General features: G+C 44.3%; 2 protein-coding genes and 33 pseudogenes across 3 annotated transcripts; 33 read left to right on the top strand and 2 right to left on the bottom strand.

Annotated features, from left to right (window-relative positions):
• The first annotated feature begins 56312 nt into the window (after nt 1-56312).
• LOC141124187 (5S ribosomal RNA) lies at nt 56313-56431 on the top strand (annotated as a pseudogene).
• A 1418-nt stretch (nt 56432-57849) lies between these two features.
• On the top strand, nt 57850-57968 carry LOC141124202 (5S ribosomal RNA; annotated as a pseudogene).
• Nucleotides 57969-58286: 318 nt separating this feature from the next.
• On the top strand, nt 58287-58406 carry LOC141125133 (5S ribosomal RNA; annotated as a pseudogene).
• A 103-nt stretch (nt 58407-58509) lies between these two features.
• Nucleotides 58510-58618, top strand: LOC141125083 (5S ribosomal RNA; annotated as a pseudogene).
• Nucleotides 58619-59321: 703 nt separating this feature from the next.
• On the top strand, nt 59322-59440 carry LOC141124258 (5S ribosomal RNA; annotated as a pseudogene).
• Nucleotides 59441-59740: 300 nt separating this feature from the next.
• LOC141125084 (5S ribosomal RNA) lies at nt 59741-59849 on the top strand (annotated as a pseudogene).
• Nucleotides 59850-60779: 930 nt separating this feature from the next.
• Nucleotides 60780-60898, top strand: LOC141124788 (5S ribosomal RNA; annotated as a pseudogene).
• Nucleotides 60899-65114: 4216 nt separating this feature from the next.
• On the top strand, nt 65115-65234 carry LOC141124692 (5S ribosomal RNA; annotated as a pseudogene).
• A 4834-nt stretch (nt 65235-70068) lies between these two features.
• LOC141124307 (5S ribosomal RNA) lies at nt 70069-70188 on the top strand (annotated as a pseudogene).
• Nucleotides 70189-79747: 9559 nt separating this feature from the next.
• Nucleotides 79748-79867, top strand: LOC141124282 (5S ribosomal RNA; annotated as a pseudogene).
• A 7126-nt stretch (nt 79868-86993) lies between these two features.
• Nucleotides 86994-87113, top strand: LOC141124645 (5S ribosomal RNA; annotated as a pseudogene).
• A 1274-nt stretch (nt 87114-88387) lies between these two features.
• On the top strand, nt 88388-88506 carry LOC141124857 (5S ribosomal RNA; annotated as a pseudogene).
• A 1435-nt stretch (nt 88507-89941) lies between these two features.
• LOC141125113 (5S ribosomal RNA) lies at nt 89942-90061 on the top strand (annotated as a pseudogene).
• A 1117-nt stretch (nt 90062-91178) lies between these two features.
• On the top strand, nt 91179-91298 carry LOC141124211 (5S ribosomal RNA; annotated as a pseudogene).
• Nucleotides 91299-91376: 78 nt separating this feature from the next.
• On the top strand, nt 91377-91495 carry LOC141125128 (5S ribosomal RNA; annotated as a pseudogene).
• A 918-nt stretch (nt 91496-92413) lies between these two features.
• On the top strand, nt 92414-92542 carry LOC141125075 (5S ribosomal RNA; annotated as a pseudogene).
• Nucleotides 92543-92639: 97 nt separating this feature from the next.
• On the top strand, nt 92640-92758 carry LOC141125170 (5S ribosomal RNA; annotated as a pseudogene).
• A 2052-nt stretch (nt 92759-94810) lies between these two features.
• Nucleotides 94811-94929, top strand: LOC141125159 (5S ribosomal RNA; annotated as a pseudogene).
• Nucleotides 94930-100870: 5941 nt separating this feature from the next.
• On the top strand, nt 100871-100989 carry LOC141125088 (5S ribosomal RNA; annotated as a pseudogene).
• Nucleotides 100990-101083: 94 nt separating this feature from the next.
• LOC141125129 (5S ribosomal RNA) lies at nt 101084-101202 on the top strand (annotated as a pseudogene).
• Nucleotides 101203-101706: 504 nt separating this feature from the next.
• LOC141125106 (5S ribosomal RNA) lies at nt 101707-101826 on the top strand (annotated as a pseudogene).
• A 336-nt stretch (nt 101827-102162) lies between these two features.
• On the top strand, nt 102163-102283 carry LOC141124478 (5S ribosomal RNA; annotated as a pseudogene).
• Nucleotides 102284-129637: 27354 nt separating this feature from the next.
• LOC141124811 (5S ribosomal RNA) lies at nt 129638-129756 on the top strand (annotated as a pseudogene).
• A 900-nt stretch (nt 129757-130656) lies between these two features.
• On the top strand, nt 130657-130777 carry LOC141125066 (5S ribosomal RNA; annotated as a pseudogene).
• A 1750-nt stretch (nt 130778-132527) lies between these two features.
• Nucleotides 132528-132646, top strand: LOC141125087 (5S ribosomal RNA; annotated as a pseudogene).
• Nucleotides 132647-133128: 482 nt separating this feature from the next.
• LOC141125101 (5S ribosomal RNA) lies at nt 133129-133247 on the top strand (annotated as a pseudogene).
• Nucleotides 133248-134916: 1669 nt separating this feature from the next.
• On the top strand, nt 134917-135035 carry LOC141125073 (5S ribosomal RNA; annotated as a pseudogene).
• A 1069-nt stretch (nt 135036-136104) lies between these two features.
• LOC141125102 (5S ribosomal RNA) lies at nt 136105-136223 on the top strand (annotated as a pseudogene).
• A 1128-nt stretch (nt 136224-137351) lies between these two features.
• On the top strand, nt 137352-137470 carry LOC141124882 (5S ribosomal RNA; annotated as a pseudogene).
• Nucleotides 137471-137570: 100 nt separating this feature from the next.
• On the top strand, nt 137571-137679 carry LOC141125032 (5S ribosomal RNA; annotated as a pseudogene).
• A 2949-nt stretch (nt 137680-140628) lies between these two features.
• On the top strand, nt 140629-140737 carry LOC141125104 (5S ribosomal RNA; annotated as a pseudogene).
• Nucleotides 140738-140834: 97 nt separating this feature from the next.
• On the top strand, nt 140835-140953 carry LOC141124439 (5S ribosomal RNA; annotated as a pseudogene).
• Nucleotides 140954-141059: 106 nt separating this feature from the next.
• LOC141124916 (5S ribosomal RNA) lies at nt 141060-141178 on the top strand (annotated as a pseudogene).
• Nucleotides 141179-142279: 1101 nt separating this feature from the next.
• RAX2 (retina and anterior neural fold homeobox 2) lies at nt 142280-291737 on the bottom strand. 2 transcript variants are annotated; one of them, XM_073594240.1, is made up of 3 exons: nt 291650-291737; nt 147205-147445; nt 142280-144119 (listed from the first exon to the last, which is right to left on the bottom strand). In XM_073594240.1, the coding sequence occupies exons 2-3, from the start codon at nt 147442-147444 to the stop codon at nt 143682-143684; spliced, it is 678 nt and encodes a 225-aa protein (XP_073450341.1). In that variant the 5' UTR covers nt 147445; nt 291650-291737; the 3' UTR covers nt 142280-143681. The 2 variants fall into 2 exon arrangements, with proteins under 2 accessions (XP_073450341.1, XP_073450350.1); XM_073594249.1 differs by lacking the exon at nt 291650-291737 and adding an exon at nt 151695-151861.
• Nucleotides 218149-344352, bottom strand: LOC141104615 (complexin-4-like). The gene is made up of 3 exons (XM_073594262.1): nt 343983-344352; nt 291650-291737; nt 218149-218917 (listed from the first exon to the last, which is right to left on the bottom strand). The coding sequence occupies exons 1-3, from the start codon at nt 344150-344152 to the stop codon at nt 218699-218701; spliced, it is 477 nt and encodes a 158-aa protein (XP_073450363.1). The 5' UTR covers nt 344153-344352; the 3' UTR covers nt 218149-218698.
• Nucleotides 344353-450017: the final 105665 nt, after the last annotated feature.

The raw sequence follows: 450017 nt of genomic DNA, 5'->3' as shown, positions 1-450017 counted from the left end.
ACATAGCTCCACCTCTTGGCCCGGTGCCTTTGATAGACAGAACGCAGATCCAATGCGGGACATGTGATGTCATCAAAGGCATTGGGCCAAGAGGTGGGGCTATGTGACAATGAGCCCCGGGAAGACGGAAAATTCAAATGAAAGCTATTACAGCGGGCAATCCCGCTCTCTGCTGATCCGGGTGGCTTGCCTCTTCCTCTGCATAAGTGAGGCTGTATGGGGCACAGGCAGACCAGGCTGTATGTGGCACAGGGCACGGGGCACAGGTCACGCTGCATTGTGCACAGCTCACGCTGCATTGACACTAGGGCAGCTGTGGGGGGGCTGTTTGCAGGGGGGCCCCATACAACATTTTTCTATGGGGCCCTGCTATTTCTAGTTACGCCCCTGGGTAAGATCATAGTCTGGCATAAATTCCACATTTAGATTTCCTACCCCATTGGGTGAAAGAACATTATCCCCTGTTTTTTTTGTTTTTTTTTCCTCTTTCCTCCACTCGCCCCCTAAGCGGAACGGGCAGGAGGAATTGGATAGAACGAAGACTGGGGAAGCAAACAGGAGGGGCAAAAAGTAGAGGAATTATGAGTAAGGCAGTATCTAAATCAGTAAAAGGGGGAGGGTCCAAATCCCCGAAGGACAAGGTTGTAGGCAGTATGATCAAACAATTTATGTCCCAAGGAGCTAGCCCCAGGAATGTAGAGCAAGAGGGACAAGGAGGATCAAAAATGGGGAGAAAAAGGGGAACAGAAAGGAAAACAGGAGAAATGCTGTACTACTCCAGGGACGACTTAACAACTGAAAGCGAGTTGGAAATAAGCCGGACGGAGGAAAGAAGAGCTAATACCTAAATTCCATCAAAAGAATTGAGTGAAATGCTCCAAAGGTTGGAAAATTCAATAAAATCTGAAATAAGTTTGTTAAGAGGAGACTTGGGAAGTCTGTTGGAAAGAGTGGAAATAACAGAGAAGAAAACGGATGAACAAGGTCAGGAGCTGTGCAACCTTAAAGAGCAAATAAAAATATCCCTACAAAACCAGAAGAAAATTCTCTATAGAATAGAAGATCAAGAGAATAGAAATAGAAGGCAAAATATTAGACTTCGCTCAGTCCCAGAAAAAAAAGATCTGAGGAGTATTATTTTCACATTATTAGGTCTTCTCCATGATGGAGGAATAGAAGAATTCCCCAAAATGGAAAGGATACATTGGGTAGGAATACAGTACAATATAGAGCCCTCTTGGCCACGTGATATAATAATAGGATTTAAATTCTATGAAGAGAAAGCCGGAATTATGTCTAAGATGAGAGGTAAACCACCTCTGCACTATGAAGGATCTGAGGTCCAGATATATACTGACCTGGCACCAGAAACACTAGCAAGAAGAAGACTTTTGAAACCCCTGTTGGAGCAGATAAGGGCTCAAAATATTAAATACAGTTGGGAGGTCCCTGCCTGTCTAGTGAGCTCTATAGACTGAAGATCAGCCAGACTCCGGTTCCCTGAAGAAGTGAGAGACTTTTGTGATAAATTAGGCTTACAGGAACCAGAGTTGCCGGGCTGGACGGTAGAATAAAAAGAGAGGTTAAACAGAGAAGAGAGGGAAATGGAAAAGAAAGAAGGAAAGAAGAAAAAGGAGCGAAGAAGTGAAAATAATGGGACTCCGGTTAAGATGCTCGGGGGGGGGTGGTATGTGCCGGCAGGGAGTGGGTCTCCGGATGGTAACCGGCCTACACCTTCCACAAATATCATCAAGTAGAGAGGGGTAAAGGGGCACACTCGAAGTCTCACCTTAAGATCAAGAGATATGGGAAGGTCTATGGTATCCATAGCCCTTAACGATCTGGAGGCCAGTATGTGGCCGGGGGGGGGGGGGAGTTACTCTGTGTAAAGTGTACAAAAGAATGAAAAAACCCAGTTATAGATCAGAGGAGCAAGTCCTGTATAGGATCTTAGGGGAGAGTTGTCAGAATTAAATTTTATGACTTATAATGTAAGGAGCTAAACACACCCACCAAAAGACATAAAATATTAGGAGAACTTAAGCAGTATGGGGCTGAGGTGACCTTCCTTCAAGAGACCCACCTATCTCATATTTCAAATATCAAATTATGGTCCAACAATTTCCCAAACTGGTTTTACAGGGATACATTATGAAGAGTGCAAGGGGGGTTGCAATAAGGTTTGCAAAGGGAGTGCAATTTAAATTAGAAGAGATGCTACTCGACCCTGGGGAAAGATTTATTTTTTTGAAAGACTTTCTGGGGTATTGGAATGTACGCTGGCAAATATATATGCCCCTAATAAGGATCCGATAAAATTTCTAAATAGTACGTTGGAGAAGTTAATAGACTTTAAGAGCGGGGTTCTGATTTTCATGGGAGACCTGAACTTCTGCTTGGAACCAGAGGTGGATAGTATGTCGCGTGCACTGGGGAAGAATAACGGGAAACTGAAAAAGATAAGACAGAAATTACATGCTTTTCAATTGGTGGATACATGGAGGATAATGAATCCTAAAATACAAGATTTAACGTTTTACTCCCCAGTGCACGGGACGTACTCTAGGATAGATTATATTTTGATAGACCACAGATATCTGAACAGGATAGTCGAATCCAAAATAGAGATAACCACTTTGTCGGACCATGCTCCAGTAAGAATGAAAATGCAATTCTCCAAGAACCAAAGATCTTCATTGACTTATTGACTTGGAGATTACATGATGAAACAAACCTAAAGATTGTAGAAAAGGAATTAAAACAATATTTTCTAATAAATTAAACTGGAGAGATCTTGGGGTCCTCCTTATAGGAGGCCCATAAGGCTTATATCAGGGGGATCTTAATAAAAATAGGCGCAAGGAGAAAAAAAGAGAAAATGAAAAATCTTACTGAAGAAATTTTTAAAATAGAGCAAGAACATAAAAAATGTAAAGGCCAAGATAGAGTGGTGTACCAGCAACTAGTTATGAAAAGAGATGAATTAAAAGATCTAATAGAACTAGAAACAAAAAACATATTTTATAAGGTGGCTAAAGAAAGATATCAGTGGGAGAATAAGAACAATAAACATCTAGCTAGAATGCTTCGGAAAAAGAAAATCTAGAAATTATATAGAAAAATTTCAAAACAATAAAGGAGTAATGGTACATACAACAAAATAAATAGGGGAATCTTTTAAAAATGACTATAAAGAACTATATTCAATAGGAAATATCGGAGGTCAGATAGAGGAGAAAAGAAATAAGATAGTTGAATTTTTAAAAAAGGCTAGACTTCCAAAGATCGCAGAAAGCATTAAAGACAATTTAGAAAGTCCTATAACTGAGGATGAGATTAATAGAGCTTTAGCGGACTCAGCTCCGGGGAAAAGCCCCGGCCTTGATGCATTTACAACATACTATTATAAAAAATTTAAGGATATATTAACGCCAAAGCTTTGTCATTTTATGAATGGCCTAGGCACTGACTTTGAGCTGAGTAGAGAGGCCTTGTCGGCCTCGATTACAGTCATTCCGAAGGAGGGGAAGGATGGTATGCTATGCTCTAGTTACAGGCCGATTTAGTTGATAAACGCAGATGTTAAACTGTATGCTAAAGTATTAGCTAGCTGTTTGAAAGGGTTGATGGGCAGGTTGATACACCCAGATCAGGTAGGATTCACTCCAAGAAGAGAGGGGAGGGACAATGGGGTGAGAACCCTACTCCTACTCCAGAAGATAAAGGAAAAGGGGCCCCCAGGTCTACTCCTGTCGATCGATGCTGAGAAAGTGTTCGACAGGGTAGACTGGGGGTTCATGATACAAACCTTAAAAACTATGGGAGTGGGTCCGAGAATGATCCGGTGGATCAAGGTGTTATACAGTCACCCTAAGGCATCGATAAAAATCAATGGATCCCCCTCAGCCTCCTTCAAAATGAAAAATGGGACGAGACAGGGATGTCCCCTGTCCCCTTTGCTCTTCGTCTTATCCCTGGAACCATTGCTCTCAATAATTCAGAGTAATCCGGATATTAGTGGATTTAAAGTAGGGGATGAGGAACACAAGCTTGCAGCATTTGCGGATTCTATATAACTAATCCCAGGATCACAATGCCCAATTTATTAAAAGTCCTAAAACAATACAGTGAAGTATCAAACTTTAAAATTTAGCAAAATCTGAAATTTTAAATATTAACATAAGCAAAGATGAAGAGGAAAAGTTGAAAAAGGAATTTCAATTTGCTTGGAAGAAAGAAATATACCTGGGAATAAAACTAGCTAATTAACTGGAGAAGATTTAAAAAATAAATTATATCCCATTAATGGATGAAATAAAAGCTGAGAGTAAAAGAATAATAAATAAACCATTATCGTGGATAGGCCGGATCAACTCCATTAAGATGGTCCTTTTACCAAAAATTACCTATAAGTTCCAGATGTTACCACTGGCGCTCCCACAGTTTTATACTAGAAAGCTGAAATTGATTATAATGAATATTGTATGGAAGAATAGGAAGGCAAGAATTTCCCTCGCTATACTAAAACAGGAAAAGAAAAGAGGGGGTTTGGCTGTCCCCGACATTCAAAAATATTACAAGGCGATATTTTTTTATAAAGAGTGATAGCGTGGGTTAGAGATAATAAGGAGAAAAGATGGGTTAAGATTGAAAAAAAATCTGTGTAAGGCACAATTAGGCACTATAATTTGGAACCCCCCTCACTATAGAATATTAGATGAAAAAACACATATATTGACATGGGTTGTTTTAAGAATTTGGGACACAACTTATAAACAATTTAACAAGACATATAATTCACCTCTAATAGCACTTAAAGAAAATGACTATTTCGCACTGGGAAAAAAGTATTGGGGGAAATTGGATTAAAGATGATAGGGCACAATTAAGAGATATATTAAAAAAGAGGAAGATAGTATCATTTCAAGAATTAATGCAGATCAAGGAAGCATGGGTTATGGATGAATACCTCCAGCTGGGACATTTTGTCAGTAGCCTACCACAGCCAATAAGGTCGGGAGAAGATCTGTCCGATCTGGAAAGGTTGTGTCTTGTAGACAGTTCAAAAGGTACTATATCGAAGATCTATAAATTGTTGCTGATGGGGGAGGGGACGGAAAATATTAGAACTAAACCACAGTTCGGCAGTGAATGCCAACACAGCCAAAATGAATTATAAATGTTTGACTGGTTGGTATGTTACCCCTGATAAAGCTAGTAAATATCAAAGGGATAAAACATCGGAATGTTGGCGGGGCTGCAAGGGCGTGGGTACAATGGCCCATCTTTGGTGGGACTGTCCTTTAATCAAAAGATACTGGGGAAAGATATTACGGTTTATAAAAGAAATTACTAAAATAGAGGTGAAGGTAGACCCGTGGACAGTACTACTTCATGGAATAGAGGGGGATGTAAAAACATATAAAGAATCTCTAGTGCCACACTTGTTAAATGCAAAAAAAACTCATCCCTAGGAAATGGCAAACAGCAGAAAGTCCTTTAATATGGTAGTGGATTAATGTAGTAGAAAAAATATATTATATGGAACACACGAGTTACTGTAGGGACGGTAGTAGAGAGGGGGTAAAAGATAAGTGGGAGTGTTGGAAAGAATTAAAAAAAAACTTGGAGCTATGTCAAAGTTTTGAGAACCTAGACCTTTAACTGGGAAAAGTATATTTAATAAACAGAGGTAGGGGTGGGGGGAATGAATATGTTACTTCAATAGCAGGATTTGTAAGTTTCATGTTTTGCCTAAAAGTTTTAAAAGAATTTTTGTATACAGCATGGATAAAAGCTACTATGATGTGAAAACGAGAAGGGACATGGATGAACTGCAAAACTGAATTAAGTCTCTCAAAGAGTTCGCTGAAGTGGCAAAAAAGAAAAAAAAAAACAAAAAAAAAGACAAGTCCATCCAGTTCACACAGAACGCGCATTAATCAAAAATCCAAATATACACAATCGACCACAGTTGATCCAGAGGAAGGCAAAAAAAAAAAAAGCATGACCCAATTTGCTCCAGCGGGGAAAAATTCCTTCCTGATCCCCCCCCCCCCCAAGAGGCAATCGGAAATTCCCTGGATCAACGTTACCTATAAATATTAGTATTGAGTTATATTTAGTGCATTTAAAAAAGAATCCAGCCCTTTGTTTAAAAAAAAAATCTGCTGAGCTGCCAAGAACCAGCACTTGAGGAAGTCTATTCCACGTTTTCACAGCTTTTACTGTGAAGAAGCCTTTCCGTATTTGGAGGTTAAATCTTTTTTCCTCCAGACTTCTAGTGCCCCCTTGTCTTCTGTGATGACCGTAAAGTGAATTACACTATACCAAATTCACTACATGGACAAATTATGTATTTATTTATACATGTTGATCATATCCCCCTTAATCTCCTCTTCTCAAGAGAGAACAAATTCAGTTCCTCTAATCTTTCCTCATAGTTGAGCTCTTCCACGCCTCTTATCAGTTTGGTTCCCTTCTCTGCACCTTCTCCAGTTCCCCAATATCCGTTTTGTTAACGGGTGCCCAAAACTGAACTGCATATTCTAGATGAGGTCTTTCTAATTATTTGAACAGGGGCAAAATGATGTTTCTCTTTGCAGTCCAAATCTCTTTTAATGCAAGAAAGGATTTTGCTTGCTTTGGAAACCGCACCTTGGCATTACATGCTAATAATAAGCTTATGATCTGCCAGAACACCCAGATCCTTCTCCAACATTGATTCCCCAAATTGTGCTCCCCCTCGTTTGTATGATACATGCATATTTTTAGCCCCCAAGTGCATAACTTTATATTTAACATTAAACCTCATTTTGCCCAAATAAACAGTGCATTGAGGTTGGCTTGTGAGTTGGAGATATCCTGTAAGGATGTTATTCCATTGCATAGCTTGGTGTCATCTGCAAAGACTAAAATGGTACTTTTAATCCTGGACTCTATATCATGTATAAATACAGTGGGGAAAATAATTATTTGATCCCCTGCAGATTTTTTAAGTTTGACCACTTACAAAGAAATGAAAGGTCTTGAAGTGTTTATCCCAGGTGTATTTTAAATGATAGAGACAGAATACCAACCAAAAATCCAGAAAAAAACACGATACAAATGTAAAAAATGTAGTTGCAGTTCAGTAAGTAAAATAAGTATTTGATCCCCTACCAACCAAAAATAATTCTGGCGCCCACAGACTGGCTATAGTATGTGCTCATGTGGTACACAGATTAGTTAATTCTAAGAAGCTGCTCCTAGCGACAATTCGTTATGTGTATAAAAGATACCTTTCCACAGAATCTTACTTCCATTTAATAAACCTCATCATCATGGGCAAGACCAAAGAGCTGTCAAAGGACCTATGGAATGGGCTACAAGACCATCAGCAAGAAGCTTGGTGAGAAGGAGACAAATGTTGGATCGATTATTCGCAAATGGAAGAAATACAAAATAACCATCAATCACCCTCGGTCTGGAGCTCTTACAAGATTTTTCCGCATGCAGTAAGGAAGATAATGAGAAAAGTGAGGGATCAGCCCAGAACTACACGGGGGAGCTTGTGAATGATCTCAAGGCAATTGGGACCACAGTTACCAAACAAATCATTGGTAACACAATATGCTGGTATGGAATGAAATCCTGCAGCGCCCACAAGGTCCCCCTCCTTAAGAAGGAACATGTACAAGCCCATCCTGAAGTTTGCCAATGAACCTCTAAATGTTTCAGAGAAGGATTGAGAGAAAGTGCTGTGGTCACGTGACCAAAATTGAGCTCTTCTGCATTAACTCGACTCGCCGTGTTTGGAGGAAGAAAAATGCTGACAATGATCCTAAGAACACCATCCCTACAGTAACGCAGCAAGGAGGTAGAAATATTATACTTTGGGGCTGTTTCTCTGCTAAAGGTACAGGCCGACTTTGCCGCATTGAGAAGCCAATGGACAGGGCCATGCATTGTAAAATCATGACAATGACCCAAAACATACAGCCAAGGCAACAAAGGAATGGGTCAAGAAGATTCACATTAAGATCATAAAGTAGCCTAGCCAGTCTCCAGACCTTAATCCTATAGAATATTTATGGAGGGAACTGAAACTTCGAGTTGCCAAGCGACAGCCAAGAAACCTTAAGGATTTAGAGAAGATCTGTAAAGAAGAGTGGAACAAAATCCCTCCTGAGATGTGTGGAAACCTGGTAACCAACTACAAGAAATGTCTTGCCTCTGTGATAGCCAGCAAGGGTTTCTCCACCAAGTACTTAGTCATGTTTGGCTTGGGGATCAAATACTTATTTTACTCACTGAACTGCAACTCAATCTATAAGATTTGTATCATTTGTGGTTATTTTTTTCTGGATTTTGGTCGATATCCTGTCTCTATCATTTAATATACACTGATGATAAAAATTATAGACCCTTCATTTCTTTGTAAGTGGGCAAACTTACAAAATCTGTAGAGGATCAAAAAATTATTTTCCCCACTGTATATTAAAAAGTATGGGTCTCAACACTGAACCTTGGGGTATACCATTAATAACCTTAGATCATTCAGAGTATGCATCATTAACCACTACTCTCTGAATACGGCCTTTTAGACAGTTTTCTATCCATTTACAAACTGATATTCTTTTCATACATCAGGAGACACAGAACCATAGTAGTTACTATGTGGGTTATAGGCCACCTTCAGGTGATGGACACTGGCACACCCTAAGACAAAAAGTGCACTCCCTATATAACCCCTCCCTCTACTGGGAGTACCTCAGTTTTTTCACCAGTGTCTAGGTGTTGGTCACGGAGTAATGATGTGCTGAGCTGGGCTTCCCTGGAGCAATCCTTGCTGGGGCTAGCTATGCAGACGGGTCCATTCAAGGTGTCTTTCTGGCCGAATTGAATGGTACTCGGGCCTCATGTCCGAAGAAACAAGGTTATTGCCTGTGAATGCTTCTCTTTTGAGAGCTGGACCCTGGAATCCAGTACTTTTTGGTAGTAAGGCCATAAAGTTTACTGCCGGTGGTGCTATTGCAGGTCTAGGATAGTGGGTTTCCTCGAGTATCCCCGGCTCCTGAAGGTTTAACGGAACCCACCGTGAAGGGTGAAGAATGGGTCTGTTGGTTTACCACAGAAAACCCTGCGGCAGGAAAGGTAAGTGGAGTTTTTCTAAGAAATTTTTAAAATGTTCTTATGAATCGTCTCCTTTAAAGTGAATGTTGTTATGCCTAAGTGTCACCACTGGGGGCTCTATGGAGCACGTGCCTTCTCATGCTTTTCTCATAGATCACGAGCAGCAGACTCTTTTTCTCCAACCAGCAGGCAGACCTCCGGTAAGTTTGGGGGGTTTTTGCTTCCTCCAGACTCCCCCCACCTTGGCTGAACTCTTCCCCTCTTCATGAGGTTGAGTATAAGGGAGAACTGAAAACAATCGGCAATGCTGTTTTCTTTCACCGCCCCTATACGGGGCGGCTTCCAGGTCTCCTCCACGCCATCCCTCCCTCACTCACAAGCCTATCCCGTCGGATCGGAGGCCCGTGCTTGCGCGGGAAACTCTTTTTGAAAGAGGAAGGAGGGAGGCGCGATGCGAGGTGGGGGCGAGGCTTAGCATGGCGTTGGCATCCTCCAACGCGGGAGTGTGTTTAAAAAAAAAAAAAACTCCATTTGTGCTGGCTGCAAAATTGTTGCAGAGACATGAGAGCAAAGGGAGCATGAAAGAGGTTGGTGACACAGGCATTACCTGCTTAACACATTTACTATTTGCATGAGGCTGAGCATTAATAGCAGAGGCAGTGGCTGGACTATTGCTCAAGCAGTGGATGCGATTTCTTCTGATGATACCTCTGCTTTGTGCATCGGGCTAAGGTCAGAAGGGGGGTTAAAACACCCCCAAAATGGAGCTAAAAGGGTCCCCCTCAAAGCTCTGGAAAGCCTACTCATCTCTACAAATAGCATCCTCCCCTAAGAGGGAGTGGCTCGTCAGAATGAGCATTGGGGCCATGAAATGTTTGCAACTGTTTTCAACACTGCAACCCCTGTGTATTTTACCAAAAGATCTTTTTTCCCTCAGCCATAATTGTTTAAAAAAAAAAAAAAAAAAAGTTTAGCGACTTTAATCGCACAGGTTCTCTTCCATTGCCCAGGACCCTCAAACTGAGGAACTAGGGGCGGGAGAAGACAAATCCCCTCAGGGGACTGTGGTGAGGCTGATGACTCCTCTTCTGCTTCTGAGGTGTCAAATGTGGGAGAATCAGCTGGTTTCAATCTTAAGATTGATGGTGCAATTTCTTGCTGTATGGTCCACTCCACAGTTATGCTCCCTTAACTGAGCGTTTGGGTTCTCTAAAGCCTCCTCAAACTGTGCATGCCTTTTCCTGTCCATTATTGTTGGAAAAGTTTTTTTGTATCTGAGAGGATTCTAAGGAGCAGGGCCCTCTGATTCCTACTGTATTAATGTGTATTGTATTTGTACTGTCTAACCTCAAGTTGTAAAGCGCTACATAAACTGTTGACACTATATAAATCTGGTAATATAATAATAAATAATAATAATACTGTAATAATAATCTCCCAGATAAACATTATTTTTCCTCCTAAAAAAGCTTTTTACACTTTATCCTATGGTGGAGGAAATTCACTAATTAGAGTATACCAGCAATTAATGCTGGCATATCCTCTGTGAATAAGAGCTTTTGCTCGGCAGACAGTGCTCATATGCTTAGGCATCCAACGGATAAAATGTTGGAATTCCTGTTAAAAAAAACTGTTTTCTCTGGCAGATTGAGCAGCCTGCGCTGACAGTAATTGCTTAATCATTGTGAGGCCAGCTTAACAGGTGTTCAGGTATCCTGCTCAGCAGGCCCAGGATCTGGCAGCTTTATGTTTGCAATAATTGCTTTGTTAGTTGCTTGCTTATAAACTAGCCAAACGCACAACTGCTAAGATGCCTGCGGCCACATCACCTTGTAAGCGCCCAATCTCGTCTGAACTCAGAGACTAAGCAGGGTCAGGCCTGGTTAGTACCTGTATGGGAGACTGCCTGGGAATACCAGGTGCTATACACAGTTCTGTGCACATTGTTGCTAACACAAACAGCTAAACGCATGAGTGCGGGAGCGCACGTCAGCGGAGGATAAACTTCCTTACACCATGCAGAAGCTCCGGGCTAATCTTCCTTTTGCGGTGAAACAGCTATTTGAGAATGTTAGGATAATTCAACAAAAGAAATTCTAGTGGGAAAAGTACCCCCTTTTGCCATTTAAGTAAAGGAGTAAATATATTTTCATTTTTAAAGCTCCTTCTTTTGTGCCAGGGGCATCAGCCTCCAGGCAGTCACGATGGCTTCCGCCGTCAGGTTCAAAAGGTAATCCTTAGAATTAACCCCAGGGACAAGAGAGGTTTTGGGGAGGAAACCTACAAGATACTGAAGCCTCCTTATGAGGAGGTGCCCCGCTCGCTCAATAGGGGGAATTCTTCTGCAGTTCTCAAGGATCTGACAGGGAGACAAATAGGGGACTTCCTCAAGAGCTCCAAGGTACAAGCTGGAGTTCCAAGGGTTCCCGTCTCCTCGTTTTTTCTCAGATCATAACGTTCCTAAGGATCCAGAGAAAAAGAAGTCTTTCTCTCAAGCATTGGACCATTTTTTTTGTCAAAAGCGGTTATGGTGGTCCCCGTGTAAGAGCAGAGGTTGGGTTTTGGTTAAATCCAAATGGACATTCTGGATCTCAAAGATCTAAACTCTTCCCCGCTCACCAGAAATTTCGACGATTCAAAGTAGAATTTCTTCATTTCCAATTTGTAGCTCTACTTTTTCGGGCTAGCTACTGCACCTCGAGTGTTTATAAAGATCCTGGATCCTCCTTTAGCCAGGTTAAGGGCTCAAAGTATAACGATACTAGCCTACTTAGATAATCTACTCTTGATAGATCAATCTGTAGCCCTTTTAAACCAAGGTCTGGTCACCACAGTCAGCTACCTGGAATACTTTAGGTTGGATCTGCAACCTAGAAAAATCCTCCTTAAAACCATGAAGGAGATTGCAGTACTTAAGGCTGATCATAGATACAGTCCAGAAAAGGGTATTTTTGCCCCAGGAAAGAATCAGTTCCTTAAAGGAACTGATTCGGTTGGTCAAAACAAAGAAGAATCCTTCTATTTATCTTTGCATGAGTTTATTGGGAAAAATGGTGGCTTCTTTCGAGGCCGTTCCTTATGCGCAGTTTCATTCAAAACTGCTGCAAAACAGTATCCTGTCTCCTCGGAACAAGAAGGTCCAAACTCTGAACTTCCGATGCGTTTATCCGCCAAAGTGCGTCAGAGCCTCAATTGGTGGTCAATATCGAAAAATCTTCAAAAAGAAAAATCCTTTCTACCGGTTACTTGGAAAGTAGTAACAACAGATGCCAGCCTTTTGGGCTGGGGAGCAGTCCTGGAAGAAGCGTCTGTCCAAGGGAAGTGGTCCAAATCAGAGTTGACCTTGCCCATCAATATTCTAGAGATTCGGGCAGTACGCCTGGCCCTAAAGGCCTGGACGCTCAGACTACGGAATTATCCTGTCAGGATCCAATCCGACAATGCCACAGCTGTGGGTTATATCAATCACCAAGGGGGCACGAGAAGTCGTGCGGCCCAGAGAGAGGTGAATCATATTCTGTCTTGGGCAGAAAACAACATCCCTTGCCTATCAGCAGTTTTCATTCCAGGGATGGGGAATTGGCAGGCGGACTACTTGAGTCGCCAACAATTGTTCCCAGGAGAACGGTCCCTTCACACCGACATCTTTCTGTCAATATGCCAAAAATGGGGAGTTCCGGACATGGATTTGTTTGCGTCCAGGTTCAACAACAAGATCAACGACTTTGTGTCAAGGACAAGGGATCCAATGGCATACTGAACAGATGCCTTGGTCTTTCCATGGGATCAGTTTTCACTGATCTATGCATTCCCTCTTGTTCTGCTGCTTCTGCATCTCCTATGCAGGATCAAGCAAGAGGGAAAGGAGGTGATTCTGGTGGCCCAGGAGATCTTGGTTTGCCAAGATCATAAGGATGGCGGTAGGGGACCCTGCCCCTGTGGCCAGACCTTCTCTCGCAAGGTCTGGTGTTCCATCACACCTTACAAATGCTAAATTGAATGGTTTTGCTATTGAGACCCACATTCTAAAGGACCGTGGGCTGTCAGCTTCAGTAGTTTCTACCTTAATGTTAAGGTTAATGATAGGAAGCCAGCCTCCAGAATCATATATTAGAGTCTGGAAGGCATGTGTCTCCTGTTGTGAATCCAGGTGTTGGCACCCCAGGAAATATATCATAGGTAGGATCCTTGAGTTCCTACAGATTAGTAATGAAGCTGGCCTTGAGCACTATCAAGGGCCAGGTGTCTGCCTTATCAGTGTTTTTTTCAACTACTTGCTTCACCCTCTCTGGTTCGTAACCTTATCCAGGGGGTAATGTGGATTAATCCCCCAGTTAAGTCACCCCTGAACCCTTGGGACTTAAATTTAGTCCTGTCGGCTTTACAAAAACAGCCTTTTGAACCAATTGGAGATATTGCCTTGATCCTCTTGACGAGGGAAATAGTTTTCTTGGTTGCCATATCTTCTGCAAAGAGAGTATCAGAGTTGGCTGCTCTTTCCTGTAAAGAGCCATATTTGGTTATTCATAAGGATAAGGTTGTATAATTTTCTCCTGAAGGTAGTGTCAGGTTTTCATTTAACTCAGGATATTGTTCTTCCTTTATTTTTTCCAGAACCTCGTTCTGTGAAAGAAAAGTCACTACATTCTCTTGATGTGATGAGAGCGGTCAAGGTCTATTTAAAAGCGACTGCTCAGATTCGTAAAACAGATGTTTTGTTTGTGTTGCCAGATAGTCCTAAAAGAGGACAGGCGTCGTCGAAATCTACCATTTCTAAATGGATTCGTCAAGTGATTGTTCAAGCTTCTGGTTTAAAGAGGAAAATTCCTCCTTTTCATATTAAAGCGCACTCCACCAGGGCTGTTAGTGCTTCTTGGGCAGTGCATCACCAAGCCTCCATGGCTCAGATCTGCAAGGCTGCAACTTGGTCTTAAAATCCATACATTTACCAGATTCTATCAAGTAGATGTAAAAGGTCATGAGGATATCGCCTTTGGGTGCAGTGTACTGCAGGCTGCAGTCCTCTAAGTCCTCTAGTCTCTTGGTGCCCTACTTTTGTTGTGTCTCCCTCCCTTCAGTTGGCATTGCTATGGGACATCCCACATAGTAACTACTATGGCTCTGTGTCCCCTGATGTATGAAAAGAAAATAGTATTTTTAAAATAGCTTACCTGTAAAATCCTTTTCTTTGACGTACATCAGGGGACACAGAGGTCCCTTCCTTCTTGGTATATGCATGTATTGCTTTGCTACAAAACTGAGGTACTCCCAGTAGTGGGAGGGGTTATATAGGGAGTGCACTTTTTGTCTTCGGGCGTGCCAGTGTTCATCACCTGAAGGTGGCCTAGAACCCACATAATAACTACTATGGCTCTGTGTCCCCTGATGTACTTCAAAGAAAAGGATTTTACTGGTAAGCTGTTTTAAAAATCCTATTTTTCTAAGCCTGTAGACTTTATCCTACACAGTAGCCGTGCATGGGGAACTGTGGCAAACGCTTCTGCAAAAAGCCCACTCCTTTTGTCTAAGCTTTTGCTTACCCCTTCATAAAAAAAAAACAGATGTGTTTGACAACTTCTGTTTCTAAATGCAAAAGGTAAAAGGCTTTTACCTTAATGCATTCTCTGCATTGGGGACCTTTCAAATGTTTCTTCCCTAGCGCCTTAAACACTTACTTGAGCCCGATCTCCATCCAGGGCTGTGCCAGTCTGCAGCAACTCTTCTCTCCTCTCTCTCTTATTTCACAGGAGACTCAGCAGCAGTGAAAGACATTGACTCCTGCTGCTGTCAGTCAAAGCCTGAGAGGAGGGAGCCAGGGGGTGGGGATCGAGCCAGCATGTCGGCTCCCCATAGTTATGGGGTAATATGGGGTAGACGGAGAAAAGGAGGAGCAGATGGCTACAGTGGGGGAAACTATTTTGTGAGGATTGTATTCTATCAAAGGCAGGTTCTGGGTCTACCGCCTCTGTAAAAGAGTTGATGGCTTCTCTGAAGAAGGTAGTGGCCTCTTTTCGGTCCTTTAACGACAGAGTAGCCGGGCTAGGTCCTTCCACTTTAACGCCTGTGACTCAGGAGCCTTCAGTCTTAGCTAGATCTCTACCTCTCTTAGTATCAAAGACCGTTAGTTCACGTAATGTTTCTGACCTGGAAGAAGGTGAAAATCTGGTATCTACGTCTGATGAGGAGTCTGCATCATGGGATGAGAATACTGGTAGCTCAACTAGGTATCTTTTTCTAGTTGAAGATATTGATGAACTATTAAAGTCAATATATACTTCTGAACAGATCGAGATGCCTTTAGCAAGCCCAGTCTGTTCAGGATAAGATGGAGGGAGGTCTACAAGGACGGAAAACTAGGTCTTTCCCTGTACATCATTCACTCAAGGACCTGATCCTTTCTGAATGGAAAGAACCTGAAAGAAGGTTGTTCCGGTCTAGAGGACATAAGAGAAGTTTTCCCTTTCAGTTCAATTTTGAGGAGTTTTTTTTCAAATGTCTTAGATTAGATGCTCCTATGTCACAAGTATCTAAAAAGTCAGATCTTTTATTTAAAGACTTTGGAGTCCTTAAGGATCAGATGGATAGGAAGGCCCACTCTTTATTACATAAGGCCTGGGATGCCTCTGCTTTTTCTTTAGGGCCAGCTGTAACGTTCACCTGTGTTGCTAAAAATTTGGATGTGTGGGTTCAACGTCTGTATGACCTTCTCTCCTCCGACACCCCCATAGAGGAGATCAGGGTTTCTCTACCCCTTATTGCCAAGTCAGTTGCTTTTTTGGCTGATGCGGAAGCGGATTATGTAAAATCTGTTGCCAGAACATCAGCACTCATTAATTCGGCTAGACAGGCCAGCTGGCTGAAATCTTGGGAAGGTGATCTTCACTCCAAGAATAAACTTTGCGGCATACCCTTTGAGGGCAAGCTCTTATTCGGCTCCTCCTTAGAGGAAGTCCTAGCTCATTCGTCGGAGAAGAGTAAACAGTTTCCGTCTTCTCGAAAGAATAAGTCCCAGAATTAGAGGCCTTTTTGTGGCTTTCAGAACAAAGTTAATTTTAAGACCAATAGGCAACAGGCAAAGAAGTGGTCATTTAACAAATACAAACAAAAAGGGGGACACTCTTTGCTCCTTCAGGCCCTACCAAAAATCCCCAGTGATGCCAGAGCGGGGGTAGGAGGAAGATTGTCCCATTTGATCAAGGAATAGGCAGAGATTACCAGCAATCCTTTTATCCTCCAGATAATAGAAAAAGGTTATAGGTTGGAATTCAAAAGCCCCCCCACCCCAGAGATTTTAACTTACCCATCTGCCAAGGGACGAAGAGAGACGGCAGGCCATGTTGAATCTGATTGCGATTTGGGAAAAGTCTTATTTCTCCGGTTCTGGAAGATCAAAAATTCTGAGGATTTTATTCTCACGTCTTTCTGGTAAGAAAGGCTTCCAGCGGGTTTCGGATGGTCATTAATTTAAGTGTCCTGAACAGATTCATAGACTACAGATGATTCCGGATGGAAAACATTTATTCTGTCAGGAATCTGTTATTACCAGGAGAGTTCATGGTAACCCTGGATCTTCAGGATGTTTACCTTCATGTACCAATCTGCCAGAATCGTCGCAAGTTCCTCAGATTTGCAGTTCTCATGGAGAACGGTCCAAGTCATTGGCAGTTCAGAGCCCTCCCCTTTGGTCTCTCGGCAGCACCAAGGATTTTCAGGAAAGTCGAGGCCGAAGTCATGGCCTATTTTCAAATACAGAGGGTATCGATCGTTCCATATTTAGACAATTTTTTGGTCTTTGCCTGAGAGAAAGAGAGCCTTGTTCAGGATCCGCAATTGATCTTACGGACCTTTTAGAAATTGGGGTGGAAGGTCAATCAGCAGAAGTCTTCCCTCCCAGAGCATGCCCTTGAGTTACCTAATAGACACAGTTGCCCTTCCGGAAGAAAAGATTTTAAAGATTCTTCTCTCTGTGCAGAACTTCAGGTTGCTCTCACAGGCCTCCCTTTGTCAGATTATGCAGTTATTGGGCTTAATGCCTACAGCCATTCCAGGGGTGCCTTGGGCCCAATTGCATTCCAGGCCCCTTCAGGTGTTTCTTCTGCGTCATTGGGATCACAGAAAAAGCTCTTTGAATCAGCTCATACAGCTTCCAAGAGAGGATTTTCTCAATCTGTTCTGGTGGGAGCAACGGTAACAACTGTAGGGAGTGAAGGACTGGGCGCAGTATTCCCCAATGAAAATACTACAGATGCCAGTCTGTGGGGCTGTGGAGCTCACTCAGGGGACTGGCTGGTCCAGGGAGCCTGGCTGCCAGAGGAGGCATGCCAGTCATGGAATTTCAGAGAATTGTTAGCAGTGGGGAAGGTTAGTTGCTCTGGAGGAGATGGTCAATTCAAAAGACCTGTTGATTTTTTTCAGACAATGCCACGACCGTGGCGTACCTAAAGAAGCAAGGGGGCACTTGCTTAGATACTCTTCTATTGTTAAGCCAGCGGAATCTGACCAGGGCAGAGACCAATGTCTCTTCAGTCAGGACGGTGCACATCAGTGGGACAGCATATGTTCTGGCAGACTATCTGAGCAGAGTAAACATCAGTGTCAGCATTTGGCTAACTGTATCAAGACATGTTCCAGGAGATCGTGTTAAGGTGGGGTATTCCTAGAGTGGATCTTTTTGCATTCAGTCTCGACAAGAAACTACCGGCTTTCTTCTCTCTGGAAAGAGAGACAGAGTCCTTAGGGACAGATGCACTCTCTTTCCCATGGAACGCCACTCTAGCCTACGCCTTCCCTCCGTTTCCTCTCTTACCACTGGTAGTTCGGAAGATTGTTCAGGATCAAGCAGAAGTTATCCTGATTGCCCCTTGGTGGCCCAGGAGGAGTTGGTTCTCCTCACTGAGAGCACTCTCAATAGAACCCCCCTATCTCCATCAGGGGCCGGTACTCCATCCAAACCCTCAAACCTTCCATTTGATGGAGGCTGAGTGGCACATCCTACAGCTAAGGGGGTGTTCAGAGAAGGTTATTGAGACTATCCTGGACAGCCGTAAGTTAGTCACATGAAAGATCTATGGGAAAGTTTGGAAGACTTTTGTTTCCTGGCAGAAGAAGACAGGAATGGATTATTTTTCTACTCCCTATATACTAGATTTTTTGCAGAGGGGGGTGGAGAAGGGGCTTTCTGTCAGCATCCTTAATGCCGCGTACACATGCTCGGACATTCCGACAACAAAATCCTGGATTTTTTTCCAACGGATGTTGGCTCAAACTTTTCTTGCATACACACGGTCACAAAAAAGGTTGTCGGAAATTACGAACGTCAAGAACACGGTGACGTACAACGAGCCGAGAAAAATGAAGTTCAATAGCCAGTGCGGCTCTTCTGCTTGATTCCGAGCATGCGTGGGATTTTGTGCATCGGAATTGTCTACACACGCTCGGAATTTCCGACAACGGATTTTGTTGTCAGAAAATTTGAGATTCAGCTTTCAAATTTTTGTTGTCTGAAATTCCGCCAACAAATGTCCGATGGAGCCTACACATGGTCGGAATTTCCAACAACAAGCTCCCATCGAACATTTGTTGTCGGAAGTGCCCTGTCTCGGTTTGCAGAAAGAAGACTAGCTGAGGACCCTTTGGTCAAGAGGTTCCTTTCAACCAGAACTAGGTGTACACCCAGGGCTGTTAAACAGATTCCTCCCTGGGATTTGTCGTTCATATTAAATGCTATAACTAGGGCTCCTTTTGAGCCATTGCATGAGGACCCTCTGAAATTGATTTCCTTAAAGATTACCTTTCTTTTGGCTATAACGTTAGGGAGAAGGATTTATGATCTAGAATCCCTTTCCTGTAAGGACCCTTTCCTGAGGATTTTAGAGGACAGGGTAGTAATTAGGCCTGATCCTTTGTACTTATCCAAAGTTTCTTTCAGCTTTCACAGGTCCCAGGAGGTAGATCTTCCTAGTTTTTGTTCCTCCCCTAAAAATGCAAAAGAGGAAAGATTTAATTTTTTGGTCGTAAAGAGATGCCTTCTGCATTATCTAGAAAGGTCTAGTGAGTTTAGGAGATCCTCCCAACTCTTAGTGTTGTTTAGTGGCCCCAAAAAGGGGACCAAAGCATCAAAAAGTAAAATTTCCGGATGGATTAGGGAAGCTATTTGTTAAGCTTACAAAGCATCAGGTCACACCCCTTCTTCCAGCGTTAGAGCTCATTCAACGAGATCTTTGGCCGCATCATGGTCAGAAAAAGCGGGAGCATCATGGGAAGAAATTTCTAAAGCTGCTGTCTGGTCCTCCTCTAATGCGTTTATCAAGCATTATAGAGTCCAGATACTCTCCAGCCAGGATCTCTCCTTTGGTAGGAAAGTACTTCAGGCTGTTGTGACTTACCGGTAATGGTATTTCCATGAATCGTCTGGGACAGCCTCTGTATTCCCACCCTATTCTGTATTCACTGGTCTCCTTTTGTTTACCTGATGGTGGTGTTTTAGTGAGTTTCTGTTATTCCTCTGCCGAGTACACTTTTGGTGGAGGTTTATTGATCTTCAAACAACTGAGGGTCAGAGGAGATGCAGGTGCCTTTTAAATTGTGTCTGATTTGTGTTTCCTGTAGAGGGCGGAGCCAATCATCTCTCAAGTAGCTGTCCTGGAAGATTCATGGAAATACCTTTACTGGTAAGTTTAACGGGGGTTTTCACTGCCTTAGTAATTACCACAGCTGTTTCATCTGAAGGGAAATCCTGAAAACATGACCTGTTGGTGCACCTTGAGGACTGGAGTTGAGAAACACTGGTCTAGACACCGCTTTTATACTTTTGGGGACAAGCCAACTACATTTTTAGCAAGGAAACTTACCCCTCGACAGTATAATTCAGCCCTACCAAAATTAAGATTACGAAATGGCAAGCTGACTGTCAGGTCTGGGCTCAGCCCTTCCTTCTCAAAGTTGGCCGCTCAGCTGTGGGCTAATTGCCAGCTCCTATCTCTCCACAGTAACTCACATGTTGATGATATCCTGCTCGTCAGTCCTGCCTACTTAAGCCATCCAGTCCAGATGATCTCTGCCTTTGCCTTGGTCACATCTCTAGAGACGCTTTCCTGTGTTCCTGTTAAAAACTTGCTTTGCTGACATTCCTTCTGACTCCAGATCCTGCTTGCTGTTCTACTACGCTTCTCTCTGGCTCCCTGACGTTCTGGCTTGTCTGACTATCCGTTCCGGAACTCTGGCTATGTTTTGACTACGTTTACCTTTTTTTTATTATTATTAAACAAGTGTGATTTATTTAACTGTACTTCTGTCTCAGTCTGATTCATTGTTTCTGACACTGATGACACTGACCCAAAATCCACAGAATTTTACAGAAGGGGAAATTAGGCAGCAATGAAAAGCCTACATTCGTTGAAGACACTGGGTCCTGATGGATTTTATGGCCATTATTATAAAAACTATTCAGATTTACTGGTACCTTACTTATGTTCCTTTTATAATAATTTGAAAAAAGGGTCTTACTTAGCTATGCATGAAAACGCCGCTTTCATTCATGTCATTCCTAAACCTGGGAAGGACCATGGGACTGTGCAAACTACCGCCCAATCTCACTCGTTAATGTGGATCTCAAAATAATGACCAAAATTCTGTCGACCCGAATGAATACCTTTCTATCCAGATATATCCATCCGGACCAGGTGGGGTTTGTCCCCAATCGACAGGCGCTCAATCAAACCAGACAGTTAATAAACATAATAGCAGCAAAACATTCCAATTGAGATAATCATTGTACACAGAGGGGCATGCTACTTACTTCCTTTTAAATTGCAAAAAGAGGTCTGAAATACTTTGGGATTTCCCTAACCTATATACCCTGTGCCATGCCAATTACCCCCCTTTATATAGAAAGCTGACGGCAGATCTTCAATGATGGGCTGGCAATCCATCGTTGTGGTTCGGTAGACTGTACACAAAAAATATGAATCTCCTGCCAAGATTACTATACTTTTCTTAAATCATATCTCGGATCTAAACATGTTTCAACGCACAATATTGGAATTTATTTGGCGGGACAAAAGGCCCCGGGTGAATGAGGGCACTTTACATACACCCAAGCTGAAGGGTGGCTTGAGTGTGCCAAATTTAGCCAAACACTTTTATTCTGCGCAGTTAGCACAGTCTGCTAATCTGCTATCATTGTGATATAGATAGATGTCTTGCGAGCTACCTATGAGGATTGTCCAAAGAATGTTTTAAACGTAAGAGAACCAATCCACAGCTGCTAAGCATTTTCACACTCCCATAATCTGTGTATAAAATAATAAAAATAAACAAATGCAGCGCTATGTGATATATATTACTCACTCAGGTCAAAAAATATATATAATTGCCGTGGGCAATGCGCGAATGAATGTTGGAGCAACTTGAATTCCCAAACAAAGAATGTAAATGTAAATTAAAGTAAACATCAAAAATTCTTAATTTCAGTAAGTCCACAGTGAGAAATATATATATATATATATATATATATATATATATATATATATATATATATATATATATATATATATATATATTCCAAACCTATTTTCAGCAAGTTTACAGTGAAAGAATATACATATAATAGCAAGCAAGTGCCCAGTAAAAGAAATACAAAACGACTGAAGTAACATTCAAGATATCAAAAATTCTTAATTTCAGCAAGTCCACAGTAAAATATATATATATATATATATATATATATATATATATATATATATATATATATTCAAAACTTATTTTCAGCAAGTCCACAGTAAAAAAAAATATATATATTATAATGTCCCATAAAGTGATGATGATCCCAATAATGTTAACCATGACTTCACACACATGCCCCCCGTGTGACTGCGCTCACCTCCAGTTGTTTGACCGTACAATTAAGTTTGGTCCACAACAGCAGATGAACCACCTCTGAGCCCTAAGTAGCAGGATTTACAGGCTCCCCTAGGTGTAATCCAAAAATAGAATCCTCAGTTTAAAATACAAAAGAGGCCAGATAGTGCATTATCATTTAAATATAGACATTTATTGCAGGTAAACAGGGTACTCACACTTTATGGGTGCTTGCAGCGCATCAGGCTATAGAAAACATACAATATTAAAATCCTCTCCAAATGGTTTGCAGGCTTGTGTGAATCAGCAGCTAGCTCAGAGAGCAAGTGACTCAGATCCCCCTGAGGAAGACATGTGAATGCCCTGTGTTGTCACGCGTAGGGGAGGGCACGGGCTGGTGGAGGAGGCAGTCACTTGCTCTCTGAGCTAGCGGCTGATTCAGGGGGGAGATTTTAACAAATATCTTCTGCAACCTGAGCTAAAATGGATATAAAACCTCAATGCCACCCAACCACCTGGCCTAAATTGCTTTGATTGTATGGACACATCAAAGCAATGCAAACCGGTAACCCTGACTCTTCATTAGGTAGACACTTTGCGCAGACACACAATGGGAGTTGTCCCAAGTTTTCGGTCCTAGTTTTGGACCGTTTACATCCTAGCCCCCGAGGGGGAGATTTTCACAAATGTCTTCTGCAACGTGAACTAAAATGGATATATGACCTCAATGCCACCCAATCACCTGGCCTAAATGAGGCTTTTAATTTAAAGCCCTTCTTACCAAGTTATGCTACTGGAGGCTTTGACAAAGACCTCTAGAAATTCCATGCCATCTTATGCTTTGACTCTGCAACATATCATCTTTGTGATCTGCTCTTTCATAAGGATTTATAATATGCTTTTATACAGTGTGGCTGGCCGGTGATGGTCCGTGCATCCTATTGTTTATCTCAATTTTATTATCAGTTATGTTACCTTTCCAATTGGTTTGCACTGTCCACATTGTTATGCCCCATATTTCATCTCATCTGTTTATACCATATGTACTGTTCAGTATTTGCATTTGCATAGTTCCTCTGTATTTAATCATGTCTTCATGTTTTCTTTCTTTTTTGTTTCGTTTTGTTTTTTCAGTATTTCCACACTGAACTCTACCAAGATGTAAAGATGATGACCTCATGCCTCTGCTTCATTGCCTACTCCTAAAACCAAAATGTATTTACTATGTCCGTTTTTTACTTATTTATAAAAAACACAAAGGTTTGGCTGGAATACAAAAAATGGGTATATCCCACTGGGTTGTGGCTCATCGGAGCATCCCGGCACACCGGGGCCTCCAGTTCTCTATTCCAGTGTGGAGGCCGTATCCCCATTGGGCCGCAGCACTCTGCTCACCTGTCGGGGCATTCAGTTGCCCTGCACATGCGCACTAGCTTCTTGTCACTCTGCCAGTAGCTGCTGCCCTTCTTCTGTGTCGGCGGCTTCGGCCGAGGGACTGCCCACCTCGGACCTTCAAGGCTGCAGATGTCCGAGCGCGTCACGTATGGACTTGCTCGGTTCACCAGTCAGCCTCCAACGCAGGTGTATAGCATTCACAAGTAAATTATCTCAGCCACCCCCACCTTTCCATCTATATATACCTGGCATGTTGCAGTAAATCATTTGCTGCACAGCCAGGATATCCGCTCTATCCCAGACACTACTTGGCTAAGGATCTGTTGTTTAAAGTAGGAGATGCACTTAAGACAGGTGGTTTTCCTTGTCCTGCCTGTTTCTCTCCTGACTAGATGAACATATCACTAGATGAATGAACCACTGGGATAATATAGCATATTCTTATGTTGCTGGGGGGCGCTTCTTACTACTTTTTCCTTGCTCTTATTTTCTTTTTACTAAACCTTCTCACACCTGTAGGCTTTCCTTGCATAATATGCCGCCCATTTCCTATATACTTTTTTGTCTGAAGTCCAATCTGGCTGATTGAACTCTGAATCTTATACATATGCTCCTCTTTCCCCCGGTTTATATATATTTTATTTTTACTTATTTCCATTTTGTTAGGCCTATGTTTCCAGCCTGGTTGTGGCTATCCCTGTGTTCCCTGATTTGCCGCTTCCCTACTGGGAGAATATCCTTTCCAGCCTCCCACATATTCCTACAAAACACATCGTTTGGGAATCCCTCAAGACCCATGAGAAGTGGGAAATGCCTTATTGCTCCCACCTACTCTTCCTGTTGAGTCTTGTTATGCGACTTAGCATTTTTTGAGGCGTGAGGTACCATCTACTCCAATGGTGCTGTGCACTATTGTTAAGGTACACATGGTCTGTGAGTACTATGTTTTGCAAATATCTGCTTTCTTTGCCATTTTGAAATCAATTGCTACATTAATATATATTTATTTATTATTAATTATATAATTTTTCACTTATGTGCTTATATGTACATTTCTTTTTAATAGAACTATATCAGCGTGCTCCTATTTAACCCCTGAGGAAGGAAATGAATACTATGTCAGTATAGCCTTCTGGCTTCTCTCTTTCCGAAACATGTTGGGATTTGTTGCGACCACTACATTTAATCGACTGTATGTCTAGAATTTTTGTGTGTCTCAACATTTAGCAGCTGTCATATTCTATCTATATGTGTTCTATTCTAATGTTTTTAGGTGTTTATTGTTCACATGATTTTGTATTTATCCATTTAATAAAATTTATATTTTTATATATTTTCAACAATTTTGTTGCCAATATCTTGTCAATTCTCTTACCCGCACTATCCCTTGGGGCATCCTTTCTTAGTTTTCCATCAAATATTCATGTTCCCTAACTGGGAATTGTGAAAATGCAATAATACTATGTCAGTGTTCCCTGACTGGGAATGGTGAACCATAAACAATAATAGTGAAGTCCACACACTCAAAAAATTACATAACAGTCCAAATGAAAAAAACAGTCCTCAAAATCTTCTGCATAAAAAGTAAAAAACACCATTAGTGAATAAACGTTGAGACTGCAAGTGCTCTCCTCCACCTCAATATCCTAGCCGCTCACCTCACGTTCTGACCCCTGTTTCCCCAGAAGGTCAGAAAAAGCAGGTTCCCTCTCAGGGATGCAAACTGATCAGCTGATCATGGAGCTCCTATTCTGTCCGTGCTGCCTCCGGCTGATTAGATGAACACCAGCCAGTACAGATTCCCTCAATGGGGTCCAGTGCACATAGGAATAGAAAAGGCAAATCTAGTGCTCTCTGTATTCAAAACGGTTTATTTCCTCATTAAAAAGACATTAAAACGTTACTCACAAACGCAGCACTTAAGCAGTGCGGGCTCAGGATGCATAGAAACAGCAAAATGCTTGCGGGATGACGCTGCCACTGTGACTCCTCCCCCTATACACATTACGTCAAATGGGCGTGACTTCTTCAGTAAGTAGCCACTTACTTTAGCACTTTAGCACTCCCAAGCATCCCCTGGAACCGCTGCCACCCCTCAAATGGCTCCCAGGGCATGTGCCATACACTGGATATACCCACAGGCACAGTAGGTCGGTGAGAGGGCTTTCCGGGGCCCCCCTCGAGTTCGGAGTGGCTGGTGCTTTCTGCGCCAAACAATATGGCGAATCGAGGATTACGAGATTCGTTGCGTTTTATGGTGAAGCCCGAATTTAAAAAAGAAGTGAACCTTCAAACTATCGTAGGAGAAGGTGCTGTTGGACTTCCTAGGCTTACGGGTAAGAGACATTGGGGTTTATTTACTAAAGCTGGAGAGTGCAAAATCAGGCTCACTTCTGCATAGAAACCAATCAGCTTCCAGGTTTTATTGCCAAAGCTTAATTGAACAAGCTGAGGTTAGAAGCTGATTGTTTTTATGCAGAAGTGAGCCTGATTGAGCACTCTTCAGCTTTAGTAAATAAACCCCATTGTGGGTCTGCAGGATTTTCCTCAGCAATGCATTTACGACGTGACGTTTGTTTCAACTGAGGTGTGCTGGAATGAGTACGAGAATGCAAGAAGAGCAGCAGAAGAAGAGGTGATGAAGAGATTGGAGGTAACACCATTATTTATGCAGGAAGAAAAAGTTATTATGCATATGTACAATCCTTTTGCGGACTTTAGTTTGGTGAGGGCGTTCCTGCAAACCTATTATGAGGAGCTGAGAGGAGGGGACAAGGTGATGAATAAGTTTGGGATCTGGTCAGGAAAGTATCATCTTTTTGGGAGATTCCAGACAGATCTGGATTGTGTGGGTGTAGTCCCCCTGCAGTATTTACCATCAGAGGAGAGAGAGGGGTTTTGTTCTATCCAGGACAGCCAAGCTATTGCAGAAAATGCTTTGATTATTAGCACACGAGTAGTGAGTGTGATCAAAGAGCCAAATGCAGATTCTGCGGAAGGGAGTGTCATTTTTCTAAAGACTGTAAAGAACTGAGGCTGTGTGACATCTGCAAGAAGCCGGGGCATTTGGCCAAACCATGCGAGCAATATTTCTCAGCAAGGAGATGGGTGGCGTTGAAAGAGAAGGTGGCTAAGCGGTTGGAGAAGGACTTCCGGAGCAAAGTACAGGGGGAGCCCAAGATGGCAGAGCGAGTGGAGGAGGATGGCACGGGACCTGTTACATAGTTACATAGTAGGTGAGGTTGAAAAAAAGACACAACTCCATCAAGTCCAACCTATGTGACCAGCAGGTTACATAGCTAGCTACATGCTGATGCGGACTCAGCTGTCCCCCCAGGTCGCGGGGCTGATGGGGCTGTGCCTGTAATACGGCCTGTGATGGCTGATGGAGCTGGAGGTGCCAGCACGGCCATTGGAGGTGTAGTGGCGGGCAGCAGTACTGACTCTGGAGGCACAGCGGCTGTTGCGGGTGAAGATGGTGGCGTGGCAGCTAGTGTGGCATCCTGTAGACTGAGTGTAGAAGAAGACGAGTACTTTTGTGACACCCCGTCTGTAGGGGTGGATACAGCCCAGGAGGTGGAGCGTATGTCAACTGGTGTGATGAGCCCTGGAGCGTTGTCGGTCCTCATGAGTGGGGAGGAAGATGAGGACGATGATGATATGATAGAGGGGTATGCCTGCATATCAAAAATGTTAAAGGCATCAAGGAGCTAAATAATGGGACTTTAAGGGTACAACTATAATGAACTACAAAAAATATATAAAAAAGTTAAATTGTATTCATAACATACAAAAAACACAGGGAATAGACATGAAAATTTAAAAACACATCTGATATAGGCATACAACTCAGTTGCATATCAAAAATGATGTACAAGTGAGTGTGAGAGATGACATCACTAAGGGAGCAAGAGAGGAGGTGGAATCCTTATGGGTAGAGCTGCAAAGGGATGAAACTAAGGGGAAATTAATACTGGGAGTATGCTATAGGCTCCCTAACCAGAAGGAGGAGGCAGAGGCGGACCTCCTATCACTATTTGGATTAGTGGCAAGGATGGGAAGTGTCATGTACCAGGTGCGAGGCTGAGGTGCTGAGTGGGCTCCCCTTGTGGCTAAGTGCAGTGCACCCCTGGAAGTGGTACAGGGAGTACAGTGCCCGAAGAAGCATGGTTTGCCAGTTGCTGTGGTTTGATGCGCTGATCACAGGAAGGTAGCTGGAACAAGCAAGATGCACTGTAGGGCAGGTGTACTTGTGGAGTACCTGGTGAACTTGGCAGATGGACAATCCAGAAACAAAACCAGGAGCCAGGCTGGGGGTCATGCACGGTAAATCAGTCAATGTGAGATTCAGGTAGCAGAACTGGAACAAGCCAGGGTCATACGCGGTGAGACAGGTTGCAGCAGAGTCGGTGAACCAAGCCAAGATTAAACACAGTGGATCAGACAAGAGCAGGGTCACTAGTACAAGCCAGAGTTCAAACCAGGAGATCAGGATGACAGGTTAAGCAAGCTGGGTCGGTAACGGGAGACCAAAGATCAGGAAACACAGAAGCACAGGAACACAGGGTAGCTGACAATAATCCAGCTATGCACAGGTCTCAGCGGCAGGTTTATATAGGCCAGGAGGCACCATTGCGTATCTGCGTACACCCGTTAGCGCTGTCGCACTTCTGAGTACGCCCATTAACCGTTGTTGCTCGTCTGTGTACGCCTGTTCACGCAGCCATGCGTCTGCATACGCCAATACGCACGGGAGCGCGCCTGATGTGGCCATGATGGGTGTTGGTAAGAGTGCCAGTTTTTTTGGCAATTTCCCTGACAGAAAGTGTTATCATAAGACGCCTTTCACACTGAGCCGCCCTGGGCATCAGTGGTAAAGCGGCGTTTTAGCGGTGCTATTCGGTCGCTAGCGGGCAGGTTTTTACTCCCGCTAGTGGCCGAAAAGGGGTTAAATCCGCCCGCAAAACGCCGCTGCAGCATCGCTTTACCGGCGGTATAGCAGCGCTGCCCCATTGTTTTCCATGGGCAGGAGTGGTGGAGGAGCGGTGTATTGGGGGATTTTATTTATCCAGACATAGACTGGGTGGAAGGAACCGCGCATTCATCTAATGCCCCATACACACGATCGAATTGTTGGCCAACAAAACTGTGGACTTTTGTCCGAAGGGTGTTGGCTCAAACTTGTCTTGCATACACACACACGGTCACACAAATGTTGGCCAACAATTACGAACATAGTGACATACTAGACGTACTACGTGGTTTTTCAGCTCTTTAACGCCACCCTTTTGGGCTCCTTCTGCTAATTTCGTGTTAGTAGAAGTTTGGTGAGTGTTGATTCGTGCTTTTGTTTTTGCATTTTTCATTTAGCGCTTTTCATTTTGCGCTTTTCAGTTCGTTTCTGAACTGACGCTCGTCAACCAGACGCGTTGCGGAATCGGAAGAGATAACTTGTTATTTATTATTGGCCTTGTAGTTATTGCTTTGGCATTATTTTTTGGGTTGAATAATAATGATTTGATTTTCTATATTTTTGCATGCATAGAATGCACTTTTTGGTTAAGTTCTATTGGCAGATAACATGTCTAATTTTTTTTTTTTTTTAATGCACAATAAAAACATTGTGAAGACTAATACTTGGCTATGTGTTTTATTTCAAATGACAGTTTGGGAGTAGGCAGTTACATTTTATAAAATACAATGTAAAATTAACAAGGGACACCAACATAGTTGTATCCTTGATCCTAAAAAAGTAGGGGATAATGGTGTTGTGGTAACTTGCCCAAAGAAATAAATAAAGCATAATAATATTATTCTTGATATCACTAGAAAAAAAAAGCCTTTGAAAATTCATTTGCAATAACTCCATCAGTATCACCAGCAAATCAGCTTCATTATTATCCCATTAAAGAAGAAGAGAATTGTTGGAGATTTCATAATTTGCCATGTCACAAAGGTTAATTCTCCATTACGAACGCTAGTTTACGAGACCAGCCGCTACTGCTTCTGAGCATGCGTGTTTGTACTTTGGACTTTTGTCTGACGGACTTGTGTACACACGATCCTACAATCCGACAAAAAACATTTGTTGGCGGAAAATTTGAGAACCTGCTAGCCAACATTTGTCCGACAACAATTGTCCGATGTAGCATAAGGCTCACAAGTTCCAAAATGTGTTGCAGGACAATTTCATGGGTCAGATGGTAAATGCACCAACTAGAAACAAAGCGTTACTAGACCTACTGATTACTAACAATGCAGACTTGATCACGAATGTAGAAATACGGGGCAATTTAGGAAACAGTGATCACAGGTCAATTAGTTTCAGTATAAATCATGCTAATAGGAAACATAAGGGGAATACAAAGATGCTGAATTTCAAAAGAACCAACTTCCCTAAACTAGGAGCCTTGCTAGAGGATACAAATTGGGATAAAATCTTAGGAACAAAGAACAGGGAGGAGAAATGGGTATGCTTTAAGAGCATATTAAATAAGGTCATTAGCCAGTGCATCCCAATGGGAAACAAATTAAAAAGAGCTAATACAAGTCCTGGGTGGCTTAACTCCAATGCAAAAATGTATATAAAAGCAAAGGAGAAGGCTTTTTAAAAATACAAGGCTGGGGGATGATCATCAGCATTGCAACTTTACAAAGAATGCAACAAGAAATGTAAGGGTGCAATCAGGGTGGCTAAGATAGAACACAAAAGGCACATAGTGGAAGAGAGTAAGAAACATCCCAAGAAATTCTTTAAGTACATAAATAGTAAGAAAGGGAGGTCAGATCATATTGGTCCCATAAAGAATGATGAAGGGAATCTGGTTACTAAGGATGGAGAGATGGCAAAGGTATTGAATTTATTCTTCTCCTCAGTCTTTACGAGGGAATCAGGGGGCTTCAGTAACCAAAACTGTAATGTTTATCCTCATGACATGTCACAGGAAGTACGCTCATGAGTAACAGAGGACAGAATTAGAAATAGACCTGAAAAACCTAACATTAATAAGTCACCGGGACCAGATGGCTTGCACCTGAGGGTTCCTTAAGGAACTCAGTCAAGTAATTGCCAGACTATTGTTCCTAATTTTTACGAACAGTCTACTGACTGGAATGGTACCAGCTGATTGGAGAAAAGCCAATGTAGCACCAATAATTACAAAAGGTCCAAGATACATCCCTGGGAATTACAGACCAGTTAGCCTAACATCAATTGTATGCAAGCTCTTGGAGGGGAAGATAAGGGACTCTCCTAGCTGCCGGGGGAAGAACTCCTCCAGTGAGAGTGGGGGGGGCAGCAATGGGAAAGGAAAGACAGATTCTGGTGGTAGGGGACTCAATTCTTAGAAGGACAGAGAGGGCAATCTGTAACCAAGACCTGAAGCACCAAACAGTATGTTGTCTACCGGGCGCTCAGGTTCGGCACATCACGGATCTTGTGGACAGATTACTGGGAGGGGCTGGGGAAGACCCGGCTGTCATGGTGCACGTTGGCACCATTGACAAAGTCAGAGGCAGATGGAGTGTCCTAAAGAACGATTTTATGGACTTAGGAGCTAAATTGAGGAAAAGGACCTCCAAGGTAGTATTCTCAGGAATACTACCGGTACATCGAGCCACACCAGAAAGGCAGAGGGAGATTAGGGAAGTAAACAAGTGGCTGAAGAGCTGGTGTAGTAAGGAGGGGTTTGGGTTCCTGGAAGACTGGGCTGACTTCTCAGTCGGTAACTGATACTATAGAAGGGACGGACTGCACCTAAATGAGGAGGGTGCAGATCTGCTGGGAATGAAGATGGCCAAAAAGTTAGAGGGGTTTTTAAACTAGGCGATGGGGGGGAGGGTCCAGAGGCAGAGATAGCCAGCGTGGAAGATATTCCAGAGGGTAGTATTGGGGGGCATTAGTGGTAGGTTAACCAAAGCACAAAAACACAAGGTGAGTATAGTAGCAAGTCCTAGTTGCAATCTCGAAACACCCAATACGAGGACAATATGCGACCGGTTTAAACTATGTGGCATGTTCAGCAATGCCAGGAGCATGGCGGACAAGATGGGTGAACTAGAGATACTGTTGTACGAGGAGGATTTGGATTTTGTGGGAATTTCAGAGACTTTGTTCAACAGCGCTCATGATTGGCTGGCAAACATTCAAGGGTATACCCTATACCACAAGGATAGAGAGGGTAAAAAAGGGGGAGGGGTATGCCTATATATCAAGAATAATGTACAAGTGAATGTGAGAGATAACATCACTGAGGGAGCTAGAGAGGAGGTGGAATCCTTATGGGTAGAGCTCCAAAGGGATGAAGCTAAGGGGAAAATAATACTGGGAGTATGCTATAGACCCCCTAAACCTGAGGGAGGAAGTGGAGACGGATCTCCTATCACAAATTGGATTAGCAGCAAGGATGGGAAGTGTTATCATAATGGGGGATTTTAATTATCCAGACATAGACTGGGCGGAGGGAACCGCGCATTCATTTAAGGCTCGCCAGTTCCTTAATGTCTTGCAAGACAATTTTATGGGTCAGATGGTAGACGCACCAACTAGAAATAAAACATTACTGGATCTACTGATTGCCAACAATACAGACCTGATCACGGATGTGGAAATACGGGGCAATTTAGGTAACAGCGATCACAGGTCAATTAGTTTCAGTATAAATCACACAAATAGGAAACATAAAGGGAATACAAAGACACTGAATTTCAAAAGAGCCAACTTCCCTAAACTACAAACCTTGCTAAAAGGCTTAAATTGGGATAAAATATTAGGAACAAAGAATACGGAGGAGAGATGGGTTTGCTTTAAGAGCATATTAAATAAGGGCATTAGCCAATGTATCCCATTGGGTAATAAATTTAAAAGAGCAAACAAAAGTCCTGGATGGCTTAACTCCAATGTAAAAATGCATATAAGAGCAAAGGAGAAGGCCTTCAAAAAATACAAGGTTGAGGGATCATCCTCAGCATTCAGACTTTATAAAGAATGCAACAAGAATTGTAAGGGTGCAATTAGAACAGCTAAGATAGAACATGAAAGATACATAGCGGAGGAGAGCAAAAAAAATCCCAAGAAATTCTTTAAGTATTTAAACAGTAAAAAAGGGAGGACAAACCATATTGGCCCCATAAAGAATGAGGAAGGACATCTGGTTACAAAGGATGGGGAGATGGCGAAGGTATTGAATTTATTCTTCTCCTCAGTCTTCACAAGTGAATCGGGGGGCTTCAGTAACCAAAACTGCAGTGTTTTTCCTCATGACACAACACAGGAAGCACCTCCATGGTTAACAGAGGACAGAATTAAAATTAGACTTGAGAAACTTAACATTAATAAATCACCGGGACCAGATGGCTTGCATCCGAGGGTACTTAGGGAAGTCAGTCAAGTGATTGCCAGACCGTTGTTCCTAATTTTTACAGATAGTCTACTGACTGGAATGGTACCAGCTGATTGGAGAAAAGCCAATGTAGCACCAGTATTTAAAAAGGGCCCAAAATACATCCCTGGGAATTACAGACCAGTTAGCCTAACATCAATAGTATGTAAACTCTTGGAGGGGATGATAAGGGACTATATACAAGATTTTAGTAATAAGAACGGTATCATTAGCAGTAGGGATGAGCTTCGTGTTCGAGTCGAACCCATGTTCAACTCGAACATCGGCTGTTCGATCGTTCGCCGAATTGCGAACGATATGGGCCGTTCGCGCCAAATTCGTGTGGCGCGTCACGGCCCATAATTCACTGCGGCATCGCAGTGCATTGCTTGCTGATGATTGGCCAAGCATGCACTATGACCCGCATGCTTGGCCAATCACAGCGCCGCCTTAACAGAGAGCCATAATTGGCCAAAGCCAAGGAGGCTTTGGCCAATTATGGCTCAGGGGATTTAGTACACGCCCCACACTATATAAGGCCGCCTGCACGGCGGCCCTGTGCAGTGTGTTCCGGTGTGCTTAGAGAGAGAGAGAGACAGTGTCATTTCATTTGAGTTAGCTAGATTAGGCAGGACAGTCAGTCAGTTAGCTGCACTTAAAGTGTATTGTGTATATATATGCATCCCAGGTGTTGCATATATATATATATATACACTGTATTCAGTTTAGCTAGATCCGTTCCTGTTATCTTCTAGACTATTTACATTTAGTGCAGTGCGTCCTGCTCACAGTGTTCAGCTAGATCCGTTCCTGTTATATTCCTACTGACAGGCAGGCTTGTCTTGTTACAGTATTTTGAAGAAAATTACTGGTGTTCTTTTGATCCTATTAGTACCACAGTCAGGCAGCTAGACTATTTACATTTAGTGCAGTGCGTCCTGCTCACAGTGTTCAGCTAGATCCGTTCCTGTTATCTTCTTACTGACAGGCAGGCTTGTCTTGTTACAGTATTTTAAAGAAAATTACGGGTGTTGTTTTGATCCTATTAGTACCACAGTCAGGCAGCTAGACTATTTACAGTTAGTGCAGTGCGTCCTGCCCACAGTGTTCTGCTAAACCTACAAGTAAGTGGGGTGCGTCCTGCTCACAGTGTTCAGCTAAACCTACAAGTTAGTGGGGTGCGTCCACCTCACAGTGTTCAGCTAAACCTACAAGCTAGTGGGGTGCGTCCTGCTCACAGTGTTCAGCTAGATCCGTTTCTGTTATCTTCTTACTGACAGGCAGGCTTGTCTTGTTACAGTAAATACAGCTACCTGAAGAAAATTGCTGGTGTTCTTTTGATCCTATTAGTACCACAGTCAGGCAGCTAGACTATTTACAGTTAGTGTAGTGCGTCCTGCTCACAGTGTTCTGCTAAACCTACAAGTTAGTGGGGTGCGTCCTGCTCACAGTGTTCAGCTAAACCTACAAGTTAGTGGGGTGCGTCCACCTCACAGTGTTCAGCTAAACCTACAAGCTAGTGGGGTGTGTCCTGCTCACAGTGTTCAGCTAGATCCGTTCCTGTTATCTTCTTACTGACAGGCAGGCTTGTCTTGTTACAGTAAATACAGCTACCTGAAGAAAATTGCTGGTGTTCTTTTGATCCTATTAGTACCACAGTCAGGCAGCTAGACTATTTACAGTTAGTGCAGTGCGTCCTGCTCACAGTGTTCTGCTAAACCTACAAGTTAGTGGGGTGCGTCCTGCTCACAGTGTTCAGCTAAACCTACAAGTTAGTGGGGTGCGTCCACCTCACAGTGTTCAGCTAAACCCACAAGCTAGTGGGGTGCGTCCTGCTCACAGTGTTCAGCTAGATCCGTTCCTGTTATCTTCTTACTGACAGGCAGGCTTGTCTTGTTACAGTATTTTAAAGAAAATTGCTGGTGTTCTTTTGATCCTATTAGTACCACAGTCAGGCAGCTAGACTATTTACAGTTAGTGCAGTGCGTCCTGCTCACAGTGTTCTGCTAAACCTACAAGTTATTGGGGTGCGTCCTGCTCACAGTGTTCAGCTAAACCTACAAGTTAGTGGGGTGCGTCCACCTCACAGTGTTCAGCTAAACCTACAAGCTAGTGGGGTGCGTCCTGCTCACAGTGTTCAGCTAGATCCGTTCCTGTTATCTTCTTACTGACAGGCAGGCTTGTCTTGTTACAGTATTTTAAAGAAAATTACTGATGTTCTTTTGATCCTATTAGTACCACAGTCAGACAGCTAGACTATTTACAGTTAGTGCAGTGCGTCCTGCTCACAGTGTTCTGCTAAACCTACAAGTTAGTGGGGTGCGTCCTGCTCACAGTGTTCAGCTAAACCTACAAGTTAGTGGGGTGCGTCCACCTCACAGTGTTCAGCTAAACCTACAAGCTAGTGGGGTGCGTCCTGCTCACAGTGTTCAGCTAGATCCGTTTCTGTTATCTTCTTACTGACAGGCAGGCTTGTCTTGTTACAGTAAATACAGCTACCTGAAGAAAATTGCTGGTGTTCTTTTGATCCTATTGGTACCACAGTCAGGCAGCTAGACTATTTACAGTTAGTGCAGTGCGTCCTGCTCACAGTGTTCTGCTAAACCTACAAGTTAGTGGGGTGCGTCCACCTCACAGTGTTCAGCTAAAGCTACCTGTAGAAGGTTGGTGGTGTTCTCATACTACAGGCAGGCAGTTGATTTTGCTAGCTGCAGTATCAGTACATATATATATATATATATATATATATATATATATCCCAGCTTAGTGCAGCTACAGGCCATTAGTATGTCTGGAAGGCCAAGAAGGAGAGGCAGACAGTCACAAGCCAATAAGAGAGGGCAAGCAGGCTCTGTGTCTAGTGCTGGTCGTGGAGACGGTGCATCCTCATCAGCACGTGGCCATGGCTTGGCCTTTTTTTCGGCAGCTGGCCATGTTGAGCCGCAACATGCGGAAGACTTGGTCGAGTGGATGACCAAGCCGTCCTCATCTTCCTCATCCTCTCTCACCCATGCCCAGGGTACTTTGTCTGGCAAAGCAGCGGCCTCTTCCCTCGGCTCAATGTCATCAGTGACTCCTTCCCTAGCCCCACCATGTCCTCCTGAGGAGTCCCTCGAACTGTTTGACCACAGTGTTGGGTACATGCTCCAGGAGGATGCCCAGCGTTTGGAAGGCTCTGATGATGATACTGAGCTTGATGAAGGCAGTAACACGAGCACGGACAGAGGGGGTGCCCAAGAAGGACAGCAATCTGGCAGTCATGCTCCCCCTGCTGCAGCATACTGCCAGGTTTGCTCCAGTGATGAGGAGGGAGGGGATGATGAGGTCACTGACTCAACGTGGGTGCCTGATAGGAGAGAGGAGGAGGAGGAGGCGGCACATCACCAACGAGGCAGGATGCCCTCCAGGGGCCAGCCTAAGGGCAGCACATTGACTGCATCACACCCCAAAAGCTCCACATGTGCAGGGCGCTGCAGTCTCTGCACGTTATTCAAAAAGTTCTTTGGTGTGGGCCTTTTTTGAGACGAGTGCATCAGATCGCACCGCTGCTATTTGCAACATATGTCTCAAGCGTATCTCGCGTGGCCAAAACATCTCCCGCTTGGGTACCACATGCTTGACCAGACATATGTTGACCTGCCATGCAGTTCGTTGGCAAGCGTATCTAAAAGACCCACACCAAAGAACAAAGAGGACCTCTGCTTGCTCCTCATCAGCTGAGATTTTCAACCCCACTAGACCTTCAGTCCTCTCTGAGACCTGCACTGAGAGGAATGAAGGTGTAGAATTAGGTGTGTCACAGCCACGTACTTGTGGGCAATCTGATTTTGGTACACCGACGTCAGATTGTACCAGGCAAATTTCCCTGCCCCAGCTGCTGCACCGCCGAAAGAAGTTTGCTCCCAGCCATCCACATGCCCAACGGTTGAATGCTAGCTTGGCAAAATTGCTAGCACTTCAACTGCTGCCTTTTCAGTTGGTGGACTCTGCCCCCTTCCGTGAGTTTGTGGAATGTGCGGTTCCTCAGTGGCAGGTACCCAAACGCCACTTTTTCTCACGGAAGGCGATTCCGGCTCTCTACCAGCATGTGGAAGGCAATGTCCATGCCTCGCTGGACAGGGCGGTCAGCGGTAAGGTGCATATTACCGCTGACTCATGGTCCAGCAGGCATGGACAGGGACGTTACCTAAGTTTCACGGCGCATTGGGTGACTCTGCTGGCAGCTGGGAAGGATGCAGGACAAGGTGCAGTAGTGTTGGAGGTTGTTCCGCCACCACGCCTCCAAAATGCTAATGATTGTGACACACCTCTCTCCTCCACCCCCTCCTCTTCTTCTTCCTCCATGGCCTCTTCCTCGGAACCAGCGGTGCTCCGTAGTCGTTCAAGGGGCTACGCAAGTACGCAGGCCAAAAGATGCCATGCGGTGCTTGAGCTGGTGTGCTTGGGGGACAGGAGCCACACTGGGGCAGAGGTTCTGTCAGCTCTGCAGGGGCAGGTTCAGAGGTGGTTGACGCCACGCCAACTTAAGGCAGGAATGGTGGTTTGCGACAATGGCACCAACCTCCTCTCTGCCCTCCGACAGGGACAAATGACCCATGTGCCCTGTTTGGCTCACGTCCTTAACTTGGTGGTGCAGCGGTTCTTGGGCAGGTACCCGGGCTTACAGGATGTCCTGAGGCAGGCCAGGAAAGTCTGTGTGCATTTCCGCCGGTCATATAATGCCAGTGCTCGGCTGACGGACCTGCAAAAGGAGTTTAACCTGCCCAAGAACCGCCTAATCTATGACATGCCCACCAGGTGGAACTCAACGTTGGCCATGCTGCAGCGGCTGCACACGCAGCAGAGGGCCAACAATGAGTACCTGTGCGACTATGGCACCAGGACAGGGACAGGGGAGCTTGGTTTTTTTTCCCCACGCCAGTGGGCCATGATCAGGGATGCATGCACTGTCCTGTCACCATTTGAGGAGGCCACGAGGATGGTGAGCAGTGACAGTGCATGCATCAGTGACACTGTCCCCCTTGTCCACCTGTTGGAGCACACGCTGCGTGGAGTAATGGACAGGGCACTTGAGGCAGAACAGAGGCAGGAAGAGGAGGACTTCCTTAGCTCTCAAGGCCCCCTTTATCCAGACAGTGTTCCTGCGTGCCCGCCGATCACACAGGAAGAGGACGAGGAGGAAGAGGAGGAGGAGGAGGAGGAAGATTGTGTCAGTATGGAGGTGGAGCCTGGCACTCAGCATCAGCAGCAGTCTTTAAGGGATCAGTCCCAAGAAACACATGGACTTGTACGTGGCTGGGAGGAGGTGGCTGCGGACCATGTCGTCCTTAGTGACCCAGAGGACTCCGGACCGAATGCCTCAGCAAACCTACGCTGCATGGCCTCCCTGATCCTGCAAAGCCTGCGTAAGGATCCTCGTATTCGTGGTATCAAGGAGAAGGACCAATACTGGCTGGCAACCCTCCTTGATCCACGTTACAAGGGTAAGGTTGCGGACCTTATCTTGCCATCGCAGAGGGAGCAGAGGATGAAACATCTTCGGGAGGCCTTGCAGAAAGGTCTGTGCAACGCGTTCCCAGAGACTGGGAGGTTACAAACTCCTGTTTCTGGACAACGTGTTGCTGAGGCTTCGGTCAGTCAAAGAAGGAGCGGTGGAGAAGGTGGCCGTCTGACCGATGCGTTCAGACAATTTTTTTGGTCCGCAGCCCCAAGGTATGATCGGTTCCAGCAACCATCGCCAGCGTCTGTTTTACATGGTGCAGGAATACCTAGGGGCAAGATCAGACTTGGACACCTTTCCCACCGAAAATCCTCTGGGTTACTGGGTCTTGAGGATGGATCACTGGCCAGAGCTTGCACAGTATGCAATTGAGCTACTGGCCTGTCCTGCATCCAGCGTTCTTTCAGAACGCACATTCAGTGCTGCTGGAGGCGTGGTAACCGATCACAGGGTGCGTCTGTCCACTGACTCGGTCGATCGACTGACCTTCATAAAAATGAATGAGTCTTGGATCACCACCAGCTACCAAGCACCTGATGCTGATGTAACCGAATAATTTTTTTTGAAATCTCAGATCCCTTCAAAGACTGCCTATGCTGATGCTGAGTGACTATCCCTGGGTAATTATCCTCTTCCTCCTCAATCATCACGCTGATAGCTTGTAAGAACATTTTTGGTTCTGGGTGCCACCACCAGTGCCTAAGGCACAATTTTTCAGCCCCTGTTTAACAGGGGCGTGTAATTACGATTTTTGATGTAATACTTTGCAGCAGGGCTCGTTCCTGCATTCCAACTAGAGTGTCTGTGAGGGGTTGCAGTGTTGTGGCACCAGCACCAGTGCCTAAGGCCCAATTTTTCAGCCCTTGTTTAACAGGGGCGTGTAATTACAATTTTTGATGCAATACTTTGCAGCAGGGCTCGTTCCTGCATTCCAACTAGAGTGTCTGTGAGGGGTTGCAGTGTTGTGGCACCAGCACCAGTGCCTAAGGCCTAATTTTTCAGCTCCTGTTCAACAGGGGCATGTAATTACAATTCTTGATCTAATATTTCAACAGGAAGTGAGAATAAACAGGAAGTGAGAATAAATCTACCCCTAGGAAGGGAAATTCTCTCCTGTAAGAGTTAATATGGGAAAAACATTTCTCCTTTCCACTGATGCTTTCCAATCCATTGGGACAAAAAGTGAGGTGAAATCTTCTGAAGAGGAGGAAAGACAGCAAAACAAATGTCACAGGGGTGATAACCCTTCCCTATGTTTTCCAAAAAGCTTAAAAAAGATTTTTTGGCTGTAGCTAAACACGTTAAAAATGTACCCGTTCAAAATTACAAAGAGATTATACTTAACAACAAACCTACAGCCTGTATACTGCTGTTCAGAGTATATAGGGCCTGGTGGCCCCACACCTTTCCTTATTTTAATTTGGGTGCGGGTTCCCCTTAATATCCATACAAGACCCAAAGGGCCTGGTAATGGACTGGGGGGTACCCATGCCGTTTGTCTCACTGATTTTCATCCATATTGCCAGGACCCGACATTACATTAAACCCGCAAGCAGTTTTAAATGAGATTTTTTCCTTTAAAAATTACATTTGGTGCAGGGACTGTTCTAAACACGGGAAACACGCGTCACTTTACAGACATACTATAGACTTTTTTTTTTTACTTTAAGCATCATTAAAATCACTGCTCCCGAAAAAACGGCCGTTTTTAAAAGTTTTTTTTGCATTGATACATGTCCCCTGGGGTAGGACCCGGGTCCCCAAACCCTTTTTAGGACAATACCATGCAAATTAGCCTTTAAAATGAGCACTTTTGATTTCGAACGTTCGAGTCCCATAGACGTCAATGGGGTTCTAACGTTCGTGCGAACTTTCGGTCCGTTCGCAGGTTCTGGTGCGAACCGAACCGGGGGGTGTTCGGCTCATCCCTAATTAGCAGTAATCAGCATGGATTCATGAAGAATCGTTCTTGCCAAACCAATCTATTAACCTTCTATGAGGAGTTGAGTTGCCATCTAGATAAAGGAAGGCCCGTAGACGTGGTGTATCTGGATTTTGCAAAAGCATTTGACACAGTTCCCCATAAACGTTTACTGTACAAAATAAGGTCCGTTGGCATGGACCATAGGGTGAGTACATGGATTTAAAACTGGCTACAAGGGCGAGTTCAGAGGGTGGTGATAAATGGGGAGTACTCCTCTTTCTTCTTTATCTTCCCCTTTGCCTTAACTTTACTCAGCTATCCTTCTATATTCTGTATTCTTATTGAACCAAAGCAATATTTTTCTTTTTTTTATTTTTTCTCAATTATGGTTGGATTATAGTGCTCATATAATAGGTATCCTCTATCTAATTAGACAGAAAGTTGATTCTTTGTATATTTATAGAGACACTTATTATATTTATAACTTACTTATATTCGTTGAATTCTGTGTGTACTGTAATCTTTGTTACGGTTATTATGAGAAAGTTACCTATTCTGAGATGTAATTTTATCTCTGCTGTATTTTCCTTCAATAAAAATTTATTAAACAAAAAAAAAAATGGGGAGTACTCCGAATGGTCAGGGGTGGGTAGTGGGGTTCCCCAGGGTTCTGTGCTGGGACCAATCCTATTTAATTTGTTCATAAATGATCTGGAGGATGGGATAAACAGTTCAATCTCTGTATTTGCAGACAATACTAAGCTAAGCAGGGCAATAACTTCTCCGCAGGATGTGGAAACCTTGCAAAAAGACCTGAACAAATTAATGGGGTGGACGACTACATGGCAAATGAGGTTCAATGTAGAAAAATGTAAAATAATGCATTTGGGTGGCAAAAATATGAATGCAATCTATACACTGGGGGGAGAACCTCTGGGGGAATCTAGGATGGAAAAGGACCTGGGGGTTCTAGTATATGATAGGCTCAGCAATGGCATGCAATGCCAAGCTGCTGCTAACAAAGCAAACAGAATATTGGCATGCATTAAAAGGGGGATCAACTCCAGAGATAAAACGATAATTCTCCCACTCTATAAGGCTCTGGTCCAGCCGCACCTGGAGTATGCTGTCCAGTTCTGGGCACCAGTCCTCAGGAAGGATGTACTGGAAATGGAGCGAGTACAAAGAAGGGCAACAAAGCTAATAAAGGGTCTGGAGGATCTTAGTTATGAGGAAAGGTTGCGAGCACTGAACTTATTCTCTCTGGAGAAGAGATGCTTGAGAGGGTATATGATTTCAATTTACAAATACCGTACTGGTTACCCCACAATAGGGATAAAACTTTTTCTCAGAAGAGAGTTTAACAAGACTCGTGGCCACTCATTAAAATGAGAACAAAAGAGGTTTAACCTTAAACTACGTAGAGGGTTCTTTACTGTAAGAGCGGCAAGGATGTGGTATTCCCTTCCACAGGCGGCGGTCTCAGCAGGGAGCATTGATAGCTTCAAGAAACTATTAGATAAGCACCTGAATGACCGCAACATACAGGGATATATAATGCAATACTGACACATAATCACACACATAGGTTGGACTTGATGGATTTGTGTCTTTTTTCAACCTCACCTACTATGTAACTATGTAACTATGTATGTATAAGGAACTATATACAAGATTTTAGCAATGACAACTGTTTCATTAGCAGTAATCAGAATGGATTCATGAAGAATCGTTCTTGCCAAACCAATCTATTAAACTTCTATGAGGAGGTGAGCTGCCATTTAAAGGAAGGCTTGTAGACATGGTGTATCTGGGTTTTGCAAAAGCATTTGATACAGTTCCCCATAAACGTTTACTGTACAAAGTAAGGTCACTTGGCATGGACCATAGGGTGAGTACATGGATTAAAAACTGGCTACAGGGGCGAGTTCAGAGGGTAGTGATAAATGGGGAGTACTCTGAATAGTCCGGGGTGGAAAGTGGGGTCCCCCAGGGTTCTGTCCTAGGACAATCCTATTTAATATATTCATAAACAACCTGGAGGATGGGATAAACAGCTCAATTTCCGTATTTGCGGACGATAATAAGCTAAGCAGGGCAATAACCTCTCCGCAGGATGAGGGAACTTTGCAAGAAGATCTGAACAAATTCATGGGGTGGGCAACTACATGGCAAATGAGGTTTAATGTGGAAAAATTTTAAATAATGCATTTGGGTGGCAAAAATATGAATGCAATCTACTCACGGGGGGGACCTTTGGGGGAATCTAGGATGGAAAAGGACCTGGGGGTCCTAGTAGATGACAGGCTCAGCAATGGCATGCGATGCCAAGCTGCTGCAAGCAAAGCAAATAGAATATGAAAGACAAGTGCAGCGCAATAAAAATGTATAATTAAAATTATGATAGGATATCTATAAACGATTGATGGAAATAAAAGTCCTTATTAACTCATAGATGGAATATACTCCCACTCTCGATCGAAATAGGACAGATAATATCTTCTCAGATACTCTTGCAAATTAAATCTGTAGGAAATTGTGCTTACCAGAAGTGATGGACCTCTAAATTATAGGAGGTCATACGGGCCTGATAACCATAAACATCAGCAGAACGGCTTGGATCCCTTGGATAATTATCCTCATCCACCAATGACTCTTGCAGGCTGGAGACCATGTACTTCTTAATACAGCGTTCAGATTTTCCTTAATCAGACCCTCAGTAGGTGTATGATAAGCAACATTGGTGGGATGCCAACTGCAATCAGCATGTGGCCTGGAGCATGACCTTTTTTTGGTCATGCTCCAGGCCACATGCTCCAGGCCACGAATAAAGGGTCTGGAGGACATTAGAGGAAAAGTTACGAGCACTGAACTTGTTCTCAAGAGAAGAGACACTTGAGAGGGGATATCATTTCAATGTACAAATACGGTACTGGTCACCCCACAATCGGGATAAAACTTTTCCACGTAAGGGAATTTAATAAGACACTAACATTTAGAAGAAAAGTGGTTTAACCTTAAACCTTAGAGTTCTTTAGGATGTGGAATTCCCTTCCACAGGCAGTGGTTTCAGCGGGGAGCACTGATAATTTAAAAAAACTATTAGTTAAACTCCTGAATGACCACAACATACAGGGATATACAATGTAATACTGACATAAAACCACACACATAGGTTGGACTTGATGGACTTGTCTCTTTTTTCAACCTCGCCTACTATGTAACTATGTAACTTTGAAACCAGTTTGCTGTGTGGGCAGCCCCTGGTCATTTCTAATTGGAAATGCCTATGACATCTACCGGGTCATCATGTAAGAGGGCACGGGAGAAGGAGGGGGAGGTGCTCTTTTGATGTATGCAGTTGGGGATTCTGTGGCAGAATCCACCAGTTCTCCATTGTCCATGAGAAGGCAGCAGAGCCAAGTAGGAGTGCAGAGTCTGAGTGAGGATGAGTCAAGGCTGAAACCTTAAGTTGATCGTTATGGCTAATGTCCTATTTAAATATATCCTTATGATGGTGCTCACTGTGGTCACGATCAATGTAAGGGGCATTTGTTCTAAGTGAAGAAGAGTGATGGTATTGAAGGAGCTGAGTAATGTTAAGCTGACCTTATTTGTGTTCAAGAGTGTGGTGTGGAGAGGGTGGTAAAGGAGGAATGGAAACATGGGATATCCTTGTGGGCTCCAAGATGTGCTTTGCGGAGTGAAGGTGTGGGGATTTTAGTTAAAAACCCTATGGTGCAATGTGTCTCGCATGAGGTGGTAGTACCTGGGAGGATGCAAGTGGCAGTGTTTGAAATTCTTGGGAAGAAGGTGCGGGTGATAAACTGCTATGCGTCTGCCGACAAGAATGAAAGGTGTGTGTTCTTAAATACGCGAAGGCTGAGTTCACACTGGTACGACACGACTGTTGTACGACTGTCATCCTACTTTGCCCTGCGACATCTGTCCTACATCGGTCCTACTTCAGTCCTACTTCCATCCGACTTGAGTGAACAAGATACGTTTTTGCTCCGACTTTGATTTAGTCTGATTTGTCTTTTGACCAATCTTAACAGTCCCAGTGTGAGATAAATTCCTTTTACTGTTGCTATAATCACCATGTCAGATGTCACAAGTCAGATGGTTAGGACAAGGATCCTACTTTGATCAGACTTCAATGATATTCAATCGGCTGAAGTAGGACCAAAGTCAGACCAAAGTAGTGCAGGGAGCATTTTCAAAGTCGGACCAACTTGTGTGAGACCAGTTAAGACGGCTCTCATAGGGAAACATTGGTTTTCACACGTCATGCGAAATGAGCTCACAAAGTCGGAACGTTTGTCGTACCAGTGTGAACCCAGCCTAAGGCTGTACTTACCTGGTAGGATTCCAACAATACTGGCAGGTGATTTTAATTGTATCAGGAGGAGGGAGGAGAGGCAAGGTGTAGAGGAGGAGTAGATGTCTCTTCTAAAGCCTTGAATGAGATGGTGGATGATTTTCACCTTTAAGATGTTGCGAGGGAAATTGAGAGAGGGGACTTATCCTTTACGTTTTATTCAGATAAGGGAACAGTGAGGTCCAGGATTGATTTTATTTTTTTCCCAACAATTTTTGAAGATATTGGACTGAGTCCAGTGGGGTGAGTCCAGTTACCTTTTCTGACCATGTGTTGTTGCTTGGAACATTTGATTTAGAGATTGGTGTGAATTTTGGTGGCAGTGTGTGGAAACTTAATGTGTCAGTACTTAATGAGGAGGGGGTGGTGGAGGCCTTTGCACCCTTCTTCGAGAGCTTGGTGGGGAGAAAGAGTGAGTTGAGACCTGGTGTTATGATGGGATTGGGCGAAAAAGAGGATTGCTGTGTTCTTTAGGAGATTTGGGAGTGAGAAAGCTGTGAAAAGGCAGGAGGAGAATGAAAAACTGCTTGATAAACTGCATTTCTTGTATCAGTAAGAGGTTGGGTGTGGGGGTGGAGGAGGAGATCAAAGAAGTATGTGAAGCGAGGAATGCAGCCTTGAAGGAGCGTGGGAGAGGAATAGTATTCAGGGCGAAAGTTGAGCAAATGGAGGAGGATGAGAAATGCTTGAGATATTTCTTTAAGAAGTCCTATGGGGCAAAGAAAGCTTTTTGTACTGTGCTGGAGGGTGAGGAGGAGGTGCATGGTGAAAGGATGAAGGAGGTGTTTAGATCCTTCTATGTTGAGTTGTATGGGGGGAGTGGAGGTGCACCGAAGACAGAGATGGAAGACTATTGTGAGGTGGTGAAGGGTAACCTGTGTGCAGAGAATGCGGAAACCTTGTTAGATCCTGTGACTGAGCTGGGGGTGGAGGGGGTTTTGAGAGATATGAAGAACAAAAGATATAAGGGGGTGATGGCCTACCCGCAGAATATAACGTGAAGTACTGGCCCGTGATGAAAAAACATATGTGCAAGGTGGTGAAAACATGTGTGGGAGATAAAAGAGTGTCTGGTTCTATGAAAGAGGGAATAATCATGCTACTAAGAAGAAGGGAGATCATCGAGACATAAAAAATTGGTGGCCAATTACGTTGCCAAATTGCGACTACAAGATCTTGGCCAAGCTGTTGGCAAATAAGATGTGGAGAGTGATAGATCAGGTTATAGGGAAATGGCAGGTGTGCGCTGTTCCAAGTCGGAGGATCGCAGACAACCTCACTTTGCTGAGAGATCTGATTTTTTACATTCAGAGCAACAATATGCCGTTAGCTGTCACGGAAATAGATTTGTAGAAAGCCTACGACCGTGTATCGCATACATACCTGTTTGTCATGTTGCGGCAGATTGACATGCTGGAAGACTTTGTAAAACTAGTGGAGTGCCTGTATAGAGATATGAATAGCAGAATCCTGATTAACGGGAAGTTGTCAGAAGTGGTTGAAGTAAAGTCCGGGGTGAGACAGGGGTGCCCCCTTTCTCCCATCGCATTTATTTGCGCAATGGAGCCTCTGCTGAGACACATAATCCAGCATAAGGGCTTTAAAGATCTGTTCTTGCCTGGTTGTGGGAGCAAGAATGTAAAAGCAATGTGCTACATGATGTAAGGTGGTTATTCCCGCGCTACCATGTGTAAGTATAAGACAACACTGGAAAAGCTGCTTGCACCGAATAGGGTCCAAATCACCCCTGTCGTAACAATAAAAGTAGTATAAAGTTTGGTGCTGTGCTAATCCAAAGGTAATTTAAGATCATGCTAGAAGTAACAATATGGGTAAGTGTACAACTATCCCTGGGAGAGAATAGATATGCTAATTGTGTTACACTGGATATATAATGATGAAAATAACCTGCTAATATACATAAATAAAGTGCAAAGTGCAACAAGGTGCATAAATCCTACAAACTTGCATACTAGGGATGCACCGAATGGGTTTTTTGGGGCCGAAACCAATACCGAAAATAAATCTTCCTTGATCCCGAAAACCGAAACCAATACCGAAACAGCCCCGAAACCGAAAGTGACTGTTTTTAAAAAATATTTTTGTACAGGAGATGGTCAGAGACTGGGGACATGATACAGGAGATTGTCAGAGACTGGGGACATGTTACAGGAGATTGTCAGAGACTGGGGACATGGTACAGGAGATTGTCAGAGACGGGGACATGGTACAGGAGATTGTCAGAGACTGGGGACATGGTACAGGAGATGGTCAGAGACTGGGGACATGGTACAGGAGATGGTCCGAGACTGGGGACATGCTACAAAAGATGGTCAGAGACTGGGGACATGGTACAGGAGATGGTCAGAGACTGGGGACACATTACAGGAGATGATCATAGACTGGGGACATGGTACAGGAGATGGACAGAGACTGCAGACATGCTACAAAAGATGGTCAGAGACTGGGGACATGGTACAGGAGATGGACAGAGACTGCAGACATGCTACAAAAGATGGTTAGAGACTGGGGACATGGTACAGGAGATTGTCAGAGACTGCAGACACATTACAGGAGATGGTCAGAGACTGGGGACATGGTACAGGAGATGGTCAGAGACTGCAGACACATTACAGGAGATGATCAGAGACTGGGGACATGGTACAGGAAATGGTCAGAGACTGGGGACATGGTACAGGAGATGGTCAGAGACTGGGGACATGGTACAGGAGATGGTCAGAGACTGCAGACATGCTACAAAAGATGGTCAGAGACTGGGGACATGATACAGGAGATGGCCAGAGACTGAGGACATGGTACAGGAGATGGTCAGAGACTGCAGACACATTACAGGAGATGGTCAGACACTGGGGACATGGTACAGGAGATGGTCAGAGACTGCAGACGTGGTACAGGAGATCAATGCAGTCTCACCAGTGTCCATCAAATGCAGCTTCACAAGTGCCTGTCAGATGCAGCCTACCAGTCAGTTGTAGCTGCCTGTCTGTGCCCGTCATGCAGCCTCACCAGTGCCTGTGTCAATATGTAGCAGCCCGCCAGTGCCCATGCCATGTAGTCTCACCAATGCCCGTGCCCATCAAATGCAGCAGCCCGCCAGTGCCCATGCCATGCAGCCCGCCAGTGCCCATCATGTACAGCCTGCCAGTGCCCATGTTATGCAGCCTTCCAGTGCCCATGTTATGCAGCCTGCCAGTGTCCATCATGCACAGCCTGCCAGTGCCCATGTTATGCAGCCTGCCAGTGCCCATCACGTACAGCCTGCCAGTGCCCATAACGTACAGCCTGCCAGTGCCCATCATGTACAGCCTGCCAGTGCCCATGTTCTGCAGCCTGCCAGTGCCCATCATGTACAGCCTGCCAGTGCCCATGTTCTGCAGCCTGCCAGTGCCCATCACGTACAGCCTGCCAGTGCCCATGTTATGCAGCCTGCCAGTGCCCATCATGTACAGCCTGCCAGTGCCCATGTTCTGCAGCCTGCCAGTGCCCATCATTTACAGCCTCCCCAGTGCCTGGTAATGCTATGTCACGCTGTGTGTCAGATCTTAATCGCTGTGCAGCCAGTTTCATCCCGGTACGCCCCTCAGAGTCTCCCCTCCCTCCTCCTCATATCCTGTCCTACACAGCCTCCCCAGTGCCTGGTAATGAAAGTCACACACGCTGTGTGTCAGAGCTGGATCTGAATCGCCGTGCAGCCGATGTCCCGCCTCCTATGACACATGGCACAATGATTCCTAGCATTGGATCAGAGTGCCGTCTATCACAAGAGGCGTTCTAGGAGGCGGGACATCGGCTGCACGGCGATTCAGATCTCTGACACACAGCGTGTGAGCGTGACATTCATTACCAGGCACTGGGGAGGCTGTGTAGGACAGGAGTGAGAGGAGGAGGAGGAGGGAGGGGAGACTCTGAGGGGCGCGTGGGATGAAACATGTGCGGCACCCGACGGGATGGCCCCGCCCCTTTTTTCTGCGCCAGTATCGGCAAAAATTCTCTTTCTGCTTTTTGCCGAAAGGGCCATTTTCGGCCTATATTTTTCGGTGGCCGAAATTTCGGTGCATCCCTATTGCATACCAATACATCTTAATACAAATATACTGAAAATACTGGTGCATCTGACATAACCATAGTGGAAAGTGCAAATCATTCAGTGCAAAACAATGCAGTGCTTTGCATCCAAACACACCTTGGGAAGCACTATAATAACAAAGTGTCCAGTGCAAGCAAAAACAAAAACAGTGACAGATCCATAGGACTATCTATATATGATATATAAAAAAAAACAAAAAACAGGTACATAAAAAAAATAGAAATGTATATAAAAAAATAATAAAAGTAACTGGTGCAGTAAATCCAGTGACATAGATTGCAAATCAGTCCATATTGTGCCAATCAGTGGATTTAAACATAGAACGATATTTCTCCACAGGGCATTCTTTAAGATCAGTGGAAACCGTGAAGTGTATAGACCAGGAAGGAATAGTGGCTCCTTTTCATGCACAAATCCTACACTGATAAGTAATGACCCCTTACCTCATAATACTGAGGTCACAGCATTAAACAGCACTGCTGATACCGACTCCTTCTCATGTAAATCCTGGACCCAAGTTTTGTTCTCCATATATCTAAGTCCCTCAATGGGTACGGGGGCCGTAAATGAAAAGAAGGGGGTGTCACATAGTGTAATATTTTGTAACAAAAATCCGGGTTTATTATAGCAAAAGGTACTCACATTTAAACAGAGCAAAAATGACAGAACTCCAACGAGCAGCGGGCTCGTGCGCATCTATCAGTGGAAAGTGCCTGTCCCGTCCCTACGCGTGATGTCACACACCTCGTGACTTCAGCAGGGGATACTAGGAGGCACAAATTACTGTCTTTAAATAGTTATAGCTTAATTAGTATACGGCGGCCATTTTCTCGTAGTTCAATGGGAAAACGCCATAGCGGCCATTTTCCCGAAGTGTAATGGGGCGGCCATTTTCCCGAAGTGTAATGGGGCGGCCATTTTCTTGGTTATCTATAAACTGGCACAGATGCAGATAGACTTGCGATCGGCGCCTGTTGCCGTAAACAGCAAGGAGACTACAAACGTGTATGACCCAAGTATAAATAAAGCGATAGACCATTAACTGGGGTAATAAGCCACTGGGATAAGCCCAAAGCCAAGTCATCCCTATGCAATATTACAAGATGTTTGGAAAGCTAGAAACCAATTTTTATTCATAATAACAAACGATTTAAAATTAAAAAACTCTTAGGAAAAAAATAAAATAAAATATAAAAATTAAAAAACCGACCGGATGGGATAAGCCTTCACACTGATATCAGCATACAACACAAATCTGAGTATATACACAAAACTGACATTCCTAAAGATGAGGGTGGTCCATCTTAAACCTATATCAGTGAACTGCAGCAATAAAATAAATACAAGATAAAATCATTAAAATAATTTAAGATGCATCAAGAGTATCAGAGGAATATATAAAATACATCCAATATAGGAAATAACGGTAAGGGCAAAATAAGATATAGTAACTAAGCGAATAGAATAGGGCACTCTAAAGTAAATATAGATGAAGTGGACTGGAGAGAGGATATACAGTTGTTTACAGACGGTAAAATACTGAGGAACACTAAAAAGCACTAAAAAACATAAGAAATATATAAATTACCTAAAAATAGCCAGATTGGGGAACATAGACCATATATTTCATCGGATAAATTGCGGGGGTTGGATATACTATAGATATAGTACAAGTATGTTTAGAAATCACTGAGAAAGCAGTTCAGGTCGAACTCAATATTTAGGCCTCTCGGCGCAAATGTGTCTAATATAAATATACATTTAGATTCTGCCTGACTGAGGGTCCTGACCTTATGTCCCCCCCACCAATGTCTAATGTAAGGTTCTATTCCCCAAAATTTAAGGTGGGTAGGATCCTTGTTGTGGCATAGCAGAAAGTGTTTTGAAATGCTGTTTATCGTATCCATTAGTAATATTCTGGACATGCACTTTGATCCGTACCTTAAGGGGTCTATTTGTGCGGCCAACGTATTGGAGCCCACAGCTGCACTCGAGGGCATATACAGCCCCTTCCGTATTACAGCACATAAAGTTTTTTACCTCATATGTGTCTCCCGTACTGGTGGATGTAAAGTGAAATTTCCTTTCATTTGGCCGTCTTGTTCTTAGGCATGCAAAGCATCTCTTACACGGGTAAAAGCCTTTTCCAGTAAAAAAAGCGTAGGTCCTCTTAGGTGGGTTTATTACATTCTTCACCACTTTGTCTCGGATAGTTGGTGCTCTTTTGTATATGAATCTGGGATTCGGGGGTAAGGATTCTTGTAGTTGTTTATCCGCTAGGAGTATATGCCAATGGCGTTTAATAATCTTTTCAATTTTCTTGTGCTGTGCGCTAAAATCTAGGATTAGAGGTGCTCCTACTAGTGGCTGTTTCTGTTTAATCGTATCTTTGAATAATGCATTCTGGTTCATTGCGGTAACCTCTTCTATTTTCTTTTCAATAAACTGACGGTCGTAGCCTTTTTTAGTAAATCTGAATGCTATCTTCTCTGCCTGATCAAGGAAGGTATTTAAGTGCATACAGTTCCATCTTAACCGTACAAATTGGCCCTTTGGAACATTAAAGAGCCAATTCTTATGGTGACAACTCTCAATGGGGAGGTAGCTATTTCTGTCAACGTTTTTGAAGTGGGTTTGTGGCCTCAGTGTGGAATTTTCTTGTAGAATTTCCAAATCTAGAAACGTTACTTTATTTTCACTGATGTCCCAAGACAGTTCTATATTTTTATTGTTCATATTGAGTCTTTCAAGGAACCGAGTTAGCTGATTTACATCCCCTTTCCATAAAATGGAAATGTCATCGATATATCTTTTGTAGATTACCAATTCACCAGGTGTATTCAGGAAAACGTTTTCTTCCTCCCACTGGGCCATAAATAATCCGGCTATACTTGGGGCGAATTTAGCTCCCATTGCTACTCCAGTATGTTTGTGATAGTAGCTTTTATTGTACCAGAAATAATTATTCTTTAAACTGAAGTCAATACATTTAATTAAAAACTTTCTCTGCATAAAAGGTAGTTGGGTATGTTTCCTCAAACCCCATTTAGCAGCTTTGCACGCTAGATGATGGGGTATTATTGTGTATAAGGAGGAAACGTCCGCAGTGGCCATAATCCATGGTCCTTCTTTTTTCAGGATGTTCTCTAAGATCTGCAACATCTGTTTCGTATCCCTCAGATATGCTTGTGTGCTTTGAACAGCCGGTTGTAAAAATACATCAATATATTGGCCCATCCTGGATGTCAGCGAATCTATACCATTCACTATTGGTCTTGGTGGTGGATTGATATTGTTCTTATACATCTTTGGTAATGAGTAAATAATGGGTGTACGGCAGGAATCCGGAACTAGAAATCTAGCCTCTTTTTTGTTTCGTATATTTTTCTTTACTCCTAGGTATACAATCTGTTCAAGTGCCTTCCTGCACTTGAACATGGGGTTGCTCAATAATTTGGTATAGGTGTTCTCATCACTCAACATATCCATCATGGTATGATGGTATTGTTCCTTTGAGAGGACAACAATACCCCCTCCCTTATCAGCTGGTTGGATGACCAAGTCTTTCCTTCTCGTTAGTTTGCGAATGCCACTTTTTATATAGCTGGGGTCCTCTTTCTTCTTTATTTTAAGATCCTTGATGTCCTCTAAAACCACTTTTTTAAAAACGTCGATATATTTATTATCTTTACTAGGTGGATTAAAAACAGATTTGTTCCTCAGTGTACTATGTACAAACCCGTCATTCACAGCAATAGAGTGTCTATGTTTGACGAGATTTCCCACAACATATTTATGGATATTTAATTTTCTTACAAATTTTTGGATTCCAATGTAGGTCTGGAATTTATCAAGGTTCTTGGTGGGTGCGTACTTCAAACCTTTATCCAGAACTCCAATCTCTTCATGTGTGAGTTCCTAACCACTTAAATTAAAAATATCCTCTCCTTTCATTCCCTTTTTCTTTTGTTCTCTCTTCCCTGATCTCAGTCCTCTCTTCTTTCTGAACTTTTTCTGGAGTTTCTGGTTTCGTCTATCTGTCTCAGTGGGTGATCCTCTCTGCCCCTGTCTAAAAAAGGCCTACTGTTATCCCTATACTCATAAAAAGGTCTTCTCTGGTCTCTGGGTCCTTGTGGTGGTCCTCTGTACTCTCTCTGGTCATAGAGCAGTTTATGCCAATTATTCCTATTATGGGGCTTCCTGTTATTTTTCCAGTAGTACGGTTTTCTTCCTCCATTTTGTGGTGTCCGGTTGTATTGGGGTCTTCTATTAGCTCGATAGGAAGTGTGTGGTTGGTACTTTTAATGTGCTACATGGATGATGTGACACTACTGTGTAATTCAGCGAGGGATCTTTCTAGAGCCGAGCTCCATCTCAACATCTTTGGTGGAATATCTGGCCTAAGAGTGAACTGGGGCAAAAGCAATGTCTGTGTGTTCAGCGGGACGTGTGATGTGTCTAGAAGCAGACTGGAGAGAGTGGAGGAAGTGGCAGTGCTCGGAGTGCGTTTTGAGCAAAGCTTGGGTACCAAGTGAATACTGTGAAGACAGTGGAGAAGATCAAGAGGAAGTTGGAGTTTTGGAAAATGCTGCGCCTGACGTTATCGGGAAAGACTCTGGTAGTGAAATCTGTCATTCTTCTGTTGCTGGTCTATTCTGCTGTGATTTTCCCCCCAACAAGTGATGGATCCAGAAAGGAGTGAGGATGCACTTTGTGTTCTACTGGGGGTCAAAGATGGAAAAAGTGATGAGGGAAATGGTGATGAAACCTGTGGTGAAAGGGGGCTATGACTTCCCAAACGTAGAGCGCTTTTTGGAGGTGCAGTGGTGGCTAGTTCATTTTAAGACCTTTTCAGCAGGAGGAAAAGCTGCTGCCCTGATGAGGTATCTGATCGGATGGTCACTATTAAAGTGGGGCTGGTGTAAACGGTTTTTGAGGAGGCTGATGTCGATTGTTTCGTCAGTACACTACCTGAGGATTAAAAAGTTATTTGATGCAAATCAGTTGGGTGAGTTGGGGCAGAGAGCTGTGAAGAAGGAGGTACTCTGGAAGTGGTTAAGTGGGAGGGAGCTGATAACCAATATTGTTGGACTGGGCCCTTAGGAGACAGAACAGTGCTGGAACAATATGGCCATAAGGGGAGTGACTAATAAGCAAAGGGAGGTGGTGCGGATGTCACTAAATAATGCTAGCCTACCTTAACCTTTCTGAAAGCAAGAGACCTTGTGAGGCACTAAGTGTGTCCGAGGGAAGGATGTGGGGGGCAGGAGAACATAAGGCACATTTTTTTTTAACTTTGGCCGTGAGCCACATAGGTTTTATTTTTAGCCTTTTAAACTTATTGCTAGTGGGACAGTTATAACTATCTCCCTATATGTATGTATGTATGTATGTAACAAAAGCAAATGAGAGACTGTCACTGTTCCAGTTGTTTATTTTATGAAACATATTTACACTCTACTGTAATTGTGAATATACAGTATTTACTCATGGAATCTGTGTGCGAATTCCATTGTGTCCTATAATGTTGACATACACTATATTACCGAAAGTATTGGGACGCCTGCCTTTACACGCACATGAACTTTAATCGCATCCCAGTCTTAGTCTGTTGGGTTCAACTCTTCTGGGAAGGCTGTCCACAAGGTTTAGGAGTGTGTTTATGGGAATGATTGACCATTCTTCCAGAAGCGCATTTGTGAGGTCAGGCACTGATGTGGACGAGAAGGCCTGGCTCATAGTCTTCGCTCTAATTCATCCCAAAGGTGCTCTATCAGGTTGAGGTCAGGACTCTGTGCAGGCCAGTCAAGTTCCTCCACCCTAAACTCGCTAATCCATGTCTTTATGGACCTTGCTTTGTGCACTGGTCCAAATAATTCGGTGGAGGAGGGATTATGGTGTGGGGTTATTTTTTCAGGGGTTGGGCTTGGCCCCTTAGTTCCAGTGAAGTGAACTCTTAAGGCGTCAGCATACCAAGACATTTTGGCCAATTTCATGCTCCCAACTGGGGATAGCCCCCTCCTGTTCCAACATGACTGTGCACCAGTGCACAAAGCAAGGTCCATAAAGACATGGATGAGCGAGTTGAGAGTGGAGGAACTTGACTGGCCTGCGCACATTCCTGACCTCAACCCAATAGAACACCTTTGGGATGAATTTGAGCAGAGACTGCAAGCCAGGCCTTCTCGTTCACATCAGTACATCACAAATGCGCTTCTGGAAGAATGGTCAAACATTCCCATAGACACACTCCTAAACTTTGTGGACAGCTTTCCCAGAAAACTTGAAGCTGTTATAGCTGCAAAGGGTGGGCCAACTCAATATTGAACCCTATGGACTAAGACTGGAATGCCATTCAAGTTCAGGTGCGTGTAAAGACAAGCTTTCCAATACTTTTGATTATATAGTGTACCTTTAGACATGCCTTTTGAAGACACTTCCCTATAACATTTGTATTGTAGAAGTAAAAGGTATTTTGTAAAATCCACTTCAGGGTGATGAGGCTACTGTTGCTACATAATTGAAAAGAACCCTTTAGTAAAACTCTTTTTCTTTAAAATGGGGACTTGATTTTTGGTTTCCATCAGCAACTCTTGGTTTGGCAAAAATTACAGAAAACTGTAAAAACCCAAGTGAGTAGAGCACTTAATTATATATATGTTACATGAAAATGGATTTTACTCAGAAGTTTCTTCTTGTAAATAGTTTTTTTTTTTTTTACAAGAGTTTGTTCGGGTCAATTTGCAGTATTGCAATTTGATCTTTAAAAAGTTTTTGGAGTTTGTTTTCAGATTAGAAGTTGCACTCTTGGTTTATTTTGGACTTATATAGAAGAGCACTGTTTTAGACCTCCTGGGTGATGCTGTCAATGAATATAGCTGTGTGTGATTTCAGTTAGCTTGCCGTAGGCTTCTTTTTTTTTTTTTTTTTTTTGGACTTGACCTATTTTTTGGCTTGTTTCCTGAGGTGACCATCTTGACGTTTCTCAAGAGAGTTGAGGGTGCCAAAGGAGGTTGCCTATGGCCACATGACCCTGAAAGCGCCCGATCTTGTGTAATTTTGGAGGCTAAGCAGGGTTGGGCCTCGTTACTATCTGGACAGGAGACCGACTGGGAATACCAGGTGCTGTAGGCGTCTTTTTTTTTTTTTTTTTGGACTTGACCTATTTTTTGGCTTGTTTCCACAGGTGACCATCTTGGCGTTTCTCAAGAGGGTTGAGTGTGCGAAAGGAGATTGCCTACGGCCACATCATCCTGAAAGCGCCCAATCTCGCCTGATCTCAGAGGCTACGCAGGGTCGGGCTTGATTAGTAACCTGGATGGGAGACCGCCTGGGAATACCAGGTGCTGAAGGCTTCTTTTTTTTTATTTTTTGGACTTGTTTCCCAAGGTGACCATCTTGGCGTTTCTCAAGAGGGTTGAGAGTTCCAAACGAGATTCCCTACAGACATCACCGTGAAAGTGCCTGATCTTGTCTAATTTTTGAGACTAAGCAGGGTCGGCCTGGTTAGTACCTAGACGGCAGACCGCCTGGGAATACTAGGTGCTGTAGGCTTCTTTATTACTTTTTTAGACTTTACCTTTTTTGTGGCTTATTTCCCGAGGTGACCATCTTGGCATTTCTCAAGAGGGTTGAGGGTGTTAAAGGAGATCGGTAACGGCCACATCACCCTGAAAGTGCCCGATCTCATCTGATGTCGGAGAATAACCAGGGTCGGGCCTGGTTAGTACCTGGATGGGAGACCGCCTGGGAATACCAAGTGCCGTAGGCTTCTTTATTTTTTTTGGACTTGACCTATTTTTTGGCTTGTTTCCCGAGGTAACCTTCTTGGAATTTCTCAAGAGGGTGCCAAAGGTGCCAAAGGGTGCCTATGGCCACATCACCCTGAAAGCATCTGATCTCGGAGGCTAAGCAGGGCCTGGGCCTGGATAGTACCTGATTCAGAGACCGCCTGGGAATACCAGCTGCCATAGCCTTCTTTTTTTTCTTTTTTTAAACCTATTTTTTGTCTTGTTTCCCGAGGTGACCATCTTGGCGTTTCTCAAGAGGGTGCCAAAGGTGCCAAAGGGTGCCTATGGCCACATCACCCTGAAAATGTCTGATCTCAGATGCTAAGGAGGGTTGGGCCTGGTTAGTACCTGGATTGGAGACCACCTGGGAATTCCAGGTGACGTAGGCTTCCTTTTTTTTTTTTTTTTGACTTGACCTATTTTTTGGCTTGTTTCCTGAGGGGACCATCTTGGCGTTTCTCAAGAGGGTTTAAGGTGCCAAAGGAGATTGCCTACGGCAATATCCTCTTGAAAGCGCCCAAACTCATTTGATCTCGGAGGCTAAGCTGGGTCGGGCCTGGTTAGTACATGGATTGGAGACCGCCTGGTAATACCAGGTGCCGTAGAGTTCTTTTTTTTTTTGGACTTGACGTACTTTTTGTCTTGTTTCCTGAGGTGACCATCTTGGCGTTTCTCAAGTGGGTTAAGGGTGCCAAAGTAAACTGCCTATGGCCGTTTCACACTGAAAACATGCAATGTTGTCTAGTATTTGAGGCTAAGCAGGATCGGGCCTGGTTAGTACCTGGATGGGAGACCGCCTGGGAATACTAGGTGCCGTAGCCTTCTGTGTTTTTTTTGGACTTGACCTATTTTTTGGCTCGTTTCCCGAGGTAACCATCTTGCCATTTCTCAAGAGGGTTGAGAGTGCCAAAAGAAAATTTCCAATGGCTATTTTTTAGCTTGTTTCCCCAGGTGACCAACTTGGCGTTTCAGAAGAGGGTTGAGGGTGCTGATGGAGATTAATCACGGCCACATCACCCTGAAAGTGTCTGATCTCGGAGGCTAAGCAAGGTTGGGCCTGGTTAGTCCCTGGGTGGGAGACCGCCTGGGAATACCAGGTGCCGTAGGCTGTCTTTTTGGACCTATTTTTTTGGCTTGTTTCCAGAGGTGACCATCTTGGCGTTACTCAAGAGGGTTGAGGGTGCAAAAGGAGGTTGCTTATGGCCACATCCCCCTGAAAGCACCTGATCTTGGAGGCTAAGCAGGGTCAGACCTGGTTAGTACCTGAATGGGAGATCGCCTGGGACTACCAGGTGCTGTGGACTTCTTTTTTATTTTGGACTTGACCTATTTTTTGCCTTGTTTCCTGAGGTGACCATCTTGGCGTTTCTCAAGAGGGTTGAGGGTGCAATATGAGGTTGCCTATGGCCACATCCTCCTGAAAGCGCACGATCTCATCTGTTCTCGGAGGCTAAGCAGGGTAGGACCTGTTTAGTACCTGGATGGGAGACCGCCTGGGAATACCAGGTGCCGAAGTTTTCTTTTTTTTTTTTTTGGACTTGACCTATTTTTTGGCTTGTTTCCCAAAGTGACCATCTTGACGTTTCTCAAGAGGGTTCAGGGTTCCAAAGGAGTTTGCCTACGACATCAACACCCTGGAAGCGCCTGATCTCATCTAAAATTTCAGGCCTAAGCAGGGTCGGGCCTGGTTAGTACCTGGATGGGAGACTGCCCGGGAATACCAGGTGCCGTAGGCTTCTTTTTTTTTTTTTTTTGAACTTGACCTATTTTTTGGCTTGTTTCCTGAGGTGACCATCTTGACGTTTCTCAAGAGGGTTCAGGGTTCCAAAGGAGTTTGCCTACGGCATCAACACCCTGAAAGCGCCTGATCTCATCTAATATTTCAGGCCTAAGCAGGGTCGGGCCTGGTTAGTACCTGGATGGGAGACTGCCTGGGAATACCAGGTGCCGTAGGCTGCTTTTTTTTTTTTTTTTTTTGGACTTGACCTATTTTTTGGCTTGTTTCCTGAGGTGACCATCTTAGCGTTTCTCAAGAGAGTTGAGGGTGCAAAGGGAGATTGCCTATGGCCACATCCCCCTGAAAGCGTCTGATCTCAGAGGCTAAGCAGGGTCGGACCTGGTTAGTACCTGGATGGGACACCGCCTGGGAATACCAGGTGCCGAAGGCTTTTTTTTTTTTGGACTTGACCTATTTTTTGGCTTGTTTCCCAAGGTGACCATCTTGACGTTTCTCAAGAGGGTTGAGGGTTCCAAAGGAGATTGCCTACGGCCGCATTACCCTGAAAGCGCCTGATCTCGTCTAATATTTCAGGCGTAAGCAGGGTTGGGCCTGGTTAGTACCTGGATGAGAGACTGCCTGGGAATACAAGGTGCCGTAGGCTTCTTTTTTATTTTTTTGGACTTGACCTATTTTTTGGCTTGTTTCCCCAGGTGACCAGCTTGGCATTTCAGAAGAGTGTTGAGGGTGCTGACGGAGATTAACCACGGCCACATCACCCTGAAAATGTCTGATCTCGGAGGCTAAGCAAGGTTGGGACTGGTTAGTCCCTGGATGTGGGAATACCAGGTGCCGAAGGCTACTTTTTTTTTTGGACCTATTATTTAGCTTGTTTCCAGAGGTGACCATCTTGGCGTTTCTCAAGAGGGTTGAGTGTGCAAAATTAGGTTGCCTATGGCCCCATCCCCCTGAAAACGCCTGATCTCGAAGGCTAAGCAGCGACAGGCCTGGTTAGTACCTGAATGGGAGATCGTCTGGGACTACTAGGTGCCGTGGACTTCTTTTTTATTTTGGACTTGACCTATTTTTTGCCTTGTTTCCCGAGGTGACCATCTTGGCATTTCTCAAGAGGGTTGAGGGTGCAAAATGAGGTCGCCTATGGCCACATCCCCCTGAAATCGCCCAATCTCATCTGATCACGGAGGCTAAGCAGGGTAGGACCTGGTTAGTACCTGGATGGTAGACCGCTTGGGAATACCAGGTGCCGAAGGCTTCTTTTTTTTTTTTTTTTTGGACTTGACCATTTTTGGCTTGTTTCCTGAGGTGACCATCTTGGCGTTTCTCAAGAGGGTTCAGGGTGCCAGAGGGTTCAGGGTTCCGAAGGAGTTTGCCTACGGCAAATATTTCAGGCGTAAGCAGGGTCGGGCCTGGTTAGTACCTGGATCGGAGACTGCCTGGTAATACCAGGTGCCGTAGGCTTCTTTTTTAATTTGACTTGACCTATTTTTTGGCTTGTTTCCCCAGGTGACCAGTTTGGCATTTCACAAGAGGGTTGAGGGTGCTGAAGGAGGTTAACTACGGCCACATCACCCTGAAAGTGTCTGATCTCGGAGACTAAATAGGGTTGGGCCTGGTTAGTACTTGGATGGGAGACCGCCTGGGAATACCAGGTGCTGTAGGCTTTTTTTTTTTTTGTGAACTTGACCTATTTTTTGGCTTGTTTCCTGAGGTGACCATCTTAGCATTTCTCAAGAGAGTTGAGGGCGCCAAAGGAGCTTGCTTAGGTCCACATCACCCTGAAAGCGCCAATCTCGTCTGATCTCAGAGGCTAAGCAGTGTCAGACCTGGTTAGTACCTGGATGGTAAATACACAAAAACACCAAGCGCAATAATGTTCTAGCGTGACATATACAATCAAATAAGTGTAAATCAAATGTATGTGAATGCACGTGCAATTAATTAAATAAAAATTGTCAGATTGACAATGATATCATGCTGCTATCAATTATATAGTGGTCAGAATCCCCTAAAAATTAAAACATATAACATAGATTGATGCGCTCTGATACAAAGTTCAATCAATGTGAGAAAAGAATTTTTTGCGCTAAAAAACCAATGTGAAAAAAATTTCTACCAAATCGCTAAAAAATCGCATATATATAAAATCGCAAATATATGAAAAAATCGCAAATATTTAAAAACTGTGTTCCTCCAGTTATACAAATCCGCTGGAAGTGGTGCGATATCTCCAAAGTAAACTAAGCAACAATTGTGTATAGATATACTAAAAATGCATTTGCAAATAGTAATCAATCCAAATTAGTGCCAATAAATAAATAAATTAGATATATTCCCTGTGATAAGTGTTGAATCCTCCATAATAAAAAATAAATAAATGATATGCTTATAAAGGTGCAATATATATACAATTGATGAGTATAAATAGATAAATAGTGCCAATAGAATCTGATTAAATATGGGTGGGAGACCGCCTGAGAATGCCAAGTTCTGTAGGCTTCTTTTTTTTTTTGGACTTGACCTATTTTTTTGCTTGTTTCCAGAGATGACCATCTTGGCATTTCTCAAAAGGTTTGAGGGTGCCAGAGGAGATTGGCTACGGCCTCATCACCCTTAAAGCGCCCAAACTCATCTGATCTCGGCGGTTAAGCAGAGTTGGGTCTGGTTAGTACCTGGATGGGATACCGCTTGGGAATACCAGGTGCCGAAGACTTCGTTTTTTTTGGAAACGACCTATTTTTTTGGCTTGTTTCCTGAGGTGACCATGTTGGCGTTTCTCAAGAGGGTTGAGGGTGCCAGAGGATATTGCCTATGGCAATATCATACTGAAAACATCTGATCTCAGAGACTAAGCAGGGTCGGCCCTGGTTAGTATTCTAGATGGGTGACCGCCTGGGAATGCCAGGTGCCAAAGGCTTAATTTTTTTTTTTTTGGACTTGACCTATTTTTTGGCTTGTTTCCAGAAGTGACCATTTTGGCGTTTCTCAAGAGGGTTGAGGGTTCCAAAGGAGTTTGCCTACTCCACAACACCCTGAAAGCGCCTGATCTTGTCTAATATTTCAGGCGTAAGCAGGGTCGGGCCTGGTTAGTACCTGGATGGGAGACCTACAGCCACGTCACCCTGAAAGCGTCTGATCTCAGAGACTAAGCAAGGTTGGGCCTGGTTAGTACCTGGATGGGAGACTGCCTGGGAATACCAGGTCCCTTGGGATTCTTATTTTTTTTTTTGGACTTGACCTATTTTTTGGCTTGTTTCCTGAGATGACCATCATGGCGTTTCTCAAGAGGGTGGAGGGCGCTAAAAGAGATTGCTTACGTCCACATCTGAAAGCGCTTGATCTCAGAGGTTAAGCTGGGTCGGGTCTGGTTAGTATCTGGATGGGATACCGCTTGGGAATACCAGGTGCCGAAGGCTCCTTTTTTTTTTTTTTTGAACTTGACCTATTTTTTGGCTTGTTTCCTGAGGTGACCATCTTGGCGTTTCTCAAGAGGGTTGAGGGTGCTTGAGAAGAATGCCTATAGCAATATCATACTGAAGACATCTGATCTCATAGGCTAAGTTATGTCAGGCCTGGTTAGTACTTGGATGATAGACCGCCTGGGAATGCCAGGTGCCGTAGGCTTCATTTTTGTTTTTTTGGACTTGACCTATTTTTTGGCTTGTTTCCAGAGGTGACCATCTTGGCGTTTCTCAAAAAAAGTTGAGGATGCTAAAGGAGTTTGCCTACGGCCACTTCACCCTTAAAGCTTGAGGTCACAGAGGCTAAGCAGGGGTCTGGCCTGGTTAGTACCTGGATGGGATACCGCCTGGGAATACCAGGTGCCAAAGGCTTTTTTTTTGGACTATATTTTGGCTTGTTTCCTGAGGTGACCATATTGGCGTTTCTCAAGAGGGTTGAGGGTAGCAAAGGAGATTGCCTACAGCCACATCAAACTGAAAGGGCATGATGTTTGAGGCTAAGCAGATTCGAGCCTGGTTAGTGCCTGGATGGGAGACTGCCTGTGAATACCAGGTTCCACAGGCCTCTTTTTTTTTTTTTGGACTTGACCTATATTTTTTGGCTAGTTTACCCAGGTGACCAGCTTGGCGTTTCTCAAGAGGGTTGAGGGTGCTAGAGGAGATTACCTACGGCTACGTCACCCTGAAAGCGTCTGATCACAGAGACTTAGCAAGGTTGGGCCTGCTTAGTACCTGGATGGGAGACCGCCTGGGAATACCAGGTGCCTTGGGTTCCTTATTTTTTATTTTTTTTGGACTTGACCTATTTTTTGGCTTGTTTCCTGAGGTGACCATCTTGGCATTTCTCAAGAGGGTTGAGGGTGGTAAAAAGAGATTGCTTACGTCCACATCGACCTGAAAGCGCCTGATCTCATCTGATCTCAGAGGCTAAGCTGGGTCAGGCCTGGTTAGTACCTGGATTGGAGACCGCCTGGTAATACCAGTTGCCGTAGACTTCTTTTTTTTTCTGGACTTGACCTATTTTTTGACTTGTTTCCTGAGGTGACCATCTTGGCGTTTCTCAAGAGGGTTGAGGGTGCAAAAGGAGGTTGCCTATGGCCACATCCCCCTGAAAGCGCCTGATCTCGGAGGCTAAGCAGGGTCGGGCCTGTATAATACCTCGAAGGGAGATCGCCTGGGACTACCATGTGATGTGGACTTCTTTTTTGTTTTGGACTTGACCTATTTTTTGGCTTGTTTCCCGAGGTGACCATCTTGACGTTTCTCAAGAGGGTTAAGGATTCCAAAGGAGATTGCCTATGGCCACATCACCCTGCAAGCGCCTGATCTTGTCTAATATTTCAGGCGTAAGCAGGGTTGGGCCTGATTAGTACCTGGATGGGAAACCGCCTGGGAAAACCATGTGCCGTAGGCTTCTTTTTTATTTTTTTTTCCTGAGGTGACCATCTTGGCGTTTCTCAAGAGGGTTAAGGGTGCCAGAGGAGATTACCTACTGCAATATCATACTGAAAACATCTGATCTCAGAGGCTAAGCAAGGTCAGGCCTGGTTAGTATCTGGATGGACGACCGCCTGGGAATGCCAGGTGCAGTAGGCTTCATTTTTTGTTTTTTTGGACTTGACCTATTTTTTGGCTTGTTTCCAGAGGTGACCATCTTGGCGCTTCTCAAAAAGGGTTGAGGGTGCCGAAGGAGATTGCCTATGGCCACATCACCCTTAAAGCCTGGTTAGTACCTCGATGGGATACCGCCTGGGAATACCAGGTGCCGAAGGCTTTTTTTTTTTTGGACTCGACCTGTTTTTTGGCTTGTTTCCTAAGGTAACCATCGTGGCGTTTCTCAAGAGGGTTGAGGGTGGCAAAGGAGTTTACCTATGGCCACATCAAACCAAAAGTGCCTGAGTCTTGGAAGCTAAGCAAATTTGAGCCTGGTTAGTGGCTGGATGGGAGACCGCCTCGGAATGCCAGGTTCCTTAGGCCTCTTTTTTTTTTTTTGGACTTGACCTATTTTTTGGCTTGTTTCCCGAGGTGACCATCTTGGCGTTTCTCAAGAGGGTTGAGGGTGCTAGAGGACATTACCTACGGCCACGTCACCATGAAAGCATCTGATCTCAGAGACTAAGCAAGGTTGGGCCTGGTTAGTACCTGGATGTGAAACCGCTTGGGAATACCAGGTGCCTTGGGGTTCTTTTTTTTTTTTTTTTTTGGACTTGACCAATTTTTTGGCTTGTTTCCTGAGGTGACCATCTTGGCGTTTCTCAAGGGGGTTCCAAAGGAGATTGCCTATGGCTACGTCACCCTCAAAGTGCCCGATCTTGTCTATCGGTTAAGCAGGGTTGGGCCTGGATGGGAGACCACCTGGGAATGCCAGATGCCTTAGGCTTTTTTTTTTTCTTGGACTTGGACTTTTCTTGGAGGGTTGAGGGTGCTAGAGGAGATTACCAACGGCTATGTCACCCTGAAAGCGTTTGATCACAGAGACTTAGCAAGGTTGGGCCTGCTTAGTATCTGGATGGGAGACCGCCTGGGTATACCAGGTGCCTTGGGTTCCTTATTTTTTATTTTTTTTGGACTTGACCTATTTTTTGGCTTTTTTCCTGAGGTGGCCATCTTGGCCTTTCTCACGAGGGTTGAGGGTGCTAAGAGAGATTGATTATGGTCACATCACCCTGAAAGCACCTGATCTCGTCTGATCTCTAGATCCTAAGCAAGGTCGGGCCTGTTTAGTACCTGGACTGGAGACCACCTGGGAATACCAGGGGCCGAAGGCTTCTTTTTTTTTTCTTGGACTTGACCTATTTTTTGGCTTGTATCCTGAGGTGACCATCTTGGCGTTTCTCAAGGGGGTTCCAAAGGAGATTGCCTACGACCACATCACCCTCAAAGCGCCCGATCTCTTCTATTATTTGAGGCTAAGCAGGGTCGGGCCTGGATGGGAGACTGCCTGGGAATGCCAGATGCCTTAGGCTTCTTTTTTTTTTCTTGGACTTGACCTATTTTTTGGCTTCTTTCCTGAGGTGAACATCTTGGCGTTTCTCAAGAGGGTTGGGGGTGCCAAAAGAGATTGCTTATGGCCACATCACCCTTAAAGCTCCTGATCTCGGAGGCTATGTAGGGTCAGGCCTGGTTAGTATTTGGATGGAAGACCGCCTGGGAGTACCAGGTGCCGTAGGCATCCTTTTTTTTTGGACTTGACCTATTTTTTGGCTTGTTTCCAGAGGTGTCCAACTTGGCGTTTCTCAAGAGGGTTGAGGGTGCAAAGGGAGATTGCCTATGGCCACATCCCCCTGAAAGCACCTGATCTTGGAGGCTAAGCAGGGTCGGGCCTGGTTAGTACCTGGATGGGATACTGCCTGAGAATATCAGGTGTCGATGGCTTTTTTTTTTTTGGACTTGACCTATTTTTTGGCTTGTTTCCCAAGGTGACCATCTTGAGGTTTCTCAGGAGGGTTGAGGGTTCCAAAGGAGTTTGCCTACGGCCACAACACCCTGAAAGCGCCTGATCTCGTCTAATATTTCAGGCGTAAGCAGGGTCGGGCCTGGTTAGTACCTGGATGGGAGACCGCCTGGGAATACCAGGTACCGTAGGCTTTTTAAAATTTTTTTTGGACTTGACCTATTTTTTGGCTTGTTTCCCCAGGTGACCAGCTTGGCATTTTAGAAGAGGGTTGAGGGTGCTGTTGGAGATTAACCACGGCCACATCACCCTGAAAGTGTCTGGTCTCGGAGGCTAAGCAAGGTTGTGCCCGGTTACTCACATTTAGTGATTAGCTTGATCATATCCCCGAATTCCGGGCTACCTAGAGCCCCATGGAAATTTAATGCTTTCTGGCTAAAATTATTTCTATCCCACAGTGAGATGGAGCGGAGCATGGGAGAGTTTCTGAACGCCCGGGAATTCCTGCAGTCCCCGATGGAACAATGGGATCCTTTTAAGGCCTATTTGAGAGGCTTGCTTATTTCAGAGATAGGCAAGGTTAAAAATAATTCATCAGAACATAAGGAGGAACTTGAGAGACAGGTATTGGCTTTGGAGGAGACTTATGTACGAACCCCAACTGACTCCGCTAGGTAGGCATGGCAGTCAGCTCAATCTGCTTATGAGCGGCTGCTATCCTCTACGGAGGAGAAAAAGCTATTCTTCTCCAGGTTGGTATTTTACGAGGAGGGGGAAAGTACTGGGTGCCTTCTGGCCAAGATAGCTAACTCTCAACAGTGCCCCCCTGCAATAGGAGCCATTAAAACATCGGAGGGTAGGTTGGTAAGCTCCCCTGACCTCATATTGATGGAACTGGCCAGGTTCTATGAGACTCTCTATCTTCCAACGGGGCGATATACCCCGGAGGAACTGGCAGATTATTTGCAGGACATTGACTTCCCACAACTCACAAAGGGCCAAAAAGAGGATCTAGATGCTCCCCTCACCTTGGACGAATTACAAACGGCACTAGCGGCATTCACCAACTGTAAGGCCCCCGGGGCAGATGGGATACCCATAGAGGTTTATAAGCAATACGCTGACATACTTTTACCCAAGTTACTTATGGTGTTTAACGCTGCCAGGGAAAAAAGAGGTCTACCCCCCTCTATGAACACAGCCAACATAGTACTCATACTGAAGCCCGGAAAGGACCCGACAGATCCTGGTTCATATAGGCCCATATCTCTCTTGCAGAGTGATATTAAGCTTTTAGCTAAGGTCCTTGCGGTGAGGTTGAATGGGGCCATTACGGCCACCATTCACCCTGATCAGGTGGGGTTCATGCCCAATAAGTCAACGGCAGTAAACTTATGACGGCTTTACCTGAATATGCAATCCGCGGCGGATAATGTGGGACAGAAGGCTCTGCTCTCACTGGACGCTATGAAGGCCTTCGATAGCGTAGAGTGGGAGTTCTTGTGGGGAGTTCTTAAACGCTTCGGATTTGGAGATGTTTTTATCTCGTGGGTGCGTCTACTGTACCACAACCCGCAGGCATCTGGGGCTATGTCGCACACTTTCAATTTGGGAAGAGGCACAAGGCAGGGGTGTCCTTTGTCACCCCTGCTTTTCATACTAGCCATAGAACCCCTGGCCATTAAAGTAAGAGCCAACCCTAATATTGTCGGATTTCGATACGGAGACAAGCAGGAGAAATTGATGCTATACGCTGACGATACCATGATCCTGCTTGGAGACGTAGACAAATCTCTCACAGAAGCTATGTCCACCATAGTGGAGTTTGGAAGATACTCGGGACTCCAGATTAACTGGACCAAATCCTCCCTGATGCTTATTGATGAAGGGGGTACTCCTCCCAATAACAGTGCAGTGCCTATAGCCACCTCGTTCAGATACTTAGGTATTCAGGTGACGCCTAGAATCAGAGACTACGGTAGATTAAATATATCCCCGTTGCTACAAAAATTTTGAGAACAGATTAAAACATGGAATTCACTCTGTCTGTCGGTAACAGGCAGGGTGAATTTGATTAAAATGATTCTTATGCCCCAACTATTATGTGTACTGCATAATACACCCATGGTAGTGACTCTAAAGACGTTTAGAATTATTAATTCCCTATTTAGACTACTTATATGGAGGGGCTGCTCTCCACGGATCAAACTTGAACATCTCCAGCGTCCTAAGGATGAGGGAGAGCTCGCCTTTCCCAATCCCTGGCTCTATTATATAGCTGCGCAGCTGCAGCAACTGATAGGTACAATGCACGCTGGCGCAGAGAAAGAGAGACCTACAAGCAGATCCTCAGAACTAGTAATGTTGCACACAGTTAAAAAAGACTCGGTTCCGACAGCCCTGGAGGCGTTAGATTTTGGTAAATCAAATAAGAAATACCCGACCTATAACCTAATCCAAAAAATATGGTCCAAAACTAAATATATGCAGGGTGTGATGGGTTTCACGGACTACAGTCCAATATGGTTCAATGAAACATACCCAGAATTAGCCAAGATACAGCATGCAGCGATATGGAGGAGATATGGGGTGATATATATCAGGCAGATTTTCCAAAACGGGAAACTGCATACATTTGAGAACTTGCAGAGGCTATTTGAGTTACCACAATCCATGCGGTTTTACTACATGCAATTAAAACATGCAGTGGTGGCACAGAGTAAGTCCTCGGATTGGGTAGCTTCACCAACACCCGTGTTTAATGTGATTGCAGGGGCTAACAATACTAAGGGTTTTATATCACAGTGTTACAGTATGTTACTACAAAACTTTCTAAATAAACATCCTCTAGGGATGCTGGCCAAATGGGAGAGGGATGTTGGCCCGATGGATGGGGATCAGTGGGAAGAGGTGTTGCAGGCTGTGCCCACATGCTCCCTAAACGTTACGCAAAGATTGACACAACTGTATATCATATTACGAGTATATTATAACCCTCACCGATTATATGCTATGGGTCTTCGACCCACCCCACTTTGTACCAGATGCAAAAGGGAACATGGGGACCTGATCCACCTGCTGTGGAGGTGCCCAAAGCTTCACCCCTACTGGAGTGGGGTGGTGGACATTGTTGATTTCAGAAGAGCCTCCTGCTCTTAAAGAATGGATTAATGCTATGGGGGGAAATGTTACGAAAGAATAAAGTAATTTACCAACATAGAGGCTGCCCACAGAAGTTCGAGAAACTCTGGGGACCATGGCTTAATGTTCCTGGGCTCGCCCCGATGGATTTGGTTGTGGGCAGATTGCTGGGTTTGGGGGTATGAGGTACTAAATGTCAAGCAGATTGAGCCTCTTCTGTTCGGTATAGTTCCTTGCTTGGTTTACTTATTCCCTTTGTTTATGCTGATGCTGGGGTCTACAAATACAAATGGATTATAATATGTCAGTGAAGTAAACAGTCTGACAATGTCTGGTTAAGTCGGTGACTTTAGAAATGTTGGTTAAATAATACAAACTGCAGTGTATACAAATGTGATATATCTCATGGTAGAAGGTATTACTGATTATAATTGTGAAGTCGGTATGTGTATGTTTTTACATGTTTTTTCTCAATAAACTTTTTCTTTGGATAAAAAAAAAGGTTGTGCCTGGTTAGTCCCTGGAAGGGAGACCGCCTGGGAATACCAGGTGCAGTAGGCTTCTTTTTTTTGGACCTATTTTTTGGCTTGTTTCCAGAGGTGAGCATCTTGGTGATTGCCTATGGCCACATCCCCCCCGAAAGCGCCTGATCTCTGAGGCTAAGCAGAGTCGGGCCTGGTTAGTACCTGGATGGGAGACCGCCTGGGAATACCAGATGCCGAAGTCTTCTTTTTTTTTTGGACTTGACCTATTTTTTGGCTTGTTTCCCAAGTTGACCATCTTGACATTTCTCAAGAGGGTTGAGGGTTCCAAAGAAGTTTGCCTACGGCCACAACACCCTGAAAGCACCTGATCTCGTCTAATATTTCAGGCGTAAGCAGAGTCAGGCCTGGTTAGTATCTGTTTGGGAGACCGCCTGGGAATGCCAGATGCCTTAGGCTTTTTTTTTTCTTGGACTTGACCTATTTTTTGGCTTCTTTCCTGAGGTGACCATCTTGGCGTTTCTCAAGAGGGTTGAGTATGCCATAGGAGATTGCCTACGTCCACTTCACCCTGAAAGCGCCAATATCATCTGATCTCGGAGGCTAAGCAGGGTCGTACCTGGATGGGAGATCGCCTGGGAATACCAAGTGACGTAGGCTTCTTTTTTTTTTTTTGGACTTGACCTATTTTTTGGCTTGTTTCCCGAGGTGAACATCTTGGCATTTCTCAAGAGGGTTGAGGTAGCACAAGGAGGTCACCTATGGCCACCTCACTCTGAATGCGCTTCATCTCATCTGGGAGGCTAAGCAGCAATGGGATTAGATATTACGTGGATGGGAGACCCCCTGGGGATACCAGGTGCCGTAGGCTTCTTTATATTTTATTTTTTGGACTTGACATATTTTTGGCTTGTTTCCTGAGGTGACCATCTTGGCATTTCGCAAGAGGGTTGAGGGTGCCAAAGGAGATCGCTAACGGCCACCACATCACTTTGAAAGCGCCCGATCCTGCCCGAGCTTATCTGATCTCAGAGGCTAACCATGATCGAGCCTGATTAGTACCTGGATGGGAGACCGCCTGCGAATACCAGGTGCTGTAGGTTTCTTTATTTTTTTTTTGGACTTGACCTATTTTTTGGCTTGTTTCCCGAGGTAACTATCTTGGCATTTCTCAAGAAGGTTGAGGTTGCCAAAGGAGATTTCCTATGGCCACATCAAACTGAAAGCACACGATGGCAGAGGATAAGCAGGTTCGAGCCTGGTTAGTACCTGCATAGGAGATCACCTGGGGATACCAGGTGCCATAGGCTTCTTTTTTTTTTGAGACTTGACCTACTTTTTGTCTTATTTCCCAAGGTGACCATCTTGGCGTTTCTCAAGCGGGTTGAGGGTGCCAAAGGAGATTGCCTACGGGCACATCACCCTGAAAGCGCCCAATCTCGTTTGATCTTGGAGGCTAAGCAGGGTCTAGGCCTGGTTAGTACCTGGATCGGAGACCGCCTTGGAATACCAGGTGCCGTAGGCTCCTTCTTTATTTTTGTTGGACTAGACCTATTTTTTGGCTTTTTTCCCGACGTGACCATCTTGGCATTTCTCAAGAGGGTTGAGGATGCCAAAGGTGATTGCCTACAGCCACATCACCCTGAAAGCACCTGATCTCATCTAATATTTGATGCTAAGCAGGGTCAGGCATGGTTAATACCTGGATGGGAGAGCGCCTGGGAGTACAAGGTGCCATAGGCGTCTTTTTTTTTTTATTTGGACTTGACCTATTTTTTGGTTTGTTTCCTGAGGTGACCATTGTGACAGACTCACCCGGGACAGAGGCTGTTGGAGGGGACTGAATGTGAGCCTCTTGCCTACAGATTATGGGCCCTGGCATGTGGGGTACCCTTGAGGTGTTGTTACTTTGGCTTCGGGTCCTTGTCCCCCAGGACACACAGACTTTGGGGACCCTGTATTTGCCATATTAGCAATAAAGACTGCGTCATACTGTTGGGACACATACTGTGAGGAGATGCTAATATCAACTCCACTCACCTGTCTGATGTCTGCTATAACATAATGTAAATGAGTCTAGTCTGGCTCACCACAGGTTCTAAGGGTATTCCACACAGTGTTGTTTGTTCTAATTAACCCTGTGTTGATGTTTATGGTAATGTGTATTGAATAGTCAATAGCTAGGAGACGAACAGTCTACTCCTACTATAGTTTGTTGATGACTAGGCTGAGGAGGGGTGAGATCACTGTTTGTATTGTTAATTGTAATTAGCTCCTGCTATTGTGAGAAAATGTCCTGTGGTTGTACTTATGATAATTTATAATGTACTGTGTGAAGCTTGGTGACCACAAGTCTGTTCTAAAAGGTCATGCCACTTAGTCACCTAGGCTGGATAAAGGATTAGTTAATTAGCTCATGTTAATTAGGTTAGCTTTTAGTCATCCTGCTGTATATATTTGTGTGAGATCTCAAATAAAGAGTTAGTCCATGTTAGCAGTGAAACAAGTGTCGCCTTGTTTTGTGCTTGGGAACGGTTGGAATATCTGATATCTGTATCCAGACTGGGAGGAAGTGGTATACTGATGGAAGCACTCAAGTGGAGTGTGGGACATTGCGTGACAACCATCTTGGCATTTCTCAAGAGAGTTGAGGGTGCCATAAGAGCTAGCTTACCCCCTCATCAACCTGAAAGCACCATTCTCACCTGATCTCTGAGGCTAAGCAAGGTCGGGTGTGGTTAGTAGGGATGAGCCGAACACCCCCCGGTTCGGTTCGCACCAGAACCTGCGAACGGATCGAAAGTTCGCACGAACGTTAGAACCCCATTGACGTCTATGGGACTTGAACGTTCGAAATCAAAAGTGCTCATTTTAAAGGCTAATTTGCATGGTATTGTCCTAAAAAGGGTTTGGGGACCCGGGTCCTACCCCAGGGGACATGTATCGATGCAAAAAAAACTTTTAAAAACGGCAGTTTTTTCGGGAGCAGTGATTTTAATGATGCTTAAAGTAAAAAAAAAAAAGTGAAATATTCCTTTAAATATCGTACCTGAGGGGTGTCTATAGTATGCCTGTAAAGTGACGCGTGTTTCCCGTGTTTAGAACAGTCCCTGCACCAAATGTCATTTTTAAAGGAAAAAATCTCATTTAAAACTGCTTGCGGGTTTAATGTAATGTCGGGTCCTGGCAATATGGATGAAAATCAGTGAGACAAACGGCATGGGTACCCCCCAGTCCATTACCAGGCCCTTTGGGTCTTGTATGGATATTAAGGGGAACCCCGCACCCAAATTAAAATAAGGAAAGGTGTGGGGCCACCAGGCCCTATATACTCTGAACAGCAGTATACAGGCTGTAGGTTTGTTGTTAAGTAGAATCTCTTTGTAATTTTGAACGGGTACATTTTTAACGTGTTTAGCTCCAGCCAAAAAATCTTTTTTAAGCTTTTTGGAAAACATAGGGAAGGGTTATCACCCCTGTGACATTTGTTTTGCTGTCTTTCCTCCTCTTCAGAAGATTTCACCTCACTTTTTGTCCCAATGGATTGGAAAGCATCAGTGGAAAGGAGAAATGTTTTTCCCATATTAACTCTTACAGGAGAGAATTTCCCTTCCTAGGGGTAGATTTATTCTCACTTCCTGTTGTCTCCTTCCGTTTGCAAGTAGGAGTCGTTTGTAAGTTAGTTGTTTGAAAGTAGGGTCCTGCCCTATATACTCAGCAGAAATTTGGGCCTTAGGTGTTGCTGTGGCCACAACACTGTAAGCCCTCACAGGGCTCTGCTGTGAAATATTAGATCAAGAATTGTAATTACATGCCCCTGTTGAACAGGAGCTGAAAAATTAGGCCTTAGGCACTGGTGCTGGTGCCACAACACTGCAACCCCTCACAGACACTCTAGTTGGAATGCAGGAACGAGCCCTGCTGCAAAGTATTGCATCAAAAATTGTAATTACACGCCCCTGTTAAACAAGGGCTGAAAAATTGGGCCTTAGGCACTGGTGCTGGTGCCACAACACTGCAACCCCTCACAGACACTCTAGTTGGAATGCAGGAACGAGCCCTGCTGCAAAGTATTACATCAAAAATCGTAATTACACGCCCCTGTTAAACAGGGGCTGAAAAATTGTGCCTTAGGCACTGGTGGTGGCACCCAGAACCAAAAATGTTCTTACAAGCTATCAGCGTGATGATTGAGGAGGAAGAGGATAATTACTCAGGGATAGTCACTCAGCATCAGCATAGGCAGTCTTTGAAGGGATCTGAGATTTCAAAAAAAATTATTCGGTTACATCAGCATCAGGTGCTTGGTAGCTGGTGGTGATCCAAGACTGATTCATTTTTATGAAGGTCAGTCGATCGACCGAGTCAGTGGACAGACGCACCCTGTGATCGGTTACCACGCCTCCAGCAGCACTGAATGTGCGTTCCGAAAGAACGCTGGATGCAGGACAGGCCAGTAGCTCAATTGCATACTGTGCAAGCTCTGGCCAGTGATCCATCCTCAAGACCCAGTAACCCAGAGGATTTTCGGTGGGAAAGGTGTCCAAGTCTGATCTTGCCCCTAGGTATTCCTGCACCATGTAAAACAGACGCTGGCGATGGTTGCTGGAACCGATCATACCTTGGGGCTGCGGACCAAAAAATTGTCTGAACGCATCGGTCAGACGGCCACCTTCTCCACCGCTCCTTCTTTGACTGACCGAAGCCTCAGCAACACGTTGTCCAGAAACAGGAGTTTGTAACCTCCCAGTCTCTGGGAACGCGTTGCACAGACCTTTCTGCAAGGCCTCCCGAAGATGTTTCATCCTCTGCTCCCTCTGCGATGGCAAGATAAGGTCCGCAACCTTACCCTTGTAACGTGGATCAAGGAGGGTTGCCAGCCAGTATTGGTCCTTCTCCTTGATACCACGAATACGAGGATCCTTACGCAGGCTTTGCAGGATCAGGGAGGCCATGCAGCGTAGGTTTGCTGAGGCATTCGGTCCGGAGTCCTCTGGGTCACTAAGGACGACATGGTCCGCAGCCACCTCCTCCCAGCCACGTACAAGTCCATGTGTTTCTTGGGACTGATCCCTTAAAGACTGCTGCTGATGCTGAGTGCCAGGCTCCACCTCCATACTGACACAATCTTCCTCCTCCTCCTCCTCCTCTTCCTCCTCGTCCTCTTCCTGTGTGATCGGCGGGCACGCAGGAACACTGTCTGGATAAAGGGGGCCTTGAGAGCTAAGGAAGTCCTCCTCTTCCTGCCTCTGTTCTGCCTCAAGTGCCCTGTCCATTATTCCACGCAGCGTGTGCTCCAACAGGTGGACAAGGGGGACAGTGTCACTGATGCATGCACTGTCCCTGCTCACCATCCTCGTGGCCTCCTCAAATGGTGACAGGACAGTGCATGCATCCCTGATCATGGCCCACTGGCGTGGGGAAAAAAAACCAAGCTCCCCTGACCCTGTCCTGGTGCCATAGTCGCACAGGTACTCATTGATGGCCCTCTGCTGCGTGTGCAGCCGCTGCAGCATGGCCAACGTTGAGTTCCACCTGGTGGGCATGTCACAGATTAGGCGGTTCTTGGGCAGGTTAAACTCCTTTTGGAGGTCCGTCAGCCGAGCACTGGCATTATATGACCGGCGGAAATGCACACAGACTTTCCTGGCCTGCCTCAGGACATCCTGTAAGCCCGGGTACCTGCCCAAGAACCGCTGCACCACCAAGTTAAGGACGTGAGCCAAACAGGGCACATGGGTCATTTGTCCCTGTCGGAGGGCAGAGAGGAGGTTGGTGCCATTGTCGCAAACCACCATTCCTGCCTTAAGTTGGCGTGGCGTCAACCACCTCTGAACCTGCCCCTGCAGAGCTGACAGAACCTCTGCCCCAGTGTGGCTCCTGTCCCCCAAGCACACCAGCTCAAGCACCGCATGGCATCTTTTGGCCTGCGTACTTGCGTAGCCCCTTGAACGACTACGGAGCACCGCTGGTTCCGAGGAAGAGGCCATGGAGGAAGAAGAAGAGGAGGGGGTGGAGGAGAGAGGTGTGTCACAATCATTAGCATTTTGGAGGCGTGGTGGCGGAACAACCTCCAACACTACTGCACCTTGTCCTGCATCCTTCCCAGCTGCCAGCAGAGTCACCCAATGCGCCGTGAAACTTAGGTAACGTCCCTGTCCATGCCTGCTGGACCATGAGTCAGCGGTAATATGCACCTTACCGCTGACCGCCCTGTCCAGCGAGGCATGGACATTGCCTTCCACATGCTGGTAGAGAGCCGGAATTGCCTTCCGTGAGAAAAAGTGGCGTTTGGGTACCTGCCACTGAGGAACCGCACATTCCACAAACTCACGGAAGGGGGCAGAGTCTACCAACTGAAAAGGCAGCAGTTGAAGTGCTAGCAATTTTGCCAAGCTAGCATTCAACCGTTGGGCATGTGGATGGCTGGGAGCAAACTTCTTTCGGCGGTGCAGCAGCTGGGGCAGGGAAATTTGCCTGGTACAATCTGACGTCGGTGTACCAAAATCAGATTGCCCACAAGTACGTGGCTGTGACACACCTAATTCTACACCTTCATTCCTCTCAGTGCAGGTCTCAGAGAGGACTGAAGGTCTAGTGGGGTTGGAAATCTCAGCTGATGAGGAGCAAGCAGAGGTCCTCTTTGTTCTTTGGTGTGGGTCTTTTAGATACGCTTGCCAACGAACTGCATGGCAGGTCAACATATGTCTGGTCAAGCATGTGGTACCCAAGCGGGAGATGTTTTGACCACGCGAGATACGCTTGAGACATATGTTGCAAATAGCAGCGGTGCGATCTGATGCACTCGTCTCAAAAAAGGCCCACACCAAAGAACTTTTTGAATAACGCGCAGAGACTGCAGCGCCCTGCACATGTGGAGCTTTGGGGTGTGATGCAGTCAATGTGCTGCCCTTAGGCTGGCCCCTGGAGGGCATCCTGCCTCGTTGGTGATGTGCCGCCTCCTCCTCCTCCTCCTCCTCCTCCTCCTCCTCCTCCTCTCTCCTATCAGGCACCCACGTTGAGTCAGTGACCTCATCATCCCCTCCCTCCTCATCACTGGAGCAAACCTGGCAGTATGCTGCAGCAGGGGGAGCATGACTGCCAGATTGCTGTCCTTCTTGGGCACCCCCTCTGTCCGTGCTCGTGTTACTGCCTTCATCGAGCTCAGTATCATCATCAGAGCCTTCCAAACGCTGGGCATCCTCCTGGAGCATGTACCCAACACTGTGGTCAAACAGTTTGAGGGACTCCTCAGGAGGACATGGTGGGGCTAGGGAAGGAGTCACTGATGACATTGAGCCAAGGGAAGAGGCCGCTGCTTTGCCAGACAAAGTACCCTGGGCATGGGTGAGAGAGGATGAGGAGGATGAGGACGGCTTGGTCATCCACTCGACCAAGTCTTCCGCATGTTGCGGCTCAACATGGCCAGCTGCCAAAAAAAAGGCCAAGCGTGTCCCATGGCCACGTGCTGATGAGGATGCACCGTCTCCACGACCAGCACTAGACACAGAGCCTGCTTGCCCTCTCTTATTGGCTTGTGACTGTCTGCCTCTCCTTCTTGGCCTTCCAGACATACTAATGGCCTGTAGCTGCACTAAGCTGGGATATATATATATATATATATATGTACTGATACTGCAGCTAGCAAAATCAACTGCCTGCCTGTAGTATGAGAACACCACCAACCTTCTACAGGTAGCTTTAGCTGAACACTGTGAGGTGGACGCACCCCACTAACTTGTAGGTTTAGCTGAACACTGTGAGCAGGGCGCACCCCACTAACTTGTAGGTTTAGCAGAACACTGTGAGCAGGACGCACTGCACTAACTGTAAATAGTCTAGCTGCCTGACTGTGGTACTAATAGGATCAAAAGAACACCAGCAATTTTCTTTAAAATACTGTAACAAAACAAGCCTGCCTGTCAGTAAGAAGATAACAGGAACGGATCTAGCTGAACACTGTGAGCAGGACGCACCCCACTAGCTTGTAGGTTTAGCTGAACACTGTGAGGTGGACGCACCCCACTAACTTGTAGGTTTAGCAGAACACTGTGAGCAGAACGCACTGCACTAACTGTAAATAGTCTAGCTGCCTGACTGTGGTACTAATAGGATCAAAAGAACACCAGCAATTTTCTTCAGGTAGCTGTATTTACTGTAACAAGACAAGCCTGCCTGTCAGTAAGAAGATAACAGGAACGGATCTAGCTGAACACTGTGAGCAGGACGCACCCCAATAGCTTGTAGGTTTAGCTGAACACTGTGAGGTGGACGCACCCCACTAACTTGTAGGTTTAGCTGAACACTGTGAGCAGGACGCACCCCACTAACTTGTAGGTTTAGCAGAACACTGTGAGCAGGACGCACTGCACTAACTGTAAATAGTCTAGCTGCCTGACTGTGGTACTAATAGGATCAAAAGAACACCAGCAATTTTCTTCAGGTAGCTGTATTTACTGTAACAAGACAAGCCTGCCTGTCAGTAAGAAGATAACAGGAACGGATCTAGCTGAACACTGTGAGCAGGACGCACCCCACTAGCTTGTAGGTTTAGCTGAACACTGTGAGGTGGACGCACCCCACTAACTTGTAGGTTTAGCTGAACACTGTGAGCAGGACGCACCCCACTAACTTGTAGGTTTAGCAGAACACTGTGAGCAGGACGCACTGCACTAACTGTAAATAGTCTAGCTGCCTGACTGTGGTACTAATAGGATCAAAAGAACACCAGCAATTTTCTTCAGGTAGCTGTATTTACTGTAACAAGACAAGCCTGCCTGTCAGTAAGAAGATAACAGAAACGGATCTAGCTGAACACTGTGAGCAGGACGCACCCCACTAGCTTGTAGGTTTAGCTGAACACTGTGAGGTGGACGCACCCCACTAACTTGTAGGTTTAGCTGAACACTGTGAGCAGGACGCACCCCACTAACTTGTAGGTTTAGCAGAACACTGTGAGCAGGACGCACTGCACTAACTGTAAATAGTCTAGCTGCCTGACTGTGGTACTAATAGGATCAAAAGAACAACAGCAATTTTCTTCAGGTAGCTGTATTTACTGTAACAAGACAAGCCTGCCTGTTAGTAAGAAGATAACAGAAACGGATCTAGCTGAACACTGTGAGCAGGACGCACCCCACTAGCTTGTAGGTTTAGCTGAACACTGTGAGGTGGACGCACCCCACTAACTTGTAGGTTTAGCTGAACACTGTGAGCAGGACGCACCCCACTTACTTGTAGGTTTAGCAGAACACTGTGGGCAGGACGCACTGCACTAACTGTAAATAGTCTAGCTGCCTGACTGTGGTACTAATAGGATCAAAAGAACACCAGTAATTTTCTTTAAAATACTGTAACAAGACAAGCCTGCCTGTCAGTAAGAAGATAACAGGAACAGATCTAGCTGAACACTGTGAGCAGGACGCACTGCACTAAATGTAAATAGTCTAGCTGCCTGACTGTGGTACTAATAGGATCAAAAGAACACCAGTAATTTTCTTCAAAATACTGTAACAAGACAAGCCTGCCTGTCAGTAGGAATATAACAGGAACGGATCTAGCTGAACACTGTGAGCAGGACGCACTGCACTAAATGTAAATAGTCTAGAAGATAACAGGAACGGATCTAGCTAAACTGAATACAGTGTATATATATATATATATATATGCAACACCTGGGATGCATATATATACACAATACACTTTAAGTGCAGCTAACTGACTGACTGTCCTGCCTAATCTAGCTAACTCAAATGAAATGACACTGTCTCTCTCTCTCTCTAAGCACACCGGAACACACTGCACAGGGCCGCCGTGCAGGCGGCCTTATATAGTGTGGGGCGTGTACTAAATCCCCTGAGCCATAATTGGCCAAAGCCTCCTTGGCTTTGGCCAATTATGGCTCTCTGTTAAGGCGGCGCTGTGATTGGCCAAGCATGCGGGTCATAGTGCATGCTTGGCCAATCATCAGCAAGCAATGCACTGCAATGCCGCAGTGAATTATGGGCCGTGACGCGCCACACGAATTTGGCGCGAACGGCCCATATCGTTCGCAATTCGGCGAACGATCGAACAGCCGATGTTCGAGTCGAACATGGGTTCGACTCGAACATGAAGCTCATCCCTAGTGGTTAGTACCTGGATGGGAGACCGCCTGCGAATGTCAGGTGCCGTGGGCTTCTTTTTTTTTTTGGACTTGACCTATTTTTTGGCTTGTTTCCCAAGGTGACCAGCTTGGCGTTTTTCAAGAGGGTTGAGGGTGCTGAAGGAGATTACCTACAGCCACATCACTCTAAAAGCATCTGATCTCAGAGGCTAAGCAAGGTTGGGCCTGATTAGTACCTGGATGGGAGATGGCCTGGGAACACCAGGTGCCGTAGGCTTCTTTTTTTTTCTGGACTTGACCTATTTTTTGGCTTGTTTCCTGAGGTGACCATCTTGGCTTTCTCAAGAGGGTTGAGGCTGCCAAAGGAGATTGCTTACATTCACTTCACCCTGAAAGTGCCGATCTCACCTAATCTTGGAGACTAAGCAGGGTCGGGCTTGGTTACTACCTGGTTGGGAGACCGCCTTGGAATGCAAGGTGCTGTAGGCTTCTTTTTTTTTTTTTGGACTTGACCTACTTTTTGGCTTGTTTCCTGAGGTGACTATCTTAGTGTTTCTCAAGAGGGTTGAGGGTGGCAAAGGAGATTGCTTATGTCCACATCACCCTGAAAGCACTGATCTCACCTGATCTTGGAGGCTAAGCAGGGTCTGGCCTGGTTGGTACCTGGATTGGAGACCTTCTGGCAATACCAGGTGCCGAAGGCTTCTTTTTTTTTTTTTTGGCTTGCTTCAAGAGGAGACCATCTTGGCATTTCTCAAGAGTGTTGAGGGTGCCAAAAGAGATTGCCTTTGGCCACATCACCCTGAGAGGAGTTGATCTCGGAGGCTAAGCAGGGTCGGGCCTGTTTAGTACCTGAATAGGAGACCACCTGGGAATTCCAGGTGCCGTAGGCTTCTTTTTTTTTGGACTTGACCTATTTTTTGGCTTGTTTCCCGAGGTGACCATCTTGACGTTTCTCAAGAGGGTTCCAAATAGGTTTGCCTACGGCCACATCACCCTGAAAGCACCTGATCTCGTCTAATATTTGAGGCGTAAGCAGGGTCGGGCCTGGTTAGTATCTGGATGGGAGACCACCTGGGAATACCAGGTGCCGTAGGCTTCTTATTTTTTATTTTTTGGACTTGACCTATTTTTTGGCTTGTTTCCCCAGGTGACCAGCTTGGTGTTTCTCAAGAGGATTGAGGGTGCCAAAGGCGATTAACTATGGCCACATCCCCCTGAAAGCGTCTGTTCTTGGAGGCTAAGTAAGGTTGGGCCTGGTTAGCACCAGGATGGTAGACTGCCTGGCAATACCAGGTGCTGTAGGCTTCTTCATTATTGTACTTGACCTATTTTTTGGCTTGGCATTTCTCAAGAGAGTTGAGGGTGCTAAAGTAGATTACCTACGGCCACATCACCCTGAAAGCGCCAAATCTTGTCTGACGCCGGAGGGTAAGCAGGGTCAGGCCTGGTTAGTACATGGATGGGAGACCGACAGCAAATACTAGGAGCCGAAGGCTTCTTTTTTTTTGACCTGACCTATTTTTTGGCTTGTTTCCTGAGGTGACCATCTTGGCGTTTCTCAAGAGGGTTGAGGGTGTAAAATGAGATTGCTAACATCACCCTGAAAGCATCTGATTTCGGAGGCTAAGCAGGGTCAGGCCTGGTTAGTATTTGAATAGGAGAATGCCAGGTGCCGTAGGCTTAATTTTTTTTTTTTTTGGACTTGACCTATTTTTTGGCTTGTTTCCTGAGGTGTCCAGCTTGATGTTTTTCAAGAGGGTTGAGGGTGCCAGAGGAGATTACCTACAGCCACATCACACTGAAAGCGCCAGTACCATCTGATCTCGGAGGCTAAGCAGGGTCAGGCCTGGTTAGTACCTGGATGGGAGAGCGTCTGGGAATGCCAGGTGCCGTAGGCTTCTTTTTTTTTGGACTTGACCTATTTTTTGGCTTGTTTCCAGAGGTGAACAACTTGGCGTTTCTCAAGAGGGTTGAGGGTGGCAAAGGAGATTTTCTACAGGCACATCATCCAGAAAGCACCTGATCTCTTCTGATCTCTGATGCTAAGCAGCATCGGTCCTGGTTAGTACATGAATGGGAGACCACCTGGGAATTCCAGTGCTTCTTTTTATTTTTTTTTTGGACTTGACCTATTCTTTGGTTTTTTTCCTGAGGTGACCATCTTGGCATTTCTGAAGAGGGTTGAGGGTGCCAAAGGCAATTGCCTACGTCCACGTTACCCTGAAAGCACTGATCTCAAAAGCTAAGCAGCGTCGGGCCTGGTTAGTACCCGCATGGGAGACTGCCTGGGAATACCAGGTGCCAAAGGCTTCTTTTTTTTATTTTTTGGACTTGACCTATTTTTTGGCTTGTTTCCCGAGGTGACCATCTTGGCGTTTCTCAAGAGGGTTGAGGGTTCCAAAAGAGATTGCCCACACCCACACCACCCTGAAAGTGCCTGATCTCATCTAATATTTGAGGCTAAGCTGGGTCAGGCATGGTTAGCACCTGGACGGGAGACCGCCTGTGAATACTAGGTGCAGTAGGATTCTTTTTTATTTTTTTGGAGTTGACCTATTTTTTGGCTTGTTTCCCGAGGTAACCATCTTGGCGTTTCTCAAGAGGGTTGAGGGTAACAAAGAGGGTTGAGGGTAACAATGGCCATATCGCACTGAAAGCACCTGATCTCAGATGCTAAGCAGAGTTTGGAGTGGATGGGAGACTGCCTGGGAATACCAGGTGCTGTAGGCTTCTTATTTTTTTTTTTGGACTTGACCTATTTTTTGGCTTGTTTCCCCAGGTGACCAGCTTGGCGTTTCTCAAGAGGGTTGAGGGTGCCAAAGGCGATTAACTATGGCCACATCCCCCTGAAAGCGTCTGCTCTCGAAGGCTAAGTAAGGTTGGGCCTGGTTAGTACCAGGATGGTAGACTGCCTGGGAATACCAGGTGCCGTAGGCTTCTTCATTATTGAACTTGACCTATTTTTTGGCTTGTTTCTCGAGGTGACCAGCTTGGCGTTTCTCAAAAGAGTTGAGGGTGCTAAAATAGGTTACCTGTGGTCACATCACCCTGAAAGCGCATATTCTTGTCTGACTGTTGGAAGGTAAGCACGGTCGGGCCTGGTTAGTACCTGGATGGGAGACCACCTGCAAATACTAGGAGCAGTAGGCTTCATTTTTTTTTGGACTTGACCTATTTTTTGGCTTGTTTCCTGAGGTGACTATCTTGGCGTTTCTCAAGAGGGTTGAGGGTGTAAAATGAGATTGCTAAAGGCCACATCACCCTGAAAGCATCTGATTTCGGAGGCTAAGCAGGGTCAGGCCTAGTTAGTACTTAAATAGGAGATCGCCTAGGAATACCAGGTGCCGTAGGCTTCATTTTTTTTTTTTGGACTTGACCTATTTTTTGGCTTGTTTCCCGAAGTGTCCAGCTTGGCGTTTTTCAAGAGGGTTGAGGGTGCCAAAGGAGATTAGCTATAGCCACATCACCCTGAGAGCGCTAGTATCATCTGACCTTGGAGGCTAAGCAGGGTCGGGCCTGGTTAGTACCTGGATGGGAGAGTGTCTGGGAATGCCAGGTGCCGTAGGCTTCTTTTTTTTTTTTTTTTTTGGACTTGACCTATTTTTTGGCTTGTTTCCAGAAGTGTCCAGCTTGGCGTTTTTCAAGAGGGTTGAGGGTGCCAAAGGAGATTAGCTATAGCCACATCACCCTGAGAGCGCTAGTATCATCTGACCTTGGAGGCTAAGCAGGGTCGGGCCTGGTTAGTACCTGGATGGGAGAGTGTCTGGGAATGCCAGGTGCCGTAGGCTTCTTTTTTTTTTTTTTTTGGACTTGACCTATTTTTTGGCTTGTTTCCAGAAGTGTCCAGCTTGGCGTTTTTCAAGAGGGTTGAGGGTGCCAAAGGAGATTAGCTATAGCCACATCACCCTGAGAGCGCTAGTATCATCTGACCTTGGAGGCTAAGCAGGGTCGGGCCTGGTTAGTACCTGGATGGGAGAGTGTTTGGGAATGCCAGGTGCCGTAGGCTTCTTTTTTTTTTTTTTTGGACTTGACCTATTTTTTGGCTTGTTTCCAGAAGTGACCAACTTGGCGTTTCTCAAGAGGGTTGAGGGTGTCAAAGGAGATTTTCGACAGGCACATCATCCAGAAAGCATCTGATCTCTGATGCTAAGCAGCGTCGGTCCTTGTTAATACATGGATGGGAGACCACCTGGGAATTCCAGTGCTTCTTTTTATTATTTTTTGGATTTGACCTATTTTTGGCTTTTTTCCTGAGGTGACCATCTTGGCATTTCTCAAGAGGGTTGAGGCTGCCAAAGGCAATTGCCTACGTCCACATTACCCTGAAAGCGCTGATCTCAAAGGCTAAGCAGCGTCAGGCCTGGTTAGTACCTGCATGGGAGACTGTCTGGGAATACCAGGTGCCAAAGGCTTCTTTTTTTTTATTTTTTGGACTTGACCTATTTTTTGGCTTGTTTCCCGAGGTGACCATCTTGGCGTTTCTCAAGAGGGTTGAGGGTTCCAAAAGAGATTGCTCACAGCCACATCACCCTGAAAGCGCCTGATCTCATCTTATATTTGAGGCTAAGCAGGGTCGGGCCTGGTTAGTACCTGGACGGGAGACCGCCTGTGAATACTAGGTGCAGTAGGATTCTTTTTTTATTTTTTTGGAGTTGACCTATTTTTTGGCTTGTTTCCCGAGGTAACCATCTTGGCATTTCTCAAGAGGGTTGAGGGTATCAAAGAAGATTTCCTACGGCCACATCTCACTGGATGGGAGATGGCCTGGGAATACCAGGTGCCGTAGGCTTATTTACTTTTTTTTTGGACCTGACCTATTTTTTGCCTTGTTTCCCGAGGTAACCATCTTGGCGTTTCTCAAGAGGGTTGCCAAAGGGGATTGTCTACGGCCACATCACCCTGAAAGCGCCCGATCTCATCTCGTAGGCCAAACAGGGACGGGCCTGGTTATTACCTGGCATGGGAGACCGCCTGGGATTACCAGGTGCCGTAGACATTTTTAATTTTTTTGGGACTTGACTTATTTTTTGGCTTGTTTCCGAGGTAGACATCCTGGCGTTTTTCAAGAGGGTTGAAGGTGCCAAAGGAGATTGCCTACTGCCACGTCACCCTGAGAGCAGCCGATCTTGTCTTATCTTAGATGCTAACCAGCGTTGGGCCTGGTTAGTACATGGATGGGACACAGCTTGGAAATACCAGGTGCGGTAGGCTTCTTTTTCTTTTAATTGACCTTGACCTATTTTTTGCTTTGTTTCCCGAGGTAACCATCTTGGCGTTTCTCAAGAGGGTTGCCAAAGGGGATTGTCTACGGCCACATCACCCTGAAAGCGCCCGATCTCATCTCGTAGGCCAAACAGGGACGGGCCTGGTTATTACCTGGCATGGGAGACCGCCTGGGATTACCAGGTGCCGTAGACATTTTTAATTTTTTTGGGACTTGACTTATTTTTTGGCTTGTTTCCGAGGTAGACATCCTGGCGTTTTTCAAGAGGGTTGAAGGTGCCAAAGGAGATTGCCTACTGCCACGTCACCCTGAGAGCAGCCGATCTTGTCTTATCTTAGATGCTAACCAGCATTGGGCCTGGTTAGTACATGGATGGGACACAGCTTGGAAATACCAGGTGCGGTAGGCTTCTTTTTCTTTTAATTGACCTTGACCTATTTTTTGGCTTGTTTCCCGAGCTTACCATCTTGGCGTTTCTCAAGAGGCTTGAGGGATGAGGGTGCAAAAAGAGGGTGCCAAAAGAGATTGCCTATGGCAACATCACTCTCAAAGCGCCCAACCTCGTCTGATCTCGCAGGCTAAGCATGATCGGGCCTGGTTAGTACCTGAAAGATTGGAGGGTTATTAGATCTCATCACAGGATGGACTGTGGAGGTCTCATATGTAGAGCAGTGCCAACGCCCTATTTTAAGTCTTAGAAAACAGGAAGGGGGGGGTAAAAATACCCAGGAGAACGAAACAGATGGACTTTGTAGGCACCAATCATAAAAATCAATGTAAACTTTTATTTATACACAAATTTAAAAAGAATCACATAAACGTAAACATTTTTTAAAAAACGCAGTACATCGCGGAAATTGGTATTATATGTCACTACATAAATGTATGAGAACGGATCGGGGAATAGCCCCTATATCAGAGGGAGGGATAAACCTCTTCCGTTCAATTAAATAACCTCAAACTGATATAGCTCGGTATGGCTCTACATGTTTCGCAAATTTGAATGCTTCTTCAGGAGCTTGTTTGGGTTACCTGTAATGGGAAATAATAGAGAAGGACATACACCAAAAAACAGAAAAACAAACATACAGTAGCATATTAATATTATTTTTGCATAAAGACTTTTCAATAGTGCGTCTCAATCAGAATCACTGAGTACCGTGAGGAAGCGATCCCAAAGGCCCAAGATTCAACACGCATATGATGACCTGTGATAACATGCGGGGACGTGTCTGGTAAAGAGATTTATATCACCAGTAGACTCAAGGGGGGTAGTGAGCTAGAGAATCCCAACTGTCCAAAAAAGGGGGGTAATAATAACCAATGTACATCTGTGGTAAAACCGGAACATTCATATGTAGAAGAGAGCATAAGGCACAACTAGATGGGGGGTGGGGGTCGGGGGTCAGGGAGGGAAAGAAAGAGAGAGAGGCAAGGAAAGGGGGGGGAAGGGAAGGGGGGAAGGGAGAGAGAAAGGAGAAACCAAAAAGGGGGAATAGACAGAGGAAAGGAGCTATCTAATAAGCTCCCAGGACCGCCATCTAGATGAAACCTGATGTTTCTCTCACTCCCTAATATAGATGGCGGTCCTGGGAGCTTATTAGATAGCTCCTTGCTGGGATAGGATCAGAGCCCTATTGCAGCCATGTTAGTCAAGATCTATTTTGTGCCAGGTTTACAAGCAAGTAGCTGATTTATGCTGTTTACAAGACCTGCTCACCTGTATTACCCTACAAGGTAGGAGCAGTCCTTCATGTGCAATTATTTAACCTTATAGGCATACCTGTACTTAGCATATATATGAGGATCTGTTTATGCCATTTGATTTATTGGTATAACGGCACACTATAAGGAGCTGGTCTCAATATTGGCTAATTAGATATTATCTACATCTTCAGATTACAGTCTCTGGATTCCCTTATGCACCTTGGTCATTGGAGGCTTTGTCTCTGAATGCATGGCTTTTCAATTATCCATAACCTCTACCTGATCTGAAGACGGATCCATTTACTCTGGCTGGTACATTACTTGCTATATCCCAGTTCCTGTCTATTCCCCCTTTTTGGTTTCTCCTTTCTCTCTCCCTTCCCCCCTCCCCCCCCCCCCTTTCCTTGCCTCTTTCTCTTTCTTTCCCTCCCTGACCCCACCCCCCATCTAGTTGTGCCTTATGCTCTCTTCTACATATGAATGTTCCGGTTTTACCACAGATGTACATTGGTTATTATTACCCCCCTTTTTTGGACAGTTGGGATTCTCTAGCTCACTACCCCCCTTGAGTCTACTGGTGATATAAATCTCTTTACCAGACACGTCCCCGCATGTTATCACAGGTCATCATATGCGTGTTGAATCTTGGGCCTTTGGGATCGCTTCCTCACGGTACTCAGTGGTTCTGATTGAGACGCACTATTGAAAAGTCTTTATGCAAAAATAATATTAATATGCTACTGTATGTTTGTTTTTCTGTTTTTTGGTGTATGTCCTTCTCTATTATTTCCCATTACAGGTAACCCAAACAAGCTCCTGAAGAAGCATTTAAATTTGCGAAACATGTAGAGCCATACCGAGCTATATCAGTTTGAGGTTATTTAATGGGAACGGAAGGGGTTTATCCCTCCCTCTGATATAGGGGCTATTCCCCGATCCGTTCTCATACATTTATGTAGTGACATATAATACCAATTTCCGCAATGTACTGCGTTTTTTAAAAAATGTTTACATTTATGTGATTCTTTTTAAATTTGTGTATGAATAAAAGTTTACATTGATTTTTATGATTGGTGCCTACAAAGTCCATCTGTTTCGTTCTCCTGGGTATTTTTACCCCCCCCCCCACCTGTTTTCTAAGACTGGTTAGTACCTGGATGAGAGACTACCTGGGAATACCAAGTGTCGTAGACTTCTTTTTTTTTTTTGGACTTGACCTATTTTTTTGGCTTGTTTCCCGAGGTGACCATCTTGACATTTCTCAAGAGGGTTGAAGGTTCCAAAGGAGATTGCCTACGGCCACATCACCCTGAAAGCGCCCGATCTCATCTAATATTTGAGGCGTAAGCAGGGTCAGGCCTGGTTAGTACCTGGATGGGAGACCGCCTGGGAATACCAGGTGCCGTAGGCTTCTTTTTTATTTTTTTGGACTTGACCTATTTTTTGGATTGTTTCCCCAGGTGACCAGGTTGGCGTTTCTCAAGAGGGTTTAGGTTGATAGAGGGGATTGCCTATGGCCACATCACCCTGAAAGCATCTGATCTCGGAGGCTAAGCAAGGCCTTGTTAGTACCTGGATGGGAGACCACCTGGGAATACCAGGTGCCCTAGCCTCTGTTTTTTTGTGGACTTGACCTATTTTTTGGCTTGTTTCCAGAGGTGACCATCTTGGCGTTTCTCAAGAGGGTTGAGGGTGCCAAAGGAAATTCCCTATGGCGACATTATTCTGAAACCGCCTGATCTCATCTGATCGCTGATGCTAAGCAGGGTCAGGCCTAGTTATTACCTGGATGAGAGACCACCTGGTGCCGTATGCTTTTTTTTTTTTTTGGACTTGACCAATTTTTTGGCTTGTTTCCTAAGGTGACCATCTTGGTGTTTCTCAAGGGTGTTCCAAAGGAGATTGCCTACGGCCACATCGCCCTCAAAGCGCCCGATCTTGTCTATTATTTGAGGGTAGGCAGGGTTGGTGCCCGGATTGGAGACCGCCTGGGAATGCCAGATGCCTTAGACTTCTTTTTTTTTTTTGGACTTGGCCTATTTTTTGGCTTCTTTCCTGAGGTGACCATCTTGGCGTTTCTCAAGAGGGTTGAGTGTGCCATAGGAGATTGCCTACGTCCACTTCACCCTGAAAGCGCCAATATCATCTGATCTCGGAGGCTAAGCAGGGTCGTACCTGGATGGGAGATCGCCTGTGAATACCAGGTGACGTAGGCTTTTTAAAATTTTTTTGGACTTGACCTATTTTTTGGCTTGTTTACCGAGGTAACCATCTTGGCATTTCTCAAGAGGGTTGAGGTTGCCGAAGGAGATTGCCTATGGGCACATCACCCTGCAAGCATCTGATCTGGAAGGCTAAGCAAGATTGGGCCTGGTTAGTACCTGGTTGGATACCGCCTGGGAATACCAGGTGCTGTAGGTTTCTTTTTTTAACTTGACCTATTTTTTGGCTTGTTTCCCGAGGTGACTATCTTGGCGTTTCTCAAGAGGGTTGAGGGTGCCAAATGAGGTTGCCTATGGCCATATCACTCTGAAAGCCCCCGATCTCATCTGACCCTCGGAGACTAAGCAGGGTCGGACCACCTGAGAGTTCCAGGTGTTGTAGGCTTCTTTTTTTTTTTGGGCTTGTTTCCCGAGGTGACCATCTTGGCATTTCTCAAGGGGGTTGAGGGTGCCAAAGAAGATTGCCTACGGCCACATCACCCTGAAAGCGCCCAATCTCATCTGATGTTTGAGGCTAAGCAGGGTCTGGCCTGCTTAGTACCTCGATGGAAGACCGCCTGGGATATCCAGGTGCCGTAGGCTTCTTTTTTTTTTTTTTGGACTTGCCCAATTTTTTGGCTTGTTTCCTGAGGTGACCATCTTGGCGTTTCTCAAGGGGGTTCCAAAGAAGATTGCCTATGGCTATGTCACCCTCAAAGTGCCCGATCTTGTCTATTTTTTGAGGCTAAGCAGGGTTGGGCCTGGATGGGAGACCGCCTGGGAATGCCAGATGCCTTAGGATTCTTTTTTTTTTCTTGGACTTGGCCTATTTTTTGGCTTCTTTCCTGAGGTGACCATCTTGGCGCTTCTCAAGAGGGTTGAGTGTGCCATAGGAGATTGGCTACGTCCACTTCACCCTGAAAGCTCCAATATCATCTGATCTCGGAGGCTAAGCAGGGTCGTACCTGGATGGGAGATCGCCTGGGAATACCAGGTGACGTAGGCTTCTTTTTTTTTTGGACTTGACCTATTTTTTGGCTTGTATCCTGAGGTGACCATCTTGGCGTTTCTCAAGAGGGTTGAAGTAGCACAAGGAGGTCACCTTGAGTTGACCTATTTTTTGGCTTGTTTCCCGAGGTAAACACCTTGGCGTTTCTCAAGAGGGTTGAGGGTATCAAAGAAGATTTCCTACGGCCACATCTCACTGAAAGCGCCTGATCTTGGACGCTAAGCAGAGTTTGGACTGGTTAGTACCTGGATGGGAGATGGCCTGGGAATACCAGGTGCCGTAGGCTTATTTACTTTTTTTTTGGACCTGACCTATTTTTTGCCTTGTTTCCTGAGGTAACCATCTTGGCGTTTCTCAAGAGGGTTGCCAAAGGGCATTGCCTACGGCCACATCACCCTGAAAGCGCCCGATCTCATCTCGTAGGCTAAACAGGGACGGGCCTGGTTATTACCTGGCATGGGAGACTGCCTGGGATTACCAGGTGCCGTAGACATTTTTAATTTTTTTTGGACTTGACCTATTTTTTGGCTTGTTTCCGAGGTAGTCATCCTGGTGTTTTTCAAGAGGGTTGAGTGTGCCATAGGAGATTGCCTACTGCCACGTCACCCTGAGAGCAGCCGATTTTGTCTTATCTTAGATGCTAAGCAGCGTTGGGCCTGGTTAGTACATGGATGGGACACAGCTTGGAAATACCAGGTGCGGTAGGCTTCTTTTTCTTTTAATTGACCTTGACCTATTTTTTGGCTTGTTTCCCGAGCTTACCATCTTGGCGTTTCTCAAGAGGGTTGAGGGATGAGGGTGCAAAAAGAGGTTGCCTATGGCAACATCACTCTCAAAGCGCCCAACCTCGTCTGATCTCGCAGGCTAAGCATGATCGGGCCTGGTTAGTACCTGGATGAGAGACTACCTGGGAATACCAAGTGTCGTAGACTTCTTTTTTTTTTTTTGGACTTGACCTATTTTTTGGCTTGTTTCCCGAGGTGACCATCTTGACATTTCTCAAGAGGGTTGAGGGTTCCAAAGGAGATTGCCTACGGCCACATCACCCTGAAAGCGCCCGATCTCATCTAATATTTGAGGCGTAAGCAGGGTCAGGCCTGGCTAGTACCTGGATGGGAGACCGCCTGGGAATATCAGGTGCCGTAGGATTCTTTTTTATTTTTTTGGACTTGACCTATTTTTTGGATTGTTTCCCCAGGTGACCAGGTTGGCGTTTCTCAAGAGGGTTTAGGTTGATAGAGGAGATTGCCTATGGCCACATCACCCTGAAAGCGTCTGATCTCGGAGGCTAAGCAAGGCCTTGTTAGTACCTGGATGGGAGACCACCTGGGAATACCAGGTGCCCTAGCCTCTGTTTTTTTGTGGACTTGACCTATTTTTTGGCTTGTTTCCAGAGGTGACCATCTTGGTGTTTCTCAAGAGGGTTGAGGGTACCAAAGGAGATTCCCTATGGCGACATTATTCTGAAACCGCCTGATCTCATCTGATCGCTGATGCTAAGCAGGGTCAGGCCTGGTTATTACCTGGATGAGAGACCACCTGGTGCCGTATGCTTTCTTTTTTTTTTTTTGGACTTGACCAATTTTTTGGCTTGTTTCCTAAGGTGACCATCTTGGCGTTTCTCAAGGGTGTTCCAAAGGAGATTGCCTACAGCCACATCGACCTCAAAGCGCCCGATCTTGTCTATTATTTGAGGGTAAGCAGGGTCGGGCCTGGATGGGAGACCGCCTGGGAATGCCAGATGCCTTAGACTTCTTTTTTTTTTTCTTGGACTTGAACTATTTTTTGGCTTCTTTCCTGAGGTGACCATCTTGGCGTTTCTCAAGAGGGTTGAGTGTGCCATAGGAGATTGCCTACGTCCACTTCACCCTGAAAGCGCCAATATCATCTGATCTCGGAGGCTAAGCAGGGTTGTACCTGGATGGGAGATCGCCTGTGAATACCAGGTGACGTAGGCTTTTTAAAATATTTTTGGACTTGACCTATTTTTTGGCTTGTTTACCGAGGTAACCATCTTGGCATTTCTCAAGAGGGTTGAGGTTGCCGAAGGAGATTGCCTATGGCCACATCACCCTGCAAGAATCTGATCTGGAAGGCTAAGCAAGGTCGGGCCTGGTTAGTACCTGGTTGGATACTGCCTGGGAATACGAGGTGCTGTAGGTGTCTTTTTTTTGTTTTTTTTTTTAACTTGACTTATTTTTTGGCTTGTTTCCCGAGGTGACTATCTTGGCGTTTCTCAAGAGGGTTGAGGGTGCCAAATGAGGTTGCCTATGGCCATATCACTCTGAAAGCCCCCGATCTCGTCTGACCCTCGGAGACTAAGCAGGGTCGGGCCTGCTTAGTACCTGGATGGGAGACCACCTGAGAGTTCCAGGTGTTGTAGGCTTCTTTTTTTTTTTGGGCTTGTTTCCCGAGGTGACCATCTTGGCATTTCTCAAGGGGGTTGAGGGTGCCAAAGAAGATTGCCTACGGCCACATCACCCTGAAAGCGCCCAATCTCATCTAATGTTTGAGGCTAAGCAGGGTCTGGCCTGCTTAGTACCTAGATGGAAGACCGCCTGGGATATCCAGGTGCCGTAGGCTTCTTTTTTTTTTTGGACTTGACCAATTTTTTGGCTTGTTTCCTGAGGTGACCATCTTGGCGTTTCTCAAGGGGGTTCCAAAGAAGATTGCCTATGGCTATGTCACCCTCAAAGTGCCCAATCTTGTCTATTATTTGAGGCTAAGCAGGGTTGGGCCTGGATGGGAGACCGCCTGGGAATGCCAGATGCCTTAGGATTCTTTTTTTTTTTCTTGGACTTGGCCTATTTTTTGGCTTCTTTCCTGAGGTGACCATCTTGGCGCTTCTCAAGAGGGTTGAGTGTGCCATAGGAGATTGGCTACGTCCACTTCACCCTGAAAGCGCCAATATCATCTGATCTCGGAGGCTAAGCAGGGTTGTACCTGGATGGGAGATCGCCTGGGAATACCAGGTGACGTAGGCTTCTTTTTTTTTTTTTTGGACTTGACCTATTTTTTCGCTTGTATCCTGAGGTGACCATCTTGGCGTTTCTTAAGAGGGTTGAGGTAGCACAAGGAGGTCACCTATGGCCACATCACTCTGAATGTGCTTCATCTCATCTTGGAGGCTAAGCAGCAATGGGATTGGGTATTATATGGATGGGAGACCCCCTGGCAATGCTAGGTGACGTAGACTTCTTTTTTTTTTTCGGACTTGACCTATTTTTGACTTTTTTTCCAGAGGTGACCATCTTGGCGTTTCTCAAGAGGGTTGAGGCTGCCAAAGGAGGTTGCCTACGGCAACATCAACCTGAAAGTGTCTGATTTCGGAGGCTAAGCAAGGTCGGGCCTGGTTAGTAACTGGATCGGAGACCGCCTAGGAATGCCAGGTGCCGTAGGCTTCTTTATTTTTTATTTTTTGGACTTGACCTATTTTTGGCTTGTTTCCCGAGGTGACCATCTTGGCATTTCTCAAGAGGGTTAAGGGTGCAAAAGGAGATTGCTAATGGCCATATCACCTTGAAAGCACCTGATCTTGTCCGATCTCATCTGATCTCAGAGGCTAACCAGGATCGGGCCTGATTAGTACCTGGATTGGAGACCGCCTGGGAATACCAGGTGCTGTAGGTTTCTTTCTTTTTTTTTGGACTTGACCTATTTTTTGGCTTGTTTTACGAGGTAACTATCTTGGCGTTTCTCACGAGGGTTGAGGGTGCTAAGAGAGATTGCCTATGGTCACATCATCCTGAAAGCGCCTGATCTCATCTGATCTCAGATGCTAAGCAAGGTTGGGCCTGTTTAGTACCTGGATTGGAGACCACCTGGGAATACCAGGTGCTGAAAGCTTCTTTTTTTTTTCTTGGACTTGACCTATTTTTTGGCTTGTATCCTGAGGTGACCATCTTGGTGTTTCTCAAGGGGGTTGCAAAGGAGATTGCCTATGACCACATCACCCTCAAAGCGCCCGATCTCTTCTATTATTTGAGGCTAAGCAGGGCCGGGCCTGGATGGGAGACCACTTGGGAATGCCAGATGCCTTAGGCTTCTTTTTTTTTCTTGGACTTGACCTATTTTTTGGCTTCTTTCCTGAGGTGAACATCTTGGTGTTTCTCAAGAGGGTTGGGAGTGCCAAAAGAGATTGCTTATGGCCACATCACCCTTAAAGCTCCTGATCTCGGAGGCTACGTAGGATCAGGCCTGGTTAGTATTTGGATGGGAGACCGCCTGGGAGTACCAGGTGCCGTAGGCATCCTTTTTTTTTTTGGACTTGACCTATTTTTTGGCTTGTTTCCTAAGGTGACCAGCTTGGTGTGTTTCAAGAGAGTTGAGGGTGCCAAAGGATGCCACATCAGCCTGAAAGCGCCAATATCATTTGATCTCGGAGGCTAAGCAGGTTTGGGTCTGGTTAGTACCTGGATCGGAGACTGCCTGGGAGTACCAGGTGCTGTAGGCTTCTTTTTATTTTTTTTTGGAGTTGACCTAATTTTTGGCTTGTTTCCAGAGGTGACCAACTTAGCGTTTCTTAAGAGGGTTGAGAGTGCCAAAGGAGATCACTAACGGCCACATCACTTTGAAAGCGCCCGATCTCGTCTGATCAGGGTCAGGCCTGGTTAGTACCTGAATGGGAGATCGCCTAGGACTACCAGGTGCCGTGGACTTCTTTTTTACTTTGGACTTGAGCTATTTTTTGCCTTGTTTCCCACGGTGACCATCTTGATGTTTCTCAAGAGGGTTGAGGGTACAAAAGGAGGTTGCCCATGGCCACATCCCCGTGCAAGCGCCTGATCTCAGAGGCTAACCAGGATCTGGCCTGATTAGTACCTGGATGGGAGTCCGCCTGGGAATACCAGGTGCCATAGGTTTCTTTATTTTTTTTTTTTGGACTTATTTTTTGGCTTGTTTCCCGAGGTAACCATCTTGTCAGGAAATGTTCCATCCGCTGGTAAGACCTGTTATTTGGCATGCAGTACTGAGGTCCACCAGCAGGTGTCTCCTGGCAGTTTGGAACTGTCAGGAGAGCTTTTCCCTGTTAATAGTATATCATCTTTGGGCCGCAGTACTGGCGTCCACCAGCGGATGCATCCTGGCAGTGTGGAGCAGACAGTACCTCCTACAATCAGGTGTCACTTGAGGCCAATCACAGGCCTATAAATACCCGGCAAACATTCACATGTTTGCCTTGATTTCTTCATTGCCTCCTGACCTGCTAGCAATCTGATCCTGTGTCCTGAACCTGATCCTGTCTCGGACCCTATCCTGTCCCACCTGTTACCTTGCATCCCTGCCTGCAGTCTGACCCATCCATCCTCTCCCTGTCCTGTGTTCCATACCCCATCTGCTGACCTCCCTGTGTATGACCTTGGCCTGGCTTACGTTTATGTCTCTGGAACATCCCCTGTCCATCTGCTGATCTGCTGTGTATGACCCTGGCCTGGCTATTATTTATGAACCTGGTATTTCCCATTTATTGCACTTATCTGTCTGTTGTTATTTGTGGGTCTCTGTCTGTGGTTGGTTATTGCACTGTGTCATATTGGAGTTGGTTGTATTATATTACTCACTTTCTTTAATAAATTATTATATTTTCACTTATATACGTTTGGGTGTCCTCTGTCGCAGATCACACGGTTCTGGTCACATCTGTTCATGACACATCTTCGCGTTTCTCAAGAGGGTTAAGGGTGTGGAAAGTGATTTCCTATGGCCATATAAAACTTAAAGTGCCCGATCTCGGAGGCTAAGCAGGTTCGAGCCTGGTTTGTGCATGGATGGGAGACTACTTGGGAATACCAGGTGCCATAGGCTTCTTTTTTTTTGGACTTGACCTATATTTTGGCTTGTTTCCCGAGGTGAACATCTTGGCGTTTCTCATGAGGGTTGAGGGTGCCAAGATAGATTGCCTATGGTCACATCACCCTGAAAGCGCCTGATCTCATCTGATCTCGGATGCTAAGCAGGGTCGGGCCTGTTTAGTACCTGGATTGGAGACCACCTGGGAATACCAGCTGCCGAAGGCTTCTTTTTTTTTTTTTTTTCTTGGACTTGACCTATTTTTTGGCTTGTTTCCTGAGGTGACCATCTTGGCGTTTCTCAAGGGGGTTCCAAAGGTGTTTGCCTTTGGCCACATCACTCTGAAAGTGCCCGATCTTGTCTATTATTTGAGACTAAGCAGGGTCGGGCCTGGTTAGCAACCTGAATGGGCGACCGTCTGGGAGAACCAGGTGCCGAAGGCTCTTTTTTTTTTTTTTTTTTGGACTTGACCTATTTTTCCTGTCGCATCATGGCAGCATACACTTTGGGTTGTGATTCCGCCCCACAACCTGATAGGACCACATAACTATAAGTTGCAGAGAAGGCCCCCGCCCCAGTATTCTCTTATTTTTCCTCACCTGTCGAATGGATTAGCAGCCCCTTACCGCTTTGCCCCAGCCAGGTTCTAGCCTCTCCTGGGTGGAAGTCCTTGCCTGTACAGCCTCTAAATGAGCTAGATGGAAGGAACCCCGCTCTGGTGATCTCAGAGGTTTGTCAGTGTCTTCAGTATAAGCCTTAAACAGGCTTAGTTTATTTTCAGCAGTCTCTGAACTTTCTTTTTCTTTCACTGGGGTTTCTGAGCCTTGTAGCCCCATGGTGAGGCTCCCTGGCATGTGCCGAGCGTCTCAGCGCTTGCGCGCATGTGCAGTGTACCGTCTGAGGGTGTCCTCTTCACTTTGCCAGGCTCCAAAATGGCGCTGGGCATCGCGCGGCTCTACTGCGCATGCGCGAGCAGGACGTGATTACAGCAGCTATGGCGGCAGTTTTAAAAAGCCCATAACACTCTTTTCACTGCTCCAGCCTGCTCCTCTGAATTTTGTCTGCTTCTTTTGCTCTGCCTGTAATCCTGATGTACCCCCCTTCTGGGTAAGTGGCTGTCCTATCGCATGCCCATTTCCTGCCTTACTTTGCATTTCCTTTACTTTTCTGACTATCCTAGGTGATCCATTACTTTCTCCCTATGGAGGCCACTGCTCCAGCAGATCACCGTCAGCCTAATAGGTAAGGGGGGAGGAATTATTTTGGTAAGTAGTGAAGATTGAAAAAGAGAGCAGGATTCCACTAACGCTGCCTAAACTGGTCAGCCCTATCAGGTCCTCAAGATCGTCCAATTCAAGACGCAGAGAGACCTCGCACAGGAGAAGCTGCTCCAGCCACAGGCGAAGCCGCTCAAGTCACGGAAGAAGTCGCTCAGGCCACAGGGGAAGTCGCAGAAGGAGTCAATCTAAATCCTATTCAAGACATAGCCACTCCAACCGCAGAAGATCCCCTGCTCGCAGGCATCAGTCACCAGTGCATCACTCCCGTCCCACCAGGAACTCTTGCTGGGTATGTGGGGCCACCGCCCTCCCAGATAAGCTGGCCTGACACAGATGCTTCGATGAAGCCACCAAAGGGAAAGAGCTGGACACCAGGGAATCCACTGAAGTCTCAACTCCCGATACAGAATTTACAGCCCGAAGTGCCTCACCCGCTCCTCCCAGTTCATCAAGGGAACAAGATCCTCCGTCTGACAACGAAGAGCTGGAAACATCGCTGTTTAGAGCCTTTTGTCAAATCAGTCAAAGAAGCGATAAACTGGGAGGAACCCAAGGCGACCCAGCAGAAACAGAGAAAATATTTTCAGAATCTCAAAAGGGACCCAGAGACTTTACCATTCATCGACGAGTTGGATGAGCTAATTAGGGAGGAATGGCAGAAAAAATAAAAAAAGACCAGTCTAACTAACAGACTTGCCAAATTATACCTGCTTAAGGAGCCTAAAGTGAATCGCTTGGTTTCCCCCCCAGTAGTAGACTCATCCTTGATACGTCTAGCTAGGCACGTGATGCTTCCTATCGAAGACGCAGTAACATTCAGAGAAGTGCACAACTGAAAGATTGACACCGACCTCCAAAAGAGCCTACCTATCTGCTTGTAGACCAGCCGTGGCACTTGCAGCAGTAGGAAGAGCTATCTCCAGCTGGTCTTCAAGCACCGAAAAGCTCGTCTCTGAGGGGGCGGATCAAGAAAAGATAGTCAAGACTTTGCAAGAACTTAGTCTTGCGGGGGACTTTGCGGCAGAGGCTTCAGTGGACACAATCAAATCCGCATCAAGGGCCATGCTGGCCTCTGTAATGGCCAGAAGGGCGCTATGGCTGAAGCCCTGGGCGGCAGACCCCGCCTCTAAGTCCAACTGGTGCTGAATTCCGTATGACAGGGAAAACCTCTTCGGGGGGACTCAGCTATTTCGAAAGTAACCGGCGCAAAATCAGGGCTTATCCCCTCGGATAAAAGACCGAAACAGCAGAGACCGCCTCCCTTCAGGAGCAATCTCCCGGAGAGATACAGAGATGCAAAAGCCTATAGGCCTGGGAAGGAATATAGAAGGAGCTGGAAGAACCCAAAGATGTCCTTCCTGAAATTCCAAAAACTCTAAACCCCTGCCTCCGGTGACCAGAAGTCTTTTTGAAGGTACGCCCGCCCAGCCAGCGCTAGTGGGAGCCAGACTCACAAAATTCAGGCTGGTCTGGGCGGAAATAATAAAAGACCCATGGACGATGGCCACCATCTGATTCGGGCACAGATGGTCGTTCAAAGGACGCCCCCCAAGGGATCAGTTCTGCATAACCAATCTTTCACCATCTCGAGAAAGAAAGCTGTTACTAATCAAGTACATCCAGGATCTTCTCCAAAAACAGGCGATAGTGGAGGTTCCGCTAACACAAAGAGACAAAGGCTTTTACTCCCCGCTATTCCTGGTCAAAAAGAAATCAGGGGATCTGCGTCCGGTCTTGGACCTAAAAAACCTCAACCGATCAATTCGAGTAGAGTCATTCAAAATGGAAAGCCTGCAGTCAATCCTCCAGGCAATAAATCTAAAAGAGTGGATGCTTTCAATCGACCTCCAGGAGGCATATCTGCATATGCCTATTCACGCCGCATTCCAGAAATTCCTTCATTTTACAATAAACCATCAACACTTCCAATTCCAATGCCTCCCGTTCAGAATTTCTACTGCCCCGGGACATTCACGAAAGTCCTATTACCGGTAATAGCCTCCTTGAGAGATAGAGGACTAAGGGTCCATCATTACCTGGACGACATCCTCCTTCTTTCAGACAGCCAGGAATCTCTCATTCAACACTGGGAAATTCTAGTCTCCACACTGCAGAGTCTAGGGTGGCTGATAAACTGGGGGAAAATCAATATCCAGCCCACCCAAAGAATGGTCTACCTGGGAGCCGAACTGGACACCCAGATGAACACAGTGGAGCTTCCAACGGAAAAATCCCTTTCTTGATTCAGAGAGTGAGAAAATCAATCTTAGCCACAACATTACCAGCGAGAGCATGCCTCAGTATCCTAGGCTCATTGTCAATGACTATTCCGATGGTCCAATGGGCGCAGTGGAACTCAAGACCCCATTCAAACCTCCTTTTTGCGCCAGTGGGACGGCACGTCAATGTCTCAACAAATCTCCATCTCAGAGGAGGTCGAGCAATCGCTATGGTGGTGGACACTACCTCGCAACTTGAAGAGATGCAAACACATAGTCACCCCTCTTCAGGAGGTAGTGACCTCAGATGCCAGCCTGGAGGGGTGGGGGGCACACTATCAAGACTACGCGGGTCAGGGCCACTGGCCATTCAGGGCACAGGATTCCGTTTCGAATTTTCTGGAAATGAAGACAGTATTCCAAGCTCTCCTGGCCATCAGCCCTCACTTGAGGGGGAAGCAGGTCCTCCTGAGAATGGACAACAGAGTGGCTGTCGCCTACATCAACAGACAGGGTGGCACCAGAAGCAGCTCTATGATCCAGGAGGTCCGTCCTGTTATAGAATGGGCACAGCTGAACCTGTCGGACTTGAGGGTGTTTTACATCCCGGGAGCCCAGAACCTCTTGGCCGACTCACTAAGCAGAAGCTTCATATCCAACAACGAGTGGTCTCTGAGTCCCCAGGCCTTCACCCTCATATCTCGGACCTGGGGATCACCGGATATAGACCTTGCAGCAACACCAGCAAACACAAAGTGTCAGAGGTTCTTGTCAAGGATTCCCTTTCCATCAGCGGAGGGAACAGATTGCCTCCAACACCCCTGGAATTTCCGTCTGGGCTATATCTTTCCCCCGACTCCCCTCATAGCGAGGTTCCTTCTAAGACTCAAGAGATCAGCGGCATTGGTAGTAGCTGTGATTCCTTTCTGGCCAAGGAGGCCATGGTTCACTATCCTCCTGCAATTGAACACGGCAGACCCCCTTCCTCTCCTGTTATCGGCGGACCTGCTCTCTCAGGATCATCTACTTCATCCAACTCCAGAGAAGCTGCATCTGACGGCTAGGAAGCTGAAAGGGCTAGGTTTCTAGACCAGGGCTGTTCCCAAAAGGTGGTAGATACCTTATTCCAGGCCAGAATGCCTACCACCAACAGCACCTACAGAAGGGTCTGGGAAAAAATAGTTGCCTTCTCACAGCAGAAAGGCTGGGACTCATCCTCTCGTTCAGTATAACAGATTCTGGATTTTCTGCAGTCGGGCCTAGAGAAGGGCCTTGGGTCAAGCACCCTGAAGGTCCAAGTGTCAGCCCTATCCGCATTGACCGGAGTCAAGTGGGCACAAAATCCCCTTGTTATCCAGTTTCAAAGGGCCTGCCTAAAACTAAGACTCCCCCCAGAAAGCCTTCCTTCCCGGTCTGGGATTTTTCAGTTTTCCTGGAAGCCCTATCGAAGGAACCTTTCTTCCTGCTCAAGAACATCTCCCTCTGGGACCTAACTCTAAAAGTCTCGTTTTTAATTGCCATAACATCGGCTAAAAGGGTCTCAGAGATGCAGGCCTTGCTGGCTAGGGAGCCGTACCTGATTGTTTACCCAGACAGAATAGTCTTGAGGCCTTCAGATCGCTTCATCCCCAAGGTATCCTCGTCTTTTCACTTCAACCAGGAAATTAACCTCCCAGCGCTTGTCACGGATCAGGGCAACCCTCATCCATTAGACGTCAAGGGCAACATCTTGGAATACCTTTTGGCAACCAAACCCATCAGGAAAACGGAAAACCTTTTAACCATCCCGCACGGCTTTAAGAGAGGTCAAGCGGCATCCTCTCGCACCATCGCTTCATGGCTAGTGTAGGCCATCAAGAAGGCTTACTCGTTAAGTACTTACCAGATACCTGAGGGCTAAAAGGCGCATTCCACCAGGGCAGTGGCAACTTCCTGGGCGGCCTACTGTAGAGTCTCGGCGGAAACCATTTGCAGAGTGGCCAGAAACACCTTCATGTCTCATTATAAGGTGGATTCCACTCGCTTATCAACAGTGGATTTCAGAAGAACCGTTATCCAGGCCAACTCTTCTATTCCTTGTTAATAGACTGCATTCCCACCCAGTCTGCGAGTTATTCCCCAAAGTGTATGCTGCCATGATGCGACAGGAAACCGGAAAATTGTATAGTCACCTTTCCGTAATTTTCCTTTCCTGTCGCATCTTCATGGCAGCAAACAATCGCCCACCCTTCTGAGGTGATGTATATATACAGAGAATACTGGGGCAGGAGCCTTCTCTGCAACTTATGTGGTCCTATCAGGTTGTGGGGGCGGAGCCACAACCCAAAGTGTATGCTGCCATGAAGATGCGACAGGAAAGGAAAATTATGGAAAGGTGAGTATACAATTTTCCGGTTTTGACTTGTTTCCCGAGGTGACCATCTTAGCGTTTCTCAAGGGGGTTGAGGGTGCCAAAGGAGATTGCCTACAGCCACATCACCCTGAAAGCGCCTGATCTCGGGGACTTAGCAAGGTTGGGCGTGGTTAGTACCTGGATGGGAGACTTCCTGGGAACACCAGGTGCTGTAGGCTTCTTTATATTTTTTTTGGACTTGACCTATTTTTTGGCTTGTTTCCCGAAGTAACCATCTTGGCGTTTCTGAAGAGGGTTGAGGGTGCCTCCAGAAGCTACCTACGGCCACATCACCCTGAAAGCGTCCAATCTCGTCTGAACTCGGAGGCTAAGCAGCGTCTGACCTGTTTAGTGCCTGGATGGGAGACCACCTGGGAGTACCAGGTGTCGTAGGCTTATTTTTTTTTCTTTTGGACTTGACCTACTATTTGGCTTGTTTCCCGAGGTGACCATCTTGCCGTTTCTCAAGAGGGTTGTGCCAAAAGAGTTTGCCTATGACCAGATTACCCTGAAAGCACCTGATCTCATCTGATTCTCGGGGGCTAAGCAGGGTCGGCCTGGTTACTACCTGGGTGGCAGACCACTTGGGAATAACAGGTGCCGTAGGCTTCTTTCTTTTTTTTTTTTTTTTTTTGGGCTTGATCTATTTTTTTGCTTGTTTCCCTAGGTGACCATATTGACATTTCTCAAGAAGGTTGAGGGTACCACATGAGATTGCCTCTGGCCACATCACGCTGAAATCGTCTGATCTCGGAGGCTAAGCAGGGTCGGGCCTGGTTAGTACCTGGATGTGAAACCGCCTGGGAATATCAGGTGCCGTAGGCTTCTTTATTTTTTTTTTTTCTTGGACTTGACCTCTTTTTTGGCTTGTTTCCAGAGAGGTAACCATCTTGGCGTTTCTCAAGAGGGTTGAGGGTGCCAAAGGATATTGCCTACAGCCACATCACCCTGAAAGAGCCCGATCTCATCTGATCTTGAAGGCTGAGCAGGGTCGGGGAATACCATGTGCCTAAGGCTACTATTTTTTTTTTCTTTGGACTTTACTTTTTTGCTTGTTTCCCGAGGTGAACATCTTGGTGTTTCTCAAGAGGGTTGAGGGTTCCAAAGAACACTGCCTACGGCCACATCACGCTGAAAGTGCCCGATTCTCGTCTGATATTTGAGGATAAGCAGGGTCTGGCCTGGTTAGTACCTGGGTGGGAGACCGCCTGGGAATACCGGGTGCCGTAGGTTTCTGGTTTCTTCTTTTTTTTTTTTTTACTTGACCCATTTTTTGGCTTGTTTCCCGAGGTAACCATCTTGGCATTTCTCAAGAGGGTTGAGGGTGCCAAAGGAGATTGCCTAAGGAGTTTGCCTATGGCCACATCACCCTGAAAGTGCCCGATCTCGGAGGCTAAGCAGGGTCAGGCCTGGTTAGTACCTTGATGGCTGGATGAGAGACCGCCTGGGAATACCAGGTGTCGTAGGGTTCTTTTTTTTTTTTTTTTGGACTTGACCTATTTTTTGGCTTGTTTCCCGAGGTGAACATCTTGCCATTTCTCAAGAGGGTTGAGGGAGCCGCACGCAGTTGCTTATGGCCACATCACCCTGAAAGCGCTTGATCTCATCTGATCTCATGAGACTAAGCAGGGTCTGGGACTGGTTAGTACCTGGATGGGAGACCCCCTGGGAATGCCAGGTGCCGTAGGCTTCTTTTTTTTTTTGGACTTGTAGAAATAATAATCAAGTGTGGCGCTAATGAAAAACAAAATAAGTGAAAAATAGTGGTCTCTGTAAGAGAAGCAACTACAAGTGTGTAACCCTAAAGTGTTACAATATCCCGAGGGATATATACAAATAAATATTGGTAAATACTTTAAGTGTGTAAAAGGGTGAAATGTTAAAAAGCAAACCCTGGGTTAATCAGAAAACAACAATGCAAAAATGTCATAATCAAACAGTATTCAAAGAAAAACATTAGGCAGTGTCCCAATATATTAGGTGTATAACTCTATAAAGGACATATTGTCCATATGTGAAAATGCTCAAAGGAAAAGTGTCCAAAATCCTAAAAGAGTGAACAAATAAAAATATAATGTATAAAGAATAAAAGTCTATTTGATGAAGAGGTGCAATACTTCAGGCGGACCTCACAGCCATTTAGATGTAAGCCGGCTTCATATATGGAAGTTGAAAGGTAGCCTTAAGGATGAATCCTTCACTTATGTAGGTATTTTCAACACCAATAAAAAAAGACAAAAAGATGCCCTTACCAGAGAAGGTGGACTCACAGGCCCTTAGCGGTGAGTCAAACAGGCTTGTACCGTCAAGCGGTGTAGGATGGTACTCCGTAAGAAGACTTGGTGTAGAATCCCATCAGGGGTCCTCAAATAATGTGCTGGTATGGAAACAGGAACATCCACGGGTCAGCTTCGATCGCCGGTTGATCGTTTCCTCAGTGGTCCATCCCGTATGTAAATGAATAAATGAAAGAAAAAGGCTTCCACATGGTGTAAATCCTTATTTTTCAAAAAGGCATAGTGACACTTTATTCAGATATATACTCCGAAAAATTTACAGACAGGGGCGGTAAAAACTCGGTTCAGAGTACAAATGCAAGTAAAAAATGGTTAAAAAATAATCTAAAAACAGCGCAGTGAGTAGTGGTGGGGTATAAACATAGAGACCCGACGCGTTTCGCCCTCCAAGGCTTCTGCTGGGGTATGGATAAGCCCCCCACACAACTGCGCTTTATATACTCTCTTTTGAATGAAGTGTAACAGCTGATTAGCGCTGTTACACGAGATGACTTCCGGGTTCGGCGGCGTCATAGATGACCAACGGTCACATGATATTTTTGTGGCCAATCACATCTCTGAGAGGTTGTTCAGAGAGCCAAGCCTCACTTTCACTATCCACTCAGCAGGGCGTCACTCCTATTGGGCTCTAACGTCACGTGTCGGTCACGTGACATATATCTCAAGGAGTGACGAAAGGCCACTCGCGGCCTGCGTATCACAGGAGATAGGAAGTGATAGCTTGGCATACTAGGAGCTGGAACGCAAACGCAGTTGCGGTCCCTAGTTGTATTTAGGGTCCAATTTCATATTAAACGGGCTGGATCCCGGGAATCTTCCCCCAAAACACTTCAAAAAACTCTGTACTTTGCACAATAGATATGGCCATTAAAGATTTACATGTGCACAAGAACGGACAGGAATATAATACAATGTGACATTTTCTTTTAAAAATTATAAAAATAAAAATATTAAAGGTACATAACTAATTCGAAGAATCTGTGCAACCTGTACATAAGACAGCCTACACGAATTATATAGCAGAGATCTGAAACAATTCAATTTGTATGTGAAAGCACAGAACATGTTAAAATGTATTAAAGTCTTTTACATATCGAGAAATCATCTATCAGGAAAAAGAAAAAAAAGAAAAAATCTTAGTCAGCCTAAAAGAATGTGTCAATACAAAAAATATGGGTAACAGTAAGATCTATGGAGTAAGGTAAGTACAGCTGAGATGCTAAGGAGTTAGTACCATCTAAATGGAGATAGTGTTTCACATCAAGCATCAAGATTTTATAGTTCCTCTACCCCAGTAGCATGTAAGGTAAGACGAACTTAGAATAAAAAATATATAAAATATAAATGTGAATAAAAAATGTAACCAAGAGGCTGAAGGAATGTTAAACAAGATTCTAAGAATTCCTGAATAGGATTCTGGAAACTCCTATATAAGAAAGATAATAAGGATAATAAAGATCCTTAAGAACATGTTCTACAGGGAGGAAAAGAGTGTATGTCAGGGACCTCTAAGGAGTACTCATAAATCTCATATAGGTACGCTGAAGAAAGATACAACAGTGAGAAGAATATATATATCTAGTTAGTGTGGAGGGGTACCATATGGGCCACAAATGATCAGGGACGACCATCGGGGGGATACCCACGCCTAAGACTGATTAATAAAGGCGTTGATATCCCACTCGACGTTGAGTCCATATGGCACATAACACCTCATTAGGTGTATCCAAAAAGTTTCGAGTTTGGAGACACCCCTCTTATTTGGTTCCCCTCTCCAGTGAGGAACGAATTTGTCAATAATTTGAAACTTCGTTCCAGAAGGGTTCTGATTATGATAGTGTAAATAGTGTTTGGGAACACTATGATTGGTGCGTCCTTTCAATATAGCTGTAATATGTTCGTTCACTCGTATAGAAAAATTACGTATAGTACGCCCTATGTACTGCTTACCGCAGGGACAAGTGATAAGGTATACGATGAACTTAGTAGTGCAAGTAGCGAAATGTTTCATCTTATATTCCCTCCCAGTTGAGGATGACACAAAGTTATTGATTTTGCGGGATTTGCAAGCGTTAACTTTGCATACCCCGCATTTCCTACAAGGGTAAAAACCCTTGAGGTCAAAGAAAAATGATGGTACCTTTGGGGGGTCCACTACTCCCGGTGCAATCCTACTCCCTATCGATGGTGCACCCTTATAGATCACACCAGCCTGTTTAGGTAATAATGGGCCTAGTATTCGGTCGTTTTTCAATACTTTCCAATGTCTTGAAATGATGTTTTTTATTTGCTTATGTTGGATGGAATAGTTGGTGAGAAAGGCCCATCTATGTCTATCATCCAAGGGTCTTTTGGGTTGTTCCACCAACAGTGAGGAGCGATCGATATGAGCTACTTTGAGGATCTCTTGATCGATTAAACCTCCATCGTACCCTTTTTCCTTGAATCTAGACTTAATGGTCTCTGCTTGTTTGTAATAGTCTGGCAAAAGAGAACAATTGCGTCTGATTCGCATCAGTTGGCTCCGAGGTACTGATTTCAGCCATGCTGTATGGTGGCAGCTGTCAATCGGAATATATCCGTTACGGTCAGTAACTTTGAAGAAGGTTTTCGTCTCCAGTTGACCGTTGACAGCTGAGATTTCTAGATCTAAGAAATGGATTGTAGAGGAGCTAGCTTCATAGGATAAGTGAATGCCCACCTCATTGTCGTTAAGGGTCGACATGAACTGGTTCAGTGTTTCCATGGAGCCTCTCCATAGGAGGAGGATGTCGTCGATGTACCTAGCCCACAGAGCTAGCTGTGGGGGTTTCAGGGCACCGACGACATCCTCCTCCCATTTGGCCATAAAAATGTTGGCCAGGCTGGGGGCAAACTTTGCCCCCATAGCTATCCCCTTTGTCTGTAGATAGTAGCAATCATTGTACCAGAAATAATTTGACTTGGTGGCAAAACATAGTAAGTCCATAATGAACCTCTTTTGGATCGTGGGGATATTTCTATCCCTTGACAAGAAGAGTTCCACTGCTCCTAGACCCAGTTCATGGGGGATAATGGTGTAGAGGGAAGTAACGTCTGCAGTTACTAAGATGAGGTCGTTACTATACGTGATCTGCTGTAATTTATTGATGGTGTCTCGAGTATCCTTCAAAAAGGGTGGTATCGTTTTCACGATGGGCTGCAGATAGTGATCAATGTATTTCCCTATGCGTGATGTTATAGAATTAATCCCGCTAATGATAGGGCGACCTGGAGGTTGGGTGATGTTTTTATGTATCTTGGGTAAATAATACATTATGGGGATGCGAGGAGCCACTGGAATCAAAAAGTTTTTTTCTTTTTTGTTTAGTATACCTAGTTGGAAGCCGGTATCAACCAGATCCACTAGTGTTCTTTTGAAGCCTATGGTAGGATTGGAACCAAGAGGCAGATACGTCTCTGTGTCGCTCAGAATCTTGGTCATTTCCGCTTGGTAGTCTTTTCTATCGAGAACGACAATTCCTCCGCCCTTGTCCGCCGGGCGGATGACAAGGTCGTTACGTTCGCAGAGAGACTTTAAGCCAATTTTTATATTGGGGTCCGTATGGTATTTTTTATTTGGAAGGACATCCAAGTCTTCCAGTACTAGGTCGCGGAATACTTTGATGGCAGGAGCTATAGGTGCTGGGGGGTTAAATAAAGATGGGTTGGCTAGTCCAGAATGGACCGAATGAGAATTTGTAAGAAGGTTTGAAGGCCTACTTGAATTGGACGCAATATATCTCTGTATATTCAGTTTGCGCACAAATTTGTGCACATCTATGAAAGTAGAGAATTTACTAAGAGTTTTTGGGGGGGCAAATTTCAGTCCTTTGTTCAGGACACAGAGTTCCGCTGGGGTGAAATCAACTTTGCTTAAATTGAAAATACCATTATCCTTTACACCCGTTTTCTTTTTATTGGAGCGCCTCCCCCCTCGGGTACCACGTTTTGTTCTAAATTTCGTGTGGGGTATTCTTGTTCTCTGTAAAAACCCCCCGGGTACGAAGGCTTCGGTTTATCCTGGTTGTAGTTGAAAGGTGATCGATCAGAATGATCTCTGTCCCAATAATCATAACGGTATTGGGAATTTCGGAAATCATTAGATCTTTCATCTCTAAGTGGTGAGAATCTGTTTCTCGTATCAATAGGGGTTCTCGGTGGAAATGATTGATAGTACTGGTAATCGTTCTGACTTGTATTTCATCTTTGGGGGGAGTGAACTTGTCTATAATCTTCATAATGTACAGATCGATCCCTAGTACCCCTACCCCTTCCCCTGTTATTTCTTCCTCTATTCCCAGAGTTAGAGGGGGGACCATTATAATGGGTTGTGGACGCCTGGGGGGGGCGGGTAGGCCGTCTATTAGTATCAGTTGGAATGGGTGGAGGTACCAGAGGGATCTGTGGTACATCTGAGCTCCCTGTCTCCATAGGGTGGCTCGTGTTATTAGGTGAATCTTTAGTTTGGCCATTAGATTGCCAGCTAAAAACATTTCCATTTTTATAATCAGTGAAGTCTCTGCTATATTTCTTCTGTTTTTTAATTTTTTGTTCCCGTTCTTCTTTTTCCAAATGGTTCTTAAGACTAGTGGAGAGGTTGGTATACTCTATAGTAGATTTGTGTGGAAGAAGTTTGTCCCTGATTTCCTTAATCTCTTTGTCTATAATAATTCTTCTTGTGCGTTTTCTATCTATAAGGAACCCCAGTAAGGATATCCCTGCTTCATTAAAATAATGATACCATGACTCAATGTCTAGGTCCCCTTGTTGGGGATGGATAGTCCACCTTAGGCCTCTTGGGACCATGCGTTCCTTGGTATACTGCTCCAAGAAGGCAATGTCCCACTCCAAGTGTAATTCGGAGACCATCAGGTTTTTTAGTCTGAGGAAAAGACCCCCTATCTCTGAGTCTGTGTTAAGGGCTGTGAAAACCCCTTCTGTGTTAAAAGTGCGGCTAGTCCGATAATCGAACACATCCATATTAAGTGGATTACCAAAATATACGGAGAGGCTGCAATAATACTGTCAAAGAGAAACGTATAAAAAGGAAGGTGTAAAAATTGCGCCAACTCCCAAACTAAACGAAAAGGAGCAGCCAACACAACAATCTGACCGTTGTAGATGTAGAAATAATAATCAAGTGTGGCGCTAATGAAAAACAAAATAAGTGAAAAATAGTGGTCTCTGTAAGAGAAGCAACTACAAGTGTGTAACCCTAAAGTGTTACAATATCCCGAGGGATATATACAAATAAATATTGGTAAATACTTTAAGTGTGTAAAAGGGTGAAATGTTAAAAAGCAAACCCTGGGTTAATCAGAAAACAACAATGCAAAAATGTCATAATCAAACAGTATTCAAAGAAAAACATTAGGCAGTGTCCCAATATATTAGGTGTATAACTCTATAAAGGACATATTGTCCATATGTGAAAATGCTCAAAGGAAAAGTGTCCAAAATGTCGTCGGTGCCCTGAAACCCCCACAGCTAGCTCTGTGGGCCAGGTACATCGACGACATTCTCCTCCTATGGAGAGGCTCCATGGAAACACTGAACCAGTTCATGTCGACCCTTAACGACAATGAGGTGGGCATTCACTTATCCTATGAAGCTAGCTCCTCTACAATCCATTTCTTAGATCTAGAAATCTCAGCTGTCAACGGTCAACTGGAGACGAAAACCTTCTTCAAAGTTACTGACCGTAACGGATATATTCCGATTGACAGCTGCCACCATACAGCATGGCTGAAATCAGTACCTCGGAGCCAACTGATGCGAATCAGACGCAATTGTTCTCTTTTGCCAGACTATTACAAACAAGCAGAGACCATTAAGTCTAGATTCAAGGAAAAAGGGTACGATGGAGGTTTAATCGATCAAGAGATCCTCAAAGTAGCTCATATCGATCGCTCCTCACTGTTGGTGGAACAACCCAAAAGACCCTTGGATGATAGACATAGATGGGCCTTTCTCACCAACTATTCCATCCAACATAAGCAAATAAAAAACATCATTTCAAGACATTGGAAAGTATTGAAAAACGACCGAATACTAGGCCCATTATTACCTAAACAGGCTGGTGTGATCTATAAGGGTGCACCATCGATAGGGAGTAGGATTGCACCGGGAGTAGTGGACCCCCCAAAGGTACCATCATTTTTCTTTGACCTCAAGGGTTTTTACCCTTGTAGGAAATGCGGGGTATGCAAAGTTAACGCTTGCAAATCCCGCAAAATCGATAACTTTGTGTCATCCTCAACTGGGAGGGAATATAAGATGAAACATTTCGCTACTTGCACTACTAAGTTCATCGTATACCTTATCACTTGTCCCTGCGGTAAGCAGTACATAGGGCGTACTATACGTAATTTTTCTATACGAGTGAACGAACATATTACAGCTATATTGAAAGGACGCACCAATCATAGTGTTCCCAAACACTATTTACACTATCATAATCAGAACCCTTCTGGAACGAAGTTTCAAATTATTGACAAATTCGTTCCTCACTGGAGAGGGGAACCAAATAAGAGGGGTGTCTCCAAACTCGAAACTTTTTGGATACACCTAATGAGGTGTTATGTGCCATATGGACTCAACGTCGAGTGGGATATCAACGCCTTTATTAATCAGTCTTAGGCGTGGGTATCCCCCCGATGGTCGTCCCTGATCATTTGTGGCCCATATGGTACCCCTCCACACTACCTAGATATATATATTCTTCTCACTGTTGTATCTTTCTTCAGCGTACCTATATGAGATTTATGAGTACTCCTTAGAGGTCCCTGACATACACTCTTTTCCTCCCTGTAGAACATGTTCTTAAGGATCTTTATTATCCTTATTATCTTTCTTATATAGGAGTTTCCAGAATCCTATTCAGGAATTCTTAGAATCTTGTTTAACATTCCTTCAGCCTCTTGGTTACATTTTTTATTCACATTTATATTTTATATATTTTTTATTCTAAGTTCGTCTTACCTTACATGCTACTGGGGTAGAGGAACTATAAAATCTTGATGCTTGATGTGAAACACTATCTCCATTTAGATGGTACTAACTCCTTAGCATCTCAGCTGTACTTACCTTACTCCATAGATCTTACTGTTACCCATATTTTTTGTATTGACACATTCTTTTAGGCTGACTAAGATTTTTTCTTTTTTTTCTTTTTCCTAATAGATGATTTCTCGATATGTAAAAGACTTTAATACATTTTAACATGTTCTGTGCTTTCACATACAAATTGAATTGTTTCAGATCTCTGCTATATAATTCGTGTAGGCTGTCTTATGTACAGGTTGCACAGATTCTTCGAATTAGTTATGTACCTTTAATATTTTTATTTTTATAATTTTTAAAAGAAAATGTCACATTGTATTATATTCCTGTCCGTTCTTGTGCACATGTAAATCTTTAATGGCCATATCTATTGTGCAAAGTACAGAGTTTTTTGAAGTGTTTTGGGGGAAGATTCCCGGGATCCAGCCCGTTTCATATGAAATTGGACCCTAAATACAACTAGGGACCGCAACTGCGTTTGCGTTCCAGCTCCTAGTATGCCAAGCTATCACTTCCTATCTCCTGTGATACGCAGGCCGTGAGCGGCCTTTCGTCACTCCTTGAGATATACGTCACGTGACCGACACGTGACGTTAGAGCCCAATAGGAGTGACGCCCTGCTGAGTGGATAGTGAAAGTGAGGCTTGGCTCTCTGAACAACCTCTCAGAGATGTGATTGGCCACAAAAATATCATGTGACCGTTGGTCATCTATGACGCCGCCGAACCCGGAAGTCATCTCGTGTAACAGCGCTAATCAGCTGTTACACTTCATTCAAAAGAGAGTATATAAAGCGCAGTTGTGTGGGGGGCTTATCCATACCCCAGCAGAAGCCTTGGAGGGCGAAACGCGTCGGGTCTCTATGTTTATACCCCACCACTACTCACTGCGCTGTTTTTAGATTATTTTTTAACCATTTTTTACTTGCATTTGTACTCTGAACCGAGTTTTTACCGCCCCTGTCTGTAAATTTTTCGGAGTATATATCTGAATAAAGTGTCACTATGCCTTTTTGAAAAATAAGGATTTACACCATGTGGAAGCCTTTTTCTTTCATTTATTCATTTACATACGGGATGGACCACTGAGGAAACGATCAACCGGCGATCGAAGCTGACCCGTGGATGTTCCTGTTTCCATACCAGCACATTATTTGAGGACCCCTGATGGGATTCTACACCAAGTCTTCTTACGGAGTACCATCCTACACCGCTTGACGGTACAAGCCTGTTTGACTCACCGCTAAGGGCCTGTGAGTCCACCTTCTCTGGTAAGGGCATCTTTTTGTCTTTTTTTATTGGTGTTGAAAATACCTACATAAGTGAAGGATTCATCCTTAAGGCTACCTTTCAACTTCCATATATGAAGCCGGCTTACATCTAAATGGCTGTGAGGTCCGCCTGAAGTATTGCACCTCTTCATCAAATAGACTTTTATTCTTTATACATTATATTTTTATTTGTTCACTCTTTTAGGATTTTGGACACTTTTCCTTTGAGCATTTTCACATATGGACAATATGTCCTTTATAGAGTTATACACCTAATATATTGGGACACTGCCTAATGTTTTTCTTTGAATACTGTTTGATTATGACATTTTTGCATTGTTGTTTTCTGATTAACCCAGGGTTTGCTTTTTAACATTTCACCCTTTTACACACTTAAAGTATTTACCAATATTTATTTGTATATATCCCTCGGGATATTGTAACACTTTAGGGTTACACACTTGTAGTTGCTTCTCTTACAGAGACCACTATTTTTCACTTATTTTGTTTTTCATTAGCGCCACACTTGATTATTATTTCTACATCTACAACGGTCAGATTGTTGTGTTGGCTGCTCCTTTTCGTTTAGTTTGGGAGTTGGCGCAATTTTTACACCTTCCTTATTTTTGGACTTGACCTATTTTTTGGCTTTTTTCCAGAAGTGATCATCTTGGCATTTCTCAAGAGGGCTGAGGGTGAGACAGGAGATTGCCTGCGGCCTAATCACCCTGATAGCGCCTCATCTCGAAAAGGCTAAGCAGGTTTGAGCCTGTTTAATGCCTTGATGGGTGACCACCTGGGAATACCAGGTGCTGTGGACTTCTTTTTTTTTTGTTTTGGACTTGACCTATTTTTTTGGCTTGTTTCCCGAGGTAACCATCTTAACGTTTCTCAAGAGGGTTGAGGGTGCTGAAGGAGATTTTCTACGGCCATATCAAGCTGAAAGTGCGTTTTCTCTGAGGCTAAGCAGGTTTAAGCCTGGTTAGTCCATTTATGGGAGACCACCTGGGAATAGCAGGTGCCATAGGCTTCTACTTTTTTTTTGGACTTGACCTATTTTTTGGCTTGTTTCCCGAGGTGACCATCTTGGTGTTTCTCAAGAGGGTTGAGGGTGCCAAACGAGCCTGCTTTCATCCACATCACTCTGAAAGTGGCAATCTCATCTGATCTTGGAGGCTAAGCAGGGTCAGGTCTGGTTAGTACCTGGATGGGAGACTGCCTGGGAATACCAGGTGCCGTAGGCTAATTTTTTAATTTTTTTTTTACTTGACCTATTTTTTGGCTTGTTTCCAGAGGTGACCATCTTGGCATTTCTCAAGAGAGTTGAGGGTGCCAAATGAGATTGCTTGCGTCCACATCACCCTGAAAGCGCCGTTCTCCTCTGACCTCGGAAGCTAAGCAGGATCGGCTTGCTTAATACCTGTATGGGAGACTGCCTGGGAATATCTAGTGCCTTAGGCTTTTTTATTTTTTTTTTTAGACTTGACCTATTTTTTGGCTTGTTTCCCGAGGTAACCATCTTGGCGTTTCTCAAGAGGGTTGAGGGTGCCAAAGGAGATCGCTAATGGCCACATCACCATGAATGCGCCCAATCTTGTCTGATCTCCGAGGCTAACCAAGATCCGGCCTGGTTAGTACTTGGATGGGAGACTGCCTGGGAATACCTGGTGCTGTTGGCTTCTTTATTTTTTTTTTTGGACTTGACCTATTTTTTGGCTTGTTTCCTGAGGTAAGCATCTTGACGTTTCTCAAGAGGGTTGAGCTTGCCGAAGGAGATTTCCTATGGCCACGTCAAACTGATAGTGCCCAATCTCAGAGGCTAAGCAGGTTCAAGCCTGGTTAGTGCCTTTATGGGAGACCACCTCGGAATACCAAGTGCCATAGGCTTCTTTTATTTTTTGGAATTGACCTATTTTTTGGCTTGTTTCCCGAGGTGACCAGCTTGGCATTTCTCAAGAGGGTTGAGAGTGCCAAAGGAGATTACCTACGGCCACATCACCCTGAAAGCATCTTATCTCTGAGGCTAAGCAAGTCGGGCCTGGTTAGTACCTGGATGGGAGACCGCCTGGGAATACCAGGTGCCGTTGGCTTTTTAATTTTTTTTTCTTGACCTATTTTTTGGCTTGTTTCCAGAGGTGACCATCTTGGCGTTTCTCAAGAGGGTTGAGGGTACCAAATGAGATTGCCTATGACTACGTCATACTGAAAGCGCTTGATCTCATCTGTTTTTGGATGCTAAGCAGGGTCGGGCCTGGTTAGTAGGGATGAGCCGAGCACCCCCCGGTTCGTTTCACACCAGAACTTGCGAACGGACCGAAAGTTCGCGTGAACTTTAGAACCCCATTAAAGTCTATGGGACTTGAGTGTTCGAAATCAAAAGTGCTAATTTTAAAAGCTAATATGCAAGTTATTGTCCTAAAAAAGGGTTTGGGGACCCGGGTCCTGCCACAGGGGACATGTATCAATGCAAAAAAAATTTTAAAAAATGGACGTTTTTTCGGGAGCAGTGATTTGAATGATCTTAAAGTGAAAAAAAGTGAAATATTCCTTTAAATATCATACCCGGGGAGTGTCTATAGTATGCCTGTAAAGTGGCGCGTGTTTCCCATGCTTAGAACAGTCCCTGCACAAAATGACATTTTTAAAGGAATAAAAGTCATTTATAACTGCTTGCGGCTTTAATGTAATGTCGGGTCCCGGCAATATGGATTAAAATCAGTGAGACAAACGGCATGGGTACCCCCCCAGTCCATTACCAGGCCCTTTGGGTCTTGTATGGATATTAAGGGGAACCCTGCACCCAAATTAAAAAAAGGAAAGGCGTGGGGCCCCCAGGCCCCATATACTGTGAACAGCAGTATACAGGTGGTGCAAACAAGGCAGGGACTGTAGGTTTGTTGTTAAGTAGAATCTGTTTGTAATTTTGAACTGGTACACTTTTAAAGTGTAGCTCCAGCCAAAAAATCTATTTTTACACTTTTTGGAAAACATAGGGAAGGGTTATCACCCCTGTAACATTTGTTTTGCTGTCTGTGCACCTCTTCAGAAGATTTCACCTCACTTTCTGTCCCAATGACAAATGTATTTTGAAAATGTGGGGTTTTTAGTGAAACAAGGATTGGTGATAAAGCATCGGTGAAGAGGAGACACGTTTTTCCCATATTAACTCTTACAGGAGAGAATTCTAGGGGTAGATTTCATCTCACTTCCTGTTGTCTCCTTCCGTTTGCAAGTAGGAGTCGTTTGTAAGTTGGATGTTTGAAAGTAGGGGCCTGCCCTATATACTCTGCAGAAATTTGGGCCTTAGGTGTTGGTGTTGCCACAACACTGTAAGTCCTCACAGTTACTCTTGGTGGGTGCTGGAACGGGCCCTGCTGTGAAATATTGGATCAAGAATTGTAATTACATGTTCCTGTTGAACAGGGGCAGAAAAATTGGGCCTTAGGCACTGGTGCCACAACACTGCAACCCCTCACAGATGCTCTAGTTGGAGCGCAGGAATGAGTCCTGCTGCAAAGTATTGTATCAAAAATTGTAATTATACGCCCCTGTTAAATAGGGGCTGAAAATTTGGGCCTTGGGCACTGGTACTGGTGCCACAACACTGCAACCCCTCACAGATTCTATAGTTGGAGCGCAGGAATGAGTCCTGCTGCAAAGTATTGCATCAAAAATTGTAATTATACGCCCCTGTTAAACAGGAGCTAAAAATGTGGGCCTTGGGCACTGGTGGTGGTGCCCAGAACCAAAAATGTTCTTACAAGCTATCAGCATGAAAATTGAGGAGGAAGAGGATTGTGACTCAGCATAACAGGATAGTCACTCAGCATCAGTATAGGCAGTCTTGAAGGGACCTCACATTAAAAAAAAAATCAATCAGTTATATCAGCATCGGGTGCTTGGTAGTTGGTGATCCAAGACTGATTCATTTTTATGAAGGTCAGCCGATCGACCGATTCGGTGGACAGGCGCACACTTTGATCAGTTACAAAGCCTCCAGCAGCACTGAATGTGCGTTCCGAAAGAACGCTGGATGCAGGACAGGCCAGTAGCTCAATTGCATACTGTGCAAGCTCTGGCCAATGATCCATTCTCAAGACCCAGTAACCCAGAGGATTTTCGGTGGGAAAGGTGTCCAAGTCTGATCTTGCCCCTAGGTAATCCTGCACCATGTGAATCAGACGCTGGCGATGGTTGGTGAAACCAATCAGACCTTGGGGCTGTGGACTAAAAAATTGTCTGAACGCATCGGTCAGACGGCCATCTTCCCCACCACTTCTTCTGTGACTGACCGAAGCCTCAGCAACACGTTGTTCAGGAGGACCAGGAAATTGTAACCTCCCAGGCTCTGGAAATGTGTTGCACAAACCTTTCTACAAGGCCTCCCGAAGATGTTTCATCCTCTGCTCCCTCTACGACGGCAAGATAAGGTCCGCAACCTTACCCTTGTAACATGGATCAAGGAGGGTTGCCAGCCAGTAATCATCCCTCCCCTTGATACCATGAATACGAGCATCCTTCTGCAGGGTTTGCAGGATCAGGGAGGCCATGCAGCGTAGGTTTGCTGAGGCATTTGGTCCAGAGTGCTCTGGGTCACTAAGGACGACATGATCCGCAGCCACCTCCTCCCAGCCACGTACAAGTCCATGGGTTTCTTTGGACTGTAAATGATCCCTTGAAGACTGCTGCAGATGCTGAGTGCCAGGCTCCACCTCCATGCTGACACAATCTTCCTTCTCCTCCTCCTCTTTCTGTGTGATCGGGGGGCATGCAGGAACACTGTCTAGATAAAGGGGCCCTTGAGAGGTAAGGAAGTCCTCCTCTTCCTCCCTCTGTTCTGCCTCAAGTGCCCTGTCCATTATTCCACGCAGCGTGTGCTCCAACAGGTGGACAAGAGTTACAGTGTCACTGATGCATGCACTGTCACTGCTCACCATCCCCGTGGCCTCCTCAAATGGTGACAGGACAGTGCATGCATCCCTGATCATAGCCCACTGGCGTGGGGAAAAAAAACAAGCTCCCCTGACCCTGTCCTGGTGCCATAGTCACATAGGTACTCATTGATGGCCCTCTGCTGCGTGTGCAGCTGCTTTAGCATGGCCAACATTGAGTTCCACCTGGTTGGCATGTCACAGATTAGGCGGTTCTTGGGCAGGTTAAATTCCTTTTGGAGGTCAGCCAGCTGAGCACTAGCATTATATGACCTGCAGAAATGCACACAGACTTTCCTGGCCTGCTTTAGAACATCCTGTAAGCCCGGGTACCTGCCCAAGAACCGCTGCACCACCAAGTTAAGGACGTGAGCCAAATAGGGTACATGGGTCAGTTGTCCCTGTCGGAGGGCGGAGAGGAGTTTGGTGCCATTGTCGCAAACCACCTGTCATGAAGATCCTGCCAGTAACCAGCGATCCAGGCGCACAGGAACACGGCCACGGCTTCCACTGCGCATGCGCGCGCGTTCATGGGTGCGGTCACGCACGGGCATGCGCGCGCACACTCCCGCTGTTGTCAGCCGGGCTATTTAAACCAGTCTGTCACACTTCATCCCCGCTGCCTGCTCTACAGCGTTCTGTGTGTGTTACCTGATCTGACCTGTGTATCCTGTTATCTGACCCGGCTTCCTGTTTGACCATTCTGCTATCCGCCTGCACCAGACCCTCTTGGCTTGCCTGACCATTCCTCTGCATTTCCCTTGGTACCTCTGCTGTCCGACCGATACCAACCATCGGCTTGTTGACCTCCGCTGTGTATACCAGCTTCCAGTCTGCTACCTACTGCTTGTTCCTGGTTCCAGCCCAGCATTCCAGGCTACTACCTGCTGTTGTTCCTGGTTACAGTCCAGCGTTCCAGTCTGCTACCTACTGCTTGTTCCTGGTTCCAGTCCAGCGTTCCAGTCTGCTACCTACTGCTTGTTCCTGGTTCCAGTCCAGCGTTCCAGTCTGCTACCTACTGCTTGTTCCTGGTTCCAGTCCAGCGTTCCAGTCTGCTACCTACTGCTTGTTCCTGGTTCCAGCCCAGCGTTCCAGTCTGCTACCTACTGCTTGTTCCTGGTTCCAGCCCAGCGTTCCAGTCTGCTACCTACTGCTTGTTCCTGGTTCCAGCCCAGCGTTCCAGTCTGCTACCTACTGCTTGTTCCTGGTTCCAGTCCAGCATTCCAGTCTGCTACCTACTGCTTGTTCCTGGTTCCAGCCCAGCGTTCCAGTCTGCTACCTACTGCTTGTTCCTGGTTCCAGTCCAGCGTTCCAGTCTGCTACCTGCTGTTGTTCCTGGTTCCAGTCCAGCGTTCCAGGCTCCTATCTGCTGTTGTTCCTGGTTCCAGTCCAGTGTTCCACTATCCGGCTCACTTACCTGTTGGGCTTCTGATCCTATCTGTATTCCAGTCTCTGCCTTCAGTCTTCTCTTCAGGTTCCTGACTCCAGAGGGTGCCACCACTACTGTACTTCCAGCAACCGTTGATCCTGCCAGGCACCCATACCACTCTTCACTCCTGGCCCTCTGTTTCCATTCCAGGGGAACGGGAGTGGGAGCTGTAAGGGAGGTCTTTCCCTGCACTTCAGGCTCACAACCTACCAGGTACGTGACAGTAGCAGACAGCCATGTCTGAGCCTGAGCAGGGAACGTCTCCCATGGAAGAACTCTGTGCACACCTGGCAGGATTGACTGAAGCAGTCAAGAACCTACAGCAAGGATACACCAGGCTGGAGGAACGAGTGTTAACCCTGTCTAATCCCATTGGGGTCCAGGGAGCTCCCTCTGCTCCTGCTCCTTCAGTCGGGCCTTCCTCAACGGTGGTAATGCTTCCTCCAGAACCTAAGGTTCCTACACCTGAACGTTTCTTCGGAAATCGCCATAAGTTCAGAGCCTTCCGCAACTCCTGCGAATTATTTTTTGCTCTTCAGCCACGTACCTTTTCCCTGGAGGCTACAAAGGTGGGCTACATAATTTCTCTACTCTCTGGGGACCCCCAAACCTGGGCCCATCGCCTCTTAGAACAGAAGGACATATCCCTGACCAATCTCTCCACTTTCTTTGACGCACTGGGTCAGTTGTATGACGACCCCCAGCTGTCCGTAACTGCGGATACTGCTCTGCATACCCTTCAACAGGGTCGCAGAGCAGCAGAGGACTATGTGGCTGAATTCAGGAAGTGGAGTGCGGATACTAATTGGAACGATGCGGCTCTCCGCTATCAGTTTTGGTTGGGACTTTCTGATCCGCTGAAGGATGAATTGGCCAGGGTGGGTACACCACAGACTTTAAATGCTTTAATCGATCTAGCCATCCAGATCGATCGACGCCTATGAGAGCGTAGATCTGAGAGAGCTATGGGGTCTTCTCGTCCAACTTGGGTTACCCCTAAGGTTCCCCATCATTCTTCACCAACACCACCCACCTCTACGTTTAACTTACCGGAGCCAATGCAACTGGGAGTCCTGCGGCCTTCGCTCACCCAAGAGGAACGACAGCGTCGTCGAGCAAATAATTTGTGTCTATATTGCGGGGAACCTGGGCACTATGTCAGGAACTGTCCCCTAAAACCCCGTAAGTGTTTTTCTCTATCTACTGACTATGTGAACCCCCTGGTTAAAAATACCACTCACCTTGCTCTTCCTCTTCTGCTACAGCTTCCAGGAAAGACTCTACAAATAACCGCCATTATTGACTCGGGAGCTTGCAGCTGTTTCATGGATTCTCTTTTTGCCTCCCAACACCAAATACCTTTGTCGCATAAAGCCCATGGACTCTCTATTCATCTAGCTGATGGAACCGCTATAAAATCTGGACCAGTTACTCAAGAGACTATCCCAATACCCGTTTCCATTTTCAACGTCCATCAGGAACAGCATTATCGCTTCACCCCTGTTCCCCATAATTCTCGGCATGCCATGGTTACAGGCTCACAATCCGGACATTAACTGGAACACGGGTGAGGTTACCTTCTCCTCTCCGTATTGACAACAGTTCTGCAAAACTCAGAATACCCAGGAGAGCCCTACTTTGCTATGTCTAGATACAGACCCCAGTCTACACCCCTCCATTCCTGCTGCCTATCATGACTTTTTGGACGTATTTAGCAAGCAGAAGGCAGAGGTGTTACCCCCTCACCGGACCTATGACTGTCCCATTGAGTTACTTCCCGGTGCTGAAATTCCTTTAGGAAGAATATTTCCCTTAACTGAAGTGGAACAAGGGGCGTTGAAAGAATACATTGATGAAAACCTTAAAAGAGGCTTCATTCGTCCATCCACGTCTCCCGCAGGTGCAGGCATCTTTTTTGTGCAGAAGAAAGATAAAACCCTCAGGCCTTGTGTGGATTACTGCGAACTAAATAAGATCACTGTGAAGAATCAGTACCCTCTCCCCCTAGTACCAGAACTGTTCCAAAGACTGGGGACGGCCACCATATTTACCAAACTTGACCTCCGCGGGGCCCACAATTTAGTTCGTATTAGGGATGGAGACGAATGGAAGACCGCTTTTCGTACCCGCTATGGACATTTTGAGTACCTCGTGATGCCTTTCGGCCTGTGCAATGCCCCTGCTACATTTCAATACTTTATTAATGATGTGTTACGTGATTTTCTAGACCTGTTTGTCATTGTCTATTTAGACGACATATTGATTTTTTCTTGTTCCCTTGAATCCCATCGCAGGCACGTCAGAAGTGTGTTGGGCCGACTTCGACAACACGGTCTATATGCAAAGGCTGAAAAATGTGAATTCGAACAGGAAAGTATTCCATTTTTGGGGTTAGTCATTTCGAGTAAGGGCATTAAAATGGACCCTCAAAAGGTCAGTGCAGTCCTAGATTGGCCAGTCCTGACAGACAAAAAAGGAATCCAGCGATTCGTTGGATTCGCTAATTTTTACCGTAAATTTATTAAAGGGTTTTCAGCCATCATTACACCCATCACACAACTAACCAAACAAGGTACACGCTTCCATTGGTCTGCTGAAGCTCAAAAGGCTTTTGAGACCCTCAAGGGCCTTTTCACCTCCGCCTCTGTACTAAAGCATCCAGATTCCTCTCTGCCATTTATACTAGAAGTGGACGCATCTGAAATTGCAGTAGGGGCAGTGTTGTCCCAAAGACAGGGAACTAAGGCCCTGCTGCATCCTGTGGCCTTCTTTTCTCGTAAATTGTCCACGGCAGAGAGAAATTATGATGTAGGTGACAGAGAGTTGTTGGCAATCAAGTCAGCATTGGAGGAGTGGCGCTATCTGTTGGAAGGTGCCGCTCATCCAGTCTTAATTTTTACAGATCATAAGAACCTGGAGTATTTGAGATCGGCAAAGAGGTTAAAACCACGTCAGGCCAGGTGGGCTCTCTTTTTCTCCAGGTTCTCCTTTCACGTCACTTACCGCCCTGGTTCCAAAAATACCAAACCTGACGCCTTATCTAGGATGTTTCACAAACCCCAAGAGATTTCCCCTCCAGACACCATCCTGTCCCCGGGGAACTTTCTTTTACTTCAGGGAGATCTACTCTCTCAGATTAAACAGGCTTCCGCAGGATTAGAATCCTCCATTAGAACAGGGCTTCAGGTTAAGGATGGGTTACTGTGGCATGAGAGTAGGATCTTTATACCTGAAACATTACGAGTTTCAGTACTAGAGCTCTGCCACGATCATGCGCTGGCTGGGCATTTTGGCGTAGCTAAGACCACTGATTTGGTACAGCGTGCCTTCTGGTGGCCTCAGCTACGCAAGGATTGTAAAGAGTTTGTAGAGTCCTGTACCACCTGCATTAGGAACAAAGGGCACAAAACAAAGGCATGGGGTCTACTAAAACCCTTGCCTGTCCCAGATAGACCCTGGAAAATGCTCTCTATAGACTTTATTGTAGAATTACCCCCGGCTGGGGGCTTCACCTCAATCTTTGTCATAGTGGACCGGTTGTCGAAGATGGCTCACTTTGTCCCAATGAAGGGCACTCCTTCAGCTACAGAAACAGCACAAGCATTCATTAAAGAGGTCATCAGGCTCCATGGGGTACCAGTCAATATCGTTTCAGATCGAGGGGTACAATTTACCTCTCGATTCTGGAGGGCTTTGAGTAAAACCTTGAACATTGAACTTTCATTTTCATCAGCTTATCATCCCCAGACTAATGGGCAAACAGAAAGAACAAACCAGACCCTTGAACAATATTTGCGCTGTTTTTCTTCCTTTGCCCAAGATGATTGGATTTCTGTTCTGCCATTGGCCGAATTCGCTTATAACAATTCTATTCATTCTGCTATCAAACAGACTCCGTTTTTTGCAAATTATGGCTTCCACTCTTCATTTTTACCTAACTCTCTTCCAGAATGCACGGTACCCGTAGTCCAGGAGAAATTGGATTTCTTTACCTCTAACAACCAGGTTTTACAGGACACCATGACCAGGACCCAGGAGTATAATAAAGCAACCTTCGATAGGAAAAGGCGAGGTGAGCTCTTACTTGCACCTGGGGATCAGGTATGGTTGTCCACAGTAAACCTCAGGTTGGCTTGCCCTTCCAAGAAATTGGGTCCCAAGTTTCTTGGACCGTTTTCTGTTAAACAGAGAATTAATGAAGTTGCATATGAACTTGAACTCCCGGATTCACTAAAGGTACATCCAGTTTTTCATGTGTCCTTGCTCAAACCATCTATTGCCAACCCTTTTCCAGGTCGAAGTACGGATCCTCCTGATCCAATCTTGGTAGATGGGGAGGAGGAATTGGAAGTGGAGGCTATCATGGACCATAGGAAAAGAGGTACCCAGAATCAATTTTTGATAAAATGGAAGGGGTTTGGCCCAGAGGAGAATTCTTGGGAACCAGAAGATAATATTCATGCTGAAGATCTGTTACAAACTTTTAAAAGATCCCATCCAAAGAAATTTTCTCAAAGGGGCATCCGGAGGCTGCCCCTTGGGTGGGGGCAATGTCATGAAGATCCTGCCAGTAACCAGCGATCCAGGCGCACGGGAACACAGCCACGGCTTCCACTGCGCATGCGCGCGCGTTCACGGGTGCGGTCACGCACGGGCACGCGCGCGCACTCCCGCTGTTGTCAGGCGGGCTATTTAAACCAGTCTGTCACACTTCATCCCCGCTGTCTGCTCTACAGCGTTCTGTGTGTGTTACCTGATCTGACCTGTGTATCCTGTTATCTGACCCGGCTTCCTGTTTGACCATTCTGCTATCCGCCTGCACCAGACCCTCTTGGCTTGCCTGATCATTCCTCTGCATTTCCCTTGGTACCTCTGCTGTCCGACCGATACCGACCACCGGCTTGTTGACCTCCGCTGTGTATACCAGCTTCCAGTCTGCTACCTACTGCTTGTTCCTGGTTCCAGCCCAGCGTTCCAGGCTACTACCTGCTGTTGTTCCTGGTTACAGTCCAGTGTTCCAGTCTGCTACCTACTGCTTGTTCCTGGTTCCAGTCCAGCGTTCCAGTCTGCTACCTACTGCTTGTTCCTGGTTCCAGTCCAGCGTTCCAGTCTGCTACCTACTGCTTGTTCCTGGTTCCAGTCCAGCGTTCCAGTCTGCTACCTACTGCTTGTTCCTGGTTCCAGTCCAGCGTTCCAGTCTGCTACCTACTGCTTGTTCCTGGTTCCAGCCCAGCGTTCCAGTCTGCTACCTACTGCTTGTTCCTGGTTCCAGCCCAGCGTTCCAGTCTGCTACCTACTGCTTGTTCCTGGTTCCAGCCCAGCGTTCCAGTCTGCTACCTACTGCTTGTTCCTGGTTCCAGTCCAGCGTTCCAGTCTGCTACCTACTGCTTGTTCCTGGTTCCAGTCCAGCGTTCCAGTCTGCTACCTACTGCTTGTTCCTGGTTCCAGCCCAGCGTTCCAGTTTGCTACCTACTGCTTGTTCCTGGTTCCAGTCCAGCGTTCCAGGCTCCTGTCTGCTGTTGTTTCTGGTTCCAGTCCAGTGTTCCACTATCCGGCTCACTTACCTGTTGGGCTTCTGATCCTATCTGCATTCCAGTCTCTGCCTTCAGTCTTCTCTTCAGGTTCCTGACTCCAGAGGGTGTCACCACTACTGTACTTCCAGCAACCTTTGATCCTGCCAGGCACCCATACCACTCTTCACTCCTGGCCCTCTGTTTACATTCCAGGGGAACGGGAGTGGGAGCTGTAAGGGAGGTCTTTCCCTGCAATTCAGGCTCACAACCTACCAGGTACGTGACACCACCATACCTGCCTTAAGCTGGCGTGGCATCAACCACCTCTGAACCTGCCCCTGCAGAGCTGACAGAATCTCTGCCCCAGTGTGGCTCCTGTCCCCCAAGCACACCAGCTCAAGTACTGCATGGCATCTTCTTGCCTGCGTGCTTGTGTAGCCCCTCGAACGCTTACGGAGCAATGCTGGTTCCGAGGACAAATCAGCACAGGAAGAGGCCATGGAGGAAGAAGAAGAGGAGGGGGTGGAGGAGAGAGGTGTGGCAGAATCACCACTAGTAGAATTTTGGAGGCGTGATGGTGGAACAACCTCCAACACTACCGCACCCTGTCCTGCATCCTTCCCAGCTGCCAGAAGAGTCACCCAGTGCACGGTGAAAGATAGGTAACGTCCTTGTCCATGCCTGCTGGACCATGAGTCAACGGTAATATGCACCTTACCGCTGACTGCCCTGTCCAGCGAGGCCAGGGCATTGCCTTCCACATGCCGGTAGGGAGCCAGAATCGCCTTCCATGAGAAAAAGTGGCGTTTGGGAACCTGCCACTGAGGAACCGCACATTCCACAAACTCAGAGTCTACCAACTGAAAAGGCAGCAGTTGAAGTGCTAGCAATTTAGCCAAGCTAGCATTCAACCGCTGGACATGTGGATGGCTGGAAGTAAACTTCTTTCGGCGGTGCAGCAGCTGGGGCATGGAAATTTGCCTGGTACAATCTGACTTCGGTGTACCGATAGCAGATTGCCCACAAGTACTTGGCTGTGACACACCTAATTTTACACCTTAATTCCTCTCAGTGCAGGTTTCAGAGAGGACTGAAGGTATAGTGGGGTTGGAGATCCCAGCTGATGAGGAGCAAGGAGAGGTCCGCTTTGTTCTTTGGTGTTGGTCTTTTAGGTACATTTGCCAACGAACTGCATGGCAGGTTGACATATGTCTGTTCAAGCATGTGGTGATGTTTAGGCCACGCGAGATACGCCTGAGACATATGTTGCAAATAGCAGCGATGGGATCTGATGCACTCATGCACTCATCTCAAAAAAGGCCCTCACCAAAGAACTTTTGGAATAACACGCAAAGACAGCAGCGCCCTGCACATGCGGAGCTCTGCGGTGTGATGCAGTCAGTGTGCTGCCCTTAAGCTGGCCCCTGGAGGGCATCCTGCCTCATTGGAGATGTGCTTCCTCCTCCTCCTCTCTCCTATCAGGCACCCACGTGGAGTCAGTGACCTCATCTTCCCCTCTCTCCTCATCACTGGAGCAAAGCTGGCAGTATACTGCAGCTGGGGGAACATGACTGCTAGATTGCTGTCCTTCTTGGGCACCCCCTCTCTCTGGGCTCACGTTACTGCCTTCCTCTAGCTGGGTAGCATCATCGGAGCCTTCAAAACACTGGGCATCCTCCTGGAGCATGTACCCAACACTGTGGTCAAACAGTTCGGGGGACTCCTCAGAAGGACATGGTGGGGCTAGGGAAGGAGAGACTGATGCCATTGAGCCGAGGGAAGAGGCCCCGTTGGCAGCTGCTTTACCAGACAAAGTACCCTGAGCCTGGGTGAGAGAGAATGAGGAGGATGAGGATGGCTTGGTCATCCACTCTACCAAGCCTTCCGCATGTTGCGACTCAACAGGGCCAGCTGCCGAAAAAAAAGGACAAGCGTGTCCCACGGCCACGTGCTGATGAGGATGCACCTACTCTATGAACAGCACTGTTGCCTCTAGACACAGCCTGCTTGCCCTCTTTTTTTGGCTTGTGACTGTCTGCCTTTCCTTGTTGGCCTTCCAGACATACTAATGCCCTGCAATGAGATGTAGCTGCACAAAGCTGGAATGTATATATACTGATACTGCAGCTAGCAAATTCAACTGTGCAGAGGACACAGTACACTAACTGTAAATACTGTTGCTGCCTGTGGTATTAATAGGATCAGAACAACAGCAATTGTCCTCAGGTAGCTTTAGGTGCACACTGTGCAGAGGATACAGTACACTAACTGTAAATACTGTTGCTTCCTGCCTGTGCTATTAATAGGATCAGAACAACAGCAATTGTCTTCGGGTAACTTTAGGTGCACACTGTGCAGAGGGCGCAGTACATTAACTGTAAATACTGCAGCTGCCTGCTTGCGGTACTAATAGGATCAGAAGAACACCACCAATTTTCTTCAGGTAGCTTTAGGTGCACACTGCGCAGAGGACGCAGTACACTAACTGTCAATACTGCAGCTGCCTGCCTGTGGTACTAATGGGATCAGAAGAACACCACCAATTTTCTTCAGGTAGCTTTAGGTTCACACTGTGCAGAGGACACAGTACACTAACTGTAAATACTGTAGCTGCCTGCCTGTGGTATTAATAGGATCAGAACAACAGTAATTGTCTTCAGGTAGCTTTAGGTGCACACTGTGCAGAGGACACAGTACACTAACTGTAAATAATGTAGCTACCTGCCCGTGGTACTAATAGGATCAGAAGAACACCACCAATTTTCTTCAGGTAGCTTTAGGTGCACACTGTGCAGAGGACACAGTACACTAACTGTAAATACTGTAGCTGCTTGCCTATGGTACTAATAGGATCAGAAGAACACCACCAATTTTCTTCAGGTAGCTTTAGGTGCACACTGTGCAGAGGACACAGTACACTAAATGTAAATAATGCAGCTGCCTGCCTGTGGTACTAATAAGTTTAGAAGAACACCACCAATTTTCCACCACCAATGGGAGACCGCCTGGGAATTCCAGGTACCGTAGGCTCCTTTTTTTTTTTTCTTAGACTTGAGCTATTTTATTGCTTGTTTCCCAAGGTGACCATCTTGGCATTTCTCAAGAGGGTTGAGGGTGACACAAGAGGTTGCCTAAGGCCACATCACTCTGAAAGTGCCCAATCTCAGCTTACCTCGGTGGCTAAGCCACGTCAGTCCTGGTTAGTACCTGGATGGGAGACCGCCTGAGAATAGCAGGTGCTATAGGCTTCTTTATTTTCTTTTGGACTTGACCTATTTTTTGGCTTGTTTCCCAAGGTGACCATCTTGGTGTTTCTCAAGAGGGTTGAGGGTGCTAAAGGAGATTGCCTTTATCCACATCACCCTGAAAGCGCCGTTCTCATCTGTCCTTGGAAGCCAAGCAGGGTTAGGTCTGGTTAGTACCTGGATGGGAGACCGCCTGGGAATATCAGGTGCCGCAGGCATCTTTTTTTTTTTTTGAACTTGACCTATTTTATGGCTTGTTTCCTGAGGTGACCATCTCAGTGTTTCTCAATGGGGTTGAGGGTACCAAAGGAGGTTGCCTATGTCCACATCACCCTGAGAGTGCCAGATCTCATCTGACCCTCAGAGGCTAAGCAGGGTTGAGCCTGGTTAGTACCTGCATGGGAGACTGCCTGGAAATACTAGGTGCCGAAGTTTCTTTTTTTTAATTAAGGGGGATGAGAGGGTGGAGACGTAGTTGCAGTTGCTGCCACTGTCAACTCCCGTCTCGACCTCCCAAAGTAGGAAAGAGGTGGGACTATTCCAGTACTCAATATTGGTATACAGTAATAGGTATAAGGATGAGTTAAAAATGTATAAAAATTCAATTTTAATGGAAAAAAAATGATAAAAATACAATTACAATTACAATTGCAATTACAAACAACATCACTACATATAATCATAAAAGGGAAATACCACACAGTCTAAGCAAGTGGATTCCGCAAGGTTTTAGATGAGGAGTGTATATATAGCTTTGAATCTCGACCGGTTTCGCGGTTAACACCGCTTCCTCAGGAGAAGCATATCTAGAACATGATATAAGATGGCTTTAATATATAAAGGTATATACAATAGATTATTGCAGCAAAACCATAACAACCATTATCAAAACACTTATACAAATGGGGTAAAGATAAGAACAAACTCACCCAATCAGGCGGTTTCCGTGGGCATGCAGGACCCAATATAAATCCCCCGCAGCGGACACAGGGGATGACAGACAGCCTCTAATGGGTAAGGATGGAATTAAACAGACTGTAAACAACACGGTACTGGTGATATCATAAAAGGTGTGCCGTTATCCTAAAATTACAATAGACCCCAGGTGGTGGTGTAGGAAAGAGGGACAGAAGGAAAACCAGTGGGATGGGGAAGGGGAAGAGGGGGACCTGAAGATAAGGAAAGCCAGACACGGAGGGGAAGATAAGAACAAGGAAAAAGGGAGGGGGAAGAGGGGGGGAAACCAGAAAGGGGGGCAAGATGAGGATCAGGGGAGAAGGGAAAGGGGAGGAAGGGAGGGGAACAAGAAGGGAAGAAACAGGGGGAAACAGGGAAACAAAGTGTGGGAAGGAAGGGAGGGGACGGAGGTGGGGAAGAGGCAAGCGGAAGGGGAACAGGGGGGAGGGGGATGGGAAGGGAAGGGGGGAGGGGGCAAAGGAAAGGGGGGAAAAACAAAAGAAACACCACCCAAAGAGGTACTAGGGGCTATAAGGTTAATAAAGTTTGAGAGGCTGCACACTCAGTAACAGAAGCTGGCACTCACCAACTGTGAATTAGGGTACTGTGTGACGCTTGAGTTGTAATTGATGCAGGAGTTCCACTCATAGAAGACATAGATAAAGGGAATAGTGTGGAGCCATGTAAGGCACCACAAATTCAGGCACCTGAGTTAATAGGCTGGTGGGCACATCACATTAAGGCCAGTCCAGCTAGAGGCAAAATTGTGAACATCTAGATTAACCAATGACATCAATATAGATTTTTTTTGGACTTGACCCGTTTCTCAAGAGGGTTAAGGGTTCCAAAGGAGATTACCTACGGCCACATCACCCTGAAAGCGCCCAGTCTTTTCTGACATCGGAAGCCAAGCATGGTCAGGCCTTGTTAGTACCTGGATGGGAGACTGCCTCGGAATACCATGTGCCAGAGGCTTCTTTTTTTTTAGTTTGGACTTGACCTATTTTTTGGCTTGTTTCTCGAGGTAATCATCTTGGCGTTTCTCAAGAGGGTTGGGGATGCTTGCGGAGTTTACCAATGGCCATATCACCCACAAAGTGCCTGATTTCAGAGACTAAGCAAGTTTGAGCCAGGTTAGTGCCTGGATGGGAGACCACCTGGGAATACCAGGTGCCACAGGCTTCTTTTTTTTTTGTACTTGACCTACTTTTTGTCTTGTTTCCCAAGGTGACCATCTTGGCGTTTCTCAAGGGGGTTGAGGGTGCCAAAGGAGATCGTTAATGGCCACATCACTATGAAAGCGCCCAATCTCGTTTGATCTCGGAGACTAACCAGGATCGGGCCTGGTTATTACCTGGATGGGAGACCGCCTGGGAATATCAGGTGCCGTAGGCATCTTTATTTTTTTTTGGACTTGACCTATTTTTTGGCTTGTTTCCCGAGGTGACAATCTTGGTATTTCTTAAGACGGTTGAGGGTGCCCTAGGACATTTCCTATGGCCACATCAAACTGAAATCTCAGAAACTAAGCAGGTTCAAGCTATATTAGTGCCTGGATGGGAGACCACCTGGGAGTACCAGGTGCCCGCGGACTTTGTTTTTTTTTTTTTTTTTTTTTTGGACTTGACGTATTTTTTGGCTTGTTTCCCGAGGTGACCATCTTGGCGTTTCTCAAGAGGGTTGAGGGTGCCAAAGGAGATTGCCTACGCCCATATCCCCCTGAAAGCGCCCAATCTCGTCTGATCGTGGAGGCTAAGCAGGGTTGTGCCTTGATGGGAGACTGCCTGGGAATACCAGGTGCAAAAGGCTTCTTTTTTTTCTTTTTTTGGACTTGACCTATTTTATGGCTTGTTTCCCGAGGTGACTATCTTGATGTTTCCCAAGAGGGTTCCAAAGGGGATTGCCTACGACCACATCACCCTGAATGCACCCGATCTCATCTAATATTTGAGGCGTAAGCAGGGTCGGGTCTGGTTAGTACCTGGATGGAAGACCGCCTGGGAATCAGGTGCCGTAGGCTTCTTTTTTATTTTTTTGGACTTAACCTATTTTTTGGATTGTTTCCCCAGGTGATCATTTTGGTGTTTCTCAAAAGGGTTGAGGGTGCCAAAGGCGATTAATTACAGCCACATCCCCCTGAAAGCATCTGTTCTCAGAGACTAAGCAAGGTTGGGCCTGGTTAGTACCTAGATGGGAGACAGCCTTTGAATACCAGGTGCCGTAGGCTTCTTTATTTTTGGACTTGACCTATTTTTTGTCTTGTTTCGCCAGGTGACCAGCTTGGCATTTCTCAAGAGGGTTGAGGGTGCCAAAAAGATTACCTATGGCCACATCACCCTGATTGTGCCTGATCTCATCCGATTGTGGATGTTAAGCAGGGTCGGGTCTGGTTAGTACCTGGATGGGGGACCACCTGGGAATTCCAGGTGATGTAGGATTCTTCTTTTTTTTTTTTTTGGGCTTGACCTATGTTTTGGCTTGTTTCCTGAGGTGACCATCTTGGCGTTTCTCAAGAGGGTTGAGGGTGCCAAAGGAGATTGCCTATGGCCACATCAAACTGAAAGCATCTGATCTAGGAGGCAAAACAAGGTCGGGCCAGGTTAGTACCTGGGTCCTCATCGGAATACCAGGTGCGGTAGGTTTCTTTTTTCTTTTTTTTTTTAACTTGACCTATTTTTTGGCTTGTTTCCCGAGGTGACCATCTTGGTTTTTCTCAAGAGGATTGAGGGGGCCAAAGGAGATTGCTAACGGCCACATCAGCGAGAAAGCATCTGATCTCGGAGGCTAAGCAGGGTCAGGCCTGGTTAGCACCTGGATGGGAGCCTGCTTTTTTTTTTGGACTTGACCTATTTTTTATCTTGTTTCCCGAGGTGACCATCTTGACATTTCTCAAGAGGGTTGAGGGTGCCTAAGGAGATTGCCTACGGCTGCATCACCCTGAAAGCACCCAATCTTGTCTATTATTTGAGGCTAAGCAGGGTTCGGCTTGGATAGTACCAGGATGACAGAATGCCTGGGAATACCAGGTGCCGTAGGCTTATTTTTTATTTTTTTGGACTTGACCTATTTTTTGGCTTGTTTCACAACATGACCATCTTGGCATTTCTCAAGAGGGTTGAGGATGCAAAAGGAGATTGCTTATGGCCACATCACTTGAATGCGCCTCATCTCGGAGGCTACCTGGGGTCAGGCCTGGATAGTATCTGGATGGGAGACCGCCTCGGAGTACCAGGTGCCGCCATAGACTTCTCTGTATTGTTTTTGAACTTGACCTATTTTTTGGCTTGTTTCCAGAGGTGACCATGTTGGCGTTTCTCAAGAGGGTGCCAGAACAGATTGCCTACGGCCACATCACCCTGATAGCACCTGATCTCATCTGATCTCGTGATGCTAAGAAGGGTCGGGCCTGGGTTAGTACCTGCATTGGAGACCATCTGGGAATTCCAGGTGATGTAGGCTTCTTTTTTTTTTTTTTTTGGACTTGACCTATTTTTTGGCTTGCTTCCTGAGGTGACCATCTTGGCGTTTCTCAAAAAAGTTGGGAGTGCCAAAGGAGGTTGCCTACGGCCCCTTCACACTGAAAGCATCTGATCTAGGAGACTAAGCAGAGTCAGGCCTCGTTAGCACCTGGATGGGAGACCGCCTGGGAATACCATGTGCTGTAGGCTTCTTTTTTTTTTTGACTGACCTATTTTTTGGCTTGTTTCCTGAGTTGACCATCTTGGCGTTTCTCAAGAGGATTGAGGGGGTCAAAAGAGATCGCTAACCGCCATATCAGCATGAAAGCGTCTGATCTCGGTAACTAAGCAGGGTCAGGCCTGGTTAGCACCTGGATGGGAGCCAGCTTTGGAATACCATTCTTTTTTTCTTTTTTTTTGGCTTGTTTCCCGAGGTGACCATCTTGGCATTTCTCAAGGGGGTTGAGGGTGCCAAAGGAGATTGCCTACGGCCACATCACCCTGAAAGCATCCGATCTCGGAGGGCGGAGGGTAATCAGGGTCTAGGCCTTGTTAGTACCTGGATCGGAGACCGCCTGGTAATACCATGCCATAGGCTTTTTTTTTTTTTTTTTGGACTTGAACTATTTTTTGGCTTGTTTCCCGAGGTGACCATCTTGGCGTTTTTCAAGAGAGTTGATGGTGCTAAAGGCAATCGCCTACAGCCACATCACCCTGTAAACATCTGATTCTTGGAGGCTAACCAAGGTCGGGTCTGGTTAGTATCTGGATGGGAGACCGTCTGGGAAATACGAGGTGCCTTAGGCTTCTTTTTTTTTTGGACTTGACCTATTTTTTGGCTTGTTTCCCGAGGTGACCTTCTTGGCGTTTCTCAAGAGAGTTGAGGGTGCCAAACAAGTTTGTTTACATCCACATCACCATGAAAGCACTGATCTTGCCTGATCTCTGAAGGCTAAGCAGGGTCGGGCCTGGTTAGTACTTGGATAGGAGACCACCTGGGAATACCAGCTGCCGAAGGCTTCTTTTTTTTTTCTTCTGGACTTGACCTATTTTTTGTCTTGTTTCCCGAGGTGACCATCTTGGCGTTTCTCAAGAGGGTTGAGGGTGCCAAAGGCAATTGCCTACGGCCACATTACCCTGAAAGCGCCTGATCTCGGGGACTAAGCAGCGTTGGGCCTGCTTAGTACCTGGATGAGAGAGCACCTGGGAATACCAGGTGCTGTAGGCTTCTTTATTTTCTTTTTGGACTTGACCTATTTTTTTGCTTGTTTCCCGAGGTAACTATCTAGTTGTTTCTCAAGAGGGTTGAGGGTGCCAAAGGAGATTTACTACGGCCACATCGAAGTGAAACTGCCACATCTCGGAGTCTAAGCAGATTCAAGCCTGGTTAGTACCTGGTTGGTAGACTGCCTGGGATTACCAGGTGCTGAAGGCTTTTTTTTTTTTTGGACTTAACCTATTTTTTGGCTTGTTTCCCGAGGTGACCTTCTTGGCGTTTCTCAAGAGAGTTGAGGGTGCCAAACAAGTTTGTTTACATCCACATCACCATGAAAGCACTGATCTTTCCTGATCTCTGAAGGCTAAGCAGGGTCGGGCCTGGTTAGTACTTGGATGGGAGACCGCCTGGGAATACCATATACCAAAGGCTTTTTTTTTTTTTTTTTTTTGACTTGACCTATTTTTTGGCTTGTTTCTCGCCGAAGTGAACATCTTGACATTTCTCAAGAGGGTTGAGAGTTCCAAAGGAGATTGCCTATGGCCACATCACCCTAAAAGTGCCGATCTCATCTAATATTGGAAGTGCAAGCAGGGTCGGGCCTGGGTAGTACCTGGATGGGAGACCGCCTGGGAATACCAGGTGTCGTAGGCTTCTTTTTTATTTTTTTGGACTTGACCTATTTTTTGGCTTGTTTCTCTTGCCAGCTTGGCGTTTCTCAAGGCTTCCTTTTTTTTTTTTGGAATTGACCTATTTTTTGGCTTTTTTCCTGAGGTTACCATCTTGGCGTTTCTCAAGAGGGTTGAGGGTGCCAAAGGAGATTGCTTACGTCCACATCACCCTGAAAGCTCTGATCTCGGCAGCTAAGCAGGGTCGAGCCTGGTTAGTATCTGGATTGGAGACCGCCTGGGAATACCAGTTGCCTTAGGCTTTTTTTTTTTTTTTTTTTTTATCTTGACCTTTTTTTTGGCTTGTTTCCAGAGGTGACCATCTTGGCCTTTCTCACGAGGGTTGAGGGTGCCAAAGGAGATTGCCTATGGTCACATCACCCTGAAAGCGACTGATCTTTTTTGTCTTGTTTCGCCAGGTGACCAGCTTGGCGTTTCTCAAGAGGGTTGAGGGTGCCAAACGAGATTACCCATGGCCACATCACCCTGATTGCGCCTGATCTCATCTGATCGTGGATGTTAAGCAAGGTCGGGTCTGGTTAGTACCTGCATGGGAGACCACCTGGGAATTCCAGGTGACGTAGGATTCTTCTTTTTTTTTTTTTTTGGCCTTGACCTATGTTTTGGCTTGTTTCCTGAGGTGACCATCTTGGCGTTTCTCAAGAGGGTTGAGGGTGCCAAAGGAGATTGCCTATGGCCACATCAAACTGAAAGCATCTGATCTAGGAGGCTAAACAAGGTCGGGCCAGGTTAGTACCTGGGTGGAAGACCTCATCGGAATACCAGGTGCGGTAGGTTTGTTTTTTCTTTTTTTTTTAACTTGACCTATTTTTTGGCTTGTTTCCCGAGGTGACCATCTTGGTTTTTCTCAAGAGGATTGAGGGGGCCAAAGGAGATTGCTAACGGCCACATCAGCATGAAAGCATCTGATCTCGGAGGCTAAGCAGGGTCAGGCCTGGATGGGAGCCTGCTTTTTTTTTTTTGGACTTGACCTATTTTTTGGCTTGTTTCCCGAGGTGACCATCTTGACATTTCTCAAGAGGGTTGAGGGTGCCTAAGGAGATTGCCTACGGCTGCATCACCCTGAAAGCACCCAATCTTGTCTATTATTTGAGGGTAAGCAGGGTTTGGCTTGGATAGTACCAGAATGACAGAATGCCTGGGAATACCAGGTGCCGTAGGCTTATTTTTTATTTTTTTGGACTTGACCTATTTTTTGGCTTGTTTCACAACATGACCATCTTGGCATTTCTCAAGAGGGTTGAGGATGCAAAAGGAGATTGCTTATGGCCACATCACTTGAATGCGCCTCATCTCGGAGGCTACCTGGGGTCAGGCCTGGATAGTATCTGGATGGGAGACCGCCTCGGAGTACTTCTCTGTATTGTTTTTGAACTTGACCTATTTTTTGGCTTGTTTCCAGAGGTGACCATGTTGGCGTTTCTCAAGAGGGTGCCAGAACAGATTGCCTACGGCCACATCACCCTGATAGCGCCTGATCTCATCTGATCTCGTGATGCTAAGAAGGGTCGGGCCTGGGTTAGTACCTGCATTGGAGACCACCTGGGAATTCCAGGTGATTTAGGCTTTTGTTTCCTGAGGTGACCATCTTGGCGTTTCTCAAAAAAATTGAGAGTGCCAAAGGAGATTGCCTACGGCCCCTTCACACTGAAAGCATCTGATCTAGGAGGCTAAGTAGAGTCAGGCCTGGTTAGCACCTGGATGGGAGACCGCCTGGGAATACCATGTGCTGTAGGCTTCTTTTTTTTTTTTTTGACTTGACCTATTTTTTGGCTTGTTTCCTGAGGTGACCATCTTGGCGTTTCTCAAGAGCATTGAGGGGGTCAAAAGAGATCGCTAACCGCCATATCAGCATGAAAGCAACCGAATCTCGGAAGCTAAGCAGGGTCAAGCCTGGTTAGCACCTGGATGGGAGCCAGCTTTGGAATACCATTCTTTTTTTCTTTTTTTTGGCTTGTTTCCCAAGGTGACCATCTTGGCATTTCTCAAGGGGGTTGAGGGTGCCAAAGGAGATTGCCTATGGCCAAATCACCCTGAAAGCATCCGATCTCATCCGATTTCAGGGGGGGAGGGTAATCAGGGTCTAGGCCTTGTTAGTACCTGGATCGGAGACCGCCTGGTAATACCAGGTGCCATAGGCTTTTTTTTTTTTTTGACTTGAACTATTTTTTGGCTTATTTCCCGAGGTGACCATCTTGGCGTTTCTCAAGAGGGTTGAGGGTGCCAAAGGAGATTGCCTATGGTCACATCACCCTGAAAGCGACTGATCTCATCTGATCTCGGATGCTAAGCAGGGTTGGACCTGGTTAGTACCTGGATTGGAGACCGCCTGGGAATTCCAGGTGCCATAGGCTTCTTTTTTGTTTTTGGACTTGACCTATTTTTTGGCTTGTTTCCCAAGGTGAACATCTTGGCCTTTCTCAAGAGGGTTGAGGGTGCCAAAGGAGATTGCCTATGGCCACATCACCCTGAAAGCGCATGGTCTCGGAGGCTAAGCAAGGTCGTGCCTGTTTAGTGCCTAGGTGGGAGTCCGTCTGGCAATACCAGGTGCCGTAGACTTATTTTTTTTGGACTTGACCTATTTTTTGGCTTGTTTCCCGAGGTGAACATCTTGGCATTTCTTAAGAGGGTTGAGGGTGCAAAAGGAAATTCCCTATGGCCAAATCCCCCTGAATGCGCCCAATCTTGTCTGAGATCTTGGAGGCTAAGCAGCGTCAGGCCTGGTTAGTATCTGGATGGGAGACCGCCCGGGAATACCAGGCGCCGTTGGCTTCTTTTTTTTTTGGGCTTGACCTATTTTTTAGCTTGTTTTCCTAGGTGTCATCTTGGCGTTTCTCAAGAAGGTTGAGGTGTCCAAAAAGGGTTGCCTTTGGCTCACCCTGAAAGCATCAGATCTCTGAGGCTAAGTAGGGTCAGGCCTGGTTAGTACCTGAATGGGAGACAGCCTTGGAATATCAGGTGCTGTAGGCTTCTTTTTTTTTTTTTTTTGTACTTGACCTATTTTTTGGATTGTTTCCCGAGGTGACCATCTTGGCATTTCTCAAGAGGGTTTAGGGTGCTAAAGGTAATTCCCTACGGCCACATCACCCTGAAAGTGTCTGATTTCACAGGGTCGGGCCTGGTCAGTACTTGGATGCGAGACCGACTGGGAATACCAGGTGAAATAGGTTTCTTTTTTTTGGACTTGACCTATTTTTTGGGTCTTTTCCCGAGGTGACCACCTTGGCTTTTTTCAAGAGGGTTGAGGATCTCGTGTGACTTTGGAGGCTAAGCAGGGTTGGGCCTGATTAGTACCTGCATGGAAGACCGCTTGAGAATACCAAGTGCTGAAGGCTTTTTTAATTTTTTTTTTTGGACTTGACCTATTTTTTGGCTTGTTTCCTCTTGGCGTTTCTCAAGAGGTTGAGGGTGCCAAATGCAATTGCATATGGTTACATCCCTCTGAAAGCTTCCAATCTCATCTGATCTCGGAGGCTAAGCAGAGTTATGTCTGGTTAGTACCTTGATGGGAGACTGCCCAGGAATTCCAGGTACCGTAGGCTCCTTTTTTTTTCTTAGACTTGAGCTATTTTATTGCTTGTTTCTCGAGGTGACCATCTTGGCGTTTCTCAAGGGGGTTGATGGTGCCAAAGTGGATTGCCTAAGGCCACATCACTCTTAAAGTGCCTGATCTCGGAGGCTAAGCAGGGTCAGTCCTGTTTAGTACCTTGATGGGAGACCGCCTCGGAGTACCAGGTGCTGTAGGCTTCTCTAATTTTTTGCTTTTGGACTTGACCTTTTTTGGCTTTTTCCCCGAGGTGACCATCTTGGCGTTTCTCAAGAGGGTTGAGGGTGCCCTAGGTCATTACCTATTACCACATCACCCTGAAAGCGCGCAATCTCACCTCGGAGGCTAAGCAGAGACAGGCCTGGCTCTTACCTGGATGGGAGACCGCCTGGTAATTCCAGGTGCCATAGACTTCTTTATTTATTTCTTGGACCTGGCCTATTTAGTGGCTTCTTTCCCGAGGTAGCCACCTTGGCGTTTCTCAAGAGGGTAGAGGGTGCCAAAGGAGATTGCCTATTGCCATATCACTCTGAAAGCACCCAATCTTGTCTGACTCTTGGTGGCTGAGTAGGGTCGGGCCTGGTTAGTACCTGGATGGGAGACAGCTTGGGAATGCCTGGTGTGGTAGGCTTCTTTTTTTTTTATTGTACTTGACCTATTTTTTGGCTTGTTTTCTGAGGTGACCATCTTGGCCTTTCTCAAGAGGGTTGAGGGTGCCAAAAGAGGGAGCCAAAAGAGGTTGCATAAGGCTACATCAGCCTGAAAGTGCCCGACCTAATCTCATCTTGGAGGCTAAGCATGATCAGGCCTGGTTAGTACCTGGATGGGAGACCACCTGGGAGTACCAGGTGTCGTAACCTTCTTTTGTTTTTTGGACTTGACCTATTTTTTGGCTTGTTTGCCGAGGTGACCATCTTGGCGTTTCTCAAGAGGTTTGAGGGTGCCAAGGGAATTTGCTTATGGCCACATCACCCTGATAGTGCCCGATTTTTTCTTATTTCGGAGGCTAAGCAGGGTCAATCCTGGTTAATACCTGGATGGGTGACGGCCTGGGATTTCCAGGTGCTGTAGGCTTTTTTTTTTTTTGGACTTGGCTTGGGGGTTGAGGGTGCCACAGGAGATTGCTTATGACCACATCACCCTGAATGCGCCCGATCTCATCTGACCTTGGAGGCTAAACAGGGTCGGGCCTTGTTAGTAGCTGGATGGGAGACCGCCTGTGAATACTAGGTGCTGTTGTCTTCTTTATTTTTTTTTCTTGGACTTGACCTATTTTTTGGCTTGTTCTCCGAGGTAACCATCTTGGCGTTTCTCAAGATGGTTGAGGGTGCCAAAGGATATTGCCTACAGCCACATCAACCTGAAAGCACTCGATCTTGGAGATTAAATAGGTTCGAGCCTGGTTAGTGCCTGGATGGGAGACCACCTGGGAATTCCAGGTGCTGTAGGCTTCTTTTTTTTTTTTTGGCCTTGATCTATTTTTTGGCTTGTTTCCCGAGGATACCATCTTGGCGTTTCTCAAGAGGGTTAAGGGTGCCAAAGGAGATTGCCTACGGCCACATCTCCATGAAAGCGTCTGATCTCTAGGACTAAGCTGTGTCGGGCCTGGTTAGTACCTGGATGAGAGACCGCCTGGGAATACCAGGTGCCATAGGCTTCTTTTTTTTAGACTTGACCTATTTTTTGGCTTGTTTCCCGAGGTGACCATATTTTCATTTCTCAGGAGGGTTGAGAGTGCCAAAGGAGATTGCCTATGGCCACATCACCCTAAAAGCACTTGATGTTGGAGGCTAAGCAGGTTTGGGCCTGGTTAGTACCTGGATGGGACACTGCTTGGGAATACCAGGTGCCATAGGCTTCTTTTTTTTTTTTGGACTTGACCTATTTTTTGGCTTGTTTCCCGAGGTGACCCTCCTTGGCATTTCTTAAGAGTGTTGAGGGTGCCAAAGGAGATTGCCTATGGCCACATCACCCTGAAAGCACTTGATCTCAGCTGATCTCGGAGGCTAAGCATGGTTAAAACCTGCATGGGAGACCGCCTGGGAATACCAAGTGCCGAAGGACTTTGGACTTGACCTATTTTTTGGCTTGTGACCATCTTGGTGTTTCTCAAGAGGGTTGAGGGTGCCCAAGGAGATTGCCTTCTGCCACATCACCCTGAAAGCGTTTGATCTCGGAGACTAAGCAGCGTCATGTCTGGTTAGTACCTGGATGGGAGACCGCCTGGGAATATCAGGTGCCATAGGCTTCTTTTTTTTTTTTTTTGAGTTGATCAATTTTTGGGTTGTTTCCCGAGGTGACCATCTTGGCGTTTCTCAAGAGGGTTGAGGGTGCCAAAGGAGATTGCCTACGGCAACATCACCCGGAAAGCGCCTGATCTCAGAGGCTAAGCAGGGTTGGGCCTGGTTAGTACCTGGATGCCTGAATGGGTGACCGCCTGGGAATACCAGGTGCCGTAGGCTTTCTTTTCTTTTTTTGGGACTTGACCTATTTTTTGGCTTGTTTCCCGAGGTGACCATCTTGGCGTTTCTCAAGAGGGTTGAGGGTGCCAAGAGGATTACCTATGGCTACATCAAACTGAAAGCGCCCCATCTCGGCTAATTTTGGAGCCTAAGCAGGGTCGGGTCTGTTTAGTACCTGAATGGGAGACCACCTGGGAATTCCAGGTGCCGTAGGCTTCTTTTTCTTTTTTTTTGGACTTGACCTATTTTTTGGCTCTTTTCCCGAGGTGACCATCTTGGCGTTTCTCAAGAGGGTTTGAAGGTGCCAAAGGAGATTGCCTACTGCCACATCACCCAGAAAGCACCTGATCTCAGGGACTAATCAGGGTCGGGCCTGGTTAGTACCTGGATGGGAGACCGCCTGGGAATACCATATGCCGTAGGCTTCTTTTGTTTTTGGACTTGACCTATTTTTTGGCTTGTTTCCCGAGGTGACCATCTTGGCGTTTCTCAAGAGGGTTGAGGGTGCCAAAAAGATTGCCAATTTCCACATGACCCTGAAAGAGCCCCATCTCCGCTGATTCCGGAGCCTAAGCAGGGTCGGGTCTGTTTAGTACCTGAATGGGAGACCACCTGGGAATTCCAGGTGCCGTAGGCTTCTTTTTTTTTTTGGGCTTGACCTATTTTTTGGCTCTTTTCCCGAGGTGACCATCTTGGCGTTTCTCAAGAGGGTTTGAAGGTGCCAAAGGAGATTGCCCACTGCCACATCACCCAGAAAGCACCTGATCTCAGGGACTAACCAGGGTCGGGCCTGGTAAGTACCTGGATGGGAGACCGCATGGGAATACCAGGTGCCATAGGCTTCTTTTTTTTTTTTTGGACTTTACCTATTTTTTGGCTTGTTTCCCGAGGTGACAATCTTGGTATTTCTTAAGACGGTTGAGGGTGCCATAGGACATTTCCTATGGCCACATCACCCTGAAAGCACTTGACTTTGGAGGCTAAGCAGGCTCGGGCCTGGTTAGTACCTGGATGGGAGACCACCTTGGAATACCAGGTGCCATAGGCTTTCTTTTTTTTTTTTTTTTGGGACTTGACCTATTTTTTGGCTTGTTTCCCAAGGTGACCATCTTGGCGCTCCTCAAGGGGGGTGGGGTTGGCCAAGGAGTTTGCCTACAGTCACATCACCCTGAAAGCATCTGATCTCAGAGGTCGGGCCTGGTTAGTACCTGGATGGGAGACCGTCTGGGAATACCCGATGCTGTAGGCTTTTTTTTTTTGCACTTGAGCTATTTTTTGGCTTGTTTCCCGAGGTGACCATCTTGGCGTTTCTCAAGACGGTTGAGGGTGCCAAAGGACATTTCCTATGGCCACATCATCCTGAAAGCACTTGACCTCGGAGGCTAAGCAGACTTGTACCTGGATGGGAGGACGCCTGGGAATACCAGGTGCCGTAGGCTTTCTTTTTTTTTTGGACTTGACCTGTTCTTTAGCTTGTTTCCCGAGGTGACCATCTTGGCGTTCCTCAAGGGGGGTGGGGGTGCCCAAGGAGTTTGCCTACAATCACATCACCCTGAAAGCATCTGATTTTGGAGACTAAGCAGGGTCGGGCCTGGTTAGTACCTGGATGGGAGACCGTCCGGGAATACCCGTGTTGTAGCCTTTTTTTTTTTGCACTTGTACTATTTTTTGGCTTGTTCTCCGAGGTAACCATTCTGGCGTTTCTCAAGAGGGTTGAGGGTGCCAAAGGAGATTGCCTACTGCCACATCACCCTGAAAGTGCCTGATCTCAGGGACTAACCAGGGTTGGGCCTGGTTAGTACCTGGATTGGACACCGCCTGGTAATACCAGGTGCCGTAGGCTTCTTCTTTTTTTTGGACTCAACCTATTTTTTGGCTTGTTTCCCGAGGTGACCATCTTGGCATTTCTCAAGACGGTTGAGGGGGCTAAAGAAGATTACCTATGGCTAAATCACCCTGAAAGCACTTGATTTTGGAGGCTAAGCAGGCTTGGGCCTGGTTAGTACCTGGATGGGAGACCGCCTGGGAATACCAGGTGCCGTAGGCTTTCTTTTTTCTTTTTTGGACTTGACCTATTTTTTGGCTTGTTTCCCGAAGTGACCATCTTGGAGTTTTTCAAGAGGGTTGAGGGTGCCAAAAAGATTGCCTATGGCCACATCACCCTAAAAGCGCCCGATCTCTGCTGATTTCGGAGCCTAAGCAGGGTCGGGCCTGTTTAGTACCTGAATGGGAGACCACCTGGGAATTCCAGGTACCGTAGGCTTCTTTTCTTTTTTTTTTTTTTTTTGGACTTGACCTATTCTTTGGCTCTTTTCCCGAGGCGACCATCTTGATGTTTCTCAAGAGGGTTATGGGTGCCAAAGGGGATTGCCTACGGCCACATCACCCTGAAAGTGCCTGATCTTGTTTTATCCCGGTGGCTAAGCAGGGTCGGGCCTGGTTAGTACCTGGATGGGAGACCGCCTGGGAATATCAAGTGCTGTAGGCTTCTTTTTTTTTTTTTTTTTTGGACTTGACCTATTTTTTGGCTTGTTTCCTGACGTGACCATCTTGGCTTTTCTCAAGAGGGTTTCAAAGGAGATTGCCTACGGCCACATCACCCTGAATGCACCAGATCTCGTCTACCATTCTTGTACATTGCAAGGCAAGACTACACAAGTTTTGCTTGCACACAGCTTAGGTGTTCTTTCTACTTATAGCAATGGGTTTAATTATAATAGTTGTTATCTCAAGAGTGACTTAAATTTTATTAGGAATAGAATACAGTTACCATTTGTATTTAGTCTTTTGTTTCATAATCACTAACCATCTACAATTCTCAAAGGATATGTAAAAGCTAAGGATGAGGGCACATAGTTGTATTGTAACAAAAATTTTTCAATACTGATGTATGTTGTAAAATACTTAAAGGTCAGTCTACCCCATTTCTTACCTTTTTTCTTAGGTAGAACCTATTGGAATGAATTTTCCGCTGGCTTCCTATACGACTTAATAGCATGAGTATGTACATAAAATCTGATACATTTCCATTCATTCAAGATTCCTGCTTTTCCCCTTGAAAAATGTGCAGCTATGCAATTTGTCTGAACATATAGATATTTTTATATGGTTGAGCATAGTCAAATGTAAAGGAATCCTATTTACTCTTGTGTTATATTCGTTGATGCCATTACCTCCATCTGTCTTTTCAAAAGTCTCTTATTTGTAAATATTCAAACTGGGTGAAGAAAGGGAAACAATGTCATCCAACAAGACTTTAACATTGCACAGTGCTGTAACTCTAACAAATATAATTTGCAAATTAGAGGAGAGAACACAAACATGACCTAATTAAAGAAATGTTGTTCCTTTACTATCCAAACTCACTCTTGACCAAGCTATACTGTGACTGCAATGAGGAAAAAATAAGTGATCATCATTATATATTAACATAGGTTAGCATCTGGATTAGAAAACTCACTGAGCAGAACTGCAGATTTTTTGCATTTATATTTGCATTTCAGCTGTGTATTTATTTTTTTTTTGCAACATTTATGCTTTAAAAAAACAATCCATAAAACATCTTTTTAAATGTAAAATATGTAACCTCTGTTAAAATGGCTCATGAAGTGAGAACATTGTATATAGCCACCATTTTAAATGTTTTTCAGAAAATACAATATCTGAGTTACAGTAAAACACTTTTGATAAATTGCCCCATTACATTTTTCACATTTCTTTGGTAGTATAGTATGTAAGTGTCTTAAACATGTTAGAGAAAAACTAGATTAGTAAATTATGAGAGATTTCAGAACACCATATTTTAGATGACACTTTTCATATTTTCTATGGGACAATGTTGCTGACGAACTGTTAAAACACTTCTAATGCCGCATACACACGAGCGGACTTTCCAGCAGACTTGGTCTGGCGGACCAGACTCCATTGGACAATTTGATTGTGTGTGGGCTCCAGCGGACTTTTTATCCCAAAAGTCTGACGGACCTAGAAATGAAACATGTTTCAAATCTTTCCACGGACTCGAGTCCGGTCGAAAAATCCGCTTGTCTGTATGCTAGTCCGACGGACTAAAACCGACGCTAGGGCAGCTATTGGCTACTGGCTATCAACTTCCTTATTTTAGTCCGGTCGTACGTCATCACGTACTAATCTGTCGGACTTTGGTGTGATCGTGTGTAGGCAAGTCCGTTCGTGAGGAAAGTCCGTCGGAAGTCTGCGAAAGTCCGTCGGATAGACCGTCGGACCAGTCCGGTCGAAAAGTCTGCTCGTGTGTACACGGCATAAGAATACAATTTTATCCCCTTTTTATTCATTTTATTATTTGCATTTCACTGTTTTTAATGAAAGTAGCCACCTACAAATGATTACACTTTAATAAATAGTTATAGATAACCTTTGAGAAATTTGCTGACTTAATGGTGTGAGCTCTGCAGCTGATATTCTTCTCTTGGCCTCACTATTTTGTACTTTTGGCTTTTCTCAACTAGTGTCTGGGGAAATGCAAAGGTTCCTTCAAAAGAGAGAACAGTGGAAATCTGATCTCCTGCTTACAATGACCACCATGGTAAGGGGGCACTACAATTTTCACTGTCTGTGTTTCTTTTCTGGGTATTATTATGCATTTCATTTTCTGATTAAAAACAAAACACATTCTTTATCCTATTATTTAAATCTCTGTACAACCTACTTATCATACTAATGTACCATGAGCTGTAGGTCTAAAAGTTTTAGTCTGGGTTTCCTGAAACCTCAAAACTATTTCAAGGGTTCCTACATAGTAAAATGTATAAGAAATTCTGATCTAGTATGACTAATCTAGAGCAAATTTTTAGTCAGTGACTGTATGTCTGAATGTAGGGAAGCTAGGATGCACAGTTTAAAATAACCAGCAATGGCAGCTCCTGTATTTTTTGGCCTCATGAATTCACTTTTAGCCCTAAGTGTTGCTTATAGTCATTCAGTTTTGGCTATAGCCCCAGTTTATGTAGTTGTCAGATAGGCTGCCAAGTCTTGTCTATAGTCTGAATGTGCTCCTTGGCCTTCATGCGAAGTGCAGCAATGCTGGAGCTTCGGTCCAACTCCTCTATAGGAAACTTGTCAACAAAGCCACCCATGCATTGGTAGGGACCACTGCTGAGAGGCTGTATAGATGTCATTGTAGGTGCACTGTTGAGGAAAGTGTGACCAGTGTAATGAGACTGAAGATTTTGAGAAGGAGCCATAAATCCTGGTATGCTGTGCACACTGCTGGCTGTAGAAATGGGGGAGGTGAGCCATGGATCGAGAGGTAAAGAAGAACTTAGTGGCCCAACATTGGTGGTTATTGGTGTCCGTGAAAATGAGAGCAGTGGGGAATCATGAAGTTTGGCAGAAGAAGACTCTAACTTCTCCTGACGCCTCCATTTTGCCCTTCGGTTCTGGAACCAAACCTGTGTGAAAAATAATTATGCTTATTAGTAAAAATCAGAGGTGGTATTTTAAAATCAAGTACAGCAACAGGTGTCGAGAGAGAGAGCGAGAAATCTCTAGCATTAGGATAAGAGCAATTAACATTCCTAAAGACAGCTTCTAGATAATAAGGATCCCATTAAAGGATCAAGGTGGCCACAAATTGGATATTTCAGTTTATGGATTAGTAGGGAGTGCATAGTAAAGAATGCAGCATAATAAAATGTCATGGTGGTGGTTAAGGTGAGCTTGGATTTATATTATTGTTATTATCCACCAAGATCATATTTAGAGCAAATAATGTAAAAAGTCACAGAACACTATGGAGCTTCAAGATAAACTTTGCGTTTCCCAATTATCTACTCTATGAGGAGGTATGATTCTATTCTGTTTCATTTCAGTGTCGCTACACTCTTCAAGCACAGCTTGCACATATATTCCCAAACTTCCCTACAGAAGTAGAAGAGTAAAGACAGTAAAGGGGATAATAATTATAATCATATGTTTATCAATTGTACTTCTGTGATTTGGGTGGTCTGTGTATTCTTATCTTTATTCTTAAAATATATTATAATTAAAGCACTGCATTTTTTCCTATTTTCCTGAATAATTACCGCTTTTTGAAATTAGTCATTGTATTTTGCCAATCCATAATAAATAAACCTGTATTGCTCTACAACTTAAATCTAGTATAACCCATTAGGTTGCTAAAAATCTTGTCTAATGATGCCTAGCGTTCCAACATCACATACCTCCAAGTCATGGGGTCTGTTTTGTAGGATGCATTGACTGTACTATTATGATGAATGACTTTAAACAAAGTAAGTAATTTATTAAAAACTACATTACCCTACCCTTTCTACCCCTTTAACCTAAATTAACCTAGAAGCACGCTGCTCAGCTGATTACTTATTTTACCATGCCTTCTCTGCTGTTTAACTCCTACCAGCTAATATCTTCTTTAGTGCTGGCCATGCCTACACATTAACCCCATCCTTGCTGTACTCTGAGGTTTGGAGTTAGGCCCCTTTTAAGGCTATGGGGGCTCACTGCACAGGCATGGCCAGCACCAAAGAAGATTTGCCATCGAAGGATAGAAACAGCTGAGGAGGCTTGCAGCTGTCATGTTGAAGTAAATAAGCTTGTTTTGGGATTTTCAGGCTCACTTAGGTTACATTAGGTAGCGTAAACAAATGTAATTTTTCCTAAAAGAGAGCTTGTCCTTTTAAGTGGGTTATCTTTGTTTGAAATATTTGCCGAAAACACCAGAACGTTTTTTTAATATCTATTTAAAAAGCAATGCTGCCCATTGATTGAAGAGATATAGCTTTGGGCCCAAAAGTTGATGTGTTGGATCTCTGAAAAAACAACCACTTCCTAAAAGAGAGCAGAGGTCCCACTCTACAGCTTGTTGGCAGGAGACAGGCTTTTCTACTGATGCTGTGGCTGATTTTTAAGGAAAACAAACTATAAGACTTCACACACATTTTGTTTAGATGCACTTGGAATATATTTAGTAGATTTGAATATTCAATTGGGCTTATACCAATTGTAAAGTTTAAGCATGCTTCAAGCCCAAAAAAGCTTAATCTCAGTACATAGGCCCTATATATGATGCTCTGTTGTTCCACAGAGCTGCTCCTCCTCCCTCACATTTGCTGGAATTACCAGTTAGCATGTCAATAAACAAATTTTATAACACAGTGTTCATAAACACTGCTTACACTGAGATACTAAGTAATACTGCTACATTTATATTTACTTTGTTTCAATCATATGTAGATTATAAGGCAGCTTTGATCAACATATGATGTCAGTTAAAGCTGTACTAAACTCAAAAACAAAAAGTTAAATGTGGTGGCTGCATTAGTAAATTAATACACTTTCAATCTTAAACTGGCCATGCATGGATCGAAATTCGGGCAGTTCAGCAGGGAATACAGATCGACGTCTTTATAACTGCTCTGTCATTTTTTTTCTGCTCGATCAGTGTATTCTGATGGCAGAGAAGTCTCCTCGCTCTCAAAATACAATAGCTTAGCGGGATGGATGGGGGAATCAAGTCAGTTTTTTAATTCAACCCGCTAGTTGAATGAAAAAACTGACTCATCTATGGGCTGCTTTACAGTGTTACCCCCCTGGATGAAGAAGCAATAGAGATACACTTGGGCAGCAGCACGGTCAATCTGGGAAAAGGGTAGTGTTCCATGCACTAGCAAATTTAGGTGGACAAAGTAGAACTCTAGCAAACATTTTTTAAGCAGTTATAGTAACAGTTGTTTTTCCTTTTTAGGATAAAGGTTTGACATAAATGAAAAAAACCCTGTCAGTGTTAGTTTTTTTTCCTCAACCCTCTAATCTCTCCTGGACAGTTGTCTTTTAACAGAAATTTCAAAATACCAGACTTACTGGCTAAATCACAATGTGTAAATAAAGGAAAAAAGAAAGCCTAAAAAATTTTTTTTTTTTAAATTAATTTTGTTTCTTCTTTTTTTAGTGTTGCGTTAAATAAAAGCCTTTTTAATTGTTGTGTTTTTTTAATTTGTGACTATATCATAAGGAAAAAAATGTGTTTTGTTAGTTTTGTTACATTTTTATTTCTATGGATTATATACAAAAATATTTTTTCCAAGACAATATTACCAAAAGAAATCCTTGTTGTTCTAAAAAAAGTTATTGTCAAATAAACAGTTCCATACCAAAATTTGAAAAAGTGCTCTGGTTCATAAGGGGTGTACAGGTGTGAGTGCCTAATGTATCAGTATTAATAATTGGACATTTATTATGTTTTAAGGCCAAGTTCCAAGAGCTGTAAATTAAAGAGAGAAAAAAAAAAACACAGGATACAAAAACCAGCAAAAAAAGAGGACAAGCATGATGGAATAGGATGTGGATCTAAATAAAAAGTATAACTTTGCAGATCTGGATGTGGTTGACATTTAGGATGAACATGTATTATAAATAATTAAAAAAAAATAAAAAGATTAGTTTATAAAAGTTGTACCACAAATTGAGCTTATTGCACTTGCATTGAATTTAACCATCCCCCTTTTTTGTTAGTCTCACCTGTACCCGAACCTCTGGCAGGCTAACTTTCATGGCAAGCTCTTCTCGGCTATATACATCCGGATAGTGGGAACGTTCAAATGCTCTTTCTAATTCATGTAATTGATAGGTAGTGAAGGTTGTTCTGTTTCTGCGATGTTTCTTTTTTGGAATTTCATCTTCTCCTTCTGCAGGGCATGATGATGGTATATTGTCCCCTCTTAGATCACTCAGATCTCCTTCACATTTGTCCAGAAACATCCTGGAAATTTGGAAGAATAAGGTATGGCCAATAACGTATACAGACTTTGATGGAGAAAAGTAACAATTGGCATGAAAAACAATATACAGAAGGATGTACAAGCAAACGGGGGTGGAAAATGGGGTGGGGGAGCAGGAACTTACTCATAAAGTACTTTCCATTGTAAGGTATCTTCACTCTGAATGAAGGAGCAACGGAGACACTTTGGACAGCAGAAATGTCAATATGGGGTAGGGTAGTGTCAGATGCGCAAGCATATTTATTGGCTTAACTAACAAATTAAATCTGAACTCCAGCTAACACTTTTTAAGCAGTAAGGGTTCACTTTTCCTCCTTACTTGTGCTGGATGGCCTCCAATAATTAAGAGGTCCTCTTTCCCAGGTGAGCAAGCACCTATTATCACAGTGGTGTGTGGTTAAGAAGTGTGTGATCACACCTGGAGATAACTTGTGACAGTGTGGAGCACATGAGTACAATATTGAAGTACTATTGAGTATATTATGAATGTTTTTTTTGAATGGACATTGTATTTTTTGATGCTGTTAATAATGTTTTTATGCTTATGATTTGATGTGAGCACTGATTGGTTTGACACGAAGGACACCAAGGTTGTACAGTTTTTTTCACTGCTATATTAATCTATTAGTGCTGTTGTTTTTTATATTTGTGATTTTGGAGTTTTTGCATATCAATTATATAATGTTTTCCTTTGCATTTCAATTTATTTCAATTGTTGCATGTATGTTTAAAGGTGGGAATCACTTTTTAGTGCTGGCTTGCACACTTATTATGTTCATTTATGTAAATCCTTTGTCCCAAAGGGGAAAAAAGCTGTAAGGCCTCTTTCACATGTTAAGCCTGCTCGGATCCGTCTGGGTCCGTTTTTCAGGTGGATCCGAGCGGGCCACCCATTAACTCCTATGGGCAAGCGGATGTCAGTGGAGATGTGTCCGCTGACACCTGCCTGCCATCCAATTCACTCAAGACAGACGTATGGCAATACGCTCTCCATCCGTCTATCGGATCTGATAAAAACGGGCATGCTGTCCGTTTTCATACGATTTACCCATAGAAATCAGCGGGGCACTGACAGGTCCCTCCCTGCTCAGTGAACAGAGAGGGATCTGTCATCCACCGGCTCAGCAGGGATCAACGGAGCGATCTCCCACTGAGCTAGCGGAGCCCGCTGAGCTGGGCCGCTTCATGTGAAAGGGGCCTTAGCAACAATAACTTCCCTTTGGGAGTATTAAAGTATTCTGAATCTGAATTAAGATCCTGAGAGCTGCTGGTTCCTTCACAGAGTGACAGACTGGATGTATCCGAGGGGGAAGCAGTGAAGGTTAACTAACGCTTCTGGGTTACTTGTGTTGGATGACCTCCAATAATTAAGGGGTCCTCTTTTTCCAGATGAGCAGGCACCTATTATTACAGTGGTGTGTGGTTAAGGAGTATGTGTACACACATGAAGATACCTTGTGATGATGTGGAGCACAATCTTGAAATATTATTTGACACATTATGAATGTTTTATTTGAATGGACATTGTTTTTTTTTTTACACTGTTAATAACATTGTATGCCTATACGTGATATATGATGTGAGCACTGATTGGTTTAACACCAAGGTTGCACAGTTTTTTTCACTATTGCATTAATTTATTAGTGCTGTGGTTTTTAATGGTTATGATTTTGGAGCTGTTGCACATTATATATATAATGCTTTTTTTAAGTGCAGCACTTATTTTATTTGTTGCATGTATATTTGATTTTGGGAACCCCTTTTTAATGCTGGCTTGCACATTTATTATATCATGTTTTCCTTATTTCAATTAATTAATTAATTATTTCAATTACTGCATGTGTTTGATGGTTAGAACCACTGTTTAATATGTCCCTAGTAGGTAGGGACATACAGTGCTTGGAGGTTGGTGGCATATTTAAAATCTGATCATTGTAAGCATCCCATCAGTGTTAAATGTTTTTTCTCAACCCTCTAACTGCCACTTTTGCTGGATCACTTGGTCTGGTACAGGGTGTTCAACAGGTACAAATATAAAGACAAAAGCCTAAATAAAGAAAACTAACGAGGCTACCACATCTAACTAAGAATTGGTAAATTGCAATATAACACAGTGTGAAATTGTGATAATACCCTCCTATTTATCCTCCTCTACCCCCCCCCCCCCAAGCACAGAATCACAAGCACTTAGAATTTTTGTTCTCTCTGTCTAATTGCAACTTTCTATTCTGTTTTATACTTAAAGTAGCAAGACAACAGTCACATGCAATAAACTTGACATTCTTACCCTTGTATTGTCAAGCATTAACCCTGGCACAGCAAAGACACTATAACAACGAAAGCGTGTTGATGGATGACTGACTAGCACTCCAGTTGACATTATACCAATATAAGGACTTCTTGACAAACATGATCTACATGAGCTCTACACTAGCTATGTGAACTTTATCTTCTCACCACAGTTTCTAGCACCCTTTCTACACATATTACTGGAAAAATTGACATACAAAATAGCTTCAGTATATAACCTAGTGTGTCTGCACAAACTCTTCCCCTAACATCCTTCACTCCCTAAAATTCTCTCTTCTCTGGTTTCCAAGTGCATTTCCCCCCTTTCTGTTCAAAACTTTTTTTCTTATTCCTTGTCTCTTTGCTCATCTGTCATTCCTGCCTTAAAGTGAACCTACGGAAAAAAAACATGACTAACTTACACTGAAGAGGAAACATCTCCAAGTGCCTGAAAACTAGCTTTGTTTTCCCGTAGAGTACTAATTTAACAATCTCAGCATTCTCCCTAAACATTTTTTTCCCGAGATGGCTTGAAGGATTAAAGTGGTACCCAAAAAGGTGATTTTGCAAATGATAGAACTAGGCTAACAGGTATACACATCTAAAAGTTAAAAATAAAAACCATGTTAATACAACAGCATGACATGTGGTAACATTTAACCGTGCGTGATTGTATCTCCTGTAACTTAGGGTACACTGGTTTACATCTTGTTTGATGTGGTTAGATTATTTCACACTAATTTTCAAACAAATATCACACTTCCCTGATACTGATTTAAAAAAAAAATGTTTTTAAATACCCTATTGGAATACTACTCTAAAGCACAAACAAAAATCTAATTAACCCATCATTTCTTTGTTGGATTTATATATAAAGCAGCATGAACAACAATATAGAATAATTTATGCCTGGTTAGTTAAATAATGCACTATAGATGTCACAGATGCTGGTTTTAATATTGTCTATATGGTATTACACCATTTAAAATCTAATAAATTGTCATGGGCATAATTTTACATTTCTCTATTCAGGGACTTACATCATAAATTTTCTGTGCTCCTTACTACTATATTTACATCTTATATGCTGAAAAAAAAAACTCTTTACATTGTGATTTTTCTCAATACGCAAATTGGTATTTTCCTTTTTTCAAATGTCTTGATCAATACAATATACAGATTCAGTAATTCTATAAGGACATAGTCTTACCATAAGTGGTTTCGTTTTGGGGAAGATTCAAAGAAGATTTGACAAATATTTAAAGAATATAGAAATTAAGGAACATTTTGTCATCTTTTCATTAAACTTGCACAGTTTTGAAGCAATGGCTCATTCATTTCAGCCATTTGTGCTTTAATTAGTAGCATATACTGTATATGTGAGGCTATATTTGCCCGGTATGCTAAAAGATTACATTATAACTTTTTTCTGCAGATAATGATTTCCCAGTTGTAAAATCATTCAGCCCACATTTTCTTTTTTTTCTACTGTCATTAGTGGTTTGGAACCTTGAATGTTTTAATGTTGTTGAATATTTAAAGAAAGGTCATCTAAACCTTGTCAAAACTTTCTATAAACCACACTGTGTATGGTCAGCATTATGGTTTATACCAAAAATATTCAGTTGGCTTTTTGTTTAATGTAATATGTTAGAGTTCTTTCACTCTAGATTTGTTTTCATACATTTTGCTAATTTCTCCAGAGCAAGGAAAATGTAATGTATTTGTCAAAATTCTTTACACCATTGTCCTGTGTTAAGAATGTTGTAATATAGTCAACCATCTCACTTTTAGATTGCACTGGTGTATTATCACATTTAGGTCAGTTGAAGGGTGTCCTTTGTGATATGTGACAAATGCTAAACATGAATGCATGTAAAGGAAATGTAGCCTTAAAATAACTGCCTTAATTATTATGTGTTTATGCTTTGGTGAGGTTACCTGGCAAGGTCTCTTCCAGTCGCACTTAACTGCAAGCAAACAAGTGGATCAGCCTTAACGTAAACCACAGCAGGCTTTGGAGACTTAAGAGATGGTAGCTATTGAGGAGGGGGGCTCCAGCCAGGAACACGGTTATGTAGAGGGAATACTGGTTAAAACTTCACAGATGTCCACAAGACTGAATGGAGATTCAGCAGGCACAAGGGATTTCAATACTTTATTAAAGGATCTCCTCCCCCACTTAATAGTAGTAGGCAGGGGTCAGGGGATGAAGAGGATGACATGCAAGTGTAATGGACTGGTGGATTAGTTTTTTTTAACTTTGCTTGTTTTGAACACATTGTATGTAGTGCCTATTCTTTTAACATGATAAATTTGTTTAATGAATAAATATGCTTAATGGGTTTCTAATGTATTTACAGAATTTAGGCTACAAACCGAATTAAAGGAAGAATGCTACAGGATAACAGAATATACAATATATACACAGATATACAGTACATAAGTGTGTTAAACTCGGGAAATATGAACTTGTGCAAATTGTCCTGAAAAATAAATTCTCAAATTTTGTGAGTTGTGATATCACAGAGGAAGCACAATTAAACTATCAATGCATCTGTCTTCTTACTTTGAACATAAAACACCTATATTTGCAGTAAAAACATCAGAATTAAGGTTCTGTCACACACCCTTCATTTTTCAGAATGTCGCTGTTTTTCACACAAGCAGAATGCATGGACAAACAAAAATACATTGCGTGTATGTGTGTATACAAGCGATAAGGGTGGACAGCACAATCTTTATATACAGAGTGGTACATGTCAAACAGGATCTGCCCAATCAGAAAATGCAGTTCAGGTTTGCAGCACCATCGTAAATTTACTGTCAAACATACCCAGCTCAATATGTAGAACCTACATGCACAATGTGCTCGGGGATTGCTCCTTTCAAGCTTATACAGTGGGGTTCTCAGACAAGGTGCTGCACTGGTGACACAGGGTGCAAATTGAACTGGATGCAGGCTGGCAGAAAGGTCTCTTGCCAAAACAAATAGCTTCCAGGGGCTATAAGACCAACAGTAAGCTGACCTGCCTGCAAGGAAACCTTTCCCTATGCTGAGCCTAGCTATCCCTTACTGGTGGGTGTCTCTCTCTCTCTCTCTCTCTCTCTCTCTCTCTCTCTCTCTCTCTCTCTCTCTCTCTCTCTCTCTCTCTCTCTCTCTCCCCTTGTCTCCACTTCCTAAACTGCAGGGCAAACCATAATAACCCATAAGGGGGTAACATGCAATAAAATGGCATTTCTTTTATTATACATTATGCATTATGTGGAATGCATACACAATGCATTATGTGGAATGCATACACATGTTAAGCATTTTCAGTAGCACCCTAAATGCACCTTGCCAGCACACCACAAACCATGACAATGCCCCTATAGGAAACTTATGTGCATTGTGGTGCGGTTCATTCCTGTTCTGTGCCCGATAACTTGAATTATAGTTTTTTTCCTGCTGATTTATACGGTATGTCAAATAGAGATGTTTTGTTAACATTATGGTTTACCATTGTGCATTTTAGAGATGGTGCATTGTTGAATGTGAGTGTGTTTGTAATAAATGTGGTTTTGTTTTAAAAACCGGAAAACACTATGTGGTATGTCTCTGCTTGTCTTAAGTGATCATCCCTCCTAGATTGTAAGCTCTAACGAGCAGGGCCCTCTGATTCCTCCTGTATTGAATTGTATTGTACTTGTACTGTCCACCCTAATTTTGTAAAGCGCTGCGTAAACTGTTGGCGCTATATAAGTCCCATATAATAATAATAATCCGTGTCGTTATGGACCTTGTTTATGCACTGGTGTGCAGTCATGTTGGAACAGGAAGGGGCCATCCCCAAACTGTTCCTACAAACTTGGGAGCATTAAATTGACCAAAATGTCTTGGTGTGCTGACGCCTTAAGAGTTCCCTTCACCGGAACCAAGGGTCCAAGCCCAATCAGACACCAAGATTCCCCATTCACCAAATGATTTGGACCAGTGCACAAAGGAAGGTCCATAAAGACATGGATGAGCGAGTTTGGGGTGGAGGAACTTGACTGGCCTGCACATAGTCCTGACCTCAACCCGACAGAACACCTTTGGGATGAATTAGATTGGAGACTGCGAGTCAGGCCTTCTCATCCACATCAGTATTCCAACAGGAAGCCAAGCACAGAAAGTAGGCCAAGGAGCCAAAGTAATTATAAAAATCACACTGGACCGCTGCTCCTGCACTCAGATGACCAAATGAAAAAAAAGACATGCATATGAAACTTTACTGGCATCCCAGTGTTAGTCCGTAGGGTTCTTTATTGTGTTGGCCCACCCTTTGCAGCTATAACAGCTTCAACTCTTCTGGGAAGGCTGTCCACAAGGTTTAGGAGTGTGTCTATGGGAATGTTTGACCATTCTTCCTGAAGCGCATTTGTGAGGTCAGGCACTGATGTGGATAAAAACAACAGAGTTGGGAAGTGCAGATCCAGGAGGTGGCAAGGAATCAATTGGAGATGGAATCCATGTGAAATTTAAAGTTTATTGCTGATAAAACATGTAACCAATACACAATACAAATGGGAAAAATCGTCAGAATGGCCAAATTCACTGTAAAAGTGAGTTTGGCCATAATAAAATAAATGTAATTTTATTGCATGCTACCACATTGTATAGGTGTAATGTTTCCTGGCAATTAACATAATACGACCCAAATTTGGAACTGTGTTGGAACAACCAATTTTTTAAAAAGTGGATGGAACTAATGGAAACAACTTCAAGCAGATGTTTTTTAAAGGTTAGGAACAGCCTCCAGGATAGGTGCATATAAATGCAATTCACAGGTCTAAAGGCTTTAAGCTAGCTATAACAATGATATTATATCTAGATCTTATATAATGTACACTATTAGCAAAATACTGGGATAACAGGGGACACTGAGATTTGTATTTCTGTTTAAACTGTCCAAGAAAGAAGGGAAAATAAATAAATAACAAAATACCTTTTTTATTTGCACAACTGCATGATTCCTTTATCCATTGTTAGAACTTTCTAAACACAGAATTGTTTGTTCAAACTGACAGCCCAGTCCTGCAGTTTACAGCAAGAGGTGTTCTTCAGTATACATCCGTGGAACTTTGCTGTAAATTTGACAGCTAGTGCAAGTGCTGTGTATTAGGAGCTACAATCTGTGCTCAGGTCCTGGTGTAAATCCATTGAGCTTGGCAGTCGGTGCTACTGAGACAAAGAGCAGGGCTCAGTTGTCAAACTGACTGTTCATCCCTGCAGATTACATCTGCCTGTAAAAACAACCAGATATTTGTTTTTTACCCTTGCAAGGTATTCAGCTTTAATACCCATAGTCATAGGTGTGTGCAGCCTGTTGAATTAGGGTGTACAACCCAAAGCCCAAATACAGGTGTATTAAAACAGGGATGGTGTCGGTAGAGCAGTGGATGTGTCAGTAGGGCGAAAATTGGTGTCAGTAGGACAGTGGATGGTGTCACTCAGTACAGCAGTGGGCAGTGTCCGTAGGACAGTGGACTTTGTAAGTAGGGCAGATGGTGTAAGTAGAACAGAGGATGGTGTCAGTAGGGCAGTGATCAGTGTCAGTAGTTTTTTATTTGTATTATTTACAATTTTGGATCCATTTGATCAATCAGGCTTTTGCCGATGTCTGCCTGCCGTCGGAGCGTGTGACGAGGCTGAAGAGGAGTTCTGTGGTGTCCGGACACCTTGCAGCTCAGCCTCGTTCCGACTGTCCCTCCAGCATCCATCTCTGGTCTCACCGGCCGCTGCAGCGGCTCTGCCATCTTGGTCACCGCTCCCAGCTGTTGGAAAGTGTTTTCAGGCTTCCCATTTTTGGTTTGCAGCCCCCTCTGTCCACAGCCCTCAGGAAGCGGAACAGCCATTTCTCCACCACCTTTGGCTCCATTGCTGGTACTATCACAGTGAGTTTGGCCATTCTGATTTTTCCCATTTGTACTGTGTATTGGTTACATGTTTTATCAACAATAAACTGTTTTAAATTTCACATGGATTCCATCTCCAATTGATTCCTTGCCACCTCCTGGATCTGCGCTTCCCAACTCTGTTTTCATCCACATCAGTGCCTGACCTCACAAATGCGCTTCAGGAAAAATGGTCAAACATTCCTATAGACACACTGCTAAACCTTGTGGACAGCCTTCCCAGAAGAGTTGAAGCTGTTAAAGCTGCAAAGGGTGGGCCAACACAATATAGAACCCCACCGACTAAGACTGGGATGCTATTAGAGTTCATATGCGTGTAAAGGCAGGTGTCCCAATACTTTTGGTAATATAGTGTATGTGTGAAACATAGTAGTGTGAGCTGGGTTTAGCTATATGTATTCAAGGGAGGAATAGTAGCGCAGGAGTTTAATAACACAAAATGCATCCAAAAAATTTGTAATTCCTTTTGGGATGATAAATATTTCTGCATAAATATAACCTAAAGCATGATTTGTTTTTCAACACACGTGCTAAAACTAGATAATGAGAACCTAATTAAACAAAGAAGTTGAGAACAATATTTTTATCTATTTACTTAGGAAAATTATCCAAAGTTACATATGTGTGTGTGGCAAAAACGGAAAATGTATTATCAAATACTTACCGTAATTTTTCTTTCCTGATGGACTCCATGGTAGTCTACGTGTGGGTTAACCCCGTCTCCTCTCCAATGCTATAGGACTCCACTGCCATAAATTTGAGCTCACCGCTAGAGACTGCGTTCCGTAACTAGCCAACTCTTGACCGATGGGTGGGAACTCCGTCTGCCATGGAGTCCATCAGGAAAGGAAAATTACAGTAAGTATTTGATAATAATACATTTTCCGTTTTCCTGAGAGACTCCATGGCAGTCTACAAGTGGGAAATAACTAGCCAGACCACAAGGGTAAGTTACTCACTGTCCGAAGACCCGGGGGAAGCATCATAAGGCTGGGATGGGCCTGGATCCTCCTCCTGGGCCTCCTCAGCCAGGGAGCCAGATAGAGTGGTGGACTGGCTCCGTGTGCGGGATGTACCCCACTCCTTGAGGGATTGCTGCACCACACACTTAACTAGCGATTCCATTTGATAGCTTTCAGTCTGTTTTTCCTTGACCGCCTTGGCATAACAAGGGTCACATAAGGACTTGCCTTCTGGGACTCATGTCCCACATCCCCAGCAGGCTCTGCAATCAGAGCGGCTGTCGTGGCGGTGGGTGTGGTGTCTGGAGGAGGAATTGGAGCATCTCCCCTGTTGATGGGTCCTAGATAGAGAGTCACGTCTGGACCTGGATGAGGAAGGTTGACGTTGCGGCCTGGCAAGGTCCCAGTCATCTTGGACAGTAAACTGGTGGTCCAACCTGGAAGGGCTAAGAAGAAGAAGGGCAGAAAACATGATGTTAGGACCGTGGACCTGGCCCCCCCTTCTCACACTCCACGTACCTAGAGCGTGAGGGCTGGTTGCATGGAGGTGGTGATCTGTCCATGGCACCCTGGTGGATGAATAGGTGATGATCCTGCAGCCTTGTAGGAACACTCACATGTCCTAGGAGAAAGGAGTACAAACAGAAGTGCAGCTTCCCCTTTAAGAGCCATCTCAGCCCCCCCTCCCCCTGAACCATAGCCCCAGGCTGGAGCTTACTTTGACCTGAGAGCCTGGTGCCTGGAGAAGCTGTCGCAAGCTGCCCATAGTAATCCCCAATATGACAGGGGCTCACAGGGATTTAAATACCGTGCGTTCGGACTGCGCAGTGGCAATCCGCCGTAGAGCCCCCCTGCGGCTGCCGGGTCAACGGCCATACCACGTATGCGTGAAACCAAGCCTTGGTTTCATCAGAGGATCGCGCATGCACATAAGCTAGCCGGAGCCGCGACCTGGAAGAGGGAGCCCTGTCCTGGAATGCTCCTGCGTTCCAGGCACCATAGAGGAAAAAAAAAAGCATAGAGAAAGGGAAAGAAAAAAGACACATGAGGGGAGACATACAAGGGGGCATATAAACAAAAACTGCTGCCATGGAGGCACCTTCAGACCTGCCAGCTGATCCACTGCGCCTGGGCATACAAAAGCCATCCCCACCACCGGACACAGAGGCTTGGAGCCACGCACCCGCCCATGGCTGGGCCCTTGGATATGCCGACACCTCTAGAACGTATATGCCCGGGATCAACCTGAATTGATTTGACTTCCGTAAACGTAAGTGCATTGCTTGTAGGTACAATGAGGAGGACAAAAAAGGAACGCAGTCTCTAGCGGTGAGTTCAAATTTATGGGAGTGGGGTCCTATAGCATTGGAGAGGAGGCGGGGTTAACCCACATGTAGACTGCCATGGAGTCTGTCAGGAAAGTATATTAAACTCTTTCTTTCTTTTTCAGTTCATTTAACATTAGGTACTTCATACAATAGGATGATACGATAATCATATGTGAATGTGGGAGGCCCTGCCTTATGTAAAGATCAGGAATCTGGTTCACTTCACCGTCCAACTCTGATCCTAACAAAACAGATTTATGTATGTGAAGACTTGAGAAAAGAAGATCTCTGAATACCTTAGGAAAGCACTGAACTCATCAGGCTGGAAAAGGTTACAAAATTAATTCTAAACAGTTTGGACTCCACAAGTTCACTGTCAGGCAGATTGCATACAAATTAAGGCTCAACACCAGTGCTGCCTTCCCCAGGAGTGGTCGACCAATAAAGATCACACCAAAAGCAAAACACGCAATACTTTAGGAGAATCTCAGGCTAGTTTTTAAGGTATCAAGGTCCTGTCTTACATTGGCCAAATTAATAACTCAGAAAGTTCTGTGGATGGATGAGACCAAAATAAAACTTGATGGCTTTAATGAGAAACATTATATATGATAAAATGTATCTGTAAGAACCTGATCCCATCTGTAAAACATGGTGTCAGCATAACATCTCTGCTTCCGAGGACAGATTGGTTTAGCAGTCTATGGTCAAAAATTAGATCATTGTTAAGCAATATATGCAATATATGTAGAGGGTTAAGCAAAGTATTAAATAGGTTGAAAATGTACTGTACTTAAAATTATACTTGTGACATGATCACACGTAAATACAGTTTGGTCCATATATATTTGGGCACAGGCTTAATTCTATTTGTTTTGAGGTATTTACCAAAACATATTCAAGCTATAGTTATATAATGAACATGGGCTGCAAGTGCATACTCTCAGGTTTAATTTGAGGGTATGTACATCCAAATCAGGAGGAAGGGTTTAGGAAATACAGAACTTAAGGATGGCCACACCCCCTTTTTCGAGGGACCAAAAGTAACTGGACAATTGAATCCATCAATTAAGCAGGTAAAAGGTCTGGAGTTGATTCTAATTGTGATATTTGCATTTGGAATCTATTGCTGTGAACCTACATCATGCATTCAAAGGAGCTGTCCATGCAAATGAAACAGGCCATTGCAGGGCTTCAAAAACAAAACAAATCCATCATAGAGATAGCAGCAACAAATCAACAGTTTGGTACATTCTGAGGAAATAAGAACGCACTGGTGAGCTCAGAAACATAAAAAGGCCTGGACGTCCATGTAAGACAACAGTGGTGGATGATGGCAGGATCCTCTCTATGGTAAAGAAAAACCTATTCACAACATCCAGACAAGTGAAGGCCATACTCCAGGAGGTGGGCGTAAAATTGTCAAAGTCTACAATCAAGAGAAGACTTCACAAGAGCAGATACAGAGGGTTCGCCGCAAGGTGCAAACCATTCATACGCCTGAAAAATAGAAAAGCCAGATTAGACTTTGCCAAAAAAATCTAAAAAAGCCAGACCAGTTCTGGAAAAACTTTTTTTGGACGGATGAAACTAAGATTAATCTGTACCAGAATGGCGGGAAGAAAAAAGTGTAGAGAAGGCTTGGAACAGCTCATGATCCAAAACACACAACGTCTTCTGTAAAACATGGTGGAGCTTGCAGTGTGATGACATGGGCATGCATGGCTTCCAGTGGCACTGGGTCACTGGTGTTTATTGATGATGTGACAGAATACAGAAGCAGTCGGATGAATTCTGCAGTGTTTAGAGATATACGGTCAGCCCAGATTCAGCCAAATGCAGCAAAGTTGATTCACAGTACAGATGGACAATGATCCAAAACCCAGGAGCTTTTGAAGGAAAAGAAGTGGAATATTCTGCAACGGTCGAGTCAATCACCTGATCTCAACCCAATTGAGCATTTATTTCACTTGCTGAAGTCAAAACTAAAAGCAGAAAGAGTCACAATCAAAGAACAACTGAAGACAGCTGCAGTTAGAGCCTGGCAAAGCATCACAAAAGAGGAAAGACAGTCTTTGGTAATGTCCATGGGTTCCAGACTTCAGGCAGTCATTGTGTCATGTACCTGGTAGGAGTCTGAAATGACGAGGTCAGTCTCTCTTGAATCTCCAATCCAAGCCCCACTGGAGAGGGAACAGATGGTGGCAAGGATCAGGAGGAACACAAGTGCCTGTGAATACTGCGTGCAGAACTTGCGAGGTCATCAGGTAAGCCGGGTTCAGTAACGGCAGGCAGCGAGGTACCAAGGTATAAACAGGAGCAAGGTCAAACAGGAGGTCAGGATCAGGAACCGGTAATCAGAGTAATCAGAGTCCAGAAACAGGGTCAGGAAGGCCAGAGTTTCAGCAACAGGAAGTCAAGTCAAACAAACAGGGTTTCACAATCTCAGGACACAGCTGAAGATCAAGCAGCACCAGTCAGAAATCAGAGCAACCCTTAAATAGGCTGTCAGGCGCCAATTGTGGCCAGATGTGTGTTTCTGCGTAAGGAAATCTGCCGATGCCCGTGAATGCGCACATGCGCACGTGTGCGTGCCGGGCGCATCCTGACAATTCTCTTACATTGCCCCCCCCTTAAGGGCAGCCTCCGGATGCCCTTCAAGTGTCTTTTCTCTGGGTGGCGTTGAAAAAAGGCTTGCACTAGTTTGGGAGCATGCACATCTGAAGCTGGTTCCCAGGAATTTTCTTCCGATCCATAGCCTTTCCATTTAATAAGGAACTGTGTTTGGTTATGCCTTCTTCTACAGTCCAACACGGCTTCCACCTAAAATTCCTCATTACCTTCGATGAGCAGCAGAGGAGGAATTTCAGAAACTCGACCTGGAAATGGATTTGGTACAGCTGGTTTCAACAAAGAGACATGGAATACAGGGTGGATGTTTAGATTCTTGGGTAACACCAACTCGAATGCTACTGCATTAATTTTCCTCTTGACTGGGAAGGGTCCCAAAAATTTTGGGCCAAATTTTCTTGAAGGACAGCTCAGTTTCAAGTTTGTTGTGGAAAGCCAGACCTTGTCTCCAGGTTTAAGGTTCAGATTACCTCTCTTCTTCTTGTCGAAGAACTTTTTATTGCTTGCTTGAGTCTTGGAGATTGTATCTTGCAGTAATTGGTTATTAGTACTGAGGAAGTTTAATCTGTTTTGTACAGCAGGTACAGATGATTCAATGGCCAGCTCAGGTAAGAAAGAGGGGTGGTACCCATAATTGGCAAAAAAGGGTGTTTGCTTAGTTGCAGAGTGGATGGAATTACTGTATGAAAATTCTGCCAGTGGAAGAAGTGATAGCCAGTCATCTTGTGCAAAAGAGGAAAAACACCGTACTGCTCAAGGGTTTGATTGGTTCTTTCAGTTTGTCCATTAGTTTGTGGATGGTAGGCTGTGGAGAGGCGGAGTTCAATGTTCAGTGCTTGGCATAATGCCCTCCAAAATCTAGACGTAAACTGCACCCCACGATCAGAGATGATGCTATCAGGGACACCATGTAATCTTACAATCTCCTTGATGAAAGCTGAGGCGGTCTCTGTGGCCGAAGGAGTTCCTTGTAAGGGTACAAAATGGGCCATCTTGGTCAGGCGATCCACCACAACAAACACGGTGGTGAAGTCTTCGGATGGGGGGAGCTCCATGGGGAGATCATGCTCCATGGTTTCTCAGGTACAGGGAGTGGCTCAAGTAGGCCCCAAGTTTTGGCTCTGTCCATCTTATTCCGAAGGCATGTCACACAAGAGTTAACATATCTTTTGCAGTCTTGCATCAAGTCTGGCCACCAGAATGTACGAGAGATCAGATCATCCGTTTTGCGAATTCCAAAGTGGCCCGCTAATGGGTGGTCATGACATCGCCTCAGGACAGCAACTATGAATTGCTCAGGGATAAAGATTTGCTCCTTATGAAAGTACAGACCATCCCTCAATTGAAGAGCCAGATCTTTGGAAGGTGGTTGGTTTACCACATCTGCTTTTATCTGAGACGTCAAATCCGCCTGAAGAAGCAAAAAATTTTTGGCTGGTAGAATAGTATCAGGTTCTGAGGATACCACTGGGTTGCTGAACATGCGGGACAAGGCATCCGGTTTACCATTCTTTGAGCCAGGACGATAAGTTATATGGAACATAAAATGAGAGAAGAAAAGTGCCCACCTTGCCTGCCGGGGTCTTAGTCGTCTAGCTGTCCTCAAGTATTTGAGATTTTTATGGTCCGTGAAGATGAGGATGGGGTGAGCTGCTCCTTCCAGGAGGTAGCGCCATTCTTCAAGCGCAGCCTTGATAGCCAGCAATTCTCGGTCTCCAACATCATAGTTCCTTTCAGAAGGATTTAATTTCTTAGAGGAAAAAGGCCACAGGATGGAGCAAAGATTTGGGACCTTGTCGTTGAGACAAAATAGTGCCCAGTGCACTCTCAGAGGCATCCACCTCCAAAACGTAGGCTAAGGATGGATCAGGATGCTTCAAGATAGGAGCTGACGTGAATAAAGTTTTTAACTGTTCAAAAGCTTCAGGGGTCCATCGGAAAGGAACATGTTGCTTTGTTAACTGAGTGATGTGAGTGATGATGCCAGAAAAGTTCTTGATAAATTTTCTGTAAAAGTTGCAGAATCCCACAAATCTCTGAACAGCTTTCCTGTCGTCAGGGGCAGGCCATTCCAGGACAGAAGTGACTTTCTGTGAGTCCATGGAGATACCAACAGCAGAGATGACAAGTCCCAGGAAATGTATGGTTGGTCACATTTCTCAGCCTTTGCGTAAAGGCGGTGTTCCCTCAGCCGACCCAGTACTTTCTTTACATGAGTCCTATGGGATTCTAGAGTTTCAGAGAATATAAGGATGTCATCCAGATACACGATGACGAATAAATCAAGGAAGTCCCGAAAAACGTCATTAACCAGATGTTGGAATGCGGCAGGGGCGTTGCAGAGTCCGAATGGCATGACTTGATATTCAAAATGACCGAAGCATGTTTAGAAGGCCGTCTTTCATTCATCTCCCTCCCTGATTCTGACAAGATTATAAGCACCTCTCAGATCCAATTTGGAGAACACTCATGCCCCACGCAGCCTTTGAAAAAGTTCAGGGATCAGAGGCAGAGGGTACCGGTTTTTAACAGTGACCCTGTTAAGGTCACGATAGTCCACACAGGGCCTAAGGGTATGGTCTTTCTTTTCAACGAAGAAAATACCGGCCCCTGCTGATGAAGTGGAGGGCCGGATGAACTGTTTTTCAAGGCTTTCATCGATATAAATCCGCAGGGCTTCTAGTTCAGGCTCAGAGAGAGGATACATTCGCCCAAATGGGATCTCAGCCCCTGGTAAAAAGTTGAATAGGACAATCATATGTTCTATGGGGAGGAAAAGTGTCCGCTCCTTTCTTGTTAAATACATCCAGATACTCGTGGTAGGCAGCAGGGACCAGATTAGAGGTTTCATGGTCAGGGAGGATACCCAGGAGGGGTGTGGTATTGAAAGTCTTTTCAGGTAGGCAGTGAATTTGGCAGTAGTCAGAGGAGAAGGAGATGTCTCCGGTAAGCCAGTTAATGTGAGGATTATGTGCCTTCAACCATGGAATGCCAAGGATGACCGGGAACATGGGAGAAGCTATGATATCCAAACGGAGGAATTCTTGGTGGCCGGAAGAAGTAGGAAATAGGTAAAGTCTCTTGGGTAACTGGGCCTGATTTAATGCCGGAACCGTCAGCCAGATGAACATGGAATTCCTGCTTCTTGGCACATACAGGCAGCTGGTGGAGAGAAGCAAATGCAGAGTCCATAAAACAACTACAGGCCCCAGAGTCTATGATTGCAAGTACAGGAACAGTCTTTTCAGAAAACTCGAGCACAATGGAAAGAGAGACATGAGACTGGTACCTCCCTGAGAGATGCATCATGTGAGGCTGACGGGAGAAAGACCTGCGGGTCTTTGCCGGGCAAGTCTGTATAAAGTGACCCGCCTCCCCACAATAGAGACACAGATTGTCCTGTAATCGATGAAGGCGTTCATCAGGAGAAAGGGGTGGTCTTCGAAAAACTTCTATGAGGAGTCTTATGCAGTTCCCTCCTTCTGGGGGATGCAACGGATGAGGATGCAGGAATGTCAGACCTTGAAGCCACAGAAAGGGTTCCTTTGGACCTTTCAGATTGCCTTTCACGTAATCGCCGATCGATCTGAATGGTTAGATCGATTAGGTCTTCCAGGGATGCTGGAACTCCCACTCTGGCAAGCTCATCCTTTAAGGTGTCAGACAGTCCTAGTCAAAACTGGTGGCGAAGTGCGGAATGATTCCATTGGGTATCTGCACTCCATACACAGAAGTCAGTTACATATTCCTCAGCAGGCCTTGGACCTTGCTGTAATTTGCCAAGCATGAATTCGGCAGTCTGCTGGTAGAAGGGGTCTGCATAAAGCTGAGCCATGGCTGAGAAGAAAGAATCCGTAGTTGTCAGAACAGGGTCATGTTGTTCCTGGAGATGATGAGCCCAGGAAAGTGGTTCATCCAAAAGTAACGTAATGATAAACCCCACCTTGATGTTTTCAGACGTGAAGGTCCGGGGTAACAGGGAGAAATATAGTTCGCAGGAATTCCGTAATGTGCAAAACTTCTTGCGATTTCCGGAGAATTGCTCAGGCATAGGCACCCTGGGTTCAGGAGCGGAAGCAACCTCATGGAACAAGCCGGGCTCTGTTTGGGTATATGAATCAGAGACCAAAAGCGGAGCACAGGCCAATGCAACATTCTCATCGTGGGGAAATCGCTCTTCCATGCAACTCAGATTTTCTTGTAACTTCTGCACAATATTGGATAGCACAGAAATAGATCTGTAAATGTCCTCTGGTGGAGAGGCCTCCCTTTCAGACTCCATTTGTGGCTGCTTGATACAGTCACGTACCTGGTAGGAGTCTGAAATGACGAGGTCAGCCTCTCTTGTATCTCCAATCCAAGCCCCACTGGAGATGGAACAGATGGTGGCAAGGATCAGGAGGAACACGAGTGCCTGTGAATGCTGCGTGCAGAACATGCCGGAAGTGTTGCAGACTGGGAAGTGCAGGCAGGGTTTCTGGTGAGGAGCTGGAACGAGCAAAGCTGAGAGGATGGACGGCCAGCACAGGTACTCGGAAACAGCGTGGAGCCAAACAGGAGACAGGAGCGAGGTCATCAGATAAGCCGGGTTCAGTAACGGGCGGGCAGCGAGGTACCAAGGTATAAACAGGAGCAAGGTCAAACAGGAGGCCAGGATCAGAAACCGGTAATCAGAGAAATCAGAGTCCAGAAACAGGGTCAGGAAGGCCAGGGTTTCAGCAACAGGAAGTCAAGTCAAACAAACAGGGTTTCAGAATCTCAGGACACAGCTGAAGATCAAGCAGCACCTGTCAGAAATCAGAGCAACCCTTAAATAGGCTGTAAAAATAAATTGTAGCGCTAAAAACACACAAGTGGTAAATAGGATTCAAAGTGCATATAGACGTAATGTCCCGAGAAAAGCAAATATGTGATCCAGAGGAGCAAAAAAAGTCCACAATGAAAATGGATAATCCGTGTGTCAATTCTGTCTGCTTCTCAACCTTCAACTGGGATATCATCAATTTAAGCGAATAGATAAAATACGCTTACCAGAGAGGTTGGATTCTACTGCCATAAGCATAGAATCAATGGAGCTTAGTGCCACCCAGGGCGAAGTGGTGAGGTGTTGGAGGCAAAGGTAGAACCTCTCCCAGGCCGGGACGTCCCCTCTCTACCAACAGGAACCAAGCCGGAAATAGATTCCAAAAAACGTGGTGGTTTCTCGGTTCACCAGGGTATATGGAAAAAAGAGAAGAGATGCTTCCACATAGTATAACTTCTGGGTGTTTTTATTCGTAAAAAACCACGATACATATATATAAAAATGTGATCACAAAGAAAGAATAAAAGGGTTTGATTAGGGGTAAATGGCGCTACCTTATCTGGGTATCTGGACTTATAATTTAATAAACCTCAAAAAGGAACCAGGTACTCTATAATAATAAAAGCACCCCTTTATCCCTCATTAGGTGGTGGATCTAGATGTCCCCCGTTACCTAAGTGGACTGTGCTATCAAGTCAGTCTCATACCTATATACAGGTGTACACTATGTGATAAATCAGCCAAAATTAAGTGACATTTAATAAAAAATCAATAGTGACCACCAAACAAAACAGAAATATATAAAAATAAAATCAAATAAATAAAATAAAAAACCACGGTACAAACTTATATTAATCCTCAAATGTGTCCAATAAACCTATAAGCAAAATTGTGAATATAATTAATCCCACCATTAAACATATACTGCAAAGTTACTCATTAAATAATATAAAACCAATGTAAAATAGTGAAAATTAGTGAACAGCTTAGTGGAAAAATTTTTTTTAAAAAATATATAAATAATGTAAAAAATGAAATGAAGTCCAATAACAGGAAGTGAAAACGTCTGTAATCGGTGACTTTCGTGAAACCAGCTGATCAAATCCAGTGACTTGCGGTGCTCCCCCTCAAAGATCCCCACTCACCAGCTCCCTGTACCCCTGCAGGGGTAGTAGGCATGTAATAGTAGGCAGCAGTAAGATGTATATGGGTCATCAGGGTCCCCCGCTCCAGCTGTGAGGTATCCTTCAGTGTGTCTGTACAGTGTTGTAAGATGTTTCAAGCTGAGCCAAAATACTTCTCTCCTTGTTGTGTATCACTTTGTGAAGTCATTATTTCCCGCTGCTGCAGATGGATCAGCTCTCAGTCGAAATGCAAAAGTTCAATTTTTTTCTTTTTCTTCTCTGTCCTTTAATTACTAGCTGCACAGAGTTTGCATGTTCTCCTTGTGCCTGCAATGGATTTTCTCTCTTGCATGTTCTCCTTGTGCCTGCAATGGAACATGCAAACTCTGTGCACGCGACCGCCCGAAAGCCCGCGAACATGAAAAACATGTCCGCGCGGCCTCACAAGATGCCAAATTGTCCATCATGTGATGACTGACGTCATTCACATATGGACACTCAAGTTAGGTTGCTAGGCAACTGGATCGTGGGGCCCGGACTGCTTGCGAGCCGGAAAGAGATACCCACACAGCCGTCACATGACCCTAAACAATCCGTCATGTGACAACTGACAAACACTGGAAACAAGTTGCCAAGCAACAAAGGCCCAGTGTCAGGGAAGTCCGCGATGATGCGGACGTGCCCGCAATATGACCCCCAATTTGAAAAGATCTCACCTTTGATAACGAACGTAAATAAATGTTTAAAAGTGCACTGGTGGGCTGAAAGGATGGCTATGTGAAGAGGGCGCCCTAAAAAAGAAAACCTGATGTTCTTTGAAGGGCAAAAAAGGGGCATACACAAAATAAAATAAAATATAAATGTGAAAAAAATGAAATAAAATAAAAAAGAATAATAAAAATCTTATTTATTAAATGTGTAAATAAAATGTGTGATGATAATTGGAAAAGGTGACGATCTGAATGAATAAATGAAAATGGGGTGATATGAGTTAAACTAACCCAACTCACTGAGCCCCATAAAAATAGGCTGTCAGGAGCCAATTGTGGCCAGATGTGTGTTCCTGCGCAAGGAAATCTGCCGATGCCCGTGAATGCGCGCATGCGCACGTGTGCATGCCGGGCGCATCCTGACAGTTCTCTTACACATTGCCAGTAAAGGATTCACTACAAAATATGAAAAAATTACATTTTATTTATGATTATATTAATTTGTCCAATTACATTTGAGCCCCTGAAAATGGGGCGGGGGGGGTCTGTGTATAAAAATGGTTGCAGTTCCTACAATTTATACTTGATAGTTATGTTCAACCACTTGAGTTAAAGCTGAAAGTCTGCACTTCAAATTGATTTGGATTGTTTCTTTTTAATTTTATTCTGGTGGCATACAGAGCTAAAAGTATCAAAATCGTGCCTGTGTCCAAATATATATGGACCTAACTGTAGATGTACACATATCTAGATATAGGGCCTACTTTATTCTTTGTAAAGAAAAATAAATCTTTAAATACGAATATGTTATATTGATCTATAAAAAATGTACTTAATTTTAACAGATACTTTTGTATGTGTTTTAATGCAAAAGCAACACCTGAAAAGTCTCAATCTTTGCAGTTTTTTTTTGGTGGCAATTAAATAGTTTGGGTCTGATTAGCTTCCTTTGTTCCAAAATGGCTTTTAATCATTCATGTAACTATATGTTTTTATTGTACAAAGTTCTGCAAGAAAATGTTGGGGTATATACCATGCAGCAAGATTTTAACCGCTTGCCGACCAGCCACTGCAGTTGTACATCAATGAATCGCGAATCGTCATCATGTTAAGTCGCTTCTTATTGTGGCCACTAGGGGCGTGCGCGCTACTCGCCCCCAGAGCCGATGCGGAGGCTCCCGCGATCGCTCGTGAGACGTCGAGAATCGGGATCTCTGTGTGTAAACACAGAGATCCCGGTTCTCCGAGGGGAGAAGAGACTGATCGTGTGTTCATGCATAGTATGAACACCGATTTATCTATTCCCCTAGCAAGTCCCATCCCCCCTTCAGTTAGAACACGTAGCAGGGAACACAATTAACCCCTTGATTGCCCCCTAGTGTTAACCCCTTCACTGCCAGTGACATTTTTACAGTAATCAATGCATTTTATAGCACTGATCGCTGTATAAATGCCAATGGTCCCAAAAATGTGTCAAAATTGTCCGATGTGTACGCCATATTGTCGCAGTCATGATAAAAAATAAAAAATAAATAAATAAATAAACCGCAGATTGCCGCCATTACTAGTAAAAAAAAAAAAAAATATATATATATATATATATATATATATATATATATATATATATAATAAAAATGCTATAAATCTATCCCCTATTTTGTAGACGCTATAACTTTTGCCCAAACCAATCATTATATGCTTATTTCAATTTTTATTACCAAAAATATGTAGAAGAATACATATCAGCCTAAACTGAGAAAAAATGTGCTTTTTTAAAAAAGAAATGGGGATATTTATTATAGCAAAAAGTACAAAATATTGCGTTTTTTTTCAAAATTGTCGCTATTTTTTTGTTTATAGCGCAAAAAATAAAAAACAGCAGAGATGATAAAATACCACCAAAAGAAAGCTCTATTTGTGGGAAAAAAAGACGTCAATTTTGTATGGGTACAGTGTCGCACGACCGCGCAATTGTCAGTTAAAGCGACGCAGTGCTGAATTGCAAAAAATGGCCTGGTCATTAAAATCTTCCGGGGCTGAAGTGGTTAAACATGCAAGCCAATCTACCAAAGCTCGGTTAAAGCAGAAGTACGCAAATATTTATGTGTGGCAAAGTCAAAGTATTAAACTTAATCTTGTGCAAAGACCTGAAGCAAGCAGTTCATGAGTAGAAGCCCGCCACTATCCCCGTCAAGCTTTAGGGCATATTATGCAAAGGTTTTGAAGATTCAAAGGGGTACACAGAATTTAAAAAAATCACTTTGATGACCTAGTCTGGAGAACGCCTTTCAATTTAGTAAAGCTGTAGTGCCATATGGGCAAGAGCTGAATCTTTGAATACCAATAGTAAAATCTTACAATAAATGAAGCATGGCTGAGGGTTAGGCAGTCTAATGGTATATTGATAATTTGGAATAATTAGGAGACACATTTATTCTAAACTATGAAGTCCTCTTTTGGGTGGGGGAGCCTTTGGTTATGAGACATGGCCCTCCCCGAACAGGGCATTGTGCTAAACCTGTAGGCAAATAAGCGATACAGAAGCCTGGATAAAATATATCAGTAGCTCTTGCATTGATGTTAATGTGGTCCAAATCTGTCTCTATTTCCCTTTATAAACTATCACAGTCCTCCAATCAGGGTTTCTGACTCAGCAAGCAGGGACAGGAAATACCTGCGTATATCCATCTAACTCGGTGGTAAATAACAAATTTCAAATACAGACAACAGAGGGCCGCAGATTCCTACAACTGTATCAGGAAATGCTACAAAAAAAGTCAGGGCATCTGTCTGTGGGCTAAAACTTAGAAGGGTTTGGGTAGTACATGTAATAGTACATGTAGTACATGTAAAACACAGGACTAAAATTTAAGACTCTTTTCACACTGAGGTGCTTTTCAGGCACTTTCACGCTAAAAAAAAAAGCTCCTGAAAACTGCTTCCCATTAATATCAATGGATGCTTTCACACTGGGGCGGGGCGATGAAAAAAAGTCCTGCAAGCAGCATCTTTGGAGCATGTTGGAGTGCTTAAAGTGCCTCAAAAATACCCCAGTCCATTGAAATGAATGGGAAGCGCTTCAAAAGGCGCCTGAAAAGCGCACAAAAGGTACTTCAAGAGCACCGCAAAATGGTTCTTTTGAGTCACGTGACCATAAAAAAAAAAAAAAGCACACCGCTAACAATCCAAAAGCGCTGCAACAAGGCCCAACGTTTTATGAGCAGTTTTCAAGCGCCTCAGTGTGAAAGGGGATTATAGGGGCTCAGAGAGAAAAAAAATATATATTTTATACTGACCAGAGTCTTTATCCTAAACCTACTGGAATACTGTGGTGTTTCAGTTTAAGAAAGACATCCCAAAATAATACTGAACATAGAAACAGTTTTGTTGAAGTTATTTCCAAGATACATACTGACGCTAATTAAAAAGTATAACATTCCATATGCTCTTTCAATCAAATACCTTGATATTTTAAAATATTTACTCGTTAAACATATGTCAATGCTATGGCTATTGTTTGTTAAATAGAACTAAAATATGGAAAAAAAAAATTCTCACATCTGTATGCATGCTTTTTTTATTTAGCTGTCTCACCATGATTATCTGCGTTACGCATGCATTATGGAACACTAAGACACATAATTAAGTTATTAGTCACAAAAAGAAATATGGTCCGTAAGTTAATCTCCGGTCTGTAGTTATTTTAGCTGTTGCAGAGGCATAATATCTTTATTAAATGTTCTGGATTTTCTTCTTATCCTTTAAAGTGACAGCTTTACTTGATAAACCTGCTAAGTCAGTGACAGAATGTTACTTATTAATCCTTCCTCGTGAAGATTCACCATTTTAGGCTTTTTGAATGTGCTTGGCTGAGCATGAGTTAACAAGCCACTGGGGGGGGGTCTGTAGATCTGTGATCGGATTCATCATGTTAAAATATTAATGCAGAACGGCTTCATTCCACTAATTGGTAGTTAATTGATTAAGATGCAGCTCTCTAGCTGGTAGCATTTTAATGACGGATTTAACCCTCGATCCTATTAGGATCAAAGCATCTAAAGCTAAAAGGTGCTGTGTCAGCTGCTGCATACGGAATGCATGGAAACAGTTGGTGGCATCCATATTGGTCAAACTGTAATTTTAATTACATAATCATGTGAGTATCAGTTAATCTACAATCCATTCATACTGTATGTGCATTTCATGAAAAGGTTGCACCTAAGAAAACCATACATCGAGAGTTAAAAAAAAAAAGCAACAGATATCCCTGCATCACAAAAATCAAAACAGAGGCTGCAGGAAAATATAGATTGTGCGTTGCATGAATTTAAATAATTATTTTATCCAAATCAGATGTGCTGTTTTTGTATGTGGGTAATAAATGGTATACCTGCCTATTATTCGAATTGTCTGGATTGTACTATATCACACACACACTGCCCAATAATCAGGAGTGTTTTAATGGTCTTATAAAAGAGAGACACATCATACAAAAAAAGATGTGTCCCAGCAGAAGTTATGTATAGTTAAAATATGATGACCATGGTAATAATAATGGCTGTGGTGTCCCAATCACACTAGCCTTCAGGCATATGTTGAAGAATTGAAAACAGAAGGTATGTATACTAAAAATATAATGACCTTGGTGATCATAATGGTCTTGGTGTCCTAATAACACTAGCATCCAGGCACATGTTGAAGAATTGAAAACAGGGACCTTTATTTGGCCGCACACTCTCCTCATGCTGGTTAGGCATGTATCTTGTTTTAGGAAGCCCAGTTTACATAATAAAAACAAATCCCTATTTTTTCTGTATGTAAACTGTGCTCTCCACTAACCTGGTGTGGTGGTGGAGGTACTGTAGATGCAGTCACTAAGTGAATGTGTATTATTTCTTTGCATCTTGAAATTTGGAGTCTTTATAGCAAGACTGTGAGGCTTGAGTCCTTCTGCTCTCAGGCATATGTACTGTATGACACAATTGGGGTTTGTTTAGCATTTTAGATTAGTTTAGGGGTACGGATAGCTTAGATTTAAGGTCTGTGGTTAAAGGGTTTCGTTAATACAGTAGGTATGGCTAAGGTTTAAGTCAAGGAGAGATTAAATGCAGGGTCTGTTCATTACATCAGGACTCCCTCCTAATTTAAATAGCCATATGATGGCTCTGTTTTGGGATCGGAAATTTTTGCAGTGATTTAGGGGACTCAGCACTCAAGACCTCACCTGAAAGGATTGCATAAAGTAGGGTTAGGAGGATCCATGACAGGGTTTTACAGCTGAGCAAAAGACTGGATTGGTAGGGTTTAGGTTTTGGATCAATTTTTATGAAAATATGTAATAAAAGTGTGATTAATGTGCCATGTTTAAAGCAACACAATTGAGTACATAGATATTTATCACTAAATTGTGCTGCTTCTAACTCCTCTTAAGCCTTACAAATTCTAACTCATCTCAGTTTCATATTAGTAGAATACTGTAGTTTAGAACAATGTTATACATTGTTTATATAATTAAACATTGTTGCCATAAAATATTTAGACAGATGGCCGCTGATAGGCTTTTCATTTTTTCATTTTGCTAATAAGTTTCTCAGTCTCTCTTTTTTGCTTTGGTGAACACTGTTACTGTGGCTGGATATGAGAGGAAATTAAAAATTTTAAGTTGCCACTGTTACAGGAATAGAGGGGAAATTTTCCAATAAGGACAACTGTACCAATGACAACTGTTCAAGAGGCGGTTCACATTACTTTGCACAGATATCCTCTCCCTTCCTGTTATGTCTTGAGTCAGCAAGTGAAGGCGCATCTTCTCAAAAGGGACATTACCTACTCTATCCACACTTTTTTTTTTTTTCCCCATAAAGATTTTATTTAGTGATAAGAAAGCAGGTAACAATTCACATCAAATGACACGGTAAGACAATTAACAAGCAGGTTATAAAGGCAAAAGAAACTCAGAGTACATCTAATGTAGGCTATGATAATAGAATACCGGCAACACAACCAGATATACATATTGCGGTAGATGTGGGGTGGAGGATCATTGTTCATATTCCCCCCCGAGCGGCAAAGCCCAACTAAGGAGAGGAGGTAGCTAATACGGTTGGTCCCAGCCAACTCCTCGTGAGTGAAGTACCCTTACGAGCATATAGGTAGGGCCATGTTAAGACGCATTTGTGATGATCAGCCACCAGGTAGGAGGTCGAAGGTTGGGAAATAAGGACACAGGGTATAAGGGGGAAGGAGAGGAAGAGGCAAAGAGGGTAAGATAGGGAAAGTAGGGCAGGGAGGGAGAGAGGGAAAAACGAGGAGAATAAGGGGGAGGGGGTCAGAGAGGAAGGGGGGGTCGAGCAGGCGCCGTAGAAGACACCCCTCAGATGGCCAACTCTAGTCATGAAGTGAGTCCAGCATGCCCAAGTGAAAGAGAATTTGTGTGTTCTTTCCTGTGAAATATGGATCAGTTCTTCCATCTTTTATTTTAGAAATTCTCCTATACCATTCTCCAATCGTCGGAGTGTGTGTGGAACGCCAGTGAACCGGGATGCATAATCTGGCAGCCTTCACCAAATGCATAGCCAAAGACTTGTAGCATTTTTTTTTTGGATAGAGATGTGTGATGTAGAAGAAATTGTGCGAGGTGTAATCCAGGGTATATGTAGTGACATGTGAAATGATTTCACTGACTTCTCTCCAGAAGGGTTATATGCGTTCACAGTCCCACCAGATGTAGAGCATAGTTCCTTCCTGTTTGCCATACCTCCAACATGTGTTGGGGATAGAGGGGGGAAATTTATGAAGCTGAGAAGGGGTCCTATACCACCTTGTAGCAATTTTGTAGCCATTTTCTTGAATGGCCACGTTTAGGGAGCATTTGTGGGCATATTCATAGATGGTGTCCCACATTTCTGTGGAGAGGGGTGTTTGAAAGTCTCTGTCCCAAGTCATCTGTGAAGATGCCGGAGAGGGGGTCAGTGTAGATGAAAGGAGAGTGTAAAGAGTGGATATTAAGTGCCTTTGCTGTGTTTTGTGGTGGCAAAGGGATTCAAAAGGAGTAAGTTGTCTGGTCCAACAGGACTGGTATGATTGGGACGAGAGAAAGTGGCGGATTTGTCTATATGACCAAAAGGAAAAAGAGGCTTGGAAATGTTAACCAGGCTTTTGAAGGGGAGAGGGTCCCCTCCAAGAAAAAGTGGAGAGCTAGGATGTCGTCATGTGGCCATTTGTGGAGCAAAAAAGAGTGGGAATCACCCGGGGGAAATTCTGGGTTTTCTCTTAGGGAAGTTAGGGGACCCGGCACCGAGGCAGATAACCCCAATTTCATTGCTCCCCTAAAGGCCAGCAGGGAGGGGTTGATAAGGGGGTAAGATAAGATCGTCTGTGGCCAGAGTTTGTGAGATAGCCAGGGAAGTAAATGTAAAGGACCCGGTATAAGTGATTTTTCCAGGGCTACCCAAATCTTTTTGGTGGTGTGTATGTTCCAGTCCACTACCCTAGTCAGGTGACATGCCAGGTAGTATCTATATAAGTCTGGAAGGCCAATAACCCCATTCTTTTTCTGCAGCGTAAGGCGAGAATATTTTATGCGAGGTGGAGAGTTTTTCCAGATAAAAGTAGAGCAAGCTTTGCGATAGGCTGAGAAAAAGGCTGGAGGAAGATGGATAGGGATGGTTTGCATGAGATAAAGTAATCTTGGCTGAATGATCATTTTAATTGATTCCGAACGGCCGAACCAGGAAACGTTCAAGCCCATCTACTCCTTAAAATGGCTTTGAATTTTGGTGAGAGCTATGTGGAAATTAGACATATAGAGGTCTGACAGCTGGTGGTAATTTTAATTCCCAAGTAAGTGATCGCCTCCCCTTCCCATCGGAAAGTAAAGGCATCCCGGCAGTGGATTACCTCCTGAGCGGGAAGAGTTACATTCAGAGCATATGATTTTGAGTGATTGAACTTGAGATTGGATAGATTGCCAAAGAGTCCAAGATCTTTCAGTAAGTTGGGCAGTGAGATGCGGGCGATCTCAGGGACAGTAGGATGTCGTCCGCAAAGGCCGCAACCTTGAATTCCCTTCCTCCGACAGTCAGACTTCCAATGTCAGGATTGGATCTTATTCTGTTGAGGAGGGGCTCCAGAGTCAGAATGTAAATTAGGGGGGATAAGGGACATCCCTGGCATGTACCATTGCTAATAGAGAAGCCGTTTGACAGGTGGCCATTAACCCTTACCTTGGCGGAGGGATTCGAATACAGGGCTAGTACATGTGAGAGCATGCGGGGCGCCAGGCCAACAGCCACAAGCACCTCCCGCATATAGTCCCAGGCCACTCTCAGCATCAAGAGAGAGGAAGAACCCTTGTGACTTAGAGGATGTGAGCCAGTCGTGGAGATCTAGGGTATGGATAGTGTTGTCCCTGGCTTTTCCTTCCAGGGACAAAGCCCACCTGATCTGAAGAAACGAGTTTGGGAATCAAAAGGAGCAATCTGTTGGCCAAGATTTTTGAATAGATTTTGATATCTACATTTAGAAGCGATATGGGCCTGTAGTTTGAGACTTGGGCGGGATCTTTACCTTCCTTCGGGATTACCGCTATGTGAGCCATAAGCATTCCTTCTGGCAGCACCTGGGGGTCTGAGAAAGCATTAAAGGTGGAGAGAAGTTTAGGGGCAAGGGAGTCCAGGAATGACTTGTAGTACTGGAGAGTGAAGCCATCCGGGCCTGGGCTCTTGCCAGTTTTCATCTGTTTAATTGCCAGTTTTAGTTCCCCTCTCGTAAGGCATATCTCCATGTTCTGAGCTTGTTGGGAGGATATTTGTTTCGGAGAGTGTTGCGAGAGAAATTCTCTAATGCGGTTGACATGTGTATCTAACAAGTGTTTTCAGGAGCGATTCTGGTGTAGGTTATATAGTCTGGAGTAAAAACACTCAAATTCCTTCACTATATCATCGTTCCTGGATAAGAGTGTTCCATGAGCATTTCGCAAGTGATGAACCGTGGATGAGGTTCTGGAGGCTTGGATCGTACAGGCCAGAAGGCGCCTGCATTTGTTACCATGCTCATAGAAAACTCTTTGGCCAAGGACATAGCGTCTCCTAGTTTGTTTGCCTAATTCCTCCAAAAGGAGCGAGCGGGAATGTAATAATTCTTGTAAGGTGGATTGAGCGTGCAACTGTTTGTGAGACGTTTCTAACTTTTTGATTTTCTTGGTGTATCCTTTTGGCTTTCCTGGCGAGTGTAATAAGTTCGCCGCAAATTACACACTTATGTGCTTCCCAGAGGGAAACAGCAGAGACATCTGGAGTAATGTTTTCCTTGAAGTAAATGTCTATATGAGTTTTCAAATATTCTAATGTCATTGGGTCATTGAGTAGAGAGGGGTTCAGTCTTCATGTTTTGGTTCTGGAGCTAGAAGAAAGGGTGATCGTGATAGGGTGGTGGTCGGATAAGAACATAGGTTCTATGGTTGTTTGTTGGAGGAGGGATAGGTCCGTTTGGGAAAGAAAGAAATAATCAAATCTCGAATATTTACCCTGGGGTGCCAAGTAAAAGGTGTAGTCCCTCACGGAGGGGTACATGGTGCGCCAGGTGTCGTGGAGCATCAGGCTTTGAAGTTGCATTTTGATTTGCCGGAGGGCTTGGATATGGTAAGGTAGAGGCTCCCGACAAGGAGTCCAGGACAGGGTTCAGCGGGGCGTTAAAATCTCCTCCTAATAGAACCATGCCTGACTGGAAAGACGAGAGGTCGCATATTTTTCTGAAGAAGGAAAAATGGTGTTCATTGGGGCAATATATGTTGGCCAGTGTTATTGGTTTCGAGGCGTATATACCTTTGATAAAAATGTACCTGCCTTCTGGGTCGATAAGTGATTCAGTCTGATGGAAGTTGGCATGTCTGGAGATTAATATCGAAAACGCCTTTCTTTTTGCTTCTGGGTTGGTGGCATGAAGTGCCGTACGATAAATATGATTAGATAGTTTAGGAACTGCATCAGAGCGGAAATTCGTTTCTTGAAGGAAAATGAAGTGAGCTTTGTGTTTGGTAAGGGAGGTCAGGATTTGAGATCTCTTTTCCGGAAGATTAAGGCCCTTAACATTCAATGACACACACTTCAATGTTAGGGGTGGAGTAGGGGCCATGTTTTCTCGTGGTTATGGTTAGGGAAAGCAAGACAAGAGTGGACCTACAGGAGATCAGTGCACGTGGAACTCGGTCAGCCGGGAGGAATACTCAGGGTAGGGGGGAGTGAGCCCTCCTCGACAATAGGGGAAGGTGCGGAGGGGAAGGACAAAGTAGCTGGGGCCAAAGAAGAGTAGGAGGTGGAAAGATAGGGCTGATGTCAAAGAGGGGAGAGATTAAAGAATAGGGGGAAAAGGTAGGGGATTGCAGGAGGGGATAGTGGATGGGAGACACGGGATCTAGTGATATACCAGAGGTGGAGATAGAAATACTATTCCACCTATAAGGGGAAGGCTGGTAAGTCAGCGGGAATACAAGGGAAACCGCTGTGTGGGAACGTAAGTATAAACGGAAAAACCACAGGTGGTTCCGCAAGCTGGGGACCATGGGGGAGGAACAGTGCATGAAGTTTAAAGAAATGGCCTTGGGGAGCCACAGCAGTTTGTAAAATATATTTCAACCAGATAAAATAACATAAAACATAAACATATAACCAGGAACAGCGTGTGTAGCTGTTGAAGCCGAAGGCTAGCCTCTCCTAAACCTATGCAGGGTTTTGGCGCCATTGTGAGCCACTGGATAAATCGGTGTCTGAAGGTCCTATAATATACTTAAACGGAAAGATACCATATCTAGTTAGTTAGAACTTGCCCCATAATCCACCGTGCCCCAAGAAAAAAAAAGGAAAAAAACGCACTCCAACAAAGGGTCTATATCGATAGGACTCTACTCCCCACATCCCATAAAGAGTAGCTATTCCCATCAGTGCGGAACCTCAATAATTCAGTGATAATTAAAGTATATCTGTTGTTGCCACTACCAGTATTAGTCTGGCTGCGAGGGGCTACGTCTGAAGTACTCGAGAATCCAGAGTGCTTAAGAGAGTCTAAAGGGAGAGTAACATTGATTGGCCCTGGAACAGAGCAGGTCAAAGTAGTTACGAAAGGGGAGGAGGGGCAGTCACAGATTCCCGGAGTACTCCACGCTCCAATCGCTGATGAGAGTGTAAGGTGTACCACCTAGCAGCAATGAATATGAATATAGAACATGGACTATAGCCTGTAAAGGAAAGAAGGGTGCAGGAGATTCCACGCATACTCTCCCTAAGCGCAGTTAATAGTAAGAGTCTAACTCAGAATCAATTTTTCAGGGGGAACAATCCCTTCCCACATGCCACAAGGGAACCTTTGTTGTCTTTAGAACACCGCGTGAAGTAGAATAGACAAGGAATCAAGATACTGCGGGCTGTCAGGACAGGAAGGGTAAGGGTTCCATTCCAAACTAACCTCCCACTAAGTCCAAACTGGTTGAGTACCCCGGAGAGCATGCCTGTATTCTCATAGGTAAGGTTTTGTTCAGAGGGGGGTCACAGACATTGTATATGAGGGTGCATCAACACATAACCTTATAACTGTATGCAGTTTCTTTCATTATACCCAATGCTGGTTACCAAAGCAGAATATTTGAATTTAGTCCATGTTCCTCAACTTAGGATGGTGAATAGCACCACTTTCAGGTGGACAGGTGATGGTTAAGTCAGCTTAAGGCATATTAAAGACCTTGAGGTAATGAACTAGTGTATTAGAGTTGGGGGGTCCACATTGTTGTGTTTGTAGGTAGGTATGCCCGGTATTGTAGCGGCAGCTCAGAAAGCCAGCAAGTCTCCTTCCCATAATCCGGAATGATGTGTGAGGGTCTAGGTGGGTCAGTGAGAATCAAAAATGTCACTGTGGTGATCTAGGCGAGATCTCATAAGGATTCGTTACACAGGGGGGAGGAAGGGGGAAGGATAGGGCCCGATGGGGCATATAGATTAGGAGGTCATGTATGCAAAATTCCCCAAGGCTTACCTTCCCAGTGAGGTTGTCCTGTGAAGAAGCAAACAGTAGCAAACCTATAAAGAGCTGAGTGTCGCCTTTCCGAGCAGCCATAGTTGAGTCCAGGAGGTTGGCAGGCAGGATGGAGTGTGTGCTTGTGGTTCGTCAACTCTGACCAGTGAGGATTGTCGATGGCTGATCAAGCGTGTCAGTCAGGCAATAAAAAAACAAAAAAACAAAAGCAAAAAACCCCCAACAAAGGGGGGGGGGCGGGGAGGAAAGCAAGTGTGAGTGCAGATGGCAGGGGGCACTTACAAGGCATAGGATACTTCAAGGCAGAACAAGAGTGGAAGTGTCACTTGCTAGGCCTCCATGCGATCTCTTCTGGCTGAAGGTGAAGACGGGGATCCAGGGTTATGTTGGTAAAGGTCTCGGCGTGAAGATCGATTGTTAGGAGAGGGTGGCACATCCCGATGTCTCCTAGGTCTTTGTCGCTGTGCTTTCGGCGAAGGGTTGAGAGAGACAGGAAGCCACGGTTCCGTTGGGTAGTAGAAAGAATACCATTCTGGAAGATCGATGCGGAGGAGATCAAGTTGATCACAGAAGGTCTGTAGGTCTTCCGGAGCAGAGCCGAGCGCCCCAGAAGGGAATTTCCAGTGATATTGTATGTTCCGGGACAGAAGGGCTTCCAGTAGGGGGCGCAAAGCCCTCCTATTCTGTAAGGTTATCTGAGATAAGTCCTGGAACAGTTTAATATCAGCGCCATTATGAATAATCCGACCTTTTTCCCTTGCTTTTTTAAGGATTTCCTCCTTCAGGGGGAAATTCACTATGCAGCAAATTATATCCCTGAGAGGTTAATTACCCCAGGGTTGAGGGCGTAATGCTCTATGTATTCTTTCCACCGCTATTGGAGAGTCAGCCGGCAGGTCTATCAGCTCATTAAAAATGTTACTCACAGTTTGCTGAAGAAGACCAGGATCATTGTTCTCAGGCACGCCACGTACCCTGATGTTATGTCTGAGCCCACGGTTATCTAGATCTTCAATATGCCTGTGAAGATCCAGAAGGTGTGTGAGCTGTGTGTCGTAGGTCCCCTAGACCTGGTGAATGGCTGCAGCGTGAGTTTGAGTGGTTTCTTCCACTTCACTAATGCGTCGTGTCACTGCTTGAAAGTCTGAGCGGAGGTCAGCAATGCAATAGCAGCCGTCACTGTGCTCGATGTAAGTGGCAAACTTTTCCAGATTTAGCAGGCTGGGCGGCTGGGTCCGCATGAGGGAGGGTGTGCTTGGGCCTGCGAGGCCGCGTGTGAGGCTGCGTGTGTCAGCTGGCGCTGTGTCCGGAACAGCTCGGTATGTTGCGGCTCAGATGCAGCCGGTATCGGCAGATGCACGGGAGGTGGAGGAGCTCCTGCTCGTTCTGATCATGGTGGTTAGTGCTACAGGCTCCCCAAGTAGCAAACCACAGTCCCCAGATTACAGGAGCTCAGGACTCAGGCAGCCATCTAGGTCTCCGTCCTCCACACCTTTTTTTTAAAAAGTTTTGGCTTCACATATACTGCAAGTTTTTAGGGGAGGCTAAATAAAAGCACTATTTTTATGGTTAGGTTAATGGTGCATGTACAGTGCCTTGAATAAGTTTTCATACTCCCTTGAAATTTTCCCCCTTTTTTCGTGTTACAACCAAAAATGTAAATGTATTTTATCAGGATTTTATGTGATAGACATACACAAAGTGGCACATAATTGTGAAGTGGAAGGAGAATTATAAATGGTTTTCAATTTTTTTTACAAATTTCTGAAAAGTGTGGCGTACATTTGTATTCAGCCCTCTTTATTCTGATACCCCTAACTAAAATCTAGTGGAATCAATTGCCTTCAGAGGTCACCTATATAATAAATAGGGTCCACCTGTGTGTAATTTATTCTCAGTATAATTACAGCTGTTCTGTGAAGCTCTCAGAGGTTTGTTAGAGAACCTTAGCAAACAAACAGGCCAAGGAACACAGCAGACAGGTCAGGGATAAGTTGTGGAAAAGTTTAATACAGGGTTAAGTTATAAAAAAAATATCCCAAGCTTTGAACGTCTCACAGAGCACTGTCCAACCCATCATCTGAAAATGGAAAGAGTATGGCACAACTGCAAACCTATCAAGACACGGCAATTAACCTAAACTGACAGGCCGGGCAAGGAGAGCATTAATAAGAGAAGCAGCCAAGAAGCCCATGGTAACTCTGGAGGAGCTGCAGAGAACCACAGTTCAGGTAGGAGAATCTGTCCACAGGACAACTATTAGTCATGCACTTCACAAATCTGGCTTTTATGGAAGAGTGGCAAGAAGAAAGCCATTGTTGAAAAAAAGCCCGTTTGCAGTTTATGAGTAGCCATGTGGGGGACACAGCAAACATGTGGAAGAAGGTACTCTGGTCAGATGAGACCAAAATTGAACTTTTTGGCCTAAAAGCAAAACGCTATGTGTGGAGGAAAACTAACACTGCACATCACCCTGAACACACCATCCCGTAAAACATGGTGGTGACGGAAGAATCACGTTGTGGGGATGCTTTTCTTCAGCAGGGACAGGGAAGCTGGTCAGAGTTGATGGGAAGATGGATGGAGCCAAATACAGGGCAATCTTAGAAGAAAACCTGTAATGCCGCGTACACACGAGCGGATTTCTCATCGGAAAAAGATATGACGGCTTTTCCGACGGGATTCCACTCACGTTTGCCTTGCATACACATGGTCACGCAAAAGTTTGCTGAAATTAACGACCGTCAAGAACGTAGTGTACAACACTACGAAGAGCTGAGAAAATGAAGTTCAATGCTTCCAAGCATGCGTCGAATTGTTTCCGACCATGCGTAGGGATTTTTCGCGTCGGAATTTCCACAGACGATCGCATTTTCGGATAGGAACTTTTTCCGACTGAAAAATTAAGAACATGCTCTCAATTTTTTGCTTGCTGAAATTCGGCCACCAAAAGTCAGATGGAGCATACACAGGGTGGAACTTTCCGACAAAAAAATCTCATCTGTCTTTTGCGGGCCGAAATTCTGATCGTGTGTACGCGGCATTAGAGTCTGCAAAAGACTTGAGACTGGGGCAGAGGTTCACCTTCCAACACCACAACGACCCTAAACATACAGTCAGAGCTACAATGGAATGGTTTAGATCAAAGAATATTCATGTGTTAGAATGTCCAGACCTAAATCATATTGAGAATTTGTGGCAAGACTTGAAAGTTGCTGTTCACAGTCCCTCCTCCATCCAATCCAGAGCTTGAGCTATTTTGCAGAGAAGAATGGGCAAAAATGTCACTCTCTAGATGTGCAAAGAGAGACATACCCAGAAAGACTTGCAGTTGTAATTGCAGCGAAAGGGGGTTCCACAAAATATTGACTAAGGGGGGCTGAATACAAATGCACGCCACACTTTTCAGATATTTATTTGTAAAAAATTTTGAAAACCATTTATCATTTATCACCATCATCATCTTTCCACATCACAATTATGTGCCACTTTGTGTTGATCTATCTCATAAAAATCCCAATAGAATAGAATAGAATTTACATTTTTGGTTGTAACATGACACAATGTGGAAAATGTCAAGGGATATGAATACTTTTTCAAGGCACTGTTGGGGAAGGGTTATGCCGCGTACACACGGTCTGACTTTTTGTCTACAAAAGTCCGACAGCCCGTGCGACAGACTTTCAATGGACTTTTTGTGGACTTGCGGCGGACTTTCTAACGAACGGACTTGCCTACATACGATCACACAAAAGTCCGACAGCCTAGTACGCAGTGACGTACACCAAGTCCGACGAGACTATAAAGCGGAAGTTCAATAGCCGTACGACACCCTTTGGGCTCCTTCTACTAATCTCGTGTTTATCTCGTGTTAGTAGAAGTTTGGTGAGAGACGATTCGCGCTTGTGAGACTCGTATTTTTCAGTTCGTTTTAACTGTTGTTTAGTCTGTACTTGTGAGGTTTGTATCTACTTTTCAGTGCGTTTGGTCAGTTGGCATTGAGCAAACGTTGTTTTATTGACCGCTCGTTGCTGATTTTCAGGTCGCTCTTCACAGGCCTTGCTGTTCTTCAGTGCGTTCTGTTAAGTGCGTTCTGACCAGCCGACCGTTTTGAAGCCATGTTACGTGTACGTACTCGTCGTAGAGCTCGTGCATTGTATGTGCCAGTCCATGAACAGGGCGAGGAGGAGTTCATGGACGAAGAATTGGTTGCTCCAGCGTGACCAATTCTGTCACATGCCATTGCTCTGTGAGATCCGTGAGAATAATCCTGAGGATTTCAGGAACTTTCTCCGGATGACGGACCCCATTTTTGACCATTTGTTGGCATTGCTCACCCCTTATATCAGCAGACAGGATACCTGCACGAGGCAAGCCATCACTCCGGAGCAGAGGCTAGTCCCCACGTTGCGGTACTTGGCGACAGGGAGAAGCCTGCAGGACCTTAAGTTCTCGACAGGCATCTCCCCCCAGGCTCTGGGGATCATTATCCCAGAGACCTGTTCTGCCATCATTCAAGTCCTGCAGAAGGACTATATTAAGGTAAGAATTTTTATCCTTTATTAGCATCACATGTTATTTTATTTAATGTTTGATAATGTAATGTATTTCTTAACTCAAACACTACTTACCATCATTGCAATATAGTGTAAATGTCCCCTTTTTGTCCTCATGCATGCTGTAATTTTTTTCATGTTCTATTTTTTCTTAGAATTGCCACCATCGTCGCTACCTGAGGTAGTACACAACTGCTGTGTCTCCGCCATTGTTCATCCCACTATGGGCCATAGAAAGAATGGGTGGAGAATATTCGTTAAAATAGAACGTCAGGGGCGGGCGACGCAGGCGGAGTTTCACACATGCGCAGTGTATAAAGAGAGGTATTACGCATGTGTCGTACGTACGTTCTGTGCGTAGAGACAAGGGGCAGAGAATATGAGTTAATATAGAACGTCAGGGGCGGGCGACGCAGGCAGAGTTTCACACATGCACAGTGCCTAAAAATTGTTAGTATGCATGTGTCGTACGTACGTTCTGTGCGCAAAGACAAGGGGGCTGAAAATATGCGTAAAGAAAGAACGTCAGGGGCGGGCAAAGCAGGCGCAGTTTCACGCAGTCAGTGTATAAAACGTTATTACGTATTGTGTCGTACATACGTTCTGTGCGTAGACGATAGTGGACCAGGACGCTATACACGAAGGTAATTTAATTTCTGAAATTTGGGAAAAACTTTGTAGCAAGCAGCCTATATGGCTTGACAGATTTATGAGGCCTATGTTGGGATAAGATGATGAGGGTTTAGCAGAAACACAAAAGTGTTTTTTGTCTTGTGTCTTTACCTTTTACAGAAATTATGAATGCAAAATTTAAGGAGCCTGAATTTCTGTCGGCTTTTATTGATCAGTACAGAGAGATGAGGAATCTGTGGGAGGTCAAACACCCTCAATATTATCTAAAGCATGTAAGGAAGTCAACATTGGAGAGACTTCTGACATTTGTCCAGACGTACATCCCAGAAGCAATGATGGAGATGTTGTTATCGAAAATTGGGATCTTGAGGAACATGTATAAGAGGGAGCATAACAAGATCCAGAATTCCCTGAGATCAGGAGCATCAGCAGATGATGTATATGTACCCAGGCTGTGGTACCACAATAAACTACGTTTTCTTGATGACCAGACTGAAGCCAGGGCATCACTTTCAACCCTTCCCTCCACCCTTCCCTCCACTCTTCTATGCACCCTTCCCTCCACCCCAGCAGAGGCTGATGAGGACCAAGCTGGGTCTTCCATCCTGGAAGAACTGGATGTGACCATCTGGAGTCAGCTAAATTAATTTTAAAAATATTTAGTGTCCTAATATTAATGATGTTAACTAGATGTTATAATTGATTAAAAGAATTTAAACCTAAAAATGATGTATACATATCAATTGACAGTAGTGGCCAAATATGTTTGTCACCTGCTTTAAAAAATGATGGTGTCTGATTTCTAGACTCTTTTATTAATAGATGTATTAACATTGAATTTGCAAGTCATGAGAAGCAAATTGTGTGTCATTGATGAACGAAAAGCAAACAACTAAAACAATGTCCCTTTTTTATACACAGGATGAGGTCAGCCAGGAAGAAAGTGGGGAAAGTGGCAGGCAGGAGGAGGCTGGGCCCAGGGACAGACAGGAGGAGGCCGGACCCAGTGTCATCCAGAAGGAGGACGGACCCTGTGTCATCCAGAAGGAGGATGGACCCTGTGTCATCCAGGAGGAGGCCGGACCCAGTGTCAGGCAGGAGGTGGCTGGGCCCAGTAGGAGCCTGACCCAATCCCAAGTGGCTCCCCTCCGCCTTCCTACAAAAAGGGCCAGGAAGGGGACGGTGATACACGAGGCATCCCTGCGCCTCATGAGAGAGGCCACAAATTTTTTGAAGAGCCCCCCCGAAGCTGAATAGGCCTATGGGTGCTATTTAGCCAGCAGGCTGCTTCAAATGGAGTGGGGCCAACGCCTCATTTGTGAAAAACTGTTTTCTGAAACGATGCACAAGGGGCTGAAGGGCGAGCTAACTGCCAACACACAAATAAATGAGGCAGCCCCCCTTCTCCTCCTCCTCCTCCTCCTTCTCCTCCTGCCACAACTCAACCACCAGAGCCACAGCCTCCAAGGAAGGCTGCAGGGAAGGGTGCAGGGAAGGGTGCAGGGCAGCGTGGAGGGAAGGCTGCAGGGAAGAGAAGAAAGTGATGACCTGGGTTCAGTCTGGTCTGACAGAAGACGCAGGCTGTTGTAGTACTACAGTCTGGGGACATCTATTTCATCTGCTGCTGCTGTTGATCTCTGGGATTCCTGGACCAGATTGTGCTCCCTCTTATATGGACTCTTCAAGATCCCAATTTTCTTGTCCACAAGACTTTTGCCAGCGTTGACTTCCTCTTTATTTTCTTTTTACCATAAATAAATGGCTATTTTAATTTATGAAAAGACTATGTGTTTTAATTAACATAATTAATTTAGAGACAATGTTAAATTAACAAGGGACAACAACCTCCTTGAGGTTGCAAAAACACAACAAAAAAAAATATAATGTTCTAGTGGTAACTATTACCAAAAAAAAAAGATAACCAAAAAAGGTTCTTTGTGTTAACTTTATATACAAAGAAAAAATCCAAATAAAAAAAAAATAATGGTTCTTTGTGGTAACTTAACCAAAAGAAAGAAAAAGAAAAAAAATGTATTTGTGTTAAATTTAAGAACTACAAAAATAAAAAATAAAATGGTTCTTTGTGGTAACTTTACAAACCCAAAAAATCAAATAAGGTAGATAAAGATAAAATAATTTCCACAATAATCATAAAAAAAAATCTTGATGAAATCTAAAATAAAAGATGACTCCCAAAAAAAAGTGTAAACATTAGTATGGAGATATGGCTTAAAAAAAAAAAAAAAAAAAAATATCATTCATGAGATCAAAGAGAAATAATCCAGAAATCAGTTTGGGAGAACTCTGTGTGAATAGTAACAGCAAAACATCTTCGTTCTTATAGCATTATTAAAGAAGACATTAAATGCGCTGCATTCAACGATCACAGAATTTGCAGCGTGAAGAATGTGCTACCTACAATACGAACACTAGTTTTACTAGACCGAGTGCTTCCATTTAGTTTTTGCTTCAGAGCATGCGTCGTTTTTTTGTCCGCCAAACTAGCATACAGACGAGCGGATTTCTGGGTCCGGCGGAGTTACTACATAAAGATTTGAAGCAAGTTCCAAATCTAAACTCCGTCAGATTTGCGGCTGGAAAAGTCCGCTGAAAGTCCGGGGAAGCCCACACACGATCGGATTGTCTGCTGGATTTGGTTCGTTGGCGGCCGTCGGACTTTGGTAGACGAAAAGTCCGACCGTGTACACGTGGCATTAGATGTGATGTGTGTACATGGTCACACTAAAGAGTTTCCCGTATTCTTTGAGACCTCCCTAAGTAATCTGTGTCCTCATATGGTTGTAGTCTCCCACCTAATGCACAATGCCATTTAACAAAATTGTGGTAACTTTGGGATTGCCCAGACTACCCATCAATTGATTTCTTGGAGCAAGAAGATGGTCCTAGGAAAACAACTGATGGTTAATTGGACTCCCCGGAGTCTTTCCTCATCTATGTTAGCAGGGATAGCAATGAAGCCTAGAGGCAGATTCTGCATCCTCAGAAGAGAACCAAAAACCTCTTGAGTTTGCCAATTTAACGATACACAGAGAGAATTGTACTACTGAACAATTGACGGACCATACGCCAATAAGGGCCTGGGAGAATGTGGTAAAAATAGACGGGGACTAGTGAATCCAGATGAGAGTGTTTCGAGACCATACTTTATTGTTGAAAGAGACCTCTTTCAAGTCATCACTGTCGGCCTGCGAAATGGCGTCAGCTAAAAAACAAGGAGGGGAAATGCATATGTTTAAGGTAAGTTGCAAAGGTAGGAGGGGATAGATGCGTTTCGGTAGATAAGATGGAGAGGCAGAAGGAAAACAAGAAGAACAGGACAAGGAATGACAGCCGTAATGACAGCTAGTTTGCGTGCGAGCACTGTTGAGTGTGACTTTAGAAAACTAAAAAGAATGCGTGACAACCGAGGTGAGCCAGGAGGTGACTTGCTAGATAACCGATAGCTTAGATGTCCTTCTGTGCTCAGCACAGACTAATGAACCAGAGCCCCCCAGGGCGGACTGGGGCGGGTAGCTGAAGTCTGGTATTCTAAGTAAGAATGTTGTGATCTGTAGTTTATTGATGTATGTTCGGTCTGCTAACGCTTGCACTGCCAGCAAGCTGGACGTTAGGCGACCTTGTCTGTGTGGTGAAGGATCTCGCTTTGAAAACAAAGTGAAGTGCACAGAAGTATGTGACAGTTACTAACTCCTCAGGAGCAAGTCGAATTGTGTATGTGAAGTAAAAATATGTTGTGAAAAGAGTGTTTAACCACTTGACCACTTAAACCCCCTTCCTAACCAGACTAATTTTCAGCTTTCGGTGCTCTCACATTTTGAATGACAATTACTCAGTCATACGACACTGTACCCATATGAAATTTTTGTCCTTTTTTTCACACAAATAGAGCTTTCTTTTGGTGGTATTTAATCACCGTTGAGTTTTTTATTTTTTGCGCTATAAAAGAAAAAAAGACTGAAAATTCTGTAAAAAAATGCATCTTTCTTTGTTTCTGTTATAAAATTTAGCAAATTCGTAATTTTTCTTCCTAAATTTTGGCCAAAATTTATACTGCTACTGCTACAAGTTATAGAGTCTAAAAGCTATGGTGCCAATATCTGAAAATTGATCACACCTGAATTACTGATGGCCTATCTAATTTCTTGAGACCCTAACATGCCAGAAAAGTATAAATACCCCCCAAATGACCCCTTTTTGGAAAGAAGACATTCCAAGGTATTTAGAAAGATGCATGGTGAGTTTTTTTGAAGTTGTCATTTTTTCCCACAATTCTTTGCAAAATCAAGATTTTTTTTTTTTTTTCACAAAATTGTCATATTAGCAGGTTATTTCTCACACACAGCATATGCATCCTGAGTATGGCGATACCACATGTGTGAGACTTTTACACAGCCTGGCCACATACAGAGGCCCAACATGCAGGGAGCACCTTCAGGCCTTTCTGGAGCACCCAGGCCAATTCTGACATTTCTCTCCTACATTTAAAAATCAGCATTTATTTGCTAGAAAATTACATAGAACCCCAAAACATTATATATGTTTTTTTTAGCAAAGACCCTAGAGAATACAATGGCAGTTGTTGCAACTTTTTATCTCACACGGTATTTGCGCAGCAATTTTTCGAACACGATTTTTCTGGAAAAAAAAAACAGTTTTATGCTTAAAAAAACCCCAAAACAGTAAAGTTAGCCCAAAGTTTTCACATAATGTAAAAGATGAAGTTATGCTGAGTAAATAGATACCTAACATGTCACCCTTCAAAATTGCAAACTTCGCTACTTAAAAATCTCCATACGCGACGCTTTAAACTTTTTTACTGGTTACATGTTTTGAGTTACAAAGGAGCTCTAGGGCCAAAATTATTGCTCTCGCTCTAACGTTCGCAGCAATATCTCACATGTGTGGTTTGAACACCGTTTTCATATGTGGGCGGGATTTACGTACGCGTTCGCTTCTGCATGCGAGCACACGGACAGGGGCGCTTTAAATTTTTTTTTGTTATTGTTCATTTTACTTTATTTATTTTAGTTTGACACTTTTTTCCCCCCCAAAAATTTTGATCACTTTTATTCCTATTACAAGGAATGTAAACATCCCTTGTAATAGGAATATGGCTTGACAGGTCCTCTTTACAGCGAGATATGGGGTCAATAAGACCCCACATATCACCTCTAGGCTGGGAAGCCTGAAATAAAAAAAAAAACCCAAAAACGATCCTGGCTTCGATCGTAGCGGTGAGTTGGTAGAAGCACCTGAGGGTGGCGCCTCCCCTAAGAACGATCAAGCAGTGGAACAGCCGCTATGATCATTCTTATGATATAGGGAATCACCGGCTGAAAAAACGAAGTTACTTACTGGTAACGTTCTTTCCCGGAGTCTTTCAGGACAGCCACCTGATAGACCTTGGCTCCTCCCCTCTGTTGGAAACACCTGCGCCAGCTTCTATAAATTTCCTCCTCCCCTGCTGGCTACTCAGTTCTTTAAAGAGCACCTTCAGTCCGCTGGGGAGACACAAGAACATATGATAAACATAATTCAATATATCACATCTCCTGTAAGGAAATCTCTATGTCTTAATGCACAATTGGGTGGGTACCCGGCTGTCCTGAAAGGCTCTGGGAAAGAACGTTACCAGTAAGTAACTTTGTTTTTCCCCTAATCGTCTTTCAGGACAGCCACCTGAGAGGATAAATGAGCACTTACCCCTAGGGCTGGACCACGGCTTGTAAGACCTTGCGTCCAAAGGTCTGATCTTTAGCCGCCCAAAGATCCACTCTATAGTGTTTTACAAAGGTGGCAAAGCTGGACCAGGTTGCCGCTTTACAAATCTGTTCCGGCGTTGCTCCAGCTCTCTCTGCTTGCGACGCTGCCATTGCCCTTGTGGAGTGTGCCCTGATACCCTATGGGACCTGCATACCTCTTAACCTATAAGCCTGTTCAATGGCTTCTTTTAGCCATCTGGCTATGGTGCGTCTTGAGGCCTTATGCCCTTTCCTTGCTCCAGAAATCAAAATAAATAAGGAATCCGTCTTCCTAATATGTTTTGTTGTTTCTAAATAATGCAAGACGCATCTCCTGACGTCTAGACTATGGAACCTGACTTCTTGTTCTTTAGAAGGTTTGTGCAAAACGATGGTAACACAATCTCTTGGCCTCTGTGGAATTTGGAGGCCACCTTAGGCAGAAATACCGGATCCATCTTAAATATTATGCGATCCGGAAAAATCTGAAAAAAAGGGGGGCCTGATGGATAGGGCTTCTATCTCACAGACCCTTTTGGCTGTAGTAATTGCCACCAGGAAGACTGCTTTAAGCGTCAGCATCTTCAGGCTGCAACTATCCAATGCTTCAAAGGGGTCTGCTGTCATAGTTTGCAGCACTAATGACAGATCCCACTTTGGAAAGACTGTACTTTGTATCAGTCTTTGTCTGCTCAGTGATCTAAAGAGTCTGATTACCCACGGATCAGATGCTAATTTCTTTTCCTGCTAAACTGAAAGCGCTGAAACTTGACTCTTAAGCGTGCTGAGACTTAGTCCTTTGTCTATCCCACTCTGCAGAAATTCTAGGACTGACACTGAGCTCTGTGTATTGAAGTTATTGTCTGTGCACCATCTGTTAAAACACCTCCATACTTTCTGGTAGATATTGCGTGTCTCTATCTTTCTGCTTTTCAGCAGTGTGTCTATTAGACGATCTGAGAACCCTTTTGCTTCCAGCAACTGCTCCTCAGACACCATGCGGCCAAGTTCCATCTTTCCACTTGGGGGCAGTGTACTGGACCCTGGGAGAGTAGATCTTCCTCGATCGGTAATAACCAGGGGGGTTCCACCACGAGTTCTCCGAGCATAGAGAACCAAGGTCTCCTTGGCCAGGAAGGTGCTATGAGAATTAGTGTTGTATTCTCCGTGCGCAATTTCCTTATTACCGCTGGTAACAGTACTGGTGGGGGAAAGGCGTAGTATAAGTTGAATGCCCACCTCTGTGCTAACACATCTACCCCAAGCGCTCCGTCCTCTCTTCTCAGGGAGAAGAACACTCTGACTTTCCTGTTTTCCTTTGAGGCAAACAAGTCCACCTGCGGTATTCCCCATTTTTGCACGATCTGCTCGAATACCTCCTGCTTTAGCACCCAATCGCCTTCTCTCACTTTTTTCCTGCTGAGGAAATCCGCCACTTTGTTTAGATCCCCCTTCAAGTGGACTGCTGACATTGAGAGTATGTTCTCTTCTCCCCATTTCAAGATTTCCTCTGCTAAGGTCCACAGGGTTCCACTTCTTGCTCCTCCCTGTTTGTTTATATAGGCAATCACTGACGAATTGTCGGACCTGACCTGCAAATGATGGCCTCTCAACTCTTTCTGGAAGGTTTGAAGTGCATACCATACTGCTCTCAATTCCTTCCAGTTGGATGATCTCATCCTCTCCTCCTTTTCCCAAGTCCCATATTTTTAACACGAACATCTGCAGTGGCTGGAATTGCAGGCCTGCCCGCTGTACCGCTGGGATTGCAGATGTTAACAGCCCCAGCGTTGACATTATGTGCCTTATGGCACATGATAAGTTGGCTTGTAGTATGCTTACTATCCTCTGAATTTTTCCTATTTTCTCTTTGGGTAGAAATACTCTTTGTTGTGCTGAGTCTATGACATACCCTAGGTATATTATCTGCTGACTGGGTTGTAGATTGAATTTTTCCAAATTTACCAGCCAACCTAGACTCTCTAGGAAGGTCTGCGTATTCCTGAGGTCTTTTAGTAACTTACCGGGCGACTCTGCAAATAGGAGAAGATCGTCCGAATGAAATTTTATTAGATAATCACTTGAATGACCGCAATATACAGGGATATGTAATGTAATACTGACACATAATCACACACATAGGTTGGACTTGATGGACTTGTGTCTTTTTTCAACCTCACCTACTATGTAACTATGTAACTATGTAACTATAGATATGCCTTTGACCCGTAATGTTGAAAGAGCTTCGGCCAGAATTTTGGTAAAAATTCTGGGCGATGAGGAGAGGCCGAAAGGTAGAGCCTGAAATTGAAAGTGCATGATTACTTCTTCCGTCTCTATTGCTAATCTTTGGAATTTCTGATACTCCTGGTGTATCGGGATGTGAAGGTACGCGTCCTTTAGGTCTATGGAAACCATATAACAGTTTGGGGGCAATAGCGCCCTTACTGAATATATGGAATCCATTCTGAACCTTTTGTAGGTTGCAGACAAGTTTAGTGGTTTGAGATTTAAGATTGGTCTGACCTTTCCTGAAGGTTTCTGCACCCCGAACATGTGAGAGTAGAAACCCTGCCCTCTCTCTTCTTTTGGTACCTTGATGATCACCCTTTGCTCCTTGAGTTCCTTTAAGGATCTCATTAACCCTCTGGCCTTCTCCTTGTTTTTTTGGGAGTTTGGTGATGTATAACCTGTTTGGGGGTGATCTTGAGAACTCTAGACGATAACCTTCCTTTATTGTTCTCAGAATAAATTGGTTGGAAGATATCTCTTCCCATTGTGGGAGGAAGGCCCCCAGTCTTCCTCCCACTGTGACTACCTTGTCATTTTTTGTGGGTCTGCTCAGGAGGACGAAAAATCGCTCCTCCCTTGCTTTTCCCTCTCTGAACCCAAGGTTTCCTTGTGTCTCACTTTTGGGAGTTGTAAAGTGGGATCTTGTATTCCCTCTTTGCCTCTTCTTATTTTGTTGTGGCTGATTCCAATTTGCTTTACGCTTTAATGGGAACGCCTTTTTCCTATCTGCGGTTCGGTCCAGCACCTTCTCTAACCCTGGGCCGAACAACAGGTCCCCTGTAAAGGGAATCCCGCAGAGTTTGGCTTTGGACGCGCAGTCTCCCTGCCATGTCTTTAGCCATAAAGCCCTCCTTGTGGAATTAGCGAATGCGGAGGATCTGGCTGCCATCCGAACAAGTTCTGCGGAAGCGTCTGCGATATACGCAATGCCTCGCAGCAGTGTGGGAAATGAAGCTAGGATCTGCTCTTTCGCAGTTCCTTCTTCAATGTGAGCCTGTAATTGGTTTAACCAGAACTCTACATTTCTAGCCACCACCGTGACCGCCATAGCTGGCTTCAGGCTACCCACTGTCGAGTCCCATGATTTTTTTAATAATGAGTCCTTACTTTTATCCATTGGCTCGGATAGGACCCCCGTGTCCTCAAATGCCAAGTCCGTGTGCCTTGACACCTGTGAGAAGGCTGCATCTAATTTTGGCGTATTGTTCGATAATGATGCTGGATCCTCTGTGAAGGGAAACCGTCTTTTTAAGGCCTTAGAAAAGGATGGCTTTCTTTCAGGTTCCTGCCACTCTTTCTTAATAGCCTCTACAAGGACTTCATGAACAGGAAAATTCCTCTTTACCTGTTCCCCTAAGCTCTCATACATCTGATCGTGCAAAGATAACGGTTTCTTTTCTGTTGAAATACCTAGTGTGGTATAAATGGCCCCCAAAAGATGATCTACCTCCTCTAAAGAGAGTTTATATCGGGATGACTTTCTGGAATCCCCATCCAGAGCTTCCCCCTCAGAATCTTGGGAGCCGGATGTTGCACTGTCAGGTTCATCTTCTGCCCCCTCTCTAGGGGCTACCGAAGGACCTGCACTAGTGGAGGGTATTGCTTGCGTTTTTGGTAATATTGTCTGTGTTGGAGGAGCAGTCTGCAGCTGTGGCGTTTGAAACCCTTCAAAAAAAGGTTTTAAAAGATTCGAACGTATTGGACAATTCTTTAACAGATGCCGCCAGCTCACCCTGCTCTGTCCCAGGAATCCCTAAGGGTAACTTTACAGGAAGGGCACCTCCTCTTTGAAACATGAGGGGGCGGAGGGTGGTTCAGGCCAGGGGAGCTCCACCCTAGGTTCCCCTTACCTTTACATGGCTGGAGCTGGTCTCTGCTGGAGCAGTGCGGTCTGATTCCTCTGCATCTGCCATCCTTGTGTCACCTCCTGAGCCTTTGCTGTCGCTACAGCATGAACGGCTCCTCTCCAGCCCATGCCTGGCTCCTTTTCAATATTCGCGGCCAGAACCGGAAGCCGCGAACCCGGAAGTGCACGCCCCCTTCGGCCGGAAATGACCTCACCCGCCACAGGCCGTGCAGTCCCAATACCCGGCGTATTTGTCTGCTCACTTGCTGGGGGTATGGGACTGCAGGAGCTGCGCTACGTTTCACCGCTCTCGGTGTTGAAAAGGCGCCCCCCCCAACCTCAACCTGTGCTCAGGGATGCGGGGGTGGTAACATGAAGAAAAGTTTTTAACCAGGTTAGTGTCACAACCGCTGTGGGTCTGCACACTAACATCTTCCCTGGTCTGTCCTAGGAGTCTCTACTCCTCTTTCAGGACATGCTGCCTGAGCCTCCCTCTGGCTCTCCTGGCTGCTTCCTGTGGTGTCTCCCCTCTGGAGGAAACACAAATAACTGAGGAGCCAGCAGGGGAGGAGGAAATTTATAGAAGCTGGCGCAGGTGTTTCCAACAGAGGGGAGGAGCCAAGGTCTCTCAGGTGGCTGTCCTGAAAGACGATTAGGGGAAAAGCTGATATCTGAATGATGCCTGTAGCTGCAGGCATCATTCAGATATCCCCACACAAGTCAAGAACGTCATATGAGGGCCGGCGGGCGGTAAGTAGTTAAAAATTGCAGAGTATTGCGGGGTATTGCCGAGTACTGAGGGGTATTGCAGAGTACTGAGGGGTATTGCAGAGTATTGTGGAGTATTGCGGGGTATTACGGGGTATTGCAGAGTATTGCAGAGTATTGCGGGGTATTGCAGAGTATTGCAGAGTATTTCAGAGTATTACGGGGTATTGGAGAGTATTGCAGAGTATTGCGGGGTATTGCAGAGTATTGCAGGGTATTGCAGAGTATTTCAGAGTATTGCGGGGTATTGCAGAGTATTGCAGAGTATTGTGGGGTATTGCAGAGTATTGCAGGGTATTGCAGAGTATTGCGGGGTATTGCAGAGTATCGCGGGGCATTGCAGAGTATCGCGGGGTATTGCGGGGTATTGTGGGGTATTGCAGAGTATTGCAGAGTATTGTGGGGTATTGCAGAGTATTGCGAGGTATTGCAGAGTATTGCGGGGTATTGCAGAGTATTGCAGAGTATTGCGGGGTATTGCGGGGTATTGCAGGGTATTGCAGAGTATTGCGGGGTATTGCGGGTTATTGCAGAGTATTGCGGGGTATTGCGGGGTATTGCAGAGTATTGCGGGGTATTGCAGAGTATTGCGGGGTATTGCAGAGTATTGCAGAGTATTGCGGGGTATTGCAGAGTATTGCAGGGTATTTCAGAGTATTGTGGGGTATTGCAGAGTATTGCAGAGTATTGCGGGGTATTGCAGAGTATTGCAGAGTAGTGCAGGGCATTAGAGTATGGAGGGATGGATGAGCATGGATGGATGGATGGCTGGATTTGACTGCAATTGTCACAGAGCAGCGCTGTGAGTACTACACATCCAGCCCACATCGCTGCTGCCATCCGATCCCTCCCCTTCTCCGCTCACACTGTACCGATCGGTACACAGAGGGGAGGGAGGAACCGGCGTCATGACATGACGCCGGTTTGTTTACATGTGATCGCTCCTTCCAGTTGTGGATGATCTCATCCTCTCCTCCTTTTCCCAAGTCCCATATTTTTAACACGAACATCTGCAGTGGCTGAAATTGCAGGCCTGCCCACTGTACCGCTGGGATTGCAGATGTTAACAGCCCCAGCGTTGACATTATGTGCCTTATGGCACATGGTAAGTTGGCTTGTAGTATGCTTACTACCCTCTGAATTTTTTCTATTTTCTCTTTGGGTAGAAATACTCTTTGTTGTGCTGAGTCTATGACATACCCTAGGTATATTATCTGCTGACTGGGTTGTAGATTGGATTTTTCCAAATTTACCAGCCAACCTAGACTCTCTAGGAAGGTCTGCGTATTCCTGAGGTCTTTTAGTAACTTCCCGGGCGACTCTGCAAATAGGAGAAGATCGTCCAAATAGGCAATGATAGATATGCCTTTGACCTGTAATGTTGAAAGAGCTTCGGCCAGAATTTTGGTAAAAATTCTGGGCGATGAGGAGAGGCCGAAGGGTACAGCCTGAAATTGAAAGTGCATGATTCCTTCTTCCATCTCTATTGCTAATCTTAGGAATTTCTGACACTCCTGGTGTATCGGGATGTGAAGGTACGCGTCCTTTAGATCTATGGAAACCATATAACAGTTTGGGGGCAATAGCGCCCTTACTGAATATATGGAATCCATTCTGAACCTTTTGTAGGTTACAGACAAGTTTAGAGGTTTGAGATTTAAGATTGGTCTGACCTTTCCTGAAGGTTTCTGCACCCCGAACATGTGGGAGTAGAAACCCTGCTCTCTCTCTTCTTTTGGTACCTTGATGATCACCCTTTGCTCCTTGAGTTCCTTTAAGGATCTCATTAACCCTCTGGCCTTCTCCTTGTTTTTTGGGAGTTTGGTGATGTATAACCTGTTTGGGGGTGATCTTGAGAACTCTAGACGATAACCTTCCTTTATTGTTCTCAGAATAAATTGGTTGGAAGATATCTCTTCCCATTGTGGGAGGAAGGCCCCCAGTCTTCCTCCCACTGTGACTACCTTGTCATTTTTTGTGGGTCTGCTCAGGAGGACGAAAAATCGCTCCTCCCTTGCTTTTCCCTCTCTGAACCCAAGGTTTCCTCTGTGTCTCACTTTTGGGAGTTGTAAAGCGGGATCTTGTATTCCCTCTTTGCCTCTTCTTATTTTGTTGTGGCTGATTCCAATTTGCTTTACGCTTTAATGGGAACGCCTTTTTCCTATCTGCGGTTCGGTCCAGCACCTTCTCTAACCCTGGGCCGAACAACAGGTCCCCTGTAAAGGGAATCCCGCAGAGTTTGGCTTTGGACGCGCAGTCTCCCTGCCATGTCTTTAGCCATAAAGCCCTCCTTGTGGAATTAGCGAATGCGGAGGATCTGGCTGCCATCCGAACAAGTTCTGCGGAAGCGTCTGCGATATATGCAATGCCTCGCAGCAGTGTGGGAAATGAAGCTAGGATCTGCTCTTTCGCAGTTCCTTCTTCAATGTGAGCCTGTAATTGGTTTAACCAGAACTCTACATTTCTAGCCACCACCGTGACCGCCATAGCTGGCTTCAGGCTACCCACTGTCAAGTCCCATGATTTTTTTAATAATGAGTCCTTACTTTTATCCATTGGCTCGGATAGGACCCCCGTGTCCTCAAATGCCAAGTCCGTGTGCCTTGACACCTGTGAGAAGGCTGCATCTAATTTTGGCATATTGTTCGATAATGATGCTGGATCCTCTGTGAAGGGAAACCGTCTTTTTAAGGCCTTAGAAAAGGATGGCTTTCTTTCAGGTTCCTGCCACTCTTTCTTAATAGCCTCTACAAGGACTTCATGAACAGGAAAATTCCTCTTTACCTGTTCCCCTAAGCTCTCATACATCTGATCGTGCAAAGATAACGGTTTCTTTTCTGTTGAAATACCTAGTGTGGTATAAATGGCCCCCAAAAGATGATCTACCTCCTCTAAAGAGAGTTTATATCGGGATGACTTTCTGGAATCCCCATCCAGAGCTTCCCCCTCAGAATCTTGGGAGCCGGATGTTGCACTGTCAGGTTCATCTTCTGCCCCCTCTCTAGGGGCTACCGAAGGACCTGCACTAGTGGAGGGTATTGCTTGCGTTTTTGGTAATATTGTCTGTGTTGGAGGAGCAGTCTGCAGCTGTGGCATTTGAAACCCTTCAAAAAAAGGTTTTAAAAGATTCGAACGTATTAGACAATTCTTTAACAGATGCCGCCAGCTCACCCTGCTCTGTCCCAGGAATCCCTAAGGGTAACTTTACAGGAAGGGCACCTCCTCTTTGAAACATGAGGGCCCCTCTTTTTTTCCGTGTTCTGAAAAGACATAAGAAAAAACCCACCATAATTAATACACAGTACCCTCCCCCGCAAAATTGCAGGAGTGCAACATTTTCATTAAGGCTTGCCTCACCAGGGGCCTTATGAATCCATCCTCGGACACCTGAGGGTCCTTTACCTACTCCCCTCCCCTCTGCAAATGTCCCACTAAAAAGGGGGCGGGGGGTGGTTCAGGCCAGGGGAGCTCCACCCTAGGTTCCCCTTACCTTTACATGGCTGGAGCTGGTCTCTGCTGGAGCAGTGCGGTCTGATTCCTCTGCATCTGCCATCCTTGTGTCACCTCCTGAGCCTTTGCTGTCGCTACAGCATGAACGGCTCCTCTCCAGCCCATGCCTGGCTCCTTTTCAATATTCGCGGCCAGAACCGGAAGCCGCGAACCCGAAAGTGCACGCCCCCTTCGGCCGGAAATGACCTCACCCGCCACAGGCCGTGCAGTCCCAATACCCGGCGTATTTGTCTGCTCACTTGCTGGGGGTATGGGACTGCAGGAGCTGCGCTCCGTTTCACCACTCTCGGTGTTGAAAAGGTGCCCCCCCGACCTCAACCTGTGCTCAGGGATGCAGGGGTGGCAACATGAAGAAAAGTTTTTAACCAGGTTAGTGTCACAACCGCTGTGGGTTTGCACACTAACATCTTCCCTGGTCTGTCCTAGGAGTCTCTACTCCTCTTTCAGGACATGCTGCCTGAGCCTCCCTCTGGCTCTCCTGGCTGCTTCCTGTGGTGTCTCCCCTCTGGAGGAAACACAAATAACTGAGGAGCCAGCAGGGGAGGAGGAAATTTATAGAAGCTGGCGCAGGTGTTTCCAACAGAGGGGAGGAGCCAAGGTCTCTCAGGTGGCTGTCCTGAAAGACGATTAGGGGAAAAGCTGATATCTGAATGATGCCTGTAGCTGCAGGCATCATTCAGATATCCCCACACAAAGTCAAGGACGTCATATGACGGCCGGCGGGCGGGAAGTGGTTAAAAATGGCAGAGTACTGCAGGGTATTGCAGAGTACTGAGGGGTATTGCAGAGTACTGAGGGGTATTGCAGAGTATTGCGGGGTATTACGGGGTATTGCAGGGTATTGCAGAGTATTGCAGAGTATTGCGGGGTATTGCAGAGTATTGCAGGGTATTGCAGAGTATTTCAGAGTATTGCGGGGTATTGCAGAGTATTGCAGGGTATTGCAGAGTATTGCAGAGTATTGTGGGGTATTGCAGAGTATTGCAGGGTATTGCAGAGTATTGCGGGGTATTGCAGAGTATCGCGGGGTATTGCAGAGTATCACGGGGTATTGCGGGGTATTGTGGGGTATTGCAGAGTATTGCAGGGTATTGCAGAGTATTGCAGAGTATTGTGGGGTATTGCAGAGTATTGCGAGGTATTGCAGAGTATTGCGGGGTATTGCAGAGTATTGCAGAGTATTGCGGGGTATTGCAGAGTATTGCAGGGTATTGCAGAGTATTGCGGGGTATTGCGGGGTATTGCAGAGCATTGCGGGGTATTGCAGGGTATTGCAGAGTATTGCGGGGTATTGCAGAGTATTGCAGGGTATTGCAGAGTATTGCGGGGTATTGCAGAGTATTGCGGGGTATTGCAGAGTATTGCAGAGTATTGCGGGGTATTGCAGAGTATTGCAGGGTATTGCAGAGTATTGTGGGGTATTGCAGAGTATTGCAGAGTATTGCGGGGTATTGCAGAGTATTGCAGAGTAGTGCAGGGCATTAGAGTATGGAGGGATGGATGAGCATGGATGGATGGATGGCTGGATTTGACTGCAATTGTCACAGAGCAGCGCTGTGAGCACTACACATCCAGCCCACATCGCTGCTGCCATCCGATCCCTCCCCCTCTCCGCTCACACTGTACCGATCGGTACACAGAGGGGAGGGAGGAACCGGCGTCATGACATGACGCCGGTTTGTTTACATGTGATCGCTCCTTCCAGTTGTGGATGATCTCATCCTCTCCTCCTTTTCCCAAGTCCCATATTTTTAACACGAACATCTGCAGTGGCTTAAATTGCAGGCCTGCCCACTGTACCGCTGGGATTGCAGATGTTAACAGCCCCAGCGTTGACATTATGTGCCTTATGGCACATGGTAAGTTGGCTTGTAGTATGCTTACTACCCTCTGAATTTTTCCTATTTTCTCTTTGGGTAGAAATACTCTTTGTTGTGCTGAGTCTATGACATACCCTAGGTATATTATCTGCTGACTGGGTTGTAGATTGGATTTTTCCAAATTTACCAGCCAACCTAGACTCTCTAGGAAGGTCTGCGTATTCCTGAGGTCTTTTAGTAACTTCCCGGGCGACTCTGCAAATAGGAGAAGATCGTCCAAATAGGCAATGATAGATATGCCTTTGACCTGTAATGTTGAAAGAGCTTCGGCCAGAATTTTGGTAAAAATTCTGGGCGATGAGGAGAGGCCGAAGGGTACAGCCTGAAATTGAAAGTGCATGATTCCTTCTTCCGTCTCTATTGCTAATCTTAGGAATTTCTGACACTCCTGGTGTATCGGGATGTGAAGGTACGCGTCCTTTAGATCTATGGAAACCATATAACAGTTTGGGGGCAATAGCGCCCTTACTGAATATATGGAATCCATTCTGAACCTTTTGTAGGTTACAGACAAGTTTAGAGGTTTGAGATTTAGGATTGGTCTGACCTTTCCTGAAGGTTTCTGCACCCCGAACATGTGGGAGTAGAAACCCTGCTCTCTCTCTTCTTTTGGTACCTTGATGATCACCCTTTGCTCCTTGAGTTCCTTTAAGGATCTCATTAACCCTCTGGCCTTCTCCTTGTTTTTTGGGAGTTTGGTGATGTATAACCTGTTTGGGGGTGATCTTGAGAACTCTAGACGATAACCTTCCTTTATTCTCAGAATAAATTGGTTGGAAGATATCTCTTCCCATTGTGGGAGGAAGGCCCCCAGTCTTCCTCCCACTGTGACTACCTTGTCATTTTTTGTGGGTCTGCTCAGGAGGACGAAAAATCGCTCCTCCCTTGCTTTTCCCTCTCTGAACCCAAGGTTTCCTCTGTGTCTCACTTTTTTTTTTCTTCAAATAGTTTTATTGAAAGTAACAAAATCAGTATACAAAATAGACATAAATATACATCCTTCAGAGTCATAGGAATATCCTTTAAAACAACATAAAGAGGTGTAGGCATGTTAGGTTGTAAGACCACCTTGAATACTCAGTGGCCCCTTGTATTTTGTTCATGACTCGTATTACACCATCATCCTGAAGGGTATCTACACTGGTAAAATAAGAGAAAAGAAAAAAAAAAAAAAGATTTTTCCAAACAACTGGAACAAATAGTGAATGACTAAGAATTAGTCGATATAATCAATGAAGGGTCAGTCTTGGAGCCTGAATAGAAACCACGGATTCCATTTGGCATCGTATGCCGGAATGGAGTCATGAAGGGTATGGAATATTTTCTCAGTTACCATCATACTATCGATACGTGAGATGATTTGTGCAAAGGGGAATGTAGAGGATTTCCAGTGCAGTGCAATGACCCAAAGCGTAGCAATACAGATAGAATGTATTAATCTCATCATAGGTTTGGCCGCTTCAGGAATGTCTTGGAATAGAATGCAGTGGTGGAATGTGAGATTAATAGGTTTCCCCGCCAATTTATCAATCAGTTTAAAAACCTCTTTCCAAGAGGGTTGTAGTTTATCGCACTCCCAGAATATGTGTATGTATGAGCCTAAGTTGGTGCAACCACGGAAGCACCTGGGAGATACCTGCGGATAAATCCTGTGGAGACGAGTTGGGGTGTAGTACCATCTTGTTATAAGTTTGATGGCTGTCTCCCTGATTGTTAATGACTTTGTGCATTTGCGTATGTTCTGCCAGCTCTTTTCCCAGTCTAACTCCTCCTGGTCAAGTGCTAGCTCTTGTTCCCATTGTGATCTATATTTTAAGGTAGGTGGGTCATTAGTTGATTCTAGCACACCATGGATCAATGAGATAAGGCCTTTTTGACGGGGGGGATGTGTGGCATAAGTCCTCATAAAGTGTCGTTGTGTCTGCAGTAGGGTTGGGGTAGTGTAGCTGAAAAAAATGTCTTATTTGGAGATAACGGTAAAATTCTCTATTTGGTAGCTGAAATCTAGTTTGAAGTGCTGAGAATGTGGTAAATGTGGAGTTGACTAGAAAGTTCCCCAGGGTAATCAGGTTATTTTGGGTCCACTCTAGGAAGGACTCCGGGTGGTCATATGCAGGGGGGAATCTAGGGTCTCCAAGATATGAAGCTCCAATGGATATTGGAGAGGAGAGATAGTATTTGGTCTTATACATTTTCCAAAATTTCAGTCCAGCTGTCACTACTAGGTTTTGGGTGGAAAGGTCCGGGAGGGAAGGGTTTGAGGACCACAGTAGGCCAGGAAGATAGAGGGGGGCAATGGAGTCTTGTTCGAACCTAACCCATGGGACTTTGGAGTCCCTAATGTTCCATTGTGCTTGCTGTGCAAATCTGCTGGCTATGTAGTACAGCCAAATATTGGGGACTCCTAGCCCATCCCTTTTGGAGGAACGGTAAAGGGTCTCTCTAGCGAATCTCGGGGGTTTGTCTTGCCATATAAATTTATTAAGATGTGCTTGAAGGGTAAGTAGGTAAGATTTGGACACTCTAATAGGGAGGGAACGAAACAGGTAAAGTAACCTGGGAAGTATTGTCATTTTAAGGGCTGTGATTCTTCCCAGGAAGGAAATGTGGAGATGATTCCAGAGTTTAAGGGTTTTTTTCAGTTTTGAGATCAGGGGAGGATAGTTAGCCTCAAAGAGTCTGCGGAAGTCTCCAGCCAGCTCGATGCCCAAATATTGTAGGTGAGTTTCGGCCCAGACAAAATGGAAGGCATTCTTCAGTTGTTGGGTTTCCAACTGTGAAAATCCTACTGGGAGAGCAACAGATTTTGAGACATTAATCTTGAGGCCAGAGACTCCCGCAAATCTGTATCTCACTTTTGGGAGTTGTAAAGCGGGATCTTGTATTCCCTCTTTGCCTCTTCTTATTTTGTTGTGGCTGATTCCAATTTGCTTTACGCTTTAATGGGAACGCCTTTTTCCTATCTGCGGTTCGGTCCAGCACCTTCTCTAACCCTGGGCCGAACAACAGGTCCCCTGTAAAGGGAATCCCACAGAGTTTGGCTTTGGACGCGCAGTCTCCCTGCCATGTCTTTAGCCATAAAGCCCTCCTTGTGGAATTAGCGAATGCGGAGGATCTGGCTGCCATCTGAACAAGTTCTGCTGAAGCGTCTGCGATATACGCAATGCCTCGCAGCAGTGTGGGAAATGAAGCTAGGATCTGCTCTTTCGCAGTTCCTTCTTCAATGTGAGCCTGTAATTGGTTTAACCAGAACTCTACATTTCTAGCCACCACCGTGACCACCATAGCTGGCTTCAGGCTACCCACTGTCGAGTCCCATGATTTTTTTAATAACGAGTCCATCCTTTTATCCATTGGCTCGGATAGGACCCCCGTGTCCTCAAATGCCAAGTCCGTGTGCCTTGACACCTGTGAGAAGGCTGCATCTAATTTTGGCGTATTGTTCCATAATGATGCTGGATCCTCTGTAAAGGGAAACCGTCTTTTTAAGGCCTTAGAAAAGGATGGCTTTCTTTCAGGTTCCTGCCACTCTTTCTTAATAGCCTCTACAAGGACTTCATGAACAGGAAAATTCCTCTTTTCCTGTTCCCCTAAGCCCTCATACATCTGATCGTGCAAAGATAACGGTTTCCTTTCTGTTGAAATACCTAGTGTGGTATAAATGGCCCCCAAAAGATGATCTACCTCCTCTAAAGAGAGTTTATATCGGATGACTTTCTGGAATCCCCATCCAGAGCTTCCCCCTCAGAATCTTGGGAGCCGGATGTTGCACTGTCAGGTTCATCCTCTGCCTCCTCTCTAGGGGCTACTGAAGGACTTGCACTAGTGGAGGGTATTGCCTGCGTTTTTGGTAACATTGTCTGTGTTGGAGGAGCAGTCTGCAGCTGTTGCATTTGAAACCCTTCAAAAAAGGTTTTAAAAGATTCGAACGTATTAGACAATTCTTTAACAGATGCCGCCAGCTCACCCTGCTCTGTCCCAGGAATCCCTAAGGGTAACTTTACAGGAAGGGCACCTCCTCTTTGAAACATGAGGGCCCCTGTTTTTTTCCGTTTTCTGAAAAGACATAAGAAAAAACCCACCATAATTAATACACAGTACCCTCCCCCGCAAATGTCCCACTAAAAAGGGGGCGGGGGGTGGTTCAGGCCAGGGGAGCGCCACCCTAGGTTCCCCTTACCTTTACATGGCTGGAGCTGGTCTCTGCTGGAGCAGTGCGGTCTGATTCCTCTGCATCCGCCATCCTTGTGTCACCTCCTGAGCCTTTGCTGTCGCTACAACATGAACGGCTCCTCTCCAGCCCATGCCTGGCTCCTTTTCAATATTCGCGGCCAGAACCAGAAGCCGCGAACCGGGAAGTGCACGCCCCCTTCGGCCGGAAATGACCTCACCCGCCACAGGCCGTGCAGTCCCAATACCCGGCGTATTTGTCTGCTCACTTGCTGGGGGTATGGAACTGCAGGAGCTGCGCTCCTTTTCACCGCTCTCGGTGTTGAAAAGGCGCCCCCCCGACTTTAACCTGCGCTCAGGGATGCGGGGGTGGCAACATGAAGAAAAGTTTTTAACCAGGTTAGTGTCACAACCGCTGTGGGTCTGCACACTAACATCTTCCCTGGTCTGTCCTAGGAGTCTCTACTCCTCTTTCAGGACATGCTGCCTGAGCCTCCCTCTGGCTCTCCTGGCTGCTTCCTGTGGTGTCTCCCCTCTGGAGGAAACACAAATAACTGAGGAGCCAGCAGGGGAGGAGGAAATTTATAGAAGCTGGCGCAGGTGTTTCCAATAGAGGGGAGGAGCCAAGGTCTCTCAGGTGGCTGTCCTGAAAGACGATTAGGGGAAAAGCTGATATCTGAATGATGCCTGTAGCTGCAGGCATCATTCAGATATCCCCACACAAGTCAAGAACGTCATATGAGGGCCGGCGGGCGGGAAGTAGTTAAAAATTGCAGAGTATTGCGGGGTATTGCAGAGTATTGTGGGGTAGTGCAGAGTATTGCAGAGTACTGCGGGGTATTGCAGAGTACTGAGGGGTATTGCAGAGTACTGAGGGGTATTGCAGAGTATTGTGGAGTATTGCGGGGTATTGCTGAGTATTGCAAAGTATTGCAGAGTATTGTGGGGTATTGCAGAGTGTTGCGGGGTATTGCAGAGTATTGCAGAATATTGCGGGGTATTGCAAAGTATTGCAGGGTATTGCAGAGTATTGCGGGGTATTGCAGAGTATTGCAGGGTATTGCAGAGTATTGCGGGATATTGCAGAGTATCGCGGGGTATTGCAGAGTATCGCAGAGTATTGCGGAGTATTGCGGGGTATTGCAGGGTAGTGCAGGGTAGTGCAGGGTATTGCAGAGTATTGTGGAGTATTGCGGGGTATTACGGGGTATTGCAGAGTATTGCAGGGTATTGCAGAGTATTGCAGAGTATTGCGGGGTATTGCAGAGTATTGCAGAGTATTGCGGGGTATTGCAGAGTATTGCGGGGTATTGCAGAGTATTGCAGGGTATTGCAGGGTATTGCAGAGTATTGCGGGGTATTGCAGAGTATTGCGAGGTATTGCAGAGTATTGCAGGGTATTGCAGAGTATTGCAGAGTATTGTGGGGTATTGCAGAGTATTGCGGGGTATTGCAGAGTATTGCGGGGTATTGCAGAGTATTGCGGGGTATTGCAGAGTATTGCAGGGTATTGCGGGGTATTGCAGAGTATTGCAGGGTATTGCAGAGTATTGCGGGGTATTGCAGAGTATTGCGGGGTATTGCAGGGTATTGCAGAGTATTGCAGAGTAGTGCAGGGCATTAGAGTATGGAGGGATGGCTGAGCATGGATGGATGGATGGCTGGATGTGACTGCAATTGTCACAGAGCAGCGCTGTGAGCACTACACATCCAGCCCACAGCGCTGCTGCCATCCGATCCCTCCCCCTCTCCACTCACACTGTACCGATCTGTACAAAGAGGGGAGGAACCGGCGTCATGACATGACGCCGGTTTGTTTACATGTGATCGCTCCGTCATTTGACAGAGCGATCACATGGTAAACGGTTGCGATCAGCGGCCTTTAACCATGATCCATGATGCGCCGGGTCCCCACGGATGTTCTCGGGTGCGCACCCTAGGGGGCGCACAAGAGCAGGATTCTGGGAGGACATCCATGGACGCCCTCCCAGAATAAGCCGACCGCGCTGTAGCCGTCTTATGGCTATGGCCCGGTCGGCAAGTGGTTAAGAGAAAAGGGAGATCCCTTCGAACTACACACCTGACTTGATGCCCTAGTTGTGAAGTGTTGGTTGGGGTCGAGAACTGGGTTGACCGGGAACCTATAGTAAGGTGACATAGGAAGTTTTTTTTAAAGCGGAGCTCCGCCAAAATTTTTTTTATTAAAAGTCAGCTGCTACAAACACTGCAGCTGCTGACTTTTAAAACATGGACACTTACCTGTCCAGGGCGTCCACGATGTTGGCACCCTAGGCCGAACCGTCTCTTGGTCCTCGGGTGCTGCCGCCTCCATCTTCGGTAAGGGAATCAGGAAGTGAAGGCTTGCGCCTTCACTTCCTGGTTCCCTACTACGCATGCGCGAGTGGCGCAGTGCAATACGGATGGTCCTTGCTGTCTCTGGGACCCGTGTGTTTCCTAGCAGACAGCGAGGGGGTGGGGGGGACGGGAAGTGGCGTAGATACCTGCAGATTCTGCCGATATCTATGCCGTATTATACAGGTATATGCACCCCCCTCCCCCCTGAAAGATGCCAATTGTGACACCGGAGGGGGGGATGAATCCGATGAGTGGAAGTTCCACTTTTAGGTGGAACTCCGCTTTAAGAAGGGGGGTTGGAAAGAGCTGTTCGGGGCAGTAGCTTGCCCCCTGGTGAAGATGCAAGCCCTCGACAATGGGTTTTTTTTTTTTTCTGAGGGAAATACTGTCCAAACCTGGTGCAGGATGGACCAACTGGAGCTCTACTGACCTAAAAGGGGAAAGGGACAGAGAAATAGGTGAGCAGTCGAGTTGCTACTGGAGATGATGAGTAGCCGATCTGAGCCACTTGCAGAAATGCTTGCAGCTATTGCAAGTAAGTGACCTTATTAGAAAGGCGAAAACAAAGTTAGCGGAATTTTGAGTATGTAGGAATGACCTCCTCCTCGACAATACCTGCGATTAGGACTGTAAAAGGTGAGATTTCTTCCCACACATCAGTGATTACGGATAAATTTAGAATTTATTATGAATCCTTGTACAAGTCGTGGGTTAGAGCCGGGGAGGGGGATATGGATAATTTTTTAAGAGCATATTAATACCAACCTTTACAAAAGAGGATAGGATGGTGATACCAAAACAAACATTTTATAGATATTTGCAAATGAGACATGCTTTGAGTGCCCAATTCAAGACACAGCCTCTAGTATGGAATAACGCACCATTACTTCAAAAAGTGATCAAGTCAGGTAACACAAAGGGACTTATCTCAGAAATATATATGCAGCTGTGCAGTAAAAGCATAGCAAGGCCGGAACATCTTAGGTGTAGCGAAAGGTGGGAGGTGGACATAGGGAAAATAACAGTGGAAAAAAATACTAGAGATGGACCATGTGGCATCGTTCTCCCCCTCACAGAAAATCTCACACCTAATGCTGATACATAGAGCATATTATACTCCCAAGAATTTATTTAGATTTGGACTTAGACTAGATGCCAACTGCCCTAGATGTCATGAAGTAGGTGACTTGATCCACATGGTATGGAGATGTCCCAAACTGGTCCGGTATTGGGCGGAAGTAGTAGAAGTCATAAACAGAACGTTTGGGACTGCATTAGAGACAGATGTCAGATTATGTATTTTGGGATATGGAGTATGGAAGGGAGAAGAGGCAAGCTTAAAAACTGCGGTTGTAAGGTGTCTGTTCCAAGCCCGGAAACTGATCGCGCAGAGATGGCAATCAGCTAAGCCACCTATGGTAGAGGAGTGGTTAAAAATGATAAATGAGACAATATGGAGGGAAAGAGTCTTGTATATTAAGAGAGGGAACCTTAAGGAATTTGAAAAAATGTGGAATCCCCGGTTGGTAAAATTAGGATATAACGGTTAGCAGTGGAAGCGAGAAAACCTGCCCATGGGGGGGGGGGGGGGGTTGGGAGGGAATGGTGGGGTATGGTAAGGGTATATTTTACTTATTTAATATACAATGCATTGTCAGGTTGTTTCTAAATCAAAGATGCTAACAATAATTTTATAATGTGGCCTTGCTTTTGTTTTTGTGCTTGTAATGTGATGTAAAATTAAGAAACTTTAATAAAGAATAGAAAAGAAAAAAAAAGGAATGACCGTGCACAAGATTGTACAAATAGATGGAGTGAGAAGTGTATGTTTATGCTTGATAAAGAACATAAGGCTGGGGATCTGAATCGTAAGTACCACTGAATTCGTATCAGCGATGCGACTAGTTCGAACTGGGCTGAGGTGTGAGCACTGGTGGGGTTTGTTTTGTGAAGGATCCGAATCGTTGAGCCGGTGATGCGACTGGACTCGGATCGATTGGTGAAGTCACTATTGCCGGGGATCTGAATCGTAAGCACCACTGTATTCGTATAAGCGATGCGACTAGTTTAAACCGGGCTGGGGTGCGAGTACTGGTGGGGTTTGTTTCGTGAAGGATCTGAATCATTGAGCCGGTGATGCGACTGGACTCGGATCGGTTGGTGAAGTTTGTATCGCCGAGGATCCAAATCGTTGCGCCGATGATGCGACTAGACTCGGATCGGCTGTTGGTGATTTGTAGTGCCGTAGTGCTGTATGGTGTGAGTATGTTTGTAGGAGGTGTAGTAGGAGGTGTGGTATTTTAGGGCGAAAGGATTTGGGACATACGCCACTGTTGCGATTTGATTCAGAATCGGCTTACATGGGTGGGTTACATAATTCGTAACGTTCATGCTTCCTAGGCAGCTAGAAACGAATGGTCCCGAGCAGAAGGCTGCCTTGAGTCGCGCCTGGGCTCGAATGAGGTACAAATCCCAACAAACGCGTACGAATACATATGAATGATATGGTGCAATTACTACGAAGCAGCGAAAATGAGGCAAGGGACTTACGACATGAGGTGACGACAGTTTTACGAAACGGGGAACATGATAGACAATGGTTTGAACGTAGATGTCTGCTACAAATCGGTTTGTAAAGAGAGATGACTCTGATACGAATTGGTTATAAATGTATAAAACCAATCCAGTATGAACCGGTAGTAAGAAATGTTAAATGGATCTGATACTTTGAAGTTTGTATTGCTGAGGATCCGAATCATTGCGCCGATCATATGACTAGACTCGAATCGGCTGTGGATGTAAAGTGACCAGGGGGCTTGTGTACCGGATCCGAATCGTTGCGCCGATGACATGACTAGACTCGGATCGACTGACGGTGATGGTGGCTGAAGGGGCTTGTTTTGTCAAGGATCCGAATCATAGAGCCGATGCTTCGACTAGATTCGGATCGGCTGTTTGGTGAGTGCTTGGTATCCAGTAGGAGGTGTAGGGCGTCAGTTAGGTGAAGTGAGTGTTCCGTAGGAGGTGTAGGGGTTCAGTAGGTGGAGTGGGCGTTTAGTGGTTGGTGTGATGTGTGGGACGCAGGTTTGGGACAATGCGCCGGTGATGTGAACCTGAGTCGTAAGTGGCTTTACGTGCTATTCGTATAGTATGTATCGCCTAGTCGGCTAAATACAAATGGTGCCGATCGGAGGGCTACCATGAGTCATTACGTCGCAGCGGCAACTGGGTTTGAATGAGGAACAGAGCTGGGCAGTAAGTACGAATACATGCGAATAATATAGTAAGAACTACGAAGCCGTAAGCTGAGGCAAGGGCCGACTTTAGATAAGGACGGTGTATGAAGGGGAACATGATAACCAAAGATTCAGTAGGAGGTTGTAGAGTGTATGCCACCCCTAGCTCTGAAACCAAACACAACCAACTAGCCCAAATCCCCAGACTAATCAAGGTGCAGGCAAGGCACCAGGTGGGTCTAATTACCACCTCAATCAGCCACAGAACCCGTACAAGCAATACATGCTCATCTCCAAATGGACGAGATGGCATCCCCATGGACAGTGAATCCTATGTCAAGTGCTATCGGACAACAACCGACAGTGGTTCGGTGGCTTGGATCTACAAATGAATCGTACGTTTGCAGATGGGATTACAAACAAGGCAGAAGAACCTACAACCCGTTCCCCCCTCCCCCCTGAAAGGTGCCAAATGAGCCTAAAGAGGAAGGGGTGTAGTTTACAAATGATAGGGTGGGTATTAAACCGGAAGGGGTGTAGCCTTGGCAGGAAGGGGTGGGTTGTATTTAAATTAGGGGGTGCATGAGTTTAGTCAGGCCTAGGGCAGCACAAGACCTAAATACACCACTGTATATATATACACACACACACATACAGTAAAACCTTGGATTGCAAGCATAATTCGTTCCAGAAACATGCTTGCAATCCAAAGCACTTGTATGTCAAAGAATTTCACCATAAGAGATTATGGAAACTCAGATGACAACCATTTATTCATAGGTCTTTTAGTTTAATGTACATATAAAAATATTATAGCAATGTGATAGGTTGTGTAACCATAAAATGTCCATTCACAAATGGCAGCCTCCACAAAGGGGATTATAAGTAAAATTAAGCAGGAGCTACAGAGTATAAAAAAGAAGAGAGGCGCCTCTAAGTGTAGCAACACAGTTACATTTAGATCCCTTTCACACTGGGGCATTTTTCAGGCGCTTTTGGGCTAAAAATAGTGCCTGAAAAACACCTCCCCTGCAGCACTCGGGCTTTCACACTGGCGTGGACAGCTTTATCCAGGATGCCTGCATACTTAGAAGTGCCTGTTTTAATCATCAATCATGTGAGTTACTAAATGTTGTACCTACATTAAATGTAACCATATTGCTACATTAGAGGCGCCTCTCTGACACTACTTGTATATCAAGATATCGCTTGTATATCAAGTCAAAATTTATATAAAGATTTAGCTTGTCTTGCAAAACTTTCTCAAACCAAGGTTTTACTGTATACAGTATATACACACACACACACACACTCTTATAAATAAAGATAAACAAATATTTTAAAATGTATTAAAAACACAGACAGTGAGAGTAGGATAGTGGATGGTTTCAGTCAGCAGAGCTGATGGTGTCAGTAGGGCAGTGGATGTCAGTAGTTTTTTATTTTTATTATTTTTTTACCATTTTATTAGTTATCATGTTATTATTTTTTACAATATAATTTTTTGTTATTTATTTATAATTTTTTTAGGTGCCTTGTTGTGGGGGCTTTGGTGAAATATCCGGGGTCTAAACTGACCCCAGATGTTTCATCTTTGAGAGAAAGAAAAGGACTGAGGACAGAGATTCCACAGTTCCTTTCCTTGCAGTTCACCTGCATTGGACAGTGAATGAATGGGAAGGGCTCTGTGTTGAGCTACTTCCTGTTCATTCACAAACTGAAGCATAGTAAACACAGCTTACTATACTTCTGTTATGAATATACACAGTAAGTGATCGGTACACCTATGGGATGTGAAATCATTTTGGGTTAATATGAATGTAACAGGAACTAAAATACTTGTGATTGCCTAGTGGCCATTAAAGGACAAGTGCAGCCACAGCTTATTTGGCTGTACTTCTGTGGATCACAGGAGTGCAGTTCGTTCTTCACTTCTGTGACCCCTTTTTCAGCAGACAGCGGGTTGAATCCTGATGTCGGAAGACATCACAGTGCCGGTCCAGGTTTGGAAAGGATCACGACCATATGGTCGGGATCCACCAAAAATGCCTGAACCAACACCTGGCTTAGCCTCTCAGGGAGTCGCCCCCTCCACAGCCCAGCACTCCAGTGAGCGCAGGGAGGGCACAGAGCAGACACTAGCTCTCTGCTCACAGAGCACTGAGAACCAAGCGATCGGCAGTGTTTGATAGCTCAGTTCTCAGCCTTAGAGCTGGCAGGGGACAGATGCAGCAATGGATCAATGCTGCACCCACCTAGGTAAGTGTGATTCTAAAATATAAATATACAAATACAAATTCCCATACTTCTCTTTTAAACAGTCTGTGATCCAATAATTAATTTCTTTATCGTGATATATTTGAACAGAAGAAAGAAACATCCAGTGTTAACCTATGAAAATCTTTTTTGACACCATACAGAGTATAGGATGCTTAGTATATCTGAGATGCCTTTTACCAATTTTCATCCTTACCAAACTTCATCCTTTAATCTTAAAGTGGTTCTAAAGTCAAGACATTTTTAACTTAATGCATTCCCTACATTAGGGTAAAAAATGTCCCACTACTTGTTCCTTCGCCCCTCCCAACATTTGCCTGACTTTACTCTCGATCCAGCGATGTGCCCATCTGCAGCAGCGCTGCTCTCTCTTCCTCTTTTCACAGATCCGATTGGAAGCCATTGGCTCCTGCTGCTGTCAGCCAAGTCCTGTGAGGGGGAGCAGGGGGTCGCCACATATATGACTCCACAGCAAACAACTTGCTATGGAGGCAAATGCAGGAGAAAAGAAGCAGACAGCACTGGCGGGGGACCCCAGAAGGGGATATGTCATTTACCGGCCCTTCCTTTTCTGAATGAACACAGAGAATGATCGGTACCAATCACTCAATGTGTTAATTAATAACTAAAGCATAGTAAACTGTTTTTACTATGCCTCAGTTTGTGAATGAACAGGATTCCGCTCAGCACAGAGTACTTCCCAGTCTTTCACTGTCCAGTACAGCTGAGGAGGCAGAGAAAGGAACTGGGGCATCTCTGTCCTCAGTTGCTTTCTCTGTCTCAAAAGTGAGACATCAGGGGTCTGTTTAGACCCTGATATTTCACCAAAGCCCCCAACGGGGCTCCAAAAAAAATATTTAAAAAAAGATTGAAAACAAATAATAAAAGATAAAATTGTAAAAAAAATAAAATAAAATAAACTACTGACACCATCCACTGTCCCCAGCCTCTGCCCTACTGACATGTCCACTGCCCTACTGACCCCAGCCTCTGCCCTACTGACATGTCCACTGCCCTACTGACAACATTTTAAAATGTTTGCTTACATTTTTTTATAAGTATGTGTTTAGGCTTTGGGGTGCACACCCTAATGCAATAGGCTGTGCAGACATATGATCATATGTCAATTACCCATAAGTATTTTTTTCTTTGCTTTACATTGTTTAATTTTGTTTCTCTATTTTACAACGATATAGCATTTATAAAATATACCAGGTGTTTTTTTGCCATCCATGTCTCACTGGAGAGTTTTTCCTTTACTTCTTGACTTGTTCCAGAGACGACGGTCTACTTTGAAAAGATTTCCTGTTCTCATTAAAACATTAACCCTCTCTGAGCTGCTTTTCTAGTAAAACAATTACATCTACAAGGCTTGAAGTTAAACTTCTGAATAAGGAAATACTGTCTAAATACAGGAAACATGTGTATTCTTGCCTGAACCTCGGTGTGATATATGTATTTCTTCCAGATCTCTACAGTAATTCAGTGGGAAACTTTATTGTTGTGCAGGAGCTTCCCATAATAAAGACCAGTCACTGCTAATCACCCTCCATGGGCAGAGTGACTGGTCTTGCTCCCTCCTGTAGTTTCTACAGGCAGCCTATGGTGGGTGGAGCCTGCTGGGCTGCTACCTTTACAGTGTAATTTCTGGGTGATGTTACAATCACCTGCTTGTCCAATCGGAGAACGTCCTGTATTCATTGAAAAAATACAAGGAATTCTGTGAATGACGACAGTGCCAAGGTCAGTTTGCGGTGGGGCAGCTGCTTGACAAAGGGCCTGGAAGATTGTGGTGATCATTGGCGTAGTTCTACCAACTACATTGTTTGTCAGCTTGCACAGCGGTACCTCAGGTATGGTATATGTATACTTACATTGGTCCAAGCTGGACCAATGTAAGTATGCAATTGAGATCATACCTGGAGCTCAGCTATAAAAGCTTAGGATTTGATTTATAAGGTTATGATGTTTTGTGGTATGAATCTTTTTAATACTTTGTTGTTTCCACATTGTGTCTCTGTTTGCACTCAGTCTTCTGTTTTGAATGGATGTCGGTATTTCTATTTTGTGTATTATCTGTATATAGCTTTGCATTGATACTGAACCTTTGTTAGGGGTCATGCATAGGTATGCATTTGCCCACACAGCCTAAAAAACAGACATATTTAGGTGCCCGGTTGTCACTGGTGGTTGGGTACAACCCACTGCCAGCAGCCTGTAAAAATCAATGACAAGTTAAAATATACAGTAGTTGTTCACACATCCAAGTGGTACTTGTGAACATGACCATTTGCATACAGAGACATATTCCCAGAACGTAGACTTTGTGCATTCTGTTCATACTCATCTGTATGCATACAGTCATGTACAAGAGTACCACTTAAATGTTTGTATAGCACCTGTGTATTTCAGTGAGCTGTAAGCATTACTTAAGTCACATGACTTGTGACTCCTGGGTGACAAATTTCACTTGGCTTCTACGCTGTAGGGGCAAATGTGACCATGAGCTCTTAAGCCCCGTACACACGATCGGATTGTTGGCCAACAAAACCATGGACTTTTGTCCGAAGGGTGTTGGCTCAAACTTGTCTTGCATACACACAGTCACACAAATGTTGGCCAACAATTACGAACGTAGTGACGTACTAGACGTACTACGTGGTTTTTCAGCTCTTTAGCGCCACCCTTTGGGCTCTTTCTGCTAATTTCGTGTTAATAGAAGTTTGGTGAGTGTTGATTCGCGCTTTTCATTTTGTGCTTTTCAGTTCGTTTCTGCACAGCCGTTCATCAACCAGACATGTTGCGGAATCGGAAGAGATAACGTGTTATTTATTATTGGCCTTGGAGTTATTGCTTTGACATTTTTGGATGCATAGAATGCACTTTTTGGTTAAGTTCTATTGGCAGATAGCATGTCTAATTTTTTTTTTTTAATGCACAATAAAAAAATTGTGGAGAATAATACTTGACTATGTGTTTTACTTCAAATGACATTTTGGGAGTAGACAGTTACATTTTATAAAACACAATGTAAAATTAACAAGGGACACCAACATAGTTGTATCTTTGATCTGAAAAACTATGGGATAATGGTGTTGTGGTAACTTGCCCAAAAAAAAAAAAAAATAAATAAAGCATAATAATATTATTCTTGATATCACTAGAAAAAAAAAAGCCTTTTAAACTTTTTTTGCAATAACTCCATCAGTATCACCAGCAAAGCAGCTTCATTATTATCCCATTAAAGAAGAAGAGAATTATGCGCTGCATTTGGAGATCTCATAATTTGCCACGTCACAAATGTTAATTCTCCATTATGAGCGCTAGTTTACAAGACTGGCCGCTTCTGCTTCCGAGCATGCGTGTTTGTACTTTGGACTTTTGTCCGACGGACTTGTGTACACACACTCGGAAAGTCCGACAACACACATTTGTTGGCGGAAAATTTGAGAACATGCTAGCCAACATTTGTTGGCGGATAGTCCGACAACAATTGTCTGATGGAGCATACACACGGTCGGATTTTCCGCCAACAAGCTCACATCCAACATTTCCCGTTGGAAAGTCCGATCGTGTGTACGGGGCTTAAGAGAGTTGATTGTTTGATATGTGTGCTCTGGTCCATGTTTTCCTGACACAGTTATCCCTGATTGAGTGCTTCCACTAAGACAAAGTCTGGCTAAAATACATTAGAATGGGAGACCCTTGTTTAAGCTGCATATATGCTAAAAAAAACTGCAGTTTTACTGAAGTGAGAGATGGCTCTTTTGAATTTCTGTGTACGTCTTTTTTGGGATAGGTAAATTTTGCAGCAGATATGTAAACATAGATTTTATTTTATAGGTTTTCATTTGGAAGAAAAATGGTAACATTTTGAAAAGAACACGCGTAGTAACAAGATTTTAATACAAACACATTGATAGGATAATTTACATTAGACTGTCCTCGTGTACATTCATATGTACATATAACACATTGAAATACGTTGTAATTTATTTTCACTGTAACAGGTTTGTTCCTTCCTTCATTAATAATACATTAACCACTTCAGCCCCAGAAGAATTTACCCCCTTCCTGACCAGAGCACTTTTTGAGATTCTGTACTGCGTCCCTTTAACTGACAATTGCGCGGTCTTGCAACGTGGCTTCCAAACAAAATTGACATCCTTTTTTTCCCACAAATAGAGCTTTCTTTTGTTGGTATTTGATCACCCCTGCGTTTTTTATTTTTTGCGCTATAAACAAAAAAAGAGCGACAATTTTGAAAAAAACGCATTTTTTTTACTTTTTGCTATAATAAATATCCCCCAAAAATATATAAAAAAACAATTTTTTTCCTCAGTTTAGGCCGATGCGTATTCTTCTACATATTTTTGGTAAAAAAATCGCAAGCGATTATTGATCGGTTTGCGCAAAAGTTATAGCGTTTACAAAATAGGGGATAGTTTTATGGCATTTTTATTAATATATATATATATTTTTTTTTAAATGGCGGCAATCAGCGATTTTTATTGTGACTGCGACATTATGGTGGACACATCGGACATTTTTTACACATTTTTGGGACCATTGTCATTTATACAGCAATCAGTGCTATACAAATTGCACTGATTCCTGTGTAAATGACACTGGCAGTGAAGGGGTTAACCACTAGGTGACAGTGTGGGGGTTGAGTGTGTCCTAGGGGCATGTTTCTAACTGTGAGGGGCATGGCTGTGTGTGTGACGTCACTGATCTCTGCTCCGATGACAGGGAGCAGAGATCCAGTGACACCGTCACTAGACAGAACGGGGAGATGCTGTTTACATTAGCATCTCCCCGTTTTTCCACCCCGTGAGGCGATCGCGGGTATCCCCACGGCAATCGAGTCTGCAGGACCCGCGACCCGACTCACGGAGCTTGCCGTGGGCGTGCGCGCGCCCGCTGGCCGCCTCTTAAAGGGGAACATACAGGTATGTGGTTTTGCCTGTACGAGCTCTTCTGAAGCAGTTTATCTGCGTGAGGCGGTCGGCAAGTGGTTAAACCAGTATTAAACCCAAAAACAAAAATGCATTAAATTTCAGCTCATCAATTCTTAGATGTGCTGGCTACATTTGATTTTTCTTTTTAGACTATTTTCCTTTATTTTCACCTGGTGATCCTACCTGTCAGTCTGCTTTTTTCAACCTCCTTTTAATAAGCAAAGCTATCCAGCAAAAGTGCCAGTTAGAGGGTTGAGAAAAAACATGCAACGCTAACAGGGGTGCTTATAGCCAGCCAGCTTTTATTTATCTATGTAAAAGCTTTATCCCAAAAGGAAAAAAAAAACTGCTGTAACGGCTTTCTAAAGTATTATCTGGAGTTCAGCTTCAATTTGTTAGTTAAGTCTATCTAAATTGCTTGTCTACCACTACCCTCTCCCCAGACTGACAAAGTTGCTGTCTAAAGGTTACTGCTTTACTACTTCATCCAGAATGCAGACAACCTAAGATGGGAAGTGTGTTCCAGCAGAATCATCTGGTGAAATAAAAAGGGAAAAAAAAGAAAAAAGAAAAAAAAAAAAAAAAAAGAAAAAACGAGTACAGCCCACCACATCAAAGGACTGGTAAGCTGCAATATATTATATTTTTGGTTTTGGAGTTAATATCTCTTTAAAGTTGTCATAATATGATAAACATGATGATAATAATAATAAAATGAGTCATGGCCCAAGTTAAGCCCACCACAATTTAATAAATTTACACTGTAATGCAAATACATAATTATTATTGCTCTAATGGGCTTAGTGGGCTGATTGTGTTGACGTATTATGCAATCTCTGCTTTGTACGCCCTGCAAAGGTGGTTGGTACTCAGCCAGCTATAAGTGAGTGTTCTAGACTAGAGATCAAACACTCCCTCATGTGGTAGTATTAACATACTACAGTACCTTGATAAAGGTTAGAGAATTCAGTTCAGTTTTACTGATACATGTAATTGCCAGAAACTAAACTAATCCATTATGTTAGACACTATTGCTGTAGATATGATAGATTACATATGGTACAATAAATAGCAATACTCTTGGCCTAAATAGTAGCATAATAATTCACATAATTGAATATTGCTAAAGAGCATTTGCAGCTTTATTTCAGAATGATTATCCATGCTCATAATTTGTCACATTATCTCACATTTTTCCTCAGCTACTCTTTTCACTTCTGTAATAGTTCCTTGAGCCCGTGTCTTCAGCACATCCATATCAAAGTCAGGCAGCATGGAATGTAAAAAGCCCTGTTCTTCTTCCTCCTCTTCATCTTCCTGCACCATCTTAGCAAGATCTTCTGGAAGCTCCACCTCTCCCCCCGCCATCTGTAACTGGGCATCATCCTTCTCACTCTGCAGATTGAATAAAAAAGAAAAAAAAAGGAAATTGTATTTTAATATGTATTCTTAACTCAAAAGTGCCTTCTATTGCTCTCAGCCTTCGCCAAATTGCTTTTTATTGCTCTAATTACCTGATTTCCTGTTTAAAAGGTGGCTGCATTTGTTCTCCATGGTCCCACTGTAAGTGGGGACATAGCCCACCCTGTCTTGCTTGCTCCCAAGATTGACTAGGAAATATGGACTTGAGGCATTGTAGTGTGCATAGAGCGGTGCACATGACCCCAACTAATGTACACTACTCGTTCCAAACAAATGGAAGTGAGATAGAAAAGGAGTTTCAAGATCTCACGGAGGACATTACAAGGAACCAGAAATCGCAGTAAGAAACAATTTAATTTAGAATAGTCTGAAAGTCTGGGCTGCAAATTAGATGTCTTGGAGCTGTGTGTTTTAAATTACATTAATTTTCATGAAATTATCATTCATACACAGAATTATTTGCAGCAGAAGTGTAACCTGTGCAGGTAGGCACCAAAGCAATAGAAAGCCAGACCTGTAACTGGGTTCTCTCAAAATACAATAATAATTCTAATTCAGACAAAAAAATATTTGTGCTGACATCACTTAGATTCTTGATAGCAGCTTTGGAAAAGGGTTAGGGTCCTTTCACATGGGCTTGTCTGCTTGGCGGACTCCATTTGCTCAGCGGTGGATCGATCCGCTAATCCCCTGCTGAGCAGCGGATGACAGGTCCAAACTGGTCTAAATCCTCCAAACTGAATTGATTCATTCCTTCACTTGTCCTTATTGGAAAAATGGAAGAAGAAACGTTCAACAAGGTTATGGAGCAGACTTCTCTTTATCTGGTAAATTTATTAGAGATTCCATGAGGGGTTAGAGAAGAAAAATGCATGACTTGAAGTACACTGGTTATTTAGGGGTTCACGGAAGAGATAAAAAGAATGTGCTGAACACCGAGACAAACACAACTGCAGGACAAGAATGGGATTTTTGGCTTTCGTAGCAAGTTCAAAAGGGAGCTTAGGGAGATCATATAAAACAGAAGGGAGGGATTGTGTCCTGTACTGCGTGTCCCTGTGTGGCTTTCAGTTAAGCAGCTGACAGCCGTTTCTCCTCCTCTCCCTCCCGCAGCTGTCAGCTGCTTAATTGAAGGCCACGCAGGGAGATCGGTGCTTGTAACTCCACCCACCGCCGTGCCGATCATCCCCGACAGACCATCAAATGTCCCCCAATCTCTGGGCCCTTATGCCCTCCTCTGGCTCCCCATGTCCTCCTCCGGCTCCCCATGTCCTCTGTGCGCTCCTCGGGTCCTCATCTGATCCCCCTCTTTGCTCCTCCAGTCCCCCCTCATCCCGGATCTGTCAGGATAGAAAACGGAGGAAGGAGCTGGTAAATATGTAATTTACCAGCCCTTTCCTTTTCTGAATATACAGAGTAAGTGATCACTGACTCTGCCCATTCATAACTGAGCATAAAATAAAAAAAAACACTGACACTGTCCACTCCCCCCCAAAAAAAAGAAAGCATTGCAAAAAAAAATATTGAAAAAAAAAATTTTTAAAAACAAAAAAAAAATAAAATAAAAAAAAACACCGTCCACTTCCCTACTGACACCATCCACTACCCTACTGAAACAATCCACAGCCAACCTCCCTCCAAAAAAGAATTGTGAAAAAAAAGAAGAAGAAATGTAAGTGTAAAAAAATAAATACATTTGCAAAAAATGTATAAATAAATAAAAAAACTACTGACACTGTCCACTGTTCTACTGACACTGTCAAGCCATAACCGTCCACAGCCCCCACCCCCAACTGAAGCACTGTGAAAATAATTATTAAAAAAAATTTAAATAAAATTGTAAAAAATAATAATAAAAAAAAAGAATAAACATAAAAAACTACTGACACCGTCCACTGCCCTCACATATATTCTGCACTCCTCTCCCTTAGCTGATCACTATATTGTAACTGTTGTTGTCAGTGTCAGTTAAGTCAGCCATAGATGATTAGAATCTTGCCTGGTTTAGCAGGAACCGGCTAAGATTCAAACCATCTATTGGTAGGCTGATTGTACCCAAGTGATAGACTGACTTGGGTACAATCAGCCTGTCCGATACATGCAATTATTTTTTTGAGGTGGGGTTGGGGGAGGGGCCAGAGACAGGGCCAGGGGTGGGGTTGAGGGTTAGCCCGAAGAGGGCCCTGGCCGCACAGTAAACAATGCCAACATACTGATGTAACAGACAGAACAGAGCAACTTGCAGCGCCCTCCACCCAAAACTGTTATTGGATGAGGCCTGAAAATCCCTTACAAATATCAGAAACAGATGCCTGAAGCTGAAAAGCCTTTGAAGTATGGATCTGGAGGGAAGAGAGGACCCTATCCTTTAGATCAGGGGTAGGCAAATTTTGGCACTCCAACTGTTGTTCTGACAGCTTGCACAGGCATGCTGGGACTTATAGCTAGACCTTATGCTTGAAAAATTTAGTCACAAGATGACGTCATCCTGGCGCACAGGACGACGTCATCTTGTGTCGAAATAGGTAGGGCGGAGCGACATGCTGATGTCACCGCGTTTGCCCAGGTCCTGGAAGGACGGGCTGCTACATTTGAGCCGGCTGGCTTATTTATGCATGTTTTTAACTACTTTTGTAAGTGCAACCATTTTTCACATTAAACTTAATGTCGAAGATTTCACACTATGGAAGCCTTATCTTTTTTTGGGGTCCTCATTTGATGCTCCCTTGAGTGGTGGGTGATCTTCAACCTGGTTCCTCTGGAAGAAAACAAAAGGCCTTAGCTGGGTGTAATAACCACAAGCGGGATAGACCTTCCGTAATAAGAGGTCATAAAAGAGCTGGTAAGCAGCCATTTCATAAGCTGGAAGCTGGAACTCGCATACTATTCTGACGATTTGTAGTGCACCTTGGGACTGTTTCATTTATCACTGTGTGGACTTTTTGTTTGCAGCGTGTTTGCTGTTTTGCTTTATTTATTCACCATTTTAACGCAACTTTATTTTTGGTATATTCAGTAAACACAACTCAACTTTTTCACTTAAATTGTGTCTGTGTCTTTAACTCTTTGATTACCACTGAAAATGTCTGAACCCAGGGTGTCAGAGGTGTCAGAGGACTTGCATGGTTGGGGCAACCAGTGGGGTACAAATTCAGCAAGCGGCCCTCACAGGGGTAGCGCTACATTTGGGGGCTCATCGGGGATACCCCTCATGGGATGCCCAAACAAGTCATGTGACGAATCCAGGGCTGAAGAGAGAATGGACTCGGTAATCACCACTGACTGGGGTCGAGAGCATGGGGGTCGGTTGGACCTAATTACCGCATTGAGGGTACCAGGAGTCGGATGGTCCAAAAGAGAGGTATGTAATTTGGTGAGCAAGGCTGTGCCAGAACAAGGGGCATACCTTGTAGATATGAGGTCTGAGCATGAGTAAAATTGCACTTACATCCTGTTGGAGTAGCGGGAGAGTATTCCAGTTACGTATAGAAGAGTATGATGAATTTGGCTGAGGGATTAGAGGCACCAATAATTGCACTACTGCCAGCAGGAGACCCAGGTGAAGAATGTACTCAGTTTGGGTCTGTGAGTCCATCCTCTGAGGAAGCCGAAGCTTCAGTACCAGGGATGCCGCCCGCATCCTTCTACGCTGACATGAGTAAACTAGTTGAGAGCCTGGTAAAGAACAGTACCATCTCAGCCCATCAAGGGTATAGAAAGCTACAATTCTTCTCGGGACATATACCCACCCCAGGGGGAGAAGAGGAGTTTGAGAATTTGATGGATCAAGCCCTGCAAGCAGTAGAAGAGTGGAATGTGCCAGAAGCGGTGAAGAGACAGAGAATAAGTGAAAGTCTCAAGAGCCCCACAGCAGATGTAATCAGAAGCCTGAGGAGGGGAAAGCCGGACTGCATGGCAATGGATTACATTGAGGCTCTATGTGCTGTTTATGGGAGAGTAGAAAACTTACCTGATCTGATTTATAAGTTCGAGCACACTCACCAAAGCAGAGGAGAAAGACTGTCTGACTATGTTGTTAAAGTGAATCGAATTCTACATCACTTTATCCTAAAAAAGGAATTGGTCCCTGAGAGGCTGACAAAGCCCAGCTTGAAAGAATCCTGCAGGGCACAAAGCCTAACCATCCCATTGTTCTGCAACACATTCCCCTGTGTAAGAACTGGAGATCTGGGGGATTGGGACTGACAAATTTCCAAATGATGAATACATTCCCATCAAGATCGCATTTGGGCCAGCAACCACTGGAAAAGTAGAGATGTTTGACATGCTAGCAGTAGTGTGCCCAAGGCCCCTGGGGGCTAAACCAGAATTCCATGCTGGTTGAAACGAACACTGACCTGGTGAGAAGACTGTTAGCCTCAGTGATCGGAGAAGATAGTTTGGTACCAGGATACACCCCCTAATTGTGCCAGACTTGTCAACAGGTAGCTAAAGAACAGAGCGCCCCTGTCAAGGGGGTGGGACGTTTGTGGAAGCTGGGGACTAAGGACAAATTGTTGCAGCCTGGAAAGATCGCTTGCCTGAAGGCCACCGTCAAGTTGACCTGGGATCAAACGGTCCCCTTTGTTGTGCCAGAGGCAGATGCGCAAGCAGAATCGGACAGAGTAGAAATGGTCCCTTAATTGGTTCCCACCAAAGCCCTGTCCCGGAATGGGAATAAGGTGCCGATCAGCCTCTGAAACTTCACAAATCACCCAGTTACCTTAGGAGCCTGCATGCTAGTGTGCAGTGTTAATTTAGTCGACTAAAACATGTTAGTCGGCTAAGTTAATACTATTTTAGTCGACTAAAATACGACTAAAACGAAAACAATTGAGATGACTAAAATACGACTAAAACTAAAATGCCATTTTAGTCAAAAGACTAAAATACAACTAAAACTTAAATGGCATTTTAGTCAAAAGAGTATGACAAACTAAATTGAAATTTCATGTCAAAATAACACTGGTCTGTAGTGCATGTTAAAACCTAAATACCATAAATAACATATTCGATTTTTCACTCCAGCAGTATATAATGAGTTTGGAAATTGTAGAGAAATGCTTAAATAATGCATTACAATTTAACTACAGCCATTTGATTTTAGATGATTAAAATGAGTTTTAGTCGACAAAATGCAACCAAAATAAAACAATGAAAAACGGGTTTAAAACTAAAATGCCATTTTAGTCAAAAGACTTATGCCGCGTACACACGATCGCACATTCTGACAACAAAATCCATGTTTTTTTTCCGACGGATGTTGGCTCAAACTTGTCTTGCATACACATGGTCACACAAATCTTGTCGGAAATTCCGAACGTCAAGAACGCGGTGACATACAACGGCACTAGAAAGGGAAGTTCAATAGCCAGTGCGCCACCCTTTAGGCTAATCTCGTGTTAGTAGAAATTTGGTGAGAGACGATTCGCACTTTTCAGCCTCATGCTTTTCCGATCGTTACTGCTCTTCAGTTTTTGCTTGTGGGTTTGTATCTGGTTTGCAGTGCTTGCCCCCCCCAAAGCGCACGCGAGGTCCATATAAAATATATGGAGTACTTTGCGGGTAGGGGGGCCATTGATATGCCAGAAATTGTTTAATAAACATTTTAAAAATACATTTCTTTAGTTAAACTGAAATAATATTTCCTTTGATTTACTGCTTGTGTTTCTTTTAGCTGTCTCCTAGGTTCTCCAATGGGCTTTTTTTTTTGCCATTTTCCTCAATAATGCAAACATAATTTATTTAATACATGAGGTGACAATCTCTTCTTCAGCGAACTATTATTATGTTGTGGGTCTGCTACACACACACACCTTGTTTTTGTTGTTAATGTATGTAATGCATTACTGTTAAAAATATACATCATTTTCAGCACCATGAATGAATTTTGCTGAGTCATGAAAATGGCATGATTGTGGCAAATTATAAAGAACTGTGGGAGTTATTTACTAAAGGAAAATCAACTTTGCACTACAAAACTGCAAAAGTACACTTGAAACTGCACTGAAAGTACACTTGTAGTGCAAAGTGGATTTGCCTTTAGTAAATAACCTCCATTTCAGTGTAAACACAAACTTAGTCCAAAAACTTATATTGAGCATTGAAAGAAGAAACCACACATTGTTGAGTAGAAAACTTTTACTCTGCGCACATTCACATGTGCGTTAGAAAATGGTTTTTGAACAAACCAACATATTTTAGTAATAACATTTTTGTTTTTGAAAGTACAAATAGCCTTTTTTTGTGTTAAAACAGGCATGTTTAAAACAATACATAACTCAGGAACTTACAAAGTTCAACTTTGACAAAGTGAAGGCAATATCAGACATTAGTATGTCCAAACTGTGTTGATATTGCCTTCATTGGATGGGGTGATGTCACCCCTGTGAAAGGCAAATTTTGAAGATGCACACAAAATTGAGAATCAAAATGTGGATTTCCCTCCTGATCCCATGCCTAATGTCACCATGTGCTAGCTCCCATCATGGGGGATCAATGGATGTGTTTGGGGGGTGCAACCTCTTCCTCTCATCTACTTTAGTTGCGAGGAAGGTGTTGCACCCCCAAAATGCGTACCTTGATATCATGTAATGGCAGATAGCACATGTTGACACACTGTGTGCATCTTCAAGATTTGGCTTTCTAAAAAATATTTAAAATGTGTGAAAATAATAAAAATACAAACAAACTAGAAGACTTTTGGAGAGTTTGTTTCAGATCCTGCCTAAAACATCAATGATGTTTTTGAGTCTTTTTTCCACATCATTGATGTCTTCCTTGATCTTTTGTAAATCACGATTGCACACCATGATCTCCCCGATGAGGACACGTGCACTTGCACTTGTGAAATGAGATTCTTCTTCCACAACATCCACATCACCTAAAATAAAAAAAACACACCATGTATTATAAATATGCAGGCATACATCTATTACCTGAAGCTGTGGTCTCAGACACTCCCTGTTGTGGTCACTATTTCGCCCACTTCATAAACCTCTCCTTCCTCCACATCTTCTGGTTGTGGTGTGGGGATTTGCTTTTCTTTAGGAGGTGGGGGGTCCCCGGTGTCCTCAGATGTCCCGAGCCTTTTCTCCCCTATGTAAATAAAAAAAGGTAAACTTAGCACACAGATATTTGAGGCCAGAAATAGTAATATGAAGCATTGCTTGGAAGTGTTGTACAATTGTCTTTTTTGCCAAAGTTCCAAGCTGAAGACATTATTTTTTTCCCTTTCTAAAGCTGGAATACTTACCTTTTTTGTACAATTTTCACACATGGAGACACCCCTAGTATCCATTGGAGCACCTGTGTGGGATACCCTAAAAAGTTTGTTCTGGTGTCCCACACTAGTGCTCCTGCAACCAGATGAATAAACAGCTGCTGAGTGTCCTCTCCTTACACTGAATCAAGTTTGCATTTCATTCTAGTACAAACCCATCTAGAATAAACTTCTTTTAATACAAATAGGTCTGAACAAATGTACTTAACCTAGATCTGCCAAAAATATCGTATTAGTGGGGGAATGAACGATGTTTACTACGAACGATTACTGTGCCCACGAACCTGAAAGTTGCCATTTTAAACTGTACAACAGTAAAGAAAATTACATGGAGCAGCATGCAAGTAATAATAATAGGAACACATGACAACTACTTACTTTTTTGAAGAACTCTCTTGATCTTTCTGTACTGATCCTGCTCCCTCAATTTCAGGTCTGACCAGCGTTTCCTCAATTGATCCTTGGTTCGTTGTACCCCAAAATTCCTGTGCAGACTTCTCACAACTTTAGCCATGATCTTGGCTTTTCTGACATTTGGGTTTGGGTAAGGTCCATGCTTCCCATCATAGTCGGCCCTCTTCAAGATTTCCGCCATCTCCACCATCTCTATAAAGGAGATATTTGAGGCCTTAAATCTCTTCTGGGATCGGGATGTTCGTGGCTCCGGCCTTTCCTCGTTGCTGCTGCTGCTGCTGTCTGCATGCACTTGCTCTTTCTCCGCCATGTGCTCTCCCACTGCGCCGAAAGACAAGGGGCGGGGAATAGACTAGAAAGAACGTCAGGCGGGCGGAGTTTCACTCATGCGCAGTGTATATAAAGCGTAACACGCATGCGTTGTGCGCACGATCTGTGAGAGGAGGAAGGAGAATCGGAATCGCCGATCGTTAGAACTAAGGTACAATTTTAACTTGGTGCATCAGTGGCCTATACTGTTTATAGATTGAGACCTATATTGGGACAAGATTAGGAGAGTTTAGCCTGAAATTAGGGTTTGTCTTGTGTTGTGTCTTGCAGAGAAAATGGATCTTTTCAATGATGAGGACTTTATCCCCATATCCATTGATATGTACAGGGAGCTGCCCTGTCTGTGGCAGGTAAACCAACCCTTTTATAACAATAATACAAAGAGGAAGGCAGCGCTGGATCAATTGCTGGAATTTGTGAAGCCGGTGATCCCCACGGCAGACATCCCCTATTTGAAGGCCCTAATTGGTGGCATGAGGTGCACTTATAATAGGGAGCGCAAGAAGGTCCAGGATTCCCAGAGATCAGGAGCTGCAGCAGATGACATTTATGTCCCCAGGCTGTGGTACTATGACAGACTGCATTTTCTGGCAGGCCAGACTGAACCCAGGCCAGCACTCTCCAGTCTTCCTTCAAGGCTTCCTTCCACCTCAGCTGAGGCTTTCGACGTCCAACCTGGGCCTTCCAGCCAGGAAGGAGTGGAGGAGCCCAGCTTGAGCCAGGTATAGCATTGTTCAACATATTTCTAGTCCAATAATTAATGATGTTAACTAGATATTATTGATCACTAATTTCTGATTTTACAAAGTGTTTTACATATCAATAGACAGTAGTGGTCACAGATGATTGGGACAAGAATGAAAAATGCTGGGGTCAGAATGATAGTCTTTTCTATTTATTAACATTCAATTTGCAACAGTCATGAGCTAAAAATTGTGTGTGATTGATGAACCAAAAACTAAAACCTTTTTCATACACAGGAAAGTCTCAGCCAGGAGGAGGCTGTGGAAAGTGGCAGCCAGGAGGTGGCGGGGGTAAGTGAGAGCCAGGAGGTGGCTGGGCCCAGTAGCCTGCCCGAATCCCAGGTTCCTCCCCTCCGCCTTCCAAAAAAAGTCCCAGGAAGAGGAGTAACCTGGAGGAGGCAGCACTTGGTCTATTTCGGAAGGCTACTGTGGCCCTCAGAACCCCCCCAATAATCAAGACGACTATGCCTACATAGCACCTGGCAAAATGCAGGAAATGGAGGAGGGCCCACGCCTCTTATGTGAGGAAGTTATTTTACAAGCCCTAATTAAGGGGTTGAGGGGCGAACTCACAAGCCAAAGCCACGTTTGTGAGTTCAGCCATGGTCCTCCTCCTCCACCTCCTGCCACAACTACAACACCAGAGCCACAGCCTGGAAGCAAGCGTGGAAGGAAGTGTGGAAGGAAGACAAGAAAGTGATGGCCTGGCTTCAGTCTGGTCTGACAAAAGACGCAGGCTGTGGTCAGACCACAGCCTGGGGACAGATATGTCATCTGCTGCTGTTCTTGATCCCTTGTAGTCCTGGACCGGATTGTGCTCACTATTATAAGGACTCATCAGGCCACCAATTTTGACTGTAAAATGACTGCCCTGGGGTACAAAGGCTTCGCAAATTTTACCAGTTTCTCCAGCGTTGCCTTCCTTTTTATTTTGTTATGACCCATAATAAATGGCTATTTATTTTTCACAAATACTTGCCTATGTGTTTTACTTCAAAAAGGACAGTTTGTTTGTGAGTAGGCAGGTACATTTCAAAAATACAATGTCAAATTAATAAGGGGCACCAACACCAACCTCCTTGAGGTTAAAAAATACAAGATAATAATGGTGTTGTGGTAACTTGACACAAAACGAAAGAAAAATTATGGAGATCACTATAAAAAAAAAAAAAAAAATAGGAGATCTGGATAAATATATATATATATATAAACAAAAATTCTAAACATTATTATGGAGATCTGACGAAAAAAAAAAAAATATTCATGAGATCACGAGAAATAATAAAGAAATCAGGTTGTCAGAACTGTGTGAATATCAGCAGCAAAAGAACTTCATTATTCTAGCATTATAAAGAAGAAGAGAATGCGCTGCATTAAAAGATTTTAAAATTTGCAGCGTGACGAATGTGCTATCTCCATTACAAACGCTAGTTTTACCAGTCTCCGTTTCCGTCTCGTACTTGATTCTGAGCATGCGTGGAACTGTGTGTCAGAATTTACGAGAACGGATTTTGTTGTCGGAAAATTTGAGATCCAGATCCCTCCGAGGATTTGGAGAAGAAATGGCAATTATTCCTTCCTGAAAAACACTGCACAATAGTGTTAGTGGCCTTGCATGACGAACATGGGAATTTAGGCACAGAGAGAACTTTCCGTCTGATCAGGTTCTACTGGCCTAATATGAGAGCAGACATAGCGAGCTATTGCCACTCCTGTTTGCCATGTATTCGACGCAAGACATTACCAGTCAAAGCTGCTCCAATGGGACACCTGTAAAGTCAAGGGCCCATGGAGCTGGTTTGCATTGACTTCCTGTGCCTGGAACCCGATACAAGTGAAAGAAGTAACGTCCTGGTGGTGACCGACCATTTCCCCTGCTATGCTCAGGCCTATCCTACTAAAGATCAGCAAGCCACTACAGTGGCGAAAGTCCTGGAGAAATTCTTTGTTCATCATGGACAGGGCCGTCTTTAAGCCAGGGCAAAAGGGGCAGCTGCCCTGGGCCCTGTCATTGTTGTGGGGCCCAAAGCAGCTGCCTCATACTTGCCAACTATCCTGGTTTAAATTCCCTCATCCCTCAAGGTTTTAGTCCTGTGCTGTGTCCCAATATCTCAGTGTGAAGTGCTGCTACTAATGCTGCCCAGCTCTGCCCTATTGTTGTGTACAGATGACTCACTTGCAGACCCTGTGTTTACATGTAAATTACCGGCATTCATATGTAAATAGCGGTGACATTCATATGTATCTTGTGGAAGGGACGTAGGGGACTTGATCAGCTTTGTTGATGAAGACCTGCTGCTACCTGAGCCTGTATTGTTCCCCAGAGGCCCAGTCACCATTGCCAGATGGAGAAGATGGTGGGAGTCAGATGCCCCTCCTTAATCCTCCTGAAGAGGTTGACCTTCCCATCTCAAGACCTGGTTCTGCTGCCCTAGCTACAGATCTCCCATTGGAGTCTCACCACTTTGACGATGACAGAAGCCCAGAAAGGACCTCTGCTCTTGTGCCTGAAAACCATTCCCCCATCAGGTTGAGGCGGATTATAAATCCTCTGAAGAGATTTACCTATGATACCCTGGGAGAGATCTCTAAACAAATTCCTACCATTCAAAAACAGATCCTCACTCCTGACCCCACTACCATCACTACTAATTGGGTAGGGGCCGATCCTGTTCCGACCTCTGACACCAGAAAACTGATTATGAGCTAATTAAAAATGTCTATAAGTGTATTCAGCGAAATCCAGAAGTATGTCAATATCTGTTGAGTTTGGAATGTGGTTGATGTTATTGTGAATTGTCTAACTATCTTTCTTTCAGTTGACTAGTTAGTTGTATGATATCTATGCCTCTTTGGGGACCAAAGAGTTCAAGTGGGGGGAGGACGTAGCCAGGAGCTGGCTAATACTGCCTGCATTGTCAGGAGACACTGTGTAGCATTGCTGCTGTGAAGCTGTTCTCTCCTAATGTTCAGCTCGGACTCTGTTCTAATATTACAAGTAGTTGTATACGGTATAAAAATACTCAATATCAAATGAATCTATATACCAAAGAATAATTGTGTATATGTGAACAAAATTATCAATACACTAAACATTACATGTGTAGAATTAAAATAACAAAGTGCTTAACATTAAATCAAATCGGTGCAAATAATGAAAAGTCCATGCAAAAAAATATAAAAAAAGTTCTGTAAAATAATGAAAATGCATATAGCCTACTAAAGGTAGCTGCATTAACACAAAAGGTGCTTCTTGCTCCCAACTGGTGCTCGGAGCTGGTACATCATAACTGTGCGGCTTCTTGGGACTACAGAGCGGCACTATCTGAGAGATATATCCTGGACATTATGAGCTGTCATTAACTGTTTATAAGAGGACTACAACAAGGAAGTTCTGGAGCATGCTGATCATAGCCCTGGGAGACTAAAAGGCTTTCACTGAACTCACTTAATTGTAGAGATCACACTAGTCCAGGTGAGATTATTCCTGGAGGGGGGAGCACCAGGTGGTGACACGTTTGTATCCTGAGCACTTTTGAGGGGTGGAGCACTTGTTTCATCTATCCAAGCACCATTTGGAAGCAAGAAGCACCTTTTGTGTTAATGCAGGTGCCTTTTGTAGGCTACATCCATTTTCATTATTTTACAGAACTTTTCTCATATTTTTTTGCATGGACTTTTCATTATTTGCACCGAGTTGATTTAATGTTAAGCACTTTGCTATTTGAATTATATACATGTATTATTAATTTTTGATCTTCATTCCGATGTTCACATATACAGATTTATTCTTTGGTACAGTGCCTTGCAAAAGTATTCACCCCCCTTGGCATTTTTCGTGGTTTGTTGCCTCACAATCTGGAATTAACATGGATTGTTTGAGGATTTCCATCATTTAATTTACAGCACATGCCCACAACTTTGAAGATTTTTTTTTATTGTGAAGCAAACAACAAATAGGACAAAATAACAGAAAAGTCAATGTGCATAACTATTCACCCTTATAAAGTCAATACTTTGTAGAGCCACCTTTTGTGGCTATCACAGCTCCAAGTCCCTTTGGATAAGTCTCTATGAGCTTGCCACATCTTACCACTAGGATTTTTGCCCATTCCTCCTTGCAAAACTGCTCCAGCTTCCTCAAGTTGGATGGTTTGTGCTTGTGAACAGCAATCTTTAAGTCTGACCACAGATTTTCTATTGGATTGAGGTCTGGGCTTTGACTAGGCCATTCCAACACATTTACATGTTTCCCCTTAAACCACTCAAGTGTTGCTTTAGCAGTGTGTTTGGGGTCATTGTGCTGCTGGGAGGTGAACCTCCGTCCTAACCTCAAATCACACACAGAGTAGTACAGGTTTTGCTCAAGAATATCGCTGTATTTAGCACCATCCATCTTTTCCTCAACTCAGACCAGTTTCCCAGTCCCAACTGCTGAAAAACATCCCCACAGCATGATGCTGCCACCACCACGTTTCACTGTGGGGATGGTGTTCTTTGGGTGGCGTGATGTGTTGGGTTTGCGCCAGACATAGCTTTTCTTTGATGGCCAAAAAGTTCAATTTTAGTCTCATCAGACCAGAGCACCTTCCTCCATAGTTACATAGTTACATAGTTACATAGTAGGTGAGGTTGAAAAAAGACACAAGTCCATCAAGTCCAACCTATGTGTGTGATTATGTGTCAGTATTACATTACATATCCCTGTATGTTGCGGTCATTCAGGTGATTATCTAATAAATACATATACATTTTGGGAGTCTCCCACATGTCTTTTCGCAAGCTCAAAACGTGCCATTTTGTTTTTTTGCTAAAAGTAATGGATTTCTTCTGGCCATTCTGCCATAAAGCCCAACTCTATGGAGCATTTGGCTTAATGTTGTCCTATGTACAGATACTCCATTCTCTGCTGTAGAACTCTGCAGCTCCTCCAGGGTTACCTTAGGTCTCTGTGCTGCCTTTCTGATTAATGCCCTCCTTGCCCGGTCCATGAGTTTTGGTGTGCGGCCATCTCTTGGCAGGTTTGCTGTTGTGCCATGTTCTTTCCATTTGGTTATGATAGATTTGATGGTGCTCCTAGGGATCATCAAAGATTTGGATATTTTTTATAACCTAACCCTGACTTGTACTTCTCAACAACATTGTCCCTTACTTGTTTGGAGAGTTCCTTGGTCTTCATGGCAGTGTTTGGTTAGTGGTGCCTCTTGCTTAGGTGTTGCAGCCTCTGGAGCCTTTCAAAAAGGTGTGTGTATATGTAATGACAGATCCTGTGACACTTAGATTGCACACAGGTGGACATCAATTCACTAATTATGTGACTTCTGAAGGTAATTGGTTGCACCAGAGCTTTTTATGGGCTTCATAACAAAGGGGGTGAATACATACTCACATGCCAATTATCATTTTTTTTATTTCTGAAACATAGTATAATATAATGTATATATTTTTCTAATTTTACTTCACCAACTTAGACTATTATGTTCTGATCCATTACATATAATTCAGATTAAAAAAAACATTGAACTAAAGGCTGTAATGTAACAAAATAGGTAAAAAGCCAAGGGGGGTGTATACTTTTACACGGCACTGTATATGGATTAATTTGATATTGAGTATTTTTATACTGTGATCAACCATGTATAGTATTAGAGGGGGCACTTTAGCACAGTACTATTTTTGTATTTTAATCACTCTTGGCACATCTATGAGATTGTGAACAGATCGTGAACAGTACCCGCTGCTCAGTTTAGTTCATTGTATCTTCCAGTCAATGATTTTTGTAGTTGCTCGCAGGATTTTTCACATTACGGTAACTATTTGTTCCTTTGCCTAAGCCTGTAGGACCTGGTGCTACACTGACTCATTCCACTCCTCTTCCACAGGACACCACAAATCCCCCTTGCTACATGTTGCCAGTTAAGGTATCACCAGGCTACTCCACCTTCTCCCAATTACCAGGATATCTCAAGTACTCCACTAAAGAGCTAGCTGAATACCAAAGACTTCTTTCTTCTGAAAGACTACAACATATCCTCTCCACTATGGGACTATCAGTTAGTAACATACAGTAAGTATGGAATGTCATAGCTCCAAATTAAGCAAAGTATGCCTTCCAGGCGCTATGAATTCTGGTTGGGTGACCTCTCAGCTGAGAGGTTCAGCATTGCATCGGCAATCAAGTTCTAAGATGTTGATAAGAAGATCTAAGATGTTGATAAGAAGTCAAGCTTCCGCTGATGACAAAGTCCCTTGCCCTAAAAGAGCATCCTGGACTCCTCCCCAGTCTGATAGGCTTACATCCCTCATGGGAACTTTCCACACCATAATAGGACAGGGTTTCCCTGACTCCATTGTCATGTTGAAAAATCGACTACGTCAGAGAAAGCCTTGTAGGTCACATGCAAAGGATGGTTCTAGAACTATGTCTGTTTGCATCACGCTGCCCTGAAACTTGAGTTGCAACAGTCTGGAGTAAAACTGGGCATATGGTTACCATCAGGGCTTGGACCGAGGCAAGCACTTTGGTAAAGACCCAGGGTGCTGTGGACAGGCCAAAGGGAAGGATGACAAATTGGTAATGTTGAGCACTCACAGAAAAATGCTGATAGCAAGTAAGCATCTTTGGTGTCCACAAAGGGCCAAAGGGTTCCCAGGAGGAGGGAGGCAATGAGCGACATTCAAATTCAAAAGTTTTACATTGAATTGGCAAGTATCTAGACCCAAAATGGGTAGTAATGGTTCCATGAGAGAAGGGATGCTGAATAGCAGAAAAAACGATCTTCTTGTCTTTGTGAGGAAGGAGGCCAATTGAAAGCATGAAACAAGGAGGTGTCTGAAACTACAGTTTAAAATTAAATTCTGGACTCAAACATCTGAGATTTCTTGGGACCAGAAAGCTGAAAAGACCATCAGATACTTCCCCACTCTGACAAATGAGGGCTTTGGAAAAAGGGCCTGAAACCTGGCTTGGCTGGCTTAGAAGTCCACATCTTCCAAGGAAAATGAGCTCCAGACATGGACTTGTAGCTTGAGGTCTGAGAGGGACAAAAGGCACTTTACCAAATCTCATGAGTCAAGGGTTTATCTGCATAAGTGTAAACCTTCTTTTTCTGCCAGGGGCCTGTGTATAGGTGGAGGAGCACCAGTAGGAGCAGCAACAATTACCACAGGGGCATTACGCAGCTGTTGTCCCCCTGGTTTGGTGCACTGAAGGGTGCACAGCTGAGTTTCAGCAATCACTGGCAATATATGGACTGAATGGTGGCAGACTATATAAGTGTCATGAGGGCTTCCAAGCACCTGCTAGGGAGCAAAACCTACACTGATTATTAAATGCTCCAACTGGACCAGGGGCCAGAGCTAACAGAGTGTACCATTGCAGTGCTGTCTTGCCCAGCCCCCAGTGTTATCTGAGAGAGTTTTCAGTGCAGCAAGCAGTGCTGTGACTGAGAAGCAGACCAGGCTCTCCACAAACAGCATGAACATACCAGCTGAAGTAGGGTCCCTGAAGAAGTTTCAAACACCCACCGCTAATGTCACCAATTAGCCACCAGGGCCAAAATTCAGATTATTGTATTAGTATTTCAGATACAGTATTTGGAATGAACTTCTCATTTTACCTGCTCTACGTCTGCTTCCATCCCAAGAGTCAGAATAGCCTCTAAATCACTCCATTACATGCTGTCTTTCAACATTCTAAACTTCAGCATTCTGCCTTCTCTTCCAGAGGTTATACATTGCCTCCACAGTTTCTATTATACCCCAACACTGCTATCCCTTTTAGGATTGTACTCCTGTTACAATTGGTTGGGAAGTGGCTCAGTTTGTTTCTGCCTTATATCTGCTTCTGCAGTTGTTTAAGCATGCTTACCTTGACTGTCAAGTAAACAGGGCCCATCTGTTGTTGTTACTATGCCAACCCAAGCCTTTGCCAGACATAAACTTTGAGCAATATCTTGTTATCCCTGGAACAATTGTTGGAATCAGTGGCTCCTGCTACTTGTGCATCTTTGGCTACTGCTGGTGTTAATTTGTCACCCCAGGGCTTCTGCAAGGCCCAAATTCTGAGAAATATTTTGCTTTTCCTGGTATAATTATTGGAATGAGTGGCTCATGCTAGCTGTGCACCTATGCTAGTAATACTGGTGTATATTTCTCCAAGGAGAAATTGTCACAGTTAGTATACATACTGTCACCAAGGAGCCTGTCATCCCTTGGTGACAGAACTTAGATGTCAGCCTTTCCACAAGGAAGTCCCTACAGGGAGGAAATGCATTATGATTTACAAGGCCTGGCATATCCCTGTTGGCATGTGTGAACAGTGATTATGAGCAGTCTATCCAATTCAGCAGTTAATGCCTAATATCCAGCACTAGAAACATGATGAAGCAGACTAAAATTACAACCAGGTGTTTTCTGATGTACAATCCGGACTACATTGGTAAGAGGAATTGGTGACAGTTGGCCTGTGGTTGTGCGCGAACTAGAGGCAATTTTGATTTAGTCCTTATGGGGGTTTGCTGTAGTCACCTGAGGCAGGGAATACAGTGGGACTTCTCTGTCAATGAACCTGGCGAAGCACAGCAGACTGATAATTAACATTATATACTATACATGCATGCATGAGCCAAATACTATACTGCCTTAATAGGTGAGACTCTGCAGTTGAAATGCCTAAATCCCATACCCTGGATGAGTCACCTCCAAGTGAACATTAGCCCAAACCAGGGCAAACTTTAATAATGATTGGACCCTGGGCAAACATTTTCTTGCTCTTTCCCCCCCCCACTGCCCCCCACAATGCAATTTTGCTCTCCACCTGCTCTGAGAGCAGCTAGACTCAAAATCAGTTTACTACAGCAGATCAGGCAGCGATTGAGATTAATTGCCAGAGGATGCAGCATATTATTGCCGCTCACTGACTGGTTGCTAGAGGTTACAGCACATAATTTATGTTGCTGAGTGGTTGCTAGAAGTTACTGCACATCCTTACCACTCACTGGCTGCTAGAGGTTACTGCATATACTTACCACTCATTGATTTGTAGAGGTTACTGCACAACATTAAGACTCACTTATTGGTTGCTAGAGGTTACTGCACATCATTAATGCTAACTGGTTGCTAGAGGTTACTGCACTACATTATTGCTCACGGATTGGTTGCAAGAGATTACTACACACCATTAACACACACTAATTGATTGCTAGAGGTTACAGCACATCATTACAGTTCACTGATTGGTTGCTAGAGGTTACAGCAGATCATTATGGCTCACTGATTGGTTGCTGAAGGTTACAGCGCATCATCTCCTCACTGCCTGCACACCATGGACTGGGTAGGTGAGGGGTAATTGGACACAATTATCCCTTTCATTGCTGGCAGATGAGATCCCAGTTGGAAGTGCATGATTAACCCTTTCAGATCTGTGTTGGAAGTGTATGATTAACCATTTCTTTGCTAGCAGAACCCTATTAGAAATGCATGATATTTCCAGCAGGGATCTAGCATTGAAAGGGCCATCATGTGCTTCCCCAGAGATCTACTATCTCCACTCAGTAGCCGCCATGGCACATACCTCCGCCCAGTCCGCTCTGCAGCCTGACTAAAGCTGGCCATAGATGGTTCGAATCTCAGCAGGTTCAGCAGGCATTGGCCAAGATTCGAACCATGTATGGGCAGGCTGAATGTACCCAAGTTTGTTAATCAACTTGGTTACAACCAGCCTGCAGGATTTTACATGTGACTGTTATAGCCACTAGCAATATTTACTGCGTTTTCCTGGCGGGGACCCCCCTTCGAAAGAAAAGAATGGCTCCACAGAAGGTATTCCCCCATCAACATTGACTATGTTGATGGGGAAATCAAGCAAATTTCTTTCCTGCAACCCTCCCCGAATCCCGCCCAATCACTACGAGCCTCTCAACAGGCTCTGCCTTAGGGATGATCAGTACTCCAGTGGGAGCCACCTGATTACTGCTGGGCTAAGGGGGATCTATTCCTGGCATGTTCTGCAGCAGGCCCCATTCCCGCCATCTGGAGCCCCCCACAGCGGCGGAATGCCAGGGCCCGGTCGCAAGTGCGCCCTTTACGATCCTGGGAGTTCCGTTACTGGTACCACAGCTATAAGGTAGCTGGTTAGGTAGTTCCTAATGGCTCATTCTCTGGTGGTAGCAAGTAGCCTGCAAAGCACTCTTACCAGATCCAGCAGCAGTGGTCCCTTCAGTCAGGATTCTGGGGTTGTCCATGACTACTACAGTAGGCAGTGCAGCAAGGTTTTTAGCCTGGCAGTGGCTCTGCAACATGGTCCTCTCGCTCTTGCAGTCTCCCCCCACATGGTACTTGCTTGGTTGTTTTTCAGCAGGTCAGTCTCTCTTTGGGGAGGATCTGTACCACACGTTCCTCTCACTAACTCCCCCAGAACTCAGCACTATCCTGGTGAATTTTTGCCCGGGCAAATCTTGCTCCCTCCTTCTTTAAAAGCAGGGTATAGTCAGGCACTATGGACTTCAGTGAATTGTTCATTTCTTGGGACTACATGACCCTTCATGCCCCTTAAGTCTCCTCTGATTGGCTGCTTGTTCTGCTTAGACAGAGGGAGGGGAAAGAACAAGCAGTGATTAGACAGAGTCGGCTGCTGACAGGAGGGTGACAGAGCCCTGGCTGTGACTGTACACAATACAGGCATATGATGATACAGATAAAGGCTGGTGTACACAGGGTGTGATGGGGGTTGGGTGATACTCACCAGCTCCTCCCATGTGTGGCTCTCCCTCTCCCAACAGCACACGTCTCACCTGCAGGCCACCATCTTCCCGCACCCCTCAGACAGGCACCTGTAATGTGAGTCCATTAGCCTTCTCCCCATGAGTCCCTTCCATGTGTACTGAGTAGAATTATAGGGGTCTCATAATGTTAAGTTATATATATGTATGCATATAGAGACTGTCTCTTTAAGAATTGTAATACACTTTCTTGCTTCTTCTTAGACAGAGTTTTCAGTCTATGATGACCTTCACCGCCAGATAAGAAGCAACAGTTCACTCCCTCTTTGCTCCAAGAAATGGACAGTCTTATCTAGCTGGTCTGAACCAAGATGGCGGAGCCCATGTTTTCCTTTGCTTTCTATCAGTCACATGATGTAACCACCCATTTAACTGTTCCCTTGCTACTAAGAAGATATGAATGCTGATTGGACTAAACTATATGATCACACCTATAACACACCTAGTGCTTATGCATATTCATAAAGTATAAATTGTATAACCCGTAGATGTAAGCTCAGAAACACTTTCACTTTTGCTTGCATATAGTAACCGAGAACTGTGTTGTATTTCTCCACTGCAGTGAATAAAAAGCACCTTATCTTAAGATCTGGACTCACTATCTTTTATTATTATTAAAAGATCTGTCTTGTTTTGAGACCCCTAAATTGGATTTAACAGCTGTTGCCTTGACTCGGATACAGTCCAGTGGGCTCCCGGCCAGAGAGACAAGAAACTCACGCAGAGCAGACAAGTGGCCACGGTAACAAACTGTTATTCTTACTTCTTCCGCTCTACGTGGCCAGTAATTAGTCGGTGACTGGGGTCCATTGGGTGAAGGAGTCTTATGCTGTTGATGAGATGGTGAGATTAAGGTAAAAATTAAGTGCAAATTAGAGTAATGTTGATGTTACACAGTTTGACCCAAATAATTCCTTTACCTGTTGCAGAAATAATAGAGCCGATAATAATCAATGTTGATGTCTTGTTTCTATGCTTGGGGTATCAATAGATTTATGAGACTTGTGAGAAGGTCTGACCAGAGGACTAGAGTAGTGAGCCTGTTTGGCGAGTAATGCCTATGTGGCAAGTGTACGGGCCTGAGTGGCCAAGTGTAATAAGTGCCATTTGACGGCTACTGTGTGTAGCCTGGAGAAAAATATAAATAAAAACATTTTTGGGTGACGACCCACAAATTGTTAGAGACTCGAGAGTGAGGACTCTAAGAATGGGAGCACGGTTCTCCCATGGACCTCTGCATGGAGGGAGAGGTAAAAAAGAATTGTTGTGGGGCCCAAAGCAGCTGCTCCCTGAGCCTGTAAATTGTTTTCCCGGTGTAGCCAAGCAGCTGATTCCAGAGGTAGACTGACCATTTGAACACTGTTTGCGGCCAGAAATGGACAGTCTTATCTAGATGGTCTGAACCAGTACCAAGATGGCGGAGCCCATATTTTCTTTTGCTTTCTATCAGTCACATGATGTAACCACCCATTTAACTGTTCCCTTGCTACTAAGAAGATATGAATGCTGATTGGACTAAACTATATGATCACACCTATAACACGCCTAGTGCTTACGCATATTCATAAAGTATAAATTGTATAACCCATAGATGTAAGCTCAGAAACACTTTCACTTTTGCTCGCATATAGTAGCTGAGAACTGTGTTGTATTTCTCCACTGCAGTGAATAAAAAGCACCTTATCTTAAGATCTGGACTCACTATCTCATCATCTGTCTTGTTTTGAGACCCCTAAATCGGATTTAACAGCACCATCCGAAGAGTACACTGGCCCACCGCTGGTCACAAGACTGCCAATCCAGTGTGATGTGAGATTTAATGTTCACAGGCGGGGATGGTGAGGCAGGTAAGAAAGACACGGCCAGCTCTCTATTGTTCCGCCAGATGGCACGGCAACTCAATAAAGAAACCAAGAGCCGCTTATGGGGCCCCCTGCTGGCCGCAAACAGTTTTCAAATGGTCAGTCTACCTTTGGAATCAGCTGCTTGACTACACCGGGAAAACAATTTACAGGCTCAGGGAGCAGCTGCTTTGGGCCCCACAACAATGACAGGGCCCAGGGCAGCTGCCCCATTTGCCCTGCATTAAAGACAGCCCTGCCTGCTGTGTGTCCCATATCTTGTTGTGTGCCCTGTGTCCTGATGTATGCCCCATGATCTTCCCTGCAGATGTGTGCCCCATGCCCGCTGTGTGCCTTTTTGTGTGCTCAGTGCCCCTGTGTGCCCTTTGCCCTGCTGTGTGCCCCATGTCCTGATGTGTGCCCCATGATGTGCCCTGCTGTGTGCCCTCCTGTATGCCTCATGCCCTGCTTTGTGCCCCATGCCCCGCTGTGTGCCCTGCTGTGTGCCCAGTGTCCCTCTGCATGCCCCATGCCCCGCTGTGTGTCCCATGTCTTGCTGTGTGCCCTGTGCCCAGATGTGTGCCCTCTGCCCTGCTGTGTGCCCTGTGTGCCCTACTGTGTGCCCCTGTGTGCCCTGCTGTGTGCCCACCTGTATGCCTCATGCCCCGCTGTGTGCCCTACTGTGTGCCCTATGCCCTGATCTGTGCCCTGTTGTGTGCCCCATGATGTGTGCCCTACTGTGTGCCCCATGCCTTGCTGTGTGCTCCATGTCCTGATGTGTGCCCAGTATGCCCTGAGCCCTGCTGTATACCCCATGTCCAGATGTGTGCCCCATGATGTGCCCTGCTGTGTGCCTCATGCCTCTCTGTGTGCCTGATGATGTGCCCTGATGTGTGCCCCATGCCCCGCTGTGTGCCCCGTCCCCTGATGTATGCCCAGTTGATGGGGTCGGCGCTGGCGTGAAGCGTCACCTCCCTGAAATGAGTTTTCCACCTCCCTGAAATTAGTTTTTGCAGGTTGGGATGTCTGCATGCCAATGACCCAAAGCACAAAGCAAAAATGACCACACAGTGGTTAAAGGAGGAAAAGGGTGAATGTCCTTGCATTGCCTAGTCAGAGCCCAGCCTTAAGCCCCATTGAAGACTGCAGTCCACAAACAGTCACCATCAAATTTATCTGAACTTGAGCAGTTCTACAAAGAAGAGTGGGCAAATATTGAAAAGTCTAGATACGCAAAGTTAGTAGAGACAGATCCCAACAGAATAAAGGCTGAAATTAAAGCAAAAGATGGTTCAATAAAATACTGACACAAGGGGTGATCCTTTTTTCAACTCAGTGATTTTGTTTTTGATTTTTTTTCTACATGTTAGTGATCTTTCATTTAGATGTTATAAGTTGCACTGAGTAAATACAGCTGGATAAAACAAAAACTGTGTCTGTATTCATTTCAGGCTGCAAGGCAAAAAAATGGGATTATTTTAAAGGAGAGGGGTGATTATTTTATATACCCACTGTATATATGAATTGATTATTATCTTTTGTATGTGGCGTACCTCGTTTCTAATGCACGCTTTTACTTACTTTTTCACACTAATTGGTTTCCATTTCCCCGTTTTCTTACAGGGATTGGCCTGATCACCCTGGTGGGTTGAGGAGATAGATTATAAAAGGTTGCATTTTCTTACTTTATCAATTCATATATAGGTTACAGTCTATTTTAAGGAGAAAGCAAAAACATTCCAAAGAAATAGGTTCTTTCCAGCTTAAGGCAGGGCAAAAGGGGCAGCTGCCCAGGACCCCATCATTGTTGTGGGGCCCAAAGCAGCTGCCTCATACTTGCCAACTATCCCATTTTCATTTCCTTTGTCCCTTGACTTTTCGGTTCCATGCTGTGTCCCGGTATCTCAGTGTGAAGTGCTGCTACTAATGCTGCCCACCTCTGCCCTATTGTTGTGTAAAGATGACTCACCTGCAGACCCTGTGTTTACATGCAAATAAACTGCATTCATATGTAAATATCAGTTGCATTAATATGTAAATAGCCGCGGACCGGCGGAATTCATATTTCATATGTAAATAGTAAATAGAGGCAGCATTCATATGTATATCATGCCCCCCTGAGGTCATATCCACCATCACCTATACTGAATGTTGCCCATTGGGTAGATAAAGGGGCATGCTTGAAAGTCATGCCTGCAACTGTGATTTTTCAGCCTAACATCTGCCTGTTCTGCAACGTTAAGCAAATTGGTGGGGGTGGGGGGGGGGGGGTAGTGTGGTGTGTGCATAGGTAGGCAGAGAAGGAATTACAGTTTGGGGTGAACAGGTGAGCAAGGAGAGGATGTATAGAGGTGAGTAAGTTGGGTCCAAAGATGAGCAGAGGAGGCAGGTAGAGTTAAAGGGGTGGAGGACTGGAATGAAGAGGGTGGGGGAGGTTTGGGGGTGCAGAGGTTAGCAGGGGTTTTAGGATGCAAAGGTGTACTGAAAGGGTACATAAAGATGTAGGTCGCGTGTAGGGCTGCTCTATGCACTAGAAATGCAGGAGGAAAGTCCCTAACACTTTTTAAAAATCACATGGTTTCACAGCACATGTCAGCAGATGCTTGAGGGTGTCATTAACAATTAAATGGCACTGCTGTATATTTGCTAAAGGGCAGCACGTTTCTGTGGTGTCGGGAAAGCAATTTTGCATGCATTCCCGACACGCGTATGTGAACGCAGGCTAAATGTCTCGCTTACATTGGTGGTCAGTGTAAATCAGGGGTCTCAAACTTGTAGTTTCGCAACAGCTGGAGGGCCACCAGTTTGAGACCCCTGGTGTAAATCTTCTCATTACATTGGGGCTTGGTGTGCAATCCTTTTATTCACACTAGTGGCCAGTGTGAAGGTCCCCCTTACATTAGTGGTCAGTGTAGATCCCTCCTTACATTGGTGGTTACTGTGAATGCTTCTATTACCCCTATTACATTGGTGGCCAGTGTTGAAGCTCCTCTTTATATTGATAGTCGGTAAAAAAATCTGCATTGCCATTGATCACACCCTCTGCTCCCCCCAGCACTGCCACTGATCCCAAGAGTTCTAGAATCCCTAGGAGTTTTCTGTCTATTAATGGGTCCCCTCACCACCCCAGTCCATGGTGTGCAGGCAGTGAGGAGATGATGTGCTGTGACCTCTAGCAATCAATCAGTGAGCAGTAATGATGTGCAGTAACCTCTAGCAACCAATCAGTGGGCAGTATTGATGTACAGTAATCTCTAGCAACCAATCAACAAGCAGAAATCATGTGCTGTAACCTTTAGCAACTAACCAGTGAGTGATAATGTGTGCTGTAACCTCTAGCAACCAGTCAGTAAGCGGTAATGATATGCTGTAACCTCTGGCAACCAAACGCAATCACTGCCTGATCTGATTCAGTAAACTGATTTTAAGTCTAGCTGCTATTTATTTTATGTCTCGGAGCAGGTGGAGAGTGAAATTGCATGGAAGAGGGGTCCCAAGAAAATGTTTGCCCAGGGTCCAATCAATATTAAAGATGGCCCTGACAGCAGGGCATACAGCAGGGTATGGGGCACACAGCGGGACACTGGACACACAGCAGGGCATGGGGCACACAGGGCAAACAGAGGGGCATGGGGCACACAGCAGGGCACTTTGCACACAGCAGGGAATGGGGCACATAATGGGGCACACAGCAGGGCACTATTCACACAGCAGGGCATGGGGCACATAATGGGGCACACAGCAGGGCATGGGGCACATAATGGGGCACACAGCAGGGCACTATTCACACAGCAGGGCATGGGGCACATAATGGGGCACACATCACAGCAAGATCCAAGCAGCTGCTGTTACATTACTTGCAGAGTAGCGTGGGAAGCGGCTGTCATTACCTCTCGTGGCATGCTCCTCCCCACCTGTCCCTCCTCTCTTCCAGCCTGTCTGAGGTGATGACAGATCTGGTCCCTGCAAAGCGGCGGTCATTTTACCTCTCATGGCACGCTCCTCCCCGCCGGCCCCGTTCCCTCCCGTCCACCCCAGAAGCACCTGGGGTGGATGGGAGGGAAGGAGGGGCCGGCGGGGAGGAGTGTGCCATGAGAGGTCTCAGCGTAGCATGGGGCACCAGCATGGGGTGTGTCTCCAGATCTCCTGGCTCTGTCCCGCCCCCTCCCCTGGCCACAGACAGAAGATGGAGCAGCTCGAGCGGCCGCCGCGGCTGTACTCCATTCGGCTGCTCAGGTTGCTCTGTCTGTGGCTGAGTGACAGTCCCAGCCGGGAGATCGCCTGGCGCTCGCGGGTGTCTGGGAACCAGCAGTCAAATGCGGGAGACTCCCGCGACTCACGGGAGACTTGAGAAGTCTGGGCATGTTGGAAGGTAATTCTTCTTCCCATTGACAATTTTCTGGCAGAGGGCAGCAGATTTTCCTCAAGAATTTGACAGTATTTTGCCCCATTCCTATTCCTTTCTATCCTGACAAATGCTCCAGTCCCTGCCACAGAGAAACACCCCCATAACAGGATATTACCACCTTAATGCTCTACTGTAGGAATTGTGTTATTTGGATGGTGTTATATAAGTAAAAAACCTGTGCTCTGACAAAAAAATGTGATGAAATTAAAATGTTAATCTGTGTTGATATGACAGCTGCTGCAATCACTGAATGTGTGTTCCTCACATATAGTAGCAAATATATAGATAAAAAGTGCTGTGCTGCTGTGATATACCAATGTGTACAATGAAAAATACTATATATACACACATCAAAAAAGTGAATGGAAATAAACATTTTCCTTAACTGCTTGCTGCCCGCCCCGCTGTAAAATGACGGCGGGGAGGTGCAACTCTTTTTCTGGGATGACATCATATTACAGCGTCCCAGAATGGGCACTTGGGCGCACCCGCGGTAGCACGCAGCGTGGCGATCGTGGCAGCACGGTTTTGCTAGGACACGCCGCGACCCCGATCTCTGTAAAGAGCCGTGTTCGCGGCTGTTTAACCATGTGATCGGCTGTGTCCAATCACAGCCGGTCAAATGTAAACAAGGAGATGCTGGTAATCGGCTCTCCTCGCCTCACACTAGCAGAGTGTGAGGAGAGGACAGCCGATCAGCAGTATCTCCTCACAGGGGGACATCTAGGGATGTAATCAGGGCACTGATGATCAACAATAAATAAATACAGTGTCACAAAACAGTGCCCACCATTGCACACCAATGCCAGCATACAGTGCCCACCAGTGGCAGTAATCAGTACCCACCACTGCCCACAAGTGCCACCAATCAATGCCCATTAGCGATGCCAGTCAGTGCTGGCAATCAGTGCCGCCTATCAGTGCTGCCCATCAATGCCCATCACTGCTGTCGATCAATACCCAGTGTCGCCCATCAGTGCCACCCATCAATGCCCATATGTACCGCCTATCCGCGCCGCCTATCTGTGCCCACCAGTGCCGTCTATCAGTGCCCATCGGTGCCACCCAACAATGCCCATCAGTGCCACCGATCAATGCTCATCAGTGTCACCTATCAGTGCCCATAAGTGCAGCATATTAGTACCTCCTCATCAGTGCCACCTCATCAGTGCCCATAAGTGCCACATCATCAATGCCCACCAGTTCAGTCTATCAGTGCCGCCTCATCAGTGCACATCAGTGAAGGCGAAAAATTACTTTTTTTTCAAAATTTTTAGTCTTTTTTTTTTTTTTTGTAAAAAATAAAAAACCCAGCAGTGATTAAATACCACCAAAGAAAGCTCAATTTGTGTGAAGAAAATGATAAAAAAATTTGTTTGGGTACAGTGTAGCATGACCACGCAATTGTCATTCAAAGTGCGACAGTGCTGAAAGCTGAAAAATGGCTTGGGCAGGAAGGGGGTGTAAGTGCCTGGTAGGCAAGTGGTTAATTAACACAATGAATGTCCGGTGCTACAAAGTCCAAACAACACTTTTTGGTAATAGTGTATTAAAAGTGTTCAATTGGTGAAATATTCTACTTTTGCTGTGTCTCCTTTTTGAGTGTGAATTCCACCATTAGGTATAGCCTCTACATGTGATATTCTACATAAAGCATTATACTGATATTTATAACCCTCAACCAAGTGTTGTAAGTGCTTGCTGTATCTTCTCCAGTGCTCCACCAGCTAGTGAAAATATGAAAGTGGCCCCGTACCTGTTACCTAGACTTATGTTATAGGTCCAGAAACGCGACCTGTTAACATTCTACGAGGAAGTGAGCTGTCATCTAGACAGGGGAAGCCTATGGATTTTGTTTACCTGGATTTTGCAAAAGCATTCGATACAGTCTCCCCTAAACGATTAATTTACAAGCTGAGGTCTGCAGGCATGGACCATAAGGTTTGTTCTTGGGTAAAAAACTGGTTACAGGGGCTTGTCCAAAGGGTTGCGATAAATAACGTGTACTCAGACTGGTCTGGAGTGGTAAGTGGGATACCCCAAGGTATTGCACATTGGTGACAAAAAAGAATTTATACTCAGCGCTGCCTCTATGAACCATTAATATACATATACATGCATCAAATATGTGTCATATAACAACATGTATAATAAAGTGCTCAATGTCAATATAGTGCAAATAAAGTGCAATCAATAAAGTTCAACAGATGTGCAAAATAAAGTGCAATCAATGAAGTTCATCAAGTGTAGGGTACAGGGCTGGTCACACGTTGATATAATCTTGGTGACTTCCTGTGCTCCCCTCCTGGCTCCCCATTCACCAGATGAAGATGACCAGTGCGCCTGTGTATATCAAGATGGTGCCTCCTGTCCAACGAATAGGTAGATTGGTCGTGCCTCAGAGAATGGGATCTCCTCTCCTCCACCACATGATGTAAGTCCTACATACTTCCATTCTGTATAATGGACTTAAAATTGGAATTTCAATTGGCAGTGAAAACTACAAGACAGTTCCTGAATTAGTTATGAAGTATGGTCATTATACAATGTGCTTTATACATCAAGGGATCTCCAACCTCTTCCTGGCCTTGTACTTTTCACATCAGCACAAACTGATTGAAGACTTGCTGTTACTCCTCGTAGCTCACCTGTGACGTCACCTCACTCCTCCCCACACGTATCGCCATTAACCACGTGACTTCATCAGGGGGAGTCTGTGTCAGATCCTATATTGGAATGCTATTTTACAAGCGTTTTTAATGTGAGTGTAATAAATAGTTTTAATAAAATCTTTGGAGGTTTTACATACTACACTATGGTAGTTTCTCTGTGATTATAAACTCTGTCTAGAGATTACCACAGGGATATCCATGAGCATGGGCAAAGCATAAGGGGTTGCAGGGATCACAATCGCAACCCCGCCCCTAGCTCCAGGGGGCCCTGCAGCCTCCCTGTCATTTTATCATAGCCTCCATAAAGTTCAGCTCCGATCTGCCCTAGGGCCCCAAAGCCACGCTCCAGTACTGGGCTTCCACTTTGCCTTCCACAGTAAACACCCCCCTGTTCTCATTGGCTGGGGAGAAGTTGTGAGCCATTTCCTGAATGAAGAGGAGCACGAGGTGAGAACAGCCCAGGATGGGGAAGTGCCTGTACTCTGTACTGGCAACTGTCAGAAACCATGAATCAGACCGAGACAGAAGTACAGTTAATCACACGTGTTTAATAATAATAAAAAGGTAAACAGAGTAAGCATAGTCAATACATAGCCAGAGTTCAGTAACCAGATCGGGTAGTCAGCCAATGCCAATGTCAGAGAGTCAGAGATCAACGTAGTAGTACAGCAAGCAGGATCAGGAGCCAGAAGGGATGTCAGCTGAGCAAGTCTTCAACAGGAATGCAGGAGAAAGTCTCAGAGATGTGACCAAAGGCGAAGGCAGAGATGAAGTGAGCTGGACGGTTTTAAGTAGGCAGGACTGACGAGCAGGATCATCAACAACTGAGTCACTGTGGAGAGAAAAGAGCTGGCAATTAGCTGACAGCTGAGCGGCCAGCTCAGAGAAGGAAGGGCTGAGCCCAGCCCTGACAGTACCCCCTCATCAACCCCTCCCCCTCGGAGGACCACGGGGCTTGAGGGGAAAACATCTTTGGAAATCACAGAGGAGGACAGGGGCATGTACGTCTGAGGATGAGACCCAAGAGCGTTCCCCTGGACCGTACCTCTTCCCATGCACCAGGTACTGTATGCACCCACGGAACCTACAATGGATTGTACTTCATACTCCTCATGGCTCTCAACCTGTATAGGGTGAGGACGTGGCACTGAGGTGGTAAAGCGGTTGCAGACCAAAGGTTTCAATAAGAAGACATGAAACACATTAGAGATATGCATACTAGGAGGAAGGTCCAACGCGTAAGCCACTGGGTTAATCCCGCAAAGGATACGAAAAGGCCCAATAAACTGAGGTGCGAACTTCAAAGAAGGAACACGAAGTCGGAGGTTACAAGACGACAGCCAGACTCTGTCCCCAACCTGGTAGGAAGGCACAGGCTGGCGTCTGCGGTCAGCATGGAGCCTGTACCTATCGTTAGTATGTCGCAAAGCCTCCTGGACTTGTGCCCAAGTGGAACGAAGACCATGGAGATGCTCCTCTAACGCAGGAATACTCTGCAGAACAAATGAGGCAGGCAACACGGAAGGTTGGAAACCATAGTTCACCATAAATGGGGACAAACGGGAAGCTGAATTCAGGGCACTATTGGCACTATTGTGAGCAAACTCCGCCCACGGTAAGAGGTCTGACCAGTTGTTATGATGGTCAGAAATATAGCAACATAGGAATTGCTCCAAGGACTGATTGTCTTGTTCTGCGGCCTCATTAGACTGCGGGTGATACGCAGAGGAGAGAGCAAGCTGAATACCCAACTGTGCACAAAATGCTCGCCAGAACCGGGACACAAACTGACTACCCCTGTCTGAGACAATCACCTTGGGTAAGCCATGTAAGCGGAAGATCTCCCGAGCAAAAATAGAAGCCAGTTCCTTAGAAGTAGGCAACTTCTTGAGTGGAATACAATGCAACATTTTCGAGAACCGGCGGTCAACCACCATAAGGATAACTGTGTTGCCCTGGGAGTTGGGTAACTCCACAATGAAATCCATAGACAGGTGGGTCCAGGGCCTCTCTCCATTGGGTATGGGTTGTAGGAGGTCCACTGGAAGGTGTTGTGGAGTCTTATGCCCTGTACACATGATCGGACATTGATCGGACATTCCGACAACAAAATCCATGGATTTTTTCAGGCGGTTGTTGGCTCAAACTTGTTTTGCATACACACTGTTGCACAGAGTTGTCAGAAAATCCTATTGTTCTGAACGCGGTGACGTAAAACACGTACGTCGGGACTATAAACGGGGCAGTAGCCAACAGCTTTCATCTCTTAATTTATTCTGAGCATGCGTGGCACTTGTGCGTCGGAATTGTCCACACACGGTCGGAATTTAGGCAAACGGATTTTGTTGTCGGAAAATTTTATAGCCTGCTCTTAAACTTTGTGTGTCAGAAATTCCGATGGAAAAAGTCAGATGGTGCCCACACATGGTCGGAATTTCCGACAACAAGCTCTGATCGCACATATTCCGTCGGAAAGTCCGACCATGTGTACAGGGCATTACTCTGAGCACACACGGAACAGGCAGCTACGAAGGCGGTTACATCAGCACGTAGACTAGGCCACCAGAATTGTTGGGAAATGGCCCAAAAGAGTTGATTCTTCCCAGAGTGGCCAGCAGCCTTGGGAGAACGGTAAGTCTGGAGCATGGCAGTACAGAGACTGTTGGGAACAAAGCAGCGGTCACAAGGTTTCTCGGGAGGAGCATCAACCTGAGCAGCAAGAATTTTGTCACCCAAAGGAAAAGTAAGACTGGTGCGAACCGTAACCAGAATACGATCAGGAGGAATTAAAGGAACCGAAACCGACTCCATCTTGGAAGTGGAGGAAAATTGTCGTGACAAGGCATCAGCCCTTACATTCTTAGTACCGGGTAAGAATGAGACAATGTAATTAAAACTCGACAAGAAAAGAGCCCATCGCGCCCTTCTGGGAGAGAGGCGCTTAGCCTCAGACAAGAATGTGAAATTTTTATGGTCAGTAAGAATGAGAACCGGCACAGTGGTACCTTCAAGGAGATGTCGCCATTCTTTCAGGGCTAAAATGATCGCCAACAGCTCTCTGTCGCCAATCTCGTAATTGCACTCTGCCAGGGACAATTTCTTGGAAAAGTAGCCACACTGATGCATAGCGCATTCAGAGTTAGGACGTTGAGACAGAAGGGCGCCAACTCCGGTCTCCGAAGCATCAAATTCTAGGATAAAAGGCAACGTAGGATCAGGGTGTGCCAACACAGGAGCAGAAACAAAGGCAACCTTGAGACTCTAAAGGCCTTAATGGACTCCGGAGACCAACTCTGTGGGTTGCCGTCTTACCTGGTCATATCAGTCAGGGGCTTGACCAGAGACGAGAAGTTACGAATAAACTTCCGATAATAGTTGGCAAAGCCAAGAAAAAGCTGCAGAGGACGTAAACCCGCGGGTCGAGGCCACTGTAGGACCGCTGAAAGTTTCTCTGGGTCCATCAAAAAACCAGCAGTGGAAATGACAGCCCAGGAATTTCGCCTTTTCACAATGGAATTTACACTTTTCCAATTTACAATAGAGATTGTTCTCTTGTAGTCTCTGAAGCACACGACAGACTGCTGTGTGGTGGCTCTCCAGGGACTTGGAAAGTATGAGGATATCATCGAGATAAACCACCACACATAACTGCAACAAATCTGAGAGGACATCGTTAATGAACTCCTGGAAAACTGCCGGAGCGTTACAAAGACCAAAAGGCATTACGAGATACTCATAATGACCTGATCTGGTATTAAACGCAGTTTTCCACTCGTCGCCCTCCTTAATCCTGACGAGATTGTATGCCCCTCTGAAATCAAGCTTTGTGAAAACCGTTGCTCCCTTGAGGCGGTCAAATAACTCCGTAATCAACGGAATGGGATAGGCATTCTTTAATGTGAAACAATTAAGACCCCTATAATCGTTACATGGTCTCAGTTCACCACTCTTCTTCTTCACAAAAAAGAAACCAGCACCAGCAGGAGGCAAGGATTAGCAGATGAAACTACGAGAAAGTGCGTCTGCAACATACTCCTCCATGGCCTTATCCTCCAAGACCGATACAGGTTAAACCCGGCCACGAGGGGGTATGCCACCAGGTTGAAGGTCAATTGCGCAATCATACGATCGGTGTGGAGGCAAAATACCGGCTTGAACTTTGTCAAAGACATCGCAAAAGTCGTGGTACTCCTCCGGCAGGGAGGAGAGTGAATAGGTGCACAGGACCTTGGGTACCTTCTGGAAGCATCTCTCACTGCACTGTGGTGACCAGCATGGAGCCAATTAAAAGAAGGGTTGTGCCTCTGTAACCAAGGATAACCAGCGGAAACTTAGGTTTGGAACTAACTTGGAATTGAATTATCTCATGGTGAAGGGCCCCTACGGCCATGGACAACGGAACAGTCTCATAAGTCCCATGGGCAGGCTATAGAGGTCTCCCGTCAAGAGCCTCAATGGCAAGTGGAGTGTCACGCAGCTGCAGCGGAATTGAGTGCTTCGATACAAAGGCAGCATCAATGAACAGGCCTGCAGCCCCAGAGTCGATTAGAACCTGTATCTCGATGGATGACTCAGCCCAAGACAGGGTAACCAAAACCAGGGGCTTATCTTCCTGGGAAACTGGAGATGAAACAACGCCACCTAAGGTCTGTCCGTGACAGGACCTCAAGGTTCGGGCGTTCCCTGGACGGGTAGGACAAGACTTCAAAAAGTGACCAGCCTGGCCACAATAAAGGCACAATCTCTCCCTCCTCCTAAGGGCTCTCTCATCCACAGAGAGAGGCGTGAAGCCCAAGTGCATGGGTTCATCTTCTCAGACCGACTCGGTACCAGGAGGCATGGGAGGTGAGGAAGGCAAGGGTGGGACTGCAAAGCTTGGAGACAAATTTGCAGGAGGCTTGTGCCAGCGCTCCTTAAGAGAGAGTCTTTCTCTGAGTCTGGAGTCAATGGGGATGGCAAATGAGGATGCCAAATGTGATCAACCTCTCCAGCTCAGTGGGTATATCTCGGGCTGCTATCTCATCCTTGATGTTATCCGAGAGACTATGAGAGAAGGCAGCCACAAGGGCCTCATTGTTCCAAGCAACCTCTGCTGCCAGGGTACAGAATTCAATGGCGTAATCGGCAACAGTTCTCGTACTCTGATGGACATGAGGCTCTTGGCAGCAGAAGCAGAGCATGCGGGAACGTCAACTACCCTTTTGAAGGAAGCCACAAATTCTGGGTAATTCAGGACCACGTTTTTGCGTCTCCCATAGAGGGTTTGCCCAGGCCAAGGCTCTCTCAGAAAGCAAAGATATCACAAAACCTACTTTGCTTCTGTCTGTGGGAAACGCCTGGGGCAGCATCTAAAAGTATATCTCAACCTGGTTGAGAAACCCTCTGCATTGAACTGGATCGCCCCCAAATCGCTGGGGAAGCGGAGCGGAACCAGACATGCCTCTTATAGAGGTAATACTCAAGGCGGGTGCCTGCACAGAGACTGGAGCAGCAGCAGGGATGGCCTGCAACACAGGTTGTACCGGAGCAACCATAGTGGAAGATTCAAGATTAGCCGTGCGACTCAGGAGTGTTTGTAACGCCAAGGCAAACTGATCCATGTGGTGATCCTGGTCATCCAATCTGAAAAAATATTATCAACACGTGGACTAACTGCATATTCTGAATTAATGGCCTTCGCCTACTTTCAGAAATAATGAATCAGCCCGAGACAGAAGTACAGTTAATCACACTTGTATAATAATAATAAAAAGGTAAACAGAGTAAGCGTAGTCAATACATAGCCAAAGTTCAGTAACCAGATCGGGTAGTCAGTCAATGCCAATGTCAGAGAGCCAGAGATCAACGTAGTAGTACAGCAAGCAGGATCAGGAGCCAGAAGGGATGTCAGCCGAGCAAGTCTTCAACAAGAACGCAGGAGAAAGTCTCAGAGATGTGACCAAAGGCAAAGGCAGAGATGAAGTGAGCTGGACGGCTTTAAGTAGGCAGGACTGGCGAGTAGATCAGCTGAGTCACTGTGGAGAGAAAGGAGCTAGCAATTAGCCGACAGCTGAGCGCCCAGCTCAGAGAAGGAAGGGCTGAGCCCAGCCCTGACAGCAACATGGAATGGTAACCAAGCTCAGCGAGTTGAGAGTAGAAGAGTGCTATCCTGTAGCTACAATGGGACGGATGTTACTGGTGAGGTAAGACACTGCTCAGTGTCTCCTAGTCACCAACTGGGATTATTTGTACCCCCCACTCGGAGCTGTCTGCTTACCCCACTTCCTGACAACTGGGGAAAAGACCTCTGGGAGGTGACCTTCCCCCAACACCTACCAACACTGACAAAGAAACCTTCAGAAATTGTTAAAACAAATCCCTTAACATCTCCTGAGGGGCCCCTGAGGGGCTGCAGGCTCCAGATTTTGTGTCACATGGCTTTGCCCCCCCAGATCTAAGTTGTGCCCCTCCCCAAAGCCCCCTAACCACCCACTCTGTCCTGGATGCTATGCCCTGCTGCTGAGCTCCTTTCCCATTACAGCACTCTATACTGCTCCTCCGTGGGGCTGAAATCACATTCCTTTACAACACAGCCGTTCAGCCATGATCTACACAGGGTGTATCTGCCTATTGCAACTACACTGCCGTTCCCACCAGAGAATTTCACAGGTCAGAACGGCAACATAAAAGCCAGATACACCCTGTGAAGTCTGACAGACTGTGTAGGAATGTGAGTCCAGCCCTGTGTAGTGTGGTGGGGGGGGGGGCTGTTTACAGTGCTGGGATAGGAGCTCTGCCAAGTGACCTGCTAGGGGTCCCTGTCCTCTGATTCTCCAGCGGTGATCCCTGTCCTCTGACTCTTCAGCTGTGATCCCTGTCCTCTGATGTAAGGAGGAACTCTGGGAACTCAAAACTCTTTAGCCACTTTGAGTATCTTGGCGTGTGGTGGGTGTATCTGCACGCACGGTGGAAGTGGTGGGTGGTAGTGGGGGGCCATGTCAACTTTTGCATTGGGGCCCACAAGCTTCAAGCTACGCCTCTGTCCATGAGACTAACTGGATAAGGAGAGAGGAGATACCGAACGCCATCTGAGTGGTGACCATCATCCAGGGATAATTTTTTATTTTATATAATACAGACCCTAACCCTAATTAGCCCAAACCCCTCATGTACCCAGATATCACTCTTATTTTCACAGTATCCACAACCATTTTTTGAAATAGCATAAGAAGGGTTTTATCATATTCAGCCAACTATGTACCCACAAGTCATTAGGATTCTTGGTCAGAATACTCTAAAAACAATCTAAGTGAATCTAGTATGTGTAGCATGGGCAGCTTGCTCTCCAAGGCTCTGTTCAGGAGATGGTTTGGGGACTGTGGAAGAAGGAGAGGATCAGAGAAGACAGGATCAAACAGTCTTTTTACACACCCCCTTAGGTTCTAAAGTGAGTATAACAAGCATGCTTTACTGCATATACAGAGTGATTTTAGTAACACTTTAACTATTTTTAATCCTTATGCTGCTAGCATCAGTAAATAGATATGAAGGTATATTATATTTACTTACAATAGTGTTACAAGGTGCCGTGCCATGTCAATATTCATAAAATAAATCAGAGCTAGTTCATGTGCACAGATCAATGTTAAAACAAATATATTAACATATACATTAATCCCATACAATATTAAAGTGCTCAAAGTTCATTTATAAGTGCAATGCAGATTTCCCATATGTGACTTGATGAATGAATGGATTACACCAAATGATATCAATGCGTTCAACCACGTTTAACCACCGTTGGATCACCTCACACGTGCTCCCCCCCAAAGGGTGTAGGCTCACCTCTGGGAGTGTGACCCCTCAACTAAACTGGGCCAAAAAGCGCTTGTGAGCCACTCCAGGGCTAAATAGGAATAATCCAAATCAGTAGGCTCCTACACTACTCCAACCATCTCCTCTTCAGTAATAAGCTCAAAGTGCATGAAGAAAAAAACTCCAATAGTGCTTGAATTGTTTAAAAACTTTCCAAATGTTTAATAAATAGTGAAGGGTACTCACATAATATAGGTGCTTGCAGCACACCAAACTGTAGCAAATAAATAGGTAGTGTATGTAGCCCACAGAGCCGCACATCCACTATCTCCTGACTAGCTGCTAACACCTTGTTAGAGACTGAGTGCCTTCACTAACCTAGCCCCCTCCCCTGCGCATGTCAACACAGGGTCAAGTGTCTTTCTCAGGGGGATCTCTATTAGACGGGAGGGATCGTGTCTATATATACAATTGAAATGCCTGCATTTTGTTGTAGTCCAGACCAACGCCATTTTCCCATAGCCCTACTACTTATGGAATTATCAAAGGGAAATGCAAGCCGCCACTAGGGATGAGCTTTGGCCCGCATGCTTTGGCCAATCACAGAGCGGTAAGAACAGAGAGCCATAATTGGCCAAAGGCAGGGTAGCTTTGGCCAATTATGCTTCACGGGATTTAGTACACACCCCACACTATATAAGGCCACCTATATATATATATATGCATCCCAGGTGTTGTATATGTATATATACACTGTATTCAGTTTAGCTAGATCTGTTCCTGTTATTCTCTTCCTAATATACTCTTACAGGCAGGCAGCTGCAGTATTTTCAGTCAGTGTACTGTATCCTGTGCACAGTGTGCAACTAGTGCCCTGTACACATGGTCGAATTTTCCGACAGAGAAAGTGCGATCGGATTGTGTTGTCGGAAATTCCGATCATGTATGGGCTCCATCGGACTTTTTCCATCGGAATTTCTGACACACAAAGTTTAAAAGGCTATAAAATTTTCCGACAACAAAATCGGATCCTTTAAATTCCGATCATATGTAGACAAATCCAACGCCCAAAGTGCCACGCATGCTCAAAATATATTAAGAGGTGAAAGCTATTGGCTACTGTCCCTTTTATAGACCCGACGTACGTGTTTTACGTCACCACATTCAGAACGATCGGATTTTCCGACAACTTTGTGCGACCGCGTGTATGCAAGACAAGTCTGAGCCAACATCTGTCGGAAAAAAACCGATGGATTTTGTTGTCGGAATGTCCGATCAATATCTGATCGCGTGTACAGGGCATAGAGCTAACTGCAGACAATTGCTGGTGTTCTCTTCTTAATAATACTTCAGGCAGGCAGCTGCAGTATTTTCAGTCAATGTACTGTATCCTGTGCACAGTGTGCAACTAAAGCTAACTGCAGACAATTGCTGGTGTACTCTTCTTAATAATACTTCAGGCAGGCAGCTGCAGTATTTTCAGTCAGTGTACTGTATCCTGTGCACAGTGTGCAACTAAAGCTAACTGCAGACAATTGCTGGTGTTCTCTGGTGTTCTCTTCTTAATAATACTTCAGGCAGGCAGCTGCAGTATTTTCAGTCAGTGTAATGTATCCTGTGCACAATGTGCAACTAAAGCTAACTGCAGACAATTGCTGGTGTACTCTTCTTAATACTTCAGGCAGGCAGCTGCAGTATTTTCAGTCAGTGTACTGTATCCTGTGCACAGTGTGCAACTAAAGCTAACTGCAGACAATTGCTGGTGTTCTCTTCCTAATAATACCACAGGCAGGCAGCTGCAGTATTTTCAGTCAGTGTACTGTATCCTTTGCACAGTGTGCAGCTAAAGTTAACTGCAGACAATTCCTGTTGTTTTCTTCCTAATAATACTACAGGCAGGCAGGAGATTCAGCTAGCCGCAGTATAATTAGTATATATATATATATATATATATATATATATACACATCCCAGCTTTGTGCAGCTACATCTCACTACTCTCACTCAGCTGGCTGACCTCTAAAAGGAATTTAACCTGCCCAAGAATTGCCTAATCTGTGACATGCCCACCAGGTGGAACTCAACGTTGGCCATGCACACGCAGCAGAGGGCCATCAATGAGTACCTGTGCGACTATGGCACCAGGACAGGGTCAGGGGAGCTTGTTTTTTTTTCCCCACACCAGTGGGCCATAATCAGGATGCGTGCACTGTCCTGTCACCATTTGAGGAGGCCACGAGGATGGTGAGCAGGATTTAGTGCACGCCCCACACTATATAAGGCCACCTGGAAGTCGACCTTGTGTAGTGTGTTCCGGCGTGCTGAGAGAAAGAGAGAGACAGTGTCATTTCATTTGAGTTAGATAGAGCAGGCAGACGAGTCAGTTAGCTGCAGTCAGTGTATTGTGTATATATATATATGCATCCCAGGTATTGTATATGTATATATACACTGTATTCAGTTTAGCTAGATCTGTTCCTGTTATTCTCTTCCTAATATACTCTTACAGGCAGGCAGCTGCAGTATTTTCAGTCAGTGTACTGTATCCTGTGCACAGTGTACAACTAAAGCTAACTGCAGACAATTGGTGGTGTTCTCTTCTTAATAATACTTCAGGCAGGCAGCTGCAGTATTTTCAGTCAGTGTACTATATCCTGTGCACAGTGTGCAACTAGTGCCCTGTACACACGGTCGAATTTTCCGACAGAGAAAGTGCAATCGGATTGTGTTGTCGGAAATTCCGATCGTGTATGGGCTCCATCGGACTTTTTCCCATCGGAATTTCCGACACACAAAGTTTAAAAGGCTATAAAATTTTCCGACAACAAAATCCGATCCTTTAAATTCCAATCGTATGTAGACAAATCCGACGCACAAAGTGCCAGGCATGCTCAGAATATATTAAGAGGTGAAAGCTATTGGCTACTGCCCCTTTTATAGACCCGACGTACGTGTTTTACGTCACCACATTCAGAACGATCAGATTTTCCGACAACTTTGTGCGACCGCGTGTATGCAAGACAAGTTTGAGCCAACATCCGTCGGAAAAAAAACAATCGATTTTGTTGTCGGAATGTCCGATCAATATCTGATCGTGTGTACAGGGCATAGAGCTAACTGCAGACAATTGCTGGTGTTCTCTTCTTAATAATACTTCAGGCAGGCAGCTGCAGTATTTTCAGTCAGTGTACTGTATCCTGTGCACAGTGTTCAACTAAAGCTAACTGCAGACAATTGGTGGTGTTCTCTTCTTAATAATACTTCAGGCAGGCAGCTGCAGTATTTTCAGTTAGTGTACTGTATCCTGTGCACAGTGTGCAATTAAAGCTAACTGCAGACAATTGCTGGTGTTCTCTTCTTAATAATACTTCAGGCAGGCAGCTGCAGTATTTTCAGTCAGTGTAATGTATCCTGTGCACAGTGTGCAACTAAAGCTAACTGCAGACAATTGCTGGTGTACTCTTCTTAATACTTCAGGCAGGCAGCTGCAGTATTTTCAGTCAGTGTACTGTATCCTGTGCACAGTGTGCAGCTAAAGTTAACTGCAGACAATTCCTGTTGTTTTCTTCCTAATAATACTACAGGCAGGCAGGAGATTCAGCTAGACGCAGTATAATCAGTATATATATACATCCCAGCTTTGTGCAGCTACATCTCACTACTCTCACTCAGCTGGCTGACCTCCAAAAGGAATTTAACCTGCCCAAGAATTGCCTAATCTGTGACATGCCCACCAGGTGGAACTCAACTTTGGCCATGCACACGCAGCAGAGGGCCATCAATGAGTACCTGTGTGACTATGGCACCAGGACAGGGTCAGGGGAGCTTGTTTTTTTTTCCCCACACCATAATCAGGGATGCGTGCACTGTCCTGTTACCATTTGAGGAGGCCACGAGGATGGTGAGCAGTGACAGTGCATGCATCAGTGACACTGTCCCTCTTGTCCACCTGTTGGAGCACACGCTGCATGGAATAGGAATGGACAGGGCACTTGAGGCAGAACAGAGGCAGGAAGAGGAGGACTTCCTTACCTCTCAAGGCCCCCTTTATCCAGACAGTGGTCCTGCGTGCCTGCTGATCACACAGGAAGAGGATGAGGAGGAGGAGGAGGATTGTGTCAGCAGGGAGGTGGAGCCTAGCACTCAGCATCAGTCTTCAAGGGATCATTTACAATCTGAAGAAACCCATGGACTTGTACGTGGCTGGGAGGAGGTGGCTGTGGATCATGTCGTCCTTAGTGACCCAGAGGACTTCGGACTGAATGCCTCAGCAAACCTACGCTGCATGGCCTCCCAGATCCTGCAAAGCCTGCGGAAGGATCCTCGTATTCGTGGTATCAAGGAGAGGGATCATTACTGGCTGGCAACCCTCCTTGATCCACGTTACAAGGGTAAGGTTGTGGACCTTATCTTGCCATCGCAGAGGGAGCAGAGGATGAAACATCTTCGGGAGGCCTTGCAGAAAGGTTTGTGCAATGCGTTTCCAGAGCCTGGGAGGTTACAATATCCTGGTCCTCCTGGACAACGTGTCGTTGAGGCTTCGGTCAGTCACAGAAGGTGGCCGTCTGACCGATGCTTTCACACAATTTTTTAGTCCGCAGCCCCAAGGTATGATCGGTTCCAGAAACCATCGCCAGCATCTGATTTACATAGTGCGGGAATACCTAGGGGCAAGATCAGACTTGGACACGTTTCCCACCGAAAATCCTCTGCGTTACTGGGTCTTGAGGATGGCTCACTGGCCAGAGCTTGCACAGTATGCAATTGAGCTACTGGCCTGTCCTGCATCCAGCGTTCTTTCGGAACGCACATTCAGTGCTGCTAATGGCTTTGTAACTGATCACAGGGTGCGCCTGTCCACCGAATCAGTTGATCGGCTGACCTTCATAAAAATGAATCAGTCTTGGATCACCACCAGCTACCAAGCACCTGATGCTGATGCAACTGAATATTTTTTTTTAATGTGAGATCCCTTCAAGACTGCCTATGCTGATGCTGAGTGACTATCCTGTTATGCTGAGTGACTATCCTCTTCCTCCTCAATGCTCATGCTGATAGCTTGTAAGAACATTTTTGGTTCTGGGCACCGCCACCAGTGGCTAAGGCCCAATTTTTCTGCCCCCGTTTAACAGGGATGTGTAATTACAATTTTTGATGCAATACTTTGCAGCAGGGCTCATTCCTGTGCTCCAACTAGAGTATCTGTGAGGGGTTGCAGTGTTGTGGCACCAGCACCAGTGCCTAAGGCCCAATTTTTCTGCCCCTGTTTAACAGGGGCATGTAATTACAATTTTTGATGCAATACTTTGCAGCAGGGCTCATTCCTGCGCTCCAACTAGAGTATCTGTGAGGGGTTGCAGTGTTGTGGCTCCAGCACCAGTGCCTAAAGCGCAATTTTTCTGCTCCTGTTTAACAGGGGCGTGTAATTACAATTCTTGATATAATATTTCACAGCAGGCCTGTTCCAGCGCCCACCAAGAATAACTGTGAGGGCTTACAGTGTTGTGGCAACACCACCACACCACCACCAAAGGCCCAATTTTTCTGACCCTGTTCAACAGGGGCATGTAATTACAGATCTTGATCTAATATTTCACAGCAGGGCCTGTTCCAGCGCCCACCAAGAGTAACTGTGAGGGCTTACAGTGTTGAGGCAAAACCACCACACCGTCCACTACCAAAGGCTCAATTTTTCTGACCCTGTTTAACAGGGGCATGTAATTACTAATCTTGATCTAATATTTCACAGCAGGGCCCGTTCCTGCGCCCACCAAGAGTAATAGGGCGTACACACGGTCGGGCTTTGTTCGGACATTCCGACAACAAAATCCTAAGATTTTTTCCGACGGATGTTGGCTCAAACTTGTTTTGCCTACACACGGTCGCACAAAGTTGTCGGAATTTCCGATCGACAACAACGCGGTGACGTACACCACGTACGACGAGACTAGAAAAGGCCGGTTCAGAACCAAGCGCGGCACCCTTTGGGCTCCTTTTGCTAATCTCGTGTTAGTAAAAGTTTGGTGAGAGACGATTCGCGCTTTTTCAGACTCGTGGCTTTCAGATCGTTTTCTGACGTTCAGTTTGTGCTTGTGGGTTTGTATCTGCTCTTCAGTGCGTGCAGTCAGTTCGTATCGGAGTTTCCTGTGTGATCTTGCCTGCTCGTTGCTGTTTTTCAGGTCGCTCTTCACAGGCCTTGCTGTTCTTCAGTGCGTTCTGTTACTTCGTTCTGAGCAGCCGACTGTTTTCTAGCCATGTTTCGTATGCGTACTCCTCGTAGAGTTCGTGCTGTGCGGGGGCTTGGTGTTGGGGTCCTGACCTTGACACAAGTCCAGTCCATGAACAGGGTGGGGAGGAGTTCATGGACCAAGAATTGGTTGCTTCAGCGTGACCAGTTCTGTCATATGCCTTTGCTCCGTGAGATCCGTGAGAATAATCCTGATGATTTCAGGAACTTTCTCAGGATGACGGACCCCGTGTTTCACCGTTTGTTGGCTTCGCTGACCACCTATATCAGCAGGCAGGATACCTGCATGAGGCAAGCCATCACTCCGGAGCAGAGGTTGGTCGCTACCTTGCGGTATTTGGCCACAGGGAGAAGTCTGCAGGACTTGAAGTTCTCGACAGGCATCTCCACCCAGGCTCTGGGGATCATTATCCCAGAGACCTGTTCTGCCATCATCCAGGTCCTGCAGAAGGAGTATATGAAGGTAAGATTTTTATCCTTTTATATCACATTTTATTGTATTGAATGTTTGATAATATCTTGTATTTCTTTCCTCATTCCCTAATTACCATGATTGGAATATGCTGTGAATGTCCCCTTTGTCCTCATGCATGCTGGATTTTTATGTCATGATTATTTTATGTCCTTCATACATATTTGCCCTTCAATAACCTCTCCAGCATGGTGTCTCCAATGGTACTGTTTAAAGTTCTTGTATCCTATTATTATCTTGATAGGTAATAGCAGAATGTCCAAATGTCCTCAAATGTGTACAGTGTGTATTTATATCTTTGTATTCAGACACTTCTTACCTGTCCAGTGGTCTGCCAATAGTGTAACTAAGGAGGGGCTGTTCCAAGTAATACCCTGTATTTAGGCATTCATCTCTCAATGAAGTGAAGAGGGTTACCTGTCCAAGAGTTCCCCCCCCTATAATGTTAGAAATGGCCCATGAGAGGGGGGGAGGGGGAATATGATAGGTGTACCTTTATACTTTGTTGTTGTAAAATTCCCCTTAGTAAATGCTATCTGGAGGTTGACCCATAATGTTTGTGTCTAATCTGCTTGCCATGATTCTGTGAAAAAATAGTAATGTTTATTGTTTTTTCCTCAACAGTTTCCTTCCACGCCACAGGAATGGCAGACTGTGGCCTCCCACTTTGCCCAGCGGTGGGACTTTCCTAACTGCGGAGGGGCAATTGATGGGAAACACGTCCACATCGTCCCACCACCCAACTCGGGGTCGTACTATTATAATTACAAGGGGTTTAATAGTATAGTGATGTTGGCGGTGGTGTCGGCTAATTACGACTTCTTGTATGTGGACGTGGGGAAGAATGGCCGGATGTCCGATGGTGGAGTCATCGCCCAGACGGAGTTCTACAGGCGTCTCCAGAATGGCAGTTTGGACTTGCCACCTCCAGAGGACAATGTTGAAGGTCTCCCATTTGTGTTCGTTACTGATGAAGCGTTTGCGCTGGGGGACCACCTGATGCGGCCATTCCCGATGAGGACCCTCACCCCGGAACAGAGGGTTTTTAATTACCGGCTGGCCAGAGCCCGAAGAGTGGTGGAGAACACATTTGGAATCCTGGCCAGCCGGTTCCGACTATTTCTGACACCCATCCATATGGCGGAGTATAAACTGAACCATATTATACTGGCGTGCTGTGTTCTCCATAATTTTTTAAGAAAACATTCAGCCAACTATGCTGGCTCAGTTGGGCCTGAGGCCGGAATACCAAATACATCAACAATGACGGCGCTTGAAAGCGGCCGTCCTGGCTTGCCCTCCCTGAGTGCCCGTGATGTCCGGTTACGATACCTGGAGTTCTTTGCGGGTAGGGGGGCTATCAATATGCCAGACAATCTGTGACACCTTTTTCAAATAAAAAACAACCAAAAGCAATTCTTGGTGGACATTTACTGCTTGTGTTTGTTTTAGCTGACCCTGACAGAAATGTGTTGAGTGCAGAAAATGTCGTGATTGGGTAACCTTATAAAGAATAGTGTTGGCTGGTACTTCCTAAATGCAAAAACACATTTCACTACAAGTGCACTTGCAACTGCACTGAACTTGCACTTGTAGTGCAAAGTGTATTTGCCCTTAGGAAATAACCCCCATTTTTGCATAAAACAGCAATCACATCACCCCAAAAGTGTTGTAGTGTTGAGACAATAATCCACACATTCTTGAGTAAAGCACTTTTTTATACCTGCACAATCACATGTGCATTTACCAAAGGTTTTTAAAACAAAACAACATGTTTGTTGTATAACAATTTTTGGGGGGGCATTATCAAAAATCGAAATATCCATTTCAGATAAAACAGGCCTGTGTAAAACCAACAAGAAAGCCAAAAAACTTGAACTTACAAAGTTCACATTAGGTAAAACCTGAAGGCTATATCAGACATCGGTATTTAGGAACTGGGTTTGATATAGCGTTCAGATGGGGGGAAATCACCCCTGGAAAAGCCAAATTTGGAAGATGCACACCAATTTACGAATGTCAACATGTGCTATCTGCCATCAGGGGGGATCAAGGGACGTGTTTTGGGGGAGCAAGCCCTTCCTCACCGCTACTTTATAATTGAGGAAGGGGTTGCACCCCCAAAACGTGTCCATTGATCTCCCGTGATGGCAGATAGCACATGTTGGCACACTGTGTACATCCTCCAAATTTGGCTTTTCTAAACATTGTAAAAATTTTTGTAAGATAAAACAGGTGATTTTGTGGGGTTTAAATTCGCCCCAAAACATCAATGATGTTATTATTTTTTTTAATAACATCACTGATTTGTTGCTGGATGTTTTGCAATTGGAGATTACACCCCATGATCTCCCCGATCAGTATCTGAGCACTTTCAGATGTAAAGCGTTCTAGATCACGATCACCTAAAAAGAGATAAAGAACAAAAAAAACAGGTCTCAAAAATCTGCCAACATCCATCTCTTTTACCTGAGCCTGTGGTCGCAGACACTCACCTGTTGTGGTGCCAATCTCCACCACATCTTCTTCTTCCTCCTGCTCTTCTTCTTGGGTTGGTATTTCCCCTTCTTCCAGAGGGGGGGGGGTCTCTGGTCTCCTGGGATGAGGGGTGTCCTCCGAGTCTTTTCTCCCCTATGTAAAACAAAAATGGTATACTTAGCACACAGATATTTGATGGCAGAACTAGAAATAGGAAACATTGCTTGGAAGTGGGGTACAATTGTCTATTTTAGCAGAGTTCCAAGATGTATATTTTTTATTGCCCTTTGTCAAGCTGCAATACTTTACCTGTTTGGTACAAGCTTCACAGATGTAGCCCCCCCTATAGTATACACTGGAGCACCTGTGTGGCCCCCCCTAATAAAAATGGTGTTCTTGTGTCCCACACTAGTGCTCCAGTGTCCAGATGTGAAAACAGCTGCTCAGTGTCCTCTCCTTACACACAATCTAGTTTGCATTTCATTCTAGTAACAAACCCATCTACACAAACAAATATTTGGCATCCAAGTAGGCCCCAAAAAAATGTGTGAAAATGCATATGGCCTAAACAATGGTGTTCTAGAGGCCGAAAGAAAAATGTTTGATACGAACGAATAATGGGCCCATGAACATTAAAGTTGACCTTTTTAAACGTTACAATTACTAAAAGCATATGGAGCAGAACGAACGGAATAAAGACAGAAAGAATAGGAACACAGCACAACTACTTACTTTTTTGCAGCACTCTCCGGATCTTTCGGTACTGCTCTGGCTCTCTCAACTTCAGGTCCGACCACCGCTTCCTGAGCTGATCTTTAGATCTTCGTACCCCGAAATTCCGCTCAAGACTCCTGACCACTTTACCAATGATTTTGGCCTTTCTGATGTTGGGGTGGGGGTAAGGCCCATATTTTCCATCATAGTCGGACTTCCTCATGATGTCTACCATCTCCAACATCTCCCCAAATGACATATTTGTGGCCTTAAAACGTCTCCTTCTGGATCGGGACGTGCCTGGATCCGGGCTTTCCTCCTCCTCCTCCTCGTTGTTAGAATTATCACGCACCTGTTGTAACTCCGTCATCATGCTCTTCCCCCACTGCGCCGAACGAAAAGGGGCGGGGAATAGACTAGAAAGAACGTCAGGGGCGGGCGGAGTTACACGCATGCGCAGTGTGTATAAAGCGTAACACGCGTGCGTATTACGTACGATCTGTGAGCGGAGGAAGGAGCATTGGACGCGCCGATCGTAAGAACGAAGGTAAGAGACAAACTTGGGCCTATACTGCTTCTAGATTGAGGCCTATATTGTAACAAGATTAGGAGAGTTTGGTCTGACATTAGGCTTTGTCTTGTGTTGTGTCTTGCAGTGAACATGGATATTTTAATGAGAGATACTGACTTCATGTCACTATTCATTGATATGCTAAGTGAGCTGCCATGTCTGTGGGAGATTACCCACCCCCATTTCAAGAACCAAGCAAAGAGGAAGGCAGCACTGGAGCAATTGTGTGAAATTGTAAAGCAGGTGATCCCCACGGCAGACATCACTTATTTAAAGATATTAATTGGTGGCCTGAGGAGCACATATCTGAGGGAGCGCAAGAAAGTCCTGGATTCACAGAGATCCGGAGCAGCAGATGACATCTATGTCCCCAGGATGTTGTACTATGACAGGCTGCACTTTCTGGCAGGCCAGACTGAACCCAGGCCATCCCTCTCCAGTCTTCCTTCCACGCTTCCTTCCCCCCCGGCTGAGGCTTCTGACGCCCAACCTGGGCCTTCCAGGCCATATGTGGAGGAGCCCAGATTGAGCCAGGTATAGCATTCCTCTAAATATTTCTGCTTGTCCAATCAATGATGTTAACTAGATGTTAGTTGGGAGTACTAATTTATGATTGTGATTGATGATGCAAAACATTACAACCATGTCCCTTTTTCATACACAGGGAAGTCTCAGCCAGGAGGTGGCCGGGCCGAGCCGGCTGGCTGATCTGCAGGTCCCTCCACCCCCCTGAAAACAGAAAGTGGCAGTAGGACGAGTGCCCTAGAGGAGGCGGCTATCAGATTCTTTTGGAGGGCTACAGAGGTCCTGGGAGCACCACACACCAGGCAGGAGAACATTGCTGCATTCATAGCATATAAAATGCAGAGGATGGAGGAGGGCCAAAAAGCCATGTGTCAGGCCCTCATATCAGAGGCTCTGGAGAAAGGTATGAGGGGCCAAATTACACCTCACACACAGCTTTGGGATGGTCCTCCTCCTGCAGGTCCTCCTCCTTCCACCTCCTCCCTCTCCTCCAGGTCCTCCCAGTCCTCCTCCAGGTCCTCCCAGTCCTCCTCCTCCTCCTCCTCCAGGTCCTACTCCTCCTCCTGCCACATCTCCAACTGCACAGCCACAGTCCGGAAGGAAGTGTGAAAGGAAGACCAGAGAGTGATTGCTCTGGGTTCAGTCTGGTCGGCCAAAAGATGCAGCCTCTTGTGGTACCACAGCCTGGGGACACTGATGTCATCTGCTGCTATCCGAGTCTCTGTGAATCCCGGACCAGACTGTACTCCCTTACATATGGACTCCTCAGGCCACCAATTTTGATGTTTAAGAATTGATGTCTGCCGTTGGGGTCCCAGGCTTCGCTAATTTCTCCTGTTGATCCAGTGTTGCCTTCCTCTTTGTTTGGTTCTGATCCCTTAATAAAAGATTTTTTTTTTAATTATACTCTCCTATGTGTTTTACTTCAAAAAGGACAGTTTGTTTGTGAGGATTCAGGTACATTTCTAATATAAAATGTGAAATGAACAAGGGACACCAACAACAAACAATCTCCTGGAGATTAAATAATAAAAGATATCAATGGTGTTGGGGTAACTTGACACACAAAACACACACAAAAATATTCTGGAGTAAAAATAAAAATAACATTGAACAAAGATCAGCCTTGGAAAAAATCCAAACATTAAAGAAAAAAAAAGGCTTAAAAACAAAAAAAAAAAAACATAAAAAATATAAAACTGTCAGATGTGACAACTAATAACAATATATTGAGGGAATCCCACTAAAAAAACACAAATAAAAGTTTGTGAGAAGTGTGTGTGAATATGAGCAGCAAAACGACTTAATTCTTGTCACATTATAAAGAAGAAGAGAGTGCGCTGTATTAAACCATTTTTAACATTGCAGCGTGACGAAAGTGCTGTATCCATTGCGAACGCTAAGTTTACCAGAACGAGCTGTCCCGTGTCGGAATTTCTTCTGAGCATGCGTGGCACTTTGTGCGTCGGAACAGGCCACACACGGTCGGAATTGACGCGATCGGATTTTGTTGTCGGAAAATTTTATCTCCTGCTGTCCAACTTTGTGTGTCGGAAAATCCGATGGAAAATGTCCGATGGCGCCCACACACGGTCGGAATTTCCGACAACACGCTCCGATCGGACAATGTCCATCGGAAAATCCGACCGTGTGTACGGGGCATTACTGTGAGGGCTTACCGTGTTGTGGCAACACCAACACCTAAGGCCCACATTTCTGCAGAGTATATAGGGCAGGCCCCTACTTTCAAACATCCAACTTACAAATGACTCCTACTTGCAAACGGAAGGAGACAACAGGAAGTGAGAGGAAATCTACCCCTAGGAAGGGAAATTCTCTCCTGTAAGAGTTCCTTGTTTCACTAAAAACCCCAAATTTTCAAAATCCAATTGTCATTGGGACAGAAACTGAGGTGAAATCTTCTGAACCGGTGCACGGACAGCAAAACAAATGTTACAGGGGTAATAATCCTTACCTATATTTTCCAAAAAGCTTAAAAATAAATTTTTTTTGGTGGAACTACACATAAAAAATGTACCAGTTCAAAATTACAAACAGATTCTACTTAAGAACAAACCTACAGTCCCTGTCTTGTTTGCACAGCCTGTATACTGCTGTTCAGAGTATATAGGGCCTGGGGGCCCCATGCCTTTCCTTTTTTTTATTTGGGTGCGGGGTTCCCCTTAATATCCATACAAGACCCAAAGGGGCTGGTAATGGGCTGGAGGGGGTGGTTCGCAATGATTTTCATCTATATTGCCGGGACCAGACATGACATTAAAGCCGCAAGCTGTTTTAAATGACCTTTTTTCCTTTAGAAATTTCATTTTGAGCAGGGACTGTTCTAAACACGGGAAATACGCACCACTTTACAGGCATACTATAGACACCCCCCAGGCATGATATTTAAAGGAATATTTCACTTTTATTTTTTCACTTTAAGCATCATTAAAATCACTGCTCCCGAAAAAACGTCCATTTTTGAAACTTTTTTTTGCAATGATTGATGTACCCTGGGGCAGGACCCGGGTCCCCAAACCCTATTAAGGACAATAACTTGCATATTAGCCTTTAAAATTCACACTTTTGATTTCTTACATTCGAGTCCCATAGACTTTAACGGAGTTCGAAAGTTTGCACGGACTTTCGGTCCTTTCGAATGTTCTGATGTAAACCGAACCGGGGGGGTGTTCGGTTCATCCCTAGCCGCCACAATAAAATTGTTCTTTAAATACAATATATATCATATTCCTTTATTAACTGGAATATATGGCTCCTAAATATTTACAATAGGACAGTGATGGCAGTGGATGTATGGGGAAACACACTGGTAAATATATGCACAAAATGTGTCTATACAATTACTGAATACATCAAAATAAAATATAAAATTACATATGTATATATATTATATGAAAAGTGGGAGGTATGATCTCCCCTAGTAATATAAACTGACCACCAATTGTATAAAATAAATGAAATAAAATTAAAAATATATCAAATTGAATCACGTTTTTCTTTTCCTTTGGTTATTGGGATGTTAGGGGCTTCCACAGCTGTGGCTGATTCTACAGCTGTGTGAAAGTTCCAAATAACCAAAGGAAAAGAAAAATGCTGGTGAACCCGAAAAATGGTCAGTCCCACATAATTAAAGATTTACATAGTTACATAGTAGGTCAGGTTGAAAAAAGACACAAGTCCATCAAGTCCAACCTATGTGTATGATTATATGTCAGTATTACTTTGTATATCCCTGTATGTTTAGTTCAGGTGCTTATCTAATAGGTTTTTAAAACTATCGATGCCCCCCGCTGAGACCACCGTCTGTGGAAGGGAATTACACATCCTTGCCGCTCTTACAGTAAAGAACCTTCTACGTAGTTTAAGGTTAAACCTCTTTTCTTCTAATTTTAATGAGTGGCCATGTGTCTTGTTAAACTCCCTTCCGCGAAAACGTTTTATCTCTATTGTGGGGTCACCAGTATGGTATTTGTAAATTGAAATCATTTCCCCTCTGAAGCGTCTCTTCTCAAGAGAAAGTAAGTTCAGTGCTCACAACCTTTCTTCATAACTAATGTCTTCCAGAACATTTATTAGCTTTGTTGCCCTTCTTTGTACTCACTCCATTTACAGTACATCTTTCCTGAGGACTGGTGCCCAAAACTGGACAGCATACTTCAGGTGCGGCTGGACCAGAGTCTTGTAGAGTGGGAGAATTATCGCTTTATTCCTGGAGTTAATCCCCTTTTTAATTCATGCCAATATTCTGTTTGCTTTGTTAGCAGCAAGTTGGCATTGCATGCCATTGCTGAGCCTATCATCTACTAGGACCCCCGGGTCCTTTCCCATCCTAGATTTCCCCAGAGGTGTCCCCCCTAGTGTATAGATTGCATTCATATTTTTGTCCAGTCACTGGATCTGCCTCTTCAGCGCTCACTGGAGCGCCAGGCTGTTGAGGGGGTGGCCATGACTACTACAGTAGGCAGTGCAGCAAGGTTTGTAGCCTGGCAGTGGCTCGGCAAGATGGTCTTCTCACTCTTGCAGTCTCCCCCACATGGTACTTGCTTGGTTGTTTTTCAACAGATCAGTCTCTCTCCTGGGAGTTCCGATCCTGGGAGTTCCGCTACTGGTACCACAGCTATAAGGTAGCTGGTTAGGTAGTTCCTAATGGCTCATTCTCTGGCGGTGGTAGCAAGTAGCCTGCAAAAGCACTCTTACCAGATCCAGCGACACAGCAGCAGTGGTCCCTTCAATCAGGATTCTGGGGTTGCCCATGACTACTACAGTAGGCAGTGCAGAAAGGTTTGTAGCCTGGCAGTGGCTCGTCAAGATGGTCCTCTCGCTCTTGCAGTCTCCCCCCACATGGTACTTGCTTGGTTGTTTTTCAACAGATCAGTCTCTCTCTGGGGAGGAACTGTACCACATGTTCCTCTCACTAACTCCCCCAGAACACAGCTCTGTCCTGGTGAAATTTTGCCTGGGCAAATCTTGCTCCCTCCGTCTTTAAAAGCAGGGTATAATCAGGCACTATGGACTTCAGTGAATAGTTCATTCCTTGGGACTACATGACCCATCATGCCCCTCAAGTCTCCACTGATTGGCTGCTTGTTCTGCTTAGACAGAGGGAGGGGGAAGAGCAAGCATCAATTAGACAGAGTTGGCTGCTGACAGGAGGGTGACAGAGCCCTGGGTGTGACTGTACACAATACAGGCATATGATGGGTGGTGACAGATGCAGGCTGGTGTGTACAGGGTGTGATGGGGGTTGGGTGACACTCACCAACTCCACACGTCTCACCTGCAGGCCGCTATCTTCCTGCACCCCTCAGACAGGCACCTGTAATGTGAGTCCAGCAGCCTACTCCCCACAAGCCCCTTCCATGTGGACCATCTGAAGAGTACACTGGCTCACCGCTGGTCACAAGACTGCCAATCCAGTGTGATGTGAGATTTAATGCTCGCAGGAGGGGACCGAGTTTGGGCTGGTAGTGATGGTGAGGCAGGTGAGAAGGTCATGGCCTGCTGTCTATTGTTCCGCCAGATGGCACGGCAACTCAATAAAGAAACCAAGAGCCTCTTATGGGGCCCCCTGCTGGCCGCAAACAGTGTTCAAATGGTCAGTCCACCCCTGAATTGGCTGCTTGGCTTCACCGGGAAACCAATTTGCAGGCTCAGGGAGCAGCTGCTTTGGGCCCCATAACAATGACAGGGCCCAGGGCAGCTGCTCCATTTGCCCTGTGTTAAATACGGTCCTGATTTAAAGGAGAGGATTAATGAACATGTCAAAAATATTAGTAAGGGATTTGACAAGCATTATTTGTTGGTACACTTTAAGGACAAACATAATCAAGATCCCAGAGGATTGCAATTTTAGGGTGTGGAGGCCCCTAAACATCATTGGAGGGCAGGGGCGGCGCCAGGTGGGTGCTTGGGGTTGCTCAAGCCTCCCCAAAAATGATTTAAGCACTTCCATAGCAGCCCCAAAATCCACATGGTTAGTGATTTTTGTTTGTCTTTTCCTTGCCTATATGTTCTCTATTGCTGTCTGGAAGCTGGGGACTCTTTTTTTGTTGTGGAAGGGTACAACAGCTGCGGCCGCAGAAGCCGATAATCTTTAGCTAGACCCGGTGTTCTGCCGAAAAAGTTCCCCTGGGCGGATAAGGACCCCTACTGCGCAGGTGCAGCGCTTGCGCAGTAGGAACAACAAGGGAGCCGCCGAAAAGAGCCGAAGCTGAACACCGGAGTCAGCTGTACATGGTGCCTGCATGCGAAGACTATTTTAATAAAAAAGAGTTTGTAACACGCCGCTCGCACGCTTTGGGCACGGCCTCGCTGCACTCGGCATATTATTATTCTAACTCTATGTCTATATTGGATGGTGGGGCTTTAACGTGGACATAGGGTAGAATGTAGTGCACAGGCGCCGTGTACAGCTGACTCAGGTGTTCAGCTTTGGCTCTTTTCGGCGGCTCCCTTGTTGTTCCTACTGCACAGGCGCTGTGCCTGCGCAGTAGAGGGGGGTCCTTATCCGCCGGGGGAACTTTCTTGGCAAGACACAGGCACAGACTAATTTTAGAGGCGGATGGATATCCACCTCTCTGCTGCCTCCTCAGCCAATGGTAAAGACTGTACCCGCCCCCTTCCCCCAGCCCATCTTCTATGATTTCTGAGAAGAGGAGATTCGGCAGCTGGAGAGAAAGAGGGGAGAGGAGAGGACACAGCCTGCTATGGGGGACACATTCCTCAGCCCCAGCATTGACAAACAGTGAGTTGTGTTTGTCTGCAATGCTGCCAGCATGGAGAGAACAAGCTGGTTTCTACAGTGAGGGAAGGTTAGCAGAGGAGAACAAGATGGTTTATCTACCCATCCTGTATTCTGGCACCTGCATTCCTCGCTGCCAGCACAAGTCATAAGGTTCTTACAGAGACTGACAAGTAGAAAATGCAGGATTTTTGAGTTATCCATCTATCCATCGTAAAAAACAGCAAGAAGCGCCAATCTAAGTGCAGTATCATGAAACTTTAATGAGATAATTATAAACGGACAAACAGCCAAATGGCTACTCACAAAGATGAAATAGGTTAAGGCAAGGACAAGTAATGGGTCCAGGGACGTCCTCCTCAGATGTGGGCAAAGTGCATGGTGCAGGTTCTCCTGGAAGCGCTGTCCACGTTAGGATGTGCAAGTAGTCACCGGGGTCATCGCTGGGTGCTGGGCTGCAAAACGATGGAGGTGTCCGCAAAGACAACCAGCGTCTAAGTGGACATGGAGAGCCACAGCCGTCGCAGTAGACAGGAACCGGAAGACAAGCGTGGAACGCAAGGCACTTAGTCCAGGAACCAACAAAGCGGAAGTGACGTATGGACGTGTTGGATGGCGCGTTTCAATGCTTCCGCATTCTCTTCAGATCCGATAGGCTAATACAACAGGTGTCCTTTTATGGGAGCTATGGAGTCAGTAACTAGGCAACAGAGGTGATGATGTCTCAAGCCCCTTGAGAGAGAAACAGACATTTTTCAGAGTTGCCTGCTTCCACTCTCAAGTGAGCTGCCGCTGGTGCTTTTTATCAGATCTTTAATTTCAGTGACTTTTTTTATATATATATATATACATACAATTTTTCTATATATATATAATTTTATTGACTATCACACCCTGGATGTTTTTTCACATTTTTTTCACATTTACTTTGGACTCTTTATATGCATGTTTGTATGTTCTAGCGCCATTTATCCTTTTTTGTATTCCATCTATCCATCCATTCACTCACTCATCCATTTATCCATTTATTCAACCGTTTATCCATCCATTCATCTATCCTTTCATTTACTCATCCATCCATTCACTCATCCATCCATCCATTCATCTATCCATTCATCCATCCACTTATCCATCCATTCATTCACTCATCCATCCATCCATCCATCAATTCATTCACTCATCCATTCATCTATTTATTCATCCATTCATTCATCCATCAGACCACCCATTCCTCATCACTGGTGTCACAATACAAGAAGAATAGATTGACAAATTAAAGATATTCTGACAGCATTATACTAACCCTATATTTCCCACACTTTAGTAACAGACCGGAGCTCTTGTACATAGCGCACTGCTGATCCCCGCATTATGTAGAGAGTGCACTTCTGATCCCCGAATTGTGTAGAGAGCGTACTCCTGATCCCCGCATTGTGTAGAGAGCGCACTCCTGATTCCCGCATTGTGTAGAGAGCGCACTTCTGATCCCCGCATTGTGTAGAGAGCGCACTTCTGATCCCCGCATTGTGTAGAGAGCGCACTTCTGATCCCCGCATTGTGTAGAGAGCGCACTTCTGATCCCCGCATTGTGCAGAGAGCGCACTTCTGATCCCTGCATTGTGCAGAGAGCGCACTTCTGATCCCCGCATTGTGCAGAGAGCGCACTTCTGATCCCCGCATTGTGCAGAGAGCGCACTTCTGATCCCCGCATTGTGCAGAGAGCACACTTCTGATCCCTGCATTGTGTAGAGAGCGCACTTCTGATCCCCGCATTGTGCAGAGAGCGCAATTCTGATTCCGGCATTGTGCAGAGAGCGCACTTCTGATCCCCGCATTGTGTAGAGAGCGCACTTCTGATCCCCGCATTGTGCAGAGAGCGCACTTCTGATCCCCGCATTGTGCAGAGAGCGCACTTCTGATCCCCACATTGTGCAGAGAGCGCACTTCTGATCCCCGCATTGTGCAGAGAGCGCACTTCTGATCCCCGCATTGTGCAGAGAGCACACTTCTGATCCCTGCATTGTGTAGAGAGCGCACTACTGATCCCTGCATTGTGAAGAGAGTGCACTACTGATCCCTGCATTGTAAAGAGAGCACACTCCTGATCCCTGCATTGTGTGTGTTGCACACTCCTGATCCCTGCATTGTGTGTGTTGCGCACTCCTGATCCCTGCATTGTGAAGAGAGCGCACTCCTGAACCCTGCATTGTGTGCGTAGTGCACATTCCTGATCCCCGCATTGTGAAGAGAGCGCACTCCTGATCCCCGCATTGTGTGCGTAGTGCACTCTTGATCCCCGCATTGTGTGAGTAGCGCACTCCTGATCCCCGCATTGTGTGCGTAGCACATTCCTGATCCCCACATTTTGTGCGTAGCACACTCCTGATCCCCACATTGTGTGCGTAGCGCACTCCTGATCCCCGCATTGTGTGCATAGCGCACTCCTGATCCCCGCATTGTGCTTATAGAGCACTCCTGATCCCCGCATTGTGTCCGTAGCACACTCTTGATCCCCGCATTGTGTCCGTAGCGCATTCCTGATCCCCGCATTGTGTACATAGCGCACTGCTGATTCCTGCATCGTGTGCGTAGTGCACTCCTGATCTCTGCATCATGTATGTAAGACACTCCTGATCTCTGCATCATGTGCATAGTGCACTCCTGATCTCTGCATTGTGTATGTAAGGCACTCCTGATCTCTGCATTGTGTGCGTAGTGCACTCCTGATTTCTGCGCTGTCTACGCATCTCTTTCCTTAACCCTGCATTGTATGCGTAGCGCACTCCTGAACCCTGCATTGTGTGTAGTGCACTCCTGAACCCCGCATCGATTGCGTAGCACATTCCTCATCTCTGCATTGTGTGCGTAGCGCACTCCTGATCCCTGCATTGTGTGCGTAGCACACTCCTGATCCCTGCATTGTGTGCATAGTGCATTTCTGATCCCCACATTGTGCATAGCACACTCTTGATCCCCGCATTGTGTCCGTAGCGCACTGCTGATCCCCGCATTGTGTACATAGCGCACTGCTGATTCCTGCATCGTGTGCGTAGTGCACTCCTGATCTCTGCATTGTGTATGTAAGACGCTCCCGATCTCTGCATTGTGTATGTAAGGCACTCCTGATCTCTGCATTGTGTGCGTAGCACACTCCTGAACCCTGCATTGCGTGTAGCGCACTCCTGAACCCTGCATTGTGTGTGTGTAGGGAACACCATAACCCTGCACTTTGTGAGTAGCACAAGCCTGAATCTTGCACTTTGTAAATTTATGTAAATAGCGCACCCCTCAGCTGTGCACTCTTAACGTGGCGCACTCCATGTATCCCCATACACCCCCTATGCTCGCTGTACACTCCCTGCATTTCCCACACACTCCCTATGCTCGCTGCACACTCCATGCATTCCCCGCACACCTCCTATGCTTACTGCACACTCCATGCATTTCACATACACCTCCTATTCTCGCTGCACACTCCATGCATTTTCCATACACCTCCTATGCTCGCTGCACACTCCATGCGTTTTTCATACACCTCCTATGCTTGCTGCACACTCCATGTGTTTTCCATACACCTATACTCGCAGCACACTCCAAAAATGATTTTCAATGCCAGAGCAAGAAGAAGCCAAAATGACCCCTCAGCTATTAAACACCCATGTGAGTCTTTTTTCTGTACATTGCTTCAGGGAGGGGAGAACCAAATTCTGCAATAGCCTGGACAGTCACAGCTCCTTGGTTTAGTGTAGGCAGTGAAGGAAACAGAGGAAAGCATTCCCTATATACTGTATGTTGTGTATATTTACACACCGGGAGGTTGTTGTTATAAAATGCTCAGGGGCAGTGCCAGAGGGAACACAGACACCAAGTATTCCTTTCTCATGTTTAAAATCATGTTTACTATAGAGCCCAGGTCGGCAACCCATGGACCACGATCTACCAGTCGATCGCATCCAGGTGACTGGTAGATTGGTCCTGGGCTTACCGACCTTCTGGCACAGATTGTGGATGAAGGCGGCGGCCAGCCACAGAACAAGAAAAGCAGGGCAGGAGGGAGCAGAGGGCCGCGGGGGCATCAAGCCTGCCTCATGAACCAATGCCTCATCCATAGTTCCGGCTGCAATGTCGGGTGGAGTGATACCAATAGCAGTCCGCCTCTCATTTCTGGTAGTGAGATCCACAGCTGCTGGAAGTTCTGCAAGAAGTTAAGGTCAGTGGGCATGATAGGGCACAGTAAAAGCTATGTGGGCACAATAACAGCTTTATAGGCACAATAGCATAAAGATGCTATTGAGCCCATAAAGATACTATTGAGCCCATACAGATGCACAGTATCAGATTATTGGCACAACATGCAATGTGTAAACCTTTGGCTGCTACCTCTGCAGCTAAAGGGAATAGGGATTGGGGAAGGTAAAAGTGTGACTCAACCACAGTGTTTTACCAACCCCAGTCTCACGTACCACCGTCAAATGCAGCTAAGGGCTGTTTTACAGGTGGAACAGGCACCACTGTTCCTCTAAAAAGTGATCTAAGCATGTTTGACAGGTTGTGAAAAGGCTGATTCAATTGCCTAACCGCTAGTGCAAATGAGCCCCAACATTGCTGGTGTGGTGTCACAGTATATCTCATTATAAGAAAAGTGAACTTTCCCTCTAAACACTCTCCCTCATGTTACCATTAAAAAAAAAAAATTTCTAACCTGATAAATATATATGCCACCAATCAATGTAACGGCTCATTTACATTTGAGGAGGAGGAGGTGGTAGGTTTTCTTTAACTGCAGTGGAGATCAGTAAGGTCACAACCCGATTTTGCTCTCTGGCAGGGGTGCCTGGATCATAAGGCTGGCTGAACAGTATTAGAAATTGTTTGGCAGCTCTTTGTATTTGTATGTATACAATTGCTGGCCTGGCTGCTGTGAATTATTGTAGGAACAATCCCTGATGCAGGTAATGCTGGAGGAAGATTAACTATCTGAGGTCGGTTGGTGGTATGCTGATTGTCCGTGGGACATGACCAAGCATTGTTGGGCCTGCTATCTAAGGCCTTAACCTCTAGTAAGCAGGCTGAACTCTCACCCAGTGGGTGATGGTGGTAGCTGCTAATAGGTTGCAAAGGATTCACTCTGCTTGCAGACAATTCTACTGAACTTTGTTGATGTGAAATTCTAATAGGGGTCACTTGTGTTGCACGTTGCACTTTAGATGTATGCATAGATTCAATTTTTATCGCTTTTATCACATATTTAAATTTATATATTATTTATTGATAGTTTTTATGCTTTTACTGCTTTCTTTGAATTATTGTGGCGTACATTGTGTAATAATTAGCTTTAGCACATTTTGGGTTTTGGCCTGACTGCATGGCCTGTTTTCAATGTGTGACTGAGTTTTTAGAGTTAGTTCTCTGGCTTCTTTGTGGTTGTTGACTTTTTATACTTAACTACCCCACTGATTTGAGGTTATTCCTGGCCCTGACATATGCTGGGGGCTATAATTGTTGGCCTCAATGGAACTTATTTTACTTCACAATCTCTTCAGTGTACCTCCAGGCTCTTTTTAGCCTATACAAAGAGGGAAAGGTGGCACACTACAAGCTAAAGATCGGGAAGAATCACTCACATTTGGCCACACACATTTTAGCCACACCGACCCTTTGGCCACGCCCACACATGCAAATTTTTGTGCTACATCAGCACCTTCGCTTTTTCTTCCAGCACCTGCACAGCACCCAAAAAATTTGGGCTGGAGCCGCCCCTGTTGGAGAGAAACAATTTTGTAAGGGAATTAAGCAAATGGGAATTGTGGTGGATACACCAGCTAGGATTGTTAGTGGCGGGTGGGTTAAATATGGAGTTTGACCTTGGATATTTTCTGAGTGACCTTAAAATCCATAATTTAGGATTTATATATCTCTCCTTATACTCCTTGGGTCATAGTTACATAGTTAGTCAGGTTGAAAAAAGACACAAGTCCATCCAGTTCAACCTTAAAAACAATAAATAAATAAAATAAAAAATATCGTACAATCCAATATACCCAATTTTATACCCACAGTTGATCCAGAGGAAGGCAGTTGCTTCCTGGTTTCTGGCCTAGGCTAAAATGATGTTATATGGTATATCATGAGTGTTCACTAGTATTTTTTTTTTTTATTTCACCTGGAGAGAGGAGGAGCTTTCTCTACTGTGCATGTTTGCATTCCTGAGCTAAGGAATGGAATCCTGGATTCCAGGAAGTAAATGCTACATGAATCATCTGCCCTTATTCAAGATGGACATGGCTAGAACTGTTAGGGGGGTGTTTTTTAAAGTGATTTCTTAACAAAATAAAACATGGAGACATGGATGGATGGGTGAGTTTGCTCTAAATATTGAAAATTAATTAAAGTGTTTTTGTGGTGTTCAAATACAGTTGCGTTCCGTTTTAACATTGCTAGTACTCACACCCACAACTTTCAAACTGTGTGGTAAACTTGGGGTTTTCCTTGTGTTTTATTGGATTATTGTGTGTCCAAAGACTACTTTTCCCCAAACTAATTCTCATCCATAATTCATATCTATGTATATACCTTGAATACCTTATGTCTGGAATAGAAAGATATTTTTCTGCTTTTTCAACTATACATTTCAATTTATACATATCAAACTATACATTTCCTACTTTTAATAATAAAAAAAAAGAGACAGCGCTCAGGGAAATTTTGAGCCATCAATCAAGGCTATAGATATGTTAATCTAGTTGAAGCTTGATAATTACGTTTTAGACTTATTGTATACTACTGAAAATGTTATTCAGCGTGAACATTATATGAAGCTTATGTATTGACATTATACTACTGAGCTTTGCCCAGAGCCTATGTGTGAACAAGTATAAATTAAATCTATTAAAAAACGTCCCTAACTGTCAAAAGTATTGGGATGCCTGCCTTTACATGCACATGAACTTTAATGGCATCCCAGTCTTAGTCCGTAGAGTTCAATATTGAGTTGGCCAACCCTTTGCAGCTATAACAGCTTCAACTCTTCTGGGAAGGCTGTCCACATGGTTTAGGAGTGTGTCTATGGGAATGTTTGACTATTTTTCCAGAAGCGCATTTGTGAGGTCAGGCACTGATAAGAAGGCCTGGCTTGCAGTCTCCGCTGCAATTCATTCCAAAAGTGTTCTATCGGGTTGAGGTCAGGACTCTGTGCAGCCCAGTAAAGTTCCTCCACCTCAAACTCACTCATCCATGTCTTTATCAACCTTACTTTGTGCACTGGTGCGCAGTCATGTTGAAATAGGAAGGGGCCATTTCCAAACTGTTACCACAAAGTTTGGAGCATGAAATTGTCCAAAATGTATTGGTATGCTGATGCCTTAAGAGTTCCTGTCACTGGAACTAAGGGGCCAAGTCCAACCCCTGAAAAACAACCCCACACCATAATCCCCCCTCCACCAAATCATTTGGACCAGTACACAAAGCAAGGTCCATACAGTGCCTTGAAAAAGTATTCACACCCCTTGAAATTTTCCACATTTTGTCATGTTACAACCAAAAACGTAAATGTATTTTATTGGGATTTTATGTGATAGACCAACACAAAGTGGCATATAATTGTGAAGTGGAAGGAAAATTATAAATAGTTTTTAAATTTTTTTACAAATAAATACCTGAAAAGTGTGGCGTACATTTGTATTCTGGTCCCCCTGAGTTAATACTTTGTAGAACCACCTTTCGCTGCAATTACAGCTGCAAGTCTTTTTGGGTATGTCTCTACCAGCTTTGCACATCTAGAGTGAACTTTTTGCCCATTCTTCTTTGCAAAATAGCTCAAGCTCTGTCAGATTGGATGGAGAGCGTCTGTGAACAGCAATTTTCAATTCTTGCCACTGATTCTCAATTGGATTTAGGTCTGGACTTTGACTGGGCCATTCTAACACATGAATATGGTTTGATCTAAACCATTCCATTGTAGCTCTGGCTGTATGTTTAGGGTTGTTGTCCCGCTGGAAGGTGTACCTCCGCCCCAGTCTCAAGTCTTTTGCAGACTCTAACATGTTTTCTTCTAAGATTGCCCTGTATTTGGCTCCATCCATCTTCCCATCAACTCTGACCAGTTTCCCTGTCCCTGCTGAAGAAAAGCATCCCCATAATGCTGCCACCACCACATTTCACAGTGGGGATGGTGTGTTCAGGGTGATGTGCAGTGTTAGTTTTCTGCCACAGATAGCGTTTTGCTTTTAGGCCAAAAAGTTCAATTTTGGTCTCATCTGACCAGAGCACCTTCTTCCACATGTTTGCTGTGTCCCCCACATGGCTTCTCGCAAACCGCAAACGGGACTTCTTATGGCTTTCTTTCAACAATGGCTTTCTTCTTGCTACTCTTCCATAAAGGCCAGATTTGTGGAGTGCACAACTAAAAGTTGTCCTGTGGGCAGATTCTCCTCCTGAGCTGTGGATCTCTGCAGCTCTTCCAGAGTTACCATGGGCCTCTTGGCTGTGTCTCTGATTAATGCTCTCCTTGCCTGGGCTGTCAGTTTAGGTGGACGGCCATGTCTTGGTAGGTTTACAGTTGTGCCATACTCTTTCCATTTTCAGATGATGGATTGAACAGTGCTCTGTGAGATGTTCATAGCTTGGGATATTTTTTTTATAACCTAACCCTGCTTTAAACTTCTTCACAACTTTATCCCTGACCTGGCTGGGGTGTTCCTTGCCCTTCATGATGTTGTTTGTTCACTAAGGTTCTCTAACAAACCTCTGAAGGCTTTAAAGCATCTGTGTTCAATACTATACTGAGATTAAATTACACACAGGTGGACTCTATACACTAATTAGGTGACCTCTGAAGGCAATTGGTTCCACTAGTGTTTAGAGGACTTTCACACTGCAGCACCGTGTTGTTAGTGGGGCCTCGCTCATTTGTAGGGCTTTTTTAGCAGTGTATTAGCGGCGCTTTTGCGGCACGGTTTTTACCTTAAAAAAGGTAAAAAGTCTGTTTTTTCTGTGCTTTCAAATAGCTTTTAAGGCGCTTTGAAAGCGCTGACCATTCAGTGCAATGGGCAGTGGTATTTTAGGAGCGCTAAATACAGCGCTCCCAAGCTGCCCCAAAGATGCTGCTTGCAGGACTTTTCCTAATGTCCCACAAGCGCACCGCCCCAGTGGGAAAGCACACACTGTACAGAATGGGAGCCAGTTTTCAGGTGCTTTTTAGAGGCTATTTCAAGTGCTAAAATGCCTGAAAACTGCCTCAGTGTGAAAGGGGTCTTAGTTAGGGTTATCAGAGTAAAGGGGGCTGAATACAAATGCACACCACACTTTTCAGATATTTATTTGTAAAAATATTTGAAAACCATTTATTATTTTCTTACCACGTCGCAATTACAGTGGATAGGAAAACTCTACACACCCCTGTTAAAATGTCAGGTTTCTGTGATGTAAAAAAATGAGACAAAGATAAATCCGTTTCAGATTTTTTTCCACCTTTTAGGCTGGGTTCACACTGGTGCGACACGACAGCCGTCCTACTTTGGATCCGACTTTGCCCTGCGACATGAAGCCGGCATGTGTCCGACTTTCAATGAACGGGGATCCGACTTGGATCCCCGCCAATGCCGGCACTGTGTTTGGTATGAATCTTTAGGGGGGAACTCCGCGCCAAATTTTAAATAAAAAACCGGCATGGGTTCCCCCTCCAGAGGCATACCAGGCCCTTGGGTCTGGTATGGACCTTGAGGGGAACCCCCTACGCCGAAAAAACGGCGTGGGGGGTCGCCCCCAATCCATACCAGACCCTTATCCGAGCACGCAGCCCGGCCGGACAGGAATGGGGGTGGGGACGAGCGAGCGCCCCCCCCCCTCCTGAACCGTACCAGGCCGCATGCCCTCAACATGGGGGGTGGTGCCTTGGGGGAGGGGGGCGCGCTGCGGCCCCCCCACCCCAAAGCACCTTGTCCCCATGTCGATGAGGACAAGGGCCTCTTCCCGACAACCCTGGCCGTTGGTTGTCGGGGTCTGCAGGCGGGGGGCTTATCGGAATCCGGGAGCCCCCTTTAATAAGGGAGCCCCCAGATCCCGGCCCCCCACCCTATGTGAATGAGTATGGGGTACAGCGTACCCCTACCCATTCACCTAGGAAAAAAGTGTCAATTTAAAAAAAAACACTACACAGATTTTTAAAGCATTTTATTAGACAGCTCCGGGGGTCTTCTTCCGACTTCGGGGGTCTCTCCGGTTCTTCTCCACGCTCTCCGGATCTTCTGCCGGGCTCCTCCGCTCTCTTCTGCTCTTTTGCCGCTCTTTTGCTAAAGCGGAGGAGCCCGGTCTTCGGTCTTCAATCTTCTGCCTTCTGCCTTCTGCCTTCTGCCTTCTGCCCTCTTCTCCTGATGTTGACACGACGCTCTCTGGGGCTAGAATGCTCTCTGTGCGCTCTGCTCTGACTTATATAGGCGGTGACCCCGCCCCCTTATGCCGTCACAGTCCCTGGGCATGCTGGGACTGTGACGTTTAGGGGGCGTGGTCATCGGGTGATGACCACGCCCCCTAAAACGTCACAGTCCCAGCATGCCCAGGGACTGTGACGGCATAAGGGGGCGGGGTCACCGCCTATATAAGTCAGAGCAGAGCGCACAGAGAGCATTCTAGCCCCAGAGAGCGTCGTGTCAACATCAGGAGAAGAGGGCAGAAGGCAGAAGGCAGAAGGCAGAAGGCAGAAGGCAGAAGATTGAAGACCGGGCTCCTCCGCTTTAGCAAAAGAGCGGCAAAAGAGCAGAAGAGAGCGGAGGAGCCCGGCAGAAGATCCGGAGAGCGTGGAGAAGAACCGGAGAGACCCCCGAAGTCGGAAGAAGACCCCCGGAGCTGTCTAATAAAATGCTTTAAAAATCTGTGTAGTGTTTTTTTTTTAAATTGACACTTTTTTCCTAGGTGAATGGGTAGGGGTACGCTGTACCCCATACTCATTCACATAGGGTGGGGGGCCGGGATCTGGGGGCTCCCTTATTAAAGGGGGCTCCCGGATTCCGATAAGCCCCCCGCCCGCAGACCCCGACAACCAACGGCCAGGGTTGTCGGGAAGAGGCCCTTGTCCTCATCAACATGGGGACAAGGTGCTTTGGGGTGGGGGGCCGCAGCGCGCCCCCTCCCCCAAAGCACCAACCCCCCATGTTGAGGGCATGCGGCCTGGTACGGCTCAGGAGGGGGGGGGGCGCTCGCTCGTCCCCACCCCCATTCCTGTCCGGCCGGGCTGCGTGCTCGGATAAGGGTCTGGTATGGATTGGGGGGGACCCCCACGCCGTTTTTATCGGCGTAGGGGGTTCCCCTCAAGGTCCATACCAGACCCAAGGGCCTGGTATGCTCTTGGAGGGGGAACCCATGCCGGTTTTTTATTTAAAATTTGGCGCGGAGTTCCCCCTCAAGAACATCTGAGCACAAGTCGCGTGCCAAAGTCGGATCATGCAAGACGGCAATCCGACTTTGATCCGACTTCAATGATAGTCAATAGACTGAAGTAGGATCAAAGTCGGACCAAAGTAGTACAGGGAGCATTTCTAAAGTCGGAACGACTTGTGTCGGACCAGTTAGGACGGCTCCCATAGGGAAACATTAAATTTCACACGTCATGCGACATGAGCTCCCAATGTCGGAGCGTTTGTCGGACCAGTGTGAACCCAGCCTTAATGTGATCTATAAGCTGTCAGGCTGGGTTCACACTGGTCCGACAAACGCTCCGACATTGGGAGCTCATGTCGCATGACGTGTGAAATTTAATGTTTCCCTATGGGAGCCGTCCTAACTGGTCCGACACAAGTCGTTCCGACTTTAGAAATGCTCCCTGTACTACTTTGGTCCGACTTTGATCCTACTTCAGTCTATTGACTATCATTGAAGTCGGATCAAAGTCGGATTGCCGTCTTGCATGATCCGACTTTGGCACGCGACTTGTGCTCAGATGTTCTTGAGGGGGAACTCCGCGCCAAATTTTAAATAAAAAACCGGCATGGGTTCCCCCTCCAAGAGCATACCAGGCCCTTGGGTCTGGTATGGACCTTGAGGGGAACCCCCTACGCCGATAAAAACGGCGTGGGGGTCCCCCCCAATCCATACCAGACCCTTATCCGAGCACGCAGCCCGGCCGGACAGGAATGGGGGTGGGGACGAGCGAGCGCCCCCCCCCCTCCTGAGCCGTACCAGGCCGCATGCCCTCAACATGGGGGGTTGGTGCTTTGGGGGAGGGGGCGCGCTGCGGCCCCCCACCCCAAAGCACCTTGTCCCCATGTTGATGAGGACAAGGGCCTCTTCCCGACAACCCTGGCCGTTGGTTGTCGGGGTCTGCGGGCGGGGGGCTTATCGGAATCCGGGAGCCCCCTTTAATAAGGGAGCCCCCAGATCCCGGCCCCCCACCCTATGTGAATGAGTATGGGGTACAGCGTACCCCTACCCATTCACCTAGGAAAAAAGTGTCAATTTAAAAAAAAAACACTACACAGATTTTTAAAGCATTTTATTAGACAGCTCCGGGGGTCTTCTTCCGACTTCGGGGGTCTCTCCGGTTCTTCTCCACGCTCTCCGGATCTTCTGCCGGGCTCCTCCGCTCTCTTCTGCTCTTTTGCCGCTCTTTTGCTAAAGCGGAGGAGCCCGGTCTTCAATCTTCTGCCTTCTGCCTTCTGCCTTCTGCCTTCTGCCTTCTGCCCTCTTCTCCTGATGTTGACACGACGCTCTCTGGGGCTAGAATGCTCTCTGTGCGCTCTGCTCTGACTTATATAGGCGGTGACCCCGCCCCCTTATGCCGTCACAGTCCCTGGGCATGCTGGGACTGTGACGTTTTAGGGGGCGTGGTCATCACCCGATGACCACGCCCCCTAAAACGTCACAGTCCCAGCATGCCCAGGGACTGTGACGGCATAAGGGGGCGGGGTCACCGCCTATATAAGTCAGAGCAGAGCGCACAGAGAGCATTCTAGCCCCAGAGAGCGTCGTGTCAACATCAGGAGAAGAGGGCAGAAGGCAGAAGGCAGAAGGCAGAAGGCAGAAGATTGAAGACCGAAGACCGGGCTCCTCCGCTTTAGCAAAAGAGCGGCAAAAGAGCAGAAGAGAGCGGAGGAGCCCGGCAGAAGATCCGGAGAGCGTGGAGAAGAACCGGAGAGACCCCCGAAGTCGGAAGAAGACCCCCGGAGCTGTCTAATAAAATGCTTTAAAAATCTGTGTAGTGTTTTTTTTTAAATTGACACTTTTTTCCTAGGTGAATGGGTAGGGGTACGCTGTACCCCATACTCATTCACATAGGGTGGGGGGCCGGGATCTGGGGGCTCCCTTATTAAAGGGGGCTCCCGGATTCCGATAAGCCCCCCGCCTGCAGACCCCGACAACCAACGGCCAGGGTTGTCGGGAAGAGGCCCTTGTCCTCATCGACATGGGGACAAGGTGCTTTGGGGTGGGGGGGCCGCAGCGCGCCCCCCTCCCCCAAGGCACCACCCCCCATGTTGAGGGCATGCGGCCTGGTACGGTTCAGGGGGGGGGGGCGCTCGCTCGTCCCCACCCCCATTCCTGTCCGGCCGGGCTGCGTGCTCGGATAAGGGTCTGGTATGGATTGGGGGCGACCCCCCACGCCGTTTTTTCGGCGTAGGGGGTTCCCCTCAAGGTCCATACCAGACCCAAGGGCCTGGTATGCCTCTGGAGGGGGAACCCATGCCGGTTTTTTATTTAAAATTTGGCGCGGAGTTCCCCCCTAAAGATTCATACCAAACACAGTGCCGGCATTGGCGGGGATCCAAGTCGGATCCCCGTTCATTGAAAGTCGGACACATGCCGGCTTCATGTCGCAGGGCAAAGTCGGATCCAAAGTAGGACGGCTGTCGTGTCGCACCAGTGTGAACCCAGCCTCAAACTCAATTGAACAACAAACTGAAATCTTTTAGGTGGAGGAAAGTAAAAATAAAAAAAAAAAATAATATGGTTGCTTAAGTGTGCACACCCTTACACTAATATTTTGTTGAAGCACCTTTTGATTTTATTACAGCACTCAGTCTTTTTGGGTATGAGTCAGCATGGCACATCTTGACTTGGCAATATTTGCCCATTCTTCTTTGCAAAAACATTTCAAATCTGTTAGCGCCGGTTCACATTAGAAGCGGCACGACTTGCAGGTCGTCTCACCGAGGCGACCTGCACACGACTGCCGCGGCGACTTGCAAGACGACTTCTGTATAGAAGTCTATGCAAGTCGCCCCCAAAGTAGTACAGGAACCTTTCTTCTAAGTCGGAGCGACTTGCGTCGCTCCGATTAGAACGGTTCCATTGTACAGAATGGGAGGCGACTTGTCAGGCGGCTAGGTCATTAGATTGCGAGGGCATCTCCTGTGCACATCACCCCACAGATTTTCAATCAGATTCAGTTCTGGGCTCTGGCTGGGCCATTCCAAAACTTTAATCTTCCTCTAATGAAGCCATGCCTTTGTTGATTTGGATGTATGTTTTGGTTCGTTCTAATGCTGAAAGGTGAAGTTCCCCTTCATGTTCAGCTTTCTAGCAGAAGCCTGAAGGTTTTGTGCCAATATTGAATGGTATTTGGAACTGTTCATAATCCCCTCTACCTTGACTAAGGCCCCTGTTCCTGCTGAAGAAAAACAGCCACAAAGCATGATGCTGCCACCACCATGCTTCACTGTGGGTATGGTGTTCTTTTGGTAATGTGCAGTGTTGTTTTTGCACCAAACCTATCTTTTGGAATTATAGCCAAAAAAGTTCAACCTTGGTTTCATCAGACGATAACATATTTTCCCACATGCTTTTGAGAGACTTCAGATGTGTTTTTTGCAAAATTTAGCCGGGCTTGGATGTTTTCCTTCATAAAAAAATGCTTCCATCTTGCCACTCTACCCCATAGCCCAGACATATGAAGAATACAGGAGATTTTGTCACATGTATCACACAGCCAGTACTTGGCAGATATTTCTGCAGCTCTTTTAGTGTTGCTGTGGGCCTCTTGGCAGCCTTCCTGACCAGTTTTCTTCTTGTCTTTTCAACAACTTTGGAGGGACGTCCAGTTCTTGGTAATGTCACTGTTGTGCCATATTTTCTCTACTTGATGATGACTGTCTTCTCTGTGTTTCATGGTATATCTAATGCCTTGGAAATTGTTTTGTACCCTTCTCCTGATTATACCTTTTAACAATGAGACCCCTCTGATGCTTTGGAAGCTCTCTGCGGACAATAGCTTTGGCTGTAGGATGCGACTAAGAAAAAGTCAGGATAGACTTACTAGAACAGCTGAACTTTATTTGGGGTTAATTAGAGGCACTCTAAATTATGGCAGGTGTGTACTGACTCCTATTTAACATGAGTTTGAATGTGATTACTTAATTCTGAACACAGCTACATCCCCAGTTTTAAGAGGGTATGCACACGTATGCAACCACATTATTTTAGTTTTTTATTCTTACTTCTCCCCCCTAAAATATTTTAGTTTGTTTTTCAATTGAGTTGTAAAGTTTATAGGTCACATTAACCACTTCCCTACCCGCGTATGTACATATGACGTCCACAGATGGGATCTCCCATCCTGGGTGGACGTCATATGACGGCCTCGGGTTCCCGGTGCGTGTGCCCGGCGGCCGCGATGTCCGCCGGGCACCCGTGATTGCCCGTTAACCGGGCCGGACCGTGGATCTCTGTGTGTAAACACAGAGATCCATGTCCTGTCAGCTCAGAGGAGAGCGATCTGTGTTCCCAGAACGGAGGAACACTGATCGGTCTCCTCCCCTTGAGCGTCCCCTCCCCCTACAGTTAGAAGCACATTTAACCCCTCCCCGCCCCCTAGTGGTTAACCCCTTCACTGCCTATCACATTTACACAGTAATCAATGCAATTTTATAGCATTGATCGCTGTATAAATGTGAATGGTCCCAAAAATGTGTCAAAAGTGTCCGATGTGTCTGCCATAATGTCGCAGTAACGAAAAAAAATTGCGATCGCCGCTATTACTAGTAAAAAAAAAAAAAAAATAATTTTTTTTAAAAAAATGCCATAAATCTATCCCGTATTTTATAGACGCTATAACTTTTGTGCAAACCAATCAATATACGGTTATTGCGATTTTTTTTTACCAAAAATATGTAGAAGAATACGTATCGGCCGAAACTGAGGAAAAAATTTGTTTTTTTTTTTAAAATTGGGATATTTATTATAGCAAAAAGTAAAAAATATCGTGTTTTTTTCAAAATTGTCGCTCTTCTTTTGTTTATAGCGCAAAAAATAAAAACCGCAGAGGTGATCAAATACCACCAAAAGAAAGCTCTATTTGTGGGGGAAAAAAGGACATCAATTTTGTTTGGGTACAGCGTCGCACGACCGCGCAATTGTCGTATAAATTGCAACATCGCTGAAAACTAACAATTGGTCTGGGAAGGAAGGGGGTGAAAATGCCCTGTATTGAACCGGTTAAAGGTGGAAAAAGTTCTGAAATTATTTATCTATGTCTCATGTTTTTACATCACAGAAACCTGACATTTTAACAGGGGTGTGTAGACTTTTTATCTCCACTGTATGTGGCACTTTGTGTTGGTCTATAACATAAAATCCCAATAAAATACATTTAAGTTTTTGGTTGTAACATGACAAAATGTGGAAAATTTCAAGGTGGTATGAATACCTTTTTAAGGCACTGTAAAGACATGGATGAGCGAGTTTGGGGTGGAGGAACAAGACTGGCTTGCACAGAGTCCTGACCTCAACCTGATAGAACAGCTTTGGGATGAATTAGATCTGAGACTGCGAGCCAGGCCTTCTCGTCCAACATCAGTGTCTGACCCCACAAATGCGCTTATGGTAGAATGGTCAAACATTCCCTTAGACACACTCCTAAACCTTGTGGACAGCCTTCCCAGAAGAGTTGAAGCTGTTATAACGGCAAAGGGTGGGCCAACTCCATATTGAACCCTATGGCCTAAGACTTGGATGCCATTAAAGTTCACGTTCCTGTAAAAACAGGCGTCCCAATACTTTTGCCAATATAGTGTATCATGTTTGTGGGATGTGCTTGATATTAAAATCATCTCAGGTGTTAATCAGGGTGACATTCTAACTGTTGAATTTGCTTGACAATACGGTTCCCAGAGGTCCTATTGATGTAGTATTGCTGTAAGGGGACAGAATTATCCATCAAATTGTCTCTTCTTCTCTCTCTCTCACCTATTCATATCCCATGTAATAATGTAAAAAGTACAGAAAATTAGAGATAGCTAGGCAACTAGTATTTTCAGAAGAATTTTAGTGAAGTCCTAGTTATGATTCTCATTACAAGTTGTCTTTAAAGTGCATCTATACCCAAAAAACAAAGTTTAATATATTGCAGCTTACCAATTCTTGAATGTGGTGACTGCATTAGTTTTTCTTTTTTTGTTTTCCTTTATTTATACTTGGCGATCAAGCCAATTAGGAACAAAACCTCATTGTGGTCACTGGATGTTGATTATAATAGGAGATAATTATATTACACAAATTACCGCAAGTTTTGTTGGGGTGTGTGGATGTTTGTCATTCAGCAAAGTTTTTATACATAGACACCATCGAGTTACCTTTTATGCTTTATTAATATTGGTTTCCACGCAATGTTACAATTTTATACTGTAAATGTTCCTTTTTTATTTTTAGAATGAATTCCCCCTGGTAAATCATTAATGCCACTGTAGTATCTATAACACACTCATTATTGCAGTTCTGCTCTTTTTAATGCACTCATTATTATTTCCTGGTAAAACATCAATGTTCTCAATAGTACCCCCTACTCTGTGTAAAACAGTAATTGTTGCAGTTGTGATCTGTATAATGCACTCACTGATGGCTCTTGGCTATCTGTGCCACTAGTAACCATCACACAGAGGGAGGGAAGGCAAGAATCCTGGTTTATAAAGGGAGAGTGATTAGCATTCACTGATTGGTTGCCAGGGTCTTTGCAAGGGTGTCACTGGGCTTGCAAAGCTGCACAGGAAGATTTTCTAAAAGATAAATTATCTGTTTTTAAATCAATATTTGCCTAGGGCAGTGATGGCGAACTTTGGCATCCCACATGTTTTGGAACTACATTTCCCATGATGCTCTTCCACTCTGCATTGTAGTTGAGCATCATGGGAAATGTAGTTCCAAAACATCTGGAGTGCCAAGGTTCGGCATCACTGGCCTAGGGAGTCCACATGGCAAAATTTAGGCTAGTTTCAATAACAATTTTGCTTTGAAAATAAATGTGGTGAATTTTATCTGTCATCCCTAGTTAAGGTCCCTTTGATGCATGCAGCCAGGGGGCTTAACCACCTGTTTTTACTGCCCCCTAAAGTCTACAATATAGCTGGAGAGGGCTGTTCACATACAAGGCAAATTTAAAGGGGTTGTAAAGGTAAAAATGTTTTCACCTTAATGCATTCTATGCATTAAGGTGAAAAAACTTTTGACAATACCGCCGCCCCCAGCCCCCCCGTTTTACTTACCTGACGCCTCGAATCTTCGCTGCTCGTTCTCGTCATCTCCACTGCAGCTCAGCCTGGTCGCTGATTGGCTGCAGTGGATGGATTGAAAGCAGCGCAGCCATTGGCTCGCGCTGCTGTCAATCACATCCGATGACGCGGCGCGCCGGGGGGCGGGGCCGAGTGATACAGCGAGCGGCTATAGCCGCCGGCTGTATCACGGGAGCGCGCCCGCAAGCACTCACCACCATGCGAGGGAGCTCGCATTAAGGTGGTGAATGCTTGCGGGGAGGAGCTGAAACAGCCGCAGAGGGACCCCAGAAGACCAGGTTCGGGGCCACTCTGTGCAGAACGAGCTGCACAATGAAGGTAAGTATGACATGTTAGTTATTTTTAAAAAAAAATAATTTTACCTTTACAACCCCTTTAATGTGGCATGTCAGGTTAACTGGCAGCACCGCCTGTCAAACTCACCCACCTGATGGCAGCTACTTAAGTGCACTCTGAAAAGCGACCCACCGTGGATCGCTCTTTGGAGACTAAACAAATGTGAGATGAGCTAATCTGTGTATTATTAGACTTCCCAGGTTTGGACAAACAAATTCAATTGTGAGATCTGAACAGGTCTGTGATTAGAAATGGCAGAAATATTTTTTTTCAGACCAGAACTTTAAGTCATGTTTTGTTGAATGTAAGCACACAGCTTGAACACAGATGCTAGAAAGCTATTTTTACCTGTGGCAGTCTGTACTTGTCTCTCATATGCATTCTGACTGTTGCCCTCTCTGCTTTCTTCTGTGCAAAGACATGGTCCCGTTCTATCCTGTGTAAACACATATCATTACTTCTCTTAAACAACATATGGGAAGAAGCATAGGCAAACTTGCTTATGACTTTGGACAGATGTAACAAAACTTTATGAAAGCAGAGGTTTTATGTTCGGATCATGTGTTATTTATAGTTGTCAAGGGTTTATACTGTCACCTCTTTAATTGTTTCTCTTGTCCCTGGCTAAGAGCCATCAGGGCAAATAAGAAATGCGGTTTTTGACAAAACTGCTTTATTTGCTTTGTAGAGATCCCTTTGGCTACTGGATAGTAATTAGCAACATATTTTAACTGCAATGTAGATTTACAAATTACTTAGTGACGTCACCTTTTCAAAGAATGGATTACTGTGACACAATTCAAAAACTTAAAAATAAGTAAATATCAGTGTCTAGGTTGCATTTGCATGCCTGAGAAGAATAAAATTTTATACACTCATCATAAAATGTACAGTATATAATTTATACCACGTGGTGTTGGAGTAAAGTAGTTACGACAGTTCTATTTAAACATGAAACAATCAGATGAAAATGTATATAATCACTCTCTATACCTTCATGCACAATACAATACATACGGTATAAAACACATAATACATCTTGAGATTTTGGAACAACAGACCAGAAACAATCTCTGAACAATTTCCTGCCATCTTACTTACTAGAGTTCTTAGCAATAAAATACTTGATGCGGTGTATATAGTATCTTTATCAGGGGTTTTTTTCAGCTGGAACTTGGTGGAACTCAGTTCCACCACCTCTGGCTCAGGCCTTCTGCTCCCTTCTCATCACTATAACTTGTAAACACAGAAGTCCGGCTTCTGTGTTTATCAGTGACAGCTTATCTCTCAACTGCTCCCACAGATCTGATCTTAAAGGGGTTGTAAAGGTTTGTTTGTTTGTTTTTTTTTTTAAACTAACAAACATGTCATACTTGCCTCCTCTGTGCAAGGGTTTTGCACAGAGGGGCCCCGATCCTCCTTTTATGGGGTCCCCCACGGAGAGCCGCATTCCCTGGGGGCACCCGTATGGACGCGCTCCTGAGTCCTGCTGCTGCGTCCATTGACACAGACAGTAGGACTCGGCCTGGCTCCCCCAGCTCCCGTGTCACTGGCTTTGAATGACAGCAGCGGAAGCCAATGCTCTTGCTGCTATCAATCCAGACAATGAGGACCCGAGGCAGGGACTGGAGCGGCTCTGCTCGTCCCCATCGCTGGATCGATCGGGTTCTGGTAAGTGAAAGGAGAGGCTCTGAGGGGGCTGCTGCACTACAAAAGATTTTTCACCTTAATGCATAGAATGCATTGAGGGTTTACAAACTTTTTAATGGTAACCATTAAGTTGTCTTCTTAGCTGCCATTCCTAGCACCTTGAACTGCAAAAGCTGCATTTATTTTGCAGGTGGAAACCAACATACAATTACTATAATACAATGACTATATAAAGTTTATTCCTTGTCTATATGCCAAGCCTGTTTATGACATACAGCCAAAAAAATTATATATATATATATATATATATATATATATATATATATATATATATATATATATATATATATATATATATATATATACACACACACACACACACACACACACACACACACAGTGGGGACGGAAAGTATTCAGGCCCCCTTAAATTTTTCACTCTTTGTTATATTGCAGCCATTTGCTAAAATCATTTAAGTTCATTTTTTTCCTCATTAATGTACACACAACACTCCATATTGACAGAAAAACACAGAATTGACATTTTTGCAGATTTATTAAAAAAAAGAAAAACTGAAATATCACATGGTCCTAAGTATTCAGACCCTTTGCTGTGACACTCATATTTAACTCAGGTGCTGTCCATTTCTTCTGATCATCCTTGAGATGGTTCTACACCTTCATTTGAGTCCAGCTGTGTTTGATTATACTGATTGGACTTGATTAGGAGAGCCACACACCTGTCTATATAAGACCTTACAGCTCACAGTGCATGTCAGAGCAAATGAGAATCATGAGGTCAAAGGAACTGCCTGAAGAGCTCAGAGACAGAATTGTGGCAAGGCACAGATCTGGCCAAGGTTACAAAAAAAATTTCTGCTGCACTTAAAAAAAAAAAAAACACCTGAAGGACTCCAAGATGGTGAGAAATAAGATTCTTTGGTCTGATGAGACCAAGATAGAACTTTTCAGCCTTAGTTCTAAGCGGTATGTGTGGAGAAAATCAGGCACTGCTCATCACCTGTCCAATACAGTCCCAACAGTGAAGCATGGTGGCAGCATCATGCTGCGGGGGGGCAGCATCATGCTGCGGGGGGTGTTTTTCACCTTCAGGCTGGGTTCACACTGGTCCGACAAACGCTCCGACATTGGGAGCTCATGTCGCATGACGTGTGAAATTTAATGATGACCACGCCCCCTAAAACGTCACAGTCCCAGCATGCCCAGGGACTGTGACGGCATAAGGGGGCGGGGTCACCGCCTATATAAGTCAGAGCAGAGCGCACAGAGAGCATTCTAGCCCCAGAGAGCGTCGTGTCAACATCAGGAGAAGAGGGCAGAAGGCAGAAGGCAGAAGGCAGAAGATTGAAGACCAGGCTCCTCCGCTTTAGCAAAAGAGCGGCAAAAGAGCAGAAGAGAGCGGAGGAGCCCGGCAGAAGATCCGGAGAGCGTGGAGAAGAACCGGAGAGACCCCCGAAGTCGGAAGAGGACCCCCGGAGCTGTCTAATAAAATGCTTTAAAAATCTGTGTAGTGTTTTTTTTTAAATTGACACTTTTTTCCTAGGTGAATGGGTAGGGGTACGCTGTACCCCATACTCATTCACATAGGGTGGGGGGCCGGGATCTGGGGGCTCCCTTATTAAAGGGGGCTCCCGGATTCCGATAAGCCCCCCGCCCGCAGACCCCGACAACCAACGGCCAGGGTTGTCGGGAAGAGGCCCTTGTCCTCATCAACATGGGGACAAGGTGCTTTGGGGTGGGGGGGCCGCAGCGCGCCCCCTCCCCCAAGGCACCACCCCCCATGTTGAGGGCATGCGGCCTGGTACGGTTCAGGAGGGGGGGGGGGGCGCTCGCTCGTCCCCACCCCCATTCCTGTCCGGCCGGGCTGCGTGCTCGGATAAGGGTCTGGTATGGATTGGGGGCGACCCCCCACGCCGTTTTTTCAGCGTAGGGGGTTCCCCTCAAGGTCCATACCAGACCCAAGGGCCTGGTATGCCTCTGGAGGGGGAACCCATGCCGGTTTTTTATTTAAAATTTGGCGCGCAGTTCCCCCCTAAAGATTCATACCAAACACAGTGCCGACATTGGCGGGGATCCAAGTCGGATCCCCGTTCATTGAAAGTCGGACACATGCCGGCTTCATGTCGCAGGGCAAAGTCGGATCCAAAGTAGGACGGCTGTCGTGTCGCACCAGTGTGAACCCAGCCTCAGGGACAGGATGACTGGTTGCAATCGCGGGAAAGATGAATGCAGCCAAGTACAGGGATACCCTGGACGAAAACCTTCTCCAGAGTGCTCAGGACCTCAAATTGGGCCGAAGGTTTACCTTCCAACAAGACAATGACCCTAAGCACACAGCTAAAATAACAAAGAAGTGGCTTCACAACAACTCTGTGACTGTTCTTGACTGGCCCAGCCAGAGCCCTGACTTAAACCCAAATGAGCATCTCTGGAGAGACCTAAAAATGGCTGTCCCCAACATTTACCATCCAACCTGACAGAACTGGAGAGGATCTGCAAGGAGGAATGGCAGAGGATCCCCAAATCCAGGTGTGAAAAACTTGTTGCATCTTTCCCAAAAAGACTTATAGCTGTATTAGATCAATAGGGTGCTTCTACTAAATACTGAGCAAAGGATCTGAATACTTAGGACTATGTGATATTTCAGTTTTTCTTTTTTAATACATCTGCAAAAATGTCAACAATTCTGTGTTTTTTTTCAACAATATGGGGTGCTGTGTGTACATTAATGAGGAAAAAAATGAACTTAAATGATTTTAGCAAATGGCTGCAATATAACAACACAACACAACACAACACAATATAACATAACAAAGAGTGAAAAATTTAAGGGGGTCTGAATATTTCCGTTCCCACTGTATGTATATGTATGTATATATATATATATATATATATATATATATATATATATATATATATATATATATATATATATATATATATTTTATATACACTATATTACCAAAAGTATTGGGACACCTGCCTTTAACCACTTGCCCACTGGGCACTTAAACCCCCTTCCTAACCAGACCAATTTTCACCTTTCAGTGCTGTCACACTTTGAAAGACAATTACTCAGTCATGTAACAGTGAACCCATATGAAATTTTTTTTTGTACTCTTTTTTTCCACACAAATAGAGATTTCTTTTGGTGGCATTTAACTGCTTGCCGACCAGCCGCCGTCATTATACTGCAGCAGGTTGGCACGGCTGCGCAAACTGCCATAGGTGTACGTCAGCCGCTTTAAGAGCTATAGGAGGTATGCGGGTTCGTGCACGCCCACGGCGCGACACCGGAGCCCATGCGTGTGGCCAGCGACCCGCGATTGCTGATCACCGCCATTACTAGTAAAAAGAAAAAAAAAATTAGAATAAAAATGCCATAAATATATCCCCTATTTTGTAGGAGCTATAACTTTTGCGCAAACTAATATACACTTATTGCGATTTTTTTTTTTTTTACCAAAAATATGTAGTAGAATACATATTGGCCTAAACTGATGTAGATTTTTTTTTTGTGGGGGAGGGGGGGATATTTATTATAGCAAAAAGTAAAAAATTATTGAGTTTTTTCAAAATTTTCGCTCTCTTTGTTTATAGCTCAAAAAATAAAAACCGCTTAGGGGATCAAATACCACCAAATAAAACTCAATTTGTGGGAAAAAAGAAAAAAATATTGTTTGTGTACAACATCACATGACCACGCAATTGTCAGTTAAAGCAACCCAGTGCCGTATCGCAAAAATGGCCTGGTCATTAAGGGGGTAAATCACCTCTGGGTTTTTTATTTTTTGTGCTATAAATAATAGAAAAAAATGTAATTAATTTTTCTTTGTTTCTGTTATAAAATTTTGCAAATTAGTAATTTTTCTTCATAAATTTTGGCCAAAATGTATACTGCTACATATCTTGGTAATATGGTAAAAAATAACCCAAATCAGTGTATATTATTTGGTCTGTGTGAAGGTTAGAGAGTCTACAAGCTATGGTGCCAATCACTGAAAATTGATCACACCTGACCGACAGCCTGTCTCATTTCTTGAGACACTAACAAGCCAGGGAAGGACCCCTTTTTGGAAAGTAGACATTTAGCCCGGGTTCACACTATTCTGGGCTGTGGATCGCACAGTAGCGCTGTGCGCCCCTGTTCCCCGTTTCAGGGACGAATCAGGGTCGATTCTATGCCTAAATTCGGCCCTGAAATGGAGCAAAAGATGCACAGCGTTTTTGTGCAGTGCGCTCCGCAGCCGCCCCAGAGATATGTGAACCCCGGTCACATTCTCCTACTATGCGAATTAGATGCGGGGAAACGCACATCTAATTCGCATAGGTGTGAACCCGGGCTTAAGGGTATTTAGTAAGAGGCATAGCAAGTTTCACCATATCACAGTAACATGAAACATTTAAAAATACATTTCATAATAGTACAAAACACCATTATTCTGATTACACATTTACCCTGATCACTAATGGGTGGGTGAGAATTAGGACAGTTACCGCCCATATTTGGAACCAACCAATCATGAGATGGTAAACATAAGGTGGGAAGGTACCAATTCAACAATTGTACTGCACCCTATAAAAACAGAAACACACATGATTCCTCTCCACTCCCTGGATGAACACAATGCTTGCTGATAATTGACCACTTCCCATCTCATTGGACTTTGCTGCTAGGAAGAGCCAAATATACTGGTAACCCTTTGGACACCTTCCCCTTTCAAATAGCGGTAAGATACAGACCATACAGTACAAATATTAATTAACTTTTACAAAATTGTAGGAATTGCATGTTACCGTTTATGTTTTAACCTTATCATGTACAGTGTGTAGGGTAGTTTAGTAATTAATCATTTTCCCACATTATTTGTCTATGTTGTGTGTTAAAGCCTTGTCTAGGTGAAATTAAGTATAAACCTGTATTTCAACTAATTTGGCTTTTGTGGTCCTAGGAAAATTGTCTATTGTCCAATCTAATTTGGCAGCTCCTTTGAAGTTAGAACTTATTTCAAATTTGGTAATATCTATCTGTTGGCTCCTCAAGATATATTTCGGTCTTTCTTCCGGCCAGAGAAAGTCAGAAAGTTGTCTTATGAGCAACAAGAGATATTATTTCTAATAGTTTAAACACCCCCTTTTATAGTTGGTTGGGGCTGTCCCAGGGTTACTTTTAAATTTTAGGAGAAAATATTTTATTGCTGTGTTGATGTCTTTGATCATGTGTAAAAAATATTAATCACCAGAAATTCCAGGTTTTGCATTTTAATAAATTCTATTTACTTATTTATTTAATTGGGAGATATTTATACATTGGTAAGAATTCCCCATAGATTAAAGAACTCAGGAAATGATTGTGGTATATTACTGATCATCTGAACAAAATTAATATTTTTAAGTTATTATTAATTGCCATAACTGGCTGGAGGCACTGCAAATCCAGTGAACTTATATTCAGACACTACCCTTTATTTAAAATTTACCATTCGCCAAAACTCTACTTTTGTTTAACTTAAAATTCCACATATTTATTATCATCAAATTTATATACCACACATTCACAACAAGTAGTAAAGAATAAAAAGACAGTGAAAAGTTAGGCCAAGAGTCTATATCTTCCCTTATCTACAATGCCTTGAAAAGATATTCATACTCTATGAGATTTTCCACATTTTGTCATGTTACAACCAAAAACATAAATGTATTTTATTGGGATTTTATGTGATAGACCAACACAAAGTGGCACATCATTGTGAAGTGGAAGGAAAATGATAAATGGTTTTCATATATTAATTTATAAAAAAAATTGGAAGAGTATGGCATGTATTTGTATTCAGCCCCCCTGAGCCAATACTTTGTAGAACCAACCTTTCACTGCAATTACATCTGCAAGTCTTTTTGGGTATGTTTTTGGGTATGTTTGCACATCTAAAGTGAACTCTTTGGCAATTCTTCTTTGCAAAATAGCTCAAGCTCTGTCAGATTGGATGGAGAGTGTCTGTGAACAGCAATTTAGGTCTGGACTTTGAATGGGCCATTCCAACACATGAATATGCTTTGATCTAAACCATTCCATTGTAGCTCTGGCTGTATGTTTAGGGCAGTGGCGGCCCGTCCATAGGGGGCGCATGGGTGACGCCCCCCCCCCCCCCCCCTCCAGGCAGTCAAAAAAAAAAAACTTTTAATACTGGCCCTTTAAAAAATAAATAAATACAAAAAAACGCCTTAAGTGCACTGTGTTCGGACGCCGGACACAGTGCACTTATGGGAAGTGCCACGTCTATGCAATCACAAGATTGCAGACATGCCTCATTTGCGAGCGTCTAGCCCGCCTTGCGGCGCTTTCCGAAGCTCCGAGTAACTTCCGCCCAGCGCTTGTAGTAATATATTACTACGGCCGGGCGGTTTGATTGACATCTCAGTTTTATGTCACTTCCTGTTTTCATTCTCCCATTGCACCCGGGAGAAAGGAAACAGGAAGTACTATGAGAGGAACCTCTCCATCGCCGCTGCGGAAGAGGACACCACAGGACAGGAGAGGACACTACACAGCAAGGTAAGTAGTACCTCTGTGCTCCCGGGGTGGTTCGATGTGACACAGGCAAGGCTGCATTTGGGGGACACATGCGGCTGCATTTGGGGGACACATGCGGCTGCATTTGGGGGACACACGAGGCTGCATTTGGGGGACACACGAGGCTGCATTTGGGGGACACACGAGGCTGCATTTGGGGGACACACGAGGCTGCATTTGGGGGACACAGGTGGCTGCATTTGGTGTGACACAGGCTGCATTTTGTGTGACACAGGCTGCATGTAAGGACAGACTCCGCTGGGGACACCTGATGGCATCTGGTGGCAGGTGAGGTGGAGGGGACACACTCAGGGCTCCCACTGATTCTACATTATGGAACACACTCGGGGCTCCCACTGATTCTGCATTATGGTGAGTTGAATGATTTCATTTTATATTACAATGTAATGATGGAAATAATGCGCTTCAATCATCCTAACACCATAACAACCATGGTGCCGGGATGATTGAAGTGCTAACACCAGGTGTTTGGAATATCTTTATCTGCTAATTGTTAAACTTTCTAGAATACACATTTCTATTGTTGTGTAGGATATGGGCCTGCTGTCCCTCCATCCCTCTCTCCCTCTCCCTCCATCCCTCATTCATCTCAGACCCTAACCACACCACCTTAGAGCCAAGCCTACTATTTTGCTGAAACCACGCCCATTTTCACCAAGTGGGAGGAGTCAAAAAGGAAGGGCGGGGTCTGGCGCCCCTCCATCCTAAAACTTCACCAGCCGCCACTGGTTTAGGGTCTTGTCCTGCTGGAAGGTTTACCTCTTCCCCAGTCTCAAGTCTTTTGTAGACTCTTAACAGGTTTTCTTGTAAGATTGCCCTGTAATTGGCTTCATCCATCTTCCCATCAACTCTGCCCAGCTTCCCTGTCCCTGCTTAAGAAAAGCATCCCCACAACATGATGTTCCCACCACCATGTTTCACGGTGGGGATGGTGTGTTCAGAGTGATGTGCAGTGTTAGTTTTCCGCTACACATAGCGCTTTGCTTTTAGGCCTAATGCCCCGTACACGCGGTCGGATTTTCCGACGGAAAATGTGCGATTGGAGCGTGTTGTTGGAAATTCCGACCTTCTGTGGGCTCCATCAGACTTTTTCCATCGGATTTTCTGACACACAAAGTTTGAGAGCAGGCTATAAAATTTTCCGACAACAAAATCCGATCGCATCAATTCCGACCGTGTGTGGACAATTCCGATGCACAAAGTGCCACGCATGCTCAGAAGAAATTCCGAGACGGACCAGCTCGTTCTGGTAAAATTAGCATTTGGAATGGATAGAGCACTTTCGTCACGCTGCAATCTTTAAAATTGTTTAATACAGCGCACTCTCTTCTTCTTTATAATGCAGGAAGAACGAAGTAGTTTTGCTGCTGATATTCACACAGAGTTCTCACAAACTTCTTTCTTATTTATCGTGATTCCCTCAATATATTATGATTTGTCACATCTGACCAAAAATCTATATTTTTTTTGTGTTTTTGTTTCTTTTTTTAAACCCTGATGTGATTATTATTATTTTTTTTTTTGGTTTGTATTTTTTTCAAGGCTGATCTTGTTTTTTGTTTTTTGTTTTTTTTTTATGTTATTTAACATCCAGAATATTTTTGTGTGTGTTTTGTGTGTCAAGTTACCACAACACCATTATTATCTTGTATTATTTAATCTCAAGGAGGTTGCTTGGTGTTGGTGTCTCTTGTTAATTTCACATTGTATTTTGAAATGTACCTGCTTCCTCACAAACAAACTGTCCTTTTTGAAGGAAAACACACATAGCCAAGTCTAATTGAAACCAAAAAACCTTTATTAAGGGCTCATAACCAAACAAAGAGGGAGGCAACGCTGGAGAAACAGCAGAAATTGGTGAAGCCTTTGAGACCCAGGGCACACATCAATTATTTTACTGCAAAATTGGTGGCCTGAGGAGTCCATATCTAAGGGAGTGCAGTCTGGTCCAGCAGTCCCAGAGATCATGAAAGCAGCAGATGACATGTATGTCCCCAGGCTGTGGTACTACAAGAGACTGCATCTTTTGCCAGACCAGACTGAACCCAGGTCATCACTCTCTCGTCTTCCTTCCATGCTTCCTTCCACGCTGTGGCTCTGGTGGTGGAGTTGTGGCAGGAGGAGGAGGATGTTCCAACTCAATCACGTGGGTATTGGGTGTGATTTCGCCCCTCACCCCCTTAGTTAAGACTTTATAAATAAGGTCCTCACACAGGAGGCGTTGGCCTGCAGTTTGGTGGCAGCCATGCAGGCAAAGGTCTCTTCAGGAGTGGGGGTGGCTCTGAGGGACGCAGAAGCCTCCTGAATGAGCCTGAGAGCTGAATCCTGCACGTGACTCCCCTTCCCGGGTCTTTTGTTTGGAAGGCGGAGGGGAGGAACCTGCGATTCGGTCAGGGCAGCTTCTCCTGGCTGCCACTTAGCCCCGCCTCCTCCTGGCTGCCACATTCCACAGCCTCCTCCTGTGTGCCACATTCCAGAGCCTCGTTCTGGCTGAGGTCTTCCTGTGTATGAAAAAGGGACATAGTTTTAGTTTTTACTTCATCAATCACACACAATTTTCATCTCATGACTGCTGCAAATTGAATGTTAAAGCGGAGTTCCACCCAAATTTTGAACAATATCTGTATGTATTCTCTTCCTTGCCTAGATGCTGACATGCCGTTTAAAAAAATTTAAATCGCCATAATTACCTTTTATTTTTCTATTCTTCTTTGCACTTCCTGGTTCTCCTCCCGTGGGAGTAGGCGTGTTTCTAGCCTCTCCCAGACTCCTGGGAGCTAGTCTCAGGCTTCCCAGGATGCCACTGAGCATGTGCGGGAACGAGCAGTGAATGCTGGGAGCACAGCATTCACCACATCCAGGAAATAAATGCTTGTGGGCTTCAAATGCCCACAATGAAGATGGAAACCGCCTGCAGTGAATAATATAAGTTATTCTTTCCGACAAAATCTGACACAGGCGGACATATTACACACAATATGTGAGTATGTAATGCTGAGAAGAAAAGTTTGTGAATGAACTCAAAAAAAAAAAAAAAAAAACATAGATAGGTGGACCCCCGCTTTAACAAATATAAAAGACTATCATTCTAAGCCCAGCATTTTTCATTCTTGTCCCAAATATTTTTGCCCACTACTGTCTATTGATATGTAAAACACTTTATTAAATCAGCAATTAGTGATCAATAATAACATCTAGTAAAGATCATTTCTTTATTGACCAGAAATCTGTAGAAGAATTCTATACCTGGCTCAAGCTGGGCTCCTCCACTTCTTCCTGGCTGGAAGTCCCAGGTTGGACATCGGAAGTCTCAGCTGGGGTGGAAGATAGGGTGGAAGGAAGAGTGGAAGGAAAGGTTGAGAGGGATTCCCTGATTCCAGTCTGGTCTGACAGAAATCACAGTCTCTCATAGTACCACAGCCTGGGGACATAAATGTCATCTGCTCCAGCTCCGGATCTCTGGGAATCTGTGACCTTCTTGCGCTCCCTTAGATAAGTGCTCCTCAGGCCACCAATTTTGGCTTTTAAATAAGGGATGGTTGCTGTGGGGACCACTGGCTTCACCAACTCCAGCAGTTTCTCCAGCGCTGTCTGCCTCTTTTGTTTATGATTATAATGCGGGTGTTTGACCTGCCACAGAAAGGGCAGCTCCCTGTATTTATCTATGAACAGGGGGAGGAAGTTGTGGTCATTGAAGCCATCCATTTTCTCTGTAAGACACAACACAAGACAAACCCTAATGTCAGGCAAAACTCTCCTAATCTTGTTACAATATAGGCCTCAATGTAGAAGCAGTATAGGCCCAAGTTTAGATCTTGCCTTCATTATCACGATCGGCGCCTCCGATACTCCTTCCTCCGCTCACAGATCATACGTACTACACACACGTGTTAAGGCCTCAAATATGTCCTTTGGGGAGATGTTGGAGATGGTGGACATCCTGAAGAAGTTCGACTATGACCGGAAGTAAGGACCTAACCCCAACCCCAATGTCAGAAAGGCCAAGATCATGGCGAAAGTGGTCAAGAGTCTGCACCGGAATTTCGGGGTACGACGATCAAAAGATCAGCTCAGGAAGCAGTGGTTGGACCTTAATTTAAGAGAGCACGAGCAGTACAGAAAGATCCGGAGAGTGCTGCAAAAAAGTAAGTAGATGTCCTGTGTTCCTATTCTTTATGTTTATTACGTTCGTGCTGCTCCATGTGCTTTTCTTAACTGTTATCCAGTTTAAAATGGCAACTTTCATGTCCATGAGCACATTATTTGTTCGTATAAAACATTGTTCGTTCAGCCTAGAAAACACTATTGTTTTGGCCATATGCATTTGCCCACATTTTTTATGGCCTACTTGTCTGCAAATAATTTGGTTGGGTAGATGGGTTTGTAACTAGAATGAAATGCAAACTAGATTCTGTGTAAGGAGAGGACACTCAGCAGCAGTTTTCATATCTGGACGCTGGAGCACTAGTGTGGGACACATGAACACCCTTTTTATTAGGGGGCCCACACAGGTGCTCCAGTGTATACTATAGGGGTGTCTCCATCTGTGAAGCTTGTACTAAACAGGTAAAGTCTTGAAGCTTGATAAAAGGACACTAAAAATTCTGAAGAACAGCAAGGCCTGTGAAGAGCAACCTGAAAAACAGTAACGAATGAACAAGAACAGAATGACAAGAGCCACGCGTCACTTGCTGCACGCACTTTAGAGCAGATACAAACCCACAAGCACAAACTGAACAGCAGAAAACGATCTGAAAACCAAGAGTCTGAAAAAGCGCGAATCATCTCTCACCAAACTTTTACTAACACGAGATTAGCAAAAGGAGCCCAAAGGGTGCCGCGCTTGGTTTTGAACTGGCCTTTTCTAGTCTCGTCGTACGTGGTGTACCTCACCACGTTCTTGGCGATCGGAAATTCCGACAACTTTGTGCAACCGTGTGTACGCAAAACAAGTCTGAGCCAACATCCGTCGAAAAAAAATCAATGCTTTTTGTTGTCGGAATGTCCAATCAATGTCTGATCGTGTGTACGGGGCATAAAAATTAAATTTTGGTCTCATCTAATCAGAGCACATTCTTCCACATGTTTGCTGTGTCCCTCACATGGCCTCTCGCAAACTGCAAACTCGACTTCTTATGGCTTTCTTTCAAGAATGGATTTCTTCTTGCCACTCTTCCATAAAGACCAGATTTGTGGAGTGCACGACTAATAGTAGTCCTCTGGACATATTCTCCCACTTGAGCTGTGGATCTCTGCAGCTCCTCCAGAGTTACCATGGACCTCTTGGCTAATTTTCTGATTAATGCTCTCCTTGCCCGTCTTGTCAGTTTAGGAAGACGGGCATGTCTTGGTAGGTTTGCAGTTGTGCCATACTCTTTCCATTTTCGGATGATGGATTGAACAGTGCTCCATGAGATGTTCAAAGCTATTTTTTTGATAGCCTAACTCTGCTCTAAACTTCTCCACAACTTTATCCCTGACCTGTCTGGTGTGTTCCTTGCCTTCACAAAGCTGTTTGTTCATTAAGGATCTCTAACAAACCTCTGAGGGCCTCACAGAACAGCTGTAATTATACTGAGATTAAATTACATACAGGTGCACTCTATTTACTAATTAGACGACTTGTGAAGGCAATTGGTTCAACTAGAGTTTAGTTAGGGGTATCAGAGTAAAGGGAGCTGAATACAAATGCACGTCACACTTTTAAGATATTTATTTGTAAAAAAATTGAAAACCATTTATCATTTTCTTTCCTCTTCACAATTATGCCCCACTTTGTGTTGGTCTATCACATAAAATCCCCATAAAATACATTTACATTTTTGGTTGTAACATGACAAAATGTGGAAAATTTCAAGGGGTATGAATACTTTTTCAAGCTACTGTAAGTGGCGATTGCATTAGGCATTTCTGCAAAGATGGGAAATCCATGGATCCCAAATCTTTTCAAACCGTTTTATTTTGTCATTTAGGATTGCAGAAAGTCTTTCATTTATCATGATCCAAGATAGCTGTCCACCTAAAAAACTGACAGGCGATTGGTCTGCCTGTGTGAAAGGGGTCTAAAAATGTAATTTTATGCCCTCATGCACACAGGCTGTTAAAAAAACGTTATGAAAACGCCAGTATCTTTGCAGTGATTTTTTTTAAACTTTTTTCAGCTTTTTTCAGCGTTTTTGCAATAGCGTTTTTTAGCGTTTTTGAGCGTTTTTCTGTGTTTTTCTGCGTTAGCGTTTTTGAGCATTTTTTTTTTTTCAAAAATTTTTTTTTTTTTTTCAATGGATCAAAAACGCTAAAAAACGTTGGTGAATGACGTTTTTGAGCGTTTTTTAGCGTTTTTCAGCGTTAGGAGCGTTTTTACAGCTGAAAAACGTCTTTCAGAACCCACTGGTCCTGGGTTTTTTTTACAGCTTAAAAACGCCTATGCCACTTGCAGCTCAAAAACGCCTAGGTGGGCATGAAGCCATAGACTAACATAGACAGGCCTTTTTAAGCTGCAAAAAAAGCTCAAAAAAGCAGCTGTAAAAACGTCCGTGTGCATGAGGACTAAGTCTCTGTGCTCTTTTTTTCCCAACAAAGCAAGAAGGGATTTCCAACAGGTTATGGGCCCAGCTACTTCAAAAGTACTAAACACTGCTGCAGAGACAGCTCAGGGTTACAGCAAAACACTATCTCAAAAAGAAAAAAGGTCAAGTTTTTATGGTGGTTACTAATAGTTTGTCATCAAAATAATTCAGTTGCTAATCTCTCAAACCTAAACCACCAGTTCTGGAATTTTAGGATGAAGATGTCTGAACCACCAGTCCTGGAATTTTAGGATGAAGATGTAGACACAGTACATGGAGGTGCAGCAGCGACCGGTCCATAAGGGGTGCAGGGGTTCCGCCCCCCTAGTTTGCATATGGGGTGCTGGACTCATAGCTTTCTATGAGTTTTTTTTTCTTCAAGCACATGATTGGAGAGCCTGAGGCTCTAATTGGCTTGAAAAAGGTTGGGTTTGGAGCGCAGAGCCTGCGCCCCAACCCACCCGCTTGTGACACTAGCGAATCAATATTCGCTATTCGTTTCCAGTGTCTCCTCCTAGTCAATCCCCCTCCCGCCGCTCTCCGGGTTTCCTCCGCCGCTTTCTTGAACCTGTCAGTAGCGGTGGAGGCGATCGGATGCTTCTCCTTCCTGTGTATGGAGAAAAGTGAGGGGAAGATGGCCCCCACCCGTCTCCATACCATTGCAGGGCGTAAGCGATGTCAAAACGTCACTTCCGCCCATAGCTCTTAAAGGGCCATTTTTTTTTTATTTTTTTTTTTTTTAGTGACAAATTTTTTTTTTTTAGCATTTTAGTGTAAATATGAGATCTGAGGTCTTTTTGATATTTAAGAGGTGATATTTAAGAGGTCCTGTCATGTTTTTTTTCTATTACAATGGATGTTTACATTCCTTGTAATAGGAATAAAAGTGACACTATTTTTTTAAAAAGAACAGTGTAAAAATAAAAGGTAAAATAAAGAAGAAAATTTTTTTTTAAACGCGTCCCGTCGAGCTCGCGTGCAGAAGCGATTGCATACGTGAGTAGCGCCCGCATATGAAAACTGTGTTCAAACCACACGTGTGAGGTATCGCCGCAATCGGTAAAGCAAGAATTCTAGCCCTAAACCTCCTCTGTAACTCAAAACATGCAACCTGTAGAATTTTCTAAACGTCGCCTATGGAGATTTTTAAGGGTAAAAGTTTGTCGCCATTCTGTGAGCGGGCGCAATTTTGAAGCGTGACATGTTGGGTATCAATTTACTTGGTGTAACATTATCTTTCACAATATTAAAAAAAATTGGGCTAACTTTACTGTTTTTTAAATCAAAAAGTGTATTTTTTAAAAAAAAAAGTGCGCTTGTAAGACCGCTGACCCAATACAGTGTGACAGAAAGCATTGCAACGACTGCCATTTTACTCTCTAGGGTGTTCGGAAAAAAAAAAGAAAAGTATAATGTTTGGGGGTTCTAAGTAATTTTCTAGCAAACAAAAAATGTTTTTAACTTGTAAACAACAAATCTCAGAAAGAGGCTTGGTCCTTAAGTGGTTAATTAAAGAACTATGGTTAATTAAAGAACTATACCAGAATAAACTAATGAAAGGCATATAGCATACAGCGGTACGGTTACTCAGTGGTCTCTCTGACAGCTCTGAAGCACTTGTTAAAGTAATCAATGCCTACCCTGGAATATGTTGAAGGAAAGCTTGTGGATAAATATAAGTGAAAAACTGAAAATGTAAACAGTAAAAATGCTCCTACAGCAGAATCTGCAGTAAGAGCCAACTACAGCAATAATAGTAATATACAGCTGAAATAAGTCAATGTTTTGTGTGCAAACAAAACACATGCATAATTCAGAATCTGAAAAGCCAAAATAAATCAGAAAAAGAGAACAAATTACAATTACAAATATAAAATGGATCATTGTGTATAAAAGACAATTAGTGCCACCTACCTAAAGTGTTATTTGCTTTAAATAAACCATAAAGGTTCCTAATTAGTACTCTACAGCTGCTGTACACTTCCAGTGAAGTCACCTCACCATACAACATATAAAATAAAATAAAATAAAATAAAATGAAAAATATAAGTGCAGCGATATTAGTCAGTCATGTGAAATGTCCAGCGATATTGAAATAAATAAATCTATATAATCATTTATACAATTAAAGTTCATATGCTGAAACTTTTCTGCGTTGAATTATTGAGACTTCTCAATTCATATATCATCCACCACTGTGTCTTCAGCAGATTATGTGCACACCTTCACCAGCCATTATACCTGCTCACCTCATACATGAGTCAGAGACTCAAAACAACTCCTTTCTTTCATCTCTTCCAGATCCGACCAGATACTCTATATCCACTTTCCAATCAGTAGCCTCCCAGGGGGATCGCAAGAAAGATCTCTCATATATACTGCCCAACTGCTTTTCTCCTTCCTCCACACCAGCATTATTACTTGGTATTCCTGATAGGATATGGCTCCACATTCATGCAACAATAAATAGAGGATACATAGTGCTCTCCATTTGAAACATTTATTAAAATGCCCTAATTAAAAAGCACTTACAAGATATTCAGTTAAAACCAGCTCTGTATAGTCCTGCTCCCCACTGTGGCTGCGTGATCTCACGGGCTTGGCTCCTCCCCTCTACACGCGTATCGCTCTTTGATTGGGCTTTCTCAATAGATCTATTGAGAAAGTCCAATCAGAGGGCGATACGCATGTAGAGGGGAGGAGCCGAGCCCGTTAAGTCATGCAGCCACAGTGGTGAGCATGGAACCTGAGTCCTGAGTTTTAAAGTGAGTGTGCAGGCAGGTATTTTAATGCAGAAGAGACATACTTTGCCTCTTCTGCATTAAAGTTACTTACCTGCCTGTCTGTTGCTGTACAGTGTGCCATGCACACCCTCTGCGGAGCCTGCTCTGCTCTATGGGCGGTCGGATGTAAACTAACTCTGCTGTCCGTTTACACCCAACTGCGATCTGATCCGATCTGCCAAGATGGCGGGGAACAGATCCCCTTCCTTTTGTTTTTAGCAGACCGGATTGGATTTTAGATTGCACATGCTGCTCCATGGAGGAGAATGGAGGGTCCAATTGGGTCCGCCTGAAAAACAGACAGGCAGATCCAATTGGACTGCTAATGTGAAAGGAAGGGGTGGGACAAATCTAGATGAGGCGGGCATCCGATGAAGGGGGGGGGGGGTGGAGGCATTCAATTTTAGTCTTACCTAGGGCAGCACAAAACCAAAATACACCACTGATTATCACTAAATTATGCCACATACTAGCAAAAAGAAAAATCACTGCTGAGGTTAACATTGTCAAAGAGGAATACCCTTTGAATTGTATTCATACCTGGCACTGCCATCTTAGACACAAGAATCCTAAAATTATAAAGAAACTAGCTGAAGACTGTTATGCCATTTGCATGAAATTTTACCCATGCAGTCAAATAAAGAAGTGTACTCTTAACCGTTTAAGCCCCAGACCATTTGGCTGGCCAAAGACCAGACCACTTTTTGCGATTCGGCACTGCGTCACTTTAACTGACAATTGCGCGGTCGTGTGACGTGGATTCCAAACAAATTTGATGTCCTTTTTTTTCCTCACAAATAGAGCTTTCTTTTGGTGGTATTTGATCACCTCTGCGTTTTTTATTTTTTGCGCTATAAACAAAAAAAGAGCGACAATTTTGAAAAAAATGCATTATTTTTTACTTTTTGCTATAATAAATATCCCCCAAAAATATGTAAAAAAAAATTTTTTCCCTCAGTTTAGGCCGACACGTATTCTTCTACAAATTTTTGGTGAAAAAAAATCGCAATAAGCGTATACTGATTGGTTTGCGCAAGAGTTATAGCGTCTACAAAATGGGGGATCGTTTTATTTGCATTTTTATTAATAATTTTTTTTTTACTAGTAATAGCGGCGATCAGCGATTTTTTTTTTTTTTTCTTTTTATCATGACTGCGACATTATGGTGGACACGTCGGACAATTTTGACACATTTTTGGGACCATTGGCATTAATACAATGATCAGTGCGATTAAAATTGCATTGATTACTGTAAAAATGTCACTGGCAGTGAAGGGGTTAATGTGTGTCCTAGTACGTGTTCTAACTGAAGGGGGGGATAGGACTGTGCAGGGAAACTAACAGATCGCTTTCATACTCTGTTGGTTCACTCCTCAGAGAACCGGAAACTGTGTGTTTACACACACACAGCTCCCGGTTCTCCATGTGCCCCGAACGATCGCGGGAGCCCGGCGGTGATCGAGACCGCCAGGGACTCGCATCGGCTCGGGGAGCAAGCGGGGGGTGCGCAAGCACCCCTTAGTGTCCGCTTATGTTACCGACGTAACATAATGGCGAGTCGCGCAGCCGAGCCATGTTGCTGCAGTACAACTGCAGCAGCTGGTCGGCAAGCGGTTAAAGTGGTATTAAACACAAAACCAAACATGGAACATATTGCAGCTTACTAATGCTTAGATGTTGTGGCTGCATTAGTTTTCTTTTTGTAGGCATTTCCCCCCCTCTGCTTTCACTTGGTGATCCAGCCGGTAACACACCACCTGTATCAGAGTAAAAATATAGATATATAAAGGGTGCAAAGGAAACAATACAAGAATCAAATATCAAATTAATAATATACACCGTGTATCTAATTTAAAAAGTGCACAATAAAATAAACCATCAGAAATGTTCATAATAATCATATGTGAACAAATCTTCTTGCAGTATGCTCCAACACAATGAAAAATAAAATGCACACGTGCTTCAGTAAACTTGCTTAAAGTGCTTCACCCGAAGTGATAACAAAATGCGCTCACCAGATTGCCTTGGCCACACAGTGACCTCAAAGCATGACTAATGGGAAGGACTCCTTAGTTCAATGCTGTAGCTCCTTTATGCATCCCATTCCAATCAAGCAATCATATATGGAGGAAGCTGGATCCCAATCCACTTTGCAGGTATACAAATGTAGGTGTCTTCACCTTATAACATCTCTCCACTGCATATATCAACTTGCATCCACTACATATATCAACTTGCATCAAGTAGGTCTGTGAAATAGCTCCCTGACAAAGAGCCACAGAAGGCAGGATATAATGTAATACCGCTGTATCAGAGTGCTCCCACTGCAGATGAAGAAGCACAGGGTCACCTTTAGACAGCAGCATTGTTGGTCTGGGGGGAGGGGAGTGTTAGATGAACTAGTAAATTTGGATATATTAAAAATTAAAGCTAAACTCCAGCTCACACTGCAGTTACACAAGCAGGTACAGCAACCAGTGCCAGATTTAGATATTGGGGGGGCCCGGGGCACTTCATGTTGGGGGGCCCTTCAACATATAGATTAAATTTTATGCCAAATAAAAAAATGAACTGAAACTAATTATAAACTGCATTTGTTCTAAAAAACAAATGTTGGTTCCAAAGAATACACTTGTCTGATTTTTTTTTTCAATTTTATTCACTGTAAGAATACACATTACACATTACAGATAAATGGAACTGGCAAATCATACATCACAGTTATGCATCAGACTACAATATTTACAAAAAGTCTTTCTTCCTGCACCTGACATCTGCAAAATTTTGAACTCATCAAACTGTACAGTATCATCTTGAGGACACTGATCTCGACAGCCAGTAGGCACAGAGCACTTAGTTTCTCATGGGTCTTCGTGGTTTTAAGATAACAGAAAATTTCCTATTAAATACTTACCATAATTTTCCTTTCCCGATGGGCTCCATGGCAAGATACATTTGGGTAGCCCTGCGCTCGCTCCTATCCCATAGGACCCCTCTCCCAGAGTCCGCGTTTAGTAACTAGCCTACTCATGGCACTGGGAGGGAACTCCTGCTGCCATGGAGCCCATCAGGAAAGAAAAGTTATGGTAAGTATTTGATAGGAAATTTTCTGTTTTCTTGAAAGGCTCCGTGGCAAAAAGTTTGGGAACTATCTAGCCCAAAAAACAAGTGTGGGATGCCGAAAAAAGTAAGGTTTCCAACATAGCACTTAGCCAACAGAAACCCTATCAATAGATACTAGGCTTGCGCAATTCGTTTCGTAACGAATTGAAATTCGGACGAATTTTGCATCTTTCAGACATTCGGATGCATCCGAATATCCGAATTAAAAAAAATAACAAATTTCAACTAATACAAAAGAAATTATAGTGAATATAACAAATTTAATTCAACATGATTCGGTAATTTGTTAAAGATCTAATGAAACAAAAGGTCACTGTGTGTGTTAATAGATTCAATAAACAAACAACTTTCCAAACTATGAATCGTTATCACGAATCAATATACATACATAAATATCGAATTTCAACTAATACAAAAGAAATTATAGTGGATACGAATGAATTGGACATGATTCGGTAATTCGTTAAAGATCCTAATGAAACAAAAGGTCAACTCAAAGTAAATCTTACAGTCCAATCAGCTGATTAATTTTGTGCTGGAGGATGGATTACTGGCAAAGTGCATTCCTGAGAACTGAGTGAGAAGGGTGTTGTATTGTATTTAAGCAGAGGAGAAAAGATATTGTCATTGTGTGTGTTAAAAGATTCAATAAACAAACGACTTTCCAAACTACAAATCACTATTACGAATATATATACATACATACTGTAACTATCAAATTTCAATGAACAGGAACGAAATTATAGCTCATATAACGAATTAATTCAACATGATTCGAGATTCAGTATAACAAATATCGAAACTCTACCGAAATAACGAATTATCCGAAAACGTATTAACGTAATATAATGCATATAACAGAACGAAATTATGTATTTTACGAATGACAACGAACCGAAACAAAACAAAATTTTCCATTGTGCACAAGTCTAATAGATACTAACAGTATAAGGAAGCTAGCTACACCACAACGAGCTACAACAACCTTAGTGGAAGACATATTATGCCCCTACAAATATTCCTGGCACCCTTTCACAAGGAGCCCAGGAAGCCTACACACTCCTGGTTGAGTGTGTTTTTTTTGCTTCCATAGGATTCAAGCCCTAGACTCTATAAGCATATTAGCTAGCTGGAATGACCCATCCAGCAATGATTCTGGATGATATCTCCGTCCTGCTGGTTCTGTTAGAGAGAGATATGTCCTAAAATTGTAAGCAAAGCTAAAGCTTGAGAGCCTACTCGAAGCATCCCAATATTCATGGCATGGAACCAATTATCCTCGGTGGTCCTGCATATGGGAGGAACAAAACTTTGGTTCTCATAGGATGCTGAAGCCACCTCAGATTGCAACCCAGTATGGATATAAACACTACCCATACTAGGTAGAGTGCCAAAGTGGATCCCTCATGGCAAAAAGGCCCAGATCCTGGCAAACCAAAAGATCCCATCTGGAGCAGAAAACTGCCAAAGGATCCTAGGTACCTGATTCTGGCAAACTTCCTGCTTAGAGAAAATGACAACATGGCTAAATTCATACTACAACTGGAGTGGAGGTGATCTCACCTGGAGCTGTAAGTCACCAAAGGATCCTTCCTAGCCTAAAGCTTTGACCTTGGCAAACTTCCCGGCTGAAAAGATAGTTCTTAGAATACATGTCCTCATAGATCATTCCTTACCCAAGCTGGACTGAAAGGAGATCTCACCTGGAGTTGGCAAGGAAGTCCAGAGCAAGTAGTAAATCCCACCAAAAAGGTCTTGGCTCTCCTTCGAATCTCAGATGCAGCCCACCATCAAAGCACTGGATGAGTAAGGGATAGTCTACCCATGAGACATTGGATATGACAGGTATACATGTGCAATTAGTTTCATTCCGAATTAGTTTAACGAATTTCGACAAAAAGCCCATTTGACACATTTTTCAGAATATTCGTAAATTTGAATATTCGAAAAATCAGAAATTCGGAAATTAAAAAATTCAGAAATGGAATGTAACGAATTAATAATAATAATAATAATAATAAATAACAATAATAAAATGTTTTATTATTAATTCGTTACATTCCATTTGTTTAGATGGGGCATTCGTTACATCGGATAAATTCGTATTTGTTACATTCACTAACAGCCAAATTTGAAAGGAAATTCCAATACCTATAATTTAATAGTTTATTATTAGTTAGTTAGTTATCCTTTCGACCTTTTGGATTTTCTTTCTTATTTTTGAATTTGCAAATTTGCGAATTGCGATCATAACGAATGACCCGCAAAAACGAAAACAAAATAACTTTTACGGCAGAGCACTTGTCTAATGACAGGCACTGCAGAGATCTGCCCTCTGAGAGAGCTTTAGGATCAGTTGAAGTCTAGAATGCACCTGACCAGAGGACAGACCCCAAACAACTGGACAGAGGCTTGTGAGATCATTCCTGATCTGACACAGCATCTGCACCCAGGGCTTGGACTAGGCCCCTAGGGAAAAGCTTTGCAGCTTGTAAGAGTAAGGAGATGCTAGCAGATCTAACTCTGAACACTTGTCCAGAGATGAAATCCACTTAGAGGAACCTGGATGTAGGAACCACTTATTACTTAATTGGGCCACAAAATATTGATTCTTCCCAAAGGAGATGAAATTCTACTCTATCCAGGTCACAGTCATCTCTACCTCTTCTTAGTGGACTGACCCTGCAGGTTCTGACCTTTCCCCTGATGTAGGACACCACTATGATGTTGTTCAGCCTCACTGGAGACTAAAAAGCCTGCTGTCATGTGACAAAAGCAAAGGGAGCAAAAAAAGAGTTGGCCAGAAAAATAGAATGTTCAAAACAACTTCCCATCCAGGGAGTTGTTCTGGCAAAACAACTTCCTAACGGGAGTTCTGTGATGGAATGCGGACATCCTGATTGGGTATCTCCACCAAGAAGCTGCTTCCCAAAGCTCTGGAACTCAAGACCTCTGAATCTGGCTATAGTTACCCCAAGAACTAGGCAATACCAGTTTTGGAGTAAACCAGAATAAGAACTGTTTATTTGAACAAGAATACAAAATATATATGCACCACAGGAGGACCACCCCCCCCCCCCCCCTCCTGATCATATTACCTTAACAATATAAACTGCACACAGCACTATAATTACAACAACCAACATATACTATAAACATTACGGTAATTAGACACCTGGATGACTCAGAGGTTTCATTCCAGGTCAGACTTGCCAACTTCAAGCTCATATGGTACAATATACATTAACATAAGTATAAACATAGAACACCTTCAGACAATAGCAGGAGACCTCAGTAGCAGACTGTCCAGCTCCTACACAGTTTCAGAGGCCAATGTGACCAGCTCTTTCAATTAACATGTATAGTTCAGAATCAAACAAACCAGGAATAGTCTTTATATATTTCCTGGGAGATATTGTGGATAAATATTACTGTTCCATCTGAAGTAATCCTATGTTCAAGTGTAGCAAGGCACTTGAACAATTTGTATACTTAGGATTAAAAAAATATACTAAATAAAAAGATGCCAAATTCCTCATGTCAAAATCTTGTCGTACATCAATCTTATACTCGTTAAAAAAGATTCATAAAGATAAGACTGACCCACCCCCTAGGCCGATAGTGAATAGCACAGATTCCCTTACTGCCAGAATCGTACAGTATATAGACAATTACACACAACTGGCTGTACAGGACACAAGAGCCTATTTAAGAGACACAAAGCAAATGATACAAATTATAGAAGAGATACCAAACGGAGAAGGCCCCTGGATTATGGCTACAGTGGATGTTTCTTCTCTGTATACCATAATACTCCACCATCAGGCATGTGAAGCTATTAAATGGAGCCTAAGAACATATACTACATTACCCTGTATCCAGAGAAAATACCTTGTCAAATGTCTTGATTTTTGTCTGAAGAACAGCTACTTCTGGTATAACCGAAACTACTATCACCAAAAAACAGTAGTAGCCATGGAAGCGAAATTCACACTCAGTTTACAGTGGGGAAGGAAAGTATTCAGACCCCCTTCAATTTTTCACTCTTTGTTATATTGCAGCCATTTGCTAAAATCATTTAAGTTCATTTTTTCCTCATTAATGTACACATAGCACCCCATATTGACAGAAAAACACAGAATTGACATTTTTGCAGATTTATTAAAAAAGAAAAACTGAAATATCACATGGTACGAAGTATTCAGACCCTTTGCTGTGACACTCATATATTTAACTCAGGGGCTGTCCATTTCTTCTGATCATCCTTGCAATGGTTCTACACCTTCACACAGCTCACAGTGCATGTCAGAGCAAATGAGAATCATGAGGTCAAGGAACTGCCTGAAGAGCTCAGACAGAATTGTGGCAAGGCACAGATCCTACTGCACTTAAGGTTCCTAAGAGCACAGTGGCCTCCATAATCCTTAAATGTAAGATGTTTGGGATGACCAGAACCCTGTGCAAGACACATGAAAGCCTGCATGGAGTTTGTTAAAAAACACCTAAAGGACTCCAAGATGGTGAGCAATAAGATTCTTTGGTCTGATGAGACCAAGATAGAACTTTTTGCCCTTAATTCTAAGTGGTATGTGTGGAGAAAACCAGGCATTGCTCATCACCTGTCCAATACAGTCCCAACAGTGAAGCATGGTGGTGGCAGCATCATGTTGTGGGGGTGTTTTTCAGCTGCAGCGACAGAACGACTGGTTGCAATTGAGGGAAAGATGAATGCGGCAAAGTACAGGGATATCCTGGACGAAAACCTTCTCCAGAGTGCTTAGGACCTCAGACTGGGCCGAAGGTTTACCTTCCAACAAGACAATGACCCTAAGCACACAGCTAAAATAACAAAGAAGTGGCTTCACAACAACTCTGTGACTGTTCTTGACTGGCCCAGCCAGAGCCCTGACTTAAACCCAAATGAGCATCTCTGGAGAGACCTAAAAATGGCTGTCCCCAACACTTACCATCCAACCTGACAGAACTGGAGAGGATCTGCAAGGAGGAATGGCAGAGGATCCCCAAATCCAGGTGTGAAAAACTTGTTGCATCTTTCCCAAAAAGACTCATGGCTGTATTAGATCAAAAGAGTGCTTCTACTAAATACTGAGCAAAGGGTCTGAATACTTAGGACCACGTGGTATTTCAGTTTTTTTCTTTTTAATAAATCTGCAAAAATGTCAACAATACTGTGTTTTTATGTCAATATGGGGTGCTGTGTGTACATTAATGAGGGAAAAAATGAACTTAAATTATTTTAGCAAATGGCTGCAATATAACAAAGAGTGAAAAATTTAAGGGGGTCTGAATACATACATTCCGTCCCCACTGTAGCTGGCCTGTTTATGGCCCAATGGGAGGAAGAAACCATATTTACAAATATACCAACAGAACTTGTCATTTTAAAAAGATACATTGATGACATTTTCATTTTATGGAAAGGCGAACAGAATCAGCTGGTATATTTTCTGGAAAGACTCAACAATGATGGAAACATCAGACTAACCAGGGAAATTAGCAAGAAAATTATATCTTTCTTGGATCTAGAAGTTATTCAAGAAGAATGCAGGCTCATTAGAAAAACACATTTTAAGAATGTAGATAAGAACAGCTATCTCCCATTGGAGAGCTGTCATCACAGAAACAGGCTATATAATATCCCTAAAGGCCCACTGATGTTCCTAAGATGAAACTGCACCCGAAAAAATTACTTCCTGGATCAAGCTGATAAAATTGGGCATAGATTTATTATGAAAGGCTATGATAGCCAATACGTAAAAAGGAAAATAACAGAAGTAGCTGAAATGGATCGCAAGAATTAGTCAAAGATAAGAGAAAACATGACTCTAGAACAGACATAGTACCTAATTATCTTGGACTACAACACTCAATATAGAAAAATCGAAAAAATAATAAAACGACATTGGCATATACTCTTAACAGACAGACATCTTCAGGATATACTAGACCCACCGCCAAGGGGTTTGACATTCTTTACGGGAAAAGGCTATTTCCCATGCAAACGTTGTTTTGCATGCACAAAAACCAAACACCCTAACGAAAAGAAATTTAATTTCATATCCACCACAGTACAGGAAACACCTATGAGGTGAAAGACTTCATATGTTGTAACACAGAGGCGGAAGTCTATGCTTTGGAATGTAGCTGTGGGCTACAATATATTGGATGCACAAAAAGACCTCTTAAGGTATGCATTAAAGAACACGTACAGAATATCCTGAAGGGATTCGATAAACATAGTGTTTCCAAACATTTTGCTATGTATCACAATAAAGATCCTACCCATTTGAAGTTCTGGGGGATCGAACCATATAAAAAACACTGGCGAGGTAGTCATAAAGTGAGGACCCTCAGCCAGCTTGAATACAAATGGATTTTTATATTGGATACTTTTGCACCTCGGGGATTGAATATTGATTTTGACCTTAACTGTTTTATTAATGATTTTTAATCTAGTAGACCCGTATTTTCCCAGTCATGTTTACTCTGATATCACTCTCTCTTTTATCACACTATTCCCCTTGTAATATCTGGTTATCTATATCTTAGTGATATTATCCTTTTCGCCACTATCCAGCTCTTCATTGTATTATTTTATTGTTGTTTTCATAATGATTTTATTCTATTGTACGATTATCTCTTTAGCCTGATTCATTTATTTTGATTGTATTATATATATATATATTTTCTCTTGTCTATGTATGTATTATGCCGCTGACATCACTTTCGGTGTCCCCTTTTTACCCTTTTTTGCCCATCATTCATCGTCTCTTACACATTCTGAGGAATATATTTTTATTATTATTAATTTTGCCAGTTGTGAGCAATTTGCTCACTTTAGCGGTGTGCATTTGCATATCGTTACTTTGTGTTTTTAGATTTTATATCTTTAGTCATCTCCAGCCAGCTGCTTTGCCTTAATACCATTTATAGAACGGCCGCCACTATGCTGTGTGGATGGCGGACCACATGAAGATGGCTGTGCCATTAGGTAATTAGAAGCATCCACTAGAAAATGGCTGCTGCATTGCTCTCTTAACATTGGACTACAAGAAAATGGCCGCTCGTTTAACCTAATACTAAGCCTATTTAAGGACACTTCTAGTGCCCAATCTGTATTCCCTGATGAAGTCACATGATCGTGAAGCTACGCGTCGGAACAGACAGGCACCGAAAGTGATGTCAGTGTGCGAGCTCGCCGCTCGTGGTGAATAGTTTGTTTCTCTGCTTTTAATGTGAGTACCACAGTTACTTTTAAATAAAAATACCCAAGATTCAACATACTACACTATTGTGGATCCCCCTCCTCTTTCTCCACATCATTTATGTACCAATCTGGGAGGATTGTCATCGCCATCTATTTGCACAAAGGAGGCCCATACATACCATCTTAATGAGAACCACTTATCAGGATACCTACAGTAGATGATCCTTATAGTATGTCACCTATAAGAATCTATTAGTGCGATGCACTGCATGACTCTGGATTTCCATTTGTCTTACATATACGCGGTTATCTTACAGCGGTAAGGTAAGGGGCCAATTCACATTGAGGTGTCATTTCACTGAAGAAAGTCACAGTTTATATTGCTTTATTTGCACAGAGGGATCTCAGCACCATACTTTTTAGTGAAGAATAGTAAGTTATACATTGCTTAAATTGTACAGAGTGACAGAGACTGCAGCACCTTACTCGTTCACTCTTTTTCACTAAGTATTAAGGATGTTTATCTATCTGGACCTTATGCTCTAGCATTGTCACTTTTTTTACACCAACACTTTATTTATTGCTGTTTCACATTTTTTGGAATATATTATGTCCACAGCATTAAGTTAAGCATGCAGCACTTTATATTGTGTATATGTTATCTGTTTAGTATCACTCAGAGCGCAACACCATTCACTTTATTTAAACCAGAAATAGTCTTTATATATTTCCTGGGAGATATTGTGGAAAAATATTTGTCCCATCTGAAGTAATCCACCACATTCTCAGTGTCCATTAAGTGGTGGTCCATCATTAGAGATGCCCCTATCTTGGTTAGGTCTGTCACAAGTTCCACTGGCAATAACTCAGCAGCACAGAAGATTATTACTGTACCAGCACCCTAGGCTTCATCTGCCTGTTTGCGAGACATGAATCGCTGGGTGCATGATCAACATTGGAGAAAAAACTCTTTCAGGACAGGAGGCCATTTCCATTGAGCACACCTCAAGATAGGGATGGGAGAGACTATGGTCCTGATCATCAGGTATTGAGACCCTGACAGGGGAAGAGAGGAAAGCCAGGATTACCCAGCGTCCTACCACCAGTATGCTCTAGTAGCAAAAACAACGTATTCTGAACCGTGACTCATTTGACCCTTTTTTGAAAGACTCTTGTAGGATTCTGAGAACTCGCTCTGTATTCTTGACAGGACTACCTGTCTAGAGGAGGAGTGGATCGAGAACCCAACTAGCAGACATGTATGCTGCATGAAGTCTTGAACATGTAGAAACAGAGGTATGTCAGACAGCTTTGGGATTTGGAAATAGGCATCCTTCTGAGCAACAATAGTACTCCCCTTAAAATCACATCTGCTGGAATTGGAATTGCCATCCCTAGAGACGGTAAGATCCATGTTGGCTAGAAGAACTTGTGTATTGTTGATGGAGCAAATGATTCCCCATGGCATAGTCAGAGGCTTGAAGGTGACTGGTTGACCAATATGGCCTGAAGTGCTTGACCTGAGGGTCCAACTGTCCGAGACCAAAGCTGTATCTTCATATAAGAAGGGGAGAAACCAGGTACCTAAAACATATGTATGGGTGGCACAATCTGAAAAGGGCCAGTAAGCAACCTGTCCACCAGAACTGGAGCTCTTTGCTCACTACTTGGTTGAGGACTCTCTCTCTTCAATTCTTTCTGGACTCCAAGCCGGAACTGCAGGAGCAAACCCTTTTGGAGTTAGACACCGACTCTTGAATTGCAGTTTTCTTTCATTCAGCAAACATGTACTCGGAGGCAGGAGGCCAGACTAAACACAGCTCTTAGCTATCAAATGAAGCTAAGCCTTGAAGGGGACTGTTTAGACACTCACAATGCAGACAAGATTGTCCCTCTTGTCAGAATTATTCTTTAGGATAGAATTAATATTCTTCATCCCAACTTCCATTGCATTGGAAGAGAGACGAGGTTTAAGGCAGGCTGCCAGGCTGCAACTGCAGACAGATATACCCCTTTGGAATACGTCCAACACAAAGTTACCACCAGAAGACTCTACACCCCCCAAGGACACACCCAATCATCATGATTGAGTATACCCCTGAAGGACACCGCATCCTTTCAATGACAACTCCATGTATACGGCTAAGCTCAAGAAGACCATGTCAACCAGACAGGTGAATCATGCTGGAAAACCTCTTACTCATAAGTGCCTTAATCTGATATCCTGAAGTGTCCTGCTTGGGTTTTGAACTGAGCAACCCAGCACTGCAATGTGCAAGGTGCTGAATAGATATGGGCCAAACTGACCCCTGTTCGGTTCGCACCAGAATTTTCGAACACAGCAAAAGTTCGGACCCAAATATTGGTTGCCCTTAGTCTACCTGTAAAGTGGCAGATCTGTACCATGTCTAGAATCTGCTGATGCAATAATTGCATTTATAAAGCCAAAAAAAATGACATTTTTCCTGCAAGCTGCCTTTATTTTGCTCAGCAACAGCTGGGGAGCCAGTGTGTATGATGAGGCCACAATGTAGTGCACTGGGAACAAGATTAGAGATTTTTTGGATACATTCTGGTGTCACCTTGACTTTGGATAGAAGTAACGATGAGTAAAAATTGGTCTTTGGTCGTCGGTTGCGCCTTCCCACCGTAACCCTATAGAGGTAATCTTATCGAAAGCAAGAATTGGCCTTGCTGTAAAAAATTGCAATGATATGCCCCTATCAAACAGGTGCAGGAAAATTGGTCCTTGGGTGTTAATTGTGCCCATGAAACCTATACCAAAAACATTCTTCCAGATGAAATGATTGAACACCCTCAATGCTAGGCAGCCTCGAAGTCCTGCAGAGATTCCACATCCCAAAAAGACTTAATCAGTGACATCTGCATCAGGGGCTTCATAGCTGGTTATCCAGGGCTGATTTATAAAAGTCAAGCGGTCCACGGAGTCTGTGGACAGACACGCTCTATGATCAGTAACGAAACCTCCTGCAGCACTGAATGCCCATTCTGAAAGCACGCTGGATGCAGGGCAGCCCAACAACTCAATAGCATACTGGGCAAGTTCTGGCCAGTGGTCTATTCTCATGAACCCAGTAAGTCAGTGGATCATCTGGTGGAAAGCTCTCCATCTCTTTTTTGGCCCCGTGATAATCGTCCACAATGTGATGCAGACGCTGCCAATGGGATGTGGAAGCTGACAGCCCTAGGCAGCAAGAACTAAAAAAATTCCGAAATGCCTCACTTAGGCAGACGCCTTCTCCAACGTTCCTCTCTTGACCAACAGAAGACTCAAAACTAAGTTTTCCATGACACTGTAACCTACTGGAGTCAGGAAAAATGTTCCATAAAATCCTCTTTAACGTGTCATCAAGAGTTTTTATCTTCTGAACTCTCTGTGGGGATGGGATGAGTTCTGAGACCCTCCCCTTATAATGGTGGTCAAGGAGGGTTGCCAATCAGTAATAATCCCTCTCCTTTATGCCACGTATTCTTGGGTCCTTTTGCAGGCTTTGAAGCATGAGGTTGCCCATACGCCTCAAATTTGCAGAGGCTTGTGAAGCAGACTCCTCGGGGTCACTCAGGATGACAGCATCTGGAACTTTCTCCTCCAAGCCACGTACTACTCCCAAGGGTCCTGGGGTTGGAAAGCCATCCCTTACAGATTGACGCATGTCTTCCTCTTCTTCGAAGCCTATGAAAGTGCCAGAATCCTCCTCCTCATCCTCCTCCCCTCTCACCTCCTGTGTGTTCTGTGACATAGGAATGATGGTGTCTGGATAAAGTGGGCCTTGAGAGAAAAGGAAGTCTTCCTCTTCCTCCTGCTGCTCTGCCTCCAGTGCCCTGTCCATAATACCACGCAGAGTCTGCTCCAGCAGGAACACAACCGGAACTGTGTCACTGATGCATGTACTGACACAGCTCACCATCCTTGTGGCCTCCTCAAATGGCATGCATCCTTAATGATCAGCCATTGGCGTGGGGAAAAAAAACTGAGGCGGCCTGAGCCTGTTGTTGTGCCATATTCGCACAGGTACCCATTGACAGCCCTCTGCTGCATGTATAGCCACTGCAGCATTGACAAAGTCGAGTTCCACCTGGTGGGCATGTCACAAATCAGGCGGTTTATGGGCAGGTGATTTTCTTGCTGAATTTCAGCCAACCGAGCACTGGCTGTGTATGACCGCCTGAAATGGCTACAGACTCTTCTGGTCAGCTTTAGCACATCTTGCAACCCTGGGTACGTATTTAGGAAATGCTGCACCACCAAATTGAGGACTTGTGCCAGGCATGGCACATGTGTCAACTTTTCCTGTCTAAGGGCAGACAGGAGGTTTGAGCCATTATAGCACACCACCATTCCTGGCTCCAGCTGGCGTGGTGTGAACCACCTCTGGGCCTGTCCCTGCAGAGCTGCAAAAATCTCGGCTCCTGTCCCCTAAACACAACAGCTGAAGCACTGCATGGCACCTTTTAGCCTGACTCTGGAAATAGTCCTTTGAACACTTAGGGGGGTACCTGATGTTTATAGGACAATTCTGCAGAGGAGGGCATGGAGGTGGTGGAGGAGTAGGAGGGGGTAGAGCTCACAGGTGTGGCATCATCAACACCAGCTGTATGGAGACGTGGGGGCACAACAAGCTGCAGCACCGAGCAATGTCCTGCATCCTTTCGAGTTGCAAGCTGTGAACAGTGTGCTGTGAACAAAATATATCGTCCCTGCCCATGCTTGCTGGACCATGTGTCAGCAGTAAGGTGGATTTTACGGCTGACTGCTTTGCCCAACAAAGCTAGAACATTCCCTTCAACGTGATGGTAGAGAGATGGAACGGCCTTACGTGAAAAATAGTAGTGACTGGGAACCTGCCATTGTGGTACAGCACATTGTGCAAATTCACGGAAGGGGGCAGAATCCACCAGGCTGAAAGGCAGAAGTTGGAGAGCCAACAGCTTTGACAAGCTTGCATTTAGATGCTGGGCATGTTGGTGGCAGGGACTGTATTTTTTTTCTGCTACAGCAGAAGGGGCAGAGAAATTTGCCGGCTACAGTGTACAGCTGGTGGTGTGTTGCTGGCAGATGTGCTGATAGGACCTTGGACACCCTGTGCTATACCATCATCCCTGTCAGTGGAGGCTGCTGAGAGGTAATGACTCGGTATAACAGGGGCAGACTGAAGTGGGTAAGGAGGAGGAGGAGGGGGGACAGATTTTTGCCCCTTTTGTGTGGCTTTTAGGTGCTCTTGCCAACGGGCTGAGTGGTTGGACATTAAATGCCTTGTTAAGCATGTGGTATCCAAATGGTTGGTGTTTTTGCCACATTTGATGTGCCTGAGACACAGTTTGCAGATAGCAACAGTGCGATCTGATGCAGATGTGCTGAAAAAGGCCCAGACAGCTGGGCTTTGGGTAGTTGGCAGGGAGATAACAGCTGCAGAATGTGAAAAAATAGGGCGGCTGCTCTCTACTCTTTCTTGATGTTGACCTCCTTGGGGTTGTGCCGCCTCACCTTCAGTTTCCTCCTCTGCTCTATTTGGCACCCAAGTCGCATCATTATCATCATCTCCTCCATCTTCATCACCACCATCTCCTCCGTCTTCATCACTGGAGACAACTTGACAATACTCTCCGGCTTGGGGAACATGAATGCCAATTTGTCTACCAGTGTTCCTCCCTCTTTCTAGGCTCATGTTCCTGTCATCCTCAACCTCAGAACCAACATCTGAATCCAGTAATGGCTGGACATCATCAAGAAGCAAGTGGCTAACGCTGTGGCCAAATACCTCAGCTGACTCCTCAATGGCTGATGTTGGGGCTATGGCAGGAATAGATGCGGACAAGGAAGCAGGTTTATCCACTCTGGGGTCTGCACACTTGTTTCTGCTTGCGTGACAGACAGACATTATTGGGAGGGAGGGGGCGGTGCTTATAGGCAAATGTAAAGAAGAAGTTGAAATCTGTACGTAGATGCACTTTAATCAATGTAAAGAGGTGTTTGGTGCACTTTAATTTCAGTACTCACACTACAGACACACTCCACGGATACACTATAATATACTGCAATATAATGCTCCAAACGTACAGTGATGCACAGAACTATATGACGTTAAACTGGCAGTAACGCACACAAAACTATATGGCGTTAAACTGGTAGTAACGCACACAGAAGTAAATGGCGTTAAACTGACAGTGATGCAATCACATAAACGGTGTTCAACCATCACAAAACTGACGCTATCTGAACTGTCCCTACTCTAGCTCTACACTAATGTAAAGATTACTGACACGGTCTCACTACACTACACAAACTATATGAGCTGTCCCTACTCTAGCTGCATACTATGCAAAGCTGAATGATGGTCCTCCTCACTATACTCATACTATCCCTAAAACTGACACTAAACTAATATTCAACACTGACAATTGACGCAAAATAGCACAGTATAGCACACTAACTAAGTAATAGCACTGAACAGAGCCCTGTTCTATCACTCTCCACGCCAAAATCACACTGAAAATGGCTGCCATTGAAAGAATACCTTTATACTGTGGGGTGGGAATGAGCCTAGATTGGAAAAAGTCATGATGACAGTGTCCAATCATGACTCTGACAGTGCTCTGTGCCCTGATTGGCTGAAGATTTCACTGCGTCAGCCAATCAGGGCTTGCAATGCACTGTTCAGCGCCGCAATGCATTCTGGTTGGTTTGGGGGGCCGTTCGACCATTTGTTCGGATGTTCACTGAACGACCAAGCAGCGAAAGTTTGGCCCGAACTTATGCTCGGGCCGAACCATTCGCCCATCCCTAGTGCTGAACACTAAAGCCTCGTACACGCGATCGGATTGTTCGCCAACAAAACCGTGGAATTTTGCCCGAAAGGCGTTGGCCCAAACTTGTCTTGCATACACACGGCCACACAATTGTTGGCCAACAATTGCGAACGTAGTGACGTACTAGACATACTACGTGGTTTTTCAGCTCATTAGCGCCACCCTTTGGGCTCCTTCTGCTAATTTCGTGTTAGTAGAAGTGTGGTGAGTGTTGATTCGCACTTTTCATTTTGCGCTTTTTAGTTCATTTCTGAATGGCCATTCGTCAACCAGCCATGTTGCAGAATCGGAGGAGATAACATGTTATTTATTATTGGCCTTGGAGTTATTGCTTTGGCTTTATTTTTTTGGTTGAATAATTATTTGATTTGGTATAGTTTATATATTTTTGGATACATAGAATGCACTTTTGATTAAGTTCTATTGGCAGATATCATGTCTAATTTTTATTTATTTTCTTTTTTTAATGCACAATAAAAAAATTGTGGAGAATAATACTTGGCTATATGTTGTACTTCAAATGACAGTTTGGGAGTAGGCAGTTACATTTAAGAAAATACAATGTAAAATTGACACCAACATAGTTGTATATTTGATCTTAAAAACTACGGGATAATGGTGTGGTAACTTGCCCAAATAAAAAAAAAAAAAAAAAAGCATAATAATAATATTCTTGATATCACTAAAAAAAAAAAAGCCTTTGAAAATTAGTTTGCAATAACTCCATCAGTATCACCAGCAAAGCAGCATCATTATTATCCCATTAAAGAAGAAGAGAATTGTGCGCTGCATTTCGAGATTTCATAATTTGCCACGTCACGAATGTTAATTCTCCATTACGAACGCTAGTTTACAAGACCGACCGCTTCTGGCTCGCCCTTGTTTCCGAGCATGTGTGTTTGTACTTTGGACCTTTGTCCGACGGACTTGTGTACACACGCTCGGAAAATCCGACAACAGACATTTGTCCGCGGAAAATTTGAAAACTTTCTAGCCAACATTTTGTTGGGGGAAAGTCCGACAACAATTGGCCGATGGAGCATACACACGGTCGGATTTACTGCCAACAGTCTGTCATCGAACATTTCCCGTCAGAAAGTCGGATTGTGTGTACGGGGCTTAAGACATTCCGCTGCTCTGTCCTTCTGTTCAATTTCCATTGAAAGAGCTTCTAGCTTAACCACTTCAATACAAAGCATTTTCACCCCCTTCCTGCCCAGGCCAATTTTCAGCTTTCAGCACTGTCACACTTTGAATGACAATTGCGCGGTCATGTGACTTTATACTCAAATTAAATTTTTGTTGATCATTTTTTTCCCCCACAAATAGAGCTTTCTTTTGGTGGTATTTGATCACCCCTGCGTTTTTTATTTTTTGCGCTATGAACAAAAAAATAGCGACCATTTTGAAAAAAACACAATATTTATTACTTTTTGCTATAATAAATATCCCATTTAAAAAAAAAAAAAAAAAAAATTTTCTCAGTTTAGGCCGATATATATTCTTCTATATATTTTTTGGTAAAAAAAAAAAATTCCAATAAGCGTACATTGATTGGTTTGCGCAAAAGTTATAGCAGCTACAAAATAGGGGATAGATTTGTCATTTTTCTTCTTGTTCTTTTTTTTTTTTAACTACCAATGGCGGCGATCTGCATTTTTCATCGTGACTGTGACATTGCGGCGGACAGATCGGACACTTTTGACACTATTTTGGGACCATTCACATTTATAAAGCGATCGGTGCTATAAAAAATGCACTGATTACTGTATAAATGTGACTGGCAGGGAAGGGGTTAACACTAGGGGGCGCTGCAGGGGTTAAATGTGTGTCCTAAGGAGTGATTTTAACTGTGGGGGGAGGGGACTGATGAGGGGAGGAGACCAATCGGTGTTCCTCTGTGCAAGGAACATACGATCAGTTCTCCTCTCCCCTGACAGGACGTGGATCTGTGTGTTTACACACACAGATCCACGTCCCTGCTCTGTGATGAGCAATCGCGAGTGCCCGGCGGACATCACGGCCACCGGGCATGCGCATCGGGTCCCCATAGATGCGGCGAGCATGCGCGCGCGCTCTCCACAATGCTGGGAAGCCGAGGACGTCATATGACACCCACCCAGAGGGAGGAACGATTCCTGCCGCCGTCATTTTACAATACGGCAGTAAGGAACTGGTTAAGCATCATAGGGGAAAAAATGGCAATGTACTCCTTTTGGAAGTGCTAAAATACTTACATTGCAGGTACCTCTGCCATTTTAGGCATCCTAAGAACCATACAAAAGGGAGGTACAAAAACATGCTTAAAGATCTTCCTCATCCACATCTTCCTTTTAGGAATTGTTTGAAGAGGGTTAAATTGGCCAGTTGACTGGTCCTGCAAGGAAAAAGCTAGAAAAGCTGGAAAAAGAGTAGAGAATCCTTGCACAGGGAGAGTTGTAACAGACTCATTTAGAGTGTCTTGACTACCCGTGGCAACCTGTTGATTGCTGTCATCTTGCTCCCTGGATGCCTTAACAAAGCAGGAAATGAATACAGGGTTTTACCATCCAAGGCATGAGCAGCAAAAGCCCAGTTTACGGTGTGCATAATACATGCAGATCTGGAGACGCTTAATAGCAAGTGTCCATTAGTCAGCTTTCCATACACCAGCTTTTAGAGGCCAGCAGAAGGGCTGACACTCCAGTATCAGTAAGGAAGACACTGCCCCACCCTCCAGCTATAACTTGCATAGAGCAGTCGCAGCATAGAGCGACTAGGCTGCAGCAGTACAAGGACATGTTGCAGAAATAAACAAATCCCTGCAAGTCTAAGGAAGAACTCCACATTGTTAAGAAAAAAGTGGACACTTTCCTCAACAAACACACTACTGAAGTCTCTAGGGAAAATAAGTTTCATTTTTTTTTCTAAAGGAAGTCTGGGGCCCCCTCTTGCAGGAGGGCCTAGGGCAATTTCCCTTATTGCCCCCTTTTAAATCTGGCACTGACAGCAACAGCTGTTTTTCTTTTGGGATAAAGGTTTTACATGAACAAATAAAAGCTGATCATTGTGAGCACCACTGTCAGTGGTTGTTCCGTTGAAAAACAACAGACTTACACCCTGGATGACCAGATGAAAAAAAAAGGAAAGAAAGCCTAAAAAAAGACTATTACAGCCATCACATCTAAGAACTGGTGAACTATAATATAATAAATATTTGCTCTTGGGTTTAATACATACCGCTTTATTTCACTCAGATCTACAGTATGTGGTCCTATGAAAACCCCAGAAATTCTTTTTATTTTCTCCTAATAATTGACGACTACTCAAGGTTTACTACGATCCTTTAAACATAAAAACATGAAGTTTCAGATAAAAACTGAACAATATTGCAGTAAGCAACAAATTTGGCAAAATGCCTAAAATACTCTGCACAGATAATGTCACAGAGTACATAATTGGTAAAACACAAGCTATTCTGAGGAATATGGTTCCAGGCTACTGTATAATACTGTACCATACAATCCAGAACAAAATGTTATTGCAGAATGAACTGCACATTATGCAGAAAAGTGGCAGAAGCATGTTTCTTGATGAGGAGATGCCAACAACATACTGGGAATAGAGGCACTTAAAGCAGCATGCTATCTTCAAAACCACTTACCCAGAAAAGCAAATGTTTGGAAGCAAAGCATACACATATGTTCCTAAAGAAAAGCATACAAAATGGAAACTTTGTACTAAGGAAGGTATATTTGTCAGCTACAGTGAGTCTCAAATGGGTTAAAAAATTCTGCATCCAGACACCAATAAGGTAGCAGTCAGCAGAGATGTAAGGCTTCATTCAAACTGTCTGTGTTTAGGGACATGCACCCACATCCACATGGATGTCAAATTGGGAGCAGCGGCTATATCTTTGTAGCCACTGCATCCCAATTGACATCAATGGGACTGCGCAGGGATGCACAGAACATCTCTGCATCCCCACGTAGGTAAACACGGCCCTTGCATGGATCTACACTGTAGCATACCCCCCTGTGAGCCAGACCCTATGCAGTGATTGTGTTAGCACTGTCTGAAAGATAACGTGAGGAAGAAGCATCCACAAGTACTGCAGGAAAAAGTACAGAACATCACTAAATATTGGCATCAGTGATTTATCCACTAAAAAGGAAGAAGCAACCTCAGTCAGAAAATCTGTGAGATCCAGCAAGGATATCACAGCTAGAAACTTGTCATATACTTGTATAGCACCATAAAGTCAATGAAGAAATGCAAATGCTACCTGTTCATTAGAAGTAAAGGTAGATTACAAATGCATATGAAAATATGAAACCTCTCAATTAGCTGTAAGCTTGGGAACTTACAGTATGCAAAGGTGTAAGCACACCTGTATGTAGGTGCAGTCTGTTTTCTCCACTGCAGGTGGTGCTGAACCGTAGCGATTCTGCAGCTGGAAAGGAAGTCATGAGGAACGGAGTTCCTCTATGGTTTCCTGGGGTCACTTGGGAAGCAATCCAGTTGGATGCTGTTGACCAATATGACTCAGGTGGCCATCTTGGGGTCAGGCATAGCCTATTTAAGGCATTGGCTACCAGGTTTGGTGAGCTTTATGCAAGTGGGTAGCTTAAGGTACCCTGTTTGTTAGGGACAGCACTAGTTACAGTATACGGAAAGATTCCTGATGAGGAGAGAAAGCGCAGGGACGCTAATTTCCTGGAAACCTTCCCGACTGGGCACAAGACGGCCAGGCCATATTTTGCCCCTCTCAACAGACGCTGTCAGTCCAGCTGAAAAACGCTTTTGTCACATTGCTGGAGACCATAAGTGCACTAATTTCGTTGCTCCATTTCCTCAATACAAGTTTTATACTACACATGACTGTGACTTATTGCCACCGCACCACACTTCACACACCTACACACCAACCTATCAAAAGCTGGAAGGAGAAGAAGATCTTTAACCTAACAATGGCCAGTACAGACAAGCAGTGGCAATGCAATTGAAAGTCATTCAGTATCTAAAATCTACTCAAGACACGAACCTAAGATTATCTGCAAATGGTGATGCAGAACTCTAAAAGAAGATAGGACTTATATGAGAGTTAGATGTCGAGTGGGAGTATTTGCATGCTGTTTATGTAATGGATGTGGTTGGAATATCATGATGAAATGTCTATTCCAATATATTTAAGTACATGCTTTATATGCCTGACATATATCAGCTTCGGCTTATCAACCTTAATCATATACAACAGATGTTTGCTAGTTTGCTGTGGAACTGAACTGAACTGCAAGAGTTAACAGAAGAATCGCACCTGCTCCAAAAATACACTCAAAAGTTAACACCAACGTTTTAGAAGGAGCAAGAACATAGCTGTGACTGGTTGCTACTTCTTCATATGGACGACCCAGCTAAAGCCTATACTTTGTCACCAATAAATATATATATATATATATATAGTGGTTGTTTTGTGTTTTTTTTGTGGTTTGCATACGCCAGCCTTATCTGATAACGAAATAGTATATAAGTCTTGAAGACAGGAAACAATAAAACAGAAGTAACTTTTCACTGAGCTGTGTCTGAGTGGATTTTATTTCAGAAGCGTGCACACTTCATATTGAAAATTTGGCTCGGGGGGCAGATATAAAAATATTGGACAGTTCTGGTTCGACCCAAAACATATTGCGTCCAACGTGGGGCCTCGAGGCTAGGCCAAAAGGCTAGCTGATCCAGAGGAGACCGAGGAGAATCAACACGAGCGGGGCAGAGACTGATCACCTCTGAAAACGGTAAGATGCTTTTTCATATCTTGTCTACTGTTTATTCTGTACCCGTGGCTGGTTAATCTCTGTGTCCATATCGGCTTCCTGTGGTCCTCAAAGACAGGTATATATCTTGCCTCGAGTCTGTTGATATAAGGAACCTGTAAATTATATCTGCCCCGCCTGTATTCTTGTGTGTTCTGTTCTGTTGAACGTGTGTCTTGTGGCGGCTGTTGGGAATGAGGGATTGATTATATAGTCATGGACGAAGATAATTAGTTGACATGGTCAAAACTCCTCCTGGGGGAATAAATAATTGTGTTCGGTAAAGCACGGGAGGACCAGGAGGGGGCGTCAGGAATACACCCAAGGGCGTGGGGATCCTGTGAGGATTTGAGCAATCCTCTATTTCACTGCAGTTGCCACATATTTTGTTTGGTAATGTCATGTCCTAAGTGTGTTTGTGGAATGTTATTGGGTATACATGAAGAGGGCTGGGGTTTGATCAGCGTAATAGAGCCAGGGTATAGGAGGGAAATCCGTGGTTACAAACCCCTACTGCCACACGCTGCGCATGTAATGGTATTCAGATTGAATGTACATTATCCAGTCAAAATTGTTGTTGGCAAATCACTGGAGGTCATAGAGGCTCAAGTGGGCAAGGAGCCAAGAGGTGCCCCTTACAACCTGAACAACCGAAAGGCTTGAAAAGAGGAAGAAAAACATAGAGTGAGCAATTTGGGCATGGTTTTGGGAAATGTAAATGACAGTTGAAGTGGTCCATTGAATATTAACTGCTGTACTCTTTATTTGTCAAATGTCTTGTTGAGAGTAATAAGTGGTCACATATTACTCGGCTCCCCTACCTGCGGCCACCTTCGGTGGACAGGCCTGTGACTGGTCTACGTTTTGGGAAGGCGCGCAAGGAGGTTTGCGTGGCAGCCGAACTCTCTCTCTCTCTCTCCCTCTCCCTCTCTCTCTCTCTCTCTCTCTCTCTGGTGATGGACAGAGGATTATTGGACCCTTGAGTCCAAGACAGCTTCATAAAACCGCCATACAAACCCTGAGCCTGGACGCATAAACTCTTCAATAGCTAACGATAGGGCAAAAGTTAGAAAGGCCCAAAGAGGGCAGCCTGGCCTGTGACTTGGTGCTAGAGCGGGAAGGAGAGGGTGCTGTTAAAAAGGGAAAGAAATTGGCGAAAGTGTGTGGGGTCGATATGCATTTGGGCGGAAGGCTACAGGTAGATGAATGGCGTACTATTTTGAAACTTAAAAAAGGTATGTTGTCAGATCACGGACTGCTATGAGCAGCAGACACTTGGTTCAAAGTTGCAAAAGCTATTCATGAGGAAGGGTGAACAGAGCAGGAAACCAATCAAGATGGTTCTATTGTATATGTGTATAGAAAACCAGAAAAGAGGAAGTGAAGTAGTCAGCCACCGCCCCCTGATGATGGCGTCTGGTCCCCAGGAAGTAGATACTGCCTTTCGTCTACTGCATCTACTGCTACTGCCCCTCCCCAACAGGAGCCTCCCCCGCCATGTTTGACGATAGATGGGGCACACTTGTCTTTGTACTCCTCATGGGGTTGACGCCACCGTGACGCACCTGAACCCCCCTGCGCCACCACCCACACCAGAACTTGCACACATGTATCCAGTGATAGACCGGTCCTCGGGATCATATTACAAGGCCCACCCCATTAATGACAAGTGTTACTGACGACGGCTCCGTGGAGGAGGACACCCAGGCACCTCCACCTCCCTCACCAGTAAACCAAGGGACTCAACCCGGTCCCTCCCTTCAAAGCCCCGACCAGAGTTGCGCCGACCCTATCACGGTGCCCAGAACCGGCACGCATGCCAGAACAGCTAAGATCTCACTCCAACGGACCGTTACATTTTAAGGCCTTTCCCTGTATGACTTACCAGCTGGAGCAATGGGTTCCTTCGCGCCACCATCCAACAACCCATTTGACAACCTATTTGATAGTGACACACATTTACAGTCCCTCTTACACCCCTCACAATCCAATACACAAATCCAGCAGCCACCCCCCAGTTCTCTCCCTAAACTCCCCCTTGAATGGACTCCCCCTGGACACACACATCACCAAAAATACGGCCCCATCCTCACACCACCGAGAGAACTACCTGCAGCACCAGGGGCTCCCCTGATGTACGTAAATTTCACCCCCTCTCAGGCTGCTTCTCTTGTCACGAGCCTACAGGACCCTGAAAAGCAGCCCATGTAATTTTACAGAAGGATCACTCAAATCCAAAAAACATACGCTGCCGCGTGGCGGGATTTTTGTAAGCCTGTGTGAGATAAAGGCAGGGGATGCTTACTGGCCGGTGATGGAAAAATGTTTTGATGAGTATTACAGTGACAGCACCTATGACTCTGGATGTGACTTCGTGAGTCAGTTAAAAAAAATGGGCTCAAGACCGCTGGGCAGACCAAGCGACTGGTACACAAGAGATTACACAGGAAAAAGGCGAATCCGTTGAGAAATATCACAATAGAATAACACAAGTGTTTACCGATTTGGGTTTCAGCATGCTGAAAAAAGCATACAGACACATGCTAGCTGCCGCATTTGTCTCAGGTCTTAAAGAACCAATCCGAAAGGGTCTGCTCCTATCACACCCAGAGTACAGAGTAATGAAGCTTGAGAGGCTGTTATTAGTAACAAAAGGTTTAGAATCCTCACAGAGCAGTAGAAAGGTAGATCCCCTCATGATGGCCTCTCACACACCGTATCTGCGCCCACCAGTACCAACTCCGTGTGTCTGCTACAACTGCGGAAGACCCAGCCACTTCAAAAGGGAATGCCGAAGCCCCCCGGAGTTTACCCACAATCAACCAGCTCCCAGCCTTGGTCCACATGAAAACGCTCAGTATCAGAGACACGACACCCCACCTCGACCCTCTCTGGATCACATAGACCTTCTCTGCTAGGATTTGCAAGCCTGTGTCACCTACCCCTTCCATGGTATCCTCAGGAGATTCAGGAGGCCCTCTTGCAAAAATACCCCTCCCAATTTGCCAAGGCAATGGCCTTCATTCTGGACACTTGGATGAAATTACTCCCGGACATTGTACTTCTTCAGTATGTAGATGACCTCCTGCTCTGTGCAGATACCCTTGGTGACGCCTCAATCTTCCCCTGAAAGCCTCCTCCACTACTTGGCTGAGCAAGGATGCAAGGCCTCAAAGCAAAAGGTCCAGTGGTGCAGAGAGAAGGTGGTCTTCCTAGGTCACTGCATCTCCAAGGCACTCGGCGCCTCACCGAAGAAAGAGTTGCTGCAATCAAGGCCATCCCCTTGCCTCAAGGCCACAAGCCCCTACATGCTTTCCTGGGATTAATCTCCTATTGTCGCTCCTGGATCCCAGGAGCCTCCCTCTTGATGCAACCTCTCTATGACGCCCTGAAATCTGACCCTTTCCTGCTTTCCCCAGAAGCTGTGGACAATTTTGAAGTTCTGAAGGAGATCCTCTCAACAGCCCCTGCTTTGGGCCTCCCAGACTATGAAAAGACTTTCAAACTATTTGTCTAAGAGAGACAAGGGCATGCTACAGGAGTTTTGGCTCAGGCCCATGGCAACAGGCTCAGACCCATTGGTATTACTCCTGTCAGCTGGACTCAATGGCCAGGGGGTACCCTCTTGTCTCAGAGCCGTCTTTGCAGCCAAGCCCTTCTGGACAAGACTGCTGACCTCGTGTTGGGCCACCCTCTGATCCTCCTGGCCCCTCATGACATAACAGCCATACTAAACCAAGTACAGCCCAAACAGCTGTCCTTGCAGAGGCACCTCAGACTCCAGTGTGCCTTGCTTCTCCCCGATAACATCACCATCCTCCGATGTGATACCCTTAACCCATCCACTCTGCTTCCTCTTCTCGAGGGGGGAACCTCTTTGGAGAATGACCCTCATCTCACCACTCATGACTGCTTTGAAGTGATGAAGATGGAAACATCACACCTACTGACAGTCAGTGAAACATCCCTTGAGAATCCTGAACCATCCACAATTTTTGTGGATGGTTCCAGGTATGCAGACAGCACTGGACGGTACCACACAGGATACACAGTCACCACCGAAGATACAGTTCTTCAGGCTTCAGCATTGCCTTCCTCCATGTCTGCCCAGGAAGCAGAACTCCAGGCCCTAACCATGGCATGCAAGCTAGCAGAAGGAAAAAGAGCCAACATCTATACAGATTCAAGATATGCTCTTGGCGTTACCTGCGATTTCGGTATCATCTGGAAAACCAGAGGGTTCCTAACAGCAGCAGGTACACCGGTTAAACACAGTGCAGCTATCGAGGACTTAATGGATGCCTTACTCCTCCCAGCACAAGTGGCCATGCTTAAGGTGAAGGCACATGGCAAATTGGTATCCCAAGAAGCACGGGGCAATCACCTGGCAGATACTGCTGCAAAACACTCTGCAAACGGAACGCGAGAAGTGGTCAGCAGGGTGAATGCACCCATCCTGGATTACCCAATAGATACCCCTGAAGAAACTGTACAAACCACCATGATTCTACAAAACCCTCCTGTGAACAGGACTCACCTCAAGGAGCAACAGGAGGCAGCTGGCAAGGAAGAGAAAGAAGTGTGGATCAGAAAAGCAGCCACAGAAGTTGAAGGAATCATGGAATTAAACAAGAGACCGTGTCTGCCAGGATCAATGTTTCCTGCAGTGGTACAGTGGGCCCACGGTGCCTCTCATCTGTCGAAAACCTTGATGATCGCCCTGATTAACAAATACTACTTGGCTCCAGGGATCACCCCACTCACCAACAACTTCTGCAAGTCATGCACCATCTGTGCTAAATGCAATCCTGGAAGAACAGAGAAGGTACCTTTTTGAAGCATCTAGCGAAAGCCCAGTACCCCTTCCAAAGGATACAGATCGACCACATCCAGATGCTGAAGAGTGGCCGGTATGAATATGCATTGATTATCATTGACATGTTCTCCGGATGGCCAGAAGGCTATCCCGTTACCAACATGATTGCAAAGACCACGGCAAAAAGACTTCTAACAGAAATAGTGTGCTGATATGGCAACCTAGAGGTTATAGAGAGTGACCAGGGGCCGGCTTTCACGGCCTCAGTAACCAAAGAAATATGGACAGCGTTAGGGGTCACACTAGCTTTCCACACCCCATACCATCCTCAAAGCAGTGGAAAAGTGGAAAGATTAAAAGGCACAATAAAATCTAGAATGCTAAAAATGTCTCAGAAAACAGGAATGAGTTGGCCAGACAGCCTGCCCATTGCCTTATTCAGTGTTAGGGGAAACCATGGTCTGTCACCCTATGAGATATTGTTTGGCTCAGCCCCCAAACTGGGTTGTTACTTCCCACAGCAATTACAGCTCCAATCTGATGTATTGACCGATTATGTTACTGCTTTATCTCGACAATTAACCCGTATCCATTCGCAAGTGTTTTCCACCCCAGATCCTGAGTTAGATACAGGAACACACAAGCTGGCTCCCGATGATTGGGTCCTGGTAAAGAAGTTTGTGAGAAAGCATACCCTTGAACCCAGATATGATGATCCTTTCCACATCAGTAAAGGTGGCCGGAAAGAACACGTGGATACACGCTTCCCACTGCAAGAAGGTCCCTGGGCCCGAGGAAGAGACTGAAGGGACCAAACCATGATTCTGTATATCCTTTTCACTGTAATCATTGCTCAGGCACAAGAGGTAGCCATCAAACAAAAAGATGGTGAAACCCAATTCTGGTATAACTCATCTAATACACATGTTGCCACTTTTATATCCTCATGAACAGATAATTCCAGGTACTATGTACAGGATCTGGTCCTGGGATAAAACATTAGGTCCCATGACTGTGTATGTATGCGTCACTGACATCTATTGGGGAAACAACTGTGATTCTGGGGAACAGTGGGATGGAACACCGGAACAGATTAGCCCAGGAGACAGTGAGACCTATGTTCTGGGCCTATGGTGGGGAAGTGGGTATCCAAGTTTTAGAAAGCCTTTCAAACTGAAAGGTATGTTCAATAACCCAGAGTGGGGAGTTCCCCAATATACATCTAGCTCCAACCCCCTGAGGCCCCATATACAAACATTAAAGGACATGGTAGCCATAGCAGACCCTACCTTTGAGGATACTATAGCTGCAGAAACCGAGTTCTCAGATGTCAACTTGTGGCTCGAGTGGATGAGGTACAGTGCAGGGAAACACAATAAGACCAATTGCTATGTGTGTGGGGGGCTAGACCACATTTAGGAACGGTACCCCTGAACATACCCCCAGAACATGAGACATGTTTCCTCAGCCTATTTACGAACACAACCACTAACCACTCCCTGTGTGAACATTGGAAGAAGGAATATTCCATAGTCACCAGGACCCCCAAGCCAGGAGAATGTATCACCATATACCCTGGCAATTACACATGTTATGGGAGATATCACTGGGGGGGAACCCCTTGGGAATTTCACTAAGGGTTACTGTGGATCTTATAGTGAGGTGTCTGCAGATCTGGTGCAAAATCAAGTCCAGTCTTCCGGAGACGTGTACTGGATCTGTGGAGGCATGAAAATTAGAAGCAGATTGACAGGACAGTGAACAGGGGAATGTGCACTGGCCAAGGCCATAATGCCTCTACATATTCTCTCAGAGAACCCAAAATCAGATGCAAACAAGGCACCCAGGCCTAACAGGAGGGGTAGGAGTGCCCCAGCAGGAAGCTTTGACCCTCATGTATACATAGATGCCATGGGGGTCCCTAGAGGGGTCCCAGATGAGTTCAAAACAAGAGACCAAGTAGCAGCAGGATTCAAGTCCCTGATCCCCATCATCACTGTAAACAAGAATGTAGACTGGATAAATTACATCTACTATTACCAACAAAGGTTTGTTAATTACACCAAAGATGCACTCCAAGGTTTAGCCGAGCAACTGGAAGCCGCTTCACACATGACCTTCCAAAACTGTATGGCCTTAGATATGGTCCTAGCTGAAAAGGGGGGGTGTGCAAAATTATACCTGAAACAAGTACGTGTTGTACCTATATCCCAGACAACACTGGCCCAAATGGTAAAGTGACCTTAGCCATTCAGAAATTTGAAGGTTTGTCCAAAGAATTAAAAAAGAATTCAGGGCTCACCAACCCCTGGGATCAGTACTTCACCTGGATCAAGGGGGATGGCAGGGAATTTTAACACAGATCAGAATAGCCATTCTGATAATTTTTGTGACCCTAGCTGTCATGGTCTGCTGTGTTCTTCCCTGCTTTAAAAAGTGTGTAGAAAAAAACGTTGACCAATCTACTCCCTGGAAATACCAGATGGTGATGATGAGTATGTAAGATTTGATGATGATTATGTGTTACACTCCGTTACAGTCACTTCCCCCCGAGTTGCAACACCATAGGATTACAGGGACAAACAGCACCTGATTGCCCTTCTCTAAGCTGTATTGAGGGGGGTAGTGAGTTAGTCGCTTCTCTTCTCTATATATATAGCCCAAAAGAGTTGCTGAGGAGAATGGGCCAGGTGAGTAGGACGTCTAGTATGAGGGACAGAATGAAATAGACAGTTTCAAGGGGGGACTGTAATGGATGTGGTTGGAATTTCATGATGAAATGTCTATTCCAATATATATAAGTACATGCTTTATATGCCTGACATATATCAACTTTGGCTCATCAACCGTAATCATATACAACAGATGTTTGCTAGCTTGTTGTGGAACTGAACTGCAAGAGTTAACAGAAGAATTGCACCTGCTCCGAAAATACACTCAAAAGTTAACACCAACGTTTTAGAAGGAGCAAGAACATGGCTATGAACAGCTGCTACTTTCTCATATGGACGACCCAGCTAAAGCCTATACTTTGTCACCAATATATATATATATTTTGTGGTTGTTTTGTGGTTTGCATACCCCAGCCTTATCTGATAACGAAATAGTATATAAGTCTTGAAGGGAAAGGAAACAATAAAAAAGAAGTAACTTTTCACTGAGCTGTGTCTGAGTGGATTTTACAATTATGTTTATATACAAAGAAGAACAAGGAAGCTGCACTTTAAATGAAGTATGCGGAGGGTCAAGTGTTGTGTGGAGTTATAATTAAAACATCTATAACTAGAAAAGGTACAATTTCTGGGGAAATTGTGAAAGTGTTCTTGCCTCTACAACTGGAGTGGGCGGAGTAACTGGGTGGGGTGGAGTGGCTTGAGTAACTGTGAAAAGTGTTAAAAAGCTTAATATTTTAAAAAGTATAAATAGTAGTAAAAAAGTTCCATCATTCGCTGAAAGAGCTGAACATTTTTTTCAAAAGTAATTTTTTTTTTCAAAAATGAATTTTTTTTAATCAAAAATGATTTTTTTTTCTTCAAAAATGATTTTTTTTTTCAAAAGTAATTTTTTTTTTCAAAGGTAATTTTTTTTTTTCAAAAATGAATTTTTTTATTTCAAAAATAATTTTTTTTTCGAAATTATTATTTTTTTTAAAGTAATTTTTTTTTCAAAAATAATTTTTTTTTTTCAAAAATATTTTTTTTTTCAAATATATTTTTTTTTCAAAAATAATTTTTTTTTTAAAAGTAATTTTTTTTTCAAAAATATTTTTTTTTTTCAAAAATAATTTTTTTTTTTTCAAAAATATTTGTTTTTTCAAAAATATTTTTTTTTTTTCAAAAATGATTTTTTTTTTTCAAAAATGATTTTTTTACTTTTTTCAAAAATTATTTTTTTTTTTCAAAAATATTTTTTTTTTTACATGGGGCGGTCATAATGTTTTGGCTGATCATGGGGTGGTCATAATGTTTTGGCTGATCATGGGGTTGTCAGCTTTTGTCACTTCCCACTCTAGTTTTGAACATTTCGCCATTCATTCCTATGGGACCAATTTCGCCGCAAAAACGTCATTTCGTGGACCATTCGGCAAAACATTCCACAAAGTAATAACACACCAATCGGGAACAATCCGCTCGTTTCGGTATATTATTTGTCTCTGTAGTGTGAAAACTGTGGGAGGAGTCTACAAGCATTATCAAGTCTAGCAGATGAAGTCACATGCATTTGGAGTGTCTCAGCATCTTGTGTTTACAACCACTGTTTCCTAGCAACGCTCATGCCCTGTTTATGCTTCCCAAATACTGCTTCATCAAAACTGCCCCATCAGAATTACCCCATCAAAACTGCCCCATCATATTCCTCTATTATAAATCAGTACATGGTGTGTCTGTCCCCTCCCCCGGGCTCTGTAATCAGCTGAGATGCTCCAGCCACCTCCCCCCCTGTGTATAACAGAAGCTTTGGTAACCATGGCAACAAAACAAACACTAACAGTACACTCTGATTAATGGCTAAAATTTCCTGAAATGACCTCTAAACAAATGGCCGTATTTTAAAAACTATACATCCTACAGCGAAGATCTTTATATTGTGAGAATCACAAGACCCAGACCTAGATTTTGATGTATAGTATGTCTCTGAAATATTAAAAATGAAGGCACGGTCGCAGTTTAGAAATTGCCCTTCAAATTTGGAGGGGGCTAGAGTGTAGTTTCAATGAATGTCAATGGACGGCGTGAGTTGCAAACAAATGGTCATATTGTGAAAACTATCAGGACTATGGCTTAGCCGTGGACATGTTTAGTGGCAGCAGGGATAGCTGAACGTTTTGATATAAGATTTGTGTAGGTGGGCTTGAAAATGAGGGAGTGGCGGCAGTTTAGAAATCATGTTCTGATTTTCCAGCTTTTGTCATCTCCCACTCTAGTTTCCCCATTCATTCCTATGGGACCAATTTCGCCGCAAAAACGACGATATTTCGTGAACCATTCGGCGAAACGTTCCACAAAGTAATAGCACACCATTCGGGAACAATCCGCACGTTTCGGTATATTACTTGTCTATGTAGTGTAAAAACTGTGGGAGGAGTTAGGGTGGTAAATTTGGCTATAATAATAAGAATAATATATATGTGAGATAACAGTAAGTGGTCTTGCTATGCAAGAACACTTAAATATGTGTAAAAGAGTAGGACATTTGTTTCATATTAATTCATATTCAATAAAAAATTTATATACTACACATATAATTAAATACCGGAATAGAGTAAGATATTGAATAAAAAACTTTTATTTCATACATAAATAATCAAAAAAATCAATAGCACATGATACATATAGAAAAGCCCAAAATTTGATAGCACATGATTAGAATATAATCAAATTATTTATGAATTATGTACTTATGTATGAAATAAAGTTTTTCATTCAATATCTTACGCTATGCAGGTATTTAATTATATGTGTAGTATATTCATTTTCTATCGAATATGAATTATTATGAGACAAATGTTCTACTCTTTTACATATATTATAGATATGTTAATTATAATGCCACACAACACTTGACCCTCCGCATACTTCATTTAAAGCCCTGCTTTTTTGTTCTTCTTTGTATATTTTAATAGGGATGAAGGCTGATGACAACGTCATCTCCTCATATAAAGTCCCATAGACCCCTCTTTTAGAAACCATGTTTATATATTATACTGTGATTAGCAGTTCTGCCATTAAGTTGTAAACATTTTTTTTAAAATAACAAACATGGTATACTTAACTTCGCTGTGCAATGGTGTTGCACAGAGCGGCCCGAACCTCCTCTTCTGGGGTCGCACACCAGCACTCTTGGCTCCTCCTCTTCTCTGTGTGCCCCCACAGGAAGCAGATTCTATGGTGGTGCAACTGCTGGCTTCTACCTTGCTTTTTGCACTTGTCCAAATCATTTGGTGGAGGGGGTTTATGGTGTGGGGTTGTTTTTCAGGGGTTGGGTTTGGCCCCTTGTTCCAGTGAAGGGAACTCTTAAGGTGTCAGCATACCTAGACATTTTGGACAATTTTATGCTCCCAACTGTGCGGGAACAGTTTTGGGAATTGCCCCTTCCTGTTCCAACCTGACTGCGCACCATTGCACAAAGCAAGGTTCATAAAGACATGGATGAGCGAATTTTGGGGTAGAGGAATTTGACGGGCCTGCACAGAGTCCTGTGACCTCATAGAACACCTTTGGGATGAATTAGAGCGGAGACCTCAGTGCCTGACCTCACAAATGCGCTTCTGAAAGAATGGTCAAACATTCCCATAGACACATTCCTAAACCTTGTGGACAGCCTTCCCAGAAGAGTTGAAGCTGTTATAGCTGCAAAGGGTGGGCCAACTCAATATTGAACTCTATGGACTAAGGCTGGCCATATATTATACAATTTTCTCATACAACTTTCCTTTATCAAAACCATGTAATATGAGGTCAAACCTAAACATTTTTAATTTGTATGTAATCGGCCAGGCCCTTGGACTACATAGTTAAAGGTAAATCTAAAGGAAAATGAATGAGAAAATTGTATAATGTATAGCCAGCTGTAGACTGGGATGCCATTAAAGTTCATGTGCGTATAAAGGCAGGCATCCCAAAACTTTTGATAATATACTGTATATAGCTATGGTGCAATTTCCTGTCTCAGCGTTCTTGTAGTTTTCTAAAAAAGCAAGACATCTGTAACATCTTGACTAGTAAGAGACATATATTTCCAACAAGTATTTTTTTTTTTTTTTTTACATTGGTACAAGTTCTCCTATGGCAATGCCCAGCTTCCCTTTGTTTTGTTTTTTTGCCCTTTATCCCTTAAAATGGAGAGAACAAAAACATTTGAACAACATTTGCCTCCATAGACTTCAGTGGTAATCGTTCTAAGTTCATGTTTGCAAAACATTTAACAAGATTTGAATCAAACAAGCAACAATAGACTATCACTCTTCAGTATGTGTTTCTTAAAGTTCTCTGTGTATATAATGAAAGATTGCAACTCAACTACAAGCGATAAGTCAAAAATAATTTTGTAACAATAGACAGAATGTTTATATCAAAGGAACAAATTCTGTTTATGCAGTTCACCATCTGTATAACTGACTTTGACTAACCTTAATGCAGCAGTTTAATTACACTGGTTGATGCATGTCATTTACAATTTTGCTCTAGAGATAAAAAAAACAGCTACAATTTTTCATATACATCAATAAATATGTCTCAATGAATTAATATCTGATTTACACTTTGGAGAGCTGTGGAAAACTTACTTCTCTTCCACCAGCTGTCTTTGGTATTCCTCAAACTCTTCTCTTGTCATACCCTTAGACTCTGCCGTCTCTTTGCCATCTGGATTTTCCTTTGTCTCCGTTTCTCCCCCAAGGTTATTTCCCAGATTCTTCATAGAAGATCCCATCATAGCTTTCAGCATAAACGCCATGTCTGTATTTTTAATATGGCAAAAAGTGAGAAAAATAAAGTTCTCTCTCTTCTAAACACTACAGAAACCTTAACGTTTTGAATGTTATTTCATTATATAATGTTAATTCTTATTTAATGGTAATTAACCATTTCTAATTATGTTTGCAGGAGTTTAATAGTTCTTTTGCCTGTTGATGTCTCTGTTACAGTCCAAGGTGAATGTGTCCCTGCACAGACAGCCTAAACCAGCTTAAGGCATTAAGTATTAGTGAGGTGGAGATAACTGTATTCCTTTTTGCAGAGATCCATATACTCCCTCCTGTTAAGCCCCGAAGCTGCTCAAGATATCTTCAAGTTAAAGCGCATCATTCCTTTAAAACGAAATAGGGTATATACCGACAGTATTTGATTGATTTGAATGAAAAATCATAGTACTGACAGTTTTTCTTTTAATTATCGTGTTCACATTAATAGAACTTGGTTAATTGTTTCAGCTTCTTAGTAGTGCTACTAGTTTTATTCACTTCTGAATTTTCATTATAACCCATTCCTTAAAGTCGTAGTAAAGTCTTTTATTAAACTTTTACCTACAGGTAAGTTTATAATAAGTTTTACCAGTAGGTACTGTGAATATCTTTTACATTTTCACCATTCAGAACATATTCACTGTGGCTGCAGCCAGGGACATCTCCAGCGCATGCACAGTAGCTCTGCCTTCAGGGAGCACTAAGTGCAACAATAAGGCAGAATGACGTCACCGGCGCATGCATAGTGGCTCTGCATTCAGTGTACAGTGACGAGTGAGTGTGACGTCAATGCAGAGAGCGCTGTGCTGTGATCATCATTCCCATGCACATGCGAGGGAGTGATGTCCAACAGTCTGGAGAGCGCAAACCTGGAAGGAAGACAAGGTGAAGATGGAAGTGCCACAGCAGTGACAGCGCGCCACTGGAGGGCTCCAATTAAGTAAGTTTGCGGTGCACCCTAGCACACTATGGCATTACAGAGGAACCATGTAAAAAAAATAAAAAATTACTTTACTACTGCTTTAACCATTTACGGACCGCCCGCCACAGTTTTAAGTGGGCTGTTTGAAGGAGGATATTGTTGTTATGGCAGCAGCTAGCTGCCATAACCCCGGTATCCTCTTCTTCAGCGGGCGGTTCACTCCAAGATAAAAGTGGTCTCTGGATTCGCCGCAAGATCACTTTGATCGGCGGCGGGAGAAGGGCCCCCCTCCCGCCATGCTCCGGTGCCCTCCGCTGCTTACCGGAGCCGTCGGCAGCGGTGGAGGCGATTGCGTCTCCTGTTAGGTATGGAGACGAGTGAGGGGAAAATGGCCCCCACCCATCTCCATAACAATGCAAGCTTCTGATGACGCCCAGTGGGAGGGGCGAAACATGTCAAGCTACAGATAATCTGTGAAGGCTGTTTGGATGCCAAGGCGGCAATTTTGCACGTTTTTAAAGATTCTGATGTCAATGTAATGATTTTAAACCTTTTAATAAATCTTGCAGTATTACACTATATGTTCCCTTTCCTTCATTTGTCCAAACTTTACTATCCGGACCGTCCTTGACTGAGTAAAGTGTGTAGGACTTACATCATGTGGTGGAGGAGAGGAGACCTCATTCTCTGAGGCACTACCAACCAACCTATTCGTTGGACGGGAGGCACCATCTTGATATATAACACAGGCGCATTGGTTATCTTTATCTGGTGAGTGGGGACCCAGGAGGGGGTTGGTAGGGCAGGGGAGAGTGGTGTCAGTAGTTTATTTTATTTTTTTACACTTTTTAATTTTTTTAATATTTTTTGGGGGTCTTTGGTGAGATGTCAGCATATACACTTGTTATTTTATAACAAATAAACAAACAGTGTTTATGCGTGTACATTTACAGTGGGGACGGAAAGTATTCAGACCCCCTTACATTTTTCACTTTGTTATATTGCAGCCATTTGCTAAAATCATTTAAGTTCATTTTTTTTCCTCATTAACCACTAGGCGTCCACGCTATAGCCGAAAGAAGGCTACAGCACGGACTTCAATTGCCGGGAGGCAGTCCGTGGATTTCCTCCTGTTTACTTCCGCGATGCATGCTCCCGCGAGCGCGCATCGGGGAATTTCTGCGCTGGCTGTGTCCCATGGACAAAGCCAGTCACAGATCGCTGTAAACGGCCAATCACAGCGGCCATTTACAGCGCAATCAGAGCTTCCAATGAGAGATGATCTCAAGTGTAAACATATGAGATCATCTCTCATTGCCGGCTCTCTCTCTTCACACAGAGACCGCGTGCTAAATCGTGAGTGCCAACCTTTATGTAAAAAACAGTAGAAACACACATCAGAGCCCAACAGTGCCATATCAGTGCCACAGTGCTCATTACTGTTGGTGTCACAGTGCCATCTGTCATCAGTGCCATCTGTCAGTGTCAACTGCCACATCAGTGCCACCTGTCAGTGTCACCTGCCACATCATTGCCACGTGTCAACAGTGCCACATCAGTGCCACGTGTCATCAGTGCCATCTATCAGTGCCATCTGTCACCAGTGCCATCTGCCATTGTCACGTGTCATCAGTGCCACGTATTAGTGCCATCTGTCGTCAGTGCCACCTGTCATCAGTGCCACCTGTCAGTGTCACCTGCCACATCAGTGCCACCTGTCTGTCACCTGCCACATCAGTGTCATCAGTGTCACCAGCGTCACCTGTCAGTGTCACCTACCACATCAGTGTCACGTGTCATCAGTGCCACGTATCAGTGCCATCTATCACCAGTGCAATCTGCCAGTGTCACGTGTCATCAGTGCCACATATCAGTGCCATTTGTCATCACTAAGAATGTCACAAAGATTATTTTCAGCCGAGGAGGCATACAATATTCTTGCGGCCATCGAGAGCAACGGGGAGCTCTCCGCTTCGGATTCCTATTTAGATTCTGAGTCTGACGTGGACTACGAGCCTGTCCTAAGCAGTGGTACGCTGACAGCCTCAGAGGAGGAGGATGAGAGTCCGCCCGCCAGACGAAGGCATACTGGTGAGGAGGCAGTGTCATCCACCAGCACCGCAATGCCATCCACCAGCACCGCAATGCCATCCGCCAGCACTGCAGTGCCATCCACCAGCGCCGCAGTACCTCGGCAAAGGCCACGTACCAGTGGGGTGTCACCTCAGTCCCAAAGGGTTAGGTCCCATGCCAGCCTTCCCTATTCCCTTCAGAACCCCTTATGGTTTCCTCCTAATTCAGGAGAAGCTATCATTCCCCCTTTCACTGCCCAGCCAGGAGGCCAGGTGGACACAGAAAATTTTTCACTAATAGATTTTTTCAACCTTATTTTTACTGAGGACACGCTTGCATCAATTGTGGCCCAGTGCAACCTATATGCCCAACAATTTATAGCAAGTAACCCAACGTCCTATTATGCCCATCCTTACGAGTGGAGAGCCCTAACAGTGGAGGAGTTTAAAAATTTTTTGGGCCTCACATTCTGTATGGGACTAACAAAAAAAAATGTATTACGTTCCTATTGGTCTACCCTCCCCATCCACCACATGCCCATCTTTTCCTGAGGAATGCCCAGAACCAGATATCTTATGATTATGAGATTCCTACACTACAATGATAATACCCAGTGCCCTCCCCGAAATGACCCAAATTTTGACAAGCTTTATAAAATTCGGCCACTACTAAAATATTTTTCTGATATCTTCCCCTGGTTGTTTACCCCAGACCAACACATATGCGTGGATGAGTCCCTTGTCAAATTTACTGGCAGGTTGGGCATAAAACAATTTATTCCCACCAAAAGGGCCCGCTATGGGGTGAAAATGTATAAATTGTGCGACCGAGCTACAGGGTATACCTATGCCTTCATGGTATACGAAGGGAAGGACACCCAGCTACGTCCCCCTAATTGCCCAGAATACATTGGATCGTGTGGGAAAGTCGTTTGGGAACTCAAAACCCACTCCTAGAGAAAGGCTACCATTTGTATTCGGACAATTTTTACACTAGTTTGCCCCTGTTCTGCAACCTTCACAGCAAGAAGACTCCAGCATGTGGCACCGTAAGGAAGAACCGCAAGGGCTTTCCTCAAAGCCTCGTCAACAAGAAGCTAAGAAGAGGGGAGATGGCGAGTTTACGGAATGAGGAAATTCTGGCTGTGAAGTGGAAGGACAGAAGCGATGTCTACGTGCTTTCATCAATCCACAATAATACCATCGTGGAGGTAACAAGGAGGAATGTCCGAATCCAAAAGCCAACATGTATCCACGAATACAACATGTATATGGGGGGGTGTCGACTTCAACGACCAGATGCTCGAACCCTACCTTGCCACGAGACGAACATACCAGTGCTATAAAAAAGTTTCAATTTATTTGTTTAATTTGGCCATATACAACAGCTACGTTATTTATCACAAATCCACTGCAAGCCCCAAATCCTTCCTTGGCTATCAGGAGGAAATCACCACTGCCCTTGTATTCCCTAACGGCCCACCAGAAACCATTCGATCCGATGCGATTAACAGACTCTCCGAGCGCCACTTTCCCGAAAAAATCCCTCCCAGACCAACAGGCCAAAAACAGCAGAAAAAATGCCAGGTGTGCACCAAAAGAGGAGTGAGGAGAGACATCACTTTTTATTGTCCCCAATGTCCTTCCCAACCAGGCTTCTGCATAGTTGATTGTTTCCGCTGTTACCATACTTCACTAAATTATTAGTGAAGTATGGTAAACATAACCCTCACTTCCTGCCATTTACGTTCACACCCCTTATGCCTCTACTTGCTCTGTAACTGACCCTGGCTTGTTATTCGACCACGCTTCTGCCTACCGATTCTGTTCATATCTCTGCCTGATCTGGAACTGACCCTGGACTGTTTGACCATCCTTTTTGCCTGCATCTTGGACTGATCTTGTATCCTGCCACTGGACTAGTGGGATTCATAACACAGGGGTCTCACATATGTGAGGGGCTCCAGAATTGTTCTTCTGGATGAAGAAAACTTTTTTTTTGTTTTCTCATTCCTAGATTAGGGTCTGGAGACTCGGAGGCTTCAAAGAGATTTGGGTGGGAGAAGCCTCTACCCCTGTCCCCATTCTCTCCTGAACGAGGCCCTACTTCTGCCTGCTGCCTGTAGGACCTATGCCATCATGCCTCTGCCTGTCGCATGAACTGACCACACCACATGGATGGACCATGTTCCTGCCTACTACCAGGATCAATATTTTGTCACTGCTGACAATCTCTGCCTGCACTGACCCTGGACTGTATATGGACAGTATCCCTGCCTGCTGCCTGTAGTGACTATGGACAGTGTTCCTGCCTGTTGCCTGGACAATTGCATTCGCTTTTGCTAACCAAGCCCCTGCCTGCTGCCTGGACCAGTGCTATGCTCCTGTGGACAACTGTGCTACTAAAACCACAGGTAATCTTTTTTTTACCCTTTGCTCAGCAGAATGTATTTTGGGGTGTACTTCTTGGTATGTGCATGCTATGTGTCCCTAGAACACCTGACGGTGTTCCTTGTATGTGGCCAGGCTGTGTAAAAGTCTCACACATGTGGTATTGCCATACTCAGGAGGAGTAGCAGAATGTATTTTGGGGTGTCATTTTTGCTATGTACATGCTACGTGTTGGAAATATCTTATAAATGGACAACTTTGTGTAAAAAGAAAAAAAAAAAATGCGTTTTCATTTTTGTCCCCACATTTTCCAAAAACTTCTGGAAAAAAAATGAACCATTCAAAAGACTCACTATGCCTCATAGATTATACGTTGGGGTGTTAGCGTTCCAAAATGGGGTCATTTTGTGGGCGTTTCCATTGTCCTGGTGCTTCAGGGCCTTCAAAAATGTGATAGGTAGTTAACAAGTTAGATGTGTCATTTATGCTCCTAGAACACTTGATGGTGCTCCCTGCATGTTTGGTCTCTCTATGTGGCTAGGCTGTGAAAAAGTCCCACACATGTGGTATCGCCATACTTGGGAGGAGTAGAAGAATGTATTTTGGGGTGTCATTTGTGGTATACACATGCCATGTGAGAGAAATAACCTATTACAATGACAATTTTGTGGGAGGAAAAAAAAAAAATCTTCATTTTGCAAAGAATTGTGGGAAAAAATGACAACATAAAAAACCTCACCTAGCATCTTACTAAATACATTAAAATGTCTACATTCAAAAAAGGGGTCATTTGGAGGGTATTTGTACTGTCCTGACTTGTTTGGGTCACAAGAAATGAGATAGACCACCAGTACATCAGGTGTGGTCGATTTTTTATGATTTGCACCACAACTTGTAGACTCTATAACTTTTACACAGACCAAATAATATCCACTAATTTTGGTTATTTTTACCAAAGATATGTAGCAGTATAAATTGTGGCCAAAATTTATGAAGAAAAATTAATAATTTGCAAAATTTTATCACAGAAACAAAGAAAAATTTGTTCTTTTTTAAAATTTTCGGTCTTTTTTCATTTATAGCACAAAAAATAAAAAACCCAGAGGTGGTCAAATACCACCAAAAGAAAGCTCTAATTTGTATAAAAAAGGACACAAAATTCATTTGAGTACAGTATTACATGACTGAGTAATTGTCATTCAAAATGTGAGAGCACTGAAAGATGAAAATTGGTCTGGTCACGAGGGGGGTTTAAGTGCCCAGTTGTCAAGTGGTTAATGTACACACAGCACCCCATATTGACAGAAAAACACAGAATTGTTGACATTTTTGTAGATTCATTAAAAAAGAAAAACTGAAATATCACATGGTCCGAAGTATTCAGACCCTTTGCTCAGTATTTAGTAGAAGCACCCTTTTGATCTAATACAGCCATGAGTCTTTTTGGGAAAGATGCAACAAGTTTTTCACACCTGGATTTAGGGATCCTCTGCCATTCCTTCTTGCAGATCCTCTCCAGTTCTGTCAGGTTGGATGGTAAACGTTGGTGGACAGCCATTTTTAGGTCTCTCCAGAGATGCTCAATTGGGTTTAAGTCAGGGCTCTGGCTGGGCCACTCAAGAACAGTCACTGAGTTGTTGTGAAGCCACTCCATTATTTTAGCTGTGTGCTTAGGGTCATTGTTTTGTTGGAAGGTAAACTTTCGGCCCAGTCTGTGGTCCTGAGCACTCTGGAGAAGGTTTTCGTCCAGGATATCCCTGTACTTGGCCGCATTAATCTTTCCCTCGATTGCAACCAGTCGTCCTGTCCCTGCAGCTGAAAAACACCCCCACAGCATGATGCTGCCACCACCATGCTTCACTGTTGGGACTGTATTGCACAGGTGATGAGCAGTGCCTGGTTTTCTCCATACATACTGCTTAGAATTAAGGCCAAAAAGTTCTATCTTGGTCTCATCAGACCAGAGACTATTTCTCACCATCTTGGAGTCCTTCAGGTGTTTTTTAACAAACTCCATGCGGGCTTTCATGTGTCTTGCACTGAGGAGAGGCTTCTGTCGGGCCACTCTGCCATAAAGCCCCGACTGGTGGAGGGCTGCAGTGATGGTTGACTTTCCACAACTTTCTCCCATCTCCCGATTGCATCTCTGGAGCTCAGCCACATTGATCTTTTTTTGTTCTTCTTTACCTCTCTCACCAAGGCTCTTCTGCCCGAAAGCTCAGTTTGGCCGGACAGCCATCTCTAGGAAGGGTTCTGGTCATCCCAAACGCCTTCCATTTAAGGATTATGGAGGCCACTGTGCTCTTAGGAACCTTAAGTGCAGCAGAATTTTTTTGTAACCTTGGCCAGATCTGTGCCTTGCCACAATTCTGTCTCTGAGCTCTTCAGGCAGTTCCTTTTGACCTCATGATTCTCATTTGCTCTGACATGCACTGTGAGCTGCAAGGTCTTATATAGACAGGTGTGTGGCTTTCCTAATCAAGTCCAATCAGTATAATCAAAACACAGCTGGACTCAAATGAAGGTGTAGAACCATCTCAAGGATGATAAGAAGAAATGGACAGAACCTGAGTTAAATATGGTGTCATAGCAAAGGGTCTGAATACTTAGGACCATGTGATATTTCAGTTTTTCTTTTTTAATAAATCTGCAAAAATGTCAACAATTCTGTGTTTTTCTGTCAATATGGGGTGCTGTGTGTACATTAATGAGGAAAAAAAATGAACTTAAATGATTTTAGCAAATGGCTGCAATATAACAAAGAGTGAAATATTTATGGGGGTCTGAATACTTTCCGTCCCCACTATAATATATATCCCCTATGTTGTAAGGAGGTGTTTTTCTTAGGAAAATGGAGACTCAACACAAGAAGAACGTTTGTTCTCTAGCATTTGAAAATTTTCCCATTAAAATGAATGCAATTTGGTCCACCACAAAAGGGCCGCCAGCCAGAGCCCTAATTACAAGGGCAGATTGTTTAGTGTTGATGGGGATGCTAGGAGCAGAAGGTGTTTGCAGAGACATCAAGAGCTTGAAAAAGGAGCGCGGCTGCCACGTCATTGCAGCTCATACGCTTGAGAAACGCGTCAGTTACCAGCGACGACATCTCTCCTCGCCTGCCTTCCAACTGCGCCCCAAGCCTTATTTTTGAGTTTCTGCTCTACCGCGGCCGGCTTCACCATCTTGTGGTGTCCACAACGAACAGCCAAGCGCCCTAGCAAGCAGGAACAGACTGACGGACCTGATGACCACCCCCAAGATGGGTTATTTTAACACACACGCTTACTGATGACTTCAGAAATGTGAGTTCCCTGTACATGTGAATTGTGAATAAATTGTTTTACACCCAGAGGCACCTCTCTCCTTGTATCATACTTACACTGTCACATGGGCTTCCTAAGGAAACCATAAGTGGTTTTGTCAACATCTATTTTGTAGGTATGATCCACTGTTGTCACCATCAGCAAACTCAGCCTAAGAGATGCCAATGCAGCCTTTTGCTGCCGTGCATTTTTGTAGACTGGGTGTGCTTGCAAAAGTTGCAGGAGATCAGCACCACTAAGATCTAACAAAGGGTGGGAAAAAGGAAAACAAGTATTTTATTTAACAACTTTAGCCCCAGAAGGATTTACCCCCTTAATGACCAGGCCATTTTTTGCGATACGGCACTGCGTCGCTTTACTCAAACAAAATTGACGTCTTTTTTTCCCCCCCCTCAAATAGAGCATTTTTTTGGGTGGTATTCAATCATCATGTGCGTTTTTTATATTTTGTGCTGTAAATAAACAGCGACAATTTTGAAAAAAATATTTTTTTTTTAACGTTTTGCTATAACACATATCCAAAAAAAAAAAAAAAAAAAATTAAAAAAAAAAAACATATTTATTCATCAGTTTAGGCCGATATATATTCTTCTACATATTTTTTGGTAAAAAAAAAAAAATCGCAATAGGCATATAATGATTGGTTTGCACAAAAGTTATCACATCTACAAACTATGGGAAAGATGTAGGAACTTTTATTTTTATTGTTTTTACTAGTAATGGCGGCCATATACTTTTTAAAGCGGGACTGCGACATTGCAGCGGACAAATCTGACCCCAAATGACACTTTTTGGGGAGTAGGGACATTACACTGATCAGTGCTATAAAAATGCACTGATCAATTTAAAAATGACACTGGCAGGGAAGGGGTTAACACTAGGGGGCGATCAAGGGGATAAGTGTGTTTCCTAGTTATGTTCTAACTGTAGGGGGGGATGGGCTGCCAGGGACATGACAGAGATCACTGTTCCTGATGACTGGGAACAGTAGATCTCTGTCATGTCCTCTGTCAGAATGGGGATCCGCTTGTTTACATGAGGCAGAACAGGGATCTGCCTCTGTACTAGGTGATCGCGGGTCGCCGGCAGATATAGAGTCCGCCCGACCCGTGGGCATGCACCCGCAGAGTGCAGAGGTCGCAAGCCGCTGGCGGCACGTGCCCGTCCGCAACTGTGTGAGCTGCCATACAGCTATGGCAATTCGCGCAGGAGAGCGTATGACGGCGGCTGGTCGGCAAGTGGTTAAAGCAGATCTCTAGCCACAAATAACAAGATAAAAATAAATAGCCCATGAAAAGATCATATAACAAAACCAGCTTTTAGTGTAATATTCATCCATATTTTTTTTCAGGTTAATGTTCCGCGTCTCATGGTCAGAATCATCCAACCCACTTTCTCTGAGCCCAAGTCACCCCAGACCCACACCAGTCTGTTACTGGACAGTGAAAGGAGAAGCAGCACAGTGATTACTTCATCTTTATATTACACTTTCTCCTCTTATCAGCTTATTAACTGATTATCTCCTTTTACTATTTCCTCCTTTCACACTCTAGCTTTGTTATACAGTGACTGTAAAAGACCAATACTAGGTCAAATTCAGGTCAAACTAAATTAGGAAATACATTTAGTACATTTATAATGTGTTAAATTATCCCAAAGAAAAAAAGTGTGGTAATATTTAAAGAGCTCCATTAATGTAGGTTTTTTTTTACAGTGGATATAAAAAGTCTACACACCCCTGTTAAAATGTCATGTTTCTGTAATGCAAAAAAATGAGACAAACATAAATCATTTCAGATTTTTTTCCCACCTTTTAATGTGACCTATAAACTGTACAACTCAGTTGAACAACAAACTGAAATCTTTTAGGTGGAGGGAAGTAAAAATAAAAAACAAAAATAATATGGTTGCATAAGTGTGCACACCCTTACACTAATACTTTGTTAAAGCACCTTTTGATTTTATTACAGCACTCAGTCTTTTTGGGTATGAGTCTATCAGCATGGCACATCTTGACTTGGCAATATTTGCCCATTCTTCTTTGCAAAAACACTCCAAATTTGTCAGATCGCGAGAGCATCTCCTGTGCACAGCCCTCTTCAGATCACCCCACAGATTTTCAATCAGATTCAGGTCTGGGCTCTGGCTGGGCCATTCCAAAACTTTAATCTTCCTCTGGTAAAGTCATGCCTTTGTTGATTTGGATGTATGTTTTGGGTCGTTCTAATGCTGAAAGGTGAAGTTCCCCTTCATGTTCAGCTTTCTAGCAGAAGCCTGAAGGTTTTGTGCAAATATTGACTGGTATTTGGAACTGTTCATAATTCTCTCTACCTTGACTAAGGCCCCTGTTTCAGCTGAAGAAAAACAGTCCCAAAGCATGATGCTGCCACCACCATGCTTCACGGTGGGTATGGTGTTCTTTTGGTAAAGTGCAGTGTTTTTGCTCCAAACCTATCATTTGAAATTATAGCCAAAAATGTTCAACCTTGGTTTCATCAGACCATAACATTTTTCCACATGCTTTTGGGAGACTTCAGATGTGTTTTTGCAAAATTAAGCCAGGCTTGGATGTTTTTCTTCATAAGAAAAGGCTTTCCCTCTTGCCACTCTATCCCATAGCCAAGACATATGAAGAAAACAGGAGATTGTTGTCACATGTACTACACAGCCAGTACTTGCCAGATATTCCTGCAGCTCCTTTAATGTTGCTGTAGGCCTCTTGGCAGCCTCCCTGACCAGTTTTCTTCTCATTAATTTTGGAGGGACGTCCAGTTCTTTGTAGTCACTGTTGTGCCATATTTTCTCCACTTGATGATGATTGTCTTCACTGTGTTCCATGGTATATGCAATGCCTTGGAAATTCTTCTGTACCCTTCTTCTGACTGATACCTTTTAACAATGAGATCCCTCTGATGCATTGGAAGCTCTCTGCAGACCATGGCTTTTGCTGTAGGATGCGGCTAAGAAAAAGGCAGGAAAGACCTACTAGAACATCTGAACTTTATTTGGGGTTAATCAAAGGCACTCTAAATAATGGCAGGTGTGCCACTTTATTCCTTCTCTTTTCTACTCTGCAACTGACCACCTCCATGTAAAATCTCACCCCTGTCTTGCCCCAACCTGGCCACCTCTATCTACAACAGTTCACTTTCATCCTCACTGGACTCTCTTGCGCCTCTCGCCACACAAAATGTCAGGCCCCGCCTATTACAACCTTAGCAGACCGACAACACCAGAAACCTTAAGAGACACGGCCGAGCACTGGAGCAAGTGTGGCGTAAAACCAACTCCCAGCATGCATTCACCCAATATAAATCTGCCTTCCTAAAATACAATTCCTCCCTCCATGCTGCCAAACAAACCTACTCTGTCCTCCAGTCCTCATCGTCTCTTCTCTACTGTTAACTCTTTAATTTTTCCACCACCATCTCTACCCAGTAACTTGTTTACTGCTCACGAGATTGCCAATCACTTCAAAAACAAGACTGATGCAATGGGGACATCTCCACTGCACAGACATCTAACCCACTTAATATACCCTGTACTAATCCACTCTCAACACTCTCCTTTTATGACCCTGCTACTAGAGAAGAGGTCTCTAAAGTTTTCTCAGAAGCCTGCCTTACCACCTGTCCCCTGGATCCGGTTCCCTCACATCTACTAATCACCCTCTTCTTCTATCTTATGCTCCCTCACTCACGTCTTCAATCCCTCCCTCTCTACTGGCACCTTCCCCTCCCATCTAAAACATGCCCCAATCACCCCCATACTTAAAAAGCCCTCACTGGATCCGACCAGCCTGAACAACTTAAGACCAATCTCCTTGCTCCCGTTTGCATCAAAACTTTTAGAACGCATATGCCGCATACACACGGTCGGAATTTCCAACAACAAATGTTCGATGTGAGCTTGTTGTCGGAAATTCCGACCGTGTGTAGGCTCCATCGGACATTTGCTGTCGGAATTTCTGACAACAAATGTTTGAGAGCTGGTTCTCAAATTTTCCGACAACAAAACTTGTTGGAAATTCCGACGCACAAAATTCCACGCATGCTCGGAATCAAGCAGAAGAGCCGCACTGGCTGTTGAACTTCATTTTTCTCGGCTCGTCATATGTCTTGTACGTCACTGCGTTCTTGATGTTCGGAATTTCCGACAACATTTGTGCGACCGTGTGTATGCAAGACAAGTTTGAGCCAACATCTGTCGGAAAAAAAAAAAATTCACGGTTTTGTTGTCGGACTGTCTGATGGGGTGTACGCGGCATTAGTCAACAACCGTCTTAGCTCCTACCTCACTGACAACAACCTTCTTGACCCCTTACAGTCTGGCTTCCGCTTGCTACACTCCACTGAAACTGCCCTACTGAAACTCAATAATAGCCTACTAACTGCTAAAACCAATGGCCACTACTCCATACTCATACTACTCGACCTCCCGGCAGCATTTGATACTGTTGACCATCCCCTCCTCCTCAAAAAACTCCACTCTTAGCCTTCAAGACTCTGCTCTCTCCTGGCTCTTGTCCTACCTATTACAGCGCTCCTTCAGTGTGACCTATAACTCTGTTTTCTCCTCTCCACTTCCTCTTTCTGTAGGGGTACCTCAAGGTTCTGTCCTCGTACCCCTTCTATTTTCCATTTACACCTACTCCCTTGGTCTGTTAATAAACTCCCATGGCTTCCAGTACCACCTCTATGCTGATGACACAAATCTCTCTCTCTACTCCTCACCTCACTCCTTCAGTCTCCTCTCGCATTACTAACTTACTAACTGACATATCAACATGGATGTCACACCACTTCCTCAAACTCAATCTTTCTAAAACTAAGCTCAACATTTTTCCTCCAGCCCGTGCCCCTCCCCCTGACTTCACAACTCCATCAAGATCAATACAACCATCAGTCCCTCCCCTCATGCCAAGGTACTAGGTGCAATCCTAGACTCTGACCTGTCCTTTCAGCCCCAAATTCAATCACTGTCCAAATCATCCAGACTTCACCTTCGAAACATTTCCAAAATACTCCCCTTTCTAACTGTCAAGACCACTAAGCAACTTGTTCACTCCCTTGCTATCTCTCGCCCTGACTATTGTAACTCCCTCCTCATTGGCCTACCTCTCTCTTTTGTCCACAAGCTATCCCCTCTTCATTCTATCATGACTGCCGCTGCCAGACTCATCCACCGAACCAACAGTTCAGTGTCTGCCACTCCTCTCTGCCAATTCCTCCACTGGCATCCCATAGCCCAACAAATAAAATTCAGAACAATAACATACAAAGCCATTCCCAATCCTGCCCCGAGCTACATCACCAATCTTATCTCCAAATATCACCCAAACCATCCTCTCCACTCCTTCCAAGACTGTCTGCTCTCCTCCTCCCATGCTTGTCTCCAAGACTTCTCCAGAGCCTCTCTCATCCTCTGGAACTCACTACCCCAGTCTGTCCACTTTTAGGAGATCACTGAAAACTCATCTCTTCCAGGTGGCCTATACTGCCTCCAGCTAACAACTGAATCTTCTACTCCCCTCATCAGTTCATCCCTCACAGTTCCTACCTTTTGTTTCACCAGCCCCTCCCTCTTAGGATTGTAAGCTCACAGGAGCAGGGCCTCTCTAACCCTCTTGTTTTGAATTGTACTGTTGGTGTAGTGTTTCCCTACATTGTAAAGCGCTGTGCATACGGTTGGCGCTATATAAATCCTGTATAATAATAATAAAAAGGCATGAGCGGTAAGAATGTGGAATTCTCTTCCACAAGCTGTGGTTTCAGCAGGGAACATAGATAATTTCAAAAAACTATTAGATAGGCACCTAAACAACCACAACATACAGGGATATACAATGTAATATTGACATAGGGCACACGCACAGGTTGGACTTGATGGACTTGTGTCTTTTTTCAACCTTACCAACTATGTAACTATGTAACTATGCATGGGGTTGATTTACTAGAAGTGGAGAGTGTAAGATCTGGTGCAGCTGTGGTAGCCAATACGCTTTTAACTTCAGCTTGTTCAATTAAGCTTTGGCAAAAAAACTGGAAGCTGATTGGTTTCTTTGCAGAGCTGCACCAGATTTTGCACTCTCCAGTTTTAGTACATCAACCCCATTGCTTCATCCCAAGTTGTCCACTTCACATCAATAGAAATGCCTCTGCAAAAGGTTGTAACATGTTATCCCTTTGATATAGAGGTTAGGAAATGTATTAAAAAAAAAAAAAAGTCTGTGTCAACAATGGGGAGATTCAACCACTCTACTGGGACATAAAGTGGGTGAAATTCCAAAATTTTGGAGTTACTAGTACAGGAATAGAGGGGAGTGGTGCCTACAGGCACATTAGTTTTGATGACTGTTCAAAGGGTTACTAAACCCAGTAATATGAAAATAGTTCATCTGTCTCCCTCCCCCCCCCCCCCCCCCCCACACACACACACACACACACACACACAGTGACATCCAACTCACTGTGTTCTTTTTTAGTTACTGGGCATGGAATAGGAGGGAGGGACTGGGCTGTCATTTAGGATCTGTGTACACGCCCACATGTGTGATGTCAATATCATGTGACCTGGCTAGCTTGATCAACAAGGAAATGTTCTCTCCAGCAATAGAGACCAAACTGAGCATGTGCAGCAGTACTACCCTCATGGTCTTATCTGACCTTGCCAAGAGAGACCCTGCAGGAGGGGGAGGATCTGTCCATACAGGACCAAAGAGCCTTTTTACACAATGCAGAGGATTAACCCCTTAAGTTACACAATGGGTATAACAAGCATGCTATTGTGCACAGACAGATTTTACCTTTGTGGGTTTAGTAACACTTTAATAGGAGGTCTCTTCACTTTTTCTGTAGACACAAGAGAAATTGAAGAGAAATCTCCTCAAAAGGGACCGGCGAACAGTTCGAGCCAAACATAATTCGGCCCGAACTTTGCGGGTAGCCCACTGAGCGCCCCACAATGCACTGGATGCTTCACAGTGCATCTTAGCGCCCTAATTGGATGAAGCATCACCAATTAGCACTGTTAGAGCCCTGATTGGACAAAGTGATGATTACATTCTCCAATCATGGCTCAGTTCTCAGTCTCACCCCATATAGTTGTTACATAGTCAGGTTGAAAAAAGACACACGTCCATCTAGTTCAACCATAAAAATAAATAATTAATAATATACAATCCCATATACACAATCCTATACCCACAGTTGATCCAGAGGAAAAACCCCAGCAAAGCCTGATCCAATTTGCTCCAGCAGGGGAAAAAAAAAAAAATCCTTCCTGATCCACCAAGAGGCAATCAAATTTTCCCTGGATGAACTTTACATATAAAAGGTCAGTACCCAGTTATATTATGTACATTTAGGAAAGAATCCAGGTCTTTCTTAAAGCAATCTACTGAGCTGGCCAGAACTACCTCTGGAGGGAGTCTATTCCACATTTTCACAGCTCTTACTGTGAAGGAACCTTTCCGTATTTGGAGATTAAGGCTCCATCCACACTGGACGTTAAAATAATAACGTTACTGCAAAGCTACTGGCTTTATGAGTCTTTCAAAGTTTTTTAACGTTCTTGCAATAGCGTTTTTCTGCATTAGCATTTTTTACCCTTTTTTTTGTTTAAAATGGTTTTGTTTTTTCAATGGATCAGAAACGTTAAACACTGGTGAGCCACGTTTTTGAGCATTTATCTACGTTTATCAGCATTTGGCATTTTTTGTGGTCAGAAAAAACGACTCCTGAACACGATTTTATGGCGTTCAGAAAACAATCCATAAACTCCACTACTGATAAACATCCAAAAACATCCATGTGTATATGGATACATAGGATAACATAGAGGGGAGTTTATGGGCTGTTAAAAAAAACGCCCAAACTCCAAAAAACGGCATTTATGAGCTTCGGTGTGCATGGAGCCTAAATCTCTTTTCCTCTAGGCGTAAAGAGTGCCCCGTTGTCCTCTGTGTTGACTGTAAAGGGAAAAACTCAACACCAATTTCACTATATGGACCCTTTATATATTTGTACAGTTTGATCATATCCCCCCTTAATCTTCTCTTTTTAAGCGAGAATAAATTCAGTTGCTCTAATCTATCCTCATAGCTGAACTCCTCCATGCCTTTTATCAGTTTGGTTGCTCTTTTCTGCACATTCTCTAGTTCCGATATCCTTTTTGTGAACTGGAGCCCAAAACAGAACTGCATATTCCAGAGGAGGTCTTACTAATGATTTTTACAACTTTACATTAAACCTTATTTGCCACATAGTCACCCAATTAAACAGCGCATTGAGGTTGGCTTGTAAGTTGGAGACATCCTGCAAGGATGTAATTCCACTGCGTAGCTTGGTATCATCTGCAAAGACTGAAATGGTACTTTTAATCCCAGACCCTATATAATTTATAAATATTTTAAAAAGTAAGGGTCCCAACACTGAACCTATGGGAAGACCACTGATAACCTTTGACCATTCAAAGTAAGAATCATTAACCACTACTCTCTGAATTCGGTCTTTTAGACAGTTTATTACCCATTTACAAACTGATATTGCCAAGCCTGTAGACTTTATCTTATTAGCCGTGTGTGGGGAACTGTATCAAACGCTTTTGCAAAATCCAAGTATACTACAGTACGTCCACAGTCACCCCTCTGTCCAAGGTTTTACTTACCTCCTCATAAAAAGAAATCAGGTTTGTTTGACAACTTCTGTCTTTCATGAACCCGTGCTGTCTGTTGCATAAAATATTTCTTTCCAGCAAGAACTCATCTATGTGATCTTTTATTAAACTCTCCAGTTAAACCCCGCACTATAAAAGCTTCTCATAGCCAGCTCTTGTAGTGTGTTGGAGTGGAGATAGCTATAGCAGGGCTCATTTTTCTATTAGCAGTTAGTGTGCACACTTATTGTGACTCTTGGGTGTAGAGTGTGCTAGTTTAGTATTAGCAGTGCGGTTTTTATTTTTTTGAAGCACATGATTAGAGCCTGAGGCTATAATTGGCTTAAAAAAGGGTGAAAAAATAAACAACAACAAAAAAAAAAAAAAAAAAAAAAAAAAAAAAAAAGGGGAAGAAGAGCACTGCGCCCTGAGCCCACCCACTTGTGTAAAAATAGTGAATATTCGCTATTGTCTTCCTGAAACTCCTCCCAGCCGAACAGGAAGCAGTTCCTGACAGCTAATTGGCCAGGAAGTCTTAGGACTCCCAGCCAATCGGGTCTCAGTCAGGACCCACTTCCTGTTCGGCCTGGAGGAGAAGCGATGCCCCGGAGTGAGAAGCTGCAGCCTGGATTAATGTCTGCCTGATCTGGCTCCTTCCTAAGGTAGGGAGGCCTCTGATCGCCGCCGCATTCCCATCCATCTACTACGTGGGAAAGAGGGGGGAAAAAAAATCACTGTATTCCTGTTTGTCTCCCATGGGGGGGGTTGATCGCCGCATTCCCTTCTGTCTCCCGTGTGGGGGGGTTGGCCTTGGTTTGTTACCCTCACCGAAATATTAGGCACCAGCCGCCACTGAGGGCTAGTATAGTGTGTTAGTGTAGTGTATTAGTGTAGTGAACTGTTTAACAGAGCATTACATAACACTTAGTGCTGTATACAGTTGCAGAAACTGGGCAAACTAGGCACGTCCCAAAACATGTCAACATTTTACACAGGGCATGTCTACTAGATCCAATCCTGCTGACCTGCTGCCGGGATCCCTCCTTGTCCCAGTACCCGACAAATCAGCTTTAATTAATCAGAGCTGCATTACAGTACACAGAAGGTCGGCAGCAGGAGCTGTAAAAAAAAAAAAAAAATGTTTTCTAATTAAATGTTCCTCTGTTGAACCCCTTATTAACCCCTTCGTTTACGCTAATCAGCACTAGTTAACTCCGTATTCTCCTTCTCCATTCAATTGTAATTTTCCTGGAGATTTTTTTTCTATTTTATTAACTAATAGTTAAACTTTTCTGTTTTTGTTTGCTTTGTTCATTAATATTTTTTACACCTTTTACATATATTAAGGAAAATTGTTGTCCATACTTACCGTAGTTTTCCTTTCCTGGATCCTCCCCATGTCAGCCTACTATGGGTCAGCTCCGCCCCCTCTGACCCCTCCAGGACCACCTCTTTTCTAGCCCATGAAGGGTGGCTGGCTGCCCACACCAGTGTTAAAAAAAAAACCCCGCCTCGCGACGGATAAACTGTGTGAGAATCCTCCGGCTGACATGGGAAGGATGCAGGAAAGGAAAATTACGGTAAGTATGGACAACAATTTTCCTTATTCCTGGACCTCCCCATGTCAGCCTACTATGGGATGTACCAAGCAATATTAAGAAGGGAAGGAAGGAAGACAAAAAATAAAAAATAAGCCAAACCCTCAATGCAATGTTACTCAAAAATGTTTAATGGGCAACAACCGCCGTAATACTGTAGAGCCAAATGTTTCCTCAGGCAGACAAGCCATATTAAGCTTGTAATGCCTAAAAAAGGTGTTGGGCATGCTCCAGCTTGCTGCTCTGCAAACTACCTCAGGGGCGACCTTTGCATATGCCCAGAATGCTGTCATACCCCTCGTCGAATGTGCTTTGATCTCTGAAGGAGGAGGAAGGCCCAGCGTTTTGTATGCAATATGCATGGTCTTGACAAACCAGGAAGACCCAACTCTGGAAGTTGCTGGCATACCCTTTAGGCCCCATTGGGAAAACCTACAGCTGATCTTGTTTGCCAAAGCTTTTAGTCCATTTCAGGTAGATTGAAACCGCAGAGACCAGGTCTAACCTACTCCACTCATCAGCTGTATCCGCCGGAAAGGCTGGGAGAATGACCTCCCAGTTCATACGAAATTATGTGGCCACCTTAGGTAGAAAGCTTGGTATCGGCCTTAGGACTATCTTGTCTGGGAGCACCAAACAATATGGTTCTTTAGATGAGAAGGCGCACAACTCGGAGTCTCTTCTGGCCGAGGCCACGGCTAGTAAAAAACAAAACTGTTAAAAGAAATAAACAAACAAGAGAAAGCTTGATCAAACGGAGGAACCAGCAATGTTCCCAAGTCCTCTTTTGGAAAAAACAATTTCAATGGAGGACTGATTTCTATGGCTGCCCCTAAAAACTCAGATCACCAACGGATGTAGAGCATATCTTGTACACGACATAGCTGACAAGGCTGGGATTTGACCCTTCAGGGAATTATAAGCTAACCCTTGGAGACTACTCTGCAGAAACTCCAAAATGTTAGATACTGAAGGAGATCCAAGGTCCCAACCCCTTTCCATAGTATTCCAGATCCGGTGATAGGTTACATTCGTTCTGACGATCCTGTAATAATGTCATCAACTTTATCCTCCTGCGGTTCGGGTGTCAGGCCCCACTCTGCAGAAGGAGACTTTGACAAGGAGGCAGAGGGATTGGTGAGCCCAAACTTTATCCTCCACGCTAGAGGGAACCACAGCTCCCCGAGCCAGTAAGGTAGGACTACTATTGCTGTGACCCTTGCTTGCTGAATCTTCAGCAGGATTGAGAGCCAATGGAAGCGGCGGGAACACATACACCAATGGGAAGTTCCAAGACCTGGACAGAGCCCCTGACACAATGCCTGGGGATGCTAGGTCCGGGTGAAGCAGCAAGGCAGTTGACAATTCTCCAATGCCATAAGATCTATCGAAAGCGTCCCCCAGATCCTGCGTAGGTACTTGGGGTTGAGGCCCCATTTGTTGTGATCCCCAAAGCCTCGACTCAAGCGATCTGCTAAAAAACATTGCCAGGCCCTGGGAGTTAAGATGCTGTAAGATTCTTCTCTGTGCAGAGGAAGATTGGCATGCCACCTGAAGGAGAGGGTGACTTCTTGTGCCCCCTTGATGAGACACATAAGCCACCGTAGTTTTGTTGTCCAAAAGAATCTTGACTGCTCGACCTCACAACATGGGTTGGAACACTAAGAGCATGTCTGACAGCATCCAATCCCAGGAAATTTTAACTCTTCGTCCCACAAAGGTACCATTGGCCTTGAACCTGCTGTCCCAGGCAGTGTGCCCTGCAGCCTGCCAGACTGGCATTGGTCGACACCACTATTGGTTCTGAGGCCTTCAACGGAACTCCTCTGGAAAGATTGCAAGCTACTGACCACCAACCAGGGACCAGATTAATCGGAATTGGCAGATGATCCCACTGAAGAAAGTTGCATTGAAACCTCCTTCTGCGCCACCTGACCCACGGGACTACTGGACCTGTGGCTGATAAAACCCCCAGATATTGCATGGATTCCTTCAGCATCATAGAAGGCCTGGCCATCACTGCTTTGTCTGAGACTGGATCCCCTGGACCTTCCACTCAGGAAGAGAAACACGACCCCGATCCGTGTTGAATTGTACACCTAAATACTCCAACATTTGGGTCAGATGCATCTGGCTGTTCCGAAAGTTGATCAACCAACCGAAACGAGTTAGTGTTTTGCAGGTGAATTTACATGAACTAGAAGGAGCTCATTTGACGGACCCAGAAGTAGCATGTCATCTAGATAATGAAATATTTGCACTCCCTTGACCCTGAGAGTCGCAACGACAGCAGACAGTAGCTTTAAAAAACGTTCTCGGAGTCGTGCAGAGACCGAATGGGAGAGATTAAAAATGAAAATGAAAGCCTTCCACGGAAGGCCTGAGAAAGTGATGGTGAGATGCATCTATAGAGACATGAAGATACGCATCCGCCAGATCGATGGAAACCATCCAGTCTCCTGACTCCACAATCGAAACAATCATTTCCAATGACTCAATTTTGAATGGTGGAACCTTCATGTAAGAATTCAGGACTTTGAGGTCAAAAACTGGTCCAAAACCCCTGGGACCAAAAACAGAGGGGGGGAACATACTCTTTGACCCAATTCGTGCCTTGGAACCGGAAGGATGGCCCTTGCTACCAACAGCTCCCCTCCAACCCCTGGCAAAAGTTTTCTTTTAGTGTTTCTTAAAGCCAGAAAGTTGCCATTTGAAATGCCTTTAGTTTTTGGCCATGTCTGTGATCTGCTTTTTTTCTACAACAATAAACAACTGAAGGAACATCCTCAGGGACTGGTGATTCCATAATTTTTGCCAGGGGTTGTATATATCCTTGCAAACAATGCCTCCTTTCCAAATCCGTAGGAAGTCCAGTTTCTATGAACAAGGTCTGAGGGGGCCTTGTTCTGAACTTGAGACGATAACGTGATCGAATAACAGCTACAATCCAGGCATCATGTCATTTGTCCACCCAAACCCCCCCTGAATTGGGCTAGTCTTGCTCCTACTTGAGAGGGTTATGCGGAGACAGCTTCAGAAGGACTTGTTTGAAGCCTTAGGCTCTGTCTCCACTACTGCAAGTTGTTGTGCGACCTGACACATGCAAAGTCACATGACAAGTCAAAACCCATGTATTTCAATGGTCCCCGTTCTAATTGGTGCGACTCAAGTCGCAGAGACTCCAAAAAAGGTTTTTGTACTACTTTGTTCCGACATCTGTGCGATTTGTTCTCACATGGTTTTCACAGGTCGAATGACATCGCATCACAAATCGCACAGCAAAGGTCGCAGTGTAAATCGCGCGACTCTGGGGATGCAGCAGTGGAAACAGCCCCAGGAGCTTTGTTGGCCCTGGGCTTGGAAGTTTCTGGAAGGTTGAACCAGCTCCCCTCCACTGTCTGAAAAACTGTCTGTAAGCCCTGGCCTTTCTGAATCCTTTTTTGGATCTCTTGTGAAACCGAAAGGGCTACTGTGTCTTAAAGAGCCATTATCTTTGCTGTCATCTTGACCTGGTCGACAGCCACAACTCTACAGCAGTCTGCAAAGGAGAAGAACTGCCACTTCCTAGACTTTCATCCAAACATCCATCCACCAGCTCCGCTACCCACACTCTAAGGCTGGATTCATACCCATGCACTCCCAGCGCATTCCGCAGAACGTGTTCCATAGGAGACCATGATAAACGGACAGTAGTGCAAATCCACAAAACGCAAAAAGCACCAAAAAACGCACAGGTGCGAACACAGCCCAAGTGCTGCTGCCACAGGAGTGAGTGCTACCGCCGGTATGCAGGCTGTTGTCCAAACTATATAACCTTTTTAGGTCTGCGTTTACTTTGCGATCCATAGGATTCCTAAAAGAGATCGAATACTCCAGTGGAAGCGTAATATGGCGGGAAAATATAAGTAATGAAGCATCCACCTTAGGCATAGTGTCCCAAAGGGTACAGCTTCGATACTCCATTATGCACATTGAGCTTCTTCTCAGGCCCCCCCACTCATCGTCAATTACTTTTTTAATTTCAGAAATGAAATGGGAAGGAGGGTAACAATCTCTTTAAATATAGGTAGTATCTTTGCTGTTTATTTGGAGGCGAAGATTCATTCCTCAACAGTCTCTACCAAGGGGGGAACCAGTGCAAAAATCAAACGTATGCGATTCTAAGACCATCTCAGCCTCAGATGGATCCAAATGGCTATCGACTTCAGAGTTAAAACGCCCTGAAAACACATGATCTGAAGCTGCAGATGGTGAAGATACAGCAGGATGAGCAGGATGCCTTGAAACACTCTTTAACCCTTCCTTGACTGCGTGCTTAATGTAGGATTTAACCTGGCATGCTTTCGCATTGTCCTGAGCCGTCTGATGTCTTGACCTTTCTTGGCTTGGGTGCAAGCGACTAAAGTGAGGTAAGAGCGAGGGAGATCTGGAATGCTGTGATAACAGGCATCTATCCAGCTGCATGCGACTCTGCGATTTGTCATGTCTAGTCCCTTCTTTACTCTTTTGAGCCTGGAATGCTGATTTGGAACCTCTTTGCGGAAGTTTCTCGCAGTGGGCCCTTCTCTCTGTAAAAAACACAGAGGATGTGCTCTCTTTTAAAAAAAATAAATAAATAACTACAATTAAAATAAACTTCTCCATCCAAATCTTCGGTGCTTAAGGCAGGCAGGCATAATTCCTCAGTCCTAGAAGGTACAGGATAATAAAAATACTCTAATAGACAAGTAACACAGCAGAAAGTACCTGGAAGGAGGTTTACCTGAGCAGAGCAGAGAAGCAGATTGACCAGCTGGAGATTGAGATCAGCCCAGAGTACAGAGCCTGCTGCAATCAGCAGTGAGCATTATGGTGTTTGCTAGACAACCCAAAGAGGAAGCTGCCTCTGACCTCACCTGCTCAACTCTGAGCTTCCTGAAAGGAGTACATGTGGAGGAGGTGAACTACAAGACCCAGCGAGCCAAACCACTGCCTGAACACACAAAAAACATGGAAGGAGAGAGTGCCAGCACCTGCCTAACGAAGGTATTTACAGTCATTTATACTGCCAGTGACCTTTGCCAGTAATACACAGTCATTTATACTGTACCATACAATCCCAGCACCACTGGAACCCACCTCCTCAGGAGATTTACAGCCTATATGGGGGGGGGGGGGTCTTCTAAATCGGGAGAGGCTGAACCCGACAGGATGGATGGATGGATGGAGAAGAGAAAAAAATAAACTTTTAAAGGCGTCCAGAGCGAGGACGAAAAAAGAACACTAGTGTGGGCAGCCAGCCACCCTTTATGGGCTAGAAAAGAGGTGGTCCTGGAGGGGTCAGAGGGGGCTGAGCTGACCCATAGTAGGCTGACATGGGGAGGTCCAGGAAATATATATATATGCACATATGTGCATCACACTGAAAAAGCGCAACATTGAAAAAAAATTGTAAATAACTTTGCAATGCTTTGTATCAAAATCATAATTTTAGTGTTGTTTTAAATAGGACAAATTATAAAATAAAATGCACACTTTTTTAACACTATTTATGGTTAAACTAACACTGCTCAAAAAAAAAAGAAAAAAATGCCTTTTGTTTAGTTTAATTACGTTTAATTGTCTAAGGAAAAAAGAAAGCCTTGTTTGTCCTTAAAAAAAAAAAAAAATGTATGTATTACGTTACAAAGAGAGTAGTAGATTGGGCTTTGGACTTTCTGGGCACAATAATCACTATATATGATTGTATTAAAAATATGATTTATTGAAAATTATTAAAAAACAAGAGTAAAAAGGACAGAGCCAGAAATCAGTTCATAGCAATACAATTTACAGTTATGCACTCCATACATAGCTCTACAATAGAAATAAATCATATAAAAATTGGGGATACCAATCCTTATTCCATGTTCCATAGTTATATTGTAGTACACTGGGAGCTATGCAATGATAACAATTGATGTCTATAGCTTGCTCAACATGTTGCACGCCAAGGAGCACAGAACAGATTACTGAAATATATAAAACATCCAATGTATGTATTACGTTGTTATCTTAAGAAGTCATCGTTGAATAAACAGGCTCATAGCAGAAATCTGAAAATTGCTCTTGTCCATTAGGGGTAAACAGGTATGAGAGCCGAAGTGGGTATACAGTGCTGTATACCCCTTTTTTTGGTCGTTGCTTGTTTTTTTCTTCTGTCCAGTGCCTGCCCCCCTTTTTTTAAACTGTCATGTCACCCCAGTTTTTCTGACTGCAGCGTGGTGTTTCCCCTTTTTTATTTTATTTTTTTATTCATTTTTACATTTCTATCAGCATCAGTCCTCAATTTAATGTGCACCAAACACCACTTTTCATTGAATGAAGTGCATCCAATTGCACATTTCCCAGTATCTATAAAATGTGGGTAATAAACCCTCCATCACGTCGGGGAGGCCAACAAAGCAGATGTTCCCATGCCACTATGAGAGGGTCAGCAGCATCTGTGTCTACAGGTAAAGGTGGACGTGGTCTGTCCTCAGGCAGGGCATCTTTGTCTCTGTTTAGTGATGTTGTCCATGCTATCCAGCCACAGCGTGTAGTGGAGGACTGGCTTACTAAACTATCCTCATTCTCCTCATCCTCTATGACCCAAGCTGTCCACCACAGCTGCCAGAGTGGCTGATTCTGCCTTCTTGTCCATAGCTACTCCTGCCATAGCTCCATCATCATGCATGGAGGAGCCAGCTGAATTATTTGAACACAGCTTTCAGCCACTTGCTTCCTGAGGATGCACATACATTACTTGATTCTGATGTTGGTTCTGAGAGAGGAGTAAGGGACTAACCAGATGCAGGCATCATTGAAGAGTATAGAGCAGCCACCCTATGCCATCAGATTGTGGAGCTGTTATCTCCCAGCCCACTTCCCAGAGCTCAGCTGTGTGGACCTTTTTTAGCACATGTGCAGCCGATCGCACTGTTGCAATTTGCAATCTCTGCCACAAGCAGATCAACAGTGGCAAAAACACCAGCTACTTGGGTACCACATGCTTAACAAGGCATTAAACCTCCCACCACTTAGTCTGTTGGCAAGAGCACCTGAAAGCCACACACAAGGGACACAATTCTTCTCCTCACCTCTTATGTGTAACCCTGCTATATCTCATGATCTCTCAGCAGCCTCCACTAGAAGAGATGATGGTATAGCAAAGGGTGTCACAGGTCCTAGCAACATGTCTGCCAGCAGCACACCACCAGCTGTAGAGTATAGCAGGCAAATTTCTTTTCCACAGCTGCTGCAGAGCAAAAAAAAATACATCCCCTGCCACCCACATGTCCAGTGTCTAAATTCCAGCTTGTCAAAATTGCTGGCTTTCTGTCTGGTGGATTCTGCTCCTTTCCGTGAATTTGCAGAATGTGCTGTACCACAATGACAGGTTCCCAGCTGCTATTTCTTTTCACATAAGGCCATTCAAGCTCTATACCATCACGTGGAAGACAATGTTTTGAGATCGTTGGGCAAGGCAGTCAGATCCTCCTTACTGCTGACTTGTGGTCCAGCAACCATGGTCAGGGATGATATATTTCATTCACAGCACACTGGGTAACTGCTTGCAACTAGAAATTATGCAGGACAGAGCTCAGTGCTCTCTCCATACAGCTGGTGGTGGTGATGATGCGAGATCTGTCAGCTTTACCCCCTCCTCCTCCATGCCCTCCTCTGCTGGGTTGTCCTATGAACCACCAGTACCCCCTAAGCATTCAAGGGGCCATTCAATGGGTCAGGCTAAAAGATGCAATGCAGTGTTTCAGCTGGTTCAGGACAAGAGCCACACCGAAGCAGAGATTCTTTCAGATCTGCAGGTGCAGGCCCAGAGGTGGTTCACGCCACCAAAGCTTGAGCCAGGAATAGTTGTGTGCGATAATGGTACTAACCTTCTGTCCGCCTTTCTACAGGGAAAGTTGACACATGTGCCATGCCTGGCATATGCCCTCAATTTGGTGGTGCATAGTTTCTTAAACAAGTACCCAGGTTTGCCTTCTAAAGCAGGCCAGAAGAGTCTGTAGCCATTTCAGGTGGTCATACACAGCCAGTGTTTGGCTTAAATTCAGCGGGAATTCCACCTGCCCATTAACCGCCCCATTTGTGACAATCCCCACCAGGTGGAACTGAACTTTGACAATGCTGCAGTGGCTGCACATGCAGCAAAGGGCTGCATTGATTTACCTGTGTGAGTATGGCACAAGGACAGGCTCAGAGCACCTCAGGTTTTTTTTCTCCCATGCCAATGGCTGCTGATAAAGGATGCATGCATCAGTGACACAATCCCTCTTGTGTTTTTGCTGGAGCAGACTCTGCGTGGCATTATGGACAGGTCACTTGATACAGAGCAGCAGGAGGAAGAGGACTTCCTTTCCTCTCAAAGCACGCTTTATGCAGATATCATTCTTGCAATGGCACAGAACACACAAGAGGAGAGGGAGGAGGAGAATTATGGCAGTTTTGGAGGCATTTGAGCAGAGGAAGACATATGTCAAACCTTAAGAGATGGTTTTCAGTCCCCAGAAACCTTGGGAGTAGTACGTGGCTGGGAGGAGATAGCTCCAGATACAGTAATCCTCAGTGACCCCAAGGACTCTGCTTCTCATGCCTCCATAAACCTCCAGTGCATGGCCTCCCTTATTCTTCAAAGTCTACGAAAGGACCAGAGATTTGTGGCATCAAGGATAAGGATCTATATTGGTTGGCAACCCTCCTTGACCTCTTTGAGTTCATCCCGTCCTCACAGAGGGAGCAGAGGATGAAATATCTTGAGGACACCTTAAAGAGGAGTTTATTTAATGCCTTTCCAGACTCTGGTAAGTTACAATCTTGTGGAAAAGCTACTTTTGAGGCTTCTGTTGGTCAAAGGAGGAGCAGTGGAGAAGGGGCCGCCTCAGTGATGCATTTCAACATTTTTTTTAGTCCAGGGCTGTCAGCTTCAACATCCCATTGGCAGGGTCTATATCAAATGGTGGAAGAATATTTAGGGGCGAAAACAGACATGGAGGGCTTTCAAGTATATGATGATCAGCTCTCATGATTGGCTGGCAAACATTCAAGGGTATACCGTTTATCGCAAGGATAGAGAGGGTAAAAAGGGGGGAGGGGTATGCCTATATATCAAGAATAATGTACTGTGAGAGATGACATCACTAAGGGAGCTAGGGAGGAGGTGGAATCCTTATGGGTAGAGCTCCAAAGGGATGACGCTAAGGGGAAAATAATACTGGGAGTATGCTATAGGCCCCCTAACCTGAAGGAGGAAGTGGAGACAGATCTCCTATCACAATTTGCATTAGCAGCAAGGATGGGAAGTGTTATCATAATGGGGGATTTTAATTATGCAGACACAGAGGGAACCGTGCATTCATCTCGCCAGTTCCTTAATGTCTTGCAGGACAATTTTATGGGTCAGATGGTAGACCCACCAACTAGAAATAAAGCATTACTGGATCTATTGATTACTAACAATACAGACCTGATCACGGATGTGGAAATACGGGGCAATTTAGGTAACAGCGATCACAGGTCAATTAGTTTCAGTATAAATCACACAGATTGGAAACATAAAGGGAATACAAAGACACTGAATTTCAAAGAGCCAACTTCCCTAAACTACGAACCTTGCTAGAAGGCATAAATTGGGATAAAATCTTAGGAACAAAGAACACGGAGGAGAGATGGGTTTGCTTTAAGAGTATATTAAATAAGGGCATTAGCCAATGCATCCCATTGGGTAACAAATTTAAAAGAGCGAACAAAAGTCCTGGATGGCTTAACTCCAATGTAAAAATGCATATAAAAGCGCAGGAGAAGGCCTTCAAAAAATACAAGGTTGAGGAATCATCAACAGCATTCAGACTTTATAAAGAATGCAATAAGAAATGTAAGGGTGCAATAAGGACGGCTAAGATAGAACATGAAAGACACATAGCGGAGGAGAGCAAAAAAAATCCCAAGAAATTCTTTAAGTATGTAAACAGTAAAAAAGAGAGGACAGACCATATTGGCCCCATAAAGAATGAGGAAGGACATCTGGTTACAAAGGATGGGGAGATGGTGAAGGTATTGAATTTATTCTTCTCTTCAGTCTTCACAAGGGAATTGGGGGCTTCAGTAACCAAAACTGCAGTGTTTATCCTCATGACACATCACAGGAAGCACCTCCATGGTTAACAGAGGACAGAATTAAAATTAGACTTTTTGAAACTTAACATTAATAAATCACTGGGATCAGATGGCTTGCACCGAGGGTACTTAGGGAACTCAGTCAAGTGATTGCCAGACCGTTGTTCCTAATTTTTACAGACAGTCTACTGAAGCCAATGTAGCACCAATATTTAAAAAGGGCCCAAAATACATCCCTGGGAATTAGACCAGTTAGCCTAACATCAATAGTATGTAAACTCTTGGAGGGGATGAGAAGGGACTATATACAAGATTTTAGTAATGAGAACGATATCATTAGCAGTAATCAGCATGGATTCATAAAGAATTGTTCTTGCCAAACCAATCTACTAACCTTCTGAGGAGGTGAGTTGCCAGCTAGATAAAGGAAGGCCCGTAGACGTGGTGTATCTGCATTTTGCAAAAGCATTTGACACAGTTCCCCATAAATGTTTACTGTACAAAATAAGGTCCGTTGGCATGGACCATAGGGTGAGTACATGGATTGAAAACTGGCTACAAGGGCGAGTTCAGAGGGTGGTGATAAATGGGAAGTATTCTGAATGGTCAGGGGTGGATAGTGGGTTCCTCCAGGGTTCTGTGCTGGGACCAATCCTGTTTAATTTGTTCATAAACGACCTGGAGGATGGGGTAAACAGTTCAATCTCTGTATTTGCGGACGATATTAAGCTAAGCAGGTGTAATGGAAATTTGTAAGTTCTGTATATAATTGTATTGTATTTTGTATGTATTGCACACTGCCCTCACTGTGCACACAGCACTAATAATGTTTTCAGTAAATGTTTACATTCTTTCGAGTCCTGATTAGAATTAGCCTGGCTATGTAACGCCCCTTGTTACCATAAACGTACAATTGTAATATTAATGTGATACCTACGTAATCATGTGCTTAAAAACCTTCAATTGCGTCATAATAAAGCAGAACAGTTATTTGGAAAGATGCTGAGCGTATCTTTTGTGTCTGTTCCCTACTGCAGTAGTTATTATTCATTTGGAACCACTAATCAATATGAGGATAGGAGTTGCCTATCATCAATTTAACCAAGTCACAGGGCAATAACTTCTCCGCAGGATGTGGAAACCTTGCAAAAAGATCTGAACAAATTAATGGGGGGCAAATGAGGTTCAATATAGAAAAATGTAAAACAATGTATTTGGGTGGCAAAAATATGAATGCAATCTGTACACTGGGGGGGAGAACCTCTGGGAGAATTTAGGATGGAAAAGGACCTGGGGGTCCTAGTAGATGATAGGCTCAGCAATGGCATGCAATGCAAAGCTGCTGCTAACAAAGCAAACAGAATATTGGCATGCATTAAAAAGGGATCAACTCCAGAGATAAATCGATAATTCTCCTGCTCTACAAGACTCTGGTCCGGCCGCACCTAGAGTATGCTGTCCAGTTCTGGGCACCAGTCCTCAGGAAGGATGTACTGGAATTGGAGCGAGTACAAAGAAGGGCAACAAAGCTAATAAAGGGTCTGGAGGATATTAGTTATGAGGAAAGGTTGCGAGCACTGAACTTATTCTCTCTGGAGAAGAGAGGCTTGAGAGGGGATATGATTTCAATATACAAATACCGTACTGGTGACCCCACAATAGGAATAAAACTTTTTCGCAGAAGAGAGTTTAACAAGACACGTGGCCACTCATTAAATAGTTGTCGAAAAGAGGTTTAACCTTAAACTACGTAGAGGGTTCTTTACTGTAAGAGCGGCAAGGATGTGGAATTCCCTTCCCCAGGCTGTGGTCTCAGAGGGGAGCATCGATAGTTTCAAGAAACAATTAGATAAGCACCTGAATGACCACAACATACAGGGATATACAATGTAATACTGACATATAATTACACACATAGGTTTGACTTGATGGACATGTGTCTTTTTTCAACCTCACCTACTATGTAACTATGTAACTATGATCCACTGGGTTTCTGGGTTATGAGACTAGACCACTGGCTAGAATTTGCCCAGTATGCAATTGAGCTGCTGGGCTGCCGTGCTTTCTGAATGGGCATTCAGTGCTGCCGAAGGTTTTGTGACAGATAAAAGAGCGCATCTGTTCACAGACTCAGTTGACTGGCTGACATTTGCAAAAATGAATCAGTCCTGGATTAGCAGCAGCTACCAAGCCCCTGATGCAGATGTCGCTGATTAAGTGTTATTGGGATCTCAAATCTCTGCAAGACTGTCTAGGCTGCTTAGCTTTGTGGGTGTTGATTTTATCTTGAAGTAATTTTTGGTATAGGTTTCATGGGCACAATAACACCCAAGGACCAATTTTTCCACACCTGTTTGACAGGTGCATATAATTTAATTTTTTTACAGCAAGACCAACTCTTGCTTTCTTCAAGACTATCTCTAGAAGGTTATCTCTAGAAGGTTACGGGGTGAAGGCACCAACAACACCTAAAGACCGATTTTTCTGCAACTGTGGGACAGGGGTGTCAAATTTAAATGTTTTACAGCAAGGCCAATTCTTTCTTTCATCAAGAGTACCTCTAGAAGGTTACGGTGTGAAGGCACCAACAACATCCTAAGACCAATTTTTCTGCAACTGTGTTACAGGGCATCAAATATAATTTTTTAACAGCAAGGCCAATTCTTGCTTTCATCAAGGCTACCTCTAGAAGGTTACAGGGGGTGAAGGCAACAACATACCTGTGCGACAGGTGCGTCAAATTTACATTTTTTACAGCACAGCCAATTCTTGCTTTTATCAAGACTAAAGTATAAACAGAAAAGTCAGTGCTACTACCCATACACCACATAGATAGCAGAGCTCCCAGGTGCTCGATCCACAGTCACTGGCTAAGTAGAGTAATGTAGAAAAAATGATCCGCACTCCAGATCATAGTTATGACTAAGCCTTATAGGCTGAAATGCGTCAACTGACTTAATCTGGTTTATTCACCGTGGCTATTCAATAAAATTAAGAAATTTTAAGAGCAACAACCGGAGTGCAGATCATTTTTTCTACATTACTTTTATCAAGACTACCTCTAGATGGCTACGGGTGAAGGCACCAACAACACCCAAAGACCAATTTTTCCACAACTGTGTGACAGGGGCATCAAATATCATTTTTTTACAGCAAGGCCAATTTTTGCTTTCATCAAGAATACCTCTAGAAGGTTACGGTTGAAGGCACCAACAACACCCAAAGCCTAGTTTTTCCACACCTGTTACTTCTATCATGTCAAGGAAACAGGCGCATCCCTATGCACAGTACCACAAGGTTAGCTAACCAGCACAGGCAAGGTCGCGCTAACGCGCATCAGCGCACACGGATGCGCAATATCGCTACTAGACGGACGTCTGGAGCTGCGATTGGTTGATTGCATGTTCGCGACAATGCCGCGATCATGCGAACGCGCGTACGCAACGGCTCTACCTACCGGCTTGCTTTTGACTCCTCCTGCCTGCTTCCTGCATCTGACCCCGGCTTGGCTAACGGACTCCGCATACCTCTGTCTCCTGTACTTGGATTGATTCGGTTCTTGGACTGTCTTACTGTGTTTGACCCCCCCTGGCCTGGCTTCTGATTTGCTATTGGACTTCCATTGATCCCCTTCTCGGGACCTTAAGCACGTTGCCTTCAGTGACTTTGCTCTATCAAGCTCCCAACACTGGCTTCTACTTCTAGGCAACCCGTGCCTCTGTGGGCACCGCATCCCTGTGTCATCTTCAGGGTTGTGCTGCACTCGGCCGCAAGGGGAGCCCTCTCAGCATCTTGGCCTCCTACCAAGATCCTGACATATCCAAAGTCTGCGAAAGAGACACCAGACTTGTTTTGTAACTAAGTGTACTATAATTTGGCATTTTCACATAAGACTTGCTCACTGTGGTGCAAACCTTTGTTATTTCCATCCAAAGTCTGTCAAGGAGACGCCAGAATTTATTGAAAAAAAATGCTAACCTTGTTCTGAGTGCACTAAAATGTGGCCTCATCATACAGACTGGCTCCCCAAGCCATTGTTTACAAAATAAAGAGCTTGCAGGGAAAATCAATTTAAATGTAATTTTTTGTCTTTATAAAAGTCAGTTTTGCTGCAGCAGGTTCTATACACTTTACAGGCAGACTAAAGGGACCCCCAGGCACCATATTTAAAGGAATTTTTCGTTTTTATTGTTTCACTTCAAACATCATTAAAATCACTGCTCCTTACTCCGTGATCATACCTATCTATCAGTATGGAGTCAGGACTATACCCTTGAGTTTCCTCAGTTTTGTATTAATCGAACTTTAGCCAGTGTACTGGGTTTCCTTTATTCAGAGACTGCAAATCTCGACATATCCCTATAGTCTGGTTAGTAATTTCTACCCTGGGGACATTGTCAACTTGCTATTGTTAGTCTTCTTCACCGTTAGTTGAGTTGAGGCCCTATGTACACTACTTCTCCCCACCCCCAGTATCCTTTGGCAGGGTGCTGGTGTAGGGGACATAATTACATTGGACTCTATGGTTGTTCAGTCTCGTACTCTATTCGTTTTCATGAAACATGTGCACTACATTTTCCTTGAGTTACAGTTACTTGGGCATAATAGGTTTACCATTAGCTACAGTTATAGACAGGCCTAGGAGTGGATTACCCACTTCTTTGGTCTTGCTGCCTTTCCCCCCAGAGGCTCTCCGGATGTTTTCTTTTTTTTTTCCTTATTGTTTTTGTTTCTTTTAGACTGGAGGACTTTTCAAACTCCTGTCTGGAGGGACCATTCGGAGACTCTCAACCTGCCACCCTGTTTAGGCAGGTTATATTGTGCGAAGCAAAGTATATCTGTTTTTTTGTTGTTGTCCCTTTTTTCCTTTCTTTTCTCAGCTTTCCTACTTTTTTTTTTTTTCTACTCTTACCTAGCACCTGGGGTCCCACTACCTCCAAGGTCCTGGTTTCACCCGACAGATCCTGAGACATCGACCCTGAACCTTTCACGGGTTCCTTCTTGACCGTCGCCAGATCGTCCGGACGACTTCTGGACTGTTAAGTATGCTGATATTTTTTCTCTCTCTTTGATTGACCTGTTGTCATTAAATGTGAAAGGCCTCAATTCTAATGTCAAAACGTAGCCTGGCCCCTACGTGAGTTAAAACGGTCTGCTGCAGACACTGTCTTTGTCCAAGAGACGCATCTTGACAAATCTGGTAATATGGCATTTGCCCTCAGACATTCCCCCCAAATGTATCTTGCTTCTAATCCACAGAAGCGGTCGGGCGTGGTAAACCTTTTTAGGCAAGGTTCCCCTTTTCAACTGCAACCTTTGTACACTGACACCTCGGGGCACTACCTCATTCTTTGAGACACCTGGAAGGGTTCTGATCTTACTCTCTGTAACATTTATGCCCAGAATGTAAATCAAATATCTTTTTTGTCCAAAGTGTACCACCAATATCTGGTTATTGGGGAGACTTTGACCTGTCCTTTTCACCTTGCCTATATAGGCATACCATGGGTCGTGGAAGGTCCTACTCAGCTCTGGACCGACAATCTACCCTCTTTTGCCAACTGACTATGCCTTTTTTAATGTGTGGCTCACCTCGTACCCTTCTGCTAAACAGTTTATTTTCTACTCTCATCCTCACAAATCTCATTCGAAACTAGAATATTTTTTGTCAACACCTCCACTCTCAGAGCCTGTATTGGCTCCGACATCCAGGCGATATCATGATCCGATCATGTGCCGATTACGCTTTCCTTAGCATTCTCCCTGGGCTCCTTTGGATTTTGTGACTGGCATCTAAACAAATTTCTGCTTAAACATGACCCTTCCAGAATGGAGCTGGAGCAAACTCTGAAGCTGTATCTTGCAGAAAATAGTTCCCCTGATGTCTCCTGTGCTTCCTTTTGGGAAGGCCATAAAGTTGTATTCCGTAGCCAATGTATATCTCTCTCTACTGCCTTAAAGTGTAACGCTAGAGTTGACCTGTCAATTATTGGTAGATAAACTCCAGCAGTTGGAAGCGCAGTTGCTTTCCTCCCCCTTACCGTCCCTCCTTAGGGAAATAGTTAGCACCAAAGCCGGTTGAGGGACATTGACCTCGGTAAGATCTAGAAAGCCCTCCTCCTGCTGCGACAAACATGTTATGAAGGCCAGCAAGCCGCACACACTTTTAGCTAGACAACGCTGTGAGCGCTCTACGGCTGCCTCCCCCACCTTTCTTAGGGACACGTCTGGTACCTTACACTCCCACCCCTCTAAAATAGCACAACTCTTCCACAACTATTATTCTACTCTCTATAATGACCCCACTGTACCACACAACCCTCAGCCCCCGATCTCTCTCAGGCCTTACAATCATACCTGGAGGACAGTGATCTCCCCACTATTTCCCATTCTAAACTAGCTAGTCTTAACTCCTCTATCTCTGAAGAAGAAGTAGTTGCCACAATTAAATCTCTTCCAGCTAACAAGTCTCGTGGGCCTGATGGTTTGTCGTACCTTTACTATAAAACCTTTTTCCCGCTCCTTCTTCCTCATATCACCTCTTTGTTCAATACTTTTCTGGCTGACTCCCATATCCAAAGAGACATGCAGACCTCCTTTCTCACGGTAATCCCAAACCAGGCAAGGACAATACATTATGCTCAAATTACAGACCAATTGCCCTCCTTAATTCTAACCTCAAAATCTTCACAAAAATTTTGGCAAGCAGGCTAAATTACTTATTGCCATCACTAATTCATAAGGACCAGCTAGGGTTTATCCCCCTCCATCAAGCGGGGGATAATACCAGGAGAGCCATTGATCTTATAGATGTGGCGAATAGGCATCAATCCAAGGCACTACTCCTCAGTTTGGACACAGAAAAAGCCTTTGATAGACTTGGTTGGCCGTTTATGTTTGCAACCCTCTGCCACGTCGGCATCAAGGGCCCTTTTCTGCAAGCAGTTACCCATTTATATTCTTGTCCCTTAGCTCTAGTTAGAACTCAGTTGGCCGCCTCCCCCACTTTTCCCATTTCCAAAGGAACACGGCGGGGGTGCCCCTTGTCCCCTCTTCTCTATGCTTTCTGTATTGAGCCTCTAGCAGCCCATATTAGACAAAATCCAGACATCCACGATATCCCAGTCCGTACTAGAGACTTCAAGATTTGCCTTTTTGCAGACGTTGTCTTGCTCACATTCACACAACTACCCGTTTCCCTTCCAAATCTTCATAAGGAATTAGGCCGTTCTAGTTCTCTCTCGGGTTACAAAATCAATACCTCAAAGACAAAAGCCCTTCCCCTCAACATTCCCCACCAGACACTATCCAATCTTTCCCAATCATTTAACTATTCATGGAGGACCTCCACTTTAAAATATGTGGGTGGCAATCTTACACCCACTTATGACACTCTTTGTAAAGCTAACTTCCCCCCATTATATACTTCTATTAAAGCATGCCTCACCAAGTGGAGGTCCCAGACGTTGTCTCTTTTCAGTCACATGGCGACCATCAAGATGGCGGTTTTACACTAATTCCGCTATCTTTTAGAAACGCTGCCTATCCCTATCCCATTCTCGCACTTCAAGTCTTTTCAGGGAGACTTCATCAATTTCCTTTGGAACTACAAAAGTGTCAGGGCTGGCTCAGCCCTTTCTTCTCTGAGCTGGCCACTCAGCTGTCGGCTAATTGCCAGCTCTCATCTCTCTCCACAGTTAACCAGCTGTTGTGGATCTGCTCATCATTCATTAACCACTTGCTTACTGGGCACTTAAACCCCCCTCCTGTCCAGACCAATTTTCAGCTTTCAGTGCTCTCACACTTTGAATGACAATTACTCAGTCATGCAACACTCTACCCAAATGATTTTTTTGTCCTTTTTTCCATACAAATAGAGCTTTCTTTTGGTGGTATTTGATCACCTCTGGGTTTTTTATTTTTTGCGCTATAAATGAAAAAAGACCAAAAATTTTGAAAAAAAACGAATTTTTCTTAATTTCTGTGATAAAATTTTGCAAATTGTTAATTTTTCTTCATAAATTTTGGCCACAATTTATACTGCTACATATCTTTGGTAAAAATAACCCAAAATTAGCAGAAATTATTTGGTCTGTTTGAAAGTTTTAGAGTCTACAAGCTATGGTGCAAATCATAAAAAATGTATCACATCTGATTTACTGGTGGCCTATCTCATTTCTTGAGACCCTAACAAGCCAGGAAAGTACAAATGCCCCCCAAATGACCCCTTTTTGGAAAGTAGACATTTCAAGGTATTTAGTAAGAGGCATGGTGAGTTATTTGAAGTTGTAATTTTTTCCCACAATTCTTTGCAATATTAAGATTTTTATTTTTTTATTTTTATTTTTTCACAAAATTGTCATTGTAATAACTTATTTCTCTCACATGGCATGTGCATACCACAAATGACACCCCAAAACACATTCTGCTACTCCTCCTGAGTATAACAATACCACATGTGTGGGATTTTTTCACTGCCTGGGCACATACAGAGGCCCAACATGCAGGGAGCGCCATCAGATGTTCTAGGAGCAAAAATTACACATCTCATTTCTCAACCACCTATTACACTTTTGAAGGCCCTGGAGCACCAGGACAATGGAAACACCCACAAAATGACCCCATTTTGGAAAGCTAACACCCCAACGTATAATCTATGAGGCCTAATGAGTCTTTTGAACGGTTCATTTTTTTCCAGAAGTTTTTGGAAAATGTGGAAAAAAATGAAAACGCATTTTTTTTTTACACAAAGTTGTAGGTTTATAAGATATTTCCAACACATAGCATTTAGATAGCAAAAATGACACCCCAAAATACATTCTGCTATTCCTCCTGAGTATTACGATACCACATGTGTGGGACTTTTTCACTGCCTGGCCACATACAGAGGCCCAACATGCAGGGGAGCACCATCAGGTGTTCTAGGAGCAAAAATTACACATCTCATTTCTCAACCACCTATTACACTTTTGAAGGCCCTGGAGCACCAGGACAATGGAAACACCCACAAAATGACCCCATTTTGGAAAGCTAACACCCCAACGTATAATCTATGAGGCCTAATGAGTCTTTTGAACGGTTCATTTTTTTCCAGAAGTTTTTGGAAAATGTGGAAAAAAATGAAAACGCATTTTTTTTTTACACAAAGTTGTAAGATTATAAGATATTTCCAACACATAGCATTTAGATAGCAAAAATGACACCCCAAAATACATTCTGCTATTCCTCCTGAGTATTACGATACCACATGTGTGGGACTTTTTCACTGCCTGGCCACATACAGAGGCCCAACATGCAGGGGAGCACCATCAGGTGTTCTAGGAGCAAAAATTACACATCTCATTTCTCAACCACCTATTACACTTTTGAAGGCCCTGGAGCATCAGGACAATAGAAACACCCACAAAATGACCCCATTTTAGAAAGCTAACACCCCAACGTATAATCTATGAGGCATAATGAGACTTTTGAATGGTTCATTTTTTTCCAGAAGTTTCTGGAAAATGTGGAAAAAAATGAAAACGCATTTTTTTTTTACACAAAGTTGTACGTTTATAAGATATTTCCAACACATAGCATTTAGATAGCAAAAATGACACCCCAAAATACATTCTGCTACTCCTCCTGAGTATTACAATACCACATGTGTGGAACTTTTTCACTGCCTGGCCACATACAGAGGCCCAACATGCAGGGGAGCACCATCAGGTGTTCTAGGAGCAAAAATTACACATCTCATTTCTCAACCACCTATTACACTTTTGAAGGCCCTGGAGCACCAGGACAATAGAAACAACCACAAAATGACCTCCTGAGTATGGCGATACCACATGTGTCAGACTTCTACACAGCCTGACCACATACAGAGATCCAACATGCAAGGAACACCGTCAGGTGTTCCAGGAACACATAGCATGCACATACCAAGAATTACACCCCAAAATACAGGACAAGCAAAGTGTAAACAAAAGATTACCTGTGGTTGTAGTAGCGCAGTTGTACACAGGAGGATAGCACTAGTCCAGGCAGCAGGCAGGGACTTGGTCAGCAACGGCAAACACAATTGTCCAGGCAGCAGGCAGGGATACTGTCCATATACAGTCCAGGGTTAGTGCAGGCAGAGATATTGTCAGAAGTGCCATAAATATTGGTCCTGGTAGTAGGCAGGTCCATGTGGTGTGGTCAGTGCGACAGGCAGGGACATAATGGCAGTAAGTCCTACAGGCAGCAGTAGGGCCTCATTCAGGACAGAATGGGGACAGGGGTAGAGGCTTCTCCCACCCAAATCTCTTTGAAGCCTCCGAGTCTCCAGACCCTAATCTAGGAATGAGAAAACAAAAAAAATTGTTTTCTTCATCCAGAAAAACAATTCTGGAGCCCCTCACATATGTGAGACCCCTGTGTTGAATCCCACTAGTCCAGTTTCAGGGTACAAGATCAGTCCAAGAGGCAGGCAAATATCATGGTCAAACAGTCCAAGGTCAGTTCCAGATCAGGCAGAGGTATGTACAGAATCGTTAGGCAGAAGCATGGTCGAATAACAGTCCAGGGTCAGTTCCAGATCAGGCAGCGTTATGTTCAGAATCGTTAGGCAGAAGCATGGTCGAATAACAGTCCAGGGTCAGTTCCAGATCAGGCAGCGGTAAGTACAGAATCGGCAGGCAGAAGCGTGGTCAAATAACAAGCCAGGGTCAGTTACAGAGCAGGTAGTGGCATAAGGGGTGTGAAGGTGTGTGAAGGCAGGAACTGAGGATTATGTTACCATACTTCACTAATAATTTAGTGAAGTATGGTAACGGCGAAAGCATTCACTTATGCAGAGGCCTGGTTCGGAAGGGCATTGGGCACAGTAATAAGATGTATCTCTTCTGACTCCTGCTCTGGTACACACCTTACATCTTTTTTGACGTCGTTGGCCTGTTGGTCTGGGAGGGAGTCTATCTGGAAAGTGGCGCTCGGAGAGTTGACTAAGAACATCAGATCGGATGGTTTCTGGGGGGCCGTTCGGGAATATAAGGGCGGTGTAAATTTCCTCTTGGTAGCCAAGGAAGCGTTTGGGGTTTTGGGTGGAGTTACGGTAAATTACATATGAGTTGTATATGGCCAATTGAAAAAAATAAATTGCGACCTTCTTATACCAATGGTATGACCGTCTTGTGACAAGGTATGGTTCCATCATTTGGTCATTGAAGTCGACTCCCCCCATGTACAAATTATATTCATAAACGCATTTTGGTTTTTGAATGGGGCCATTTCTTCTAGGGATTTCTACGAAGGTATCATTGTGGATTGAAGATAACATATAGACATCTCTTCTGTCCCTCCACTTCACTGCCAAAATCTCCTTGTTCCGCAGGCTTGCCGTTTCTCCTTTCCTCAACCTCTTATTGACAAGACTTTGAGGAAAGCCCTTCCGGTTCCTTTTTATGGTTCCACATGCAGGCGTCTTCTTCCGGTGAAGGTTGTGGAACAGGGGCAGAGATGTGTAGAAGTTATCTACGTACAGGTGGTAGCCTTTTTCCAGTAGGGGGTATATCAGGTCCCAAACAATTTTCCCGCTTGATCCCAAGTAGTCCGGGCAATTAGGGGGTTGCAGCTGGGTGTCCTTCCCTTCGTACACTTTGAAGGCATACATGTACCCTGTGACTCGGTCACATAGTTTGTACACCTTCACCCCATAGCGGGCCCTTTTGCTGGGGATAAATTGCTTAATTTTAAGCCTGCCACTAAATTTCACAAGGGACTCATCCACACATATATGTTGGTCCGGGGTAAACAGCTGGGGGAATAATTCAGAAAAATAATTTAATATTGGCCGAATTTTGAAAAGCCTGTCATAATTTGGGTCATTTCGGGGAGGGCACTGGGTGTTATCATTAAAATGAAGGAACCTCATTATCATTTGGTATCTGGTTCTGGGCATTACCTTGGAGAAGACTGGCATGTGGTGGATGGGGAGGGTTGACCAATAGGAATTCAAGGTGTTTTTTTTGGTGAGTCCCATAGCAAATGTGAGGCCTAAAAAAACCTTCAACTCCTCCACCGTTAGGTCTCTCCACTCGTAGGGACGGGCATAATAGGACGTTGGGTTATTTAGAATAAATTGCTGTGCATAAAGGTTGCACTGGGCCACAATTGTTGACAGCATGTCCTCTGTAAAAATTAAATCAAAAAAATTGATTGGGGAAAAATTTTCCGTGTCCACCTGGACTCCTGGCTGGGCAGTGAAAGGGGGAATGTTGGCTTCTCCTGAATTAGGAGAAAGCCACAAGGGGTTTTGAAGGGCATAGGGAAGGCTGGCATGGGTCCTTGGCCTTTTTTGCGGAGGTACTGCGGTGCTGGTGGAAGGCACTGCGGTGCTGGTGGAAGGCACTGCGGTGCTGGTGGAAGGCACTGCGGTGCTGGTGGATGCCACTGCCTCCACACTAGAACGCCTTCGTTTGGCGGGCCGAATTTCTTCCTCCTCTGAGTCACTCAGTGTTCCACTACTGAGGACTGGCTCATAATTGACGTCCGACTCAGAATCGGAGTTTGAAATGGAATCCGAACAAGAGAGCTCCCCGTTGCTCTCGTCGGCCTGGGAAAGAATCTGGTATGCCTCCTCGGCGGAAAAAACTCTTTTGGACATGCTTGCTGGTGATGATGCGACTTCACAGGTGTGTGCTAAGCCGGCACTGATGAGGCGGTACTGATGAGCACAGATGGGCACTGAGGTGGCACAGAGGGGCACTGATGAGGTGGCACAGAGGGGCACTGATGAGGTGGAACAGATGTGCACTGATGAGGCGGAACAGATGTGCACTGATGAGGCGGTACTAATGAGGCTGCACAGATGTGCACTGATGAGGCTGCACAGATGTGCACCGATTACACAGATGGGCACTGATGAAGCGGCACAGATGGGCACTGATGAAGTGGCACAGATGGGCACTGATGAAGCGGCACAGATGGGCACTGATGAAGCTGCACAGATGGGCACTGATGAAGCTGCACAGATGGGCACTGATGAAGCTGCACAGATAGGCACTGATGAAGCTGCACAGATAGGCACTGATTGATTGCACAGATGTGCACTGAGGCGGCACAGATGGGGACTGATTTACGGCACAGATATGCACTGATGAGGTGGCACTGATGAGATGGCACAGATGGGCACTGAGGTGGCACAGATGGGCACTGATGGGGCGGAACAGTTGAGCGCTGATTGATTGCACTGATGAGGTGGCACAGATGTGCACTTATGAGGTGGCACAGATGTGGCGGCACAGATGGGCACTGATGAGGCGGCACAGATGGGCACTTATGAGGTGGCACAGGTGGGCACCGATGAGGCAGCACAGATGGCCACTGATGAGGCGGCACAGATGTGCACTGATTGCACAGATGTGCACTGATTGGCACTGATTGGCACAGGTGGGCACCGATGAGGTGGCACAGATGGGCACAGATGAGGTGGCACAGGTGGGCACTGCTGAGGTGGCACAGGTGGGCACTGATGAGGTGGCACAGGTGGGCACTGATTGCAGATGTCTGGACACTGATCAATGGCACAGATGGGCACAGGTGGGCACAGGTGAGCACAGATTGGCACAGGTGGGCACAGGTGAGCACAGATTGGCACAGGTGGGCACTGATTGGCACAGGTGGTCACCGATTGGCACAGGTGGTCACTGACTGGCACAGATCCTGTTTGAGCACTGTTTGGGCACTGTTTGGGCACTTTTACAGCAAGTAAAACTGTGATAGAACTCACACAAGGCACAGATCGCTGCAGTATCCTCTCTCTCCTCACACGCGGTCTCTGTGTGAGGAGAGAGAGACGGCAATGAGAGATGATCTCATATGTTTACATTTGAGATCATCTCTCATTGGAACCGGCGATCGCGCTGTAAACGGCCGCTGTGATTGGCCGTTTACCGCGATCTGTGACTGGCTGTGTCCAAGGGACACGGCCAGCACAGAATTTCCCCGATGCGCGCACGTGAGCGCGCACGGGGAATGAGGAAAGGGGAGGACATCATATGAAGTCCTCCCGGAGATTGAGGTCCGCGCTGTAGCAGTCATTATGCTATGGCCCGGACCTCAAGTGGTTAAAGATCTCCAGCTCACTTCATTCCTGCTTTCGCCTTGGTCACATCACAAGAAACCATCTCCTGCGTTCCTGTTTAAAGACTGGCTTTGCTGACATCCCTTCTGGCTCCTTATCCTGCTTGCTGTTCCTCTACTTGGATCCCTGACTTCTGGCCTGGCTGATTACCCGATCTGGTTACTGAACTCTGGCTCGGCTGATTACCCGATCCGGTTACTGGACTCTGGCTATGCTTTGACTACGCTTACTCTATTTACCTTTTTATTTTTATTAATAAACAAGTGTGATTTTACTTTACTTCTGTCTCGGTCTGGTTCATGGTTTCTGAAAGTAGGCGAAGGCCATGAATTCAGAAGATGCAGTCAATCCATTTGTTGGTAATATTTTTTCCAGATTGGATGAGCAAGATCACCACATGGATTAGTTTGCCATGACGTTACAAACGCTCCTGAGTCGCACAGCTCACCTGGAATCCCCCACTGTGGCTGCTCCAGTACAACCTGAGTTGCACGCCTTCCCTGCTGCTGCGCCAGTCTCTGTGCAGGCACCCACCTTGAGTATTACCTCTATAAGAGGTATGTCTGGTTCCATCCCACTTCCCCAGCGATTTGGGGGTGATCCAGTTCAATGCAGAGGGTTTCTCAACCAAGCTGAGATATACTTTGAGGTGCTGCCTCAAGCATTTCCCACGGACAGAAGCAAAGTAAGGTTTGTGATATCTTTGCTTTCTGAGAGAGACTTGGCCTGGGCTAACCCTCTATGGGAGATGCAAAAACCTGTTATCTTGAGTTACCCTGAGTTTGTGGTCTCCTTTTAAAAGGGTATTTGACGTTCCCGCACGCTCCACTTCTGTTGCCCGTAAGTTTATTAGAAAGGAGATGGACCATGCCTTATAAGTGTTAAAACGGTCTTTGGTAGACCTGTGCAAATTAAAAAGGTTTTTGGTAGACCTGTTCTTTTTTTGAAGGATTTTGCAAATTAAAGAGTTCTTTGATAGACCTGTCTTCTGGAAAGACTTTATAAATTTGAAAAGTAGTACTACGCTCCCTTTGGGGAAAAAAAAGTGTTAATAAGGCAACTACCACCGGGACCCACATCTCTGTATGGCTTTTCTTCTCTATCGCATAAGAGTATAAGATGATTTAATGGTGTGAACTGAAACTTGCAAGGTAAGGCAGTGTTTCTTTCACTGTAATTGTGATAATGGGTCAGTTGCAGGGAAAGGATCTCCCACCTCCTCCAAACCCCGGTGAAAATTGTAAAGATTATGTAGCTAGAGTATGTGAAACTAATTATGAGTTTATTAACTCCTAGGTATCTAACTTAGATGGGTGGACAGAAAGTATGCACAGTAGTGACCCATTCCCTCGAGAAGGAGATAATGATGAATTTCACATAGATGTGGTATAGGGATTATATCGGGGAGAACAAAAAAGCCTTCCCATGATATTCAGTGTCCCATGCAGTGGTTTCAGAGAAATAGAAGAAACAAAAGGATGAGGCAGATAAGAGATCAGACCCAACTGCCCCTTCCTTCTCATTCAACCTTCCACCATACACAAAAAAATGTATAGGTAGGCATGGAAAGTGTAATTTTATTAACCACTTGACCACTGGGCACTTAAACCCCCTTAATAACCAGACCAATTTTCAGCTTTCAGTGCTCTCCTATTTTGAATGACAATTACTCAGTCATGCAACGCTGTACTTATATGAAATGTTTGTCCTTTTTTTTCACACAAATAGAGCTTTCTTTTGGTGGTATTTAATCACCGCTGGGTTCTTTATTTTTTTGCGCTATAAAAGAAAAAAAGACCGAAAAGTCTGTAAAAAATGAATTTTTCTTAGTTTCTGTTATAAAATTTTGCTAATTAGTAATTTTCTTCATATATTTTGGCCAAAATTTATACCGCTACATATCTTTGGTAAAAATAACCCAAATTAATGTATATTATTTGGTCTTTGTGAAAGTTATAGAGTCCAAAAGCTATGGTGCCGATATCTGAAAATTGATTACACCTGAAGTACTGACGGCCTATCTAATTTCTTGAGACCCTAACATGCCAGAAAAGTACAAATACCCCCCAAATGACCCCTTTTTGGAAAGAAGACATTCCAAGGTATTTAGAAAGATGCATGATGAGTTTTTTGATGTTGTAATTTGTTCCCACAATTCTTTGCAAAATCAAGATTTTTTTTTTTTTTCACAAAATTGTCATATTAGCAGGTTATTTCTCACGCACAGCATACATACCACAAATTACACCCCAAAACACATTCTGCTATTACTCCTGAGTATGGTGATACCACATGTGTGTGACTTTTACACAGCGTGGCCACATACAGAGGCCCAACATGCACGGAGCACCTTCAGGCATTCTGGAGCACCCAGGCCAAATTTTCTCCTACATGTAAAAATCATCATTTATTTGCTAGAAAATTACATAGAACCCCAAAACATTATATATGTTTTTTTAGCAAAGACCCTAGAGAATACAATGGCGGTCGTTGCAACTTTTTATCTCACACAGTATTTGCGCAGCAATTTTTTGAACGTGTTTTTTTTGGAAAAAAACCCAGTTTTGTGCTTTAAAAAAAAAACAGTAAAGTTAGCACAATGTTTTTGCATAATGTGAAAGATGATATGCCAAGTAAATAGATACCTAACATGTCACCCTTTAAAATTGCACACGCTCGTGGAATGGCGCCAAACTTCACTACTTAAAAATCCCCATAGGTGACGCTTTAAAATTTTTTACTGGTTGCATGTTTTGAATTACAGAGGAGTTCTAGGGACAATATTATTGCTCTCGCTCTACCGATCACAGCAATACCTCACATATGTTGTTTAAACACCGTTTTCATATGTGGGCGGGACTTACGTACGCGTTCGCTTCTGCATGCGAGCACACGGGGGCAGCAGCACCTGAGGGCGACAGGAGGGGGGGATGTCTTATGGTATAGGGAATCACCGGCTGAAAAAGCTGATATCTGAATGATGCCTATAGCTGCAGGCATCATTCAGATATCTCCGCACAAAGTCAAAGATGTTGAATGACGTTGAAGTGGTTAAAACGCATTTTTTTTTGAAAACACAAAGTTGTCCATTTATACAATATTTCTAACACATAGCATTTACATACCAAAAATGACACCCCAAAATAGATTCTCCTACTCCTCCTGAGTACGGCGATATCACATGTGTGAGACTTCCACAGCCTGGCCACATACAGAGGCTGAGTACAGCCGAGCATGGCTAAGCATGGCTGAGCATGGCCGAGTATGGCTGCGCATGACTGAGTATGGCTGAGTATCACTGAGTATTGCAGAGCATGGCTGGGTATCACCGAGTATTGCAGAGTATGGCTGGGTATTGCAGAGTATGGTTGGGTATCATCGAGTATTGCAGAGTATGGCTGGGTATGGCAGAGTATGGCTGGGTATTGCAGAGTATGGCTGGGTATCACCGAGTATTGCAGAGTATGGCTGGGTATTGCAGAGTATGGCAGAGTATGGCAGGGTATTGCAGGGTATGGCAGAGTATAGCAGGGTATTGCAGAGTATTGCAGAGTATGGCTGGGTATTGCAGAGTATGGCTGGGTATGGCATAGTATGGCAGAGTATGGCTGGGTATTGCAGAGTATCGCAGGGTATGGCAGGGTATGGCAGGGTATGGCAGGTTATTGCAGAGTATGGCTGGGTATTGCAGAGTATTGCAGAATATGGCACGGTATTGCAGAGTATGGCAGGGTATTGCAGGGTATGGCTGGGTATTGCAGAGTATTGCAGAGTATGGCTGGGTATTGCAGAGTATGGCAGAGTATGGCAGGGTATTGCAGGGTATGGCAGAGTATAGCAGGGTATTGCAGAGTATGGCTGGGTATTGCAGAGTAGGGATGAGCCGAACACCCCCTGGTTCGGTTCGCACCAGAACCTGCGAACGGACCGAAAGTTCGCACGAACGTTAGAACCCCATTGATGTCTATGGGACTCGAACGTTCGAAATCAAAAGTGCTCATTTTAAAAACTAATTTGCATGGTATTGTCCTAAAAAGGGTTTGGGGACCCGGGTCCTACCCCAGGGGACATGTATCAATGCAAAAAAACTTTTAAAAACGGCCGTTTTTTCGGGAGCAGTGATTTTAATGATGCTTAAAGTAAAAAAAAAAAAAGTGAAATATTCCTTTAAATATCGTACCTGAGGGGTGTCTATAGTATGCCTGTAAAGTGACGCGTGTTTCCCGTGTTTAGAACAGTCCCTGCACCAAATGTCATTTTTAAAGGAAAAAATCTCATTTAAAACTGCTTGCGGGTTTAATGTAATGTCGGGTCCTGGCAATATGGATGAAAATCAGTGAGACAAACGGCATGGGTACCCCCCAGTCCATTACCAGGCCCTTTGGGTCTTGTATGGATATTAAGGGGAACCCCACACCCAAATTAAAATAAGGAAAGGTGTGGGGCCACCAGGCCCTATATACTCTGAACAGCAGTATACAGGCGGTGCAAACAAGACAGGGACTGTAGGTTTGTTGTTAAGTAGAATCTCTTTGTAATTTTGAACGGGTACATTTTTAACGTGTTTAGCTCCAGCCAAAAAAATCTTTTTTAAGCTTTTTGGAAAACATAGGGAAGGGTTATCACCCCTGTGACATTTGTTTTGCTGTCTTTCCTCCTCTTCAGAAGATTTCACCTCACTTTTTGTCCCAATGGATTGGAAAGCATCAGTGGAAAGGAGAAATGTTTTTCCCATATTAACTCTTACAGGAGAGAATTTCCCTTCCTAGGGGTAGATTTCATCTCACTTCCTGTTGTCTCCTTCCGTTTGCAAGTAGGAGTCGTTTGTAAGTTAGTTGTTTGAAAGTAGGGTCCTGCCCTATATACTCAGCAGAAATTTGGGCCTTAGGTGTTGCTGTGGCCACAACACTGTAAGCCCTCACAGGGCCCTGCTGTGAAATATTAGATCAAGAATTGTAATTACATGCCCCTGTTGAACAGGAGCTGAAAAATTAGGCCTTAGGCACTGGTGCTGGTGCCACAACACTGCAACCCCTCACAGACACTCTAGTTGGAACGCAGGAACGAGCCCTGCTGCAAAGTATTGCATCAAAAATTGTAATTACACGCCCCTGTTAAACAAGGGCTGAAAAATTGGGCCTTAGGCACTGGTGCTGGTGCCACAACACTGCAACCCCTCACAGACACTCTAGTTGGAACGCAGGAACGAGCTCTGCTGCAAAGTATTGCATCAAAAATTGTAATTACACGCCCCTGTTAAACAGGGGCAGAAAAAATGGGCCTTAGGCACTGGTGCTGGTGCCACAACACTGCAACCCCTCACAGACACTCTAGTTGGAACGAAGGAACGAGCCCTGCTGCAAAGTATTGCATCAAAAATTGTAATTACACGCCCCTGTTAAACAGGGGCAGAAAAAATGGGCCTTAGGCACTGATGCTGGTGCTACAACACTGCAACCCCTCACAGACACTCTAGTTGGAACGCAGGAACGAGCCCTGCTGCAAAGTATTGCATCAAAAATTGTAATTACACGCCCCTGTTAAACAGGGGCAGAAAAAATGGGCCTTAGGCACTGGTGCTGGTGCCACAACACTGCAACCCCTCACAGACACTCTAGTTGGAATGCAGGAACGAGCCCTGCTGCAAAGTATTACATCAAAAATTGTAATTACACGCCCCTGTTAAACAGGGGCTGAAAAATTGTGCCTTAGGCACTGGTGGTGGCGCCCAGAACCAAAAATGTTCTTACAAGCTATCAGCGTGATGATTGAGGAGGAAGAGGATAATTACTCAGGGATAGTCACTCAGCATCAGCATAGGCAGTCTTTGAAGGGATCTGAGATTTCAAAAAAAATTATTCGGTTACATCAGCATCAGGTGCTTGGTAGCTGGTGGTGATCCAAGACTGATTCATTTTTATGAAGGTCAGTCGATCGACCGAGTCAGTGGACAGACGCACCCTGTGATCGGTTACCACGCCTCCAGCAGCACTGAATGTGCGTTCCGAAAGAACGCTGGATGCAGGACAGGCCAGTAGCTCAATTGCATACTGTGCAAGCTCTGGCCAGTGATCCATCCTCAAGACCCAGTAACCCAGAGGATTTTCGGTGGGAAAGGTGTCCAAGTCTGATCTTGCCCCTAGGTATTCCTGCACCATGTAAAACAGACACTCGCGATGGTTGCTGGAACCGATCATACCTTGGGGCTGCGGACCAAAAAATTGTCTGAACGCATCGGTCAGACGGCCACCTTCTCCACCGCTCCTTCTTTGACTGACCGAAGCCTCAGCAACACGTTGTCCAGAAACAGGAGTTTGTAACCTCCCAGTCTCTGGAAACGCGTTGCACAGACCTTTCTGCAAGGCCTCCCGAAGATGTTTCATCCTCTGCTCCCTCTGCGATGGCAAGATAAGGTCCGCAACCTTACCCTTGTAACGTGGATCAAGGAGGGTTGCCAGCCAGTATTGGTCCTTCTCCTTGATACCACGAATACGAGGATCCTTACGCAGGCTTTGCAGGATCAGGGAGGCCATGCAGCGTAGGTTTGCTGAGGCATTCGGTCCGGAGTCCTCTGGGTCACTAAGGACAACATGGTCCGCAGCCACCTCCTCCCAGCCACGTACAAGTCCATGTGTTTCTTGGGACTGATCCCTTAAAGACTGCTGCTGATGCTGAGTGCCAGGCTCCACCTCCATACTGACACAATCTTCCTCCTCCTCCTCCTCCTCCTCCTCCTCGTCCTCTTCCTGTGTGATCGGCGGGCACGCAGGAACACTGTCTGGATAAAGGGGGCCTTGAGAGCTAAGGAAGTCCTCCTCTTCCTGCCTCTGTTCTGCCTCAAGTGCCCTGTCCATTATTCCACGCAGCGTGTGCTCCAACAGGTGGACAAGGGGGACAGTGTCACTGATGCATGCACTGTCACTGTTCACCATCCTCGTGGCCTCCTCAAATGGTGACAGGACAGTGCATGCATCCCTGATCATGGCCCACTGGCGTGGGGAAAAAAAAACCAAGCTCCCCTGACCCTGTCCTGGTGCCATAGTCGCACAGGTACTCATTGATGGCCCTCTGCTGCGTGTGCAGCCGCTGCAGCATGGCCAACGTTGAGTTTCACCTGGTGGGCATGTCACAGATTAGGCGGTTCTTGGGCAGGTTAAACTCCTTTTGGAGGTCCGTCAGCCGAGCACTGGCATTATATGACCGGCGGAAATGCACACAGACTTTCCTGGCCTGCCTCAGGACATCCTGTAAGCCCGGGTACCTGCCCAAGAACCGCTGCACCACCAAGTTAAGGACGTGAGCCAAACAGGGCACATGGGTCATTTGTCCCTGTCGGAGGGCAGAGAGGAGGTTGGTGTCATTGTCGCAAACCACCATTCCTGCCTTAAGTTGGCGTGGCGTCAACCACCTCTGAACCTGCCCCTGCAGAGCTGACAGAACCTCTGCCCCAGTGTGGCTCCTGTCCCCCAAGCACACCAGCTCAAGCACCGCATGGCATCTTTTGGCCTGCGTACTTGCGTAGCCCCTTGAACGACTACGGAGCACCGCTGGTTCCGAGGAAGAGGCCATGGAGGAAGAAGAAGAGGAGGGGGTGGAGGAGAGAGGTGTGTCACAATCATTAGCATTTTGGAGGCGTGGCGGCGGAACAACCTCAAACACTACTGCACCTTGTCCTGCATCCTTCCCAGCTGCCAGCAGAGTCACCCAATGTGCCGTGAAACTTAGGTAACGTCCCTGTCCATGCCTGCTGGACCATGAGTCAGCGGTAATATGCACCTTACCGCTGACCGCCCTGTCCAGCGAGGCATGGACATTGCCTTCCACATGCTGGTAGAGAGCCGGAATCGCCTTCCGTGAGAAAAAGTGGCGTTTGGGTACCTGCCACTGAGGAACCGCACATTCCACAAACTCACGGAAGGGGGCAGAGTCTACCAACTGAAAAGGCAGCAGTTGAAGTGCTAGCAATTTTGCCAAGCTAGCATTCAACCGCTGAGCATGTGGATGGCTGGGAGCAAACTTCTTTCGGCGGTGCAGCAGCTGGGGCAGGGAAATTTGCCTGGTACAATCTGACGTCGGTGTACCAAAATCAGATTGCCCACAAGTACTTGGCTGTGACACACCTAATTCTACACCTTCATTCCTCTCAGTGCAGGTCTCAGAGAGGACTGAAGGTCTAGTGGGGTTGGAAATCTCAGCTGATGAGGAGCAAGGAGAGGTCCTCTTTGTTCTTTGGTGTGGGTCTTTTAGATACGCTTGCCAACGAACTGCATGGCAGGTCAACATATGTCTGGTCAAGCATGTGGTACCCAAGCGGGAGATGTTTTGGCCACGCGAGATACGCTTGAGACATATGTTGCAAATAGCAGCGGTGCGATCTGATGCACTCGTCTCAAAAAAGGCCCACACCAAAGAACTTTTTGAATAACGCGCAGAGACTGCAGCGCCCTGCACATGTGGAGCTTTGGGGTGTGATGCAGTCAATGTGCTGCCCTTAGGCTGGCCCCTGGAGGGCATCCTGCCTCGTTGGTGATGTGCCGCCTCCTCCTCCTCCTCCTCTCTCCTATCAGGCACCCACGTTGAGTCAGTGACCTCATCATCCCCTCCCTCCTCATCACTGGAGCAAACCTGGCAGTATGCTGCAGCAGGGGGAGCATGACTGCCAGATTGCTGTCCTTCTTGGGCACCCCTCTGTCCGTGCTCATGTTACTGCCTTTATCGAGCTCAGTATCATCATCAGAGCCTTCCAAACGCTGGGCATCCTCCTGGAGCATGTACCCAACACTGTGGTCAAACAGTTCGAGGGACTCCTCAGGAGGACATGGTGGGGCTAGGGAAGGAGTCACTGATGACATTGAGCCGAGGGAAGAGGCCGCTGCTTTGCCAGACAAAGTACCCTGGGCATGGGTGAGAGAGAATGAGGAGGATGAGGACGGCTTGGTCATCCACTCGACCAAGTCTTTCGCATGCTGCGGCTCAACATGGCCAGCTGCCGAAAAAAAGGCCAAGCGTGTCCCATGGCCACGTGCTGATGAGGATGCACCGTCTCCACGACCAGCACTAGACACAGAGCCTGCTTGCCCTCTCTTATTGGCTTGTGACTGTCTGCCTCTCCTTCTTGGCCTTCCAGACATACTAATGGCCTGTAGCTGCACTAAGCTGGGATATATATATATATACTGATACTGCAGCTAGCAAAATCAATCACTAACTTGTAGGTTTAGCTGAACACTGTGAGCAGGACGCACCCCACTAACTTGTAGGTTTAGCAGAACACTGTGAGCAGGACGCACTGCACTAACTGTAAATAGTCTAGCTGCCTGACTGTGGTACTAATAGGATCAAAAGAACACCAGCAATTTTCTTCAGGTAGCTGTATTTACTGTAACAAGACAAGCCTGCCTGTCAGTAAGAAGATAACAGAAACGGATCTAGCTGAACACTGTGAGCAGGACGCACCCCACTAGCTTGTAGGTTTAGCTGAACACTGTGAGGTGGACGCACCCCACTAACTTGTAGGTTTAGCTGAACACTGTGAGCAGGACGCACCCCACTAACTTGTAGGTTTAGCAGAACACTGTGAGCAGGATGCACTGCACTAACTGAAAATAGTCTAGCTGCCTGACTGTGGTACTAATAGGATCAAAAGAACACAAGCAATTTTCTTCATGTAGCTGTATTTACTGTAACAAGACAAGCCTGCCTGTCAGTAAGAAGATAACAGAAACGGATCTAGCTGAACACTGTGAGCAGGACGCACCCCACTAGCTTGTAGGTTTAGCAGAACACTGTGAGCAGGACGCTCTGCACTAAATGTAAATAGTCTAGCTGCCTGACTGTGGTACTAATAGGATCAAAAGAACACCAGTAATTTTCTTCAGGTAGCTGTATTTACTGTAACAAGACAAGCCTGCCTGTCAGTAAGAAGATAACAGAAAAGGATCTAGCTGAACACTGTGAGCAGGACGCACCCCACTAGCTTGTAGGTTTAGCTGAACACTGTGAGGTGGACGCACTGCACTAAATGTAAATAGTCTAGCTGCCTGATTGTGGTACTAATAGGATCAAAAGAACACCAGTAATTTTCTTCAGGTAGCTGTATTTACTGTAACAAGACAAGCCTGCCTGTCAGTAAGAAGATAACAGAAACGGATCTAGCTGAACACTGTGAGCAGGACGCACCCCACTAGCTTGTAGGTTTAGCTGAACACTGTGAGGTGGACGCACTGCACTAAATGTAAATAGTCTAGCTGCCTGACTGTGGTACTAATAGGATCAAAAGAACACCAGTAATTTTCTTCAAAATACTGTAACAAGACAAGCCTGCCTGTCAGTAAGAAGATAACAGGAACGGATCTAGCTGAACACTGTGAGCAGGACGCACTGCACTAAATGTAAATAGTCTAGAAGATAACAGGAACGGATCTAGCTAAACTGAATACAGTGTATATATATATATATGCAACACCTGGGATGCATATATATAGACAATACACTTTAAGTGCAGCTAACTGACTGACTGTCCTGCCTAATCTAGCTAACTCAAATCAAATGTCACTGTCTGTCTCTCTCTATCTCTCAATGAACGCCGGAACACACACTACACAGGGCCGCCGTGCAGGCGGCCTTATATAGTGTGGGGCGTGTACTAAATCCCCTGAGCCATAATTGGCCAAAGCCTCCTTGGCTTTGGCCAATTACGGCTCTCTGTTAACGCGGCGCTGTGATTGGCCAAGCATGCGGGTCATAGTGCATGCTTGGCCAATCATCAGCCAGCAATGCACTGCGATGCCGCAGTGAATTATGGGCCGTGACGTGCCACACGAATTTGGCGCGAACGGCCCATAAAGTTCGGAATTCGGCGAACGACCGAACAGCCAATGTTCGAGTCGAACATGGGTTCGACTCGAACACGAAGCTCATCCCTATTGCAGAGTATTGCAGAGTATGGCTGGGTATTGCAGAGTATGGCTGGGTATGGCATAGTATGGCAGAGTATGGCTGGGTATGGCAGAGTATGGCTGGGTATTGCAGAGTATGGCAGGGTATGGCAGGGTATGGCAGGGTATTGCAGAGTATGGCTGGGTATTGCAGAGTATTGCAGAATATGGCACGGTATTGCAGAGTATGGCTGGGTATTGCAGAGTATTGCAGAGTATGGCACGGTATTGCAGGGTATGGCTGGGTATTGCAGGGTATGGCTGGGTATTGCAGAGTATGGCTGGGTATGGCAGAGTATGGCTGGGTATGGCTGGGTATGGCAGAGTATGGCAGAGTATGGCAGAGTATGGCAGAGTATGGCAGGGTATGGCAGGGTATGGCAGGGTATGGCAGGGTATTGCAGAGTATGGCTGGGTATTGCAGAGTATTGCAGAGTATGGCACGGTATTGCAGAGTATGGCACGGTATTGCAGAGTATGGCACGGTATTGCAGAGTATGGCTGGGTATGGCTGGGTATGGCTGGGTATGGCTGGGTATGGCTGGGTATGGCAGAGTATGGCTGGGTATGGCAGAGTATGGCTGGGTATGGCAGAGTATGGCTGGGTATTGCAGAGTATGGCTGGGTATTGCAGAGTATTGCAGAATATGGCACGGTATTGCAGAGTATGGCAGGGTATTGCAGGGTATGGCTGGGTATTGCAGAGTATTGCAGGGTATGGCTGGGTATTGCAGGGTATGGCTGGGTATGGCAGAGTATGGCTGGGTATGGCAGAGTATGGCTGGGTATGGCAGAGTATGGCTGGGTATGGCAGAGTATGGCTGGGTATGGCAGGGTATGGCAGGGTATGGCAGGGTATTGCAGAGTATTGCAGAATATGGCACGGTATTGCAGAGTATGGCAGGGTATTGCAGGGTATGGCTGGGTATTGCAGAGTATGGCTGGGTATGGCAGAGTATGGCTGGGTATTGCAGGGTATGGCAGGGTATTGCAGAGTATGGCTGAGTATTGCAGAGTATTGTAGAGTATGGCAGGGTATTGCAGGGTATGGCTGGGTATTGCAGAGTATGGCTGGGTATGGCAGAGTACGGCTGGGTATTGCAGAGTATGGCAGGGTATTGCAGGGTATGGCAGGGTATTGCAGAGCATGGCATGGTATTGCAGGGTATTGCAGAGTATGGCAGGGTATTGCAGAGTATGGCTGGGTATTGCAGGATATTGCAGGGTATTGCAGAGTATTGAAGGGTATTGCAGGGTATTGCAGGGTATTGCAGGGTATTGCAGAGTATGGCAGGGTATTGCAGAGTATGGCACGGTATTGCAGAGTATTGCAGGGTGTTGCAGAGTATTGCAGGTCATTGCAGAATATTGCAGGGTATTGCTGAGCATGGATGGATGGATGGCTGGATGTGACTGCATTTGTCACAGAGCAGCGCTGTGGGCACTACAGTTCCAGCCCACAGCGCTGCTGCCATCCGATCCCTCCCCTTCTGTACCAATCGGTACAGAGAGGGGAGGGAGGAACCAGCGTCATTTGACGGAGCGATCACATGGTAAACGGCCGCAATCAGGTCATGGATGTTCTCGGGTGCCCCAGGGGGTGCGCAAAAGTGGGATTCTGGGAGGACGTCATAGTACGCCCTCCCAGGGTTAAGCAACCGCCCTGTAGCCGTCATTTGGCTATGGGCCGGTTGCTAAGTGGTTAAAGAAATGTGCTAATATTTTTTGTCTACAGGTTGTAGTTGGCTAAGTGTGAGCGTTATGTTTGTTGTGTAGAGGTGTGTGAGATCCATGGATTATGTCTTGTCATGTTAGTTGTATTAATATGCCTAAAGTGCTGTATCAACAAAACAGTTGATAACACAGAATGAATATTGGTTGCATGATGATTTGTTTTGTGTTTGTTATGTATGTTTTAAAGTGATATAACATTGCCACAAATACAATTACAACACTAAAAATGTTTATGTTTGATTTAAAATCGTGAACAATTTGATCTATATAATTCGGGTAAAAAAAAAAAAAATTTGAATTGACTTGAAATTGTAAAAAAATCATGTGCAATGTGTAGTCATTTTGCACTGTGGTAAAGTTAATATGGAAAGAAAATGTAAAATATTGTATTTGCTTATTCTAAAAGAAAAGTTAATCTACATACTGTGAGCTAAAAAAAATCGTTAATTTAAACACTTGCTGGGGTGGCTAAGCATGTGGTCATTGGAGCCACACCCAATGCAGTTAATAAAATTGATAAAAATAAGTAAAGTGAAATGTTAAAGATTAGTGACGTTAAAAAAGAAAAACCTTTTCCCCTGACGATTAAAGTTTAAAAAATAAGGAATGCTGTCTTATGCCGCGCGCACACGACCGGACTTTACGGCATACTTGGTTTGGCGGACCGGAGTCCGTCGGACAATTCGATCGTGTGTGGGCTCTTTTTTCCCCAAAAAGTTTGACGGACCTAGAAGTAAAACATGTTTCAAATCTTTTTGACGGACTCGAGTCTGGTCGAAAAGTCCGCTCGTCTGTATGCTAGTCCGACGGACAGAAAACGACGCTAGGGCAGCTATTGGCTACTGGCTATGAACTTCCTTGTTTTAGTCTGGTCGTACGTCATCACGTACGAATCCGTCGGACTTTGGTTGATCGTGTGTAGGCAAGTCCGTTCATTGGGAAAGTCCGTCGAAAAGTCCGCAGTAAAGTCAGCTCGTGTGTACGCGGCATTATAGTTTAAGGAGCAATGACCCCCTTCCTTTCTTTGACAGGGGTTAAATTGCATTGCTTGTGTGTGTGTAAACAGCTGTGGTGTCATGCAAATTAAGTGAGCTGAGTGAACTGTAAAAAAAAAAAGTAAAATTGCCACCTTAGTAATGTACAAATATGTGTATTAAACTGTAATCTTTGTTTTCATAAAGAAACAGATTTGAAGAGTTTTACAATTGGTTATGGTGAAGTATAACTTTCTTGTAAGAGATGGGAACTTCTAAAAATGTTTGTTTTTTTGAGCTGCTCAATTTTTTTTTTAACCATGGTGAACAATAGTTTTTTTGATATAGTAAAGGTATACCATACATACAATCCACGTGGTAAAAATTAGTTTGACGTCAAACTTTTTTTATATATTAGAAAAAGTGCACTGGAAAAGCAAATAAGAAAGACTTTCTTTGTGGAAAGTAATGTATATTTGTGTTTTCATATGCTAATGTACTTGTTACAGGTATATAACCAGTGGTTTATTTTGTTTCTAGGCGAAAAATGGAATGTTTATCACTAAATGTTATCAGTGTTTTATCCCTCAGATTCGATAATTGGATTTCATGGCTTTCAGAACAAAAGGAAATCACAGCTGCCATAGACAACTTTATACAAGATTGTTTTTTTTTCCTGGTTTGTTGGGTTTCACATGTGAATGTTTCTATTACATGTTATCTCATAAGACTTGTGTTTGAAGACTGCTTCACCCCCCCCCCCCCCCCTGCTGTTATTGTAATTAGTTACACGCCCAGCTAGTGCTTACTTTTCAAGTTTGGCTCATTGCCTCAGGCTAATGTATGTTAATGTCCATAGCAATACATCTGTGTGTCCCCAAGTGTATTTCAAGCACTGTTTCCTGCCCAGTGTCACCATGCAGCTCTATTTGCTCCTAGAGTTTCCCGTTAGTCTGGTTTTATGTGGCTATTTGTTAATATAGGTCTGGCCTCCTATTGTATGGTTTTGGGTGAGTCTGGAGAAGAGTTTTGCAGGAGGTTTGTGTGGGGTGTCACCAGCTCTTGGCTGTTCCAAGGACCCTCACTTTCATTATATGTGTGTGCATACTGTAATCTCCTCAGTTAATACCCATAGGAGTCCTTCCTGTCTTAGACTCCTTGTGTACCTTAACTAATTCTCTGTGTCCTGCATGCCAGGAAGACCAGCGCCCGAGTGCTACACTATGCCCCTGTCATTCACGAGTCCTGTCTGAGAGTGTAGGCAGTGTATTTGAATGGGTAAAAGTTAACATTGTCTGATTACCGAATTGATAAATGAGGAAATTGCTTCGATGGTGATGCATTTTCCTAAACAGGGAATTCAAAAAACAAACAAAAAAAAAGACAGGACTTAAGGGCCATAAACAACTTAGTCATACCCATTGCACACATAGTGCCTGATGTGTCATCACTTGTCACCTCCATTCCATCCGATGCTGAATATTTCTCTGTAAATGATTTAACAAACGCATTTTTTTCATCCCTATGGACGAGGAGACACAGCCAATACTTACATCATGTTTTAGAAACCGCCAGATGACATGGTGTAGAATGCCCCAGGGTTATGTGGACTCCCCTGTAGTCTACTCAGTGGCCCTCCAGGCAACATTGCGGTCTTGGACACCCCGCCATGGTTCCGTCCTACTCCAATATGTTAATAATTTATTGTTGTGTAGTCCAAGACAGGTTGCATATAGATCTGTTACATTGGTTAGCAGATAATGGTCACAAGGTGTCTAGGAAAAAGCTACAAACTGGTGTTTTAAAGGAGAGAGGAAAATCAGTCACAAGAGAACTACGGCTTTAGTGGGTCTGCCCCACCCACTTACTAAGAAAGTGGGTGCTGTCTTTTCTTTGTATAATTGGTTACTGCCGCCAATGGATACCTGATTGTTCCTACTATGATAAACTCCTGAGACAAGCCACAAATATCGATATGCCAGATTGTGTAAAATGGAATGATGAAATGTGTAATGCTTTTGTATATCCTAAAACTGCAATGGTCACAGCTCCTGGTCTTGGATCACCTGAATATGGCAAGATGTATCACTTATTTGCCAGGGACAACTGTGAAACCATGACGGGAGTCCAAGCGCAGAAGCATGGGGGCAAATTCCGCCCTATTACATTTTTTCAAGGGTTGTGCTTATGCTGGTACTGGGCATGCTGGTGTGCCTCCAAGCTTTAGCATCCTGTGCGATGGTTGTGGAGATGGCTACTTCATTCACCCTGGGTCATGCAACTGCACTACACACTACTCACAATGTGTCCATCCTGTTAGGAAATGGAACATTGAAGGAGTGCAGAAAAGCCTTGAATTAGGCCTCATCTGCCAAGAGGGGAGACCATGCATACCTGTAGCTACTACACCCCTATTTATCTCACAATATCATGGGATAGGACACATCCCCGGTCTTCCCTCATTAGTAACATCATATGTTGCAAGATGCACAAACAGTAGTCAGAATCCTTACACAGGAAATAATCCCAAGGTGGGGCTGCCCACTTCAAATTAAGTCAGACAATGGTCCTGCCTTCATAGCCAAGGTATGTCAAGATTTAATGAAAACACAGAAGATTGACTGGAAGTTTCTCATCCCATACCACCCCCAGAGTTCAGGGATAGTAGAAAGAATGAATAGGATACTCAAAGATAAAATCAGGAAAGCCACAGGGGGAACTTTCAACGGATGGAAAAAGGTACTTCCTGCAGTCCTTGCAGAGGTAAGAATGACTCCCTCTAAGAATGACTCCCTCTAAAACCACAAGTTACTCCCCTTTGGAGGTCCTGATGGGCAGACCCTTCCCCACCCCATGGGCTAGACAGCCATTAATGTTACAGGAGTATGTTAAGAAAGTGATTGAAAAACGTGTCCTTTTTCTTTGCAGGAACCTACTCATCCTCTCCAGGTGGGAGACATTGTAGTGGTCCAGCAACTGAATCGTACCAAGAAGCAAGAGTACCCATTTGGATCCCTGACTACAGTGATCGCGGTTACCCAACCAGCCATTTCTGGTAGAGAAACAACAGACTTGGATCCATGCCAGTCATGTGAAGAAGGTGAACCAAACACCTAAAAAGCAAGATAAAGCACAGAGAGGTGAAGCAGGTGATACAAATCCTCAAACAGTGAGTGAAGCAGGTGGTCAAGACTCTGAAAAAGATGACCTCGCTTATTACACCACAGACTTCTGGGAAGGCCTTGGGCCTCTTGTTCTTGATGACTTTGATGGTACTCTTACCAACATGGATCGTATTTCACTGTATTTATCATCCTGAAGACTTGGGGGCCTTTAGAGGCATATGTGGCCTACCCAATAACACCACTAACAATACACTTATTAGACATAGAAGGGATGTGTATTCAGATTATGAGGGAACTAAAACTGATAGTTTCACAGAAAAAATGTTGTTACTAAAATTCAAATATAGCTATGCCCAGAAATCAGGATATGAAAAATGTTGGATATGTAGCAAACTACACCCTAGCACAGCACGTATCCCTCTTATGGCTGTACCTTTGAATATCACTCCCTTCCTGATTGGAACACCTCCCTTTACCCTAAAGTACCAGTAACATTGAAAAAAAAAACACTATTACCTTTCCAGCCATGGGCAGAAGTCACTTCCCTGATTGGTGTTTTAGGTTGGGAAATTCATCGCAGGGTGGAGAGGTATGTAGCCATACTAAAATAACTTCTCCATTACCCCAGACTTCTCCTCACTTTTCACCACCACAGACCGTAATTTAAATGACACCCTATACACCCTCATGAGCAATACTAATGCTGACACCGAGTTGCTCAGTTGCTTTCACTCTTAGCTCTTGCTGCAGGTTTCTCTATTGATACACAACAAATCCTCAGTAGTCAGCCACTAGCCTTGGGAAAACATGTCACCCATTGATTCCCATGGACCCTCAGGGATGGTGTTACCTTGCATCACTGATCCCTATAATGGGTATATTGGGGGACAATAAGGGAAGACACCCGCTGAAGGCTAGCATACACCCCAGGTACCCTCTCAAACACCGCCACAAGAGAGAGTTGTTCTTTGAGAAAGACATGGCCTGGGCATGGTTCCCCTCAGGGACAGGATGGGGAATTGATATGATGAAAAGGCTGAACAACTACTCTCAAATATTAGACAAGATATTAGACAAGAATTCTGATGATATTTCAAAACTAAACCTAGAAAGAAGGGCTATCAGAAAACAGTTAGAACTCCATGATCTAGCAATAGGAAGTATGAGTGCTTCACTCACTGGCCTGTGCGAAATAACTGAGGACTATGAATGTTGCACTTGGATACATAACACCAGTGTAGAGGTACCCGATTATTATGAGATCATTGCACAGCACAGGAAAGAGGTAGACAAGCTATAGGTTGAGGCAAGAAATCTAGCTAAGACATGGAACCCTTTTAACAACATAGGAGGGCTTGGCCTTAGTGGGATATTCTCATGGATAAAAGACATTGCTATGGTTATTATAATGATCTTGCTTTTTGTCTTATTCATGTATGCTTGTTTTATGTATTAAGCTTTTTAACACTTTTCACAGTTACTCAAGCCACTCCACCCAGTTACTCCGCCCACTCCAGTTGTAGAGGCAAGAACACTTTTCACAATTTCCCCAGAAATTGTAGCTTTTCTAGTTTGAATTGTTCCTGCTATATTCAGTATAGTCTCTCATTGCTTTTGGTTTCAGGTTGTATATGATTATGTAGGAATGTCTGTATAGCTATCATACACCCTGTAGTGTGTATTTATTAGACTTGTGCACAACGGAAAATTTTGTTTAGTTTTGGTTTATTGTCATTCATAAAATACATAATTTCGTTCTGTTATATTCGTTATGTTACGTCAATTTGTTTTCGCATAATTTGTTATTTCTGTAGAGTGTCGATATTCGTTATACTGAATTTCGAATCATGTCGAATTTACTCGTTATATCCGCTATAATTTCTTTCGTATTAGTTGAAATTCCATATTTATGTATGTATGTATATATATATTCGTGATAATGATTCGTAGTTTGGAAAGTCGTTTGTTGAATCTATTAACACACAATGACAATATCTCTTCTCCTCTGCTCAAATACAATACAGCACCCTTCTCACTCAGTTCTCAGGAATGCACTTTGCCAGTAATCCAACCTCCAGCACAAAATTAATCAGCTGATTGGACTGTAAGATTTACTTTGAGTTGACCTTTTTTTTCATTAGATCTTTAACGAATTACAGAATCATGTCGAATTCATTCATTATATTCCCTATAATTTCTTTCGTATTAGTTGAAATTCATTAATTTTTTATTCGGACATTTGGATGCATCCGAATGTCCGAAAGATGCAAAATTTGGTTGAATTTCAATTTGTTAGGAAACGAATTGTACATGTCTAGTATTTATGGTCAAGCCCTTTCAAGTTTGTATATCCTGTTTATCCTTAGGAAATCGGCTTCATTCTGACTAAATGACCAGGTGTCCAGTTTACTGTTTTTTGGTATCTGTAAAAGTCTCTCTCTTCCTATCACTAAGAGCACACCCCCCTTCCCTTTTTCCTTAATCTGTATCCCATATAAGCTGGATGATCTCCCATTAAAAGACAGAGACCCTATGAATACACATCTTGTTTGCTTCCTGTATTTTGGGGTATCTCCGGTACTGAGGGTCCAAAGTGGCTTGCTGAATTAACCAAGGATGGCCGTCCAGAACCAGAATTCCTTTCACATACAATCATTGGACACAAATTGAGAAGTTGTGCTTAGCCCCTGTCCATCCAAATTCTATGCTATGGAGCACTGATGTCCCGCTTAATACCTTGCGACTGTTGGGACCTGTGTCGCTTTTGTGGACTCTATGGTGTTGCGCCAAATCAGTGTACCCCCTTACCTCTCCCACCTCACTGGCAACCTAATTTTTGTTCACGCCTAATGTCCCAGACAGTGAAAAAGGAAAATCTGGACAGCCGCACTCCAATAAAACGCCTTTATTGTAAAAATCATCAAAGTTCACGTAATAGCTGAAGCAAGCGCAAGATAGCTGACGTGTTTCACACCATCATCGGTGCTTAGTCATAGCGTCAGCTATCTTGCACTTGCTTCTGCTGTTACATGAGTTTTAAAGATTCTTACAATAAAGGTGTTTTATTGGAGTGCGGCTGTCCAGATTTATCTTTTTCACTACTATGTGCTGAGCCAGCATCTGCTAATTACACACTGAGGAGGGCATTATCTTCAGTCCACCATCTGGAGCGGTTCAGTCTTTCTAATGTCCCAGACAGATTGACCTTGCAGATGTGTCATTTTTGGTTGGAAAGGGCCCTATTTCACTTTGGTCAAGTGGTGGATTTTAGAACCAAAACACGGCGTACCTTTCAAGATATGCAGGAAGCCTAAAACCTGCCTAGACAGGCCTTTTGTAGTTACTTACAAATACAACATTTTGCGCAGTCCTTAGTAACAAGCCTCCAGTTCTCCCTTCTGACTGAGTTTGAGAAAATCTGTTTAGAGGGCCCATCCCCTAAAGGTATTGTTATTTACCTTGTAGTGGAGTCTGACTTGTATGAGGAGAACTCTCTTACAGCTCTGGCTCAGGAGCCACTGGAGTGGGAACAGTGGCCTCGAGAGCACAGTGAGGTAGGAGTGCCTGTAAGTTCTGTGAAGGTAGGCACAGATGGATGGATGATGAGCCACCAGATAGGTCCGAGATACCAGTGTCAGCAGAGGCAGGCGCAGGTCAGCGACCTGGTGAGCTGACAGGTACAGGAGTAGCAGCAGGCTGGAGCAGGGTGAGACAAGCCGGGTCAAACACAGGTAATCAACAGAGCAGAACAGTAGGCTGGAGCAAGGTGAGACAAGCCGGGTCAAACACAGGTAAGCAAGCAGAGTAGGGCTGTAAGCTGGAGCAGAGTCAGATGAACAGGCAGAGGTTGGCAACAAGATATCAAGCAAGGAAGTCCTTTTAGCAGGGTCAAGGCAAGCTGAGGTCAGGGTTGGAGATATCAGGTAAGTCAACAGAGCCGGGTCAATACAGATGATCAGAAGGCAGGTACAGGTTTTCAGGACACACAAGCTGCAGATCAAACAGCACTTCACTTGTGCAGCTGCTGTCCTTTTAAAGGCCCATTGGCGCCAAGCAGTGTCTAGTGCGCACGCACACGCATCCGCTGACCGGCTTGTTGAACTGGCACCCGTGTACGCATGTGTGCACGCATGCACCTCTGTCTTGCCACAGCAGGTCCCTGACAGGTATGATCCCACTTACTTATCAACTCCTAATTATGCACCTATGCCCGTCCGGCCCTTGGCATGCCTATTTGCGTAAATGGGAGCAGGCCTTGGGCGATGAGTTATTCTTGAAAATGTGGCAATTCATTTGGTCACAGGCCTCCAAGAGCTCTATCTGTACCTTGTACAAAGAGAATCAATTCAAGATACTCTATCATTGGTACCAAACCCCAGACCTGCTCCATTCTATATATCCCTCTGCCGATCGCTGGTGCTGGCGTTGTAATGAAGACATAGGTATATTACATTATATTTTCTGGACATGTCCTCTAATCATCCCCTACTGGCAGATGGTTCACTCCCTACTCCATTCCATCTTTGTCTCCTGGATGCCTTTCAATCCTAAAACCTTCTTTTTGGGCCTTCCATCCCCCTATTTATCTAAATTGGCTAGAAAACTATGCACATGTGTTAACTGCTGCATGATGCTTGGTTGCCCTTAAGTGGAAGAAATGGGAACCTCCCTCTCTGCTTGATTTGCACTCCAGGATCCCGGATGTAAAACGGAGGGAAAACTTGAACGCTTTGTTGAATGAATCTCTCAACGCTCATAACCAGGTCTGGGAATTCTGGGATCTGTTAAAAGCCCCTTTAACTGAAGTCTCCTAAATTGGAGATGGCCTGTGCAGATGATGATTTCTGACTTCAGAGGGGTCCTGATATAGGTGGTTGTTCTTCACTTTTCTCTTTTTCTTTCAATTTTTTTCTTGTTCCATTGTACCTTCTTGTTTTTTACCATTGTGTCCATTTTTGTGTCTTTTCCTACTCAGCTGCAAGCCAATAGTGATAGAGTGATTGCAATGTCAGTGGTTTCTGTTACGCATATTGTGCTGTATCTTTTTGTTTTTATTGTTGAAAATTTATAAAACTGTCAGTTAAAAAAAAAAAATAAATAAAAAATCACTGCTCCTTTAAAAACTATCTTTTTTAAAAGTTTTTTTTTTACATTGGTACATTTCCCCCAGGGCAGTAGCCGAGCCCCCATACCTTTTTTATGGCCAATAACTTACATAAGCACATAAGCCTTCAAAATGGGCAATTTTGCTTTTTTCTATTCGGGTCCTATAGACTTCAATGGGGTTTCGTTGCTCGGGTCCGAACTTTTGCGATGTTCAAGAGTTCTGGCGCGAACCGAACTGAGGGGTGTTCAGCCCATCTCTACTCCTCAATAGAGATGAGCTTCGAGTTCGAGTCGAACCCATGTTCGACCATTCGTGCCAAATTCGAGTGGCGCGTCACGGCCCATAATTCACTGCGGCATCGCAGTGCATTGCTGGCTGATGATTGACCAAGTATGCACTATGACACGCATGCTTGGCCAATCACAGCGCCGTCTGTACAGAGAGCCGTAATTGGCCAAAGCCAGGGTGGCTTTGGCCAATTATGGCTCAGGGGGTTTAGTACATGCCCCACACTATATAAGGCAGCCTGCGTGGCGGCCTTGTGTAGTGTGTTGTGGCGGCGGAGAGAGATAGACAGAGAGACAGTGTCATTTGATTTAAGTTAGATAGAGTAGGCAGACGAGTCAGTTAGCTGCACTTACAGTGTATTGTGTATAATATATATACACTGTATTCAGTTTAGCTAGATCCGTTCCTGTTATTCTCTTCCTACTGACAGGCAGGCAGGTGTTTTTACAGTATTTACAGCTACCTGAAGAAAATTGCTGGTGTTCTTCTGATCCTATTAGTACCACAGGCAGGCAGCTACAGTATTTACAGTTAGTGTAGTGCGTCCTCTGCACAGTGTGCACCTAAAGCTACCTGAAGAAAATTGGTGGTGTTCTTCTGATCCTATTAGTACCACAGGCAGCTGCAGTATTTACAGTTAGTGTAGTGCGTCCTCTGCACGGTGTGCACCTAAAGCTACCTGAAGACAATTGCTGTTGCAGCCTTTAAAATTAGCACTTTTGATTTTGAATCTTCGAGTCCCATAGACTTTATTGGGGTTCTAAAGTTTGCGCAAACTTTTGGTCCGTTCACAGGTTCTGGTGCGAACCGAACCAGGGGGGTGTTTGGCTCATCCCTACTCCTCAACAGCACACAGACAACAAAACCAACACAACATGGGTTCTAATAACCCCCTACTGCCTTCAAAACCAAATTAAAAAACTGCATACTTATCTGGTATCTTTATGTCCAACAGTCTTCCAGGAAAGTACATGAGAGAGTGAGTCTACTAGGGATGGTTCGAACACCCCTCCCCCCGGTTCGGTTCCAACTAGAACATGCGAACAGGCAAAAAGTTTGAGCTAACATGCGAACCCTATTAAAGTCTATGGGACACGAACATGAACAATCAAAAGTGCTCATTTTAAAAGCTTATATCCAAGTTATTGCTAAAACAAAGTGTATGGGGACCGAGTACTGCTCTAGGGGACATGTATCAATGCAAAAAAAAGTTTTTAAAACAACCGTTTTTTCAGGAGCAGTGATTTTAATAATGCTTAAAGTAAGACAATAAAAATGAAATATTCCTTTAAATATCATGCCTGAGGGGTCCCCCTTAGTCTGCCTGTAAAGTGGCGCATCTGTGTGATGTGTAGAACAGTGCCGCAGCAAAATGACATTTCGAAAGGGAAAAATTGTATCTAAACTTGCTTGCGGCTGTAATGTATTGCCAGCTCCCGGCAATATAGCTGAAAAATCCAGGAAAAAATTGGCGTGCCCCTCCCCCCAGTCCATACCAGGCCCTTAGGGTTTGGTATAGGAAAACTCCAAGCCAAGATTTTTTTTTAAATTGGCGTGGGATCCCCCCCCAAAATCCATACACCCTTATCCGAGCATGCAGCCAGGAGGACAGGAAAGGGAGGGAGCGAGCGCCAAGGGGGCTCCTAGATCCCCGCCCACCCTATGTGAATGGGTATCGGATACGTTGTACCCCTACCCATTCACCAAAAAAAGTGTCAATAAGTAAAAACCACAAAAGACCGTTTTTGACAATTCCTTTATTAACTACTTTCCGACCAGCCGCCGTCATTATACAGCGGCAGGTCGGCGCGATCCCGCAAATCGCCGTTGTTGTACATTGCCACATTTAATGGCGATAGCAGGTTTGCGCGCACCCGCTGCATGTCCGCCGGCCACCCGCAATAGCACAAGAGCCAGAATGGAGATGTGTGTATGTAAACACACAAATCCCCATTCTAACCGCAGAGGAGAGACATCTGCTGTTCCTAGTAATCAGGAACAGCGACCTGTCTCCTCCCCCTAGTGTTAATCCCTTCCCTACCAGTAACATTTAGGCTGGATTCACACCTATGCATTTTTAGTGCTTTTTGCATTTTGCAGATTTGCACTACAGAACGTGTTCCATAGGAAACCAAGGTAAATGGACTGTAGTGCAAATATGCAAAATACAAAAAGCACTAAAAATGCATAAGTGTGAATCCAGCCTTACACAGTAATCGGTGCATTTTTATAGCACTGATCGCTGTATAAATGTCAATGGTCCCAAAAAAGTGTCAAAAGTGTCCAATCTGTCTGCCAAAATGTCACAGTCCCGCTAAAAATCGCAGATCACCGCCATTACGAGTGAAAAAAAATAATAATAATAAAAATGCCATAAATCTATCCACTATTTTGAAGACGCTATAAGCTTTGTGCAAACCAATCAATATACGCTTATAGCAATTTTTTTTACCAAAAATATGTAGAAGAATATATATCAGCCTAAACTGGTGAAGACATTTCTTTTTTTTGTATTTTTTTGGGGATATTTATTATAGCAAAAAGTAAAAAATATTGTTCTTTTCAAAATTGTTGTCCTTTTTTTGTTTATAGCACAAAAAATAAAAACCGCAGAGGTGATCAATAACCACCAAAATAAAGCTCTATTCGTGGAAAAAAAGGACATCAATTTTGTTTGGATACAGCGTCGCATGACCTCGCAATTGTCAGTTAAAGCGTCACAGTGCAGTATCTCAAAAGATAGCCTGGTCATTAAGGGGGAAAATCTTCCGGTCTGCAAGTGATTAAAAAAAAGTGTCCCGCAATGTACATCAATCACGCTGCCCGACGGACCTGAAAAATAGAAAAAAAAAAAGTCCGCCTTTATGGGAGGCCTTCTGGTGACTGCAGTCTTCTCGCTTTGACAGCTCTTATGTAGGCAAGAGCCGGGCCACCCGCTGATGTAACCGAGTGACCCTGCCCCCTCTGATGTCACATTACGTCACTAGACGTCAGAGGGGGCAGGGTCACTCGGTTATGTCATGGGGTGGCCCCACCCTTGCCTATATAACAGCCAAGAGACAGCAGTCGCCGGGAGGCCTCCTATCGAGAAGGAGCTTTTTTTTCTCAATTTTTCGGGTCCGTCAGGCAGCGGTGATTGAAGATGGATAGACATCCAAAACCATTTAACATTTTCCTTCCACTTCACAATCATGTGCCACTTTGTGTTGGTCCATCACATAAAATCCCAATGAAATAAATTTATGTTTTTGGTTGTAACATGACAAAATGTGGAAAATTTGAAGGGGTACGAATACTTTTTCAAGGCACTGTATGTATGTATGTATGTATGTATGTATGTATATGTATATATATATATATATATGTGTGTGTGTGTGTGTGTGTGTGTGTGTGTGTATATGTATGTGTATATATATATATATATATACATACATACAGTATCTCATAAAAGCGAGGACACCCCTCACATTTTTGTAAATATTTTATTCTATCCTTTCATGTGACAACACTGAAGAAATTACACTTTGCTACAATGTAAGGTAGTGAGTACACAGCTTGTATAACACTGTAACTTTGCTGTCCCCTCAAAATAACTGAACACACAGCCATTAATGTCTAAATCGTTGGCAACAAAAGTGAGTACACCCCTAAGTGAAAATGTCCAAATTGGGCCCAATTAGCCATTCTCCCTCCCTGGTGTCATGTGACTCGTTAGTGTTACGAGGTCTCAGGTGTGAATGGAGAGCAGGTGTGTTAAATTTGGTGTTATCGCTCTCACTCTCTCATACTGGTCACAGGAAGTTCAACATGGCACCTCATGGCAAAGAACTCTCTGAGGATCTGAAAAAAAGAATTGTTGCTCTAAATAAAGATGGCCTAGGCTATAAGAAGATTGCCAAGACCCTGAAACTGAGCTGCAGCATGGTGGCCAAGACCATACAGCGGTTTAACAGGACAGGTTCCACTCAGAACAGCCCTCGCCATGGTTGACCAAAGAAGTTGAGTGCACATGCTCAGCGTCATATCCAGAGGTTGTCTTTGGGAAATAGATGTATGAGTGCTGCCATCAATGCTACAGAGGTTGAAGGGGTGGGGGGTCAGTCTATCAGTGCTCAGACCATATGCTGCACACTGCATCAAATTGGTCTGCATGGCTGTCCTCCCAAAATGAAGCCTCTTCTAAAGATAATGTACAAGAAAGCCCGCAAACAGTTTGCTGAAGACAAGCAGACTAAGTACATGGATTACTGGAACCATGCCCTGTGGTCTGATGAGACCAAGATAAACTTATTTGGTTCAGATGGTGTCAAGCATGTGTGGCGGCAACCGGGTGAGGAGTACAAAGACAAGTGTGTCTTGCATACAATCAAGCATGGCGGCGGGAGTGTCATGGTCTGGGGCTGCATGAGTGCTGCCAGCACTGGGGAGCTACAGTTCATTGAGGGAACCATGAATGCCAACATGTACTGTGACATACTGAAACAGAGCATGATCCCATTTCTTTGGAGACTGGGCCGCAGGGCAGTATTCCAACATGATAAAGACCCCATACACACCTCCAAGATGACCACTGTCTTGCTAAAGAAGCTGTGGGTAAAGGTGATGGACTGGCCAAGCATGTCTCCAGACCTAAACCTTATTGAGCATACGTGGGGAATCCTCAAATGGAAGGTGGAGGAGCGCAACGTCTGTAACATCCACCAGCTCCGTGATGTCATCATGTAGGAGCGGAAGAGGACTCCAGTGGCAACCTGTGAAGTTCTGGTGAACTCCATGCCCAAGAGGGTTAAGGCAGTTATGGAAAATAATGGTGGCCACACAAAATAGACACTTTGGGCCCAATTTGGTAATTTTCACTTAGAAGTGTACTCACTTTTGTTGCCAGCAGTTTAGACATTAATGGCTGTGTGTTGCGTTATTTTGAGGGGACAGCAAATTTACACTGTTATAAAAGCTGTACACTCACTACTTTACCTTGTAGCAAAGATTCTTTTCCTCAGAGTGGTCACATGAAAAGATATAATAAAAAATTTTCAAAAATGTGAGGGGTATACTCACTTTTGTGAGATACTGTATACTAGACTGCCTGCACTGTATATATATTCTACACTGACTGCACTGTGTGTATATATATATATATATATATATATATATATATATACACACACACTAAACTGCCTGCACGCCACTAATCTAGCTCAAGTTCTCAGTCTCCTCCATGTATCACACTACATATGGCCGCCATGTAAGCAGCCTTATATAGTGTTGTACGTGGACTTAGCCCCCTGAGCCATGATTGGCCAAAGGCACCCTGCCTTTGGCCAATCATGGCTCTCACAGCAGATCGCACTCTGAATAGCCAAAGCATGCAGGTCAGGTGCATGCTCTGGCCAATCAGCAGCCGTGAATGCACTGCGATCTCGCAGTGCATTATGTTGTGCTCCACGGTGCTCAAATTTGCCACGAATACCCTATACTTTTGGTTCATTTGCTAACAAACGAACACCTGATTTTCGAGTTGAACTTACGTTCGATTCTAACATCGGGGCCATCCCTAGTCTCTACCCACCTTAAACAGGAAACACCACATCCAAACTAAAAAGCATTATCTACCTGCCGGCTTAAGTATTACCAAGACAATGAAAGGAAAAGCACAAAAGAGAAAATAACATATACAAAAAATAATAAACATTGAAAAGACTTTAAAAGACTTTGGAAACTGAAATTATCAGGTAACTAACCTAGTTTTCCCTAGTCATCTTCCAGGACAGCACATGAAAGAATAAGCGAGAAAGTCTCCTCCCCCCATTTGTCTCCTCCCCCCTCCGGTGACACATTCGGCACCTTTGACAGGTATCCTGTCCCCACTTCCGGGAGACTGGGCCGCAGCGCATTACGTCAGCAGCTCGGCTCCCTCCTCCTCCCTCCTCCTTCCCCCGCCGCTGGGCCAGTAGGAGAGCTCAGCAGTGCCTCGCACATGCGCAGTAGGGACCCGGCGTGAAGCTGTAATGCTTCACTATCGGGTTCAGTTACCGGCAATGGCGCAGCAGCACCTGACAGCTAATGGAAACATCAGCTGCGATGCCGAAATCGCTGGATTCCAGGACAGGTAAGTGTCCTATTATTAAAAATCAGCAGCTGCAGCATGTGTAACTGCTAGCCTTTAATTTTTGCAGGGGTGGGAGGACCTCGGCTTTAATGCATTCTATGTATTAAGATAAAAAACCTTCTGTGTGCAACAGCCCCCTTCATATTTACCTGAGCCCCATCTCGATCCAGCGATGTTGCACGAGAGACTCGGATCTCCCTCCTGATTGGCTAAGACACACAGTAGGCACCATTGGCTCCCGCTACTGTCAATCAAACTCAGTGAGCCAATGAGGAGAGAAATGGGACGGGGCTGAGCTACGGCTCTGTGTCTAAATGGACCCTCAGAGCAGTGGCTCAGCTTGGGTGCCCCCATAGCAAGCTGCTTGCTGTGGGGGCACTCGGCAGAAGGGAGGGGCCAGGTTTGCCGTTGAGGGACCCGAGGAGAGGAGGCTCTAAGCTGCTCTGTGCAAAACCACTGCACAGAGCAGGTACAGTGCCTTGCAAAAGTATTCACCCCCTTGGCATTTTTAGTGTTTTGTTGCCTCACAACCTGGAATTAACATGGATTTTTTGAGGATTTGCATCATTTAATTTACAGAACATGCCCACAACTTTGAAGATGTTTTTTTTTTTATTGTGAAGAAAACAACAAATAGGACAAAATAATAGAAAAAGTCAATGTGCATAACTATTCAATCCCCTAAAGTCAATACTTTGTAGACACACCTTTTCCGGCTATCACAGATCCAAGTCGCTTTGGATAAGTCTCTATGAGCTTACCACATCTTACCACTGGGATTTTTGCCCATTCCTCCCTGCAAAACTGCTCCAGCTCCTTCAAGTTGGATGGTTTGTATTGTGTGCGGCTATCTCCTGGCAGGTTTGCTGTTGTGCCATGTTCTTTCCATTTGGTTATGATAGATTTGATGGTGCTCCTAGGGATCATCAAAGATTTTTTTTTTTTTTTTTTATAACCTAACCCTGACTTGTACTTCTCAACAACATTGTCCCCTACTTGTTTGGAGAGTTCCTTGGTCTTCATGGCAGTGTTTGGTTAGTGGTGCCTCTTGCGTAGGTGTTGCAGCCTCTGGGGCCTCTCAAAAAGGTGTGTATATGTAATGACAGATCATGTGACACTTAGATTGCACACAGGTGGACATCATTTCACTTATTATGTGACTTCTGAAGGTAATCGTTGCACCAGAGCTTTTTATGGGCTTCATAACAAAGGGGGTGAATACACGCACATGCCAATTATCAGTTTTTTATTTCTGAAAAATAGTTTTATGTGTATATTTTATAGTTTTACTTCACCAACTTAGACTATTGTGTTCTGATCCATCACATATAATTCAGATTAAAAAAAAACATTGAACTAAAGGCTGTAATGTAAAAATATAGGTAAAAAGCCAAGGGGGGGGGGGGGGGTGTGTGAATCCATTTGCAAGGCACTGTAAGTATAACATGTTTGTTATTTTTAAACAAAAAAACAAGACTTTAGTATCACTTTAAGCCTCCATACAATATGAAAAGATTGTTCTATTTCCTTCAAGCTCTATAAATGTTTTAGGTAAATTAAAAAAAAAAAAAAACTTTCTTATGTGTAAGCAGTGGAAGGCTGCTTCTTTATTGTTAGTTGAATTATCACAGAAAGACGGTATAGTCATGTCTTGTGACCTGTGAAAGGGGGTGAATACTTTAGGTTAAAACCCTGGGTCTACTCTATGAATAATTCTATGAAATACTGCAAACTAAGGTGCTACTGTGGACAAAGCCTGAATCTCATTTACTCTCCTAGCCATGGCTAGGGTCACTAACAGAACTATTTTTAGAGTAATGTTTCTATTAAAAGAAGGAAGCTGAGCTTCTTTAAGGACAACTGCTAAGTCCCACTGTGGAAATGACTTCACTGCAGGAGCTCTGCTTTTGGCGATAGATTTAGAAATCTTTTAATTGGTGGATCATCAGCTAGCCTGACATTTAGAAAAGGGAAAAAAGCAGCAACCTGCATTTATATTAACTGATAATTATTTTCTACAGTACACCTTCTAAGATAGTAGCTAGCATGCAGCATGGCTCTTTGTTGTTAAACAGCCATAAGTTGAATAAGTTCAATTAGTTTCAGTATAAATCACACAAATAGGAAACATGAAGGGAACACAAAGACACTGAATTTCAAAAGAGCCAACTTCCCTAAACTACAAACCTTGCTAAAAGGCATAAATTGGGATAAAATATTAGGAACAAAGAATACGGAGGAGAGATGGGTTTGCTTTAAGAGCATATTAAATAAGGGCATTAGCCAATGTATCCCATTGGGTAATAAATTTAAAAGAGCGAACAAAAATCCTGGATGGCTTAACTCCAATGTAAAAATGCATATAAAAGCGCAGGAGAAGGCCTTCAAAAAATACAAGGTGGAGGGATCATCCTCAGCATTCAGACTTTATAAAGAATGCAATAAGAAATGTAAGGGTGCAATTAGGACGGCTAAGATAGAACATGAAAGACACATAGCGGAGGAGAGCAAAAAAAATCCCAAGAAATTCCTTAAGTATGTAAACAGTAAAAAAGGGAGGACAGACCATATTGGCCCCATAAAAAATGAGGAAGGACATCTGGTTACAAAGGATGGGGAGATGGCAAAGGTATTGAATTTATTCTTCTCCTCAGTATTCACGAGTGAATCGGGGGGCTTCAGTAACCAAAACTGCAGTGTTTATCCTCATGACACAACACAGGAAGCACCTACATGGTTAACAGAGGACGAAATTAAAATTAGACTTGAGAAACTTAACATTAATAAATCACCGGGACCAGATGGCTTGCATCCGAGGGTACTTAGGGAAATCAGTCAGGTGATTGCCAGACCGTTGTTCCTAATTTTTACAGACAGTCTATTGACTGGAATGGTACCAGCTGATTGGAGAAAAGCCAATGTAGCACCAATATTTAAAAAGGGCCCAAAAAACATCCCTGGGAATTACAGACCAGTTAGCCTAACATCAATAGTATGTAAACTCTTGGAGGGGATGATAAGGGACTATATACAAGCTTTTAGTAATAAGAATGATATCATTAGCAGTAATCAGCATGGATTCATGAAGAATCGTTCTTGCCAAACCAATCTATTAACCTTCTATGAGGAGGTGAGTTGCCTTCTAGATAAAGGAAGGCCAGTAGACGTGAAGTATCTGGATTTTGCAAAAGCATTTGACACAGTTCCCCATAAACGTTTACTGTACAAAATAAGGTCCGTTGGCATGGACCATAGGGTGAGTACATGGATTGAAAACTGGCTACAAGGGCGTGTTCAGAGGGTGGTGATAAATGGGGAGTACTCAGAATGGTCAGGGGTGGGTAGTGGGGTTCCCCAGGGTTCTGTGCTGGGACCAATCCTATTTAATTTGTTTATAAACGACCTGGAGGATGGGATAAACAGTTCAATCTCTGTATTTGCAGACGATACTAAGCTAAGCAGGGCGATAACTTCTCTGCAGGATGTGGAAACCTTGCAAAAAGACCTGAACAAATTAATGGGGTGGGCGACTACATGGCAAATGTGGTTCAATGTAGAAAAATGTAAAACAATGCATTTGGGTGGCAAAAATATGAATGTAATCTATACACTGGGGGGAGAACCTCTGGGGGAATCTAGGATGGAAAAGGACCTGGGGGTCCTAGTAGATGATAGGCTCAGCAAGGCATGCAATGCCAAGCTGCTGCTAATAAAGCAAACAGAATATTGGCATGCATTAAAAGGGGGATCAACTTCAGAGATAAAACGATAATTCTCCCGCTCTACAAGACTCTGGTCCGGCCGCACCTGGAGTATGCTGTCCAGTTCTGGGCACCAGTCCTCAGGAGGCATGTACTGGAAATGGAGCGAGTACAAAGAAGGGCAACAAAGCTAATAAAGGGTCTGGAGGATCTTAGTTATGAGGAAAGGTTGCGAGCACTGAACTTATTCTCTCTGGAGAAGAGACGCTTGAGAGGGGATATGATTTCAATTTACAAATACTGTACTGGTGACCCCACAATAGGGATAAAACTTTTTCGCAGAAGAGAGTTTAATAAGACTCGTGGCCACTCATTACAATTAGAAGAAAAGAGGTTTAACCTTAAACTACGTAGAGGGTTCTTTACTGTAAGAGCGGCAAGGATGTGGAATTCCCTTCCACAGGCGGTGGTCTCAGCGGGGAGCATTGAAAGCTTCAAGAAACTATTAGATAATCACCTGAATGACCGCAACATACAGGGATATGTAATGAAATACTGACACATAATCACACACATAGGTTGGACTTGATGGACTTGTGTCTTTTTTCAACCTCACCTACTATGTAACTATGTAACTATGACATTCTCATTAATGACATTTGTGATCTTTTTCCTATTGGACAAAATTGTGCCAATGTCTGAGAAATGTTGTGCCCTCAAATTGTTCTGTTTATGTTAATTTGAGAGCATGTACTTTGAGGTACTTTACTGGCCCTTGATAAATTAAATGTGGGATGTTGGGCAGAATCCATAGTGATTTCTTGCCTAGCCACTGGGGACCGCTGAACCAAGCCCTAAGTGGTCAAACGGGGACCATCAAAATGATCTTTTATTCTATCTGTAGCACCCTCTATCATAGGTAGGTGCTAGCATAGGATTTTTTGCTAGGGAAACTGTCAGCACGGGTTTTAGGCAAGCCTATGCTTTGAGCTAGGCCTGACTGTTTTGATCTGGGGGCAGGGAGTGGTTAGTGTAGCAGTGGGTGTGACCACCTGTACTTCAGTGCTGAGGCGCCTCCCTTGCTTCCAGGGAGAATGTTCTGGAAAAGGGGCAGGGCCTAGAACTGGAATGGCAGGCAGCTCATTTGGGAGCCCTGACCAATACCCAATTGATATTGGCAGTGGGCGAACCTCCTATATAAGCTGAGGTAACAGGCCACTGGGGGGAGTTGTCGGCTGAGAGAAGTGGAGAATGGACTACTAGACAGCAGCAGGAGGGCACCCCCATCTGGGGGGTGGGGTGCGCTGTTTGCAGGAGGAGGCCCAGGGAGAACTGTGAGGGAACTTCACCTTTACACAGTCATTGGTGAAGTCTGCATCATTACACGGTCATTGATGAGGAATTCCTGGAGCAGAGGGGCAGGTGAAGCTGTTAGGATGTACAGTCTGGTTAGGTTCTCCATCATAGACTCAGGGCAGAGAGAGAGGTCGGTGAGTGTACCACAGTGGAGTGCTGGATGTGGAGACATGCCAGGGAGTCTGTGAGGGAACTTCACCTTTACACGGTCATTTGTGAAGTCCTCATCTTTACACGGTCATTGATGAGGAGTCCTGGATCAGAGGAGAGACTGTGGGGAATAATGTCAAATCGATGCGGCCCGAGGATGCAGGATTTGCAAGCTGGGATAGCTGGGAACAGTAGTCCACCGTTCAGCATATGCTATTAAATTACTAGGACTCCGGGAAGAGGTACTGCAGGTCTCTGGTCTAGAAGCAGCAATCAAATCAGAGTCAGCATGAGAGACTCTTCAGAGTGGGATCTTTTTGCACATAGAAGAAGATGTGACAAGAAATCAATGTGCTACAGTATAAGTTTTGTGCAGGAGGGAAGGATTTCTGGGAGCTTCATCCTTACACAGGTATGGGTGAAGTCCTCATCTTTACATGGTCATTAATGAGGAAGTCCTGGGAGCAATAGTCTGCAGGAGTTACGCAGAGGAGGAGCAATAGTCTGCATGGTGATGCAGGGAAGAGACTGTAGCTGTTATACATGCATCATTCCTTCAGGCTCAAACAAAGTTCCAATCTATAAAATCTATGAATATGATGGCAAAGTAATGTTATCTGAGGGCATCCCATATACCCCTTTCCCCAACCAAGTTATACACGCCATAAACAAAAACAAAACAAAGCAAATGACTGTTCATTGTCTCTGTCTTTGATAAAGTCACGTGGTGTGACACAACGCGTCAGCGTGGGAGGAGCCAGGTGCCGCTGCTTCCTGGGTACGGGCCGAACCCGGAAGCCTCTACTTCTATTGCTGTTTACTTTTTACTTTATGTAAGTTACTATTAGTGTTTTTAAATAAATGTATTTTAATTTACTACACTATGGAGCCCATTTTCTTCCTTTCATTATCCATCTGAAAACACCGACTGAGTGTGGAAGAGCACCAGTTTTACACACACACCCCCCCCGGGAGCTGGAACTAGGACTGGGAGCTGATTCTGGAAGCCGAGCTTGTCTATGCACTGCTGCCTACCTGTTGTTCTAAGCATGATCCGGCCCATTGGGGGCCGCCACTACAGGTGAGAGGCTGGGGGAAATGGTCACCGCACATTGGAGCAAGATTGGATGAACTGTGTATAGACATTTGCTGCCACTGCACTTGCACCTTTCTCACTTCTAGAAGATTTCCTCCTGCTGACATTGGGAGTCAGTCACATTGGAAGTCGCATTGCATGGTTTTGGATTGCTCTATATATACCTTCACCTTTATATTATTCTATGTCACTAGTTCACAGTTGATTGGACACATATTATATTATTTTGTATGGCAATACTGACAGTAATTTTATTGTTTTTTTATTTACTTGCCGGCATATTATCCGTGCATTATATGCATATTGCACTTTATAAGTATTTTCCTTTGGGAGTCGCATTGGAAATTACATTGCATTTTTTATTGCACTTTATTATTTTCACATTCATCACCATTATATTATTTTATCAGATGTCAGTTTACGCTTGACGTGTTTGATTGATTGGACACTTAATATATCATGTGACATTGTCCACATTGATTTTGTTTATTGTATTCTCTTTATTGTGTGCACATTGCACTTTATTGATATACTCACATAGTATTTTTGAACACATTTTCATTGAATATTTGGGCATTTATTTAGGTTTCAAACCATCTTTATATTTTTTTGTTCATCTTTTGTCACACCGAGACTGAGGTAGCGCTACATATTTTATTACACTTGTTTTGGATTAAACATGTCTATGCTCAGTCTTCCTCATTTTCCTACACTCTCTTGAAAAATGTAGTGATTTAATTGCTTTGATTGCGTTGGTTCTTTCCAGAGTCGTCTTTAAAGTAGGGCAAAAGGGGCAGCTGCCCTGGGCCCTGTCATTGTTGTGGGGCCCAAAGCAGCTGCCTCATACTTGCCAACTATCCCAGTTTAAATTCCCTCGTCCCTTGAGGTTTTAGTCCCGTGCTGTGTCCTGATATCTCAGTGTAAAGTTCTGTTACTATTGCTGCCCAGCTCTGCCCTATTGTTGTGTACAGATGACGCACCTGCAGACACTGTGTTTACATGTAAATAAAGGCATTGATATGTAATAAGTGGCAGCATTCATATGTAAATAATGGCGGACCGGCAGCATTCATATGTAAATAGAGGTGGTATTCATATGTATATCATGCCCATCCCCTTTCCTGAATGCTGCCCACTGGGGAGATAAAGGGGCATGCTTGAAAGTCCTGCCTACAACTATGGTCATTAAGCCTACCATCACCCTGTTCCGCAAATGTAAGCAAATTGGTGTGGTGGGGGGGCTGTAGTGTGGGGTGTGCAGAGGTAGGCAGAGAAGGAATTACAGTTTGGGATGCACAGTGAGCAAGGAGGGGATGTATGGAGGTAAGGAAGCTGGGTGCAAAGATGAGCAGAGGAGGCAGGTAGAGTTAAAGGGGGGTTGGAGTGGAGAGAATGGGGGAGGTTTGGGGTGCAGAGGTTAGCATGGGTTTTAGGATTGCAAAGGTGTACTAATAGGGTGGATAAAGATGCAGGTCATGTGTAGGGCAGCCCGTTCATTTCAATGGGCTGCTCTATGCGCTACACATGCGGAAGAAAGTCCCAAACCCTTTTTCAAAATCACACGGTGCCAAGGCACATGTCAGCAGATGCGTGAGGGTGTCATTAACAATTAATGGCACTGTTGTGTATCTGCTAAAAGGAAGCATGTTTCTATGGTGTCAGGAAAGCGATTTGGCATGCATTCCCAACACACACAAATGTGAATGCAGGCTAAATGTCTCAGTTACATTGGTGGTTAGTGTTAATCTTCTCATTACATTGGTGCTTGCTGTAGAATCCTTTCATTCACACTAGTGGCCAGTGTGAATGCCCTCTTACATTGGTGGTCAGTGTAAATCCCTCCTTACATTGGTGGTTACTGTGAATGATTCTTTTACATTAGTGTGAAAATATATTACTAAATATAAACTCGTGCTGATGGAAACAACTAAGTGATAATGAAATGCAGCTGCTGTAGACAAGGTGCTAATCACTTGGATAAATGTGGATAAAAAAATGCAGCGCTCGCAACACACAATATAAGAGAAAATCAACAAAAAAGTGCAAATAAAAATCCAAATAAATGCAACTGAAGTGTTAGTCCACAATGAAGTAGGTGCAAAAAATGCTTCACAAACTTGCAGGAGTACAGTGACACCCTCTTTTGCATCCCCACTCACCAGAACAGGACGACCCCCAGCTTTGCAGTCCAGGGGTCACTTCAGGCTTGTAAATGGTATCCCACACGAGTGGATTGGTGTCCAAACATCAGATGGTGGATCGGTGTAAACATTAGATGATAGATTCCAATAGGAGTCTCTCAACAGGATATACAGGCACCCAGAAATGAAAAGAGGATGGCCTAATAATGAAGTACTGTTATAAAAGTTGATTTAATGTGCATAGGGATCAGTACTTACAAAAAGATGGTTAAAAACGGGCATGGATATAGAGCTGTAGATACAGGAAGCAGCCGTTCATAGCATGTGTTCCACAGACCGGAAGTGACGTCAAACCAGGAAATTATGCCAATGCATTTCGCCCTCTCTCAGGGCGTCATCAAGGACCTCATTTCCTGCTGATAGAGCCGTCCTTAATTACTGGGAGAGAGAGAGAAACTCCCCTACTGAAAACCAATCAGAATGGCATTGCGGCCATCTTGTTGGTTAGATTAAAACTGTCAATACCATGGATGGAGCATGGTCCATAGGAGAGACAAGGTCGCCATGGACCTGGTTGGAAAAAACTAACTTAGAAAAAACTTTGACGTCAATTCCAGTGACATGGAAAAATTGGTGCCAAATATAAATATACAAAAATACCTAAACTAAACACATGAAATGAATAGAAATAAAATAAATAAATAAATGTGAATATAAATAATAAAAATAAAATTCAAAATGAAAATAAGAAAAAATAAAATAAAATAAAAATAAAAATGAAAATAGGAAAAAATAAAAATGGAAAGCAAAATGAAAATAAAGATAAAAGTAAAAATAATAATAAAAATAAAAATAAATATCAAAATAAAATTAAAAATAAATGAATACCAAAAAATGAAAAAAGAAAAACGATAAAGTAAATAATAAAACTAAAAACAACCCCTAACAGGACAACAGCACTAAACCTCCCATTCTAAAAATTGGACAAGAAACAGTTCAGGTCTAGTTCGATGTTCAACTCCTGAGGGTTCATAGTTCTTAAACGATGGATCCACTGAGTCTCATTGCGAGAAATGGCTCTTTTAAGATTACCCCCTCTCCAATGCCCTTCAATTCTGTCAATACCACAGAAGGTAACTACGTACTGAAGACCACAGGGGCGGGACAAGAGGTAAGCAACATGGGTCGTACCACACGTGATGAACTTATTGATTATAAAAGACTCACCTGAGGCATGTGAAGTGAAATCCATAGTTTTCCTTACCCTATGTTTGGGTGTTTTACACATCACACACCTCCCACAACTAAAAAAACCCACCTTATCCAAAAAGGTACATGTTTTCTAAGGTGGGTGCTAATCTCAAACGTAAAGTGGGGGGTTTGGTGTAGATAAACTGTGGTTTGTTTGGTAGCACCTTAGCAAGATCATTATCCTTCAACAGAAGGTGCCAATATTTACTAATTATTTTTTCCACCTGTTTGTACTGACGGGTGAAACCCGTCATAAATGAGATGCCAAAGTCTCTATCGTCCACCACTTTTTTCTTAAACAGATCATCTCTATCAGTGCCTCTTACAACTGCCAAAGTATTATTTAACTCACAAGGGGAGAATCCTTTTTCCAAAAAATGGTCAAACAAAACCTTAGCCTGTAGGTTGAAATCCTCGATTCTGGCACAATTCCACCTAACCCTCAGGAATTGGCTTTTAGGAATTGTGCTAAGCCATCGGGCGAAATGCATTGATATAATTTCCTGGCTTGACGTCACTTCCTGTCTGTGGAACACATGCTATGAACGGCTGCTGTATCTACAGCTCTATATCCATGCCTGTTTTTAACTGTCTTTTTGTAAGTACCGATCCCTATGCGCATTAAATCAACTTTTATAACAGTACTTCACTATTAGTCCATTAGACTATTAGAATTCACTATTAGAATGTTACAAAGAATATAACAGAATATGTAAAAAGGAAATAAAGGATGCAAAAAATTCAAAACGAACAACAGATTGCAGAAAATAGTAGGTCAACCCCCAAACAATTCTTAAATATATTATTAATAGTAAAAAGGTCAGGTCTGAGGATGTTGGCCCTTTACAAAATAATCTGGGGTGGGTGACTGGGGACAAAGAGAAGACACATTTATTAAATACCTTCTTCAGCTCTGTGTATACAAATGAGCATGGGGGAGATCATGTCCATAATGGGGATGGTATTGCCCCAAATGATCCACAATGGCTCAAACTTGATATGGTCTAGAAGTATTTAGACAGCATAAAGGTGAATAAAGCACTGGGTCCCGATGGCATCCACCCACGAATCCTTAAAGAATTGAGCTCTGTCATTTCAAAGCCATTGTTTCTAATTTATAGGGACTCTTTAAGGACTGGAATAGTACCACTGGATTGACAAAAGGCCAATGTGGTGCCTATATTTAAAAAGGGATCAAAGTCTTTACCAAGTAATTATAGACCTGTTAGCTTAACTTCTATGGTTGGGAAGATACTGGAGAGTTTAATAAAGGACCACATATATGAGTTCTTTTAAGCAACAGACAGCATGGATCCATGAAAGACAGAAATTGTCAGAAAAATATGATTTCTTTTTATGAGGAGGTAAGTGAAACCTTAGACAAAGAAGTGGCTGTGCATGTAATATATATTGCAAAAGTGTTTGGCACAGCTCCCCACACAAGGCTAATGTGTAAGGTTAAGTCTACAGGCTTGGAAAAATCAGTTTTTAAATGAATAGAAAACTGGCTAAAAGACCGTATTCAGAAAGTAGTGGTTAATGGTTCATACGCTGAATGGTCTAAGATTATCAGTGGTGTACCCCAAGGTTCAGTGTTGGGACCCTTACTTTTTAATATATTTATAAATTATATAGGGTCTGGGTTTAAAAGTACAATTTCTGTCTTTGCAGATGACATCAAGCTATGCAGTGGAATAACATCCTTACAGGATGCCTCCAACTTACAAGCCGACCTCAATGCACTGTTTGGGCAACTACGCGGCAAAGAGGTTTAATGTTGATAAATGTAAAGTTATGCACTTGGGGGATAAGGATATGCATGCATCATACATACTAGGGGAAGTACAACTGGGGGAATCAGTGGTGGAGAAGGATCTGGGTGTTCTGGTAGATCATAAGCTTATTAATAGCATGCAATGCCAAGTGGGGTTTCCAAAGTGAGCAAAATCCTTTCTTGTATTAAGAGAGGTATAGACTTGAGAAAGAGAGAGATGTCATTTTGCCCCTGTACAAATCATTAGTAATTCCATGTGAATGTATTCTCTCTTGAGAAGAGAAGATTAGGGGGAAATATGAATACGTACGTGGACCATATAGTGAACTTGTTGTTGAGTTAGTCACTTTAACCACTTGCCTACTGGGCACTTAAACCCCCTCCTGCCCAGACCAATTTTCAGCTTTCAGCACTCTCACACTTTGAATGACAATTACTCAGTCATGTAATACTGTACCTAAATGAATGTTTTGTCCTTTTTTTCATACAAATAGAGCTTTCTTTTGGTGGTATTTGATCACCTCTGGGTTTTTTATTTTTTGCGCTATAAATGAAAAAAGACTGAAAATTTTGAAAAAAAAAAAACGCATTTTAATTAGTTTCTGTGATAAAATTTTGTAAATTATTAATTTTTCTTTATAAACTTTGGCCACAATTTATACTGCTACATATCTTTGGTAAAAATATCCCAAATTAGTGGATATTATTTGGTCTTTGTGAAAATTAGAGAGTCTAAAAGCTGTGGTGCAAATCATAAAAAATGATCACACCTGATGTACTGGTGGCCTATCTCATTTCTTGCGACCCGAACAAATCAGGAAAGTACAAGTACCCCCCAAATGACCCCTTTTTTAAAAGTAGACATTCCAAGGTTATTAGTAAGATGCATGGTGAGCTTTTTGATGTTGTCATTTTTTCCCACAATTCTTTGCAAAATGAAGATTTTTTTTCCCACAAAATTGTCATTGTAATAGGTTATTTCTCTCACGTGACATGTGTATACCACAAATGACACCCCAAAATACATTCTGCTACTCCTCCTGAGTATTACGATACCACATGTGTGGGACTTTTTCACAGCCTAGCCACAAAGAGAGGCCTATCATGCAGGAAGCAGCATCACGTGTTCAAGGAGCATAAATTACACATCTAACTTGTTGACTACCTATTACATTTTTGAAGGCCCTGGAGCACCAGGACAATGACACGTGACACTGACGTGGCACTGATGACAGATGGCACTGATACGTGGCACTGATGACACTGATGTGGCACTGATGACAGATGGCACTAATACGTGGCCTCTGATGACAGATGGCACTAATATGTGGCACTGATGACAGATGGCACTAATACGTGGCACTGATGACAGATGCCACTTATACGTGGCACTGATGACACTGATGTGGCACTGATGACAGATGGCACTAATACGTGGCACTGATGACAGATGGCACTAATACGTGGCACTGATGACAGATGGCACTAATACGTGACACTGACACGTGGCACTAATGACAGATGGCACTAATACGTGGCACTGATGACACGTGGCACTGATGACAGATGGCACTAATACGTGGCACTGATGTCAGATGGCACTAATATGTGGCACTGATGACAAATTACACTAATACGTGGCACTGATGACACATGACACTGATGAGAGATGGCACTGATACGTGGCACTGATGACACGTGACACTGATGAGAGGCGCCACTGATACGTGGCAATGATGACAGATGGCACTAATACGTGGCACTGATGACAGATGGCACTAATATGTGGCACTGATGACAAATTACACTAATACGTGGCACTGATGACACGTGACACTGATGGGAGATGGCACTGATACGTGGCACTGATGACACGTGACACTGATAACAGATGGCACGTGACACTGACAGGTGGCACTGATGACAGATGGCACTGATACGTGGCACTGACAGATGGCACTAATATGTGTCACTAATGACAGATTGCACTAATATGTGGCACTGATGACAGATGGCACATATACATGGCACTGAGGACAGATGGCACTGACAGGTGGCACTGGGGACAGATGGCAGTGGGGACAGATGGCAATGATGTCACTTTTTTTTCCGTTTTTTTTTCTGACACACACTACAGCTGTTAGCTCTCCCTCCTCGCATGCTGTCTCTGTGTGAAGAGGGAGAGCCGACGATGAGAGATGATCTCATATGTTTACATATGAGATCATCTCTCATTGGCACCGCCGATCGCAATGTAATCAACCGCTGTGATTGGCCATTTACAGCGATCTGTGACTGGCTGTGTCCAAGAGACACAGCCAGCACAGAATTTCCCCGATGCACACCCGCGGGAGCGCGCATCGCGGAAGTAAACAGGAGGATGTCCAGGGACGCCCTCCCGGCAACAGCGCGGGCGCGAAGTAGTTAAGGTCATCACAGAGGACAATGGGGCACTCTTTAAGTCTGGAAGAAAAAATATTGTGTCCAAATAATGTCCAAATACGGAAAAGCTTCTTCACAGTGAGAGCTGTGAAAATGTGCAACAGACTCCCTCAAGAGCTGGTTCTGTCCACCTCAGTAGATTGCTTTGGCCTGGATACTTTCCTAAATGTAGGTAATATACCTGAATACTAACATTTATAGGTAAAGTTGATCCAAAGAACATCCGATTGCCTCTTCGGGGGATCAGGAAGGTTTTCTTCCCCTGCTGGAGCAAATTGGATCATGCTTTGCTGGGGTTTTTTGCCTTCCTCTGGAGCAACTGTGGGTATGGGATTATGTATATAGGATTGTAAAAAAAAAAATTTTGTTTGTTTTTTTTTTGTTTTTGTTTTTCCCCTTTTCATTGGTTGAGCTAGATAGACTTTTTTTCAACCAGACTAACTATGTAACTATGATTTAAAAAAACACACCAAAGTGCATAGGCTCTTATATATAGAAAATAGAGATATTTTATTGTATCAAATATTAAACACTAGAATCACACAGTTAAAAAATCTTGGCCAAGAAACAATCAACTAAAAAAAAAAAAAAAAACACCTGCAACTGACTCCCTAAGTTGCACCTTGTATAAATTGGAAAACATGCTCAACAAATAGCTTAAATTATATATGGGTGGATCAACCCAGTCAGAATATTTTATATTGCATGGTTCTTACCAGCACATAAACATCTCTTCAACATACTGTATGGCAGTTATGTAATATTTACAAATTCTGACTGAAAACCACATAGAGCAAACAAAACTATGGCATAATCAAACTGGAAATATATATGGAAATCCTCAGTTCAAAATTGCATCTTCTTAGGTATCGTTTGCATAATATGTATATTCATAACATGCATACTGAGCTTCAAAAATGATGGATGAAACAGGCTGATGTATAGTGAAGCCACATTGAATGTTCCTGTATAGGATTGTGTTTCCATAGTGGCAATAGAGTCCCATATACAGCAGAATTTCACTGGCTTAGGCCAGGACTGGATCTGCATCTGGAAAGGAACCTACACTTATTCATATATCATATGGACAATATATAAGTATATAAGTCTATACATGTAATATCTAAGTCTGGCCTAAAGTTGCAAGCCCCAGATTTCAATGCCTTTTTTAAATAAATTTTGGGGAGAAGAGGCTGCAGATGCTGGAACATGCTATATAGTTCACCCTAAAAACGGGTATAGCATGTAACACGTTCCAGAAGTGAACTTAGCCTTTAGGTTTAGAACATTTGTCCCGTTTAAAATCATCTTCAGAAAAGAGAAATTTCTGGAAATCAGAAACAGCCTCTTTTCTAGCTGTTTCCATTCTGCCGTAATAGAATCTTTCAGAGTATCATGAACTGGAAAAGTAAACTTCTTTTTCATAAACCCTTTATACAGCTTACTGTAGATGGATAATTGTTTGAGTTGATAATGATTTCCTCTAGTGTCAAGAACTGTTTTTAGCAGATCATCCATTTTATCGAAAGGTAAAAGATATTTTTGCCCTATACCTTCTAGTGGTTATTGTGCTGTGGAATCATCACTGTCAAATTCACTAAAGGACTCTGCTGTATCTGATAACTTCTGTGATAATGCTACCACCATGAATCAGTGAAGACTCTATGGAAAGTGGAGGGGGGGGTGGATTGACTGTAGAAATCTTGCAATAAAACTCTGAATGACTGGAAGGTATATGACGCAAAAAATATATATATAATTGTGTCTGCGCTAAAAAATGGAAAAATGACGTGCAAAATTAATGACGTGCAAAAATATTAAATAAAACCACTATACATATGCTAATAAAAAATACATGTGTAGTTAGATAAAAATGTGCGATCATTTATATGACCTCAAAGTGCATATAACATTGTGCAAATAGCAATATAAATCAATTGAAAGTGCACCATGCAAAAATAAAAAGCCAGGTGTTATCCGGTGTATTACAAGTGTTCAAACTCAATCAGCAGGTTCAAACTCAAAAAAATGTGCTCGAACAGTGTCCATGGAATGAAAATTCCTCAGAATTCTTCTGAACGGTGCCCAAATCACAGCAAACAATATGTGCTCTCCCGTGACACCCCACATGTGTTTGCGCTCACCTCTGATCGTGTGACCCAGTAACTAAACTGTGTCAAACACGCAATGGGGCCACTTCTGGGCTCCCTCAGGATGGAATGATATGAATACAATGCTCACAGGTGCAGCCAGAATCCACATGTATAAAAGAGAAAGGAGAACTCCATGGTGTAATAAAGCTGGGATAATTTATTTAATTAAAGAATTTCCTCCAGGAGGGTACTCACATTGAGTGGGTGCTCCAGTGCACCAAACATTACAAGCATGAAAAACAAGCTGCAATTCAAATGGCGTGCGGTGTGTTGTATGATGTCTCCTCCACTGCTGACAGCTCCGTCCTAGGTGCTCATTCACAGTGTACAGGATAACACTCATGTGAATGAGGCCTTGTATACACACATTGTGGTAATGCATGTTACATGTGTTGTTGCACTGCTAATAACACAAACACTGGTGTGTGCTGTGCTCACGCTCTGCCATGCACTGTTATAACAAATTGAAGTGCTTATTCTTTTTTTTTTTACTTCTTACATTCATTCAGCTCTTTGTATAGCAGAGCATTGTAACACATTGTAACGTGCTGCATTATGATAAAATGCATGCCTGCATCATTTTATTGCAACACATACTAACACAGTGCACACACAGTACTGTGGATCAGGCATTACAACAATGCATAGGTGTTAGGCCAACCTCCAAACTTTTAGAGTAAGTTGCTATTTTGTAAGAAGGTACAATTTAAAATGTATCAATTGTATCAATACACTTTTTATCTTTTAGATTTATTAGGTCTAAGAATAATAATAAAGGTTATGTTGTGTTTATGTCCACTAATGATGATTTTCTTTTACTGAAACTTTATTGACATTTTTCCAATACAATAAGAAAGATATGGAAAATAAAAACGTATAAGTAGAATATCAAAACGTCTTATGCAAATAATGCTTCCCAAATACAAAGCGGGAGTGGCAGCAGCCTTGTACTATAAACATAAAAAAAAAAAGACTTGCAGGGCATCAATTTATAAAAACAAATTGAATGTCTTAGACATAGAGGTTGCTTGTTCCCAAAATTTGTCAAGAAGACAACATTCAGGCAATCAAGACAGTATCATATAATCCATACCTCTGGTGTCCTAACTGTGATCTGACGGGCAAGTATGAGCAGGAGGCCTGGCGTGTAAAAAAAAAAAATATATATCATTTATAACAGCCAGAGCCTACTGGAGCTCAACAAAATAGAAAGAAAGCACATACAGACAAAGAAGAAAGAAAAAGAGAGATGGAAAGGAAGAGGGTAGAGGATTGGAAAAGGAGGGAATCAGGGACCCAAGGTGTTTGAGGTGGGACCACTTAGAGTGTTAAGTGATCCACTGAGTGACTCTAATTATTAAATTATGCACCGGGGTGACTCCATGTGAAGAAACAGCGCTGGCTACTCTGGTCTAACAAAAAACTAGTCTTAACCTCCCTGGCGGTATGATTATTTCGGATTTTAGGTGCTGAAAGCGGTACAATTATTTTGCATGGAAATTTGGCGTTTTATATTGTAGGTCTGTAAATCTTAACAATAACACACTTAAATCTGTCCAAACCAGAGTCTAGTAGATATCCCGGGTATGATAAAGTTTGAAACACAAAAACATAAATTATAATATAATAAATAAAAATAAATAATTAAAAAAAATAAAAAAAAAATAGTAATAAAATAAATTTCCCCACAATTCACTATCGCTCAATTCTGCAAGTGTTCTAATTTACTATCGCTGTTTTCTAGCTGGTCTAAAGCCACTTTTGACGTAAAGGGACACTTTTTGGTTGCTATGGACAATCTCCAGTTTCCAGGCAGAAAGAACAGTGTATATCATGTAAAACTGCATGCAGGGCATAGGACAAAGCACTGGGGACAAAAGGGATGTGAAATCATTTCATACAGTACTGTAATCTGTAAGATTACAGTACTGTATGTGTTATGATTTTTACTTTTTTAAAAATTTGCCACCAGGCTCCGCCCCCGTGCGTCGCGCCGCTCGCAGGGAACGGAGCCTGGCACAGAGAGGCTTTGGAGGAGGACGGAGCCCTCGGACACTGCGGGTGACATCGCAGGATCCCGGGGACAAGGTAAGTAACGCCACCCCAGGATCCTGCAATGCGATCCCGAGTGTGGCTCGGGGTTACCGCTAATGGGACTGAATTTTAACCCCGAGCCACACTCGGGAAAACCGCCAGGGAGGCTACAGTGAACAGTGCATATGGATAATAGGTGAATAAAGAATTATGCATATGGATATCCTTTTGACCACTTAGAACCTCACAACTCTAGAAATCGAGAGGTCATTTGAGAAGGCGGAAAATGGTCTATCCAGGGTTGCCAAGTCCGTTGGAATTTGTCATACTTGTCCTCAAGGATCACTGTCAATCTTTCATTGATGAACCCGATTTTTAACCTCTTCAAAGCTAAGAAGAGGCGTTTTCCAGGACTGTGCTATGGTTTGCTTTGTCACCATGAAAAAATGAGTAATTAGGCTTGACCTCAGAGTAAGATGGCTGCTTAACTCCTGAGCTTCCGCTGACAGAGACAATTTTCTGACTCCCACAGAGGTAAAAAGCACCAACATACGCCCGGAAAACCATGGGGACATTCTCCCACAGTTCCTCCACCTCACAGTCACGTTCTCCCCGCGATTTAAGCGGCGGAATGACCCAAACCATCCCTGAATTGTTCCGGTCACAGGCGGCCAATATGGTGTCCACACAGAGCAGGCAGCACCCTATGAGCCAGACACCATCGGGAATATCCCTCTCACGCTCTCCTCCTAATGAAATCATCCTGACACCGCACCAGCACCCCAGCCTAAACGACCTCCGCTCAGTGGCGGCGGACATTAAAGAAACCAGGAGGGCAGCGATCACGGCCCTCCGCATTGACATCCAGTCAATTGCGGGACGAGTCCAGGAGGTAGAAAGAGTAAGGGCACTACAATCCACCACGATCCGCAGGGCCCAACAAACCATTGACACACACTCCCTGCAACTCCATGATCTTAACAGGCATATGGAAGACCTTGACAACCGTGGCAGACGCCACAATCTGAGACTGAGAGGCCTCCCAGAAACTGTTGCTGTGGATCAACTACAAACAAACAACAGTAGTATGCCTCTTCAACAACCTTTTGGAAAGATCCCCTACCTCCCCAATAGGGATGGAGAGAATACATCGCTCCCTCCGACCATGAGGCAGGGAATAGGATCCACCCAGGGATGTAATTTGCCATATAATAGACTATCAGCTCAAAGAAGAAATCCTGAGAAAAGCACGGAATAAAACCCAAATATCACATAACAGCACAGAGCTGCGCCTCTTCCAGGATCCCTCCAATACCACACTCCAGCGATGCAGAGAACTACGGCCCATTCTGGATGTCCTTCACACAAAAGGGATTCCTTACAGGTGGAAGTTTCCTTTCTGCCTGTCAGCAACATCGCAGGGCCGCACTACACTCCTCAGGGTGCCAGAAGACCTCCGTCTCTTTTGTGACATACTGGATATTCCGTTGACGGAAGTGCCAGACTGGTACGCTGAATTCCACCCGCCAGCTGCAAGACCCACACAACCTAGAGGTGAACCTATGGAGACCCAGGAACCGGAGACAGCGATCACCTTCAGAAGCACGTTCTCACCAACCCACTCCTGATGTCTATCGGGGACCGAGCCCCATGAAAGCATTTCATACCCGCAGAGCTCGACATGATTGCTAACCAAACGCAGTGATGACCTCATGATCCAGTTAAGTTTTGCTCAGCTTGTTAAACCTGTTGCCCCTTTATTTTTCTTATACACATTGATCTCTAGATAACAGTGCCTAAATCCTGCTTGTATACCCAGACTCACTATCCCCAAACAGTAAGAAACAGTAAGAAGCACATACCCTACTATTAATCCTACCGTAAGGGTTTAACCCCCCTAACTGGAATGAACATCTTCTGACCACACCTACTGCTGCAGCTGTACTCACACTTCACTACCAGGCCCGAACTACCAACCAAACTGCCTATCATACCGGGCGGAAGTGATCTGGCCATATCAACTGCCACTTAGGAGATTTGAACACCCTCTTCACACAGGACTCTTAAGGTCTCTGTACGATGATATATACCTCTTAATTCTACACCCTACTCCCCCCCCTTTTCTTCTCTCCTTCTTTCTACTTTTTTCTCTACTTTTTTCTCTCTTCTCTTACTTTGAATTTGTCACTACCGCTCTATCCTTCCTTTTTGATTATGCTATTGAGTAATGTAATGATTATGCTATCAAACTTCCCACCTGAGTGGGCTGAGCTCGAGGGGTGACCCGCCAGTACTTAGCTCCTTAATCGGAAATGTTACTGCCACAAGAAACGTTCAATTGATGATCCAAGCAGACATGTGGAACCTTAACCACTAAGGTGGAAACCTAATATTCACTCGGGCTAAATTGTTCACAGATACTGTTCTCAATCAAGCCCTCTGAGACACTGAATGTTTCTTAAATTCCTAAATATATTGCCAAGGCCCATTCCCCAGTGGGGCGGCTGCTCCCGCGGGTCATCCTCTGGGCCAAATACAGAAATATGTCTCCAGCTATTATGCAAACTTCACTTGGGCCATTACCTAACAGGCGTGTCCTCCAATGCCCTCTATCTAGATAGTGCTGTCTCAGTAGTCTAGACATATCCTCCTCAACTAAATATATAATCAGACAGGGATAGACTACCTTAACCATAGCCCAGAGAACACTCTGACTTACAAAATCCAACCCAAGGTTATGTACTGGGAATATGGGACTTATAGCCACTTCACGGAGCCCAAGAATGCCGTGGGAGACTTACCCGAATCTCGACCCAGTGGAACTCCCTACAGTGACCCCCACACAACCCCTGGGCTTAACTCATTGGATTGCACACAGAGAATCAGACAAGATACCTACACGGATAATATAATGTAAACCCTCCCCTACTAGTGCCTTAGGCGAACAAGTAAAAGTACCTCATTGTCTCCCCCTAGTGAACTCCCTAGATGGCAGTCTTACCAAACGGATATTCCATTAGCGACATAGATAGGACTACACAGATAAGGTAATGCAGACGACACTAAGCCACATATGGGACTCACGCATAAAATTCAGCAGCAAAGATGTGGCCTTGAAGCTCAAAGACTTTTACTTTGCTAGGTCTTTCCCTCTATAAACTCTGGCTAATAAGCCCAACCCAATCCTCCATATACATCAAGGTTCCGCCTCAGCCCGCTCCCCTATTATCACAAATCTATGCTTCTAGGCCCAGGATAGGTCGTCTGGGAGTTACCCGCGCACAGATTACCCTATAAAGTTATTTTTAGGCAACAGGTTGTTTTTTTTATATCAATGCTCCAATGGTTTATTAGTTTACTCATTTATTGAACTATGGTCATGATCAATGCATTTTCTTTCTCTAGATTAACCTGTCTAAATGTTATTACAGTTTGTTAATTAGATGTTCTCTTTGATGTTTACTAGCCTTAAGTGCAAATTATACTTTGTAAGCACGTCGGCTTACTACATGAGCTTGCTCATCACTGCACCCACCTCACCTACCAGCTGCCTGTCCCTATACGCACTCCCCCTAAGAATCATGCCACTCACTCTTCCTCCTGAAATGGGATTCAGCACTCCAGCTGACACTTTGCTTGGCCACACATCCCTGGCTTTACATACTCCACCTCCTCATTCACAAATCACTAACTACTCTGTATGGCGGGTTGCACCCCACTGATTGAGTGAACCCCTCTCCACCGTCTCTAGTCTCGTCCACCCACAGTGGTGACCAACACAACCCCTGTGACCTATCGTTTGTTAACACGCACCATACCACTGAACAGTTCCGGCCACACCGCAGACCAAGTGTCTAGTGCTATCGGACTAGCAAGCAGGTTCTTGCTAGTCGCCGGATCTCCCCTCACACTCCACCGCAACCGCAGCGTAACCCTTTAAACCCATTTCACACAAGGTACACCTATTACACCCCTGCCCCATTGATAAACCTTCTAAAGCTCTTACCCTAACCTATCTAAACCTCCTACTCCTCCTCCGGCGACGACTCCTGACCCCACTACAGCACAAACTGCCCACATTTAGTAGTAACAGCAGTAATATCCTCACACACAATGGCATCCACACATCCCAAGACTGCCTTACCCTCTATTCAAATAATTTCCTTAAACGCCCGAGGCCTCAACATTCTGGAAAAATGCTCCTAATTACTTCTCTCAATGCACAAAAACAAGTCCGATATTATCTTCCTACAAGAGACACACTTTAAAACAGAATCCACTCCAAAACTCTCTAATGCCCGATACCCAACCTCCCTGCATGCAACCAACCAAGCCTCCAAATCCAAAGGGGTCTCCATCATATTTGCGAAACACTGCCCCTTTCAAATCTCAGATACATGCACAGATCAGGAAGGTCGATACATTTTTATAAAGGGTTCCCTTCACAGAAAACCAATCACCCTGGCGAATATCTATGTACCAAATTTCAAACAAGTCCCGTTCTTTCGATCGACAGTGTGACTACTTTCAACTTTTCAGGAAGGCATCCTAATCCTGGGTGGAGACTTTAATGTTCCCCTTACCCCCTTGCATGACACATCTACCGGTACCTCATCGATGCCATACAAAGCATTACGCACTACCAAAACTTAACTTCAGGACTTGTTGCTACACGATTCTTGGCGCACACTATACCCCAACATGAAAGACTATACATTCTACTCAGCCCCCCACAACTGCTACTCTAGACTTGACTACCTCTTCATTTCACAAAGAGATCTGACAATGCTCACCTCAGCTACCATAGACCCCATGTTCTTGTCAGACCATCCCCCTATATCCATGTCCATAACATTTCCAGACATTCCGACGCAATCCTCGATATGGCGCCTAGACCCCACCCTTCTTACACACAGCATGATCACACCTGAAGTTAACAAAAGAATACGTCAATATTTTCGAGAAAATGTTTCACCAGACATATCACCAATGCTGAGATGGGAAGCACACAAATACACGATTCGAGGTTACTTAATCACAATTTCCGTGAAACGCAAAAGAGAACGACAGTCCTACATTAATAAGCTAACGACTCGTATTCACATGTTGGAACGGGCACATAAATCTGCACGAGCAGCATCCTCATTACATGAACTTGTCCAAGCCAGAGCAGAACTATTGGAGGAACTAGATAAAAAGACTAAGCAAAACTATATCCTAACCCAAAACAATTTCTACGAATATGGAAATAAATCGGGAAAACTCTTAGCTAATGCCCTTCGAACCAATAAAGCGTCAACAACTATTCACTCTCTAAACGACTCAACAGTATGTAAAATAGTGACCAATAACGAAATAGCGAACAAATTTGTTACATACTATACCTATACCTATACCTATACCTATACTTATACAACATAACACCCGCAAACACACAACCTGAAGATTCCAAACGTACACAAATGATCAAAGAATTTCTTGCGAAACAACGACTATCTGAATTGAAAGCAAGAGACCTAGAGAACCCTATCTCCTCTAAAGAGGTTGACACAGCTCTTAAACAGTTGAAAACAGGAAAGAGTCCTGAACCGGATGGCTTAACAACAGGCTATTATGAGTCCTTTAACTAAACACTTCGTCCACATTTTTTAAAAACATTCAATTCCATTACGGTTGACCACCCTCCGCACCGTGACCTCCTTACAGCACACATAACAGTAATTCCAAAACCTAATAAAGACCCTTCACTAGTCACTAACTATCGACCAATTTCTTTAATAAATGTGGACCTCAAACTCTATGCCAAAATCCTAGCCAATCGTCTTTTGCCCTTATTACCCAAACTCATTTTGTTAAACCAGGTGGGCTTCATACCAGGCAGAGAAGCAAGACACAACACCGTGGTTTTCTTTTATCCCTAGATGCGTTCGATAGAGTGGCCTGGGACTACATGTCGGAAGCCCTTAAAATGTTTGACCTACAAGACCATATGTTGCAATTTATTTTGGCTTTATACTCCTCCCCAACGGCGCAGGTCAGAGTCAATGGCCACCTATCTAACACCTTCCCAATATCGAATGGTACTCGCCAAGGCTGCCCTCTGTCTCCTTTAATTTATGTACTTACCCTAGAGCCTCTACTACAACGCCTCAGATCTAATCTCGACATTAAAGGAGTCACAATCGCCAAGCACATCTACAAACTAGCCAACGACATTCTTTTATTCCTCTCGGAACCACACATTACAATACCTAACATACTCAAAGATTTTGCCACGTTCAAAATTATGACCAACCTCCAAATAAATTTCACGAAATCAGAAGCCCTGAATATTTCCCTAGATAACAATACGATCACTCAATGTCAATCGAAATTCCCCTTTAAATGGAGTCAGGACTCAATCACCTACCTAGGAATCCAATTACCCACACAACTGTCCAACCTCTATATTAAAAACTACATCCCGATCCTCCAACACATTCAAAAAGATTTGAAATCATGGTCCACCGGGCTCTTCTCATGGTTTGGCAGAGCGTCAATAGTCAAAATGAACATCCTCCTGAGAATATTATACAGTGGAACCTCGGTTTGCGAGTAACGCAGTTAACGAGCGTTTCGCAAAACGAGCACTGTATTTCTAAAAATCCTAACTCGGTTTGCGAGTATTGTCTCCCAAAACGAGCAGGATTCAGGACAAAAGCGGTGTGCATTACCGCTTTTGGCCTGAGATGGGGGGCAACGGAGCCAAACAGTGCCGATCGTCGGCGTTCGGAAATGCACGGAAAGTCCGAGGACAGTTCGGCTGACCTCCGTAAACCTCGAAAAGGATTGTGAACGGAGTCTTTCCGAGGTTTGCCAAGGTCTGCCTAAGTGTGCTCGGGCCTTTTCGGCCGTTTCCGAGGCTCTCCCCGCCTCTGGCCGCATTCTGTATTGCATCCCATTGAAGTCAATGCGGAACAAATTATTTTAATTTCCATTGACTTCAATGTGAAAAACTCGCTTTGATATGCGAGTACATTGGATTACGAGCATACTCCTGGAACGGAGTATGCTCGTAATCCGAGGTTCCACTGTATGTCCTCCAGGCAATACCCATAACACTACCACAAGCCTTTTTTGCCTCGATCCGCAAAACTCGCTCTGCATTCGTATGGGGTAAGGCAAAACCAAGATTGAGCTTTGAAAGATTGACCTTACCCAAATTAAAAGGTGGCATAGGCTTTCCGGATATAGCCAACTACTACTGGGCCTGCCAGCTAGCAAGAATTATAGATTGGAAAGTTCATTCTTCCACCAAAGCCTGGGTAAGCATTGAATATTCATTCTCTATCATACCTCTACGCCAACTACCTTGGACCGCATCTACTCATATTCCACCAGATTGCAAACACCATTCTCTAATTGGCAACACTCTACAAATATTCCATAAGGCATGTCACAAATTCAAAATATCCTTCACTCCGGGCCCACTTACACCCATCCGCAACAACCCAGAATTCCCGCCAGGCCTCGCAGACTCCTTCCTATCAAGAGTTTAGCCTCACACCATCATGAGAGCTGAAAAATATTTTTTAAAAATTCCTTTCTAATGCTAGCCAATCTGACTACACAATCACCAGACCACCCCTTTTCATACTGGTCATACTTCCAACTTAGACATTTCCTAAACAACCCTCTTACACGAGACACGCACGCTAGACAATACACTCCTTTCGAAATACTATGCACGAGAACAGAACTGCAGAGACACATCTCAGACATGTACTCCCTTCTGTACTCGGATCACAGCCCCAAATCCAACATAGCGAATCAACGCTGGAAAAGGGATCTCTCTATTGACCTTTCAGAAAAGGAGTGGGAAAATATATATTCTTACATACAAAAGGGCTCGATCAATGTTTCTGCACAAGAAAATGGATTCAAGATTTTCTCCAGATTGTACAAAACACCTCTCAGATTACATAAAATCTCCCCCACCATACCCCCTAACTGTTGGAGATGCACATATGAAGACGGTTCACTGCTACATATATTGTGGTCTTGCCCACGAATCCAGCCCTTTTGGATGGAAGTCCACTGTCTCACTACTAACATAACTACATAACTACATATCCATTAGACTTTTCCCCAGCACAAATGCTTCTGCATCACTCAACCATTCCCAAAAAGCAGTACCACAGATCCCTAACTTTACACCTAATCAACACAGCAAAAATGTGTATCCCAGTACATTGGAAAGCAATCCCCCAACCATTGCGGACTGGTTCAAACGCATAAACAAAGGGGCAGATATGGAAGAACTGATTCGCACATACCCACCAATGTAGAGAAAGAAACTTATGGCCTTTCAAGGGTGACAACACTCCCCCCTACAACCCCTCTCCCTACATTCCTACCCCCCCAAGATCTCTAAAAGGAAGCCCCATACACCCAAAGCTAGAATCCCCCCCTTTACCCCCCCTTACTCACAACACCTATACCAAACCTTCCCTATAGCAAGGACAGATTTTCCAGTCCGCAGAATAGACCCACTTGAACCACCATACTCGACAGGGTTTGCTAGTTGTTCGGAGACCACAGCCCTATGAGATTCCACCAGTTTGAGACACATCTGGCCTATGACTGTGGACAACGCAACAAAACCAACAATCCCCAAGAAACAGTACTTCCATAGATACCGTGTACATCCCAAAAAAAACACAGGCTTTCACGGACACTATAACTGACAAGCTTCTTTTTTTTTTTTTTTTCCACTTCAGTGACTTCGTTAGGGAGGGTTATTTCAACTTCGCAGTTCAAATTTTTATCCCTTCCCATTTTCACATCATTGTGGGATTATCCATTCTTTTATACATTTATTTAGAAAAATAAAACAAATAATATTTATTTCAGGTTTTATGTACTACGAAAAAAACCTCCTTTCCCCAATCAAACTTTTCACACCCCCTCCCCCCGCTGGTTTGTTTCAGTCTATTCCCCGTCTTCCTACCTCAGGGCCCTGTGCCTTCTAACATCTTCCCCCAGTATTTGGCCGAGGTTTTGAATTTATTCCATACACCCCAGGTGTTATTGAATTTTTCGATTTGGTCTTTGTTTCTACTCCTAGGAAATTCCATTTTGCTATAATAATCCACTTGTTTGAACCAATCTCTTATGTCTGGTCCTTCGCTGCCTAGCCACCTCTTTGGGATCAGTCCCTTCGCAGCATACAACATCTTTGGGATTATTGTTTTTGTGTATTGTTTCCTTGGGGTTTTAGAGATGTGGAATAAACATGTCAGCACATTATAGTCTACCTTCTCTTCTGTTGTCTCATTTATAAGATCGACTATTTCCAGACAATATTTCTTTATTTTTGGACATTCCCACCAAATATGTGTCATCGTCGCTCTCCCTCCACAATTTCTCCAACAACATGGCGAGCTATCCGGGTGGTATTTCTGAATTCTCACTGGGGTTAGGTACCACCTCGCCAGGAATTTATAATTCATCTCAATGGTGTTCATGTCCCAGGCGTGGTCATACCCAGCCCCGATCATCATCTCGACCTGCTGTTCTTCAAATTTAATATCCAATTGTTTTTCCCAACTTGCTATATAGGAGGGTCTTCCTCTTCCTTCAAGGTCTGTCAGTATTCCATAGATTTTTGAGATTCCATTTTTCAATGGGGTTTGTGTGGCACACAGTTTTTCCAGTGGGTTTAGCTCTCCTCCATCTCTAATAGGTTGCGGCAACGAATTTACAAAGTTATGTAATTGAAATAGTTCCCATTCTCTCATCTTCCACCCGTTTGTGACTTCTAATTGTTGTGCTGTTTTAATTTTCCCTTTTATAGTGATGTCTTTAACTTGTGGATTTTTTGTTTCAATTTTGAAGAATATTTCTTTTCCGGGTATAAAAAAATTAGTTCCTGTGAGCGAGATCAAAGTTGAATTGTATAACCATTTTTCATTCCGATGCAATGCATCCCATACTCTAAATACGTTTTTAGTCAATTCGTGTGCTTCTAAATCTAGTGTTCTAAACTTACTTGGTGTCCATATATTTTTGTGCAGTGTAGTTTTACTTAAAGTGTTTTCTATCTCACCCCACTTTTTTTCCCTATTTTCTTTTGTCCACTCTACCATACGTGCTAGTATTATCGCCTTATAGTACCTTGTTACATCTGGGGATGCTAGGCCACCGTGCTTTCTTTTCCTGGTCATTAATGTATAATTCATTCTCGGCTTTTTATTATGCCATATATATTTCATCTGCATTTTTTTTATTATATTGAAAAAACTCTGAGGGATCGCAATAGGTAACATCTGGAAGTTGTACATTATTTTCGGTAATATCACCATTTTATGCATATTTATTCTGCCCATCCAAGATGCTGATTGTAGACTTATCTTTTTTATTTCTTCTTTTATCTCATTTTTTAATGGGATGTAATTTGCCGGGTATATTCTCTCGTAATTTGATGTTATTTTGATTCCCAGATATGATAGTTCACCTTTTACCCACGTAAATGGGTATTCTCTTTGAAGAGCAAGAGCTTCCTTTTTTCCCAATCCAACATTTAATATTTCTGTTTTTATAGAGTTAATTTTGAAATTAGAGAGTTCTCCATAATCTTTTATTTCTTTAATTATATTCGCAAGAGTCATCTTAGGGTTCGTTACGTACATTAAAATATCATCGGCATACGCCGATATATTCTTTATCCCCCATTCTCGCTCCCCCTATCCCCTGGTTGTTTCGCAGGGTCGCCAAAAAGGGTTCCAATGACAGGACGTATAGGAGTGGCGAGAGCGGGCAGCCTTGACGTGTTCCATTATACATCTCAAAAATTGGTGAGAGTCTCCCGTTGACCTTGACCGTTGCCGTGGGCCCATTGTATACATTTTTGATCCACTTCATGATTTTAGGACCCAATTCGAGATGCTGCATCGTATCCATCATAAATCCCCAATCTATCCTGTCGAATGCTTTCTCTGCATCAATCGACAGGAGTAGTACTGGGGATTCACCGGCCTTCTTCTTTCACAGCATCAATAATGTTTTAATACTGTTGTCTCTTCCTTCTCTGCCCAGAATAAATCCGGTCTGGTCTGGGTCTATCCAAAGTGTCATGAATTTTTTTAATCTACTGGCTAATATTTTTGCGTAAATTTTTGTGTCCGCATTTAATAAGGCTATGGGCCTGTAGCTAGAGCAATTGGTTTTATCTTTTCCTTCCTTGGGAATTATTGTTATATATGCTAGTAGTGTTTCTCTTCTTACCTCTTCGTCTTCTCCAATTTTGTTCAAATACTCGCAGAACCTTGGTATCAACTGTTCCTGGAATTTTTTATAATATTTAATCGTGAACCCGTCTGGTCTGGGACTTTTTCCTGAAGGTGTGTCTTTCATGGCCATCCTGATTTCATCTTGCGTTATCTTTTTTTCCAACTCTCTCAGTTGTTCAGATGTAATTTGTGGTAAATTAGCTCTTTTTAAATAAGTTTGAATCTTCTTCCTTCTTGCTTCTTTTTCGGACTGTGTTTCTTGCTTTTTTATTGAATAGAGTGAACTATACTATTACGAGAAAGCTTGCGCAATGTCTGTTGTCGTGTGTTTTATTTCTCCCTTTTCATTTTTTATTTTCTCTATATAATTTAGAGTCTTCTTTCTCTTTAACATGTTTGCGAGATATTTAACTGGTTTGTTACCGTCCTTGTATCTATTTTGCAATACTCTTATGTTCTTTTCTCTCTTCGTCTTCCATTAGTTCTTTTAATTGGTCTCTTTTTATGGTCAAAGCCCTGTATGTTTCTTTTTCAGCTTGGTTTTTATGTCTTTGTTCCAGGTTATGAATTTCTTTTATCAATCGCATCATGTTTTCGTTTCTTTCTTTCTTTTTTCCTACCCTAATCGATATTAGTTTGCCCCTAATAACTGATTTATGTGCTTCCCATATGGTTGCTCTTGACAGATAAGGGGTGTCATTCTCCGCAAAGTATTTTCCAATCTCTTCCGTTATAATTTTTACAGTTTCGCTGTCGTCTAATAGATCTTCATTAATTCTCCATGTATCTCGCCCCCTGGGTTCCCAGTGTATTTTCATGTTCAACCTTACAGGGGAGTGATCTGATATGGTTGTGACTCCTATTGTTGTTTCTATTGCTTCTGTGTTCCACCATGATGTAATCCAATCTGGAGTACGTTCCATGGACTGTAGAGTAATATGTATAGTCTTTTATGCTCGGATGTTGCACCCTCCATGCATCCACTAATTGATATTAAATTTCTTTTTGATCTTCCTTAATTGAGATGTTTCTCTTTCCTGTGCTTCTGACGAACTGTCTAATTTGTGGTCCATGGGGAAGTTGAAGTCTCCAGCCAATATCAATTTACCCTGTTTAAACTCTGTCAGATCTTTCAATACTTCCTTTAGATAATTTTTGGGGTTTTTGTTGGGGCAATAGACATTGGCTAGCGTAAATCTCATACCCAGTATTGTCCCTATGAGGAAGAGGAAGCGTCCCTCTGGGTCAGTTTTCCTCTTCTCTGTTACAAAACAGATGTTATTCCTGAATCCTATTGCGACTCCTTTTGCCTTTCTGATTGGAGAGTCTCCGTAATACCACGTTGGGATATTTTTAGAGTATAATTTGACATTTGAGTCCTGAGTTATGTGTGTTTCCTGTAGAAGAATTATTCCGGCCTTGCTTCTTTCTAGTTCTTGTAGTATTATCCGTCTCTTTTTAGGTGAATTCAGACCTCGGACATTGTAGGTCAGGAAGTTGATGCTATTTGTTAACTCCATTTTGCTCTATTTCCTGCGCGTCTGTTCAGGTCCCACTTACATAGTTACATATAGTTACATAGTAGGTGAGGTTGAAAAAAGACACAAGTCCATCAAGTCCAACCTATATGTGTGATTATGTGTCAGTATTACATTATATATCCCTGTATGTTGCGGTCATTCAAGTGCTTATCTAATAGTTTCTTGAAGCTATCGATGCTCCCTGCTGAGACCACCGCCTGTGGAAGGTAATTCCACATCCTTGCCGCTCTTACAGTAAAGAATCCTCTACGTAGTTTAAGGTTAAACCTCTTTTCTTCTAATTTTAATGAGTGGCCGCGAGTCTTGTTAAACTCTCTTCTGCGAAAAAGTTTTATTTCTATTGTAGGGTCACCAGTATGGTATTTGTATTTTGAAATCATATCCCCTCTCAAGCGTCTCTTCTCCAGAGAGAATAAGTTCAGTGCTCGCAACCTTTCTTGCTAGGGTGTCTCAACCAGTTTAGATGGGGCTGAGGTGGGTGAGGGTTCTTTTCAGTTTCCTTCCTCTTCTCTCTCAGCACAATCTCTCTCTCTCCCTCTCTCTCTGGCACCTTCTGGCTGGAGGCAAAGCCCTCCCCAGCACAGGGGTCCTCTCCAGGTCTCTGGATCCTGGGATTCAGCCCTCACATGGCCAAGCTCCTGAGCATTTTTGGGTTAACTCTCCACCCTTCTAAGCTGTCCTTCCTCACAAATTTCTGGAACTTTCTAGAAGCTTCCAGAAGCCAGGGAGATGCTCCTATGGGAGACAGCAATGGACTGTACTTCATACTCTTCATGGTTCTCAACCTGTACAGGGTGAGGACATGGCACCAAGGTGGCAAAGCGGTTGCAGACCAAAGGTTTTAATAAGGAGACATGAAATACATTCAAAATACGCATGTTACAAGGAAGGTCTAATGCGTAAGCCACTGGGTTAATCCTGCGAAGGATACGGAAAGGCCCAATAAACCGAGGTGCGAAATTCAGTGAGGGAACACGAAGTCGGAGGTTGCGAGATGACAGCCAGACCCTGGTAGGAAGGCGCGGGCAGGCGTCTGCGGTCAGCATGGAGTCTGTACCTAACATTAGCATGTCGCAAAGCCTCCTGGACTTGTGCCCAAGTGGAACGAAGACCACGGAAATGCTCCTCTAACGCAGGAATACTCTGCGGAACAAATGAATCAGGTAACTGACAAGCTTCTTAACGCTTACATAAGGAAAAACTATAATGCTCAATTCGGTTACTCTACCCGCAATATGCAGGTACAGGTGTTACTACACCTCTAGTTATAACCTTATACTGTTTAATCGTTGTTCTGCATAATCCTTAATCACATGTACATTATTCATGCAAAAACTAATTTTGTCATTTATTTTCTTGAAAGTTTCATTTAAATTGTATACCTTATGACTTTGTATTCCTTTGTACTTCTTATTAAGTACACAATAAAAACCTATTGCAAAAAAAAAAAAAGTGTAATTAGAGTACACTAATGATGATTTTAGTGTATTTTTCAGTGAAAATTTAGTTTGATAAATATTTGGACAACATTCTCTGGACCTAAAGAAATCAGTAGCACCATCTTTTTATTCTACTGGTCCTATGCTTTCAGAAAATGTATGGTTTAGGAGTATTTGAGAGCCTTGCCATTGAAATTTAAATCAGAGATAGAGGGCTCAAACCATACAATCCAGGTATAAAAAAGCCCAATGTGCCTAATCTTTCACCAGTGAAGAGGAAAATTTCCACAAAAATGCATTTCCAATTACAGTGCCTAGAAAAAGTATTCATACCCCTTGACATTTTCCACATTTTGTCATGTTACAACCAAAAACATATATGTATTTTATTGGGATTTTATGTGATAGACCAACACAAAGTGGCACATATTTGTTAAGTGGCAGGAAAATGATAAATGGTTTTAATTTTTTTACAAATAAATATTTGAAAAGTGTGGCGTGTTTTTGTATTCACCCCCCCTTCAGCCCTCTAATTTGTAGAACCACCTTTCCCTGCAATTACAGCTGCAAGTCTTTTTTGGGTATGTCTCTACCAGCTTTGCACATCTAGGGAGTGACATTTCTACTCATTCTTCTTTGCAAAATAACTCAAGCTCTGTCAGATTGTATGGAGAGCATCTGTTAACAGCAATTTTCAAGTCTTGCCACAGATTCTCAATTGGATTTAGATGTGGACTTTGACTGAGCCATTCTAACACTTGAATATGCTTTGTGATCTAAACAATTGCATTGTAGCTCTGGCTGTATGTTTAGGGCCGTTGTCCTGCTGGAAGGTGAACTTCCGCCCCAGTCTCAAGTCTTTTGCAGACTCTAACAGGTTTTCTTCTAAAATTGCCCTGTATTTGGCTCCATCCATCTTCCCATCAACTCTGACCAGTTTCCCTGTCCTAAGCACATAGGTCCACTGTCCTGGGAGACAGCTTGAATTGGGTGGGGAACCCTGAAACTAGCCTGGAAGCTTGAGAAATGCAAGATACTATTTGGGAAATGACTGTGTAGAAGACTCCTGCGCTGTCAGAGGAATCCTATACTAAGGGAGTACTGCTGCAACACACAAAAACTGCTCCAGAACAGATCAAAAAATAGTAATAAGGGGGTAGTGGCTGCGCTGTAATAGGGGGGAAGGGGGAGGAGTGGGGATCGACAGGGGGGTAGGACTATGCTAAAAAATAATAAAAATCATGTGACTGTAGTGAAATAAGGCAAACTCAACTATGGGTGTATAATCAAATACAATTAGAATATAAAAATGTAAGTACAAACACAATATCTGTATATATATAAAATAAATATATATATACCAGCAAAAATCATATGCAAGGATAGGTGAATCTACTAGGAAAAAGGCATAAATCCAAAGTCTATCGTGATAACATAAGAAATACCTCCAATAACATTGCTAGAACCTTGTCTGTAGCAAAAATATAAAATAATCAACAAATAAATCCACACGTGAAATAATAAATAATGTGAATACAAAGTGAAAAAAGGTGTCCATAAACAGTAGTCCCAGTGATTGGTGTTGGTGTCCCGCCAACACTTGGCGAAAAAAATACCATAAAAATAAAAAATGATAATAGTAAAAAATGACACAAACTGACAGCAGTCCCACCACCAAATTTAACAATCCTGGATGTGAATACGATGTTGAATGAATCAGGGGAAAGGAAGAAACCAGTGTGCTGACAGGTGGGGGCACCTTCGTGTTCCCAGGCCCCTTACCTTACGGCTGTAAGGTATACAGCATATGCCAAAGAAGCTCCACAGGCGGGGGAGTTCAGCAATACCGCAGATAACGTTGATTGATGTTGCCGTGTATCATATATGAAAAAACAAAGAGCGAATGCTACATAGTATGATACCGTTTGGTTTAGAGGCACAGGTGGGAGAGAGGAGAGGGGGGTTTGCACTCATTTTTAGTCAATGAGCGCACGCCTCAACCCATGAACGCCGAGCTCGTATAGTCCCAAGTTCTGG

The sequence above is a fragment of the Aquarana catesbeiana genome, linkage group LG01 (assembly GCF_042186555.1).
Source record: "Aquarana catesbeiana isolate 2022-GZ linkage group LG01, ASM4218655v1, whole genome shotgun sequence".
NCBI lineage: Eukaryota > Metazoa > Chordata > Amphibia > Anura > Ranidae > Aquarana > Aquarana catesbeiana.
This window is presented reverse-complemented; position numbering and strand designations above follow the sequence as displayed.

Excerpts from the sequence above, each read along its gene's own strand:
- RAX2 (XM_073594240.1), bottom strand. The coding sequence starts at position 147,444 with ATGTTTCTGGACAAATGTGAAGGAGATCTGAGTGATCTAAGAGGGGAC. Across the intron at positions 144,120-147,204 it reads TGCCAGAGGTTCGGGTACAG|GTTTGGTTCCAGAACCGAAG; the intron begins GTGAGACTAACA and ends TTTTTCACACAG.
- LOC141104615 (XM_073594262.1), bottom strand. The coding sequence starts at position 344,152 with ATGGCGTTTATGCTGAAAGCTATGATGGGATCTTCTATGAAGAATCTG. Across the intron at positions 291,738-343,982 it reads AGACAGCTGGTGGAAGAGAA|GATAGAACGGGACCATGTCT; the intron begins GTAAGTTTTCCA and ends GTGTTTACACAG. Across the intron at positions 218,918-291,649 it reads ACAAGTACAGACTGCCACAG|AGTGAGAAGGATGATGCCCA; the intron begins GTAAAAATAGCT and ends TTCAATCTGCAG.